Raw genomic sequence first — 576,465 nt, 5'->3', positions numbered from 1 at the left:
GGCGACAGAATGGCTTTGTGAGTGCTAATGGAATGGTTCAGAGACAGGAGAAGTTTTTCATTCTCTTTGTCTGCTGCAACATCTCCAAGCTATAAGGGACTGGTGCCAACAAGTTCTTCTTTTATGCCGGCATCAGAAGAAATTCCTGTCAAACTCAGAAAAGTATATCATCTCCAGAGGATGGGAGCAGAAAGCTTTCATGCCTGTGCTGCCACACTAGCACAATAATGGAATTGAGTAAGATGCTCTTTATATAAAACACATCAGCTACTTAACCTGTTGATAAACAGTGATACAATCAGCTGGTTCTACATCCACAATCGTGTGTGTGCGCATATGTATATTGTAGTCTGCTCCCGAACTTGTATGTGGCACACAGCAGCACATTGGCATTTATAACAAAGATTCAAATCAGTTGGCAGTTTCTCACACATATTGAGCTGTATGCTAAAGAGCTAATTAACAAGGAGTGTTATGGAGTTCACAAGCTTCTCTGACATCTTAATTAGATCTTAATGACATTTTAGTTGGAATGGTTGAACTGAGTACCCTGAGATGAGGCAAAACCAGTGCTGATATACAGACGGAAGCAGGATTGACACTAGAGGCGAGTGCAAGCAGGAAGGGAGAGAAGGAGGGATAAGGGAGATGATAGAGAGTGGGATAAATGAAAATGAGGAGACATTGGAGGACATTTGAGCTTCATGGGTACCCACCAGTCACATATCTGTGTGAGATAGCATGTGTTAGAAATAGGATTCCATTAACACCCATTTGGCTTAATTCTGTCTTCCCTGTTTCCTCTCTCCCAGTGCTATATGGGACTATATGTTGCCAAGCAATTACTCTGCCTATGTCCCAGTATCATCACATGTATCATATGGACCTCCTAATCAGATTCTAAGCATTTATTACCATGTAATTTCAGTACACTCACTCAGGAAATAACCAGATATGAACTGCACTGCCAATAAAGATAACATGATAATGGTATTTCTTACAGATAGAGGGCTGATTAGATAGTGTAATATTCTGTAGTGCTGTGTTTTGTGTAGATTGTTCTGCATGGACGGCAAGAAATGGTCTCTTTTTTTGTGGTGGGCACACTGTGTATTTTTAGCTGAAAGGTTGATGCACGTTTATGCAACTCCAAACAAAGTCAGCGGACTGCGATGAAAGAACAATGGGCTGCAGTGAATGAGCAAACAAGTACGTGAGTCCACAGACCTCAAACTACCCGTGTGATTATATAATTTTTAGTAACCCATAATTACCTTCCTGCTGTTGGCTGCATACGCACGTGTATGCAGTAGAAAGAGACACACACCGACAAAATCAACACCTTGACAAGAGAGAGGGTAAATTGATTCAAATCTTTGAAGGCAAATATTTATTTACCAGATGAGTTGCTTTATCTATGTTTTCCTGTGCTCAGCTGGCCTGTACTGCCCTTCACTTGAGAGCAGCCATTAGAGGAGAAGGGATAGGGAGAGGAAGACAGAGAGAGAGAGACAGCATAGGGAACGGTGATGGGAAACCCAGAGAGAGAGTGCAAACCAGAAATTACATCAGACAAAATGAGGGAGGAAAGGCTAAATAGAAACTTTGTCTGAAGCCCCTTGCGAGGAGCAGAGCGAGGAATAAACAGAGAGAGTGCATGTGGGTTGAAAGATTGGGCAGCAGGAGACACATTACTAAGAGTCTGTTGGTTGCTACAGATGCTATTCTGTGTGCAGCCATGTCTGTTTATCACTTTCCTCTTCTCCCCAAGTCCTCTGTCTCATCTCTATTCTTCCACTATGTCTATGACCTTAAATCTGTCAGTATACAGCCACAAATACCTGGCAGCAACCACCATTTACAACCACCCCCTTGTCTACCCATCGTTCCCCCCCTACAATGCCTCACGCTTCTATTCATTTGCGCTTTCTCCCTGTTACTCTCCACCTTTATTCATTTTACTTAGTCATTATGGGTTTACTTAGCATTTTATTTGTCCATAAAGGGCAATAAAAGAAAAGATCTTGATTTTCGGTAGTGCGATCAGCCATTCAGTCTAACAGAGCTGGGCCCACAGATGCCTTTGTGATTTGGTAGTTTTCCTCTCAAGATGGCCATGATTGTATTTTTGTACTACAGCTTCAAAGTGGAACGTTAGGCCCACATGGTCTGTGCTACACTCTCACAACCTACTTGTCGCAAAAAGCACCCAGTCTAAATAGTTAATTCTACAGCTGCAAGCACTAACTGTTGCTGAGGCGGGTTTCTCCTGTTCCCAGGCAGATGTGCTATGAATCCAGGCCATAGAAAGACTAGCGAAGGCCCCAACAACCTCTATCTGCTTATGTGAATCAGTCCTAGCCCTTATCTCCTACTACTTCTTCCCTTTGTGTAGCCTCCTTTCTGTGGCCAGGTTGACTGGTGACCTATTAACCCCGTCCGGCAGAGATTTAACCACCAGACAGCTTGTGCTGCATTTGGGCCTTTGGCTGTCGTTGGTGAGGAGCAGAAGAATAGCAGTGTGTCACCCTGAGTCAGTCATTGACTGACAACGCTGTGAGATACTATATAGTGTACTCTATCTGCAAGTGGATAGGAATTGATCTTGTTCAGCTCTCTCATAATCACACCATGCCTGGCATGCTATGTGTATTGATTGCAATGGTAACGAAAAACAGGACGTGGATGTGGTCTGTGACTGCACTGATTAGTGTCTCTGTGTGTGTACATCCCAGGTTCACGGAGGCAGATACAATTGTGATGGGGGACGTGACTTACGGGGCCTGCTGCTTGGACGACTTCACTGCCCGAGCCCTGGGAGCTGATTTTATGGTGCACTATGGCCACAGTTGTCTTAGTGAGTCTCTTTTACCTCTTTGTGTGTGTGTGCGCGTGCATGTTTGTCTGTCTCTTGGTCACTCTGTTGTACCAAACAGGAGTGAGCAAAAATCAAGGACTCCCACCTACCAATGAAAAAGAAGTCAGAGCACAGTCAGGCTGACAGACAGAACTATCGATCAACGGAAAACGTAACTAGTTAGTGCCGCCCGCCCAGCTCTAGTATGGAAGGCATATCAGACCTTTGGAACCTGGACATCACATTTACAGCAGATCAATGGGGAACATGCATTAGAGCCGTCATTTGAAAGGCTCATGGAGTTCTTGAGGACCTTCACCCTCGCCCCCGCTGTCTGTCTCTTGCAGAACATGGGAGGAAATGCTAAATCAATAGTTTTGATATATCCCTGCCAGAACAACCTCTCCCAAATACCAGAAATGACCAACAGAATTTTAATAAACTGAAAAAGTATAAAGCAAAACTCTGTATTGCTTTGTACATTTTTTTGTTTGTTTATTGTTGTGTGTGATGTGCGTGAATATTCATTATTTGATATTTATGGAGGAATTATGTGTGTGTATGCGTTTATGTTGACTAAAGAGATAAGATGTGTGCCCTTACCCATTATTACTCAGAAGAACCCAATAAAGGCAAAGATAAAGACACCAAAGATCAATTCATTGTGGGTTGTGAAGTTAGATCAGAAATTAACTGATGGAAGAGATTTTCAAATAAATTGGATGAACTACAGATTCTCAAAGAATCTGTGTATAAGTGTGCCAGTGTGTGTGTGTTTCTGACCTTCATTACACAATCATGAGGCCATCATCTCCACTGTTTCCCAAGGTGTCAGAGACCTGTTGGAGATTAAAGCCGCTGTGTTCTCACTGGCTCATGGACAAACTCTCTCCTGGGCCTCTTTATTCCCCTTTCATTTCCTCTACAGTATCGGCTTTGGAATATTGGTGCTATCTCATCTTTTGTCACCATAAAGAACCTCCATCTAGTGATCTAGTGCAGAACAATATGGGCAATATCATAAAACCTTTGTATATTTTAAAGTTATAGTAATATTAGTTGATATGAGGATTGGGAGATGTATTTAACCTTATTGATTGGTTTAAACAAAGTTTTTGTAAATTAATGTCTGAACATAAAACACCCAATATTTAAAGGGAAAAGGAGTGAGAGTTTTACCCTTACTTCATTGTGGTTATTGGAAAAAAATGGTAAAAAATAAAACTGGCAAGACATGGCAGCCTTGCTCAGATAATGCCAGGCCAGCTGCCATAGCTGAAAGTATTACTGGACCTTCTTCAACATCACCAATGTCCTCACTATTTTGGTGGCATGAGTCATTTTAGAATACCCTTTGTAGAACAAAACGTACCCAACACTCAAACCAGTTGGAGCTAGTTTCCTAGTGGTAGCACCAGCTCAGACTTTCTGCATTATAGTGGTATAAAGGTTAAATTCTGATATCATCAAAGTTTTACTGGCACAAAATTGGACATAGATCAGTTCAGGACCATATGTTAAAGGTGCCAAATGACTGCTGTATTGTGCATGTATTCATTGTCCACAAGCACAGTAGAATTGAACCTGTTAGGACATATTGATTTGTAAACAAGCCATTTGTAATAAGTCAGTACACCATTATGTCTAACCTTTTCTTAGTCCCTCTTGCTATGAATATGTCTGTGTATTTGTTTACATGGCCAATAATAAGCAGTTGTGCCAAGTGACCTTATTGCTATAACACACTGATGAACAAAACCACTGATGGGGCAAGTGAGTCCTGTCCATCTCATTGACTGATCTAATTGCAGCTTCTAAGTGCTCTCAGGCTACCATGCTAATGTGAACACAGATCGATGTCACTTTCCTTTGCCCTTTAAGTTTTGGGAGTGCCTATAAACAAGAAACAGACATCCGCAACTTTTTTACTCGCCTCCATCCCTTTTGGCCTAATGATATAATAAGTTCCTTTGGTTTCTCACTCAACATGTGGCCTGCAGCAGTGCCCACCTTTTTTAGATACCTGTCCACCACCTTTCCTTCCCTCTCTGCTGAGATATGAGCAGATGGGTTCTGTTGCTGGTTAATTGACAGCACACTCTCCAACCCTCAAACATACATCAACACATCCACACACAGTATGCGATTACTTTTTCCACTCATCTCTTCCACGCCCTATCTTTTTGAATTTATATAGTACATTATTAAATCGCCTACACTCACCCCTCATATTGAATTTCAGTGTTTTCATTCCTCACTCCTGGTTTCCATCCGGTCTGCCTTCAATCCATTGTAAAGATGTCTATCTCGCGGCTTTTCATTCTCTCGGTCCACCCTTCTCTATTCACACTCTGTTTTCTGCCCCCTTGTCATGCTTTGCTCCCTTATTTCTCTCTCTGTGTTGCTTTAATCTAGGCCATCAAGTGAGCTGCACTTGCTCATAAAACATTTGCGTAGTAATGGGCCATTTGCTTAATCATATCAAAAAAGTCCCCTTGCTCTTGATCTGCAAATTAAATGTAACACAATAGGAAAAATCATTATGATGATCAACACAAATGATAATTATTCTTTCCTACCCTTGCCCTTTCCCCCTATTTTCTTTTACTTACGCCCACTTTTTCAGTATCTAACTCAGCACGTCTCTAGCTACATCTCCTAAGCCTGGGTGCGTAGTAAATGGCCTGTGAAATTAATGGCATTAATAGTAATCACATGTGTCCCTCTCCTTCCCTAAATAATTGAGGTCTTTGCATCAGTGTGTGCTGGAGATTCACAATGAATGAGTGTCAGTTATATCACTCTGGGGTGCCTACTGCAAGCTATATATGTGCATGTACTGTGTTCACATATAGTTGTATCTCTGACCATGTGCTCCTTGTAAATGTCTAAGGCATCATTGGTGCTATATAATACACACACAGACTTACCTGACATAACAGAGTGAATTATTCATCTGTCTTTCTTTTTTCTTCGTCTCCCTGCAGTCCCCATAGATGCGACAGCAGGTATTAAAATGCTGTATGTGTTTGTGGATATCCAGATGGACAACGCACACTTCCTGGACACGGTTAAGTTCAACTTCCCTCCTGGACAATCCTTGGCACTCGTCAGCACTATTCAGTTTGTGGCAGCGCTGCAGGTGATTAAGCGCTGGATCTGTCTGATTGTGTGATCTGTGTATATGTGGGTGAGTCCATGTTTGTGTTAGAGAGAGCTGATGTAGAGTGATTTTATATCTTTACCTGAATAATTATTATCCCTTGTGTGTATTTTCTGTTTTACCCAAGTATTTTTGTATGTACAGTATAGGAACACACATACACATATACACTTCAGTGCATTTATACAGTATACTTTTTCTGGTTCCTGGCTTTTATGAACAAGCCCGCACTTCACACTTAAGCTCAGTTCAAGTGTGGGTTTGAGAAATCCAGTTATTTTGGATTTGAAAGGTAGAATGAACTCGGAAGGCCTCTCGGTTCAGCATCGTGTTCATCTCTTCTCTTTACATAAGCAGTGACAGCAGCTATAGTATTAAGCTTGAACATTCTTTTTTTTTTTTCCAGACTCGCTACCTCTCAGTTCTATAATGCGTTCTGCTGCTTCCATTTGCTATGTTGAACCACCACCACTCTGGGCTTTCGCTAATGTAACCGCCGTTATTTTTAAACCAAGCTCTGTCCATGTGGGTAATTTTTTATGTTGGGGTGTTTGAGTGCCTCCATGTGTTGATGTGTGCATATCGTCTCTGTGTTTGTTGTTGTGTATTGTATGCATGTGTGCCTCCATCTCACTTATGTCTTATGGTGTGTAGGCTTGTTGAGGTCACATAGTATGGGCGGGAGAAGCTGGGAGTTCACCAGTATTCCCTGTGGACTGCCTTAAATTAGCCATCGTTAAATCGTCCACCTCCAAGCACACTAACATGTGTCTATAATTGTTTGTTCTCTCATCTTCTCACTTTGCTTAAATGAATGTATGTGTTTGGAAAAACAGATTTTTTTTTTGGGCATCACTTTTTTCAGAAAATATTAATTCCCTTGTTAATGTGTTGGTATTCTTCTTATCTACATCTTTTTTATTGTAATAATTTATTAGTATGACATGCCATGTGGTAGACAGTTTCTTTCTCAGTGCTTTGCAGAATCATGACTCCATACATTTAGTATTACATTAGTGTCATGCATGGCCCATTGAGGATCACTTTAGAGGTACATTTTCAGTTTAATCATTTCACTTCTTTCATTCTTTGTGTCATTGCCTTCTGTCCTTCATCGTTTGACTCCTTCTGTGTCTTCTATTTTTACACAAAGCAAAAAGGAGGGGAGCTGCTAAATGAAGAAAAGTGAGAACCTTCTTTATAAGTTAAATACTCATATTGAGCATGTAAAATGTCCTCTCTCCTTCTATATTTTTCACAAATACAGGCACTCACAATGGCAACACAACTGCAAAAAAGGATTGGATCAGCAGCTACTCTGGATTAATTTCAAGTTTGGCGCATTAAGATGTTTATAAAAAAGCAGGAAGTGACAGCTTAAATAAGTCACCTTATATACAAAGCATTAATGGGATGCTTTCACTATCAATAAAGGGTATTGTGCATTCTCTAACATAATGACATATTTAACACAGAAAAAATTCACAATATTCACAATACTCTGACGGTATCCCACTGAATAATCCAATAATTATGTGAATATTAAATGAAAGAAATGTAGGATGTACCAAGTGAAAATACACTATGTATATATATTACAAATGGGTTGTATGTATGGTTTTGATCAAACTCTTAATTCCCCAATAAGCTTACTCTTCATGGCATTGATTGCTTGTGTTTTTGCACATATTTAGCATATTCAGTTAACTACTTTTCCTGTGTTTGATGGCTCCCCTCCTTTAATTTGTCGTCATTTTTTAATTAATCATTCACCTATTTGGGAAGCCTTATTCTTCTGTTTCTGGTGGCTATATATTATTTCCATTACTTTTTCTCTATACCTATATCTTAAAACTGGACATGATCTTGTGTCATGGAAACTATATTCCTGGTGAGGGGTTGAGCAAATAATTGAGTTACAACAAACTGTTGTCTTTGAAGAATTTATTTAACAAAGGAGAATAGACAGAAGTACCGCCACACAAATCAGCTGGACCAGAGGTTCTGTCTCCTAGGACAGTAACTAACTTCTGTCCACGAGCAAAGGGATGCGTAATCATTTACACAGTCTAGGTTTCCATGTTTTGGGGAACAGAGATCCTCTCTCAGCCTTGAATGAACATTCCAGGAGAGGAGAGGAACAACAAGAGAGGGAAAACACCAAAACAATCTCACAGCTCTGACCTAAACCCTAGTAAATGTGGATGGACTAACATAAGGAGTTTAGAAGAAAGAAAGGTTAAGGATAAAAAACACATTGCATATATATCTATAAGACATAACAACAATAATAGTAATAATAATAATAATAGTAAAAGAACATGCATAAAAGGTTAAATGTAAGAGGAATAATATATATATACATAATTTTCTGCCATAACAATCTGCAGTTAAACAACACAAGAAGCAGAAAAATGAGGCCCACCACAACCTTTTTGCCAGTATTAGGTTATGATTTCTGTTTTGCTGTCAACATTTGTGTACTTATGATGTGTACAAGTCATCCAAGGGTTACTTTAAGACTCTACCTCATAGCTCTCTTTTTGGAGAACTATTCCAAACCTAGGGCTACTCCAAAACAAGGGAATTGGTTAAGTGTGAAAACATGTGAATCTCTAAAGATCTTTCTTTCTCCATTCCTCCATGCTGCAGGCTGTGAGTGCAGAGCTCAAGCCAGAGTATGATGTGTTAGTCCCACAGTGTCGACCTCTGTCACCCGGAGAAATTTTGGGCTGTACCTCCCCGCGCTTGGATCACCATGTCAATGCCATAATGTAAGAAACCTCCTTCCTCCCACCTACACAGTTTCAGCCCAGGTCCTGTCCTTTCTTCCTGTTAGTTACTAGCGATATCCAAATAATCACCCAGCCTTGACTTAACCACCCCACCACCACCACCACCACAGCTACCATATGTACCCCTGCCATTGCCATGCCCACCCATGTGACATGAGGAATAATCAGTATGACACACCAGACATAGCTAGCTGTGACAACGACCTATGTCTGTGTGCTTCTGATCAGGCTTCTGTTATATCCAGCCAGGTGCTGATCCAGAACGGCAAGTCTAAAAATACCTCCACACTGTGGAAAGCATTGAATTGTCAAGCCAAACAGGCAATGCCACTTTTAGCTGTTTCAGACCAACCACAATACATCCACATCCTCACCAATTTTCTGCATTTTAAAGAATTGTTGTCACAAAGTGTGACATCTACTGTGGCACGTTCGTGGTGAGAATTGATCAACTGTGCAACATTTGTCTTTAAATTAGTTTCAGCTTGTGTGATAAAATTATTTCCCTTCTACATTTCCTCTAAATAAGGGGAGAAGATGATAAAATCCAGTAGGTAGCTACATGTGTCCTAAAAGACTAGCTCTTCGGTGTTTTATATCATCATAAATGCTGTGCATGTGAGACTTGTCAAAGGGATGCTTATCCTCCCTGCAGTACAGGGAGTGCCAGTGTTCTGGCAAAGTAACAGATCAGGCAACAAATAACACCTCCGCAACCACTTTGTGTCTATACATCTTGTACAGCTCTACAGCAGAGGGAATCCTATGCTTTGTGGTGCACAGTGGGTTGGAGTAATTCCCCAGGTATAATTATGTCTAGGTGTATCACCCCGTATGTCTGGTCTGCACACATCTAGTGTTAGTCCACGTGATTAAAACCTCCCAGTGCATGAGATTAAAATGGCTACACAAGGACAAGCTTTGCTTTATGCATAAGACAGGCCCTATGGGAGACAAAGCTGTGTGTGTGTGTGTGTGTGCGTGTGGTGGAAATGGTAGGGTTAGGGTGTGTTTCACCTGCTAATCCGATGTGCGTTGTCTTTCATGTTTGCGGTGTGATGAGAGAGAGAGAGAGAATCGATTAGGCTGCCTGAGGGTTGGTACACTCTCAGGCATATTCTCTCTCTCTCTCTCTCTGTCTCTTTTTTTCTCACACACAAATTCAATACACATCCTTAACATACACATGTGGTCAGGACTTTAACCCTCCTGAATTGGGCTATATCTCCCGCCTCTATGGTATAGCAAGAGACCTACTCCTCTACACAGTGTACAATATTAATTATAAACCGTAATAGAAGAAATGTTGGGTTTTTTTTTTTGCTGTGATAGCTATATCAAAAGCTTAATTACTGAGTAATTAACAAGCTTCCTTTTACTTTAATGAATTACTATTAAGATACTGACACAATTGATTATACACTATGTCCAAGAAAAGCAGCACAGAACAAGCCCTTTTTACCGGTGCATGGTTTTGTTCATGGCCTTTAACAATACAATGAATTCATATTTATTTTTTGGGTTATCTTACATTAATTAGGAGTGAGTCCGTGCTCCAAAAAATGTTACTTGCATTTTACCTAAGCTTTGAGCTACTTTAAAAAGGGCCTGTTCTGTCTGATTTCTGTTATGAACAAAAGTGTTTTTAAAAGCTGAACAGTGCATTGAAAAGAGCTATAAGAAATGATCAGTCGACAATTTCTATCCGCTGCCTCTACCCTTGCTCTCGCTCATAATAGATAATTATGAAGATGTGACTGTGAAGACACAGTGTTGCATAACGCAAAGATGCATAGCTTTACCATTTAAGGGAGATAACTTTTACAAAGAACAATAGAATATGGATGGAAGGACTGTGATAGCAGGCAGAGCTCAAGTCGAGCTCACCAGCCTCTTAAAGCTGCAGACAGCTTTGGACAAACGTGGCTGAAGTGCAACAGGCTTATTGTTGGAACATAATTATATGAGGGCCTTGGATGTTGCTAAGCAAAGAGAAACAGCGCAAGTTCATTTTGTGCTGTCGTTCAGTGATATTTGTGACACACACACGGTCAGACACACGTGGGCTTTCACACAAACACACCCACACACTTATAAATAAAGTCTTGGCTAGACATGTCTCCAGGTAGCCTATATGACAAACCACCCACAGCCTGTTCCAAGCTGCTCTAAAAGCTGACCAATTTGTGGGTTTAATTGCATGTCCTGTCTCGGTAGGCCTACTGAGACTGTACATAATGAGTAGGGGTACTGACCTGAGCCCCCTCACACTAACAGCAGAATTCTTCTCAGCCTGAACCCGAGAGGGGGGGGTTTATGTAAGACTCTTCCTGGCCTTGTGTTTCAGGCACCAACACGCCCCACTGTACTTGTGGTTTGTGAACTCTCCCTCCGCTTGGGCTCCGGGGAATCCCCAGCACCAGACCTTGGGTTAATTGGAAGGGCTTGCATTCTCTGTAAAGAGAATGCTCCAATCGTTGGGGTCATGTTCCCGGAAAGCAAAGATGTGCAGATCCTCCACCCCAGCCTCAGGCCTTCTGCCTGGTAACACTTCTGTCAACTTCAGTCTTCTGTTACAAGGCTGCAGAGAGGAATGGATTTAAAAAGAGAGCGAGTGAGGAAGCTGGTAGAGGGGATAGGAGAATAATAGACCATTATTTATTATAGTTTCACATTGGATTGTGATTGGGGTTTCCTTTTCACAAATTATTTTTCTTAATTTCTTTTCTCTACATCTAACAATGAAATGGTGTTTTTCTATAGTTATCTGGGAGATGGAAGATTTCACCTGGAGTCAATCATGATCGCAAACCCAGATATCCCTGCCTACAGGTATTGTGAGACAAACTGCTACAATTTTTAGTTTCTCTGTAATCAATATACTAAGATCTACAAAATGTTTGTTGTAGTCAGTTACTTAATTACATTACATTACAATTAAAGCTGTAATATTATTCACACAATTTCACAAAAACCAGTAAATGGATTTGAGTAATCTGACTGCAAAGCTGGTGAACTAAGGAGAAGTAAGGAAGTACAATACAATTTTACAAATAATAAAAACATAAGCTTTTGTGATAAGCTATTAAAATACTCAGAATAATATTTTATGCATAGAAAAAGTATCTCATAACTAATAATCCCCTTGACTGCCATGATCTAAGGATGAAGTTCTGTTTTGATGAAGTCTTGTTTGTATGCAAAGTGAAATTGTGTTGTTATAGACATGCACTGCCACACAGATCACAGGTCTCTCTTATAAACAAGATTCTAATCTCAAGTGAACTCCTTGTACCGGAGAAAAAGAGATTAGATGCTCAGAAATACCTCCATTTTTCCTAAGATACACTAACTCCTGTCATACTTCATGGCTTTTCATGATTGGATTTTTTCACCTTTTCTTCTTCATTTCTGTTCTCAAGATAGACGCCTGAACAATAAATGGTAATGTATATAATATGGTTTGTCTGTTTATGCACACGTTCACATCAGTATGTGTTAGCCTATTTCTATCTGTGTTTGTTCATAGGTATGACCCCTACAGTAAGGTGTTCTCCAGGGAGTACTATGACCACGAGACAATGCGTGCCTTAAGGCTCCAAGCTATTGACAAGGCTCGATTGGCCCAGAGGTGGGGCCTGATCCTGGGTACACTGGGACGGCAGGGCAGCCCCAAAGTCCTGGAGGTGAGAGTCTGCATCCTGATTTCAACAGTCTACATATCCTGAGGCCACTTGTGCAATGGCCTGTAATATTTACCAGTGTGAGTTTTTCTGACAAGTGGTTTGGTGACATGAAGTACTGATAGGATGAGCAGTCTTCACTCTGGGAGCTTGTTATTTCACATTTAGGATGATGCAGCCAAACAGTCATAGAAAGTCCTATTTTTGATCCCGCTGTTGGCTTCTAGTTTGACTGTATTGGAAATTTAAATGACAAATAATAAATAAATATTTAAGAAAGCTCAACAAAAATCTAAATCAGTTGACAAAATCAAAACAATTGACACTGGCTTTTTTTACAGCACAACCCCAGTAAATGAAGAATTTGAATCATTATAATTAATTCTGAAAAATCCAGGTTCTCAGAATTGCCACTCCTGTGGTTATTCAGAAATTTCAGCACATTCCCAAACAGAATTCCAAAGATTAACTATAATAATCCTGGGAAATGTATTCATAGATACTCTGTATGTACGCAAGCTCATGATGGTCCATTAGGTGCAGACAGACACTTAAATGAGAAACTCTGTCATAAATCTGTCTAGGGTTACTAATCAATTGACTAAGAAGCCCTCTTTGGTCACTCCTTACCCACAGCTGCTCCTCCTGGTGCTTTCCCCTCCACTGCCTGTTCCATATTGTTTTCTTCATTGTATCTCCTTGTTGTATTCACAGACTTTCAGTTTTTTTTCTTACTGTTGTGAGTTTGACTTTGTTTTTTAAATGTGCCTTTTTCACATCATAATGTCTGCAATTATTATACATTGCTCGTAGAATGCATGGATATCCACTTGAATGCTAGATGTAAAAGTTTTAGAACAACGCCACATCTAGGTTTCTCTCAGTCAGTATACATTCTTAGGCTTATATTGATGCACTTCTTCTGCTTGTAAATATCCAGACTTCAAAGATGACATTTGCATTGATGGAGGAGTGGATGGATTTTTAAAAAAGGGTATTTGAATAAAAAGTCCCACCAGCTCTCCCATAGAGATCCGTCAAGATTAAAAAGTTTAGTGTCAGATAACCTCTCAAGTAAGGGGACAGAACTATCTCTGATAAGAGCACATTCACATAAATGTCTCATAATACTCCCAAGGACAGTGGATATCACTTCCATCATCGTTTATCTCATCCAAGGAGCATTTAAGGGATTTCTTAACTTGGTTTGGCTGCCTTCTGCATCCTTGAATAACACCTCAGTCCAAGTACACATGCCCAAATCTTCAAAGGCAGAATCAGCAAGGGAGCAGAGTTCCTTAAACTAGCTAAACCGTTTCATTATTAATATGTTATACAAGTCCTTGTGTCTGGAGTTGTGCTCAAGAGGGCCCGATTCAGCTCAATTTGAGGAAGTAAGGTTGATCAGCTATATATAGGCCCACTACCCTCCAGGGTGGTATAGGGGTCTGTGGCATTGAGAAATGTAAAGCAAAGCTGAAAGCAAAGCTTTGTGTGCTGAACACAAATATATAGTTTGGCTCACCTCTATACACAACACCAGCTCTGGAACCAAACTCCTGGCTAAACTCTCCTTTTCCGGAGTTGCCCAAAGTGAAAGATGCAGGTCAGTTGGGGGGACACTCATAATCCCCTTGAGTTTTCCCCTATAGAAAAATAATCTTGCATCCATATCATGGTGTGTCACAGAAGGAAAGGCCCTGACTGTTACTTACTCAGCCAATGGACCTAAGCATTTTCCCTCTAGTTTGTCAGGAAGGGTAATTTTCACAAAAATTCTTGTGTTTCGTGGACTTGAAGGTTTAAGATCGTGCCCCTCAGGATGTCATGTAAAGGTAAGGTAAATAGAGTAAGTGTTGTATCTGTATTCTCAGCAACAAGTGAATTGGGTTCTTTGTGGGAGTTCGGGCTGGGTTTTGCTTTGTTACCAATTCTATTATCTTTATTAGATAAAATCTCTAGTTGCACTCAGGGAGTGGAGAGAGACACCAGTTTGGTGACTGACTTCATTTGCAGTGTTTCCCATAGATTGACAGCTTAACTGTGGCGGGGGGTTATGCCGAATTTTGTATGCTTGCCGAGAATTGCATGAAAAGCAAGTTGTGCTTTGAAACGCTATACTATTCTTTGTGGGGTTCATCAATAGTCATAAATGATCTGCATATATTTAATGAACATTAAAAATCGTTAACATATTATTACACTTTGTAAAAGTAGGCTACCATTTCTTGAGACTCAGCAAAAACGTGGCTTTAACCGCGTTCAAACAATGTGAAAAGCAAAGTGTCTGAAAAGGACCTTAATAAGTGAATACATAATTCGGCAAAACGGATGTTGTAGGCTAACGTTACCTGCCGAAATTTGCATCCACCTCTTTTCTCAGTATAAAAGAGCGTTAACGTTACCTCCCGTGAGGTGTATGCAATTCATGGCAGGCATGCAGAATTCGGCACAGCACCTACGCTGCAAAACGTCACTGACTTGACGGCGCTGTTTATTCCCCTATCTATCAAGTCGGCGAAAGTCAGCCAGTTAACTCAAACACACCTGTTGACTACCAGTAATACAGCGCGGTAACTTCGACAGCTGTTTTCCAAAGTTAACATAGCTATCCTTATAAGCTAGGATCCTTACATGCTTGCTAATAACTGTTTTGAAGATGGGTCTCGGACATTGACAGCGTTGTGTTGTATAGATTTCAATACAATCAATAAATACAATCAATCAGATACAGTTTAAAAACAGTATCACAAATGAGTGTCCTCCAGCCCACTTGATGTAATACCTACAAAGTTTTTACTGAAAGTAATGGATTTTGTTGGGCCCCATTTGATCTCTGTTTTCAACAGCTCCCTATCTACTGGTTGTGTCCTTGATTATTTTAAAACGGCTTGCGTGAACCCACTTTTAAAGAAACCTGGTTTAGATCCCTCCCTCCCACAAAATTTTAGACCAATTTCAAAACTGCCTTTTATTGCAAAGATTTTAAAAAGAATTGTGTCCAAACAATTGCTCACTGTACTGGAAAATAGAAGTAAAAGTTAAGTAAAAATAGTATAAAAGTTTCAGTCCGGTTTCAGGAAGTACCACAGCACTGAGACTGCCCTGCTTAAAGTCACCAATGACCTTTTAATGTCTGCTGATGAAGGCATGTGCTCAGTCCTGGTACTCCTGGACCTTAGCGCTGCTTTTGACACCATTGATCACAACATCATGTTAGACAGACTGAGGCACTGGGTGGGGATCTCTGGTACTGTTCCCTTGAATGGTTTTCATCCTACCTGTCAAATAGGAAGTTTTGCGTGTCTGTAAACAACTATGTCTCTTCGTTCTGTCCAGTTAAATATGGTGTGCCTCAGGGGTCGGTCTTAGGACCCATTTTGTTTTTCTTGTATCTGCTTCCCCTTGGACATATTATCCATAAACATGGTATTTCTTTCCAGATTTATGCTGATGACACACAAATATACTTGCCCGTCAGATCCACAGACCCTGGAATGTTGAGTTCACTTACCAAAAAATGGATGTCAAATAATTTCCTCCAGCTGAACCCAGCAGATGGCAAAACAAATACTGCCATCTGCTGGTTCTAGGAAATCACATTAAGCCTGTTGCAAAGAACCTTGGTGTCTGGTTTGATTGTAATTTAAATTTCGAGCAGCACACCACAAAGTTTGTTCAATCATGTTTTTATCAACTTAGAAATATAGCAAAAATTCGATCTATGTTAACTTTTAAGGACACCAGGACCATTTTACACGCCTTCATCTCATCACGCCTGGATTATTGCAACAGCCTTTTCACTTGTTTAACCCAAAAATCTACTGATCGACTCCAGACTGTCCAGAACTCAGCTTCCAGGCTTTTAACCAGAAAAAAGAAATATGCCACACAATATACCACATCACCCCTATTTTAGCTTCACTACACTGGCTCCCAGTATGTTTTAGAATTAGAATTTTATTGATCACTTTTAAAGCTCTTCATGGCCTCTCACCTTGTTATATTTCTGACCTTTTAGTCCCATACACACCAGCACATACCTTGAGATCCTCGGGCAGAGGTCTGTTGTCTGTTCCAGAGTCTCGACTGAAAACTGAAGGGGACAGAGCATTTACTGTCAGGGCCCCTAGGCTCTGGAACAGCCTGCCCGAGGAAATCAGGTCGGCTGAGTCAGTGAACTCTTTTAAGTCCCTTCTTAAAACATACTTTTATAGGAGAGCCTTTCCCGGTTTTATTTGACTTTATTTTATCCCTTTCATTTTATTCTGTTTTACTTATATTTATCTTAAACCTGTATTTTAGTCTTTTCAATGTTTTCTTGCTTTTATCTTGTATTGTTTTTGGGGTATTATTGTCTTTACACTTGTTAAAGCACTTTGTAACTTGTTTTTGAAAAGTGCTCTACAAATAAAGATGATTATTATTATTATACCAACCATTCAATTTACAGACGGGTCTGTTGTCCATGTTTGCGAGAGAGAGAGAGAGAGAGAGAGCGCGACCGAGTGAGAGGATGTGCATATGCGCTGCACAGTGCTGCAATCAAAAACGATTTTAAAATGATTCGCCAAATTTACCTGGGCGGCCCCCCCAAGTAAAGCCTATGTGTGGGGAAACACTGGACTGTGACCTCCAGTGCTCATTGTTGTGGTTTACTGCTAGGTGTGAAGTGATTGTTTGAGTCAACACTTCCACGTCTGACGGTCTGATACTCTGCCTGAAAACCTTTGGGTTGGGAACGAATTGCTGAATAATTTGAAGGAGTTCAAGTGTCATGTGGTCTTGTTTGTTGTGTAAGATGTAGTATGAGAATGACAAGTGGATTGGTTCAGTATCGGCAGTAATGTGAGCTGGACATTCATGAAGAGGAAATCTGAAGCAGAAGTGTTCGATCTGAATTTCTGCCCTCTCCTACAGTTCTGGGCTCTGGGTAGACTCTGAGTTTCTTTTGGTGTGTTCCTGGGCACAGAGTGACATTTTGAGGAGGCTGAACATCCCTAAGGAGGTTGGAGTAGAGCCGCTGCTCTTTTGTTCTGAAATGAGGCAGTTGAGGTTGTTTGGGTGTCTGATCCAGATGCTTCCCTGTGGAGGCATTCTGGCTAGAGCCAACTGGAAGGAAACCTGGAGGAAGCCCCCAAAAATGCTGGAGGGATTACACATCCCACCTGGCCTGAGAATGCCTGGAGAAGGTGGAGGACACGGTGTAGGAAAATATCCTAATCTTTCTGCTACCTTGCTTAACTTGCTGTCACCACCATGTAGACTTGGGTAAGCAGCAAAAAAGATGTATGGATATATGAGGCAGAGACTGGAAAATGGATAAAATTGTCTCCCTGTTGAGATTGTTCACAGTAGAGCTAAAATTTCTGCACAACTCTAGATTAGAACGCTTATATGTTTGTGTCTGTGTGGTGGAAGTTGTGGGCTATCTTATTTGTAATGTATCATTTCATGTAGTGGAGTTTCACAACCCTAGAGAGAACTGTGTTTGATGTTTGAATTGCAAACCTTTGCATTGGTCCTTTTTATTTTACTCCTTTCTCCTACTAGCACCTGGAGTCGAGGCTTCAGTCATTGGGCAAGTCCTTCACTCGAGTGCTCCTGTCTGAGATTTTCCCTAGCAAGCTGGATCTGATGCAGATGTAGATGCGTGAGTATTAAGATCCACATATGTACACAAATTGGGACAAATGCTATTCATAATCAGAACTGAACTGTACGGCAGATGAAGTAAAAACGATCGCCCATATTCTCCTAGCTTTGCAGAAGCCAGCGCAAATTCATCGACATCCAGTCAAGACTCAGTTTTCACAACAGAACAGGAATATAGACAACAAATCAAGCACCTTATTTTAGTTCTGGCTATAGCTGGTTTAAGGCTCATTCGGTCACTTGCAAAGTAATTTTGGTCTATTCCCTCTGATGACGCCTCTGATGCATTGAAGCACTGTGGGGCAAAGCTAAGATACCCCCTTACTTAGTTTGCCATTTTAATTTTTTTACTGCAAGGACTTGAAGACAATCTTATACAGTTATATAGTTTCTCCTTGTCAATGTGCCATGGCTCTCTGCAACATTAAAGTTAAAATTAATTCCTTTGGCTCACCGTTTTCTTCAAATTCTTAATCACCTCTTTGTCTCTGTCATAAAGAATGGTTATGGTTCTTCTTCTAAATCATTGGCAGAGTTATTTTGATCAATTTGCAAGTAGGCACCTAAAAGTTGCAGTAAACAACATTTGAAATGTATTCTGTAAGCTTCATTGCACACATAACTGGGGACTACGCATAATTTGAAAGTGCATATTATAACAAGGAGCTGATAAACATAAACAAAATTGGCATTCATGTCTTTGTGAGATTTCATAGTTTTGCCTTCATAGCAAAAACAAATTGTCCAGCATAATAAACTTGCATGCTTTATACAGTTTCCTCAGCTTTGACACACTGGGCATAGAAAAGGGATTTTAGACTCAAATTATCTATTAAAGTGCTTACTTTTCACTCTGTACTTTTACAATAAGCTTAGTGTAAAAAAAACAACTAAATATAGTAGCCATTATATTGCTGTTGCTCAGAATGGCTTTTTTTCCTTTACCTTTACCCTCCAAATTCTGTTTAATTTAATCATCTTACCATAAGTCCAAGCATGTTTCCTTACCTGAACTAGTCACCCATAATAACACTTTTCCTCACACACTATGGAATTATTGGTGAAGTGTAGGGCTGCAGTTATCGATTATTTTGGTAATCGAGTATTCTACAGATAATTCCATCAATTTGAGTAATCAGATAAGAAATTATTTTGCTTGGCGCCCCTGGTACCAGGATCAGCTGTGTTACTCACATCACTGTACAACCCAAACTCACGGACTAACCTGTGGGAAAACAATAACAACAAACGCACATTAATACATTTACAACTAAGAATCGTGCCATACCTTTGCTAGCCTTCATCTCAACTAGCAACCATGGTTTACTTTAAATGCGAACGTTAACATTACCTTGTTTCAGATCCCCTCTGTATACTGGATGCTTTCTGCTCAGATGCTGTCATGCTGTTTTGGTAGGCTGGTTCTGTTTTACACCAGAGATACTATTTTCTTTTAGCTTGAAATGATCCTGTACTTTGGACACTTTGTCTTTTTCTCCGGCCTGTTTCTTCTCCCTCGTCCCTCACTATTTTCTCTCTCTTCCTCCATTTTGCAATACACGCCATAAAGTAACGTCATCTTCATTTGTCCACAGTGTAAGCGTGTTGTAATAATCATCTATTAAATTCAGTTAAATTCTATTTTATTTATATTGTGCCAATTCACAACAGTTACCACATTGCACTTTTCACATAGAGCAGGTCTAGACCGAACTCTTTGTGATATTATTTACAGAGACCTAGTGAACTAGCTATCTTAATGTTACTTCATGTTATGAGCTGTAACATTTTCAGTACATTTTCTCTTAATCAATAACTTTTACTCTGAACTTCCCTTGAGAGTAGCAAATAATTATTTTACACAATGATACTGTTCCCATTCCACATGTGCCCTGACTTTACAATCATAAACACTAGATTGCTCATGGTGACAGCTGGAGAATGTGTTGCTGTCAAGTGCACAAGTCTAGATAACCAGACAATTTGTCCCTGTGCAATGTGGATTGCTTTTGGGGGAAAGTGAAAGCCCATATCACCATTTATTGTGTAACTATGTATTAAAATATGATCTGTATCCAGACAGTTACCTGAATATTAACGATCTAAACCTTTGTGTTTACACTTTGTATTTTGGTGGCAGCTAATGCAACCCATACTCTTACTTACTTAAACTTAAATACTTCAAAAAAATCACATAGTTTTGTAAGTTGTTGAGTTAGGGGAAACTTAATTTGTGAAACGCTGTCAATGACAAATTTGTTATTATTTTCTCCTCTTGTAAATTTGGCAAATGTAATACATTGAGTTATTCCTTTCTTTATATAAAAATGTCAGTTTGTCCCCCTGTGTCCCAGTACCAGCAGATAAGCTACTACATAAATGATAACGTTGTGCCTTGTTAACAGCAGATTAGCTGCACAAATGAGTGCAACGCACACCTTTGCACACACAGTTATTTCTTACTGTATATACCTGTTTTGTCCATGACAGGACTTTCAGGTGTGGAGGCAAACGCATTGACAAGGAGGCCAAAACCCATGGGCACTAACGTCGGTCGCCAGAGCGTCTCTTAAGGTGTCGGGGAGTGAGGTTTACTCACTGCAAAGTCTCGCTGGCTTCTGTCACATCGGGCATCAGGCATCGAGTAATTTTGCAGTTCATGATCCGAATAGTCGATTATTTGTTTCATTAATCGATAGATTATTCGACTATCAAAATAGTCATTAGTTACAGCTCTATCATTGATGCACTTGTGGATCTTGTAATTAGTATATGTTCTTAACAATCACAGTTGTAGGTGCTGAAATACACTCTAGCACTTAACGTTGTTATCCATCCCAGTAACACTCATTCTTGTGTTTGAAAAAAAGTTTCTTCATTGAAATATAAAATACTCAGGCTTCAAGGAACAGTTTCTTTGATTTATCTGACTTCCAACCAGAACAACAGAGGTGAAGACGGGCAAGGGGTTAGTGAGACACTGATGTGCAACAGCTCCAATCACAGGCACACACACACACAGGCTCCTCACACTCCCTCAGATTGGCCTCTCACTGTGGAGTAATGAGAGGTGTGATGTGTGAGGGAGGAGTGGGTGAGAGGACAGAAGGTCTGAGAGAGATTGCGAGTGAGTTGGAGAGAGAAAGAGAGATGCAGAGGTAGTTGAGGGGGCTGTGTTTAGAAGGCAAGCGATCATGGTAAAAGCGATTTAGTTCTTTGTTTTGTTTTTTTGCTTTCCTCTTCAGACTGACGTATGAGTGTAGATCTGAAATTATGTAAGTCAGGCACGATTTACCCAACCAAAACAAACCCTCATTAGAGACAAAAAAGCTTTTTAAACAGGGGAAACAAAAGGGTTTAAATATAAAATGGCTCATTGTATACATTTATATCAGATAGGAACACATTATATGCTTATATACTCAGTTTCTACTTTATTAGGTACACCTAGTTATCTAACTGCTCTGTAAGAAATGTTTTTAATATGTGGTCTAGCTCTATTTATACAAATTGGGTGGACAAAATATTTGACAGTTCTCTTGGTATAATCCAGTACAATTTAATAACGCCACACACTGCAGCTTCCAAAATGACTATGAAGTTTAATCAACACCTCAGTTTCAACAATTTCAATATAAAAACGAACAGTATAACTTTCACCACGGTACCATTTATTGCAGGGTTATTGTTGTAGACTACACCAGTTTCTAGATAGGTGTACCTAGTCATCCAAGTACTGTGTCTAAAAAAAAAAAAAAAAAATAGTACAATCAGAAACTGCCTAATATAAGTAGTGAAGAATAAATTCCAGCTCAGTTGCATTAATTTATTACCATGGTGCCTTTGTCAATGTCAATGTAATTAATCATTAGTGTTTATTCACAACATAGTGTTTATTAGTCAACCATTTTTTTTCTCTTTTTGTTGTGAATAGTCAGAATAGTTTGTAAGAACACAAGCATCCTGCATGAGGCTACAATAGACCTTACAAACCACCGTGTGTTTGAAGCTGTGTTGAATCTGGCTGTGTTGAAGGTGGAGTAGAAGGAAAGAGGGAGAGGGAGGTTCAGAGATAGACGGTAGGCTGGTAGCGGATGCATTAGTGCTCAGCCCTAGCCGACACAGTACACTGTACAGAGCCCACCCCCAGGCTTTCTCTGTCATTAGACACACACACACACACACACTCACGCATATAAAGAGAGACACCATTAGCATATGCTCTTAAGTGTGTAATTAGACTGTCCCCTAGCAGGTTTAAAACTATTGTACACATATCTGTACACCACACACACTTAGATCTCAACTAGACTGCAAATGCCACCCAGTGCATTGCAGTCTTTTGTGTGTTCAAATTAAATTTTTGGACTCCATTAAATTGTTTGTTTTAATTCACTTACATTTGCTGTCAAAGGTGAACATTTATCATTTTCCTGCATTGCTGAAAGGTTAATTGTTCTTGCTTTTGGCGGGTCAAGACTGAGTGTAACTGAAGCGAAGCCATGCAGGTGGAGGTCCTCCTAACAGTGTCAGGGTGTAATGGGCCACAGCAGGTAATGCAGGGAGGCCAGGGCTGGAACTCACATCGCATAGCGGTACTAAATGTCACGCAGCCTTACCTTTTATATATCACGGCATAGTCCCCACCAGTTCTGCCTCCTGCTTCTCTAATCCTTGCTTGTCTTTTTGTGTTGAGGGGTTCTACTTTCTACATAAGGAAACAGATCTTTAAGAGGGGGACTGAAGAGACAAGGTTTCTATCAAACTCGTATTCATACATTCTTTATTGGACAAAAGCTCACATTTCTCTGTCTCTGCACCTCTTTCTCTTTTCTTTCCTCCAGCTCTCTCTTTGTTTCACTGCACCCATGATGTGGGATCTTAGCTGCGCTTTCTATATTAAAGGCCACATAAGGGCTGGAATAAAACTTTGGGCCACATTCTTAGGGCAGTACCTGGCATGACACCATAATTTTACTGAACTGCTGATGGACTTCAGATTCCACATCTCCATCTCAACTCAGCAAACTTAGGTCGGAGGAGATTGGTGCTTGGTGCAAATATATCTGACTCAGCTCGAATTAGGAGGATTAATTAGAGTTCAGTCTGTGGGGGGAGACATTTAAAAAAAAAAAAAAAGTGTTATATGAAAATGAGAAAAGGCCACGCGTTTTCCCTGAGGGGGTGGAATATTTCTGTGACAAAGAGGCGAGCGAGCGTCAACGGTGCACTCAATTCTGCAGTTGAGAAAATTGTGTGAAAGTTGGAAAATGAAGAATAGACAGATGGGGATATTGACGCCGTAGCATGGACATAAAAGTATTGAAGCGATTACGGCAAAACTTTTATTCTTTCATGTGTTTTCCATCCATGCTTCTGTACTAGCCTATACTCGTTTCTAACAGGTGTATTCTTATTGACATTTACCTAGATCTGATGTTATATCTGGGGTTCTTATAAGCACTGCAGCTCAGTTCATATTTGTCAATACTTCTGATGAAGCTCCATCATTAGGATTAGGGACGAGGGAGGGTCAACTCCCTCAGTGGACATGGAGCTCCTGTGGATAGCATTGATCTGTGAAAGCTAACCGCCATAGCCCCTGCCGCTTCTCTCTGTCCCTATTTTCCCATTGTTCATTTTTCCCTCCAGCTGTTTACATCCACACCCTCCTCATCCCTCTTTCATGCTTTTTCCAGAGTAAACACTTTTCTGTCTACCAATCTTCTGCCTCTGTTCTCTTCCTGCTTGTGCCTCTTCTGCCCCTTCCCTCTGTTTTCATCTTCATTGCTCTTTCTCCCTATCGCTGTATATCTGTGTCCTTCTCTCTCTTTTTTTCCTCCCCCCCTCCCCATCTCGCTCCTCCTCATGCCCCCCCCTTGTCTGCCAGCTATGTAGGCTACCTCCGTGGAGACCGGGCTGGTGCTGTTTTTTTTTTATTCACACTCACCTAACCGCTCCCTCTTTTTTTCACTGCATTTTTTTCTCTTTTCACCTCTGTTCACTTCTTCCCTGTTTTTCCTGTTTATACCTCCTGCATCCAGTCTAGCCCCCTCCCCCCTCCACCACCAAAAACCATCCTCTCTCTCTCTTTTCAGCTTCCCTCTTTCACTGACTGGCTATGCATTCAGACAGTGTAGCGTGGCTACCTTTACAGCGGTTGCAAATCAAGACAGATCTCTCAAACAGATGCTGGAGATCAGGTGGAGGGAGGCTCCCTGCACAACCCATTGCATCACGTATCCACATGCAGCGTGCAGACGCAGATGTGACCTGCCTGTAGAATAGGATCTTGGTCTCTCACCCTGTGTAACTGCTTCTGGTTTACACACGTTTTGGACTCAATGGATGTACATTGAAACACAAATTTCTTTATACTTCTCTTCCTTGCAGGTGGATCCAGATTGCTTGTCCACGCCTTTCTATCGATTGGGGCACAGCCTTCTCCAAACCCCTGCTGTCCCCATATGAGGTAAACATACACCTTATAGTCTCTCAGCAAGATCCCAGCTGTCACTCACTTATCAGAGGAGGGTGATGCATTGCGCACACACACACAAAGCTTAAATTCAAATCAAGGTGTGAATTTGTGTAGGACCCATCAAGGCCTGCTTGTGCTGGAAATGGAGATGCCTACTCCTCTCCCTCTATCCCTGCTATAAAGCACACCAGCACAAATAAACATACAACAGCATCAGCAGATGTCTAGCCCCCCCTACTGGCTATAGGACCACACATCCCCTACCCACCCCTCCCTGAACAGCAACCCATAAAGATCCATTTCAAAGCAAGTGTTTGTTTGTGTGCTGCTGCAGCTGGTGTAGCAACTTTGTGATGGGTTGGCAGTTATGTCTTATTATGTGACTTAGTTGGTTAGCGTTTGATGTCACCTATTAATTCATTCAATGATTTTCCTCAAAGACAGGCTGATTTGAATCCCTGTGAAATGGCTGCAAGGGGAATTGCTGTCTTGAATATTGGATTGTGATTTGAAATGGTTGCTGTTTTTCTCAGACTACACATGTTTGTGCACCGCCTGTACTGTATCTCAGAATGAGGCTATTATGAATAATCATAGCATTCACCTTAGAAGTGATTATTATTTTTTATTGTTTTTGACTGTAATGGTACATGTGAAGTCTGAAATTCGCCCCGGTGTAATGAGAAAAGCAGTAATCTGTTTTCTTAAGCCCTTTTGTCAGAGCTCACTTTGCTCTCTCCCTCTAGCTATTTGCGAACAATGTCTGTGCATTTAAATCATTTGCAGCTGCATTTATGTCTATGTATATGCTTGTGTGCGTTTGTGTTAAGTCTTAATTCACCCCCATCTCATACCTGTTATGTCTCAGTGCACTGTGCTTTTCAGTGTGGCATTTACAATGAAGAGGAATGAGATGGGAGGGTGGAGTGAACAAGGAGAAGGGGGTGGGGGGGCAGCATTTATTTTCAGTGCATCTCATGTTATATTTATAGTCAATAAGACACACTTGGCTCTACAGTCAGAGGAGGGATTAGCAATAGAAGCTAGCTTCCACAGAGAGAGGCAGTTGGTGTGAGAGGGGAGAAGAAGGGAGCAGTGGGCTACAGAAATGAGAGGCGAGTGGGAAAGAAAAGATATACAAAAAATAACACAATGAAAGATTTAATCCAGTATACAGTTTGTTTGTTTAGGAGGAAACACTATGGAATTTAGGTGACCCATATATTGTGTTTTTAATAGATACTTACTAGCTAGTACTTGTTTGGACCAAGAAAGTTCATTTATCAATCTCTACTGTTGTTGCTTTTGTCCTTTATTGTTTCTTGTTGATATGAAGGATTTAAAACATGTTGAAGGGGAGTGTTGTTTTGCTGTTTCTATTAAAAGATGCAGCCAGGGTGTAAGAGAACACTACTTTGCCAGTGTTGGGACACACCGTACTGACAAAAGAAACTACAGAGGCTCAACACAAGCTGTGTAACCGTGATGAATTATGTCCCGCCAGAAGAGAGATTTGATCCCTTTTGTGCATTTTCATGTTTCCTTTAGAACTAAATTCTCTGATTTGTCAAATGACAGTTTTTTGGAGATTTTTAATATTAATATGACTTGTTTTCTCATCATATTTTGACACACATTGTCTAAATTAATCCCAAGATTTATGAAGCCGAACTTAGGTCTTGGCATCTAAATATTTTGAAAGATGAATGAGCAGTTGGATAAATTAATAAATGAACAATCAAGTGATTTGATTTTTTAATTCAGCATGCTTGTTTATCCATCTGTTCAGTCATTCAGCTGCTCTTTCTGTCATTCAGAATCAATATTCACAGGCACCTCTCTTCCATAAGGAGCAGTCTGCACTTGTGTCACAGCACTGTCATGCCAGAGCTGTTGCTCTCCTCTAACAGCTGTTGTGTCATGCAGTGCAGCTGCATAGGGATAACATGACAACCATGCCTGTTATCCAAGCTTAATATTATGACACCTGTCTTGTCTGTTGCAACTTCTCATCACGCTGTGATTTCCTGCCGCTTGTTTGCCAAAAAATTGCAAGTACATTCCTAGATAACAAGGGGGAAAGAACAGCAGAGTCGTGTGCCATAGCTCCATACCTCATACCAGTGGGCTGGTATTGCACATGATGTCAATTGTTCTTTTTAGTTTACACATTGTTTGTGATTATCTGTCTCATTATCTCTCAGGCAGCTGTGGCTTTGCAGGAAGTTGGCTGGAAGGAAGTCTACCCCATGGACTTCTACTCCAATCAGAGCCTGGGGCCGTGGGCGCCCAACCACCCTGACAACCAGCCTGTGCGGCCCACTCGCAGACAGACCCAGGTGAGCAGGGGCGGGAGATAAAAGAATGAATGACAGAGTAAGTAGAGCAGAGAAGGGAGGGGTATGAATAGCTGGTAAAGAGTGAAACCACACTGTGTTCAGCATATGTCACCACACTGACACCCAGTGGCACAATGACAACAGGACAGCTATGTGGACATCTTTCTTAAAGGCGTGGTTGTGACATTGACCTTGATGTACATTATACATTTTTTTTGAAACATTTAAAAAAGATTAGATATGCAGTGAATTGCTGCGGAGTGAATACACTGTGCAGTAACCATATTGCTTAATGTTTACCACTAATCTGTCTGAGATAGGTAGTGTCACTATTAAGTGTTAATTTTATCCTACTTCCTGCCTGCAGAAACAAGGCTCGGATCCAGCCCCTCCTACCAAGCAGTGTGGACAGAACCAGTGTGCCCCCTGTGGCTGTCAAAGGGAATGACACATCGTGACCAGCGCTGTCTTTGACTTGTGCCTGCCAGCACCTGTGCCTCTGCTAAAGGCTGGAGGGAGGTCAGAGCAGAGGAGGAGACTGGGTATTTGTCCAGTCTGTCAGCGAGCAGAGCTAAAGCAGGAGGAGCCCTCAGCCCCTCCTCAAATGGATTACTAGCCATAAATAATCCCTCTTTTTACAGCACAGCAGATCAAACCAAATTCTTTGCTCTTATTCACATTCTCTGCATGTGTTCTCAGCTCAAAATACATGCAGCTGAGAGAATCTTGTGTGTCTGAGCTCACACATGTTGCTGCTCTGTGCTTTGCCAAGAAAGGAATTATTCCTGCACAGAGGAAATGTGTGGGCCTTTCTGTACTGAAGACACAGCTTTTGTGATTGTAAGAGAGAGAACGCGCAAGATGACCTTGAGCGTGTGGTATGGAATTAAAGTGTCTGTTAATATGTGGGTGGCTTTAGTCAAATGCAATCCACTCATCCTTGGATAAAGCAATGAGTTTCCCTTCATGCTGTGTTTCAAAGACAGTCATAGAGTAAGAAGCACTTTAATGTACAGTAACTGTCTTTTTTAGAATTCAGAAATGTGGATAATACCATGTGATGCATTGTGACATAGCCTTGTTTCTCTGTCTCGCTTTTATAGGCAATTTCTGAAACAATAAATCAGAAATGCAACCTTGCTCCTTCTGTGTGTGTGTGTGTATGTATTGGGGGGGGGGGGGGGGGGTAAACGCAGTGCCATGCTGAAGCGATGGGTCTGTTTTTAAGGCTGAGGGGTATGAGTTCCTAGATGTGTGCAGTGCTAGTCACGACTGCTCTCCATCCTCATTATTTATTGATGGAGTGTCAATAAATAAATAAATAAACACTGTATTGCAGTTTGGTGTTTGGCTAGCACAGCAGAAAGTGATTGACAGCAGCGCACCATTGCTTCAGTTGATCCTGAGAATTTTCCCCTGGTTGCAGCACCTTCTCTCGGTGGGAATGATGTTCTGTGAGTTTTGTTATTTGCCTACAACTACTTGGCTTCTCCTGTCAGGTCCTCCCTCTGCTTTCCGCTATCATGTCTCCCTAGCAACAGAGGCCAGTGTGATGCAGCCCATCCCGCCAGACGTACGTATTTCTCATGATGTGCCTCATGTGTCCACGGGTGGCTGTTATTTTGAAGAGCTCAGTACTTGACAGTGTGATGCATGGCGGTCAAGAATAAATTATTGGACAGCAGAGCTTTCTCTCAGCTGATGTTTCATTATAAATTTTTTGGTGCACTCTATCTCTACGGTTAAAAGATAGGAAAAGTTTGATCAATTCTCTTTTCCCCCTATCTGAAGTTTGCCATTTTTAATCTCACAGCCTAATCATTTGTTTTGCTTTAAATATTTATTACTTACAGAATGTGTTTAAAACAATTTCCTTGCGGCCAAGGCATATTTTTGGAAATGGAACCAATGGCTATATAAACTTACAGGTATTTAAACAACAATAATTCACAGCAAGTGAAAGGGGACCCTTTAATAAAAATACCTTTTTAACAATATTAGAGAACAATAGCAGAGATCAGGATACTTTGATGCTTCCCAATGTTTTCACAATCAAACTAATGATATACTCTTGTTAGTGTGTCTGGAATTTGTGAAATTAAATTTAAATTGTTAGATGTTTGTGTTATTTCTTTTTGGCAGTAGATTTTGTGTACATGTTTGAACCATATGTCATAATTCCTATTCTTGCTCTCATTTTTATTGCTTATGTCAATGATCTCCACCATTTGTAACAAAATTACCATTATTCCCGTCAAGAAAAAATAAACCTATGACAAACAACTGACCACCAAAACAAGATAATAATCTTGATTGATTTGAAGATCCATGCTACAAAGGAAGTCCAAGAATACTTGTTTTGCAAGCCTGTCTTCAAGAATAACCTCTATAGTTGCTTCTTTTTAGATTCAAAGATGTGTACATGTATGTACATATGTTATTCATTGCATAGTCTTATGCAGATGTAGTCAAATGTGACTCAGTCTTACCTTCTTATCAACATGCCGCAGTGTTCTTTTTTAATAATGAACAATTACGTAAGTTACAGAGCACAACGTATAGCTACTGATTAAAGTGTGTGTGTGTGGGGGGGGTAAAATAGATAAACAAATGGCGGAGTTTCACCAAAAATCTTAAACTCAAAGTGAATTTCTGAGTAGTTGGATGGAACTATTTTAAAGCACTTTGTGGTTACTTGTTTTGGCTTATGAAAACAAACAGACCGGGACGTTAACAAGGTCTGACCCACAGATGTATTTTAACTCGCTGGTTGAGTTAAGGTAGTGTTCTCTCACAGTCATTACCAGCTACGTCAACGGCTTAGTGTCCACCAGGTGGCACTGTTTGCATAGCTTATTTGCAGTCTTGTAAGGCATTCAAGTCACACACTTTCAATGTGCAAAGGCTACGCTTGGCATGGCAGCATGCGAGTGAGCTTGGCAGAGTGCAAGTACCCAGTGTACCTCTGTAACTGCTGTGTGCAATTCTTTCCAGATGTGGTATGAATTTGACTCCATGCTCTTTCATCCTCCTTGGCATCCCTTTGCTTCCCTTCTCCCCTGCACCCTCCACGCTCTGAATGAGTTTGGTTTGCTATCACACTTCCTCTGCCACCAGCGCCCAGTTTCCTGTCCAGAGGGCACAGCTCGCCGAAGAGAATTTGTGACATGTTTATAATGGATTTTATGACACTGCAGAGGCCCCAGGTTTGACTCAGTGCATAACAGAACAGGTCACGTACATCTCACTGTGATATCGATATACCCTGACTGCATGGTCAGATGGTTGCCATTGGTACCCAGCACTTGCTTGCGTAGCCTACAGCAATAAACAGGGATATGACTCAAAAGCCATCAGCTAATGCACCCGCAACAACCACACATTATCAAACATCCAGAGCAGTTGATTGAAATAACACATTTTCAATAAATATGAACTGTTTTCCTGGGTTAATGTTTTTCTGTGGCTTTGTCTTGTACCTGTAAGTAGGTAAAACATGTCGGCACCAGTGATGTATTTAGTTGTTTATTTCTCTGACCAGGGAAAGGCTGAGTCACCACACGCTTCTCTTTTATTGTCACTGACCCTCTCCCTCATGCATGTCAGGGAACTTTACATTTACCCTCTCACCAAGTAAATCCATTAATCCAAGCTTTTATCTTAGTCTAGAATTAATTTGCTTCTCATATGTTTCTTATTGCTGAACATTTCTGTCCAAAAGGGAAATCAGTCATGAGTGTAAAAGAGACAGAAGTTTAGAAATATATTTTATGACTCATTGCACTGCAACAAAAATAAACAGAAGAGGAGGAGATTTGTTTCCCAAGTTTGTTTTTGCATTTTTCATCAGTGTTTCTTTGAGACAGCATGATTTCAGAAAGCCACGTGTGACTGGGTTTGTGCTGGGGAAGTGGCAGGAGTGGACATGTATATGAAGTCCAAAACTGAAAGAATAGAAGTATGTATTTCAGTGTCTTCAGTGCTTCTCTCTTTGTGTGTTTCTCTTTTTTTTCATTCAGCAATTCCTCTGGATTACATTGGAACTTAACAGAAATGACAAGTAAAAAACATCTGATTTGGTTTAACTCTCCTGTATTTACATCTGTCAAGACACTGTGGGGTGAGAAACTGTTTAAGGAACAGCAGAAAAATATCAATGCACGGCTGCAGAGGAATGCAGTTTGAAACTTCTTTGAGTGTGCCATGGCAATAATAATGGATGTCTGATGTGACACTGCATGTGCAATTTCTATTTCAGAAGAAGAGCCTAGAGAGAAGAGCTGCATGTTATCAGTGTACAAGCTGTTTCTGCATGATTTTGGTATTTTCACTTCAGTGAACATTTTCTGAAGAGGCGTGCAGAGAATGCCTCTCTTAGCTATTGTACATATCTTACAGCATGTGTAACCCCGAAAGTAGCATGTTCATCAGTAAACTGGGCTTCCTAGTACCACAGATCTCTATATTGTTATGTATATTTTGTCCTGTTTCCACACTTGCTACTAAGCGTCAATAAAAGGAGAAAAGTAAATTGGACTTTAATATAGTTTTAACAGAACATTAATGTTACAACTAGTCTAATTCCAAGTGTTTCTTTGATTTAGTTTGGAAGCGTTGGAAATTAGCTGCTGTATTTAACAACCCCTTGATCTCCATGTGGAAATTTGAACAATAAATGATTATGTCTAGAGGCTGCTAACTGTGTGCGTGTGTGTGTGCGTGTGTGTGCGTGGGGGGGGAAGAGGGGAGAGAGGGGAGAGAGAAGTCCGGGCGGCGGAAGGAAGGTTGTTAGAAGGTTGAATAAGAGTCTTTAGTGGGAAAAAAAGTGTTGTAAAGAGATGACAAATTCTGCGTGGGAGGTCAGCCTGTCCCTGATCATCAGGCCAAGAGCCACCCAAGCACAGGGCTGTCACAAAGTCACCTTCCTCCTCAACCCACTCCGTCCTGCCATGGATTGTCAGGTTTTCCTCTCAAGCTGTGATCGACAATATCTTACTAATTAATTTAATGTTTTCATACTCAGTCCAGCAGGAAGGGAATAATTGGAAAGTGTGGAAACTTGAAGGGTTACTGATTTTCATTTGTTTCTTTACTTGAAGGTTTTTGTGTCTTAACAGCTATGTGTTATTCAAATCCATCAACAAAAACTTACCATTTAATAATATATAGTCTATATATATGTGTGTGTGTGTGTGAGAGAGAGAGAGAGAGAGAGAGAGAGAGAGAGATAGATATATATATATATACACATGTTTTCTTTGTCTTTAAAATCTTATTTTCATTAACATTTAAAATTTTTGGCAATCATTAAATTCATGGTCAATTAATGGTGCAATCTGTATTATTTTACTGGCCCGTTACACAAACTACCCATAATCAGTGTATTTCTGTATTCCTGATTATATCTAGTGAGATATCAAACTTTTCAAATAGGCAGGCACAGCACACTATTTACTGGAATTGCTTCATAATTCAGGCAGTTAAGTCCACTGCCAAAAACTTGCTGGTCTATTCATTTTTCACTCCAAAACCAATTAAACATCAGTTCCAAAATACTATAACAGACAATATAGTACATCCTGAAGCTTCTTGAGAACAAATTATATCATGGTAAACTATCAGTAACTTATGATACTCTTTCTAAATGATTAGATTTAACAGCATGAATTTAGTCCATGCTGTTTCCAGTTGGGAGCATTGGCCCCTGACTCATCGTTAAAAATCAGGAATAACTAACAGCCGTTTGTCAGAAATTAAGTTAATAAAGCAGGGAGGAAATATGAGTCATTTGAGAGTGATGGACTCATAGCTCTCTACATATTACAGCGTGTTAGTTCACCAGCTTTCCATCTAGTGTGGCTGTGTTAGTTAATATCATGACATATGGATGTGAATATTAATGTAAATGTGCTTTGAACATGACTTCAGCGGTCTGCCTTGTGTCATTCATGAGCTAAAATGTTCTCCCAGTAAAACTGCTACTACTCCAATAATGATTAGTTATTGGTTTTGTGACATTACCACCTGATTTGGAGTTAATCAGAAGAATCCAGTAAGACCGTGTCAGTATGCAGATTCACACATAAAAAGGACACATTTTACTCATTCATACTGGTTATTCAACATAAACAAGAAGCTTCAGTAGCCCTGAATTGCATTTATCATTATATTATTTCTCATTTTAGATATTTATTATTCTGATTTATTCCTTACTTTGTAACAGTGGTTTTCTGGTTACACCTATGTCTTGTCTTTTTTTGTACAATGTCCCATATATATTCATTAATTTATTAATAGTCATCATGTCATCATGAGCTCATTATTTGCTAAGGACTCATTACCATTTCCATTTTAAAGTGTAACTAAATATTTTGACATGACAATGCTGTAACAGGTTTAACAAATGAAAACACTATTGACTAAGCACTGAACTGCCCCAGTGATACTCAATGCGATAGTTAATGTGATTCTTGTTTCCTTTTTATCTCTTCAGGTATAGAACAAGAAGAGAAACCTCACAATTTCAGTCCTTAAGGATTTTCTCTCCTATGCTGACGATATGTACACCCACCATCAATTGAATGCACATTGTTAAAAGGAATCTAAAATGTTGTGGGATAAGGCCAATTTGTTTAAATGTCATGGCATAAATGTTTTTGATGCATGTAACCTCTGAGGGCAACAGTTTTATACTGTGAAGTAGGGAATTTGTATAGTAGTAAATCTTAGTGTGTTTGAAATGAACATAATACAACAAATGTTTGGCTAAAGAGCCATGTTTATGTTCAAGGACAGATGGATTTACTTACCACTTGAGAACAATTTATCAAAAAAAGATGTATTTATTGAGTTCCATATCATGTATTCACTTGCGTCATTTCTCCCACTCGTTTTGGCACTGAAAGTACAGCTTGAACCTTTCAAGTTTAACTTTTTTTGGTATTCTTTTGACATCTGTACACAAACATGAGCTTTGCTGCACATGTTACTTCCTCCACTGTATCTTTATTCCTTTACTCTGCCTTTACCTCTTCTAATCTTGTGTTGCCAAGACTGCTGTAAAAGTAAGAGACAAATAATTAAAACTTTACCTAGTCAACCATGGATATTAAAATCGGGTTGATTATAACCAGCAGTGGTGCCAATTTCATAATCTGAGTGGACTGCAGTCCAGCATATAGAGTCTTACAATGCAGATACAACGGCCACTCATCTAGAAGGACCCTCACCCAGAGGATGGCAACTACACCATCAGGGATGTGGTTGATGATCATGTCTGATGATTAACTGAATTAAATTCTTCAGGCTGCTGAGGTGTCCTTCAGGAAGAAATTGAATCCCTACTTAGTCTAAGGTCACTGCTGTGTGACTGACCCTCCGCTTTCAATTCATTGTTAGAAAGCAGTTCAATCATTATTACTGATAAAGATCCAAAGTCTCGTCTGCACATGATTAATTAATTTATTGATAGGAAATGATACATTACATTATAATTTTAACATGCATACCACTGGAAGGGAAAATTAGTTCAGGAATTAACAACTTTTGTAAGAAAATAAAGCTTTACCCAACATGCTGCTGTAAGGAGTAAATATCAGGATTTACAGCAGGTTCAGGATGTTCCCTGAGCTCTTTTCCTGGTAGAAGTGGATCCGTTTTCATCGGGAATGGACTGGTACCCTCTGCCTGACACTGCTGTTCTGATCAGCCTTCAACACCAAATACTTTCATCAAGGAGTCAAGGAGTCTTCCCTCCTCCAGGATATGGGTATACTGTAATATTTCCTGTAATATGTGAAGCCTTTTTTAAATGATTTTAAATTATAATAATTTATCCTCTTGTGTGCTTGATTATGCTAGGGTTCATAAAGTCCTACATGTGTGTGTGTGTATATATATATATATATATATATATATATATATATATATATATATATTTAGGTTTTAGGATTTATGTATTTTCTGGATAAATTAAATTACACAAATAATGTTCGGTTATTTACACATTAAATTATACACTCCACTTCAGCTGCTGTAAAATACCTTCTAGCCAACTACATTATTTCTGTGACATGAACTACACTGCTGCCATTAATGTAACATTGATTTGGTAACTTTTCCTTTCTTGCTGATTCTCACATCTTCTGTGTCTTTTTCAACAGCACTTTTGCACCACTCTGGTTGAGATGTGTGTTTTGCCCCCTAGCGACCATGGCTGTAGACTGTTACCAGTGGTGCTGTTGCTACAGTAACAATCTAATGCCACGGTCACCATGGAGACAGTGGGAGAAATATGATTGGCTGTGGTAACCACTGACGTCCTTGGTGGTTTGATGATGTTGGTGATGCAGCCTTCAGTAGTGCTGGGCTTCGAAAGGAAACTTCATACAGTACAGCAGCATCTTCCCACTCATCTTAACTCTTACAGTCACAAAGGTGAATTTTATCACACAGAGCAGAGGTTTGCCAGACGTCAGTAGCCATGACTGTAGACTGTTACTGTACTTTGGAGGAGTTTTTAGCAGTAAGCAGTCTAGAGCCAAGGTATTGATGCACTGACTAATAGAACAGAGAGTAAGAAAAGCATACAAGCTGGTAACATAATGCAAAGGGAAAGGTGGGGTGTGCACAGCGAGAGAGACATCATGATGCCCTTTGTTCAACAATTAAATGTCATCTATAATTGCATTACATAAACAAATCAAGGTGTGAAGTGCTAAGGAAAAGGGGCTCTTTAGTGCTCTTTACTGTTGCCTGGCATATCTCTGTGTAACACTACACAGAAATTAGTCAAATATGATCATATACTATGAGACAGTGAGTGCAGTGGCACACATCATAGCCTTTCTAGCCAGAGGCCTTAGGCTATGTGTGGCCAGACTGGTGGTTACATAGCCCACTTGTTGTGCTTGTAGTATTGATTTCCATGCCGATTATCTATGAGTCAGCCACACGATATGGACGGATGGGAGCACAGGGTGCTCTTTGTGTCTTATACAAGCTCAACTCTTGGACTGACGTCAGCAGTCGGGAAATTTGAACGATGACAAGCACTCATCTTGTTTCTATACTGGCTGTTTGAACCTGTGTAACAGTGGTTGACGGTGGCAACTTGTCTATTTTCATGTGAACAGTTTCTTCTACTGAAGGAATCTATATAGATGAGAACTCAAAGGAAGGAGCACTGTGAGTGGGCAAGTAACAAAAGTTGCTGCTGAAGTGTCACCAGAGGTTACCAACGACTAAGACTTGTGACTGTGTCTTATCTCCAGTGGTGTCACTACCAGCAACTTCCATATGTAGGCTACTTACATTTGTAACAGGTATCTGAGTAAAGCTCTAACTCATATGGTAAAACTACATGTAACAAAATCCCATTTTGGTGATTCTATTTGATTAAAAGAAGTAGACAAATTTGTTCTGTGACAAAGTATCTGAACTCTGACACTGTCCATGGTCCTAACAGCAAACATTGCTGGCCGAGTTTCTCCTGCTGCGTGAATCGTAAATATCTCTAGAGATGCGCCATACATCCGCCATACATGCGGTCACAAAGTTTAAAATATTCCTACTGTTAAACTACCGAACAGACCAGTATTGCACGTATAGGACTGAGCGGATCTGTAACATTTCAAAATATCTATAATATTTTTCGGTATGAAAACATTTCAAATGGTTCACTGACTGTTTGAACACAAATAAGCTAAGCCTAGTTGTTAGTACCCGTATATCAGAAGTAGGCAGCTTCATAGTTTGTCACAATGTTCAGCCCCATGCAGGTCAGGCCACAGACCACGTTCAGCACCATGGACAGCGCCCCGCAGCTTCAGGAGGTTATTAAAGCTCTTTGGAAGATCTTCGAAAGTGAATTGCTGATTACGTCACATGTTATTTACAGTGCTCTGTCAAGTCATTTAAAGCCCACGTGGATTAGGGATAAAAACTGTGGGAGAGGTTATTGAACCATGTTCATTGTGATTCTGGTCGTAGCACCCTCCAGGAGTTACACTGGAGAGTTTCCATCAGACCCCCGGGCCTTCCCACCCACTTGCCTCCCTCATCTCTCCACCTAGTATAGAGACACATCACAATGCAGGCTGTAGACGTATAGGCGAATCGCACTGTGTCTTTAAAGCCCTCTGATGGGTGATTGGGGGTCGTCTGCATGTACGCAGGAATGACGCAAAATTGACTTCATCTCAAGAATCCGTCACGATGTCATTTCAGCATGAAAAAAGGGGAAAGAAAAACCTGCCAAACTAGGGAGAGGATCTCTGCCTGCCAAAGTGAGGAATAATAGGTAACTTTATTTAAAGTAGCCCCTGTCTCTCCACCGGCGGTGCATAGCCTACATCATTAAACTGTTAGATGTAGGCTACCTTACGATTGATTACGTTCTATGTGTTTCATATTTTGGTTTAGCTTAACCCTAACAAGTAACACATGAGAACATGTTGTCCTGGACTGCACTGACGACACACATGCACCCATCTTGGCGGTGATAGGCATTAATAAGTCCAAGAAGCAGCCCGTTAGGACACGTCCCACATAGGCTGACTGCGACCCTTGGAGAGAGAAAAAAGAATGTCGTGATTCGCTTACTGTCTGCGGGGATGCAGCTTGGTTATCATGCAGTCAACGCAGCCTACACCCTACAAGACATTCTCTCCCTTTTTCACAGTTGTCACTGCCCATGTGCGCCAAAGTGACTCACACTGCAGTAACTTCCAGCCTCTGTAATCTACCGTAGATATACGAAATGACACGCAGAGGAAAATGCGGCGTCAGTGAGCTTCTACTGATTTAACAAGCTCGTTATTGTTGCAATTTCTTGATGCACGTGGATCGGGGCAGCTAATGTAGACATTCAAATATTGTAGAAGACAAAAAATTGGCACTATGAAAAGGAAAACTTACCTCTTGGTCTTCATCGGTCCAGCTGAGATGTCATCATTTTACGACTTGATCAAACTACAAAGAAAGTATAGTTTTAACATTTTCCACCTCGTTAGACTATAACCTGATGGCGGCAAATTTGTTCATATATGGTCCTATCTATATCCTATCTAATCTCATCAACAGCACAGGTACGTAATTTTCGGCAAAAGTAGCACGAATTGTGAGTTTGCTTTCTATCTCGCTTCTCGCTCTTTCACCTCAGTATATAGAGATATTCAGCGGGCTGTCCCGGTGATCTGCTCTTATAGACATCCCGTAGTACTAGTAATGGAGATGGGAGGGGACACTCATTCATTCAGAAGCATCACCTACATGGACGATGTACGTGGACTCTTACGTCATCAAGGAAATTTAGTCAACAGGAGGACGCTCAGGGTTCCGTGCGCGGAGGAAGGAAGAGGGGGGTGGGGAGAGAAGGAAGCATGACAGTTGGTTGGGTAGGGAGTGTGTAGGGGTGCTGGGGACAATCTTTGTCTTTTTATTGGGTACAGTAATGCTGCCTCCTAGTCCAGCTTGTATTAATTGTCCCCCAGGAAATTGCTTTAGAGGTGTACAAGCCTGTGTGTCAAAGTGAAGCGTGAACAAGAAATCGCACAGGAAGAAGCAGAAAAAGTTAACTTAAAACGTTTGGCACCAGGACCCTCCCGCTGTTGGCTTATCAACAATTTGTAGACTTGACTTGTGTGCGTAAGCCTGTAGATGATCAGTAATTCACTTCCTTGTGAATTACGTGCCTTCCTGTTCTCATCAGAGAAAAATTAAAAGGGTCAAATCGATGTAATTTCTGGATTATCTCTGGGAGGCACCTGGGAGCTGTGAGACTCCACTCCACTGGTCACAATCAAAGCAGCATAGACTGAGACCTGACTTTTAGCTGGACCATGACTCACGCCCCAAAAACTCTGGATCCTGTAGGCCTATATACCATAAAGCAACTTGATAGCTTCTTTCATTAGGCACCCCCACAAGCTCACCCAGTAACTCAAGCTTTCTGTTTTTGAAGTCTCTGGCCTTCTTAGACTTTAGAAGCCACAGAGGACATTATAAAAGTGTTTATCCAGGATGAGTAGGGGCTATGTCTCATGAAGAGTAAACTGATCTTCATGTGTAAAATTGGTGCAGTGCCCCTCTCAAATGTGGATGTATGTGGGAAGCAGAGGAAAACAAATACTAAATCAAATGTTTATTGATTTTGCCTTTAAGCAGACAGTTGATCAGCTCAACATAATTTTCTCATGCTCTTTTTGATAAGATGTTAAGGTGATATAGTGGATCTCCAGAAGCTGGAGAAAAGAAGCTCTGGGAATGAGAATAAGAGGAACATATAATTATTATTATTATTATTTGTTTCCAAGGTCAAGATAAAACTGTCATGCCCACAGGGACAAGAAGTCCTAAATCTGCTCAAAACAATGGAAGCTTTTAATTAAATTTTCAGTTTTATCTATGTAGCGCCAATTCATAACAGAAGCTATCTGCCAGAGACTTATTAATTCCTTATTAATGTAATCAATGTCTGTCCCACTTACCACCACCATCACAACATCATTATCACTTTCGTAAAGTGTCTGATAGCCCATAATGTTAACATAATGTTAATAACATGGCATATAATGCAGGCCATCTCTCAAAAATGATGTTAACATCTTTCAGCTTCTCCCTAGTTTGCCATTCAATATTAAGCTTGAGTTAGGGGCCCCATATTTTCGAAAGTACTTTCTATTTGTTAATATTTTCCCCAACTGTTCATTAAAAAGGGATATTTTCTGCACAGTCTTATAACCTGTGGTAAAGGCCAGTCTGCACCATGGAGTCTGCTGAGCCGATAAACCCATGCTCTCTGTTATTATACCAAATATGTATCACAACTCTGTTCAAAGTACTTTGTTATTATTTTTTCCCATAAGTTCCAAATCATTTGGTATTCATAGAGCTTGTGTATGAGTGTGTCTCTGCTCCTATCACATCAAGCATATCCGATTTCAGTAGTTATTCCTGCCAATTGAACAGAGAGTCCAATAAACACCTGTGTTTCAATAAACACCTGAGGTGCTAGCTGACATTAGGAGCAACACAAAAAACAGCCTACATTTGCTCTTTTGGATATAGAAGAAAAATTTGTTTGAGGAAACCTATAACTAAGTCAGAACCTAGAATTCACCAGAAATATCAAGTTCAATAGTTTATGCATTAATAGAAAATGTGACAGAGTTTTGTGCTTTCACCGTCAGTTTAACATTTGTCTCACAGCTGCCACAAACAGGCAATACTTGATAATAATTCGGCAAATAGAAACACATGAACGAAAACTGTGAGGGAACCCTTCAGGTCTCATTGACTGCTGCCTTTCTCCCTCTCTTATTCTATCTCAGCATTTTACTCTGACTCAGTCAGCCACTGCCACCACCTCAAACGAATACTCAAACCACTTTTGACACTTTCTTTCACCTGTAAAAGTGTATTAGACTGAACGGACATACAGAAAATGTGTGTTCCTAAAAAAAGTTTTTCTGTTCTGTTTCACAAAATTGTTCTCCTATATTCTGGCTTATAAATATATATAACAATCTGAAAAGGAAAATTGTGATTGCTTGCAATTCATCTTGTGATAAGGTCACAAGTAGCCATACAATTATTTTAAGGGACCACTAATCAAAGAATGGTTGAAAGCACTGATTTAAATCATTAAAATGATTCAATCCTTCTTGAGTTGAATATTTGTTTGAAAATAGCAGTTGCAAGTTAGTGTAAGTGTTTTTTACAATATCATCAACATAATGTCATTAGAGAACAGACATTTAAACTATAGATACTATAGATGTGTGTAGGAGGCATACAGGAGTTAATGACAGCTACAAGGTAAGCGTCCGTCACTCTAAAAATGACGTAAATGAGAAAAAAGGTGTAATCTTTATGTGATTATATAAAGATCCCTGAGCCTTCTCAACACATTTATATCTTCTTCTTCTTCTCTCCTTCTCATAGGTAGTGTTCTGTGATTCTGGCTGCTGAAGACGGATTTTACATGTGTGAGTGCAGAAGAGGGAGACAGTGACGGTGATGATTCCCTTTATTAGTGTAATCAGGAGAGCAACATAGAGGAAGGTAAATATAATGATGGGATAAAGAATAAGAGTTACACAGGATGGGATGATGAACAAACACTATTTACAGCCATTATATCTATTGTAAGAGGGACATCACGCGATTGTGACAGAAAAGTGCTGGTCCATGGGCACGGTACAGTATATGTACTACTGAAGTCTGTGAGTTCATCATATGGAGCTGTTTCTCCTGCAGGTAATCATGTTAACAGTGTGTCCAAGGCAGTGGTCTCTTCACCTGAGTTAAAAGAATTATTCAGGATATCCATGGGCTAGACAAAATAACTGGAAGGCCTTACAGTATAACAAAAACACAATACGAAACATCAAATTCTGGCTCCAAAATGTGTACTGAAACAGTCATTATTCAAAAAATATGAGCTCCATAAAGGACTGACTGAATCAACCTTAAAGTAGAAACACTGATTTTTGTAATAACCAATAACCAGTTCTCTTAATCGGGTCAGTATCTGCACTGCACTGAGCTGTCCAGAAAATCATCTATTCACTATCAGAATTCTTACTTTTTAAGTTTTTGAATCAACTTTTCAAAGAATTTCTGAATCACACAATGGTAAGCAGTTTACTAAAAAGCTCAATTACGAGTTTAGTGAATGGGATTGAAGATCCCACTAATGATTCAATGATATTAAAGAGATGGTATTATGCTTTTTGGCTTTTTCCCTCTCCTTTATTGAGTTATATATCTTTTTTGTGCATGTAATAGGTTTGCGAAGTGAAAAAACCCAAAGTCCACCCCAAAGGGAGTTCCCATCTCCCACAGAAAACACTGTTCTGAACTGCCCGAAAACAGCTCATTTGTAGTCCAGCCGCTTCCCTTTCATCCCTGTGACAACACATGGATGAAAGCAAAATGCACGTCATAATGCTTTGTTATAACTTTATGGATGAAAGATACTTTTGTTACAACTTGATAACTCACCACTCTTGCTCCAGTCCATGTTGCTAAGCTGGTAAGGGGAACATGTACAGCTGAACCGAAGCTGTGTTTACCAGCTTCTCACCACCCTCCCTACTCTGCTTCTGATTGGCTAGTAGTCCTTAACTAGGAACTGCACATGTGCAACTCCCAACAAAGATCATGTAGAGGCAAGATGTATCACTCCATAGCTTAAAAGAAGCCTTCAACACACAGTGAAATGAGGAGCTACAGCAATGTGCAGTATGAAAAAAATATGGTGTTTTTTGAAAATGGAACGATGTAAACCTGTTCTGGTACAACTCCTAAATAAGATTTTGAACCTGAAAATGAGCATAATATGACCTCTTTAATAGTTTAGTTTCAGGTTTCTATAAGCCAACCCTTCACCTACACATCTCCGTCCACATATTCATTAAATCCTGAAGCACAAGTCTTTAAGAGGTCCAGAAATTCCACTCTAGAAAAGAAACCTGAACACAGGATAAGCTGTACAAACTAATGAGCCAAACATTAATAAGTCATATAAAATCAAAGGTAGTGTTGGCCATTACTCTTACTCACAAATATCAGAACCAGCCATCATGTTCAAAGAGGGGTATCATGAATTAAGTATGAAAAAGTAATACGTCACTGGGAGTGAAAATCTCAGTGCACCTCATGTTCTTATGCTCATTTCACCACCCTCTGCCCCCCATTTTCACCCTAAGGCTGTATTTCACAATTCTTTGCTTCAGATTCTTACGTTGTGCAGGAAAATCATCTCCAGCTCTCCCACCTCAACCCCCCTGCTTTAACTTCTTCCCCAGAAGAAAATTCTCTCCAATGCAGCAGTTGCATGTGTCAGAGAGAGAAAAAGACAAAGAAATAGATAGCTGGAGAAAAAAGCAGAAGGGAGGGACTGTGGGGATGCCGCTTTGATTTCCAGAGAATGTCTCTGCACACACACTGTCTGATCTGAAGTACAAGTGACCCCCCCCCCCCCCCCCCCCCCCCCCACTACAATATCACCATTTAATACTCTTGCAATCCTTCACACTCCTCTGTCTACTTCCTCATCTCTTCCCATCTGGCCTGTATCTGTTAATTTCTCTGTGTGCCGGTTACATGAGCATCATTTTTGCAGTGAGAAAGAAAGGGAGAGAGACCCAACAGGGCTCAGCATTCACCTGCAGAGTGCTGCTCCTGCCCCACCTCTCCTGCTCTCCCCTTCTTTATCTCTCTCTCTCTCTCTCTCTCTCTCTCTCTCTTGCTCAAACACACACACACACACACACACACACACCACTAATCGGTATTCTGCTTTACCACTCTTCCTGCTTGTTCCCCCTTCTCTCTTTTTTCTTCCTCTTTCCTTCCCACTCAGTCACTCTCTCCCCGTCATTCCTCCTCTCTGTTCCTCATTCTACCACAGCTGCATAGTTTTACATGCACTGAGGCGCAACATTGACAATGATTCAGCCTGCTTTCCAATCTGCAGCTTGTTAGATTGGAGGGCCTGGAGCCATTTTAACAGTGGTACTACAGTACATTGTCAAAATAGAGAAATAACCTTTGTCCAGTGCAACAATAAAGCAAAGCAATACGGGTATTCTCCCCACTATCTGCTGTTTCATAAACTCATTCATTCGAATTATGGTATATGTATTACGATGCTTATGTATTTGGTTCTCATGCATATCTATTTGGGTGCTCCTTTGGTTACAGCATCCCTTTCACGTACATTGACATAAACCCCTCACTTCATTCTAACATCACCACTTCTCATGAATCTTTCATCACATCCTCCTCCTTCTCAGCTCTCCCCTCACCCCCTCCCGATTGGAAAGCCAGTGTTAGTGGGTGAGAATTAATTAAACAGGATCACCTGAAGGCAGTTTGATTCCACCAGACGTGTATATTCATTCACCGGTACAGGTGTGGGCTCTGTAAAAGACCGAAAAAAATGTCTTTGTAGCTCATTCGAATGTGCCGTTCTACTGGCCACAGCATCAAAACGCCTGATGTTCACTTATTTTCTTTTCAGTCAGCTGCTGCGTGTAAAGTTGATGCTGCCCTGCCTTATGCGCATAGATACAGTATATTCGTCATCAATTGTTTTAAGGCAGAGGGCTGTTTGGTCAGGGTATAGACCTGGAGTCTTCTATTGACTCACTGAGGATAAGTCTGATACATTTGAACAAAGTCGTCAGTCTGACTCAGCTGATCACGATTCTTTCCACCAAAACGTTACTAGCATGGTAGCACACTTTGGCAAAAGGTTGTCTACAGCTGCTGTCCTTACTTTCATACCTGCCATTCATTAAAGTAAATATTTTAGGTTACCTGTGGTATCTTGTGTAAATTAGGTTATAAGTATGAGATGGGAAGTGAGAACTGTGGCATCAGGGAAACACAGCAGTCTTGTGAAGCTATTCTCTATGACACACAGGAGAAAGAAGAGTTGGATGGGCCTGTATGATGGGTCTCAGGCACCCAAATTCTCTTTGGCAGCTTGGCTTGAAAACCATATTTCATACACCATATTCATCTCTTTGGCTGCCTTTCCTTGTGAAACTTTCTCACAGTCCCCAGACTCTTTCAGTTCCTGTACAGATCCCTTTGAGATGTTGCTTTGAATCTACATATTTAGGAGCCCCCTGCTGGTTATGGACACATACTGCAAGCTGCAGCTCATATGAATGATATTAAACTGCATTCATCATTCTGTCTCTCAGGAATATGTTGAAAATGTTTCAGATGGAGCGTACAGTAGGAGCATGTTTTTAGACATACAGTATGCTAATTTGTTCTGTTCCACATATTTATCCTTGTTTCAGGCAGCAACTTAACACATCTTTTATCTTTAACTAGGCCTACAGTTTGATTTAGTCACATGGAGCACCGTGACACCTTAGCTATTCCACTCTAGCCTCCACACCCCAGTCTTCCTCTCCCTATCCATCATTCCCTGAGCTGTCCACACACACCGCACATGACTCATCCAGATGACTCACCCCCACCACACCCCCCTCCCCCACACACTCACACATCTTTGTATTATCTCCCCTGGCTAACCTTTACAGAGAACCACAGAAAGGTGCTGGCATTGTAAGACGTAGCTGGAGATCTGCCGCTTTATGCCACCTCCGTGTTTTATATAAGTGCCCCATGGACCAGGCACAAAAATATTAGCATTTTTATAAATTTATCCAACATCACCCCTTTAAAAATATCTTATGTTGTCAAATATACTTTGTGACCAAGGGGCTAACATAACAGAGTGTGAATCCTTTCATTAATATGTAGAATTTGTTTTTTTCATTGGCATGACTATGCTTCCATTGCAGCGTCCCATATATTGAGGACAAATGCCAAATGTTTCACAATTTCTGCAACATAGACTATCCTGTCCTCAAAAATCGAACCTTTTTGTAAGATGATTCAGACAGTTAATAGCAGTGCGCAAACTGAAAAATCATTCTAACAGAGTAGAATTAAGTGCTATTAAGTGTCATCACCAGGTGTCAATCGTTCCAAATGGTTGCTGTTTCATTCACCTTACATGTAGTCTGTTTGTGCATCTGTAGTCAACACTTAATGCTCACCACAAATAAAATGTATGTACTTTTGAACTGTTTATATCAGAAACTGAAACATATTTAAAATGGAGTAGAATAGATTTTACAGTGTTTTTATTGCTGTACAAATCATGCCATAGACTAGCGCCCCAGTATGTGTCAGATTTGCTTTTAATGTATGCTCCCTCTAGATCACTCAGGTCCTCTGATACTGGGCTTTTGTTTTCCCTGAATAAGGACAAAGATCTACAGGGAGGCAGCATTTAGTGTCTATGGTTCTCCCCTCTGAAACAGCCTGCCAGAGGAGCTAAGGGCATCACAGTCTGTTAAGACATACCTTTTTAGTTTAGCATTCCCTTAATAAATAAAATCTGCACAATATACAATATATTGTATTTTCATAGTATTGTATTTGATTGCATTGTTAAGCACCTTGTATTGAAATTTTGTACTAAAGGTAGCTGTATAAAGAAAGTTTGTTTTGATTTGATATTTTCCATGTAGTGAATGTTGCTCTGACTCTTGATTTTTAGCCATTTAAATTGCCAAAAGAACATTTACATCTCTGATGTTTCACTTATTTTACATGATATTATGTTTATTCAAAATTGTTGTTCATTTCAGAAATCAAGCAAACAGGGATCTACCTGTATCTTCAGTTTTTGTGGAATGTTTTCAAACCTCTCCTGAAGCTAAATTCAGCGAATGCTGTATTTTCTTGTAATAGCTTTTGTGTTGAGATTTAAATTGCACCAAACCCCAAAATGTGTAACTAGTGGTTTTTGAAGAGCCATTGATGTTAATCTCGGTCTCTCTGCAACATGTTTAGCAAATAGGCCACCAATAGATGTCACTGTTGGTCTGGCAAAATTTTAGCTCCACATTATGTATGTTTTAATGCATCCCTGTCAAACAAATGGTGCAATAAGCACGCAGGGAACACATAAGCCTATTCAGATTAGTTACTCAGCTTCTCTCCTCAGGAAACCCAAGCCACAAGTTTTGCTTCTTCTCAGAAAGCTTTAGTCTCGCTTCTCCCTTTTGGAGATGAAGATTTAATAAATCTTTACTAATGAAGGGGTCATTAGTAAACACTTTCATCTGTTACCATTAAAAAAAACTGGCCTCTGCTGACTCACATCTATTATTCAGTAATACTGAATACTCATTATGAACATCTGCAACGTGATGTATAGATGAATATTGCAAAATCTCTGATGTCAGCACCTGCAGTGGAAAACTTTCATGGTGATCTACGTTTAAAATACATTTCAAGGGTATGGTGCTACAGCATGTCATTGTGTCAGCTATGGAACTAGCTTCTATTTGGAGGTACCATACACTAATCTTAATATGTGTGGATTGTCTAAATTTGCAAACTTGTTTAAAACTGAGTTTGTTTCATTGTACATTCCTGTCGTGACTGTGTGGGTTAAGACTGCGGCTTCTAACTGCCATGGGAAGAGCAGATATGGCTGTGATATGAAATGATTTAGTGTTACAATCTAAACCACTGCTGGCTGGCTGCAGCACAGGTCACCACACACTCTGGGTGTGTAATCTATGTCTGGTCAACCTCATACAGGGTATGCCAACACACACTTGAAACGCACTGAAATCTTCTCAAAATCAGCTTTATAGGGTGGTGGGGGGGTGAGGGCGGGTGTAGTTATGGTGATATGCACCCATGATTTTCACACCACTGTCAAGCATTTATCATTGTGTTTGAGTAGCCTACCATGCTGGAGCAGAACATTGAAACCTTTGTTTTATTACAATATATGGCATTTGATTGTATGAAAAGGTACGAAAGGCCACTGGAATTCTACATGTCCACCCTACATAGATTGCTAGTAGGGGAAATAGTTTGGCCAGTGTTAGGGTATAGAGGATTCTTACATGATGAAGGGGCCAGCATTTTCTTAATACCAGGTCTTCTTTTCAACCAGAGAGTGGAGGTCTGGCAAAAGAAGGTAAAAAAAAACAAAAACAGAAAGACAAAGTAAACATACATAAAACTATATGTATTTGTCATAACATTTTCATGTGGAGTTTTCTTGTAACCAAAAAAAGGGTATATTTACATTCAGTGTTTCTAATCAAAACGCAATATGTGTATCCATGAGGTCTAACTAACCTGTTGATTGCATTTCATTCCTCTAAAAACATTTGCAAAGAGAATTTTTTCAACTATATTGTGATGTGCATTGTTTACATCCATCTTGCATCTTTTCTGCAATCTTTTCCATCTCTAGCGTATTGCTACAGTACTGCCACCTACTGTTGATCAGTGGAATAGCATAAAACCAACTGCAGGATGTAAATGTACAGACCACGTGCTCACACCATAGGCTGTATAAAAAACTAGTGCATGTGCGTCTTTGTGAGAGTGCGCGATACAAGCAAAATTTGTATTTGTATCATGCACATTGCTCCATAATGCTACTAGTGGTCATGAACTCCACTGGGTAACTTTAACTTGCAATTAAGATGATCTGTCTACAGAGATTATTGTGTTTGTAAAAAAAAAATAAAAAATAGAGTGGAAATGAATATATCTTTTAATTTCTTTTGAATTAATACTGAGTCAGTCATGTTAAGAATAGGTTAGCACTGTTGACAGATATGCCTCACACAGACAAATGACACTTGGCTCAAATATCAATTTTTTTGTCAATTGTTAACATATGAACATAGGAAACGCTACCTTTACTTATCAGTGGAAATTGAATAGTTTCCTACTTTTGGTTAAAACAGTGAGTCAGTCAATTTCGTCATTACAGCCCCAGAACCAAACAAAATTACATGCAGGGGTTGAATCATAAGTTATGCCCCTATATACTCATGAAACTAACGTGCACAAAATTTCGTAAATCTAGTTAAGTGCAGCATAAATAGATAGCCAGATTTTGTTGCAAATGTAAATTAATTAGTAAATGACACAAAATTATGCTGTCATTATGTGTTTGGGTTGCAAGATAACAGCTGAGCAAGGGAATTTGCTGAAGAACGCGAATCTTGAGATTTGAATATTTTATCACATGTAGTAGGATGGCTAAATTCAGTGCTTCAAGGGCCTGGGGATTCAACATTCATGATCAATTAAACATAAGCAGTGCAATATCTTGTGTTTCTTATGGAAAGTCTGGTTAGTCAACCTTTCTGCCGAGTCTGAAATGTGCACGTATATGTAAGTATATTTGTGTGTGTTATGATGCACAGCGCACGCTCCCTGTGGTCTGGCTGCAGCAGCTGCGTGGCCAAAGTCACGTCCTTTAGTGCAATGCTTGTGGGAATGTGGCGAGTTTGGTCGAGACCAGCTCATAAAACATTGCACCCTGGCACTGTCCTGCTTCCCCTGCAGACGGGGAAGCAGCGACCGATGGGGAAGCCATACAGGCGGCCAGCGTCAAGAGCTTCTCTCTATTGCTGCTTTTTTCAGTCCCACACATGCTGCACCTCAGCTGACCCAGGGGTCAGGACCTTTAGCTTTTGGCCACTGTGGTGTTCTGTCTCTGTGACCAGTTTCACTTCACCTGAACAGAGAAGAATGGAATTATTATGAAAGCTGCTTTTGCTCATGTGACTTGATCTAATCATTCTAAATGTTAAAATTGTATAATCTTGTTTGGGTTTGTTTACTCGTCACTACTTGTTGCAATAATAGAGTGTAACTGTTCTGTTTAAAGGAACACCGAAAAATGTTGCACTGAAGTGGTTGCAACATGAAAAACTGTTAAGGTCGCAAACAGTGTCCTAAAGTAACTACTGTATGTGTAGACATGAAAGCAATCAATCAAAATACCATGATAATTAAATCTTAAGAAATGATTACCCAATGGGATTGAAATATTAAACCAAAACTTAGAGCAAATATATTGAAGTGGCTTGTTTAACCAGAATCACAAGGTGCATTATTCTAGTTTAAGAACTCAGGGTTTTTGCTGAAGTTGCCTTTCTTTGTCAGTGCACATGCAATAGCCTTTTTAAACCACGACAAAAAATTATTATATATTATATTATTCAATCAAAAAAGAGTAATTACATATCTTAAAGAGAAGATCTGTAGACAAAGGGAACTGGACTTGACTGAAAGTAGGTTCAGGATAATTTTTGACCTTTTGTTCCAGTAGAAGTAGCAGAAGTGACTTTGTGGTTTGCTGCTGTGTTGCGATGCACAAGTGAGGGTGGAAGTACCTCTGCCCTGTCAGTGCACTCTGTGGGTCCTGTTCCCATACTTTCACACATACACACACACACACACACACACACACACACAGACTGTATGGGCCAAACAATAATTAAAAGCAAAAGTAAATCAGTGGTTGTTGGATGTTTTATGCATCATTACAGTCCATGGAACACTACGCCACAAGTGTAACTCATTGCTGACAGGTCTCATTTTCTATAAAGTGAAGAAGCTAAATCGAGACTTCACCGTACCAATCCACATATTCACAGTCAGACATGTTATTGAAATAAGCCAGTGTTTGTGTGTGTGTGTGTGTGTGTGTGTGTGCAATGCATATGAAATTAATATTTGCTTGTTTCTTTGTTTTTTTGTATCAGTGTATGCTATTTGCTTGTAAGTACTCAGTGACGCCACATGAAAGCTACACAACCTTGCACACACGTCTGTTTGCGTGTGTATGTTGGTGTAGCTTTTGTGTGTGTGTGTAAATGTGTCAGGGCAGAAACCTAAGCCACCACTGGCTCCACAGGGCTTCACCAATTCCCAGAGGTCCCAAACCCAGTCAGCTCCAGCGTTGTCCTGGCCTCAGTTACAGTCTCCATCCCTGCACTTCTGCCATGCCCTCAAACCCTTGGAAGGCCTTCTTCCTGCCATAAATGTCACAATCCTCTCTCACAAGATAAATTAACCTGCAGTCATGAGCCAAATGAGATAATCTAAAGTCAACACCAGCATCTTCTCGTACCTTCTATCTCTCTGTAATGTGTTTTTTTTTCACAGGATATAGTCAGGACTTTTGAATCTGAGTAAATGTGTCTAAAACATGCCTCTTTCTTTGTGTTATATGCATTTTGTAAATTAGGATCACAAGAGAGCTTTGCTGAGTAAGGAATGAATGATTTGCATTGCTTAGAACAAATTTATATTTCACAAGATACATTTCACCAAGAATAAAAATTTCATGTCATGGTAATTCCATGTTTACGTGGCACAGATTGTGTGTTTTTTAAGTATTGTTTGACAGGAATGTATCATGCACATTTTCTCAGCTCCATATTTCCAGGCAAAAAGATAATGACTAAGATAAGACAACTACATTCAATTTACTACAGTAGAGAGGTAAGACAAATTGTATTGAGTATTTTAATGTTAATGTTGGTGTTAGGTAGCTGTTAAACATATCATCCATGGACCAAAATATAAATTATACTCCGCCTACAGTAAGGCCTCCTCCTTTCTGTGTACAAGACACTCACGCTCGAGTCCATGTGAAAGTTAGTCTGTTTTTATTACATCTACTCATCTCAGTTGTTGCACATAAATATATTTTTCTAAACTAAAATATGTCATATATTTGTTTTTTTGTGAAGTTTAAATTACATAAAATTACTGGAGTCTATTGTCAATAATTGATATTGTGTCAGTATTTATCAACATGTTTCAAGAAGAAACCAGTTCTGAAAAATACTGTACATCCAGAAAAACAGGTTTTATAATTATTTTAAGATAAGATATATTAAGATATAATAAGGTTTACCATGCTGTCAGTCAAGAGCTGTACTAACAAGTTAATGCAGCTCATTAAATAATGCATCCCTTATTTTCTTGAATAAGACAGTGCTTTATTGACAACTGAAAACACAAGGAAAGACAGGAAATCGAAACAGAGTTGACAACATGCACAACACCTATGTTTCATCTGGGCTTGAAAAGCACACAATTTTACCTGGTGTGAATTTTGAGTCATAAAGTAAGCAAAAAGAGCTCTGCTATCTGTCTGTCAAAGGGAAGCAGTGTGCTCCCCCCCCCCCCGCTTATCTTTGGTCACATTTTCTGACCTGTTTCTGTCTCTCTGTGGTTTGCTTTTATTCTGAACTCTGTAATCCACACACACGTGTACACTCACATACTTGTATTTCCATGATCTAGACTTTCATTGCATTTGTGTACGTGTATACCTCCAATAAAAAGTACACTTTGCTTTGAGAAGTCGTTCAACATCAGTGAAACACATGCTTCGGCTACGATAAGTTTTCCCAATTCACTCTTCTCACTGTTCCAGAAACAGTGATTGAATCTTGAATGGATGTGATTATGATCTGCTGTAAGACTCTGGGGCCAGATCAGACAGATGAAGGTGTGTGTATGCCAAGCCAGCTGTTGTTGGCCATGAATAGGTCTTGGCTAACTAGAGTGGCTAGCCTTTAAAACAGACCTTATCTTCTCTGCATATCGGATGCTGGAAGCCCCTGGATCACAGCGTTGGCTCGTAACAATACAACAATCATCCACCTGTACAGATGTATCACAGAGACACATCGACAGCTAGACTCGAGAGGAAAACCCCTGGAAAGGTAAGAGTTTTAAAACTGTGCATTCTTAAGAGTTGTGTGATGTTTTGTACTATTTGTTAAAGCTCACACATATTTACTTTATGTAATCGTCTGGTTTATCTGTGATATTTAAACCACTAAGTTTTAGTATCACAACATATAGAAGAAGTTAAAATCAAGCTTCGACATTGTCTATTTTCATAGAAGTGATGACCACAAGTTGGCCTGCGTGGGAGCCAAAAACACCCAGATGTACACTTCTAGACACATCTCACTTGTCACCTAGATAGAAACGTCAGAGAGAGTGAAAACCACATTAAAAGAAGTACCGCCTGCCAACTGACCCAAATGATCTCATAGGTTTTTGAGAAATCAATCATATTTTTTGTAACTTACACAGTGTCAGTGATGACACAAGAGACTAGTTCATGAAGAAAAACAGATAAATTAAAAATAATAACAACAATAACAATAACAAAAGGCCAAAAGTTGCAATTATTTCAATGTAGTACAAGCACATGTTCACAATCATGCACAACCCAGACCTTATCCTTGGTGCTCTATGGGGGATCAGTGTGAGTTGTTGAACAGGAAGTTGATGAACTGATGAACACCATAATGACTCACCACAGGGAGAGGAAGAGAGGTAAAGAGAGGTAGAGCGAGCAATGGGTATCAGTGGGCAGGGAGAAGAGATAGCAGCACCTTGGCAGCTGTTGCCAGGGTTACCGCCTCTGTCAGCACTGACAAACACACAAGAGTGGTGCTCTTACAAAGGCAAGGCCAGCATTGCTTCATAAAATGTGCGGGTGGACACTGGACAACCCTTGAAATGTTGTCAATGTACAGTGTTGTGCTGCATTAGTGTCTGTATTTTATATGTTTGTGGAAGGAGCTGATATGTCTATCTATGTATATAAATGTGGGCTACATTCTGTGTGTCTGTTGTCACTTGTTACTGAAACTTTGAGTTTTACACATTTGTAATGAGGGCATTATTTCAAAATGAGGTTTACAATTACATAACATTAGGTTTATGTTAGAGTTGAGGTGTTCAGGCCTGTGAGGTTTGAGGTTATTGTTGGAAATTAATTAGGGAATTTAAATTGTCTATGAAACATCCTGACAAAAATAAAGCATAAGTCTGGCGACAGTCTATATTTTCTTGTTGTCAGCTAATAGAATGAAAAGATTAAAACCAACAATGAAATCTTCTGATTTATCCTAGTAATGCCTGTATAGCTAAATCCTGATATGGATTATTCATTTGTGCTATAGACATTCACCATAATACTGTACTAAAGCACTAAATTGATAATCCATAAAAAGTCCCCAATAAAATCCATCTTTGAATATGATTTGAGTATTTTTTGCTAAAGACTACAGCACCCAGCTGTTGTAGGAAATTATTGATGTTTTTAACGAAACTACAACCTCATTAGTGGCTCTGTGAAGCTACCTAGGCAAAGAGATGCTTTAGCAAAATGCCAGCATCAGTATGCTAATCTGCTCATAATGATTGCACAAAAGATTTAGAAGAAGAAGAAGATTTAGGGTTCGGCTAAGGGTAAAGGTTAGGCATGTAGTTGTGATGGTTAAGGTAAGTTAAGGGGCCAGGGAATGCATTATGTCAATACAGTATGTCCCCACGAAGATAGTGCCACAAGGCTGTGTGTGTGTGTGTGTGTCTGTGTGTGTGTGTGTGTGTGTGTGTGTGTGTGTGTGTGTGTGTGTGCCCACACGTGCCACATGAGGATCTCATACTTCTAAGGGCAGCGCTTAGCCTAACAGTGAGATTACCAGCTGACTGTGGGATAAACAACCTCGCTACTTGTGCTAACACTGAAGTGCCAGACCTGCTTGAGGGCGTCTGTATACACACCCACAAGTGAGTGTGTATAATCTATAGAAACACTCTTATGGTGTGTTGATACTGAAGGTGATTTATGGGCAGCTCAACAAAGACTACTGTATAAACTATTGTTTTAATCTTGCCTGTTCTGGGTCAGTGCTTTGTTAATGTCTGTCTATATGACTGCATATTAAAGGGAGCCATTAACTTCTGACTAATGGCCATTTCTCTGTGCCCGAGGCTACCTTTGAACAGACTCCTGTCTCCAGATGCAGTTTTGGCTCAGTGGTGTCTGATACTGTACATAAAGTCGTAGTATTACCACTGAGAGCTGCCTTGCTTCTTGTTCAGTCTGCAGAGAAATTGTTCTGTTATAGGAGGGTATTTAGACACAGATCAAGAATTACACCATGGTGCCTGTGCTGCTCTACTTTAAAAAAAACATTCTACCCTTTAGTTTTACACCTTTCACTGAGAGACATTTTACTATGCTCACATATTTTGGAAAGCCTGGAATTACAGGGTAACCGTCTGTTGGTGAACAAAAACATGAATACTCAATTTAAGTTTTCATAAACCCCCCTATAAGACAGTCTGGGAGGAAGTTTCTTTTTTAATATATATTTTGAAATGAATAGTTAACACTTAAGAGCATCAATAATTAGAGAGGGATCAGTCAGTATAGTGTATTCATTTTGAAATGGCCTCAATCAGCCATTCATGGTGAATATATATAAATTTCCTAAGAAATGTTTGTCAGGATAAATCTCAGATATTTGTGCTTTTACTACAGTTTTTTTCAATAGAACTTATCTATCTTCTCAAAGCTTTATTTGGCCATTTCTCGGATATCAAACTCTCTCAGACAACTCAACACTGTTACTTATTGTATTGGCAAGACTTTCTTCATCCCTTCTGGTCTATTTCTAACTTTCACCAGGATTATATCCCCATGCATACAGCAAACAGCAAACAGCACTAAATCAGCAAAAAAGAAATGCTCCCATGTGGAAGTTGTCAAGCTGTTGTCTTTTCAAATTGGGCCTTTAAACTAAATGTTTGTCTCTATGTGGTTCTGTGGCATTTAAAGGTGCAAAACCTCACTTTTAGATTACTTTACTGACTTACCAGAATGACCAACACAGTCCAGTATTATTGTAACAGTTCTTAAATACCTGAAGTGTCTTAGAAATGAATGGTGTGTCTTTTCTTCCCAGAGCATCTAAAAAAGATGCGATCACAATGTTACACCACACATTTATGTGTATTTCACTGTGTGTTGAAAATAACTGCAGTCACATTGTTAACTGTTCGTTACAGCTCCACTTGATCTTAAAAATAGTATGGTCCAGCGTTCTTGTCAAGTGAGCTGTTGTCTGAGAGAGCTTGATATCAGAGATACAAAGTCCTTCCTGTGCTACTTCTGCTTACAGCTTCTTCGCTCATGAGAACAGGCCCTCTTGTCTCACGTTCAACGCCAGGTTGCCTGAAATAATTGAAGTGTAGTTAAAAAATGCAGTCAGCAGAGGGCAGACTCTTCATTTGACAGAGTAAAGGACAGTTTGTGGTAATGTTTGGAGTAGTGGCTGCCTTGCTGCATTAACCCTGACACTGATTGACACATTGACTCTTTGACATTTAGTGTCATGTTCAGTTAAACCCACTTTGTCTTTTACGGTTCCCTTTCTCTCCTTCTGTCTTATTGCATTTGTGTCGTCCTGTGTGGCTGCTTAACTGTCCATTTTCCTCTCTTCTCTACATCTCTTCCTCTCTTCTTCTTCTTCTTTTCTCTCTCTCTCTCTCTCTCTCTCTCTCTCTCTGAGATACGTGTGTGTATGTGCATGCTGTGTCTGGTCTCAAGGACAGTGTCTGGGAGTTAACCAATCACAAATCCAGAACAGGGTCCAGAGAGGGCTACAGAGGCCATGAGAAAGACTCGCCCATCCCACCAACACCCGCAACCTCTCCCCCCAACCACCGCTGCTCTCACCCCTGACAACGCTCCGACACACACACAGTAAGTCTGTCACATGCGCTGAACACAAACAGAAGCACATACACAGACACACATACACACACAGAGAGACAGAGATAAAACCCACTAATCTGCAGCAAAATGCAGGTACTCTACCATAACCAGAGGTCACTAGGTTAGAGATAAGCATCGTGGATTGATTAAGAAATAGTCTGATAGTGTGACCATGCAAATGAGACACAACACTGCTCCTGCTCATTTCCCAGGGTCAAGTTCCCCATCTCAATTTAACTCTATCTTCACCACAAATACATTTTCTCATGTGCTTATTTCCTATGTAGCAATGCAGGCAAGTCTCACCAGCTTCCTAAACTCTGAGTCTGACAGATTTGCTCTTTCCTGCTGGATAATGAGCGACATGCACACATTGGCTAGGTGACACACTCCTCGGTTGGTCTTTTGTGTGTGTATATTTTCAATATAATAATATTGACATTATCTGTGTTTTTTTCAGTCAAACTTTACAGACGCTTTCTTTTCAGATTCATATTTGTAATAAAAAATGCAGAATGCAGATACAGTATCTGTGCCCTACATGTGTCTACTGTAATGTTATTTTGTTACCTTGTATAACCTCTAATTCTACAATTGCCTTAAATTAACAAAAAATTATGAAACACATTTCTACTTGTGTGTGTGTGTGTGTTTATGCCATGACCTGTAAATGAACCTTAACCTCTGTGCACTGGTGTTTCAAGAGTGCTGCCACACCAGGCAGAAGTGAAACCTGTGGGTGTGTGGCTTTGTGTCAGCCTGCTGTGTGTGTGTATTTCTAAACATGTGCCTATACGTGTGTCTTTTCATACCCACATTTGTACAGACGGCACACTGCTGCACCTCTGACGCCTGCCTCTCTTTTTGTTCTCCAATTCTCTCTCATTTTCTCTCTTTGTGGTGGGCATGTTCATTTCAGTGTGGTTACACATACGAACACTTTTGCAGTCACACTGGGGCTAAAAGCCATATGTACACACTTTTGCATACACACAGGGGCTGGTCGGCACGTACTCAACCTGAATTGCGCACGTACTGTCCTTTGCCCCTTTTTCACAGCAGCCACCTTGACATGGGAAGGTACATGTGTCCGATTTCACATACATATTTACTGTCAGTAGATGTGATAATGAAAGCTCTCTTTTATGCCTAAAATGCTGCATGATTGTCTTTTATGTACACAGAAAGATAACAGTTGACATGTGTGTTTGTGGTTTGCAGGGAGAAACATGAGAGGTCAATTGGCCTGTATCAGTGTGAGAGCAAAGAGAGTAGGAAACAGAGAATCGTGAGTGCATCTGTATGGCAGTTTTTTCACATGTTATGTAGATCGAAAGAGAAAATATCCTCATTATGAAACCTTAATACCAAGGTAACCTGCAACACGATATGACAGTTGATTGAAAACCTTTGCAAGAATGTTTGTTGCCAATGTCTCTTGGAAACTAGTCACGATGTGAGATGATGGCTTTGATAGTCATTTGTCAAGTGTCAACCAAAGTTCATTTGATCTAATAACACATTTCTGTACATACTGTATGCTGTAGGGAAACTTATGCAGACATATCTTTCCATGGATATAGTCACCATAAAAGAATAAAAAAATGCATTTAGGGACCTTTTTTATTTGACTGTATGCTTTCCTTTTTTTCTATTTTGCTCTTTTAGCTAATTAGTAAAATGTAGATGACAGGTTGAGTGAAGTGCTCTTTTATGCCAGATTTTTAACTCTTTAAATTCAAGTAGTTTTTATCTATGCAATTTCCAATGCGTTTATGAGTTAATAAACATCCATAATGCTTTATTGTTAACAGATATATTCTGTATACCTGGCTTTGTGGTTTTTAAGTACACTAAAAACACCAAGTTTGACCTTGTATTTCTTTGGCGGGGTAGTGTGATTCTCCTCAATAAACTGAATACATTATTTACCAGTATGCCATATTTGGTTACTGGGGTGAAGATATAAAGTCATCAAAATTCAACAGAAAGACAAGCTCTCGGACTGGCCAGCTTTTTACTTCTCTGTAAAGCACAGCTGAGAGTGATTCAGCCACTGATGAAGTTTCCAGTGAAGGTCCTCTCAGTTTTCTGCTGCCCTGCCAACAACCACCAACCCCTCTCTCTTTCCTGGCTTTAGCTCCTACCCAGGGGCAACCAGAATTAGGCCCAAGAGTCGACAAGGGGGTCAGAGGGATCAACAGGAACTGGTGTGTGGGTGGCAGTGCCAAGGGAGAGGAAGAAGAGGAAGGTGGGAGGGCATTCCAGAGGCCTGGGGAGAGGGAGGATTTACCAGCAAATCGAGTGAAACATTCTGTGATTCGGGGGGGGGCAAGAGGGCAAAGGGATGGAGACGGGGAGGGAGGGAGTGCTTGTGTACTGTAAAGAGAGAGTAGGGGAGAGGTGAGGGAGTGACAGAGGGGGGAGGGCTAGTGGGCTAACAGATGCCACAGTCCAGGCCCACAGCACAGGAAGTCATTCATATTGGGAGGTGCTTGTTGCCAGCTCCCACTGTCCACTCCAAAGAGGAGTCAGAGCTCACAGTTACCCAACTTTGGATGATCCTGTGACAAACAGGTCCCACTCAGATCAGTAAAAGACACCTTAATATGACATACTATGACATAAGTCATTGTACACTTTGCGTTTCTGATTAGGTCATGCTGTAATTTTAATTTTGTGCATCATTTGCAGGCAATAGTGCCTCTCTACACTTTAAATAACCCATTCTACAGTGCACGCAATGGATTTTGGGTAGAAATCGACCAGAACTAAATGTTGATGTCAAAGTCAATAGTCAATATTACTATTTGAAAGTTTTAAAAACTGGGTAATGATAGATCAGGCAATGTTGATTTTTCAACTCAAGTACAGAAAAAGCTTGAGTTGGCTGATAAAATTGGTCGCAGATGTATCAATCGCACTCTAGTTATATCATTCACAATTCACTTTATAGTGTTTGTCAAAAAAAGTTTTGCCCAAACTTGTAAAAGGGTTCCATGTACAGGGCCCATGTATAAGTAAACATTAGACAAACTCCCTACCTGCACGTGGATGAGAGAGCTGTTGCTGCTGTTAGCGGAGTTAGGTTTAATGAGCTAAATGTAAAAGCCATGTGGTTGCGACAAGAGGACCCATCACTTCACCAGCAGTCAGTTATTGATGTTTGTGTAAGTGTGCGTGTGTGTGTGTGTGTGTGTGACAAACACACACACACGGGGCGGGGGGGGGGGGGGGGGGGGGGGGGGTTGTCACAGATTGATGTGAATGGATGAGGATGAACTGGGTTTTTGGGGGGGCAGATTGCAGAAACACTGTTCTGTGCCAGAGAGGGGTCTGCTCATCTCATTGCCCACTCACACACAAACATACACACATACAGTACACACACATGCTAACCCCCTCTCTTAAGCCCATTTCCTTTGCACAGGGCATGGGAACTCCCCTGATCTCTCTCCTCCCACTCTCCTCTCCTCCTCCACATCATCCCTGTCCTCTTGCTCACCCTCTCTCCTCTTGTTCTCTTTTCATCCCTCACTCTCTTCCCTATTTTTTACCTCTCTCCATCACATCCTCACGCCGGCCTGCCCTTTCTATGTTACTCTCTCTGGTAGCCCCTTCTTCCCTCATGGTCCTCCTGTCCTCCTCTTGCGCTCTTTTCTCCTTGTGTCTTCTCCTCGCTCCTTTTTATTTCCTGCCTCCATCTGTGCCCAATTTATCCTGAGCACGGTCTGTGTTTTTTCCCGATAATTTGTTTTTGATTCCCCAGAATTAGAAAAGCATTGTGTGCACTCTCGCTAAGGCAAGCACACATACAAACGTATGCACACACATGCACTCTCGCACACGTACGCACACATTTTTATTGTATTATTCTATAAAAGTTCCTATAAATCACTGGTTATTAATCGGCCCCAGACGGCCGTCCCCCTTTTACTCCCCCTTTCCCTCTCCGCACAAACACAGACCAGATGCATAGGAAATGGGATGGCAAAAAGGGCACCCAAGAGACAGCCTGCACTTTTTTCTTTTTTCCCCCCTTGCCTCCTCCTTCTTTTCTTCCCCCCTTCCCTGTTTTTCTGAGAACCTTCACATTTATGTAGCAATGCCCAGACCCCAGACTCACAGAGGAAATAAAGTTTAAATTAAAGTTTAGAAGAAATAAATTAAATAATAAATACAAATGGTGATCTGCTGCCAAACAGCCGTGTGTGTGGGATAGAGGTTAAACGTCCATCCTCTGTAGTTGAAGGCAAATGGATTCAATTCCAGCTGTTTGAATCAAGCCCAGTTCATCTCAAATGTGTTCATATGTGTAGTCGACCACACATTCACCCTGCCTCTTTCTGTATTTCATTCAGCTCTTGTAAGGTTACCATCATTATTGTAGTGGGTATGGCACTTCCTGCATTTGACTTGTATCTTGCACCTGTGCAGCAGTACTAATCTGAGAGTCAGTTCCTTAACTGCCTGAGACATCTGTGTGCCCCTAAACTGACACATGTCTGTAAGACAGTGCCTGCCAGACACCCAGTTTCCTCTCTGTTAGCTCAAACACTTTCATATTGGCAGCTTTCCCTCATCAAACTACAGTAAAGCACACGCTCACACACCTGCACGCAGCTGGCTCACTCAGACAGAGCTGGAAGGGCAAGTAACCACCGGAGAGAGGGATTTGGATAGAGTGAGATTGAATTATAGAGTGACTTTAGAGACAGAGGAAGAGAGACAGGGAGGATGTGGATGTAATGTAAGTGAGAGGACGTATCTGTCCCACCCTGTCCTGCAGTGCCTGGGAGCCTGGATGATGTGAAGAGGCTGAAGTGAACTGTTCACAGAGAGCAGGCAGAAAATGTGAGAAATGTGCGCGTTGGCTGTAGGGACGAGGGGGAGAACGCTGGTTTTTCAGGCACGCAGGGACAGCCTGCAGAGTTCTGCCAAGAGAAACATGGTGCTGTGTTCCTTTTAAGAACTATGGGGTTGAGAGAAGAAATGGGAAGGGGCAAAAGGAGAGAGAAAAGAAGGTGTGTGTGTGTGTGTGTGTGTGTGTGTGTGTGTGTGTGTGTGTGTGTGTGTGTGTGTGTGTGTGTGTGTGTGTGTGTGTGTGTGTGTGTGTGGAGGTGGAGGTTAGAGAAGAAGAAGAGGGGTTCCCTTGGGTACTTCTCGGGGCTGTCGCTAAAAGATGAATAAGACACGGCATGACTTGGTGTGTTGATCATATGAGAAAATCTATGTTGTTGTAAAACTTGCTGCATAAGAGAATCTACACATAAAATACGCCCTTATAGCTTCACAGTACATATTATGTTATGTATGATAATCATATATTATGTCTTGTGTAAGTTCATTCTAAGTTTCCATAAAAGATAAAATCTTAAGATGTCCAATGAGCTGTACAAAGCTGTCAAATGCATAATATTTCGTCTGTAAGAGATATGGCGATAAGGGTAATAGAGTGAGCCACAGCCAAGGCCCAGGCCCAGATGTCCACTTTCAGTTGTGCTGGCTGACCACTGCCTTGCCTGCCAACACTTGGCTGAATATCCCCACATCACTGCAAATATGTAAATATGTTGACTTGGAAGGATGTCCTCTTCTCTTCCGACCTTGTAGCACTTTTGGAGAGAAGCAAGACAGCGGAGAGGAGCGAAAACAGCTCCACCGCTCCATATAAGGGCCTGCTTTGGGCTCCAACACCAGCTTCTCATCACTTTCTACTCCACTGGGCCATTACACAACTGGGGGAACACATACAGGAACCCTAACCTTCAACACTTACACACACACTCACACACACATACACACTACATGGTGAGATGTGGAGTTCTGGGTGTAAGATTTAAATGGACACTGTGGGTAGTGTTCACTCTGTTCCACTCTAAAGTGAAATGATGCTTTTGCTACAGGCGGGGTTCATTCTGCTTTGCTTTTCATAAACACATAAAAGAGGCAGTTGCCACCTAATAGACCCCAACAGTATATACTACATACTACATACATTGGATTTAGCACCATCTGGACCAATTTCAACATTAAAAAGCTCTTTACACATTAAGTTGCTGAAATAGTTCCTTTTTTGTAATCACTACTTTTACTCTTTATGTACATGTTGCTGCAATGTTATTTAGCAAATGTAGGTTAATGAATGGGACATTTAAGTTTATTTGCGCGTTGTTATTATGAAACATATGATAAGCTAGTGAAATATGATGAATTTCAACGGACATGACCAAACATTATATAAAGCACAGTAGTTAGATTTAACTGCATCTTGACAAACTTCAACATTAAAATGTTTTTAACAGATTGACTTATAGATAGTCTGATAGACAGAGTATTGAGTATTAAGTATTTTTATGGTATTGTTACTTTTACTTAAAGGTTCAATGTGTAAGTTTTAGTGGCATCTAGTGGTGAGGGTTGTGTGTGTATTCAGAGTAGTGACAAGACGCACTCTGTAGAGCAGTTTTCCGTTTGGGCTACCATAGAAACATGGCGGCTCAACATGACGACTTCCACGTAAGGGGACCTGCGGTGTATGTACTAAAAATGACTCATTCTAAGGTCATTAAAACATAACGGTTCATTATGTAAGGTCTTATACACCACTGAAAACATAGTTATGTATATTACATTGCATTTCAATAGATCCACCTAAATATTACACACTGTGGGTAGGATTTAAACATTTCTGACTTTGGCGCCCCCCTGTGGTTGTATCAAAAAAGATGGGGTCTTAACAAACAATGTACGCTTGAAACGCCCCCTCTCCCCATCATCAAAGAGACACTTTGATGATGGACAGACTGCATCAGTTTTAACTTCTAATGCCGTGTTGCCGCTTTTACATCTGAATACTTCCTGCCAACAGCCTAACTGAGCATGCACACACACACTCATCCTCGTGCCCTGTGACAGACGTATTTCAGACCAGTCATCACATCGGTTTCCCAGGCTAAGCAGTGTAGTAAGGCTGCTGCTCATCTCTGTAGCGGCACCTCCCCGCCTACAAGCCTCCTTGTCCCTGCTGAACTCTGTGTGCCCTTTCAGGCCTGGATGATTAAAAAGGGGGAAGAGAAGACAGAGAAAGACAGAAACCTCACTCATTCTCATTTTCCAGAACTCTACCTCTTCACTTGGTATGTGTGGTTGGTTGACTGTGTGTGAGGTGTGTGTGTGTGTGTGTGTGTGTGTGTGTGTGGTGGGTATATTCATCCAGGCCTCTCTGGCTTGTGGGTATTGGCTTGTGGTTTAGGTCTTGGTGGAGAGCAAGGGTGAGGGTGGCGGAACACCATGGCTGCCACACTGCCACAGACATACTGGCACCACTGAGCCAGTACAAGTTCCTCTTTCCAAAATACGGAACCACCACTCTGTGTGTGTGGGAGGGTTTGTGTGTGTGTGCGTGTGTGTGTGTGTGTATGTTAACCATCATGAGATTCAGCCGATTGCCTGTGTGGCTTTCAGTATCTCTGTTTTAAACTGATGAGCTTTCTCACAGATATAATTATATGTGTTTTGCATGTTGAATCTCACAGACATTGGGGGAAAGATAGGAAATAAGAACTCCTCTGTCTTGTATTCTAAAGCATTTTCCATGTCATGGATTCTGTGCTTTAATTAAAAAATGTTAGTTTCATTCATAATTACAAACACAGACATGCATCGGTTTCAAAAGGGGAAAACTTTGGGGTTGATGACAGAGAACTCTAATTTTCAGGTAAACAATAGTAGGTGAAGAGGTTAACCAGAATGAAGAGGTAGGTTTCAAGAAGTTGCCCTAAAGTCATGTTATTTTACAGATGGTAGCACTCTTGGCAGGCTACTTCTTCTGCCAGCCCTTTTCTTTCTAATTTTTTTTCTTCCTCTTTGTTTTTCTGTGTGTGAGTGTGTGTGTCTCCATTCTCCATCCCTCCCTGGGGCTGGCAGCAGTGTCTGGGCACTCGTTTCACTGCTGGCCCTGAACCCAGCAGGATGTGGAGATCAGTGATCAAGTGTGTGTGTGTGTGTGTGTGTGTGTTTGTGTGTGCGCGCATGTGTGCATGCATGAGCACGGGCATGTGCTTCTGTTCTTCTTTTTTTCCTCCTCTTTCTGATTTTGCGTCTTGGCTGACTTTTTTACCTCTCCAAGAATTTGGAAAGGCTGTGAGATTTTTTCTCCTGCATGACTTTCAGCAGTGCTCTCTCTCTTTCTCTTTCTCTCTCTCTGTCTCTCTCACTCTCTGTTCCTCTGTTGCTCTCTCACTCCCTCTCACCCTGTGTCTGCTGTGGCTCCTCACTAATAGATTTCATATGTTGCTGCAGTTGACATCAGTCTTAAACTATTTTACATGTGATCTGCGATATTTCCTCAGGAAATCTGTCAGATATGTAGTAAAGGCTAATAAAATAAACCTCATTTGTTGTCATTTTCACCTTTCTATCTCTTGTCTTTTTTTCTTCTTGCCCCAGTATTGTGTCCCATACGCTGATGTCCTGCTCTCAGAAGCTGGCTTGAGTCTATAATTATTACTCATGCTTTTTAAATAGACTTTTTTCAGGAGACAATTTCCTTCCATTCATAAGAAATGGTCTGGGTCAGACAGCACACAGGTTGTGTCTATGTGGGCTGCTGGGGGCCTTCCCCTTCCTCTGTCTCCTTTTTATTCTGCTCTTTCTTCATTTTTATCATTCAGCTATCCACTTTTCATTTCTAATTTAGGAGATTTAAGGGTTGAAAAATCATCTTAGTCCACTCTATCTGACATCATCATGTATATTCTTTATCAGCTTGTTCCAGCTCATTACTGAGGGTATCTGATGTTTTATCAAACCTAAGACCTAAAACATTTTGCATCATGTTTCGCATGTTTTTCCAAAATTCTGCCAGTAATATTTGGTATCCTTGGTAACTTTATGGTCTCCGCTACATTTTAAAATAAAGTTGGGTGGGTTTGAACAGTGTTTGGTTTGTAATGACTGACCCACTGTCAGGTCATTGGCTACATTATACCTTCACTTTCTTGTTTCTCTCATCCTCTCTACCCTTCCTGTTCCCTCATCCCTCTCTTCTTTCCCTCCATCCTCTCCTCCATCCAGCTGCACAGCTCATGTCTCTCCGTGCACATACTTGTCAAGGATGGTGGAGCCCAGCCGCTGTCTTCTCTTCCTGTCTCTACTGCTCTACTCTTTTCTCCGCCCTCCAATCTGTCCCATACGTTACCTTACAACGCCAGGGCTAGACAATCCAGCGTGCCTGGAGTTGTCTCTGCACGCAATAGGAGAAACACACTACCTTATAAAGACAGGTATTCAAACTTTGCATAAAGGACTACTGCACAGTGTAAAAGTTTGACAGACACCATTGAAATGATACAGTAAAAGTCAAGGTTTTGAACAGACGCCATGCTGTGACTATGTGCGCTCTGATCAAGTCACAGTGAAGGACAATGTAACCAGCACCACCATTCTGTTCATGTTCATCTCAGCAGCTGCACGGTGAGTTTATGTGATGATGAGTCTGCTGACACACCCACAGTTACAGGCAAGTTATTTCGGTTTCTTTTCTTTCTTCCTGTGAGCAAAACTAATTAACATTTTCTTGAAGTCGGTTATCTGTTTCCAAGACTCCACGTGTGAAGATTTGATATGAAGAGATAACCGAGGTTTGGCGATAAGTAAGACACTTCCATCGCAGACTTATTGCTTTGAGAATAGAGTTGAAAGTCTGTATGTAATATATCAGTGTTGCCGTTTGTTTTCTCTCTCTGTCATTGCCCGGAACAGCAGTGATGGAAAACAAACACATCAGCACTTGGCATTCTGAACCCTTAAATTGCCCTCCCTCCATTCCTCCCTCCTTTTTTTCTCTTTCATCTTTCTCCCAACAGTACACTCATTCGGTTCTTTCTGGGGTCCCCTGGCTGTAGTACCCATAACTCACCCTGAGACACCAACACCCACACCATGCTCTCACTAACCTTTATAGAGCGGCCAAGACACAGCCAGAGAGAGGGAGAGACAGGGCAAATACTTTCTCTCTCTGTGCCTCAGGCTGGAAAACAACAGGAGGAAGATGGACTGGGGGAGTGGGACCCAGTCCACCCTGGGCACTGCAGACGGAAACCGAAGATAGATGATTTGGGGCGCAAAGTGGAGAGTGAGCAGTGCCAAGGAAGTGAGGTTTAAGGTTGCAAGATGGGGTGATAGAGGCACAGAAAGACAGACTGAGCAGATGTAGAGAGATAGCAATGGCAGAGGGTGCCTCTCTGTCTCCGCAATCGCCTATGTGTCTCTTTATGGTGGATTTATGTGTTTGTTTGTGTCTTCATCCTCAACTCTGTCACTTCCGTAATGCATTCCATATTTTGTGCCGTCACCAGCAAGAGTTCACTGGCACTTCAAAGTGTCCCTTCTCTTCCCTCTCTCTATAGTCCTGTCAATACACACAGCCTACTGTAACCCCTAATTCTATTGACTTCTGTAGAGGTAACATTTTCTTTAAAACACATAGTAATTACAGAAGTATGTGAGACTTTAACTGCACACTCTGTCACAGTAGGATCTTTTTGGTTTGGGGTTATGACAGTTTGAGGCCATTGCAGGAATTTGGATTAGATATGTGGCCCTGTGTTTGGTCATATTCAGGTATAGTTTGTGCTGTACAATTATGTGGTTTTATTTGTTTTGGTGTAAACAATCTTGTATCATGAAGATAACACTATTGGACCGGCTGTTGAACAGATGCCAATAGCCAGCTGGATGGTAGAAGCCCTGAAGGAATGAAGACAGACACTAAATCACTAAATGCGCTGAGGACAGGATTGACTTTTGATTTGTTATCTCATCTTGCACTCTACAGAAGTTTGGACTACCATCAAGGCAACCAGAGTCCCCAAAAGCCCCACGTTCACTATGTCTCAATTGGCATTTAGTAATTTGATTAATTGCATATTTTTTTGACCAACGAAAGAAATAGTTAGATATTTTAAGACATTCACTTATTCCAGTTTTTGCTTAGATGACAACGTTGATACTGTACCACATCATATCTGTGTGTTAAATGTCACGCTACTGTGCAATACAGCCAGGAGAAGGGCACCTTGGCTTACAATGAAGCCTAGGAGGAGTGGGCTAACTAAAAGTAACAAAGTCTGTCTACCAATGCCCCATGTAAAACCACAACTTGACATTTTTACATTACAGATTCAACAAACAAGACATACTGTAACATGTTAATCAGTGAGCTTTACATGTGCTTGTAGGCATTCTTTTTTTTACCTTTGGACAAAGCCAAGCTAGCTGTTTTATGCCCCTGTTTTAAGCTATGGTAAGCTACCTTTATATTTAACGGACAGACAAAGGACAGTGGTATCAATCTTCTCATCTATCTCTCAGCAAGAAGGCAAATGTGAGTGAACCCAGAATGTCTTGAAAATGGAACTTGGAGAGAACCAACAACAAATGTTTGCCCTAACACCCTGGAAAACGTTAATCAGAAGGCAAAATTAGACTATCACCAAATTTTGCTTGTGAAATTAAGCAGGCCTCTAACATTGTGGCCACAGACACAACTGATTGCAAAAGCATTAAGAAACTGATAAGAAACTTGTCTAAATCTTAAGTTTACTCACAGGAGATTCCAGTAATATGTTCTACAACAGGGAGGCTGACTGTGGTTAGAGGCCACTTACTGTAGGTTCCACCTAGCCTGAGTGATCAGTGTGTACGGGCATAGCTTTATCAGAATTACTAGTGCTGCATAACAAAGGGAGTGTTGAGAATGGGTATGCGCTGTATTGTTGTAAATGAGTGTGACTGAGAGGTTAGATACCATATGGCAATGAAGTCATCTGGCCTGGCCCTTCTCTGGAAGCCCCACCCAAGCCCCAGCGAGAGACACAGGGCGCTGAGACTGAAGAGAAAACAATTTTTAATCGATTATGATAACCACCATCTAAATTATATCCCCTCCATTCTCCTTTCCTCCCCTGCTGCACTCCTCCTCCACTCCCTCACCTCTCCCATTCTCATTTATTCCACCCCACCCCAGGGTATTCTGCTTTCTTGGCAGAACACCGGAGCAAGCCACCTGCAAACCCCACCACCCCCACTTTAATCACATATATTCACACACACAAATGCACAACATACACACATGAAAATGCAATTCTCTCAATCAGTCAGACACACAAGACAAAACTCACAGACATTGCAACATGCATTATGTGTGTGCGCACAGTGCACGTTGCTTCCTCTTGAGAAGTTCTTAACTCTATTCCAAGATGTGGAGCTGTACACGTGTATAGTTTTTATCATCACATCAGAGCCAGCCTGCAAGCTTCTTTTTTTGCACAGTTTTTCCTTTTGAATAATTCCCTCCATTCAAGCCGATCACTCGTCTGACACTCATTCAGACACAAACAAACAAGTGCTAACTCTGACATGAGATGCACATCTGAATCTGCCCTCCAGCACATCAGACAATCAACCTGGGAGAGAACTCAGGATTTTCTGTCATAAATTACCTCCTTTCTCTCAGTGGCCATTCAGTTTTATTTGCTATTTCCATCTTCTTATCCCTCTCTGCTCTATCCCTTTAACTGTGTTTATCTTTTACACTCCTTTTCACATTCACTTTCTGCTTTCTCTACCTCTCACCTTTCTCGTATAGGCACTGATGGATGCCTGGATATTTAAACTTGACCCTAAAGTGTCGCGTAAGTTCAGTTTTACCATTTACAGCCTGCAGAGAGTGTAACTTGATCATATTAATATCTGTGCCTGCAGGTGTCTGAGGCAGAAGATCTACGCTGTAAGAAGATAGCTGTTGATTTGATTCTCAACACATTGCAAACATTAAGAGGACTAAGATATAATCCAGAGTTTTGTCTCAGGATCCAATAATAATCCAAACTTTGATGAGCACCATGCCACAGCTGCATTAGTCCTCCTCTAGTGTCCCTGTGATGAATATGCCAAATCCCATTTGGTCCAAGTTACGAGAAAAATGAACATTACACTTTCCACAGTTTGAAATGTTTAAATTCCACACTGTCATCTCTTGCAGGACCTGTATCTCTGCCTGATGTACCAGAGGGGCTGCGCGGACAGGAACGTCTGAGACAGCCTCGTAAATGGGTCACGTGTATTTGCCGTGGGTCATGAGCATGAATTGACTCAATTTAGCAAAAGGCAAGGCAGAAAGTCAGGGCTGATCGGGCTTTCGTTGGGCCGCCAGCTCTGTGTAGTGTGCATAGCACAGTGTCGCAGGGCACAAGGCTGACATGACTGTGTTTGACTAATTATAAACCAGTGGTCACTGGTTAGTCTCACTGCTCTCTTTACTGCTCGGGACAGACACATGGGCTGGATGGACTGGATGGGCTCATTCAGTGGAGTTATAGCTCATTCTGGCTGAATGCCATGTCTCAATGGGCGCCCATGTTAGATGAGCTGTTTACAAAGGACAGAGGTACACCTTTATTGTGTTTACTCTTGGTTCATCTGAAGTGTGTGTCCACACAAACATAGGTATGGCTGAGAACTCATCAAGTGAACAGTTAACAGTTATTCCTGGATGAGTGTTTTGCTTTCAGAGCAGGTGGTGCTTGACTCTGTGCATGTACAGTAGCATCATTGTTTAGCCTGCCTCTGCACCAAACTCTGCAGTTTCTCTGAGCATTTAGCATTTTATCATCTTCTTTTACTCACTGTGTTCGATTCAACTTTTACTATTTATGTTTAGCTCCGTCTCACAGCGCTAATAAGAATTTCCAACTGTTTTCAGCGAAAAAGCTCTGATAAACTGACACTACGCTACCTGACCTGCTGACAAAGAGACTGGCTACAAACTCGACTTCCTCTGTGTCTGCTGGATGTGTAAATGAACAACTGTTTTCTACTACATCAGCCAAATCAAATTTTTCAGGTGACAATGTGTCAATGTTGTGTTGACACATTGTTTCCACTGCTTCCAAGTTGTAAGTTAATGCAATTTCCCGGAGCCCAAGTTGATTTCTTTAAATTGCTTGTTTTGTCCAACCAAAGGTCCAGCGTTAAAATATATGTAACCTACCACAAATAACAGCAGTGAATGCTCACATTTGAGAAGCTGCAACCAGAAACTGATTTGAAATGGCTTAAACAACTTACACATAATAAAAATTGTTGTTTATTAGTTTTTTGTAAAGTGACTAAGCAATTATTTGGCTGATAATTTTAGCATAAATTGAGAGTTCAGCTGAATAAATCTGTAGCTGTACCTCCACTTCCAACACAGCAAGGATCCCGCAGACCTGTGCATTTCCATTTCTCTTCTGTCCTGAGTCAAAGGATTGTTTCATCACTGCCCGCTAACTGCTTTACCCTGTAGGTCTGGATCCACACACAGTATGGCCAGAGGGCAGAGGCTCTGGGGAGGTGGCAGGTTTCATCACTCACTGTACTCCTTAGGTCTGTGTCCCATGGGGCAGAGAGGGAATGTAATGAAATGGCTGCAGCTCACAACAGTACAGAGGAGGGTCGGAGCACAAGACAGTACCACAGTGACTCCAGCATTCCTACTGAAGCATCTGCTAAGATATTCCGGACTGGGCCCAAGTCCGAACCCAAGGCTTCCGAGTGGGCTTCATTCAGGGAAATCTGGAGGAGATTTCCCAGATCACAATGCCGGGCCTGGAATCATCTCTCTCAGTTGTTTTTGTTTCGATTGATAGTCTGTACCAGTGCTGCTTTTCTAATGTGTTACAGAGTAAGTATGTGGGGATTGATCTGTGATCATGAGAGCTGTTTTAGAAGCTTAGTGCTCGCTCTGTGAACTGCAGCAGTTGCAACCACAGAAAAACCACATGAGACCACAAGTAGTGACGCAAGACGCACGCCGAAGCAAAGCCTGGGAAACTGTGTCACTGAAAGTGCAGCTGTGCATTTTACATCCTCCTCAACTCTGTTTGTGCACTGTAACAGTTTGACTTTTATATTCAATAGTGTCAGCAAGTTGCAGAGTTTAAGTGGTGAAAAGTGGTCCCTGCATTTGAACATGTATTTACTTTTTTTTAGAATTCACTGCACATTAACCAGTACATGATATTTTAAAATGTACACAGTATGAAATATCCGTATGTACATTTTTAGTGATAAAAGCATTATAATGCCTGTCTGTAAGTCAGCGTAGCAGTGTTTTTTGTTTTTGTCCACATAAATCCCCTTACTTGCCTGCGGATGATGCAATTCTGGATTTTTTTATTAAAATCAGGGGGATGTAACTGCAGGAATATTGGAATTTAAGGCAGCTGAAAAATTGCTTCATTTGTTATGTTAACTATAAACCTTGATTAACAATATTAGTATACAGCTTTTAAAAGAGGTTAGGGTAGAGGTCTGCAGGGAAAACCTTTGATTAACTTATAAAAGACTATAAAAGCATGGTTCATGCAGTTTACTTACAGCTATACACTGCATGTATTCATCCTATATTGAATTAGCCAGAGGGGATATAGCTGCTGTGAAAACTGAAAGAAGAAAGCTGCTCTAACAGTTCACAGAGCAGAGCTACAGTATGGGGTGTTTTCTTTGGAAGACACAAATCACTGTAAGTCAACATTAAAACTGACAGAATCTGGAAATACCACAACATCTGGTATTGTGTTATCTGTCTTGTTGAGTATGTGCGAGAAACAGGGAGTTTTTGTGTTTTCAAATTTTAGTGGGCACACATCTTAAATTCAATTTCTTCTGTGTACTTCATGACCTTGCTCACCCACAGGTCTGTGCATGAAGTTGTCTTGGACAGTGAGATGCAGGTGCAGGGAAACATATAATGATCCCACTCATTTGTGACAGGGTGTGTTTATGCTTATCTGTGTGTCTGCGTAATGTGTGGTCAGCATATTTGTGAACTTACATTACATTTAGCTGACGCTTTTATCCAGAAACCTCTGACATACAATTGTCAGAGGTCACACGCCTCTGGAGCAACGAGGGGTTCAGTGTCTTGCTCAGGGACACATTGGTGTCTCACAGTGGATTCAAACCCGGGTCTCACACACCAAAGGCATGTGTTTATCCACTGTCCCATCACCACCCCTTGCATGCAACTTGGTTTGCACTTTGTAGTGTTGTAATTTATTGGGTAAGAAATTGTAAGACATGAGTGTGACATTTGATGTGTAGATTACATATTGTGCAAACAAAGCGAGCCAGCATTAGTTTCACTGTGGTTTTACCAGAAGCTGCATTAAGCAACAATACCATGACTTATACTTTGTAAGGGTAGCATGAATCAGATTGTAATTTGAGATGAGTTGTGTTACCTAAGGACTTAGTTGAAATAGAATTAAGTAAAATAAAACAGAATATAAAAGCTGTAGTTTTTAATTTAGATGTATTTATTTAAATCTTCATGACTCTCAGAACATTGACTGTAATGTCTGCAGTCATGAACTATCTGCAAGGCTGTGGCCAAAACATGTCAGTCTGACGCTCTTCACCCATGTGCAGACTCTGAGACTTTACAAGCTAAAGTTAGACATGTACCTACCAGGGGTGAGGTGAGGGAAAAAGTGTTGAGTGTGGATTAAACCATGCTGTGAAATACAGCTTGATTTGGTGAGGTGCAGATTAGGTGCTGCTCAAGAGGTTAAGAGCGAATGATGCACCAGGGTTGAAATGGTTAATGTTTGTGAAATATTGTGGTCGTGGCAACCAAAGTATTATCAAGTTTTGGTTAGGGCAAGGTGCCAATAAAAAATGGTTAAGATCAGGGTTAGGGTTATGGTAATGTGATTTTTGGGTTAGAAATGGTTAAAACTTTGACATGACTCTCTGGGCATGGCCTGCTGGCTCAGCAGTTTTCTGGGTTTGGGCTTAGTGTTGGGTTCACAGCATTGACAATTTTGTGAAACATACAGTGGAAACTTTGTCATGATTTGAAATTTAAAGAACTACCTTAATTTTCTCTTAGTTTTGCACATTCCTCATCTTAAAAATATTGGTTTTCAGTTGGTCAATCTGGGTTTTTGTGTAGTTGCACAATCTCTTGGACCTAAATAAATCAATTTTAGAAAATAAAGCAGTACTTTTAGCAATAAAGCAGTACTTGTTTAACCTTAACTGGAACCAGTGGAAAACCCGATGAGCATCATAAAAAAGTGCGTCAGGCTCTGTGTGAGAGTGTGTGGTATGCATATCAGTGTGAGGGCATGGGTGTGTTTTTGCCTGTGAGAGGCCCAGTGAGTGGGAGAGTCAGGCTCTGCTGGGACTCACAGCTGCTTCATGGTGCTGTTCCAGGAAGAGCTGCTGGACTTGTTAGTGTTTACTGGCAGCCAGTTTGTGTGTCTCTGTGTGTGTATCTTTGCATCACTCTGTTAGGCTGGGTGCTGGTCCACCCATGTTAGGCCACTCATACTCTCCTCCACAGCTGCCCTCTGCCTTCCTCTGAAATGCACAGCAAATTATTCTGCGACACTAAGCAGACACACTAACAGAACAGTTGAAGATGCAAGGATATAGATTCAGTCTGATAATGTTCAAGGTTTAAGGCAGTGATGGTCAGGGAAGGACTGGCACAATAATTCAGTTTTACTCCATCCCTGGTCCACCTTACATATTTGTTGATGTAAGGAGTACCAAACCAGGTATAGTCTTTGCCAGTATGTTCAGCTACAGACATTTGGGACTGATCATTAAAGTAGCCTATGTGAACACAGAGTTTTCTCTCTATAGGGCTTCCTAAATCTGAATACGTTACTCTGGAAAGCACAAATAATTAGATGGAAACAGATATTTACATATATAAACCATGTAAGAAACTTGTTAAATCAACAGATGCAGCAGAGAAGATACTGCTGGTGCGTCTGTCTGTCTGTTCACCTGTCCGTCTGTAGCTGCTGGTGTGTCTGAGGAGCTTTGGAGAGCTTCACTGGCCTAGTCAGGAGGATGCATGAAATCTCACCTGGCCAGCCCTAGTGGTTTGTGAACCATAGCTACAGCAAGTAGCCTACAATAATGCACTACAATTGAGGATGACATCATTATGGGTATGTTTTTTGCATTATCTCGGCTTAGATTAATAAAAAGTTGCATCTGTGCATTAATTACAGTTTTTTACAATCACTTTGTTACTATTTTCTTAACCTTGATGTCATTTTTCACAACTCTAGACACAAAACTCAAAACGGTTATCACTTGTAACACAGGCTGTCTAATGTTCAAAACATTGCATTGTGCATTCACATCTTTAAAGAAATCTTGCACTATCATTGGTTCAAAAAACAAATTTACTGTGAAATTCCATTGAAACATAACTATAGATCACCCACACATAAGCAACCGATAGTTTCACTGTGTCATTGTCAAAATAGGTGATACAGGTTTCATTATGGTACTACATGTACAGTAAATACATCTCTGTAAAAGTACTGCAGTAGTAGAGAGAATACTACAGACACAGTGGAATCATTAAACAAAGTTTGTAATATATTGATGCAAAACACTACAATACAATCACAACATAGGTTTATTTGAATCAAAGCAAAAATAATTAGCTATGAAATAGAAAAGTACTGTAAAATATCAAATGCAGTGTTCCTCAACTTGCTTGTACTGTAAGAAACAAAACAGGAGTGATTACTGTACTTCTACATTGTCATCAACTCTGTGTTGTGGATTTGGCCACAGCTTCTCATCTACATCACAATGGATGTTTTCATTAGCCAAACATCTTGGAAAAAACCTTCGGGCATGGCGAATTCAGGCCTGACACTGGTCTGCTGTGATGTCATTGCAGGCGTCATTGTGGTATCACCCATGGCCTGGAGAAGAGTGACTTGTTCATGAGGGTGTCTGTCATGAACCTTCCATCTCCATGCGGAGAAAAATTCCTCAATTAAGGTTAAGTAAGGGAGTGTATGGGGGTAAATACAGGGTGGTAAATTGTGCATGGGCCTGAAACCATGCTTGCACCACATGAGCATGATGGAACCTGACATTGTCCCACACAATGACATAGGTCACACCTTCAGCTCTACAAACCTGATCGAGCTCATCAAGAAAGGTGACAAGGAGAGCTGCATTATATGGTCCAATATGAGGTCTGCGTCCCACCACACCATCTTCTAATATAGTAATGGTAATGTTGGCCCCACGTTGTCCAGGTACTTGGATGGTTGCCCGCTGGCCAATGAAATTCCGACCTCTCCTCCTTGTCTTGGCCAGATTAAAACCTGCCTCATCCAAATATATACATTTGTGATAAAATTTCAGTCATCAGCATCCAGCTCCATCACCCTCTAAAAATACATTTTGGAAAGAGATTACTGTACAACGTAGAATTTTTGGGAATGTTTTTACAACAGCCGTCTTGAAACTGAACTTACTTGAACATACTCAGTCCTCATTTGCTTCACTCTGTCTGCATTTCTTTCGAAAGGCACACGGTACAGTTGTTTTATAGATACCTGGTGCCTTTTCAGTATGCGTGCAATAGTCTGCAAACTTATGGATCCCACATTGTTGAACAATATATATATAGATATGCTGGCGAATTTCTGTAAGGCTAATATAATTTCTGGCCCGAACCAAGTTGACCACAGCCTGCTCTTGTTGGTCAGTTAGAATTTTGCCTCTGCCTCCACTATTTGCCTGGTCACAATTCTACAGGGAATATTAGAGTAAGAAGACACTTGGTCACATCACCTATTCTGTGATACACATTGGTATGCAGTCATTTGACAATTGAGGGTAGCATAATGTTTAGTGCATGCTGATAACTTACCGGTTCTCATTGCGGAAAGTTCTGATTATTGAGGCCACGGTTGACCTTCCAAGGTTTGGTTGTATCATTGTAGCCGCCTCAGTCATTGTCATGCCATGATTCATGACATGGTCTACAACTATTGCCCGAATTTCATTGGACACTCTATGCTGTTGCTGCCGCTGTCTTGGTCCGTGGTCTTGTCCTCTACCACGTTCCCCCACACCTCTCAAACGAGGCCCACGACCACCTCTCAGAAGGGGTGCCTGTCCCCTGCCATTCCTTTGACCAACACGTCTTCCTCGTCTTCCTCCCACCACTGCTTGACCTCCATTGTGACCTGGATCACCTGCTGGCTCCATGTTACGTATCACTATGCTCTTGCGATTGGATCCCAATCAACTCTTTATATACTCATTCCACAATGTGCACTCAATGATCATAACGAGTTGGCAGAATTGGACAAGCAATTACAAGGCCTGCATCTATACAGTGCAGTACTGTCAATACTGTAAATAGTCTGAAAAGGTGGTACAGTATTTGGGACCATAGACACAGTGTCTGATGAAGCATTACAGTATGATAAAATATTAGGCTACATCCATGGATATTGTAGTCTAATTGGTTCATGCTCCACGCTAATTGGTGACAATGAATCTCGTTATCTTGAAACTTTCATGATTTACTGTAAACAAGGAAGATTGTTTGTCTGTTTCCATACAACTATGCATTAAGAGTAATGCAACAGTTACTTATCATTTTGAGCAGTTGTATCAATTGATAGTTAGATCATTGTAAGGAAATGAATACTCATTTGAAATGTAATGTGTGAATTGCCTTTTGAAATAGTAGTACTTTGATGTTAAGTTGTGTTATATTGAACAGGTGATTTTTGTTGAATGAACAAATTATCTAAGTTTTATGTGTATTGTATCCAAGCAATTGAGAAAAGAGTTTTGAAAAATGTGCATTTTGATCATTGGTTGTGAGTTTTGTGTCTAGAGTTGCGAAAAATGACATCAAGGTTCTGAAAATAGTAACAAAGTGATTGTAAAAAACTGTAATCACTGATTGTGTGTGTGTGTGTGTGTGTGTGTGTGTGTGTAAGAACTGCAACTGCATCTCTCTTTGCTTTGAGAATATGGATGCACTCACTATGGAGTTCAGGCCTATTGTTTATATATGTATGTGTTGTCTGCTTTTATTCTGCTGGTAAAGTGACAGTTATTTAATTTCTGTAGGCTAATATTGCTTATTGCACCCACCGCGGTGCCCATAGCTAATTTTATTTAATGTTGGTCATTTCATTAAAAACTGAGTTTTGTCTCTTTTCTGATTAATTGTAGTGAGGCTATACAGACGAAAGCTGTTGTATAATTGATTGTCAGTGGTACACACATGCTGCAAAATCATATAAATGGATTTGTGGCACAATGTTCTATTAGTTTTGTTGGATTGACACTGAATGCAACTGTAGCCTTTGGAGATTTTCTTCAAATGAAGGGTATTTTAATTTATCTTTACTTTAAATCGTTTATTCTTCCAATGCAAAACAAAATATTTGGATATACAGCATTTTCTTTTCAGTTTCTGATTTTCCTCACTACAATTTGAATTAAAGTTCTGGCTTAGAATAGCATTTGGCTGCACAGCATCAATTTGTACTTGACTGTACCATCAACAGGACAGTAGGATTGGTGAGATTATCCCAGTCACACGTATGCAATTATACTGTAGGTATAAAATCAAAAACATGAAGCTACAAACCTGTTCTTTCTCCAAACCTAATTCTATCTACAGTATATCACAGTGACAGAGACTGAGTAAATATTCCCCTGAATGTATGTCTGCGGGAGAAGAGTTGTGAATCTGTCATGAGTAAGTCCCCTCAGTTACTCCTCAGCCCCTCATGGGTCTTGTCACACTTTGAAAGGCCAGAAGAACAGACTAAACATGGTGAGACTGGCCTTTTTCCTCACTAAGCTTAGAGGTGTCTGGGCTAGGTGCAGATTGACTCCCTTGAACGGTGCAGTGCGTGTACATAAGCGTGAAAGTGTCTGCCTGCTCTCCTTCAGGTGATGAGGGAGAGGAACATGAAACCTGACAGGACATGATGTCAGTTGGAAGTGACGGAGGGGTTTGCCGTTGTATTGGTTCTCATGGAATGTTGAATGTTTCTCTTCACTTACTCTCCGTATTTTCACTGGGTTTCATGTTCAAAGGAATTTCCCTTGAAAATTCTCTGCATAGCACAAAAACCACAAGATGTGTGTATGTGTGTGTTTCTGTGTGTCTGTCTGTGTATGTGGTGCCTCACTAGTGTATATGTGTGTGTGTTTTTGTATTTCTATAATTTGGAGGATGCAATTGATGTATTCATCAGGAGGCAAAAATGAGGAAACTCCTTTAAAATAAGGACATTCTCTCTTCCTCTTGTTGTAAGGTTAAAGCGATAGCAGACCTAATTGAAAAGGTTAGGATTAAAATTAGTTAGGTATAGGGTATATAAAGGACAAGTCCAGAAAGCCTTATCGGCATAGTTTTTGCCACTCTTGTAGTCGGTTGTGATAACATTGCTCTCACAAATTTGATTGCTGAGATCCAGGAACTCTGTAACATCTGTAACAACATGCCAAATGGGACAAGAAACACAATCTTGCAGATTTTAAACAAACCCCTCTAGGTTGGCCAAATTTATTAGGAAGAGAAAACATTAAAATGTTGTATACATGCATCACTGTTTCCAGACTGAGCTCTTGGTTCAGCTTTGAGTTACTGTACTTACCATACTTTTTATTATAAACATTTGAGATTAGCTCACTTTTGGTTTCAAATAAAGTTGTTTAGTTAATTTAGCAACACTGATGTCTTGTTTACAACCTAAAGGCTCATGTTCCTTGCCATTCAGGCTTAGTAATGTCACTTTGTTCCCAGATAAAATATCAAATCTGATAAAAATAATGGCCAAATCTATGACGGTATGACCCAAGTTGTAATACAATGAAATAATCACATCAATTAAAAGCTGCATTATGTGATGTTTTGGGCCAACACTGACCTTGTAAAGTTGTTATGTCAAAAGTGCTAGCAACTAGTTGCCTGAACACATCCAGCAGATACAAAGCATCATTAGAATTCATTTGAAGTCATTTTTCTGGCCATCTAAGTCCAGTATTCACTCTCCCTTTAGCTCTGTTTGGCACTCCTAAAACTCCTGGGGAAAATATCTGGCTCTTTAATTGCTAAGTATTCCTACATTCACCAGCTAACAGCTAATTCTGATTGTCTGCTATTTGGTTTTAGGCATGTAGTGGACACCAGATTTATCTGAAGGCAGGTGCCTTCTCCTGCAGGAAACGATGTAGATGAGAGTGGTGAGAGTGAACCAAAACAATGAAGTTGTGAAAAAGCACCAACAACACTGAGCTGAAAGATGCTGAAAAGCTCAGCAAAGTTGCAGGGAACTGCATAGTCAGGTGATAATTTTCTGTGACTTTGTTACAATGAGCAACCCCTTTAACATTTAAATTTACTCATTTCATCACAGACGCTTTTATCCAAAGCGACTTACATTTGAGGAACAACATACAAGCATACAATACATACTAGTAAGAGCAGCAATAAGTACTAGTAAGAGCTCATAGTACATGTCACATCAATGGGGTAAATACCTAGGGAAGGAAGTAAGAGTTAACAAAAAGTGCAATCAAAACAATAAAGTGCAATCAATACAAGATCATTGTAGGGGATAGAAGAAGAGCACAGGACATGCATGTTAGAGGTTAGGAGTTAGAGGTGTTAAGAGGAAGTGTTCTCGGAAGAGAGGAGTTTTCAAGAGCTTCTTGAAGTTAGAGAGGGACGCCCCTGCTCTGATGGCGTGTGGTAGCTCGTTCCACCATCGTGGTATCACAGATGAGAATAGCCGGGACTGGGATTTCTTTGTGTGAAGGGATGAGCCAGGCGGCGTTCGTTGGAGGAGCGTAGCGGCCGAGAAGGAACGTAAGTTTGTATTATGGAGTTTAGGTAGATGGGTGCAGACCCAGTAGTCACTCTGTATGCAAGCATTAGTGACTTGAATTTGATTCTGGAGGCCACAGGGAGCCAGTGGAGGTCACTGAGTAATGGAGTGACATGAGTCTTTTTGGGCTGATCAAAAACCAGACGTGCTGCTGCGTTCTGAACCATTTGTAAGGGTTTCACTGCACAAGCTGGAAGACCTGCTAGGAGGGCATTGCAATAGTCGAGGCGAGAGATAACCATGGCCTGTACCAGAAGCTGGGTGGAGTACTGGGTGAGGTAGGGCCTGATTTTCCTTATGTTGTATAGAGCAAAGCGGCATGACCGGGAGACAGCACCAACATAGTCTGAAAAGGACAGCTGGTCATCAATCATGACACCCAAGTTTCTCACCACCTTGGTTGGAGTGATGGTTGGGAGTCAGTTTGTAGTGTGATGTTATGGTGGATAGATTGCTTGGCTGGAATGACCAAGAGTTCAGTCTTAGAGAGGTTTAGTTAAAGGTGGCAAACCTTCATCCATGCAGATGTCTGAGAGACAGTCCGTGATCCGTGCAGAGACGGTGGGATCGCCTGGCAGGAAGGATAGATAGAGTTGCGTGTCGTCTGCGTAGCAGTGGTAAGAGAAGCCGTGCGAGCGAATGATCGGCCCCAGTGAGGTGGTGTAAATTGAGAAGAGAAGGGGCCCTAGCACTGAGCCTTGGGGCACCCCTGTGGAGAGGCAGTGGGAGGAGGATAATTGTCCTTGCCACAAAACATTGTAGGAACGCCCTGAGAGGTAGGATTCAAACCACAGGAGTGCTTTACTCAAGATGCCCATTGCTGAGAGAGCGGATAGTAGGATCCTGTGGTTGACTGTGTCAGAGGCAGCTGATAGGTCAAGCAGGATGAGAACTAAGGATTGGGCTGCACCATTAGTAATTTGATATATAGTTAACACACACACTTTAAGGTTTAAAGTTAAGTTTAGGCAGTTACAGTTAATGTTGCGTATGTAATATGTATGTTAGACTTCACAAGTATAGTAATACAAATGTGTGTGTGTGTGTGTGTGTGTGTGTGTGTGTGTGTGTGTGTGTGTGTGTGTGTGTGTGTGTGTGCGCGCGCACTTTGAACGTGTGCTTTCCCGCTTGCTTGCATGCAAGTGTGTGTGCATGTGTGTGTGTGTATATTAGGGGGGTTATGAGTTAGAGATTACATGTGGATAAGAGCAGCAAAAATGGCCTCAGAGTTTTGCATGGACCTCAGCGGTGGAAGCAAGAGGAAATGGGTCCAGAGGCCAGACTCAGCTGTGTATATATTCTGCAGGGATCTGAAAGTGGCCGTGTACCCATCCTCCCCTGCCTCCCACCACCCACTCCCTCATTCCCTCCCTCCCTCCTTCGCTCTGTTGGCCAGCGCCACTCTGTGCGTCTCAGGGCAGATTTCTCCCACAGTTGGGAGTGCTGGGTTGTGTGGCGGCCTGTTTATACTGGAGCGTGGACTTCCTAGTGGCAGCCTGCACCTATCTAAACATCCCCCCGGCCGCTGCTCTGTGTTCCCGGCCTCGCACAGCATCCCCCCTCCTCCTCCTCCACCCATCTCATCCCCACCCGGCTCACTCTGCTCTCTCTCACACCCTCTTTCTGCTTTATCACTCCTTCACTGCCGGTCCTCTCATCATCCGTACTCGCTGTCCATCTTTCCCCTTTTCCCTCTGACTCTTTCTCTTCCCCATTTCTTGTCCACTCTGTCTTCCATCTTCTCTCCACTTCCATCTTTTTCGTCATGCTCTTTCTTCCATTGCTGCTTTTTCTCATGATTCAGTTTCTCTTACACTTTTACCCTTGGCTTTGTCTTGCTGTAGAAGAGAGAAAAGACAGGATACAGTGGGTGATAGAGGAATTCTTCAAAACACACTTTATGAATAGTTTTTTTTACATCTTTATATTTACTGTTTTGAGCTGTTTTGAATTGTTTTCTCTTGCATTTACTTTTTATTTTTATTGCTACTATGTGAGTAATAATAATTATTAACCATAATGTGATTGCTCTTGCCATGCTGCATGCAAGTCAATAAAGTATCAATTGATTGAACTAAACAGACATCCTCAGAGAGTGGTAAAGCTACAGTTAACATATGATGCTGTTTAGCACAAGTAGTCAAGCACAGCTCAGGCTGATGGTAATGGCATCAGTTCTGCAGGTATTTGGTTGTGCACCATTGAACAAATAGAAATGTTGGTGATTGCGCTATTTGGAAAAGTTATGTTATCACCAGTATTATCACAAGTTATTATGATCACCCTGAGGGGGACATGTCTTATTTCCCATATAATAAAAGTTATTTGCTGGTGGCACTGAAGGAAATGACAGAAGATCACCCAAGTCTGTACCTAATTCTGTGCCAATCCATTGAGCAGATGTAGATATTTCACTGGATTAAGTGATAAATCTGCCCTGCTGATGCGTGAAAAGTCAGTCAATTTATCCTATGTGGACCATGAAAACCTGTAAAAAATGTCATGGCAATCCACCCAGTAGTAGCTGGTCACTCTTCACCAAAGCAATTGCCTAAGGGGCCAGCAAATATTGCCATCCCTAGAGCCTCACCACTAGTGTGGCTAAGAGTACTGCTTTTATTTTCTGAAATCCATTTGTTTTAGTTTGAAAGATCCTGTAATTGCAGAAAAATTCATGCTATTCAAGAAAACCATGTAATTATCACTTGATTACGGTCTTACTCTCTGTTTCACACACGTACACACATGTCAGACAAATAGCACACCTCCCCTTTGTTTGTTTATTTGTTTGATTATCAGCTCCTGTCCAAAAGAGCAGCAGCAGGATATCTGGTGTAACACAATAGCAGGGTCTGTTCCCCGGGGAGCTCCCTCGGCTCTGTAGCTGTAATACCACTGGAGCATCCAGCTTAGCATTATCGCTTTTGTCCATGGAACAGCGCACTCTGCAACACTTGCCTTGAGGCATACTGAGAACACTGCATCATGGGGTGTTTATGTGTGCAGACAACTGGTTTCATTCCCACCCTCTCAACCTTCTGCACTGGCGAGTCCTTATCTTAGTCATGGTTTTACACTGTTGAAGAATGAGCTCTCTCAGGGGATCCCCCAGCCCGTTTTGGGCCGATGTGAGCAGTGGTGATTGAATGATTTGTTCTGGTATAGTCAGTCCGAGGTGAAGTATGTTGGACAAGCAATGGCTGTGAAGTCTCCGGGGACGTGTGTGCGTGTTCATGTTCGCCCTGGGTGAAGAATGTGTGTGTAAAGTGTGGGTGAAGTTTGGAGTGTGAAGTATAGAGGTCCGGCGAGAGGGCCAGAGAAAGCTCCAGTGAAAGCGCACCCTTGCTGACAGATGAATTGCTCTAATTAGAAATCCATAACATCCTGCCACATGGCCGCCTTATCCCCTGCACACTTCCTGCTCTGGGCCAGGCTGACGACAGCCAGCCCTGCTCCTTCCGTCACTCTGAGCAAGGAGCGAATGGACGAACGAGTGTGGGTGTAGCACATGCCCCAGGCAAGTCTTATCTGACAGTCCCCCCTTTTCTTGGACCATAAGTGAGCATATGTCAGTCTGTGCGTGTGTGTGTGTGTGTGTGTGTGTGTGTGTGTGTGTGTTTGTGCATTGCATATGTGTGTGTGTGAGTCATCCCAGCCCTTTGTGTCTGGGGTCTCGCTCAGCTGGCTGGCTCTCTGTCTCTATCACTTCCTCTGTTTCTGCCATTCTCAATCACACTGCTGCTCTATCCGTCTGCTTCCCCGGTCTCCTACTCCAGTCCTCCCTCCCACCCTCCTCCTGCTTCTCCTCCTCCTCCTTCCAGGTGTCTGGATGGGGGGCATGAGTTAAGGGAGTCCAGAGACAAACATAGGGAATATAGATGATAACAGAGGTTGCAGGCCTGGCTCGTCTGTGAGCAGGGTTCTTGCTCTGGCAGGAGTAGTGGTGCCAGCTCGGTGGATACACACCAGGCCAGGAGACAATCTGCTCTGCACATTAAGCAAGACATAACAGAGATCCATGGCCCATCATAAACATTCTGCAAAGCTTAATGGCCCTGCTGAATGCTCTGCACTATCTCTGGCCCATTATGAGATGAATTGCTCTGGAGTAATTTTAATGGTCCTGCAGCTACTAATCTCTCAGCTGATGTGGTTTCACGGCAAGTGTTTCTCATAAGATGGTGTTCATAAGTAAGCTCTTACAGGTAAGTGCTAGGGCAAACATAAGGTGTCTTAATGGGGTGTCTAGCTTCTGCAATCTGCCAAAACAGCTTAATTGTACATTTGGGTGAAATTTACACATGTCTGTAACACTTTAAGAGGCACGCAACTTTACTATTCTGCTATAAATCCAGTGCCTCTGTGTTTTATTGATTTGTGTAGGAAAATCTTGACAAAATGTGCAACATGGTCAACATCGCTGGTGTCACCATTAACTCTTGAGCTGTTTTGTTAATGGGCTGCATTTGCTGTAGATATTTTGCAACTACCAGCCCCACGCTGTATGCTTAGGTGTTAGAGTAGTTTGGTTTCCATAAAATGTGGCTCAAGTTTTATGCACCTTTCTCTTCCCGGCAAGTGAAATCTCTTCAAAATTAAGTGTGAATCACAGTGTGTTTCCACCATCTGCCTTTTGGTTAATATATTTAAGAGGATGTGCAAGATTAAAGAATTATTTGAGCACCAGTAACATCACATCATTTCATTGCTGCTACTCTACTGATGTGGGATTATACTTCTGATACATGCAGACGTCTCATCTAGGGTGTTACAGGTAAACATAGGTCCCAGATGATCACAGTGATGTTTGGTTTTAGTTTAAATGATTCAAAAAGCGGACCAGGAAGCAGATTAACGGTAATTCAGTTTTATTCAGAACACGGGTAATAGGACTTGGGGGAAAGCAAGCGGGCTGGGTGGAGTGGGAGTCTCTGGCTTATTTGAGATTGTTGCAGTGGAGAAAGGGCACTCTCCAGGTTGGCAGGTAGTGTATCCAAACTCAGCTGAGGTCACACTGTAGACAGGGAAAGGGAAACAGGTGTTAGCAAACAAATGCAACAAGACTCACTTGGGCAGTAGACAAAACTCAGAGGACCGGAACGCATGTTACCACAGTAGGTTAAATGACCAACTGGCCGGGAGTGACTGTAGAGCTGGGGTTTTAACAGATTGGGTTGATTGTCGATGAGCCTCAGGTGATTGGAGCTGCAGGTGGTGAGCCGGAGAGAGGAAGCCAGGATGACAGGCCCCCAACCACACACTGACTGACAGAAAGAGACAGACAAAGCCAGCAGGGAGGGGAAAACACAAGAAACAAGAGGATGGGAGAGAAGGCAAAGTCACTCCTGACAAGTGGAGCCAATGCACCCACCTCCCAAATTTCAACAATGCGTTCTGTGGCTTTGCACACAAAACAGATGCTTGATCCAACTTCATGGAGCTTGGCTTGAAACAGAACACTTGAAATGAATTGGTAAAATTAATATTGTATCTAAGTATTAAACAGCCATGCAAATGTCTCCAAACATCACCTGTTCTCATTTGCTTACGTGCTGATGTTCCAACTTTTGGGATGACATGAACTTGAATATGTGATGTTGTGGTTACACAAACCGCTGAAATCCAACCTTCTTTATAAATTTTTGGGGGGAGAATGCTTGCTGGAGTGACAGAGAAATGCAAGTTGACATGAATACTTTGGCAACAGTAGAAGAAGAAGAATCAAGTAAAATACCACAATGTCAAGGTATATTTGAAAAATCAGCCTTTATTTCATCTACTTCTTTGTCACAATAACTTTTTTAACTTATCAGCCATACATAAAAAAAAAAATTAAAATAAATAAAACATACAATTTCTCCCTTAAGTTGTCAGCACAAATTAAAAGGGCATGAAATGTATCTTAATGTATCAGTCAAATCAAATTACTCTTTTTAGATCTTGTTGCTGGCTCAGTAAACTGTTCAGTGACCTTTTGTGCCCTGTCATTTTGGAGGAAAAAGATGGCCAGTTAAAAGGATGTTAGAAATGACTGAGAATGGTATTGTGTTTGTTGGCATTTATCATGCCCTCTGGGGTGAAGATTAGACCAAAAATCAGAGCAGGAAAATTCACCCCACCTGCTTTCAATATACCTTTTTATAGTTCATTTTACGCTGGCACTTTTGATTTTGTAGGGTAAGGTTGGACTGCAGTGGGTAGATTTAAAGTGAAATGTCACTGGAGATAAACACACTAAGACTTCTGACCTAAACCATGAAAAACCCACTGATAAAATATAGCAGCACCAGAGATGTACATTCACAGAGATGTTAAGTCTCTGTGGTCAAACACACATACAATGCTGCAGTGTAAGATTCGCTGCGGTCTAAACAAACTGGACTGCTACTATTGTTTTTATCCCTTTTGTCTTTTCAGTGACCCCCCCTTACACACGCTCACACTCACAAACACATCCCTGCACACACATGCAAACACATGAGCTGACACACAAATGCAACCCTGGTGCGTGCGCCCACACACATGCATACCACCATACATGAACTTCTGGCTTCATGTTTAAAGTATGCAGTTTTTGTGTGTGCGTGTCTGTCAAAAAAAAGTAAGGGGAGGGAGGAAACAGGCAACTGAGAAGGGAAAAGTGGGACAAGAGAGAGTCAGAGAAAGAGGGAGAGAGAAGTTGAGCCACAGAACAACGCTGCTGCGAGCAGCTGTGGCACTCCCAGATTTCCCCCTGATTGCTTTCAGCTGGTACTTGAACCCTGGGCCTTTTGGGTTTTGGAGGCCAGCCCAGACCCCACAATCCCCCCAGCGCCCCATCCAGCTGCCTGACCCCTCCCTGACCCCGTGCCGAGGATAGGAAAATACGAGCTTTGCCAAGCCAGAGAGACTCTTTTATTTTGCCTGCTGGCATGCTGCCGGTGACCAGGGCTTACATAATGGGAAACATAGCAGGACCCAGGAGAAAGCAGCCCCTGCCCCCCTTTCTCTTTTTCCTTACCAATCGATCCTCCCCTTTCTCCCCATCTCCTTTCTCCTCTCCTTCATTTCTTTTCCCACTCCGCTCCCTCTTGGTCCATCCTCTTCCTTCTGCCTTCCCTCCTGTTTGTGATATATCTTTTTGGGCCCACTCGCCTGGGCACATTTATTACAGACAGCCTTGACACAATCCTGAAGCCGAGCCACCAGCAACACAACGCCACAGCGCTCACACACAGACACACTCAAACACACAGGCGCACACACGTGTGGGCGTCTGTTTGAATGCTCTGAAGCATTTATAGCTTGTGTTGAGCATCTTTGTGTAGATAACTTTAATGGAAGAATATACATGTAGTAATTAAATGTTACCTCAACGTAAGGACATGGAGAACACTAATACCTCACTGCATTTAATAGTGCGTTTTATGTCTTCAGTGTGGTTGTGTGATGTCTTGTGTTTTTTGTTTTGCTTTACTTTGGCTCACTTAAGCAAATTCCTATTAACCATGTTGAAATGGCAAAAAAGTCTTGAATTGTGAATGAGTCAGTTTTCTTTACCATGCTATGTTCAACATTAGTGCATTGTTTCAAAATTGTGTGAAGTGTACCTTCACTTTGAAGTGATGCAGGGGTTCATGGTTACATCTTCCTTTCACTTAGTACTGCTTGGTTTAATTTTCTGTCTGAACTAAAAATGGAAGAGCAGGGCAGCTTGTCAAACCTCTGAACTGCCAAGTAACCTTTCCACTCACGTTAGCCTCTCAATTAGGTAAAGTCCCCTGGGAGACAATTTGGAGGTGATCATAAACCAATTAGTTGTACAGTGTTTTTTCAGCATGACATCACCAGACCACAGTGCTCCGGTTTAGTGAAGTCTAGACGGCTCACCAGAGCTGAGGCAGACACCAAAGAAATAGGTGGCCTGTGTGTGTGTGTGTGTTTTGTAAAAAACCTCAAACAAGAGTGTAGGGACTATTAGTTCTATTTTAGTTTGATACACGCTTGATTGGGAACCATTACAGTACAGATGGTTGAAACAATGCGCCGGCAAATGTACATGTGGGAAGCAAGCCCTTTTAATTTAAGGATAATTATGATTTATTACAACTTGGGCATTATTTTTTATGCTTATATTATGTTTTATTTTATGTTATTGTGGTTTTTGGTTATTCTTATCATCAGTCATGATAGCACCAAAGTGATAGCTTGGATCTGGGAAGATGGCAACATTGCTAATATAACCTCTGTGGGGGCAAGGAATCAACCTAATAATCAGCTTGGATTTAATTTTTACAGTTGACATGGCTATTAAAAACAAATCAGTGAGCCACACCTATGAATTGGGTGACATGTATGTGATTCATTACAATAGGCTGTATAAGGCTTATTTTGAGTTGATCCAACATACGGTCCTGCTGCCATTAATACTCGCTAGTGCAATAAATCCATGGCTGTAAATTGCACCCTGAGACCTGACAAAAGCCTTTTCTTTTTAAATAACACTATAGCTTTGTACACTTTTAAAAGTTTTACGCCTCCTGTAGGAAAGAATGGGGCTGAGAGGCACAGCCTCAGGCTGGGGAAGTTGGGACATATTGGGAGGCAAACTAATTCATTGTTGATTTTGGTCTTTTCATGGGATTTGTTGACACTAACAAAAATATGGAATATCCTCTGTCTTGGCGAGTACAATGTTATTAAAACAAATAGGAATCATGATCAAAATTGTGATAATAAGACCCAAGTTGTAAAAAACCTGAATTATCCTTTAAGTTAAGATTGGGTAACCTCCAACAAGTTCCCCATACATCACAGTCTTATTCTTTCTTTTGCGCCTCTTCTCCTTCACCTCCCCATCACCCTCCTCTCCATCATCTCCTTCTTACTGCTCATCTTTTTCTCTCCTTGTATCTCTCACTTCTTGCAACAAATCCTCATTCCTGGGAAGGTCTCAATAGAGCGGAATAAGATTAAGTCATGGACGGCTGTTGAGGGAAAACGCTGACCTCTTCTCCTCCCTTTTGCTCTGTCTTTCATTTTTCAGTCTCTCTTTCTTGGCTCTTTCCTCCCCTCGGCGCTCCTTTATTCTTGTTCTCCCGTGTGCCCCCCAGCCTTCCAAATTGTAATAATAGTAATAATGATAATAACGGTGATGGGCCTGGTGACGGTGATGTAAAGAAACATAATATTAGAATAACAAACACACTCTCTAACCAATGGCCATCATTTGACCTCTGTGGATGTGAGTGTGTGAATGTGTGCGTATGTGTGCATACGTGTGTATATGCGCACACACACTCTCTCTCGAGCTCCTGAAACTCAGATTTTTGTGTATGTGCGAGAGAGCTGAAGAAGAAAAAGAAGAGATAGAAAAAGACAGTAAGGGAGAGGGAGTTTGCTGGCATGCTGTATATACGGTCACTTCCTCTCCAGTTTAAACAGAGCAGGCTGTGCTGGCAACCTCCGATCCCCACTCCAAATGGTTTGCATCATGTTTAAACCCCCCTGCCACCACCCCTCCTCTCTCGTTCTCCCTCTCTCTTCCTTTCTCTATAAATCATCAAAATCTCAAACTTTATGTGTTTGAAAAAAAACGACACCCCTTTGCTTTCTCCCTGCAGAAGGGCATAAGAAAAAGCTATAAAATGGTCCTAGGATCTCTTTCCACTTCAAACACACCCCTCCTCTTTCCTCCCTCCAGCCCTCCGTCGGCCTCTTGTCACCCCTGTGTCCTGGTCATGCTGGTCTGGCTGGGTTGACTTCCCTCCTCAAGAAACGATGTGGCTCCAGTAAAACACCTCTGCCGGCCTCAGGAGGCAGATTATCTCCATGGACAAATTTCTATATGAAACCCTGCTGTTTGTGAACCAAGCTAGTCCCCTGTGGTAACTTGCTAAATGCTTGGTTGGGATATAAATGACCCAATTTCAAACTCTGATAAGAATTCACTGATAGACGACAAATTTAACTGGCCATGGACATATTTGAGATTGCCCTTCCAGCTTAAAACCAATGTTTTCATTTTCCTGACAAGTAACCTTTTGCAGTTGTGACAGTGTGTATGAAAGTTTGTTTGACAAGATCATCTCAACTCGTGGATCTACATCTAGAGAGCCTAGGCACTACAAGTAGCCCTGCATTTTGGGAGCGCAGTGTTCTAGTGGGGCAGTATGGTTTAAGGAGTTCTTTCATAAAGGATGGTGCCTGACCATTAAGGGCTTTGTATGTAAGAAGAAGTATTTTAAAATCAATTCTCAATTCTACTGGGAGCCAGTGCAAAGTTACTAAAACAGGGGTTATATGATCTCTCCTACTGGTTAAGAGACTTAACCAGACTGGAGTTAAGAGATTTTTTAGAGCAGCCTGAAATCAAGGTGGACAAGTTTCTCTGCATCATCTCGATGCAGAAGGTTTGATCGCACTGACTGAAACTTGATTAACAGACCATGACTTGAACCGGGATTTTGAAATCAATGGCTTTGTTCAGCCTATCCGCACAGCTGACCGGCAAAGCACATGCGTGTGCTTGTATGTCAATTCACGCTGGTGTAAGACTGTCATTGTAAGGAAATCTATTTGTAGCCCTGACATTGAACTATTATCTATTTCACTGCGCCCGTTCTATTTACCACAGGAAATCCCGCAAGTACTTATGACAGTGGTTTATATTCATCCTAGAGCCAACATAGTAGATGCAACATCCACTATTGTTAAACTTGTGCATCGTTTGTAAAGCATTTCGCCTGACAATCACAGTGTATCTTAATAAGCCCTAGGTCACTAAATCCCTCAAGAACAGTCTCATTCAGAAAAGGCTAGCTTTTCACCAGGGTGACATTCACCAGCAAAGAGATGCTCAGAAGTTGGTGAAAATGAAAATAAAGCTTGGCACTCATCTCATTAGTCATGAAAGGTTTTGAACGAATTGTGAAAAGGAGAGTATAATTGACCCACTCCAGTTTGCATATCAAGCAAGGAAGGGGGGTAGAGGATGCTACAGCAACACTGCTGGATTTAGCTATTGGCCACCTAGATGGCAAGAAAACATGTGTGCCTATGTATTGTTGATTTTTCATCAGCTTTTAACTGTATGCAGCCCCATATCCCATCTCACAGGCTTTCTGAAAAATCTTGCATTGACTCAGGAACCATATGTTGGAAGGTTGACTTTCTGACAATGAGGTCACAAAGAACCCGTGCTAATGACACTTTGTCTGAGGCATTGATGTGCTCTACAGGATCACCCCAGGGGTGTGTCTTGTCACCTTTATTATTTGTACTTTACACCAATGACTGCCGGAGTACATTTAAGTCCAGGTTCATAATTAAGTTTGCAGATGACTCTGTGATTGTCAGCCTCCTGAGATCATGAGGTGGGTCATGGACCAGTCTTGGACAATTTCATCAAATGGTAAAATGACTCATACTTGCAACTCAGTGTCTTGACCCTCCTGTCATGGCACAGACTCTTTTCAATGGCAGAGCCATAGAGACAGTAAGCCAATATAGGTACTTGGGCACCCTTCTGGATGACAAATTGACTTTTGTTGACTCCAACTGTAAAAAGGCCAACCAGAGATTGTTTTTCTTGAGGAAGTTGAGGGGTTTTAACATTGACAGATCGCTTTTGAAAATCTTTTATCGTGTCAATTTTAACTTTTGCAATGATCTGCTGGTTTGGCAATTTCAGCATGGTTAACAAAAATAGACTGAGAAAGATTAAACTTTGCCAAAAGACCATTGGCACTAATTTGAATGATCTTGACCATGTTTTGAAAGAGAGAGCCATTCGGAAGGCAAAGGCCATCTTGGTGAACCCTCAACACATATTCTTGCAGTTTCAACTTCTGCCATCAGGGAGGATGTACATGTCTTTATATTATTTGGTTGATGTGTATTGACTACTGTTGTAAACAAATTGCCCCTTGGGGGACAATAAAGGCTATCAAAAAAGAAAGGTCGCTGCCGTGATAACTTTGCAGAGTTGTATAATCTTGTCTGCTTGTATTGCAAACCATTGTGCAGTGCTGTCTGCCTTTAAATGCATTTAATCTGTTACTCAAACTAGACTTTCTGGATCTAATGTCATTGTCTTTTTGGTACCATAAACAACACCAACATAGCTGAAAACAAGAATTTTGCTGGTGTTGCTCTTTTCCTATTTTTGGAATTCTCTTATAGTTTGTTTTGGAAGGAAATGATAAAAGACTTATTTTGCTATTTAGGGATGAAGATTTGTTGTGCTATTTGCATGTGACAATATCAGCAGACAAGTTCAGACAAGATGCAAACAAGATGTTGATGGACTTGCAATGCTTATGCTCATGCACACTGGTGAGCACCGCACAGTGTGTACACTCTCAGAAATAGAAACTAGATGAGGTTTTAAAAATAAAAAGTGAGTAGCATAACCACAGTAAGGTCAGCCAAAATTTGTGGTTGACTGAGTGCGGTTTTAAACGCCAAAAGCATAATAAGTCAAATTCTACTTATCTATTCATTGTTTGAGTTGATGTGTTGCTTTGCTTTGATTTATTTTATTGTGTTTACATGAAGCCTCTTAGATATGATTGATAATTTATTGTATTCTTCTGCATGTCTACATACCTGTGTGTGTGTGTGTGTGTGTGTGTATGTGTGAGCTTTAGTTGGCACCTGCTAAGTCATTAAGCTTGGCTGTCCCTACACAGACCCCTCGCTGTCTTTAGTCATAAAGGGGATCTCTCCAAAGCCTGAGGAAACTCTATAAATCAGCCAAAATATTTTCAGCATCGTCCTGGCCTGCTGGCTGGCTGGCTGGCACACGCACACGCAGGCACACACACACACACACACACACACACACACACTCATAAATGCACACAGATATGTTCACACAGACAAAGCACACCAACACACAGAGAGTTGACTACATGGGTGGGCACCCATTACTGTCAGCTCCAGAGATGGAGCTGATAAAAACAGGCCCTCAGTGCTTTAGATGAAGGGAAAGAAAGGCAATGTGGGGACAACCGCTTTAAACTAATAGACACGCATACACACACACACCCACCAGCACACACCCCTTGGGCTTTGGCTCTCTGCTCTGTCTGAGCAGATCATATTTCAACATCTCACCTCTAGATAAGAATGTTTATCAAAGGCTTTAAGTGTTTCTACTGAGCCCAGGTTTACACTCAAACCTCACTGTAACATACTTTCTCCCCACAAGCCTCTGATCCATTACAGATGGCATCCTTCCGCAAGAAAAAAGAAATAATCTATTCATTTGGACTTTGTTCAGACTGATAAATTAGGAGGGGAATTACCATTGCGAGTCCTGGTGGTAGCTAGGAGAGGAAGAAGCTGTGCTCATTTCCATTTCAAACAAGCTGCCTTTCCCTGCAGGCATCTCTTCATCGACTGAACATGTTCCTCACTCAGTAAACTGGACCTGGATCAAAATAAGTCTTTGATTAGCACCATCCAAGGCCCAGGACTTCAGCTACTGAGGGCCACAGAAACCACAGACCAAAGGTCCGGGACCAGGTGCGAAAGAAGGTGTGTGAGCATGCACAAGTGCAACATTGTAGTTTGTAGTAGTAGTCCATGACAAGGAAATAAACTGGTACTCTATTGCAACCCATAAATGCATAGTGATGCATAAAAACACATAATCTGCTTAGCTACAATCTTTCAGCACACCAAACTTGCTGGAAAACATAACATTTCAACAACACCTACAACAAATTTTACTCTGAGGGTACAACTTCAGGCTAGCTAGCTTCTCCATGTTGTCAAGTAACTCATAAATTACTCACCATAATTACATCACTATATATAAATATGTCGAAACATTAAATGTGCCAACTTCATTCGGAACGAATGGCTAGGAAAATATCAGATGAAGAAAGGGGCACAGTTCAACGCTATTATAGTAGAATGTCTTGACTTAAAATTTTAATTTAAAATTCTTGTAATATACATACTCTAACATAAAAAATGCATTATACAACATTGTCAAACCCACATCCAGTATATAACATTGTAATGATAGCACTCATAGCTGGCAGTAAAAATGCTAGCAGATAGGCTCTCTTGTTGCAGTGCTAGCTATGCCCCTTTTGTGTCGCGTGACCCTCACCTCACAGGTTGTAGCAGTGTCCGAGAATCTCCCGACTTAATAAAGGAAGCAGTGTGTTAACCCAAAGGCTAGTGCTCCCACTACTGGAGACCTCAAGTAGGCCAAATTAATTATCACCTGTAAACCTGTGATTATAATGCATGTAAGGAGTTTCACTTCTGTTGGTAAAATTAATATCTAAAGTCATTTGCTTTTTATTTCATTCTCTTTTTTAATCTTTACTGCAGATCCCCTATTGTTCCTGACCCCTTTCTTGCTTTCGTTTACTGTCATTCATGTTTTTCTTCATTCTCTCTGACATTTGTGGTTAGCAGGCTGGTGCATTCTGATATATTTAGATAGGTGATTTTACTCACACAGGAAGACCGGTGGCATGTCGGAGCATTTCCCAAAAAAACCTGTGACTTAAATAAGAAAGTACTCTGAGCATGTGGCACGAAAAACAACACACAGAACATGCACAAACACATACTCTGTATACTTTGCAGCAGAGTCATAACGCACACTGGGCTAAAGTAAGTGTCTATTTTTTGTATCATCTGCGGTACAACTGTGGTAAAACGACAATTATACGCTTGCTGCAATTCAGTCAATTGAGTCCTGCTTTAATTAGCCAAATTAAATAGGAGTTTGTACTCACTTTGCTCACAACTCCTTACTGATAATTAAAGGCGATGTGTCCAAAACCCACATGCATAAGCCTACTGCATGGTTGACTAAAAGTAATAGTAGCATATGCCATTATTTTATAGTAAGAGATTTAAGTTGTTTTTATGGATGTGGATACTGCATCAGTGACCGGGTCAAATTGTTAGCTATTTATTTGTGTTTATGTATGTTCAGACACACACATACACACAACAACTCGTTTTCTCTGTGTTTGTATCCACAGGGTTAACAGGCTTTTAGTCCGCACCAAGTCAACCCCCTGAGGTAATAGTAAGCAGCTGACCTGAATCCTCAGAGAACTGCAGGTTACAACTTAGTGCTCTGACTAATGACCCCTTGTTTTCATAGCAAGCTGAGTGCCTGGGTGTTACATGTGGTCTCAATAGAACAGGTTTGTACACGCAAACCTACACATACATGGTCAGATGAAAGGAATCTCACCCCCCATTTAACAGCAATTAGTGCTATGAACTTTGGAGAGTGTTAATCATGACCTCAGTTGTCCACAGTCATTGTGAGGTGATGTACCCTGTACAGTAATTTTTAGATGCAGCATTCTACAGTATACTTGGGTCAGATGTTAGGCTTGTGATATAAATATAATGATGAGACATAGGTTTATTTATAAGCCTATTTTCTTCATTTCCCAATTCTGCATCTAACACTTCAGAGGAAATTATTTGTTATCATTTCATCACTTTACCTCGCTCTCTTTATCTCTTATATTTCAGTGGGTGGATACTGAAGCTGAGTTTGTATTATTTCCTAAAATAAATGTTTGATTTATCAGTCGTATTGAGCATTGCTCTCAATTTGATAATCTTTGGTCTTATATCCTGAAAGTGTTGCAGAAATAACGAAGTCCACAGCCACACAAGCAGTACTGTGAGGCAGTAATCAAGGTAAGTTCAAGGTAAAAAAGAAAAAGTTAAAACTGTTAGGTAGATAAACCAAAGGATTGATAAAATATAAACGTTGATCCGATGATGGTGCTAGATGGAAAGTCAGGGGATCACCAAATGAATGTCTGCACCAAACTGGTAATCCATCCAGAAGATGTTCACACATTTCACTCTGAACCACAAACATCAACCTGCTGATGGCACTGGGGGAAACATCAGGGAGTCACTGATGTAATTAGGACTCACCACCTTGGGATGATGAATGTCTGTACCAATTTTTGGTCCAATTGATTTGGTAGATGTTGACCCATCTGGTGGTGCTAGATGAAAAGTCAGGTGATCACAGGTGTGTGTGTGTGTGTGTGTGTGTGTGTGTGTGTGTGTGTGTGTGTGTGTGTGTGTGTGTGTGTGTGTGTACGGAGTTGTTTTTTTCTATATTTGTGGGGTCCACCATATTTGTGGGGTCCAACAGCTTTGTGGGAATCAAAATGCTGGTTTTAGGGTTAGATTTGGGTTAGGCACTGAGTTGGTTAGGGTTTTCACGTACATTTTGAACTATCACATTAGAAAAGATTGATGGAAATGGCAAAATTCAAAAAAAGAAAACCTTTTACACTCGCTTGAGGTGTTTTGTTTCTAAGAGTTAATGTGCTAAATGGACACTGATATTAAAACACCAAAATAAGTTCTGACACAGCCTGGTTTGTTCACTCCAAACCAATTGATTGAAATGTACTTAATTTTTTTTTTTTGCAAAATTTCTAAAGTTTGCTGAAAATTCTTTGATGAGTACCCACAAAGATAGTGACACAAAGCTGTGTGTGTGTATGTGTGTTTGTCCTACTAGGCTGAAGTTGGGTCAGAGACTGACTCCTGCAGCCCTTGTCTGGCCTCTCTGTGGCTACAGGTGCTTCACATTACGGCTCGTAAAACTCAGCAAGAGGGAAAATTACTGCCACAATTTGTTAACGGGTGGAGGGGTGGGGGATTTGGAGGGTACTGGAGCAGTGCTGTGTATGGATACAGTATTGACATATGTGACTGTTGTGTCTGCTGAATGCTTCAGCATTCCTATCCTGTTCCAGGAATGGCCATATTGTTTTTGACTTGAACTCTTGAAGTGTCATTTTCTGAGGAATGATTTAGTGGTGTGTTTGCGTGTGTGTGTGTCACAAGCCAGCTGGCACACTCCTCGGCTGATGGTGTGTATGCCATACATACTGGCAGGAAGGTTACAGGGTTACAGGGTCACAGGGCCACGGGGTCGCTGGGAGTGCACTGTAGAGAGGAAACAGGCCTAATCTCAGAAAGGCTGGCAGCTTCCTGTTCTGAGTGGAGGGTACACAGAGGACACTGTCTTAGCTCTGGATACCCAGCTAGTGGGTTTACTATGTAATTCAATCAGGATTAGTCCACTCACTCACGCCCTCTAATAATAGGGAAAGGGACTGAGGCCAGACTGAGCTTTAAATCAGTAGCTCCTCAATCTGATTTTGCATCCAGCTTCGCCATGTGTTCTTCAACATGGTTTAACAAAGTGTTACTTTGTAAGAAATGCATCCAAACTTGTCAGCAGTACAGAAAATGTGAAATTGTAGTAGATTTAACTAAACTTCATGCAGATTGAGTTCACCGTTGTTGAGTTTCATCATAAGACACTGTTCTACTGGAGTTTATAGTAAACAAGGTCCTCTTGTGGTGAACATAGCTCAGAAAGTACTTCCAGGAATAGAAAATGAAAACAACAGAAAATGCAAATGAGCTGCTGATTATACTGATCAGAACATTTTTTTAAAAGATGAATAAACAACTGACATTTCAGACAGATTGTTACAATATGTTTTAAATTTGACACAATTTTATAAATAATGTGATATTCTTTATATTTTTAAAGAACTAAAGCCAACTCTGGGTCGTTTTTGAAAAGAAAGGTCTAGCCATGACTCAAACCCCTTTGGGGGTGGTTATGGTGCAAGTGGATAAGACACATGCCTTTGGTATGAGTGACCCAGGTTCAGTTCCCCACTATGACACATCCACCAACGTATTATGCTGGGAGCCAGTCATCTGTGGCGGTGGCAGACTCTTTAGCTGCGCTGTCACTGTTGAGTACAGAATCAGTAGGCAAGTGGCTTGCGAGCACACATGAACGTCATGTTACCAGTGGATTTTGCAGAAAACCAGAAATGGTTCATTTATAATAGTTGATTATAATGAGTGTTGTATCACCTGCTGCGTTCAGTTGATATGTGCAATGCAATTAATGACAGCTAATTAACTACTGGAAGTCAACATACCCCCCAGACTCTCAATCCCAGTGTAACATAAAAACTAAATAAAACTGTAACATTGCATGATCAACAAAAAACCTGTAACCCGTTTGCAGCCACCGTTAATAGCCACTGTTAATAATTAATGCTGATGGCAGCCAGCGGGACGTAAATGATTACATAAATCAACCACCACAGTATGGCAAGTAAATAAACGCTCATTCTTCTTTTCATAACAAACGACAGTCGGAGTTCACCTTCCGTAGGTCGTAGCTAAAGCAAGAAGCAAGCTAACAATAGATGGCCTATGCTGAGCTAAACATGTTTAGTAACCTCAGGTTACTGACCTATTTTGCATTCAGCACTTCTTTTGTTTGGGCCTTGTTGTATTAAGTTTAAAGCCATGGCACAGCAGCTTCCGGTGTTTGTTGTCCTCTCTCATGTGGCCGCGCGCAGCAGCTACATAGTGTTGTGTTACGTAGGTAGGTTATAGGTAATGTAGGGAGGGGAATAACAGCACACTCATCAGACGTTTCCTAAAAATTAACATTGCTCACAAGTCCCGCACCTCGAGTCCGAGTCAAGTCTGAAGTCTTTTGAGGACAAGTCTCAAGTCAAATCTGAAGTCACTGTGTGTGCGACTTAAGTCAGACTCGAGTCCAAGTCTCAAACTCAAGTCCCCATCTCTGCTAATAGGCAATAAAAGAGTAATTAATTTCATTAAGAAAGTACACATAGCCAAAGATTTCTTATTCTAAAAATACAATTTAAGGAAGAGATGACCAGACGCAGTCAAAGGAGGGATAATCAAATAACAGTAGCCAAATATAATGAGTCTGCATTTAAATCATGGCCTGGAGGTATGTGGGGGTGTGTCAGTGGTCGCCTTTCTAGATTAAAATCCGTGTGGGACGGTTGGGGTAAATGGTAGGATTTAGAGTGTTGAGGGCTAGACAAGACTAGATGAGCTGTAGCACTTTGGATGAGCCCCAAATGTCAAAGAGTGAATGCAACTAGACTCAACATTGATATGGGACAATTCTGCAAAACCTGGATTATGTTCAGTTATGATATTTTTAAACATTCTGTATTTTTTCATTAATTGTTTCTACAATATCCATGTGTGGCAACTCCAGTATGGTTGAGGGCAGTCAATTAAACTTGATTAAACTCTTTGTGACACGTATGTCATCGCTGCCTTTCAAATGATTCTGATGGCATAGACAAGTTTTGTTTCATTTCAACATTTCCAGGTCAGATCTGTGGGGGATAAGCATACAGCTCATTTTGTTGATACCAAACTCTCAATATACATATTATATTATATGTACACGTTAAGCATTGTTTTAAGGATGGATTTTTGTGTCAATAGGATCAATACCAAAGAATTGGATCGATCTCAAATTAGATCATGTTCTGGCCATTTCAATGTTCCTTTTAGTACATGCACTGTTTGCTTCTCTACATGTATATGCAGCGATGCAAAGTAACTTAGTACATTTACAATACTGTACTTTACTATGGTACTGTACAATTTTGTACTTTACGTAAGTATTTCTAATTTATGCCACTTTATTCTTATACTCCACTGTATTTTACAGGGAAATGATGTACTTCTATTCCACTACATTTATTTAACTGTAATAGTTATTAGTTAATTTGATTTTATATACAAAACCTTTAGTATGATCGTCTTATAAAATATTATGCATTATTATAAAGTAAAGGCCCTGCATACTAACCCGGTGTTTTGAGTTGGCTGGTTAGATCTACACAGGCTAGAGATGTGTAATGCAAAGTAAGGTATGCTGGGATTTACATGACGTCACTATGTTCTAATAAGAATATTAAGTTACTAATACTAAGTACTATACTAAGTTGAAACCACAATAAATCTAACAGGGTAGCCCCTGATGTCCTGGAAATGATTTCTTATCTTGTTGCACAAGATAATAAATTTTGGACACACACAAAAATATACTTTCAGGACCTTCGGGGCTCCATAATTTAACACTTGAAAAGGCAGGTACTTTTGGAGAGTTAAGTACATTTTGCTGGTAAATTGAACAATGTTTTGTGGTATTACCCATCCATAGTGACAGTCTCCTGTGAAGGTTTGGTTTTCACTTGTTGGTTTTACTTAAACTTTTCATTGTTACATTGAACTCTCTCAAGGTTTGCTTACTTCAGTTTCATTATAATATTTGTTATTAACATTCAGCATTTTCTGAATGGAATCCGGCCTTTTGTCAATGCATTGCTAATCATTCCTTTCAAAGATTTGTAGTGCCAAACTGCATCTACCAGTGTGCAACAAACCAAATAACCAAATGGAAATGTCTGTTTTTGGCAAATACAATGAATGAAAATACCTGAAATGTTGAGGATTTTCTCAAGTTAATGGAAAAACATGCCTAATACAAAAAGAGATGCAAAGGCAGAGTTACCTTGGTAGAAATGGAATACCAAAATCTCTATTGGTTGACAAATCTCTATCATCTCATAATATACTGTATCTCATCACTTATCTCAACCCACTGATCAGGTCGACTCTGTGGGCATGTTTGTTGTCAGTGAGGGAGCCATTCAGGGCGGAAGTAGCACATCTGTTGATCTGCTGCATATCTGTCATGCCTCTATCAGCATGGTTATGTCATGTGACGAGTGGTATTTTTTCTGGCTAACCGTAATAACGTTTATCAGATCACATAGTCACAACCTTATTAGAATCATCGTTCCTCTCCCCATCAAATTCATATGTGGTTTACATTTATCTGCAGTTAATCACCCAGTTACAAAGAAAATAAAGTGGCAGTTTCCAGGAGCTTTCACAGTTGATTTGCTACTCAGAATTTCATATCCAGTGCCAAATGATATCATTCACCGGTGAAGTGTGTTATTACTGACCCATGTTTTACAAAAGCCACTCTTGCTTTTAAGCCATGTCTGCAAGAAACAGTAAGTGTCTGCGTTTCCTCCAAACTCACCACTAAAAACAGATCCAAGCTCTGAGGCAAACCGGCAGTCCGATTTTGTAGAAATCTGCTTTTTCAGTGCAGTGCTTGTACCCGCTGCATGGTAAAGAAGTCCCAATGTCTAATAACACATCCTTACTTGTCTTTTTATTGGCCTGTGCAGCTGGTTTTGAACTTTAGTGGTATAACATGCAGTTCAAGTTCTCTGCAGATGATTACTGGGCCTACATAAAAGCTTGTTGAACGAGAAAATGGGTACCAAATTACCATGTGATCTGGGTGGATTACCGTAGCACTCAGTTCATATAAAACAGAACTAATCTAACATGAGAGCCTCACAGTCATTTTTTGGGTTCACCTCCATGTCTGACTACATCAAACACTCAACAGTGGATCAGCCCCAAGCACAGAAAAAACTAATTAAATCAAAAACAAAAGCCGAGAGGTAAACAACTGAGGTGTGAGGGGTGTCTCTTTACAAATGAGTAACAAGTTTCACAGACTGTTGGCTGTGCACTTACAGTGATAGAAGATACAGCCAACTACAGCAAGGCAACACTTTAGGTCATGTAATTACAGCATTACCGCATAATGACAGTCATTTGTACTAATCACAGGGGCCATGTTAACTCTGAGAAGAGTCTCTATAGAAGCAGGAAGTCCCACTGGGAAAAGGTGGAGAATGTAAACCTGCAAGTGCACCATTAAAGCTGAAGAAAGAAACCTGTTAGCTCCAGCAAACCTATGACAAAATTGTTCCCTGTCACACCGATGTCATGTCTTTCCTCTCTGCTACTCTTGCATTAGTCCCTTTACTCCTCTGTCACTAAATATTTGAATGTTTCTGGCCTACTGAATCTCTCCAACTATGTCCACAGGCTAAAATTTGTGTCCAAGTTCTTTGGCCATGCTGAAATGCCATGAATAGGAAAAGAAGAGAAATCTCTTCTTCCTTCTGTTTTGGTCAACAAAAAACAAAACTGTTCATTACAGCTAACCAGGGATGGACTGGCACAAAAATTCAGGCCAGGAATTTGACTCCATCTCAGGCGACCCTGTTCACGCAAACCACCAGACCACTAATGTTGTAGACTAACCCAATCTGTTGATGTAACAGCTACAAAACTAGGTATAGATTTGGAACACATCCATCCACATTACAAAATAAAAACTGGGACTGACTGAAAAGTAGCATTTCTGAACACTGAGTTATCAAGGTTTGCTATGGCTATGGGTGCACCCTCAAAAACTCTCTAGAAATACACCAACCATAGCACATGCAAATGTACAAAGCTAAACACAAAAAACAATTAGCCTACACTTTAAAAAAGAAAATGAGATAGAGATATAGAGAGTTTGCTCAAATGTTCAAATGATTATCTTTATATTCAATAGTCAATCATATCAAAAGTATAAAGAAAACTTCACACATGTTCACTGAATATGAAATTAAGCTACAGCAATGAAAGTAAGAGGAAGTAAGTCCAAAAAGAACTCCTTATCAAAAATATTTATTGATTACAATGTTCACTCACTTATGTCCATAAAGCAAACCGCACAAAAATAATCACTTGTCTGCCTGTGTGTTCACATGAGTAACGCAGTGCAACCCCGCTGATCCAAGCAGCCGGCGTGTCATTCCCCGTCTGAAAAGGCAATAAGAAAAGCATGATGCGCGGATCTCCTACTTGCTATATTATAAAAAATGGCTATATCATCGCTGCTGCTGGTCTAGTTGACAATTAATGGCAGGCCAAGAGGGCCCTTGGACCGCTGGGAAATCTCCCAGTGCTCCCGAAGTTCAGTCCGCTAGTGCAGCTAATATCTGATGAGACTGTAGGTCTTTGTAAGGCTGTAGCTGGGTCTCTGGTTTGCCATGATATTTGGTACAGATATTCATGGTGACATGAGGATTAATCCTAATGATTTTGGTGATTCTCTGACTTTTTCTTTCGCTTAACCATACCAATATCTTCTTGATATTGATATTGGATTGACAAACAAAATTGTACAGACATTCATGGTTCCCAGATTATATATCCTCATGATATATTTGGTATCCTGACATTCCCATCAACCTCAGCTGTGCATTTAGTGTTAATTAGCTAATGTTAGTGGTTTTCTCCAACCATATTAAAATGTAAGGCATTTTCAGACTGACTTTTAGCAGAGCTTTCTTGTTGGGTGTGTCATTCTGCATCCTCACACTCCACATTCTTATGCACTTTTCTTATCCATTTCTTATGCACTTATCCGATCTCTTCACTCCTTCTGAGCCAGAAGAGTATAGTTTAGAGCTGTTGGGCAGCAGCAGACCTTAAGTGCTTCCTCTAGGGCCTGTGGACAGGAGGAACCGCCGCTGGCCGCGGCCTTCAGGGGTGGAAAGTATGTGTTGTAGACTGCGCTCCCACCTCCCACCTCCCAGCCTGGGAACGGAAGCTGGGAGCCGCCAGGGAAAACAAGCAGACAATCAGGTAGGGTCTGAGCTGGGAGAGAGAAAGAGAGGATAGAAAGGAAGGCGGAGCTGCTAGATACGTCAGGTCCTGAAAGACTCAACTGAAGCTCTAGGAAAAGCATACAGATGTAATGGGGTTTGGGATGGAGGTTTTGTTTATGTGTTTGTTCGAGCATTTCCTCATTCATCAAAGAAAGTGAAAGGATGTGTGTGTTTTCAGAGAGACCGTTGTGTGTTAGTGTGTGTGTGTGTGTGTGTGTGTGTGTGTGTGTGTGTGTGTGCATGTCGCACGCGCATGTGCATCACTGTAATATTATCCGATATTAAAGTTCAGAGTGTTTGTACAGTGTGTGTGGGTGTGTGAGAAAGTCTGGTACTGTGTGCATGTGTGTGTGTGTGTGTGTGTGTGTGTTGTTCATGCATGTGTTTGTGTGTTGTGTGTTTGGTTAAGGACAGTGGCCAGCAGGGGACAGGGTGGGTTCAGGGCAGGGGAGAGGGGATGCCTAAAGGGAGGAAGATTGTGGTGTTCAATTTCCACAAGGGGGGTCCTGTCGGCCTGCACGTAACACAATGTGTGTGGGGTTGTGTGGAGCATGGATCTCTCTCTCTCTCTGTCTCTCACTCTCTCTCACAACAAGTGAAAGAAACACAGTTGTAGGTGTTTTACTGTAAATGAGATGAGAATGAATGAAGGAAAATTTCCTCTAATGGGATTTTTGAATGGCTTTTGAATGCAGTGAGAGGCAGGAATGGACAAGACTGAACAATTTCTAATGGCATGTTTCTGTCCACATTAGATATAATAATAACATCCTGGTCTCGATTTGTAGGATATTAAAAAATGACAAAAGAAATGATTCAGCCAATGACCTTGACCTACATTCACTTTTGGTTTTACATCACATGGGAATTTTTTTCTCCATCATCACAGTCATTTAGTCTCATACCAAGTTTTAAAATCAATGTTTTGGTCTTCTGTGACCAAATGATTTAACTCACTTTCTACCCACATTAAACTGCTTGAGACTTTATGAATAAATGATATTGTTCTCATACCAGTGGAGTGATAGTGATCTACCTTTATTCAAAATATTATTTTATAATGAGACGGGTTTTTTCCCCTATTTTTTAAAAAACATTTTTGGGTGTTGTCTATTGTGTGTAACTTCACTTATAGTTTTAATATCTTGTTAATGTCAGTCTCTATATCAAAGTTGTTTGATTTTTTAGACGAAATTTTCATTAGTAGCACTTGTGGAGCTTCCAATCATAAAACACAGTCTTCCTCAGCAGATGGAGTTTTCCCAGCTGTAGATGTTTAAATTTGAATTTTTCTGAGCACTTTTAAGGATGGTTTTTCTGTCAGTCTCTGAGACTGTTCATTCTTGATTTTGGAAACAGTTGTTCTTTTTCTTGTTTTGATTATTACAGAATTTCTAATGATTTAAGAATTAAAGATGAAATTAGTTTATTATTTAGGAAATTATACATGCACATAGACCTTATAATCATCCTCGAAGTTTTAGAACAGGATCTGATTTATTGGTTTATCAGTTTGAGGTTATCTACAGCAGCCCTGACAGGTGTGTGTGAGACATCTGAACTAAAATGTTTCCTCCCCTGTGCTGAAACTATTGAAATCTAAATTTAAATCTAATTTTAAATTTAAAATCTGTGAAACAGGCTTAAAAAAAGTTTTGCTAGATGAAAAAAAAAAATCTGTGAATAGTTTTGGCTCGGAAATTATTTACTCACTTTCCTCTCAGGGATTCCATAGTTATCCAATCCAAGATGTTAAATGGTTTTGAAAGTGTACTTTGGTATGTAAATTCTTTAAAAGACGTAAGCAGGCCTTTTTTGTTTGTAAGGTGTGTTACGTAAGTGAATGTCTACAGGTCAAACATCAACGCTGAGGGAGTGTCAGCTGCTCACTGCCACTCCACACTAAAGAGTTCTCAAAACCTGTCAGCTCTAATAATTCTCCACGCTGAGTGCAGACATAGAACACATGCTATGGAAATTTTACCTCCTATCAATATAAGGTTACAACAAACACTACAGTTATATAGAATATCTCTTTTTTTTCTTTAACAGGAACTCACTGACATTTCATTAGTTTGAAGTGGCTGAAAGAGGTTCAACATGCTTGAGAGCTCTTTATGGTCACATGTGGCCATAAATCTGTCACTTACTTCCTCCCAGTAGTGATGCAGCTTTTAAGACAGTATTGAATGATGTTCATAATCCAGCTCTGGTTATCTGGCCAGAAATCTGAGTTTTTAAACAAAAGACTCATAAGTAAATCAGCGGTTTATGAGCCAAAATGGAGTTATAAGTGGCGATAACTGATTTAAGCAGACACAGCTTCACTTTCCCACCTTGGTTCACTTGCTCTACACCTGTTATTGTGAGCAATCATAATCAAATCAGCAGTCATGACTGGTTTAAATCAGTTGTTCACTTTGAGGTGCAGAGTTTCCAGTTCCAACGGTTGGTGAGGTCACTGTATCCGGTGCAATGCCTCGAATCGTGTTACAGTGTTTGCTAGCTGTTCTCCTCAGGATTGGGTTATTTCCCTTTTTTTTTCCTTTTAATATCAACAGTGTGGAAACAAGAGAATTATATAAAACAATAAACCAATTACACTGTTGCGGGATCACACAGTTGGTTATGTCGTTGTATTTATTAGCTTTTACTTTACTTGCTTTGAATATATTACATAATTGAAATTATTTATATTTGCAGCATAATAGAGTTGTGTTCATATGTGTGATCAGCACCGTGTGTGTTGAGTGGTGCGTAATTGCCTTTCTGTCTGTGTTTGGTACGTGCTCCATTGACTGTCCAGGGTCACAGTGGGGCACCAGTGATTGAAGCTGAGTTGAGAGAGGGGAGAGAGGGGAGAGAGGAGATAGATGGAGGGGATGGGGGGGCTGACATCCCCAGCTGGCCCGTGACATCACTCCAGCAAGGACAGGAAATATGGGAGTTGGGAGGGTAGGGTACAGTAGGTGACATCAGGGCTCTGTCTGGGGCTCTTGGTCCTCCAGCTGGGTAAACTAGACAGAGAGAGACCCCCCAATCCCACCCACCCATCCGCCGACCCCTCTTTCTCTGCCATTGTCTCAAGCCCGCTACCATTTCTTCGACCCACTCTTGTCCATACATTTATGTTCACAGACACTACCTGACTCTCTGACTCACAGACATAATGCCATGTGTTTCCTCATGCAGTCTCCCCTTTATCTAACTCTCTCTTTTGTCTGTGTGTGTATTTATGTTTGTGTGTGTTTGTCTGCTCCTCATCCGCTCACTCTGACCTCACCATCTCCGTTGAATGTGATCAAACAGACCCCCTGCTTGCTTACATGAAGACACACATATACAGTACATTTGCACAGACATGAGGAGTTTGCCCTTTTCTTTCTTAGGACAGAATCGATCCCCCAAGTGAACTAAGCACCTGTTTGGAGCCTATGACCACTAAGAGGCCCACAAACTAATTGGATTGGGTTACTCTGTTCATTTTTGGCATCATTTATGTATTTAGAGATACAATTGGATTTCCAGTATTGTCCAACCAGCTCACGATATTCGTGTGTCAGATTGGAGGTCACTGCAGCGAATTTTGAGATTATACAAATATAAGATTTTGGGTACACCATTTTCATTCACTTTTTGCCCTGTTTTAACCTAAATCTATATTGACATTAGAAACAAACAAATAGTTTTATGCTGAAACCTCCTGATAAACTGAGAATACTGAATCATCAGTTTCACTGACTCAGTCTGTATTTTGTTCAGTGTTCAGCTATGATATGTAATATGTTTCCCTACTAGTTAAAAGCTACCGAACATACCATGAATGCCAAAGACAATGCAATAACTGGTTGCTATTTATATTCAGTTCTTAGTTACACTGAACTGAACAAAACAATTCAAATCAGCAGCAGACTGAACTCAATGCTGAAGTGATGAAACACTTTATGTCACAGTGTTGTGAATAATGATGTGATCGTTTGGTGGTGGTCATACTGATGTGTGTTTGAAAGGTGATGCAATCGGTTAGGGTAAAACAAATGAACTACACAGTCATTGTATACAAATCTTTGAACTGAACTCAACAAAACAATTTGTATCTGCAAAGTGATTTCTGATTTCATCATTTCCAACTAGTTTGCATCAATGAAGGTCGATCTAAAGAACTCAAACTCACAGAGCTCAAAAAGCACACAAACACACACACACACACACACACACACACACACACACACACACACACACATAATATTGTTCTGTAAGTTAATTTCTATGACTACAGAGTGCAAGTGTGAGAGATCGGGCTGCCAGTCACACTGAGTGGTTGGCCGTTGGTTTGCACATCTCTGCTTTGAATGTGAAACACATGTCAATGTGTGGGTGGGAGTCAAGAGAATAGAGGAGAGGGTATCCATGTCTCAATGTGAAAACGCCCAGTCTGTCCATCTGCAGGAACATTTAATAAGACATGCACACCAGCAGACCTTTTTTCCATCGCCTCTCCATCTCTCCATCCTTGTGCTCTCGTTATCTTTGATCTCCAGCTCAGATTCTTTTCTATGCAAATTAAGTTAGCTGGAAGCTGAAAAAAATGTGTATTTCGGTGTAGTTGTGAATGTTTGTGCCTGTGTAATGTTTCACTTTTTCACTGTACTTGTTTGTTTAGGTGTGTAAATGTTTGTGCAATGAACTATGGTGTAGGAGTTCTCCAGTGTCCGACTATGTATGTTCCACCACATGTGTTTGTTTGAGACGTGTTACTGTGGGGTTGAATGTGCAAGAGGGGGCTGAGTGTGTGGCAGCCACTGGCCTGCCCCCCTCAGTGCTCTGGTGTGTGTCTCAGGGCTCTGCAGTGGGTTTATGATGTCTGGCAGAGACTATAGAGTGCAGATGGCAGGAGAGAGAGAGAATAGGACGAGGAAGGGAGGGAGGGAGAGGTGTGTGGTTGCATTAATATGGTCTGCAATTCTCGTTAGCACTAATCAGGGGCTTCCTGTACCGAGAAGAGCCTGAGTTCACCTTCCCAAGTACCACAGCACCACACACACATATACACACAGGGACACATGGATGCACACTTTCAGAAAACATAATACACACCAGTAGGGACCTCACAAGCAAACACACCTGCACACTCCACTGAAATCCTACTGGATCCCTCCCATCCCTCTCTTCCTACACAAACTTGCTGAATACTGTAGGCCCTTCTCTGTGTCTCTGTTTCTGCCCCTCACTCCAACCATGTATCCCTTTCTGTTTGTTTGGCTCCTCATGCTCTGAAACTGGCCATAAAATAAGTTGGAAGGAACTGCAAGCAACTGAAAGTGGAGCTTTTTCCACTCTTGGGGTGACTTACCATATGCTCAGAGTCACGTGAGAGCACAGCGAAGAGTTCACTCTCCCTCAGGAAGGCTCTTGTCCCAACGTGAACTCTGAGAGGTCATGAACGTCAGCTGGAGTGCAGAGGAACTGGTACAACAGGGTGGAGATTGGCAAAGAAGGGCTAGCTGGCATAAAGGCAGCAGAGATGACATCCTGGAATGTGGAACACAATGACGCACTCATGAACTGTAAATCATTTGCTGACATTGGCATATTGCAGAAAAAGTCTGACAGGAATCAAGTCATCTGCATCTGCACAAAGTGTGTAATACCATCTGTGACCGTTTAGCAGCTCGGAGCCTGTGTGGCCATGATGGCATGTGGAATCTTTGGGCAATATGTTGACCACAGAAACAATAGAAACGAGATTCCACAATGAAAATGTCATAAGTACCCTCAACCATTTTCCTCTCGCTCCTCCCATCCCTTCCTCTCCTTTCTCCCTAGTTTTAAAGAGCCCCAGGGAAACATAAATTAATGTATTTAAGATGTGGAAATCAGATATTGAAATTTTTGCCCTCACCATCCTCCCCCTTCTTCCCCTGCTTCTCCCTAAACCCCCAGCCATCCTTACCCCCCTTCTCCCTGCACTGCTGCTCTCTTTAATAGAGTTTAATAGTGCACCGGGAGACAGTGTGATAGATAGACTGAGAGAAACTGAAGAGGTTTGGTTCAAACCTTTTTTTTCTTTTACTGTGCCCTGGGCTTTGTGATTGATAGCCTCCTCAAAACTCAACCACCACTACCACTACCCTCCTCCTTCTCCTCTTCTTCCCTCCACACCTTCCCACCCCACTGAACCCTGGCCAGCCACAGCTGCCTGACCAGATGTGAAAGAGAAAGAAAGGGAGGAGAGGGAGACATGGAGGACTGGGAGAGGCCACCTCCTGCGGGGAATGAGGATTGAAACAGAGAGATTGGAGAAGGAAGGGATGGAGAAAAGGAGGGAGATGCAAAGTTGCAGAGAGAAGAGAGGAGATAGAGAACAGGAAAGATGGATTGACATAACCCGTAAAGAAATGCGAGAAAGCAAGCATATAGCATAAATTATTCATCTTTGGACAGTACCTGGCCTTGTAATTAAAGACCACCTACCAAGACCACATCAGGCCCCAGTGTGGTCAGTCATTAAATATATCCGAATTCATTATTTCTGCGGCTCCACACCTATTTTCACACCTTTAACTGTTACTGAACACTCAAATTACAATGAAGCCCGTCAAGAAGTGACCAAAACAAAACAACATTTGATAGTTCAGTCGGCAGGTTAGTGGAGTCAGCATGTATCCAGGCTTCTCTATGGGCAGAGCTGATTTATGTAGCAGCTCAGCACTCTAAGCCCAGAGTCTGCACTCACACCATACTCCTGGGGGCTGTCTGATTAGAGATGGGGGAGAGAAACCATGCACTCACACACCCTGCCATTTGGTTCTCATTACACACATGTACATGAACACACCCAGAACACACTCACACCCTTACACATGCACACTAGAGCGCGCACACAAACACACAAAGATGCAGATGCAGACTTGTGCAATCTCAAACATATAGTGCCATTCCTAAATTACCTGTGTATTGCGAAATTGTGCATTGGCAGTTGATAAACTGAGCAACAGTAAAATGAAGAAATGGAAAGGCAGAAACATAGCAATACTGAAAGAATGTAACACACTTCTCAAACAATATGTATTATGCATATATGACTAATGCCTGAAATTAAAGCATAATCAATGTTGTCCTGCTCCCCTGAAGTCCTGATTTCTTGGTTTACATAACTTTGAACTTTTCCCTTTTGTCTGTCTCCTTCTTTTGTCTTTACAGCGCCATGTTCTGTCCAATAAAAGCAATAAAATAATGTGTGAATGTAAGAAATGGCATCTCGCCTCCATTTCATTTCTACATGCTCCGCCACAGATGTGCAGATAGCTTGAAAGGTGCCATAAAGCTGGTGGTATCAACCCAAAACACGATTGTGTGCATTTTCAATTTTAAAAAACCTGGTATAGGATGGTACCCCATGCTGTTTAACACAAGTGTTAATATGAGAGGACTGTAAACACTCGGTTGTAATCACAGACTGCAGCATGTGGCCCTTTGACCGCAATGAGATGAGGAGATGCATGTGTTATAGGTAGAAATGAGAGAGCCTGAGGGGCACAAGGTTAATTTACAATACAGAATGTTGATTTTACCAGCTGAGCAATGTATGACAATCCACGCAGGGGGTATTTGATCAAAAAAAGTCTCTGTTGTGTTCTGGATCATGCGCCATTTGCAGCATGTCATTAAAACCCTGTTAAAGATCTGTTCACAGAGCTCCCCAACCATTATATGTACACTGTCTCCCTCCAGGATGACCCGCAGATGCACTCAGCATTGACTCAGGTTGTGATGCTTCCACCCCCCCCACCCCACCCTCCACTAGTGACATCAGACTCAAGCAATGGGCGGAAACATATTTCACACGTAGTTAAACCATGCTGTGCCCCTCACCAGGTCAGGGACATGATGCTGGAACTCTGATGGGTAAACCAGATGCACACATAGACAAACACACCCATACATTATGCGCAAACAATAAATACATCACAGCTACAGTCCTGCTGAACATGGCAGAAAGTGGTGGAAACATGAGTCAGAGTTGGTTCAGGAGTCTGTTGTGTTGGAGTAACCTTAGGAAATGAAGTCTTGCCAGCAAGTTTCTCTATGTACACAACAAACTCCTCTTCATCATTTCCACTGGCATTGACTGCAACTCATTTCTCATGAGATTTCCGAGCAAGACTTCAGTTTCTTGTTTAAAAGAAAGGGTGTCCCCGGGAGTCCCTCGTAGGGATCCTATATGCTATGTTTAAATGCATGAATGTTATTATTATTATTATTATTATTATTATTATTATCATCTTTGTTACTACTACTTTACATGGTGGAGGGGGATTGGGAGGGAGGAGGGGTGAACCTGGGAGGGCCTTCATGGATGACAAACTCAAGTGGTATTATATTTTACCACATATATTGTGTTGTCTTTTTGTGTGCACTTTGATGCTTATACATATATTGTATTGTATCTCTGTGTTTGCCATGCACCAGCAAAAGACAAATTTCCACTGTTGTCTGCATTAATGGACAATAAGAATCTTTAATCTCCATAATCACTGACACTGTCACAACCCGTTTTATTTATATTTTCAATAGACATTATTAAGTTTTCAAGAAGCAGGTCTCCAGACTTTCATTTTTTAAATAGTTTTACTAGTTTTTGTCAGTGTATACGGCGCACCTGTTTGGGAGGCTGCCGTCCATTCAGCCAATGTCCCTAGTGATCATGTTCAAGTGTGAAAAGAACAATGAGGTGGACAGAAGTGGATGAGACAATTCTGCATGGGACGTAGTGGAGACAGATCACGATCTCTCTCCAAGGGGGTGTCGCTGTCTGACAGGAAGTGTAGGTCAGCGCTTGACGTGTGTGTGTGCATGTGTGTGTGTGTGTGTGTATGTTTGTCTCTGTGTGGCCAGGTCTGCACCAGCAGGTCAGGGATGTATATGCAGCAGGAAATGACCCAAAACACGCGCATTAAGATTTAACCCCATGTCATCTTCTCATCTGAGGTTCTTATCTGGACCATAACTATCATCAATTCTACTGTCAGCTGACATGTAAATTTAGCAGTAAACAAGTCTGTTTGTATTTATAAAAATTAGCACAAATAAGCACTGAAGTATCTTTTTGTAATTGGGGATGTAAAAAAATCTGTGGCAGTGTCAGTCTGCAGGTAAAGTATGAATTTATCAAAAGAAAAGTGTTCAAATCGTAGCTGCATAATGATGTAATTCATGGAAATGGATGAAGTAACAAACTGTATACGTGAGCATCCAAATACACGTAAGAATATTTGGAATACTTGAGCAGAGGTGCTCTAAATTTAGCTTCTCCTTGACTTTCTCTCGCCCCCTCCCAACACTTCTGCCTTCCAGTCTGAAACAATGGACCCCCTATGTCCCTCCCCCATCCTCCCTCCACCCAACACACACACACACACATACACACACTGTGCCATTATTAGATGTGCTACCTCTCCCTATTTAGGTGTGTGTATGTGTATGTGCTTGGACTCCATCTGGCCTCTGGAGTCCCATAAGGAACAGCAGAATATTAAGAGCCTCATGTACTCACTTTGCAATGTCGTTTCCGTGGCGATGGGGACACTGCATAGGTGGACAGGAAGTGACTCTTTGGGGCGAAGGAATTCTAAGACAGTGGGCCCTGACTGACGTTATGGGCGCAGAAATATGCCATTAGAGCCGAGCGTACAGCATTTGTGAACAGGATATCGCTGCCTGTGAGCAGACACGTTTACATCAGTCTTGTCCAACTCTGACTGACCTATTAACTCATCAGGTTATGTAAACTCTGACTATTCAATTCGTCAGCTTTATGTGCCTATCTGTGTGTCATCTTCCTGCTGCCACTCTGTAAGGGCATGGTTGTCTACAGTAGCACACAAACAGGAGTTGATGGGGTGATCTAAGGTTCATCCTGTTTTGGTGTGCGGCTGCAACCTTGAAACATGTCATTTTCCTGGAGTGTCTTGGTAAAAACAGATGGTTGTTATCATCAGGGTTTGTGAGGAAGCCTTGCTGGCAGCTCATTAGTTCATCCTCTCTTTCCTCCTTTCTCCTCCCCTTCGCCCACTTCTGTTTATCTCTCGTCTCAGCTGATTTTGCAACCACTTAACATACAGTTTGTGCTGGGTTTCCCCTTAAAAGTATTACTAGGCTTATTTGCGATCTTGCATACTTACTTCCTAACCCACCCCACCCCCACATGGACGTTTTTACACTTTGGTGTTTATACAGTTCAAACTAACAGCATACATAATCAATGAGCATAACAGGTGTTGGTATAGACAGACTTAGTAATCTTTTGACAGACCCAGGCTAGCTATTTCCCCCTGTTTTCAGCCTTCATGCTAAGCTAAACTAATCAGCGTCGTGTTTGCTGTACAGACATGAGGGTGGTATCAATCCTTCATCTAACTTTCTGCACAAAAGTGAATAATTCCCCAAAAGTTGAACTATAGCTTAAGGTTTGTTAAAATCCTCTTATGATCTGACAGTATCACACATTTATTCCGTTTTGGCTTGTTCCAGATCCTTATGTGGTGTAGACTACATGAAATATTCAAACCCAATATAAAACCCATATATTTGCTATCTTTGGAGACTTCAGGATGTCCCCTTGAATTAAAAATAAAGTTCTGTATGTTTGTACAGCATTCGTTTGCACCCACAGCACGCCACTGCTTGTGAATTTTTTGTTTTTTTAAGGATGCCCTCCTCTTTAACCATCCTTTTCCATCTCTCATTCTCTCTCATCTTATACTCTCCAGTCACTTCCTCTTTCACCATGTTCTACACTCGCCGTACAAATGTGTGCATGTGTATGTGTGTCTAAAGCATGTGTGTCAGTGTCCATCTCTACGTGGCAGCATTCCAGCAAAACTGAGCCAGTAAGGGGTCTCTGTCTCACATCCCTCTTCAATCAAACACAAACACACACGTCCGGCCAGCCTGGCCCACGCTATCTTCCCCTGCCTCCTAGTGCCAGATGCACACACCCTGTGCTCTCCGTCTTTTGCTCTTGCCTCCTCCTCTTCCAACATTCCTAATCTGCCTCCTCTCTCTCCGCTGCTTGCCTTTCCTCCCTCCCCCTCCCTCTCCTCCCCTCCGGTTCAGCACCCCTGTGCATCACATTGTCTCCCGGCTCTTCATCTTTCTCCATTTCCTGTGTCCTGCTCCTTGTGCCCCCTACACCCCCTCCTCCTTCCTACCCCGCTTCTCTAGGCTTCTCTCTCTCCTCGCGACGTGACTTTTAGCACAGACAAATGGGGCCGTTGCCAGTAAACTGGGGCAGAACTGGCTGAAGATGTGCACTCGCTCGCTGTGGAGTCCATGTACAAGTCTGACTGTGACATTCCAAAGCAGTCGTTTCAACACAGAGAGAGAGATGTGGTTCATACCTATTCAGATTTGGTGCCTTTGATTCTGCCATTCCATGTAAAGACAGGCCACAAATTAAAGGAATAGGCCAACATTGTGGGAAATATGTTTATTCCTTTTCTTATTGAGTTACACAAAAATACTACTGTCCTATGTTTTATTCATATTAGAAATGCATGTTTATATATAGAAAACCGGACCTAAGACTCACGTCCAGCCTGCTCCCGCTGACTTTTTCCCCTGTCCCAGTACTGTGATGAATTTTGAAATTGCCATCCTCCAGGAATCCTGTGATCCACAGGAAAAAACGTCAACCTCTAATGCTGATACCACTCATTTAAGTCCATTAAAAATAAAGCTTGATGGTTACTTTAGCTTAGCATAAAGACTGGAAACACGGGGACACCACTAGCCTGGTTCTGTCTAAAGTCAACAATATCTGCCTATACCAGGGCATCTAAAACTCACTAATTAAAATATTACGTCTCATTTGTTTAGCCAAAGTATAAAAATGGACATTTACGGCCAAGAAATAGTCCTGTTATGATTCTTTAAAAGGAATAATCTGGATAAATGAGTAGAGAAACATACTAAATGCAAATATTTCTATACAGGGAATGAGGAGTCACTCCAGGGTCTGATGAGAATGGAAAATATGTGAATTATGTGCTGTGACCTTAACAGTCACTACATCTCAACCCAGTGAAACACCTATGGGCACCAGACACTCTAGCACTCTACTGCCATCATTAATACACCAAATAAGGATATTATCTGGAAAAACTGGTGTTTAATCCCTCCTGCAGAGACTTGTAGAATCTATAAATATATACATTTATGCGAGCAATTAAGTTGTTCTGCAGGTTCATGGTGGAGCACTTTACTGGGTTTAGTAGTTGTTAGCTTCCTTTTAATTTGTGTTGGGAATTTCATATTTCACTGTTTTATTTCAAAGCATGATCAAAATTTGCTTTTACATTCATTATGTCGTCAATCTTCACTGAACATCAACATGCCTTCATTGATTCATAATATGCATTTATCAACTTTGCCATACATAGAAACCAGTTGCATTTTAGTTTCACTTACTGACCAAATTTTTCCACTTAATACCACTAACAACATACATAGCTGATAAGAGCATTTTGCTCATGACTCAGCTGAGAAACACTTTTATTTAATGTGATCGTGGTAATGAAAGAAGAACCCAAATTGCATGAAGAGAGCAATCGAGAGAGAGAAAAAAAGAAAGGAAGGAGGGGAGACAAGCTGCAGCTGGTACAGGAAGCAAGGATGATGCCAGTGGAGGGCATGAGAGCAATCAACAGAGCGTTCTCACAGGAGACAGCAGAGCTCAGTACACACACACACACACATGCATGGTATAGTGAAGCCTGCTTGTCCAGACATGTTGTTGTGTGTCTGCATGTGTGTAGGTGTGCATGTGTGTTTTTGCAAGTGTTATCAGGAAGTTGAAGATGGAGACAGAAGACGTTGGACCATCCCTCTCTCTGTGTTTACACTCAGTCTAAACAGCAGACCAGTCACTGAGGCTAATGGGGTTTTAATCTACAGCTGGATGACACACACATGTCTTCTGAACCTCCCAAACAGACGGGTGACCTCTCTGTGCCACATTTGCATTTACAACATACACTCACTCTTCCAATAATGTACTTTTTGCAATTTTTTACTCTGTGTAATGCCGTTTGAGTATGTGGAAACAGCATCATCATTATTTAGATGGCAGACACTTTTTTTCACAGGATTACTGACATGTGGACAGAAGGAGCCAGGGATTAAACCAGCAACTTGACAATTAATGGACAACCCACTCTACCACCTGATGTACCTTTGGAGCTACAGCTTCCTTCTATTTGTTGCTTGTTTTGAGGGTTAAGCAAAAAATAAGACTTTTGGGCAATTTCATGTTGTACACATAAATTAATTGAAAATAGGCAGATGCCTACTAAGAGAGAGACAGAGTGATACAAATCATACAGGAACTGCACCCTTGCTTTCTTCTCACCTTTAGAGTTCTGGTATCTACACCCATTGACTGTGCACAAACACACACATGCACGTGGGCACACACACACACACACACACACAGTCACACAAAGTGAAAGTAATGAAGCTCTTGGTAATTTATTACCCTTGTCAAACTGAACAGAATTCTAATGGACTGCTTTTAAGTGTGTAACTCCACTCTGAGAAGGTAATGGACACCCTGTTTTTAACAGCTCAGTGACTTTCGCTGTTCTGTGACATAGAGAAATACGCACACACACACGCACACAAACAAGATAGATTTTTGCCTGAGAGCGCGTCACTAAACACAAAAGCGTCAAATTTCCAGCAACAGATCCGGCAGTCTCACCTTCACAGTTTGTGTCATACGCACACATCTCACTGCCAACGCTTTCACATGAAGTCACTCTCATTAAATTAAAGGTCACATAACTTATACAGAGCCTATGTGTCTCTTACAGTAAAACACACTTTGTAGATCACCTTCTGAACTGAAGTTGTTTGCATGCCAGTTCATTAGTTTGTTAAAACATTTTCCCCTCCAGGCCTGCAGCATAAAGGCTCTCTGTACCTTTCCTCTGATAGATAAAGATCGCATTATTACCTCTAATGTTTAGGCTGCCTGTATTTCAATGTGTGTGTCACCCAGCCAGGCTGGCCGTCAGCCCCTCTCCCCCAAGGCCAAGCAACTTTGTCCAGGCTTGTCTGGCCGCTGCACTCCTCTGTGCTGGATGTGCAAAATTTATAATGTAAAGTCCCTGTTTGGTTTACTGTGTGTGCTTCTCTCTGTTGCTTCCAGCATCTGTGAATGACAAATTAATGAACCTCTCATGCCAGTTTCTGTTATCACCATGTGGACTGGTATGAAACAGTTTGTGGAAAGTTTAGCTCATACTATCTATTATCTTATAGGTGTTTTGGTATTCTGATGCACAAAACGCTGTGCTGTTTGTGCATGTTTCTATGTATGTTTCTTCATTGTTTTATTTGCATGCTTCTTGCCTGATAAAGTATGAGCAGCTGAAGAAAGAGCGTATATATTGTGTGAAAGAAACAGGATGGGTGGATTTGTCAGGGCAGGTGCCCATTTGTTAGTCAATCTGCAGGCAGGAAATTGCACTGGCATAGACACACAAACTCACACATTGCCCACAATATACACCCAATTTGTGACACGAGCCCTCTCAGTAGCTAAAGCAATACTTCCTCCTTGTACTTCTCTTGATCCTGCTCTGCTTCTCACACTGTCTTCAGGTCTCTTAAAATCTGATTTCATCTTTGTGCCACAGCCAAATCACCTAGCACCACGCTATGCATTCTAATCATTCACAACAATATTAAGTCAGCATGTTTAAGCATTGCAGTTGACCCCATTTCGACCAGTTTATTATCCAATTAAATATTGTATAAGTCAGTCTCATATATAATTTAACAATTCTTCAAAAGGTAGAACCTCCAGTCAGAAGCTGTCACACATTATATTAATGTGACCTTTACTCTTTGGTATTATAAAGTTTCTATTTAAAGTGAGACTAATTGTGGACAGATGTCTCACTGACTGGATGATGAAACACTGACTTTCCCGTAATTTCCCAAGATTCTTTTGAGTCACTTGCTTTAAAGACATCAATGTTTGTGATGATGAAAAAAAAAATGTTTAATTAACACAAGTAGTGATGATTCATAAAATCTGAAAAAAGTAAAACACAGCAGCATCGTTGTAAAGTTTGCTAACGTTAGCTAAGATTAGCCACCATAAGCTACTGGTCCTACTAGGTCAAGTAAGGCTATAGCCGCAAAACCCATTACATTTCTCATGACACTGATTAACAACAACATTAGCAGTTCCCCACAGTGTTACAGATAATTTTAACATGATGCAAACTGATGCAAATAAAATAAAATAAAAACTTTCATTAACCCACTGTCCAGCACCAAATGCCAGATAGGGTATGTTTCTTCATATCTGCTGGATGTGTAAATAGTCAACTGTATACAGTGATAATTTGTCAATATTATGTTTTCAGCTTATTAAACTGGCCCTAAGTTGCCAAAAGAAGAAATGAATCAACTTTAAACTTTTTATTTGTAAAAGGAAGACTTATTAGAAGACTATTTGTTATTTACACAAAAGTTACATTGCCTTATTTGAACGTGTTGTGTGGATGTGTTGAAGACAAGCAATATTGACAGTTTTGCAGAAAAGATCCAAAAAGTGTTTACATACTGTATATGTGCTAAAGAATTAATGCTTTTTATTAATGTGCGTTTGGAATGTCACATGTATTGACAAAACTAGTAAAAACACTTTTCTACAGTGCTGTTGAAGTTCTATTGTTCTTAGAAATCCAAGCACAGTTTTTTATGGCTCTTTTTGTATTCACACCGGCCCCTTCTACCACAGCAGGTGAACTAGGTTGGACATCAGGGCAAAGTAATAACTCTGACACATTACTTTACTATATGCATATTGGCTGTACAACTCAGCTGCATCCACATTTTTCAACTTGTCAAAAGCAGAACTAGCCATAACACCAGAGTATCACCAGGGAGTAATGTTGAGAAACAAATTCACAGAAAGGAGGAAAGGGAGAGAGTACCATATGTGGGTGAGAAACATGTTCTCATAGAGGCTGTTTTTCTTTTGTTTCAGCTGCACGGCCCCACCTTAAATGAGGACAGGGAGCAAGGGAGCACACTGGACAGAGGAGGAGAGGGGAGAGGTAGATGGGAATTCATTGAAGAATTGGGCATAATGTGCTCTGGGCAGTCCCCAACCCAGCTGTTTTCCATTCAGTGGGAGTCCAAGCAGTGAAATGTAGCAGGGGTGGGATAGACAGCCACAGAGACATGTAGAGAAGAGGAGGAGGAGGAGGGAGACTGTAAAACATGGCGTGAGATACAACATGTAGAGGTCATGCTTGTGGCCATTTAAGTGGAGTGGAGCGTCTGTCTCACTTTTCTTTCTCTCTCTATTTTCCTCTTTTCTCTCACAAATTAGATAGAACTATGGACTCATTCATCGAACCCATTTACACCAAAACATACTCCTTTTAAAGGAATGAGAGATGTTTTTAGATACGTGTGTTTAGCGTGTTCTTAGTAACCTACATGTTTTTACACATTTTTGTAGTGTGTAGGACAGACTTCCTTCCTCTTAGAGGCTCTCAATATGTAGTTTCTGCTGATCCACTGGCCTATGGCACCCATTTATCCTAACATTGATTAAACTATATGAAAAGCGCATTATCTATCAAAATATACAGTAATCTGTAGTAGCTCCATGGCCACAATTAACCCAAGATACCAACTAAAAACTAAAAGACACATTAAATAGGTCAAGTAATTCTCAGTGGTAAGTATTGTGCTAGTCATAGTACTAAACCTGCAAAGAACATACCATGTTAACCAGCAGCAGATTGAGCTGTGCTTTTGAAAGCATTATGCAGAAATCCATGAACACTAATTAACTTCAGTCATTGTTGTCACACCATGCAACACATGGGTGAAATTCTAATTGTCCGCATATATTAATGCACATTTTTGTTTACTCTTTCACCGTCATATTGATTTTCCCTGCATACAGTGGTCACTAAAAGTCACTGACAGAGCCTAAACAGCCAGTGTCTCTGTAGTTTGTGCTGAAATTACAGAGTGCAGATTATTTGCCTCTCATTAATGTTTAAACGCATTTAATGTCTAAAATCTGAAGTAAAACTGTAACAATGTTACTTCCCCTTTCTACTTCTGTTACTTTTACATTTTTTAAATATCCAATGTAACTTATTTAAAGGCAGGATTTGTTGCTGGAGCATTGTAGTAAAGTTCAGTTAGAGTTCAAGTTCAGTAAAAAATCAGAGGATGCCAATTTTAAACTATGATTGTCCAAAAGCCCAGTTATATGTGCTTATTTTATTGTATGAATAATAACCAGATGAAATGTCTTCCTTTGGTTTGACTGAACACTGAGAAGGGAAAAACACAGATGTCAGAGAAGCAGGAAATTAAGACACCTCATCCTATCTCGTCTCGGTTCTCTGGTCATTGCTGAATGAGCCCAACTGCAGGTTAATAAGAAACTAGTGAGTGAAACTTCTTTTAAAAAGTTTTTCTTTTGATGGTTCACAATTAATGATGGCACTGAAAGCAGCACCAGGAAGACCTCTTTCCTGTGCTTCCTGGAGTTGAAGAGAAGTCACAAAAGTAAAAAAAAAAATATATATATATATAGGCATAAACCTGAATTACACTGGGATTGCTCTTTAATGAAATTCTCTTCTTAAGTGCTTACAGCAGAGTCACTGCAGTGTATCTGTTGAGTGTGCAGGATCAGAGTTTAAATGACTCTGCAGTCAATACCTTTGCCCTTCTCATGTCCATCTACTCTACATCTTAAGCACCAGGTTAAGCAAACATCCACTCCACTGGAAACCCACTGGTTATCCACCTCATCTATTCATGTTTTGTTAAACTGATTAGTCCTATTTAGGGTTAAAAAAGGTCAGGAGGTCCTCTCCCAGCATACATTGCTCACATCGCTCAACAAACACACTCATCACTCACACTTGAATTCATACCTGTGGATATTTTCATCTGACTTGTGGGAGCAAACCAACACAAACACAAGCAGAATATGTAAACTCTGCACAGAGAAGTCTACAAGCGGGGCAGGGAGTAGAGGCTCATGCTGAATGGCGAGTAAGACCTTGCACCCGCCCTGTGTCCCCCCTTGACATTACCAGGCTGAACCAGGGCACCCACTGCCTGACATCAGACACCTCAGACCTTTGCCATTTAATATGTGATGCCTCTGGGTGGCAGAATGGCAAGGGAGCAGGGTGAAGCAGGCCTGCTGCCAGAAGTTCTCCTGTTCTCTCTGTATGAGCAGTGGGCACTAAGGTTTTGCACCACTGTCCCTCAGCTGAAAATAGTAAAGGCAAGCTTATTTTCTTATTTTGGACATAATTTCAGTTCTGATAAAATTGTACTTGGAGCAAACAGCATAACTATAATGTCTGACAGGACAAAAATCACGAGTGATCTCACATTTAAACAGATTTTAAACAAACTCTCAGGTCAGCCAAACTTATTTGGAACAGAGAATAAAAATAAGTGGTAAACTTATTGCATACATGTATTTTATTGGCTAATGCACCTGATGACATCTTGTTGGGTTGTGAAAAAAGTTTAGCCTTTTTCCCAGACCACCTTGCATTTTTTTGCCTGAGCCATCTGTGTTGGCACCCTGGCTGCATTCAAATGAATGAGGGGCCTGTTTTTTTTTCATACATGGTTAAGGTTGGTCTGAACACAGCCTAAAAAGTTGGTAATAATCCCTCACTGCACAAGAATACAGGTAGAATACTTAATGTGAAGGCTATATTTCTACTGTTTGCCTCTCAATCATCAAGACGAAAGATAAAATAATGCTGCTGTGTTAACTTTCCAGAGCTGTGAAATCCTGTTTCAGAGTATAAAGAGCTGTGCAGCATTTTGACGGCTGATAAGCCTTTAAACACATTTTTGGCTTGTTTACATCCTGTCTGATCATCTTGTGTTTTTTTACCCACTAAGACTTCATTAGTGATGCCACAGTGTTCCCTGATCTCAGCTCTAAAGTTAGTGAGTACAACATTCTCCTGACTTTGGACACACTTACTAGCTTGAAAGCTCTGGAAAAAGCTAGTAAGATGACTTTTTTCTCAATAGCAGATACAGTATAATGACCACAACTATGATAAAGCGCAAGTTGTAATAAACTGGAATTTTCCTTGAACTCAGAGAAAACCACGCTTGCGTTCCAGGTTTAGGAAACAGAAAAAGCTGAGACATGTGATGAATGTCATGCTGTTACTTTTGTTTTCACCTACAGTTTAAACAGCATAAAGCGGACGATGTCCTTTATTACAACTGGTGAATATAATCGCTCAGGAAGCACCTCTAGTTCATGAATGTTGATGATTTATACCACCTGAGAGAAGAAATGCTAATTTGTTTAATGTCAAGATGTAATTTGTGGCAAGTTGCTTGATTCATACCAAACATCTGGAAGGCACTATGATTTCTTATGTGCTGATGATAATATGGTGATTTTCACACAGTGGAAAAGGATGTGAGTTTGTGTGTGTGTGTGTGTGTGTGTGTGTGTGTGTGTGTGTGTGTGTGTGTGTGTGTGTGTGTGTGTGTGTGTGTGTGTGTGTGCCTGCCTGGCTGCCTGGCTGGTTTTGCTCCTGCTGACAGAGTAATGGATCTGTTCATTGTTGCATGTGGACTGTGTGTGATGTATGAGATTCATTTGAAATTCTCTGTCTTAAATGAGGCACTCACATGTCTCCATATGGGAGAATATAGACTTGAAGTCGAATGTATTAGGCTATAGGAAAATGAACAGAGGTTGCTCATTTTTGCGGTCATCGTTGCTGTGAAATGGTCTTGATCATGGTCTTTTGTCTCATATTTTTCTTTTAATGTGAAACTCATATCATGCGCAATAAATGTGTGAAAAACAAAAATGAAATGGGGTAAATCTAGTGTAATTAAATTCAAGAAAATATCAATTTAATCATATCTAAATGTTCTTATAATGGAAATGTATATTTATGTATTATTATGTATAATTATTTGTATTCAAATTATACACAAAATAAAATAAATGAAAACATCTGACACATTTCCTTGTAAATTCACTTTATTGCCAAGTTGATTTTGAGTATAGTAACAAACAAAAAAAACATGACATTTTTCACATTGGCTTTTAAAAAAAATAAAAGCCTTATCAACATGATTTTATCAAAACACCATAATTAAATGAAATTATTATAAAAACCCACAATTGAAATTTACACAAAAATTAACTATAAAACATTTTGACATGCAATAAATACATTCATTTCACTAAAGCAAAGTAAGATCAATATTGACAATGAAATGCAGAAAAATACTGTTTGGTTTAATGTATTGCTTTTAATTGATTTTATGGTATAAAACCACAAAACGAAACACTGGACAATGATGTTTCATGGACATCTGCTTCATGCCTGCTGAAATAAGATCATGTCTTCCACTGAAAAGTCTAATTTCCATGGTAAATTCATGATGTATGTAATCTGTGATGTATTTTTTTTTCCATCTATCCGCAGCAACTGTCTGCGTGGCAGTCTGTGTTAGTGCTGAACTTTCTTATCTGTGAACGGATACAACCACCTCGAAACATCCCAGTGATCTTCAGTAAATCATGATCCATCATTTCTACACATAACCTTTTTCCAACACCAGTATAGATGTTTTGTGTGTGTCTTTGTGTATGTGTGTGTGTGAGGACCCCCTGGGGCCCTGTAACATTTTGGTGTAGGTTTTAGTGTGTGTTGGGTAGAAGCCGTCAGTGGAATCACCTTTTCTTTAATAATGGCTTTTTTTACAAGAAGTGACACTCCAAACGGATCAGGGCAGCCTAATTAAATCTGACCTAATCTGGAGCAGCAGTCTGCCATCCAGCTGTGTGTGTCCGTGAGATATACAATCAAATCTTCTCCCCGACCAACTTTCACTCTTCCAAATTCCTGCTTTGCTTTCTCCTCTTTGTTTGTCTTTGAACTTAAACTCCTGGAGCAGAAGTTGTACACTGTAAACGAAAGGTTTCAAGCCAAAGTCCACTTAGTCTGACTTGTATGTGTTCAAGGTAGAGACAGAAACAGAGATTCAAGCCAAACAGATGGAGGAAGACATGGACAGCCAGAACCCCCTTCCCTATCCAACTACAAAGAGCCTACTGTGGGCCATGTGCTGATTGAGTGATAATTATTCGGCCTGGAAATAAGATGACATCTCTGAGGGCACGCTGACATTAACATGAACATTAAAAATCCTTGTCAATGACCTGCAGCAATCAACAATGAAAAAAAAATTAATTTCCTTCATTTATTAAATGGGAAATGAAAACTCCCAGAACGAGGGGGGGGGGGGGGGGGGGGTTGAACAGACACACAAAGAAACCAGCTTTTCTTTGTTATTTACTTAAAGTTATGACTATCAAGCACAAGCCATTTTTCTCTCTGATTCTGCTTCTTTTCTTCTCAGCTCTCAGCTTACTTGTTCTCTCCATCTCAGTGCATGACTTGGCTGGTGCAGCTGAGGCCCGGCTCAATTGTGCAATTTCATACATGTTTACTTTACTGGCATCTTTCTGAGCATATTTTCCCCTGAACATTTCCCCTCACATTATTCTGCATTTCCTCTACAACGATATGCTGTCTTTAATCTCCCTTTGTAAGCCATTTCTTGGCATGAGGATCAGAATACAATAACGATGTCAGACTTTTTTATTTGGCCCGTCATCTGCTGTATTTTAACACATGCCACAAAGTTCATTTTGGAAATTGATCAGGGCTTAAAGAAAAAGAAAGTAGCTCTTCACATAAACATTTAGACAACTGTCTTCTTCAGCATGAAAAACAGCTGGAAGTAAGTGGATCATGGGAGAGGAGGGAGGCACCGGGCGCTGTAGGTCAGCGGTTTGTGTTGAGTGTAAGAAGAGAGAAGGGACAGAGAGAGGTGAGGATGGAAGCTATGCTTTGAGGTAACAAGGGCGGTGAACAAGTGTGGCCAAGCTCTGCACTTGAGGGAGGAAGAGGAGGAAAGCGAAGGAAGCAAAGTGCCAGAGGAAAGGCAATTGTGGGACTTCTAGGGGATCATAAGAGTAATAAAAAATCACAATACAATGATTTTTCCAGAAAAGTGCAGTTTGGGGAAATAAATCTAAAGCAGCTGCTTGTAATAAAGACTCTTGAAAGTGTCAGATCTCTCCCTTGTACTTTACCCTGCTACACTGTGGGAAAGGCACTTATACATGTAGATGGACAGGTGCACTATGACAAATCAGAACACCTACACACTCACACACAAATAAGTTATTGCAGAATCATCAATGCTTGTTACACTGAAGGCACATTTGTAATTGGTTGACTTATGAGTCAGTTTTTGGTTTTAATACCATTATAAGGCTTGATTATTAGTAATATTTGGTTCTAGCTTACATTTAAACATGAGTCCTCATAAAAAGAAATATGTACACTGGACAATAGTGGCATGTCTGCACTGTGCTCTCATGATTAACCACATAGATAATGGCTTTCATAACCAGGCAAAGTCCAAGTTGGTCAGAAGCTTAGCTCGACAATTCAACCCGTGGAAACTACAAAGATTGTCGCTGAGTTTTGTTTTAAGCATCTGCGATGTCTGCTAAGTGCTTCAGTCCTTTTGGCACACATCGTGAAATACAATAAATGTCAAACAGCGGTATGATTGCAGATCAGAACTATTCAGCCTGTCAGAGTCACATAGGTGACCCTGGCCTGCTGCCGCTGGTAGAAAGCTTTAAGGCATACTGAGCATTTTTTTTACATAAAACCTAAACCCTTTTTTGGTCTACACAGGGTCACACATCTAGATCGTTTTTTATTTCGATGTTGTTAGTGTTATAAAAGTTACGGGCCTGGGATGATTGCCATAACAACATTAGAAAGGAATGAAATGGCCCTAAAAAATTTTTATTAAATTAAAAGATTAACCCCCATCTCATAGTTGGTGGTTTGTCTTACTGCACTCATTTATATTTGTATTTATCAATTTTCATTATATAAATTAATGTAACTAATAAAGTTTTAAATGTCTAATTTTATTACTTTCAAAACATCTTCATCTTAACTACTCTGGTGGCAATGAGAGGTTTTCTGGGTTGGTGTGACATATAAATAACATAACGCATATGACATAAAACCCCATGGGGTGAGTGGCTACATCAGTAAATTGAAACAAGACTCTTGTAAAACTGAATCAACCACAGAGCAAAAGAAATACTGATGTTTTTTTTTTAATTATGATTTACATTACAGTTTCTAGGCCCTTCATATTGATCAGCACTGCTCCACAAATGTTTAAAAATTTACTTAATATAGAGAAAATATTGTAATGAATTCCTGTGACCAAAAGGATGGCAAAAAAATTACTGCGCAGCCCTTCACAAGTCCACAATGTCGTATCACCATGATACGGAGCAGAGGCTTATTCCCAAAGAGCAAAAAGGGGAAGGAAAAGAGAAGATACAGTCTACTTGTTTTCTGAATGGAGAGTTTTAGAAGTACGAACAGGCTTTCATACTAAGACAATGGCTCGAGTCCACCCTGCTGCGTTCTCCGTGCACCTCTCCCTCCCCATTCTCCGTCTCTCTATCTGCCTCTGAGCAGAAACACACTGCACATCCTGCTCAATGCAACACACCAGCCAAAAGTTCACTTCCTGCTCCTCAGCTCTTCTCCTTCACACCAGCCCTATTCCCAGGACATGCATTAACACTCCTTCATACGCTCAAATAGCATAGGGACATACAAACAGACAAGCAAACGCTTTCCCTGTCTATAGATACACAACCCTCCCCCTCTGTCTGTCATACATTGATGCAATTAAGCAAATTTCAAAAAGTGCACATCCTACAGAACTGTGTAAGCATTATCTTGCTCTTCCCTCCTGCACAGATTTGGAGTGACAGTGGAAAGACTTTGTGTTATTTTAATGGTGGAAGGCAGGGGAAAAGAGGAGACAGATTTTCATTTAAACTAGTGAATGAGAGGGAGCGAGGGGACTGAAATTCCCACGACTGACATCCGCCTGTTCTTACATTTTTAACACGTATGCACATTTGTTCTTACTGTTAATATTTGTTTCATTTAAGCTGTGCTTTCTTTTTTGTTACAGTGCTAAATAAAAGAATCCCAAAACTTGAAGCATCATCCAAAACAAGCTGGCTTCCTGGGTGTTTGTGTGCATGTATGGCCTCAGTCTGACTTTCGTTGAAAGTTCACCAACCTCTGGAGAAAAGGGTCAAACAATATAAGGCTAGATTTCATACTTGCCCAGCAAAGCCACTGCTCTTCTGTTTAGGGAAGTATAACACATCATGTCTTGTGGAGACATTTCAAAACACTACACTAATCATCTAGACTTTACTGTATGTGTGGTTGAAACCAGAGCTCAATGCCATCATGCTCACTAAAGTGTGGTTCAGAAATTCACAAACAGCCAGTTAAGATACTACCAATATGACTTTGCCTTATAATAATGGAATTGGTCAGAACGACACGAGCCTCTTTGAGGACAACACAATAGAAAATGTATACCGCATAGTAACAATAAAAACAAAAAAATGTTAATATCACATATTATCTCTCCACCATAAAACTGTAACAAGAAATGTATAAGCACAGAAATAACCACAGGTTTAACACAGGACAGCTGCCCTGTTAATAAGAACATTTACATAAGTGTGTGTGTGTGTGTGTGTGTGTTGACATTTTTACTCGAAGGTTTAGTAAAGCTTAGCGTCCCCATGCTGGGTTCAGTCCTGAGGTAAGCACCAGTTTCACGTGCGCTGCTTTCAGTTAAAATCAAAATAAAGAAAAGTAAGTGACAGAAGACAACATTTTTGATATGATCATATGCTACAGAGAAGAAACCCTTAAATTATTGTTACATTTAAAAAAAACAATCCCAAAAGTCAGGTACATTGTCTATGTATTTTAAGCCTTTAAGATTCACTCCGTCTATCACAGTGTATGTATGGCTTTAGTCTTCACATTCACCCACTGAGGTTGACATTGGCGCTATAGTGGTCAGACATTTCTAATCTGAATCAAGGACAAGTAAAAGTGGAAAAAGAAAAAAAAGAAAAGGCCAGCATATTCTTTGGAATAAACATTGAAAGACAAAAATGTGCCATCTACCCGCAACCTTTAAGTGTTCTTTTGTTTTCACGCCGGTAGGAAACTGCTGGTCAGCCAACACAGAAATATGCCATTCTTTGTTTCTATGTTTGATATCAGCGGGGAAGGGAGGCGAGACCAGGAGACATTTGCTAGGCTCGTACATGATGTTAATAAGTGGATCAGAGGGGTAAGATGGCAGGCATGAAATGGGACATCATGCTGGCGAGCAGTGCGAATTGTCCAGGAGAAAGTGAGATTTCACAGGGATTACTGAGGCACAGCAGCTGGAGTGTGCTGTTCACCCGCTGGCTTCCAGGGAAGACCCACAAACCCCTTCTTATGTTCATATCAGAGACAGATTAGCAGCTCCCTATGTGTGTGTGGAGGGAGGGTCATATTTGTGTGTGGAGCGTTTTTAAGGCAAAGGGCTAAATACAGCACTCACTTAGTACTGTCAACAGTAGCAGGGCTCCCAGACAACAGACTACAGGGGAGGGAGGTGAAATGAGAGGTCGGACAGTGGGGCGGTAACACGGCATCTGACTACTGCCACAACATGATTAATCATCACAATCTGAATGGAGCAACCTCTCTTGACAATAAATGACAGATTTCTGTGTCATTAATTCTGGCCTGGTGCCTGCCTCTCTGCTCGGCTGCACTCACAATTGTAAAATATTACAGAATGTCACCATGAGATGAAGCTACACTCATCATGAACAGGGATTAGTGTGTCATCAGTTGGGTATGTGCAATCATGTCCCAGTTATGAGATCACAGGGCTGTGCTTACTGCATCTCAGCAACAACTGAAAGCTTAAGGATGTTTGTCAAAATGCAAAGGAAGTTTTAGCTCGAGAAGGGTTACACGCTAACTTTAAGGCTGATTAAGCTACCATTACTGTCACATAGTATGAGCCTTTATCCGCACAATTATGTGGGAGAGTGGGTTACTTGAAGAAATGTGAAGAAAATAAAGCAGAGGAGACTTTACCAAAATGTTGAAGCAATTGCTCTTATGGTTCAGTCATTTCCTTGCGACCTGGGAAGCAGGAGCATGATTTGGAAGCTGGAGAGTGAGATACATAAATTGTCCAGTACCCCAAAAACAGAAAAAAAAGAAAAAATATATCCATCTTCCCATTACTTTAAAGTCCAAAAGAGTTGGCTTATTCATTTGGTAAAAGTTCCGCTCAGGTCTGGACCGAAACCCTGAATCTTGTCCTTATGTGCTTTTTCATGTTTTGTACACAAGTTTTTGTACACAGGTTTAGGGTCAGATAGCAATGTGTCCTTGCAACAGTTTCTCTTTGGATTTCACCATAATACAAAAATAAATAAAACAATTTCATTTTGGTTTTCAATTTGTCACTTTGGCTCAATGGCTGTAATTTTTTTAACTGTTCATTTGCATACACTGCACATAAATACTGTACTTTAAGTGAGTGTCTCTTGGTCACAGAATAGCAAAGAGGTCCTTTATGAAGGACTTTAAGACACATTAGATGTATAGAAAGGCACATTTTGGTGCGCATAAGTAGACCAATTCCTTTTGGCCTGAGTCCGAGGTGCAGAGGAGATACTGAGTTGAGGTGAATGGCTTTTGAATACTGCAAATTGTGTGTGCACACAGACCTATTGGTGATCGTTATTTATACAGGTCATGTGGTCTTAGCTGGGTGAGTAGCGGTCAATGGTGCGGGCTTCAGAGAGGGCCTGTGGGGGAGGAGGGAGGGGTTGGCCCAGGACATCCATCTTGTCGTGAGTGAGGCCCAGGTGCTCCGAGGCCAGTTTGGACAGTGGGTAAAGGCTTTCAATGGCCTTTGCATCAGCTACCAGTTGCTGTTGGGCTTGGATGAGAAGCTCATTGGCCTTCTCTTGCTTCAGCCCCAGATGCTCTGCTGCATATTTACTGAGAGGATAAATGCCCTCGGCAAAGTCCAGCTTCAGTTTCCCATCTGTGGTCAGGCCCCCTGCAGTCCCTCCACTGCTGTGCATCTTCATGTGGCTGATGAGGTTGCGCTGCTGAGCAAACTTTCCCCCGCACACCTGACATTCGTAGGGCTTCTCCCCTGAGTGGATGCGCATGTGCTCCGTGAGGCGATACTGCCGGGTGAAACGCATGCCACAGGAGTCGCAGGCAAAAGGTTTAAGGCCCAGGTGGCTTCGCATGTGGCGTGTCATGGTGCCACGCTGGGTGAACTTCTTGCCACAGATGCTGCAGGGGTAAGGCCGGGTCAGCCAATGTGTTTTCTCATGCTGGCGCAAAGTGGCTGGATCTTTGTAGGACTTCTCGCAGGATGAACAGCGGTAGGGCCGCATCATCTCCCCGATGCCCCCTGAACCCAACCCCTGGCTAGACTTGGTCTCCAGATGGGACAGACTGTTCAAACTGTTGCTGCTGTTCAGGCTCCCATAACCATTTGTATTACTGCTCATGTTTTTGGTGCTGCTATTATTGCTGTTTCCCATCTCTCCACCAGAGTTGCCATACAGCTCTTCTTCCGTGTGTGTCTCCACATGTGCATTGAGCTGCTCTGAGCTCGGGAAGCCTTTGTCACATGGAATGCAGACATACAGATTGTCCCCGAAGCTCTCTGGCTCATACGGCATGTGGAACCTCCCCATCGGCCCCGGAGGTGACGGGCGGCCTTCACTACTGCCTGTCTCCTCTGTGCCTGACCCGCTCTTGTCATCTGCTCCTTCACTCTCCTCCCCGGCCTTGTGGTGGTTATGATGCTGGTCTCCATTTTCACCCCCTTCCTCTTCATCATCATCCTCATCTTCATCTTCAGCTGTGAATGGCTCATGTTTCACCCAGCGGTAGATGTTGCCCATTTCTCTGCCTCCCTCTCCACCTTCCGTGGGGGTGTCAGGGCTGGGGGGGCATGGGTAGCGATCTGTGCTCTGGGAGCCCGAGCGATGCATGTGAGGGAGGTGTGGGCCAAGAGACTGGTTGAGATGAGGGAAAGGTGGAGGAGTAAGGGAGCTTCCCTGGTCGGTCAGCTCCATTTTTTCTAAGGGGAAGGGCCTTCCATTCGCCCCCTGCATGGGACTGGTGCGAGCGCTCAGATTCCCATCTCGCTCCTCATCATTGTGATTGTTTGCCAGAAGGGAGTTAGAGGGTGTGTGCTGAGACTGGGAGTTGGGGCTTTTCTTGGAGAGATCAAGGCCGTAGTTGGGGGAGCAGTTCCTCTCAGTGTGGGCTGTGCGCCCAAGCTGGGCAGGCAGAGCTGACTGCAAGGATGGGAACACCTGAGAGCCCTGGGTGGAGGTGGGAGCATACAGCTCCCCAGCATGAAGGGCTAGCCGATGGGGAACTAGCTCCTCTAGTGGTGGTGCCCTGGTTGCATGGCTATTCAAAATTCCTCCTGGAGGGCAGGACTGAATGACAGGAGTAGAAACCCTATACCTGCCACCACTCCCTAGACCCATACTATTGGGCCCCATCTTTGGGTAGGGCAGAAATGCAGGACCTGGGCGGGGAGGGTACTTGCCATTTCTTTTCAACTTCTTTTTGCACAAAGCCACTAAGTCAAGCAGCTGAAGGTAGCTGGCTGCTGCCAAGACAGCGCCTAGATTGGGTTCGGTGGGAGAAGTGGGGTCTCCCTCATTAAGGCGGCCTGTGTAGATGTAGTCCAGAATGACCCTGAAGACCCCTGGACTCACCATCTCGTGGTCGAGGTTGATGAGATTGTCATGGACCACCAAAGATTTCAAGTAGAGGCTGCTGGCAGCCAGAATGTTCTTGTGAGCTCTGAAGAGGGCGTTCTGCACCACAATGATAACATCACACAGGAAGCCCTTGGTTCGCTGGCTGTTGAGCTGCAGGAGGAGATCCCTAGCATGACTTGGAACTTCCATGGCATCCAGCATCGTCTTCAGTCCGCCACCTGAAACAACAGATATCTGTAAAACGTCATGTGGCAATCAGCATTTTGATACACAAAAACACAATTCATGTGTAATATTCTGAATCACAAGAATGGTTACTGATGTAGTTTATAAAAATAATCTATGATCATTTAGGACTTACACATCAGTCTATATTAAAATATATTGGAGAGTTTTGAGTTCCAAAATTTTCATTGCCAACATAAAAGAAAAACGTCTCAAATAAATATAAGTAATATGGAAACAAAAATAGCCTTTGCAAATGGATACATTTATTAGTATTATTATAGATTAATTAATAACAGATTGGCTTTTGAACCCCAACACATTACTGATATTTAATTGATTCCATGTTTACTTACTGATTTGTAGTTCATGTCTTAAATATTTACATTTAAATCATAGATTCCACTCAATGGAACATGTCGAGTGTAGAACTTATGTGTGGGATGTGCAAATGAAGGCCACTCAGTGAAAGTGAACTTTTGCTAAAGGTGAGCAGTTGCAATGGTTTTGTCATTATCAGAAATTCAAGTCTATGCATTCACTTCCTCTGCAGCGAGCAAAAACAGAGAAACAGCAAAATTCAGAGATCCGCAGATATACATTTGGTAACTGCTGGCTTCCTGATAAAGTATTCCAGAAGTGTTGTGCAGAGTTTTAAACAAAGCAAGGGATGTTTCACAAGTATGATGAACAGCAGGTATAAACCTGTGGGGGAAGGACACATCCAAAAAAAGATAGGTCTTTCGGCTCCCCTTGCCCAGTCATATAAGGAACACTGAGTGTACGGCATGTAAATCAGCATTACATGGTTCAATACCTTTCGCTGAAATGAGCTCCAGGGATCTAACGCGCACGCACACACACACACACATATGCACATACACACACACATTCATACACACTGAAATATCAACACTAATTGTTCCATAAAGCCTAAAATAAACTATATCAGCTGCATGCATGAAACACCATGTATTGTTCAACCAGTGGCATCTGAGGATAGTTTACGTATGAGATTAAATGTCTCAAACTGTCCCTAAGGGCTTAGTCTCACTGATGGGAAACAAGCAACTAAATAAACATCATGTCATCTGTCTGATCATGTTCTTCCTGACACCAGCTCATTCACTTCTTGTTTATTTCATTCAGTGTACACGCTCAGCACAAGAATAGGGAAGTATGAATCTAAATTTTTTTAACTTTGACGAATGAGTTACTAAGGAATTCTGGGGAATCCTGAATCATGTGTCTTTTTTCTTCTCTTATAATGCACCGCTGCTACCAACTTATTCAGGGTCACTGCAGAGGAAAATGTTAGCGCTGTATTTTTGTGAACGCATGTTCAGCATCAGGCCTTTAACATCAGAAGGAAATGTCATCACTGAACAACAGGGTCAGAATAAGTATAACATCCTAGCTAGTGACCATGCGGAGAACAGTCATCAATATGAAGGAAAATATATCTTTTAAATACAATCATTTTCATAAAACATATTCATTTTCTCTTTATTTTAAAATGTGCTGTCCCCATAGCACCTTTACATATACGTATGACTTGCATGCTATTTATTACTTATTATCTGGTCATAAATATATTTTTTTAAAGAGACTATTAATATGGAGGCGGGTAGGAAGGTTTAGGTGGATTTATGCTCTGTCATGTCCCCAGTTGTCATCTAAAGTGTTTCCATTTCTGGTTTTTGTCTGTCTTTGATTACTCAACGGTCCTATTTTACTATAAATTTCAACCTTGGTCAGATCAAACATGTTTAGAAATGAGTGTGATATGAGGAATAGGCCAAGTACTTTCCACAACTCGCTGAACTTTTGCAGAGTCTCCATTGCATTAAGGGGTGTTCAGTTTACTGTTACTGGTTAATGTGCGGATCGTGGTGACACGTTGTGTACACACACACACACACACACACACACACACACACACACACAGACAATCAGTGTACATTTTAGTCTGTATGCGGTCTACAGAGCTGTGATATGCAACACTGTTCAATTGCTTCAGAAAGCATGGCAGAAAATTGTGCCTTCTTTATGTCCTGATTCATGAATACAGATTTTACAGCGTGTATAAGATACTGAAATCAATATTTAATGTATACTTGCTTTTGTGACAAGAAAACAAATTTCATGCACGAAGCAACCTTTTAGTGCACCTGCAACGCGCTGTGCGTACAACAAATTACTTTTGGTAATGCCTTGTGGGTTCCCCTTCAACAAGGATTTATTTTCTCTTGCTGAGATCAGAATGAGTCTTTTGAGAAGCTATAGTGCAGCTTGCCTCTTAAAATATCTGAGCTCACTGTTTGATGGAGCCTAGTGACAAAAAGTGAAACACCACAGTAAACCATGTTTTATAAAACTCTTGATCTGGAGGGCATGTGTGAGCTCACTGCATCCTGTTAGGAAGCCATCGATGATTGCAAAGATATTTAGTCAGAGAACCCATCTTAAAGCAAGCGTGCTACATATAATGTTCCTGTAAACACATTCAAAGCCTGCGCTACAGTTTGTTGTGTTAAACAGACTAAATTAAATCATTTTTACAGTGCAGTCACCTGGGAGAGGGTTACGCAAGTCCCTCTGGGATGCATGGATGTTATCGTCTGATAGCCTTCTTTTTAACGACCCGTCAAGATGATTAGGAAACTTAGATGATGGTGATGTAGTTAATGGTGATGGCATTCAGTTATTTGCATTAGATTAATATTCATTGTCAATGTGTTTTGTCTGTTTTGTCACTTTTGTGGGTTGGGGGTGAAGCGGGAGACTAAACTTCCTACCTCTAGCCTACATGCAGCCTCAGTCACATATACACTCCAAACATCTGCTTAAAACATTGTGTTGACATTTTATTTTCTTTCATTTCAATTTGCTGCCTGTGCTCATGTCGCCATGTTTATTTTAGAACCCATTTGACTATGTTCATATTTAGTCCATGTTCAATTTATGAGTCAACACTGCAGTTCAAGGTGAGTGCAAACTTGCACAAATATATTTTACTGTAGTTTTACATTACTTTAATCTAAATAATGAAAATTTTTTCTTTAGACTCACAAGAGGTAAATACAGGCTGGTGAAGCTATTCCTGCATTAAATAACACCCCGACTTCCACAAGTAAGATAGAAAAACTGCATCCTAAGGCACAGATCTAGCACTTAAAGGTGAATAAGCTGAGTTTTAGTCAAGTCAGGAAACACCATGGTGAGTTAGAGTCAATTTCATGTTTGACAGCTTTAATCGCGAATATAAAATTTATCACACATTTATGAAATAGGCTACAGTCGGAGGTATGAGAGTAACACAGCTTCTTAATCTCGATGGGAACCGAATTAACAGAGTTTATTTAAACAGGAGATCACGTAGGCTATCATATCAATATGGTATTGCAGGTTTAATAATTATCACTTGGCCTATATAATTATAAGCATTTACTGGGTACGTTTTCAATTTCTGGATTGCAATAATTTAATATAGGCCTAGTGCATGTTTTACAGAAGATTATTTTAATTTATTTCTAATTTCTTCTAAGAATTTATGATCGTTAGACTATACATGTATTTGAAAATTAAATAGCATTTACTGCATGTACGTTTTATTTTTTCTGTGCCACGGTTCATCAAGGGGCTAGATTTCAACTTCAGGGCTCGTTTTAATGTCATTGCCTAATAAGCAATCTGAGTAGGCTGCGCGTTTTCCAAGCAAGAGCATTAAGTTGTGTGCTGATGCCGAGAGGACCCGCGTCTCTACTCTGCTCTTCACATAGGCTATTGTACAGTAAACCGAAACACGAGTGAATCCATCTCTCTGAGCTGCAGCATTTAAACCTTCACTTTATCTCTGCCCTAAATCACCTCCTGAACCAGTTTCCAGCTCAAGGTGTATCAGACAGCTGTTTCTTCTTCAGAGCTGTCAACAAGACTGAGAAGCATCTCTTTCATACATGTACATAAAATCTCGGCTTTTCTAAAGGGAACCAGAAATGTATGCACTAAAAATCTTTAGTGTTTCTGAGTTTACACACAGTGGCAGGCCTATTTTATAATGCCCAAAAGGAACATTAATATTTCGCTGTTCTTTTAATTTTATCACAGGGTTATGAAGAAGCTGAAGTTTCCTTTTAACAGAGGTCGTTGTTCCCTTTAACTTTTACGTTAAAACTTTTTTTTTTTTCATTATTAAACTCAAAGAAAAAGATAATGCTAAAAACTCATATTTTGTAGAGTGGAACAGACTCAAGTAACATTTAAGATCATTTTGCAGACCATTATATGTAGGCTAATCTAAATTCTCCGTTACACCAGACTGATCCTGAAGACTTTTACAAATTAACTCACTAGTCTCTGTGTAATTAATTAGGCCTATTTGAAAACAAATATATGTTTTCAACCGACTGGAATTAAATGCGGAAAAAATCACAAGCGCAACCTTTCTTCCCGATATCAAAATTATACTGAAATAAAAACGAGGAAAATATGTTCCACTAATATGTCAGCGATTGACTAAAAACACATTTTCTTCCTGACAGCATACGCTGTAGAGTTTAATGGATAAAAACCTAAATGTCATTCTTCCTCTGTTCTTGTTTGGGTGCCTGTATGCGGCATATCAGCTCTTACCTGCATGCCCGATGTCTTCTGCCATCCGATCTAAGTCTCCCTTAATGATCATCTCAGCAGTCTCTAGGAGTCATATCTGACGTTTCAGCTTTGAACTGCCAGCCTCCAAAAAACCATGCCAGTTTTCCGAGCGCGTCTGCCAGCTCTTTTTTTACGATTATTAATTGATATGAATTTCTTGTCGCTCCTTAAGTCCGTCCTCCCACCCACTTTCCTCCCTCTCCCTCTTTTCTCAGTGTCTCTCTGCCCCTCCTTCTCATCCCCTCCTATCAAAAAAAAATAAAAAAATACGTGCTCAGACCAGCATCAGTTTCCTCCTATTTTTTTCTAGTAATTTCCTTAGCTATTTTTGAGTCGGGGCAATAACGCGCACCGGGATGATAATGGAGCCTCTATGCGCCTTAAGTGTTTTAGCGCCCCGTGTGATGTCAGTCTATAATAAAACTAAAAGGTAACATCGAGGGCAGGAACTTCAAGTGACCCCGACTTGAACTTCTCAACGCATCGTCTTAAAGAGACAGGCAGCTATTGTATACACCCATATGCTGCATATTTATGATCAGACACGCCACTTAAACTTTGGAGAGGCGTTTAATGATGGAAAGAACTGATTAGACCAAGAGTTGTTCAAGCTTTCCATGTCAAGGACCTTCAAGGAATCAGGACCCCCCCCCCCCCCACCACCACCACACACACACACACACACACACACACACATCACCACCACCACCACCATAGGCCTAACTAATTTTATTTTGGCCCTGAGGTCAAAATTGCTTTTCTTGTTGAGTTCAGGAAATCTATTCCTAATTGCTGTATTCTGCAACTGTAGCCTACACTTTTTAATTGAAAAATCCAATAAACATGTAAATAAGGCAGTCTTTCACCTTCCCTGCAGACCTCAAAATTGGAGTCTTAATATGACCACTGGCTTCACTTAAGGTGGAAACGGAGAATTGGCAAACCATTCAACACTTTAAAACACCTCTCTCCCTCTCTCTCTCTCTTGCTCGCTCGCTCGCTCTCTCTCTCAGGTAAAAAACTTGCTGTGTGTGGCTTCAAAAAATCTTCATCTGTCACCTGCCCTTGGAGACTTAAGTGGACAGCATTACTGACTGTAGATGTTCAGATAAATGTCCCATAATAACTGCCAACACAAGGACATTAGGGCCTATTTTAAAAATAAATAATGTAAAACTTGTCACGTCCATAGGCCTACCTACAATGGATTGATTGATTCAAAATATTATTATGATAGGTAATATTGTATGTGTGTAACTTTAGACACCTTTTGTCTTTAAATAAAATACATCCATGGTCTTCAGGAAACCTATGCACTCATCCTATTCACCTGAACAAGACCATTGCTATCGTGATAAGTGGCATCAAAATAAAATATGAAAACATTTTACTTTTTGTGCTTTTATAAATGGCACGTTTGTGTCTTTCTATACGCCAAATCATATGCTAAAAATCCTCTTAACAAGACGTTCAGTGTGTTGGGTCATGCAATTATTCATAGCCTATGAAGATTAAAAATGGAAAAATATAGCCGAAGTTACTGTATATCAGATAGGCTAAGCTTTAGGCCGGACTTGCCCATGTGATCCAGATGCTCACGCTTTGTACTGAACATCAGGAACATCGGTTCATAACGAAAAGACCCATTAAAACCTGATAAACGCATTATTGTAGTCCACTAAAAGCTGCCCATTATGACTCAGTGGGTGATAACACGTCTGCATGGATGCTCACCGTGCCTCCCTGTCGTATCACAATCTTACCTCGGACTCATGTCTGGTGTTCTGGCCGTATGTCCGCTCTCCTTTTCGGCATTCCCTCATTAGGACCTCTGCGTTTCCTCCGAGTCCAGCTCTCTATCTCTCTCAAAGACGTCTCACTGCGTATTTTTAGAGCCCTCTCTCTCCCGGTTTCGCCCTTCTTTCACCCTCTTCCATACACCGGATTTCTCACGTGTTAACAAGACTATCTGACACTTCAGACTGTTTGGGGTCCGGTCGGACCAACTCTGCCGGCGAAGACTTTACGCGCACAGCGACACCCAATGGTGCACTCCGCGGCAGCGGGTCCCACTAACCCTAACCCATCATCAAGGAGGGCATGATGTGCAGTGCAACTGGAAAGCTATGACTTCTAATTTGTGAGCACCGTTTGAAAAACACAACTTTTTTACAAATGATAGATAAGTAGCCTAAAGTGAGTTTAGGTGAGTTAGCCTTTAGTGATGAACATCCTTTATATTCACAATATAAATGTCCAGTGTGGGAATGACTACTAAGATGTTTAAGCCTACGTAAGTAAAGGTAGCTGCACACTATAAAAATAAAAGTAAATTTCCTGCATTTTAAAAGTACAAAAGTAATGAAATATACTTTTAAATACTAAAGGTAGCCTTTTACTTTTAGTATTTTTTCCCCTGCCAGTGTTATAATATCATTTGGTCATTATTATTAGCTCATTAACAGTTAGCTCCTACTTTGATGTTGCAGTTAGTCAGTGTGGGCTACTTTTAACAACTTAATATACTGCATGATAGTTTATTCTATAACACTGCATCACATTTTAAAGACTGATTATATGTTTTGTTTTGTTTTTATTGCCATCAGATGCTAAGTGCAAGCTTTCCCTCAGAAATGTAGTGTAAGTAATTAGCATAACATGCTCAAATATTTTGATCAAGTGCAGCAGGCTACTTGAGTAAATGTAGGCTACTTAGTTAGAGTACTTTTAACCACTGAAAAAGTCTAACAATGTTGTAGCCTGATTAAAGGGACTGTCTGTAAATCAATTGCACTCCAACCTGTCATGCAAAAGAAAATAATGTTCTTTGATGTATGCCAGTTTTTTGTTGTTGTTTTTGGTTATAACCATCACATTTATATGAAGAAATTTAGAAAACATCTCCAGAAAAATGGTGAGTCTGTGTATTGCTGCTAATTGACTTAGTGACTCTGAAAAAAATCATTTTGATTGTTTTTGTACACTGTAATTAGCAGAAGTCATTAGTTTTCTATAAACATTAATTTACTAAGGCATATTCAATCCACTGTTATGTCAGGCAGGCCTGTCTGTTATTATTCCTTCAAGTCTTTCCATGGCTATCCTGAGGTGTTTGAAAGACAGCAGATTGAAATTGATGAAAGTAATTATTTTACCATCACTGAGGTCGTTAACAGACGGCCAATGTGATCCAGTGAAACACTTTCAAGGCTGAGGCCTATTTATGTTTGTTCTGATCACAGCAGCAGCTGACAATCTAATAAAGCATGCAGGGTCTCTTCCTCTTTAAATTGTCCGAGTCCAGGGTGCTGGTGTTTCATTGAAGTGCTCTGAGCCACCTCAGGAGCCTGTTGGAGTGGAGAAAGGTATTGTCTCTCACTTCCATGTTCCCTTGATGAACTGCTGATAACCTCACAGACAGAGGTAGGCAGACCTGTGCAGGAGAATGGATCTGTTGTGTCAAGGATGTGACCGCGTGTTTCGATTCATGGTCCAAAATAGTTTTTTCCACCTAGGGAAACACATAGTGATGTCATACATTGCTCTTCAGGTTGTGTCTTTTACACAGCTTGCTTTGTTTTTTGTTTTAATTTACACACCTTATAAAAATTTTTACTACAGCTGGTGGTGTTATTTAACCTCTACAGTCCCAAGCATAAAACTTCATTTTTGTGCTACTTGTATGTACTGTATGTGATTATTAGCTCTATCTTTTTGGCTTTAACTATTGATGTATTGAACTTTTTTTTAACTATTTGTAAATGAAGAAAAAGTTGATGTGAAAAATTGCATTCACAATATCTGATGTATTACACAGATGCAGACTTTAGGTTTGCCTAGAATACATTTTATTAGGAATATAATGATAATAGCTCATTACAGTACAATAATCCAGTTAATCAGTGAAATAGGTGAGGTTTCTGGCAGTGACTCTGTGCAGAGTTGCATAACCAATAAACAACACAGTGCAATTACATACCTTTACTTAAAGTAACTTTTTCACAGGTGTTACCCAAGTCAAACTATTTCACAAGCCGTTTTGACTTCATAGGGTTCAAGGGTCAAAGCCTAGACTGTGAATGGTTTACTAAAGCAATAAAGTAATTGTGTTAAAAGCAAAGAAAATGGTTTTGATATGTCAACAGAGGCATGTGTGACAGATGAAAAGAGTATTTAAAAAAGTATGATGTTGTTAATTTCAGTTTCTTTGTGTGTCTCAGCTATTGCCCACACAGACATCATCTTACTAATCAACAAGGCCTGCGCTGGACATTAAACTTTCAGCCTGTCAAAACACAATTGAACATACCGTAAACTGGAGTGAAGCAGAAATGCTGAACTTTTAATGAACTAAAAGGCCTCCAAATTGCTGGTTGTAAGCAATGATTCGATTAAAGTTGTGAGAGCTGAGCCTCGAACACAGCCCAGAGAGCCCATCCCAAACACTATACAAGTCTACTTCCCCAAAGACCAACATTCAGTGAGGAACCAGAGCTGGAGATAAGGCAGGCTGGACAGCCAAATCCCTAACAGTCAGCTGTCACCCTCTAAATCACACACCTTTCCCACCATTTCCCCCAAGTTCAAGCAAGCTTTGTGAGTTGGCTATGGAAACACACTGAGGAGGTGAATATTCTGAATGACTGTAGCCAACCTTTTCAGACATCTGTGAGCAGATATGTTGCAGGGTTACCATGTCTGTAAGGCCCAAAACCACCTCGTTCAAATTTGAGTTTTGAGTGATGAATATTGTAATCGCCTTATTATTGTTCCATTCCTGTCTGCCAGCACAGTGATAGAGCAAGACTGGACAATAGACAGGACAGTCTAAAAGCAATCTTACCACCTTGAAACAGACCATCTGAGTGTAATGTCCCACACTTTTCTCAACCACTCACACGAGGCATTTTGCTCCCTCTTCTTTCTTTCATTCTCATCAATCATCCCTCTCTCCTTTCTTTCTGTCCAGTGGACATGGCCACACATATCTCCAGATGCTTGTTGTGACCGCCCCACCATACCAGACACACCCCCCTCCAGCTCCAGATTCCCCTCACCACCAAAAATTGAACAGTAGGCTCAACATTTACACACAGACCTCTCTTAATTCATTGTAATGAGCAGTTTTGCGACAGCTTTAGAGCATAGGCGTGCTAGGCATGTCATTTAAATGAGCAGAGCTGTTGTATGCGTTTGGTCGCTATTCTAGTTTGCCCATCTGCTTGTGATGGACGACTATCGTGCCATGATTAGAGCCAGATCACAAATATTTTATTTTTTTCCACAAAGGGAAACATGTATGAATGCAAAATAGTTTCTGGTTTGGGGAATGCTCATGCCATACCATGTTTTATTCCCCAAATAATTTTGGTTATCTTGCATTCATCTGGGTGGTGATGAGGTTGTTTGTTGTTGTATTTGCAGTCCACGAACAAGCCATGTGAATTTGCAAGAGAAATATAGCTTACAATAAATAAAAACATACAAAAACTAATACAACCATTTTTACAGAATAAAACAAAATACAATCATCTTATTTGTTTTACATTTGAAATATTAATATATAATTGGAAATACAGGTTTTCACTTTCTTGCCAAGATCAATACCAGTATAATGTCTGTGTGGTAAATATGAAGCTACAGCCAGCAGGCAATTAGCTTAGGTTAACATTAACACTGGAAACAGGAGGAAACCGCTAGCCTGACTCTGCCCAATGTTTAAAATATCTGCCTACCAGCACCTCTTAAGCTTGCTAATTAGTACATTTTAGGACAGAGCCAGGCAAGCTATGTCTCCCTGCCTCCAGTCTAAGATAAGATAATCTACTGCTGGTTCCAGCTTTATATTTAGCTTACAGAAAGGAGACCGATCTTCTGGTACCGATCTTCTCATCTAACTCTAGACAAGAAAGCAAATAAGTGTATTTTCCAAAATGTTGAACTATTCATTTAAACCAACAACGGGTTGAATGTATTAATATACAACCCCGATGAAGGCAATTGTTTAAACCAATTGGTCATTACAACTCTTTATATTGAAGTTGTCCAGCTTGTTTATTTTTCATTATAATGAATGCAAGGTAATATTATGACTGAGAATGAAACAAAAAGTTTGAATTTTCATAACCGAGGGATAAGAATGGGTTCTTCTTACTTATTATATAAATCAAAGACTATAAGAAGCTGTATAAATGATTTTACAAGGTCCACTTAGTGGCTTTTCTGGAGCTTTGATTGTTCCACAGAATCTTCCACAGCTGAGTTTGCCCAGTTGTCATGGAATCCATTTTTCTTAGCACATAGTAATAAGTAAATTAAGAATTAATCGAGCTCAGGTGATAAGACCAAAAACTCCACATCAGCTACTAAATGGGCCTGGTGTTGAGACTGTTTTATGAATTGCTGTTTCCAAGGTCAAGAATGAACATTTAATCTTGACTATAAGAAGCTGTAAACACAAAACTGAAAGATTTTCTGGACTGGATTGAACTGGAGTTGTGTTTCTGGCCACCTGATGAATGCAAGTCCTGTAATCACTCTCCTTTTTGTTGTGGTTTGGTTTCCATTATCTTCTAAAGGAAAATATATCACTCTTTAGCACCTAAATGCTCTAAAATCTTCACAAGCTAGTCGGCAGCTTTGTCCAGCTGCTATTTGGTGCTGAGCAGGTAGTGTACAGTTGGTTTGTAGAGCTTCTTCGTTGAAAACAGCAGCTGTTTCCAAAAAACAATGCTGATGAGAGCAGTTAGACTGAACCAAAACAGTAAAGTAGTGGGCAGAAAAACCAAAACAATGAGCTGAAAGATACTAAAACGCTTAGTAAAGTCAGTTTATTACTACCACGAGCCCTTTCACATACAAGTTGCTATGTTAGCTTTTGGCAACTGATCTCAGCACTAATACCTGCAATAACATGGAATGAGACAACAAAATAACTTATAAAACATTTCATTTATATTGAATCAGAGAAGATCAAGCAATGCACACGTCAACATTAACTTATTCTTGAACTCCAGTGTGGGAATATGATTAAATGTGTGTTATCTCTGATGATGTGTGTTTGTGTGTAGGCCAGTCAGATGGGCGTCTGTGCAGCACATGGTTGTCCGATGCATGGTCTCTGCTCCCTGGTCTCTCCTCATTAGCCTCACACAGTCCAGCCATTCCCCTCTCGCCCCCTCACTCCTCCCCCCTCCTCACCCTCTCTACCTTCCACTCACAGTGCACACAAGGGGAAGAGCGAATCTTTTGTTTTCTGTGTCCGACCTGCACCCCGTTCCAGCACTCCTCCTTTTCTCTCCTTCTCCTCTCCACTGACTAAATCTCTTTTCCGGCTTGATACTGCTGAAAACCATATGGTGTGTGACATCATCAGGGCAGGAAGCAGAGAGAGGGGAATGGTAGAGCAGGGGAGAGATTGCCTTGCCAGGTCTCTATGCAGTGATGTCAGCAGAAAAGCACTCTGGGAGGCCCGTTGGGGGGTGAGAGCAGAGCAGGTTGGAAATTTTATCTTTTTTTTTTCTTCAGATTTCACTCCCACCTGGATAATCAGGGGCCGAAGGAGAGCAAGTAGAGAAGCAGCGTATACCTTGAAGGGAACCTTGATGTGATTCGTTAACATGTCAGGTCAGGAACTGTTGGCCTAGTGTGCCTAGTTTGTGTGCAGGTGCTGTGCAACAACTTTCTCCAGAAATTAAGAATGTCAATCAGAGGGATTGTATATTGTTCCTGTGATGCAAAAAAGTTCTGCAGATTATCTAACTACCTCTTCCTTTTAGTCGCTGGCAGTTCCAATCTGCTCACCAGGCTTTATGTCTGTCAACCTCCCTCCCACCCCCTTTTGTTCTCTGGGTGAACTCTCCAGCTTTGTTGTGAGATCCTGGTCTCCATACCATCACTATCGACCCATCCAGCTCTCTATCAGCACACACAGAGACACACATAAACACTCAGTTAGCCACTCACAGTCAGCATCTTGCTCTGTCACACACAAACACACATGCACTAAAATACCCTTCCCCTCTGATTAATGGCAGAGCTGGGGAGAGTGCCAGGCAAGGCGGGAAGGCATTGGAGGAGAGGAGAAGAGCAAGGAGAGGAGAGGGGAAGGAGAGGCTGCTGCAGCTGTGGTTTTGGAGTCGGTCTCTGCACCCCCTTGCTGCCCCCTCTCTCCATCTCCTCTCTGGCTCCTCCAGGGACACACGCCTTGGCCAGGCCCCAGGAACCAGGGAGTCAGGACCAGGCTAAGAGGGAGAAAAGGGGGAACAAGAGAGGGAAGGAAGGATATCACAATGAAAGAGAAAAACAGAGCTGACCTAATACAAAAGTATTGTCAGGCAGCACCTACATAAACAGGAGAGCGCATGACATGTCCCTCAACGGGTTTTACAAGCAAAAAGGTACAAAGCATCATATTTCCAAAAAACGTATGTTAGTTTGAATACTAGTTCTGTCATATGATTTTATGTTGCTACAAAATTAATGCTCAGTTTTGTAAAAAAACAAACAAAAAAAAACATTTATTTGAATACTGCATGTAGTCAAATGCACCTTTAATGAGTACACGCCAATATGTGCCCCCTATAGGGCAGGAAAGTCATAACAACAGAAGTTTAGAAAGACTGCTAAAAACTGCTACAATCTTAACACTCATGCCACCAGCAGGCAGTGAGTTTTTCAACTGCAGTTTTTTTTCTTTTGTGTGTGTGTTTGTTATTTTACATTTAACAGTATAGCATATTACTTTAAACACTATATTATTATAATATTATATCTAGTCCTGTCTTGAGTCTTGAGCAGTAATCTTGAGAACTCAACATTTGTAACACTCATCACCAGATGGTGGCACAAGTGTCAAAACTGCAGAAGCTACAGTCTAGAGTAGATCATCTAAAGATGCTGGCCAGTGTCATTGGTACCTTTTTCTAAATGTCAAAAATGTGGTTATAAGCAGAAGGTTGGCTAATCTAATCCCTTTGTGCGTGAGGGTGTGACCAACACTCTCACCTCTGTCAACAATCAAACACTCACTGCCCTCTGAGCAGTTTATTGTAATTGCTGGAGTGAACTGTTCATCCTCCAATATCAAAACACTGCAGTTGCACGGGGCATCAATTGGGAAAGAAAGTTATTTCCTCGGAACAGCAATGAAAAGAAACTTTGTGTTTCCCGTACATTTAATCTGTTTGCCAAGACCAGCTCTGGTAACTTTATTCCACAATTCACTTCCCGAGGAAGATGTGGAATGATGAGGATGGAAAGAGAAATTGCACAATTTATAAGCATGTGGGTGGATGAACCTAGAAGAACAGACACTAGATGAACACTTTTGCTCTACTCATGGCTGGCTTGCTTCTCTTTTGTAATCTTGTCAAAAGCACTTGTAATAAATTCAGCATTAATGCATACAGAGATGGAAAATGTCCTTTTAACAGTGAAGATGGTGTCATTTGTTATAGTTGGGGGAGGTGTCAACAGAGTGCTCATCCTTATTGAATTTGAGATAAGCTTGTCATACTTCATGCTAGCTCTTACACATTAACCCATGGCTTTATTGGTAGTCTGTCTCAACATATGCAAGGTGGTTGGGTATGTCTGTCTATGTTTGAACCAGAAATGTGATCTCCTATACCCCACTGCCCTGCAGTCCTGGGTTGCGTGTATTTGAGGCCTATTCTTTTTCTCCTCTCCCCTACTACGCTCAGTGTTTTATGGGCTGTGTGCTGCGGTGCAGTGACCTCCCTCTCACCCCGGTGCCACCCAGCCGGTGCAGGATTCAGGCGCGCATAGCCCCTGCCAAAACCCCATAGCGCCACATCTGCAATCCATAAACGCCAGCCACTCTCACTCTCCTACTCCCTCACCCACACTGCCTCAGACTCTCACACTCCTCCATTTCACTCTCTCTCTCTCTCTCTCTCTCTCTCTCTCTCACCCACTAATGTTTTATTTTAATTTCCAAATTCTATGCATCCCCCTTTTTGCATTCCTTTGACTGTTTTCTCCCACCACTTCTGGTTTTATTCATGCTGAACATCAACTGGCTCTTCCCTTATCTCTCACTCCCTCACTGCCCCCTTTCTCTCCTTCCGCTTCTTTTTCCACATCCAACGGAAAAATCTCTCACCCATTATATCTTCAGTGGGAGCCAACTAAGTGTGGTGGCAGTGAACTGGGAACCACAAGACATTCCTGATCCAAACAGCACTAAGTCACCAGTGTTCATGTCTTCTGACAGTGGCCTGTGCCAAACACACACTTCACTTATGGGTTGGATTCAGCTTTACCACGTTGCAGTTAGTCCCCAAACAGCTAAATGTTTATCTGTTTCAAATTGATAGTGTCAGGGAAAAATGTAGTGTACGCATCTAAACTCAGGACCATTTTTGTACATGTGTTACTTTAAGAGCATTCTCCATCAAGGGGGTATTGAATTCCCCCTAATCCTTGCCATGAACTGCTGGCCAGCAGAACACACAACACTCCTCCCCCCAGCCTTAACAAGATGTGTTGAACACATCACTGTTGCTGTGCCCTTGCCTTAATCCATGCAAAAAATTGTGAAGTGGGAAATAAATTGAGTGTTACCACTAAACTCCCAACTTGCCCCCCCATGGGCAATAGAGACATTAGTCTTCCTCAATTGTACTTTTTTCTTCAACGTTTTCCACTGTAATCAAATAAAGAACGCACACAGTGAACTTTTGCTCCCCTTCGTTTCTTGGATCATGTTCTCCTCTCCATCCCAAAATCTTCACCTTCTGGTTTCCCAGACATATTGGTATGCCTCTGTGGTGCAGTCCCAACACAGGCCGAGGATGAATCATGTTGCTGCAAGCATGCAAGGGCTCAGTTTTATGATAAATATTACAATTCATAAATCAGCGTTTTCCTAAGCAATAAAGCATGGGGCAGGGAAGGACACAAAACTGTAGAGCATTTCAGCTTCAGTTTGAAAGTAACTGGGGTCATGATCTGAGTGTGTGTTTGTGTTGACTAGAGCTGAAAAGGAGGCTTCAGGTCAGGGTGAGACCACCATGGAGAAAGAGCTGTGTGTGTGTGTGTGTGTGTGTGTGTGTGTGTGTGTGTGTATACTGCTGGTAGTAAGCAAAGTACTATAAATACTTCTACTTTTAGATGTACAGTTTTAGGCACACCACATCAATGTATAACAAGGTACAGGGAAGTGTAGCAAGTGACTTCCTCACACCAATATAATGTTGATGCCATACAGCTTTAAATAGCTTTAACAGGGAAGTCTTGTAATTTGAGTTTATGTTCTTTCGGATTGTATTAAATTCTTTTCAGGACTAGTAATTACAATTAATTAGATTTTGGTAGCCTCTTTTTTGGCCACTGAGGCGTGTTTGAGATAAAAAGATTATACAAATAAATGAACCCGACAGCCGCTATTTGTCAAAATCTTAAAGGCCACATTTTCATTGAGATATTATGGACAAGAATTACTTAAAAGCACAACTTGGGAGTTCTTTTTCCATTTTTAAAATTCCCCAAATATCTCTAACATAATCTATATAATGTTTTTCCCCCCATTATTATATTTTAATGTGGCTGCAGGCTTTAAGCCACATCTGCATGACTTCAAAGAGTTTGCCAGTGTAATGTGCTTGATACTGTACATGACTAATGTAAAAACTATTACTGACCTGCCAGTTCCTGTGGAAACAGCCCTCATTTTTACTTACTGAAGTACTTTTTAGTACTCAACACGTACACAGCTATTTGTTCAGCGGTAGTCACTCAAATATTTTGGACCTATTACAAACGAAGTTGAGAGTTGCTCAACAAAGTAAGGAGGAAGCTTTATGAATACTTATTCTTCATTGCCACCTAGTGGACAAAACAGATTCAGCAACTGAAGGCTTCGCAAAATGGAACAAGATAAACAAATAAAGAGGAGATACTTTGGATCAAAATAGGTTTATTTAATACACATTACACTTTTTGAAAATGTCATGTGATCACACCGATACATGTCATGTGTCTTTCTTGCATTGCCATGTTGTCCTTCCGCTATTCCATTTCCAAGTCATCCATGTCCACAGTGCCTTCTCTCTTGACCCAGGGTAAAGGCGAGGGCACATAAGGGTCATATGTCCAGCGAGGATACACTCTCTTGTACAAATTCATCATGACAGTGTCTTGAGAGCGCAGTTGATTATCAAATACACACTTCATGTGACCATGTGTTCCTGAAAAAATAAAATATGACAGTCAGACTTCACAAGAGATAAACACTGCATAAGGAAGCTGCTGACACTGAGTTTTGTTGTCAAATTTTCTCACCTAAAGCCTCCTTGATGTGGCCTCTTCGACCCCACTTTGTCCGCAGCTCCACTGGCTTGAACCACAGGATATCATCTGTTACAGAAAAACAGTAAATTATGACGCTTAAAGCCATAGAGAAGTCAAACATTATGTAATATTCTGTAGTCATAGTAAGAAAAGAAAGAGTCCTCTCACCCCTGTTAAAGAACATGTAACGGACAACTGCAGAGCGCCGGTTAATTTTGAATGGGTGTCCACTGAGTACAATCCTCTTCAGCACAACGCGCTGAGGGTCACAACTGAGCAGACTGCCTGTAGCCACCAGGTCCTGGATGCCTACAAAGACAGACGAGGAATTAGCTTAAGTGGATAATTAAATTAAATTAAACAGACAACAGAATGGACGGTCAAAAGTTTAAAATCAAGGCAGCCAGACCTAATGAAATCTACTAAAGTACAGACAGGACGTTTCATCTCACCATCGTTCCTCTGTTTGAAGAGCAGGACTCCCGCAGGAGAGAAGGTGATGGGAGCGTACACGGACACCACAGTGGGGGCATCTGGCATGAGGAAGCGCTCCATCTTATGCTTGTCAGCTGAAGAAGAGCAGAGCTCATCACTCAATAATCAACTTACTACTGTATATCCAGCAGCTAAATCTGTTTCAGACTACTTTTTCTACAATCCTTTTGCTACTTTTTTTAATCAAAGTAACAGCAAATCCATAATGCTATCGATAGACAAATTATTAGTTCTGCATAAGGGTACTATCCCATAACCAGAAAATTCAATCAATAAATTAATTATTAAAAAATACTAAAATAGCGTTCATCCAACCTTTGCTTCTTGGGGATCAAGTAGCACAGCAAAATTCATATACACATTTCTGCACTATAGGTGGTGCTTGGTGATGTAGTGAATGCTTGATGGTCATGCAGTGGCTACTGGGGTTGTTGCTAGTTTTGTTCGAGGCAAAGTGAATTTGAAGAGGAAAGTTTATTAGTCAGGTTTGTCAAGACGGTTTAAAATTAGTCAGTCCGTCTTGTCAGTGTCTTGTGGCAAAGTTCACCAAATTTCAGCTTTATGCAAAAGCACCATGCAAATTTACTTTGCCTGTCAGCAAATCCACTTATCTAATCAGTTCCACTGAAATGAACTGATTTTGGTACAAACAATTGCTCAGGCATGTTATTGGCAAAGGGCAAAAAAGCAGGAAAATATACTGAGCGCCTGTTACACAGAAGCTGTTGCCATGGTTACTTCGCGGCACGCTTGTTTGACTGTCTGTTGATGAGGAGCACAGAGCGACCCCGCAGATCAAAGCAGTCTGAAAAGGCCTTATATAAACCCTGTCACAACCATTCACAAGAAATGAATTTATAAGGTGCGGAAACCTTTAACATAAGGACTTAAAAAGCAACCATTCATACAGCAAAGTGTATATAGGCTATATGAGTGATCAATCGACAACAAAGTCAAAGTAAACATTAAATAGCTTATAACAAGCAATAATCAAAACATACCCAATTCATCCGATCCTTATTAGCTACTAGTTATTTAGCATATACTCCTTAAAAAAAAAAAGTAATATTAGGTACTCTACCCTACTACTGGGTGATAGGCCTATAACGCCACTCTCTCCCGACGAGTCCAAGCATCACTGGCAGTAGCTTCTGAGTTTCACGTTTAATTAAGTATAGATGTAGAATTGTTCGTGGTTGAAAGGTTTTTGCTGGTCGCACAAAGTTTACAATGGATGGAATGTTGTTTGCATCTTAGACTGACACAATAATGGCAATAACGTTACTTAACAGCTGTCGAAAATACCTCTCCTCCCTGTTCTCCTGTCTTCCTTTAGCTTTTTGGCCGACTTTAACATCATAAGGTCCGGTGCCACTGACCTGCAGCACGGTCGCACATTCACGTCAGGGATGGTGCGTTCAGTAGCGTAGCGTTACTTGGATTAGTAACTAATAATATAACTGGAAATAGCAATCCGTTACATTACTCTTTAGTGGCAAAAGTAACATTTCAGTACTGCCCAACACATTACCACTGATGCGCAAGAGCGACTGTGGTACATACTACGCAGGTGTGGAATGGGCAGCTAAACATCCTTGTTGATACTTGGGAGAGGAATAAAACTTTACACACGTCAACCTATAGATGTCGTTTTTTATTTTTATTACAGATCTGAATGATTCACGTGGGTCAGACTTTCACATTGGAAAATCCGGAATTATCCAGAAAAATCACATCCCAGATTGCTAAGTGAGCCGTAAATCTGTAGTAGTCAGTCACTTTTTTACCAATGCTGCATAAATTAGGTTATTTATACATTGCAGTTCCTCTGATGCATGTATTGGAGGGATTTTAAAAACGGATTGTTTCGTTAAGAAGAGCTTAGTTGTTCTACCTGAGGTGTGCTGAGAGAAGATGGGAGAGGCCCTGAACCTCCGAAATCCACAGTGGAACACCAGCTCCTCTTTAGATTTGATCGGCTCTGTATTGCTGGGGTGTCTCCTCACCAGCAGGTGCATCACTGACATCTGCACAGAGGAAAAAACGATTAGTCCAGACAAGTCAAAACCAATAATACTGTACTGTCAAGTGTGACGACGTTTCAAATGAACAGTTACAAATTACAAAAAGGCTTTGGGATGTCAAAACCTTGGATCATACCTTCTGTTCATGGGGCAAGAGAGACACCAACATCAGAGGTCTGCCTGACTGGACACTCTCCATCACAGAAAAAGGCACATCAATGATGTGCAGTGTAACATACCAGCCCACCTGAAACAGAAGGGGCATCAGGGTCAATGAACCCAAAAATCGAATAAAAGTGCATTCATAAATGAAGGGGTTTTTTACCATGGCTCCCTCGTCCTCAGTTGCAGCTTCAGCCAGTATGCGGTGGCGAGTGCGTTCAAAGCTCTGGAACTGGAAGATGCGCGAGTAGTTAAGAGGCAAGTTCTCCATGGGGTCCCAGGGTGAGGAGCGGAAACTTTTTAGGCCTCTATAGCGCTGGAACCTAGACACAGAGGACAGCAGGGATCAAATGAGGAAATCATCAAACTGTACAAATGAATATGTTTTCCTTCCAACCTAAATTCACATTATTTAAGTAATTATTCCTCATCCTACATAAAAGCAGAACCAACCTCATTCTAGCTGCCATGTCGAGAGGTGTGTCAACCTCATCAGGAAACATTTCATTGGCTCGAGCCTCGCGGTAGCGTTTTAGGCCTTCTTCTTCTGCAGCTTCATCAATGTGCTCATCATAGCGCTGATCTGCTCCAGTTCGCTCTGTGGCACACACCTCTTCTTCCTCCTCCTCCTCCTCTTCTTCTGAGACACAGCCTGAACCTGGCTCCTGAACACAGAGTACACAGTATAATTTTCTAGTCTAGTAACCCTGAGCCCTGTTAATATTACAGGCCTAAACAGAGCATGCCACTGACTAAGTATACATACCTAGACCCTTGTACTAGATAAGTGAGATATTAAAAAGCAATTTTTATGTTCCCTGTCCTTGTATATGTGACTATTACGAAAATGCAAATGGTGGTATTCCAAAATGAATTGTGATATTGTGAGATAGACAGTATTTCCCGGAAAACAAAAAAGGCATCTATTCAATTTGCCATAGGGTCAATTTACACAAAATACAACATACATGTTGTGTCATCTAACCTTGAAGATAGTTCAGTTCGATTTGATATATCTCACACTGCCTCTATTGGAGTGGAGGCAGACATTTAAGAGCTATATTGTATTCATCTTCAGAAAATGGGAAAAAGAACAAAAGTATTTGCACCCCCAGATACCACTAAAGGAACAGCACTGCTAATGTCCCTTGTTCAAAACTATGAGCCAATATCCCACAGATTTGAGTGTTCAATCCCTACCAAATCCATTTATAAGTAGATGAACAGGTGTCTCTGCCATTCTCTTTTCAGTTCTGTATAAGTATTACTGTTGTTGCACTCCCTTATTACAAAGCAATGTTTATACGACAACTTTTTTTCTAATTCACCAAGGCAGCCTTCTGCCTCTCTAGTTTGAGAATGGCAGTCAATATTTTGCAAACAATGACCAGATGCACATGTTGGGAATACAAGTGCAGTCAAAGAGATTCTAAGTATAGAAATTTTAATTGTATAATAGCCAAACATAAACAAGACTAACACAGACACAATTAGAACAGTGTTTTCAGCAGAATTGCGCTGTGCATAATAGTATTTGTGTCTGTATGTGTGAATGTGATAAGGAATTGCCAGAATTCAAATTAAGGGGCTCTCTGGTTTGCATATATTTAAATGTTGTGTGTTCTCTGTGTGTCTATAAACTCCAGCCTTTCCAGACATTCACTCTTACAATATCTAGAAATTCAACTTCAGTGACCAATTTATTTGTATGAGGGAATTAATCAAAGACAACACGCTTGACAGTGCTCCCTCACCTGGCAAATAGGAGGCAGAGCGAGATACATGAGGGGGAAGCACTCACAACCTTTCCAACATCCCTGCTGCAATAATAATAATCATTATCATTTGAAGTACCCTTTTTCCTATTGTTACCCTCTCCTATTTGCGTATTCCTGTGCGCTAACCTTGACATCAAACACATGCTAATAACAATTACATATCATAATGAACCCATTGCATAAGGAGAGTTTCCCCGACTTCTTTTCAAGCAGAGTTGGAAATAAATAAATGTTCGACCCCTCCCTTCGTCCAGACAGGAACTCCTGTTCACAGGACAGGAAGACAGGAGGCTTCTCTCGGGACTCCTGCTCCAAACACTATTGTTGTGGTGAGCAGCCTGGCACTACAGGCCAGAGACAGAGAAAACAAACAGTGCCTTTCAGTTACGAGGTGCACTGACTGTGGGTCACGTATGCATTGTGATGAACAGTATGCCAAAGAGAATTATAGTGTGATAATCCGGACTAAGTTTATTTTTGTCATGTGTGCACCTGTGGGGGCACCATGGATTAGAGGTGGCTCACTGAACCTCACGGCCCCAGTTTGAGTCCGACCTTTCGTGCCCTTCATTTCAGGTCATCTCTCCACTGTCTGTTATAAAAGCCGTACAAATGCCCCAAAATACTTTCAGTGTATACCTGAGAGTTATTCTCCTCATCATCATCTCCATCCATGGCCTCGTCCAACATGTCATCATCATCGTCATCACTGCTTTCTTCATCCATCTCTCCATTCTCCTCCTCATCATCATCATCAACAATCCACGTGGCCTGGTAGTCTGATGTTCCTTTAGGCACCTTCATCACACGTTTTTTCTTCCTGGCCTCTAAACAGCACAGAGAAAAATCAATAAAACATTAAGACTCATGTCATATTGTAGCAAGTTTTACTGTATATACAATTTGAAAAAACTAGCTATATTTTAATCACGATAGCAACACAGACATTATTTTAAAATGTGTCAGGTACTTGCAGGCAAAGAAAATATATTGCTATGTACAGTTTGCTTTGAGCTAACTAAAGGGGAAATCACAGCTCAGAATCAGAATCCGCTTTATTGCCAGGTATGTACACACATACGAGGAATTCGACTCAGGATTGTACATTGCTCACAATGTGCTTACTTGTACAAAAATACCATAACACAATAATAATAAAATCAGACACACACTACAGTATAGACAACACTAACATACACACTATGAACAAAACAATATAGACATATTGACAAGTAGTGCAGTGATCAGAGTGCAAAGGATGCAAGAGTTAAATCATTAACCCTGTACACATTACTTGTTTCTGTAACTCGCTAGTCGTGTTGATCCATCAAATCCCCTTTGCAAACATCCATCAATCTGATTCTGAGATATCATATATATGATTACAGTTTTATATTAAAACTGTAATAAAGGCAACACCTGGCAAATCAGCCTCATTAGCACAGAGTTTCCTCAATACAATTGTTTTCTCGGTCACTTGAAGGCTTGCCAATGTGACCTCTCTCCCAGTTATAATTTCATGGTAATCCAACAGGATTGCTCTAAAAAAAAAAAAACTGTTAGACTGTACTGAAATGTTTAATCTAACCAAATCAGGTGTGAGGCCTCAACCCTCTACACTGAACAATATCTTATCATCATATTACAAACTATATCACCGCAAAAAGAGAATGTGTGTAAATTCTGTCTCTCCACCTTCAGCTTCCAGCAGCTCGCTTTCTGTTGGCCACGTCTGTTCTCCGTCCATGGGGTCCACCTCAGCCTCTGCCAGCAGACTCTCCCTGACAGATGGGTCTGCTTTCATGAGCACCCGCACTGCAGCCTCATCTTCACCTCCATCCTGTGGGAAACACAGATCTCTGAGGTAAATGGGATATTCAGCCTAATTATCAACACTTAGTGGGACATATACACTATTTATTGGCACATTCATGCCAAAAAAGCTAATTTGAATTGAATTATTATTTTTAAGAACAGGGGAGGGTTTTACATTCTTGAATTGTTTTTGCCATCTTTGAGTCACTCTTTTCATTCATTAAACTATTATATGATCAATATTATGACTGCTTGTTGTCAAAGTTCCATTATTGCTGCATAGTAGTTAAAAATGCACATATATTTAAGAAGCATGGACTCTATTCATAGTTTTCAGTCACGTGACATGCGCTGTGACCTGGAAGGCAAAACAACAGACCAACGTAGCGACTCCCCCGTAGAGACGCCGCAAAAGCAGTCAAAGTTTTATCACATTTCAACTTAAGAAAAAGAAAGATATGAACACAAACTGCAAGTGTTGGGCATATCCGATTGTTATGACCCTGGGGTTATTTTTTGTTTGTTTATCTCTCTCCCTGAACTGTTAGCTGTTCTCCTCCCTTAGAGTGTGTGTATGAGTGTATCCAGGCAATAGAGAACAGGTGAGCACACTGGATTGGTCCTGCAGAGCTGACTGGAGCCTCCTGATTGGTCACCTGGATGACAGCAGCCATCTTAAGCCCCACTGACAGGAACTCCTCTCTCTCTCTGCCATTCCCAACCTGAGCCTGTGTACTGTGTGTTATGTCCGTTAGTCGTGAGTAGAGAACTGTTGTGATCAGATGAGACTTTGTAAGTGAACCTGTGTAGTGGACACATTGAACTTTGAATAGCTTAGCTTTGTAATTCAGATTGTCGTTGACAACCTTGTTTTGTTGGCTTTAGCCATTTTGTTTGCTATGTAGCAATTTTCTTTGGCGTAACTTTATTGTGTTAGCTACTAGCAGTGGGTTGGAGTGAGAAGCCTTTTTGTTTGCACCATTTTTCTCCTGTTTTTCATAACAGAAACCTAGTTTAGAGCTTTGTCTTTTCTTTACTTTTTGGTTTAGGAAAGTTTTAGGTTTTCTTAGAGTGTTTTGGTTGTTGTTTTGGGCACTGCTCATCTCTGAAAATAATAAAAACTGCTAAATTTTATTTAATTTGTTCTGTCATTGCTTGGGAATGGGAAGCCACACATTTATGTTACATCCTGGATACCCCTAGACCTTGGGGACGTAACACCGATCCATATAACGTTATAGCATCCGCTGCCGCATTTCTACCGTTAAAAATCGGCAGGTCCCTACCGCTACTCAACTGCGGTAATATTTACTTTTACCTTCTGGGGAATCCCTCACCTAACACAGCTCAGGCTTGTCTGCTCAATTTGCCAACGCAAAAAGTAAGAAACTCAAAGTTACAGTGTATCACCAGCATATTGGTTGGCAGGCAACGGAAATTAACATCTTTTTGCCCTCCAAGGAAGCGTTTTCATCGGAGTGTGACGTCACGTGAAAACTATGAATTATACAACTGTAACATGAGGCCGACTTGATATTCTGTGTTCAAGTTTCAAGTCTCTTTCATTTATTTTTTATACTGTGTGAAAAATAACAGGCTGCCTCCAAAGGTGAAAAAAAACAAATACCTACAACTGATTCGAAAATAATAATAATAATCTTTATTTGTAGAGCACTTTTCAAAAACAAGTTACAAAGTGCTTGAACAAGTGTAATGACAATAATACCCAATAGTCACCTACCTGCATGTCAACATCTTCTTTGCAGTCCTTTGCTGTTCTGGCTGTTAAGTTGAGAGGAAGAGGGTCTGGTGGAGCATCAATCTGACTGAGCTGAAAGTCTCCATGTCCAGTGATGTGCACCAGCCTGTCAACCCGTAGAGGACGGCCACGGACATACCCAGAGACACAGAGGGTGCCCAGGCCAGTGGGTCCACCACCTGTACCCTCAGCAGGGCTGTTGGGCTTAAAAGTGACATGCTGAGCCAAAAGATGGGAACGTCTGGAGCGGAAACCAAGCTTTCTCTGTCTCTGAGTGCCCAGGTGTCTTAGAAGTAGAGTGGCATCCTGTTCCGAATCCAGAGGGAAAATGCGGGCATCAGGAAAACGGATCTCAGTGATCTTTGACAGAGCTCTCCTGGACTCAACCCTCTTCTTCACAAGAAGATCAGACACACCCTGACATACCAGTGCTACACGGGGTAAAAGAAGAAACCGATACAAGTCAGAAACTATGTATAAAATCTACTGCAACAGCAATTTAGCCCAGTCACTGGAGGAGTGTAAAAGCTCCAGCAGTTTATACCCACCATGGCTGGGGAGGCCCTGGGCAAAAAGGCAGGAGAGACAGTAGTCTCCATAGCTGTCCCAACCTTCAGTGGCATCCAGCACAAATACAAGGCTATCTGCAATCTTTGCCACATCCAGCAGGGAGTGCATGTTAGCTGTACAAAAGAGACCATAAGAGGTGGCTTCAGAATGGGACAACAAAATGCTGATAAAGACACAATAGTACAACAAAGGCATATAGCACAGTACAATCTATAAATATTTGTTTTTTGCTTACCTGTGCTGTGGTTTAGAAAGGTGAACCTTTGTTTAAAACGAGGCAGAATCATCCCAAAACTGTCACTGATGCCACTGATGACCCGCTCCTGATGTACGACACCCCCAGCACCCTCCCCACGTAGAAGTTTGGTAACAGCACCTGCATCGACTGCACCATGGAGAGACACCACAGCGACCAAATGAGGAGGCCCATCCCTGCTGCCTAGACGTCGCTTTTCTGTCAGGACCTAAAAAGACAAGAGATAGAGAAACTCTGCTGCTCCAACAAAGAATTCAAAGAAGACTATTGTTCGTGTGAAATAAAAAAAATACCATGTCTTTCTTATTCCTGCGTAGCTGGTTGGCTTTGTGCCTTCTGTCCATCTTCTTCTGCTCCTTCCTCTGTTTTTTGGTAAGGGCTGTCACTGACACTCTCCCTGAGGGACAGTTAACACAAGGATATTACTATGTTGTTTTAACATGCAAAGTGAAGTGGTAAATATGTAGGTGCACACTTTCAAAGGCTGATTTAGATGCTTTATTGAAACCAACCTCATTATATTTGCAGTGTATAAAAAAAAACAAATGGCAAAATTGTTTCTCAACTCTTCACAGTACAATATGATTGCAACTAGGCCTAACAGCTCATTGATTTTACTTTTGTGCTATGCTGTCTGGCACATTATTAATGTATGAAGACATTTAATATAGTACCACTTGCATGCCCAATTTAGTCTACAACTGTGTGTTGTAAGACAGCCTTGCAAACAAACCACAACCTCGCTGCTTAGAAAAGACTTCTCAGTACACTATTTTGTCATCTGCCTTCTGCAGTCCTGCTGCACCTTGTTATTGCATGCAAAAAAACACGTGTTGGTTTGCATACATTCTGCTTGTTTAATCACTGTAAAATCATAACATTACCATTTTTTAAAATAATGCTGCTAAGTTTGAACGCATCCTTGCTGTAAAACATATGATATAACTTTAAGATGTTGATAAATCTGTAGTAGATATGTGAACAGTGTGCGAACAAGATATTCACATGGCTTTTCTGTAGGCTATTGAAGTTATGATTGATGTCAAAAATGTGTTTGCTGCTTTATAACAAAGTGGTTGCACACTATATCAAAGACACCTGTAGAGTTCAGTGAAATCCAATCCAATAGATCCTGCTAGAACAATAAATCTTTACTTTGTGAAGATTATATAATGTTAGGTTTTTTTCTTGGAGAAGTACTGATTCAATGAATAACATTTAAGGCCATACTTTGTTTTGCTATTGCTGTAACAAACTGCATTACAGTGTAATGTCCGTATTACTTTGTCTCTTAAAAAGAGTGTTCATAATTATTTGATATAAGAGCCTTGTATAAATTACTAACTCACACAATATAAACACATGGACATCACTTCAGATTCTATGGACAGAGATATCAGCTTGTCTGACAAAAAGTTATGGACAGACAAACAGTCATAGATGATTCTTCTTACAGATATCTCTTTACATCCTTAGTGGAACAGTTATAAATGTGACATACTCTCAGTTCAATATGATCCTCTGTACTTAAGATCTGTTGACTTAAATAATGCCTGTGTTTCTATTTCCAGCGTGTAACTCAAGCTGATATATGTCAATAACATTTCAATTGAATTCAACTGATTCTTGTTTTATGATCAACTGAAAGTATATGGTAGTATTAGTTGCAGTGCTAATGTATTGGATGGCATTACATTTATCGTTTAGAATCTCATATTAATAAAAATGATGTGCTGATGAAAATAAATGCATGTAAAGTTGTGAGGTATGGAAAAACTCCCACTACACACTCGATCAGGCTGACAATGGTTGACAACTGTGTTTTCTTTCCTGTGATATTTGAGAGCTGAACTGGTTCCACCGTGCTTTAAATGGTCACAGGTTAACTGGGGAAAGACGCGGCCACCACCAATTTGGTTAACGATCCAACGATCCAAGCGATCCGTACTCCATTTTTTTTTTTTAAATAGAGAAATGTGTAAAAAGACTCGATTTAAATGTACCACCTTTTCCAATAAACTGAAGCCACCCCTAAATTCATAAGATAACTCGGCACGTGTGCTTGCAGAGCCGTGACCAAAGCCACAAGCTAACACAGTTGTTAAGTAACACTTCAACAATTGAACACTGCTTACCTTTGTTTTCTCTCTCAATTTCTCCTTTCGTCCGGTGCTTGCCATGTTTGTGGCCTTTATTTTTCTGCTTATATATGCCGTGTCTGTGACCCTGTTGTTTTTCCCCATTAGCAGCCATTTTCACCATGTGGGAAAGTGAGACAACTTACTTCCGCACTCGCAATGGCGTCATAACAGAGGCGTGTCTTCAGACTTTCTGAAGGATACAGTCTATGGAAGGAGCTTTTCCTTCAAAATAAAAGGTTATGATTATGGTTAAAGTTAACATTATGTTTGTGCGACGGGCTTTACACATCAATTTGCATTAATGCATTATATTACTGCATTTACTGCATATACTTTAAGTATGAGCCAAGGAAAACAAGCTATAAATGAGCAACATTAGATAACAACATTTTACAGAAATTATTAGTATTAGTATCAGGCTGGTAGAGCTTCAGAAAGATACATTCATAGCAAAGATTGTGTCAATAAGAAAAGAAAAATTAAGTCTGAATTAACATGATGATCACAAATAATACTGTAGATATGATGTTTATGTCGCAGTTACTCAAACCCACCTTTGAAAAGCAAACAAATACACTCACTGTTGATATGAAAGTAAAATAATTAGGGAAAGAGAAGGAGATGTAGAGATGGAGGTTAAGAAGAAGAAGAAAATGAAGTGAGAATGAGTCTCAGCTGCAATGACCTTGGCCAAACTGAGCTTGCAGCTCTGTCAGTCCATTCAGAGAACTGGTTCCTGCCAAAACAGCATCCTTCAGTAACTGGGTTCCTTTGTTTTATCATGCACTATAACCTGAGAGCATTCACTGACTACTGCCATGGCTGCTACCCCCAAACCCTCCTAACCCCTTTTCCTAGTAAGGAAGCCTGCTATATGTCTAGTATTAATTAATTCATGGATTTCAAAGGTTTAGAGACAAAATAGATCTAATTGGTTATCTAAACATAGACTGGGTTTCTGCTCAAAGTTTGGTGACACAATTACTAATGAATGACCAATCATTGGCTTTATCTCTTGTAGTAACTACCAGCATGGCTATGTATTCTATGTATTCTGTGTATCCTGTATATCCTGCATCATTGCTGAGTACAAAAATGTAATTGGCTAAAAATAGCTTTTATATCTTTTATCTTGAAAAATAATTAGGAGATCAGAACATGTTTCTTCTTTTATATCTACTTTACTTAACTGTCACCATCAACATCATTATCACCATCACTGTCATGTATCTTAATTTTCCAATAAAAGTAAATAGTTGGTATATTTTTAGATTTAGAAATTCACTCTTTGGTTTGCAGTTAAAGTCTTATAGGGCCAACCTTTCCTAATTTCTGTGATGTAGTTTGGTCAGAGTTGTAATGGGTTCAAAACAGCCAAATTAACTACTGTCACATCTAGGAGCTTCTTTCTTCATGAAGCTCCAAATTGTGCAACACATATCCAGTCACATGTGGCACACTCTGATGAGGAAGCATGTCAAAGTATGCAGTCTCCTCCACTGACATTCAAGCAGATCCAAAAACCCTCTAAGAGCCAACATGAGTAGAGCATTGCCATTTATTGGGTTTGCAACAGGCAGGTTATAGGGCAGGCTGAGTTACCATGCAGATAGTGTTAGTTAGTGAAAGAAACTTTAAGGTTAAAGGATGGGCTACAAGGGTTTCTTTTGCACACTGTTACTGTACAAGCCCACCAAATGCAGAGAATACATTAATAAACAATAGCATGCACTGTCTGAAGGGGAAAAAGTGCACACTCTGAGGCTGCTGATTAAGAATTTAAAAAACATAAGTGATGCAAGTACCACCTACAGTCACCCCTGGGGCCTGTACAACCAGTTAATTATCATAACATTTCAGAAATTAAAAGAAATTTAATTTAATTTAAATATTTTCCTAGATATTTTCAGATGCACTCTTGGCCTCCGAACAACAAGCCTACTGCAGAGGATCCCAAAGGCAAGGTACATAGCATACTGTTCCAGTGGAGACGCTCAGTAGTCAACAGTAGAACAATTTTGTTTTTACTTGTTGAAACCCTGCTGTGGACCATTAAAATATCATCCTGTGAATGTGTGTATGTGTTTTGAATTGTGTTGTTATGGGCCAGGGCAGAATGAGAAATTGTGCTCATGGACTTCTTATATCTCTTGATATCTACTGCAAAGCTTATTCACTCCCAGAGAATATGCAAAATTAATTCATATAATTATTATTTTCATGATCATAAAAGCCTAAAATAGTAAATACACGTACACTACTTACACAAGCACTATTAAAGCATACAACATACACAGCAGTACTTTCATTTGTATCATTAAAATAGCTTAAGCAGCAATGTTAGTTCAGTTGAAACTGCAAAAGAATGTATCCCCCAAATTCTGAAGGAGTTTCTTTTCCTGCCTGAATTTGTATTTTAGCCAACTTAAGTCAAACATATCTGGTTGAACAATATGTTTTTTTCGATTCTAATTTTCAGAAAAGCATTTTCCATTTAAAGGTAATATATTGTTTTATATTATAGGATATACCTATTCCATGATGTAGTAATTTATATTACCCTAAAAAAGGAAATATACTCAAAAAAGGTCGAGTATTTACTCTCCTTTGTATTAAAGCCCAAGTGTTTTATAATTATGTCTCCGCCTCTGGATGTTTTTGGGTCAGAGAGAGTTTACTGCAACTACACCAGGCAGGGCGGAACTGCTGTGTGCAGTAAATCGAAGGAGGACGGACAGTCAGGCATAGTTACATCTTAACTTAACATCTAAGCTGTTAACATGCCAGTGTGCTAGATTAAATCCCCAGTTTTTGTAACGACATCGCGGAGACTGTCGCGGCTTGTTTGTGGGTTTTTTGGAAGTGTTTGAAATTCCCTCACATTCTCCCAACGTATTTTCACGAAGGGAGGCGGCGGTGGAGCTCTCGACACGGCAGCCATCTTTGGACCTGCCTGGGAGTGGGATTCGACTATTCTGGCACCCCAGTTACTTCGAGGGTGGGGATTTTTTTAACCTAATAATAATTCACAAATCTGTATGTTATAATCGACTGACAGCGTTACGAACAACAAGGATTTTGTGTACGAAGGTACCGCACCGGGGATGAAAGAGGAAGAATACTTGTATAATCCCAAACTGTTTGAAATACACGACATTCTCTACAGTCCTGAAACCTGGCCTGTCAGGAAAGGGTGAGTTTCAGCTAACTGGCTAAGCTAAGTTAGCAAACACCACATAGGTTAGCTTGCTAATTTAGCTATTTCTGTTAAACGACTTTTAAATTCGGTTTAATTCCACATCATTTATGCAGTTACGCGACTGTTCACGCAGTAAACACGCCGCGAAAAATGCTTGGATTGTTTGATCATATGACACGTAACTTAGCTTAGCTAACGTTAAGTTTGGTGTGTAAGTTAGCTAACATTAACGTAACGTTCGAGTCAACGCTGGCTAGTTTGGAGCTCCTGAAACCTTGTTTGCGCACGTTTAAGAGTAACGTTAGAGTGTTGTTAGGTTCCTATATGTCATACTTTGTTAGTTTGACTTACTTGTCTGACAGCTACAGAAAAGTGACAACGTTCGGTAAATCCCACCAAGTGCTTTTTCTAATTCCTCTAGTGTTGCAACTGCAGTGAGGTATTAACGTTACCTAGACACAGGTAATTTATAACGCAGCCTGTAAGACTGGGCTACCAGAAGTGAGAGTTTTGCTGTAAGACAACCCTTGGTCATTTAATAGTGGTTCACATTTTTCAGAGCAATAACAGTACTGTTGCAAGTGTCAACCTGTCCCAGCAGATAAACTGATTAGGCCCAATTGCCATCTTAACTCAATGAATATACTGTATTATAGGTCTGTAAATGATAACATACACTGACTCTTTGACACTAATGGTAAAGACAAAAGAAATCCTGGTGGTTGACAGTATATGATTGTGTTTTTTGTGCTATGGATTGGACTGCCAAATGGAAAAGACTTAACTGAGAGATATTGCTTTTAAATTCAGATTGCGTACTGATTTCTAAAAAGGCATGGCAGCATTTTATACAGATGAATCATCTATGTATGATATGAAAACTTTAAAACCATTATTTCACTGTGTCTGAAATGGCAATGCATGTCTGAAAGCATGCCATTGCTGTTAAGTCAAGACAGATAATCACTGGTCAACATGCTCACCCAGGGCCCCCTTCCTACCTCCCTATAGCTGTGCGAACAGGAAATGGTGAGAAATGCAGTGCAGTGAGGACATACATTGGGAATTCCAGCCCTCCAGCTTTGTTGTCCTGTCCTGCTGCATTCTTGTGCATGTGTGTGTGCTAGTTGGAACGTAGAGGTGTTTTATGAAGCTATCAGTTGTCATCACTCACTTTGGTGCTCACGTATCCATCCATAGTTGAAAATGGCATCATGAGAAATGACAATAAGCCTCATTCATAAGCAACAATGTAGTAAAGAACAATGGCAATAAAGAGGCACAGTCCCACATGGTAATGAGGATTTATTTCAGGGCTGTGGCTGCATCTGTGTGGAATAGTGAGTTGTTTAGTGTTGTTGTGAGACAAAAGATGTCTGCTTGAACTGGGGGCTGTTTCTCCCAGGCTGGGAAAGAAGTCTTGTGACTCTAGCATTAGCACTGCATCTGTTTGCAGCTGATCATCTGAGCCACATGGACTCAGTAAACTTTTCTCAGTGATCTTTTACAGTCTACATCTGTATTACAGCAGTACAGCTGTATAACAAACGATTTAATAGGCAGCAAATGGTTCAAAGTTTAAGCCTACCAGTTGTGTTGTGGACCTAAGCTATACTGTGCTCATTTCTGTCTTTTTTAAGGGGCAAGTTCACCTAAAATTAAAAAACAAAAACAAATAAAAATCCACATTTCCCATATATCTAGTAATGAAGATAGTTTTGCTTTTATATGAGCATGAGCAACTGAGATAAGGTTAATCCACACTGCTGTGGATATTCTCAGAATCAGAAATTCTTTTTTTTTAAGTTCACAGTGACAGCTGTCTTCAGTAGCTTATCCTGAGTACCCAGGACATTATTTTTTGGAAAGGCTGCTATATTGAAGTATTTCAAATGTAATTTTTCCACGAACAAATTATTTATCTGGATTGTATTAGACTGGTGCGGATGTGGACAGCTCAAAACTACGGCAAATAAAACCAGAGCTGTGAAAATGGCTTGAAACCACTACAGATGATTGTGAATCATGTTGTTTTTTTTTTTTTTTGGTGATCTTTAATCGCTGCTAGAAAGGTCAGTGTTTGGTATGTTTGAGAACATGTGTTTACCAAGTACTTACAGGTTTAACAAGTAGTCCCATCACTGGAATGCTTTGTTTCAGTTCAGTCATCTATCTCACAGTGAAGCAGTGCGTTGTTCACCTCAGTTTCTTTGTTTGAGCTGGAGACTGTCATCTGTGAGTTGGTTCTTTGTATCCTCCTCACATCTGTCTGTCTACATACCAGTCACTGAAGGTGTGAGGGGAGGTTGTCAGGACACAGCCCACTGATTTACTTACTGCAGATGATGTTACTATGGAAACAGGAGACTTATCTCTTGCTACCTCAGGATTTCCTGACTGGCCGTTCTCCACATTTGCACCATTCGTGTTATGTGTGTGTCTCGCTCACATTAATAGGCTCTGCTATGGCGCACATGGTCAGTCAAAGAGCTGGGAGTTTTAGACAGATGTTATACTTACCTTTTGTTTCACATTGCCTCTCACTGTAGCATATAGCCTTGTAGTATAACATTACCTATGTAAAGGAACGTAATAGTAGGTATATCAGGGTTCAATGTTAATGTTTTTTTTTCCCCCACTTGCCCGTTCATAAATCTACTTGCCTGAAGTGTTTACTTGCTAAAGATTGTTTTATTTATTTACAGTTGCCAAATAATAACAAGACTAAAGTTAATTGCTATATTTAATCTTTGTAAATAATCAAGTAAATTAATCAGAACAAGGACGCAGTGTGTCATAGATGCAAAGCATATTGAAGATGATATGACAATCATTCCCCTCAGAGATGGACTTGTTAACTTTGAGTAAGAAATGACCATAGACATTGTCTTTACCTGCTGCCATTTTGTCGCCAGTAGGGATGGGCATTGATACTACTCTTAATGAAACTCCTTATCATTTCTGTTCTTTATTGATATCATTATCGGTTCTTTTTCATTACTAAATAATTGCTTTTTAAAAATTTTATTATAACTAAATTTTTTTCAGCAGTAATCACTGTATGCACTCAATGATATATCACTGGAAACAAATCTAAATTATCAATAAAATAAATCTTATTCCTGATATCAAAATACTGAGTGAAGTTTGGAAAGAATGTAGAAAAACACCAGTCAATATCAGTCACTCCTCCTGATGTGATTCACTGCCTGCAAGTGCCGCTGGCAGAGACAGAAGGGCCTGGTTTGTCTCAGCCAGCAGTTAAGTTTACTAGAATTTGCCAAATTTTAAGATACGTGACAAACTAAGCTAAACAGTTAGGCTACATACAGACGGCTTTTGTTTTAGCTTGTTTGTAACAGTTTGCTGTTAGCATGCTGTGAGACTGTGGACAGAGCAGATGAGAATAGCACTTTCTACATGTTTGTATGTTTATGTCTGTGTATTGTTATATAAATCTGCTGGGTTTTTTTCTTCAGTGTACTTATTCTTGTTTTTTCTTGTACTCTTAGCTCTGAACACATATGAGACCGCTGTCCTGCAGATGAGCCATCGGTGGGGGCTTTCAAGTCGCTGTCGCAGACCCAGATAGTTCCTGGCGGCAGCGGCATTGCCCCCACTCCCCAGTATGCCCAACAGCAGTCGGGCGGGGAGTCTGAAGGACCCCGAAATTGCTGATCTCTTCTTCAAGGAAGACCCAGAAAAGCTCTATGCAGACCTGCGTGAGATCGGACATGGCAGCTTTGGTGCTGTATATTTTGTGAGTATTTCACAAGAAAAGGCTATGGTCCAAGCCTAAAGGCATGTTCAGCTTGATATCAGAACTGAACTCAAAAAACGCAGCCTCCTCATTCATTTCAGGGAGCCCACATAGGGGTCTGACCAAGAAAAAAATGTCAGGATAGAAAAGTTAAGCCTTTCTCAGTTAATCAAATACATTCATTCTCACATTTCTGGCATAGCACTGTGTAACATTGTTACGGTGGATAAATTGAATACAAATTTGGAAAATCCTGTCTCATTGTGCTCTAAACCACTAGCAAAGCCTGTCAAGTCTATACAGAACAGGCTTAATAATTAGGCCTTTTAGATCCTTTTAAATATTTCAGAATGGTTATAAAAATGCAGCCATTGTAGCAACACTGTAAGTGTGTCAGCTTTGACTTCAGCAAATTATTGAGCAAGCGAACTACAGTAAAAGTCAGTTATTGTTATATTTAGCAATTGTGATGTTGTATTTTTGTCTCAAGATCTTTGAAAATGTGATATTTTGGATGTGACCTGGTGCTTTTGCACAATGTGTTAGCTAAAATCATTATGTAGTTTCTGTAATGTGGATATTATGCACAAGCAGTTAGAAGCATTCATTGATCATGTCATTCGGCTTACAGAGACTTGCATCACGAGTCCCAATTTGTTGTGATACAATGCCCTGTGGGCCCACCACCCGCAGGGATGGGCATTGGGGTCATGTGTTTGCAATCTGGGTAGCAGGCCTAGGTGTGCTGACTCCAGGCATCTCAGACTTGCCCTAGGGACGTGGAATGTCACCTATGTGGTGGGGAAGGAACCAGAGTTGGTGCAGTACAAACTAGACATAGTTTGGCTCACCTCTACGCACAGCACTGGAACCAAACACCCAGAGAGGGTGGACTCTCTCTTTCTCTGGAGTTGCCCAGGGTGAGAAGCAATCGGCAAGTGTGAGGATACTCTCTGGCGGAGATCAGCGGTGTTGGATTTCTCCCCAGAGAATGAGGGTCGCATCTATATAACTATGAGTCACTGAGGGGGAAGGCTCTGATTGTTCTGTGCGCTTATGCATAGAACAGCAGATCTGAGTAACCAGCTTTCTTGGAGTCTCTTGTTGACATCCTGAAAGTGATTCCATCTAGGGACTAGACTAGTTCTGCTGGGAGACTTCAGCGCTCACCATGCTCGAGCATAAGGTCGTTCATAAATGTACTTTGTCCCAGAACACCTTGGGCAAAAGATCGATAATCAACTTTGTAGTCGTATCATCACACCTGTGGCCATATTTCGTCAACTGATTGCCGCCTGGTAGTGAGTTGGATCAGATGGCAGGTGGAGCCTGCTGGACAGACCCGGTTAACCCAAATATGTTGTGAGGGTGAGCTGGGAACGTTTGCCGAACGTTTGCCGAACGACCCTGTTCATGGGACTCAACCTCTGCAGCAGCATTGACTCGGTCACCTACAACATTGCCAAACACATTTCCACCATCTTAGCTCCATTGGTGGGAAACACGCCTCACCACATCCAAAACTCCATTGACTTGGTAAACAAAGTTCGAGGACTAAAACTGGATCCAGATGAAACCGTGGTATCCTATGACGTGACTTCTTTGTTCACCTGCATCCCCACCATAGAGGTAGTAGAAACCGTTAGGAAACGGCTAACACAAGACAACACCCTGGACAACAGAACTAGACTCAGCCCCGACCAAATCTGCAAATTACTCGACCTCTGTCTAAACACCACCTACTTCCAGTACAACGGTGGATTCTACAGACAGAAGCATGGCTGTGCCATGGGCTCACCGGTATCCCCAATTGTGGCAACATCTACATGGAAGAAGTGGAGAATAAAGCCCTCAACTCCTTCAGAGGAATAGCACCGAGCCACTGGTACAGGTATGTGGACGACACCTGGGTCAAAATTAAAAGCCAGGAAGTGCAAGCCTTCACAGAACACATCAACTCTGTGGACAGTAACATCAAGTTCACACGAGAAGATGTTCACAACAACAGTTTGGCCTTCCTGGACTGCGCTGTACACATTGAAGAGGACAGGAGCCTGCAGATTGGTGTTTACAGAAAACCCACACACACAGACCAATACCTACTGTTCGATTCCCACCACCCACTGGAGCACAAGCTAGGGGTCATGAGAACACTGCACCACAGAGCAGAAAACATACCAACAAGCGCCCAAGCCAGAGAGAAGGAACAGAACCACCTGAAGGGGGCACTTACAGCCTGTGGATACCCTAAATGGACCTTTGTGAAGACAGCCACAAGATCCAAGAAGAACTGCAGGGGAGGAGGAAAAGAAGGTCAAACGCAACAACATTGTGATTCCATATGTGTCTGGAGTATCAGAGAAACTCAGGAGGATTTTCAACAAACACAACATCCCTGTGTTTTTTAAACCCAAGAACACACTAAGACAGATACTGGTACACCCCAAAGACCGCACACCCAAACACAAGAAAAGCAATCTAGTGTATGCGGTCCAATGCAGTGAGGAATGCACAGACCTGTATATTGGGGAGACTAAACAACCACTACACAAACGCATAGCTCAACACAGAAGGGCCAACTCCTCAGGTCAAGACTCTGCAGTCTACTTACATCTGAAGGACAGAGGACACTCGTTTGAGGACCACCAGGTGCACATTTTAGACAGAGAAGATGGATGGTTTGAAAGAGGTGTCAAGGAAGCCATCTATACCAGGGTTGAGAAGCCGTCATTGAACAGGGGAGGGGGTCTACGCCACCACTTATCCCCCACTTACAATGCTGTCCTTTCATCACTTCCCAGGAAACTCAACAAACGTAACCTATTGGCCTCAGGTGAAGATACCAACGATGGTCGTTCAGTCTTGGCCACAGGTAGTCTTAACGACTGCAACGACTGTCGTCACAGCAACAAGGAACATTAACGAACCAGCGGTATCGATGACCCGGGCCAACAACCCCACTGAGGTTAAATAGCTGAGTTTCCCTGCCAGTCAGACAGAATGAAACGTCTTCCAGTATCTTCAACCAAGTCCAGTTGCCCTTGATTTTAACCTTCGTTGGATAACCTCTGGAACAATTTCTTGTACATCCCGCAGGAGGTTGGGGAAGTGGAATCCAAGTGGGCCATGATCAAAGCCTTCCTTGTAGAGGTGGCTGGCAGGAACTGTGCTTAGGTCATCGGTGCCTGTCATGGTGGCATCCTAAGAAGGAAGCCATTAAGCTGAAGGAGGCCTTTTGGGCTTAATTGGCTCAGGGGTCTTCTGAAGCAGCAGACGGGTACCAGGAGGCCAGAAGGGCTACAGCTCCTGCAGTTGCTGAAGCAAAAACCTTTGTGTGGGAGGAGTTTGGGGAGGCTGGCAAACCGTTCAACGACTTAGGAAAGCAGGGCGTGGCCCTGCCGTGGAGGAGCTGCTGACCTGGACTGTGGATATTATCGAGTGGTAGAAAGAGCACTTTGAGGAGCTCCTGAACCCGACCAAAACATCCTCTGTGGATGAGGCAGTATCTGAAGACTCTGAAGTCACTGAGGCAGTCAAGTCTGAGGCCATGGTTCTCTGCCGGAAAACGGTAGATCATTCCCAACGGGGTGGGAGTGAGTTGCTGCGGACAGACAATGCCATGTTGCCCCAACAGCTATATTGAGTCTACATAGTCTTCTAATCCTAATCCTAGATGGATCATGTAGTTGTGTCTTTTAATATAGATTGTGTTGTCAAAATGTTTGGGGCAATGAGGTCAAACACCTCATTTGTCGATTTTAAAAATGCAAAAAGACATAATTTAAATTTTACAGGCAAATAATACAGACAAAATGAATTTTCATGGATAGCTCAAAATATAAAAAAAACTGATACTTGTACTGTTGTGCATGTAGCCTAAGTAACTAACTGAAATCACACCGCTATTTAATGTGCTTGTCATTCAGGCACGGGATGAGCGGACAAATGAGGTGGTGGCCATCAAGAAAATGTCTTATAGTGGAAAGCAGTCCAGTGAGGTATGAAGCTTTCACTAACCTATATAATATTAACAGGCAATTGTTACCACATTTACTCACAAAGTTTGTTTTGTTTGTTGTTATAGTCCTCTGATTTATACTATTTTCATAGAAATGGCAAGACATTATCAAGGAGGTGAAATTCCTGCAGAGAGTACAACACCCAAACAGCATAGAGTACAAAGGATGTTACCTGCGAGAGCACACTGCCTGGGTAAACTTTTACAGGGAGTGTCACTGGTTATGATGATGATACTGTCACTTAAATGTATTGCTCACTGATTGATAAAGAGGGTAAAGCATTTGACTCTCACAAAACACTCTTTATTTCATTTCAGCTGGTAATGGAATACTGTCTAGGCTCTGCTTCAGATTTGTTAGAAGGTGAGTTGAAAACCTTTGAACTCCTGATTATTGCATGAGGCTGCATGACTACAGGCAGAGCAGGTAGTCTCCTCCCAATTCAAGTTTATCCTTGTCACTTTTTTTCTTGATTTACATTCCTGTTGGTGTATGTATCCCTTCCAGTTCACAAGAAACCTCTGCAAGAAGTTGAAATAGCTGCAATTACCCATGGTGCTCTTAAGGGGTTGTCTTATCTTCACTCCCACAACATGATTCACCGGTGAGTGTTTGGGAGCATGCTGGGCACCAAGTGCATATACCCCAAGGTGTTCTGTTGTTTGCATGGAGCTGTAATCATTTCCTCTCATGTGTATGACAGAGATATCAAGGCAGGAAATGTCTTGCTGACAGAGCCAGGGCAGGTAAAACTAGCAGATTTTGGTTCTGCCTCCATCGCCTGTCCTGCCAACTCCTTTGTTGGGACTCCATATTGGTACGTTACAAAACACATACTTCAAAGGTTCTTCTCAGAGCAGTTTTGAAGATTTTTTTTTATTAAATTACCATTTACATATTTGTATAGAGCTAAATGTGTTTGTTTTCTCAGGATGGCTCCAGAAGTAATTTTAGCTATGGATGAGGGTCAGTATGATGGAAAGGTGGACATTTGGTCTTTGGGAATAACCTGCATTGAATTAGGTATGGTTACTGGTCTATATGTTCTGATTCACATCTAAGATTTGGACCTGATTTGTTGTTGCATGTCTTTTTACACTTTAACAGACATCTCATAGCAAACATTATTTTTGCTCACATAGTCAGTAATTGAATAATGTTGCTCTTTCTTCCTCTCATAATTTAATTTTTCTTCACAACATCTGACTCCTTGATGTAATCTGCTACTTGCTTTGTAGCTGAGAGGAAGCCTCCACTGTTCAACATGAATGCAATGAGTGCCTTATACCATATAGCACAGAATGAGAGCCCCACCCTGCAGTCTAGTGAATGGTGAGATTAAAATAATTAAATATATAAGAGCTGGTGAAATGTTTCTTAAACAAACTTGAGTCTATAAAATAACTACAATTTTATCCTTTTTCTGCATTTTGTCTCTCTACTTCAGGACGGAATATTTCCGAAACTTTGTAGATTCTTGCCTTCAGAAATTACCCCAGGATAGGCCAAACTCTGAGGAGCTCTTAAAGGTAAGAATCAGAAAATGTATATATGACTCATGTCATCCTTTTTGGTTAATCTCTACAACCACATTAGAATTCAGGACTTTAATGCATGAAGTATTTTTTTGTGTTCTTCCTTCAGCATGCATTTGTCCAACGTGAGCGACCAGAATCAGTTCTAATAGACCTGATAAATCGGACTAAGGATGCAGTGCGGGAGCTGGACAATCTGCAGTATCGTAAAATGAAGAAGATCTTATTTCAGGAAGCCCACAATGGCCCGACAACTGAGGCACAAGATGAAGAGGAGGTCTGTCATATGACTGCTTTAAATGCTGCTAGCTTGCATCTCTACCTTTCTCAATTTCTGTCATCTCCAATTTAGCGAGGTTGTAGTTCATAGTATTGAGTTATCCTATGTCATTAGAGAGCATTGTTGTAACCATACTATCTTCCATGGGCATTTATTTTTAGGAGCCAGAACACAGTGTGGGTAGGACGGGTACAGTGAACAGTGTGGGGAGCAACCAATCCATACCCAGTATGTCAATCAGTGCCAGTTCCCAGAGCAGCTCTGTCAACAGTCTTACGGATGCAGGTGATGACAAGAGTGAGGTGGACATGGAGGGAGACCACACAGTCATGTCAAACAGCTCTGTGATACACCTCAAGCCGGTAAGAAGTTCAGGTTCCACTCTGACCTGTAACAATATCGTGTTATATAGTGTTCACGGTTTAAAATTGATTATAGTAACACGAGACATAAATGTGTTTTCTGTGCAGTATCTTGTTCTGCTCCTTACATGTTCTGTGCATGGATGCCTACCTTTCAGGAGGAAGAGACATATAATGAAGAGTCAGAACCTCACACCCGGCCAGCTGAGCCACAGTCCCCGCCTGCACCCACTCCACGGCCAAAACGGAACCGCGAACACTTTGCTACTATACGCACAGCCTCAGTGGTAAAAACACAATTGATGTATTTGCAGATCAAATAAGATGATGGCTAAAACAACCACCTATATACAGAATTGAATGTTTTTTGCTTTAAGGCTTGAAAGTTGTGATTTTGGATGGAACAGAAGCAGACCCATGATCCAGCTTGAAACATCTGAAACATATGCATACGCTGAATTTTTCCCATATCATCTTTAATAGCTCTTTCCACCCACAACAAAAGTCAGTGAATGTGTGCCTTGTGTTTGCCAGCTCACTCGCCAAATCAAGGAGCATGAGCAGGATTCTGAGTTAAGAGAGCAGATACTGGGCTACAAGCGCATGAGGCGGCAGCACCAGAAACAGCTGATGGCTCTGGAAAACAAGCTGAAGGCTGAGATGGATGAGCACAGACTTCGCCTTGACAAGGAGCTAGAGAACCAGAGGAATAATTTTGCCCAGGAGATGGAGAAACTGATCAAGAAGCACCAGGCGTCCATGGAGAAAGATGTATGCATTCAGCTAATTTTTGTGTTCACTAAGATTTATAACACTGGCTTTTTTGTATCTAAAGCAAACTGATTAATGATGTGTTTCTCCATTAGGCAAAAACATTTAGCAATGATGAAAAGAAGTTCCAACAACATATTCAGAACCAGCAGAAGAAAGAGCTCAACAGCTTCCTCGAATCCCAAAAACGGGAGTACAAACTTCGCAAGGAACAACTCAAAGAGGTAAGTACATTAGTCTCCAAAACTTACTTACTATCAGCAATGGACATCAATCAGTAATTTGAAGTTTGTTTTACTAGTGACCTGCAATCTTTTCTTTTGTTTAGGAGTTAAATGAAAACCAGTCAACACCCAAGAAGGAAAAGCAGGAGTGGTTGTCGAAGCAGAAGGAAAATTTCCAACACTTCCAAGCAGAGGAAGAGGCTAACTTACAGCGCAGACAGAGGCAGTATCTGGAGCTGGAATGCCGCAGGTTCAAACGGAGGATCTTGATCGCTCGCCACAATATTGAACAGGACTTAGTGCGTGAGGTGAGCACACTGTCTCCTATTATACTGCTAGGTTTCAGCTGTTGTACATATTGGTTTAATGAATTAAAAAACTAAATTGTTGTTATCTTTGGTGCGTGACAATCTCATCTCTTTGTTTGTCTCACCATGTGCACATAATTAGGAGCTAAACAAGCGTCAGACCCAGAAGGACCTGGAACATGCTATGCTTCTTCGGCACCACGAGTCCATGCAAGAGCTGGAGTTCCGCCAGCTCAACACCATCCAAAAGACTAGGGTTGAGCTGATCCGCCTGCAGCACCAGACGGAGCTCACCAATCAGCAGGAGTACAACAAGAGGAGGGAGAGGGAACTTCGACGCAAGCACGTTATGGAGGTTCGCCAACAACCCAAGAGTCTCAAGGTGAGAATTTTGCTTGTGAGCATGCACGTGTATACTCTCATTTTATTAATAATAAAATGCTGCTCTAGGTTGTAGGAGCTGCCAAATATGCAATTCACAGTTAGTCTGCCGGACCTATTCTTCATCTTAAATAAGCTGAGATGTGCTGAACCATGCTGGTCTGTAAAATGTACATTAAAAAGACATCAAAAGTTAAGAGTGTTCGGCTTTTATCTCCCCTTTGGTTAGGCAAAGATTTTTTTTACAGAGAATAGAAGCATGCTTATGTTTCTTATCCATGTAATGTGGGGTTTTTACTATTCAACTTGCTTGGTTGATCTGTTTCTGTGTTCAATGCTTGCCTTTAAATAGAAAGAAATACATAATTTAATACTTTTCTCTACAACATAGTCCAAAGAGCTACAGATCAAGAAGCAGTTCCAGGACACATGTAAGATCCAGACCAGGCAGTACAAGGCACTGAGGAACCATCTGTTGGAGAACACACCAAAGTCAGAGCACAAGGCTGTCCTTAAACGGCTGAAGCAGGAGCAACACCGCAAACTCGCCATTTTGGCAGAGCAGTATGACCACTCCATTAATGAGATGCTTTCCACTCAGGCGGTAAGTCTGGCAATGTCAGGAATGTAGAATCCTAAAGTTATGAAGGAAGACCATGAAGTTGCCACCTTTTGCCCCATTTTTGGAGGACGTATCCAACTTAGTTATGGTTGTGTGTGTATTTCACTCGTTGGATCCTGATCTTCTCTCTGTCCTTAGCTACGCCTGGATGAGACTCAGGAGGCTCAGGGCCAAGCCCTACGAATACAGCTACAGCAGGAGCTGGAGCTTCTCAACGCCTACCAGAGCAAGATCAAGATGCAGACCGATGCCCAGCACGAACGCGAGAAGAAGGACCTGGAGCAGAGGGTGTCACTCCGAAGGGCCCTGCTGGAACAGAAGGTTGTCCTCTATGAACTATTCTCATGTGGAAATTTACATTGGTCTAAATCCATGATTATTGGCAAGATTTGAGTTTTAGAGGTACTTTCAAAAGCCCAGCACACTCGCACTTCTATTCCAAAAATCTATTTTTGTAACTTTATCTAGATATCTTTGTATCTACGTTATAGTTTCTATTTGCTGACTGTTGATGGATTGGCTACCAGTCAATCATAGTGAAGTTGAGTGTATCTGCTAACTGTAAAGCACATAAATAAACGTTACTTACTAAATGCCTTACTTTTTCCTGTGTAGATTGAAGAGGAGATGCTCTCCTTGCAGAATGAACGCTTGGAGCGAATCCGGGGCTTGCTGGAACGTCAAGCCCGAGAAGTTGAGGCTTTTGACTCAGAGAGTATGCGCCTGGGCTTCAGCAACATGGTGCTATCAAACATCTCCCCAGAGGGCCTCAGCAATAGCTTTCCCGGGGCTTCAGGAAGTTGGAGTCATCAACAACAGCACCCATCTGGCAGCGCTCAAGGGCCACACTGGGGCAGTGGCAGTCTTGGCTCAGGGTCAAGCCACCAAGGCAGCCGTCACCACTATCACTCCAGTCCGGGAGGGGCACCTATGCAGCAAGGCTGGGGGCAGGGCATGCAGGGAGGTGGGAGTCCATCACCATGGGGCCACTCATCAGCAGGAGCCCTGGTCACCCGCGTCAGTGGAGGTGTACAGAACAGCCCCCAAGCAATGGGGAGGACACCCTCAGGAGGGCGCAGTGAGCAGGCCATGAGCAGGAGTACCAGTGTCACCTCTCAAATATCTAACGGGTCACACCTCTCCTACACATAGAGTATTGGCTGAGCTCTGCGGCTCTGTCTCTCTCCCATGTACAGATGTGGCTGTGTGATGAAATAAATGTTGCTCAGGTCAAAAGGGCTGGAAGAGACGCAGCCCGTCCTCACGGCAGTTTATCGGCACACATAAAGATCCTTAAATTTATGTTACATAAGCAATTTGAGTGTCAACACATAATACTCCCATTTGTTTTCATTTACAGCTCTCTTTTGGAATTTTTAAAATATATGTTGCTATTCACAGCCATTGCTCTCATTTTGCACATGAAACACTGTTAAAAAAGCCTTTAACATGTGTTAACTATGTCCTTAGAAATATCAAACAATCACAGTAAACTGATTTTATTTAGCAGCCCCCTCCTTCACTCTCCCGATTCATATTCAGTTATACACTGGTTGATTATTTGACGGTGGTTAGAAATGCAGCAGACCCGACTAAAGATGCTTTGCTGTTGTGATACCAGCCTGCTGTAATGGTCATTGTGAAAGATGCCTCCTTTTATTAAGTAGTAGTTTTAGTTTTCACATAATGTCCTGATCATTAGCCAAAATGAGACTTTACAAATTCAGAGCCAAATAAACCAACTGTTTCAGGCTTGCGCTACAACACTAATTCAGTGCCTTTTTACCTTTTCATTATAGAAATCGGTCTCAGATGTTTATAGTTTATTATTTTAAATTTCATCATCAGTTTATAATCAGTGCCAGTGTATATTTTGTTAAGTCTATTTTAACACCTGTGATTTTAGTTCCAGAGGTTCCACATACTTTTCTCAGATTATTATATTCACTGTGCAATAAAGTTGGTTTAAGTCTTATGAACGGTGGGAAATAGAAAAGTACTTATGTATATCAGTAACTATATTTTAGGTCTTTAGAGTGGTGGTACTCTAGGGGTGAACTTGGAAACCCCTGTGTGACAGAGGATGTGACTGTACACATTGACAGGAGGAATTGTGAGAAAAAGTAATTTGCCTTCAAAAACAATCTTAGTATTGATTTGTTTATTTGTTTTTTTTATATATATTATTAGTGCCTTTTTAAAACTGCTGCCTTTTTCAAAGCACTTTATACAGCTAAATATGTGTAAAATTAATGTTTGACTTCTTTTTCGCAAAGCACCTGGTATATTAGTGTTTTGTTGGTACGTATGTAGTTAAGATAAGGAGTTGAAGTAACCTGTGCTGCGGTTTCTAGGAGCAATTTCCCAAGTACAGACAAGGCCCTAGTGTATGTCAACATACAGTGAGTGAGTGAAACCATTCCACCCCTTTCTGCAGCTTTTACTGTGTTTTGAAACTCTAGATGATGTTGGTTATCTCCTGTATGATTGTGCTGAATTTTGAATGAACAGAGCGTGTGATGATGCTGCAGTGTTTTTCAGATACATTTTGGCTTCAGTTTCCATAAAACAAACTTAACTGAGTTTAACAGAAAGGAGTCCATTATGTGCAGGCAGATAGCTTAAGGAAATTGTCATGACCATGACAGCAGGCTTGGCACTACTAAGAAAATTACAACACTGTTAAAAAAACGTTGGCCCAGTTAAGTAACACAAAAAATATAAAAGGTGCTAAGTTATAAATGTTTCACCATCTCATCAGAACTCAAGAACAAGGGTTACTGAATCAATCACATGCTTGCATGATAACATTGTAGCATATCCTTGTAAATGTAATATTGAGTCAACGCACACTCTGAAAACAGCCAAATGCAAAATAAATGTGGCAAAAAGCACTTAGGTATTCCTTTGATAGCTCTAGCAGCTCCTCTAATATCTGTTCCTGTTCGCTCCCTTCAAACTGGTTTGTGTTTGAAATATGATTGGAGAAGTCGGTGTCCTTTCTACAGCTTGTTCAAATTAGGCTTACCATTTCCATAGAGAGAATTTTAAAACACTAAGTTGAAAAGGCCTTTAAGGATGATCCAGAGATGATACCGAGAGGTCCTCCTCTGAATCACAGAGCTGGAGTTAAATGTTCATATGTGTATATTGTACTGAAGAAAACATTTAACGACTAAACTCACATTTTAAGAAAATTATTTCTAAAACTAACTTTATTCAACTGACAGGCCACACTGATATTAGTAAACCTTTCACTCTCGAAGTGGTGTTGAGTTGTCTGGACATAGCTCATTGGAAGATATTCTTGGTGTACACAGACAAAATGCCTCATATGCATGTAGTGGCTGTCATCTCCTTTTAAATGCCATTTATTTAGTCAACCGGCCATCTCTGAGCATTATCACTGCAGAGTTTGTTCCCCCCAGCACACGTTTAACCATTTGATTCAGAGCCACTTTTAGGGTTGCTGGCTCTTCTGAATATTATACTGTGATATATTCCTATCACATTTGAGGACACTAAAATATTGGCGACTTTTTCTTAATAGGTGGGATTAGTATATACCCTACCTAGAAAGTATGCATTATATCAAGTTTCATATGGTTTGGTCCCAAAACTCTTTTTTTTCTTTTTCATGCCAAGTGACTAGCTCCAGCTACTGTAACACAACAGGTTATATTCATCATTTATTGATATTTGGTAAAGAAAAGGGGAATGTATTTATCATGATCGGAATCTTACCTTAAGTCAAAAGCCAAGGCCAAGAGTTTGAATGTTGGGCCATTCAGACCTCACATACATGCCAACCTTAAGTTTGTATGCACAATTTTTGTTCACTTTATCTCAATGTTGTGTGTGAGGGAGTCTGGATATTGTTGTCAATCATTGTCAGTGATAAGACCTTTCCACCAACCTGGATTAATTTTATTTTATTTTTTACTTTAACTTTGATGTCAAATTTTGTCCTACTGACTGAAAGCATATGGGATACTGAATGAGAATCGGCAACAGAAAATGGTGATACTTTTTATGGTCTAACACTGTGCCATACCTGAGTTGCCAAGCCCAGATACCACTGCATTGTGTCATGCACCTGGTTTTACCTATCATTAGGCTGACACGGTGAAATGTATGAAACATAAAAACAAGTTGGTTCTGGTCTAGTGGCCAAAGGCTTGAACAGATGATATGGTGACAGGCAAATTATGAAAAGAGATTGTATTTCTTTGAACATGTCAGTATTCTTCTTTGGCACATTACCACTACGACTCATAACCTGTATTAAACTGTATAGATGGGGGAACTTGTTATTGAATGTTAGAGATTATGAAGATACTACATAAGAGATGGTTAAGTACTAAAAGTGGATTTAAATTGTGTAAAAAGATTCATAAAACAGAATAAAAATAGGATCAAATGTACTATTTTGTTTGTATTATATTTACCATTGTGTTGGCAGAGGGATATTGAACAGAAATCAGCTGTAATAAAGTAATTTTAGTATAAGTCGCCTTGTGGTTTATTTTTTGTTTACAGCTTTAGGTTGCTATAGTATGGCATTGCATGAGAGTACTGTATTATACATGATACAATATTGACGTTACTTCAGGACCCCTCACGGTCCGAGGACCACTGCTTGGGAATCAATCAACCAACGCTGCTGTAATGGTCTCAGAAGCGGAAGTACATACAACGTGATGTGTGACGAGCATTGTAAACAAGACTATAAAAGGAATGTCGTTTCAAGAGTTTTTGAATTGAGTAAGTAAAAGAGTCTTCTAACATAAATCAATACGTATTTACTTAACTAGCTTGGCCCTGTTAACAATGAAAATGGATCTTCATAACGTATGTAAGTTAACAGAACATCAGCTGTAAAAACAAGGTAACGTTAACGTTGGCTCACATTTGTTCTTCACGTGTTACTGGCATTTTTACATTAGTAAATGTATACATTAGTTACGTATAAATCATTAGCTAACGTTAAAGTCAAATGAGCAACTTAACTAACTATAGCGGCACAAACAAGAGACTTTAAAACAAGTCGCTAGCTAACTATAGCTGGATAATACAGCTAAGTTGTAACGTTAGCTCGACTTTAGCTATCAAGCTAGCCATCGTTATTATCTCACACTAGCGCACTAACACTAACGTGTCCTCTGCATCGATGATATTGACAACTGTGTAGTGATATTTGTATCTATACACAAACTGAAGTAACGGTAATGTCTGTGATATTACGTTAGCTAACCTAGCTATGAATGGTAGAACGCATAATCGACGATAACGGTGTTTGGACACTGATTTGCTAACTACTTTTAACAGCAAAATAGAGAGAAAAGGTGTGGCACTGAATAGGCAATATCAATGTTTTTGGTGTGATTTTTAATTTTGGTAATGTTGCTCAACAACAGTTTTAAATTTACAAGCCAGCTAACTCATCAAATTATGTGTAACATTATAGGCTATTGCTACAAAGTGCTACAAAAATACTAAACTTACCTTGGCTTCAACATTACATACACAGGAAACCTCAACATGGCTGTGAAAGACCTGAGGGACAAAGCAAGGAGATCTTTCAATGTAATAAAAAGAAACATTAAAATATATATTCCAATTGAAATTGGCTTAAAAGTTTCCAATTTGTACTAGAACCAATAATTCTATATGGCAGTGAAATTTGGGGGCCAAATCTAAATAAGGAATTTGAGAAATGGGACAAAATCTTTCCATACTGAGTTCTGTAAGAGCATCCTACAGGTGCAGAGAAAAACACCAAATAATCTGTGCAGAGCAGAGCTAAAAATACAGAAAAGATCAATTAAATTTTACAATCACTTAAAATCAGTTAACCCCCAGACATACCATCACAAAGCCCTAACATACCAGGAGCTGAAACCAGAGAAGAGTCCCCTCAGCCAGCTGGTCCTGAGGCTCTCTGCAGTAACAAGTCCCCAACAGCCTCAAGACAGAAACACCAACTCTAGCAGACCAAACCAAATTATCAACAAGCAAAAAGAAATATATATTTAATACTGGAAAGAAACGACCAAAACACAAAATAAATTCCAATGTTATCTGACCCTAAAAAGAGAATTCACACTGGAAAATTACCTGAGCACAATAAAATATTCTAAACTAAGAAAAATGCTTACAACATACAGACTGAGTGAACACAGCCTGGCCATAGAAAAGGGTCGCCACAGACAGAGCTGGTTACCACATGCCCTAAATATAAAATACTTAGACAAAAACACTTTGCAAACATTTCCCAAATATACCCCGAATTCAAATTTACACACAGAAACTCCCCTATTTACTGGGAGAAATGCCCAAATGTCAAATAATTGCTGCAAAATATATCTCATCATGCCATGAACTGAGGACAACCAGTGGAAGCTTAGACTAATAAATAATTGTAGTAATTTTCAAATTATTATTATTTTAATTGTTTGATATTTTAGTAACTTTTGTGTTTTTAAGTCTCACATTTGATACTGATTTTTTTTTTTAGTCTTTTTTTAATGAACTAATTAATTAATTTTAGTTATTAATATACACACATATACGGTTTTATCTATTTATTTTAAGTTTTTAATATAATTTTATAATAACACGTTACTGTGTCATTTACATAATTTTAATTTCTAAATTATTATTATTTTTGTTTTAACACATTTATTTTTACGGAATTTTTATATTTTATATATATATTTTTTTTTTTATTGTTATTTTATTTTGTATTAACACACACAAACACAACTTTTGCTGTTTTATTTTCTTATCTAATGAAATGTATGAAATTAATTGTCCTTATGTACTTTATATATAGCTTTGGCAATATTGTTGCTATACATTCATGCCAATAAAGCTAATTTGAATTTGAATTTAGAATTTGAATTTTACAAAAATACACTACTTGCTTATTTTGGCATACATTCCCACATCTCAAAATGTTATATACTTTAATATAACCTTTTACAATATGTTTTTCTTCATTCTAATTATCCAAATACTAGTTGTAGCAGTATTTTTATAGGATATAGTGTAGATTTCATAGACAAAACATATATGAGGTGGATTAGCATAATCCAATGAATTAAATATGTAAGAAAAAACACTAAACATTGTATGCTGACTTTCCATATGTAGAAACAAAGTAAACTACGTTTTTTCAAAAACTTAACATTTCGTCATAGATCCATGTACATGTTCAACATATACAGTCTATAGAAACAACATGTGATTTGCATTTCCATGAATTTCCAAAAATGTTTTAATACAGCCAGAGGTTCTGAAAAAATATATGAACAGTATAAATGGTATGACAATGTCTGACACTAGACACATTTATGATTATATTGGCCAACCCTAACCCGTAAGGAGGAGAATAAGTACAGGAGACTACCTTTGTACTCACAGTATACATTGGGTCATAATTCCAGAAAACATCACTGTACTGTATGTCTGGTGTCCCGACAGAACTCCAGGATGTTGTGCGAAGTCCTGCTGTCATCGCTATGGTTCCTGTTTGTTATCTTCTGGGTCGAGACAATAAGTGTTTGGCTGTTTCTGTCCATGTTCTATCAGGACCGGGCATTTTACCACTGGGGAGATGGGTAAGAGATATGTTTCTTTTGTTAATTTTTATATGTGCAAGTTTGTTCATCAGACAAAAAAGCCATCTATACTAAATACATATACTGTACTTTTGATATTCAGAAAATATTTGCTGTGTTTACAGCTTTATATTATACTTTTCACCTTATTGAATATCACTTTTTGTTGTTGCTTTAACTGAATTTTCCCAACATTATATAACTCTTTGATCTAATTTTATATTAAAGATAGGGTAGGCAATTTATTCCAGAAGCTATTTTTGTCATATTTGTTGAAATTTCCTTAACATCCTGACGGCAATCATAAATCAAATGCTCTGACAAAAAATGAAAAATATCCTATAACTGTGGCTGTCCCAGGATTGCAATAAGCAGAGCCAATAACCAATAACAATCATTTGATTCGGACTGAATTAAATGATTGTTACTGGTTATCTACAATCTGTGTATGGTTCATTCTTTGACTATTTCGTTTCAAAACCAAATCAAAAAAAACAAAAAACCAAGTCGATACCCATGCTGTCTGATCAGCATCTTGATATGCCGCACCTGTGAGGTTGATGGATTATCTCGGCAAAGGAGAAGTGCTCATTAACATAGATTTTGACAGATTTGTGAACAATATTTGAGAGAAATAGTCATTTTGTGTACACAGAGAAAGTCTTTTGAGTTCAGCTCATGATGAATGGGGGCAAAAACAAAAGTGTTGCGATTATAATTTTGTTCAGTGTAGAAACAACAATGATAGGCTCAGTGAAGCCAGATAACCCAGGCCCCAGATCTATGGCTTTGTTTTCCCCATTAACATTTCTTTGTCAACTAACTTGAAAGAAGAGGGAGAGAAGAGCAGGTAGAATGACATGCGTTGAAAGTTAAAACATCGTCTTCATCTTCTTGATAGGACCTAAACTTAGACCTTAAGAGTCCTTAAGCCCTTCCTGAACCAGTGGATGGAAAAACACTTGAATGGGAAATGTCCATTATTAGATCAGTGTCCTTACTGAGTGTACTAGGTTCATGGGTTAGTGATCATCTTTTGATGTTACAGGGTATTTGCAGATGATCCTGGAGAGATGATATACATGTTGAGCAGGTAAGAACTTTGTTTTAAAAATATGAAATTTGAGCTGTATGCATTTGTGTGCAAAGAATGAATCTCTTGTCTGTCCCCACAGAGGCGATACCCATATGCAGACAGAGATGCACACCTGAGATGGGAAGAGATCAAGAACTCCACTGAAAGGACTCTCATTAGAGGGCTGTTGCAGTTATGTGACTGAAGAACATATGATGAAAAGCAGTAGCTGTTTTCCCTTTGCACTAACGGCCTTGCACACTGTCGTGTACAGTCCTTATTAACATAGCTAATTGTAGGCCCCCTTTTAATAACAGGTGGCGAAGAGGTGCAGCATGCATGTCTGCATAGATATAGAGGGAGGTCAACAGTGATTGATGTGTATCACACCCACCAATGTAACATTTACATTTTCACTTTCAGATTCTGGGGAAGCAGAATTAATGTAGTAGAAAATGCTTTGTTCACAAAGGATGAGCACCTTTCTTTTATTTCTTGAAACTTTATTTTGAGACCTGCACTGCGATGGTGTTTTGAACATCATGCCGTTCTATGCAACTACAGTTGTTGCTGTCTGCAACTATGTTTGTGTTTTAAATATCGGATTGCAATAAATGTTGTTAGGCATATGAATGTTACTAACAATTTCCAGATGTTTTTGGTGTATACTTGATTCCACAATGTTTGACAATAAGTTAATTTTGAATATGGGAGTGGTGAAGCAATGTGTTTGGGTTTAGATATAAGTCTGAACACAATAGATGAATGATTGAGAGTTCATAGTTTGATCTGATTGAACGATTTTGTGTTTTTCACACTAAGAACTATTACATACAGTAGATGAACTGGCAATAGGGATTACGGTATTTGAGCTTGAAGGTTTATTATTAAGCTTTGAAATACTTCTACTTTGTCCACTTACAGGAATACTTCTACTTTGTCCACTTACAGGAATACTTCTACTTTGTCCACTTACAGAGGTCTCAATTTAAAATCATCTGTTATTTACCGACTGAACCATCACCATTGCAACTGCAAAGGTTCCATCTGCTCATGAAGATCACAAGATGGGACTGAAAGCCCTGGAAGTGGACTTGTGTTAAGAATTGTTTGTCGGAAATGTGTGTGTATGTGCACGTTTAATAGTGGGGGGAGTGTACCCCATAATAGGAATCCTCTCTCAATACAATATGTCAATGTTATAGCCAGTAAAAATTATACTTAAAAAATATAACTCTGTGATCCTTGAGCCTGTGTGATCATTGGTCTGCCATACATTTTTTTGTGTTACTTCTACTTTCTGTCAATTAAAGGGTTTACCAAACCAGCAAATAGTTTTGGTCTTCTTTCATAGCTGAGCCAAATCATGTCGCTGATGTTTTGAATCAATATGCTGAATAAATGGGAAGTATTTTTGAGTGGAAGTTTTTGCTGATACCTCACATGCCAGGGCAGTAGGGGTCGCTCACAATATAGGAAACCCTCTTCAGGGTTGTGAATATCTGCCACCGGGTCATCATCCTAGGCTGCCGGGTAGAAATAAAAATGCAGTAAACATTCTAATTGAGGCTAGATTAAATAGTTGTATGTAGTTGTAGTTTTACTTAAGTCAGGTGCTTTGATTGCCAAGAGGCGTATTTGTACAAACAGGTTTGCTTTTAACGTCAGTTGTGAGCAGTTTGCCAAAAACATGGCTCCAACGATTCAGACACAAGCTCAACGAGAAGACGGCCACAGGTAAGTTCGTTAACCTAGCTGCTGGTCTATTACACTGGACAATATATGTTAACTTTAACGATAAAGCAGCCAGGAGTCGTTAACATTAGTTAATAAGGTTGGTCACTTGTCAAGTGTGTACAACAATGCTAGTCAGCTAGCTACAAAAACAATCAAGCATTGCGCCAAGTTAACTTATGCTAACGTAGCATGCTAACCTTATCATTTAGCGTTAACTAACGAACTAAGATAAGAGAATTTGGACTATCCAGTGAGTTGTATTTACTTAAAGTAGAGGCAAAGCAAATAGCTAACACTGTGTCAATGGTAGGTCAACGAAGCTAGCTAATGATAGCAAGTCTGAATGTTAACAATCACGGAGACTTAATGGCAAAACAGTTACAGATGCAAAGCTTTTGGTATTATTAACGTTACCTAACGTTAGCAAATTCCCATATCAAATGATCATTTGAAAGTCGTTAGTTGTAATATCTTACCGCTTTTACAGTTATTTAAAGACGATGATATAAGTATGTGAAGACATGATATATTGAAATCAAAACATTTCGCACAAAGAGAATAAAAATAAAAGTGTGGTTCTTTAGTGGGCTAACGTTCCAATAAATAGAAATGAGTGGTTTCCCCAGGGTTTCGCTGTATAAAAAAATGTAAGCAACATAACGTTACATTTATTCATTTAACAAAAGAGAAGGATTAGGACAGCAGCAAATAAGGCAGTATTTCATTATTAATGACCTATCACTGAAATATTTGTCATATTCTAGCATTAGTTTATAAGAGATGGTAATAAATCTGACAAATGACTGTTTTCTCTTTTAGCAGGCCATCCTCGCATAGAACTGTTCCAGAGAGGTAAGCAGATTTAGCACCAATAAGTATCTACTATTCTGTACAGTAATCTGGAAAGCGTCTTTTGTTTTCTTTTTCTTTTTTCAAAGTAAGGTATGCAAACGTGTCTGGTTAACTCGAACTTTGTATGTCCTCTACTTTTGTGCCCATGACAGGTCAGGGGTGGTCTGTAGGGTAAAGTACTGCAACAGCCTGCCTGACATCCCTTTTGACCCCAAATTCATCACATATCCATTTGATCAGCACAGGTAAACATTCAGCTTTTCAATACATAGAGTACACACTGATGAACAGGGGCACAGCTTGATATCTGTTTTTGTGTTGTGGCAGGTTTGTACAGTATAAAGCCACTTCTCTAGAGAAGCAGCACAAGCATGAGCTCCTTACTGAGCCAGACCTTGGGGTCACCATTGATCTCATCAACCCAGACACCTACCGCATAGACCCCAACAGTAAGTCTCCAGTTGTTGTTACATGTCAGATCCCGTAATTTTTTTTAGAAACTTCTCTGCTTTATAAAATGTCTGTTTAGACTGAACCATTCTTTTAAATTGTCAGTACTGTTGGATCCTGCTGATGAAAAACTGTTGGAAGAGGACATCCAGGCGCCATCCAGTTCTAAAAGGTAAGGCTGCTAAATAAGCAGCTTTTTGTTGTTATAAATTGATGTGGAGATTTTTTTTCTTTAAGCATTTTCTTCTTCCTAATAAGATCACAGCAGCATGCCAAAGTGGTCCCGTGGATGAGAAAGACAGAATATATTTCTACAGAGTTCAACAGATATGGCGTTTCCAATGAGAAAGTGGAAGTCAAGTAAGTTGGCTAATTGTGTTCACTTTGAAATTACCTATTAGAAAAACGTGTGTGTGTGTGTGTGTGTGTGTATAACCTAGGCATGTTTTGTGTTTAGGATTGGTGTATCTGTCAAACAGCAGTTTACAGAAGAAGAAATCTACAAGGACAGAGACAGCCAGATTTCTGCTATTGAGAAGACATTTGAGGATGCACAGAAATCGGTGAGTAAGCATATAACTAGGCTTCCCAAATCCTTGTTTAACATTCTTTATATTTCAAGCAACCTACAAAATAAAGTGGACCGCAGGTTGAACATGGGTATTTGGAAGTTTCCATGGGTTTTGGCGGTTATGTGAACATTTCCACAGATTGGGAGGAACAAGACAAAACCTCTTTTTCAGCTATTAATGAGCAGCTCTGTGCTCAGCACTTCAACCTAAAATGCAAAAGTATTCTTGGTCAGCTTGCATGTTTAGGTCATTGAAAAATTAGCTATAGTATGTAAACATGTTGTTTCTCTTTAGGTTACGCAGCACTACAGTAAACCCAGAGTTACTCCTGTGGAGGTACTACCTGTGTTCCCTGACTTCAAGGTGAGCTATTTCACTCCAGTTATTGACTTTTAGAGTCTCTGTGGATGACTTGTAATGACATCACGTGGGCAATGTAGTAGGAGAAGTGCAGGGTAGGGAATTGATGTAACAAACACGCAACAGTTGCATCTGTTGTTGATCCAGATGTTTTTGTCAGTTTAAGGTACTTTAACAGTCAAACTGGTACTTCATATAATATTATTTTGTAATTTTTCTCTTTCCCCAGATGTGGATCAACCCATGTGCTCAGGTCATCTTTGACTCCGATCCTGCACCTAAAGACATATCAGGACCAGCAGGAGTGGAAATGATGTCTCAGGCCATGATCAGGTATTTACAAAATATCTGTTATGTGGATGTGTGTTTCAACAGCAACATTTTTGTATAAATACTAATTTACGTTTTGTGTCTCTTCAATAAAGAGGTATGATGGATGAGGAAGGAAATCAGTTTGTGGCCTACTTCTTGCCCAATGAAGAAACAATTCGCAAGCGCAAGAGAGACTGCGATGAGGGGATGGATTATATGCCTGAGGATCTGTAAGTAAAAATATTACATCAAGAGAATCATGGATCTTTTTTGGCTGCACTTAAAAATCCCCTTTACTTTGTTTTGCTTGTTTTTAACTCGCATACCAGCAATTAATAATGCATTTTATTTCTCTGTTTCAGGTATGATTACAAGATAGCCAGGGAGTACAACTGGAATGTCAAGAACAAAGCCAGCAAGGGTTATGAAGAGAACTACTTCTTTATCTTCAGAGATGGAGATGGTGTTTACTACAATGAGCTAGAGACAAGGTAAGTCATTGATCAAAGAAAAGAGTTATTCGTCATTGCACCTCAAACTGAAGAAAGGGAATGTGCTTTTTGCAGGAATAATTGCAGCTGGCGTGTTTTAGATCAAGTGTTGTGTAGATAGTTATGCTTTCGAAAGTATGTTGTTAATTGATATTGCAGAAAACAGACTGCACCGCCACTATGATATATGGGGCTTCATGGGAAACGGTTTGGCCTTGTCCTCTGACAGCCTTTCTTCTGTCCCCCAGAGTGCGTCTGAGCAAGAGGAGAGCCAAGGCTGGAGCACAGTCCACCACAAACGCTGTGCTGGTGTGTAAGCACAGAGATATGAACGAGAAGGAGCTCGAAGCCCAGGTGAGTGTTATTGTTACTTTCCGCTTTTTCTTCATGTTACACTGAACACTTTTTTTTTTTCTCTTTCTTTTTGTTTGTTGTTACTTTGTTGTTGGAAGGAAAACTATTCATTTAGATTGAGACTGACTGATCTTTTTCTTTTTATCTTTGTAACTAAAGGGTGCTGTTTATTTCAAATACACTGAAGTTTAGGAAATCATATTTATCATAGATTAAAGATTAGATAAAACTTTACCAACATTATTCAATGTTATCCAAACAAAGTAGTTGCAGAGCATGTGTTAATACCACATTAATGTTTGGATTAACTGCCATGTAGTTACTGTTTCCTGTATTTTGTTAAGCAATGCTTTCCAACATGACCCAACTAATCTAAAATAATGACTGAAACTGTTATAGCACTATCTATGAGCTTGAATTCTTGGGCCGTTAGTAGTATCCTGATGACTGATTTCATGTTCATTGCGGTTCTCAGGAAGCTCGTAAAGCTCAGCTGGAGAACCATGAGCCAGAAGATGAAGAGGAAGACATGGACAAGGACCTGCAGGACTCAGGTCAGTTAAGTTTTCTCTTAATCTCTACCACTGTCTTCTACTACATTCTCATCATTTAATGTTTACTGATTTGGCTACCTGCTGCACTGTTGTAGTAGTAGTAGTAGTAGTAAAAGGACAGTGTCTGCTGAATCATTAACCATCTGCATCGATGACAGGTGTGTTTTCAGTACCTTTTTCTGCCTGTGATATTTGAATTGTTTTCTCCAGGTGATGAGAAAGACAAGGGTAGTGAGAACAGTGAGGCAGATAACTCCGGTAGTGAATCTGAGAGGGAAGATGAAGACCGGGAACAAAGGGGAGAAGACGACGACGAAGAGGAGGAGCACAGAGGGAAGCGGAGGAGGAAGGCAAGCGGCAGCGGAAGTGAAAGTGGCGAGGAGAGAACCAGAGAACTGCGGGACGAGGAAGAGATCTTCGGCAGTGACGATGACAGCGACGACAATGAACCCAAGAACTCGGCCAGGAGCAGCGGGGAGGAGGGCAGCGGAAGCGAGGATGAAGGAGGGAACAGAGGAGGCAGCAGGAGTCCCAGTGCTTCTCCAGCGCACAGCGACCGCAGCAGCGACCGCTCAGAGAGGGCTCAGAGTGGAAGTGGAAGTGAGAGAGGCTCAGATTCCAGTGATGCCAGTGACAGTGAATAAGATCTGTGGTCAGGACAGCAAGGTGATGGCCACCTATCTTATCTGTATGTTCAGCTCAGTCTCGGGCTGTAGTTTCTTAATGATTGCAAAAATCAAATGAAATTTGTGTGCGAGATGCTCATTTGTTTGTGGACTCAGGGCATCTTTCTTCAATACAGTTTTTATTTGTAGATTAAAATTGTGCACCAGTAGCTCTTTGTACACCATTCCTCAGTTTTTTGTCAGATATTCAGTACAGGATCATGTAAAAACTGTCTTAGTTCTCTCTGCTTTTGACATGTCTTTGTGTTAAGGCTCTGAAACTAATAATAAAATGCCGGTGACATTTTGTAAGAAACTCAGTGGTCAAAGGTGGTTGTTGTTTTTCCCGCTTTAGCGTATTTAGGGAACCACTAAGTAATCCCATAAATTTTACAGCTTATTTTTTTCAGTCCAAGAAGGGCTGTTTGTGCTGCATTTATAAAAAAAACAAAACAAAAACATGATTAAATATGCCCATCCATCGTCAACCGCTTATCCTGCATACAGGGTTGCGGGGGGCTAGAGCCAATCCCAGCTGACATTGGGCAAAAGGCAGGGTACACCCTGGACAGGTCGCCAGTCCATCGCAGGGCCACACATAGACAAACAACCATGCACACACGCACACCTAAGGACAATTTAGAGCCAACAATTAACCTAGTCCACATGTCTTTGGACATGATTAAATATGTAATTTGTTTAATTGACGCTCAGTTCAGACCTTTGTTGGTAAAACAATAGGGGATTGCCCTTGTTGAAGTATTGATGTCAATGCACAACTGACCAGTTTAAAACTTGATTTCATACAGTACATTTATTAGTAATAACATGCACAACAATTAAAAATGAAAATCGATAGCCATGTTTCACAAAGAAAGACTGATAGTATCGGAGATACGGGAGATGCAGATTCAGCGAAAAAATGCCAGCTGGTTCTTCAGCCATTCTTCTGTCAAGTCATCAGCGTTTCTTGTTTCAAAGACCTCAGAGTAAAGCACACATTGTCACATTCAAAAATCTGAATAACAACATCATAAAGATAGAAAAAGTTCAGAGAAGTTAACTCATGAAATTAGTAATTGATAATTTGTTGGGCAGAAGAATCAAAACATACCAAATGACATCTGAAAGTATGAACATCCTGCTGAATAAGCTCCCAATTAAAAATAATCATTAGGGTTTGATCTAGGCCTATAGGCCTACACTTAATTATATGTTGTGTGTGTAGCATGAAGGAACTAAAATTTTCTATTTGTTATGCTGCGTTGTGCTGTATCAGGACTAATAAACTACCTTGTAGCTGTGGGTTTGAAAAAAAGATTCATTAAAAAAAATACTTGAGTGCAGATTGAGAAAATGGAGATTTGCAATGAGCATCTGTATATATTTGACACATTTACCATAAAAGGCACATTTGTAAACAAACACACATATATATACAATTTAAAAGAAGTTTTTTTATTTCATTCAAACACTTATAATTCTTGATGATAAACTCCAGGTCATAATTTTGACATACCTTTGTGAGCTCTGCAGCTTGGACCAGTCGATTTTTGCTGCCTGCATACATCATCTGTTGCTCTGGCTTACATCCTGTTAAAATGAATTTGACATGCTCAAAAGGGATTCTCTAATGTGACCAGTCAAACATACCTCAACAAATCCAAATGCAACTTCAATCGCTTAAATACATTTAAATAAAGTGGAGACAAGAAGAGATCCCTATTAATTTGGCAGTTGGTATATTCTGATATGCAGAACAGAAGTTTAATCTAAGGAGAAAGATTACTTTTGATTTAAGATACTGTAACTACTCACCCATTGGACTGGAGAAAATGAAACACAGTGGGTAAGACACCCTCCCATCAGCATGGACATATTTGTAGCTGTAGACAATGAATGTGCACAACTGTCAAGGAAGTTCCACTTTTTAAAACACTGATTTTCTCATTGCAGCTTCAATAGAGGAATTTGCAAATATACTTTCAGTGTATTTGAGGATTTTGTTATATTCATATATATTGATTGTTATAATTATTTAGTCAGGATATCGGGGTTGCCGCTCTGGAAGTTCTTCTCTCAACTCATCCAGTGAGATGTTCTAAAAGACAAAGGTGAGTCTCAGTGACTTTTAATGCAGAAGGAAACAACTACAAAAAATAACCCATTACAAAATGTCACTTGCCTCATATTCCTCCTCAAGGATAACAAGTTGTTTCTCCATATCTATTTTCACTAAGAAATAAGAATGAATATTTAGGCTTTTGGTTCTGTTTTGTATTTTTATGGGATTTGTGTTAATCAACTTTTAGAGTTAAATGTGTTAGAGTGGAGATATACAAGTAACTATAACATTCATCATTAGTATGTGATACTTGATACTTACTTAATATGGCCGCATTGTTGGTCTCTTTTCGGAATCTAAACTTTTTCAGTTTCTCTTTCAGACTTTCATCCACTTCACACACAACCAGGGAGCTTGACTGCAAAATAGGGTAAAAAAGCAATCAAATTGTGTGATAAAATTAAATGGATTGGTCTACAGGCCAGAAATAGAAACAAAGCTAGAGACATTTGCTCGATTTGTTCAGATGTTGAGGTCTCTATCCACCTTGCATGAATGCATTAAACATTCATGACACTATTCTGACATATTGAGGGCAGGAAATGTTTTTGTTGCAACATGCAAGAATGTAGTTTCCTGTGCAAAAGAGCACGGGGGATGGTCGGCTTGTGTCGCAATGGCAAAGTAAAAAATATATATACACAAATGTGTAAGAATGACAAATGATCAAATCCAGTAAATTTTAACAGAAAAGCTAAATCTTTCAAGCAATTGCATCAGTTTCACCTACCATTCTCAAAGGATCCTTTTCTGTCTTCAGGGTGACACTGCCTTGCTGAAACAGTTTGGCTGACAGCTACTCTCAGACTGTCAAGATCCTCCTTAAGATGGCAAGGGGAGGGCTGACATACAGCTAGAGCATGCATCAGGGCTGGTTCCTCTTTTCAACGACAAAAGTATGCACCAGTATGCAAGCTCAGTAGAGTATGAAACGTTCTGACCATCTTTTAACGCATATGACAAACCTATGAATCTCAGTATGACAGAGGAGATTGTGATTCATTTTAATAGATCCACACTGAAGTTGAAGAAGATTAATTTTACCAAATCCTATCCATAACCAGTGTGACAACATTAGTAGGATTAGGGTTACTTTCACTTCCCATGAAAGTAAAATATAGGCTACTACTAAAATCAAAGTAAGCGTTATCCATGATTAAAGGTTCCTGTCGATGTATCACTCTATTGTTGTTTTATGACTACATATGTACAATATGTGGTCATTGTGCATCACATTATTAACGTGGATCAGATTGTGAGGCACTATTACTGTGCCGTTGCGTTTTGGGCCACTTCCCTGCAAGCTTCAAACTGAATGTTTCTCAAACCAAATCTCACTATATGACTGTCATGCTGAAAATAAAAAAACTAGAGCCACAGGTGTGTTTTCCAAGGTGAATACATTACATAACATTACATAGAAATCAGTTGGGGTCCAGTGTCTTGCTCAAGGTTACGTGCACAGGAGGGAAAAGGACTTGAACCACCAACCTTATGATTAAAATAGATGATCCTCCCTACCCCCTGGGAATATTGTCAAATTAAAAGTGTAAACTATAATTGTATCTCACAGGACAAAAAAATGCTGTTATACTGTACTCAACAGGTGGAAACTTTAGGAAATATTGCAACTCCGGGAACACCCCAATCATGACATTTTAAACGAATCGATTAATTGGGAAAATAACATAACAATGTAAAAAGAATTTGGTGCACTACAGCAGTATTTATTGAGTAGTAATAACGTCTCTGGTAGTAACAATCAGCCAAGTTACTCAGCACAGAAAACCTGATATAAAACGTTTCATACGAAGACTTATATCATAATATATGTAAATATACGACGAATGTCTTCCAGTTGTCATTTTTTCCGTATGACCATGCCCGTAGTGCCTACTTTTACTACAAAAAGGCATGTGTGCCAGGGTGGGAACTAGACTGTGGGCGGAACAAAACATTACGTGCCGACCGGGCGTATGACGTTGTACACACGTCTTACGTCAACTCAAAATCGAAGTAGATTTCTCCAGGCGTACTCTTTATTTTCTGCACTGCAATAAACATTTTGTACATACATTCTTTAACATGGTATGTTTGAAACCTAGGGAGCGTGCCGCTGTAAAGGAGCATCCTTAAGGAATACCTCGTATGGGATCGAAATCTACGCTTCTTTCAGCTAAGCTAACGTTACTGCATCTATTAGCAAAACTTGCTAGCTAAGACGCTAGCGCTAGCATTTAGCTGTACCTACCGTCGAGCTAGCTATGCATTAGCACTTTAGCCTAGCTCGCTAACCAGTGACAACTGACAAAGGTAAACAACAAACCTTTTGTGTTTATTGTAAATCGCAACTCACATAACTTTATCTAGTCAACTAGCTACAACCTGCTGTCGATTAAAAGTGACTGCGTTTTAACGTCCCTGTTTGCATCGCTAAGACTGAAGTAACGTTACGAAACGGAGAAAGGGTAAAGCAACAGTGTTCTGAAAAACAGTACAAATGCCGAATCTCTCATCACTGATTTTTGCCGACCAAGCTAGTGTTCAGGAAAACGAGGCTTTCTAAAGTACTGAATCACTATGAAGCAATTGTATAGAAAATGGTTCACTGTTTCGAACAATTTTATACAGTCCCAAATGGCGACATCTGCTGGCCAAATCATTAGTATTGTATCCGTATGCATGGATTAAATCTGAGATTATGATGAAACAGTTAGGATACAAGTGGCTTCACCGCTTTCAGTGTTGTTATTTGGTTCAATAAAGCCAGTCACTTTTAAACAGAGTCTACAGCTATGATAAACACTGAGGCAGATTACCAAGAACACCCAGTATTCAAAACCAGCGCGACACTTCTCTGATGAGGCCGGCTTGTGGTGGTCACGTGGTTTTGGTGTTGTGAAGCAAGGCATCGAAACATCTTGCTGCGATACTCCTGCTTTGAAATGTCTATACTGTGTCGAATAGTCTGTCTCAAACGTCATAACTGAACCAAGCCAAATCTGAATTGAATGCTAGTCTGTTTCAACTTACTAAACCTCACAGGGATAATCACAACACCAGTCTGCTGATCAGATCTTAAAGTCAGACACTCATTAGTTGTTTAATCAAAATTATAGCTCATAATGTTACAGGTGATAGCTGCAGTGTTGGCAGTTAGTTTTGGCATGTAACGTTACCCTAGCTGATTAGAGACTACTTTTCTTCAGTAGGGATAACTAGTATATTATAATTAGCTGTCGTTAATACAGGGCACTGATGGCAGCCCTTATTCTTTGGATAGCAGCCTATTTTGACATTGTACGTTAAGAATTACTCTGTGTTACTGATCTGGACTCTCATCTTTAGGATAATGTGTTTGACACACCTTTTGTGAATCGCTTGAAGTGATACTTTATTAGTCAAAGCTTATCTCAGGTAACACCCTTACAATCATATCTATATAAAATGTCAGGAATTGATTTGCAAGATTTGTTCTAAAACTCCAATTTGACGTAGTATTCCTTATCTCTGCCATCCTTTGCATATCATAAAAGTTTGAAGCAGTGTGTTTGTCATGAATAGGCTGTGTGTGCCATACTCTCTTATTTATATATTACATACCTTCAATGTTAATTCAGTTCGTACCTCACTGAAGCTGATGATCCATCTCCATCATTTAAGACAATCATGTCTCTTGGTTGCAGCCTCGGTTCAGAAGAATGTACATACTGTAAGAATGTACTGGAAGAACATATTCCAGTATTAAGTCTGAGGGAGGAATAGATGGACTTAATCTGCTGAAGCACTCATGTTTTGTCTTTGTCTGTTTCTTTATCTATAGGGCACGGATGATGTGATACGGAACATGCCAGAGTGAAAAATTTTTTTTTCCTGTTTGTGTCATTACCAACTACTACTGACACACACTTTCAGCCTCACTTCTTAAGACATCTTCCCAATAATCCACACGGCGTCCCTGTCTGCAGTTTCTTCTGCACCATGTGAGGGCCCCTCGGTCCAGTCTGAGGGGATCCCAGGACTGTTACAAATACGACCCCGCTGTGCGGGGTGAGACTGATACTGTCTGTGTCTGAGAGAACAGTCTTTCCCATACCCCCCTCCCCATCCACACATTCCTGTTCTCCTTACCGAGGAGACACGCCATGATGTTCCGAGACCAGGTAGGTATCCTCACAGATTGGTTCAAGGGCTGGAATGAGTGTGAACAGACGGTGGCACTGTTGTCCCTCCTGAAGAGGGTGTCCCGCACCCAGGCTCGCTTCTTACACATCTGCCTTGAACACTGGCTAGCAGACTGCACAGAGATCCACATCCTAGAAGCTGAGGCCAACAATGCAGGTAGCTGAGTTTGTTTTTGAGTTTTTATTTAACACTATTGATTTTGTCTGATTGTGAAACACCATTAGTTCTTTTCATAAAATTGATGAAGGCTTATATTAAACCAGTAATGAAAGATTAATTGCAAGTGGAATTGTCTGTTTGCCATTTGTCATTAGCAATTGTCAGCCAGTGGCATCAGGAGCCAAAGGAGAAAGTTGTGTCCTTGCTGCTGTCCCATCTGCCTCTGCTGCAGCCACGCAACAGCGAGGCCAAATGTGAGTACATGAAGCTGCTGCAGAAGGTGTTGAGTCACACTATTGAGAGTAGCCTGTTTGTGGAAGAAAGCAGACAGTTGCTGTCCTATGCACTCATCCACCCTGCCACCACACTGGATGACCGCACCTCTCTGGCCATGTGGCTAAACCACTTGGAGGAGCACCTATCTAGTGGCTATGCACCCAGGGCCCCATCTAGCCCCTACCACCCGCGCCAGGGCTCAGATGAATGGCCCAGCTCTGCTGAGGCTCTGGACCCTGGCCTCACCTGGCACGAAAAGCCCCCTTCATCCAGCACATCTCCAGCGGGTCAGAACGGACACATGCCTTTCCCAGGCGGGATGTCATCTCCCATCAACAGCAATAACGCGGGTAACGTTTGGCATTCTCCTCATTTCTGAAATTGGGTGAAAACATGAGGAAAATTGACAAATGAGACCATCGTAGACATATACCCCTTATTGTACCAAATGGTGTGCATTTTGTTAACGATCTTAGATTGTTAACAACTTTTTAATTTCTTTGAAAAGAATTCAAAAGAATTTCTGTTGTTCCTCATTTGTTTCCCTCACCAGGTCTAGGTGGGCAGATGCAGCCCAGCCCTCTGAAGAAGCCCATGTGCGTTATTCCTTCCAGTCTACAGGCTTGTGGCTCTGAGTGGGTTAGCCAGGATGATGCAGGGGGCCGGCAGAACTTATTTCCAACAGACCACGCACCCCTTTCACCCCAGAGCAGTGTAGCCTCCTCAGGCAGTGAGCAGACAGAAGAACAGGGCTCCAGTCGCAACACCTTCCAAGAGGATGGCAGTGGCATGAAAGGTCAGAGTTCATTACTGTAGCGGCATTTGGCTCTGGTAAAAGCCGTGCACAGCCAACAGCTGTGGTGATATAAGCCGAAATGTAACATTACTTTTTTTTGTCCTTTGGTGTGTATTTGTTCTAGATGTTCCCGCATGGTTAAAGAGTCTACGCCTTCATAAATATGCATCACTTTTCTCGCAGATGACCTATGAGGAGATGATGATTCTCACAGAGCAGCACCTGGAGTCACAGGTTTTTAAGCCTCCCTTTGACATACACTGGGGCTGGGCTTTGATTATTCCACCCTCCTTATCAATTGTGAACATTACTGTCGTCAAACCTGATGATACATCAACTCTCAATGAGGCGTGAAATTAAGCAACGCACCCTACAGTTATATTGAGCCAGTCACACATACAAATGGTGCGATTTTGCCTCTGCCCCTTGGCTTTAATGTAACAAATGGTGATTAGGTTTGTTATTTAGTAACTGTATAAATTGCGTAGTGTTCCCACAAGAAATCACTTGTCTGCTTCTTGTGCCATCCTGTTGCTTTCTATTTGTCCTTTCTAGAACGTTACTAAAGGAGCACGGCATAAGATCGCCTTGAGTATCCAGAAACTGCGAGAGAGACAGAGTGTGCTCAAGTCTTTAGAAAAGGTAATTCAGAATGCTGATGTTCTTCTCATACTAAAGAAAACAGTTTTTTTCCAAATGAATTTTCACTTGTATCAAAAATGCATTTGAGTGTGTACTCCGTGATGTTCATGTGACACTTTCTTTAGTTCAGTGAAGAATTTCCCATTTTGCTTGTTGGAACAGAAACAGACACAAAGCAGAGCCAGTAGAGATTATGTGTCTTCCTCCCAAGATATTTCAATGGGGCAAATGTTTGCTGCCCCTTAGCCTCAAAACCAGGGCCCGTATTCATAAAAAATCTTAATGCAAAGAGTAGCTCCTAGTGACAAAATTCTAAGAAAATTCTTAGAAATGTGGGCGTTTACTCTTACAATTGCAGAAAAAATCCTAGTAAAGAAAAAAGTAATTCAGAAAGCATCTTAACCCTTAAAAGAGGCCCTAAGGTCAAAATTGTTAGGAGCACGGACGAGGACTTTTTAGAGGCTTAAGAGTTTCCTTAGTAGAGGAGAAAATGGCAGAAAGACAAAGAGGGAGAAGAAATGTGTTGCAGACAATGGATGACAGTGAGTTAATCAGACGCTATAGATTAGATCGTGCAGGGATCATGTTTGTGACTGATCTTATTAGAGACGCGCTAACATCTCCGACACAGCGCAGGAATGCCATAGCGGCAGAAATGAAAGTAATCACTACATTAAGATATTTGGCAACTGGGAAAATGCAACAATCCAGCAGTGATGATTTGGGTCTGTCACAACCTTCTCTAAGCAGAGTGATCACACAAACAATTACAGCACTTTCAGAACCTCTTATTGTGTCACAGTTCATTTCGTTTCCACTGGACATTCCCACCTTGCAGGCTCAAAAAACTGCATTTATGAATATAGCAGGCTTCCCTGGTGTGCACAAGCAGGGGGGATGAACTGTTCCCACGTCTGCTTCTTGCCCTGTGCTGTGACACCCGGCCCGAATTTTCCTTTTTGAATGGCCTTGTGTTCATCCACTAACTGGGCTAACAGTAAACACTGTTCATCTGTCCAGTTGGGCTTTCTCTCCCTTCTTGGTTTTGATTCCATGTTTGATACATTAAAACCAACATTCAAACCACCACTTAAATAGACATGCCAGCAATCAGTGTAATTGGAAAGAGTGGAACAATTTTTATCATTCTAAGCCAATCAAATACCTTATAGGAAATTAACAGCATGGTAAACAAAAAAAAACAGGATTTATATACACATATATAGTGTGTGTGTGTGTGTGTGTGTGTGAATAATCACAGTTTCACCATTATTAATATGCATTAATTAATTTAACAACACTAAGTTGATTTTTAATATTTAATTACATTAACAATTATACGTCTATAATATTTAAGTATTATCTAATTAATATAAGACGAATATTGACTTTATTTATGCCCCAGGTGAAATTGTTATTAATGAGAGGAATAAACTGAACTGTTATGCTCCGTACTTGTATAGCGCCTTTCTAGTCTTTTCGACCACTCAAAGCGCTTTTACATTACATCTGCATTCACACACATTCATACACTAAGTGCTCAAACGGAAACTAACATTCACACTCACTCATACACTGGCGGAACAGCCGCCAGGGGCAATTCGGGGTTCAGTATCTTGCCCAAGGACACGCAACCAGGGGGAGCCAGGGATTGAACCTCCGACCTTCCGATTAACGGCCAACCCGCTCTACCTCCTGAGCCACAGCCGCCCCAAGTTATTGTCATCAACTCTCATCCATACATATAGGTTTTAGTGAAGGTGATTGAGAAATTGAGAACATCTCTTGTGCAGTGTTATTAATAACTGAAATGCACGTAATTGGTAGTCCTGGAAGTTTGTAAGCTCCTGGTGTTATGTTAGTGTTTTACACCTGGCATATTGGCATACAAAGCCTAATATTTTACCAACACAGACAGGAGGAGGCAACAGGATGTAACGTTAAATGTTCAGTTACTGACTGTCTTGAGAGGACTATGGTCAGCGCAAAAGTTTAAGTACTTTGACCGCGGTGAGCTCACGGTGCTGCTGTTGCGGTGAGTCTGAAAGGTTACATGCTGCTTTTTTTTTGTTTTACGTTGCACCGAACGCCCGACTCTCACCGCTACGCCATCGATTGTAAGTGACACATTTATATTTAATTCCCTACCAGCTTGCCACGTTATTTAACTCAATTATTATGAATTACCTTTACTTGGGCGTGCAAAGCTGGGTGGTGATCCTGCATGTGCTGCATCAAATTTGATGTAGGTATTCGCTCCTTTAGTAGCAACCTTTTAACGGCAAGTTTTTGAATAGATGATACGTCAGTAACGCCCTGGTCAGTATTGGTGTACCCGAAATTCTCCCACACTGCCGACTTCTGCCGTCTTTTTTTTTTTTTGGTGGAAATAAAGCTTCACAGTTTAGTGCCCTCTGCCATAGTTAAGCCAGTGTACTCTAGTAGCCTAGCCTCCATATCTCTGATAATCACGGCAATTTAAGCAGATGTACTGCTTTTGTAACTTTTTGTTTTCATTTTGTGCAAGTTGCAACAGTTCCTTTACCTGCAACAGAAACACTCGGTGTAGTGCAGTCTTTACGATTAATTAACTGTGATGTTTAAAAGCGCGGTTATTAGTGATATCCGGTAATCGCTACATCCCTACCTCTGAATCGCTTATACATATACGCATGTGAAACTGATGTTGTCATCTCATTGCAGGATATTTTGGAAGGGGGAAACCTGCGAAACGCCCTCCAAGAGATGCAACAAATCATCATCACACCCATCAAGGCCTACAGCCCACCCAGTGCAGCACAGACTGCCTCGGACACCTCCACCGCCCCGGACACAGCCACCTCCTCTACAGAAGCCACAAAAACAGGAGCAGACAAAGAGCCGGCCTCAGAGGGTTTCCAGTCCCACAACCCACCTCCCTGTGATGGAGACTCATCAGCCACACCCATCTCAGACGGCGACATTGCTGGACAGTTCACCCGAGTCATGGGTAAAGGTAAGAGAGATGGTTTTTCCCAGCTTGAATTATAATTACAGCCGTATTTTCAATTTACCATTCATCAGCCATAATCCTTGAGAGGGTTGTTTTATCTCGACTACAGATCTATCTTGATAACAGTGATTTTCTTGAACAATTCCAATCCAGCTTTCGACCAAAGCATAGCACAGAAACTGGCCTGGTTAAGATCACCAATGACCTCTGCAGCCGATTCCGGTCTACTCTCTATTAGGGTTGCTCAGTTATATCAAAAATCGTAATCAAGATTATTTTGGTCATAATTGAGATCACAATTATTAACACGATTACGGATTAGGTTAGGAAACATCATGCATATATTAACCTTTTAAAATTAAATGCTTCATTTCTTTAATTAATATGCATTAGCCCAAAAAGCCCCTTCACTAAGAAATAGTAGTGATCGCATGTTATTAACTTTAAACAGCATCTTATATGGATGGAGGCGCAAAGCAGTGTTTGCCCTGGTTGAAGAAAAGGTAAAGGGTGCGCTGGATTTATAACATAAGATAAAACGAGTGTCATGGCGAAACAGCATGCGGCACAATAATCGATTAAGTTCTTTTTATAATCGTTGGAAGCCAAAATTGAAATTGTGATTAAAAATTTGTTTAATAGAACAGCCCGAATCTCTATCCTCATCCTCCTGGATCTCACTGCAGCCTTTGAAACCATATCCCATAAGCTCCTCATTGCTAGCATTGGAGTTGGGGGTTCAGCATGGAGTACTACAAGAGCCACTTCTGTTTATTATTTTCTACTTAGCCATGTTCTACTTCCACCTCCAGTACTCTCACTGCCTGTCTCCATGATATACAGATGTGGATGATGAACAACTACCTAAAATTCAACACTAGTAAGACTGAGCTACTGCTCATTGGTTCTAAATCTACATTCTCAAAAATTAGTATCTGTTCACTCCCAGTTGCTGAAGCCATCGTACCTGTCTCCACACAGGTTAGGAGCCTTGGTGTTATCTTGGACAGTACCCTTTCTTTCTCCAGTCATATAAACAATGTCTCTCAGATAGCCTTTTTTCCATCTGCGAAACATCTCGCAATGACTACATCAATGCGATCCTGGCAGGCATCCCCCAATAAACCAACTCATCCAGAACTCTGCAGCATGGATTGTTACACACTCACAGTCCACGGAACATGTCCCTCCACAGCTGATTCAATTACACTGGCTCCCTGTGCCACAACAAATTAACTTCAAAATGTTATTATTAACATTTAAAGCTCTTCACAATCTATCCCTTGCTTATTTCAAAAACCTCCTTCAGACTTTAACTCCCTCTCGCTCTTTACGGTCTTCCACAGTAAGTCTACTGGCACTGCCAGCTGTCAGCCTTAACACAATGTGTTACCTTCTCCTATGCTGCACCCAAACTGAAAAGTGCTCTTAAAAGCCATCTTTTTAAACTAGCTTTCTCACTTTAACAGCATCTACTGCATCTTGTTCTATACTGCAATATCGATTTTTATTTTATTTCGATTGTTGGTGTTTTCTTATTGTTTTCTCATTGGTGGTATGTCAGTCTTTCCCACATAAAGACATTACTTGGACGGACGGCCTAGGTATATTAATGTCCGCCAAAGTATATTTGGCCACCCATTTGAGCATTTTGCAGAGAAACAGAGAGAGATGTTATCTGGTATTACGTTACATGACGCTGAAATTGTCGATATTTTACAAGCACGGACAAGGTAAAGCAACAGTGAACACGCCAGTGCAGTGCAGATGTCATGCTATGAAAAAAAATTGTGGGTGGAAAATCCAAAACACTCTCCTTCTACACTGTATGTTTTCTTATTGCTGCTTGTTGTTTTTTGTTACGGATCTTATATGATGTAAAGTCACGTCGAGTTTCATGAAAGACGTCATCAAATAAAATCTATAGTTAGGGCCTGAACATGAAACATGTGAGGACCCTATTGAAATTATAAGTATTATTCTTCCTTTCTTTCTTTTTCCCATTTGAATCACACTTTTCTAATGTACCTGAAAACTCACCAAACTTTGCACACACATCAGGCGTGGTGAAAAATTATGTATTTTAAGGGTCTCACATATGGGTGTGGCAAAATGGCTCCATAGCGCCACCTACAAAATTTGAAAAAATTAGACCCCGTTCAACCTACAGGCACAAAATTTTGTGGGGACATGTATCATATCAGGAAACACATTAAAGCCCATGCACCTGAAGCATGCAAAACCCATTTTTCACTGTTCACACCGTTTGCCTACTTTAACAAACTGCTCCTAGGGAATTAATTGGATCAGCTTCAGTTTTCTACTATTCTAAAGGCATTGATGATGAAAAGTTGTGCTATCTGTGAGTTTTCAAAGATCAACTGCGACGCAGCTGCGTCATGGCCCGACACGCGTCAGGCCGCGAGGGCCCACCCAACGCTGCTTGCATCTTTAATTATTATTAAATCTATATCTGCAGATGTACCTCAGATCTGAAATTTATTATTGGACATGAATGTATAAACCCTGGCTGTTTTGTTGTTTCAGTGTGCACCCAGCTGCTGGTGTCAAGGCCAGATGAGGAGAATATCAGCTGTTACCTTCAGCTCATTGAGAAATGTCTGATACATGAGGTGAGTAAGTTTTTTCTTTTGCTGAATGAGTTTCAGTCATTTGTGTGCATGAATTTTGTGTAAGCACACCTAATGTCAGATTTATTGCAGAAATATTAAATTATGTAAATACCGTGTAGATAAATTTACATTAAATGTTAGTGATAGAGAAAGTTGTAATCATCTATAGATTTTCCTCTTGAAATGAAGAATAAAACGAGCTCTTTCCTTTAAAAATAACAAATTCCAGGTGCGTGTGCTGAAGCCCTTTCAACTCTGTTTGAAAATCGGATGCCTTTTTTCTTTTGCGGTATGTTCTCTGTGTCAGGCTTTTACGGAAACTCATAAGAAAAGGCTGGTCTCCTGGAAGCAGCAGGTCCTCAAACTGCTCCGCCTGTTCCCTCGGAAAGCTATGCTGGACATGCCTGTGTACCGACAGAAAGGGTAAGACTCTGCTGGCCGTCTTTTAGCTTTGATCTCCCTATTTAGCAGGGGAGATGTCACACCAGCTCAATGTTACCTTCTTCATGCACTTATCCCTACTGTCTAACTTTTACTTTGATTCTCTTTCCCCCTCCCTTATTTCTCTCTCTTCCTCATTCAAATAATACCTACAATTTCATATGAAGAAGCTTCAGAAGTTGAACATGCAGTTCTCTTAACTCTCATTGATTTTTATTTGTTTTTCTTACTCCAGCTGGACCTATGGGTCCAACTCCCTCCCCACAGCAGGCTCTGTGAGTGGAGGTGTAGCACGGCGAGGCCAAAGGCAGTTCCAGATGACGCCTCGTGGACTCCCAGCTGGGCGCATGGGTCTTCTGAGTCCCGGCGGGATTGGAGGAGCTTCTCCACGACACACACTCACTAGTCCTGCGCTGGCAGGCCAGGGTAGACAAGTCAGTATTCCTGTCACTGAATGAGCATTTTACCAGCAGTTTGGGTCACGTGTAGCTTGCTTTAAATTGTGATGGATCATATTTATCGATCATGTGCATAAATCTAACTACATAGGTTAAAGTATTTATTTAGGGTATCTGAAACTGACTTCATATTTTTAGTGCAGTTTGTGTTCTGAGTCTTTCTTCAATATCTCTATTTGTTATGTCTGAAGCTACTGACCCACCTAATGACATGCCCAAGGACTCTAATACACTTTGTAAAGATTTATTCTGAAAGGAAAACATGAGACTTTGGCATTTTAATCAGTACTCACAAGACAGTACAAGGGGTTAGGCATCACATTCTGATATGAATTGATCATTATCATAGCTTGAAGAGTTTCTGTTTAATGGCTTCACTGAAAGATAAGCAAACCATGCCAACCTCCTATGATGAGTGGCATTTGCGTAATGAGAACTTATTTCCCTCTATAGAACCTGTGGTTTGCCAACCCTGGGGGCAGTAACAGCATGCCAAGTCAGAGTCGCAGCTCTGTGCAGCGGACCCACTCACTCCCTGTCCACACTTCCCCGCAAACCATGCTCATGTTCCAGCAGCAAGGTATTGTATGAGCCTCTTTTATTCTCCATGGGTTCACGTGGGTGTATGCACTCACCTTTTAGTCTATCACTGTCCTTGTTTACATTTTGATATTTGTCAGTTATGCTTCACTTCATCTTCTGTTTACATTTTACCACACTAGTGTCAAGTAATTTACTTTTTTTTTATATACACCCCAGTATCACACATCGCAAATTTGCCTCAAGGAGCTTTACAGTCTGTACAGCAGATGACACGCTGTTATCCTTAGACCCCTTGATTCAGATAAGGAAAAACTATGTGTTTCTTATCTAGAGCTCCTCAAGGGAAAAAAAATCAAGCTTACTTGGAAATGGTTAATGGAATAGAGATTATTTGGAATTGGCAGATTTGACTCTCTTGTTAGTGGGTTTTGCGGGCAACACAAGCTACATTATAAAAAAGGCCATTTGGTCAGATGCCAAAATAGAGAACTGCTCTACCTCTGTGCCAAGGACAAAATAACAAGACAAGACGTAGCGGCATGTTGCAGTAAACAATCTGTCACCTCGTACAATATACATAACCTTTTAGTTCCCTTGTCTCCTGTGCCAGATGCCACACGAGTATTGCAAATTCATCTGTAATGGTCCTGTCATTTTCCAACAGAGTCATCATAGGACGTTTCCATAACATAGCATTCTGTGTGAAAGCCAAAAACTCATAACTTAAACAAATGTATGAACCCAGCAACAATTACAGTTTCCTCGACTACAGCTAGGGGCTCGTGCTGTTGTTACGTTCCAAATTATATACAAAAACAACAATAATACAGTATTTCTATAAACCATCATTCATAACAGAGGACTGGATATACAAGATGTATTGTATTTTAAAAGAAATAATTGCTTAAATGTTAGACACCTTTAATGTCAAACTAAAAACCGGAGACCTTCACAAGACCATAGACAGTGCCTCCTAACTCATTGTGCATTAGGTGATTTCAGTGTGTGGACATTGTTACTGAACTGTTGAGCTTTTTCAGTTAATGCTCTGCTGTTCAAATTTTCCCTCTTAATGTAGTGAGAGCTAGCGGTGGGGGAAAACAATGGTGTATTCTAACCACAGGACTGCCACTGATGATTTATTGCACCTTTCTCCGTAAACCACCAGTTACTTGAACTGACGAGCTTTCGAGGTTTCCATCATAAGCCATCACTACACATGATTTAATAAAAACAATGTCACATTTTCTAAGTTTACTGTAACAGATAATAGTAAAACAAGGAATCAGATATACATGTACAAAGTGGGCAAACAGATAAGAGACTGGAAGGAGTTCACTTGGATAGTCTTTGGTAACTCCTTCTCTGTTCTATTAAAATATGTGTCTTGCAATAAAGAGACCAATCAAGAGTGTATTCTTCTGGGCATTCCAAATGATCCAATTTAAAGCCATCTAGCTCGTTACTGCACAGTCTTGCAGCTAAGTACAAAGATCAGTTAAAGGTCAAACTGAACACCCAATTGGCCAATCCCTGGCCTGTGTACTAAAGATTCACTTTTAAGCTCTGCTCTGTACCTCCTCATACGTGTATTATTCTTTATTGTGTCTGCATCCACTTGAAACAGATTGGAGTTTACAACTGACATCAGAATAAATCTCAAGAGCATCTTGAGTGACCACTTGTGATCACATTCTGGTTTGTGAGCAAGTGAAATCTAAACTGTGACTGATGCTAAACATAAAAGACAAACTTTGTTTTAGCCATTCAACTAGGGAAGAGGACTGCAGAGGCGACCTGGCACCTTACCTCAGTGAAAAGGGTCTCACCCACTTACATGTTCAGACAGACTACATTTACATCCAATAGCCATTTATTTTAAGGAAATGTGTGAACAGCCAGTAAAGTATTTGTGATGAAAATGTAGTGGGAAATAAGGCGGTCTTATAGATGTGCTTGCTTTTCATACATGCAGTAGTTTGGTTCAGCATAAAGGTTACCAAAAGCATTATCAATTAACATAAAGAAAAATGTTTTATTGAAATAGTTTTAAGATTTAGATTTTCCCCAGTGAGTCTAGCAAACCTATAGGTATATCATTTCTTTACTGGGGTCTAATTTTTTGTAGTTTTGACAGTGATTTGTACCTCTTATGATAATATTATGAAGCTGCGCCAGTGCTGGTATACATACTTTACAATAGATTCCATTACAACAAGCAACACAAATGACCACATGATGAAAATAGTTCTAATCGCCAAATCATATTTTCATTATCATCGCAATAAACACATTGCAAAAGGCTGCCTGAAGCTCAATAAAAGAGACAATGGTATTAGCTCCCTCGGGGCTACAGACCGTATTATCACGCTGCAGCCTCTGTCCTGCTCACTGTTGGCTTACACACACACATACACACAACAGCCAGCAGATCAGAGAGGCTGTGGTGTAGACAGTGTAGTGAAAGTGAAGTTAAGATAACTCCAAGAAGGCGATATTTTAATCTGCTCTGTCCACAGTCTCTCATCCTCTATGTTTTACACTAGCACAGCACGCTGGCATGGCTAACAGTGAATTGTTACAAGTAAAACTAAATGTTCCCTTCATGTGGTCTAATTGTTTAGATTAGTTTGCCACGTACCTGAAAATTTGGCACATTCTGATAAACCTATCTGCTGGCTGAGACAAACCAGCCGCTGCTCTCTCTACCAGCAGTAATATTACCTGCAGGCAGTGACAAACAGCAGCAGCAGGAAGAAGGACAGAGGAGAGGAGGATACTCTGACTGATGTCTGAGTTCTTCATTCATTCTTAACATCACTCAGTGTAGTGATGTCTGGAATATAATTTATTTTGTTGACATTTTAGATTTGTTTCCACTAAGATATCATTGAGTGTATATAGGGAAATTTAATGTTGCTGCTCTATTTAGTTACATTTAAAATATTCAATTCTAATCCTGTAGTGAATTTAAAAACAACCAGGCAGCTAAAATGCACTCTTCAATATTTATTTATCACAAGTCATATGGTCATCAATGTGTTATCGCACATCACAGACTTTCCTCATGTCGTCCAGATTAAACTGTTTCAAACCAATTCCACCTTCACCTATTTTTTTTCATTCAAAATGAAGATGCACTTACCTTAAAGTCCATTGTAATGCTGGACTGTGTTGTAAAAGTGTTTGTGTGCACAGCTGTTCAGTTTGATTGGTCAAAGTTTAAACAGGAAGTAACTGTAAACTCTACTAGACATTACCAACAGACAGTTTGGATAATCAACTCTGTTGGCTTCAGTTGGTCCTTATTAGCGGCAGATTCAACATGTTGAATCTTGTTTTGTTTGGTTTAACTACTTTAATTATGCATTTAGTATCAGTCACCTGGTTTGTAGATTATTAGGTCAAAGAATTATCTGAACATTACATTAACATGATAGCAGGTATTCGTCAGCACAACTAAACAGGGTATCTTTTAGGTGGTTAAACTATATGAAGCATAGTCATGTCCTGATGATGGCAACTGTTCTTTTGTAAGTAAAATTGGCCAGTTAATTATCTTTAGACATTATGTATTTAGAGAGAAATACACATGCTTTTTAAAATTTAGAGCATGAAAGAATTTGACTTTATGGCAGTCCTGACAGTAATCTAAATCGTAATATTCCTGTGGACTGAAACTGTTTCTTACTAATTCCCTCAGAATGCCAAGTTCCAGGTGCTGACCTGGAGATCAACCCCACGCTGGAGTCACTGTGCCTCAGTATGACAGAGCATGCCTTAGGGGGTAAGTGTCCTCAGCAGCCCGCTACTAAATAGGCCACAGGCTGGTAAACCTCACACACCTACCAACAAGACAACACATTATGTATTATAACTCTGCAATGAGAAAAGGGATTTTATTAACAGTTTGTGTCTATCAGGGAAAGCATTACATACTAATTTGTTCACACACAACTTCCCCTTTGCAAACATAATTCATATTTCATTAGATGTATTTCTGTATTAAAATTATATAACATGTAAATTATACACAAACATGAGTCAAGTTACAGTCTGGTTCCTCTTGCGTAAAGAGAAAGGCACATACCTCTGTGCATCGTATGTTGTACTTTTGCATGAATTTGCATGATCATGTCATACAAGTTTAAGACTCAGTAGCTCTGTAAGATTTTACTGACTGATAAGTTACTGGTGTCTTTTTGTGTTCAGTCTGAAAGAATGTTTGGCTCACTTTCTGGAGGTGTAAAAGATCAAATAGCAGGAAAATACACATTGGTATTTATCTACAGATTGCTGTTTAAACTAAATTTGTATTTAAATTTAAAATTATATAATAATTAATAGTAATGAATAATTATATGAAAATAATAAAGAAATTACATCAAAGATCATCCTCTCTTTAGTTGACGTACACAGCAATGGCAGATGAACAAATGCATATTTTGGAGAAAGTAGTTCCAAAGCAATTGTGAGGACGTTGTTTATATTCAATCAGCAGTGACGTGTGTCTTCCCAACTTGTGGAAGGAGCTGCTGCTTATCCAGAAATGTATCTAATAAATATAAGAAATGCAAAGTCCAGTGGTTGACGTGCCATAAAAATGCATGAAAAGCATGCAATTAATGTAAAAATTCATGGGCACATGAAGAGGCATCAATAACTTTTAATGCCTGTGGAAAGGAGAAGAAGCAGTAGAACGCTCAAACTGTGAACTGAATTGTGAATGGTGCAGTGTATTTTATGACTGTATATGTCTTGAAACATATTTATTTCCAATCTCCTCCTCAGATGGAACAGACCGGACATCAACAATATGAAAAGAAGAAAGGAAAAAAACACTTCATTTGAGGCCTGTTAAGTTCCTCATCACCCAGCACAAAGATATACGTATGCTTAAGAAAACCAGGCAAAGCAGTCACTACAAAATGACAAAAAAACTGTGTATATGTTCTCTAATATTTTTGTACTTTATTATATACAACTAAGTTTATTAAAAATGGAATACAGATGATTATTATATTGCAAGACAGAGGAAAAAAACACAAAACTGCTCCATGTCACCTGCAGGACTGTGACATGATGTGCAGAGGCTCAGTTTGCCGTGGTCTGAGCGAAAAATGGTGGATTGGTGCTGTCTTAAGGGTTCAGCCCTATGAGTTACTTTTCTTTTCCTCCTGCCTCGGAGCAAGGCTTCTTTCCAGAACACATCCCCAGCACCACATAAGATTAGTAGATTCAAAAAATTTCCAGCCAGAAGTAAGGCACTTTTATTAAAAATTTCTCTGATATTAGCCTCCAAACTATAACTGGCCCTGCGATACACTCACTTGTAGACAAGTGTTTGATATACAGAAACCAATACACTTCCTGGCCACCCTAATTGTTCTGCATTCAGTGCTAGTGAGGACTTGTGTTGGTTGAAACATAGACAGCTTTCTTTGGTTCTTTTGATCCTCTCTAGACAACATGTTTGTGCAGGAAACGGGAGGACCAAAAGGATTTAGGAAATGCTTGTAATTCAACTGTAGGCTTATTCTTTGTCTTGGTTGTTTTCCCTGAACTCATAATCAAAGTGACTGTCCTCCTCTAAACTTCTACAAAGCCAAAGAGAAGGGTTGTGCGATTGTTAATTTGAGAAGGATATTTGGAGTGAAATGTAACAGAATGGTATAATTGTTTTTAAAGAACAGCAGTTTGAAGACTTCATGCCAGCTGCAATTTGTCTGTTATTTTATGCCCTACTACATAAATGATGATGAATCTCATTTTGTGCCGAGGAATCCCCAGAGGAGTGAATAAGGGCTGGTGGGGTTTGTACTGTGCGAGAGCTGATTTGATATTGAATTGATAAAAGGAAGGAGGGTAGAGTGTTTTCAATTTACACTCTAATGCTGGGTGAGAAAACTAAATGAAACCCATCTCAGCCCTCCGCCCCCCATATGATTGGCTCGGGAAAATGAAGCTTGATCTTGTAATAAATGCTCCGGATCGCAGCGTCTCACCCTCGCAGTGCCCTCTTCCTCAAATGGCCAACGTGATGATTTGATGAATCATACTTTTCAAGGTGCTTGACGATGTCCATATTTTCTGGTTGTGTCTCAGTGTGTTTCAGTCTCAGAACCCTAACATTATCATGTGGTATCAGTGTTGAATCAAAAACTGTCTTATACGGCCTCTGTCTTTGAATGTGGCAGAGCGGAGGTGCATGTGTGTGTAATATGGTCTTAACTTTTGGATCACTTTTGGTTGCATCATAAGGCAGGGATAACCATTCACATTTTATTTCAGCAGAGTCATAGGAGGTCTGTCTAGTAAAAGATGGTTATTTACAGATATGTTTTCCAATTGTATTTTTTACTCTCCCTTGATATTGATAACTTATGCTTATTTTCTATAATCGCATGTTTTGCCACACTAATACAGCACTGTTGTAGATAGAGAACGTGGTGGTTGATGGTGCCCAGTCACCAACAGCTAGAGAGCAGAAATCTTGCAACTAATGTTGTATGTTTATATCGCCTAAATGTCACTGTTTACATCTCTCTGGGATAACGCCCAATTCATGTTATGTGATGTCATGAATTCTCCATTGTCTCATTATGTAACACATTAAAGATCTGACGTCTTCTCGCACATGAGCTGGCTGGGTAGAGCCTGAAAACAAAAGTCATCTACCCTAGTAATCCATGGACTCTGTCTGAGTCTCAGTAGATTTACAGTGATAACTGTATGAGGCATGTAACGCCTGCTTCTCTGGTCATGCAGTGAAGAGAGAGAATAGCTTTTCCTGGCCTTGTGAGTGAACTGTTGGCTGTCATGTCCTGATAAACTGTTAATGTGGTGCCTGAAATGCACAGCTCCAGCATCCTCAATATGTTGATTTAATGGTCTTGAGTAGTATTCTAGTCATGGATTTCTTCAGAGCAGGCTCTTGGATAGATCTGACTTACTAAATGCATCACACTCATGCTTGTGAAAAAGGATGTCTGCTAGTTAACAATGCTGACAATTTTAAGACTTGGCTATCTCATTTTTAACTATTCACTATACTGTATATCATATTGTGTTTTGTTACAAATGGCTCAGATTATCCTTTTCATGGCCTCTGTAGCTTTGTACAACCCACATATTACTGCAAATAGACACAGGTACAATGCAGCAGATTTCAAGTGTCTGTGCATAATGAAGATGCAGCAGGGGATGACGATGCTTATCTGAGACAAAAATTATGTGATTATGAGTAAACTGAACACTAATAATAGGCCAAGGAATATGTTTACTCCATGTTTACATTCCAGTGATGCATGAAATGATTTGGGAAATACACTTCATAAGTTCAGCCTGGTGTATTTTCACATACCAAGCATCCACTAGGAGGTACAGAGCCTGTGTCATATGGAGACTTACCAAGTGGTCTCGAGGTCATGTTAATGTACCTGCCAGGCTTAATTATTGAATTAATGCAGCCAGCTAGAGGCTACATTGATTATATTTGTCTTGTACAATTTATATTTAATTCTGATGACTCCCGTGACATTTTCTAATATTTTATGAACGTTTTGCATCCCATGCTTACTCTACTTTTTTACGGTCACTTGTGTGTGAATGGTATGAAGTGCAGCATCCGTCGGATCATTGAGAGTCCAAATAAAGAGGTTCATTTCTTATGCAACTTCACTTGTGGTTTGTGTTTAATTACTCTGTTACACATTGGATACGACTTTTAGCAGCTGAGAATAAGTTGGTTATCTTTTATTGCTGTCATTGTCATGTTACATACGTCCTTAATGTTCCCGACGTTTCGAAGAAATTACTCCAAATACTTTTTACTTCCGGGTTGCACGGTTTCAGCAGTTCATTTACAAGCTAATATGAGTTAGCCGCCTTTTTGTTACCGTCATTAGTTTATCTAAGGAGGAACAAAAGCTATTTCGTCTGGAAACTTGATAACAACTGCTTAGGTATGTTAATATTTTGTGTTGTGGTTGAAAAAGATAAATATATGTTGCAGTAAATACAACTTAACCTTTCATTCTACAGTTAAGAGTACTGAAGTTAGCAGATAGCTAAGTTAGCTTCCCTGCTAAGTTAGCCTACCGAACATAAACAGCTGCTTGCTAACGATTGTAGCTTGGTAGCTAACGTCAATATTATCCATTGATATGTTTCACTTCAGTTAAGTCGTCCATTTACCTGATGAATCTGCCATCCTATGAGTATTTAACGCCAGCTAACGTTAGCTTAAACAGTAGTGGGAAAAAGTTAGGAAATTTTAATTTTATTTCACTTTCTCTCGATAATACTTGACACGATTTGAGAAAGGACAGAGCCCTTATCTTTCATAGGGTGGTTTGACAAAAAGAGTTTGTTGGGTTGACAACAACTTGGTTAAAATAAAGAAAACTTCAGCCCATCGCTGTATAGTTGTCTGTCAACTCATATTTTTAACCACGGTCAAAACCGCTACCTAACTGTTTCATACTTTGTTTTATGTCTAACATTACGAGTTTGTCACCGGTGTACGAAAAGTTATAAAATGATGGCTACAACGTAACTTACATTGACGTTAGAGAATCAGAGCAAAGAGCATCATAACTAACTTTCAGTAGAAGTGAATGGATTAACCAGTTGTTACGCAGTCGTGTGTTTTAAACAGTGTATGCTATGTGAAAGGAATAAGTAAAAATGGACTCCAGTAGCAATTCTGCTGACGGCTAATATAAACCAATATGCAGGCCTGGGAACTATCACAGTGGTATGATTAATCAGACTGCCGTTAAATTCGGAAGATATCTAATCGTGTGTGAACTCTACTTATAGACACTAAAAATATCTAAACATTGGAGACACCTCAGTTTAATGCTACACCACCAAACAGCCGCCAAAATGACCAAGTTGAACCACCTAAATTAGAACTCAGACAATTAGTTGATTCTGATCAACAGAAAGTGAATCACAACGTTTTATATAAAATATTGTTCATTTAAGCCTTTTTTTGTAAAGAATAAGTTAACTGGGTCCAGCTTTTCAAATGTGAACATTTACTGTTTTTTTTTTCGATGTTCTATGATTTTTAAACTGGATATATTTAGATTTTGGATGTCAGTTTTGGCTTTGGAAAACGTTTTGGCTAGGCTTTTAAAAAAACATTTCTGGAACTAAAGACTAATGTGTTACTTGAGAAAAGAATTGACTAAATAAATAATGATGTGAATAATCGTCAGTTGCAGCTCTAAATTCAACGCCTCCTCAACAGTTTTAATAAAAGCTGAACATTATGACCTTCATGAAGCTAGGATTTTGAGCAGGGCTGTTGTTTTTTAGCTTTAGATAGGTGTATCCAATAACCTTGCAACTCATAGTACTCACTGGTACTAATATGACAATAAGTTTATCTTTTAAAAAAGTGAATTGCAGGCTTTAAGCAGAACTCTCATTTTGTTTTGCAGGGTGTTTTAACTCTGCATGGCCACAATACAGGGACTGTTATAATGACATCTCAGATGTGGATGTGAAATTTCCTGCTGAAAGCTAACTTCAATTACAAGACATCCCTGGACAACTTGCTGTTTCACCACATAATCCATCATGTCGTTACCAAAGGAGTCAGGGAACCGAGGGAAAGATCGAGAGAGGGGGGCACGTCCCAAGGTGAGACAGAGCCGGTCAGAGGAGAGACGAGACGCAGATGGTGGACGGAAAGGTGGAAAGGGGAAGAAAAAAGGCCTCGCCTCCCATGAACCAGCAGCTGAGAGGCCTGTCAGTGATGGCTTTGAGTATGGTGATCTTTTGAGTGACCTAGAGGCCGGGGACCAATCTTCCTCTCCTCTGAAGGAGAGTTGGAGATGGCAGGGTTTAGAAGTTGCTGCCTCATTACTAGGACAAGAACTGGTAACAGCCAGGCCAGGACTGGGAACAGTTAGCTCGGCTACAGAGTTACCTGCACCCAGTGAAGGTGAGGGCAGAGGGTCAAGCAGCAGTCGCACACTCCGGCAAAAAATCCAAGATGCAATGGGGCAATGTTTTCCAATAAAGACACACAGTGCAGCAGAACCAGCATCACCTCCACAGGCTCTTTCATCATCAACTGTCTGTGCCTCCTCAAGGCGCAAGATCCATCTCAGTGAGTTAATGTTGGATGACTGTCCTTTCCCTGTAGGATCAGAGCTGGCTCAGAAGTGGTATCTCATAAAGCAACACACGGCCCCCATTACCCAGCCCCCGATGCTTGATCCAGCAGTTGTGTGCAGTGCCCCTACTTCAGCCATGGCTGCTGTGGTGGAGGACGTAGATGACAGGTTGCGAGAGCGCAGGCGCATCAGCATCGAACAAGGTGTGGAGCCACCACCTAATGCAGAGATCCACACATTTGAGGTGACGGCACAAATTAACCCTCTCTACAAGCATGGCCCTAAGCTGGCTCATGGTATGAATGAGTTAGCCGGGACTGACAGAGCCTCCGTTCATCAGCAACAGCAGCTTCTTCTCCAAAGTCAGCAGCAGCACCAGCTCCTACTACAGAGCTGTTTAGACACTCTCGATGAGGTGGTGGCCTCTGCCTCTGCCTCTGCCCACACCTGTGATACTGTTTCTGACCCTCTGGTTGACCCACAGGTTACAGCGACCAGCATGCCCTCTAGAGCCATACTTCCTCAGGCTGAGCATCACAAATCTCAAGATGGCTATCGCATTCACACTCAGATTGATTACATTCACTGTTTAGTTCCTGACCTGCTGCAGATCACCAACCTCCCATGTTACTGGGGGGTTATGGACCGCTACGAGGCAGAGACGCTGCTAGAGGGAAAGCCTGAAGGCACCTTCCTCCTGCGTGACTCTGCCCAGGAAGACTACCTCTTCTCCGTTAGCTTCCGCCGCTACGGCCGCTCGCTACATGCGCGCATTGAACAGTGGAACCACAATTTTAGCTTTGATGTGCACGACCCCAGCGTCTTCCACGCTCCCACAGTTACAGGATTGCTGGAGCACTACAAGGACCCCAACTCCTGCATGTTCTTCGAGCCCCTGCTGTCCAACCCCATCCATCGCACACAGCCCTTCTCCCTGCAGCACATCTGCCGAGCTGCTATAAGCAGCTGCACCACCTATGATGGCATTAACATGCTTCCCATTCCAAATGCTTTGAAAAAGCACCTGAAAGAATACCACTATAAACAGAGAGTACGTGTACGTCGAATGGACACCTGGTGGGAATGAAGAACAAAAAAAATTGATTAAAAGAAACATTTTAAGTCTCCCAAACTGAACCGAACAATGAGTCTTCACTCTATCTGGCTGTATTAACCTACACTGCACTGTACTTATTTATTTTATTCCTGCTGTACATGTCTTAACAGTTATACTAAAGTACACTGATGAGACTGTATGTAATCTCACTGATCTTGTACAGTCAAAGTTCTTTATGCTCAAATTAAACAAACTTATTCAGATCTGTGGTGTTCATAGAACTAACCTCACATGTCAACTGCGTTTGAGTGTGACTAAATTAGCTTAATTATCTGACGATGGGGGGGAATATCCCAGTGTGAATCGAGATGATTATAATAGTTGTTCATCAGTCACGTGCTGGGAAGGTGGAACACATTCTGTCAAGTGTTGTTTTTTTTGTTTGTTTTTTTTCGTTACTGAAGTATAGAAGTGCAACACATCTGCAGGATTAATCATTGTTTCTTACATTGAGCCCAGGGCTGATTATAGGAGGTGAGGTGTAGGTGAATATGCTACCTGTTCTTATTAAAAACGAGATATCTTGCTCTAAATAGATATTTGTCACGCACTGACATCATGATTACAAGCTCACATTAGTTTTCAGTACTGTGATTTGATTGCAGCAAAAGATGAAGAGTAATGTTACAACAAGTAGTAAATGAATCTTATGCTCAGAGCCTACATCAATCAGCTGCTTTGTTTTCAGCTTACATCATATAAATGTCTGTGGTTTCTCCTTTGAGGTTAAAATGCATGCAGTCAGTGCCAACGGTCTTCATTAGTTTTGAAGTAAAGGATCAAATGTAGCCTTCATGAACTTGTCAGCAGCAGGTGAAGCAGCCGTACTATCAGAATGCAAATCACAAAGCCCCAGACATTTATGGACCTTATTTTGCTCAAAATTTGACAGTTGCGTCCAGTTCCTTATTTAATCTTCCTTAGCCCAGAGGGTCGTGTTTTCTTTTATATACCGGTACCTACCATCCAATTGTGGTGTGAAGAATCCAGAGCCTCGAAAAGATCATCTTGTTGCTATACTTCCTGCTGTGCATATTTGAAAGAGGTGGGGTGTCTGCACACTATAATCTTTCATTCCAGCAGTTCAATGACAAAATGAGCATAGTGAATTGGCACTGATTAATCTAAATTAACAACAACAATAATGTGTTTTTGAGCTTTTTTTCTGCAACTTGACATTAAGGCAGTTACAGAGATGACAATCTCTGGAAAGCTCTGCAAAGAGGAATCAGTCCATAGCTAACTACCTAAAGGCAAAGAGGAGAGGTAAAGCTCAAAATTCAGGATATGGATGTAAGTCAAGGGACAAATGCTTACAGTCCATCTTATGGGAGTACATGGTATAGTTTACTATTTTGCGTAGTATACCTGTCATCAACTCTGGTACATCGACAAAATATTGGAAGTCACCTTAAAATGCACGTGAATTTCATCAATAGATGGCAAATTCATAGATCATATGTTATATCGAACATACAATAATAAAAAACTAATTTTTAATTTTTATTTGTCATATTTATAGAAGAATGTTATCTTCACATTGTAAATGGGTCAAGTCTGCAAAAGTACTGTAAATCTGGCAGACAAGAAACATCTGCAGGTTTGAATGCACAAATAAATTGAAAGAATATGCCACAATATTACCATAACAATACAAAGAGTGTAAAAAAAAGCATTTCATGCTAGACAGACTTTCTTTTACCCTATTATCTTGGACTTATTCAAAAGATTAATTGCAAAATTTACCTATGCAGTGGAGTCATTTACTGCTGTGTGTGAACAGCATTTTGTATTAATGAAAATACACAAGAGAGACCACACTGCTAATTACTGTATGCACTAAGTAATAATCACAAAAGACAACCGTCCCACCGTTAATGGGAAAGCATGGAGAATGGATCCCAGATCCACAACGACTGTGATGCTGTTTTTTCCTTGAGATGGACAATTTGATATGCATGATGCAAATCATCCATGACAAGCGCTCATCCACTAATGAAGCTGCTATAATTTAAATAGCAGTTCCAAGGCAGCATTTAAGTCTGCATTCAAAATGCAAAGTTGGGACCTTTAACCTTTGTATACTTTATTCAGTCACTATAAAAACTAAACTATGAAAAAAGATTTACTGTGTTGAAAGACATTTGACCTGTCATGCATACACAAGTGTGGGCTACACTATGAACCCTGTACAAAAACAATTTCATTGTATTTCCCAGCAAATTACCATGCTCTGCAATCTGGTATCCCTGCCAGATGATGTCTTTTTGTGTCTGGAGCACATTTTACGCTTTTAAAACTGTATTTTACATGTCCCATTGTTTCCCATAATTTCTTAAAAAGGATCTGTAATTCATAGGAAGCTTCCTGGGAAGGATTGTGTAGTTTGGTACTAATTATCAGTCCAACTGGTACACCACCAATCAACACTTCATGAGTAGGTCAAAATGTGAAATTTGTTTACAGGCAAGTATACAACTCAACATGTATGTGTCCATTTATAAATTAATAATGAATGCATATTTAGTTGTGTTTAAATTGAGCAGTTTCTTCCAGAAAATTCCTCTGCATATCATTAACTGCTTATAAACTCAACACCTTTTTTGTGAGATCTTGAGAATTGTCTTGTACTAAATGACAGTTTTTTCTAGGAAATTTCCTAAGACATTATTAGGAAATGACATACTCGTAAAATAAAATAAAAAGTAAAGTGTTACCCATTCAATATACCTCACATACAAATTAATATTTTTTTTCATGTAATATAGTGCTTTCATCAGTGCAAAATGCTGTGTTACGTCAAGCACAGCAGGTGGCTGTAAAGAGCTTCAGAGCGTTTTTTAGTGGGTGCTCTCAGGCCTGTGTGTTCTCTGTGTGTGGTGTGTTGAGATGGTGGGATTGAGTGTAGCTGCTGCAGCTGGCAGCACCGTTGCACTCCTCATGCAGGTATTACAGATCCTGGGGGAGAAAGAGGACTTTTCTTTGGCTGGATCAACGAGCCTGGAGGGACAGCATGCTCAAGCAAAGCAGAAAGCTGATTGGCTACACATACTTACTGTGTCTGTGCCTGTTTGGACCCCTTTTTTCCCTTCCTTCCATTGAGGGAAGAGCTTTTCCTTTGAGCCTAATCTCTACAGTTGAGCATCATGGGGGTGGAGAATAAGCTTGGAATGTTCATAACACCTGGGGACAATTACTTTTCCACAATATCTGCTGGACATAATCTAACAAATGCCCTAAAGGGCTTGATTTGGCACTTCTTTATTTGAGACTGAAATTTGTACAGCAACAGTCTTTTTGTAGGTCTATGCTTTTGGCTTCTGTATGTACACCCATATAGATTGTGAACTCAACTACCGTGAAATGCAGTGTGTATCTAGGCCATTAATTCAGGGGAGGGCGTATCAAACTGATTTCAAATTCCTGCAAGATGCATATGGCTAGACATGATTCTTCTTATCCACCCAGAGAGGAGGAACACATTTCTGTGACAGAGAAAGCATTCTAGCGGAGAGAGAGAGTTATTTTTGGTCAGTCAATGAATCCAGCTGAATTTCAACCTTGAACATGAATAGGAACATTCTTGCCTATTTCGAGTCGCACCTTTTCAAACAGAGCACTGCTTGTCAAAACCAAGTAAGTAATTCCTGAGTTAATAAAGTTTCAGTTCTTAAAAGTCTCACAATTTCCCCCCTAGGAGGTACATTGTCACACAGTGACACGAATACGTTTGATGTTTGTTTCCCTGGAAGCAAGCCTTTGACAACACAATATTTCCCTCCTATTTAAAATCCAAATGCACACTCGTTCTCACAGGCATGTAGGAACTCATGAGGTCTTTGCCACAGACAAAACATTAGTATTTTCATTTGGAGCTGCTTGTGTTCTTCATGCACCTCTTGCTGCTTCTGTTTTTCACTCTCCTCTACACTGACAGGTTGTTGATGGAATAATGGGGGAGTTGGGCATGCTGCAACCAAACCAATGGATACAACAGTTTGGTGTGATTGCAGTGTAAATGACCAATGGCCTGGAAATATTGCAGGGATATACGGCAAACATGATGATGTTTGATTACATATGAAATTGACATATCCTGTAATTTGATGTCAAAATGTAGTTGTAATGTGTATCGTAATGTGTTTGTACAAACGGACTGTAATGGAGCTACAGATAACACAGATATAATTATAGATTGCAATTGTTTGTTTTGAGAAGAATTGTTAATTATAATAAGCCTTCACAATGGAAAACGCCCATGCATCATAGATAAAAGGTAGGGGAACATGTATAATTGCATAAATGATCAATTAAATTTCATAACTCCTGCTCTCTGTGACTAATTGCGCTGTTGTACAACAGTTGGATTGACCAGTGTGTTGCAATAAAAAAGTACAAATGAGAATGGAATGTAGACCTTGCCAGCAAGTTATTAAAAGAGTCAGTACCCACAGTGGGCACCTTTTAGACCCAGTGATATTTTCAAGCATTAATTTTTTTGCCCTTTTAACAGTTTGTTACAGAGCGGACATTTAATTTGCAGGGAATCATGTTGGTGGAACTCCAGTATCTTAATGATCTGGACGTAAATAACACAAACTATAACCAAATGTCAGCCCTGTTAACTTCACGAAGATGACTGTCTTGTGTAAGGAAGTGCCCTTGTTCTTCCATGGTATGTTATGAAACACTATTTTTTTGATGTGTGTTTTTTGAGAGTCTCATTGTAATACAATAATTTTCACATCCCATTTATCCAATGGTTACATCCCATGGCTGGGGTTGACAAAAGAATGTATTGTTGTGACAATACCCAAATATATCTCAGTAACATATATTGACAGGGCAGAGACATTTAAATGTACAAACATGTATTAATGCCAATTCATTTCTGAGGAAAACTATGATCAAACACAACTTTGTTATCAAAAGTATTTTAGCTAACTATAGGTCTTTTTTCACAGTAGACATTTTGACTTGTCATAGTTGGAAACGTGCAGGTGTTACTTATAACACTGACGAGGGCTCCGTACTTTTCAAGTATCCCAATTAGCCATGACAGTGTAACAGTGAGCCAGCATGCACTATACTATGATACTGAAACCACAGGAGCTAAATGGAATTCAGCCATCATTAAATTTGTTGTGCTTGTCTGACATGTGACATGTCAAAATGTCTTCCTAAAAAGCCCATTATAAAAATGTGTAGGCCTACAGGTTTTTATTTGAGTAAATCAAGGGACTTAATTAATTTTGTCATTCAAACTGTAGTATAAATGTGTTATTATTTTATATGTTAATGTGCAATATTTTTCCGTTTAGCATTTCTGACTGTAACATAACAAGATGTCAATTAAGACACTGTATGACTGTAAGAAAATGTATGTCTAACACATTTGCAAAAACTACACATTACAGAGAATTCAGACTTCAAAAACATATTTTCACCATGGTGCTACAGAATTGGCCCAGCTATTGTTTGTGCCTCTCATGTAATCAGTGTTTTACAATTGATATTTTGCATTAAGGATTACAAAACAATCACATAGCTATTCCTATATTTTTCTTGAAAATACAGAAGGCAAACAAACAAAGTTTTTAAAAGTACAATTTCTTTTTATAGGTTTCTCAAGTAGCTGGCAGCATCATATCACCTTGCTTATTTTGTATGCTGCAAGAAAAATCACATGATGATAGATAGAGAGAGAGAGAGAGAGAGAGAGAGAGAGAGAGAGAGAGAGAGAGAGAGAGAGAGAGAGAGAGAGAGAGAGAGAGAGAGAGAGAGAGAGAGAGAGAGAGAGAGAGAGAGAGAGATGGGGGCGTACCAAAAGGCACTTGAAAATCAAAACATACATGATTTAACTCATTTATTTCTAACTGAAACATTTCCCCAGAATAATTCTGGTGTAAATTCTGCTGTGGACAAAATCAATTCAATATTTCATCATTTGGCTTTATCGTCTAATTTGAAAGTCTCCAAACCAAAACCACAACAAATGAACAGTTACAAATGATTTGACACTGAATTTAAAAACCTAAGGAAAACTTTAAGGAAATTATCAAATGAAAAGCATAGGGACCCAGATAACCACAACATACACTGTCAATATGAGGCCACTCTGAAACAATACAAATACACCCTAAAAACTAAAAGAACAACACAGCAAGAACCAGCTCTGTGAAATTGAGGAATCCTTAGAGTCCAACCAGTTCTGGGAGAAATGGAACAACGTAAACAAAACCCAGCAGGATGAACTGGTGATCCAAGATGGAAATACTTGGATTAATCACTTTAGTGAATTATACAGTAATATTACAAAAAATGATCAGTACAAGATATTCACAAAATGGAAAACTCTGGAGGTGGTGATTAAAAACAACCAAAACCCTCTAGATTACCCTGTAACAGAACAAGAATTAACAGAAGTCATCCAGTCCAGAACATAAAATCAGATTGGCTATACTACTAAACGATTCAATACTATTCTATTTACCCTCCAGACTAATTGATCAAGAATTAAACATTAAGAAAAGAAAGGTATATGCCTGTTTTGTTGACTTCCAAAAAGCCTTTGATTCCATCTGGCACAAGGGCCTTTTCTACTTGAAAGTGGCATTGGAGGAAAAACATATGATTTGATTAAGAACATGTATACAAAAAGTGAATGTGCCATAAAGATTGGAAATAAACAGCGTTTTTCTCCCAGGGCCAGGGAGTGAGGCAGTGATGCAATCTCAGTCCAATTCTCTTCAATCTATATATCAATGAATTAGCGAACCAATTAGAGAGTTCCAAGGCACCTGGCCTCATCCTGAACGACACAGAGATCAGAGGTCTGCTGTATGCAGATGACTTAGTGTTGCTTTCACCTACTAAAGAAGATTCTGTCAGACCTGGGCCCTGACCGTAAACACAGCAAAGACTAACATAATGATCTTTCAGAAACAATACAGAAATCAGGTTGCACACAATTTCTATTTAGACACCACTAAATTACAACATACAAAAAACTACACTTACCTTGGCCTCAACATTACATACACAGGGAACTTCAACATGGCTGTGAAAGATCTGAGGGACAAAGCAAGGAGAGCTTTCTATGCAATAAAAAGAAACATTAAAATCTATATTCCAATTGAAATCTGGCTTAAAATTTTCCAATTTGTATTAGAACCAATAATTCTATATGGTAGTGAAATTTGGGGTCCAAAACTTAATGAATTTGACAAATGGGACAAAACATCATAGAATATTTCCATACCGAGTTCTGCAGGTGCAGAGAAAAACACCAAATAACCTGTGCAGAGCAGAGCTCTGCCAATACCCCCTCTTACTAAAAATACAGAAAAGATAAATTCAATTTTACAATCAGTTAACCCCCAGACATACCATCACAAAGCCCTAACATACCAGGAGCTGAAACCAGAGAAGAGTCCCCTCAGCCAGCTGGTCCTGAGGCTCTCTGCAGTAACAAGTCCCCAACAGCCTCAGGACACCACCACCAACTCAAGCAGACCAAACTAAATTATCAACAAGCAGAAAGAAAAATATATTGAATACTGGAAAGAAACAACCAAAACACAAAGTAAATTCCAATGTTAGCTGACCCTAAAAAGAGAATTCACACTGGAAAATTATCTCAGCACAATAAAATATTCTAAACTAAGAAAAATGTTGACAACATACCTGACTGAGTGAACACAGCCTGGCCATAGAAAAGGGTCGTCACAGACAGAGCTGGTTACCACAACAGGAGAGACTCTGCTCCCAGTGTGACACAGGACAGGTAGAGGACAGGGCTGCACTTTCTAACCTCATGCCCTAAATATAAAACACTAAGACAAAGACGAATTCATATCAGACACACAGAAACTCCCCTATTTACTGGGAGAAATGCCCAAATGTGAAATTGCTGCAAAATATCTCATCATGCCATGAACTGAGGACAACCAGTGGAAACTCAGAGTGATAAATAATTGTACAAATTTTCAAATTATTTTTATTGTTTGATATTTTAGTAATTGTTTTTACATTTGATACCGATTTCTTTACTTATTTTTTTAAATCACTTATTTTAGTTATTTTTAGTTTATTTTATAATTTTAACACACTTAAATTACTTTATGCTTTAATCACTTGTTTAATGAAATGTATGATTGTTCTTATGTAATTTGTATGATGTTTTGGCAATATTGTTACACATTAATGCCAATAAAGCTGAATTGAATTTTGAGAGTGTTAAAAAAAAAAAAAAAAGAAATCACACGGTGTATCATTCATCTCCTTTCTAGAGGTGTCACTTCCGGCTACCATCTTTATTTGGCGTGACAGCTAGCAATCTCCTTTATTTTTATATTGTTGTACCAACCTGTCTTCATATTAGTGCAGAAGTAATGTTAGCAAGTGTAAAAGCCATGATTAAGCTAAGTTTACCTTAGTTAAGTGAGAGGCACAGAGTGCAGGGGTTAGTCACCCATCAACAAAATGCCCCCCCCCTTTTCAAAGTACAGAGGAAAGCAATAAGAAATACAGGCAGAAATTACAGCAATTATTGAGAATGATAGAGAAACCCACCTGGCTGAACTAAAAGTGACTGGGAGCAAGGACTGATTTGGAATTCTGTCAGAGAAACATTAAGTTGCAAATTGGATTAAGGACAACCCTGGCACTGTCAATCTAGTTGATGTTAAAAGAAATGGATTGTTGTTGGATGCGCGTCAGACAAATTAGATGAAGGCATGGGGAAATAATTGTGTTAGATGTTACCAAGTGTCATGTTTCCCCCACTTACTAGAAGAGTTCCAGTAAATGACGGTGTGGATGTACCATATATGGTCAATGTAAGTATATTTAAGGATTGTATCAGTTGACTGTTAGAATATTCAGGATGATATGCAACAAGAATTGTTGCATTTTGAATCATAAGTCCTGACAAAGTATTCTTAGATCAGTTACCCAGTAATAGCTTTTGTTCCCAAACCCATTCAGAGCAGCCATTGTTGGAAATTTGGTTTGCTTGTAGGCACATTGGAATGTGTCTTAAGTGGGGAGATGAGGTGTGCGGTGGCAGAAACTCTGGAAAATTATCTATTAAGTGTAATGAAACATGGCACATTATGAGGATTAGGTCCAAGAAAAGGATAAGGCACAAGTAAGCAACTAGAAGAGGAATGATTCCAGTGGTAGGAGAGAACAAATCAGGTAGGAAGCATGATGAATATTGTTTGTAGGGACAAGGTTAAGCTCTTAGTATTTCTGGCCATGGTGGTTGCCTGTGCCACAGAGGCAGAAAGGAAAGCTGAGAGAATAGATTTAGTTGTCGATGCCACGACAAAGTTTTTGGATTTCTGGGAATTCCTGTATAGAAAGTGCAAGCAGGGGTTGTTGAGGCATTCAGGCCCTCAGTTCATAGAGTGAGTAGGTTTATTTGAATGGGATGTGGGCGGAGAATCAAAATTGGATAGGAAAGTTTATTTTTAATGCAAAACACAACACCTGTTGCTAGCCAAAAGCAGGATGAACTTTGGAGGCACAGAAGTTTGGACCAGCTACCTGTAATAGGACAAAGAACCCCCCCTTATGCAACAGCTGCATAGTTTGTTCATCCCTGAGACAGAGAGACACATAGGAACGTTACTGACGAGGCAGAGACACGTTTCAAAATATACCAAAGTGTATTTATTTTTAACTGGGACTGCTGAAAGGAAACATGAAACAGAATTAACTATGGTAAAATGGTCTGTAAAATAATTTACATTAGTTAAAACAGCCTTAATATAAATTCAAATAAAGAAACTTAATATAAATCCAGCTCCCCAAAATAACTAAACTACACCAAGCAGAGGTCACTTGTGGAGGGGCAGACTATGCCGAGTGTTCAGGAGTGCTGCACTACAAACCTCACAGCATTACTCACAGGAGAGGGGGGTGCAGTCTATATTGTGTGCCCATGCAATTACTTAAATGCAGAAGAGTGAAGGGACCTTGCCACGGTTACCTAGCCTCCCAACAGGCACCCTGCTCAAAATATAAACTAAATACAAAAAGAATTAGAAACAAAACATAGTAACCCAGTTGGCTGGACAAAAGGCAAACTATCACAAAACCCCACAATACACAACTAAAGCAAGTCAATATAAACTAAGTTAACAAATTACAGACATGATAACTAAATATTGAGAAAGTAGAACTAAACCAGACATTAAACTAGAGCAAAAAACTAACCAAAAGGGGCAAGACAGTAGTGGTCTAAAACAAGGAAGATCCTAGAAAAGTGAAGGAGACAGTTAGCTAGGTTCAGCCTTACTGTTAATACATTTCAAACCATGAGTCTACTCACCACCTCTGACATGGGACATGAAAATATAACGATCAACCGTCACAGGGCAGGAGAAAAAGGAGGTTCCTAACAGTGCCAAACAGCAGGTAAGCCACATGATCAACTGTTGAGGAGAAAAAGATGTGCATGAAAGTAGTCCTGTCACATACCTGAGCAACAAACACCAACCACAGCAGGGACAGATCACAAAGCAGAGAGAGCGCAAGGCAACACAGTTGTCTTATATAGCCTAAGCCTGACAAGGAGGTTGGCCTGGGGAGGAGTTAAGTCAAGGCTGCATTCAGCACCACCACACATTAACCTGCACTTGGGGAAGCGTTCCCCACCACACTTGTACTATAGAGAATACAAGAGGAAAACACCAGCGCCTCCCAAATCTGAACTGCACATAATGGAAAATTTATATAATGAGACACTGAAGAGTGTGCTAGCTATATGATGAGATGTACTGAAGCCCTCTCAGATCCTCCTGACCCCCTTTGGTAATATCTGTGAAGAATTCAGAGAGTAGAGTAAGTAAATCTTTTGAAATTATGTCTGGCACTGCTGTGCTACACTGAACATTAGCTTTGCAGTATGCTCTTTTTACTCTCTTGTTGATTATTAAGTGTAACGTGTGTGTGTGGCATATGTAGCCACTTGGTTTGGTTTGCTGATCATCATAGTTGTGGTTATTGATTGTTCAGCACAGTCACATTATGGATTGGGTTCACTTTGTCTTGGTTAAATTTTTGAATTTAGTTTCAGTTGTTGATAGGCTACATCTACCTTACACTTTGTTTGTTATGCTGTTTTAGCATACAGGTTCTGTGTGTTTAGCTTTTGTTCACAGTATAAAATATGATCAGCAAATGTGAAAAATCAAATCAAATTCAAACTGCTCTGCAATCCATAATACAAGGTTATGTTATAAAAAAAGTACCTCTCATTTTTAAAATCTTTGTGGTGACATACAGCAGACATGACTGGCTAAAAAAGTACTACAAAATGTTTTATACATCAGCACTTTTTTTTGGTAAATTGTCTGTATTAACTCTTCACTGCCTGTGGTAGCTTTGTGCATTGCTATTATATCAAAGTAGGCACTATTCTGTGAGGCACCAAACCATGAGTGGCACATGTTGGGGAGTGAGCTTGACAAACTGCAGTGGAGAAGGGAAGGTCTAACAATGCACTTTCTGCCTCTAAGCTCAACGTTGCACAGTAGCTTTAACCATATTGCAGCCTAATAGCTGACATGTCTAACTTGTCAAGTTATTTTTCTTTCAGTGATTTATGTATTTGTGTATGACACATGTCACTCAGTAGCATGGGTAGTTTTTTACACTGTGTTCCAATTAATATCTTTCTCACTCAATGAAACCTGGGAACAACATCCCAGCATGCTGAGTAAACTGATTTGCCGACTCAACTACTTTCAGTTTCAATAAAGTGAAAAGGGCTACAGTCACACAGGCACAGTATGGCTCAGTACACTTTATAGACGTACAGCAGATGGTCCTATCGTGACAGTGCCATTAGATTTTCATTTCAGGTTTTCTCACCTCTTCTTTTACTCTGAAATGGCTCAATTATGTTTACAAAATACAATGACACAGCAGAACGCTTTAGCCACCCCAAACAGATTTCTTGTCTAAATTTAATAACATGAATATGTAGATCAGTGTATTTCCAATTAATTTCATTAACTGGGCATAGCAGGTGTGAAATAGTCTCTAATTATGTCTATAATGAAAACCAGCAGGAATCTGGCATTGTGTCTGAAATCACTCATTTCACTGTTCCAAACACTCTTTCGTTTATAGTGAGCAGTAATTTGAGATTTGGGACACTAATGAATCATCATAATTTTGCATTGTCAGACAAGTGTATTGTCCACATGACTGATTTTCACATCTATCCAAGGTGAAGCTTTGCATTGTTTAGCACTGCATGTCTGTATTGCATCACACTTCCATGCAAAAAAGGTGCAAAGTAATAGCTCTGAACATATATGTTATAACTTGAAATAAACATAAAAAAAACATATTGTTGCAGACTGAGAACAAAAACGAACAGCTTAATATTTGATACATCACTTTGAACTATCAACTAGAATATTTGACTAAACTAGTCTAATAGAGTAAATGGAAAACAACACAGAGCCCAGACAAAACAAATGACATAACAGGGAGTATTGGATGAAACTGGCCACATGAAGACTGCAGCATAATATTCTGGACAGAAACTGCAGAATGCAATAAAAAGTTGAAAGGCTGTTAAAATAAAAAAAGTTTCTCCGTTACACTGAACTGTGAAGACAGACAGTTTCATAAAAGTGAGCTCTGTGGGAGAAAGGGTTAGCATCAGTTTTTGTTAATTGTGTTGTTAACCTTAGAGTACATGCAGGCTTGAAGGGGTGCAACATAATTTATTGTATCAGCCCAGGCAAAGCCATACTGTGATTTATATGTATAGAGTATTTGAATTCTGTGCTATATTTAATTGGAAGCTGGTGTAGAGTCAATAGGACTCTAGGATTCTAGTCAGAGTCTGTCAGGCATATTTTAACCAAATTGTACCCTTGATTGATTCACTGGCACCAGCGAATATGGCAATAAATTCTGAATGTTTGGAGTTTTCGAGGAGTTGCTGTAGAAATAATTTGTTTCCAGTTACGTTTAACATGTGTAGTGAAGGGTCAGGTCAGCAGCCAGGATACCATTTGGACAGAAAAAGGACAGCAATGTAGCTATTTAGTTAACAAAAAACAGAATTCTATTCTAACCTGCATTACAAAATACCAAAGTAGGTAATGTAAATCTTTGTGTCTGTAGCACTAATTGAGTGTTTCAAAGGAATAGGGTTCAGCGTAGACTAGACCAATGCTGCATAATGGCTTGTTTTTTCCGTTTCGAAAACTGAATTTTAGGAAAGAATAAACAACACACAACCTAATAACCCTAACCCTAATGGGATGTTGTCTTTGTTATTTAAGACCAGTTTTCTATATTAGATTGCACTCTACTTTGCACATATTGGAAAATGGGCCATAGTTGCAATGCAGCAATTTGTGGTTCCTTGGCATAAAAACATTTTGGGAGCTGCACTAATGTGGTAAATTGTACAGTGCCCATGCAGAGTAGGCATGGCAAAGCAAAGAAAGGCAGATTTGATAACATTATGGCTTGGCATGATGACATGTCTGGCACACTGCTACTCCAATCCAGCTGCCAATTTCTTGCTCCTGTGGTCAGGCAGGAACAGTGACAACAAATGTTCTTGGTTCAAAGGATGTGCTATTGTGGTTTACCTATTCAGGTGAACAAATAATAGAATTGTGCAAGTATGTAGGCTATTGTGGATTTTAGTAGTTGTGATATAGAATGGCTATCACATCTCTGATTTTTATCTTCACCTGTTCAGAAAATAGATCCTGCTGCAGCTTTATGGGTTTCTTAATGGTTAAGGGCTAAAGGGTTAAAAGGATCAATATGTGAATATTTTCCCTTAGCACAATGAGACAGCACAATGTGCTTTATGTTTCTGTGTGTGCTTAAGATTGTATGCTGTAAGACTGGGTGGAACTGAGAGACAAATGTAACAAATCTATCTCATCGCACTGACTTCCACGTAAGTCAGACTATCATCTGGCTCATGAGCAAACTACAAGCTACCGTATAGCATTTAAACACTATACATCTAGACCCTTACAAGCTACGTTACATTACATTTATTCATTTAGCTGACGCTTTTATCCAAAGCAACTTACAATTGCTGTACATGTCAGAGGTCGCACACCTCTGGAGCAACGAGGGGTTAAGTGTCTTGCTCAGGGACACAATGGTGGATGGGTCACAGTGGGGGATTGAACCCAGGTCTCTCACACCAAAGGCCATCCATTGCGCCACTGCCACCCTCGTGGCAGTGCAATGGCTAGCACTATAGAACAGAATAATAAAAAATTTTGAAAATTTTGAGCATTAAACACTTTAATTCCTGCATTCTGATGAATTTTTCTGCACCAATTTATGGTGATTTTAAAAAGAATTTATATTAAGAGAAACACAAAATTCAGGTGGCAGGTGACGATTCAAACTCTATAGCCTAACTATAACAGAATATAATGCAGCTCAGTCATTCTGGGCTTCTGTCAGATCTGTTTTTCCTGTAGATCAACTTTTCTCCTGTAATATCATACCTGCTGGGTCATGATTTAGTATTCCCTCCTCTTTGGGCCAGATTTACTAAAGGTTTACATGAGTAAAAACGTGTGCAAACTAGATATCACCACCAAATTAACACGCAAGCTGATCTAGTAACGGTGTGCACGTAGAATGACGTCTTTCAAAAGCGCAACATAGCACCTAATGAATATGCGATTTTGGGCGTTTCAATTTTATTGTGAAAAGTAATGGGAGGGTAACATGCAAATACATTTATTTACTACACGCAATGTGATCTAACAAGCCTACAAGCAATTTCATGTGAGTGCAACAGCATCTGTATTTAATACGTTTGAAAGGAAGGTACAAACCGCCAAGTGTTGCGCAGAGATGGCTGCTGTTATCATTGGGAGAAGGAGACACAGCTGTAATGAAAGAAGACAGATAAATTAACAATATTATTCTATATCCAATATATAGAAATACAATTGTTTTATTTTACTTATTCAATGAACTATATGAATTGAATTGTATTTTAGCTTTGGCAATACTGTTGTATTAATATTCATGCCAATAAAGCAAATTTCATTTCGACCGGAGTTCTTTTCTCCATGAGATGGAAGAATTTAGAAAGTTGCGTGGCGCTGCTGAGAGCTCCCAGCTGCAGTAGTGCATGGATCATGCGTAAAATTCATCCAGCCAGAGGGAACGATCACCCACTGTTCACAGTGCGCCAGTCATAATAGACACAACCCATTGTAGGTATCGGAGAGGGAATGGGGCGTTGGTGTGTACAGGGACAGGAGATCGCAGAGCGACTAGGCACGGTGCAGAAGGTCGGTGATTGTTCCCTCTGGCTGGATGAAGCGCGATCTGCTGGCATTTCCTCATGTCTGGGTTATTCCAGCATACTGTATCTGTTTCTGCTGGGGTTTCCCAAAGCAGTTTTTCAGTTGTGCTGTCCCAAGTACTTAGTGCAGTCTTAGGCAGGATGGGCAGCTACATAACGATTTCCACATACTGACACACTGAATGAAACAAACCAAGGTTTTTACACAGTGGCTGCTTTCTCTCCAGACTCTCCATGGTGGAAACCATTAAAACATGCAAAACCCTCATTTAAATGCTGCCACCTCCATTGTGTTTGCAATAATTCTTAGTTGATCATCCATAGCAGGTACTACAATTGCACGGTGCAATATTTTAGAATGCACACACATTTTAGTACTCTTTATTCTTTATGTTAGTAAATCTGGCCCTTTGTCTCTTTGTTTGGGGAAGTAACCTCTTTAAATGTGATCGTGGCACCTTTTCACCTCAATGATAAATAATTACATTTTTATAAACTCCTGGACTTTAATAGCTCCTGTGTTTCAGCAGATTTTCTGCTCATGTAGTACAAAACTTTCTGCACATTCAGAATCTCTCCAACATAGCCTATTTGTCTTCTCTGACATGTCCAGAAAAAAGTAATAATATTACCAGACTAAAGTCATTATTTAATGAGTCTACCTGCCCTTTACTCTGCTGTGTATTACGTTATTGATTCGTGGGTAGTAACTTTGTCCCCTTCAGACCGTTTGACCATATCTGAAACCGAAAGTAAATGAAACACTTTATGTTAAGTTACAGTTCTAAACAGAGCAGGCTGCAGTTTTTAGATGTTTATGTTGCAAAACTCTACCAGCTATACGTTACCACTCATCACAGCTGTCTGGACCATTGACTGTACATAAAAATGTCCAGACTCACAACGTGAGGTGGTCCAGCTGGTTACTATCATAGCTTTCACCGGTGTCAATCAGCTGGGCAGCGTTGATTCGCTCCATGAGTATATTATCAGTTATACATTTGTATTTCACTGCGTAAGAAAATTAATGTGTGGCTTGACAGCATGTGAAAAATGTAATTTGCATGATGGTTTTTACCTGACAAGAATTCTCGTCACAATTCAATCTCGCCAAACCCCTAATATATATATTAGCACACAACTATCCAGGTGGAAACAAATAGTCAAAATTGATAGCACACCTGTAGTGACTATGTCTTATATTTTACATATTGAGGTCACACACCTCTGGAGCATCTAGGGGTTAAGTGTCTTGCTCAGGGATACAATGGTGGATGGGTCACAGTGGGGAATTGAACCTGAGTCTCTCACACCAAAGGCACGTGTCTTATCCATTGCGCCATCACCACCACCGCTCAGCCACTACTGGTTGCTAATTGATTTATTGTTTCCAACGTGTGCCCTGAAAAACGATGTCCAGTCTTTTCCAATAGTTTGCAGTGAAGGCATTTATTTCCTGCGTCCACTTACAATAAATAATACGACATATAAAGTAGAATAAACAACATAATCTGAGCACAATAATCTGAGCACAGTTAAAAACTGTTTGCTCCACTTCTTCAATTAACAACCACCTGTTTGCAACAATACAGGAACTTAAATTGCCAGAGGCCAGCATTGGCCCCACAACACAACACAACAACATGCCCCCTGTGGCTTGGAGGAAAACAGGCAGTATGGCTCCTACACCCCAGCCCCTGATTGCTTCTGGCAGAAGACAAAGCAATTTTCTAACTATATATATATGTATAATGGGGCCGTAGTTCATAGCCAAGTTATACAAACAAACAAAGTTACGACTAATCTACAGCAAAACCACACTTTAGTTTTAATAACTTATGCACATTTTTACTGCACAAACCATATTGAACCTTTATATTTACCCATATTTACTCTGTGGCCTCACATAAGAGACAAATATTAGTCACAAGTCGTACAACCACATTTGTCTTTGAAGACGAACAGAAGTCCCCTTTTATAAGGGAACGTTTCCAGTACTTTTCCAAGCATCCAAGATCCACGTGGTGCTGTAGAATCCACAACAATGACGACATCTCCAGGCATAAAACTTCTTTTTTCCTTTGTCTATTTTTGTTGTTCCTGCAACAGTGGTAGGTACATCTTTTCCAGAAGAGATCAGCAATATATTGGACCTGTTTCCATCTTCTCCTTGCATACAGATCACTTCCTTAAAAAAGTCCTGGTGGTAGAACTGGTTTCCCTTTCAGTAGAAGCAAGTGGTTAGGTATCAATGCCTCAAGGTCATTTGGATCTTCAGATAATTTAGTGATGGGTCGGCCGTTCAGCATTGCTTCAACCTCGCAGAGCACTGTTTGAAATTCTTTATCATCCAAACTTTGTTGACGAAGCACTGTACTCAAAACCCTTTTGATTATCCGTATTATGCGCTCCCAAATGCCACCATGATGTGATCCAGCAGGTGGGTTAAAACCTTTTGCGACAGGTATCTTTCAATGTGATCCTGGTTTAACAATGCTAAGGCTTCTCTCAATTCTTTTTCAGCTCCCACAAAGTTGGTATCATTGTCTGATCTCATGTGAAAAACCTGTCCTCTCCGACAGTTGAACCTTCGCAATGCATTGATACACGAACAAGTGCAATTTATACTTCTGCGTCAAATCGATGGCGTAGCCTCTGCGTAGCCCCCTACCCTACGGCGTCACCTACGACATAGCCTGACGTGCACCTCCTCAAAAATGTAACTACACGTCGAGGCGACGCGGACCATAAGCACTGTGACTGGTCGGCTGGGTAGCGTCGCAATGCCTCCGAGCCGACAGGAAGTGCCGAAACCGCGGCTGTAACACGGTGGATCAGTATATTTGACCGTCACAACCCGAGCGAAATGACTCGTTTCACTATCAGAATGTGATCCACTTGGTCGGTAACATTTGAAAAGGCTACACCAGGTGCATGTTTACAATTTTACCCCCATTCCCGTTAGCAAAGGGCAAAACCATTAGTTAGCCTGCTCGGCCTGCAAAACTCAACACAGTGGATGCTGTGGCGCTACGGCCGACTAGCGTTTGGGGGTGTAATTGCAGAATGACGGACAAACAGACACACAAGTATAAATGCATGGTTACGTGCGTAGCCTACGCCGGAGCTACGCACGTAGACCCTACGCAGGAGTATAAATGGGCCTTAAGCAACTTCCATGTGAATGGCCCTACTTGTCATACAAGTGAAGATCACTCCGTAACGTTTTATAATGTTACGTCCCCTTTTCACATCGAATGTACCAAAATAATCAACACCAACATTAGTGACTGGAGGGAGATCAGGAACGATTCTCTCTGTGGGCAAGTCTGCCATCCTTTGTTCACCAGCTTTTCCTCTGTAGCGTTGTTATGATTTTTCTCTCTGCAGAGTTAGCATTTGTGATCCAATACTTTTTCCTTACAGTGGAAAGTACATGATTTCTTCCCCCGTGGCCCAACTGCTCATGAAAATGGCGGAGAATAAGGTTTCAGAGGTGTTGGTCTTTAGATAGGATGAGGGGATGTTTGTGTCCTCAGGCAAAGCTGATTTATTGAGGCGTCCCCCAACTCTCAGAAGGCCATCTTCTAGAACTGGATCCAGCTTGTAGATGGTGCTGCCCTTTTTCACTGATTTCTGAGATGATAATGCAGCCATCTCTTCCTGGAATCTTTCTCTTGCTGACAAAAGGAAATTAGTGAGTTCTCAGCTTCTAAGAGGTCATCCAGTGACACGTTCTTCCCTTTGAGTGAAGATCGAAAAGCTTGATTCGATTTCTTGCTGCACATCCACCATTCGTGCTCCATTAGCACTACTATGTGCAAGCTACAACTGCTTTCTTTGCTTACTCAGCTTCAGCAGGGTTTCTTTCAGTGTGAGGATCCATGCAACTGCAACTTCTAATCTCTGCCAATCAGAGAAATAAGTTATTAGTTGATTGGTGGCATTCAAGATGTTAATCGTTGCATTAACCAGCACTCTTTGCTTAACCTCTGGATCATCACTTGGGATGCTGAAATCCACAGGAAACCTTGGCCAATCATCTTCTGGATCCCATAGAAAAGCGGGGCTTTCAACCCATCTTTGGATGACCAACCTTTCAGCTTTCAATCCTCTTGAAGCATCATCTGCAAGGTTTAGTGATGTGGGAATATAACTCCACTGTGACACGTCTGAGTTGTCCCTTATCATGGAAACTCTGTTAGTGACGAAGGTTAGGACTTTTTTGTCCCCATTTTTGATATACTTTAGAACTAGAAACAGGTACTGTCAGTCCAAAAGTGTGATTTCTTCAGTGGAATCTGCAGCTCTGATTGAAACATCTTGTCAACTTTAATGGCGACAACAGCAGCAGTGAGTTCCAGATGAGGTATGGTGACGGGTCTTAGAGGAGCCACTCTGAATTTGACAAACAAGAACACAACATGGACCATTTCCTCAAAGTTCTGCATTCTGAGGTAGGTAACTGTGCAATATCCATTTTCACTAGCATCTGAGAAGTGATGCAGTTGTGCGCTTACAATCTTTCCAAATCCTTAAGGCTTGATACACCTGTTGACTTTGAAATTAGCCACTTTCTGCAGATCTGTCAGCCACTTGATCCGCTTCTGCTCAAAGGGTGGAGGTATGAGATCATCCCAATCGTACTTTAGCCTATATAACTCCTGCAGCCAAGAACCCCAGTGGATCATAGATGGATATGATAACAGACAAGATGCCACGTTTGGTGTGAGGTTGTTCCTTGACCTTAGAAAGTGTCTGTTTCTATGCAGCATTGCAGACCTAAAACCCTCTCTATTGGCAGTTTATCTCTGTCCAGATCCAGCTCAAACAAGTTCTGTGATTTGTGTTCTTCTGGAATACATTGAAGTAGGTCCCGGCTGTTACTGATCCGTTTTGTGAAATTGAAACCTCCTCTGCTGCAAATGGCTCTTAGATTCTTAACCATGAGGACAGCCTCCTCTTCAGAGGAAAGGCTTTTCAGAAGGTCATCCATGTAGAAATTTCTTTTGATTGTGTCAATGACTTCTTCTGGAAAGCTTGTTTGATTATCCTCAGCAGTTTTCCTGCTGCAAATGGCTCTTAGATTCTTAACCATGAGGACAGCCTCCTCTTCAGAGGAAAGGCTTTTCAGAAGGTCATCCATGTAGAAATTTCTTTTGATTGTGTCAATGACTTCTTCTGGAAAGCTTGTTTGATTATCCTCAGCAGTTTTCCTAAGAGCAAAGCAGGTGCAACTGGGTGATGATACAGCCCCAAATAAATGAACAGTCATACGATACTCTACCAGATTACAGTCCAGTTTACCTTCAGGCCACCATAAAAAGTACACATGCTCTTCTGCCACCATGACTTGGTGGAACATGGCTTGTATGTCTGCCATAATGGCCACAGGATCTTGTCTGAACTGTAAAAGGACTCCTACTAAGGAGATGGTCAGGTTTTGGCCTTGTAAAAGTTGACTATTGAGAGAGACGCCTTTGAAGTCTGCTCCACAGTCAAACAAAACACGCAAGGTTCTCTTCTTAGGATGATATACTCCATGGTGAGGTATATACTGTACCTTACCCTTGCATGGTTCTAACTGATGTTGAGGCATCTGTTCCGCATAGACTTTGTTAATGACATCTGCAAGAAACTTTGTGTACTCATCATGATAACTTATATCCTTCTGAAGCCTTTTTCTCAAGCCATGAACACGTTGCTTGGCAATGCAGAGATTGGGATGGGAGAGTTTGGTATGGTGACGTCTTCTTTAAAAGGCAGTTTCATTTTAAAATGTCCTTTATGAAGCTGTAAGTTATCCATTATTTCAATTAATTTCTTTTCCTCTCTTGACATCTCCTTTTGGTCACTGGAGGTCCCTCATTGAAGTCATGGTTGTATTTGTTCATCAGTAACTCCTCAATTCTGTTGACAATAGTCCTATTAACAGTAACCTCGGGGTAACCACTCAGACTTTGCTTGTCACTGTTTCCCTTTAATGGACCATTAATCACCCACCCCAATAAGGTTCTGATAGCATATGGTCCATTCCCTTGACTGTTAATAACCTCCCAAGCCCCCATCAACCTGGAGGTATTGGTCCCGATTAACAAGTCCACATTAACTTTTATACGATGTCCTTTAGATATGGCCACTTAGCCACCTCCTCCTCACTGATGATGTTGTCTGTTGACACAGGTATCTCCTCTTGAGTGAAAACATCAGGAAGCTCATAGAAGTGTTTTCCAGCAAACTCTGAGATCTCTAAGGGCCCGTGTCCACCAAAGCGTTTTTTGCCAGCTGAAAACACCACCTGCTCTTCTGAAAATGCCTAGCTGGGAGCGCTAGCATGCGTTTTGGAGGCGCAGTGTTTTTTTTAGAGACACTGTGGTTGCTATGATACATCATTTCCATGGAGGCGATGTGTTGCAAGTACGGTAGCCTACTTAATTTTAGTGAATGTAAAAATGTCACCACAAAGTATGTAGGCCTACTTCCTCTGGCCCTTGCTCTGCATGAAGAGAAGGCTGAAACATGAGAGCACAGACTGTCCGTACATGGGTTCATGAGATTTTGCGGGCGAGGAAACACCTCGGCGGGTAGTCACATCGTTTCGTTTAAGATTGGATGTGCTCGGTGCGGTGTTTGTCCCGCCCCTCCTGCACTATGATTGGATGGCTGGGTAAAAAGTGACAGTGACGAGCGCAGCATTTTTCCCAAAGTTGAACATTTTTCAACTCCCGGCTACCGGAAAAAAACGTTCAGCGCCCGGCGCCCAGTGCCCAGTGCCCAGCGCCCAGCGCGGAAAAGACGCTCAGCGCCTCGTCATGTTCTTGCCGTTTCTACCAGCTTGGAAAAATGCGCTCCCATTGCAATGAATTGAAAATAGACGCTGGCGTCAGAAAAAAAAGCTTTGGTGGACACGGGCCCTAAGCCATTAATAATGCAACTTTGTACCGCTTTATTATGACCCATTGTGCGCACATGAATTTTGGCTCTTTGTCCTACAATGTTCAATCTGTAGGCCAACTTTTCTGAACAGAAGGTGCCTGTACTTCCTGGATCTAAAAAAGCACAAGTTCACTTTATTTCCCTCTGTGCTTTTCACTTGGACAGGAAGCCGAAACAAAGACCTTTTGCCTTTAGAAAGTTTATCTTGTCCCCATGTGTCTTTTTCTCCAGTTGTGGACATTGCTCCAATGCATGACCATGTGTACAGTACAGACAGGAATTCTGGTTTGGCTTGTTACAGGAGTTACCTTCTTTTTGCACTCATTTGAGCATCTGATCTTACCTTGTCAGGAATAGACATGAGTCGCAAAACTGTTTCTTTTGAAAGGTGGTTTCATTTGAGACTTACTTTTGATACCTTTCTGAGATGGAGTGTCCTGTATGTCACCAAAGACTGGATCGGAAGCAATTCTGACCTGTTTCTCAATGAATTTGACAAGGTCAGTAAAACAAGCTCTTTGGTTGTTTTGGTCCATGATTTGACATGCTTATACTCTCAATTGTTCTCTGAGCTTATATGGAAGTTTCTGAATCACAGTTCTCATGTTTGCTGGCATGTTTAGCTCTTGTAGATATTCAAGATCTTCCATAGCATTGGAACATTCATGGCGATACATTGCAAAAGCTTGGAGTCCTTTAATATCCTCCGACTTGACAGTTGGCCAGCCAGTAATTTTTTCCATGTAGGCTGCTGTGACCTTTATTTCATTTCCAAAATGCTCCTTCAGTAGCTGCTTGGCAACAGTGTAACCTCTGTCTGGTGCCATATGAAAACCGCTGCATACAAGATCTCTTGGCTGTCCCTTAGTAAATTGTTCAAGATGGAACAGGCAGTCCCCCTTATTGTTTGTTTTTGCTTCCATGCTATGCTCAAAAGCTTTCATAAATGATTTTAACTGCAGAGGATCTTCATAAAAGATTGGAATGTCCCTGTGAGGTAGAAATTGTAAGGTTTGCAATTGAACAAGGAGTGATGTTATTTAATTCTGTCGTTGCAGCAAGCTGTACAGATCTCCTGGTGCTGAATATTGCTTTGATATGGTAAAGAGGTATGGATGAATGTTGGGTTTGTTTGCTGTTCCAGAAGACCCAAAGTTACTGTAGGTATTGTTGGCATCTCTTGTTGTACTTTGGCATCATCATGCTTACTGTGGTGAGGTGGGACCTTTAAATGCTGTGATGATTGCCTACGCAAAGGCTCATATTCCTTTCCATTTGGATTGAGAGATGTAGATATGTATTTGTGTGCAAACCCCGTTTCAAAATAAGACTCCATTCAATCTGATTTTACACTTGAAACATTGCTGTCACAAGCTTGGAGAACAGCAAAACTAGCCATAGAAGCTACAATTTCAATGTCCATCTCAAGCTGCTCCTTTTCTCTCCTTAAGATCTCTGCCTGCTCCTGTAGCGCATGCATCTCCTTTAAAGCAGCAGCACGAGCCAAAAGTGCAGCCTTGTCTGCATCTGCTTTAACACGCGCAGATGTAATATAAGAAGATGTTTTACCACTTTTTGAGCTTTTGTGACTTGTTTGTTGGCTGGAGGTATTTGATGCAACATTTGAGACACTGTCATGAGGCTCAACCAAAACCTTCTCTTTATCCTCATCACAATTAACAGGGTGACTGTGAACATCACACAAACAATTGTTCACATCAGCAATAAACATCTTCACATGCTTCATCTTTTGGCAATAACCCCAGCAGAGTGACATGAATTTGTCTTGCTTCATCACAAATATATTTGTGACAACAAAAACAAAAAAACTAATTGATTTATTGTTTCTAACGTGTACCCTGAAAAACAATGTCCAGTCTTTTCCAATAGTTTGCAGTTAATGCGTTTATTTCCTGCTTCCACTTCCACCAATACGCCATATAAAGTAGAATAAACAACATAATCTGAGCACAATAATCCGAGCACAGTTAAAACCCGTTTGCTCCTCTTCTTTAATTAACAACCACCTGTTTGCAACAATACATGAACTTAAATTGCCTGAGGCCAGCATCGGCCACAACACAACACAACATCATTCCCCCTGTGGCTTGGAGGAAAACAGGCAGTATGGCTCCTACAACAACAATCAGAACCTTCAATAGATAGATAAAAGACCAGTTCAGTTTGGAACAATGGATCCAGAAATCTGAAGGAAGAGGTGTAGGACACCAGAGAGGAGGAGGAGGAGGAGGAAGAGCAGTATGGAGAGGAGTAAGAGAACAGTAGGAGTTGGGGATAGGATAGGAGGAAGAAAAGGAGTAGGAGGAAGTGGAGCAGGAGCAAGGGGGGAGGAGTAGGGAGGAGGAGGAGTTGAAGAAGGAGGTGGAGGAATCTCTGGCTTGTCCCAGACCAAAGACAGGACGCTGGGGCAGAATAATTAGTTGTTTGGTGTGTTGTGTTGTACTGTACAGCACACTAAGGAATAAAAAAATTGTGTACATTGTATATATTTGTTATTTCTTTTGTGTTTATCATGTGAAAAGGTTTTTGACAGGGAGAACCACAAGCAACATTACTAATAACTAGTTTTTGTAGTTTTGTTTTGAATTTATCTCACCAGTGTAAAACTGTGTTGTATTGTGTGTGTTTTTGAGGGGCTTGTGTGTTATATCTGAGGACAAAGTTTGGCTTTTCAGCAAGATTGAATGGTTTTGAGAGGAAAACTTCATTTTGACCTGAAAGGTTTGGGGAATTGAGGGAGAAGTTGTGATTTGTGTTTAGAGTTTCGAGAAAAAGAGGCATAATTTCAAGAAATGTGTTTAAGCAATCGAGAGAAAAAAACTGTAAAAACAATATCTGCCAGGCTTTTTCACAAAGGTAATCACTTTTTTCAGTGAAACTCAATTTGTCATTTATGTGTGTACCTAGATACTTAAAACAGTTTACAATTTCCACTGATTGACACAGAGTGTATGCAACAGGGGTAGCTCTGCATGATGTAAAATCAGCTCCATTGTTTTCACAGCACTGATTGATAGACAGCTGTATCTACTTGAAAAAATCTGGTTTCATACAGTATGCACTGTATGAAACATACGTTTTTAGCTGAAGTAGAATGGAGAACAACAACTATTTGTAGAAGGTGTTTTGTTAGCTATTATGTGTCTGTTGAACTAAAGGGAATACTTTTATCAAATGTATTAATAACTCATCCCCTCCTGCCTGGAATGCCAGACTGAGAGGTTTCATTATTCACAGAGAGCTGAGCATTCATTTAAGTCCTGCAAATCGTCCCTGGAAACTTCTCACAGTAATAGTATCCATTTCTGAGGCGTATACACATTTGTATTTGACTACAATAACGCTGAATAAACTACATACACAAAATCCTCTATCAACTTGCCGCTGGCTCAGTTATTGAGTAGAAGTCCTGTTCAGCTGTAGTTCACAGTGATCTGAAACAATGGAGCTGAAGGGTAGCCAATGACTGGCTGTTCCATGTCGTATCAATGAAGGAACATTGGCAGTCCATGTCCATTTAATGTTTAATGTAATATCCATGTGAGATGTACAAGCAAAATAGAGGGCTTTATTTTATGAACACAGATTGCTTTGTTACATTATATGCACCCACATGGAGTGCAACACTTTATCATTGCCATTTGCTTTGCATGTTGAATTGCATTTCTAATAAAAGCAGCACAACTACGTCCAAGGAGTTTTACTTTATCAGCTGTATCTGAATGTAAGACAGTATGCTTAACAGTATTTATTTTTGGGTCAGAGAAGAGAGAAATATAACAAATTAAAACGGAGTAAAGGGGAAAGAATATAAAAGGTGTTGCCTGTTTAGTGGCATCCTGTGAAAAAATGTCCCCATAGTCCACTAATGAAAATTCAGATTATAAGATGTGATTTCAAATGCAAGTCGGTTTGAGAAATCCTTTACCTGCTAAGAGAACCGAAAATTAATGCATGTTCTACCCAACCATAGCTAGACCTATGGCTGAATCACACACTGCTGCTCATAGTACAGTATGTTGGCCATCCGGCATCCGAGCCAGCAATTAAAGCAATGTCAGCACATTGTGTGTCTTACTAGTGTCTACATACAAATGCCAGGAAATGAGGTGCTGAACCTGTATTTCTCAAGTTTGAAAAGGAAGCCAAAAGACCTACATTTGTGTTGTGGGATATCAATGATGCAAGTTAGGTCAGATATGATGGTTTTTGAGATTCTGGAGCTTGAAATTAGCGACAGAGTGAGCTCTCACTTGTCCAGTTCTTATTATCAGTCGTAAAGGTTAAAATGTATCCTCGCTTTGGATGAAGAAATGAACAATGCTTGAAATTGCATGGCCAACAAGATGACCATTGCGGTGATTGAGCACCATTTATGAAACAGTAAATATTGTACTTTCTACTCCACTACACTTGACAGCTACTAATTACTTTACAAATTAAAATATTTGCATACAAAACATATGAAGAGCTTAAATAATATGAATCGTACCCGGGCTGGAGTCAGTAAGGAGTCAGTCTTAATGGTACACTGCCCGCTCTACCAGGTGAACTACTGGGTGCCCCGATATTAATTACTTTAAGATTTGTACTATTTGTTAGACAAAACAAACATTGTGAAGGTGTCGCTCTGGGTAAATGTGATGGGATTTCTCACTATATTCAGAATTTTTTCCAAACCAAACAATCAATTGATTAATTTAGAAAATAATCATCAGATTAATCCATAATGAAAATAATCATTAGTTGCAGTCCTATACAAAATAATTAAAAATTGCGACATCCAAACCAAATTCAGTAGTAAAATCCCGCTTTTATATTAATACATGGGTAATCATAATCTAATGATATAATATAACAGTGACAGGGGCCATTTTTCTGCATTGAGTACTTTTACTTTCAATACTTTAAGTATGTTTTCCTGATAATACTTAATGCATAATTTTACTATGTATTTTTTTTACAGTCTGGTATTAGTACTTTTACTTAGGTAAGTGATGCAGTAAGATACAGCTGTGCATTGTGTTGGTGTGATTGTTGATGGAGACTGATGGAAACTTTAAAAAATGAATGTGAGATGTAGACATAGGAAAGAGAAGAGAGTGAAGAGGGTTTTTATTCTAATGTAATACATTGCAGTGGCATAAACCTCATTGCATTGAACATCAATCAAACATTTGTTTGAAGACAATTTATTTTATGTGATATTTTCATACATTTACCATACTGTGTGTGACAGCAGAAAAATATTATTATTAATATTGTGAAACTGATTTCAGTCACATTACCCAGTCTTATTTGACAGCACCAACAGAAAAACAGTTAAGCTGATGGACACCTTCCTTAGCTTTTCAGTTTCTTGGACTTGTGCGTGTGTGTGTGTGTGTGTGTGTGCGCGCGCGCGCGTGTGTGCATGCACGTGCGAGAGTGAGATAAAGAGAGAGAGGTTTTTGCTCACTTTGGTATATCAAAGCTGAAAGCCAGTTGTTGGCTGAATTAAACAACTCATGTGGAATTATGTTGGATATTGGAGCCTTAGTTTATTCTTTGATCTTGATTCATGAGATAAGAGTGACATATGTAGTTGTCTATTGCAAAAAGAGAAGCAGACCTTCCTGCATGATTCACCTAACTTGGACAGAGAGTGAAGAGTTTTTTAAAAGCATCATTGTGGTATCCTCTTTAGCAATAAACCAATGCTAAAATGCATTGGAAGTTTGGATTGTTTGTCCCTACCATGGTGATGAGTGGAGTGGAATATTAGAAACACCTCAAAATATAATTCAGTCCAGTACAACACCACCACTAACCTTAAGAACATATCAGGCCACATAAAAGTAAATGGTCCATATATGTATAACACCCTTCTAGTCTTTCCAACCACTCAAAGAACTTTACACTACATCACAATTTAGGGTTCAGTGACTTGCGCAAGGACACTTAAACATGCAGACTGGGTGACCCAAGGATCAAACCACTGACCTTCAGATAAGTGGACGACCGATCAACCCTCTGAGCCACAGCTACCACATAGACACCATAGCAGAACATTCAGTCGTATTGATTGCGTTGGACTGTAATTCCCAATTGGATCCTTAAGACAAGAAACCTTTTCACAATGGAGTTACCAAATTAGTAATATTATAGAAAATCTTGGTATATGTATACTCATATGTATATTATGACTTATATAGGGGAGTATATCAACTGACAGCTAACATTGGATGCTATGCTGTTTCTGTTTGAGCTCCAAACTACAGATCCTATAGACACTTAAGGCTTGATTGGAGTTTGTACTCCTTCCCTGCATTCCTTTACTGTTTCACACACAGCGTAGGTCATTTTCTGTGTTATCATGTTATGATATATTTGCCACCTTATCACATTTTAATCTACTTCACTGGTAGTTTTCAAATATAATGCACCTTGCTTTAAACTGTCTGCTGGCTTGAATTATATTTGATTGACAGGAGGCGGGTCCTAACTTAACTTTGTAAAAAGCATGAAACTGAAGAATAGGATAATGCATTAATTTTTCAAGGAGAAATTCAAAGCTAAGGGGGAAATTCCCTATGATATAGAAATACCCACTGCTTCTAACTAAACTTAAATGATACCTCATTTAAATAACTGCGTGTGTGTGTGTGTGTGTGTGTGTGTTTGTCTGTGTGTGTGTCTGTGTGTGTGTGTGTGAGTGGATGTCACAGTACCCCAACATACCTTCATATGATTCATATGACGAGAATTTAAAGAGTTACAAACTGATTACATCTGGTGAAAAACTTTATAATGCATGGATGCAACACCCAGTTTATCTGATAAGATTAAAATCTAATGCAGCAATTTAATTTCTATATCTGCAGGCTTTTGATTTGCATCTGACCGTCATTCAGGACAAGAAAATATATGAAGCTGCTCTGTGAAGTTGCTTTGCTGTGATGCTGTGAAAGTGCATTGGGTGAAATATATAAAGAAAAAAAATCAACTATTTCTGAATTAGACACCAATTTAACACCACACCATGTTGTGACAAACCAGAAACATCATGTTTCACTGGTCAACAGTCTCCAATGATAATGGTATGTAACTATTATGCAGTACATCACTGCGTAGGCTGTTAGCCAGGAGGCAATGACAGTCTCATTAAAATGGAGCTTTAATTAATGATCTTGTCTGTTTATTACAAGTGTCATGATGTGCACGAGTGCAACCCCTGCACATTCACACGTTGTCAACATGACAAAACACCCTGATGGCTATCTTTGGTGATGATCTAGAAATCATATATTTAATTCATTGGGATAGGTAGGTTAAACTTAGAAGCTGTCACAGAGCCCAATTCTCCCTACAGAAATACTAACAGAGTGCCTGAGGGTCTGGTCATTTTCATTATAATAGACAGCAGAGAAGATTTGGTTTCTGCTGCAGTCACCAGCAGCTGCAATCAGGAGCACAGCTCTCTCACGCTCTTGCCCAGTAATTAGAAACAGGGAGGATGGAGGGAAGTGCTTGCATTTAACCTTCACATCCCCTTGTTTTATTAGAAGTGAATTTTCACATCTTATTTGGTAATCCTCCTGCACAACTTATGTCTTTATGCAATTTTCCTGGTGTTATGAAGGCCCTTCGTATAAATATTAAAAAGCATTTGTTATCAGAGTTTGTTATTTTTGGTGTTCTGACAATACTTACAACTCAAATACTACAGGTTTGGATTTGTGCACTTTTCTAAAATAATTAGTAAATCAAATTATGCTTCTCAAAAGTACTTTGGATTGGAGTTCAGGATAATGAGTTGCGCGGCGTTTGCTCCTTATCCACACCCCACCTAATTTTGTATGCCAACTGGGACGCTTGGCTTGCTGCCCTCGACTGCGTGCACAGAGGGAATCCCAAATTCCTGTCGTAAAAGCACAGGAAGCTGTGACCTCTTTTGAAAGACTATGAATCATCCTGTTATCTCCATCTCTTCAGCAGCAGGGACTCTCATTCCAACGTATCACTGTCGTGTCAGGGCTTGGTAAATGAAGTGGGAAGGCAGCAGTAATGACATTGCAATGGCGTTCTCAGTTGGCCTCAGATAGACAAACAATATTATGCACCAAACTCAAGAGAAAGTTGATGAAAGAGGGAGCTTAAGTCATATAAAAGGTAGGATGATCGAAAGATCTGTTCAGTAATACTCTTTTCAACAGTGCAGTCCCAGGCTGAGTAAATGAAGCACAGACAGTCATTAGCATGCTCTATGTGTGTCTAGTCAAATTACCTCTTGGCCTTGCTGCTGCGACTCAAAACAACCAGCCCTTCAAGTCAGCTGATTAAATGCAGCAAATCCCTGCTTTGGCTGATTTTCTCTTAATTGGTGGCGAAACCTCAAGCCATGTTCACACTCAAAATATCATTCTTGGGATTTCAATTTCACATTCAACCTCACCAGGGACCTTATTTATGTAGAAATTCTTTGAGTTAAATGGTGAATTTTAAAGACAGTTGCAAATAAAGAAGGTAAACTGTTTTAGGGCAATGCAACAGCTCACTTATATTAATTTGAGTTAGCATATCCCCGCTGCAGCCTCACGCAGGGATTTGACTGTTTCACTTTGATCGGTTTTATTCTTTCTGGCATGCACATTAGGTCTTGTGTTTTGTGTTAGAAAACAGTTACTGGCCAAATTAGTTATTTTAGGCTTATGACAATAGGTTGTAGAGTTTGCTGAAACATTAGCTTTTTTGAGCGTTTCATTCTAACATTCATCCTATTGTCCAATTATTCAGATGAGTGAGAACTCACACACATGGAGGACGTTTGATTGATAAAAGTAGGAATTTGTGCTCCTTATTCTAATCTGTGTGCAGGAACAGAATTAGTTTCAAAGGTCACCTACTTCAGACAGACATAATAGGTATGTCACTTCTGTCTATGTTTGTTGTCGTAGGACATATAAGTGTCACACCACACATTAGTCCTGAATCCTCTAGCCCTCCACCCCTATAAGTAAGACTCTGTAACTTATTAATTGTAATTTATATTTGATCATTTTAGTGTGGAATAGTTTCTAGTTGTGGAATTTTACTACCTAGAGAGAATTAATAATGGTTGGCTTTTTTATACTTGCCTCATACTTGCAGAACTAGACAACAACTTTTTATCACAAATTCATGGTCAGAAATCTGCCACCAGCAAGCCATTTGCAGGTGTAAATGATTGTGCTCATACATGCGCCCAAGGGAAGGACACCGTAAATCACGGGCAGTGTTATCATGTGGCATAATGCCAAATTGAATTCTTCAGCAAAAATAGAATTAAGCTGGACTTCTGCCAAAACACTAAGTAAATCTTGCTTGTGCCAAATTAGTGTTATCCAACTGGATTTGACATAGCTTATGCTGTGTAAAGATGGCTAATAATGGCTGTTATAGATGAATTAGAAAATTCTGGATTAAGATGGTGTTGAGGAATGTACGGTAAAATCTACAGTATCACTTCATGTGTGCTAGCCTCTCTTTCCCCCCTGAAGAAGATGGGTTAGGTTGGATTTTCAGCTGTTAATGACTGTGACATTTCTAAATGTCTTGTAAAATAGGGCACATTGCCTGTCTTTGAAAGGGGAGATGGGACACCTGGTGGTCCAGAGCTGGCCAGGGGCTCAAGAGATGGAGAAAAGGCTAACCTTTTAAAGTAAAATGAGATTAGTTCATTCATCCTTGTCTCAGCATTTATGTTGTACTGTTTTGTGCAGAGAAGAGATTAAATCAGAGGAATGTGAGGGTCTGCCACAAAACCTAAACTCTAAAATTAGGTTTCATGCTGCCCCTTCTACAACATAGCACACATATGGTCACATACAGTGTAGCAGAATATTGTCTGGCCATCTCCTAAAGTGCAAGGTCAATCAGTATCTCAGTTAGCATATTGATTCTGTGGGGAGTGTGAAGTTATTGTGTGGAGAAAAATATCTAGAAGGCATTTCAGACTTTCCATTTAGTCGTCTTTCAGGATTATACTTAACATTGTTATCTTGCTATCTACTGTGGTGTTGTCATCCTAGAAGTCACTGCATTAATGAAAATAGTTCACATTGCTCAGAATATATGCAGGGTTTCTTGAAGTGATAATTAATTCTCCACAATCTGCTGAATTTCTCAATAATATACCCCATTTTAGAGAAGAACCACAACCACCAGAACCATTTTGTGTCCCTTTTGACTTAATATTCATGGTTCTGTACTTTGATCATCTTGCTATCAGTGGGAAATAACTCGTGATGTGGTGCTGCTAATCCCTCAGAATCAGTGTTTACAGTGATTAGTATTCTCTAGGACTGAATATCCAAAGTATTTAAATTCATTACTACTGTGCTCAAATAAAGCACCTGACACCAGTGCAGAATTAGACTACAAATGTATGATTTTTTTTTAGTCCTGGCTTGCATTCAATTCCCACACATGACACTTGGTTGACTGCTGAAATAATTATCACCTAACAATATACTCCACAGGCATTCTGTAGTCAGCGATGAGCTAATTCTGCGTGAGACTTATTACCTGATTATCATCATGTAACACAGATACTTATGATCCTTTGTTGTGATATTTTGCAGCCACTTCGGGGCACTTCTTGCTCATTAATAACATGTAGCTTATTATGGATTTAGAGATTGCAGATTCTATATTAGTATACCAATTGTTCCTAGACTCCTTATTAATTAATTGTTTACTCTGTGAAATAATCTGTGGGCATTAATTCAGCTTGGTAACCAAGGTACATTGTTGCATGAGAATGAACCAAATATAACAAGTAAATTATACATAACTGAAGTGATAAACTAAATTAAAACTTTCAAAAGTTTTAACTTGAAATATTTCAGTTGCTTTGAAAGGGTATATTTTGTAAATTCTCTTCTAAAATCTAAGCTACCAATTTAATGCCTTCAAGATGCTATTGAAAATCTAAAGAGAAAAGCAGTGTTTGATTCCCAAACTTTGTACTTGGAGGGAACCAAAACAGCTGCAGGGAGTTAGAGCCCTGGTCTACATCGGTGAATCAGAGGCATCAGAGCCTCCAGTCTTAGACCTCATGTCATTCCCATTTAATATTTTCATTAAAGTGATTACACACAGAACGCTTTACAAAACTCGTGTCATTGTTGTAGCAAATTTAACTCTCTTCCCCGAGGAAATTAGCTGGGCGATGTTAACCTTTTGGTGTGATAAAGATAAATCCCCAACTCAGGAAATACTTCTTTTCATGAGGACATCACCATACTGAAATAGAATAAACCATTTTATCATGCTTCAGTGGTGCTTAAATAGTAAAACAATATTGTAGTTAGGGCGTTGTGGTGCACATTCACTGCATCGTTCTCTATTCTCTCTACACTTTCACATCACAACCTACTACTAACGCCCACAACATGTCCTGGGTTGCAAGATCTATGCTGTATTCTGATTTGGACCAGTCAAGTCAGCAAGGAAGTTCTGTGAAAGCCTGTTATATGATCTTTATAATCACCACTTTGCTCAGTTTTAGGGGGCTATTATCACCATAGTTTTTCGCCCCAATCCCCTCCTTGCCTTGAGCCTTGTGCAGAGGAATTTAAATCTTTGATTTACCAACTTTTACTTTGTGTGCGTCTACCCTGAAATAATTGGGTTGCTTATGCAAAAGGGGGTTTAATTAATAAGAGAATTAATCAATTGGATTTTTTGGACTGGCATCATAGCAACCAAATTTATTTTCCAAGTTAAACTGGTCATTAATGAGCCACCTCCATGCAGAATCTAAAGAATCAAAGGAGTTGAAAATTGCAGCAAAATATACTCAAGGCCTTATATGGTACAAAAAAGAAAAAAAAGCCAGAAATCACTAATGTCAAGTACCTTGTAACATAAACGGCTTGTTGTCTAACATACTGTCAGTCCACATGCAATGGTGACAGACAGCTACCACCACATAGTCTGATCTACAGGTGTCCTAATTCAATGTTTTGTCCCTCTTCTGTGGAGTCACAACAAAGTAATTACTGCAGTTGCTGAGGACACAACATGATGGTCAAAGAACAAAGCAATGTGTGGCTAGACCCTAATGGGCTGCAAGTGAATACACGGTAAGGAATAGCCCTTGGCTCTTGCATTAACAAAAATTATTCAAAATAGCAGGTTTATTATTTGAATTATGCTGGACCATAATCATTTAAAATGTCTGTACCTTTGCCTCTGAATGCTTTGCAGGTAAACAACTATTATCAATTATTCTACATAAATGCAGGAGGCTCATTACTATGGATGTCAACACCACATTTTTTTCAAATGAATACATTTCACAGTAATTGCATTTGAATTATTAGTAATGTTGACATGGGCAAATAAAATTATTAATATCCATTAACTATCCACACAGTATAAATCCTGAGGAAAGCCAGCTGACATGCTGATTTAGATAAATGTATGCATGCATTTGAAATTCTTCTTTTAATTGTGCATTTCAGTCTAAAGGATGCAACCACATAAGATGCAGTTAGATTAATAATTAGCTATATTATACACTGTATTTTAAAATACAGATAGGGAATATAATTAGGTAATATAATTATGGATGTTACTATATTTTAAAATGTGATGTCTATAATCTAATAATAATAAAGTGCATTATTTTTCTCATAGTTTCTCATTACGACATCACCCTTTAAAACCTACTGAGGATACAAAACCATGGGAAGAATGATAGCTTTTAGTAGCAGCATCTGCAGAGCCAGATAAGCTTAGTCTAGGTGGTGTTAGTGAATCAAGACCCTTGACTATCTCCATAAGCCCTTGCAGTGGCCGGTTTCTAGATGTGGGTCTGGATAAGCTTCGACCTGCACATCATTTACAGCTTTCAGGAAAGGATAACCAAAAGGATAAAGAAAGAAAATCAGTTATGATACATGTTATACGGGTCACTGCACCTTGACAGTTAGACCACAGACCTCCCCTTCATTCAGCAGCTTTGAATCCTGCTTTAAAATATGACATGCCGTCGGAGTCTCTCAGCTCACCAGCTGCACCATGCCATATAGCAGGTGTGATGATTGGACAGTGTAAGACAGGATTTTCAAAGATCTCAATGCTAGTCTGTTGATAACATGACAACATAGGGGTTGTGTAAGCAGAGTCTAGCATGGACAGCCTTGGGCTCACATGAGCTTGTGTTTGTAAATTTTGGTTTTGTTGCATTGTTGTCTGTTTTTTTTCACATTCTGTTATTTCTCAATTACGTTAATGTACTAAGTTAAATAAACATAACTGTTCTTTGTTCAGTGGCAATATTTTTTTCCAGGAAGTACTGTGTTCTTGTACCACACAGTTGTAAGAGGGTGGTCTATACTGGGTGTACAAAGCTAAATACTTTAAAAAAAGGACTGGAGTTTGTGTCTTGCCTCCTTCGTGTGGTTGGTTAAGGCTACCAAAACATTTGTATTAAAGTAAGGGGAAATGGGTAGTCTAGGGAAGATCATGGCTTGCTTGAGGTTATAGGTAATTGTTGTGGTTTGATTAAATACAAAAAGACTAAACACATCTCGTCAAGTGCTTCAGTACAGTCCATGAAAGATGCACCATCGTTAAATGGCTTCTAAAAGTCTATGCTAACATCCATTAGTTAAGAAAACCAGTTAAAAATTAAAGCTGCAAGCAGCGTTGGGCGGGCGCTCGCACGTGTAGCGCGTCGGGGCGTGAGGCTGCCACGCTGCATATTCTGGAGCTCCGCCAGTGCGGCTGTGAATTTGCTACGCGCTTAGGACGCTGCATGAAGGTGTTAAATGTCACTTCCTGTGTCCCCTTTGTGGAGCTACATAGCACTTGGCGCTATGACTAGAAGTTATAATAACTTCCTGTTTCATGGCGAATCATCGACGCCACAGACACGCCCATTGACGAAAACTCACAAATAGCACAACTTTTCATCGTCAATGCCTTTAGAAGGCACATCAGAAGAAAGAAAGTCAGAAGCCAGAAGTCGATCCGACTAAATCCCTAGGAGGAGTTCGTTAAAGTACGAAGTGTGTAAATCATCCAAAAATGGCCGTAAAATTCAAAATGGCCGACTTCCTGTTGACTTTAGGGTATGGGTTCTTGAGGCTTTTTTGTGTGTCTTGATATGATACATGTCCCCTGAACATTTCATGCATGTAGGTTGAACGCGGACGAGGGGCTAATTTTTTCCAATTTTCTAGGTGGCGCTAGCGAGTCATTATGCTACACCCATGTGCGAAACCCATAAAATACGAACTTTTTCACCACTTCTGACATGTGTGCAAAGTTTGGTGAGTTTACCAAAATTGAGCCTACTTTACAGAAAAAAAAAAGAAAAAATCTTTACAGTTTCAATATGGACCTCGCACGGTCCGTGCTCGGGCCCTAATAATAATCTTTACAGTTTCAATAGGGACCTCGCACGGTTCGGAATGGAGGACTATATAGAAGATAACAATGATTTACTAGAGAACTGACTGGGAGATACTATGTTAATGAATCATCAGTTAATGATTACTTAATAAATATCTGTGAATCGACATACTGACCACTTTCTTAATGAATAATTTCTGATTAACTATAAACCAGCTGCTGAGTGGGGGTGTGCGAGGAGCCGGCTCGTTAGCAACTGACACATCACTGATTACTCAATCATTAGTTACTCTTTCTGTGCCCCCTCAAGTAAAGTGATACATCATACTAAGTGGTTACTAAGTAATCCCTGATTACTTCCTTTTTCTAAATTCACCAGTAAAAACTCTACTTGTCAGCTACTATCTACTAGTCATTAATCAGGAACAACTCATGATGAAAGTGGTCAGTATTTCAATACATTGTTTAAGTAAACATTACCTGATGATTCATTAATATAGTGTCTCTGTTCTTTGGTAAGTCATCAGTATCCACTCATTACTACACATTACTCCATCATTATCTGTTATCTGTCCTCCATTAGGAGTTATTCACAAACTATTTATTAACGATTCATTAATGATAAGGTCATTCCTGATTCATTTCTCGCTTAGGAAGCCTTAGTAACTACTCACAATTTTGTTTGTTACCACAATAATCATAATAAGCCTAAAATTTTAACTTTGTATGCAACTTTAATCACAAGAACCTATAATTTATTCAAGATGAACCAGAGGCAAAAAATACTCATTGCATATGAGAAAAACAAGCGCTGCCACTGGATTCTTATTTTACTGTGGCCTGCAGGATACACCTGACATTTGAAAAGGTTGAGCTTCATATGACACCTCAGAACAAGTTAAGAGAAAGACCTGAAAGTCAAATACAGGCTTTTCTTCACACATAACAGATGAAACCTTCTTCCATTTTTTGTGTTGTTTGCATCATTCCACAAAGCTTAAAGTAAGTTTTATGTTTTATCTTTATTGAGACCGTGTTTGAAGTAGGTGCGAGATGGAAAAGTTTCTGTCTAGAAAAAATAAAATGTTGTTTCCAATTTCCACTGATGCCTCAGTGTATCTGCACTCCATATTGCAACTATATCAGTCATAACCACATGGGTACAGTTATCAGTGTACTGTTCTTATTGCTGATACAAATTTGATTTCCTTTTATATAGGCACATTGTTTTGTTAGAAATAAGGGAAATTCTCATTGAGGTGCTCCATTTAGTGTTGGCCTAGAGTTGAACATTGCTGTTACCTGACATAAACAGCCACATTTACAGAGATCAAAAAGTCCACACTTTATATTGTGTGCTTAGAATGCAATTCTTCTAACATAGTAATGCTGAACAATGGCTGTGTGTTCGTGTGTTTGTGTGCAGAGCCGTGGGTGTATGCATACGTGTGCTAATGGGAAGCTAAATCATGGTGCCTTGTCTTCATCAGTGCCCTGTGAATTACCTCAGCTCGTGGTAGTTTTGAAGCAGTTTTTCTGCTGTACAATGAGACTTTTTGGCTGTACAATGTATGGTGCAATCTCTCTACGCTCTCCTATTGAATATCAGATAAACATTTGGCACATTTGTTTGTTGACTTTTTTCTTTTCTGAGGTGTGCTTTGTTGACAAAACTACTTGAGCATCTGCTCGATATAAGAACAGCGCCTGACTGTAAAAGACTTAACAGATGTTATTAGTGTTTCATCACAAAGGCATGAAGGAATATTCATCTGCATATTTTTACAGTTATTAATAAATTACAGCAGCAGTCACAATAAGCATTACTTTCAGTAGTTAGGCTAATGTTGAACATCCTTTTTCTGCACCTTTGGCTTTGTTTTGTTAATGTGAATAGGGATTTAATGATCTTCCATGAATGTTGTCATGGATGACCATTTGTTTTGTCCCTTGGTTGCATAAAATAATCATATTAAAAGTGCAGGAACATTACTGTTCATTATTCAGTGTTACCCTCATGCAAACAGAAATACATTAATTAGTTGCAAGGTTTTTCGTCTTTTACTTTTAAAGGGTTAACAAAGCAATCTCTTTCATGTAGTTTAGTTTACTTTGATTGGGTGCAACACTGCAACACACAACTGCAACGAATTGTCAGGTTTGTGTTGGCTGGTCTCATGGAAATGAGGTCCTTGCTGTTTCTTGTTGTACCTCACTTCCTTTCCCCTTTTTTCAGGGAATTAGCTTTGTCATGGTGAAACTGTAATGAGCTCTTGTTAAAATGACACACCAAGGCTACTAGACTCAGAGCAGCATTACACTACTCTCACCAGGAAAATAGGTCTTAAATTGACTTGTGTCAGGTATTAATCATGTTGCAGTTGCATTGACTGACGTGAAAGGAGAGGGGTTAAAAATCACATGTCTGCTACACAACATTTTTATTTTTTCTCAAACTTTTCCTTGTGAAATACTGTTTTACCTGCTCTCTAAATTTAGTTAACTGAACCTTAGAAGTCAAAGTAATTCTTGAAATGCTTCAAAACTCCTAGACACATACAACCTGTGACCACAAGTAAACTTAATTTTAATGGCTCACAAGCCAAAACTTTGGAAACTACTGATACAACATAGTAAAGTGTACAGTACAACCTGCTACGCACAGTGCTACATGCTATATCTGACATTGTATTTTCATCACAAACCTTCAAAACATGAATTATTGTTCAAAGGAATATTAGTTAACGCTAAAAGTAAATAAGAATCATACTGACTGTTGCATCACTTTAATTGTTTAGTGGATGTGATCTCAACTACTTGTAAAAGCTATTTGTAATAATATTCAAATTTTCTCATAATATAGCTGAATTGACAAAACTGGCAATAATGAATAGTCTGTCAGGGACAATGCAAAAGAAATTACCAATTTGTGCACATTATGGATAGATGTTACTCATAAATTAAACATGAAGCCAAAAAATGTAATTGAAAATGTTTTCTATTTCCGTTTGGTGATTTGTAATGCATTAGGTGTTGACCTAAACTGATATTTAAGGCCAGATAAACTTGTACGCAGTTGCACTGTGGATGAATGTTTGTCTGTATAAAGTGATGCAATCATTCATTCAGCTCAGCAACACCTGAAAAAATGAAAATGATAACCATCGCTCAGCCTGTCTTTTCTAGTTCTGGAGAGGAAAATAACATGTCACACTGCATTTTTCTGCTTTTACAATCGGGTCTGATCAGAAAAGATTGGAGGAACTCATTTTCCCATGCTTGATAAACAAATCCATGCAAAGTTCTCAAGCGACACTGTTATTTTTGATTTTCAGTACACCTTTGCTCTGCAGGAATGGATTTTGACCCTGGTGATTCAACGAGTGAATCAGGAAGCCTCTGTAAGGACTCCTGTTGCAGATCTGATGAAACCAGAGATGGGAGTGAGGGGAGGGGTAGGACGAGGTTCTTTGATCTTCATCTACTTGAATGAGCACTGGCATAAATTGCAGCATCCACTATCAGTGGTGAAAATCAAATGAGATCTACAAAGCACAGGCCTAGTTCAGCTGATGTGCTCTAACTATTGGCAGGGTCCAGTGAGATATCATTAACATCGTTGTAGTGGGTAGAGACAGATAAGACTGACAGATAGGCTGCAGAAATGAGATAGCTGATTGTTTATGTCCTTCTGATACTTGTCCTTCTATTTTGTCTTTCTCAACTAGCTTACACTCTGCATGGTGACAATGGGAGCTGTGTCTGGTGTGTGTATAGTTTACAGGAAGATAGTGGCAGATAACAAACAGGCAGTGTGCTTTGTAGGTCAGCAAGTTTGGCAGCGAGTTCAACTACATCACTGTCAAACTATCATCATAAAACATCATCACACACTTTAAAGATTGTTGGCTGGCACACACTAGCCTGGAGCAAACTAACACAGCCACAGATGTATTATTTTCGGAGCAAAGAGTGATTTTCCTATGAGAAATCTACAATGTGGGGTGCCAAGAAAACTTTTTTTTTCTAGACTCAAGCACAATCAATCTCAGCCATCGCCTTTCCCTGATGATGAAATCACAATCTGTCTCACTGAAATTTGGTTTGGGATTTTCCGCCTACCCATGTATATTCTGCACATCAATAAGACAATGTTGCTAGCTCCAAGGATTTATTTAGTGCAAACTTTATGATTGTGAGAGAGTAATACTCTTTTCCAGTGAAAAACCTCTCTCTAAAAATCTTGAGCATTCAAGGAATATTTTGAAGATGAAATGGAGACTCTTTGGTTCTTTTAGGTGAGGCGTGAATGCTAGAATCACAAAATGAAACTGCATTTTCAAATACACTTTGTTATATAGAAAATGCCTTTTAATACATCCAGGTTGGGTTGTTTTTTTTCAGGTTGAACATAATAGACCTTTTTAATTGCACTGAAACTACTGCTGACCTGTTGGTTTTTTAAAGAATCAGCATCACAACAGTACCCCGGGGATTTAAATGTGAGCCAGTCCTTGATGTGACTGAACAACATTTCAGCAACAAATGAACGACGTCTGTGTTCTGCTGGTTGTGGAGACAGTTTTCACAGTGTCTGGTCGCGCATTAAAATTCCAGTCCTGTAAAAGACACAAGTGTGGAGTGGAAAGATAACAAGCTCACTCCTAATCTCCCTAAATGTGTTTGAGCCAGGTGTTTCCTGTAAAAAAAATGAGGACAACACAGCAAGATCAAAGCACATTGCTTCATAAATTCTGTCATCTCATTCTGCATTCAGAGTGAAATGACCTAAAAGCTATTTGCTATTTGCTAAAAAAATTACAAAAATGTTTGCAATTTGATAGTAGAGTCAGAATTGACACTGACAAGGGCCTAGGTTAGGTTTGGGCTGATGGGATGTGTGCACTAAGCATTATTACTAGATGCAGTTTATGGATAGTACAGTGTAGCATCTGGAAACATTTAGAAAGTTACTCTCTTGAAGTCAACCTTGCCTTTAGAAAGGTCAACTGATAAATAAATGTGATGTTAACAGAAGTGGCTCTAAATTGTTTTTATCAGAAGATGCATGGCCACCATGGACACAGAATTGAGTTCGTCGTTTTTAGTGGGTGACACCTTAATCTGCAGCAACCACAAATCTTCTATTTTGGGAAGAATGGAGGGCTCTTTTTACACAGATTTCCTTACTATTCATTCAGCAAGAGGCATTTGAGAGTTTCTTTCCTGTCTAGTCTGGATATAACATCTTTGATAAAAAAAAAAAGGGAAAAAATGACAATATCCCTCTGACCCATTTAAATCCTGAATTAATCACACCATGAATCAAGTCTGCTGGGGAGAATTTTTTAAATCTTCTGGCTGATAACATTAATTATCACATTAAACTGATGTTGTTTTTCGAGGATTGAACTCCTTTGTGCTTCTGTTAAAACAGAAGAATCCAAGGCCTTTAACTCATATTTGTTTGGTCACATCATTTAACCAGAGAAGAATGGGTTTCTTACACTGAAGCTGTGCAGCTTGGTATACAGAAAGTCTTTAGTGAGGTTAGTTTCTATCTCAGAAAGAAAATTTCAGACAATGACTTTTATTCAAAACGGTCCAACATTGTTCAATGGATATGCAACATTGCACCTTTCAAACACTGCCTCTGTAATGAGAAATAGATTTGATTTCACACGGCAAAAATGACTCTAGTGTTGAGAGGAAATGCACATGCAACATGCTGCTTTTTCCCCAAAAAGCCAAATTAAATCAGGTCCTCTTTGCATTACACATTTGGTATCCTGAAAGCAAACAGTTGTGTTGTTTTGTGGAGGCAATACATGATGTTGATAGTTTTAATATTCAGGTCATATCCCAGCAGACATCTGAAATGGATGACCATATGATCCTGTCTGCACTGATTACCTGCCACATTGTTAAGTGATTACTAATAAGTTGTGTAAAGAGAATGAGTGTCATATCTGCAGCAGAGTCATCTCTATCCCCCCTGATGGAGATATCAACACAGCTGTCGGTTTTACAGCTCTTGTTGCTGGTATCCGTGCTTATTTGCACCTTGTTTATGAAGCTGTAAACTGATGTGACAGGAGGCAGGATGTATGTGTCTATCTTTTTGTCTGTATGTGTGTGTGCAAGCACTGTGCAAAATTATGTATGAGTGTTACAGTGGCTGGTCATGGAATCACAGGATTAAATACCCGTGGTTGAACACAGATTTGACACCAGTTGAAGTAGGTGTTCAGTTTTTCGAATGTCTACAGTATATGTTGACTGTTTTATATTAACAAAGCGTGCAGGCAACAACAGAATACAGTAGATAAATAAATTTGTTTTTTGACATTTTCAAAGAAAGAATTTGTGACTTTAAAGAATAACATAGCAAAAAATATGAAATTACTACAATGATGATTTTTAGGATTGTTCTGTATGCACATTTAACCAGCTGTGTTGCATGCATAATATTATTTTGACAGCTTTTTTCAATAATGGCTAACAAGCATTTATAATTCAAAGATTATTTTCTAAAGATTTATTTACATAATTATAGAGACAAATTGCTGGTTGAAGTTGCATACATAGACCAATCACAGCTGACTCCCATCTCAGCAGGAAACCTATTCAGGTGTTCAATTTCATAATCATTTATTAAAAAGGGAACAAAAGGCACGGCAATGCTGAAAATCTAGTTTTAATTAACATTTGACTTGCGGTATTTGTGATTGTATGTGTGTGTGTGTCTGTGAACTAATTTGTTGGGCTATTTATACAGTTTTTCATTTCTCCGTGCAGCATTTCAAACGTGTTCCTGTAGTAGTACATTGTATAATGAGAAGATGTGTTATTGTAGTTTTTAACTGGACAGTTTGTTATAATGATACAATAAAACATAGGTATATTTCTTTTATAGGCAAGTATACTGGCCACCTTGCTAGTACAGGGTTTGGGGCCCTTTTGCCTTGAGAACTACCTTAATACTTTGTGGCATAGATTTAACGAGGTCCTGGAAACATTCTTGATATAATAGCATCACGCAGTTGCTGTAGAGTGGTCATCCATGATGTAAATCTCTCATTCCACCACATTCCAAAGTTGCTCTGTTGGATTAAGATCCGGTGACTATGGAGGCCATTTGAGAACCGTTAACTCATTCTGTCATTTTCAGGAAACCAGTTTGAGATGATCTGAGCTTTGTGACATGGTGCATTATGCTGCTGGAAGTAGCCATCAGAAGATGGGTACACTGTGGTCATAAAGAGATGGAAATTTTAAACAATGTTCAGTTGGTACTAAGGGGCCCAAAGTGTGCCAAGAAAATATGTTTTTTGAGGGCACAAAGGCCATATGCCAGGGCAGCAAGGCCATCAAATAAACCAAGGATCTTAAATCCACAGAAATTATTAATTTAATTTAAGATTAAGGATGATTTTATTTTTGTTAAATTTTTTTCAAAGGTGTTAATGCTATGTTCTAACTTGTCAATAACCATAACCATTCATGCATAATAATTGCTCAACATGTCGAAAGTTTACTGTAGCACATCAACCTTTTTTTAATGTCCTGCCCCACCCAGGCTTGGTTCATGAGAACTGACATTGGCACGGGCATCAACTTTATGAATATAGCTAAACAGCCCGACTTCTCTCAGTGGTCCGGATGGCCAGTCTGACTGTGGTTTTCTTTTCTTATTTGTTCACTAATTTATCAGATATTCTTACCTCAAGTCAGTCACCCTTCTTGTCTCAGATGTTCACTCAGTCACAGCTTTGAGCCATTGATGGCCAAATTCAGACTCTACCATCTGAATGTTGCAACAGATCGAGATTCATCAGCCCAGGCATTTTTCCAATCTTCTATAGTCCAATTTTGGTGAGCCCATGCCAATTGTAGCCTAAGTTTCCTCTTCTTCTTCTCATCTGACAGGAGTAGCACCCAGTGTGGTCTTCTGCTGCTGTGGCCCATCTGTTTCAAGGTTTGACATGTTGTGCTCTCAGAGATGCTCTCCTGCATGTCTCAGTTGTAACCCGTGGTTATCTGAGTTACTGTTGTCATCAGCTCAAACCAATCTGGCCATTCTCCTCTGACCTCTGCACTCAACAAGGCATTTTCAACTAGAGATTTGCAGCTCACTGGATATTTTCTCTTTTTCGGGCCATTCTCTGTAAACCCTAGAGATGGTTGTGTGTAGATCAGCAGTTTCTGAAATATTTAAATCAGCTCGTCTGGCACAAACAACCATGCTATATTCTTGACTTAAATCACCTTTATTCCCCATCCTGATGCTTTCCATGTCCATATGCCTAAATGCATTGAGTTGCTGCCATGTGATTGGCTGATTAAAAGCGTTATTTGCGTTAACAAGCAGTTGTACATTGGCCAATGAGTATATATGAGGTTATTGTGTTACTGGTAAAAGTGTTCTTTTGGGGAGAAATATCAGTGGTGGACAGTGATGGGCTTTTGAGATACATATTTGAAGTAGTTAAGTTTAGTAGTTTAGGATGTTTTAGTTATTTATGTTTAAAAAGTAAACTGAAATGATACTAGCAATTCTCAGAAACTGTAAATATAACATCTTGTTTTATTTTTTTTCTACCAGGACATTTCTTATAGAGCTCCACTAATTAATCCTGATCATTCTGAACTTTTTCTATCACCTCTTCATTCAGATATGAGCACCTTGGTCCGTCAAAGGAAAGTCATTCAAAGCCGTTCATGCAGTAAACAACCAACAACAAAAATGTGGGTTTGCTGATAGTGTTGAATAGAAATACCATTTCAAACACAATACAAAGATGAAAGATTCCTATTTCCATTCAAATAAAATGAATAGTGTCTAAGGGGCCTTTGCAAATATTGCCACTTTGCTCTGCTCGGTCCCATCATGATGCACATAAACATAGTGGTTGTTTTTTAGACAAAATGAATGCTACGGCTTGATTTGATAAATGCTTGTGTGCTGCTTAAAGCATCTGAATATCCTCATCTATGGGAAATATCCAAAATGGGTGAACTGAGGTGACAGCTTAGCCAGCTTGTTTACCAGGCAGATGGAAATTCTGTTTTCTATTTATGCTGGGCATGACACACCAACCCCCCGAAGCAACTTGGAGAGTGGGAGAGGGAGGGGGCAGAGGAAACGCAGTTGTTTGACAGTGATTATTCTCTCTTAAGTAGAGACTTGTTAGCATTAGAACTGTTTCACTGCAGCTGTTTAGGCCTTTCTCTCACAACTAGACTGTCCTTAGTTATGAGGGGAAGTCCTGACACTCACAGAATCCCTTTTGACAAATTGAGGCCACTGGGAAATAAAATTGCAGTGGTGGGTACAGAGCTATGACATACTGCAGCAAACCAAGTGCCTGGACTGTTAACAGTATGTGTGACCTCACACTGAAGTCCACTCTAGCATCCATTCAGCGTGCCCCCTCTCCCCACTTCATCCCTTCCCTGCCTCCCCAGGCCCTGGATTAGGGTTGTTGTGAGTCAAGGAGCTCCTCCAGATCTGCCAGTTTTTTCACAAATTGACTTCAGGACCCTGCCAGGGAATGTAAGCTCTAAGCGGCCAACTTTTAACTGATACAAGGCACTATGTTGATTGGTCATGACAGCTCATTGTGAATCAGGGAAAACTTGCATTTGAAATCACAGTAATTATAGGTAGAACAGCCAGTATGTGACACATGTGTCTCATGGGCAGCATGGGAATACAGTGAACAGACTGTCCATCAAATTTAGAAAGCTGCTAAAGACCCTGGTGGTGCTTGTGAGCATCTGCCTTGCTCAAGTGTCCTTGAGCAAGAAACTTAAACTCTGACCCTGCAGCCAGGCTTCACTGTGGAGCAAAAAGATAACTTGAAAAATAATGTAGCCATGAATCACATTCTTACTGCAATTCCCGTTAATCGAGATGCCACAGATTTGCCCTCTTTAATAAAATGAAATTCTTTTGTTGAGTACAGCTGTGATATTCAATAAGAAACAGGTGGGGTGACCCTGGGTGGTACAGCAGAAAAATCTACGCTCTTATCATGACTCAACATAATAGCTGAATGAAAATGTGTATTAGGAAGCTCAGCTTGACTTAACATTCAAATTGGTCTCCTCTATCAAAACAGTTACACAGCATTATCATTTTTAGGGAAACATATGATAAGTGTGCACGTGTGCGTAGGAGCTGGTTGCATGTCAGTCCTGTGTGAGCTGGAATGGGAGGGCTGGTCCTTCAGCTTTAAGTAGGAGGTTATATTAGGAAAACTGCATATCCTGTACAGATTCACAGTGATAGCCTGTGGGGCCTGACAGTGTGGTGTTGCCTCTAGTAGGGTGAAAAGTTATGATGGTTCTGGGTGCCGACAGATGGGAATAAAAATTTTAAAAAGGAAAAGTGAGGGGTGTTGATGATGAAAGGAGCAGGGGTGGTGCAGCACTTTTGCTGGGGGCAGTCTTTTTTCAGGGGATTTGACACCGTGCACCCACATCTGTTTATACAGACATTCATCCCACTGCTAGAGAGAAAAAAAGTAATCTAACTAAATAACAACAAAGCCTTCATTGTTTCCCGTCACTGACCGCAATATCTACTACAGAGCTTATGAGACAGACAAAAGAAATGAGACTTATTTCATGAACCATCATGGGGTATAAATGGATAAATTGCTCTTAAATGAAATAAATCCATTCATAGGCTGTCAGATTGAACACATGAAGGACCACTGTGAAATCATCCTTTTCAAAAATGGACATCAACATTTTTCCAGCAAATTATTACTAAAAGCCATGCTGTGAAGTGCTGTCTTCCTCTTCTTCCTTTATGAGCAGTGTTTTGTTATAAGCAGTGTTTCATTGGTAGTAATGGTGGTGCTGGTGATCACACAGCTGCTGTAGGCCAAGATTATTTTGTGGTGTTGTGTTCTTGTGTCAAATTGCATTTTAGGCCTGTAATATTGATTTTGTGTGGCGCTTAATATTACTGGCAGATGGCCAATTTCTCATCATTCTCTCTGATACTGAGACAAAGACTGAATCAGTGTGTGAGTGTCCATTATTTGTAATTTTATACATTGAGAGGTACTGTTCCCAAGACGAGATCATAGCCCAGACCAACTAGAAATCCCAGGCATCACAGGAAGTGACATAAGAGGGATTGCATGCATACCATTAGTAAGTTTCACTGCCTAAAAGACTTTGTTGTAGGCAGAAATAAAAAGCTGCCATTACATCATAATTTCACTTGTATGTAACAGATTTTACATTTTCACTGCTATTGACCTTTTGACAGATCCTCTAGAACCTTTTACATAGTTATCAAAATGTCATTGAAATAAAGTTTACAATCTAAAAACATTTTCCCCAAAATCTTGTCAATATGTAATAGATTGCTCCTGCTGTCTTTCTAGCTGGGTACCATCTGCGTATGTTTAAAATTTCATGTGCTTCAGATATTTCTCGATCACAGTGCAAGAAGTCGTGGTTTGCAAGTTTGTCATAAGCCGGCAAGCAATGCTGGATGAGGTTTACCACACACCACAAATGTTTTACATTCACATCAGGTTGCCGACCGTGATTAACCCAACATGTGTGCTTTCACTGTCAGCAAAAATGCAGTCAGTTCAACACAGTAATGGTGACATCCCTACAGAGCAAAATCACATAAACTAGTCAATAGTTATTACAATAATTTTTTATTGTATTTATATTTCCTTTAGAAGTCTTTACACCCCACCACAACACTGGAATAAATGCTAACAACAAATACTCTCACAACTACACACACACAGCTGCTCTGATTTCCAGCTACTCTGGGATCTACAGTACAACAGTGCTATCAGTGAGCCACAGGCTTTGTAAGATATTGTGTTGTCATGCCAAAAAAGACATAACATTATTATAGTATTTAGCATCATTATAGGTGCTTTACCTCTTCACATAAGCAACAGAAATGTTTCCTTGTTTCTGCAATTTACAGGCCACGGTGAGCCACGTTAGATACCTGGTTGTTTTTATTTATTTATTTATCATGAACAAAACAGCACAAACCTGTCTCTTTAACAACAGCAATGGGTACTCATCCAGAAAAGAAAGCATTAGACTATCCTGTTTAAAAGCTGCTTGCCTTTCTTATCCTAATTCTCAGACAGACTGGTAAACATAGCTGTGTTCCGTGCAATTCACTGATTTAACGTTGCATAATTTTAAGCTACCAACATTTTCAAAAAGTTACACATTACTGTTTGGAGCTGTGTATGAATGTGCAACTCTAACCTATTTTCTGCCAGAAAACTTCTTGAGAATGCTACTTTGCGTGGGTAGTGAACTGAAAAAAATACACAAGGGAGTACTTTGCTGTCATAGACTGCACACAGGTTTACCCTCTTCACCACAGTGCACATGCCTTTGCTGTTATCAGCTGTGAAAGATCTTGACATGCAGACAGCAATGTGGATTACCTACAGTAAGACAAACACTATCAAGCCTTGCTCAAAAGTCATGATCGAAAGATTCATGTCGCCTAGACACAACTAGAGCTACTTCAGCTATCAATTATTTAAAAAAGGATTTAATTGATTAAACATTTAATCAAGTGGTTTCCAAGCTTTTTGGCTTGAGATCCCCAAGTGAGCTTGTGACCCCACTTGTGACCATGTAAAAGTAATAGTTTATGAAAAAATAAACATAATTTGGTGTAACAGAGATAGATTTTTTTCTTGCACTTTTGTTGTTAATAAAACTTAGAACTTACCTTGTGACCCCTTGTTGGCATCACTTCCTTGGGTGTAAATCATTGGGAGCCAATGATTTACACTCATCAGCCATAACATTATGACCACTTACAGGTGAAGTGGATAACACTTGGCTTGGGGGGTGGGAGGGGCACGATGGGAGGCTCCACTACCTGACAGTTGTGGGGTGCCTGTGTCAAAACTAGCCTCCAATTTTAGTTGCACCTTAGTTACCACACACCTTATCTTTACTCCACCATACAACACTTCACAATCCATGACATGCATCCAACACAAAACAATACATTTACAGAGGCAGGCAGAGGGGTTGAAGGAGTGGGGGAGATTCTTATTGGCCTCGTGTCCTACCCCTGGATCCCCGGGCGTCGGGGGTGCTGTGGGGTTGGTGACGGCCTTGCCTGATCTGGGGTGGGCTGGGGGGAGTCGGGGCTCCCCTGAACCTAGGGTTCTGCGGACTCGGGCTTGTGGCCTTTGCTCATTTCTGGGCGGGTGGTGTGTCCCTGGGCCTGGGGGCCCGTTGTCTCCTCTCCTCGCCTGGGCCCTCTTCGGCAGAGGTGAGGCTCCCGCTGCTTCCCCCTGCCAGCTCTCTCACGGTGGGGGCATTCAGGAGTCTCTGGGGCGCATGACCGGTGTTGTCAGGGTAGGTTTTGGTGCTCCTCCTTGGGGGTGCTTGACTGGGGGGGCTGGGCCCCTGTCCGGGGATGAGATCGGCCTCGGGGGCTGCTGTCACTGCCTGCACTGTAGGGAGGGATGCCTCTGGCTGGGCTGGGGGACCGTTGGCCTGGTTCTCCCGCGTTATCGCTCCCTGGCGGCAGGGAGCTTCCCGGCACGGCTTTCTGCTGTTCTTCCTTGGGCGGGGTACAGCTTCCCCCTGGACATGCGGTCTGGGGTCCTTTGTGCTTTGGGGGGTCGCAGGGTGTTCTGGCTTCTGGGGGTGGGGGTCTCTGCGCGGGTTGATCCAATTGTGGTTTGGTGGGCTGCGGTGGGATTGTGGGGCGATTGTCGATGCATCTTGATGCATTATACTTTTTCCCTGGGCAGGGTCTCTGGATGGCTGCTGGGCGTTTAGTTTGTGCATTGGAGTCCGGGGGGGGGGCATCTCCTCGTTGGCTTGGAGGGACCTGTTTGCGTCCCTGTTTTGCTTCGTTGGCCTCGGATCCGTGCTTGCCCATTTCTCTGTCGGCCAGTTGTTGGACCCCTCTGGATACTGAGGTATATAGTTAGTTTTCGGGATGTGCAGTGTGGGTGCGGGGCAGGGCTGTGCTCCAGTTTGTTCTGGGTTTGTGCCTGGAGTTCTCATCCCTTGACGGGTGGGTGGGTTGTTGGTGGCATGCAGCTGAGCTAGTTGATTTTGCCTCGTTGCTGGTTTGGCTGGTGTTGCATGGCGGCCGGAGGGCGCACTGGGCATGGGGGATGTCGGCTGGCGCCGGCGGCCTTAGTTTTTTCCGGCAGTTGGGGGGACGGTGGACTTTTATTGGCGGGTGCACGGTGACCTGTGCGGCGCGTTTGCTGCCGGGCTGGGACTTGCTGCTGGTGTTTCTCTCCGCTGGCTTTCGCTGTCGTGTTGTTCCGTTTGCTCTCTCTCGTTTGCCCGACCTCGCACGCGGGATTCGGGGGCTGCTGGGCATGGGTGTCGCCATGCTCGCGCAGTGTGCGCGTTGGGCTCGTCACTTGTGCATTGGTGTTGATGATTGCGTGGCATTTGGGCATTTTGGTTGTTTGCTGCGCGGCGGTGGGGTGCTGGATGGGGGGGAGCACTGGTCTATGTTGTGTGCGCGCCGCGGTCGGTCCGGGCGCTGCTCTTCCGCGGGTTACGCTTTTTGCGTTCCGTCGGCATTACGTTGTCAACTGGCATTTGGGTCGGGGTCTTCTGCGTTTGCATCGCAGTGCATCTGGGAGTCTTTGTTTTTTATTTATTTATTTATTTATTTGATTTATTCTTTTTCTTTCTCCCACCCCTATTGGCTACTGGGGTTCTTGCCTGCCTGTTACAGTCGTGGCGTCCCACTCTCACTAACAACTACATTCTTTAACAGGCTTATGCGCACACACATGTACACACACACACATACAGACACATTCACCCACACGCACACAGACACACACAGACACAAACAAACTTAGGTTTTCCCTGGTAGAATTATTCCTGATGCCTTTCTTTCAGTTACTTATTTAAATTAATTATTATTCCAGCTCTCGTGGCTGTGTTGTGTTGCTTATTTAGTGTGTGTGACTGTTTCTTGTTTTCATTGTTCTCTTAATTGTCTTAATATGTCAGCTGTTTATTGCTGCTGTTCAGCTGGTTGTCTTTTACTATTATTATTATTTTTATTGTTTTTTTGTTTGTGTTTGTTTGTTGTTGTTGTTTTTCTCCTCCCCAAGCCCCCCTCTCTGTTCTATTGCAGGTTTCGTTGCTTTCTGCAATTGGTGTTTCCCACAGCTTTTCCCTGTTGTCCCCACCCTCCATCCCCCTTCTCTTACAGGTGTTGTCCTTTCTCTGTGCTGTCTGTTTGTGCCCCCCCATCCCCGTGTCTGCCCCCCTGTCCGGCCCGGTGACAAATCAATACATAATTAAATAAATAATAAAACAGACAAAGTAAAAGTAAAATCTGTCTGGCACAATATGGTATCCAGGTCATTATACTCTATACCAGGCTGCTGGGCAGGACAGGTTTAAAAAAAAAAAAAAAAAAAAAAATGGATAACACTGGTTGTCTTTTACTATGGCACCTGTCAGTGGGTGGGATGTATTAGGCAGCAAGTGAACATTTTGTCTTCTAAGTTGATGTGTTAGAAGCGGGAAAAAAGGGAAATAATAAGGATTTGAGCGAGTTTGACAGGAACCAATTTGTGATGGCCAGATGGCTGGGCCAGAGCATCTCCAAAACTGCAGCTCTTGTGGGGTGTTCCCAGTCTGCAGTGGTCAGTACCTATTAAAAGTGGTCCAAGGAAGGAAAAGTGGTGAACTCTGGCCTCCAAATCCCCCAGTTCTCAATCCAATCGAGCATCTGTGGGATGTGCTAGACAAACAAGTCTGATCCATGGAGGCCTACCTCGCAACTTACGGAACTTATAGGATCTGCTGCTAATGTCTTGGTGCCAGATACCTCAGCACACCTTCAGAAGTCTAGTGAAATACATGCCTTGACGGGTCATGGCTGTTTTGGCAGCAAAGGGGGACCTACATAATACTAGGCAGATGGTCATAATCTTATGACCTATCGGTGTAGTCCATCCAATATCACCAAAAATAGTTAAAAAAAAAATAAATAAATAAATGCCACTTTCAATTTACCATAGCCCAATGTGACATCTTGAAATTGTTTGTTTTGTCCATCCAACAGTCCAAAACTGAGCTGATCAATATAAAACAGAGAAAAGTTTGACAGAAGATGTTTGACATATTTGCCTTATAAATGGCTTTGACTGATTGTAAATGTTTGTTAATTTTTTAAAAATTGTTTCAGCACTAGACAAATACCAACAGTCAATAGTTCAGTAGTTTTTGTTTTTATGTGCATATATAATGACCATTTTCTTCACCTGCAGTGCCCTGTCATTCTTCATCTTTAGGCTATAGTAGACTGACAGGGGAAATTCAGGGGTAGCCCAGAGAATAAAAAACACCACTTTCTCCCAGTCATTTCAGGCGAACATTTGATTTAGTGAAGTTAAAATGGCAGCGAGTGAAGCAAGACTCAGAGTATGCAGGATTCTCTCAGGACATCCTTATCATCTATTCTTTCATTTGTCCAAGGCAAGCTTTGAGACCCAGAAATTCAGGGGATTAATGTCTGCTGTGATAACCGACAGGATGTGTCGTTGGACTTGAGGCTGCAATCCACAGAACTGCTGAACCATGGCGGCCTTGCAAAGCATTTCATTTATATTTCAGGAGTGAAATAAAAGGAAATAACTAAATCAAATGAATGATAAATGAAAGGGCGAGGATAATAAAAACAGTCTGTGTACTTTTAAATGCTGACTGTGTAGGCAAAATAAAAAGTAAGAAATGGGAGTGGAGGCACAAGGAATGAAAACCTTATCCTTTTTGCAAAAGCAGAGCCACTTGATTCATCAACAGAGGTGGTCAGAGGGCCCTCATCACCACCAGGTGGGTTTCATTAAGTTGTCATCCGCGGCTGCAGCAAATGCACTGTTTGGGTGTTGGTCACTCTCCAGGGTGCAGAAATTCTCCACATTGGCTGTGTTCACTGGAGCTGGTAGTGGAAATCTACTGAACCTGCAACATGGTCTCTCACCACATGCATATTCCACCTAGCTTAATGTGGGATTAGATTCAGACTGTTGCTAAATTCTGAGTATTGATTGGTTAGTTAGTGAAGCTCTTTTGCAAGATAGATCACCTCAGAACTATTAGATACAGTATATACAACAGTTAGCACACACAAACACACACACACACACTACTGAAAACTAGGGGTGTTTGATATCTCATTTTAAATGTGATATTGTATGTTATATGTGTTAATGTCCACCTCGAAGGGCATTGAAAGTGCTTTACGTAAGGCATTATGAACATTTAAACTGGAAACCAGTAATCCCCTGTTTAGAGTCGGTCCTTTAAAGCTAACCTATTAATTGATTGAACTTCTTTATTGATTATTAAATAAAATACATACTAGTAACTGGTAACTAGCAGTCTGAACGGCTCTGCTGATGAGGGATGGTAACGAGATGTTGTGGTGTCGCTCACACTGTAAATAGGTCTACACACTATTAGGCTCCCACCTGAGCATCTAGCCCATTTCACATCACTGGAGCCAAACTGAATGTGCCAAACACACATTTTACCCACGTCTGGTAGTGATGCATTACTAAAAGGTGTCGGTAAAAACTATGGAAAATGGTGACCCACTAGTATTTACAATCTCATAAGTTGAAATTTTCTGAAAGCTGAAAGTTGTGATTTGTGTGCTGATGTTTTCTGAAATGGAATACTATACATAAGAATCTGTCACCTTTGTCGTCTCATTTCTTGTTCCTCCGCATGGCGTTGAAAGACAAAGTAAGTCAACATTTCTTGGAAAGAAGTGAAGAATGACAAGAGAACAACGAGGAGCGTTTTGGCGTCCATGTTGCCTTTGCTTAGTAGCATGTTCTTGCAATTTATCACTTGAACCCCAAGTGTTTCGTCTATACGACCATATCATAACCACAAACTCATATGTTCCATCTAAAGGCAGCATGTCTCTGCAATTTAGATGGCAAGGTCTTCAAATACAGGTACACTGACGCCCTCTAGATATCAGAGATGACTATCTGACCTTTTCGTTTAACTTACAGAGATGAATGTGATAGCTGCCTTCAGTGATGAATCAAATGGCACTATGGTAAATGATGTCTAATGGTTTAAGGGCAGAGGGTGCAATGTGAGGGTATGCGATATCTCCATTAAGTGCGGATAGCTTGATTTTCTACAGTGTTTTATAACAGAGGTGGGCCACATGGATTTAAACAAAGACCACCTCCATTAACATCATAAATATAATATAATAATACCCTTCTATAAAATTAAACAATAACTTTCAGGGAAAAACACTAAGTCTATATTTAATGAGTGTGACTTTTGGTTAGGAAGTCATCTACTAACTCATCTCATCACAAGATGTGACGCTACAGCATATAGGTGGCTTAAAACTGTGACTAAATAATTTCTTTGGATAGTGTAGATAGTATAGTGGAATGCATAATGGTATTATTTCAAAATGAGAGCAAAATCCATCCTTCTAAACCTGAGAATTTTTTGTGGATGCATTGGAGGTGTATCCTAGCATGAACATTAACGTCATATTTTGGCAGACATGGGGAAAAAAAGCAGAAAAGACTGCACAGAGAAAGAAAAGCAAATAGTCAGCATTGAAAATATTAAATTTGTGGCTCAGAGACACTGCTAATGGAAATTTTATGTTGCCATTGGCCCTTTAACTGAAGAGGAATAAATTCACGGCTGTGGAGCTGTGTAAAAATAAATAAATAAAAGGAATGGTGAACTGATGATTGAAGCAATTAGCGCCATTTAATTTAATTGTCCACATAATCCCATTTAATTGCCCCGCTCATGCATATCAATCCATTGGGTCTAAGAAAAGGAATATGTTTACAAACGGTGAATGTCACTTGAGCCTTGTATAAATTGATGGTGGTGACATTGCAATGCATTTCCCATAATAAGCAATTTATTCTCCAACTGAGAAAGATTATTTGAAAACAATCAGTATATAGGAATATCTGTACTATAGATATAAAATACATGCCTGCCACAAACTACCCTAACTGTATAAGGTTATGGTCACAAACGTTTTACACTTTTTATAATACACCTATGCAGAAATTCTTCTATTTTTTGTGACAGGAATATTGTCTTCCTTGAAGCAAAAAACGTGGTCTTTATTTGACTTTCACCATGGCAGGAATATATACCTTCCACCTTAAAAAACACTTTATTTCCCCTCATTTGTATCCCTCATTTGCATGGTGCAAAGTGCAGTCATTAAAAACTAACCTGTCATACCAAGCCCAAGAATCCAAGTGTGTGTATGCATCACTGTGCTCTTGACTACACAAGAAATACAGCAGGTTTCATGAGGAAGGATTTGGCAAGCAACACTGGCTTATTTTCAGGATCCGCCGGGGCATTAGATGTGATAATACCACAGTGACATAATTTGATAAACTTAACTGCATCATAATAACCACTCTGTGCACAGACTTGTTTTGTTTACGGGGTCTCCTCAGATGTACACAGAAACAATGAAGACCGTGTTGCAGCAAAGCATTGAGGTTTGTCTTCACTAATCACACTGCCAAGGCTGTTGATTACGTCAACAATAATCAATGTGACATCCTAAATAGAGAAAATGAGAAATGAAAATTCGCATCTTCTGAGGAAGATTTTTACCCATAACACACTCACCGACCAAATGATCTAAGATTTTATTTGTGAAGACTTATAATTACATTTTTAAGCAGCAGTAAATCAGGTGTGTCCATGTTTGTGGTTGCGGCTAGCTATTGGAAAGAGATCAGGATGAAATATTGGTATTGCTGCTCTGGGCTGAGAAGATGCTTGTTTCAGCATGTCACCCTTCCTAACACAGTTCCAATCAATGCTGCCTTGACAAATCTCCCCCAGAGTGGGAATTATATTTTCAAGTGCTTGAAGGGCATTTTCTCACCCTGGCCCTCACAGTGACCCAGAAAGGTTGTAAATGTGAGCTCCGGCTCACATTTACAACCTTTCCACACCACATGACACATATAATCCACTCTGTATTCACAGACTGACTCGAGGCTGTCATGAAAAGTGATCTTTGCTCACATATATCAACGTGGCTATTCAATACATTTATCATGAGAGTTGACAGTGTGGGTGTTACTTTTACTTAGTATACAGAGTATATTTCCATCTTTTAGTCAGTGCTTTGCAGGTCAGTTGAACATGCAAATATGTAAAATGTGTCTACAGGTAAGCATTCAATTCAACATGTTTTAAGAATAAATACTGAATAGGAGGTTTTCAATAAATGAATCAGGAATTGATATTAACTTGGGTTTAAATGTAACCATTCTTTAAGCAACTGCTTAAAACATTAACACAACTACCTAAGAAATTATTTATAAAGTGTTACCTAATTTACTCATGTGAGATGCAGATTGTTTATATATCTTTCCTTCACCAATTAAATAATCACAGATTACCAATTAGTATAAAACTCTTGTATAATGTAATGTTCATTTTTCATTCAAGTAGGCAGTGCTTAGCCAAATGATAACTAATCCTTCCCTTCATTGTGCTGAAGAACTAGGCTTGCAAACAGTCTTTGCTTATTAGACAGATCAAACAGCAACAATCCATCCCTATCTAAATGTGTCGAATGTTATCTCTAATCTGCATTTCACTACAAAGCAATCCAAACATATATGAACAACATTCATCTCACTGGTCAGGAAATCACCAACATGCCAGTGAGCTGCTTTTCAGCCCTAATTGGCTGTGGTTGTTGTAGCTGAAGAAACTAGAGTCATTTAGTTTGTAATGAGGATGCAATTGCATTTATGGAAGAGTTACTTTTAAATCAGTGGACAAATAATATTTCCCTCTATCCTCTTGGTGTTGATTATTGTTACGAATGAACATAAACATTCTGCTTTAGCCTGTGACATTTTCAAAAGCCTACAGACTTAAAAAATATGCCTGTGTGTCTCCTCACATTTCTTATATTTTGACAGTTACTACAGATTTTTCACAGCTCACTCTGTGCACATGAGTGCACCTGAAGTGTGGGCATATAAGTGAATGTTCTAAAGCCTTTGACCCATGATGATAAGCCGGCCATGTGAGCCAGTTTTGATGTTCATATCTTTTCTTTCTGTTGGCAAGTTTGCCTCTCCCTAGAATATTTGGCACATGCTAACCTTTGACATGAGAAGAATTCAGATGTCAGATGATGACTTTGGGGTGAGAAGGGCAAAATCATCCATTCAAACTCCCTTGTCCCTCAAGCACTATCAAATGCAGCAGTATGTTATGTAGCTGTAGCATTTCACATCTGGACATTTAGCATTGAAATTAAAATATATGTTTACACACAAAAGTGTTTTAATTGCATCTAGCTGAAGCCCATGAAAAGAAATGACATAATTCATATTATCAGTTATCCAATCTGCCAGAATGATAGACAGAAATGCCACAATAAAATTTAGTCACACGCATTTCGTAAATAGTGAATAATGTCCTCCAGATTTCTGCTTCAAAATACTTTTATTTTTATAAATAAATAAAATCTAAGGGTGGCAGTAGCTCGGCCTGTGGGGCTTGGCTTAGGAACCAGCGCGGTGCAGTTGTATATAAGTGCCAGTTCTCCTCCTGGGCACTGCCGAAGGTACCCTCGAGCAAGGCCCTGAACCCCTAACTGGAAGCCGCCTTGCTGTTACATCTATCCATACGTAAACATGTGGATAGGTCCTGTTTCCTCATGTGTGTGTATTTTGGACCTCTGTGTGTGTATAATAATTAGGGGTGTATTGACATCTGGATATTTTCTGGCATTTTATCGATATCGATAATTAGATGATATTTGGTCTTCAAAAATGTGTTTGTAAAAGTCTAACTAACTAGCTCGCCCTTGGGGCTATATGTAAGTTTTTCAATGAAATTGCTTATTAATAAATAAAATTTTCATTGCCTTATTGTCAATGGGCTCAAAACTCACTTAGAAATGAAGCACACGCCTGTTTTCTCTGTTGCTTGAATTAGCCACTATTCTGCTATAAATGTGAGGACACCGGGTCGGATTCAGCCCTGTGCGCGCTCCCGAGCCTCTGTCTGACTACAGCAACAACACCGCAACGACTTCTAGTCCACTAACACCATAAAACATGGACTCCAACATAAACTCCATGTAAGGATAAAAACAACAATAAAGATTTATGTGATGAAGACTGTCAGAATAACGTTCAATTTAGATTTATTGTGGTTTTACTGATACTCAGGTACACAGCTTCTCCACTTCTGAGTCGCTGTAACTAACGTGACCCACATAATATAAAACACTGCAACAAAACGGCGACAACAACAAATAGGAAGAGCCATCCACTAACACTACAGTAAAGTTACTTACTGCGGTCTAACTGTTATAAAGTAGGGTGACCAGATAGCCGTTTTCCGGGGACAGTCCCCGTTTTTGGTGGCCTGTCCCCGTCTGGAGCCTGTTTTTAACTGTGTGTTAATCATAGACTGTACAAGGTGTTAACAGACATGAAATCAGATTTTACGTGGCCAGAAACGTCGTCCACGGGAGCACGTGCAGCATGTAACGTTATAAAGACTCAAAAGGTGCAATACAGAGCATTTAGATTATATATCCTTTAGAAAATGTAATGTAGCCTATAATTAACATGACTTACTGCTGAGTTATATATAAAATAAAGACATGATCTCTTTTGGAATTATCCTTATTAGTTTACATTATTTAACTTGCTGTGTACAAACCAATCGAGTCCTTTTTACCAGTTAAAATACCTTTAAATGGCCAAAACAACACATAAAATGCATTATTACTACTTGCCAGAATGTGATTGCAGCCTCTGCTAATTGACTGAAAGGTAGATTCTGCCCTGAAATGACTTCATTATATTCAGGAGGGTTATATTTGATAGATTATAACTCACCTAGTACTTTTTACCTCTTAAAATACCTTTAAACGGCCAAAACAACACATAAAATGCATTATTCCACTTTCCAGAAAGTGACTGCAGCCTCTACTTATTGGCTGAAAGCTAGTTTCTGCCTCAAAATGACTTTCAGAAGAGTTATGTTTGACAGATTATGAAAGAAAAATTGTCCCCCGGTTTCATTTCATAGATAATAACAATATATTTTTGACATACTGACCACCAAACCAAAAATGTCCCAGGTTTTCATTTCAGAAATCTGGTCACCTTATTATAAAGTGTGACACAATCTCATTATAATATTCATTCAAGTTCACTAACCGTTTCATATCATCCAGTACATTTAGCTGTGCTGACACCTCTGGTGAAAGATACACTTAGTAAAGATAGTTACTGAAATGCAGCATGTGACCTGTAGCACGTTGGCTAAATGCAGTATCACACACCTGGTTGCAATCTTAAAACAGCACCGCAAGTGGCCACTGAAATCTACATAATGCACCTTTAATAGGATATAAACTTTTGCTAACTAATGACATTAATGGACACAGGTCATATTTCCATCACCAGTGCAAGTATTACTGACATCACACAATGCAAGTATGAGTAAACCAATTCATCTGTCTCTATAGCTGTGAGTTCTGTCTTACCTGTTGTTGTTATGGCTTTAAGTCTGTCATCATCATTGTAGCGGTGTTTGTTTTTGTGCTGATACCTTGGTTGGTTTAGGCCTGTCATGGACAGCTGACTCCGGAAGCGTTTCATATTCTTGATATTCTGTGCGGTGGTGACTTTACGGCAACCAATTTTCAACAGACAGTTTGTAGGTGGTGTCTTTTGAGTGAAACCTGCAAGTGAGGCTGGTGGTGTCAGTTTCATCTCCTGGCGCTGTTTGTTCAATCATGTTCACTCGACTTTTCAGCCTGTTTAACTCTAGCACATGCACGTGTACTACATGCAGACACACAATGCAGTGAATGCACAGACATGGTGTTTTTGATAGTTTTTTGCAAAGTGAGTAACTTAGCCTACTTGATAATGTTTGCTCACACATCATTAAAACAACAATTAAGATATTACACCCCTACCCCTACAGAGAGAAAAAATGTATTTCCCCTAGAGATATTAATAAAGTTTTCTTCTTCATCTTTTATTTTTATTTTAATTAAGGCCTTTAAAAAGTATTAAAAAGTCTTAATCGCCATTTAACAAGATATTAAATTTATATTTTTTCTATGTGAAAATCACGTTTGTCCAAAAGTTGCTAAAAGTGTAGGTGAACGTATTTATTTATGATGCATAGCCAAAAATACTAGACAGGCAGTGAGTAGCGCAGGGATCTACCATGCGCCTATTTCTCTCTTAAACGCTCCAAAAAATAGATCCGTATGAACCGGGAAATTATTTACGAGTGCAACCAACCGTAATCTCCCTCCCCGCCAGACCCTCAATGCTAATCGTCCAAAACATAGTCGGAATGGCGATCAGGAGTAACGGGATTAACCCAGTTAGTAAGTTATATGGGCCTACTATTATACTTTATGTAAATGCTCCGTATTTGTATAGCGCCCCTCTAGTCTTTTCGACCACTCAAAGCGCTTTTACGCTACATCTGCATTCACACACATTTATACACTGAGCTTAAGTGCTCAAACAGAAACATTCACACACGTTCATACACTGGTGGGGTTCAGTATCTTGCCCAAGGACACTTGCATGCAGCCTGGAAGAGCCGGGGATTGAACCGCTGACCTTACGATTAATGGGCAACACGTTACATCTCCTGAGCCGCCCGACATTTGACATATGACATTATAATGTATACATTAATATAAAACTTACAGTTTAGGCCTACTATTAAGTTAACAATATACTTTTAACTTAATGTTATAATATTATACTAATACAGTCATTCAGACTAGTTCCTCCTCCAGGTTGTGCCTGTGCTACACCGCCTACACTACTTACGTTATTCATCACTCAGTTTATTCTCTTCATCTTTGTTCCCTCCTGGCCTATTTGAATTTTGTTGTATTGATCAAGTGGTCGATGAAAGTTATCACACATATCATTGCAGGCAGGCTCACATTATCTACCAACTAAAACACAAAATTACACTGTGGTTCACATGATTTGCTGTAATGTTGCATACATAAATGTCATAGCCTATGTAAGACAGTTGCTTTTCGCAGGAAATCTGACCAATCCTTCACGTAGAAAACAGTTGGCCCATACAGGCTATTATAGGCAACTGAGAAAGTTGGTGAATGCCTCAATTTTTAATTTAAATATATTTAAATTCCTTATAAAACTTTCAAAGGTGTGTGGCTGATTTAATCGGTTAAAGCTCAAAGTGGCGCGGCAGTCTTAAAATATGTTGAAAAAGTCTTGAAAAGGTCTTAAAAAGGTATTTTACTTTACTTTACTTTTATTTTACTTCAGGATTCCTGTATATACCCTGGAGAAGAGACATGGTGTTCTCCACACTTAGAGAAAATTTAAGTGAAATTAAATATTGAAGGAAACCAGCATTGTGCTTATGATGTGCTGCCCAAGTGAATATAATATGGTACCATTTAATTCAGGGCTTATGTTCTTGCCAGTCGGGGAGTTAATAGCATCATTTGAATTACATTTTGTGATCCCCCATCACAATCTTGGGGAAGGTCAAAAAGTGATTTTTTTTTAACTAAAATCTTACCCTCGCCCAGACTGCTTGAGAAAGCCTAATCTCAAAGTTGCCTGAGTTATAAAGCATAAAATATAAATTCAATTACAGTTACACTATAACCTACACGTTTTGAGAGTAACTGAGATTGAGACATTCCTCTGAAAAAGAACAGATATAGCTCTACAGTAAAAACCCTGTGTGGAAGCTCTGTAGTGCAGCAGTGACCGATCAGAGATTGTAAAGAGGAATAAATAGAAGAATGTCATGACCTGAATGTAGGGCAGTTCAGGAGGGGATGAATTTAAAAGCTTAAACCTGACAACTAAACCCTTGTTTCACCCCCTGAAAATGATGGTGCAGCTGCACGCAAATGAAAACACCGAGGCTGCCAACCACACTCTTAAACTTTCAAGGTGATACCTGATTCTTTGTATCAGCAGGAAACTGTTGCCAAGGAAACAGAATTACTTGACTGTTGATAAAGAATGTCAGGCAATCAAGAGGGAGCTGGAGGCGCTGAAGCACACTCTGATAGGACGGCACCTCCACCTCTTCTCTGAACAAGGATGTGGGAAACCTGACACTCTTTCTGCTATTCTATGGATACTGGTCAAATCAACTGCGATCAGCGTCGCATCACTGTTGTTGTCTTAATGTCTCTATCAAAGCATGACTGCTTCAGTAAAAGCGATGTAAATAACAGCAATGAAAATTATAATGACATCAGTCATTACCTGGCAAAAATAGACCTTTGAAGGTCACCTGCAAGTCAGAGCCAGTTTTACAGAGAGAGGCAGCTTGCAAAATGTCAGTGTGTCATTCTCTGAAGACTTCAACTGAATAGTCAGTGAAACCAAAGATCTATAGAATGACATTTTTCTTTTCCCTTTTTTACAGTGCGTTGGCTGCACAGTTTCAGGGGAGGGCTGTCAAATCTGCACACACAAGCCTCTTATCTTTATGCAAAACTTTTTGAGTAGGAATGCTCTTGTCCCCTCAGTGGTCAAGTGAATGTAATCTGGCTGAGAAATATTTGGTACAAACTCTGTTTTAGAGGCAGTTATATTTTTTGACTTGCTATATACTGCACTCCCAGGGAGAGATGTGTAAACAATGCGTAAGTACAAAATCCATGCCTATGTTGTTTCCCACACATAAACTGGCATTTATAAATATGCAGTGAGAAGTGCCCCTCAGGCTTAATGATCTTGTTTTTTTATTAAAATGTCGGCCAACAAAATCGCGCCCCTCTGTGCAGTCACTGTATCACACCCGCTTACCAACTGTGCTACATCACATGTTTCGTTGCTCTGATTGGTTGTAAGTTTATCCAATTGCGCCCAAAGGCATTATGATCTGTGCCCGTTGATAACTTCCCTTGAAAATTAAGACTGAACAGAGAGCGAATTAGTCTGATGATACCATTCTAGCGGTAATGTCAAATGTATATGCAAATTCATAAAATACTTTCATGGATGAACACGTGATAATATCAGTAATACACTTTTATTTGATTGAGCCCACGTATTTAATTTATATTCTGATGTACATGTTGTACTGCCTATACATACACAAAAATACATGTTTTAATGATGCATCCATATTACAAGTTTTGTCTTTTTGTTTCTGTAAAATGTAAATTTTATTCAGGTTATTAACTGAAGAGAGATTTTCACAAGATTCACAGACCGGCCCTTTAAACAGTGGCAAATAAATGAACCAACATGCATACATTTACCATAATTACTCAATAACCGAGATGTACTGAGAATGACATTTTTTTTCTTTCTTTTTTGAGTGTTTTATTCTGAGGACAGAAAAATGATGGAAGCAGAGAGCAGAGTGTGAGAGCTCACTGCGTACTCATCTGAATCATGCTCAGTTCATAAAACTGTAAGCTGCAAATTGGAAGTAATTATGCTCCACTTACCACAGAATCACCTCTCTGAAGACTCTTACAAGCTAAAATGTTTGAATTACATCCGAAGACAGAACATTTTATTTTCATATTTGTTTATATAATTGGAATAACTAACTAAAGTGATAACATTTTGTTCAATGAATACACTGGAATACGCCCTGCTCTCATTCTGCAGTGGTTGGATGACATGAAAGCAGCAGTTAAGGTGATACTGGAGACTGGGGAAAAAAGCAACTGGATCGGATTTTTGGCTTGTTGTTGCATGAAATTCATTGACAGTGTGATGTGGAGCCATATTTCTAAGATTCTTGGCAGGGCTGATGCCGAAAAATCTGTGTGTAACAAAAGACACTGCCAATTTACCACTGAATCAGAATGTACAAAATTAATAACCTTGACTAAATTACTGTTGCTCAGATTTGGATTCATGCAGAGCTTAGTTGGGATCATCCAAATGAAGTTTCATAACTTTTATAACTACACAGGTATTAAGTGACTGGAACTAATAGGTGTTCTTATGTTTAATATGGGAATGTTTTGATGGATTTAGCATTACAATTTATCCTTTTTTAGAACTAATTAAACAGTACTTTGTACTTCATATTTTCAGGTTTATAATGAGTATTTGAGATAATGTTGCCATTTCCCAGTAAAAACCTACCATTTATATACCTGTTTTCCACATTCCACATGCAAAGCCAACATGAGTCAAGGGGCATCATCACAACACGCACTACATGGCCAATCATGTGTGGACATGATACTTTTTATTCTTGAACATCTCATTCCAAAACCAAGCTGTAATACCCTCCTATCTTCTGTGAAAGTTTTCCACATGGTTTTGGAACCTATTTGCAGGGATTTGCTCCTATTCAGCCACAGGAGCATTTGCGAGGTGTGACACTGATGTTAGGCGATAGGTCCTCGCTCGTCCTTGATGTTCTAGTTCATCACAAAGGTGTTGGATGGGGTTGAGGTCAGGGTCAAGTTCAACCACACCAAACTTGGAACACCTTTACTTTTTGAACCTTGCTTTGTGCACGGGGGCATTATGACATTAAAAAAGAAAAGGGGCTTCCACAAACTGTTGCCTGTTTTGAAGTTGGAAGCACACTATTGTCTACACCATCATTGTAATCTGTAGCATTAGGATATCTTTTAATTGTTAAATAACGCTCTGATCCAATCCTGAAAAAAACGGCCCAGACCAAATACACAAAAGTACAGCTGCATACTTTTGGGGACAAAACTGAGGTCACAGGCGATCACTTTTTGTCCATTTATCATTTTCTGAGTAAAATTAAATAGGGGAAAAGACACTATATGTATCGTGTCTATATATTTAGTGTCTTTTTACAATCATATGGGACATCATACATGTATGAGACATAAATGAGACACGAGTCTCAACTTATATATATCTCCCTGCTGCACTCCATCTGTCACACGTTTAGCAGGTTTATATACATTTTCATATATGTATATGTATATCTAATAAACAATTAGTGATATCTATATATACAATATAATTAGTAATATTATGGTGTAAATAATTGTGCTGGAAGAATGTTTTTCTCCCATGCATACGCATACACCCACACGGATTGTCTATTATACAGTATTTTTATTTTTTACCATGTTTCCACATTACGCATCTGAACAAGTAGATATTTTTACTCACATGTTGGCATTTGTTTCAGTTTCCTTGGCTGTCATTTACTTCCTGCAAAGCGAGACTCATGAGGAGGCACATGAAGAATTGATTTTCTATCGTTATTTCACCAAATTAGATACATGGCCTCATCACAAACCATAATTAAACAGTATATTTTCTATTTTGACAATGGACTATTAAAGATGAACTACCTTGGTAAAAAATGTATTTTTGTCAAAATTTGTAATTTCCTTCTTAAAGAGTCGAGATGTGTAAATGTTTTATCCAAATTTACAACAAAACTGAGTTACGTTAACCTTTGCTAATTATTTTCATACTTAATCTCTTTTTTTGTCGCCTCCCTCCAGTGGCTTCAATACAATTATTATGCTACATATAACACTTATTTGCTTTCTTGACAAGGACATATATTAGAGTGGTATCATTCTGCTTGTCCAACTCTTGCCAAGAAAGCAAATAAGTAAGCATACTATGTAACTCCTGTACAAACGTTTTCTCAGCTTTTTGTGATGTCATACTTGCTGAATAACACTATGAGTACAGATTGGTCAATGATTAAATGAGATGGCTATTCAAATGTTGTATTGGATCTGACATTGTTTCATTCACACTGCCCATAGCTGCTGAACAAATTGAAAATATCATTTAACTTGAGGGTTTGGCAATCGAACAATTTATACCCTACCTGCCTTTACAATGACTCCAATACTGGCTACTCTCCAGCAACTGGTTCTAATTACTCACTAACTGCGAAACTCTCTGACTTGTTCATGCTGAACGCTTGATGTGGAAGTGCCTTCTGCCAAGGGCCTTCCACGTTTCCAAGACTGTCTGAACAAATTGGTTAGTGAGGGGAGAAATGTATGTTTGTAATTGTTGCAGAATCAGATAAAAATGTGCGTGACTCATACTGAACAAAATTATAAATACTTTTGTTTTTGCCCCTATTCATAGTGAGCTGAATTCAAAGATCTAAGACTTTCTCTATACACAAGAGGCCTATTTCTCTCAAATATTGTTCACAAATCTGTCAAAGTCTGTCTTAGTGAGCACTTCTCTGTTGCCAAGATAATCCATCCACCTCACAGGTGTGGCATATCAAGATACTGATCAGACAGCATGAGTATTGCACAGGTGTGCCTTAGGCTGGCCACAATAAAAAGCCACTCGAAAATGTGTCAGAGATCTTTGAGTTCAGCTCATGATGAATGGGGGCAAAAACAAAAGGGCTGTGTTTATAATTTTGTTCAGTGTATAACCAAATTCCTTGAACAGAACAAAAATAAAAAACTGGGTCACATTGGTTCATACATTATTCTACTAATTCTTGGTTTAACCAAAAGGTTTGTTCTGGAAAATGAACAAAAACAACTCCACTTTGAAACGGATAAGCTAAAAGTTGCTGCTGTCCATTTGCCATATTGGAGACTATAAATGACCGCATAGTATTTTGTACTTAAATGAATTTAAGCATTTTAATCATTAATGTGACAAAAAAATTGTCAAGAAAACTTTATTTAATTTTAACATGTCAAGGTGGTGTAAAGTTGTTTATTATGTAAAAAGTATACAAGGGCGGGCAGAGCTGTTAAACTCTCTTCCCTTCCCTCTGTCAGTCACACAGATGCTCTAAAGGCATATTTGACAGCCTGTACCTTCTGTTTCCCCTTCAGATTTTTGCATTTCAGTGTATGAGCTCTCTCTTTTGTTACTTGAAGAAAACACATTTTGTGCCAGCAATATTCCACCCATGGTAAGAGTTCAGAAAGAATCCCGTATTCTTCGATATAAGGTGTGGAATTGATGATTGCACCGCATGAGCGAGACCTTGAGCCAGTAATTTTGCCGTATATGAAGCTCTCCCCTGCAGATCTGTGGTCTGGGAGTGATATCAATAGGCTCATGGCACAAATAGAACAAAGTGCAATGGTGTGTAGTTTTAGTGTATAAACCTAATGCTCTTCTGTTGAATTTCTTATTAAATAAACCTATGCTTGATGATGAGGCAAATTATGGATAAAGGTTGGATAAAAACATTTAAAGATCTGACATGATTTTAAACCTGCAAACCTGCAAAGTTCAAGTTTTACAAAAACATGTTTTTTGTCCATGCTGTGGTGACAGACAAACTCTTTCAAAACCGTACTCATCACAATCAGGTTTTTGCCAGGTACATTTTCATATACGGGGATTTTGTCTTGATATATATTGCTTAACAGTACACATAAACATAAATATAGAAATATAAATATAGAAAATGCAAAGAGATCAAAAATATCCAAGTATGCAAAAAAATATATAGGATAATTTACAAGAAATGTGCAAAAAATTCACGATATGAGCCATAAAGAATTAGTGCAATGAGTAACATCACTGCTGTTTGATTTTGATCAGACACAGATATGGTTTAGGTTTGGTTAGGTTAAGGCACATGAACTGCTTGGTTCAAACGGTTTGTCCTGGAAGGGATCGACAAGTGCCAAAAATAGCTGAGTCGAATGAAAACGGGAGATAGATACAAAAGTTCAAATCTTGGCTTCTTTCTCAACTCCACACAGCTGTCTAATCACTTTGTGAAGTGGGTGTTAATGTTGGATTATCAGTATTAGAAAGGACATGCCAATTAGAATGGACATGCCGATCCAGTCTTTCTCAGTATTCAACCACTCTGCTCATATCACTTTCTCCATCATCAAAGCGAATTGTGGAGATTGGTCACATTTTTGCAGTTTCTTCAGTATGTCTCACAGAGAGTGCTTTTTTGGTTGTGAAGGAAAGTTTCTTGATGGACAGATGGCTTTACTTGTTGCTAATGTAACTGCTAACTACTGTTAATGGTAGCTGCTGTTAGCTCAGTTAGCGTACAGCTGAAGGTCCCATTAGCTAACGGAGCCTGAGCCTCCTCCTCCCGAAGGTCCAAAGCTCCTAAATGAGCTAACTAAATAATTAGTTAACAGTTGCTAATGTTACCGTTAGCGGTTACTTTAAAGCTCTGTCCATTTATAAACTAAAGTTCCAAAAGTTGTGTTTTGGTACAATAATCAGTGAGGCCCCCATGCCAAATCTGGTACCTAGAGTGGCCCCCAGAAACACTCCACTCCGGCATCATCTACCTTTTTCTTACCACTACCAACTTAATTCTTGTCTCATTTGTGGTCAAATTTAGTGCCCCATATCACTATTTTACAAACTATTATATTCTATCGAGCACACCAGCATGATGATAAAGTAATGCAGGTCACAGCACTGGATGTATAAAGAGAACTGGTAACAGTGGCTCACAAGCCCCTTGGCAGGCTTCCAGGAACTTTGCCAATCAGAAGAAAGCAGGCTTTTAAGAAGAGGGCTTTAAAGAGACAGGAGGTAAAACAGCTTGTTTCAGACAGGGGATGAACTCTGGGCCAGCATAAGATATATAAGGATTTTTTTGAACTGTGGATCATGCAAAGCTACTCTAGTGGAATCCCAGAATAAAAATATAAAGCTGGAAATGAGCAGGTCCCCTTTAAAAGGAACAAGAATCCACTGTAGGAAAACAACTAGCGTTCAAAGTCAAGGGCTGTTTCTGAAATCACTCCCTCTATATCCAAAATCACTTCCTTGTCCTTGATCCAAATGGACTTACAATTGCCTGTATATGTCAGAGATCACACGCCTCTGAAGCAACGAGGGGTTAAGTGTCTTGCTCAGGGACACATTGGTGGATGTGTCGCAGTGGGATTCAAACCCCAGTCTCCTACACCAAATAAATAAATACCGTGTGATTTCAAACACAGCCCAACATTTGCTGACTCATCCAACTACCCTGGCCTCTGCTACTGTAAACATTATGGCTCTATAACATCACACTTTCCTCTTTTGCTTCAGATGGACAAGATTCATAATTCTTACTGCCATGAGCAGGTTTTGCCATGTAAATGTAAATAAATGCTCTTTTTGAGCATTTGTAGAAACAACTGAGGGAGGACAATGTTGCAAAATGCAAAATGTCAGATATTTTGTCCCCTTTAATTCCCGCTCAGCATATTAACATTTTAATGGTCAATGGAAAAGCAGCTGTGCTTCATACACCCACCATCCACCTATAAACACCCATAACTGTGGAGCGGTACAAGAACACTCTCTCACTTATTTGAATGTTTAGGACTATCAAATCACACATCGTTTTCATGTTTTTCGTATGAGTGCATTTCTGGACATATACAACACTGTCATGGTGTGTTAAGAGATTTCACGCTGTCTCAACCATCATTGCCAGAGTTAATTGCTGAAAAGAGTCCCTATTCAGTTGAACCAAAACAAGATTAAACACCAATTGATCTTTCCCCTCATGCTTTACACTGACAAACTTTACTAGTGAATGTATACTGTAAAGGCACTAACAAGCATAAGCCCTTACTGCTATTGATACTCCCTTTTACAGCGCTACAGAGTTTGGCGTATATTTTTTCAGAATGCAGCCCAAAAAGACATTACTCTGTCAGAAGTAACTGAAACTCATCATCTTCTCTTTAAAAAGTGGTAACAGTGGCAACTGTGTATTGTCTTCTTGGACTATTTTAACACAAACAGCCATTTTATAACAATTTATTTGTAAATTAAAGAAGTGATAAATGCATTAAGAAGTGTTTCCTGTGACATAAGGAACATTTTGAAATAACATTTAGTACATCATTAAAATGTGTCATTGCTAAACATATGCATTGAGAAAGATTGTCCCATTCAAATGTGTCACAGACTGTCTATATTTAAGCCAGTGATGCAGGCACTTTACATTTTTTTTTCTCCATATATATTAATGTTGAACAAACATATTTTGCATGTAACGACAGCCAAACTGACTACTGGATGTAATTTTTATTTTTCATGTCTCAGTCTTGTGATCTCCAGATGATATTGGTCAGAGACAACAGCCTCAGAAGCTTGATCCACAGTTGGTGCTGCATAACAGTAGCTATTGAATATTGAATGATCAGCCCCTGGGGAAATTAATGGAGTATCACAGAAAACAGGCTCTATCACAAGTCTGGTTAAAATGACATTGGCAGGAAAGAGAAAAAAGGGAGCCATGGGCCAAAACACTGAGCATACTTATAGTTATCTATTGAAGTTGCAAAGCTGCAGGTGCCCAAGGCTCGACTCCACCTCTCTCTCTCTTCCTGTGTACACACTTGACTCGTGTGTGGAAAGAGCAACAACAGCTGTTTAACCTGAAGCACTATTGTCCAACTGAGGGATTTATGGATAAAGGACTGTCAGTGTAGAGCAGACAGAGAGTCGTCGCAGTCAGCCAGTGAACACACCACATTTACTCTTCTAACATAAAATGACAAGTATGCAGCCTGTACAGCTGCTCTCAAACTTATATTTTGCTGAATGTGCAAGATCCCCAAATAAAAGCAAGCCCTGTGAGAAAGAAGAGTGAGCTTGAAACCAATAATATTAAACAAGGTTTCCATGATGGCTTTTTTAAACAGCAGATACAGCACACAGAGAAGCCAGAGCAGGTTGCCTCCCTGTTGGACAACTGTACTAATGGAAGCCTGCATAGTCTCAATTATAGCTTAGTCCCAGATCTACTCTTAAGTACCAGGTGGAAACAAGAAATACTAAATGTACAATTTTATTTCTCCCTGAGACCTAACAAGAAAACACAGAAGGAAAAATGAGTAAGCCTAAAGGCAAATGGTATGCCAAAAGAGACCATCATTAGAAAATTATATTAAAATAAAGTCAAATAATTGTAAAAACATAATCCTATTCATAAACTATGAATCTGTAGGATGTATTCATGATTTTATCCAGAACACAGTCAGCTAAGAAATCTGCACTTCAAGGGAAAATTTTACAACACGGATTCTTACGAGCAAACCTTGTTGTGTGCGTTAAAGCATTCTTTTTTCCTTATAGCGGGATGCGACGATGATGAGCTCCTATTCATTTTCTGTGGGATGCGAGTAAATTGCCTCTCAAACTATTATGGTATCGGATGAGACAAAATATTTTTTACGTTATGCAAATAAGAGTGAAATTTGCCTGAAAGCTCCATAATGATTTTCTGCATAAAGGACCAAACCGAAAAATTGATAGGAAGTTACCTTTACCTGCTGAGGATAAATGGCTGTGGAAGACAAGATAGTTACTGAAATTTTGGAATTAGTTTTTTGTGTGCCCCAGTTCCCTCCATGAACACAGATACAAACAGAAAGGAAGTGCTGGTTGCCACAGAGTCACATAAATTGATGGAAAAAATCACGCACCCGTCGCGTTGCAGAGCACTGACAGCCATAGTGCATACTGAACACCACTTTTTGCTCATGCTCCATGCTGTGGGCCAGTCAGTGCTTGCAGGCTAGCAAGTAGCTTCATCGTTAGCAAACACTGTGTAAATAAGTCCAACCAGTAGTGGTGGGGCTGCAAATTAGCTTAAGCTATACATAATATATACATTATCTGTTGCATTGCTTATCTGGATGTAACAATATGTATCTGTATAGTACGGTGGCCCTGAAGTGCAAACCACAACAGCAATTCGCACAACATGACAGCAATTCGCCATAACACGACAGCATTTCACCACAACACTACAGCAATTCGCCACAACACTACAGCATTTCGCCACAACACGACTGCAATTCACCACAACACTACAGCAATTCGCCACATCACAACAACATAATTGTTGATATAATTGATTTGCTGTTGTGTTGTGGCGATTTGCTGTCGTGTTGTGGCGAAATGCTGTTGTGATTTGCACTTCAGGGCCACCTTCGTATGGTCACTGTTTAAATAAATAAATAAATAAACAAAGGAGCAACTTTACGACTCTGTACTGCTCTGCAATGTGACCAGTGCATGATGCACTTAAATGACCAAATTAAACACCAAGTTTGGAAAAACTAGGCCTCAGCTTGAACAACTTCAACCACATCCACAATACTCAACATAAAGGCATAAGGGCACCCAGTGATCTCTGTAGATTACATATTGCTCATCAGTGAACTGCTCAATTTAATATGGTGTTGCACCATTGAACACAAGTGATGCATAAATCAGTGCCTCAGCCTGCCCTGGGGGTTGACTCACCCTCAGCCCCAGAGCATTCCTCTGTGATTCAGGCTGCTTTGACATTCACCTCTTTGCCCTCATGGGCGAAGTAACAGACCAGTAGCTCTAACCTTTACTCAACCAGTGATTTAGCCTGCCTGTCTGCTCTGATAACACACTCTATCAGAGTCAACCAGAGGAGATGAGGGTTGCTCTGTGGCACTGCTGTGCTCAGGTAGGGCCTTTAGTCACCGGCACCCATCCACTTTGTGTTAGCAGGCATCCTCCTTTTATCTCAGCCTTGGTAGCCTCTATTCCATACACCCACTGAACCTTAACACTCATCTATTCTACAGCACAAAACCATGGTGAGGAGCCTTGAAACTCACTTACATGAACTCACACAATGGCAGCCTCCAGATCCATCTAGTCAGAGGTCCTTTCACTGACTCTTAAGCTTAGTTCACTTCATCTGCAGGGGAGGGAGCTCAGGCTTACATCATGACTTGAATACTTCAGACATATAGCTACTAGACTTTACATTCACAACAGCTGTAACTCTAGCAACAATGGTACATTGATAAGCTGCATGACAAATTTCTGCAGTAATTACTTCCAACAGTTAAGCACAATAATGGGGGAAAATGTCTTATATTACAGACCTTGAGGTGCTACTAGAACAATTGTAGATCTCATTTGTTAGCAGCCATCACAGTGCCATAGTTGGGTTGTGATAATCGCCTTCCTATATTCTAATTAAGATGTTATACATTATTAAAGTTGTTAGATTATTAGAGCAATATGACTAAAATGCCGTTAATGGTAGTTGGACATTCTAATGAACAGAGAAAACACAACTGAACTGGTGAATCTGGCGCCAGCAATATGCACTTCAGAATATGACTGTTATGATTATGACATTAGACAAGTCTTAATTTTTCATGTAAAACATCAGATATAAATATTAATTTAAACCATATGGCATCAGTGATTCTCTTTGAGTTTCCTGCATTGCAAATAAACATCGGCAAAGTCTACTCTGTGATTTCTGTCAAAGTTCCCAATGATGGGGAATTTAACAGAACAATCATCACCGAATAATGTGCTACTGAGAGTTGTGTATTCAGTGTGAAAAGGTGTTTAACTGAGAGTGTATGCAGCATTTTTTTCACCTTTTTCCCTGCTGACAGATGCTCTCTGAATCTGCGCCGTGAGTGATTATGTTTGTCAGGACGGTGGTCTGTTTGCCGAGCACTGGAGAGTGAGATTGGGAAGTGAGAATAGCCACCCGAGATAGACAGCTGCAGCGCTGTGTTGATTGCCACTTCCTCTTATGTGATTTGAAATGGAGTTTCTCTGAGTAAAAAAAAAAAAAAAAAGCCCACGCCCACTGCATGTCTGGTGCTCATCCTGCTTCACTGCCAATCAAAGCTGTATCCACCTCGCATTACTATGCCAACACTTGAGCTGTTAAACAAGCCCTTTTGCAACAGAAACCAAGACTGAATCCTTCATCTTCACACAAAGATGCTACAGCTGCTCTCACTCATCCTCTGACAGAAGGGCCATCATAGGACAGAGAAGAACAGTGTTTTTGTACAGTGGTCCGGATAAAGAGTAGGACACAATGCTTGTGTGTGTGCATGCAATCAGACTCTGTTGCTCTTGCAATTGGAGTAACAAATTGTCTCCCTTGTAATCAGTCACTCTTTGCCTGCTGTTCTCACTGTTCTCATCAAACTTATTTTGAATGTTCTGTTGCCATGGTACCTTGAAAAATCTGCTGCAGAGATGCCTTTTTCCTTCCTTAGATAGGAAAATCCACTTACCTCACAGACAATACTACTTTGGAGCAATTTGACATACAATTAGTACATAATGTAAAAATAGATTGTTGGGGGGTGGACATATACTGAGAAAATAAAAAAAGTTATATGCCGCCGTGCACTAGCTGTATTTTTGTTGAACTCATTCTGTTTGAATGCATACACAAACACTCAGAAATATGGGAAATTGAAATTGCTCTCGGCAGGACTGTGGAGACTCCCATCAGGGGTGGCAGTTTAAATCATGGTCACCCACTGCATGCACACAGATCATAGGGTGTAATATCTATATACAGAACAAACATTATAGTTTTTAGCTAGAAATGCTCAAATGAACTTTCTAATTTTTCTCTCTTAATACTTTTCTCAGAAGTGCAGGTAGGATCACATAATACTATTATGCCTGAGTTTTTGACTACCTGTCTGATCCATCCAGAGTTCAATGAATCACATTTTAGAAGCACTGACTTCATATGTTTTGACTACAGATAAGCTAGTTCACAATTAATACCTGTATTAAAATAGTATTTTAGAGCTACTAGCCAATATTTTTATATTTACAATGGATCAAATGCTGTGTAATGTGAAGGGTGTTGCTTGCAGTGATGAACCCACTGGGAATTATCACCTGTAGGTTTAAATAAATAAATTTAAAAAATAACACTGTTGTGAGATTAGATTATTTAAAATCAACATGAATGTATCAGTTAATTAAATCCTGAAATTCACATGCCATGTAGTGCCAATCTCTGTCACAAATTGCAATCATAAAGTATTCATATTGATGTTAAACCAAAGTCAAATGTGGATTTTATATTTTTTCAGTCCAATATATACATTTACTTTCACAAAGTTTCAGTAAGGACTGATATGTATATTTATCTTCAAGGGCAGAAGAAACATCTGTTACAACCTTGCAGCTCCTCCAAAGTTCAAGTTCAGAATTCTAGCGGATCTTGAAGAACAACGGAGACAGCTTTAATATCAAAAACCCCGCTCTCTCAGCTTTCATCAGGGTTACATGATCATTTGCAGTCAGCGATAAAGACATTTAGCAATATCCAAAATCCTATAGCCTTGATTGTTCATATACAAGAAATACAGAATAATTTTCTAAGACTGAAGGCATGCAGAGATTCATTAACTGTAAAACAACAGATGTGATGGATGATTTCATGCCCCCGTGGAAAGTGAAACAGAGTGCTCTTTGAAATGTTGAATTACTGAGTGCAGGAGCTCCATTAAGAGAGAGGATGTCAAAAATCATGTAGAAAGCCACTTAAAAGAGGCCAGACATCCAGTGTCTGCTTTTTCTTTTAGTGCCATTGAGAAGGTCTCTTTTGGTCCAGGAGGAGGTGATTTAAATTTCATTAGAAAAAAAAGAGAGGGACCTTTTGGATCTTTTCTTTTTGAAAGTCTGAACCCAAGATGAATAAATGGGGGACCTCATTTTTAAACATATCCTCCAGCTGTTTAAATATGCTGCAGTGTCAGATCCTTAATTACACTTAGTGATATTATTTTTAATGTTTTTAAATACTGGCATTTAAGTGGCTATTTTAGATGTGCGTGAATTAACTATACATGTTGAAACACTGATGAAAGTTTTTGCAGCTAAAACATGTTGGTCTTTACTCTCAAAGCTTTGCCTTTTTGGTCCTAAAGAGCAGTAGGATTCTTTACATAACTTAAAGCATAAAGACAAACTCGGAGGACTGCTTGTGATTGAGCTGTATCTCACACTTCCCCAGATGGCTCATGTCTATCTTTAAGATTTTCCAAGGACACAATAAAGAGCTCTTAAAGCTGTTAAGTAGCACTTGTTTTATTTAACATAGAGTGGGCCAAGGCTGTAATACAGTACATATGAGACATGAAAGGTATGACTACCCACTATGAGTAACTGGTACGAGTGGAATAATGCGTGAGGTATTTGTCGTTTGTGACACGGGTACCATGAAAGTGACCCATCATTCATGCTGAGCCAACAGGCAATTTTGCTGTACATATTCAATATAATATATGTAATTTTATCATAACCCACTGGAAGAACACTCTTTTTTTAATTTTGCATTTTTTAATGCCTACAGAGATCAGAGGACAAACCTGCTTGACATAACCAAAGAAGCACAAACATATCTGTATGTCTGCTGAAACATTAAGTGTTCTGCACATGCTTGTTATTTCACCACGTTAAAAAAGCACTGCTGATACGACAATTAGAGACATTTAAAGTGGAACTAACATCTACTGTGCTTCCGCATTTGATGGTAAACTAGAGAAAGTACATTAAAAGGAACTTTTTTTCACCGTGAGTGAGAGTGCTAATGTACAGGATGAGCACTGTATACACTGAAATGATGTTGCTGTTCCTGAAGACAGCGTTTTATTGTCACTACACTAATTCTAATCCAAATTCAAAGTACATGCACACACACACACACATACTGTACACAAGAGCGAGAACATTCACTGACACATTGAACTGATGGAGCATCACATCATACGTCCTTTGGGCTCAGCCAGGAAGAAGAAATTTGGAATTGGACTGTCCTTAATGGAAATTGATCTGAGCAATTTGTTAAAACATCAATGGGCAACTGTGTTGTGCCAAAAATTGCTCTTCGGGGTGTGGACAGATACAAAGACTGTGTGCACCTGAACCTAAATTGCGCAACCTCAAAATGTAACATATTCCAGGTCATTAAGCATACCCTCTGAAGGTGGCTGGGTGGTGTCTACTGGATCTGAGTGCTGATCCTCATCTTATGTTTTGCACTTTAGGGAATGGCAAGTTTCCTTATTTGAGTGGATGAATCACACTGACCTAATCTGCTATTATGCTTTCAAAGACTGGTGAGCAGTAATTTCATCACTTTGGCGAGTGAAGACAGTTAAGACGGACAATCTCTCAATATAACACTAATCAATCACTTTTACAGTGCATTACTGTAAGAGGGAGCCTTGCCCCGTGGAGTGCAGCCTGATATAAATAGCAGATTGGCTTCCTTCATGGCTCTTTTTCAGTTTCTATCAGTATTCGCTGCATGCGTCCTATGCGCTCACCCACCTCATGCACACACATGCTCATTCAGATTGGGCTCAGAGTGTCAAATAATGAAAGTTAAACTCTACAGCACGTTCTGTGGCACAATGACATTTTGGAGGATCGGCATCTATTCAAAAGGCACATAACTTGTTTGGGGGTGCATTTGAATCTAAATTCACCTGGTTTCAACCCTTTTGAAGATAAATATGTGCTGAATATTTGTTGAGTTACAGTTAAGTAGGTTGGTTTTGACAGAAATATTGCCGCTTCAAACAGGAAGCGTGCTTTGCAAGTGCATGAGTCTCCCACAATGAGTTTGTGTCCCATCTCACTGATCCACGATCCACTTAAAATGCCCTGGAGGTGCTCCACCCATTATGAACTGCCCTTTAATTAAAACCAGCTACTGTTCTTGTACAAAGAGTTGCACGTTAGATAATTGTGACGCCTGTCATGTTGCAGCAGTGAAACAAAGATGACATGAAACTTACCACTACAGTAGTAAGAGGATGTGTTTATTGCAAAACGATGCATGAGAAAAAAAAATATTCCTTTAAAGATTTTCAATTCCTATAATTTTCCCTTTTAAGGACATAAAGTGTGCCTGTGGTACTCTATAAGGAGCAGTTACCTTGCCATTTATGGTACTACTTTTATTTCTTAACATTATTCTAGTCTTACATCAGGGAACTGTTACAATATGTGTGATATTTTTATTGTATCTTAAATTTTCTTATAGGATGAGGTACTTTTTAAAGCTAATTAATTCAGCTCATAGCAGACATTTAAATCAACTGTACATTAAAGGTGAATTCTCTGCATGTCTTAGGCCTCTAAAATCCACCATTTCATCCACAATACAATGCAAGTCTGTGCAATATGTGTGATGCTCAGGCTGTCAAATCAGTTGGATTTGACAGGATTTGTCATGTCCTCCATGCAGGCAGACAATAAACTTGGGGTTGAATATGCAAGAAAAAGCACTGAAAACATGTTATCCTCTTCTTAGAGGCACATTGAACATTATGATGAAGGATGGGCTGTCTCTGGCTTTCTTCTGCAACTCTGAGAGGATTACACATTGTTTTTTCTGGTGGGAGGATATTCATGTTTATTTTTCTATACACTGAATATTTCATTTCCATTGATCTGGGCCAAGAGGAGTGCGTCTTCTTCCACAGCAAAGTAAAGCATGAGACATGTGGGTGATCACGTTATTTGTGCTTCTGCTTATTATGTCGGGCATTGAAGATTAAAAAAAATAAAGTAATTAAAAGAGTAGGCTACAGCCTAAACAACATTATGCCTATGGTGTGCAGCACTGACCCAACAGCCCACCGTCACTTCCCTCCCCACCATTGCAGTATCTTGTGCTGGACCATTAGCTACCAGCCCATCCCGGAGTATCACAAACACCTCACAGCGCCTCCTCTCTACATGAACCCACCGTCATGTTGAAAAAACAATTTCTTCTTATCTTCACCACAGAGAAAGAATCCCTCGGTTGGCCGTGTATATTATTTAAATGCAGCTCAAAAGACATGCCATTGCTGCAGTGATACACTGCCCATGAAAGGTGTCAGTCGTTTCCTGAGATACCAAGAATTTGTCCACCGGCCACTTGGCTCTGCTCTGCTCCAGACATCATGGCGTGACAACATGTATTCATTTATATCGGGCTCTTATTACGCAGGTGGGCGCCCGCATGAGGAGTAGAGGCGCATTTTCAAAGGCTGCCTGTTCTGTAGGACACAGCAAGCTTCCCTGCCACATCACGCCTGGAGAAATCGACCGCATTGCTTTGTTTGAGGAGCAGGACAGACCAAGTCGTGTATGAAAAGTAATTGCTCGCATGGGTACGCATAAGGAGAAAGAAAAAAACACGGAATCAGTGCATGGGTGGGATTCCTTCATTGCGCTTCAGACAGGGGAACTTATGACAACAAATGGCTACAGTAATGGCAAACAACTGCCAGTAAAACAGGCGTGATACCTGCTCTGTAGTTCTGTTATTACTAGAAAACTGGTGTCGACGGTTCGACCTTCGTGATTTTTGACGGATCCGAAGCCTGAATTTTACACCAACCTTCAACCGGCAGAGGCTTTTTTCAAGAGCGCAATCTATCGCTTCAAAAAGAGCCCCGGATTCAGCTTTCTGTCCTGGCACTATCCGTACTGCAGTTTATAACAAGCGTGAGGTTTAATGGGCATTTAATTCCGCGTATTCCTGCGTTACAACCCCCTTACGCGGGGGACTTGATACGACCACGTACTAACGCTTTAACCCCTCTGAACGCGGTTCGGACGAAAGCCTCGGACTCTCCTGAGCTTTTGGATTTTTGGGATTTCAGCTTTACGTTTTCTGCCTTAACGCCTCTATCGGATCGTACAGGGATTTAAGGTGGGGTTTCATCCCGACGCAGGTAGAAGATATCCCACTGTCTCTTGTTGATGACACTTCAGCAGCAGATTGTCGCTCATCACGTCCGTTGGATTTTTTCAGCACAAGCCCTTAACAGCCCGATGAGAAGGTTTTACGCGTGAATATGGAATAAATGAACTACCGTCTGAGATTCGTTGTGAATTTATCCAATGATACGAGTGTGTGGACCGCGGGAATCATGTGCAATAGGATCAACCCTTCGGCATCTGCTTTATTAGTCTCACTTTTGGTAAGTCACTTTGTAGACTTTGCACTCTTGACACATGTGTGGATGAATCTGTGCCTCTGACGAGCTGAACAATGTCCAAAAATGTGATGTGCCGCATTGATTGTGCAAACTACTAAATGTAGAATTATAGGCCTGCTATTTATCTATCTATCTATCTATCTATCTATCTATCTATCTATCTATCTATCTTAAGCAGCAACATATCTATTTCTAGTATGTCTTCCTTGCTTAATGTGCAGTTTACTTTAAAGACAGCCATTCACAGTAGTCTGCTGGATAATATGATGTCTAGCAGATATGTGTTCAGGCTACTTGAGAAATTCAGCTCTCATGTGGTGGAGCAGTTATTGATAGTGTTACAGTACAGTCTGTTAGATAGGCCCAAACAGCCCTATCATACTGTAGCTGTATTGTGGCTCCAAACTGTGCAATGAAGATGGTTAAACAGTGACATATGAGTTGAATTCCCAGAGACTGGAGTCCGTGTGGAAATGGCCCAGCCCGGGCGTGTCTGCATCAGCACTATGCAGAGACTTTTCATAAATTAGCAGCAGCACTGAAATCCTCCCATTAGGGCAAATTGCACTGAATGCTGAGAGAGTGGACAGTTTTACTGTGGAGCCACAGAGCTTGAATGATTAGGAAAACGTGTCAGTGTCCCTTTGAGTTGAGTTTAAAGCCATGTAGCCAGATGATTATTTTGTTTTATGGTGAGTGGAGGCCTCAGCAGTGTGTGCGCACTGTGTATGCAAGTTAGAGGGCTGCACATCATCTTGGTTTTTGACAATCAGCTAAGCAGGTTTAGAGATGATAAAGGGATACAGAATCACTGATGCAGCATGATAATGATCTCATGGGCGCTGTGAGAGAATGCTGGCAATTACGTTTGCAGCTGGAATTTTTAGCCCCTCTCATCATTTTCTAGTTACTCAATAAGCTCTGCCTCCTCAGATTCTACTCAGCATGTTTAGGAAGTTTGTTACACTCAGGCTATTCAGATTTTGGCATGCAGGGCAGGAGAGGTCAGTGTCTGGTTTTTGGAAATATCTGTATATATATCATCACTCAGAGGATATCGGCAACAGCAGATGGGAGAAGTGAGGGTTCAGGATGCCTGCGTGGAGGTAGCGAGGTTGTAAATCTATTAGATTGAGGTGGGGTTAGATGTCAATATGCTTATACTAAAGTCAAGTGAACATCCCTCATATAGCTCTGCTTTATCCGCATAATACCTTCCAAGACATCCCCAGGGAAGATGTAGGCATTGGCCAGCCGTGTTGCTACATCAGGGCATGCAGTGAGTGTTACTGCAGCTTGCGGTGCTATTGGAAAAGAGTGACTACCAGCTGCATCTACTGTATACACTCTCCTTTACTCTTGGGGAGGCTTAAGACTGAATGTATGTCCCTACACTGTGCCACCTCTATACAACTGTCTACTGAAATTCCACAGTAAGATGAAATATGAAAGTTGTCACGAGGTATTGGCATTGTTCCATATTGTGTCAGATGCCTCTTATGTCTAAGAGCAATACAAAAATCGTATTGTATACGTCATTTAAGGCTTTTATGTAAAAAAAAAAAAAATCTCAAGCAGCTAGCTCAGGGGCTTGGCTCACTGTTATTGTGATGTGTTTCAGTAAAGGCTGAACCCTGTGTTTTTGAATGGCTGAGTGAATGGGGCAAATTGAAATTATGTTTGGTAAAAGCTGTGCATCATACAGGTTTTAACATAAGGAACTTGAAAAGACTTCTAAAAACAGAGGTTAATTAGGTTTTTCTTTGGAGGGTTGATACCCTTGAGCTTTATTGGATTTGTAATTTGAATTAACGGTGCGTGCAGCAGGGCTCTTACGTATTTAGATGTGCATTTTTTTATTAGATGTGTGTGCTGCAAGCGGTGATGATCAGGTCTTTGGCTTCTCAATGTGTTGCAGGATGTTACAGCAGAAGCTCAGAGCACTTGCTGTCATGTGTTTGCATAATGAAATCAGACAGGATGGTCATTATCATTATCATGCATTATTGCCAATACTTCCACGTTTAACAATGCTACTGCAGGCAGGAGACGACGGCAGAACAAATTCATATCTCAGCAGGTAATGCATAAAAAGAAAGTGACAATGGTTCCTGCTTTATAGGTTGCTATATACGGACCATGGGGTGAGATTAATGGGGTCTCTCTTCCTTGCCATTCTGTTGCGTTGTGTTACAACAGCTGCTCATGGTGCTGGTGTCATGTGTTGGCATTATGAAATCGGGACCAGTAGAGGGTTATCAGCCACTGCCGGAATGAGAGAATAACAACACGCACAAGCTATTGATTGGCAGTATAAAAGACTTCATAACAGAATGTATCAACCTGTTTTTGTTCTCTATCCAAGGCATATTAAAATAGCCATTTACAGTGAGTCATGCTCACAGACTGACATTTGCTAAATGTACACATTTGCAAAAGAGATTAACGTTTTTCAAGCTACTCTTAATAATTAAAAGACGGTATGCAGTAAGTGACTTTTACAGTAGCATGCATGCTTTTCAGTCAGTCCCATACACAATTATGTTCAATGTCACAGTACCACACAGTAATGTGTGCTGGCTTGGGGGTGAAGTGATAAGGGTCTGATTCCAGCAGGGAAAGTAGTTTGTTGAAGATGAGAAGGGTCAGTGGACTGCTCTTGTTATGTGAAGGAATTTGCATTTCCCCTTTTGAAACTCAGACTGCCTTTGTACTCATGCATTGTCTGGAAATAAACAACAAAGCATCAAAGGATAATATGATGCAAACAGTGACAGACTTTAAAGAAATTATGTCAGGGAATAAACAATAAGACAGTGACTTCTGGACTACCCAGTAAAGAAAGGAGAAAGTAAGTTCCAATTAAGTTGCTATCAGTCGACAGAATGAGATAGATGTTTCTCCCAAGGCAAGTCAAGTTATTTAGTGCTCAAGATGCATGAAAAAGTTAAGGAAGAGCATAATTACAACTAGCCAAAAAGATCAAAAGGAGTAGCCACCAAAGCACTGAAGCAATTAAACTAAAACTACCCCTGGAATTTATTTTTTAAGGTTAGAGAGTAACAAAGTGACACAAGAAATCAGTGGTGCACTCCAAGCACTGAATACTGGAGGAAACACAGGTAAATAACATACAGGCCTCAGGAGGCATACTACACTTTCCACTTTTAAACTTTCAAATTTCAAAAGAGCAAAAGGTAAGAGCAATAAAATATTACACTAAAAGGTTACTGCAGTGACATTTTGCAAGTCATGAACAGAGCTATTGATCACTGATGTGATATATTTGATACAGCAAGTACAGATTACCCTGTTCAAAGAATGTTTCTTCTTACACGTTACATAATGAATTAATTGACAGTGGTTGAGGATACAAAAAAGATGTTTTGTGCAGCATGTTGGGCATTATGTCGAATGTGTGAGAGAAAACCAGCGTAAAAGAAACCCATCCCAAAGACATGCACTGTTATCAGAATCAGAAAGTTTTATTGACTTTATGTGCATTGGAACCTTTATTTTCCCTGTTCGAAGGTGAGTGTGACTTTATTAGCTTTGTGTTAGACTTGTGACCTGTCCTGAGTATACCTTGCCTCTTGCCCATTGTGTGCTGGGAAGGGCTGCTGTCCCCTGCGACATCCATTTTCAACACAGGACAAGCAGTGTTGAAAATGGAGTAATGATCGAACTACACTCACTACAAATATGTTAGGCAAACAAACGTGCTTGTTTGCAAAATAATCAATGAATTGAGACAAAACAAACTGCAGTACAAGCAAAACAGCAGAAAACTCTCTAAAACCTTCCAAGAATAAAACTAAAGAGTGCATAAAACAGAGCACGCATGGGAGCACGTTCACACATGTGATGGTTTTGTATGTCTTGAGAACATTCGTATTCTGACTTGGTAACCTTTGAAATAATGATTGCTGCATGACTCCTTTTATCTCGGAGGCTTTTAGACTCTCACCTCTGAGCAGTACATGTGAATAAGGAAAACTGTCATTTATTGTCACGGAGCATGGATGTGTGCCCGAAGCATGAATGTTAACGATGGCTAAGTCAAAGTTGTTTGTTTCTGGAAATGACTGATAAAACAGGTTAGCGCGAAGAACACTGGTGCTTAAAGACTGACCTGCTTAGTACTAAATGATGAGTGTCACATGTAAAATGGAGCAATAGGGTTTGACCAGAATGAACAATGGGAGCTTGGTGTGGGGGGGCTATTGAAGGAAACAGTGGAGAGCAATCTTCAGAGACTAGTTGTCTGAAGGAGGGATACAGATTCACATAAAGATCTATATGGATGTTAGAGAGCTAATTCTTTCAGGAATACTGTGCAGGATGTGGTATGATATTGAACACCCAGCTGAGCTCAGTGGTAAGCAGCCATCAAAATCCAAATACCATATTCAACTGTCTTGACAGAAATATTCAATTGGGAAAAACATGTCACATACTGTAGATCATGTGGGATTTAAACTGCAGAGGAGCATCACAGTGTATATCCATGCAATCTATTGCATGGTACCAGCCAGTCGCCCATTTCCTCTGTTGACTCGGTTAAGAAAATTATTGGTGGCATCTGTCTACCTCAAGCACCACTGTTGTGCAGTCATCCTGCTACTGTGGCAGCTTTAAACTGTTGCTCCCAACACTGTGTCAGAGCCTTTACATGGCCATTTAAAAAAGCAATATGATATCTTTATGTAAACACAAAACAATGGCTGTGTGTAGCATAATAGCAAACTTCCAGTGATGTCTTAAACTGCAGCTTCTAGTCTTCTACTGTTTACCTGAAAGTGACATTGATTTAGATCATGCTTTCAGTTGCTGCATTTGGTCATATTGATCAATATCTTCTGCCAGAACAGCATTTCCCTTTGGCTCTCTTGAGAAAGCCAATTAAGAGAGCTACATGATCTCATACAGAATTTGAAATGCACACAAACACTATCTTCCCCACAGTCCCATTAAATAATGCATAAGAACAATATATTATTGTGCAGCGCTTACTACCACAGGGCTTGCTATTCCTATAAAGACATTCTTCTCTGAACTTGGAAACATCGGTCAAAATGTAGTGCATTTAATCCACTATTCATTCTTGACTGAGGCAGTAGGAAAAAGATAATGCCTCCATGAATTACTAAAACTGAATATGCTACTATGATGAGAGATGGCTCTGTCCTTACATATTGATTTGTTTGTCAGAAAGTCATATGGCGTGCTTTCATCAGACTGCACCAGCTTCATTGGAGATGTCTAACTCTGCTGCCTATTAAAGGCTAGAAGACCGCAGAAGCATTAACTATTCTTGTGAAGTGAACAGTTAAGAGCCTCAACCTTCACATTCTGTTTTCTCTGTTTGGTTGAATGTCTGGCTTTAACAGAGACACATGCATAATCTAGCACCCCAGTGCAAAAACAAAAAGTCTGTGAATAATATCTTGTCATTGACCATATTCTATCTGGTTATCTTTTCAAAGTATCTATGCATGTTGTTCCAGGAAAGTTGTGGACATGTTTCCATTTATGCTGTTTGATGTTGTGCAACAAGAATACAGATTATATATACTGTGTGTGTGTATATATATATTATTGTATTAGTCTATTTCTGTGCTTTAATATTTCCACAAAGTCCTAATATTTTAATACGTAATCATAGAGCTTATAGAATTCTGTGACATTCACAATCAGGCACCTTGATTTCTTGTTTTGGAGGTGACAAACATTAGTGGAAAAATTATACTTGCCTTGATTAAAATCTCTCCCTATAGTCTGAATGTGTGTGAGGAGAATTTCATCGGTGCCTTACAGAAGACCACTGCTGCACTGATTATAGTCTAACTAGGCTTGATCATCACAAAAATGCATAGCTTAAGGGACCTCAAAGGAACCGCAGCAGCAGAATATCCACGCATTTGGCCCGAATCCATGAAATAAGTTTTAGAGTACTTCACTGCCTGCTCTGGTGCATGTGTTATTTGATATTTATCTAACATGCACACAAGATTCACAAACTGATAAATTACTGCCTTGGGCTTTTTTGAAACAATAACAACCTAGCAGGTTTATCTTGAGGTCTGGGACACTATATTAGTGTAAAGCTACAGATTATTGCTGTTTAAATCTTTGACATCTTTGAAAGCTTTATAACTTTATAAATATTAAGCACATTCTCCTCAGAGTAGATTTAAGGTACAATTGAGAAAAGTTTTTAAAGAAATGTATTGATCAATGTTTTTTGAAATTAATGGATGTAGTGAATGTAATTTAAATCTTCATTATGGCCATTGCAGATAAAATATGCGTGTTATGTGAAAATGAGAAAAAAACAAAATTGCTTGTAAACAGACAACCTACTCATAACCTACTCAATGAAGAGTTTGTGCAGTGTGGTCTATTCATTTTGTTGCACCTTTCTTAAGTAAGCAGTATAACAACACCGATTAGCACATTTTTTACACATACATGAGCAGGGTGGATTTCTTGCTGACACAGAGCTTGAAGCCTGGCTCAGAAGTCCTTCCCTCAGATCAACATCTATTCGATGTCTTTATCCTTGTTTCCAAACTGTTCACTGATGTTTAGCTATTAATTACAGGAGCTGTTGCTGATGTTTAGTTAATTTCAGTATTACTTGTTTTTGGTGATAATTATGGACTTGTTTTCTTTGAATAGATTTTTGTACCCCTGGATTGTGTCCAGTGACTCCCATGTGCTACACTCTGACCTTCTGTTTAGTAGGCCGTATTAATCCTGCATAAAATTTTCATGTGTTGCATGCAGTGGATGACCATGCTGCGTATAGCAGAGATCAGCATAATATAGTTTACATAGTACATCATTTACATTTATATAGCTACAGCTTCTTTTCAGGGTGAGTCAGCACCCATTCTCGGTCCTTTTAATGGGTGTATCTATGTAAAGTCCATCTACCGTTACATTCATCCATCTACTGAATGTTCACCATCACCATCCAAGTCAGCCTGAGGCAATTTAGGGCCCCTCAGCCACCAGAGTAACCCCTGCCAAAATTAATAATTAATAAGAAAGTGTACTGATTTTGCATTTAGTTAGTTAGTACACAAAAACAACATTACCTCTTTATACTAAGAGGAAATGATAAATATGCGTGTCATTGGACATCAATCAAACGGCGACTTTAGAGTGCTATTGCCAAAACTTTAAAAATTGCAAAGAGAAAGGGGAAAAAAGCGTTTTCAAGGGACTTTTTTGAGTTTACTTCATTTTGTCACATTACCATTGTGAACACGTTACATACTCTAAGTATAATTCTAGTATAATAAGGGACCCAGCTTTTAAATGTAGTTTTTGCCCATTTATTTTGGCAAAGTTTAAGCATTTAATAGTTTTTGTGCCTAATAACGCATCCAAATGGCCATAAATGTGTGTCTGTCCTTGGTGTCACTTTCTCTTACACATGCTCCTTGTTTGTTAGTTTATTTTCTGGGCTATTTGGCTAATTTGTACATAACAGAGCCTGCTTTAGCCAGTGATGGGATACACCAAGGAGAAACCAGACATAAAAACATCTATGACACTGTTAAATGGCAATACATTTGGTGTGTAATTGTGTTCAACACTACAATGTGCTGTGATTAACACCATTTTCCAGACAGTAAGCAGTGACACTGTTGAAAACTGTGTGGGAAAAAAAACACCCAGTGCCTCAAAGAGGATTTCTGTCAAAACCTCTTTGAAAATGCTCCTGTCCTTTAATGGGGCACTGACAATATCCAAAAAACTATCTTTATTTCTTTTGGAACAGAGCCTTATGTGAAGTACATCAAGTGTACACTGTTCTTTGTGAAACTACTGCCAAGTCACAAAGCATCTTCAGCCAAATATAGCATATAATAATCCATCTAATAACTATAATGGTACAATCTCTGTAACATGTGCTTAAAGCCTGTGGAATGCCTATTAACTATTGGGATACAATGCAACAGAAGGTACTATTTCAGTGCAAAGAAATTGCCATGCTGACAATGTGAGCACTCTGCCCAGCATTTTCTACAATAAAGATTGTATCCTATATTGCACTAAGTGAAGTGCGACTGCCTATTGTGTCCTACATAAATGGAAATGCATTCAAGGGAAAGAGTAGAAACTTGTTAGTTTAGCACACCAGTTAACTCTCTGTAGGACACTTATGGTAGATTGAATGCTGGGATGATCAGGTTGCTTCGAAATGTCTTCAGTTGATCCGATGCTGTTGCTGATTATGAAAACTGAGCAGTACTCTAAGTCACTCTGGATAAGCCAGTCTGCCAAATGCCATAAATGTAAATGCTAATGTTAGAAGTTGTAAATGTTTTAAAGAAATGAGGATGAGGCCATTGCAAAGGTAATACTCTGCCCCATAGACTGCTATCTTAAAATTGGAAATCTCTCTCTGGAATTCAATTAGTCTAAAGCATTGTTTTTTTTCTACACTACCCATTTTCTAAACTGGCATGCTTATATAAGACAAATCAGCCAAAGGATGAGTGGTTCAGCATGCCATGTTCTCGACTGAATCTTTTGTGATGTGGGGAATCATCTGTAAGGGCCTGCACTAAGGGCAGGTGGGTGACGTTGACTTACATGAAATATGAACTGGCAAAACAAAGCTCCACCAACTCATGCTCCACTGTCGAAAGAAAAAATACAGTAGCATAACATTCTCAGCCCTTAGCGTACCTGTCTGTCAAGATGCATTGAGACACGGCAACCAAACTCATGTCAGAGCAAACAGTGCCCAGTAGAAGGTCAGCTGTATATCATATTCGTATGAGTGGTGCTGAGATGTGAAACGATATGAAAGCTTTATTGTTTGATACCAACATCAATATACTATGTGGCAAACTGGCAAACAAACCAGCCCAGCAATGTAAAGTGATAATCTCTTTAAAGAGTCATTATCTTCCAACAGGCAATAGCGGCATGCTTTTGGCCTTTCGGAGCCATCCATGCTTGCAGTTATTGATGATGCACTTTGGCGGGCTTCAGCAAGATCAGGTCATTAGATCGGGCTTCTCAATCGAGAGACTTGATAGATAATGACTGGATGTAGTCGTTGTGATCTGGCTGTTTATTGACTAAAAGGGCCTCATTTATGGTGGCCAAGATTAGTGATGTAGGACATTCATAAAGCGTGTCAGCCTCCTCCTGGATGTTTAGATGAATGGATGGTTGAAGACTTATCCAGGCTTATCCTGCAGGGCTTCATGTATCAGTTAACGTAGGAGAGATGGGAAGTATATTTACTGATTTAGTATAACGATATTGGTACTTGACCTCAGGTTTACCATTCTTCTCGAACATATACTTAATTGCATTTCAAAGGGAAATACTGAGCTTTTTGCTCTATTGCTTTAAAATGGACAAGAGGGTTCGGGTCCTGAGTGCTGTTACTGAGGTAAATTTATTAATAAAGGGAGGTTTCTTCTTGATGGAATATTTTCAAATTGCTTTTAGGGCTGCAACTAACTAATAATTTTCATTATTGATTAATCTGCAGATTATATTTTCAACCTAAAGAATCGTTGTTTTGTCTTTTAAAAGTGAGAAAATATAGCCATCAAAGTGTTTCATCCCTACACTTAAATATCAACTCTACTAAAGGAACAGAGCAAAATATTAGATTAGTTTAGTATACATGCAGATACCACTTGCATATTTCTAAGTATTCAACTCAGAGTCCAGCATCTGATTCTTCACCAAGTAAGTTATAAGAGAGTTATAAGTTTTATAACTGTTAAGAGAACTGTTAAGAGAAGCAACTTTTTGCAACCCTACTTTGAAATGGTCATTTCAAAGTTCATTAAAATATGTATTTTTGAATGCAGTATTCATTTTATTGTCTTTACTGTTAGCATATGCCTTAAACAGCCCTAAGCTAAATTTAAAAGTTGATCATCAGTCATTTTGCAATTCATAATCTGAATAGTCGATTATTTGTTTTCATAGCAGCCCTGCTTCAAAGATTAGATAACTTTCTCTCTAGTTTTCATAGCTTTAGGAAAATCTTATTTATGTACACATATCTCACCTCAAGGGTCCAAGATCATTCCGCAGGGATGAGATCACATTCATTTAGGGAGCATTTTGCTGTCAGTGTCTCTAATTATTAATTCTCCTAACCAAAGGCAACTTAGATTTCTCAGGATTTCCATGCTTGAGCTCAGCAGTGAGGTAAGATTTGAATCTCAAAATCAATTATTGACTCTGCTTGGCCTCTGTTGCCTTACATTTTTCTAATAAAGCATCCATAAATTAATACAGATACATGACCTAATAGGTAAAATGTTGCATTTTAATGTTAAAAACAGTGAAATATAAATCTTAAAACAATTACCCTTCGCTCTTGTCTCATACTTTGTTTGTTTTGCTAGATTGGGTGCTGCTTTTTGAGTGCATGTCTCAGAGGAAATAAAGCTCCGGTTCAGGATGAAAAGGAGATAACATCTGAGAAATCCTCTAACTGAAAGAGCGCATGGCATTAGCTCAGTAATAGCAGATGGATACCCCTTTGATCCACCGTTGGGGAGGAGAAGGCGATTGACTGACTGTGATAAGACATTCAGCAGTTAATGCTTCTATTGTATCTTGACTGTGTTTAGACTACAAAGGCATTTTAATAACACTATTATTTAAATAGGGGATTGAAATTGAATTACAACATAAATATATTTCTGTATTATCATTGCAACCATCGTGACAGTATTTTAAATATGGCTTAATTGTGTAAAAGTCCTTTCGAAGTCTGAATCACGTCAACACTATCATTACTATCTACTACTGTATTAACAAGAAGGCACTGGAGGAACATCTACATTCACACCTACGGGCAATTTACGAGCCTAGTTCACAATACACGATTTTTATCCCGATTTGCCGCTCAACGATGGTCATGATGTGACCGGGAGTAGATCAGCGGTTGATCTGCGGTCGCCAGTCGTTATGTGTGAACTACTCAGCGACGCATCAAAACGCCCCCCGACACATCACTGCCACTTCGCAGTCGTCTGCCAGATGTCTAGCATGCCAAATATCTGGAGAAGTCGGCCGACTCGACATCCACATCCAGCCAATGAGAGCAGGCAGCTGGCAGAGCAGGCAGCTACTTTTTCACTGCAAAACACTTTTTACTCACCTCCAGCTCTCTCTGTAGCTCAGACAATCCCTGCTTCCTGCGTGTGCTAATCCATTCTTTCACCCATATTCTTTGTCTTTATAATTGCTATCTTTGTAATAACAAACAACAGCTGTTTCGTATGTAGGTCATGTCATTTCCGGTTTCACATTTCACGTGTGTTTTCTTGAGAAAACGTGGTTTAGAGACCAGAGTCGGGTGACACAGCCGCTGTCAGCTCATGTAGTGTGTGACCCCCTGTCACCTATCAGTCACGTAGTGTGAACGCCACAACAACTTCAAGACTCCCGTCACAAGACGGCAAGTTGTGTAGTGTGACCAGCACGGCCATCGGCCGACGCTGAAAGGGAAGTGGAGAAGCATGCAAACTCGGTTGGCCGTTGGGTTTGAAATTTCTTGCAGTGAGTCAACAGTGCTAACCACTGCATCACTGTGCTGTGTGACCCGAACCATTCGTGTCAAAAAAGTTTTTATTTATTTTAATCTCCTAGCGTATTAATTCCACCCGGAGAATTTTGGCAGTGCACCAGTTGTTGTTGACAAGAAAAGCAGTAAAGAAAAAAGACACTTTTAATTTGTCTGACTGGGATGTGAGGGTGAGAGAGGCTGTGATCGATATCCTTAACCCCCTGAACTCTTTCAAACAATAATGAGCTCTGAATCTACACCTTCATTTTCAGTGATTCTTAAAAAATCATGATAATGAAATCCATGGAACCAAATTATTGAGATAGTCCCACAGTGAGAGAAAGTAGGAACCAGGAAAAAACAAATACGTTAGAGACCTGTAACGTCCCTCACATAGTGAATCTACGAGCACTTCACCTCAGACAACCTGTTCTCACTTCCAACTCATCACATATGGACAGAGATGGTCACAAGTCTTTAAGCTAGAGTCCACGTCAAGTCTCTGAGCAAGAGTACAAGTTAATCTCAAGTCACTTGTGGTTGTAATGAATGTTGTACCTGCTGCGTTCAATCCAGGCTGCTTATAAAACTGCATAGCTATAAGGAATTCTGTAACTGTAACCTGTTTTTCACTTACAGTACATGTAATGTGCAATGCAATTAATGACAGCCTATTAACTACTGTAAGTCAACACCCCCCGCAAACTCTCAAACCCAGTAAAACTGTAACCTTTTTTTCACAGAGCACAACCATGTAATGTGCAATGCAGTTAATGACAGAAAACTACTCTAAGTCATTTCCCAGACTCTCAAACCCAGTGTAACTTTATAACTAAATAAAACTGTAATGTTACATGATCAACAATAAATCTGTAACCTATTTGCAGCCAACGTTGATAATTAACGTGATGGCAGCCAGCGGGACGTAAATGATTATGTTAATCGACTACCACAAGTTTGGCAAGCAAACAAGCGCTCATTCATCTTTTCATAATGAACGACAGTCGAAGTTCAACTCCCGTAGGTAGTAGCTAAAGCAAGAAGCAAGGTAAAGTTAGGTGGCCAATGCTGAGCTAAACATGTTTACTAACCTCAGGTTACTAACCTGTTTTGCGTTCAGCGGTTCTTTGTTTGGGCCTTGTTGTATGAAGTTTTAAAGCCAAAGTTTATGAAGAATGGCACTGCAGCTGATGGTGTTTGTTGTCCTCTCTCACATGTGGCTGCGAGCAGCTGATACTACGTGTTACGTAGGCAGGTTATAAGTAACGGAGGGAGGGGAATAACAGCAAGCTCATCAGACGTTTCCTAAAAATAAACATTGTTCACGAGTCCTGCACCTCGAGTCCGAGTCAAGTCTGAAGTCTTTTGAGGACGAGTCTCAAGTCGAGTCTGAAGTCACTGTGTGTGCGACTTAAGTCGGACTCAAGTCCGAGTCTCAAACTCGAGTCCCCATCTCTGCATATGGAAACATTGTTAAGACCCGTTGGCGTCTGTAACGCACTGGGGATTCCCATAGCATCGTAGTTCAATGCAGTGGGGGAAGGTAGGTATATGATATTTAACAGAAAAGACAGACTTTCATCCAGGAGACTGGTGTTCGTTCCTGTGTGACACAAAAGTCAACATTAATTTTTTTTATTGAAGTGGTTTATGTAAATTAACTGACGTATGGAATGTAGTTATTTTAACCCAACCTAACCAAGTACTTATGTTTCCTTAACCTAACCAAATTGCAGCATTTCACAACGTTGACAACATGCTGTTTCAAAATGCTGTTTTATTATTACCCAGAGAGTTAAAAAGCTACGCCAAGGGGTCTTGACCAAGCGTCCATATGTAACGATATATATATATATGGAAGTAAATATTGCTGAGTGGCCGTGGTGACCTGAGGGCTGTTTTAGCCTGCTGTTAATTATCACCTTAACCAGCGGAAGCGATGACAGCAGGACAATCCACATAACATGCGCATCAGACTCTCTCCTGCAGTGCTGCTGCGCAAGGATGCGCGCGCCAAATATGACATCCAGACTTTTGGCAAACGAGAATATAAAGTTGAATCTGTCACAGAGCAGCCAAAGTCCCATAGACTTTTACACCGTCAGCCTCCCACCTGCTTTTAACCTGATGATATGATCTCTGTCGCATAAACACGCACATCAACTCAGCGTTCAGTCAGTTGGTGAGTGTGTGTGGCCGACCAGAAATGCACAGGTTCCAATGGCTGTGCATTGTAAACAGATCTGTCTTCTTCTCGGACAATGCGGATAAACAATTTTTGAAAATAAATAGTCTTGGCTAACTTTGCTTGAACTTGCTAAAATTGCTGCCTTATTTTTATTTAAGCTAATTAAAAATGATGCACTTGTCTTAAGGTGGAGTAAGTGATTCTAATCCAAAATATCGCTTTTTGTCAAATTTAGTGAATATCTCCTCACAGTCAGCTAGCTGTCCAGCTCTGTGTGCTCTGATAAAATTTGGTGTGTACTCTGGCTCTGTAAATGGGAAACTAACAAAGTCTCTTGGAACTAGCACACAAGCTGTTCCAGCCATGACTTGTGAGGTAACGTTAAATGACATGCCCACGGGCAGTCATCTTACATTCTAGTTCTCATACTGTTGTTGCAATGTTAGCTATAGTAGCAGGAGAGTTGTGAGCATTGCTGTTTGGAGCTGATGTGCTGGCTCTGGCTCCTCTCCGCATGTTAGCTTCATGTTAGATTCGTCAGTGTTGCTAAGTGATGTCATTGCCTAATTTGCATAATTGGCCATGTGCATGTAATTGTGATGGACGCTGTAGGAGAAAGGAATAACGTTGTGGGAGAGACAAAAAGTGAGGGAAAAAAACTAAATATGTTTAGAACTACAGCCATGTAGTTGGGGGAAAGCTAGACTCTGGGGGCGGGGCTTCATCACGGGGCCCACCTGCTACACAGTCATTTAAACTAAGTTTACATGACTCCGTCAGAATTCACATCATGCATGATGGTGGGAGTTGCGGAAGGTGGAAGGGAGTTTTGTTAAAATTTGCTAAAATGTTTCCCATTTGTTTACAATACAAAGGGACTGTTGCATTTGATAAGAACTGATGAATTTTACAGTTACAGGGGATCTGCATGCAGTGCTTTTGTTCATCCGTGTCTACAATCAACTAAGCTAAACAGTCTCCAAAAGTCTCCAAAAACACCAAACTCTAGATTTGTTGCTAGTCGCTTTTTTGAAAAAAGAGTCACTATTGGGGTCTGAAAAGTCGTTAAATATAGCGACAAATTCGCCAAGTTGGCAACATTGACAAGCAACAGTATGCTAACCCACAACTTTGCTAAGTTTAATTACATTACTTGCTTTTTCATTGTACACCCTATATCATGTTTTTTGTTATGGTGATTTCTCCAGAATCGCTTACTGTACCTTTAACGAACTAGCTTTTATTTTTTATTTGTTTTATACTTAAGTATACAGGTCAGAGTTATTTCCTTATGTTGTCTTATGGAAAACATGCCAGCATTTAAGTTCCTGAACTGTTACAGTACGATGGCAATTGAGCCACTGTTTAATGTTCAAAATAAATTAAATGACAAAAAGTGTTTTTTGTCATTTATTTCTATTACTTTTGCTTTTTTGACGAGAAAACGTCTGGAATTGTAATCCTAAATTAGCACCATACTGTACTATAAATTTTGTCCACCGTTACACTCCTAGTCTTTATAGCTACAGATGTCTTTGAATTTTGACATGTCAGTAATTTTTAGATTACTCAGCTGAGCACTTGGCAGCTGGCTGTCACTTGAGTAGCTTTGGGGAAGAGACTTCATCGTATTAGACAGTGAAATCCGTTGTGCATTTTACGGTTTTTAGTGATGTCTCCTGTGATCGTTATACATAGCCACAAGAAATTCAATATTAAAGCATACATTAAAATAAATCATTGGGATTAAAATGTTAATGTTAATGGTAATGTGTAGCGGCTAAAGCTTTGTGAAATCCACAGAGACAAAATTCACTGGCAATTTTTAGGGAAAAGAAATACAGATATTTAGCCTCAATGCTTTTTCAATTTGCTGCAAAAAAATAAAAACGCCGTTCTACTGGAATAATGTGGAATGATAGAGCTTTGAGTAGATTTCCTTCCTGAGACCCTCCAATCATTTTTGAGTCTGTTGACAATGGCACTGACTTTCACTTGTGTGGCATTGTGGCTCATGCTCTTTGTTTTCTTTGCTTTGTAGGGTTGTTGATAAGACACATCAGTGTTATTTGCTGCGTTGCCATGGCAGCAAATATCCCTCAAACCTGCTAGGTGTTCATGGCGTCCTGGTAGCTCAGCTGGATAAAGTGTGTGCCATGTAATTGTGATACGCGGTATTTGAATCCAGCAGGGATACTTTGCAGGGACTCCTTTCTCTTTGTCTCATCTTTTGCATGTTTCTCCACTGTGTTTTACTGTAAAAAATAACCTTTAAAACTGTGCGAAAGTGAAACTCTTATAAGACAAAATATGTAGGTAAAGGTATTTTGAGCAAGTTGATCTGATGCATTATGCTTCATCTTAACTTATGACAGAAAATCCTGAATGTTGAAAAATATGTTGATTGAAGCTGATTTAAAAAGACACTGTACTGCCTTTTGTTTGGCAACCAGTGAAACTTTAAATCAACTGTCCCTTTTAATTAGATATGCAATAAAGAGACTTAAAGATGTAAAACAAGCCTTATCTAAAACAGATGCACCTCCGTGTTTGACTTGCAGGGTGGTGTTTCTCTCAGCATGGCTCTAGTCTAATCTGCGGCCTAACATATGGCTGATGAGCCTACAGCGCTATCATTCTGGTCCAGGCACACTTAATAGACTCCAAATGATTTGGCTCATGGTGACATACATTTTATGTGACAAAGAAGGGCCTAGTACCATGTAGTTAAGGTGATACAAGCATAAGCAGAACAGTACAGTAGTTGTTGTGGTCAGTATGATGTCTTCAGCCTAGTATTTGTCAGTTATTTTTATTACCTAGAATCCCATGCAGTATTTGTGCAAAGTGAAAGATTTTAATGGCTTATCTAACTTATTTGAGAAGTTCTCTTTATTTGACTGAAAAAGAAAATATAGCTGTAATTACTCCAGGAGTTAGTGAACATTTAGATCATAGTCTTTATTGAGTTAATTTGATATTTAATATAAAGTTTGAAGGTTGTTTTAACCTTGTAACGTGACAAAGACTAAGAAAACATCTGAGACTGGTAAAAGACAAAAAGTGTTCTATTTTTGCAATTATATTATTAAATATTAAATATTGAGAAATTGTTATGATTATATAGTTTCACCAGATAGACACATTTGTCTTCCTTTTTCAATTTTGTCCTCTTCACTTTTAAAGTAGGATTTAAAAAATATCCAGTATGCTTGTATTTCCATTATCTGAGGGCAGGTGTTTGTGTGTGCAAAACCAGTAAGCTGAATGACACAAACGTCTACAGCCATGTCAGGAGCTCTTTGAAGCTGTACATAGGAACAGCGGTGCTTTGAGCTATCTGTTAACAGCAGTTTTAATGTTAACCACTGCCACCAAAGTTATTAGGATTCATCCTCTGGGGACAATCGATATATGTACCAAATGTCATGGCAATCCATCTAAAAGTTGTCTTGTCTAGTCTAAAATGTGAACCTTACAGTGTTGCTAGAAGAAAAGTATGGGAATCACCAAAGTCATTAGGCTTGTACGTCTGGGAGCCATAAATGCTGTAAAGAATTTTGCTGTTTGCATACAGTAGATATTGATTGATTGATTGATAGCATACCAATGTGGTGGGCCAACCAACTGACTGACTCTGTTAGGTTGGCTATAAATTGGGAGAAATATCGGATGGAGTAGACAATGTATTTAAAGTCATGAAAAGTGACTTTGCTAATTTTCAGTGCAATTTAAATGTTTGCATCAAGCAGTAAAATGGCTGATAAATACACCATAGTGGGCCTAACTTTCAATTTACTAATCAGCTGTGAACTATGTAAAAGTTTCAATATAGTTTTGTTTTTCTATTTTGAGTCATACATCATTTAAGGTCAGTTCATACATTATTACCTTCAGTTGCTTTCAGGAGTTGAATGTAGCTTTTTCACATTATGCATGAACTGTTCTGACACACAGACATGCTACATTGAAAGTAGAATTTTCTCTTCAGTATTTTGCATAACATTTACATTAAATTTGGCTGATAGCATCATAATTTAGCAGTACATCTATTCGTACAAACAGGTACTTTGTTGCTACTTAATTTAGTCATCGTTTATAGAAAGTGCTTAATGCACAGTTTTCACCTTTTCCCCACTGCCCACCCCATTACAATGCAGCTAGAATTAAGGTCATTATGGTTGTCATACAAAAGCCTGTCCTACTATTATTCAAATAAGTAATTATTTTCACAGTAATATGTTTGACTTGGAGTTTGTCATTGTTGGGATCTCACTGTTAATCATGTTGGATCAGATTACTGCAGAATCTTAAATAGACAATTATGTTTACTTTGCGCAACAATGATCCTAACAGGTGATCCAATTGTCTCTCATAAATGAGTTTTTAGGTAATGTGCTGATAACCAGAATGAAGTTAGAAAGTTGTCAGTGAGGTGATGAAGTGCCTCTGTAAGCAATTTACATACATGTGAAAATCAATGTAGACGTGCATGGGGAAAAAAAAGATTAAGCAGGATTTAGAATGTAAATGTAATGAACTATCTCTGCTAATGGTATGCAAATGTAATATGTCCTGTTATTTTGGGATCTCGGATGCAACTGCAAATGAATTTCAGCAGATGCACACAATTTCTATCAGGTTTTTCTTGGGCATATAAATGTCATGTTTTGCATGAACTATATTCACAGATTTACAGTGCTCTTTAGTTGTCTACTAATTTACACAATTGACATTTACAGTGGACTAACAGTCTACTAATTTACACAATTGACATTTACAGTGGTCTAATATTAGTGGTCAGGAAGATTCTTTCTCTTATCTGATGCTCAAAATGTTCCCATTTAAGGTGACAGTGAGCAACATAACAGAAAAACACGATGAAAGGGACTTTTGACTTTGAAGTAGATAAATTAAAATGACAAAGGCACATGGGAAGCCGTATTAAGATGGATAACAATTAACATTGTGAGTCAGCTTTTAAATCTTTGGGGACAAAAGCTTGCCTTGATTTTGAAAACATGAGAGAAATTCTATCCCCATCTGACCTACAGTTTTAATTTAAAATATCAAGATATGGTAGCTGCGCAGTTTAAGCTTAGCAAGCCAGAAGCAAATGACTGTGGATGACAATGGCCTGATGTAAGACTTTCAGAATAATAAGCATAGACGAGAGCAATGATACCTTTACAGTGGATAAAACACGGAGAGATTCTCCTGCATGGTGAAATAGGTAATTATACTGTTTCCATATGTTACAGTACAAAATTCATGATTTTAGGTACTCATCCCTGGCTGTGTTCCCTGAGACGGAGGCTGTCCATGAATAATTAGCTCAGTTTGAGCTTACTTGTTAAGAAGCTTAGAAGTGCTATGAGCTAAAGTATAAGCCGGCTTAGTGAGGTAAATCTTGTACACCACCTATTGACCACATGTTCTCATGGTGCACAGATATATTTTCTGCACCTGTTAATAGGTGGTTTGCTGGAGTCTGATCACCCTTCGGATTAAGGTATTTTTTGGACCTGAAACGTAACGTAAAGGTTACACTGTAAATATTACAGCATATGAAGAGCTGAGCTGTCACCTGCTGTTACTGCTAGGACTCCAATTCCACATCCTGTAAATGCTTGAAATGATTATGATAGGGTAGCTATGGTTGGGATTGACACTAAATCAACCTGCCATGTGCAGGTTACACCGGCAACCATCAGTAAATAAAGTCTTTATGATAGCTTTCTCTTCATTTGGACCGTACCGCCTATGAGAAAGTAATAAGCTAGTGACCCTCCGTGTCGGCCTGTCTAAGCTGTGAGGGCAATGTCAGTAGAATAAGAAATGTATAATGGCCTTGTAGTCCCTGTTGCCTTTTAAAGACATTCAGATTTTCCAAGCCATTACCTTTGAGAGATGAGCACCAGTAAAGAGCGAAAAATCCTGTTTGAGCAGTGTTTCGCACCAGCACTGACTCACACAGAAGGGGACCTTGTTTTTGTCAGTAAATCAACATGGCCTGTAAGTCTTGCACACAAGGGGGAATCATTGGCAGGTCCCATCCTTCAGGTTTGCCTTTGTCCTCTGCATAGTAGGCTGTTTCCAATGGTTACCAGGACTGTCATAGAGCTGGAAGGTGCTGCGGTATAGCATCACTTTCTGTCTATAAAAACACCATGTCACATTTGAATTTCTAGCGTGATTGCAAAAGTAATTCAACACACAGTTTCCTATTAAACAGGACAAGAATAGTAAACAATTCTATTTCCAGGAGATAGAGAATTAAGACTTTACCACCATTAGAACAAATGGTGCAGATCACTACAGTGTGCCTCATATAGTAACCAGCTAAGTGCCAATAAATGTACTCTTTTGTAATTCAGGCAGAGATTTCTTCATCCACCATTTCCCTTTGAGATCTTTTTTTAGAATTAAAATAAAGCTCCATCTGGCCTTTCGTTCTGAAAGTAGTTCATAGAGCACAAAACCCACTCAAACCTTCTTTTAATGACAGCATCATATGAGATTTGAAGGAAATGTAAAGGGGGATCTTGTGCACATCACACCTCACATAAGCGGATGGTGTAGCAGACAAGAGGATCTCTGGGTCATTTCACAAGGACTGAACTCAAAAGAAGGCGCTGGACCACTCATATTCATTTAACACACCAAGTTTAATAGGCATCTAACGTTTTAATGTGCAGTGCGTCTTCATCTGTACCAAAACCTTGGCTAACATGAGTACTCTAGTGTCTTCTTTGGCCCAGATACAGTATCCTCTCTGCTAGATTTTGATAAAGTGTTTAAATTTTGTTTAATTATGGACATTTAACTTGTTTGCTTTCTGTTTGAACTTTCTTAACAGACGTTAAAATGGCCCCTAGCAAATGTGTCTGCAGCTTGCTAATGTATTTTTGTGGTGCTGACAGTTCACAATATTTACATGATAACTAACATTGCAGGCTTGGCTTCTCTCAGATCACACTCAGACTAAAATAAAACCATAAAACAATAAAGATGTATCTAAAGGAGGAATGATACTGATGCTGCTGTCAGCGGACTTCTTTCTACATGTTTCTAAATTTGGAATATCAGTTTAGAAACATGAACTGCAGATAAATACTGTGTTTTGGAATGAATTTCCCATCTTAGAGAATTTGACATAAACTGACATAAATTGTATTATAATAGGATGATATGACAATAACATGAGAAATCCTTTGTGCTGAGTTTTGACACTCAAAATATACTGTGATGTTAATCCAATGTATTCCTACTGAAAATGTGCCAGTAATAAAACCCGAAATCATTCATTATTGAAGGATATTTTGCCCATATTTTTTTAAAACCACCTTATATATGTTCTTTAGGTAGAAATGCTGCAGTTATGTTATGAAGGCGTGTAGCTTTAGGGCAGGCTCTGATTCATGATACAATTTCACTGATTTCCTGTATCCTATTGCTGCAAAACCACCAGAGAGGAGCAATTTAAGGTAGCAAAAGTTAACTCTTAATTGTCTCAGTTAATTCAAACACTTTACATTTGAGATGTGGAGATGGAAGGAGGCATGTTTTCAAACACAGCGTTTCAGTTCACTGCTCTACAGCTTGCCACAGCTATTGGCATATAGTCACACTGCATCCATTATTAATCACATGGTTCTCAAGGACGACGTCTGTGCCAATTAGTATGCAGAGAGCACGAAGATCACTTTCCAGCAGTGACTTCAAAATTAAGTATTAAAAACAGAATTCTGGCCTTTCTTTCTGTATGCCGAGGTCATATCTTTCTACTGCACAAAATGGCCATGGGGATTTAGCTGGAAAATTTAAGACTTTACAGTGTTTGCAGTGAAATACTCTGTGCATGACAGATAAAGATATTGCTGTAACATTAATATTTTTACCATCATCTTTTTAGCTTGTTTTCTGAAAAGGGCTTTGCTATAAAAGAGGGGAGTTTTACCGAATCCCTAACTGAACTCTTTCTTTACAATAAATGATCAGTTGTGTTCTGTTTGCATTGAGATGACAAATAACATTTCGCTTAATGTTAGAATAGACTTTGCTCAGTTGTCAACAATAAATTGCAGATCCTTCCTTTTATTGTTGTTATTGCTGATAGTGAATTGTTACAAACAAGCTCAAACGAAAGCTGTCTGTATGTGGCTCTCTTTAGCATAGTTTGCTATGTACCTTACAATTTGCCACATTCTGGTAAACGTATCTGCTTGCTGAGGCAAACCAGCCACTCTTCTTTACCAGCAGTAACATTACCTGTAGGCAGTGAATAACAGCAGCAGAGAGAGAGTAAAAGGAGGACAGTAAGAAGGATTGATGCTGACGTCTGAGTTTTTCATTCTTTCTACACGTCACTCAGTATTTTGATGTCTGGAATATGATTTATTTTATTTACATTTTAGATTTGTTTCCGCTGAGATATTATTGAGTGTATAAATTGACTTTCTGTTGTAAACTTTAATGTTGCTGCTCTAGAAACAACATTTAGTTGTATTTAAAATAGTCAATTCAAACCCTGTTCCGAATTTTAAGACAACCAGGCAGCTAATATAAACACTTCAATTTTTATAATTTATTTCTCACAAGTTATATCATTTTCTCAGTATTGATCAATGTTACAGCACATTGCAGATTTTCCTCATATCGTGCAGGCCTAGCAGTTCATTTTAACATATTGTTTGGGCCCTAAAACAATTAGCAGGGAAGTCATTTTATAACTTGTTATGTTACTGTGACTTCCTGATTACATAGATGATTACTTTTGATTGGATGGGTCTGCACATGTTTCTTAGCAACACATTTACACATTACTAAAGTCTTAACTAACTAAGAAAATTTCTAAATTTTTAAGGTGCAATGTGTAAGAAGTAACAGTTCTGACATTATGTCAAAGACATACTGAAAGAAGACCATGATGTTAAATTGTCAGGGGACATGAGTTATTCTGGTTGTTGCATTATTTTTTCTGTTGTGTGCTGTGTTCTCCACACAATTTTTTTTTTCCTGGTTGTAATCCACACTTGTTGGCAGTGATATTGATGCCTGTGGTGTCTATGGAATCCTGGACCTACTAATACAAGAGGTTGGCTGTTCATAAACCCATATTCACTCATTCAGACTACAAAATGCAAAGCTTCTATCACAGTAAAACAAAAATCCCTTTATAGAGGGCAGGTTCACAGATAAAGTTTTGGTGAAAATCCCTTGTTAAAGCACAAAAAGCTATTATAGTAAGTTATTAAATTATTGTGTGGATGATTCAAGTCTAACTAAAGGTCTTCTTTCAAGTAGTGAACTGGTTGAAAGGCAAGATCTTGTCAGTACACACTTAGTGGCTGACATTCAGCTAATGAATCGGCATACTGTAATGTATTCATCCCCCTGCTGTGTCTGAGAACAGGTTGGATTTAGATACGGACGGAGTCATCACTTTGCTGCTGTCTACACACTTTCAGTGTATCGGTGAGTGAACAACACTAGTGAGAAGAGACCAGTCATGCAACTGCTCACAGGCATCGGGCTTAAAACTGTGCCACTTTCCCATCAACAGCAGCGTGACATGGTCGCCTCTCTGAGTGAAAGCGAGGAGTCAGTTGACCGCCAGGCAGAAAGGGATTTGGGGAGTTCAAGGAGTAGTCTGAATTTCCCTTTCCAGTGGAACTTCACCTTTCTCAAAACCTATCCTGGCACTTAAAGGCAGCAATGGACCCTCAAGGAATTTCACAAGAACAACAGCGTCTAACAGTGAAAGCATCCTTTTCTCTGCCTGGAATTACTCTGCTAAACCTTTACTGTGCCTGCCGAGAATGGAAAGGGACTGGAAAGCAGCATTGTAACCTCTTACTCGTAAATGCAGTGCACTCTGCTGACTCTAAAGACTTTTAGGATCTCATCTATGTAATAGGACATTTTCTTCTCTTTTTTTGGCACTCATGCATGTTAGGAAAAGTAAAAAATATTGCTCATTACACATCATTAGTCTAAAGATAATCTAACAAACACTGTGCTGTAGCCAGAGGAAACCACCATCTGTTAATCTGATATTTGTGTGTGTGTGTGTGTGTGTGTGTGTGTGTGTGTGTGCCTCAAAGCTCACAGTCAACTAGCGAGTGAGATTTCTTTGAACTTGTAATTCAAAATATATTGCTTTAATGGGTTGGGGCTTCCACCCTCTTACCATCACCCCAATCCCTCTATGAGTTTTTCTCAACATGCTTAATAAATTTGAATGTGAGATGGGCATGTTTCAATCCAGGGGGAAGAATCATCACAGCTTCCCTCAGTCACTAGGCTGTAACATATACAACCCCTTGGATGTGTGTGGTCAGTTAAGGTATTTTACTGTTAGTTGAGCTGTAAATTTTACAGTAAAAGATGCCCAGAAAGTAATAATATTCTTAAATAACTGAATGTAATACATAAGAACAGCTAATAAAAGAATATAGTGTTGAGGTTATTTTATTAACTGCTATTTCTATGGTAAATAATGAACTTTACAGCTCAATTATATTCTTTAACTCTCCTGGATTAGGTTGTAGAATAGTTGTAGATGTACTATTTATTAAGGTTTTCGATCATGCTATTCTTTATAGATAAAACACTGATTTCTTTCAGGGAAAGATAAATCATTATAGGGCAATTCCAGCAATTTATTCAAAATCAATATAGCAGAGGCTGAGAGATCCAGCTTTTAGTCCCTAGTATGGGTCAAGCTCTAAACACACTTGATCCTACACGTCCCCACCATGCAACCAATAACATAATTTCAACTTTTGGTAAACTCCACCCTTACGTTTTGTAACACTGGTTTGTAGTTTCCATGCTCAAGATGAGAGATGTGATATTTTCATAGTCTGATTAGTATACCCTGTCACTTGTAAATTTATTTTGACATGTAAAATTGGTGGAGTTCTAACATTCTAAAGCATTTTTTTAGATAATTTTGGCTGTTACTATAAAATATTAAATTAGATCATGCTTTTAAAAAGTTTGTAACATTTATCATTAACAACAAAAAAGTGTTAGATACATACTCCACTTTTTTGCTGAAACAGGGATTGCATTACAGGTTGTTGTTGATTCCAGATTCTGAAGATTTTCCCTCATGTAAACCTGAGGAATCCTTAACTTTCTATTGAATTTCTGCAGAGTAATTTCATATTAAAATATAAAACTCTGCATTGTTCGCCTTGTCCATTCGAGCCTACTCACCAAGTCTGATTTGAATTCCTTTTAACTATCTGATCGAGTCATACAATTACTATTAATCATCTCTCAAGGCCATTACAACCCTAATTTAATCTTCTTCTTGTCTGCTTTCCTATTCTGTGATTGGCAGAGGATTTGAATTGACTTCAAACTTAAAATGAGAGGATACATGGGACATTATATTGACATGTCTAACTTTAATGCAGATGTTTATAATACCTAATACAAAATATGCACATTTAAGTATTTTTACATGTGTATTAGGGTTATGTTTTTTCTTTCTGGTGTAGTTTTTTGCTTTTGTGATAACTGTATAAGAAACCACACACATACAAAAACAAATTTGTTGCGCAGCCATGGTTTCATTCTCCCAGTTGACGTACTATAAAGTCTGTGGGCTGTGCTCAGGTTTTTTGTGTTGTATTTACGTGACAGGTTGTGTGATTTCATCCATTGTGTAAGTGCACTTGTCTCATGTGATTTGTTTCTTTATGCCCCTCCCACGCAGTGAAAAGCCTTTTAGTACTAACATCTATATGACTCGTGTGCTTTTCCTTGTAACAGTGCTCACAAAGACCAGTTAGAAAGGCTGCAGTTGTTTTGTGCCATACTGCTCACATTTAATAGAAGATTTCAGCAGTGTAATATGATGCCGCCAGGCCCTAACTGCGGAGGACTGGCTCAGCCCCATTCAGCAGTTTAGGCTTATATGCCAATACCATTCAAAGGGCCATTAAAGACAAAAACAGGAGTGTGCAACCCAACGCTTATCCAATGTCAGACGGTCATTGTGGACACAGCTCAATGCAAAAAAATATATAATCAGAAAATTAGTCCAGTTTGCCACTGCATTTATTCAGTCATTTGATTGTTTGGTCTGCCTGTTAATGCTGCTGAATGCCTGATTGGCTACAATGGAGGAGTAGACAATTTGCAAGGTTTTTCAAGTGAAATAGACGATGAGCGCAACAATCTATGAGTTATACTGTTATGAATAGGATAATGGTCATTTGCCTTTTCCAGCTGAAGTATAATGAGATGGTGGGAAGCTAAAGGTTAGAGCACCAGCGGTTCAAGTCCCCACACTACCTGTGCACATGTGGGTGAATGAGGAGCCTTTTCTGCTCTCTTCAGCAGCTACTGGAGAGGCTGGTGAGCAAGAATGGCTGACGGGCAGCACAGTACAAAAAGAGACCACTAATACAGACTATGTGTCAGCTGAAAGGGCGCTTTTGTATAGCTGCCCTTTGTTCTGCCCTTCATAAAAAGAGGAGCAAGAGAAAATAGAATATCTCTTTAGAGCTGTGTAGAGGTGAAACTAATTGTTAATTAGTCAACCAGCCAATCATCATAAATATATGGCAGCTAATGATTAAGCATTTCAGTCAGTTTTCAGCCAAATGTGCCAAACATAAAAATTGAATTAGTATTACATTCTTAGCAGTGTTTTTATTTTATTCAGCTTATTTCAGTCAAGTTGTCCCCTTCTTCTTGTTTTCTTCTTGTAGCATGTGAATATCACCACAAAAGATCTCATCTTATTGGAGCATTAGCAGTAGTAAAATAAGAGGAAACAGGTGTGCTACTTCTGAACTCAGCTGGGTGCTGCCTAAAAATTGTTTCAGTCAAGAAGGAAGAAAGTGCTTCAGGGGTCAAAAACAGTAAAGAAATCACCTCATGCATTGATCTTTTGGGTGAATTTAATTTTCAGTCAACGAGCTGGTGGTAATTATTTATTGTTTTTGTGAACTGTGGAGTGTCACCTTTTCCCCCCAATAAAAATAAACATATTAGTATCGTTTGTTTGAAACACAGCATTGCAGAAAAAGACCATGTCCTGCAAGCATGGCAAAATTTCCCTGGAAGAATAAATGTTGGAAAGGGAACAATGTTCTCTCCACAGTGTGTATACAAAATGGCGCTTTGCTGACTTGCTGTAATATGGAATGTAATCATTGTTCTCAGAAATACCCGAAGTTTGTCGCTTTTAAAGATGTATTGAAAATGTATTCATCAGTCTCCCATTTGTCTTCTCTAACTAAAATTTAGTTTTTATTGTATCTGATAACTGCAAAAGCTCTTTTTGTCATAATTATATATTTAATTATAATTTTCCTGTAAATGCAGCATATAGTCCTTCCACAAGCCACAAAATTGGATTGCAGCAGCAGTAATTCCTTTTGAAGCGCAAGGACTTCAAGTGGTCAGTTGTGACTTGTTGGCTTCATAGATGTCGGAGCCTGTACATGTTTAGGTTGCCCAAATGTAGCTGTCCTTCAGTGTATGATACAGTTGCATTATTTATTGCAATTGCTATTATACAAACCTCACATACTGTAGGTCTCATGTTACATTCACTGTCTTGGCCATATATTGCAAAGTGCCATTATGATGTTGTTCCATGCAAATAACTATGTGAAATCATGTGTGTTTGGTGTATTATTACGTTAAAGACACTGGTGGGAACAACTAGGTGTTGTTAAAAGGGTGGTAATGATATAGAAGCTTTATCATGTTCAGTAGAATAAAGCCTGGCTGTAGTGTAATGCGCTGCTCCTGACCTATTTGGACACTATAATGATGTCCTAGTGGATTTGAGAGTACACTATAAAATGACTTAACTTGGTGAAATGCCTGGACATTATGGGGACCTATAGAACGGGAACATATTATGTGTATGTGTAGAATTAACAACTGAGCTTACTGATGATTGACTTATGGCTAATAACACACAAGGTTGATATTCTTACTCAGATTCATCATTTCTGTATTGAATTTAATGTAATCTCTGTCTGAAATTTTAGAGATGGGCAGTACTGTCCTTAAAACAATGCTTTTTTGATGCAGTGCAGCACCTTGTATTATATAACTTTAATAACTGCTACACTACTCCTTATAAAATAATCTGTGCTGCATCGTCCTTTATCTAAGGAAAGGTGTCAGCACAAGTAGAACTTGATATATTTCAAATGCGATCATGTGCTGTCTAGTCCAATGTAGCTATGGCCAGCCTTACAGCTGTACTCGATTTTGTTGTCACTGTAAATTCACTCTGTCTGAAACGCCTTTGGCACCATCACTGTGCGTGAACGTTTTTCACACCCCTACATCTTTCCCTTTTGTCTCCTTCAGAAAGCACTGAATTTTTGCTTATTCCTCATTCACGTCGTCGCTCTTTCTTCCTGCCTGTTATATCACCTATACTCTGAAAAGTTTGACTGGAAAGAAACTAAACATCAACCTCCCTGTGTTTTTCTGGGTCAAGTGCAAAATGAAATACAGTAGGACTAGTCAGGGATGCACCAGCGCTGGTTTCTATGGTAACTGCAGAGCTGTATTTAGTGCAGTTGTTTCACTGCGCCTGACTCTCTGTTTTCAACCAGGCGAGGAGGGAAGAGTGAGGACCGATCCCAAGGGGGCTAAGCAGAAAGTGGGGCAACATCATCACCGTCAAGCAAAATCTTTCAGCTTGAGAAGGGATCATGTCATGAATTCTTTACCTTGTTTCAGAAAGACTTGATGCTGGCAGAAAGCACATACAATCAAACATCAACAGTCGCAGTCGCATCGTCAAAGATGTAAAAGACTTCACTTGTCTGTTGACACAAACACAAACTTCTGTCCTTTCATCAAAAAAGCATCTTTTCTACTGTGGTGAACAAATGACTGACAACTTTTATGTTTTCAGCATGTGTAGCAAAACTACTACTACTGCTGCTGTGGTTAATACAAATATTAACAATCAGAATAATAATGAATAAGATAATTGTGACCCAGTAGTTTTATACTACAAAAGTGTGTGCTACATTGATGGCTAAGCCTTTTAAGAAGTGTGGCAGAAATCTGTAGTCTATGTATGTTTATCTATCCACTCTAAAAGTAATTAACTAGTGTCTAGAATAATTTTATGACATAAGGAGAATAAATAACAACCTTATCTTACCTTAATTTGTAAAATGTATATTTGTGTAAAATTGTTAATATTAATTGCCTTGGCTGTGTTATACTACTATTAGCTTAAATACAGTTTTAGCCTGATCTGTCATGAAGCTCATATTCATACATAATTGAGTGTAATATGTATGTCTCTGGATGTATGCCAATTTGTGGACCTTGGGGACTCAACAAGTTCCGTTTTTGCATGAAAGTGAAACAGTGTTCATCTATTATTAAACAATTAATTTATACCAACATTAATCAAAATAACTAGCCCAGCCTTACCTCAATCAAAATATTTGTACCACAGTTAATGGTCATGAGAGTATGCTTTCAATCTGCTATTGCTTTAGAGATACTGTACATAATTATATAATTACAGTACATATTCATGTATAGTCCATGTATTCAGTAGTTTGTGTGTGTGTGTGCGTGTGTGTGTGTGTGTGTGTGTGTGTGTGTGTGTGTGTGTGTGTATTTTGTTTTGTTCTAGAGTTACTAAAGCATAATTTTCCCAAACCTGACCTGGATTTTAGTATATTTAATTAAGGCTGGCTTCATTTGATAGGTATTAATAAGGAAATCAAGGAAAACATTTACTGTAAACATGTTTCTCTTGTTGAAGAATCACGCTCAGTTGTGGATAAAGAACAGGTTACTAAAGATGTGAACAGAAGACTCCAAAACGATTGCACTAAGCAAAACAAAAATTTGCAAATATAGATGGCTGCTCCCTCTGGATAGCACTGATGTTAGCCTCCATCATATCCTGTCAGGGTGCAAGACCACGCTGACCCAGAGGTGCTACACATGGCGGTATGATCAGGTCCTGAGGAAGCTGGCTGACATATACAACAACTGTCTGACAGCCTTCATCAGGGTCATTGTATTGTATTGGTCACTGGATGACCCTGATGAAGGCCACAAGCCACAAACACATTGGTCTGACAATAAAGTCTTTCTGTATACTACAAGTGTTGCTGGATTTTTTACCTCATCAGACTTTTTCCCTTTGCCATGCACCTTGGAGGTAGGTAAAGTTGTGCCAGAAATCCCTACACTGCTTCTACAATCACCTCATCCACTTCCATCAGGCCTGGAGAGAGGATGAGAGACACCAGTTTGCAAGGCTTATCCAGACTCCTCTCTCCAGGGTCAACCTTGGTACACAGCTGCAGCTCCCATCAGAGATCACCATCACATCACTCCGACCAGACGTAGTGCTCTGGTTTGCTGCTGCCAAGACCAGTCTTCTCATTACCACAAGTGTAAGATGAAATATTCAGAGCTGAGTGCAGGGTGGAAGGCTTGACCACCATTATCTACCCAGGGATAGTGGGCTGTTAAGGCTTCATCAGTATACCATGCCTGCTTTGGGAGGGAGTTGTGGGGACGAAGCTTCGACCAAAGACCTTGCAGAGGTAGCAGAGAGGGACAGATTTTATCTATGGCTGAGGAGGAAGGAAAGGGATTAAGGTCCATCAAACAAGGAAGGAAGCTGCAAGGGGGAAAGGGAGATGTCCTTGATACTGCTCTGCTACCAGGACATGTACTTGAGTTAAAGAAGAGAAACATGAAAGAGTGGTGGTCCCCTGCTGATGACCCTGCACCCACCTTTACAGTACTACCTATGCAAGCAATTGGGTAACTCTCGTTAAAAAAGTATTTATTCCTGCATTAATGAATGACATGCAGCACATTTGGCCAGATGTTTCACATGTACTCCAAACCCAAACAACTGTCATACACAGAGCAGTTCCCATTTAATATTGTAAAGGCCTGCTGCTCATGAGAAACATTTGAAGAAAATGAATTTGTTTAAAAAACAACAAAGACGCATCTCAGTGCCAGGTGACAGCAAGATATGAGAAAACAAGTGGAGAAAGTTCAAAGCAGGAGCTCTCTGCGATGTAGTATTAAAATTAGGCTAGAGTGAAGGTACGACTTGGGAAGGTCTACAGCTGTTTGAAGTGTGACAGTATTTCCCCGCATGCACTTTGCTTCTCATTTGAGATTCAAGAGGTACAATATAGGCACGCACCTGTCACAGATATATTATTGTTAACTATTTGAAAACATAATAATTAATTAAGCATTAAATAAACTACTACTACAGGAATGGAGCTAAGGAGCTAAGACAAATTAGCACTCACCTTTAGCTTGTAGAATACTTTGGTCATTTACCATATCTCTATCCTCATATCTATCCTTTTTGAACATTTTGTTGCACATTACATGCAGATGCAAAACACTGCAGTTTTCATACTGGTATTTATTTTGTTCCTTAATTTGAGCAGCAAATGAATTGTGTGAATTAATGATTGAATTAAGTGTTTTGCCCCATAAATGCATAAAACAAACACAATCACAATATGTGAAATGTTCGATGAATAATGCAAAATGGAGGTATGAGGGGGGAAATGAGCCAAAAAAGAACTCTAATGTTCGTACATATGGAACAAAGTGTTAATGGAGAGGAAATGTTACAGACACACTTGTTTTGCTTTGGTAAAAACAACTATTCATATTGAGTGAATTTCATCTGCCTCACAATAAACATAAACTGAAAGTTTTGTGACTGTAGAGGAGCAAAGAGAATTGTCAATGCCTCTGAGAGCTAAGTTAAAGACGGGGCCTTGAGCACAGCATGTGTTGCATATAAAAATATATTCGCCCCCTTTGACTTTTTGTTCTATATTTTGTGCTTCATTTGATTTCCAGAAGCAACCAGCTGGGGTTTTTTGTCAAAGACGAACATCAAGTAACATTTTTAATAAATTAAAATAGTAAAATGTTAAATCCTATAAAGCATCACACATAGTGTACACTTTAATGTCACAGGAAATTGTGTAGAATTATATTTTCCTTTCAAAATTTTTTCCTGCTGTATGATGATGTTAATGTAGTTTCTTTGCTACATTCATTGACTTGTGGCAGTGCGCCACGCCTGAATTTTCAATGATTCCCCAGTCCTCTGTGTATAATATTGCTGCATTTATCATTATTTGCCAGAAGTCATTCTGTCACACAAATGGCATTTTCAATGGCATTGTTTCCTGTGTTCTGGTCTCTTGATACCAGCTTAACATTTCCTGCATGTGCTTCGCAATAAATTTGTAAAAAGGCAATGAGAGGCCTTTATTGTGATGCCATCTCAGAACAATGGCAGCGAGGTTCGCCAATTACGTTTCTGACAAAGCAGAGTGGATCAGAAGACAACAAGGGCTGATGTTATCTTAAGAACAATGATGACGTTTTAGCAGCTGGACTAAAAGCCACTATGCAGGAGTTTTGGATTTGGTTTGTGAGTAAAGAAGAAGAATAAAACAGAACAGTGAAGTGGTTAGATGTGAGATGCCCTCTGGACATACAGAGGGCACCGTGTCAGCTTTGTTCACTGCTGCTCACAGCCGCTCAGCGCTGTTTTTAAGATCTGTATCTGCACATATACCAATAATCCTACATTAGGAGCTGTGTCTGTTACGTGGGACAATGTAAAAATTTAACTGAAGTTGAAGTGAAGATCCTCAGCAGGTGTTTACAGCACTCTGTTTAAAAGCAGCAAATCACTGTTTTTTCAATTATCAATCATCTTCAAATTAAATGGATTTTTAAGAAAATTCTAAATCCAGCTGTTACGCAATTAACATTCACCCCAATAAGATTTCTGTGAATGGCGTATGACTACCATAATTTAAATAATTTCACTTCGAGCATAGCTCAAACAATTAAACCACAATCTGTATAGGTGAACTACCTTCGACATAATGGTTGTGTATATTCTGCAATATAAGAGCACATTTTTCAGTGTGAAAGTTTATATTGGGAATATTGTTTTCACTACTGCCAAAGGACAAATGAAAAACCATAACAAATGTTGAAAAATCTTTGTCAACATTGGTTTTGTTAAAACAAGTGAACCAAGGACATGAATGGATTTATAAACCATTTATTCATTTTCTTTTCTTTCAGTGCATCACAACCAAATTTCAGACTACTGTCCTTTCTAATCTAATCATGGGCACTAGCGTCAACAAAGACAGCTACAAAACAAACGATGTGATACGAATGCCATCTCACACCGATGTATAGCTCGGAGAGTCATTTAACTGTCTTTACAATTTTAGCATTCCTATGAGATTAATATAATGTTACAGACAGCTGTTCAAAGATTCAAAATGTAGCCTGTCCAAGATTGTGTCACAGCAGCCTTTTCCATCTTGTGCAATTTATTGTCTCTAGACGTGCATGTCATTACAGGGTGCATGACAGACTGCTCTTTCTCAGTTTTGGCTTTTTTGAAGAGATTGATGAATGCTCTGTACTGTATTTTCTGCCTTTTGTGTTACTATTTATTTATGTTTATAATTCTTATGACATCACAATGAATTTATGTATCCCTGTTTTTGTGCAATGTATGCAGAGATGGAATGTAACAAAATACTGTACATTGCTACTTTATGCTTACATTCTTATACTCCACTACATTTCAGAGGCAAATATGGTTATTTTTACTCCATTACACATTCATTTGACAGCTAAAGGCACCACTTACTTTGACAATCAAGATTATACAAATAAAATACATCATACAAAATAATTATAAATCATAACAATCAATCATAAAATAAACAACTGACACTACATAAATTGAAATTAGCTAATTACATGTTAATGTATCACAAATAATCATCTACGATATTAATACAATGTATAAAAATATAACTCTGAAAGGGGCTATTTTCATGCAAAACAACAATTTTTACTTATGATAATACCTATTTACTTTAACTTACTTTTGACTTTGATTTTTAATGTAGGGCTGAGTATTTTTACATTGTGGTATTGCAAAGTAAAGGATCTGAATAGGTTCTCCATCACTGGATATAAACATAGTTTGTCACACGTACAGTTTAATAATTGCGTACAGACTGTTGCACAGAATCATTTCTATGCTTTCCACATTTTTACATCTGCGTTTTAGATAAAACTAGGATATTCTTCGAGATGTCTCATGTTTGATTTATAATCAGTGAATTTGTATGGGAGTAATATACTTTTGAGGCGCTCTGGGCCGAGGGGAGAGCTGTATGACTGCGTATAAAACCACCTCCAGACTACAGAGCTGTCATTAATCAGACCCTTGGCTTGCAGTCCAGTGCCTGCTGCTACTTTCCCTTCAGACCCCGATGTTGGATATTTGTTGATTGTCTGTAGTCGCTCTTCCACTTCCACTCCCTTCCTGCCATTAATTAAAAGCATGTAGCGAATTTCAACTCACAGCTCTCTCAGATATATGCAGACAAATTTTCCCATTGGGCTGTTTTCGGCTCAGCTCTTTTTGTTTGGGAAACTGCCGTTCTCTGTCAGTGACGAGAGCCAACATGCCTCAACATACTCCAGTTCTTTCAGTTTGACTCTTGACAACATGACTGCTTCTGCAGGATAAAAGAATGGTCTATTTAGTGATGATTAATGGACTAATTTGCCTTATGTGGTCATTGTTTAAGCTGTATTCAACACACATAGTCATCACTGGAGTTGCAGCCACTAAGCTTATGGGAAGTGTGACTTACTATGCTGAAATGAGCAGTATCTGACTGTGACAGCGTGTGGTGTTAGACAAGGGATGGAAAAGTGGCATTTTGAAAATAACAGTCACAAGAAGAAAGCGGTTAAGTGGCTAATGCTGAAGTATGTTGATTACTCTAACATTTAACGTTTTGATACGGTAGAGAGTGAGACCAGACACATTATTCTGTAAGTAGGCAAACTTAAAACAAACTGGAGTGATTTTCGGAATAAAAGTCTTAAGTCTTTTCATGTTGTTGCAAACACACCACTGTATTCACCTCATTCAGTTTGCTTTCATAAGACAACTGAAAGAACTGCCTGTCAGAAGAGTGCTCCATTAGTGCTACACCCACACCGCTCTTTTCTCAGACATACAAGGTGTATCATTTACGGTATCTGCAATTGTTTGCATATGCAGCAGCTCCTCTGGAATCTGCAGCAGAAATTGTCAAAGAAGATTTTTCATTCCTTGTCGTCCCAGGCGTTTTAACACTGCTGTCGGAGTGCGACAGGGTATCTTGATTCCATGGCAGACAGATGCCAACTTTCATCCCTTTTTAGTTCCCTTCAGAGAGACACTATGTTGGCTGAGAACATAAATTGAAAGTGAGCCTGAAAGTCAATTTCATGGGGATTTGACCAGCAGGATATCCAAGCCACGTATGCACCTTTTGATCAACTCTATGGGTTTATATTAGGATTGACATTTTCATAGACTTAATGAGGCTTACTTATAATTTCATGAACAGAAAACTGTCTGGGTTTTCTTAAGTGTTTTAATTGATTTTAATAGGCATAAGGATTTCTTAAATTTTAAGCTACATTTCACACAGAAGCTGTGTTGAGAGAGTAAGGCCTTCTTCCGGGCTGTGAAGATGCGATATTGTTGTGGGTGGGAATGTGTGCCCTCAGGTTGAGCATTAAAATCCTCAAACAAAACACACAATATACTCAAAGCTGGCCATTCTCCTGAAGTTTGGAGGGCATTGTGTGAAAAGATGTTTATGGTCTGGTGAAACCACTCAGATTTCAAGGGAATGGTTAAGATTTATTAAGTATTGAGTCCATTCAAACTACACAGTCATTTATCAGGCTTGAAAACTTACCGCAGCAGCAGCAGCCCAGCTATGGAGTAAATAAAACCACAAAATTCACTCAGTATGCTGTGCAGGTCATCTCACAGGTCAGACAACAGTATGGATTCAGAGCTTTGCATCGCTTGAATATTTTATTTACTTTACTTACTCGCCTAACTCAACACTCTCTGCCTTAATAGGCCTACATGTTGTAGTTTATGGTAAAAACGTACGTTAAATTTCAGGGTGAATTCTGTGCCTGAGAGAATCTAACTTCAATGACAGGCTGCCATTAACATTTATAAATTGAACTCAACAGAGACAGTTTTTTTGCCTTTAGTTTTTTATTGAGTTAACTAAGGTGAGCTGCAAGTGTCACTCAGATCAGCGAATCAAACATCTAATTTGTATTTAGTTGATTTGTGTAGTCTTCAAAAATATTTGCACATAATAATCATTTGTAACAGTCACTTATGAGATTTTTTTTAGACTCTTGGATGTTGTAAGTGCTGCTGCATGCTTTAATTTGAAGATGAAATGTATTGTTATGCATTTACAGTTGCAGTGTTTGAATTGTGATAAGTGTCTGACAACATTATGGAAAGGATCCCTATAGAGATAGACCTTTTTTTAGAGAGTAACATCCTTTTTGTTTAGCCAGAAACAGTCTCTACATCGATCTCATCAAAGCCACCAGACTCCCTTGACAAAAATAGTAATTTTACTTCTCTGGTCTACCACTGCCGCGATTGGTTTGTTTGTTATTGTGTGACTTGTGTTGTGTGTTGTGTTGAGTCACACAATAACACAGACAAACAAATACAACAAAGTCACACAATAAAACAAACAAAAACAACAAAGACACAAAATAACACAAACAAACTACTCACTGAGGCAGAGAAAGACCAGCAACTCCTGTGTGCTGCAAGGTAAAATTGCTGTTTTTATCAATGAAATCTGGTGGCTTTAACAAGAGCAATATAGTAACTGTTACTGGTTAAACAACAAGGATCTTACTCTTTAAAAAAGGTCTATCTCTGTAGGGATCTTTTCCACAATGTTGTCAGACACTTATCCTAACAATCTGAGCCTTATATTGCAACCCTGTCTTGCTACTACTGACTGTAGTGCAGTTGCTCAATACCGGACCAATTTTAATGTTAAAAATATTGTTCCCATTAGTCACATAGACACAAAACATAGGAAAATAAGGTCCAGGTTCAAAAATACTGACATTACCCTTTAGTTCTCACATCACACATGATCCTATCATGTTTGTTTGCACCTCCATTGGTCAGGAGAGATGCCCTGTCCTCTCTCCCTCCAAGCAATGTTGAATAAATGGTGCCTCTCCACTATTTCATATTATCATATAATCCCATGAGCCAGTCATATGGTTAACATATGTCTTCCATCTACAATGAGAAACTAGCTAGGTGAGGATACACACTAACTGGCTAACATGTTAACTGAGGAAAAGAGCCTTCACCCTCATTTTCCATAATTGTCCAGAAAATATGGATAGTAATGTACTGTGTGATTATTTTGAACCTTGATTCAGACAACGTTTAATGCCACTTACTGTCATGCAGTCGATGAAACAGTCATAAAATGGCGTTTACTGCTATTTGGTATTTAGTGTGAGCAAATCCAACTTGTGTGCTAAAACCTGTGTCATTGTGGTGGTATTCTCGCACAGCTACAGAAGATGATACATTTGTAGTATTAGTAAGCATTGTTTAATCCTAAATATCCTAATTTGTACAATTTTGAATAGACTATTATTTAGAAAGAGCCCACTGTTGCTTTCTATAGACATATATGAACTGTCCAATGTTGTAAAACACTGTTATCGAGCAGCTGTGTATGTTAGGATATCAGTTAAATCACTGTGGGATTTTTTAAGCCATTGCTGAACTCCATGTCCATGTTGACTGTATATAGCTGGTGTCTCAGTTTGTTAATGTCAAGGAGCTAAAGGCATGTTCAGGCATCTCTTATTAGCCTGCACAGCAGCGATTGACTAATTGAGCATTTTTAGTCCATTTACTATGAATGATATTTACTCTGCATTACTACCAACCATTTGCTTCTCCCAAACCATCCAGTTGCAACTGTGTTTTTCTAAAAAAACAAAGCAAAACAGAAACTTGAAACTTTCTTGAGATTGGTAATCTGTCATGTGAACGTCATATTGGGTTGATTTGAATCTGCTTGTGCTAAGTTTTATACGAAACTTATAGTCTTGAGAGTTGGCTGCCAAACATTCTTTAAATGCATTACCTCACTATGCTTTTCAAAACATCTGCTATTTTTTTGTCCCCGTAGTTACATATTGTGAAAAGGAACACTGGTAAAATTAAGAAATATTCCTCAAAACTCAAATACGTATTTAGAAACATTACTACATTTAACACCCACATGTGGAATGTTTTGTTGCCTGGGAGTCATATAACTTATTACCTACTGTCAATCGTAATGTACATATACAAAAGCGTATTCACAGAGCATAATGTTAAGTTGTCCTAGATTTAACATTCCTTGTTTGTAGTGACAAACCTGATTATATAATGGTTTTACCTGACTATTCCCATGAGCATTGTGCAGACGTAGAAGTGCTGTTTGAGTCGACTGAAGGCATTGAAGCGTTCATTGCTTGACTGTAAGTGCATGGTGTCTCTGGAGGAAGAAGTCAATGAAGAGAGGATCTTGGTCTTTCTCCTTCACTGAGAGCCAGATCGTTGACCTGAACAAAGTCACTTTGAAAATGCAAAGATAAAACTTGAATATTATTGTAATGTTTATTGCTTTTGCCTGTTTTTTCTGGTTAGACTGGTAGGACTGCACACTTATACTATAAGCCATAACGTATGCATTCCTACCGGAAACCTTTCCAGTAACAGGATTTGCTAAAAGATGAAATCTCATCATTTCACATTTTATAAATGGATAGCTTAGACGGCTCTGAGAAGAACAATGCAAAATAGATGAATAGACCTTCATGAAACAGAAAACAAACGCACACTTCCTACACCTATGCAGATGTCTTTTTGCACGCAGGAGATTGACAGAATAGATTAGGCCCATTCTCGCTCAGCAATTATCATCACTGGTCATGGTAGGATGGTAATTGTTAGCACTACAACTCAACTCACACAAAATAATCTCCATCTGTTTACAGTTTGCCATATTTTACCTCATAAATGCTAAATTGAAAGTGAAAACAAGGTATAATAACTTGGCTGTCTGCTCTTCAACTTGATAAGGAGTGCTGTAACACTGAGAGAGAGCTGTAACATTGATTTACTTGTTTGTCGTATTTGTGCAGATAGTGGGAGCCAATGTGAAGAGCAGCTGTTGTGGAACTCACAAGTTAAACACTATGTTAGTACAGTACATTTGAATTTAAAGGAAGAGAGGCTGTAACCCTTCAGGAACAGGTCAATGAACTTGTGAATTCAGTTGTCATTTGTTAAAAGCACAACCTGTGTTGTCTATACATTATTTTAGATCTAAATCTGTAGTTTTTAAATAAAGGTCTTCACACTGCTTTAAAAAATCCCAAAAGCCAATATTATACTCTAGTGTACATTTAAAAGGCTATGTATCGAGGGCCTTACTGAACTGTGGGTTAGGCCCAGTGACAGAGGTCGTGGTAAACCCCTCCTGTCTGGGTTATCGGTCTCTTTCAACCCACTGCTCTCCGATGGCTGCTGCCGTCACAGGAGCATGCATCACACACTTGTCAAAGCGCCTCTTCTCCACCCACCCCCTTTCCGCTGAAAGTCAACACCAGAGTCTCACCACACATATATTTTTGTGCTCACAGACACCCTCACAAGATGTGCATACACACAAGCACATGCGCACACATGCAGTACACATATACAGACACCATTCCCATTATGGTGACAAATCCTGCCTGAGCTGGCTCCCATCTGTGAGTCATGGCGTGGTGTGTTGTACGAGTCAAACTCCCCCGTCATCTGCCTTTCACAGATGGATCTGCGGGGTGTCCAAGGGCCTTGTCTGGTGGCCATGATTGCAGGACGGTTTGGATTCAAACCTGCCATGATCGGGCTCGAGAACAGACACATATTTCCCAAGCTTTGAGGTGTAAGGGGGCAACTCTCCAACAAGGGGGTCAGGTTAATCATCACGGCTTGACTGGGTTTAATCCATTAAACCGTGAGTTCACCCCTACATAGCTTGGTTGGCTGAATCTCTGCACTTATCCCATTTTCTCTGTATACATATCCGTTCTTTCACCCTGGCTCCTATTTGCCCCCATAATGGGATTAACTCCAATGACACCAATCTGAAATCTAGCTTTAAACTCTGCAGAGTCTTATTTCACTGGTTATTCCCGTAAGGGATAAAATATGGCTTGGGTTACATAATTAGATTCCTCTTTCTAACCAAAATGTAAATGGTGACAAATTAATGATAAGTAGCTCGGTGTGTGCAGTTCTTGTTTTGTGCCGGCCGGTTCAAGATGCCTCCAGAAAAATAAAACACAACTGGCTAACCATGTTATTTAATGTGCCTGTTAGCATATGTAGAGGGCACTGTCATAAATAATGGATGCTGTCAAGTGCTGCTCAAATTACAACCTAACACCAACTGCCTCAACGGCTTTGGGTCTATGCAGCGAATAATGCTTTGTCCAGCTATTACTTATTTTGACAATAAAGATAAAATAGGTTTACTCTATGTCCACACTTAAAATACAATTCGTTCTCAGTTATTATTGTTCAACACATCAATTACTTTTGAAACACAGCTATTAAGCAAGCCTATATTATCTTTTCCCAACACCCTTGTCCCTTGTTCGCATTGGTCAAAGGAAGCATAATACAAAGCCATCTAGTTTGGATTTGTGGACTAAAATGTGCAGAAAAGCATATAGTGGTTGGTTAATGTTGGGTTGCAATGAACTGTTACTAACCACATTTGACCTCATTTATGTGAATGTGCCTGAAGGTTTTTCACGAGGCTTAAAGATGGGTTTTTTCTGTCTTAGGAGGAGCTATGATTTGTAATTTGTCTTTTCATTATGATTTAAATTGACTGAAAACATTGCACACCATATGCATATGGATTAAAAGCATCTGCATCATTGCTTGATAGTATATAATATTTTAGCACATATTTTGCTTGCTATAGATTACCATAAACTCTAATGTTTGATTGGACTTCATTGATTCATACTGTATTTGTTTTTAAATTTTAGTCATCATTCCCTTATGCTAAAATTGCATTTGAATAAAAATAATGAAATGGTGCCAGAGCCAGCACTAAAGATGTCAACAGGGTATGTAAACCGGGAGATAATCCATTGCAAGGTTACATCAGTCTTAAATTACATTTTGACATGGAAGAAAACAAAAGAAAATTGCACAAGAGCTTTTGAAAGGGTAGAGTATATATACAGTACAGTATATGGTAATGCTACGTATGCAGCCATTTAACATGAAGACACAAAACACACTGCTTTTAAAGTGTTTAAAGTATAGTACTCATTTTTTAAGATTATTATTTTTGTTGTTTGAAATGCAGGTTGCAGTGTCACATTAGTCTTTCATATATATATATATATTAAGGCTGGGCACGTTAATGCGTTAATTAATTAATAAATGCCTTTTGCCTTACGCATTAATTAATTAAAGCCGAATAATTTTATCGCACATTAACGCAGTTTTTATTATTATTATTTTGAAAGTCCTTTGCTCACTGGCCCTGAATACACATACAGTCAAACCATGGGTCACAGCAGGGGTGGGATGTTGATCATCTCACCCAAACCAGCAGCGGCAGAAGGAGGCTTCGGCAGACTATGTTGGATGCAGCATGTGGGAGAAGAAAAAGTTAAACTTCGGCAGCAGGTGGGCGTGTGCGTGAGGCGACCACTTACAGGGAGACTTGCTACTGAACATAGACTGTTTATGCTAAAAGAAAATGTTTCTGCTGATAAGCTACCCATTCAGAAAAAAAAAACGCGAAAACAGATTTAATCATGCATGATTTTCGCGATTAATTGCAGAAAATCATGTGATTAATCACGATTTAAAATATCAATAGTTGCCCAGCACTAATATATATATTCTCTAGATGTAATGCTCATTGGTACAGTATATATCCTGTGTCCTCATGTAAAGGTGTCAGCTTGGATATTTTGAGAACAAACTAACTTTTAAAGTTAGTTTAGTCCTTTGTACCTGCTTTTATGTGACCTTGTGGTGGTTGACAAATTCGCTATATTTGATAATAGTCTACTTGCCAGCAAGGTGAACCCAGAAATGTTGAGTACCCCAAAGATTTTTGCTAGAAATGAATCCATTTCTGACATTTTCAGTTTGACCAATTTTGATGGCGGATGGCAGATAATGATTACAGTCTGTAGTGCATTTTTAATTTTAGTTTTCTTACATATATCGCTATACTTCTAAACCATAGTTCAAATTGTTAAAATATCATGGTAGGAGATCAAGATATTCACAGTCATTAATACATCAACAGTTAATATTTGGAGTGCCTAACAGTTACTCATGGATGCTTTGATCTGTCTATCTCCTTCTCCAAAAATTCTAAATTGCAGTTTCAACCAGAAGTGGCCATTTCTCAACTCCTTTTGAGGACGCTGAATCAATTGGAATAAACAGATAACTTCTATATTTGAATTAATTGAAATAACTTTAACTTGGTTATAAATTATAGGATATTTATGAACACAATTGTTTTCACAATTAGGTATTGGAGGTAACACAGACAAGTACCATACCAAATTAGAATAATATGACTATGGCTAAATAATATTCTCAAAAAAAGAGAGAATGGTGTATAATACAAGTAAAACATTGTCTAACAGGTAGAACACGAGTCCTGGAAGAGGTTTTAAAACACAAGTATGTATACCCATAATTTTCAGAGCAGAAAACTATGTCCACTAGTTACACAATGTGTTATAACTGGGGCTAGGATGGGTTTGAACACTACGGGCCAGGGCCGGGCTAGGGCTGGAGTTTTGGGCCCATGCAGGGCTCTACTCTCCACTGTTAGAAAACAAAATCCGCATCATCAACCTCATCCTCTGCTCTGTTTTTAACTTCATCTCCAGACTCTACATTCTTATCATCCTGCTCTTCTTGCTGTGAGTGTGTGAGCGGGTTGCCTTTACTATCGTAGCCTTTGCAGAAGAAGTAGCTGGTACAGGCCAGGCCTGCAGCTGGGCAGTTGCTCTTTGCTTTTACACATGGCTTTAGCCCTGCACTGTAGCTACAGCAGGTAATATCCAACAGGCATGATGACTTCCTGTCCTTCCTTCTCGCCTTCCCTTCGACAAGGATTTCAAGACTCTGGACGATCATAGACTTGTTACCCTTTCTGAGGCATCAATACTCATCGACAACGGATACAGTGACCAGGCCTAGCTTATAGTCAAAGAGGGCAGAACGCTCCATTTTTCTCTTGCTCCCCATCACCAGCAGCTGGGCAAACACCTCAAGGTCACATGATCTTCCAATTGACCTTGAATCCTTTTGTCTTGAATTTCATTGTCACCACCTTATTTGAGAGGGGCACGTGGAATCTCCCAGGAAATGAAGAAACAGTGTGCTCATGTCTGATCTTCAATGCATCTCACACAGTCCTTTCTGCCACCTGACCGTTTATGACATGGTGGAGGGTAGTAGTCTCTGTGGTGAGTGGTAGGGAGTTTTACCATAGCACTCTAACTATAACTAACTATAAATCTGGGGAATAATTCACTAGGTTTTTTATTAGAGCCTAGAGAGAATATTAGCGGCCGATATGAGCTAATTGCATTTAATCGGCATTGGCCGTTTATAACGGCAGATATATGACAATTAAAAAAGAAACATAGGCTGTATTCGGAACCGCCTACTTCATACTACTGGCAACCGCAGTATGAGGTATGTACTGTATACTGCATACTGTATGAGGTATAGTATGAAGTATGAAACTGTTAAATAGATTTATTATGCAGCAAAAATTTTCAAAATTGGAACAATAAGACAAATATAAATGTAAGTACGCTTAAAACATATTCTTTTAAATCTTATATATGAGAACAAGGCTGCAGCCGACCTGTAGCAGATGTTTGCTTCAGTATATCGGTGCATAAATAAGAATTATATAAAATAAAAGCAAATAAAAAGCAAGCACTATAACCACAACTGTAACATTACACTAACAATGTAATGTCTATTTAGAATAATGATAATAATAAAGCAACCTTTCATACCACTATTCTTTTATTTTTTTATCAAAGTGCTTCTAAGTTACACAAGCCTGTCCATCACTGATTTAAGTTAAAGCGTTACAATATTACTCAGAATGTAAAGACACAATAACAGCGAATAACATTTAAACTGTCTCACAGGTGCGGGTCTTTACTCTCACGTTGCTGCTCAACTCGTCTGGTGTGTTGGCTGCAGCGCTCTGTGTGGCTGTGAGCTCAGTGAGCTGGCGTGAGGACCAGGGGGCTCTGTGAGCTGACTGGCTAGCTCGTTAGCTAACCCCGCGGGCTGGCCAAGCTTCTCAGCTCCGAAAATGTTCGAGCATTTTCTCGATTCGCCAACAATTTTCATAAAACTGTCCACATTTAAAATCTACACAGTTGATTTCTCGCCTCAAAACTTGTTAGAAGTCGATTTAGTGATGAAACAGTGTGTGAAAATTGTAAAACAAGTTCTGTTGTTTTCATCTAAAGAAAACACGGGTTGTTGTTAGTTCTAGCAGTTCTAGCGCTTTACATTATGGGCCACAGTACGCGAGGTAGACTGGTCCGATGCATACTGCAGATATTTCCCGAATCAGTATGCCATCCGGGCATTTTTGAAAAATACTGCAGATTTTGCTTTTGTTTGCATACTACATACTACATTTGGGCCAAATCAGTACGTACTACTAGTATAGTAGGCGGTTTCGAATACAGCCATAGAGTCAGATCCTTCACTCATGTCATGGATGTTGCATAGTTTGCCCACAGAGGGCAACCAGCTGCAGCTCCCCTGTTAACAACACTGCCTCACCACAAAAAAAATCAGGTGACCAGAGTTTACCAGAGCTTACTTCAGCATGTAGAAACCAAACACGCAGAGGGATGTGTTAGTGGTGAGTCGGTCTTTTGTCACGTTAATTACATGACTTAAATAATTATAATAAAAACAGACCCAATCATTTCTCTTCTCCGGGAAAACATTCATGACTTGCTAACCCTCCAGTTTTTCACTGCACTCCCCTGGCTTCCTAGCAGCTCACAGCAGGTTAATGTTACGGTAACTTTAGCTGGGTGTTGGAAGCTGTGCTGATGACAAACGTAACTGTAGATTTATTCTGAAACAGTGTGGCTGTTCTAGTGAACTGTCCACATTTGTACCTTGTTCATCACTTCTAAATATTCTCTAAAATCACATAACGTTACAGCAGCTCTCTCTACAAGGCTCTTTTTGTGACGCTGTAGATGTGAAACGTAGAGAGTCATGTTGTATTAGATGCATTCAACAGCAGCTCACTGTATCATAGAAGGCATGATTTAGACAGATGATGAGAAATGGTTTCTCGTAGCTTTCGTTAGAAGAGTGCTGGTAAAGGGATGTGAATATGCTACATTGTGAAGTGTAGTGAATTCTACTAGTGAAATACACATGCTTATTCTCTCTCTGTTTACACATAGAGAAAGTTGCACATTCCAGCAACAAATATTTATTGATGTGCAGTTGTTTACATGTTCACTTTTTGAGACTGTAATCTATTTTATTAACATAATCCACTTTAGTAGCAGTTTATAGCCCACATACATACCAGCTTTCAATATTGGCCTGTTCTAAGTGTAGTTTATACAGTAAAGGGGTCTACTATCCAAATCATTCTCTAAATCTAAATATCGGCTCATAAATGGGCTCTTTTTCACTTTAATATCGTGTCGGCCCCCAAAAACCCATATCAGTTGGGCTCTATTTTTTATATATTACATTAGGAAAAAGCTGATCGTGATTGCCAATTCTAGTGATTATTAAGACAAGTAAAATTAAAATAGAGATCTACAGATAACTTAAAGATAAGCCTACATGAACTGTCTTCCATCAAAGCATCTATGAGTAGAGTAACTGTTAGGCATTCCAAATGATGAGGTTTTTTGGTAGTTGTGGTAACACTAACTATTGATATATTAATTACCATGAATTACGTTTGTCTTGAACTCCTACCACATTCACATTCACACTTATGACACTAAGACCCAAAAATGTAATCGAAATTTTAAAAACGCCATAAAAATTGGTCAACCAGGAGTTGAAATATGACAATTTACTGTTTAAATGGCCATTTTGAGTTTTGAGAAATGAGTTTTGAATGTCAGAAATGGATTCAACATCTTCAAGAACCCACAAAATCACTCCAAGTTTGTCCAAATCAACCAAGCACTGTCTGAAATATTGTCCATAGATGTGATTATGCTACTTTATGCTAATTATGCTAATTATACTAATTGCCCAACGAAGTGCTAGTTAGCATCAGGCAGTTTTACTATACTGGGGACCCATACTATACATTTCTAGCATAAAACTTTGTGGTACTCAACATTTCCGGGTTCACAATAAGGTTCTATAGGCTGGCAAATAAACTATAAGACTTTAGTATTGGATTAGAATCGCTTACCATACCTTTAAATAACATTATGTGAATTAGATGCATCACGTGAGTGAATTCACATTATGTGACTTAAATAACGTATTTATTTTAACGGAAACCATGATCTTTTCCAAAACCTAACCAAGTAGTTTTGTTGCCTAAATCTAACCAAATGAGTACTAACCAGACTAGTACTTTACCAACAGTCCTATATGTTGTTTTGGGGAATGGTCATATATGGTGTTTTTGGGAGAATTGACAGCCTACCTATTTTGTCGTGTAGGTATGAGGACATGTTCCAAAGATATTTGGAAGAACATCTTTTTGAAGGAATAGTTCAACATTTTGGCACAAATGCTTATCTGCTTTTTCACTGCATTAGATGAGAAGACAGATTGAATTCTCATATCTGTTTAATCAATTTAGTCTTTTATTGTTTTTATTTATTTGTGGCCTTCTGTACTTGTTTCTTTGGATGTGGATTCACCAGTGTACTGCTCTAACTGTTCCCCTCCATAAAAAGGTATTTTGATGTAGTGAAATTACCTAAAAACTCGTTCCACCTCATCGTCTGGGCCCAGTTCGGCAGGGGTGGGGCTCCCGCTGCTTCCCTCTGCCGGCTCTCTCACAGTGGGGGCATTCGGGAGTCTCTGGGGCACATGGGCGGTGTTGTCGGGGTAGGTTTTGGTGCTCCTCCTTGGGGGAGGGCTGGGCCCCTGTCCAGGGATGAGATCGGCCTCGGGTTCACGGTCCTCGGGGGCTGCTGGCTCTGCTGCACTCTGGGGAGGGATGCCTCTGGCTGGGCTGGGGGACTGTTGGCCTAGTTCTCCCTCGTTATCGCTCCCTGGCGGTGGGGAGCTTCCCGGCACGGCTTTATGCTGTTCGTCCTCGCGGCGGGGTGCAGCTTCCCCCGGCACATACGGTCTGGGGTCCTTTGCACTTTGGGGGGTGCCTTTGATCTGGTTGCGGTTTGGAGGGCTGCGGTGGGATTGTAGGGCGATTGTTGATGCATCTTGATGTATTGTGCTTTTTCCCTGTGCAGGGTCTCTGGATGGCTGCTGGGCGTTTAGTTTGTGCAGTGGAGTCCGGGGGAGGCATTTCCTCGTTGGCTTGGAGGGACCAGTTTGCGTCCCTGGTTTGCTTCGTTGGCCTCAGATCCATGCTTTCCCATTTCTCTGTCGGCCAGTTGTTGGACCCCTCTGGATACTGAAGTATAAAGTTAGTTTTCGGAATGTGCAGTGTTGGTGCGGGGCAGGGCTGTGCTCCGGTTTATTCTGGGCTTGTGCCTGGAGTTCTCGGCCCTTGACGGGTGGGTGGGTTGGTGGTGGCATGCAGCTGAGCTGGTTGATTTTGCCTCGTTGCTGGTTTGGCTGGCGCGGGCGGCCTTAGTTTTTCCGGCGGTTGAGGGGACGGCGGACTTTTATTGGCGGGTGCACAGTGACCTGCACGGTGACCTGCGCGTCGCGTTTGCTGCCGGGCTGGGACTTGCTGCTGGTGTTTCTCTCCACTGGCTTTCGCTGTCGTGTTCTGCTGCTCGCTCTCTCTTGTTTGCCCGACCTCGCACGCGGGATTCGCAGGGGGCTGCTGGGCATTGGGTGTCGCCGTGCTTGCGCAGTGCGCGCGTTGGGCTCGTCTCTTGTGCATTGATGTTGATGATTGCGTGGCATTTGGGCGTTTTGGTTGTTCGCTTCGTGGCGGTGGGGTGCTGGGTGGCGGGGAGCTCTGGTCTATGTTGTGTGCGCGCCGCGGTCGGTCCGGGCGCTGCTCTTCCACTCTTCCACGTGCATCTGGGAGTCTTTTTTTTTTTTTTCTCCCACCCCTATTGGCTACTGGGGTTCTTGCCTGCCTGTTGCTATGGTAGGTGTGGCCCACTCTCACTAACAACTACATTCTTTAACAGGCTTATGCGCACACACATGTACACACACACACACACACACATACAGACACATTCACCAACACGCACACTGACACATACAGTCTCACACATAGACACAAACAAATTTAGGTTGTCCCTGGTAGAATCATTCCTGATGCTTTTCTTTCAGTTACTTATTTAAATTAATTGTTATTATTCCAGATCTCGTGGCTGTGCTGTGTTGCTTATTTAGTGTGTGTGACTGTTTCTTGTTTTCATTTTTCTCTTAGTTGTCTTACTATGTCAGCTGTTTATTGCTGCTGTTCGGCTGGTTGTCTTTTACTATTATTATTATTTTTATTGTTTGTTTGTGTTTGTTTGTTTGTGTTTGTTTGTTTGTTGTTGTTTTTCTCCTCTCCAAGCCCCCCTCTCTGTTCTATTGCAGCTTTCAGCAATTGGTGTTTCCCTCTGCTATTCCCTGTTGTCCCCACCTTCCATCCCCCTTCTCTTACAGGTGTTGTCCTTTCTCTGTGCTGTCTGTTTGTACCCCCCATCCCCATGTCTGCCCCCCTGTCCGGCCCGGTGACAAATCAATACATAATTTAATAAATAATAAAATAGACAGGAGTAATAGATAGGAGTATATTAATACTCTCTTGTTAAAATAAAATCTGTCTGGCATAATATGGTATCCAGCTCATCATACTCTATACCAGGCTGCTGGGCAGGACAGGTTTAAAAGAAAAAAAAAAACCCGTTCCACCTTGTCATACAGCACCCTTTATAAAGACTTTGTAATTAATGGCTGTATTGGTGGTCATTTACGTGTTGTTCAGTTATAAATAACGTTTTGTTTACCAGATTAATAAATGTAAGTAGTTAATAAAATACAGTTTATCATCAATTCTAGATGGTAGACTGTTAAAAAATATATATATAATAAAAGGAAATGTGTATCTGTTTTTTAATAAGCCATCATAAATGGTAACAAGTTGTTGATGAAGGCTTTTTACAATAATCCAACTATTCTGCAGCTTTAAATGTTAATGAGTAGATAATAAACAGATTGTGGCCCAGACACCCTGCAGCTACAACAGACTTGTGACAACCTCGCATCCCAGAAATAGAAGTCTCAATCATGACTGATCTATAAAGTATCAGTAAATTAGTCATTACCCACTAATAAACCCATTAGTTACCACTTTATAAAGTGCAAATTAACTGTATATATTTTCTCTTTATACTATAAGTAAGCATTGTGTGCAGGCGAGCTAACTCCACCTGCACTCGGGGGCATAACATTTTGATTGACATTTCTTAGCAATTTCTTAGCAAACAATCTGTTTGACTGCAGTCCTATTTCATCACAGCCTCTTTGCCTTTCACTGCACCTCCTCACAATCTGGTGGATAGTATAGAGAGCATTTGCCCAGTAATGTAATTTACCCATGCAGACGCATGCTCATATTTATTTTATTTTCTCTCTTCTTTCATTTTTATCAGGCACAGATGTCATGAACTGGACCCTGCTGTACATTTAATAGAGGACTAAAAATATGAAGGAGGACTCGTGTTTCTGCCCTCCACAATATCTTAATGTAATATAGGAGAATATGAAAGGTTTAAAGTCTGTATTGACCCCTTGGAAAATTCTCAAAGAAAGCTCAACATAACATAGCAGGAGGTATTTTTATGTCATTATGATTTCAGGTTGTTATCACACCTTGTACACTTTATTTTAAGAAATTTGGACATTTGGACTCAAGGATGAATTTGACAAAGGTCATGGTCATTGTGACTTCACAAAATATGTTTTAGGCCAAATCTCAAGAACTGATGACCATATTTAACAGTTGGTCAGACAGTGAATTGGAGACACTTTTGACTCAAAGGTCACTCATAATGACCTTAACAAACACATTATGGTCCATAACTCAAGAATTGGCTCAGTAATTATGATAACATTTCACACAGATGTTTAAAGATACGGACCTTCATGAAACAGAAAACAAATGCATACTTCCTACACCTATGCAGATGTCTATTTGCACGCACAAAGTTAAGATGATGAAGTGATGACATGTTTTACCCCAAATGTTACCCCTTCTATGTGACATCATAATGTCCTGAAAGAACACTTTTTTGACCATTATTCAACACCATAACTCAGGATTATATTTCACAGTTGGTCAGACACTGAATAGGTGACACTTTTGAAAGGTCATTTTGACTTCAAAATAGATTTTTTGCCATTATTTAAGAATGAATTGAGGGATTTCAGAATTCCATGTTGACTGAGACGACACAATGAACAAGTAATAACTAGCACAGTACGGGCTGCCGGCTGCTCTTATCATTGTGAGTTTTGAGCATCATCTGAATCACTTGACTGCAAACAAAGTATTGAAACACGCTTCACATCTAAAAATGCCAGTAGAAAACACAAGAAGCACCTTTTGTGTAGGTATACTCTCTAATTATCCATCTTTACACAGTAATCAAGTACATGTATACCTGTTTAGACAATACATGTATGATTATCCCAGTTCAACAATGTTTATTCACTGCAATCATACATATGTATCATCAATATAGTGATCCATATAGTGACTTCCATTTAGCCAAAACATACACTTTATACCTTTTTATTAAATTCCCTTCAAGAATTTGCTACATATCATATATGAATCTGGAAAGACATGGATGCAAACTCTAACTGGACTGGTCTGCGGAGGCATACAAATCCAGGGCAGAAATTCTAGTTATACATTTAAGAAACATGATTACTGTTTAAAAACAAATCGGTTATTGTCTGTTCTTGAAATTTTCCAGTAAACAGTGAATTTATGTGGCTTTTCTATCAGAGCATTTCCCAATTTATCTTAATTGAAATCTGCAGCTTTTTTTGCAGTGAATACCAAGAGAGGCTTGAGCTATGTGTGTGATTGAATCCAACATAAAATGAATAGCAAAGGAATTATATTGTAAAACGCATCCATACTGTAGAAAGGAGAGAATTTAAGATGTTTGAATATTGTTAACAGCAACAAACAGGGCCTCCGTGTGCCCATAATATTCACCAACACATTCCTTATCAGTGATGGCTTTTTATCCCAATCACTTTGAACCTGATTCATGTTCACGGCACATCGTCAGTGACATATGGAAAAGGTCCACGGTGAGGCACAAAATGGATTGGGCGTCCATGGTGGCTAATTCCGATTCAAGGAATTGAGAGAGCTGTGTTAAGGATGTTAGGCATTAAAGAGTTGTCTTTTTCATGGGATTATCTGCGAAGGAGGAAGTCAGTATTCAGACAGAGCTGACTGGCACGGCAAGATCAGCTTCCATCCAAGTAGAACACTTCTTCAGGCATGCAAAACATGCAGACTTAAGTCACATAATCCCTTTCAATATCAGCGAGGATGTCAATACGCTGACATGAATGGATAGGATACAACAGTTTTACAGGCTTACTGTTGTTTCCGATCACAGTATTTGCAGCGGTAGCTGCAGGGTGCTATTATTAGCTACTGCTGTGATATAATTGTTACTGTAGATCCAGTGACTACGATGATAAAACATATTTAAACCATTGGTAAAATGCTGACCTGTCCAATAAAATTTCATCAAGAGGATTCCAGGGTGAGTTTTATTCTTTGCACCCCATCGTTTTGGCATTTATGGGGCCTGCAGATATTGAAGTAAATAATTGGACACACAAAGCCAACACTCAAACACATCTCAGGGGCTAAACAAACAATGGAACTCTGCACATTTGGTGCCTGAGTTCAAATGAGGCTGTAACTGTGGATCATAACAGGGCTTTTCTTGTGTTTTGTGGAAGCAATGTTCTGTCAGCGTGACTAAGCAAGGCTGTCCAAGTCCAACTGACCATGACTGTTTGAGAGAGCTATGAAAACAATCGCTTTTCAAAGCAAGCGGTTTCAGGCAAGGTTGACGTTACACATTCAGACGTTGCTAAATGCTGAAAATGGCATTGTTTTTGCTTCTTTATCATATTGCCAAGCATTTGAAATCTTGCATTTAACATATTGGAAATGGCATTCAGTGTTGAATGCAACATATTTCTAGATGTTCTTATTATATCCTATCAATATTTGCTGCTGCAGCAGCAGCCCAGTTTCTTCAAGGATCTCATTAAAGTTTCATTGTATCTCATCTCATCTTACCTTATCATGGAAAATTTAGACATTTATAAAGATTTCATTGATCACTTGGAGGTTTTACATTTTTTAATGTGATAAATGTAGAACATGGGACTTTTGAATGTTTAGCCATGTACAGTATGTAGATTCATTTTTCCATCAATTTTGTATACTTACTTATTCCTAAAGCTTTATCCTGCAACAGTGTGAAAACCAGGAAAACTGATCAGCGGGGGTTGTGCTCAATTTAAAACTCATGTATTTCAGTTTAAATGAGTTTAGTTTGAACAGTTTGAATTTGAATTGAATGAGCTACTGTATATTTTAGTAGAATGTCTTTTTTTACTTTTATGAGAGTGAACTGTATTATGCTCCACTATTTTGTTACAAATGGACAACAATGTAAAAGAAAGTTCAAATCAAGCTTTATTGCAGGTAGAGTTCTCCACCTTCAATACTGAAAAATAAGGAACGCCTGCTGCAGCGGAGGCCACACCCCTCAGGGGCCCGGCAACCACAGGCCCAATGGTGTGCCAGTGGTGGTATATCATAACTTTAAACATGTTTTCAGGAAAGTATTAAGATTGATACCAATGGATGTTATAATAAGCTATCTACTATTGAAATCACTGAACAGATGCACTCAGTCTCATTTCTACATTTGATTTGACACCATTTTTATGATTGATCAGTAAATATATATATTTATGTATTTGTTTTTTTCAGTTTTTATTTAGCCTATTGTTAATTCTATAATGTTGAAGGATGCAATTCTATAGATTAGTTAAACATAACACATAGTTGTTTATATTCTTCACATAGGTACTATATTTTGATAATTAAATGTGTAATTAATAGCCCACCTCTCTCTCTTATTTCTTATTACATTAATGCTTATGTGTCTGAATACCTCAACCTTAAAAAACAAATCATACCATAATGTAGGCCTGTGATTCATTCGATTCCGTATTTTAAGGGACAGGTGGCAACCCTAATTGCAGGAAAAGTGCTGGGCAATTAATTGAAAAGTAATTTGAAACCGAAATTCAGAGCCTCTAACCGACTAAGTTATTGCGATTATTTAATCCTATTAATATTTCCCCACTGCGTGTGTTCATGTACTTTCCCTATAAAAATATACTACCCGCCTGAAGTGGGCACTAGTATGCATATGTTGTACATCCAATGATGGCTAACTGTGGGAGTGGAAATGGGGTTTGTGTACATGCACCCAGTTCTACAATAATTTCGATTTATAAAACAGAACCAGACTTATGGCTATATCAAGCTGACAAAACTTTTTTGGGTAAATTTACATGCCACGGTGAAACTAACCTCACCCTGACACACACACGTTACCGGGAGTTCAGAATTTCAATTTCAATTTATTGATGGATAGCCCCTTGACATGCATCATCTCGTTTTCAAGAGGGTCTTGCCTAAGGAAACTGCAACTGGACTGGGAGAACTGTTGGTTTTATGCATCTGGCTCCTGGTTGCTAAGTATAGCATCCTGAGCTCCTTTAATAATCCTAGGTCTAGTAAATAAGTATATTCACATACCCATTGAAAAGATTGCTCAATTTTAGTGTCTCCTTAAAACACAAATTAAATTTAAACAGGGACATGATGTACCCTTGGAGGAATATTTGGAGTGCTGTATAATCGTATTTGGGGTGCTGTACATTTGTGCTTTGGGCCTTGGCACTTCCTGCACAGAAACAGTTTACTCAAAGGAGAAGCCAGTCTGGATTCTCCTTGCAGCCCATTAGGAAAAACAGTCTGCTGCTCTTAAAGGGGATGAATGCAGCTGACATAATCTGCCATTACAGAAGCTTATCCCAACCCAACCTGCAAATGATACTGTGTATTTGCTCAGTATTTAAATAAAGTTGTGGGCAATCTAAAAGAACCATATGCTGTCTGTTAAATATTTGAATCGATTTCCTGACAGCTATTTCGGAACCTTTGAAATAGCCGTGGGGAAATGTGTGATTGGATTCTCCTGAATCTCTTCATAAACTTTGTTGAAGAAGATGATAAAAAACACACAAAAGAAGAAAAAAAAAGTTGCTGATAGCAGGAGTCAAACCCACAATCCTTGGATTACAAGTCCTACACTCTAAAGAAACGCACCTGCCGACCCCTGTATTCAGCTATGGTTTGCAATTTCCAGATTGTAAGAAAATGATCCCGTTATCACGGAAAAACAGCATTTGTTATCTTGAGATCATGACTGAATAGTCGTTATCTCTAGATCACGAGATAATTATCTCGTTTTCACGGGAAAATGGAGTAAAAAAAATATTTGAATCGATGGCCGCTTAGGGCTTCAGTAAGGCCACGCTCTGGGCCTATGAACAAAGTTCTTATGAAGAGACTGTTTCACATGCTCACAATAAAGCACGTTGTATATTGCTCTGTGAAGGTATGAAGCTTGTAGAAGTTGCTGTGTTAAAGCAAACCAGTCCTTCTTGCACACTGTCTCTCATACCTACTGATTATTTATGTGGTCCTGGTAAATTTGTTGAGTTTGGCTAAGTGTATAAACAAAGTTCTTATGAAGAGACTGTTTCACATGCTCACAATAAAGCACTTGCTGGACTGTGCGCATCCCGGCGATTGGTCCACATTCATTAACCTATGGACTTTTCATTTCTCCATCATTCCCAAGCAGAAGAAATTCATCTGCTTCTCATTCAGGGGAATCCATTTAACGTTACACATTTCCTGACGGCTATTTCGGAACCTTTGAAATAGCCGTCGTGAAATGTGTGATTGGATTCTCCTGAATCTCTTCATAAACTTTGTTGAAGAGGATGATAAAAAACACACAAAAGAAGAAAAAAAAAGTTGCTGATAGCGGGAGTCAAACCTGCAATCCTTGAATTACAAGTCCTACACTAATTTCTTGGAAATTATCCTAAAGAAACGCACCTGCCGACCCCTGTATTCAGCTATGGTTCGCAATTTCCAGATCGTAAGAAAATGATCCCTTTATCACGGGAAAACAACGTTCGTTATCTTGAGATCACGACAAAACAATGGTCGTTATCTCTAGATCACGAGATAATTATCCCATTATCACGCGAAAATGGAGTAAAAAAAACGGGAAACGATGGCCGCTTAGGGCTTCAGTAAGGTCACGCTCTGGGCCCATGAACACTATTCTTAATATTCTTCTTAATATGCTTCTCTGCTGCTGTTCTGTATACAGGTATGTTAGTTCAGAATATTCACTGTGTTGTAAAACAGATTTAGTAATTAGCAGACAACAGCAAAAATAAATGCACAAATCATTTGGTGGTAAATTCAGTTTTAGCTTATTAATGATAGTTTCACCTCATAAATCATGACAAGTGACAATACAGACAGAACTGTGTTGTTACAAACTTTGTACATTGCTCTGTGAAGGTATGAAGCTTGTAGAAGTTGCTGTGTTAAAGCAAACCAGTCCTTCTTGCACACTGTCTCTCATACCTACTGATTATTTATGTGGTCCTGGTAAATTTGCTGAGCATGGCTAAGTGTATAAATAGCAGTACGGACATCATCAGAGGCTTCAGCACACAAGGGGGAAAGGGGAGGGGAAAGAGCTCACTACCAGAGCATCAGATCATGAGCAACAGAGAAGATCATCCCTGACTCATCAAGAAAGGAGGGAAACTCTGATCCCTCACACAATCGTAGTGTGCATAGTGGAGGCTCATAGATAACTCTGCTAACCTCTGTGGCCACGTGCACAGCTTTGTGTTGTGTTGTGATGACATGACTAAGTACATTATTCATTTACCATCTTCGCCTTTTCAATGACTTATATATGTGGGACATGGTTTAGGATAGCACAGACTTGTAAATGTAACTGTTTGTTTTTTATTAAAAATAGCTGCATAACCACAGCAATTATTAGAGCGTATATTATTTGATGTGATTCTCTCAGGCAACTTGTATTATTGCTCAGTCTCACCATGGTCACTGTCTGCACCACTACTAGATTTCTTTTCCAACAAAGCAGTCACAAAATCCTAGTCATGGTAAATGTTATTGTGAAACATCAGCACAATTTATTCCTCATCATTTTACACCTCCACCACTGCCATTATTTCTGTGTACTCGTGTGCTCCAGCTCTCTGCAGTGCAACCCATAGTACAGGCCTCTACTTTGCCTTGGGTTGTTGCCTTTGTCTGGAGCTCTCTCATCTCTGGAGGTCACATTGCCCGCCCTGGAGGTACTGGTAATGGTCAGTGTGCCAACTGTGCGGGCAATCTAAAAGAACCATATGCTGTCTGTTAAATCACACTCGGTGGAGGCAGCAGTGTGACACGGCTGTTTGGTATCTGATGAAAATGACAACATGCTTAACATGCGCAACAGAGGCAAACGCTGCAGCCAAGCCATCAGTTAAGCTTGCAGTGTATTGGGGCTGGTATTTCTTACATCCTTTCCTTTCTCACCATGTCACTTCATGTTTTGTATTCCACACTGATCACTTCAAGAAAGGGGGATTCAACAGGCGGAATAACTAGCCCTGACTCAGACTCCATAGGCTAGCCTCTTGCCACTATTTGCAATTCATCCAACTTAAGTTCACTTGAGATCAAATATGTGTTTTGTTATTTGTTTTTTATTGGAGGTTTTATAATAGCAATGTGGGTCCCGGCCTCAAAGTGCTTATTTTAGCCTTGTGGCAAGTCAGGCAGAGTAATGTGAATGTGTTTTGTGCCTAACATTTTAACACACGGTTTAGAGACGGCTATAGAGAGGCCCTGTAGCAGCTTCATTTTCACTCTTCATTAAGAATTCTAGAGAGTGTTTTGACTGAGAGGTGATAATGTTTCTATGGACATCGCTGGCCTCTAGTCACACACCAAAAACTATGGTGTAGGCTACTGCAAAATACAGGCAATAGCATGTTTCAGTTTTCAGTATGAAACTGTTTTAGTTTTGTTGAATGCCCATCTGCAAAAATACTGCAGAGTCAGTGAAAAAATGTCTTTAGAAACATCCTTTTTGTCACTACGTGGAGACATAATCCAAGCTTACAGTTATCCAAAGGCCTTCCTTACCCTGTGTACTAGAGCTCTGAAGTCCCTAAAACACTGAACAAATAGCTGTTTGTCCTTGAGGATGGCTGCAAATGAGAAGGCAGGGTTGCTACACTGGGCTTAAAATAACAGGAAAGAGCAAGCCATCAACCAGACAGCTGCAGTATAAGTAATTGAATTAAACGACTAATACTTTAAGTCCTAAAATAATATCAAAGCTTTATATATATATATATATATATATGTATGTATGTATTCTAAAATAGTGTATTGCGCACTTTTAATTTAAATGTACTGCTATATACACAAAAGTGCAATAACGTGATTTGCAAACACTTTAAACAAATAAGGTGCTTTTTACCAGCAGTATTGTAAATACTGTAAATAAATTGTAAATCTCAACTTAAATATTAATTTAATCAAATCAAATATAAAACCAAAGCTATTTGCCACTGTCAGGGCATTACCTTTTATAGCTTGTTAAAACAAGTTAGAGTCCAGACCATAAGACCATAACAGGCACCTTCTGAGCAACAGGTTAACATATAGCCTATAAATCTGATTTCTTGTTCTTTTTTCTAAACAGGTATCAGAAGAAACATTTTTCTTTTATCAGCATAAACAGTCTATGTTCAGTAGCAAGTGTCCCTGTTTGAGTGAGGTGAAATGCTTGCCTCACGCACAAACGCCCGCCGCGCAGCAAAGTTGAATTGTCTTGAACTTTTTGTACGCGACGTGCAGCACAGATCATTGGAAGAGAGACTGATCCTCGCTGTTTGTGAGTTTCCAGAATCTATTACAGTTTTACTAAATAGGACATCAACAGGAAGGAATTCGCATGGCAGAGCATCTCCACTAAAACTAGATGAAGGCCTATCAGGTAAAGTTATGAAGCCTATAATTTTAAGTTAAATAGGCTACAGCTGTATAGCGCACGGAAGCTGTTCCCATGGTTACTATCCATAGAGCACCTGCCGTTTACTCGCGGAGCACTTGTCTGGTATATGGTGTATGATCACCGGAGCAAAGAGCAACCCCGCGGGGCCAAGCGACTACGTTGTGATTTTAAGAACGTTCCTAAGATCGTCATCTTAGCTATCCACTTCGCTGTGGCATTTGATTGCTTGTCTAGTCTGCTAAAGCCTCCCTCCACTGCTTGTTTGGGTGGGTGATTTTCTGGCTGATCAACAACCGCCCCCTCCTGTGACCCATTGTTTGACTGTGTATTCAAAATAATAATGAGAAAAACTGCGTTAACGTGCGATAAAATAATTGTCTGCGTTAATTAATTTATACATTAACGTGATAATAACATGTGCCCATATATACATACATATATATATATATACATATATATACACACACATATATATACATATATATGCATATATACACATATACATATATACATATATACACATATACATATATATACATATATATATATGTATATATATAAATGGGCATGTATATAATACATATAATTGAATATAATTCAATTGACAAAATAAATTGGCAACTATTGTGATAATGTATCATATTTCCAAGCAAAAATATCAAATATGTCTTCCTGCTTCTCAAATGTGAGGATTAGATTTTTTTCTTTGTCATACATGATAATAAACTGAATATTGTTGAAGTTTGAACAGATGGTCAGATAAAACAAGTAATATAAACATTTCATCCTAGGCTCTGGGAGATGTATTGGGCATTTTAATAATCAAGACAATACCAGGCAGATTAATTAGTCAGATTTATTAGGCATTAGTTGCAGACCTATATTTTAAGAACTATACCAGTTTTATACCAGCTTTAAAAGCTGCAGGTCCTGTGTTTCAGTAATCTTATAGCATTAGTACAAATGAAGACATGGCTGGGGGAGGAATATGAGCCTAATAACATTTGATCTTTGAAGGGTGTTTTGAAGCAAAACTGCTTTTGCTTTTGAGCATACAGCATTCCCCCTCTCTGCTGCAAATCACACATCCCACTACTAGTGTTTTTAATTAGAAAAGCAACGACAATAACTAAAATGTTGATTAGAAAATCCTCTCACGAGCCAAGTCGCTGTGTCACTGAATGGAAGTCTATGTACGTGTGGTGTATGTGATGTGTCTGCGTGGGAGTTTGATGAATAGATGAAGGGGCAGTTAGCATGCAGTCACAATATGCATGATTACAGCTAAAGCAGCATGAATAGCTCTGCAGATATTAAGGGAGTGTGTGTGCAGTATGTTTAAAGCAATTCCTTAGTGTTGGATGCTTCAGGGACATGAAGATAGGATGGACATCTCGGTGAAGTGTGACATGCGTGAAATTGTACATCTCACATCACTGTCTTAGGTCAGTCAGAAAGCTGGCTGTTTGATGTTACGTAATGGCATTTTGGAAGTAAAGGGTTTAAGTTGCAGTCAAAAGACATGACAAAAAACCCACACTGGATGATATGTCACTGATTCCTAGGAAGATTTATGTTAAGATATCACCTACATGTTAAGGGAGGACTTATAGGAAGGGAGTGTGTTGCAAACGTGACACTAGAGAAGAAGAAGAGAGTTTCTTTTGGATGTAATGAATGGCTATGAACAACCGTTGAAGGTTGCTCTCAATGTCAGGATCTTTTGTGGAGGCCTTCTGTGTTTGCACTCAGTAGAAGTGAGAACTTGGGTTGGTAAATATGTCTTGCTTGGACAAACATCCTGGGTTGCTTTGGCTGGTGCTGATAAAAAAGGACTGCTGAGATCCTAATCAAGATTGTTGCTTTGGCAATTAAATCTGACAGAGGAGAATCAGAGCTATTCTTCTTGTCCTGAAAAAGGAAAAAAAAAATTGGAAAGTGGTCCCTTTGTGCTTCACCTTGCTCCATGTGCGCCTTTAGTTGTGCATTTGGGAGAGAGAGACGAAATTGTGGATCCCTTGAATTGTTTCAGTCTATGTATAGCACATTACATCACTTTAAATGAGTTCCAAGAAATGTGTTTGTGTACTACACCTAACCTGTTTTGTTTGGTACCAAGGAGCATATCATTACCTAACTAGTTTACATAAGTTTGTGGGGTTACATGTTAAAATGACTAAAGCATCCACTGTGCAGTAGGTTACTTTCCACTGCGTAGAAGCTGGCTCTGGAGGCTATCAGAATTTAGACTAACATTAGCAGCTCTGTCCTGCTCTTTATTGGATTTGGTGAAGTTTACACTTCTGCAACACCAGCCAGTATTACCCAAGATAGCTTTACATTTGCCAAACCGTACTGTGCAGTTTTAGGCACGCGTGGAAATAGACATGTTAATAGATTATATTTAGCAATTAACAAAACGTAAGTGAACTGAAGAATAAATTAAATCAGTATTGGTGTGACCACCCTCTGTCTTCAAAATAGCACCAATTCTTCTAGGACACTTGCAAGAGATCAAGGATTTTGGGAAGGCACACAGGGGTTTCAGGTCAGCCAAGGAAGCTTACCGCAGCAGATGAAGGACAGATCATGCTTACTTCACTTTGCAATCGGAAGATGTCTAGCTGTTATATCAGCTCAGAAATGTCAGAAAACAGTGGGACCCTGGTACACCCATCTACTGCCTGGAGAAGTCTGGTCAGAAGTGGCATTCATGGAAAACTTAAAACCTAAAAGCCATACCTCCAACATGGAAACAAAGCCATGTGACTCATCTATGCTCAGAAACTGGCAGCAGGTGCTTTGGACTGATGAGTCAAAATTTTAAATATCTGGCTGTAGCAGAAGGCAGTTTGTTCATGGAAAGGCTGGAGAGTGTTTGCAGGCAACAGTGAAGCATGGTGGAGGTTCCTTGCAAGTTTGGGGCTGCATTTCTGCAAACAGAGTTGGGGATTTGGTCAGAATTAATAGTCTTCTCATTGCTGAGAGCTACAGGCAGACATATCATCATGCAATACCATCAGGGAGGCATCTTATTGGCTGCAGCATGACGACGACCCCAACCATGAAGTTAAAGTCATCAAGAACTATCTTCAGAATCAGAATCAGGTTTTATTGCCATGTATGTGTATACATACGAGGAATTTGACTCTGGATTGTACATTGCTCACGATGTAATAAATAAGTGTAAGTATTTGGTGCAGGAGTTATGACTAGAGGTAGGTGGATTTGGTATACAGTATCTACAATATGACAATATAACAGTATGAACAGTACTGAAATAGAGAATGGTGAATTAGCCAGTAAACAGGTGGCTGATTAGAGGCAGAGTTACTGGGTTATTGCACAAGAATTGTTCCTGACACCGTAAGTCAGCTGTTCATCAGAGTGATGGCTTGTGGGAAGAAACTGTTCCTAACTCTGTTGGTTTTGGCGTACTGTGGTCTGTAGCACCTACCAGAGGGGAGAAGCTGGAACAGATTGTGTCCGGGGTGAGATGGATCTGCAGTGATGTTTCCTGCCCGTTTCCTGAATCTGGAAATGTATAAGTCCTGAATGGAGGGCAGGTTGGCACTGATGATCTTTTCTGCAGACCTGACTGTCCGTTATAGTCTGCTCCTGTCCTTTTTGGTGGCAGATGCAAACCAGACAGTGATGGACGTGCAGAGGACAGACTGGATGATAGCTGTGTAAAAGTGGATCAGCAGATCCTTAGGCAGGTTGAGCTTCCTGAGCTGGTGCAGGAAGTACATCCTCTGCTGGGCCTTCTTGATGATGGTGTCCATGTTGGGCTCCCACTTCAGGTCCTGGGAAATAGTGGATCCCAGAAACCTGAAGGATTCCACAGCAGACACAGGGCTGTTGAGTATGGTGATGGGGGGCAGAGTGGGGGGGCACCTCCTGAAGTCCACAGTCATCTCCACAGTTTTGAGCGTGTTAAGCTCCACGTTGTTCTGACTGCACCAGAGAGTCAGCTGATTAACCTCCCATCTGTAGGCCGACTCATCACCGTCCCGGATGAGGTCGATGACCGTTGTGTTGTCAGCAAACTTCAGGAGTTTGACAGATGGGTCTCTTGAGGTGCAGTCGTTGGTGTAGAGGGAGAAGAGCAGTGGGGAGAGCACACACCCCTGGGGGGCGCCAGTGCTAACAGTCCGAGTGATCGATGTGATGTTCCTCAGCCTCACCTGCTGACTCCTGTCAGTCATGAAATTTGTGATCCACTGACAGGTGGAGGCTGGCACAGTGAGCTGGGTGAGTTTGGTGCTGAGGATGTTCGGGATGATGGTGTTGAACTCCAAGCTGAAGTCCACGAACAGGATCCTTGCATATCTCCCTGGAGAGTCGAGGTGTTGCAGGATGTAATGCAGTCCCAAGTTGACTGCATCATCCACTGACCTGTTAGCCCCGTAGGCAAACTGCAGGGAGTCCAGCAAGGGGCCTGTAATGTCCTTCAGGTGGGCCAACACCAGTCTTTCAAAGGACTTCATGAGTACAGATGTCAGGGCGGCAGGCCTGTAGTCATTTATTCCAGAGATGGAGGGTTTTTTGGGGACCAGGATGATTGTGGAGCATTTGAAACAGGAAGGAACTTCAGCTTGAAGAAGAACAAGGAGTCCTGAAAGTGATGGTATGGCCCAGTCAGAGCCTTGATCTCAACATCATAGAGTCTGTCTGGTATTACATGATAAATTAATTGATAAATTAAATCTATTAACATGTCTATTTTTGAAAGCATTCTTTGTACTTGCGTCCATGACCCACAAAATAAAGGTCAAGTGCCGTTTTTATCAAGGAGGGGTTAGCTAGTTGCCTTAAATTACATTTGATTGGGTTAGATTTCTATTTATGCCCCCCAATGTGGAATAAAAAATATTTTATTTGTTTTACCAGAAAATAAACAAGAGAAATTATACATTACCGATACTCATAAAGGATTATTTTAACCTTTATTTGTCAGTTCTTTATTAGTTATTTTAAAAAACTGGATAAAATACAACAATGTAGCAGTAATGTAGCTGTAAAACCTGTTTAAACACATTGGCCTTTTAGTTTGAAGGTGGTAAATATCAATGTTCATCTGCAGTGCAAAACATTGGTTTGCAAGTTTGACATAGAGCTTCAGAATCAGTGCAGCTCTTGAACTATGTGAACTATAATGAACTATAAAGGTGGGGCTAACTAAAGGTAAAGAGCTGTGGTGGGTTGTCTGTTACCACCCATATAGGCTGTTGTAGTTTTGGACTGCATGTAAGTAAAGTGTATGTTAATATGCCCAACCCCATTGACATGTATTTAAGAATATTCTTATAGTCACATTATGTTTCTCTGTCACTCCATTAAATGTATTAGCTTTATTAAACTTTATGATACAAGCATAAGATAAATGTATGGTACTTTATGGTAAACGCATAGGATTCTTTTCAGTGACAAACTAACAATATAGTATGTAATGACACAATGTGTACAATATATACATATTATATGTTTATATTCAGCAGTCAGTGTTCATTGAATTCATTCTTTGCTTTCAATAGCTGTAATGAAAAGAATGAGTGAAAAAAAAACTAACTACAGGGTAATGCAAGTTTTCCCGTGTACAATCCGAGGCAGATTATTATACAGGCTAAAGACAAATATTAGCTATGCATATAAAGCAGGAAATCGTCTTTACAGAAGGAGGTAGGTAAAATTATATTTCTGCTTGAATTTCATTTGGCAGAGAGGCTCTGGGCAGAAGATGATTGTTCCACTGCTACAGAAATATCAAATCATTTGTATTGAGCCTGGGATAAAATCAAATATTGAACTATAAATTGAACCTTTTTATGATTCTGACACTATTACAACTGGTGCCATACGGCCTCCAATGTTATTTGTGCTTGCACATTAAGGTGTGACCATTTATTTCTCTCTGCAGACTGCTTTGAAGTGAACCCTTTGTGGAGCATCCGAAACGACACAATATTCTGGTGAGTTCCCAAATTGAAATTAAAACCCTCTTCACATTTACATAATATACTACCACACATAACCCATCCAAACTGTGAACACGACCAGAAAGTGATGGGGCAAAGGGATAGAAGGGAAAGGCTTCGAAAAAATGATGTTTCCTTCCTGTGGCTCTATCGATCACTCAGTTTTTACTCCACAGGGTCAGTATGTTTGACTCACCATGCATACATATTCTCACTCTATTAAACACAAAGGCAAACCCTACAGTTTTTCTTGTTATTTTCCTCCTCTCTCTGTCACATACAGATTCAACCACATGTTCACATACAGAGAGAGAGAGGGAGTGAGAGCAAGCTTCTGAAGAGTGACACTGTTAGCTCTCCTCTCACATAGGCAGGGTTGGGCTGGCGCCATGGCTGTTTGCCTCATAGCCTGCGCAATGGGAGTCGGCTCCATTATCAGAGCTACTGCTTCGCCACCCTGCAGCAAACCCAGCATCCTCTGCTCCTGCAGATTTAATTTCTTATCTCAATAGGGAAAACAGCCCCTCTGATGAACAGCAGAAAACACCCTGGCTGCGGTGAACATGCATTGAGAATATATACAATATGATGGTTTGATAACTTATAACCAGGCATAGCATTGATATTCCTCATAGGAATTTGTGGTTGGTCATAGATATTTGCTTTGTACTATGAATAATGATTCATGGAAGGGGAGCTCTCGTCACCATTAATCAGGAACTCTAGTTTATAAACGTCTATAATGTGCTGTTGCTGTTGTGAGCTTCACATTCTAGGACAAACTGACTTGCCTCTATGTTTGCAGATAAAAGCAACTCGTCAGCTGCTGTATTCTCACATGACATAAACTCAGCATGAACCGGTGTCACATGCATGCTCCTTTTGTTAACATTCTTACGATAGCACATTATCACTTCTCGGAGAATAGAGTAGCTGGATATTTGTACATGTTTTCATAAAGCCCTCATGCAAAAAAACAAATCCAAGCCTTGTACTGTGATGTTTTTTTTCTTCTGACAATCTGCAAAATTTCTTTTCTGCTGCATTTGGTAAGAAGTCAAAGTCTGTGATGGAGCCGAAAGATCTGACTTGCTGTGGCTTTTCCAGCCCTTTAAACAGCTTCATCAATGTCATGAAAAACCTCCGCAGTAGTAATTGTGTGTCAACTTTCCCAGGCTCTAAAACTGAAGTTATTATGTGAGCCCAAGTTGTGTTAGTTGATATACCTTGGCGAAATTAGTTTTCTTCTGTTTTACAGTAATCACCTGATAAGGCTTCACTTACTGATCGTATCTGTGGTCTAATGCATCAAGAGTAATTTATTACAATCATTAGGTTGAAAGTTTCAAGATCTCTCCTTGTAAGAATTTACAGTTCCTTGAAGGACCTTCCTTTAACACCCTTTTCTGTAAAGAACTTTAAGCACAAACATTTTTTTAAATTTTAATTATAATGGAATTTAATATAATAAACTACAGAATGCACACTTGATAATGCAACATAACATGTATGTGTACTTGTGCAGGAGTACTAAAAACTTTAACAGAAATCACACTGCACAGATAACATATAAAAGGATGTATGAGAGACATCAACATGTGCCAGGATTAGCCATTAAACATTGCAGTTATTGAACCTGATCGTTTTCAGGTGGCTGGGGTTTACATAATGTGGCGCCGTGAGAGGACATTGATTTTTCTTGCTTTGAACTAGCAGTCCTGCAAGATTCTTTTCTGCACAAGGGTACTGCCTGGCTTCAGCAGCTAATTTGGCAATTGGGTAGGAATAGAGAGTTAATAATCCATAGTATGAGCAATAACAAAAGTTTTGAAGGCAATTGCAAAGACTGCCCAGAACAAGGTGCAACACAGGGCTAATACAGAATCATAACTCTCTATAGTGGTTCATGCATTTGTATGTGCAGATGTATTTCTACTTGGTAGTGCAAATGTGTCTGATTAAGGAGTCATTTTTAATAAGAAACGAACATCATGACACTTTGCTACCAAGATACATCACAGCTCTTTGAATACTGTATGTTAAGGTTCAAAAAGGACTAAGCAATAATGCAAAGAGACCTTTGGATGATAGCGATAGTGTAGGAACACTTGATTAGATTTAGATTTAGATTTAAAACATTTAAAAGACAATTTGTTATGTTTCCTCTGTTTATGTGGAGAGAACAGAGTCGTCAAAGATGCAATCATAATTGTGTTGACATGCATTTTGATTAGACTCCTTCCTGCTCAAACGAATGCATTTCTTTTTTTTTCTTTTTTACAGAATAGTTTACAGAACAGAAAGTTATCAGAGTTGCCAATTCAGTAGGCAGAACAATTCAAGTTTATCTGTGTGACCCTGATTCTGTTTTAAACTGCTCACTTAACAGCCACAATATGAACGCAGTAAACAGAAAGTTAAAATGCATTTGATGGAAATTTGCAGTAAATTAAGAAAATATATATAACAAATAAATACAGGATTTAATTAGTGCTGATACTTTGGGATACTGTTAAAAAGCTTATTTAACAGTTTTCCTTCCCTTAAGTTTGACAAAGGCTTCATAAGCATTACTTCAGGTTATAAAACTACCCAGTGCTTTCTATATAGAATAAAATAAATACCATAATGCTTAATAATAATTAACCAGCCCAAAGCAAGGTATTTTATAAATGATTGATTATAAGCAGCAATGCAGAGGATTCGTTTTTGTATGTATGCGTGAAGCAGAGAGAGACACTTTCACATTTATTACTTTTTATTAAACTGTGAAAGACTTCATTCCCCACAGTCTTTTGCAGCTGACTCACATGTTCTAAAGTGAATTATGTTTTTCTCGTGTTATCTTATATCTTGTGAAACTGCAGAGCTCTTAGATTAACCATTTTCCTCCATGAGAGCACATCCAGCATGCTGAAAATATCAGTACACCAAAGTATAGATTTTTGACTCATTTTGAAATTAGACTCTCTTCATGCAAATAGCTGTTTTGATCTCTTTTGTTGGCATATGCTGCTTTTCTCAGAGCACTATAATTAAACAGGAGGAGGCCGCAACCCTTCCTTATTCTGTGTCAGTTTGAGAAATGGCTGTTGCAAAACACACTGTGTCAAAGCAATACAAGTTGAACAACAGCTAGATTTCACACACAATGGAATCCATTTTTAGGAGTGTATCTGAGGATTCGTGAATTAATCTTCATTTCTGCAGCGGGATAGATGTCTGAAAATGCACCAAAAATCAGTTTGTGGAAGTTTTGCTCAACAGCATTACATCATATTTTGTATTTATCACAGGCATATATCATATACAACTGCCTGAAAATCAAAACTTATGAGGACACATTACTTTTTACTCTACAGCTGAAAAATGTATTGAACTGCTTTTATCCCTTCTGCTGGTAATGGTTTAAGTCGCGACACTCCCAATTACAGATAAACACATTGGAAAATGGGGGTTAATAGTCCATGTTAAGTTCAATTTAACAGTTAAAGCACCTTCAGCTTCTTTCAATTGTTTCCCAGTGATAAATAATCTTTCTGAATTACAGAAAAAATACTATATCTTTTATTTACTCTCCATGTGTCACCACCCAGGTTTACACCCACAGCACATCCCCTGATCTGACAACATCCTCAGGCTAACCTTCATATATCATCATTAAAGAGCACGGACTCAGACACTTTGTCAGAGTTTGCAGTCCAGTGGAAAGGTACAAAGGGGGCAGAAAATAGATCTCTTTGATGAAGAACAGATTATGATGGAGAGGTAAGCAAACTTACCTCTCATTCACTGCCCACATGTGCAGTGCAGCAAGACTTGCCATCTCGCACAGCAGCAAATTGCTGTCTGATCCCAAAGACAAGATGCAAATAGGATGTAATCCTCTTGGATCTTTGTTACAAGATACAGTGAAATGTAAATGGCTCTTCTCAGTTTTAAATTCAAATAAAAAGATGTCTGTTTCAATGAAAGATCAAATAAATATGCTAATATGTTATCACTTCATTATATGTGCATATCTGTATTATTTGTAGTATCACTGTATACAGTAATTATAGGCTACCCACATACATTTACATTCCAAAGACGAGCTTTCTTAAGCAGCCTTGTGTGTCTGTATTATCAGAGGATCAGCAGCCTCTTTCAAAGTTCTATCGTTGTAATGTGACGTGAAAATCTAACATAAAAATTCCCACTGAGCTCCATGACTTGAGCGCTCTCCCCCACTGATTCAGTTTCAACTGCTGTCTATATTTCTGCAATTTTATTTGGCCTGCCCCTGAGGGATGTGTTTCCAAAATTAGAAACCTAACTGACAACTCGTTAGTTCTCAGGTGAGATAACATGGGGTGGCTTACAGACAAGGGTTTTATTGTGATAAACGTAAGCTTGTTAGAAAAAGAGATTGATAAAATGGAATATTCAGGTTTCTGTAACTGCTGAGAGAGTTTGGAAATGTCATTCGAAACATTGAGATTTGAACATTTACAGTGAAAAATTTCTAATAGCAAAGCTACTAAGCTAATATCTGTATCTGTTTATTTAATAAAAACATGTGTTTGTATGTATATATATTTAAATATTGAGATTTATACTGGGGGCGGCATGGAGATGCAGTGGTTAGCACTGTCGCCTCACAGCAAGAAGGTCGTGGGTTCAAGCACCAGCCTTTCTGTGTGGAGTTTGCATGTTCTCCCCGTGTCTGTGTGAGTTCTCTCCTGGTGTTCCGGCTTCCTCCCACCATCCAAAGACATGCGGCCTGGGCTGATTGGTGACCCTAAATTGTCCTTAGGTGTGGCCCTGCGATGGACTGGCGACCTGTCCAGGGTGTACCCTGCCTTTCGCCCAATGTCAGCTGGGATTGGCTCCAGACCCCTGTACACAGGATAAGCGGTTGGATGGATGGATTCATACTGGCTCAGCCAACACTAGAAAAGAATGTCTACTTGCAACCCCTGTTTGTATACAGTTGTATATACTGTATATATATAGCTACTCTGTCCAACAAGGACAGCTCAGATAGTAATTTGAGCTTGCAGCCAGTGAGTTTTAATCAGAGTTAAAATCAGAACCGCAGAGAAATATAATAGGCTATGTTGCCATACACAGAGGAAGGTGTGGCAACAGAAAAAAAGTTGCTGCTTACATACGGTAAAAAGCATTTACATTTTTGTTTTCCTTTCTTATATACTTTACATTGTAACTAACCTTTTCTTGTAGCATGTTGGAGCCAGTGCAGAAGACATAATAAATGTGCTGGAAGTGTTTCAGTAAGAAAAGGCAAACAGCTTCTCAGTATGATGCCTTACAAAAGTGCCATGTTTAACGGTTCACGCTGCGAGTTTCTCTGGAGAATTCTGTCAGCGAGACCTGGCATCTCTGGAGACAGACATAGTGGGACGTCCGAGGCTGCAGGAAGATGAGAGTTGCCAGAGTAAGAGCATGCTGAAATACTTTCTGCTCTCTGATCCAAACACCCGCAACTGCTTTTTTTATTAAAAATTATTTTGTAAACGCCTCAAGAAGCACATACAGCTGCATTAATTACAACTGCATGGCAGCAGTTTGATAGATCAAATAAAATGAATCTAATGCGGATGAAAATGTGGAGTACAAACATGACAGAGTGAGACAAAGCATAACAGAAATTCGTAACAGACATCATGTTCCCTTTGTTTGAAGTAAACCTCCCTGATTGTGCAGCACAACAAGAAGAGCTATAAATTATTCACATACTCCCCGATGGCCGCCCATTTACAGCCGCTCACTTGCTTCTGACTGGACGTATTCTTCTGTCATATTCCTCAGTGATCTGCCTGTTTTAAAATGGAAGCAAAATACATGTGACCTCTTAGTGGGACTTTGCCTTCACTCTAATGCTTAATTTATTCATTACCCTCCGCCTCTTTTGGGTACGCGCTGCAAAGCTCGTAATCGTAAATACTGTTGAATATCAAAATGAATGTGAAGGGGAAGGAACACAGAGGATTATTACAACTATATGTAAATAACAAGGTGAAATATGGCTCCTTCCTCATCAGTGTGTGAGCATAACAAAGAAAGGGGTAAGAGAGGAATAATAGAATGCAGTGGTCATAGATAATAACACAATTTGCTGTATTGTAGTCCATGAAGGACATCTCTCTCCAGATGGCACAGCATGTAATTTTTCTACTCTGCTGTTCCTTCATTCATGCTGATGTGGGGTTTGTTGTAGCAACTGCCAGACAAAAGGGAAGAGGGTTGAGTGCCCTCTCTGTGAAGACTTTCCTAGGGTTTTAACGCTCACATCTCCACGATAGCTGTCTGTACTGTTTGAGGGCTCAGTTGATTTTTGCAGATGTATGGTCAAGACATTGGAAAGTAGCCTACAACAATAAATTCTTGCAGGATATTAGTCTTCACTGTCTCTGCAGATAGTGAAACTTTCTCTTAAGATTTATTAGATTAAAGTATTTGCCATTTATGTGCTGGACTTAGTCTTTACATGCGCAGATGATTCAGGCAAACAATGTATGCATGTAATCCAGCCAGACTGTACTTCCAAGGACAATGACAGCATCAGTCGTTTTACTGAGTGACCCAAAATGACATCTGTTTACATTCAAGTGACAACACCTGCTAGCATAGTAATTATGATGAGAGCAGTTTGCAGTGTTGTAAGCTAAGCTACAACAACATGACAGCATTGACTTGGAATGAAGTTCGTTCAGTACAAAAAAATAGCTTATATTTGGTAAACCACTATGATCAATAAAACTGTCAGTCAAACAGATAGGCAGGCAAAATTGTCCAATTCAATTGTTTATTAAACAATAAGCTGTGCTCTCTGCTCTCACTGTTCCAAAACCAATTTGGTAACTAAAACAAACAAACAAACAAACAAAAAATCCACGGCGACACCCTCTGGATCACTTCCTCTCCGTTCTCACCCTCTGCCATCTTTCCATCAAGTAAATTCAATCTCCCTGCAGCAAAGTTGCAGGCATCAGCCCAAGGATTGGTACGTGTTGTCACCATCATACAGAAGTGCTTCTGTCTGCCTCACATACAGGTCCTTGTATGGTGGTGGCGTCACTTAAGCTGATGATACACGGTGCAACTTTTAGAACAATTGTGCTGGGCAATGTTGCTGTCAATGGTAATGAGTAAAGATTACTACCGTAATAATCCCCCCTCCCCGTTTAAAACATAGTCGGATTTGCCACCAGCAACATTGCCCAGCAACACTGCTCAAAAATTTGCCCCGTGTATCATCAGCTTTACTGATCCTTAGCGGTTATTTCAGACTTGAGCTTCAGAAATGCTTAGGAAAACGTAGCTTGTGCGGACGCTACTTCAGTAAGACCAGTAAAACTAGTAACAGCGCTACTTGTCCAAAACTGGTAATTTGTAACATAACGTAACAAATTACGTTACTGATCACTCTTTTGTGATCAGTAACGGTAACACATCAGCTGAATTAACTTACAGCTAATGCAAACAGAACATCTTACTGCTACTGCTTCACATAAAAGCACTTGGCTAGTGGAATATGGGGTGACTTTTATTGGGAAGAAGCCACAGGAAACACTTGTCTAATGCGACCAAAAATTGTAAATTTAAGCATTTTGTATCAGCGGATCAGTTATAAAATATTGCAGAGAGTGATGGAACCAGAATGTAACCAATCCCACAATAATTTGCTGTAATGTAGAAAACTACTTGCACAGCAGGATTAAATCAGATCACAGTTGTTCATAGCCTAATGGAGAAAATGGCCAATTCTTGACGGACTTCTTTATTAAAACAATGTGAGTTTGTTTGGGTGAACTGTAAGATTGCTCTACAGTTGTATAAATTAACCAGGAGTGAAATGTTAGAGATTATAACTTTATCTTAAAAATGTTGCACAGTGCATGATATAAATGATAAAAAATATTTTTAAAACGCAGTGCGTCCGCTGAGACGAACTTCTTTTGAATACAAAATCGTCTTCATTTAAATTCACCCATTTTTATCAGAATTGATAATTGATTAAATTATAGCAAATCAGTAAGAGACTCAACAATATTATTTCTGTGGAAACTAAATCCCCCTCCTACTATAAACATGATGTGTCGCAGTATAAGTCATTTAGTCATTCATGTATTCTGCACTTGACGGTTACAGCCTCTAAGTGTATATACCGTTCAAAGGCAGACTGCAGGCTGGGGAATAGTTTTTTAATTTCGGTTGTCGATTTAATCGTTCTCTGAGTGCATGCAGTCATCAAGGGACTTACAGACACAAATCAAGGTCAAGTCCACTCACTTTTAACAGAGACGCAGCCCAAATAAATGGATCAATAATTCCTCTTATTAGTTTCCCACTTTGGATATGTCTGACTGTGAAATTCTTTCTCCTGACTCCAAAATGAGAAATGGCCATCTCTTTGTGTGATGACTTGAGCAGGATAATATTGTCTCATAGTTGATATTGCACCATTTTAAAGCACTGTGTATTGAAGTTGAAATGACCTCAAGTCTATATATCACTTAACACTGTCTTTCCTAACTAAAATTTGTCAACAAAACTTGTCATAACAAGGTTATGATTGGAATTTCTTTGTCTTAGTCATTGATCATTAGTCATGCACTGTTGCCCATATTCAGATATGCATGTCATTGAGAAACAAGCTGTTTACAGAGCGGAAGAAGGTCTCAGCATCAGGGTGACACTGATTAAATTCCCCGCCTGTGCTTGTTCCCCTGTGTACTCTCCTTTTGGTAAATGAATTGGAGTGAACTGACCTTTCATCAGATATGCACAGCAAACTTGAGTGTTTAAGCTTCAAGAACCAGACAGGTTAACTTCATTTAATCAAGTGAAAACCATTACAGCAGGTAACATGTACGAGATGCTTCACTGCACCATCCACATATTTTACTCATCATCACTCTGAGGCATTACTTTCTGACTTTTTCCCAGTGGACGGGGCTGATCACTGGGCTGAAATACTATTTGTGGACTTCTCTGCTAGCCTGGCATTATACAGTGGCTTCAAGAGGGCTAAGGTTTTCAAAATGTTTGAAAACAATGAATAAATTATTCATATAAGCCACACCCAGAATGCTGCATATACATTTACGAACAATACTACAAAAAAAGTCCAAAAAATAAAGAATAAAGATAAAATATTTTTTAATCAGATTTTCAAACTATCATTGTCAACATCACTGACAAGAACATGTACTATAAATACACGAAAATAAAAGTAAATACTAAATAATCTTGTCTTGAGACAAAGTTAGCAAACTCAAAACTATTCCACTTTTTGATCATCTACAGCAGAATATTTCAGGGTTTTATTGAGCACTTCATGGAAAATTGACACTCTTAAATCATCATAGCAAGTGCAGCACAATAGAAAATGGGACTCACTTTCCACTTCACCCAAATCACACAGACAGCTTACACAATCACTTTCCCCCCTGAATATTTTTGAATCTGCCAACTTCAATGACCAGAGGAAGAATACAGGCTCTCAGTTGTGCAAGTTTGGCTTCTATAAGTGAGATGTAATATGTGTAATATATTTAGGTTTTAACATTTTAACATACTTTTTCTTTAAACTTGAAAAACGCTACAACTTAAGTAAGGCTTTAAAATAGTATTCAGTCATCAAGTCATGGTGATACATATAATGCACTTGTGCTGAAACGTGTAGTCTATTCATTGATTAGTCAAATGATATCAAATATTTTAAGGCATTTTGTGCTTTTCTTTATTATTGTAACTTGAATCTTTGGGTTTTAGAAAAAAAACAAAAACTTTGACGTCAGCTTTGGGTTCTGTGAGATTGTGATGCGTATTCATTTTTAATTTTTTTTGACATTTTATAGAGTAAACAAAAAATCATTTAGGAGTACAAATACTGGACAGGTTCATTGATAATATAGAAATACCACTATTTGTGTTTCTGTACAAAGTGAAACGGTAAATTGACTGCATTTGATGGACAAGGCGTTTTGCAATTTGCCTCTTATTCACACACTGATCAGGAGAAACTTGGGGTTCTTGCTCAAGAACACTTCGACACATGCAGCTGGGGATTGAACAGCTAATTCTACAATTAATGGACAAGCCACTCTACCTCTTTAGCCACTGCCAAGCCATAGTACAGCATAATTAATACAAAAAAAATAAGAGAATGAATGCAAGGCAATAAAGTCAGAGCCTTGAAGGCAAAAGTCACAAAAATTATCAATAGCAAAACTAAGTTCTACTATAAATTTACCAAGTTAGAGGTAATATGATCCTGGCTCTTAGTTGGCCTAACATCAAATATCCAACTGGTGTTGAGAGTTGGGATGATGAAAATGAGATAAAATGGATAACTTTCTCAAGGTTGGAAAAGACCATATTCTATCAGCACTTTCACTGGAAGAAGCAAGATGGAACCAGTCTTACATCTTCATCTTAGAAGAAGATCTGAGTAAAAAAACACCACATTCTGATGCACTGTATTTCCAGAAAGGCTGCAGAATGATTTTTATTTTTTTTTGTTGAATCAGATTAATAGAGCTGAGTGGGTGGAATTCAGCAATCCTAGATTCTTTATCTTTAACTTGCAGAAAGTTTGGAAATAGTACTTGATATCTGCAAGCCAATCATTAAGGTGAATCTGCTGTTGTAATTTGACAGAGGATTCGGTCCTAATAATTTCATTGCAGATCAACGTATTTTTTTATTTCAGACATTATTAATTGGTTTTAAAGGCTGGAACTAGTGGGTGTTCCCTGGGGAAACAGATAACCTGTTTGCAAATGATACGACCAAGTTGGATCATCCAATAGTATTACCATACAGACAGAGGTGTGCCTGACAGAGTTAAGTACAGTGAAAATCAATGTGGCCTTAAAAATACAAGATATAGTCAGGGGTTGCAGGCAGTTAACTTCTATTCATTTGCAGTAGTTCAATTGATTATTCTGTTCCAAAGGTTATTGAACATTTGATATTGGCTTTTGGCTATGTATTCATAGAACATTTCTTCTAAATAATTAAATGACAGTCAGAACCCCATTGCAAACATTTCTGAATATTGATTCGTACTGATAAAGAGTATTTAATCAAGGAAGGAGCTAAAATGGGAAACACAACATGAAATACACATGAAATACAGTCGAGATGATGCACTACCTCCAACAGCAGGAAATGATCTATCAGCGAGTTATGGTATGAACCGTTTGAAGGGCAGTGACTGTGACATAAACCCTTTTTTCGAGGCTTTCAAGCAGGATGACCTGGTCTGTGGTGTCAACTGTCTCACTGAGATCAAAATGGATTCAAGTAGAGCAATCACAAGCACAAACAGCAACAAGGGGAGCTCAAGAAAAACCATCTATGGGCCGTGGAACATCCTGATACTCAATTTAAATTCAGTTCAATATTATATAGAAGGTAGCAATTTGGGGAATCTCTTTACTCCAAAAACATTAATGACATGTAAAGATTGTATAACATATATAACAAACTGCTGTATTGTAAGCAATAGCATACTGCAGATCTTGAAGTTTTGAAGAAGTTTTTGTACGGGTTATTAAATACTGTCTGACTGCAGCACACCAAGAGGGAGAAGATCTCCAAAATGACAAACATTTAAGAAAGACATATTTTCTCATTCAAATCTCAGAAGGCCTGGCTAAGAGTGATTGACATTCTCATTCTCTAAGCTCTGGATATTATTCATGGAAATGCCTATTTTAACATTTTATAGAGTCCCAGTATCTCACCAGAGGTGACTTGTTCCACCCCGCACGATTCCATATCCATTATAGATGGCTGGTTCAGCCAAGCCAGCAGTATACATATGTTTACAACTGTCAAATGTGCCAAGAGGATTCAGTGAGCGTCAAGAAAAAATAGCTATCTGTCTGAGTTGGATAGATCCTGAAGACCTTGTTGTAAAATTATCTCCCAAGTATATCAATTATACATACAGAGATAAATGTGCCCAAGTGCATAGAATCAAAAACAGGGCAACCAATGTTGCTTCAGGAATATGCATGACTTGAGAGGAACTGGTGGAAATTCATTTTCAATTCAGTAATTACCAAATATGCACACTTCCTCTAAAATATTGTATTTTAAAGTTGAAGCATGTTGAACATCTAGCTTTATTTATCTATTGACAGAGCACAGTGATTATTTATTTAAAAACCTTGGATTTGCAAAGGATGAAAATCCACATCCTGAATTCAACAGATAAACAATGAGTTATACAGTAATAAGAGGGTAGAGATGTTAAGGTTGTGTCCTATTTTGTTTGTAGTGAAGGACAGGAAATGCTCAGTTCTCTGTCTGGTCAAGAGGTTGAAGTAATTTTTAAAAAGACATGTTTCTCCGAAAAAAAAAATACAGTTGATGTGAGGGGTGAAAGTAGTACATGAATGTTGTCCTCCAGTTAAACTCTTTGCATAGACACTAACTGGCTAACACAGCAACTCTCTCCAAGCAATTACATTTTATACTACTAATTTATTATCACTATTATGTTTTTGATGGGATTCTGCTTAGATCATGTTCATGCCATGTAACATTTTCTCCACTGAACAATGTAGTGCATTTTTAGTAATTGTTAGTGGATATTCAGGGTTGATTGGTATACAATGTGCAGGACTTTGACACTGAGCCTGGAGGTCACTTCCTCATGTGTGGTTAGGTTTAGGTGACAGAAGCACTTAGGGTTACAGAAAGATTGTGGTTTCACTGGTAAGTAGGTAAACATGTTGTGTCTTGTGCTTTAAGTTGACCACAATTTTTCCCTGACCTTAGTGACAAAGTATCTTGAGTGCCTAAACATCACCAAGAAAAATGGTAAATCGTGCTTTGGTTACAACAAGGGGATATGTGTTTAATATGTGTTTTGGGACTTGCCAGATTTGTTCATTAACTCCTTTTCCTCACTATGTTCATAACAACTTTATCCGAGTGGCAATATACTTCCTTCAAAATGTATTTTCTGTTGACAAAACATAATTTCTAGGAGAGAGGGTTGGACAAGGAGACAAAAGCAGAAACATTTATGAATGTCTGGCACAAAAAGGGGCACAGGGAAACATACATTACATTAAACTAAACATTAACATTGGCTGTAAATATAAATGTCAGTTTAATCTATAGTATTGCTTTGTTCTGTGTCATTTAACAAAACTAACAGTCTATTGCCAGCTGTTCTGTGAGGCTGTACAGTAGTGCTTTGAGCTAAAGGGTCAGCATGCTAACATGTGCACAATGACAATGCACCATTAGTTGAGCTTAGTGTGATGGCATGCTATCATTTGCTAATTATCCCTAAACGCAAGCTAAGGCTGATGGGATGTCATTTGTTTAGCAGGTATTCGGTCATAAACCAGAATGTTTGACAAATTCCATTTTTGACTGATTGTTGGTGCTATAGGAAAAGTCAGAGCCAGGTCACCAAAGTTACAACTATTCAACCTGAGGGGGACATTTTCTAATCAATTTCTAAAGGCAATCCATCCAATAGTTGTAGAGATATTTAATTCTGGACCAAAGTGGTGGACTGACAGACCCGCAATGCTAGCATAGCTGAAAAACACAACTGATATTTAATAACACACATGAAGTTATGGCTCAAGTTTTGGGCTCCCCTATGAATTCAGATGAGTTGGTTCTGACCCAAAACAAATTTTAGCATAAACATACTGTAGCTTTCTCCTGTGCTGTAGTAATGCCACGGCAGGACAAAGTTAACAAACAGCAACCAGCAGTCTTATCATAACTAATGATAAATATAGTCAGTATGATATATGAAACTGTGTCGCTGTTAAATTTATAAATGACTGCGGTGAAAATACAGGTGAAATGAAATGGTTTGCAGAAGCACATCTCAACCTCTGCACCTAATGTGATCGAGCTTTTTCAGTATTCTTATAGTGCTGCTAAGTTAATTGAATTTGTGTTATTGGAAAGCCAGTAAGGCAAATTAAATAAATTATTTTTTGGTATACAGAACCAGTGAAACGGGAGCCATTTGAGGAAATCAGATAAGCTCTGTGTATTCCTCCTTTGACATATTGGAAATGATCTTATCAAACTTCTCTTCTCCTGTTTGGTCTCTTCATCCTGACTTTCATCTTGACAGACAAATCCTGTTACAGTTGGCAATAAATTCAAGAATGAAAAACAGAAGCCTGAGTATTTACCAGCCTGCAGAGGATTGGGATATTTTCATGAGGGGAAGGAAATGAAGAGCACTTGTTTTTTAACCTGTTTTGTTGCACCACCACCTCCACAACCTGTCAGAGTGACAGCTCTGGCAGGGCTCGGGCACAACTCTGACATTATTTGCAGATGGTAAATAAGGAAAAATATCTGGCTAGCCAGTATGATTCATAGTTAGTCCCAGCTCTTGTTTACAGACAAGTTGTCACATTCATTTAGCAAATTATGCTCGTGCTTGGGGCTCTGTAAAATGGTTTTGCCCTCCCACTTTATTGGAAAAGAGGGGATAGTAAAAATAATGAAAGCTTTTTTCTCTCCTCAGCTTTCAAATCTGTTGACACAGAATCCTTCGGAATCATTGATCTCTATGAAGGGATTATACAGCAAAGGTGCCAATATTTTACTGCATTTTCAGTATTCAATTAATTGTTCAACATTTCAACCAGCTAAAGGCAGCTCTATTACTCTCTCATAACCCTGCTTAGAGGCTTGTATGTAACAGAATATGCTAATACTTGTCGTACTAAGCCCTTGTAATCTTCATGCTTGAATTTGTGAACAGAGGACCATGACTTTTCCACATACTGTAAATAATGATGGCATAATATAGCCGTGTGGAAAAAGTCGCTAGTATTCCCCTGAGTTTTTAAATGATCCCAAAGAGTATAATCCAGCAAAATGTGAAGCTACAGCGTAGATGTACTAGTGCACTAAAAATGACTGAATGATTAAAGTAAGATTCATATGTATAACCCCCCCTCTATAATACATTTTCCTGGAGACTGCAGACCATATGCTTATGTAGCAGTCAGTGAACCATGAAATCACTTGGTTTTCATGAAGCTGATTTGCATTCTCAGGTTAAAGCTCAATGGGGCAGGAGAGGTAGTTGTAAAACCTTCATTTAGTATATCAGACCTGTCTTTTCTTATTATGGCTGCACAGAATGATCCAAGCATCACTATTACTAAAGTGACGATGCATGCTAATGGCATGACACATGCAGACCACCTCGCACTGTTTTTAAACAATCACACAGTGATCTAAATTTGTATTATTCTTGATTATGATTTGCAGTCTCTCTGCAATATTATGACAAAGTGAAAATAGTAGAAACAATATGATTATTTATTTGATTATTGTTTTAGGTTTTAATAAGAGTTGCTTGAGCAGTGGGAGTACCATTTTTATTAGTCACATGTCCTTATGTACATGCACAACCACATGTAAACTCTGCTATTGTTCAGCTACCTATGCCCTCATAATATTTTTGTCCCATTGATGTTGCAATTAACATGTCCTCCAAAAATGTCCATAAACTGCATCATGCATTCTGGTGATGGTGCTAAAACCTGTACACGGTGTTTTACGATTTAAAGACCTGCCTGTGGAAGGATTATGCATGTAATTGGTGGAAGCACATTGCAAAAACGTTGTTTGGGAATTAGGGAATGTGAAATCTAATCCTAGTGAGCAATTTGTTCTTAAGGGAAAATATAGCTTGTTTTTATTTTATTAAAAACACAGAGAGACAGTGATCTATCTTCAACACAGGAAAGGTGAGAATGTGACAGTATCTCCTGTTATAACATACTACAGAGTAAAACAAACAATCCCAACTCAAGGTTCACTTGTTTTTCAGGAGTTTTCAGCTTCATCACAACATTTGCTCAGTTGTCAGGAAGATGATTCTGTTGACATGCAAGCTTGTGCTTGAACTTACTCCATTTAGAACTGCACTCCTATAACATTGTCAGACACATGACGTTTATTTGTATGAATATTGATGCAGCAGAACCACATGTCCTTTTTATTCCACACGTTCTTCCTTATCACCTGGTGCCTACATTACCCACAATACAGTGAGTCTGCCATAAGGTAATTTGGATAGTCAGGTGTGTTATGAAAGTAGCAGCTAATGTAGCCTTGAGCCGCTAGCCTCGAGGATCAAGGATCAGGGTCATGGTCAAGGTAAACTTTATGATACCACAAGGGGAAATTCATGTGGTCACACTGTACATGAACCTGTCCTGTTTAACACACAAAGGTACACTACACACACACACACACACACACACATACATACACACACACACCATGCACCCACACACCCCACAGAGGTGTGGATAAATTATCCTATACAATGCTGGCAAATTAAAAAATATACATTTTATACAATATACAGCATACAAACTAAAGAGTCTAGTACATAAAATATAGTACCTGATAAGATCTGTCCTTTACCAGTCTAATTGCACACTTATCTATAAATCCTATCATGGTAATATAGAAAATACACCACAATATACAATCTCAATAATCTAATATAATAAAGTCTAATAAATCTGATAAGATCAATCTAGCATTTAATAATTGAATTGCTGTAGGTACAAATGATTTGGCATGATCTTGTTCACACACGTGTAGCAGAGATGAGGAGCAAGCTACAAGTGTCTGATAAGCTCAAAAAACGCCCCAACTCCATATTTTTTTCATTTTCTAACTTGTAGTTATCATCATCTCATCTGACATTGACATCACTTGAGGCAATTTATCAGATTTCCTGCATCTCCCTCTGGAGCCACAAACGACTTCATACAACATTTTACACATATGCAGTAGGACTCCCCAAGACATGCATGCATGACTTTGATGTGTAAAGTTCCCCTTTAACATTAGGTCAACATAAATAAGACGTTATAAAAGTTCTATGGATGAAATCATAGCAGCAGCTAACCCTGCATGTAAACAGATCCATCTCCAAGACAATTGAGCAAACTGTTGATTAGACATGTGATGTGGTTGAAAGCTACAGAAAAAGCCAGTCGACGGACATTAAGTTTTGTCAAAATACTATTTACAAGATCAAGAATTAATATTATGTTTTATTCTAGAATTTGTCTACTAAAGGGAAAAAAATACTTGTTGGACAAGATCGCTGACGTAATTGCTGACGTAATCTGCACTGTGCGCATGCGTCTGTAGCTACCTGTCGGAAGCTCCGTCTTAAACCGGACTCTTATCCAGTTTTAATCCACACTTTTTCGTTACATTTTTTATATCCTTTTTATTTAACTTTTTAGTCATCGACATGGATTTTAAGCTAGATGACCGTAAAAACGCAATCAACGCTACTGATCACAACAAAGCTCCTGCGACTAACGTTATGCTAGCCGAGATAACGCTGCCCCATGAGGACTGCATACTCCTTAAGAAAGCGAACAAAAAGATTGCTGACCTCATGGAAGACATCCGACGAGTTTCAGAGGAACTCAAAGAGAAAGATTCCCTGCTGACTGACTTTATGGATGTTGCTTCAGTACAAGCCAAACAGATTGTTACGCTTAGCGCAACCGCTAACATCCAGGACACCGTGTTATGGGACCCCTCTAACCTTCCCAGGCTTTCCTCCCGCTCGACTTCGAAGCATCAGTCAAGCTGGGCTGAAGTGGTGGTCCGTGGCTGCAAGAGAGGCTCGGATGGGGCTGCCTCTCCTCCGCACATTGGCCTCTCCAACTGCTATGCAGCCCTGTCTGACGACACTCTGGTTCATCCAGCGGATGCACCTGCGGCTTCGAGTCTCCCTGATACGGATCTCTTTCGGCGGACAGTGCCTGCCGACACTGTTGCATCTCCTCCACCGGCTACATCGCCGGTCTGCCGCTGGGTCTGATCGGCGGCCATCATCCCGGTCAAAAACCTCCACTTCCCGACGTAGGATCCTGGAGGAGGCTGTGCTCAGACGCTCCGGAGGCCGTCTCTACCCTGCACCGTCCGGTAGCCCTTCTCTCAGGTCTGTTACTGCTACTCAACACTCGGCAGCTCACACACTCCATCCTCAGTCCGCACGCAGTGTTGAAGCAGATTCTGCTCAGTCCTGCTCTGGAACCACACAACCGGCATCTCCTCGTCCTCTTTTCTCCCCAACCACACTAATAATTGGTGACTCCATAACCAGAAACATCCGTTTCTTTAACGCTACCACTCACTGCTTCCCCGGTGCCACCACGGCTGACATTTTAAAAAAACTCCAGGACCTAATGCCATCGCTCCCGTCCTCCATCACAAGAGTGATAGTCCATGTCGGAACAAATGACACAACTCTTCAGCAATCTGAGCTGACAAAATCAGATTTTAACTGTCTTTTTAACTTTTTAAAGCAGTGTGGAAAGTCCGTTTTTATCTCTGGTCCCATTCCCACAGTTGGCCGCGGTGCTGGCTGCTTCAGTAGACTCCTTGGCCTCCACGACTGGCTCCAGTCCGTCTGCAGGGCTCACTGTGTATGTTATGTGGATAATTTTAATATTTTGTGGCAAAGAATGTCTCTTTTTAAGACAGACAGACTTCACCCAAACAAACGGGGCTCAGAAATGTTAGCTGCTCACATACAGCATGTGGTGCGGTCCACACATGACTTACGTGAATGACTAATCATTCATGCAGCACACCTGGACGCACCACCGCTCACTGAACAGATCTCTGCCTCACTGCCGCAAACAACTGTCTCCACCTGCTGGCATGTAAAGTCGTCTGCTCCCAGCGCTGTTCCAAAGACTTCTATTCCTGTCATCATCACGCATATACCAGTAAACTGAAATGTGCACATCCCACACAGAAATAATAGTAATCTCTTAAGGATTAGGACAACTGCACCAACTCCAGCACCCAGAACAAACTCATTTAAAATGGCTCTCTTCAATGTGAGATCACTTTCAAGTAAGACTTTTAGCTTAAATGATTTTATCTTGTCTGCAAATCTAGATTTTATGTTTTTAACTGAATCATGGTTGCAAATGAATGACTATAGCCAGCTAGCTGAACTGTGTCCGCCTCAATATGATTGTTTTAGTCAACCGAGGGTCAGTGGTCGTGGCTGTGGGCTAGTGAGCGTGTATAGGAAAAATTTAAAATGTCATCAAGTACGCTGTGATAAATTTAACTCCTTTGAAGTTCTCACTCTTAAATTTGGAGGGCTGCAACCCCCAAAACCGCCTGGAGGATTTTTATCAGAACTTCCTGAATTTTTATCTACTCTGGTTTTAAATAATGACAGAATTGTTCTTTGTGGCGATTTTAATATTCATGTTGATGACCCCACCAATGTTCATGCAACTGACTTTTTAAATATGGCCACTTCTTTTAACTTCAAACAACATGTCAAAGGGCAAACACGTAACCGTGGTCATACGCTGGACTTGGTTTTTACCCTGGGTGTCAGCATTTCCTCTGTGGAATTAGTGGACATGACCATATCTGACCACAGATGTATTGTTTTTAGATGTGATTCGCCTGTTACTCATGCCGCCTCACCAAGCTCCGTGTGTTCTCGCATCTTTAATGAACAAAGTGTTTCAAAGTTTTGCGCATTCTTTCAGAGCCAAAGCCAACACCTGTCTGATTCCAACACCAACAATCTGGTCGATCACTTCAATCATGCTTGTCGTCACTAAATATTACTGCTCCTCTAAAGGTTAGGCCTACGTCTAAAGCTAGTAAGCAACCCTGGATAAATGACAGCATTCGCAGCCTGAAAAGGGAATGCAGGAAAGCAGAGCGCAGATGGAAAAATTCCAGTCTCGAAGTCCATTACCTCAGTCTGAAGGATTTATTAATTAACTACAATAACATGGTAAAGGATGCGAGAACACACTATTTTCTGAACTCATTACTACACATAAACATAACCCCAGGTTTCTGTTTAAGACTGTGGATCAGCTGGTAAACCCAACCCCTCCTTGTGCCTCAGCTGGAAGTAATGATGACTGTGAATTGTTTTTATCTTATTTTACCAATAAGGTGAACCAGTTTAACCAGTTTTATCCCATCAACTTGTCTGAGCTTTTAAAAACAGTATCACAAATGAGAGTGTCCTCCAGCCCACTTGATGTAATACCTACAAAGTTTTTACTGAAAGTAATGGATTCTGTTGGGCCCCATTTGATCTCTGTTTTCAACAGCTCCCTATCTAATGGTTGTGTCCCTGATTATTTTAAAACGGCTTGCGTGAACCCACTTTTAAAGAAACCTGGTTTAGATCCCTCCCTCCCACAAAATTTTAGACCAATTTCAAAACTGCCTTTTATTGCAAAGATTCTAGAAAGAATTGTGTCCAAACAGCTGCTCACTGTACTGGAAAATAACAAAATATTTGAAAAGTTTCAATCTGGTTTCAGGAAGTACAACAGCACTGAGACTGCCCTGCTTAAAGTCACCAATGACCTTTTAATGTCTGCTGATGAAGGTATGTGCTCAGTCCTGGTACTCCTGGACCTTAGCGCTGCTTTCAACACCATTGATCTCAACATCATGTTAGACAGACTGAGGCACTGGGTGGGGATCTCTGGTACTGCCCTAGAATGGTTTTTATTCTACCTGTCAAATAGGAAGTTTTGCGTGTCTGTAAACAACTATGTCTCTTCGTTCTGTCCAGTTAAATATGGTGTGCCTCAGGGGTCGGTCTTAGGACCCATTTTGTTTTCCTCGTATCTGCTTCCCCTTGGACATATTATCCATAAACAAGGCATTTCTTTTCATATTTATGCTGATGACACACAAATGTACTTGCCCGTCAGATCCACAGACCCTGGAATGCTGAGTTCACTTAACAACTGCCTTTGTGAAGTTAAAAAATGGATGTCAAATAATTTCCTCCAGCTGAACTCAGACAAAACAGAAATCCTGGTCATCGGGTCCCAGCAGATGGCAAAACAAATACTGCCATCTGCTGGTTCCCTAGTAAATCACATTAAGCTTGTGGCAAAGAACCTTGGTGTTTGGTTTGATAGTAATTTACATTTCGAGCAGCACACCACAAAGCTTGTTCAATCATGTTTTTATCAACTTATAAAAAGAAATATAGCAGAAATTCTATCTATATTAACTTTTAAGGACACCGAGACCATTTTACACGCCTTCATCTCATCACGCCTGGATTATTGCAACAGCCTTTTCACCTGTTTAACCCAAAAATCTATTGATTGACTCCAGACTGTCCAGAACTCAGCTGCCAGGCTTTTAACCAGAACAAAGAAATATGTTATATACACATTACTCCTATTTTAGCTTCATTACACTGGCTCCCAGTATGTTTTAGAATTGACTTAAAAATTCTATTGATTACTTTTAAAGCTCTTCATGGCCTCTCGCCTTGTTATATTTCTGACCTTTTAGTCCCATACACACCAGCACGTACCTTGAGATCCTCGGTCAGAGGTCTGTTGTCTGTTCCAGAGTCTCGACTGAAAACTAAAGGGGACATAGCGTTTGCTGTCAGGGCCCCAAGGCTCGAGCATTTTGTCCCTTTTATTTTATTCTATTTTACTCATTTTATATTTATCTTAAACGTGTATTTTAGTCTTTTCAATGTTTTCATGCTTTTATCTTGTATTGTTTTTGTGTTATTGTCTTTTGGGTATTATTGTCTTTACACTTGTTAAAGCACTTTGTAACTTGTTTTTGAAAAGTGCTCTACAAATAAAGATTATTATTATTAGTATTATTATTATTATTATTATTTATACCCTTGATGATGCCTTCTTTTAGTATAATAATGTTATTATCTATAGTGACTCACTGCAATCTTAGATTAAATGATTCATCACTTGCCAGTTGTTTTTTTATTAATAACATATTAAGATGTTTGATGTTTAGTAAGCTGTGACCCACTACAAGGCTTTACAAGATTTGGCTGATCTTATCTCTAAAACATGTCCAATCCTCGCCCAAAGTATTCCAATTTAACTGGAGCCAAAATGATGTCAGAGACATTTCACAGACCAGCATGTGTAAAACAACAGCATTTCAACACAGTTAAGAGACCTCTTTACTGTATGTGGCCTAAATATCACAGTTTTGTATCTCATGTGGCTGTATTGTGGCTTTTTTAAAATCTTGGATGGCCATGCTCTTTTATTACTTCTCTGTGTTGCACTTAGAGCCAACAAAGATTAATCAATTAAATTACTATAATAATAGCTATTATTATTATTATTAGATTAGATAGCTGATTAATTGTTTAAGTCATTTTAGCCATGTTAGTGCCATGGCTCTAAGGATAGATATAAACCTGCTTAGTATCAGCATGGGATTAGCATTCTGCTCAAATCACTGCTGGGCCAAATTACACTCTCACTGAGCCTTTTAGCATGGCTGTAGACTCTTAGTCTTATTCATTCAAAGATGCCAAACATTTCGTGTTAAGCTTCTCAAACGCAATGATTTGTTGCTTTTCTCTTTTTGGTAACACTATTTTAACTTTTTGTAAACAGTGTAACACAGCTGTAATCGGATAAAATGTTGTATTTTAGTAAGTATTTATTTATCTATAAATCTTTCTTAACTCTCCATGACAACTGAGCAAACTCCATTCGCTGAAGGCCACAAGATGCGACTGAAAGTTTGCAAGTGAACCAGAATTTTGTCAAATTACTATTTCGTACGTCAAGAATGAACCTTTGACATGCCTTCATGAATTTTAAAGACATTTATAGATAATTGAAAGCTGCTTTTGAATGATTTGTACATATGTATTTATAAACAGTTAATAAATGTTTTATAACAAACTGTAAGAATTTGTTCATGTGTTTAATCATATATCATTAAATATGATTACAACTGTGTTACACTGTGGTGTTTAATATATGCTTACATGTACATTATAGCAAATTAAAAACATTGCATTAAGTGTTTATATACAGTTTATGAATGCTAAATGTGGCGATTAAAGTAAAGCCTTTTATAGTCTTGCATTTTTAATATATTTTGGTGTAACCTTGCCCTCTAGCAGCACCGGATTCATGAGTATTGATTGGCTGGGACGCACACACGCACACACACTATTTATCTTTTCCTGACCTCTGATGCCAAAGGTTTGTAGAAGCTAATAAAAAGCTAATTATCCAATCAAACAGCACCTACAAGCAATTTTCCGTGAAACAGTTTTTGCTTCATTTCTAGTAAAGAGTTTAGCTCAATTCGAGTCAGGCCAGTGGGATGGGAGCGTTCATCAGTGTCTGAATGTGTTTAAAATTAGTGGAAATGGCTCAGACAAAAAAGCTGCTTGTCCTTAATTATCACCTCACTTTTGTGTTTTATTCTCACAATTTAGGACCTATTATATAATAAACAGGATATATGATGTATTTAAACACATTAGGTCTACATTTAGTGACATATTTTCATTATGTTTACAGTTTCGGGGCATTGCTGTTCAAGCACCCCTATTATGTAGATGAAATTAAGCTTTGAATGTGGCAACACAGCATCTAATCTATGAAATACATACAGTACTATGATTGATACCTGGCCATGTAGCGTATATGATCCTGTGTGTAAATCAAGTCATTAATCAAAGTGCTGACATGAAGAGTAAATTACTCTAAAGCCAGGGGAAAAGAGTAAGGGTTTGATGGCATTCAGTTTCCTGGATCTGCTGAGGAAGTGTTTGACCTCACAGTTATGACAGCTATCAGGCTACTCTACACCTCCGAACAGCATCGCTGTTTCCTGAACAAGTGGCTCTGTCAGTCCACTGCTGAGTCATGATGACTTTGAGAATGTCCTTAAATAAGCACCGTGATTGCTGCAGTTAGGGAAAAGAAGTACTTGCTGAAATATTTCATTCAAACAAAAACCTTTGCTCAACTCGGGCAATTAATCAAATAATTAAAGTCTGTAATAAATATACAAAAACCTCCTCACATGGCTATGGTTGAATTGATTTTGCATACTGTGGCCTATTAAATGCTTTGGGTCCTTGCTTACTGACTGGTAAGCTCAGGAATTGCCATCACTTCTGTCGATTTCTAGGGTGTGGAGCACAAAGAAAGGTGACTATCTCCAATATGAATGCATTCACTCAAATATATAATTGATTGAAGCTCCAGAGCTTGTTTTTTTCTCCCTAGATGGTCAGCAGGATCTCATGTAATGAGATGCCTGAAGGTTTTTGCAGAGGTTTCTTTTGCTGATATCTAAGAAGGAAAAAAATCAAAAAAAAAAAGAAAGATAATTCTGACATTGTCTTTTAAATGTGTAATTTGTAATCTTAAGTGCTTAGACAAAAAGTATGAAATGACATTTCTGTTATATTCCAATCTTTAAATAAATCAGTGTAGCTGTGATCTGCCTTTCCTGATACTTGCTGTAGGCAGAGTTTTCCATTTTAAATCTCCAAGAAAATCAGAATATAATAGAAAGCTTGGTCCAGATATCTCACTTTCACATTCCTATAAGTAATATCCCTGTGCCTCGGCTATTTTCTCAGTAAGCTAATTGTTGTATATGGACAGATGATGCTTTTACTGCAGGTACATTTATGACTATTTACAGTCTATTTTTAAGCCCACATTAATGCTAATGTTGGGATTTTTTCAAGCATGAATATGAAGGTGAAATTCAAGGTTACGGTTGTTTTCTTATGAAAGAGATTGAAAAAGAAATAGTTTTCATCATTTCTGTAACCTGACTGGCCTCAAGTAGTGTGTGGATTGACAGACAGACTATAAGTGCGGTGAGGTAAAAAGGGTCTCAGCTACCCCTGTTGTTATACCAGAGTATTTTAAGTAACAAAGCTGGCAGCACAGGAGGATGACTGTCTCCCTAACAACTGTCTTTGTCTTGTGCAGATAGGAGGGAATCACCCTGATGGACAATGACATGACAGAGTATGTCCTTTGGCCAAAGTTGCCTAGCACTGAGGATTTTTGTTTCTTTCTGTCTTTTCACTTCATAGAAGGGCTTGCAGAGAAAAAAGAAAGAGAAATAGAGAGGTACATTTGTGAGACTGCGAGAGGAAAATGGAGCAGGGATGTGGAGTGTTTGATACAGTGAAGGAGAGCCATGTTGGAGATTAAGTGAGACCGGCTTGTCCTGGGCTGACACCGGACTTATCACACTGGGCCAGGTCATGATTTGATGCTTGAAAACGACGATAAAAGCGAAGAATCTGTCGTTAGACCATTGTGGACGGGGGAAGGACTTCTTGTTTGAAACAAATTTACAACTTTATGCAGCTGCCAGTTGTTTCTCAGTGTCACATTGCAGTCACACCTCTCACTGTCATATTGGCTGTCAGAGTGGGCTGCAGCAGTGCCGCCATACGGAAGGGGAGAAGCAGTGAATATGCATGGCATGATAGACTGTGAAACCCAAGACACCTACAATCTTACTTTGTTTCTCTCTTTCATTTTTTAAACTCTGACATGACAGCCCTGACTCCAGACCAAGATGAATTGAGAAGGACTGGAATGACGTGTCAAAAAGCAAAAACTTGCGTCATAAATACTTCATTGGCTGGATGAATAGCTGAAGGTGACATGCCTTAAGTCCCTCTCTGAACACAAATTGATGTACAGTACAGCTGGAAGAAGAACCTGAGTGGAGAATTCTGTTTTTAATGCATGAAGGCTTTCTGCAGACAAATGCGAGCGATATGGTAATCTCTCTTGGGTTGCGTGCTGCTGTCTGCAGGCAGAGCTCTGACATGTCACATAGCTTGTTTTTTGAATTTTAGGGACAAGTGAGAAACTGGGAGCTTGTGACCTTGACAATCATCTCTCCCCTGTTTGAGAAAAGAGGAAAAAAAAACTAAACAAAAGTGTATGTAGTAAAAATAGCCTCTTTTAAGTGAGTTACAAAACCATATCCTCATCCATCTTCATCAGATATGTGCATATAATGGCAATAACCTTATGGTAAAGCATGCAGCAATTATTTGGACGCATTAATCACCATATTTTCTCAGTCACAGAATCTCATCACAAGTGGAAGACTCGCCTGTTCTTTGTTTTGCACAGATAAATTCCAAAGCTGTGTCAAAATATGATACATTTTTCATTATGCTCCCCTTTACACTTTGTTCTCCTTTAGCAACAATGATGCAGTGAAATATTAATGACAGGACACACATTCATAGTCATGGTATCTTCAACTCTGTTTTTCTGGGGCCTCTCCTGCTGCTTATGCTTCTTTCCTGTTGTTTCATAATCAGATCTGCGTTCATATCACACCCAAAGCTGCCAAGTGGAAAAAGGAGCAAGCTCAGTCAATGAGATTATGAATGTATGACTGCCTCTCTTGTGTGTTGAGGAATGTTGCCTCCTTCCCTAGAATACTGTCTAGAAGTAGATGATAAACAGCCCACCACACTTCTGGTGGGTTATTTAGAATGGTTAGCAAACTTACCTCAGCTGTAACATGTCCTAATTCAACAATAAGAAGGCTAAACACATTTCTTGTCCTCTAGTTGGTGTTTTGCTGTGACGCCAGTGGGAGTCGCCTACCTCAGCTCTGACTCTCTTGACTGCCAGCTGATTGGGATGCTGATTTGAAACCTGCAATGGACACCGGGGCTTGATATCTGGTGAGTTTGTCGTGTTTTCCAAGTCACTGCATGTTGACTGTGAGCAGTTGCAACTCCTCCTTTATCTGGGGCAGCTATGCTGAAAATGTTGTGTTAGCAGTGGTGCATCAGCAGATTGAAGATGCAGTACTATGTAGATCACCAGTGGGAATTTACTGCAGAAAAGACGGTGAAACTACAGGTGCAGAGCAGAACTGGGTCAAATTTGCAGATGTCTTTTCTTTTTTTTGCAGCATTTGTTTTTACACAGTTTAAACAGCCATATGGGTGGAGTTTGTCAAGTTAGAATCAGCTGTATTGGCCAGGTATGTTTAGGCAGACAAGAAAGGTTTCCTTTAGCTCTCAAGGTGCTTCCACACAGTGCCATGCACACTACATTAACTGTGCATCAAAACAAAACTAAAGTTAAATAGAGATTAGAAAATTAACATATTGCTATTATGTACAGACAAGTCGGTATGATAAATAGATACATATACTGAATATAAACAACAAAAGGATGTCTGCAGGGTTACAAATAGTGTAAGAGTGTGTGGGAGCGTGCTGGATAAATATTGTATGGCTAATGTAGCAAGTATCTTTATATGTATACAGTAGGTGGTTTATAGACAGCATACACAGCATGTGTGGATTGACAATAATGGATAATATGTATTGGTTATTGGGTGGCGTGGTGGTGCAGTGGTTAGCGCTGTCGCCTCACAGCAAGAAGGTCATGGGTCCAAACCCCAGTTGCCCTGGCCTTTCTTTGTGGAGTTTGCATGTTCTCTCTGGCTGCTCCGGCTTCCTCCCACCATCCAAAGACATGCAGCTTAGGTTGATTGGTGCCCTAAATTGTCCTTAGGTGTGGATGTGATTGGTTGTTTGTCTATGTGTGGCCCTGCGATGGACTGGCAACCTGTCCAGGGTGTACCCCGCCATTCGCCCAATGTCATCTGGGATTGGCTCCAGCACCCCGCGACCCTGTATGCAGGATAAGCGGTTGACAATGGATGTATATGTTATTGCACAACTTGTATATTACACTTTCATATACAGTATATGTTAGAACAGTAGATGTGTTGGTATTACAGGGTTAATTTACTTTGATTGTTACCTGACAGCACACATCTGATCATGAGAATATCAGCAGATGGAAATGTGGTGAAGTCATAAAGTCAAAGGTTCTTCAGCAAAAAATACATTTATACATGTATTTGTTTATATCAATATAACAAATAATTATGTTGAAACAGGTTATCATGATTTCCAGAATAATGGTAGTATAACAGCAACTACACCAAAGTCAAATGTCTCTAACCCTACATTAACAGTTGTTTAGTTTCCTTGATAGAAATACGATACTTTATAAGATGTGATCAATTTTAAAGATTAATGCGCAGTTGTACAAGAATATTAAAAATAAATAGTTAAAACAAATTTCTTTTGATCCTTTGCAGGAGCAGTGCCTGCAGTTTTTCTCTCTGAGTGCATACAGCCCCCACAACCTTCACAGATAAGATAGGGGAACATATATCTAACCTGAAAGGGAAAACATGGGGCAAAATAAGTGCACAAAGCACCTGCTCACCGCTGTTCGTTAAGCTTATTGCTTTGAGCCTATCACCATTTCTATCATCTCTTCTATTCTCTCATCTTGATTTTAACAATATAAGTATATTATTAAGACACACATTGGAAATTGCACTCTTGTGTGTATGGTTGTATGGCTGGCACACAGAGGTCTGTAGCACCTACCAGAGCGTTAAGTTGGAACAGGTTGTGGCCAGGGTGTGAGGTCTGATTTTACCCGCTCATTTTCCTGAATCTGGATGTGTAGGAGTTTGGGCAGGTTGGCACCAATGATCTTCTCTGCAGACCTAACTGTCCTTTGTACCCTGTTCTTGTCCTGTTTGTTATATATTTACCACCAAGCCAAATAGTCAGAGAATGTTGGAGACTACAAAAATACTCAGAGAATAATTACTTACTACCTAAACACAGACTTACAGTAAAGGCAAATCCCACCCATCTAGGACCTCATGACTTGACTAACTTTGCCAGGTAATTCAAATAATTTGGCCCGTGTGTGGTACGAAAAGGTTGTATCTGGAGTCGTAGCGTAATTGACTGTATCGCTAACTAACCTGAAATGGGCCATAAAACACTCTTCAAACGCTGCAGGAGTACATAAATGCATTTTCATGTTTCAATCATACATTATATAGCATGAAACTATTAATTAAAACCCAGTACACGAGAGGATAGAGTTAACGATCTGTGCTACGTCTTCAGAGAGCAGTCAGCCGAGAATAATTGTGTGCATCTGAAGTGCAGTAGGTACCTGTATCCCCTTAACATCTGTCTGGTGTACTCTGAGAAGGTTTGCATCCTGAAAATGTCATCAAACTACATCTAGGCACTATATCTGATCCAGCATGCTGCGAGTAAGTGTACTTTGCTGAGGGTGTCGTTTCAGGGAAAGGTCTGGGTAATTCCCCGTGGGGAGGTGAGCTTATTTTGCCTACCTGTGACCCTTTGTGGTCAGAACTACTGTGGTTTCTGCGGTCAGGGGTGCATCACACAGCGCTTAGAACAAAGAAATATGATGGCTCCCACTTGTCCTCGTCTGGTTCAAAGGGAATGGCAGGGCAATGCTAATTAGCCAGCTTGTGTTTCTGAATTGAACATAACTGCTGTTCGCTTCAGTGTTCTCCCTCCCCCTCGTCGTACGCCTAACAAGCAGCGTCTACAACAGTCATGCACCTTGCATAACTCTGCATATTTTGTTCACCGGGAGACATCCTGTTCTGTTTTTGTCCCAAAAAAAGAAAATAATTCCCACATAATTAAATTAATCCTTTTTAAGGTAATTGAATTTACCCTTTCCTGTCAAATAAAAAAAGCAAATTTTGCTGTGAAAGTACAGCAAGTTTGGCCCATATGTATTCTTTCAACATCTTCTCCCAGCTGTTCTTTCAAGTGTAGTTTAATCCTGGCTGTCAAGTTTTAGGGCGATAAGAGGCGTAACAACAGGATTCCCCACAAGTTCATCTCCGCTCGTGCAAAATGATGGTACTACATCTGAGAAAGTTGTGCTCTGTAAGAAGGTAGTGAAAACATGTTTTTAATCAGGGATCGAGGGGAGAGTGAGGAGGAGGTCAAGTTATTACCCTCACATATTCAAAATTCCAGTGGCGGCACTGTGCATATACGCCTCCCCTCCCCTGTCTTGTGTTCTGCGGTCTGCTTCTCTTGTCAAAGTAATCTGAGTCTTGCAGTCCGTGTTTCCTGGAATACCAAGCATTGAAGGCAGTGACAGGCAGCGTCGAGTAGCAGATCAGGTTCACAGAGCATGTTGTCGTGTTTAAGATATCATCTCTGCACCTGATTCTTGTTACTGCAGCTCTAATCATCAATAGAAATTAGGCTATACACTCCATGTCATCCCTGTTTCAGAATAACAAGGGCTTTGTGAATTTGAAATGGTATAGCTGGAGCTATTTCAAATGATAGTGGCGGAAAATATGGTCAAATCAAACCTACCTGCATGCGTGCGAGCACAAGTCAGATACAATAGGCGCATAGCTCCAGGGGAGTTGTGCTCAGCATCTTGGTGCTTTCTGTTGCTTTCTCTCTCTCTCTCTCAGTCAAATATCTTTTTGTTAGTGCAGATGCATTCAGGGTTGGCAAACACATTGAAGACTGAGTCACTTAAACACCCTCATCTTGACACACAGCTGACTCACAGTCTATTGATTTCTTCATACATCATATTCTTTTGTACTGTTTGTTATTATGTATGTATACAGGACGTTGGCCGTTGTTTGAACTCCTGCAAGGTACATATGTTTGTCTCGGAGCATCATCACATGATTAAAAATTCTGTTGTTCTTGGTGTGGTTAGTGACAGATGGAGTTGCAACCTTATTGCATGAGCATCCTTATTAGTTACAATGAGTTTAAGAATGTATTTACATGAATGGCCAAGAATAACCCAATCAGTGTGTGCGCGCGCATAAAGAAGCCTCTCTCCCAAAGCAGCAAAACAGAGAACCTCTAATCTGTGTTGTCATGCCATTCAGTGTGAAGCCTGGAGCTCATTCATTCAAAATAAAAGGTGCAATACATTTTGATGCAAGTTTTACTGCAGTGCTTGAATCCAAAGAGGCACGCTCTAACCTAAAAAAGGTATCCGTAACCTCAGAAAATCTCTCTACTCACCATTCTCTTTTAGAAATGCGTCATTTCATTCACTGTTGCAGAAATCAGCAGGGCATCGCAAGTTACAGCGAAGGACAAATGTGTCGTTCCTGCCAATCAGAAAAAGAAGTTCTGAACTTAAGAGACAATGGATAAAAGTTCAGTGATTCAGACAGTAGCATGAGCAGGCATTAGGACAACCTATTTAAATACTGAAAATAAAAGAAAATTGTCCCTGAAGCAAGCTAGAGGCACAAATATGTCAATGAGGTTGTAAGTTAATTATGCTTTGTTGTGTATGGATAAAGTATGATCAGACACAGTACAGTCTTGGAATTGGTGGTGTACTCACCGGAATTGTATTCCACATTAATGAATATTATGTGGTGCTTTTTCATAAGAAAATCAAAGGTTTTCTCTTAAGGTGCTAAAATGAAGGTTCACTGAATTCAGATACGATCATATATGCAAATAGAAAAGGTTGTTTATTTAATAGGCTATTTTTAAATATCTACCATAGCTCAAGGGAAAGGCCTCTACCACCTGCTGTGCAGAGACACATACAGAAACTCCCCATACTCTTCTTTCATCATAAATGTGAATGTCTGAACATCTACCCTCTGCTCTGTGTGAGAGTGGCTCATGATATAATGTGGCCAGTGTCAGTGTCCATCTGTGCAGTGGTCTGAAAAAGGCCATGACAGGAGCCCCCTTTCCTTTCATATCTCTTACCAAATACAACGTATGGGAGTAGGCCGCATGATAGTGGCAGACAAGTTGCTGGTTATGAGCCACAGCTCCTCCATTGTCTAGCATGCTGGAGAAAGAGTGGGAGCCCCTAAAGAGGCCTGGCAGAGTCTCTGCTTCCATCTGCCTGCATGCCTCGCCATGGAGCCCAGCTCACACCACTTGAGATTATACTCACGTCCAAGCTGTTACTGTAATTTGCATTGGCTCATAGGCAGAGGAGAGTGAGGAGGAGGAGCTGCACATGAGGCAGGGATATTGTAAGTGGTCCTGGCAGCACTATGAGCTTGCTTGGGTGTAGTGTTATGGACAAGTGGCATGGAAAGGGCTATATTAAAGTGCAATAATGGCACTGAGCAGGTTGCCCTGCTGTCTAAGATTATGGTCTGGGTTAGTGCCATGGAGTAAATTATAGAAATGTAGTGTTCCCAGTCACATTCAGTATTGGTGTTGTATACCTTATACAGTAACTGCATTCTTCACAGTTCATTCTCAGTGCCTGTCTCCAGCAGCATATTAAAACTATTAGTCAGAATACATGACACAAAAATAATATCTGTAATTCTGAAATCCTTTGTCATGTATTCCACTAATTAGCAAGAGCCATGTTCGTTTCCTTGCAATTAATTTAAATGAAAGGTCACGCACCTGGAGGAACCCCACACAAACACTGAGAACATAAGCAAAGTCTACACAGGAAAGGGCCTGTACCAAGGATCAAACTGAAAGACAAAAACACACAAGCTACTGTGCTGCCCTCTCTGTTTCAGATCATACATCAAACATGGGAAGTGAGAGTAATTTGAGAATTCATTTGAATCCAAGGCATCGGCTTTATTTACAAACCATTTTCGGAACTGAGCAAATATCTGCGTTGAATATGGCAGCAGTACTCATCTGGGAGACATTGAATATGTAAAAACTGCTTGATGTAGGATTTTGAAAATAAATTCACGTTTTCGCCCCATAAAAGTGAACAAAACCAAAGAAATCACTTTCAGCTCAGTCCCACTGAATGTTCTCTGATGTCCTCATTTTTCAGGCTTAATTTGTTTCAACTTGATAGCTTTTGGACTTCAATTTGGTTCAGCGGCTAATTTATCAAATTTACTAATTAACTAGAGACGGAAAATAAAGAGCAATTTCTGATAATGCCACCTCCATCAAATAGGTTGTGAACTAATTATATATGGTACAGCCACAAGCACAATGGTTCATAATGAACTTCTTCTAGCTGGTGGTAAAGTCACTACATGTACAATATTTAATGTCCCCGGTCCATTAACATCAGCCAGTATAATTATTTCAGTCAGTAGATCTTAACCTTTTTTGTTATATTATAGTTACAGAAAATATATTTACAAAGTTAAAAAAAAACTTGAATCTAGTAAGAATTACTAAGACAGTAACTTAAGTATTGTGACAGCAGGAATGGAGATTCAAATGTCAAACCAGTTTTTATCAGTTTTATTTCCATTGGCAAGTTTGTAAGACGTCAACAATACACGGGAGTTTTTTTTGACTGACTTTCCATTATAGAGAATGTAAAATGTTTCACGAGGATTCAGCTATATAAACTTTGAGCACAGCTATGAAAAAAAACAATATAGATAAAAAAATAACTGATTTTAACCTCCAGTAGCACTAGGAAGATACTGTTACTGTTTTATTAGTATGGGTCGTGCTAATTTTACGCCCCCCACCTCCGTTGTAGAGAAACAAGGACTCAAAACAACGTATATTGAGGCAAGCTCCATAAGCCTTCTACAGTTTTCCAAATGGGCATGGTTTTTACATGAATAATTTCAAATGCTTGTCTTTGAGTTTGACCGAAATTTGACACAGAAAGCATATGCCAGGAATGGTCATTATGGCTAACTGCAAAGGGATCTTTATAGAGCCACAATTATGGGAAATATGTCAGGTTGATTTAAGGATTACATTTAAAGAATACATAAGAAAAGAACAACTAGACACCAATCTCCATGGTGCACCCCAAACAAAAATAAAACAAGATCAATGCCCCAAACAAGTTAACACGTAAACTTGATGCTAATCCAGTGCTAACAGTTTTACAGAAGCACCTGGTGCAAAGCATTCAGGGTCTGTTTTTGTTTTTGTTTTTGTTTTGTCATTTTTCTTAGTAGTACTTGACAGTGTTCACTTCATTCTCTTGGTATAAAGCCAAATGTAGATAAATCCACACCTTATGTGTGTTCACTGCCCCACTGCAAATGGATTGACATTGCAAGAAGCTTTATCTAACGCAGAGACAGGATTAGTGAAGCTGAGATGCCATGTAGTGTATGTGAATTTAATACCTACAATAAATGTAAGACAAAAGTTCTGCATAAACCTGCTTTGCAGAGGCTTTCTTGTGAAGTGTGTCAAATTGAAGCTGTGCGGTCCATTATTTGTGTGCAGTGAGTGAATCACATGCAGTCATAGCTGCCTTGTTCTGAAGTTGTAACACACACTTATAAGCATTACAGCCTTGAGTGAATTTGGGCCACTGTCTTCTATATCAATTAGAGCTGTGAGAGTTTTCATTATTGCGTCAAGTTTTACAATAGAATCATTCATGTGGATCCCGTCCGTAATAAATCTCAATTGTTTGTGTTAATTAAATGATAGTGTAGTGATAAAGGAGAAGGTACACATTCGATATTTACTTTGTATTTGACTTAAGAAACAAAATGATGAATGGGGTCATCTACATTCAGTTGGGTCTGGTTGGGAAGGAACACAATGCACTAGTTTAACAGGATTAGGATTCTATAACCAAGCCATAACATCATCATGCTAATATGCTCATGATAATGAGCATATTAGCATGAGCATATTATCAGCATGGCTGACATTTAGCAGGTATAATGTTTACCATGTTCACCATCTTATTTTAGCATGTTAGGGTTTGTTAATTAGCACTAAACACGATCATATTATCATTAGTTTTGCAGCTAATAGTCATAAAGCAAAGTATTGGACAAATTCAAATAAACCTGATTATTGAACTATTGAGCAAAAGTCAAGTTGTTGAGATGTTTCAGTCTGGACCATTAGTGTGATGAAAAACCAAAGGTAGATGTACTGTACATTTCAGTGGCATTTTTCCTATATGTATATTCATGTGTTTTTGTGTAAAGGCAAAGATAAACCAAAACTTTTCCTTACCATAACTTACTGTGACTCTATTGTGCAATTAACACATGGTATGCATTGTTTGTTTCAGACACGGTTCCTTTATTATAGAACAAGATGATCAGTAATCCAGCTTCAATACATAATAACAGCTTATATCAATGATAGATCAGTGCACGGCTGTTTTGTTGTAAAAATTAATACAGTGTTTTTCAGCCAGGAAAGGTTTTAAGTTCAACCATTTGATACATTTTCTCTCCGCAGTGTACATCAGTTCTTAACTACAGTCTGTTGTGGCAGTGAAGCATATAACAGGCATACATAATACCTTGCAAGGGTACATACAGTGCAGGATCAATGCTGTAAAGGAGCCTTGGGAGGAGGATTCCTCAGCATCACTGTAGCGTGAAGTGGCTCCATAAGGCACCAATTCAGTGGGTCTATTCAGCTCATCTGCACAGAGCGAGGAGGGCATGGCGCCGCTATGCTAAGAAACAAGAAGACAAGAATAAAGTCAGTTCCAAGTGTAGAGGACAAACAATGAGGAACTAACAAAGCTGTCACCACATGGAAATCCATGCAGAAACAACATATAGAAGAGACAATCGTGCTGCTACAGTTTTTGTAAATCACAAATTCTTGTCACTGGATTTCCAAATAACTAAGCCTAGACGTAGAAATCCTACAAGCTGGGTGTCATTCAGAATCACTGTCTGTCCTCGTATTGTTTGGTAGCAGCTTCTGCTTTTATCATGGCTTGTTTGTCGGTGCTTTTTTAATTTTTATTTTTGACAAATATGTTGGCTGTACTCATGCAATCTCTTGGAAGGTGTCAGTGAAACTGCTGCATGGAGAAAAGCTACACTGTGTATTGTCAAGATATTTGTTGAGGACAGGACATGCCACTTCCTAAAACAAATTTAGGCTGAACCCTTGCAATCACTGAGTATTGTTTCTTGTGTTTTAAAGATACAGATTAAGTGTTTTAGAGTTAGTAAAGAAAATATGTATTGGTGGGATATTTCATTAGCAGGTTATTCATTTAATCATGAAAAGTGGTGAAAAGTGACAAAGCATTGCAACTTTTACTAAGATCAAAATCTTCCACCACTGATATCATTTAACAGTATAGTTCATCATAATTGCTGCAGTTTCCTCAATCCAAAGTGTGAACTTCAAAAAGGCCAGCTTCGTCTGTGAGTGTGAAACTCTGCAAAACCAGCAAATCTAAAATAGGCATGTGGCTGTTATAAATCAGAGGGCAGTGTATTGTCCTGTTTGTTCTATTAATTGTGACAGATAACAGATTGAATCCAGTCAGAGGGTTTTTTCTTCTTGTGGAGGCAATTTGCGTAAAGTGGATTGACTGGAACAGCACCATCCAATAATTCCAATATGTATGATATGGTACTTGTGCCTGCGATGGACTGGCATCCTGTCCAGGGTGTACCCCGCCTTTCGCCTAATGTCAGCTGGGATTGGCTCCAGCCCCCCGTGACCCTGTACGCAGGATAAGCGGTTGACGATGGATGGATTTTATTTAAACTGAACAATTGAGAAGTTGGCAGAATAATTATAGTAAATGTTCCCAGATTTTCTTCACAAGTAGATATTAGGTGAAGCCACCATTAATTACAGATATGTCCTTCAATTTTATTTATTTTTTTACTGTGTAAATACTTGTCACTCATCAACTAGCAGGTAATCTTCAAGGGTAGACTTTAGAAAAGCATTTTTATTTATTTTTTTACCAATCCTAAAAAATGTGCTGGATTTTTTGTTATTCCAACTTTTAAAGCTTCCTTTAAAAAAATGTTTTTACCCATATTGCAGTAATTTGCAACTGTATCAGCAGCTATTGAGGGTAGATTATGTCACTCAGGGAGGTATACAAATTAAAAAAGCACAGGTAGCAAGTAAAGGGCAACAATCAATTAACAAGTGTTCAATCAACAAATGACGTGCATGACTATACTTCCGCAGCACTATTGTAATTCCAGTGTTCTCTATCTTGTTAAGGAAAGTTCTTACAATTAAAGTTTATGGAGCTGCAATAGTTTGTACTTCTCACTTCTTTTTCATTGAATGTTTTAAATGGGATGTAATTGAGAAGGCCGTCTTTGCATGCAGACATAATTATAATATGCAAATACTCCTCCTGTTTACGACAAGACCTCCCATCCCCCTGATGAGATGTGACCAGAAATCCCCAAGGCTGCATAGCCTTGGTTTAGGTGGCAACTGGTGGAGGCAAAGCTGACTCGAATGAACTCGAGCTGTCAATAATTATGCCAGCATCGTGACAAGAGTCACACAAGGGCAGCTAGCAGTACACTGCCTGCACTGTTTAATTGGCTTTTACGGTTTCCTGACAAAGTCATGTCCAGAAAATACCCTTACAATACACCAGCTCTGGGCAAATGTCTTTGTGAGGCAAGGACAGACTCTGGCATGGTTTGTATTCATTCACCGTTTTCAATGTCACGTTCAAAATATGCTTCAGCTTCAACTAACTTGTGCTGTAATCCGGAGCTGCCACCTGACGCTAACTATTATTTTCATTTTCAATTAAACATATTTTTTATTTTTTAAATTAAACAATTACTGTTTGGTCTATAAAATGTCGTAAAGTATAGAATTATTCAAACCCTGTCGTGGCGTAGTGATTGAAATGAATACCATGCTGTTATTGTAATGTCCCTGGTTTGATTCGATTCCTGGCATGGGACCTTTGTTACATTTCATTTCCCACTGTCTTTCTCCTGTCATTAATACCTTAAAAAACAACTGAAACAAAAAGAATAGAAATGATTAATCAAGTAAGAGACCTGTTGCCGATAAATTTTCTGAAACTAGCAAATTTATGGCTTTTGGCATAAACATAAACCATATTGTGGTTTTTAAAAAATCAAAACATTGTGAGAAATGCTAAGTTCCTAAAATCAATCAATCTGTACATTACTTGTTTTATCTGACCAACAGTCTAAAACCCAAATATCACATAAGACAAGAAAGGCACCAAGTCCTCACAGTTGAGAAGCTGGAATAAGGTCATATATTTATGCTAAAAAACGATAAATCAATTATCGAAATAACTGCAGATTATTTCCTGTTGATTGACTAATAATTTCTGCTCTTTTTTAATATCATATTAATTAAGATTTTAATGGCCAGTGGTGTTTTTTATTATAAAAAATCACCATCAGAGTAACGCTGCACTTCTAAAAGGAAGCTATCGTTACCACATTCTGATCTCAAGATTACATCAAGTAGGCCATATTTCATTGTGAGTGAAATTAAAGATGGCAGGTAATAGCACATTCCTGTACAGTTTAATGATGGCAGTTAACGCTCATATACATTATTCTCACAGAGGGCAATTATTTAAGAGACACTATTTGATTGGTGTATTTAATTCTTTTGAAACTAGGGTGTGTGTTTGCCTCATGTGACAGCTCTTTGATTTATGAGATTGTCTTGAATAACTGTTGAATTTATAATGACCTAACTTCTTTCTTTCTGGTTATTTAATTATGTGAATATTCTGGAGAATTCATGGGTGCCCTAATTAAACGTTTCAACACTATGTGGATGTAACTGAGCATGTGAGAAAGCACGGTACTTTTCTAGTTTATAAAAGATGGACTTCGTGATTTCATGACTTTCTCTGAATTTGTGAAGACGCATTATCAGCTGCCTGTTCTGTTTAATGTGTAAACTGGATGCTGTGTTAGAGAATGCAGCAGCAGGAAGGTGTCTCAGTCAGAAATAGGACGAGCTTCTTGAGACAGCATCTTTCAGCTTTCATTTGATTCCTACTGCATTGTTTATGATGCTCTCTAAGCTCTTACTTTGAGTCATTTCTTAAGTGAGCAGCTGGTTATTTAAGATATCGAACAAGTCACTGCTTTTGTGTCATCTTTTAACAGAGCTCTATTGTGAATTTTTGAACCATAAGAGCATTTATTCAGTCTATCTTTTGTTCACGTTTTCTGTCAGTATGTTTAAGTATACACACACGCATACACACATTGAAATTAATACATCTTAGCCTGAAAACAGTAATTTATTCTGTTTGTGTCTTCTCTTCTTGGGCACATGCGTTCTTTCTTTGTTGAGTGTGTTTGTCTGTATGTTAATATATAGATACACGGACATGTAGCTATTTCCATATGTATTATTTTGTGTTTGTGTGTGGGTAGCTGTTTGTTACAGTGCGCTCACATGTACATGCCTTTTGCAAAATTATGCTTGTATGTAAATATGATGCAAGTATTGTCTTGTGTTTTAGTGAATGATACCATTTAATAATACTTTTTCATCTCAGGATCAGCTTCATAAAGGCCTGATCCATTTCAGTTCCTTTTTTTTCTCCGATAGGCCAGCTGTTGAGAACACTAGACACTGTGAAAAAAGTGAAAATGTCAGATAATAGTGAAAAAGGTGACATCTTCAGTGACGGGCTTTGTCCAGCCGACAGTCAAAAAACCCCAAAATACTGACAATATAATCATTATATAGTCAAATAATATAACTTAAAGGAAGCCATTAATTGATCATCAAAATTGCTGGTTAATAATTTTTCTGTCAGTTGACTGATAGATAATTGAGCAATCGTTTCAGCTCTAGTTGCCATTACTATTTTTTAAATTCAGTGTGGTCAGAGACAAGATGAAAGTCACCACACAGCCAGATATTAAGCAGAACTATTTACAACCTTTATTTTTTTTTCCAAGATAAACAACTCATTTAAGGTCTGGACAGGCACCATGGGACAGAGAGCCCCCACACGGTCGGCTAAAGGACAGATCCCACTGGTACAGGAGTTAACCACCTTCAAAGACAAGAATATAGTATGTGTCTGCACAAGCAGATAAAACAAGAAGTAGTAGTACAGGCAACAGTGGTCACACTATAGGTTGGAATCCAAATGCACAGTGATCAATAAGTAGGTTTGCTCTGAACTGAGGGAGGTCAAAAACACTCCCACCAATAGGAGGGCAGGCAACAAGCAATAGGGTCAGAATAGGCCACGCCCCAGATCAAATGCTCACACATTAAAATTTCAACTAGTACAAAAGTGTCAAGACATTACATCACAAGTATTAAACAACATAAAATCTCTCACCTTTCTAGGTTAAAGTAGCTAAAGGAGTTATCTGACCTCCAAGCACAAGAACACCTCCCCTACAGCATGAAACTGTCTTCACAGACAGCAGCACCAAAAGCACATTCTCCCTCTCCCCTGAGTGCCACTGCCCTGAAACAAAAACAGCTTGTTATCTCACATTTGCTTGTTTTCCCTCCCACTCAAATGCACCTCTAATACAGATGAGTCATCAGTCATTAGTGTCCACGGGGAAAGCTACTTAGCTGTCAAATACATCTGAAATCTCTCTGCTATTTCTCATATGCATTTTAAGTTGTATTGTGGAGGGAAAAGCAAAATACAATTAAACTAAACTTGTATAGGACTTTTTATTGGCAGATGATTATTATTAAAGACAAATAACTATATTAGAAATTAATTTTAAGACCCATACAATGCTTTAACTAAAATAAAAATGTATTTGAGATAAAATTGTGAAAAAACAGGGTTTTACCAGTGCTTATTTTTGATCACTGGCTAAAATGTGATCCAAAAAATCTTATACTGCTCAGAGATCATATTCAGGTTGTTTCTGCAGGTCTGCAGGTTTTTTTTTTACCATTTAGACTTGTAGAATTTCAGCCTTTTGTAGCCAACAGCAACAAATGTCAAAGGAAGCTCGGTGGATTTTAGGGTATGGGATGGATCCAGATTTAGAAAGCTTGAGCATAGTGTTGAATGTCAGATTCACTCCTGGGGGGCTTAGAGGGCGTAAATGTTCACATTTCAATTATAATGAATTATAAAGCTCATCTGTAGAAGTAAATACGGATCAACTTTAATTGGAGTTTATTAATAAAATATGCTTGTAACTACACTGTAATACCAGTTTCTGAACCTTTAAACTCTGGGTGTATGCAGATGTTTCACAGCTCTATATGTTTATAGGCAAATATACAGTATGTGCATATTTATGCATACATAGAATGTATGTTTGTGAATCATGGGTGTTTGCATGGGTGTATGTAAATGTCAGATTGGTATTTTAGTTGATTTAGTTTCCGAATATGCCAGAAAATGAAAAAAAAAAAGCTATTTTAAGTCTAAGTGATCCATCTAAGTAATCCCTTGTGAAAGTTTGTGCTCCTGCATGACTGGACACCAAATCAAACCTGAACTCCAGTTCACCTTGTGTTCTCTCCTGTTGTCTACACATCAATTTGGCGGCCAGCACTAATATCAAGCAATAAAACGTTAACAGACATGTGAGGCGGAGCTGCCCTTTTCTTTTAATTTATTCGGGCCATTTATACATCTGTTCACGTCCCTTCTTACCTTCTGAGCGCCCATCAAGATTGAAGCCTTGCTTTTCGGGCAGCTCAACATCATCTTAATGCAATTCAAAGACCTACATTCTACACCAGAGTTGCCGTGGCAACAAAGTCCCCCCCACCCCCTCCCTGAGATGCTGAAAGATCAATAGAGTATCCTCGACGGTGTGGCAGGAAATGCTCTGGCACAGATGGTCTTCTGAGAAACCATGAGCTTTGTGGCCTAGTTACCATCTGAAAACTAACAAAATCAAAAAGGGTCACTTTTATATTGAAGTTTAATAAACTTGGGCAACAATATTAGATTAAATCTGCACCATAGATCATAAGACTGCAGAAATTATCTCACCCCACTGTAGCTCTTTTATGGGAGTCTATTTAACAGGAAGTATGATCTGCACTGTTGTAGCCTACTTTATTGTTTTAGCTTTCCCAGTGTTAAAAAAAAGGAAATTTATTGTTGGCACTGTGGTGCCAACAATAAAGGGGTGTTGCTAAATAAACAAATTCTCTCTTGGGGGTTTGGAAATTTTCTCACATAGTCAACCACCTAGTGTGTGTTATTTGCACATGGAAATGGTTTAACCTCAGTATAAATGGGACTTAACACAGGAAATAATTATGTGTGCTGGTTGTATTTTCATCTTGCTTGTATATTGTTTGTTGAATAAATTCCACAGGAGCTGTTAAGGTGGTCTTATTTCAGAGATAGAGGTTATAGTGGGGGTGGAAAAACAAACCAAGTGAAGGATTGGATCCAGTGCCTTTCTTAACAGACAGTCTAATGGTTTACTGAAGTAATACAACAGTCAGTGTTGAGTAAATTTGATCAGCAACCTTCGAGCCCTCTGGTTTGTGCTTCAAGCTGTTCTACTTCCCTCAGAAAATGGCATCATATCAACACAGATTTTAATGAGAGCTCTGATTGGACAGCAGTATTTCATAGTTAATGAGGTGCTGTTGTCTGTCAGACAGTAGCCAGCCAGCAGAGTAAGCTGGGAGTTTTCATTTGCTGGCTGTCAATTTCTCGCATCTCTATCTTGAACATGCGTAAAAACTTGAATGAATAACGTAAAGCTTGAAAGGTGGAGAAAGAGAGCTTGGCTTGTTTGTTGTATTTCTGCTATGAAATTTGACATGTGGCATTCAAAATATTCCATTAATTTCGCTGCAGGCCTTTTATAATAAAATTTAATTTAGACCTATTGTTACTCTAAGCATTATATGCTTGCTTTGGGCACAATTGGGGACAAAATCGGTGGTGTTAAGGCACGTCAGCACCACCTCAACATGGTGGAACGTAGATAAAAAGGCTCTAAAATTAGTCACAACAAATTGGATGAAGCATCAAAAACGGTGAAAAACAGACACTATTTGTGTTTAAAATCCCCAGCCAGTTTTCCTGAGTGAATTAAAATAAAAGAGAGCTGGACCTTTATTAAAAAAAAAGGAAGAGAGACATTACTGTTGATTGACACATTGGATCTGGCAGGGATCAAAAGTGTCACACTGTGGGGGTGGATGGGGTGGTGGTGGGCTGCAGCAACTCACAGTATGTCATTCTCTAAACCAAGAAAAGAGAAATAAGTTGTCATCCCTTTACTTTATTGGCATTAACAGGCTCTCTCATCAACAGTGAAGCTTAAGGCATTAGCAATCAAGATGGATGCCAAAGAGGGTAAAACCACTGGCAATGTGGCATCAGCACATCACCGTTTGTGTTCCACTGGGGTCTCTTATGGTTATTACAGCCAAGAATCACTTTTTACTCCCGTCACCACAGGCGTGTTCTCTCCGAGAATGAAATCAATACCTTTAAATGGGAATCAGAGAGTCAGAACATCCTCAACGCCTCTGTCGGATGGATTCAAAAACAAGCTGTATTTCCGCCGTTTTCACCTTTACTTTTTGTTGCCGTGATTTACATGACAGGTTTCTGTCTAATTTTTGCAGTACATCTCAGAAGCACGGGGAGAGAGAACGTGAAAAGGTCATAAAAATCTTTGAGCCCTGTTGACAAGTGCCCTTTTCTACCTTTAATTCTCCATCCTGATGTGAAACTCAGAGCAAGAAAAACACACAACCCTTGTTATGGAAATGTACATAGCATGTAGTTACCTAATATAGGAAAACTGTCCTGTGATCATTCAAGAAATTATATGATTCAGTGGTGATGTAGTCTGGTGGCACAAAAAAACATTCTGTTATTTCCATTAAAAGGCTACAGAGACATGGGCTCCTGACAGCGTTGGTGCAGCCTTTCATCATCCCAGGTGCCATTATTTCAGAAAAGCTCCATTTCATTTTGTGATTGATACCTTGCTGGCAGTCTCAGCAATCTTGGTCAGAGTCTGGATTTTTGCAGCATGCTCTCATAAAGGCTATGATGCTATTTATTAATTCAAAGATCTCTATTTTCTGACTCAGTTTCTATCTTATTTCTCTTTGTCTGTCTCAAATACAGGACCTGGAAGCTGATCAACTATGGACCGGCTGGTTGTGTGCGTGCTGCTGTGTGCAGCTCTGGTGAAGGGATACAGCTGCCCGGGCCGCTGCATCTGCCAGCACCTCTCTCCCACTCTGACTCTGCTCTGTGCTAAGACTGGTCTGTTGTTTGTACCCCCAACCATAGACCGCAAGACCGTCGAGCTGCGACTTACTGACAACTTCATCACAATCATCCGCAGGAAAGACTTTTTCAACATGACTAGTTTGGTCCACCTCACCTTGTCCCGTAATACCATCAGCCAGATCACCCCCCATGCCTTTGTCGGCCTGCGATCTTTGCGGGCGCTCCACATGGATGGAAACCGTCTCAGTGTGATTAAGAGTGACCACTTTAAAGGCCTCATCAACCTGCGTCACCTCATCCTAGGAAACAACCAGATCCACCATGTGGCCCCCACCTCCTTCGATGAGTTTGTTGCCACCATAGAGGACTTAGATCTTTCTAATAACAACCTGCGTGGCCTTCCCTGGGAAGCCATAGCCAGAATGACCAACATTAACACACTCACACTGGACCACAACCTGATTGATCACATTGGAGCAGGGACTTTTACGCTGCTCACCAAGCTGGTCCGCCTGGACATGACCTCTAACAGGCTGCAGAAGCTGCCACCAGACAGCCTGTTCCAGCATGCACAGGTCCTGTCTGATGCCAAGGGCTCCAGCTCCTCCACTCTGGCTGTGAGCTTTGGTGGAAACCCTCTTCACTGTAACTGTGAGCTGCTGTGGCTTCGCAGGCTGACAAGAGAGGATGATCTGGAGACCTGTGCTTCGCCAGAGCACCTCATGGATAAGTATTTCTGGTCCATCCAAGAGGAGGAGTTTATCTGTGACCCTCCGCTGATCACCAAACATCTTTCCACTAAGCCCTTTGTGATGGAAGGGCAGGGTGTGACTCTTAAATGCAAAGCCGTGGGTGATCCAGACCCAGAGATTCACTGGCGGTCACCAGACGGCAAGCTGGTGCATAATAACTCCCGCACCATCCTGTATGATAATGGCACCCTCGATATTCTCATCACCACGCTGAAGGACAGCGGGGCATTTAATTGTGTGGCGTCCAATGCCGCAGGCATTGCCACAGCTGCTGTTGAAATCAACATGATCCCCTTACCCTTGTTTGTTAACAACACAGGCCACATGCGCGAGGACCCCGGCCTCTCAGACATCACCACCTCCTCCAAATCTGGCAATGACACCAAGGGCTACGACAAGCAGGACAGGAGGGTGATGGTCACCGAGCTGACCTCCTCCTCCGCTGTGATCCGTTGGCCATCTGAGCGCCACATCCCCGGGATCAGGATGTACCAGATTCAGTACAACAGCACGGCAGATGATACTTTGGTGTACAGGTAAGCCATGGTGGAGGGGGTAGAGGGATTGAGAGAGGGGAGGGTGGTAGAGCAGGGACATGAGGAAAGGTGAGACATCTGGAGTTACCATCTGCTGAATGACACAGCGGTACGTTATGGCAGATTGACAGATCCCAAAGATGCAAAATGATTAAGTATGTCCACAAATAAGCGCAGCCCATATAGTGTACTCTGCGGTATAAACTCAGGATGAATGTTTTTCCATAAATTTAAATGCATTAAAATGCATTGTAATATGCACAAAATGTACAGTACACTTAAGATATTTATAGATTCAGCAAATCATTTTCTATCTCCGATGTTTGAGTAGATTTTCAGCATCATTAAAACATAATATGTCAATAAACAATAACATGAGGGCCAACTACTTCACTGCATGTAACTGTTTGTATAATTAGCAAGTGTCTGCATTAATTGTTTAAACACAGAGTGTGGTTACATGTGATTGTAATGATAGGCTTGGTTGCAGTGGAGAAAGAAGTATTCAGATTATTTATTTACTTTAGGTAAAATAGCAATACACTATACCATTACTGGTACACTATAAAAATACTCAATTACAAGTAAAAGTCATGCATTCAAAATTACTAAAATTACTACAGTAAAAGTAGAAGTGTTATCAGCAAAATGTACCTAAAGTATCAAAACTCTTAAATTATATTTATTTGAAAAAGGTCCCCTGTGAGTGATATGCTATTATTTATTACGTTATCATAATTTTAACACTGATGCAACAATTTGTAAGCAGATGCTGGTTGGATGAGATGGAGCTAGTTTGAGTTACTACTAATTAGTTGGATTCATCCAGTGGTTCGTAAACTACGGGTCATAAAATATATCTGAGGGGTCCTAGGATGCTTAATGGGAGGAAAGAACAAAAAAGCTAAGTTCTGCTACACAAGTTTGTATTGTTTTTCACTTTTCTCAGTTTACAAAATTTTGGAACATTTAACCCTTTTGGCCTCAAACAGGTATTCAGTTGAAAACTCATGGACATCTGAAACATGACAACAGATGTTGCATTTTTGTAAGAGGTAATGAGCCAAACAAGTTCAAAACCAATGTTTTAGTTTACAAGATTATAATGTTGTTAAAGTAAAATATTAATCTGAAAAAAGTAACTATAACTTCAGCTTTTAAGATTTTCCCCGTTTTCCCATGAAATGTATTTAAGTAAAATGGACATAGTCAAGTAAAGTACCTCAAAATTGTACTTAAGTACAGTACATGAGTAGATGTGAGTAAATGTAATTTAATGTTGTAGTCAAGGTAGAGCTATCACACTTTATAGGCCAACTAAATGGTTTGTATATAAATTCTTATTCTGAAAAGGAGCTAGTAACGAAAACCTGAACTAAATCTGGTATACTGAGAATTATTTCAGGATTTATGTGTTCATGGAGCGAGTTAATAATAGTGGTCGACTTTCTTTTTATTTTTTTTTATTTTAGATTCTATTAGATATAATGAGTCACTCTCCTGTATAATTTTCTCATCCAGTTTAGGCATGGAGCTGAGTGTTGTTTTGTCTTTAGGTGGTACATTATTACCTACAAATGATAACCATCAAACTCCTCCTTTAGGGAAAAGGAACAAGCTTCTAATTATATTAACGCCAATGTTGACCTGAAGACAATGCCTTCCTCCATTGTATTTAGAGTCGAATAATCTTGCAGTTGCCAACAAAATGTGACCTTAGGTATTCACACATCAAAACTGCTTTCATATCATGCGTCACTTGTCCTGTAGCCTGCAGCTGTTGTGGCATATTCTTTAGACAGCGAGCCTCCTCTGCCTTGTTTATCACCTTGCAGTTTACATTTTATACACAAACCCAATAGAGCAACTGCTCACTGCTGTTTTATAATGTAACATATTCTCTCATAAGTCAACTTTAATGAAGTGTTGTGCTTTTTATGTTTGTCTACCAGAATGAGTGATATTTAATGCCAGTGCTGCAATTCCCCTGTTGTCTTTTTGAGGTGTGGGACTGACACCTTTGTGTGATTTAATACACCTTATGCAAATCAGTAAATGTGGGCGTTGTAATTCCGATGATTACTCGGCTACATCTTCACCACCACACTATGTTTCTTTTCTCTGCAGAATGATCCCATCTACCAGCAAGAACTTCTTAATCAATGATCTGGCCGCAGGACGGGAGTATGACCTTTGTGTGCTGGCGGTTTACGACGACGGCATCACATCATTAACGGCCACACGTGTGGTTGGCTGTGTGCAGTTCCACACGGCCAGTGAGGTCAGCCAGTGTCGCTTCATGCACAGCCAGTTCCTGGGAGGCACTATGATCATCATTATTGGTGGTATAATTGTTGCTTCTGTCCTGGTTTTCATAATCATCCTGATGATCCGTTACAAGGCCTACAGCAGCCCAGAGGACAGCAAGACCAAGGTCAGCTCCAGCATGCACTCCCAGACCAATGGCAGCCAGCAGCGGCTCCAGCGCTCTGCCTCCAAGCAGCCCTCTGACGAAGGCCAGCGTGAAGCCCTGGTGCCCAAAGAGTGCTTGGCGCTGGTGCTGAAGGTAGACAATGAGAAGAGGGAGGATCCAGCAGCCACCACTGCCATCCTTGAGGTAGAGCTGCCTCCCCTGACTGTAGACAAGATGAAGAGAAGGACAAGCCTGGATGCACAGCGTTCTGGACCCCCATCTGACGACACGCAGACTGACAGTAGCCTGACGGGCTCCACCATGTCCCTTTGTCTCATAGGCTCCAATGCTGGCACCAAGGAGGCACCCAGGCTCAAGGACAAGAAAAGTGCCTTGGCCAACATGGGATTGCTCCCCAATGAGCTGGCACGAACTAGGCACAGATTTTCTTTTGACGGAGGGGATTACTCCATTTTTCAGAGTCATAGTTACCCACGCAGAGCGAGGACGAGGTGGCACAAGTCCACCAACCAGCTCAACATGGAGTCATCGCCGCTCGCCAACAGGAGAGTCACGTTCAGTAGCACTGAGTGGATGCTTGAGAGCACAGTCTGAGGAGAGCAGTGTAGCTGAAAGAAACGGCTCAGCCACACGCAAACATACACATGTAAAAACACAAATATGTCTACATGCCATATGACAGACACGTTTCTCTTGCGCACAGCAAATGATAAACACAAGCACATTTACTTACACATGCAAACTTTCTGTGAGTTGCTGGAGAAGAACACAGTCTCCCTTCATCCTGCCTCCCCATCATACTCCCAGAGAGGTTTGTTGGCCATGTCCTTTCTTTATGCAGCAGTGCCTTATTAAAAAAAAATGTACGAATGGAGGATGCTGCTCACTGTAGTCATAAACCTTCCTCTCTATTATTGCCTCCCTATAATGGGAAGCATTTCTTTGGATTTTTAAGTTTCTCCTTTTTCTGTGACATGCCAAGAGAGTATGGCGTTTGGATGTGACTGTTTAATTGTTTAAAAAAGGAAAAAAACAAACAAACAAACTTCATCATAGCTGTAAAGTGGACAGCCAGGTATCCTGTTATGTCAATCATGTTTTGGGTTCTATCAACAAAAAAAAAACTTTTGCACAGAAGACACGAGATACAAGGACAAGTATCACCACCAGTCTATACAATAATAATTATTAAAAAGAAAGAATAGGATTTTACACATGCCGATTTCTAATGTTAGCATAGAGAGGATGGACCTGGAAACCAACCGTGGATCCTGCTCTGATGGTCGGACTGTATTATGTTAAATAGGTATTGTTCCAGATGTGACTGTATATTAATCGGTACTGTATCTGGCTGGTCTAGATAAAAAGACAACCAACAAAAAAGACATATATAAGTATATTAAAACATTGGTGTATGTGTACTAACTATGTAAGTAAGTCAAGTCATATGTCACATGACTTTTTACAAAGCATTTGGGTGTTGGCTGCAAGTTTTTACATTAAAAACCTGTGTCATCACACCTCGCCCTTATTTAGTATGTCAAAGTTTGGACCATTTATCCCCTCACGAAGGGTATTAAATTTTTTGTGTGGGTTAACTGTATCAGTGGCATTTTTTTCCTGTGCTTGAGGAGCAACAGTGTGTGTCCACTGCAGGGAGGTACACGCAAATTGAGATAAATATTTGATTCCTGAGTACTATTTATAAGGCTTCTGTGAAAGCTGCATGGAGCAGAGTTGGGTGTGGGACAATGAGGGACATGATAACTGGACGTGGTGCTGAATCCAAATGCAGCCAGCTGTTATTGGCAAGGGTGTGGGATATGTTGCTTCCCACTAGAGGGAGACAAAGCTTAGGTTTTTAAGGTTCACTTTTTCTCAAAATCTAATTCTGGATGGACTGAAGACTTAGATCTTGAAAAACGGGTAACACTTTACTTAGACCTCCCTTATTTATCACCTACGTCCAGCACTGCATGTAAACAGCTATTACATGGTTTATAAAACATTATTATGTAGTTGTAAGTCGAGAAAAGGACATTTTTAAATGTTTATGTATTGTCAACATGTTTTACTCCTTTTGTGAAGCGCCTGTAACTGTGTATAAACAGAGCATGAATGATTAATAGCAAAATATGACAGCTATAATCATGTTTAATTATGTGTTATCATTACACACATGAATAAATCCTTAAAGTATGTGTTAAAAAACATTTGACTGAAAAAAAAACCACTAGATAAATTCACTCAGATTAAAAACGATTCATAAGTATGTTCAAAACTCATGAAGACATTTTGAGCTTTCTACCGTATCCCATGGCCTTCACTGTTTGCCAAGTTGTCATGGGCGAGTGAAGAAGTTTATAAATAAATAAATACTGCATTCATAAATAAAAAAGAGAAATTTTTGTATCATTAAAACTGATATATTGTAAATAATTTACTAACTGTTTAAACTGATGCTTCATAAGAGGAGTCATAATTGTTGACAAATCAATTCATAAACACTTTAATTTTCCCAAAATTAATATCTGCTTATTATAATGTGTTATAAACCTTTTTTTTTGTATACTATGCATATAAATGCTTAACACAGGGGGTGAAATAAGGTGTTATTATAATTAAACATAAGGTGTAGTATGGAGTCAGGCCACAAAATCTTCCATAGTTGTAAAACTGCAAACTGGGTTGAGATCTAGTGACTTAAAAGCCTGTAGAATTTTGGTCACGTCATTTTCAAACTAACCAATCCCTTTAGTGAACCCTGATGCACAGAAGCATCTGCATTTGAGGTTTTTCTTTTAACCCCCTCTCCACTCCCCTCCCCTCCCCTCTCCTCTGTAGGCTTGACAGTGGGAAAAGATATGATCAGGGTGGATGAGGATTTGTTTGCTACTACAGACTCTGATTACAGCACTACTTAACACAGGCTGAGATGAAACGGAGCTGCATTTACAGCAAAGAGATAAAACATAGAGCAGAGAGATAAGTCACACTGGAGGTTTTCCATCCTCTTGAATCTCCTATTTGCATCCTCAGTGACTGAGACGATTGAGTCTTAAGAACTGGGCCAACTCTTCCTTTCTCCTCATCACACTTAACCAGTTTTAGCATTCTGCTTTTAAGGTCAGCCACAAAAGTTCACATTCGACATAGCCTAAAATACTGGTTTTCCTGCTAGAACAAGACTTAACTTTAGGGTGTACATACTCAGCTGTCAGTTAGTGGTGCACATATTTTTCAACCACTGTCAGTCTCCTCATTAACTGCTGATGGTTTCCAGTCTGGAAATGTGTTGGTGGCCATTTCTCACAACAGGAGAAAAAGTATTTCTGTCTGTTCCTATCTGTAACCATTATTTAACACAAAATCTGCTTAGGCAGAAGGAGACTGACTTCACCCAATCTTCAGAATTGGCCAGGGTAGCCAAACTAGCGGACACTGGGGGTAGAGGAAAGTATGTGGTGTCTCATCAGCATTTCTGAGTGACTGCAACAAATGTGCCTTAATTTGGTGAGGATGAGGGGGGTTTTCCAACTGAAGATCCCATTATATATTTAATACATAGTAATGCGAGTTTAAAAAGTCCAATCTGAACATGGTTTAGTACTTACAAGACTTAAAGTCTTGTCCATGCTGTCTGCTCCACATTACTACTTTTTTCAACAAACTTTATTCCAACTGTGCTGAAACTTACAACACTACAACACTAATGCAAAATTTGGACCTTTTTTTTCTCTGTGATTAGTTTATTTCATCACACTTATATATGACACCTGCAAACTGACTCCAAACTGCAATTGTCCGATCCAAATGGATCCTTGTGTTGCTGATTTTCCAGTAGCCTCATATCTGTGTGTGATGCTTGTATAACTACAAATTTCAATCATTTATTTATGTATTTTTTTTTCTGTCTCCTGAAAATCAAGTATATCAAGACAATTCATACAGTTTCTGTGGAGAGAGAACTTCTCCAACTATAGCAAACTATTGAAACTGTAAATAAAGATTTTGTTTTCCTGCTGCCATCTCAACTATTTGGGGAGACTTGCAGTACTAGTCATTAGCATAAAGTCACACCCGTATTGAGTAATGGCTTTTTGACAGCTACAGCATGAAAGGCACACACATTTCATTATTTGTAATGTAGCAGGAAAATGTATTATTTGCATTTATTTCTAAACAAGATTTAAGAGTCCACCGCAATGTTAGCGGTTTTGTAAGGCTGTCCTATTCTGCATTGAGCTGAATGCTAACGTTAGCCTGCTAACATGACTACATGCTTTTTCCACAGTGGGGGCACGTGAGTGAGGGCACTAGAGGAAATGACGGGATCACCGAAGTCATTAGGGTACATCTTTTGGGAACCATTTGCAAATTCATCCAGTAGATTTTGAGATATCTGTCAGCCACTTTGGACCAAATTGGTGGAACGACAGATCAACATTGCCATCACTCGAGTTGTGCAGCTTGCATGGTTTAGAACTGCACACAAGACTTCTGTTAATTGTGGAAACAGCGCCATTACTTCTGCTATCTAAACCATTTGTGGAGACTTGCAGTAAGGGACATTTACAAAGAGTTGCGCCCTGTAGCCTATTAAGGAAGGGCTTTTTTCAAAAAGCTACAGTTTGAGGTGCACATATATTCAATATCCTATTTATTGGTTATTTTTTCTTGATAATAATTGTATGAATAAGTTGTCTTAACTAGATATATGCAGCTCGTATTAACCCTGACAATATGTTCTATAAAGCTCAGTCAACACGATTTGACCAGCCAAATTTAATTTACTTTTTTCTATTTCCAAGATTCGGGCAGTTGCAGCCAAGCTCAACACAGCCCACTCTGCTGCTTACAGAGAACACTTAGCCTATTGACACAGACTCAGCAAAGTGCTTCGGGCTCTTCCAGTACACACGCACACACATTTTCAAAATGGTTTACCAACACTTCCTTCAGCATCAGATTATCTAAAAATACTCAGATGGCTCTAGCCTACCACTTCTTACCAGTATTATTTAGACTTTGACTGTTTGAAAAATGGTAAATACAAAATGTAGTCTGACAAGTGTGATAGGAAGAAACTGACAAGTGGTACAGAACACGGTGCTAATAAGGTCTGAATAGTTCTGTTATTGAATCTTTTTCTCAGGTATTAAATTCACCCAAAGTACTACATTACGTAAGCAATAAGACGACCTGCAGCTCTCTTATAGAGAGCCGAACCATAGAGTGGTCTTCCATTAGTATAGCAGCCAAAGAGCACTTCTGCAAATCACTAAATAAATTCACTTTGATCATGAATAACATCTTATTAAGGTATATCTCCTGCATCATAAGACTGCATGTTCAAACTGGGACAGGACTGCGGTGAGGTCTTTGATCCATGATGGCCTATAGAGAGGAAGCCCCCTCTATGTATTGCTTTACAAATAGCCTGACAAATCAAAAAATCACAACTCAAATCATAAATTTTTTAGTTTTTAGTAAGTATAAAAGTATGAATTATTAACTCACTTATCTAGTTTTACACTGCCACCTCATTAAACTGCTGTATTTGGCTCAGAACACATGATGTTATCTTAACAGGCAGGTGGATCTTACATTTATAGTACAGGATGTTTACAACTCCATCATTTTATACTCTGTGACAAATAGTGACACATAACCATTTCTGTTAAAGTATATTCTCTAATTTATTTGACAACAGATGTATGATTCAGAATAATACAGACCTGTATGGAAATTGCTGTGCTGCATACAAATATAATACAAATTAAAAACAAAATGAATAAAATACAATGCACATCCTATAATAATTGGTGAGGAAACTTGGGAGACAAAGGGTCTCCTTGTGAGGCAGACCGAATGAGGAGAAACTAAATGATCAATCAATGAGCCTGCAGCTGACAGAATTCTCCATGAAGCATGAGGCAGGTACCGCACCATCCCTCTCCATGCTGCCTGCTGTCTGTACTGCCGATCAGTGTGCTTCAAGCCACTGCAGAGGTGGATGTGGAATTGCTTCACAGAACGCCCACAGAGAGGGCCGAGAGCGCAGGTTTGTTGATGTCTAACAAAGTACAAAACAGAATGGGTAGAGAAAAGCCCCGTGTGAATTTTAAGGCGAACAAAGGAATCTGCAGTCGTTTTCCTGGTTGTTTCCTGAGCTGTGCGTCTGTCCATGGTTATGCATCTCAGTCTCCAGAACTATCATCTGAGCTGTCCTCACCTGCTGCTTTCCAGTTTTTCCTCCTCTTCTTTATTGAGTTCGGCCCCGAGTCTGAGTCTTTGTGGGAGTCCTGCTTTCGCTTTTTGCGACGGTGAGTCCGTCTCTCCCTTTCTCTTTCATCATCACTGTCCCCTAAGCTACTGTCCTCATCCCTCTCTCTAGTTTTAGCCATTTTCTTGTTTTTATGACGACTTTTAGTCCTTTTACTCTGCTTCTCGTTGGCAGCACTGCTGTCATCGCTGCTGCTCGTGCTCTCCGCTTTCTTGCGCTTTCCTTCCTCGCCTTTCCTTTTCCTTTTCTTTTTCTTCTTTCGAGATTTTTTTGACCTTTTTGATAAGCTTGCTTCCGTGTCAGACTTGGACTTTTTCATTTTGTGGTGCCCAGTTTTCTTCGTGGCACTGTTTTTTTCACTAAAGAAAAATTGAACAAAATAAATGTACGCTACACAGTGAATTGGTATAATTTTATGTATGACATAATGAATTAAATTTTACACATCACAATCAGTTTATTTGTCATAAAGGGTGCTACTCGGCTTTTGAAGGGACACAGTTGTGTAATCTCTTCTGGAGCTCTGGAGGGGCTTTCTAAAATCTGATACAACATAAAAAAAAAAACACCTTTAGGCCTCAGTGTTTTAACTGAAAGTTTGCTTGGCATTCACATCATATGGGTAGAGATGTTAAAGATTCCCATGTTAACAACTTGCAAATGTCCACATCATCAAGATATGTATGAAAAAGGAGACAATTGTGTGAGGATTAAAATACGTCCATGGTATGTACCACCGTATTAGTAAGTGTCAAGTCAGATATATCTGAGCTTTCAGAAAACTTTCTGAAACTTTGATATTGATAACACTGCGTAACAAAAGATGTCATTCCGTTGCATTATGAGAAGTGTAGGATCCATGTTTTTCGGAGCTGGATATCTCAACTCTTTGTGGCATTCATTTATAAAAAATAAAAAAAATTCATCTTTCTCTAGCTTGACCCCCAATGTCATGGAAGTGTTAAATCGCTGGAGTGCCCCTTTAAAATATGAGTTGCATATGTAGCTCAATTCTAATGTTTTGATTATTTGATGCATCGCTATACTTTTGCTTACCTGTCACTTTCAAACTCCTCCGGATAAAGCTCCTTGAAGCCACTATGTCCCCATCTGTAAAGTCAGCACATAAGATAAGCTTTCTCATTTTACTTCTTTTCACATTTGAGAAGTTAGCCACTCATTTTTCCAAAAAATGCAAGAACCTAAAATCTATTCAGATGAAGATTTAGTCATGTAATGTATATGTAGCTTTGGCAATATTGTTGCTATACATTCATGGCAATAAAGCTAATTTGAATTTAATGTACCTGTCAGGATCACTGGCCTTAAATTCATACAGTTTGCGAGACCAGTATCGAGCCTCTCTGTCATCATGTTCTGAGATTCGCTCTCTGCTTCGACTCAAGTCTCTGGGTTGATCTGGTACTCGATTCACTCGCCCCCTGAAAAACAACCATCATTAATAAATCAAATGGTAACAAACAGTAACAGCTCTCTATACTGAGACCAACATTATGAAACATCCTTCCAAATGACCTCTGGTGTGCGTTCAGGTGGCTCAAAATAAACTTAGACATTCACTGTTGCTACCTCACACACTCCGTATCTGACAAATGTTTGTGGTGGGATGTTGCGGTCTCCCAGTCTCGCATTTTCCACATCTCCATCTCCTCCTGGATCTGCAGTGGGTCAACAAGTAAGTACATTAAAGGATTGCCCAGACGCACAGACTAACACCTATGAATTCACCAAAAGCAACTGTACAGGATTCAAATATTAAAAGCAGTAATATACAGTATACATTCTTCAAGACTTGTAAAGAACAAAAACATTTGTGAAACATTCAGTTTGTGAATGTGTTACCTACATTTATATCTTAGTACAATGATATTTGTCACCTGGGTGTGAAAGTGGATCAGTGCATCACAAAACGCTTAATCCATATACAGGTCAACAACACATCTCTAAGATAAGATTTCGCTCCTGGACAGAAAAACGTCACCTATTTTAATAATGGTATAGTAATAATGGTAAATTAAAGCCTCACAAATGTGAGGATTTGCTGCCTTTCTTTGTCTTATGCATCAAGCAAACTGAGGACGTCGCATTAAGGTTTATGGGATTCATTTAGAAAACAAATACTAGATTACTCAGTAATGAAAATAATAGAGGCAGTTCTACAACAGATTGATCTGACTTAAGTGTTCATCAGAATCAGAGCTTTTCAGACAATGTGAATGTTTTCAGGGTATCATAAAACAAGGTTATAACGTTACTTGGGGGGAGTAAGTTTTTCTTGCATTCTCAGCCCCATCCAAGGTGGAAACCAAGACAGTGATGACTTGTTTCTATTAGCCTGCATTAGTTTAGATAGGTATACTTATATAAATAAACTGGCCACTGAGTACGTTTCCCACTTGTCACACAAACGCATGAACTCACCTTGTTGTGGGCATCTGTGTGGCGGATTACATTCCTCAGCAACGTCTTCCCCAACGGCTGCTTTGACATGATGACACCTGGCATGAGACAAATGTAAGTGATCCACAGACAAGACCGATCGTTTTTTAATACCCCTAAGGATAACGTTAACGGTGATAAGTGCAAACAGATCTTACTGATACATGATTGCAGTAATTACTCTGTAAACGTTAACGTTACATGAACGCTCAAAATCACCTGTTAGCCTACCTCGCTAGCTAACACTGTTGGATATTAATATACAAGACTAGTATCAAGTAACAAGAATCTATTGCTTGCAGGTAGTTCAAAGAACATAAACTACTCTTTCACCGTTATTTCGTGCATGTGAACAAACTGTACCTTTTCAAAACGAGTGGCATTCAAGAGGAACAACACACAGCTCACAGCCAGACTGTATATAAAAAGCTCACAGCCTTTACCGGCACTTCCGCTTTACTGATATACGTAACGTCGTCGAACTTTGGACGTCACTGAACGTTTGAAAACTTGAGCTGTGATTGGTCCAAATCGTCCGTCAATCATCGTGGCAAAAGCAGTGAACCTTTCTGCTAGTGGATATTCAACAATGAAAATGTTTAACTGCCAGATTAACGGTACCGGTATTTTGAATTTTGAAAAGTGAATAAATAAAATATAAGTAAACATTCGATAACAAAATAAAATAATATTTTAAGCCACCATTTTAAAGAACTACTAATACCCACAGCTAATTAGCAAAATTTTTGAATGGCATGGCTTATGTGAACTGGATGCTAGTGCTGACGGTCACACTGAGAGTCAACGCCTCATTTCTTTAGGTTAGGTGGACGAAAAAAGTAAGCGATGAAGAGAGTCAAATATTTAGCAAGCAAAAAATAACTTACAAGAGAGAGAGGCCTCCAGGTGGAAGACCATGTTGCTCATTTCTGCTAGATGTGTAAGTACCATAGAGTGAATGGCAAGTACCCAACTGATTATATAGTGTTAGCTACTGTAGTAGCAAGTTGGCAACATACAGTATGTCCAATAATCACCTTGGTTTTATTTATCGTCGTAAGAATGTGCAAAGCTAACAACATCACTTTGAGGTATATGAGACCCCATAACACAGATTCAGTGGTATATGTTACACAAGATGTATGTGCATGTAAATACATACTCATTAAATACAAACAGTTTTTGAGTCACATACAAACAAACTAATTAGGCTTCAGCCCATTTAGAATACCCTGGTGATTACACAAGCCAATATTTTAAAGGCACAATATGTTAAAGAGCAAGTGGTCTTCAAGACTAATCAGTAGTTTTCATAAGTAGTCTACTTGGTTACATGTATGAAGCCGCTCCATATTAACACTGACTGAGAAGATGATTGTGTGCTCCCAGTATTACCCAGAGGAAATCATCTTATTCTATGTATGTATGTTTGACCTAAATTTGGAAAACTGTCAGCTGTATGCCAAATTTGCATCTGCTAGCAGATATAGAATTTTTATAGAGTTGTGTCTTGCAGCATGATTGTGCACTACATCAAACTCCACTTTGAAGCTGCGGCTCAACTGTAGGCTGCAGGCATTTTATATAACTGAACTGCTTGAGCCTTATTATCAAAAACATGCAGTTTTTTTACAGAAAAGCTAGACCTTGTTGGATTATTGTCCTCATGCAGGTATCAGTTTTTTTCAAGATGATTGATGCTTAGGCCTTTCAAGTTCTGACACTAATCACTGCAGACAGTTTTTGACAGGAATTGTAGACAACTGAACTGAAGGAAAAAATGTTATTTCCTTTCAAAATAGATAATTTATTTTAACGTCTCTAAAGCAGGTTTTTCAGTCTTTGTTGTCTCTCACAAGTCAAACCAGATTTGAAACAGTGGCGTCAAAAGCATTGAGGACTGAACTATTGAAAACAATCAAAATTTAACAACATGCGTGACAATTATTTTATATTAAAGCTGCAGAGGAGTCAATTTGTCATTGATGCAAAGTAACCAACAACATTTACTCAAGTCCTGTACTTAAGTTCAGTTTTCAGGTACTTTTACTTTACGTGAGTTTTTCTATTTTATGTAACTTCATACTTTTACACAACTGCATGTTAAAGGTAAAGTTGTACTATCGAGATATCTGTATAAGAATGTAACCCTGAATCTGACACTGGATCTGAATACTTCTTCCAACACTGCTATTTATTAGCTTTTTTTCAGTCATGTTTTTGTTTGTTAGTAAGAAATTAGTAAGCAAGATGCAAATTTGTTAGCAGATTTATTATTATTTATTATTATTTGGGTTTAGGCCTGGATCTAAGTGGATCCAGGATTTTTAAAGAATTGTAATTTAAAAAAAAAAATTATATATATCTAATTTATTAAAATAAAGTATCTTCTTCATATAAAGAAATAAACTTTTCCCAACCTTAACAGAGGTATGAGCCCTGTGTAAGAATTTTCAGATCATTTCAGAGCAAAATGGTTTATTTCACAATGGAAGTTATTACATGCACAAATATTTTGGACAATAGCTGATTTAAAATGACTTTCAATCCCATTTCACTTATTCTAGTGTTATCTCCCAAACAATAAAGCTGAACAGCTACAGACTTCTTTTCTGAATTGCATTTGACAACAAAAATGGATGGAATTTTCAAGGCCAAATCTTATCAGTACATGTTGCTTCATGCATATGTGTTTCAAGGTCACTGAAATAACAAAGATGGGTAACTCTTGTTTCATATTGCAGGCACAATAATAATCTACAATCAGAATCCATAGTGACCACACAAACAATCTGTTCTATCTTTGCAACGTATTTGATTTACAAATTGGCTGACTGCATGCTGTCTCTGTGGCAAACTGGCTTTCTTCTCACCTCCTGGCTCCCCAGCCGTGGAATGACTTTCCCACCACACTCTGAACAGCAAAGTCACTTCTTATCATCCATGCATGAATAGAATATTCTGTTTTTTCCCTCAACTTTGTTTCCCCCAATTCCCTCAGACACATCTTGGTCTGCCAAATCTGCCTGTTCTGTACCTGAATTTGTCCTTGTCTTTTCAATATTAGATCAAAAACATTCAAAGTGATGCTCAAAAGAAAAAGAACGAGTGCAATTAATATAAATTAATAAAAAAAAAAAATAAATAAAAAAAAAAAATATATATATATATATATAAATCAGAATCAGCTTTTTTGCAGCCAGGTATGTGTACACAAACGAGGAATTTGACTCAGGATTGTACATTGCTCATGATGTGCTTACTCATGCAATAACACAATAATAAAATAAATCAGACACAGGCTACAGTGTAGACAATACAAATATACACACTATGAACAAAGGTGGAAGTAATATACAGGTACACATACACGTACATGTATACATGTTCACATGTATACAGTGCAAAGGATGTATATACAATATGACAATATAACAGTATGAACAGCACTGAGATAGAGAATGGTGAATAAATAATAAGTAATAACCAGTAAACAGGTGGCTGATTAGAGACATATATGTTCAGCACATAAACCCCTCTGTCCTTAGACCCTGTTCCTTTATGTAATTGTTATGTATTTACATTATTGCTAGTCTTTGTTAAGTGCACTGGCAAAATAGAAACAAATTTCCCCTTCGGGATCAATAAAGAATCTCAGATTCTGATTCTGAGTAAGAACATAGAACAGAATATTATTCTTGTCTCCTTTATACTAACACTCCACCCCATTTATTTTATATATTTAGTTACTAGCTTCTTTGCAGATTCAGATTATCACAATAAATAATCAATAAATAAATGATGATGTATTATTGTAGATTACACTACCCAGCAGTATTAAAAGTAATAGAATTAGCCCTGCCTTTACCAGTTACAACATTAAAGTGATGCTTACAAATAAATGCTGGTGGTCTACATACATTTTCATGGCTCTGTATTACCACTCTACAGTAAAGTAGCTCATTGAAGCGTGTGTTGATGGTGCTCATACAGAATTTAAGACACTGTCATTTTGTTCTGGGCCAAACAGCAAGCTGCCACGTGGAGACCTATTTCACATTCTTGCTGATGACACCAGAAACATTTCTAACAGCTTAATGACAGAGTACTCAGCCAAAACGCCTTTCAAAAGTGTACTTAACACAAGCAGCACACATCACAGAGAACCTTTTGTTTCTGTTGCCTGCTTCTTAAATTATAAATGACACTTTTTTTACATTTTGGCTTAAACTGATGGCTGTAGTTTTCAGGACATTCAGTTTTATGAAGGTTTTCTGTCACAATTGCAGTAAAAATGCTGTTTACTGACAGTACACATCAATGAATACTGTGGAAAAAAAGCTATAATATTCAGCTGATGTTTGCATTCTATAAATATCATTTTCTGCTTGCTTATTCCCAAGTAACTCCGTACTTCCTCTGACTGTGTAAATATATCATTAGCCTCTCGGCTCATGTGGTATGATGTGGTTGTGCAAGCCTGTGATTTTGTCAGCAGACTGAAAGACTTCACTACACAGATTTTTAGCCGCAGTGACTTTACAGTACAGAAAAAGCAATGGGAAAGGAGAGAGGAGGAGAAAATCTCCCTCCTCCTTGTGAAAGGAGAGAGCAGTGGGTAGAGGAGGAATGAGGGAGAGGGGGGAGGGTAAACACACCCAGACACAGCTATGTCTGATATCCTCGCGCACTGAAAGAAGGACCGATTCAAAGCCAGTGCGACCAAGCAGAAGAGAAAGAGGGGAAGGAGGGAGGGAGGGCAGAGGGAATAAATGCAAAAAGGCCGACTGTGAAAAAAGGGTGAAAAATATGCACAAGAGCTGCATTAGTTCTTGTCCGCTAAGAACAAAAAACATTGTGTTCGTGAATGGGAGCTGGTGAGCTCAGGCACAAGGCGAGTGCAATGAGAAACCAGGCAGACTTCAGTCGCTGGTGTTGCTGAACACCAATCCTCTCTCCCTCTGTCTCTCGCTGTCTGTCTCTGCCAGCTAGGACTGAGACTTGGTATGATTTATATGGGAAGGGTTCAGGGCTTTTGATTAGGATTGGGAGCTTCATGTTTTAGGATATGCAGCTGGAGAGGATTTGAACGTGCTGTTATTTCTGATTGAACACAGTGTGCGACGTGGAGACTCCTCTGGTGGCTGCTTTCAGGGCTGTTCCCCTCCCTGCTGCCCCGGCTGTGTTTGGGCTATGGTCTTGACTGAGAAGCAGAGCATCACCCAGATGCGGGGCTCTAACTGTATGGGAGGTTAAGCCTGTAAACACCAGCATGGGAGCCAAACAGATGAAATGGTAAGAGCTATTTTTTATCATGATTTGAACATTATGTCAATACAAGCTTCTGTCTTTGTCTACAGTGCACGACTGCATCAGTAGCACAGATGTACAAGACAGTAGGCCTAAATTCAGCAAACAATACATCTTAAACATCTTGATCGGCATGTCTCAGTGTTAGCATTAAAGATGGATTTCACCAGAACAATATGACTTTGATTAACCTGTGAAGGTTATTGTGCGGTGTTTACAGTGCAGTAGGTGTGGGTGTGTCCCTGTATGTGTCTGTGTGAGCTGAGCTGCTATTGCCTAGCAACCACTGTCTAACTTCCATTACCGGCTCTTCCATTTCATAATTCAGAAGAGTGATTATACATTTTAAGTTATAACAGAATAACAAATACAAGATTTTTTTTCCTACAGTAAAATAAGGCTGTAAACACATTTTAAAAGCCACCATTTTCCCCTAGATTTGCTACAGTATTTACCAGACAAGCAAACTATATTGAATCTACTAACTGGGTAATGTTACTTTTCATGTTAAAGTATTCAGATACTTAATAATCATGGTGGTGGTGCAGTGGATAAGATACATCCCTTTGGTGTGGGAGACAAGGGTTCGATTCCCACTGACACATCCCTGAGCAAGACATTTAACCCCTAGTTGCTCCAGAGGCGTGCGACCTCTGACATATGTATCAAGCTAAACCGGACAACACACTGCAATGACCCGACAAAGCCTAAACAGAAACCCCAAGTATATATACACACATGGACTAACAAGCTGGGAGGAGACACACAGGTGACAGACATGAGACTGACGAGACGCAGGCAGGGAGAGAACAGGGGAGAACAGAGAGACAGCCAGGCAGAGGGATACTGGAGGGAACAGACATGACACAGGTTACTGAACACATTACAGATCAGATGAATAAAAATAAACTAATAAAGACACAAGCAGACAGATCACCAAGAACTACAACCAACAATGAAAACAGACTGAAGCTGGGATTAAAGAGAACACAGAGCAGACAAGGGCAAAATAACACAGAGGTACCCTGTCCAAAAGTAAACACTAAGACATGAACACCTGACTGGGAACTAAGACACGGAACCAAAACACAGACTAAATAACAGATACATAAGGCTCTACAAATAACAGGACTGAGAACGTCTCGGGTTACGTATGTAACCCTTGTTCCCTGAGAAGGGGAACAAGACACTGCGTCGGTGACGACACTACGGGAACGCTTCTGGGCGTGGCAGGGCTGAAATCATGAATGTAACTACTCCAATCCTATTGCTGTTGCTAGAACGGTAGCGTGTGACGGCGTAACTGGAGGCGTATATAAGCACACCGGCACCCCGGACACATTAGCTCTTTGCTATGAAGTAAGGCACTCCAGGCGGGGTGAGGTGTGGCGGCCCGACGCAGTGTCTCGTTCCCCTTCTCGGGGAACAAGGGTTACATACGTAGGGACCCGAGGGAACTCGAACTGCGTCGGTGACGACACTATGGGAACGAAAATACCCACTATTCCACGCCGAAGCCTCCGCCTGCCCCCCCCCAGCGTGCAGTAACCCGTAGGCACGACTAAGAGGAGAGCACACGGGTGCCGGGTGCAGAAGGAAGGTCCAGACTGTAAAACCGGATGAAAGTGTGAGGAGTGGCCCAGCCAGCTGGCTCACACAAATCCTGGAGCGAAGCCCCTGCAAAGAGGGCCCTAGAGGCCGCCATGCCCCGAGTAGAGTGCGCCCTTACGGCCATAGGTGAAGGTAACCCGCGCACCTGATAGGCCAGGGAAATAGTCTGAACGATCCAGTTGTTGATGGTGTGTTTAGAAGCGGGGAGCCCAGCCTTGGGGGACCCGAAACACACCAGCAACTGGTCTGCTTTCCTCCACCAGGAGGACCTCAGAGTGTAAATACTCAGCGCTCTGACCAGGCAGAGCAGATGAAGTCTCCCGTCCTCCACCGTCACATGAGGTGAGGGATGAAACGCCTGCAGCACCGTAGACCCTGCCAACCTGGATGGAACCTTAGGGACATAGCCCGGAGAGGGGTGCCGGATGGCTCTGACCCTCCAGGCTCCAGGCATTGAGGAGAAACCGAAAGTGCCTGGAGATCCCCCACCCTCCTCAGAGAGGTGATAGCGAGGAGAAAGGCCATCTTAAGGGTCAGGTGCTTGGCCTCAGCCGACTCCAGGGGTTCGAAGGGGGCCTCAGCCAGCGCTTCCAGAACCACTGCCAGGTCCCAAGTGGGAACCCTGGAACGAGTCATGGGTCTCATCCTCCGGGCTCCACGGGAAGCGCATGACCAGTGGAAGCCTCCCCAGAGGCCTCAAGGAACCGGGCCCCCTCAGACCCACAGTCTCCACAGGGCGGGGCAAGGGTGAAAGACCTGGCCCTCCTCAGAGGGAGGGACCATGGCGGGCCCTCGAGGAGCGATATTATGTCCGAGAACCACACTCGGGCCGGCCAAAACGGGGCTACTAGCAGTAGGCTGACACCGTCCTGACGGACCCGCTCCAGAACCCCCGGGAGCAGAGCGACTGGGGGAAAAGCATACAGACGCTGCCTCGGCCACGTCTGCACCATGGCATCCAGCCCTAGCGGGGCTGGGGGCGAGAGGGAGAACCACAGTGGACAGTGCGTAGTCTCTTGAGACGCAAACAGGTCCACATCTATAGGGCCGAACCTTTAGCACAATAACTCCACCACCTCGGGGTGGAGTCTCCATTCCCCGGGCCTCAGCCCCTGTCTCGACAGCAGGTCTGCTCCCTGATTCTGGGTCCCCGGGATATACGTCGCACTGAGAGACAGCAGTCTCTGCTGGGACCACAGGAGGATCTGATGTGCCAGCTTGAATAATGGGCGTGAGCGCAGACCCCCCTGGTGATTCAAATAGGCCACCACCGCCGCGTTGTCGGTCCTGACAAGGACGTGGTGACTGTGGAGAGCGGGCAGAAAACTCCTCAGAGCTCTGAAAACCAACATTTCCAGGCAATTTATGTGCCAAGAGAAATGATGCTCCTGCCAGGAGCCTCTCGCAAAGCAGCCGTGCATGACCGCGCCCCACCCTGCGAGTGAGTTGTCTGTCGAAATAATTGTCCAGCGACATGACGCTCCCAACACGGGACCCTGGGACAGGAACCAAGGCTTCCTCCATACTGACAGGGAACGAAGGCACCTGCTCGTAACCCCTTGGGTTTTAACCACCACTGCAGGGCTCTCATGTGCAGCCGGCCAGATGGGATTACGCTGGACGCTGCCGCCATGAGACCCAAAACCCTCTGAAAGTGTTTCACAGTGATGGTGCGGCCTAGCTTCACTCTGGTCACTGAGGACAAAATGGACCCGACGCGTGCGGGCGACCGGTGGGCCCGCGTTGTCGTTGAGTCCCACACCACCCCTAGGAACATAGTCCGTTGGGCGGGCGTCAGCATGCTCTTCTTTGCGTTGAGCTGCAGCCCCAAACGCTGAAGATAGGCAAGGACGACATCTCGATGCCGAACCGCTAACTCCCGAGACTGAGCCAAAATGAGCCAGTCGTCGATGTAGTTCAGTATGCGGATGCCTTGGAGCCTCATCGGGGCCAGAGCTACATCCATGGATTTGGTGAACGTGCAAGGAGAGAGTGCTAGGCCAAACGGAAGAACCCGATACTGGTACGCTGCGCCCCCGAAGGCGAACCTCAGGAACTTCCTGTGAGAGGGACGGATGGAGATGTGGAAATATGCCCCTCGGGGCTGGTGGCCGGTGTTATGCGTAGGTCGCCGGCGGCACCCTGAAGTGGAGGTCCGCCAGGGAAAACCCGCCGATAACCCGCGGTGTGTGAGCCAGAGCGCCTCCTGACTGCGGCCCCTCGGGGCAGGCAGAACGGCGCGTGCTTGCTGGAGGCTCGCGATCCCCAAGCGTTGACACGGTGGGATAGCAGCGCCTGCTGCCTGAGCTGCCACGAGGGAGGGGACCTTGGTCGCCTTCTCTCGGGCTCAGCTCAGGACCTCTTCCCCCGACCCCGGCGAGACTGAAGAACGATCCTCAGATCTGTTGTCTCGGGGGGCTGTGGGCAAGAGCGCTGTCTCGAGTCCAGGTGCACTGAGGGGGACCCCGAGAAATCCGGGAAAAAAGGCAGAGACCGGCGCGGAAGCTTGTGTGTCTGGCACAGCCTGCGGCCAATCTAGCTGGAGCTTGCCCACTGCCCGTGTCACCACCTCCAAGAGCTCGTCATAGCTGGGCGCTGACTGATGACGTTGCTCCGGCTCCCGGAAGTCTTCCTCCTCTATAATGCTGAGCACATCCAGCTCCTCAGAGCCGGACAACCGCAGCTTCTCCGAGCTCACACCTGGAGCGGGAGAAGCCGAAAAGCGGGCTCCCGAATGGGGAAGAGGGGAGTCGGAGCCAGCAGACGAGGAACGGGAAAAAGCCTCTGCTGATGTCGCGATGGGAGCCCCATGACCGAAGCCACCGCGTCGCCTCAGCGACCATTGGGCCCATGCCACGGGGAGAACGCATCCGGCCGTCTCCGGAAAAGAGAGCCGCACGGGACCTCAGCACCCTCAGGGGCAGGGCCTTGCAATGGCCGCAAGCAACCCCTCGAGAGCTGCCTGGGCATGCAGCATCCCCAGACAGGAAACACACAGGGCATGAGTGTCCCCAGCCGTGATGTAGCACGGGCATGGAAAAACACACTGCCTGAACTGCTCACCAGCCATCTCCTCTGCTTCTTCTTCCAGGTAACTAGTGGTTGCTTTTTTCTGAGTAGTCTCGAACATGCCAGAGTGCCTGCTGAATAGAAAAAAGCTAATTTGTCCGGTGTGCCGGCATGCTTATATACACCTCCAGTTACGCGTCACACACTACCGTTCTAGCAACGCCAATAGGATTGGAGTAGTTTCATTCATGATTTCAGCCCTGCCACGCCCAGAGATGTTCCCGTAGTGTCGTCACCGACGCAGTTCAATAATAATTTTACCTCTGATTTACCCTTTTGATACACAAAAGGTCATTGAAATGAAAAATAGTTGAGAAGTTTAGAGGGTAAATCTCTCTTTGGTAAAACATGACAAGGGGCCTCAAGAAGACATTTTTTTTGTAAGGAGTCACTGTAAGCACTGGTTTAATATTTAATAATACATTGTTTTTTAAATAAGATTATCTTTTTTTTAATGTAAATTCGTAATCTGAAAAATAACCAGTAACTACAGCTGTCACATTAATGTTGTGGAGTAAAAAGTACAATATTTCCCTCTTTAGTGAAGCAGAAGTACAACGTAGCACAAAATAGAAATACTCAAGTAAAGAACCTCAAAATCGCACTTAAGCACAGTGCTGGAGTAAATATATTTTCCACCACTTCTGATCAAATGATGTTAATCTGTTGCACTGAAGCTCATCTCTCGCAAATCCCAGCGCATAAGCTTTGGCTTAACCCATATGTTCCAGATCTATCTGTATGTATGTTTTCTTTTGGTGCAACAGATGAGCAGTGAGTATCTAAAATAAATTTGTTAGTTTATTGAACTGCCGCACCCTGAGACAATGATGGAGGGTATCTCAATAATGTCATCCTCTGCAATGACAAGATTAGTTGGGAGAAGCTGCTTTGATCCCCTTTGCAGAAACACTTAAGGATATTCACAGCAGCATCTGATAAGACCCTCAGTTCATGTTTTTTGTGTGACCTGGTGCAATTACTCTTTCTGAAAAGCTGGGAGGAACCATCTGAGGTTTTTCAGTGTGGTGAATGTACCCAAACAATTTTCATGCAACTAAACTCTCCTAAATTATAAGTTTCAATGATATCTTTACACTTTTCTTTAGCCATGCTAGCGGCAGGATGGCATTGTCGGCCTGTCAGCTGGTTCACTACTAAGATCCAGACTGAAATATCACAGCAACTATTGGATAAATTGCCTTTTCCTCTAGCTCCACCATGAGGTTGACATTTGTGGTTTTTAGGAAAATGCTTTAAACATTTAATAGATTGCCGTGATATTTTTTTTATTTTTTTTTAAAGGTTCTTTATTGATTTTCAAACATGACAGAGTACAGAGCAGTTCCAAAAATACACACCTAAATAGCCTACACATCACACACAATTAATAAGAATGATTAAAAAGGAACCTATACATTAATAAGGTGCTTACCCAACAGTAGAGAGTGCCAGGTGCTAAAGTGCTCAGTGTCGCTGCTCGGGGGGCTCTTTCCCTCATAAATCCAGTGAGCTCCAGGGTAGAGACTGCGTCTTGTCCAGAGTTCTCCTCCTGCGGAGTTCGGTCAGAATCTGCCTCACGACCATGTCGCTGTCTATGACAGTCTGGTGAATACTCATGGCGCATCTAGTTTTCCAAAGTTTTTGGCAAACGATGCTGATGACCAGTTGAAATAGTACTTTTTTCTTTGTGGGCATGATTTCTTCAAGAAGTCCGTATGTAACAGATCTATAATTACGTATGAAAGAGAGGCCAAGACCATCTAAAATGTTCCAGACCTCCTGAGACCTATAGCAGTCCATCAGGAGGTGCTGCTGTGTCTCATCCTCCTCACAATGTCTCATCGGACATTCTTTTGTTTTAACAAAGCAACACATGATATTTGGTAAGGACATTCATGTCCCCCTCAGGATAAATTAAAATAACTTTGGTGACCCCTTAACGTTTCATCTAGCACCACCATCTGGTCAAAATGTTACTTAGTCCAATACTTTGGTTTATGACCAAATGCCTGCAAAACATTCCCACCAGTGTCAGTTTTGCATTAAGCGTGCTGGCATTAGCATTTAGCTCAAAGTTGTGCGTAAGTATAGCCTCACGAAGCTGCTAGCATGGCTGCAGGCAGGCAGTTTGTCTTGTTTACAGTTTGAGTGGTGGCTGAGAGACAGAACGTAGGTGCACATTATTATAAATAGTCACAGGAATATGTGCACAATTATTCAATAAAGAGGCTGTGTGAACTCAAACGTGACAGATATAATAAAAGTATTACTGTTCACTGTCTGTTGTGATATTTGCTTGTGCTGAGTAATGCTGTTAGATAAGCAGAAAATCGCATCAGCTACAATCTAAATCTTGTTGCATATGTATGGGAAGAACATGTTTAACTGTGCAAATGCAATCCCCGAGGACATTCTTTGGTTTGTAAATGCAGTTTTATCCCACAGTTAAGTCCACAGTTATTTTTTCCTTCCTAGTTTTTTGGCCTCAGGAGCAGGGTGATGAATTGTGATGCTTTTCTATCTCTTCTTTAGCTTAGAGTTCAGATCTGTTTCTGCAGACGCAGGCTTCTTTTCCCATGCAGACACCGAGGTACAACGATGGAATCTCCTGTTAAAGGACCATGCGTAATGCCATAGGTCGCAGGTCACAGTAGCTGTAACTATTTCTACAAACACAGTATAGTGAAGATGACAGCCGGGCCTGAACCTCAGGCTGCTGGAGATACTCTTAGAGAACACAAAACCAGTATTATGTTTTGAAATTATCATCGAAAGGGGAGCAAACTAGCCTATTTAAAGAATTTCCTGTGGGAAAAATGACAGAATTGCATGCATTCCTGCTACCGCTTATTTTTCTGAACAGGTTTCGTTCCCGTTTTGTTGGGTCCTTAATTTTATTATTTGTTAAATAGTCTCTGATACCCTGTATTCCTATGGGCACTATGTGTTTAAAACGGATATGGTTTAAAATATTTAGCCCAGATGGGATTAACTCACATTTTTGTGCTCCTTGGGGAGTTATTAAAGTGTGTATCTCCATTTTATGTGGCTAGGTTTATTTATTGCCATTCATTTGGCAGGAGACGCAAACACACTCATTCCTGCCTGTGCCCACCATCTGTTTCAGCCTCAGCTCAGCCAGCCCTGCTCACTCCCCCAAAGAGGAGTATGTTATCACCCAGTCCACTGACACCCCTAAAGAAGAAACAAGCCATGATCAGTTGGAGAACCAGGGGGAAACTCGGGATGACAAATCTGAGCTGACAGAGAAGAAATCTGTCACAGGTTGGTTGGCTGCACATCAACTCTTGTAGAGGAAGCTACAAGAGAAAAAAAAACTCCCTCCCTTCCCATCTCCCCTGTCCCCCCTTTCCTTTCAGAAGAGGTGTCTCTGTGTGGATTGTGTCCCTCCCTCGGGCACAATGGGCAGGAGGAGGAGAAGTCCTGGGAGGAGCAGCTGGACGCCCACCAGGAGCAGCTGGAGAAGGAGATGCAGGAGGCCAGGAGGATGGTGTTCCGCCTACAGGTAAGCCCTGGTGATGATACAACTAAAAAAAACACCTCTACGACAAACACATTGAAAGAGGGCTCACAGACCACAGATGCACCGGAGGAAGGTCACAGCTCACATGTAACATATAGTGAGATTTTAGCCTGGTTCCACATCTTCAAACAGATTCAGATTTAATAAAAGAAGAAAAATAATAAAATATGACTACAACAATAAAGATTAATACATTAAAATAATGAATTTAAAGAAAAAAGGCAATTAAGGCCCATGATCAGGCTAGTAAGATTTATCGTTTAACACCTGACTCACTTTAGACATTTGGCACAGAAAGGACATGATACATCCCTGTTAAAGTTGCAGTTCAGCTGAAGACACTTGATGATCACCAGATTTTATATAAGTATTGCTTTTATATTACTGTATATTATGTGCTACGTATCAGAAGGGAGTAACAAACTAAACTTTACAACCTCTTGTAATGTGACAAATAATCCTATTATATTATAAAAATATTAGCACCCATTTCACATGTACACAGTGGTTATGCTACTCATGGGTTAAATGTATTTAAATATATGTAAGTATTATATGAAAGTATATGGTGCATTTATTATATGTATATTTTCCATATTTTGTAATATACTAGTACATCTAAATATAAAATCATAGGTGATGTACAGTCATTATATTTTACAATAATGACAATATGTTTTGTCATGTTAGTGGTGCAGCTACAACATGTCAACACACTGTACAGTACAGAAAAAGTGACAAGTGAGGTGACTTTCCTGACCACTACATACCCCATACTGTCTTAGGCATTACATGTCAAAAACGAATGCAGTGTCTTTCTATTTTTTTTCCGGGTTCCCAACAAGTTGGTTGGATCACCACCTACATCTCAGATTTGTCCAGTAATTCAAATTAATTCACACTTGTCAATTCCACATTGACGTTAAAGGATTTATATGAACATACATGTACAGCAACACTTTTTACCCAGTAATTGAAATCAAACTTCAGAGCAAACAAGAGGATAATTATATAACTTAGTTTTATTCGGTAAACCTTCAGTAATTTTGATTATTCAGTCAAGGTACAATTCTATACTTACTGAATATCTTTGTGTATGTAAATGTGCACTGTATGTGTGGGTTAGGGCAGGTGAGAGGCTGAAGTCTGTGCATACTTGCAAATACAAATAGAAATGCTTACAGGCCTTCACTCTGTGTATCTATATATGTGTGTGTTTTTGCCCTCAGGCTTTGTTGCTCCATGGCTCCCTCCCTGAGGAGGACCAGGATGGATCTGTAAACTTCGGAGATAACCGGGCTAACACTGAACAGCAGCTGGTACAGTGCCCTCTCTCTGCATACTTGAGAAAACAACACTTGCTCACCACTCTGTGTGAAGTGTCAGTGTCAGCCCTTCTGTTGTGATAATGTTTGCAGCCATCACTCCTCTCGAGAGTGGCTACTGTAGAGCACAATTGAATCTCTCTGATCTGCTAGCCCACTGTCACGCAGGCCCACTGCCTCCTCATACGTTCTGACATTTTTCCATTCTCTAATTACTCTGCTCATACCCTCTCCCTTTGAAGGTCCTAATCCGCAGTCGTCTGGACCAAAGCGTGGAGGAAGCCCTTGATCTCAAGGTACAGTAAGTAAATGTAATTAGGTTTAATATAGACGAGCTGCCTTGTGAGCATATAGTCCCATTCTCTAATGCCTCTGTTCATTTGCGTGGCTCTTAGAGGGAACTCCTGAGACACAAACAGGAGGCACGCCACCTTCAGGCCATCAAGGTAAACCTCTTACTCAAATTTTGTCCTGTGTACGTGAGTAAAAGGATTAAAGGATATAATTCAATCTGTTTCACTGCTGTGTTTTCCTATAGGTTTATGTCTGTTGTTATGCACCTAGTAAATTCCATGTGTAAAAACTAGTTGGCGATATAGCTGTTTCTGATTTCTGTTTCTGACACAATATGTGTTTTTTAAATTTCTTTTAGAGTTGGGTGTATGCTGTCAGTAAGGCAGGTGGATGCAGCATATCTGCATTCAGGTCTTGTGCGGACATGTCTTTGATCTCCCCCTCGTTCTCATTAGGATGCTCTGCAGCAGCGCCTGGCAGTGCAGGAGGATGCTGTTCTGCAGCTAAAGCAGGAACTACTGAGGTGCAGCATGGCCAAGGATCAGCTGGAAGGGGAAAATGTGAGACAAGTGATGATTTCCGTTTGACACGATAAAATATTTGACCTGCTTGACCCGAGGATGCAGGTTTATGTGAGAGCAATGTAGCATGCATACCATGCTGATGTATATGTTTGCAGGTGGAGCTCAAACACAAGTTGAGTGAACGGAACAAATTACTCAGTGAATATGAGGTATTGTCTTTAATATTTACACTTCAGTGCATTCTTTGGATACATACATGCATATACAGACTTGTGTTATCCATCTTTATTGTCGCAATAGCAGCAACTCGGGAGGAAGGACAGAATACTGCAGCAACAGCAACAAAAGCTCGATGAAGCACAGCATAAAGCACATGAAGCCAACCTTGGACGGGTAGGGATCATGATATGTTTTTCAGCTATATATGTTTACATGCAAATGACATATAATAATAATAATGTATATAGTATTTATATTTATAGTATGTTGTATAGTATTTTTTAACACCAAGGTTACAAGGTACTTCACAAAAAGCGGTAAAATTAAAACACTTTAAAATCAAATAGAAAATCGAATGAGGTAAGAAAATACATTGACAGGATTATAATAAAACAGGTAAAAGCAATTCCAATTGAAGTCATAAAATCAAGTCAAAACACACCTCAGTAAAGGGACATTTAATGGATGTTTTCTGTATTGTTATTGTCGACAAACTCCAAGAAGAATCATAACCAACGTCTTGCTCAATTTTTTCAGTTCTTCTTCCTTTCTAAATGTTTAAATAAATCTCAGTAATTTGCTAAAACAGCTAGGTGCTGTAGTTTTTAGAAAACATACAACATTTGGTGAGTATTAACAGCAGCAGGACGGTGGGTCATTGATGTGTTTTAAATTGTTCAACTGCAGACTTGCAGTTGTTGCAGTAGCACAGATGAATATGCTTTGGCTACACGTCTGATTTTATTGTTTTCATGGCATTTGTTGCTAACAACATAATTATAGAATATCATCAGCATCATCCTTAAAAAGATGAAAGTCAGCCAGCCTTGTTGTTGTACGTATTGACATATACTGTTTTACAGTCATTCAGGAGTGAAAGTGGTGGTTACAGTAACTCATTGGCTTCGACATCTCCTGCAGTATTCCAACACAGTGCACCGGTACGTACCCTTTTTGTGAATTAATACTAATAATTGCTTTTCATTGTGTTGATTTGGTTGGCTCATTGTATGGATGTTCATTTTTGGTGGGAAAAGAAAAAAAAATCTTGCATGACAAAACATGCAAACAAAAAAATGCAAACAAAAAAATAGTCACACTAAGTCAGAATTTTGAGAAAGTAAGGCTAGATGTTGACTTACTAAGTAAAAATTATTAGACACAAAGTCAAAGTTATGAGGTACTACGTTAAAATGATGAGATGCAATATAAAAAGTATGAGATACTAGGTCTGAATTATTAAGTCGAAACTTACTAACTAAAAATTGTGAGATATTAAGATGAAATAAGTCATAAATTGAACTTAAAATCTCATAATTTTGAGTATTTTTATTTTATCATGCATAACCTTTTATTAAAAGAAATTATTTTCTCTGTGGAAATGGCCTACATTTTAAGAAAGTGTATGACTATAAAGAAGCTGTTTGTCACAGGGGGAAGAGCTTCAGCTGGTCAGGGAGGCACTGCGTAGTTTGAGGGACAGCTTTTCTGGTCATGACCCCCAACATCATACCCTGGACACCCTGGAGCAGGGTGTGTCCAGCCTCATGGACCGATTACACTCTTTGGACACCCAGCGCCGACAGGACAGAGGGGTACACAGTCTTTTTCAGAGTAAATCTAAAAAATAGCAACATATCTCCCATCAAGTAAATAAGGAGTCAACAACAAGTGGCATTACCATGTGTAATTGGTTCTTCTTCTAGGAGGAATTTAAATCACCAGGACGTAGAGCCAACTCAACAGACCGTGACTCCTGGCCACCGAGTTCAAGTGAGACAAACAAAATCTTTGTTTTGTTTAGTATTTCTCATCCTCTGCAACATCTCAACTATGGCTGTTAAATCAAATTGTTCAGTTACAATGCTCTGCATGGAGAGGGCATTATGAGCTGTGAGGCTAGTGCCATTTTAGACTCTGAATGTGAAAAACAGTTTTACAGTGTTTTTGTAATTATTTCCAGAAATGGCGCACTCACACAGCAGCCCGGGATTGGACACCGCCGTCTCCACTAAAGTGCTCTACTTCACTGATCGCTCGCTGACTCCGTTTCTGATTAATATCCCAAAAAGGTGAAAATAAAAACACTTTATGGTAGCTTTATATAACAGTGTTATTGTTTGTTCCCTCACTGTTGCCTGCATGAATTTTAAGCAAATTGCTGTTTGGGTTAGAGCTGCATGCTGAGGACACATGGCTACATTCAGGCATAGCTAGAGCTGCATATAGATGCTTCAGTATCTGTGCTGTGCTAAGTGTTTATTCTAGAAAAGCTTAATGTCTGTGTGGGTGTATGGTGTGCATAGATCATGACTGACACTGCGCTCCTAACAGGCTGGGTGAGGTGACACTGCGAGACTTCAAGGCCGCTGTGGACAGACAAGGCAGTTTCAGATACCACTTCAAGGCCCTCGACCCAGAGTTTGGCACAGTGAAAGAGGAGGTAGGAGTAAAATTATGGCCCTTCTTCTTTTCACATCAGCTTCAGCAGGCAAATATAAAATAGCAGTTATAGAGTAAGATACGCTAAAAATAGCCGTGGCTGTGGTATACTTCAGAACACTACAGGACTTATTTCCACATAACACTGCGTAGTCGTTTTCCCTTTCTATCCAGACCTTTGTACATTATAGATAGTGAGTGATTCTTGAATATGTAAATGCTGGATGTTTGCTGTTCAGGTATTTCAGGACGGAGCAGTCGTGCCTGGCTGGGAAGGGAAGATTGTAGCGTGGGTGGAGGAGGACCACGGAGACAGGAGGTAGAGCCCAAAAACCAGAGATCACCACTACAAACCTCAGTTGTTCCCACTGGACCAGGATTCCACTGAAACTACTTGTGTTGCCATATTAGGAAAAAAGGTTGTAATACAGTTCACTGGGACCAATGGATCTAACACAATTTTGATACAAAAAGTGTTGAATGTTTTAAAAGTGAATGTTTCATATGAAGAATTTGACTTGACATTTAGGTACCACTTGAATGGATATTGTTTGCAGCTCATAAATTAACATGTGGGACTACAAACTAATGGTCAGTAATGTGAAACTTGAAACTGAATTATAAAAGAAAGTTAATGCTATTTACAATAAATAAAATGTTATATAAGCTGTGCTCTTAAAAGCTGTAACCAGTGCATAGTATGCAAACCTTAAAATAAAAGTGTTGACTGACATTTTTCACACGTTCCAGATTGCCAAACACTGATGATGTTCTGCATCAATTTTGATGTTTTAATAAACATGAATTATTGCATGGATCATTTTGTTGTCAATTATTCCCTGAGAGTACAGTAATGACACTGTACACCAGTTTCTAGCCATTATACACCTCCACTCATACACCCACACATTAATAAACAAACCCCACAGATTGTCATTAATTTTTTTGGGGGGGGGGGGTTGCTGCTGCACATCAACCCACACAGCACAAAGGGACACACTGACACATTTGTTTCTGTAAAAACATTTTGGTTTTGGGAAAAGATCAGTTTACAGGACAACTGTTTGTTGGACAGCTGAATGTCTGAGACATACAATAATGTGTTCACAAGGCTTTTCAGATTGTACAGCAGGGATTTAGTTTGTTTTGGTTATTTATTTTGAGGTATTTTCAGTCACCAGAATTTTCATCCAAGCCTCACAGTTTCTTAAGCCTATTCCCAGCAGTACTGATCACCTCTATGTGCATTTGTTTCTCCATTAAGGCAAATGGTCAGAAAACATCCACTCTCAAAGTAAGCCTTCGTTTCTTCTTGTTAAAGATGGCTGACGCAGTGTCTTCATTTACAGTTTTTGGGAATTCCAAAAGCAGGTAGTAGACATCCTCCACTTCCAGTAAGACGTCATCCTGCAGAGAAAAATACATTCATCCCTCTGTAAGACTCACAAACGAGACATAGAAACAGGCCAATTATGTATTTTTTTATGACATCTACAACTGCGCACTGACTCACATTGGGTTCTAGAGTGGTTCATTATAACTGTTCAAGGGAGTGTGTAAGCTCTAACCTTGGAGATTCTCAGCTGGCACTCTGACATGGAGCAAACCCTTGGCAGCTCCACTGTCAACTCCACGCTGCGAGGATCTCCTGCTGTATCAGTCTTCATCTCAAGTTGGTACTCTGGCTTCTGAGGCTGCACAAATGTGGTGGAGATGACCTGGATCAACTCCTTTTTGTGCTCCGCAGGTCTACAGATAATTTGGTCGACTGTGTCCTTGTCTTGTTTCTCTGAGTATAGTGAGGAGATCTGCTGCAGAAGGGCAACTGGGGTCTGACTGGCTGTAAAAAGGAACACTATGGATTATTAGAAACTAGTAGAAGGTGAACGATGATGCACCTGCAGCAGAAAAAGGAAAATAGCTCGAAAATACAGGGCTTGTAGCAGTTTATCAGGGTACAAGACTTATTGCTCTACCTGTGTCTGGTTGTTTGGAGGTGTTAGGCCACTGCCAAAACCCAAGCCTGTGGTGCAAGTCATCGGAGTTACTTTTGGGCTACAGCTGACAATAGTGTACTCCTGAGATAACCTCATCCCATACTGCTGCTGGGCAAAGCTCAGGACCAGCATATAGATTTCTGTTTTGTCTTTTTCACTTTCCTGTAGCACTGCAGGGTTTAAGGCCACATCCAACACAGTGTACCCACCTGCGAAGGAAAAACACCAATTTATTAGTTGTCTTGTTTACATCATGTAACACAAAGGCCAGTTATGTCGCTTTTGATGCAACACAGCTTTGTCTTGACCGTGACCTCCATTTGTGTCTGTTTCCAGGTTTCCTGCAAACACGGGTATAGGCCTGCTGGGATCCTGAGGTGCAGGTACACGTTTCCAGCTGCATATGTTGATGTACAGTGACCCTTTCTTGGGCTCCTGTTAAGGACACAGATGTACTGTCTGTCAAAAAACCTTCAAAACACACCCTGTCGCTAACCTATAAAACAGGCACAGGTGTGGCAGCTTAACTATGTGTAGTAAAAGGCAGATGTTTTGCATGAAGGGGTAGACAGTAGAGTGGAAACTATTCAAGTTAAGTGATTACTCGATCAACAGAAAGGAACTGGCGACAATGGCGATAATCCATAATTTGAGTAAATGTTAAGGAAAAATGTAGTTTCAGCTGCTCACTAGGAAATATATCTGTTTTTCTGAGTTTTCAATGACAGGGAATGGAATAATTTTGAGTACACAAGACATTTGAAGATGGGCTTTGGGAGCTCAAGATAGGCCCTTTTCACTATTTGCAGGCTTTTTATAGAATAATCCAGAAAATAATCTGTAGATAAATGAGTAAGTAAAAGGTTGATAGCTCTCAAATTGGACACCTTCACTAATAAAAAAGTGTAGATTAGTAATATCATTAATGATGGCTTCATTTCATGTTTGTGCCAATGCCAGGGGCCCAGACACCTGTATTGAGGTTATGCTGCATTCGCGTGATCCTGGGATGGTCCCATTTCCCGAGTTGTGAAGTCGTTATTCCGACTTCGATGTGTTCATGTGCTTTAAGTCGGGATGTGGAAACAACATGGACGGCACTACAAAGATGTGTTGGTTTGTGATTGTCATCCAAGTATGCTGAAACAGTCTGAAGCTTTCTATTACATAATGACTTTTGTTCCAGAGCTGTTACCGTACAAGTAGGCTACCTTACCATTACCTGAAACAACTAAAATATTGCTTATGCTGCAAATATGGCTAATAAATAACTTTCCTAATTAATCTAGGTTACTCTATATGAACAGCAAACTAACAGTTCTAACCTAAAACCATAATACCATATTGCAATTGACACATTATCAAATATTGTATAGGCCTATGTGATTTCGCCATTTTCCCATTAATAAATTGTTTCTAACTATTAACCATGTTGGCCGCCATGTTTGTCCGTGTATGGTATTAGGTTATTTGTTAGTTTGCTGTCTATGTACAGTGACTTATATTAATGAGGAATGTTATTTATTAGCAGCATTTGCAATAAAGTCAATATGTTAGTGATTTCAATAATGTAAGTTACTGGTGCAGTAACAACTCTGGGACAAAAAATAACTTTATAGGCTAACAGAAAGCTTCAAACTGTTTCAGCATAACTTTAGTTGGATGACAATGATAATGCTAATTCAGCACATCTTTACAGTAGCATCCAAGTTATTTCCACATTCTTACTTAAAGCACATGAACACACCGAAGTCGTAGGAAGAAGGACTTCCCACCTCGGGAAATGGGACCATCCAAAGAGCACATGAATGCATTAACGTTACTCACCTAAACCTAAATGGAATGCAGCCATCATTATGAGACACACCTGTGCTTTCACTGCTTTGACGTAAAATGTTTGTCGTGAGAAGTCGTTTATGCAGGCTTGATAGCTAAAATAAAGTTAACTTGTTACCATTTATTAAGCCGCTGCCACCTACTGACATAACTTACCACTATTTCAGTGCACAAACAAGAGTGGACTTCAGGCGGTGCGCTGAACTCAGCTCCTTCCTTCATCTGTTTCTCAATGAACTTGCGGTAGGCGTCAGGGTCATTTTGAGAAAGATCATCCAGCATGGACCAAAAGTGGTTGACCTGCTGTAAAACATTCCCTGCACTGCCAGTGGAGGACATCTTAAGGTGACTGTCTTAGCAAGCAAAGACTAGCGCTCACTAGCCACTATCGTTAACTTTAGCTGTAAAAAAAGAAAACCAGAAGCCCTCAAGTTTGTGAGTTGAAGTTAGATAAACAGCTTATGTACACTGTTACAAATGAGTGTTGCTATTGAAGGAGGGTCTAAAAAATAGAGCAATATCGCGCAAACTAGTTCATTTCCATCAAATGAAAGAAACAACTAACGCTAGCTTAGCTAATGTTGTCAGTTGCTATGGAACCCAGATGAGAGGAAACGTTCCACAAATGCCACCTGGCGGCGGAGTGCAGAGCTGCAGCTCAATAATCACACAGGACACCGTTTTATAAGAGGAATAATTTATGTTCAGTACATGGAAAATATAACGTAAAAATGCATTTTGATGTCTGTTTTAATGTGTACATTATATAACGGACATTTAAAGGACATATATTAACTATAATTTTCAAACTTCTCAAACAGAGGACTAAAATCAGTAGCGTCCTCTGCTTGCTGTGCCCCATTCGCACTCATCAGGAGTTCTGCAAAGAAAAGGTCATTATTAGCAGTAAAAAATAGATTTATATTCCATTGTGCAGTTTCCAATTCCTTCCTGTTGCTGATAATATAAGAATTAACAATAATTGCTGTTTGTTAAATTAATTACGGCTCCCTGATACTTCTGAAATATTGTCATCTTTTACTAAGTAAAAGTAGCAATGTGAAAGTAGGCTACTCCACTGTAAATAAAAATGCATTCAAAAAGTCCAGAAGCAGGCCAGAAACATTATCAGCTAGATGTATCAGAAAATTACTCATAAGGCTGAAAAAAAACAACTTATGTGTGTCTTAATGTTGGATTATCCTAATTATCAATGCGATAATGAACAGCCAACATCCAGCAATCAATCGATTCATCATTTTAATAATTTTTCAAGCAAAAAATGCCAAACATTTGCTGGTTCCAGTTTCTCAAATTAAAGGATTTGCTGCTTCTCTTTGTCTTATATGATAGAAAACTGAACATCTTTGGGTTTTGGATTGTTGGTTGGTCAAAACAAGCATTTTGAAGATGTCACCTTGGGTTTTGGGAAATTGTGAGGGGCTTTTTTCACATATTGTGACATTTTCTAGACTAAACAATCGATTAATGGCATAAATAATTGGCAAATTGTTAGATAATGAAAATAATAATTAGTTGCAGCTTTAGTCTAAATCACAATGCATCACATTTTATAAGCTAATCATATGTTTTCTATCTAAAATCATGATCTACAAAGTGTAAATGTATTTTTCTCTGAAATGTTGTGTAGAATGGAATTGGAAGTATAAGTACCTTACCTCTGTACTGTACAAACACTTGGTTACTTTCTACCACAGAATTTCTAAAATGTCTGTTTACCTCCATCATGTCATAGATCCAGCCCAAGAATTCAGCCACTTTGGTATAAACTCCAGGATGGTTGGGCTCAGCACAGCCTGTCCCCCAGCTGACGACCCCTACCAGCCTCCACACATTTTCATCCTGGCAAACCAGAGGACCGCCACTGTCCCCCTGGAGAGGTAGACACAAACAGTGTCCAATGCAGACTCACCCAGCCTTTATTATGCCAGTGTTTCACTGTAAACAAATCACAGAGGAGAGGATGAATCTTTAAAACGCCTCTGCAAAGTACTCTTCAAAACATACATCTGACCTGACATGCATCCACTTTTCCCTCTGTGTATCCGGCACAAAGCATCCGTGGCGTGATCTCTCCGTTGTACATGCAGGAGCTGTTACACTTCTTTGTGCTTATTATGGGAACTGGCGCCTCTTTCAGGGTGTCAGGTGATTGAACTGAGGGAGAAGACACACATTAAAAGCTGCTCTTTAACACACCTGGCACAATCTGTCATCATGTGTGAATTAGACTTGCAGCAGATGTAAATGTGTTTTACAGCAATGCAGTAGCATCTTACCACCCTCAGGCTGTGTGTATCCCCATCCGGAGATCCAGCACTGTGTACCTCCTGGAAGATCATAGTCGTACTGAGGCAAGCAGACAGGCCTAATTGTATCTAGTTAAAGGGGGGGAAAAAAGAAAATTAGCCTCTTTAGATTATATTAATTCTGACAGGTTGGAACATTGTAATTTGGATTTAATTATGATTTTTCATTCAAATAATTTTATAGTTCTAAAGGCTTTTCTTCCACTCTGTTTGAGAGACATTCTTACATAAGTTTACCTACCACTCTAAATATGGTTGGGTCCCCAAGTCATTGTTGATTAGGTCCCTTAAGGCCCCCTTCACTCGAGCATGTATTTTACTTATTGTTACTTCACTTGGTTGTTTGAGCTTTACTGTGCACAATGATGTATGCTGTTTGACACTAGAGGGCTGCATGCATTCATCTGCTGAAGAGGTAAAAAAGTTTTTATGCGCTCACCTTAAATCTCAGTTTCAAACCTTTACCAATAAGCATGATTTTATTAAATGGGATGTGAAAACTTGAAACCTCTAGTGAACATAAACTGAGAATCAGCTTTTCAGTGAAGTAGATGACTTCCGTCCAGTATTTAAACTTTTGAAATGAAAAATATTTGCATATTAAAATTTAAAAATTAAAAATTAAATTGGATTTTTCAATGAAGGAGAAGCAGTAGATGTAATCTAAGTATGTTTGGGGTTTTTTTGTTTGTTTTTTTACATTTGGCTTTTTTTATGGAAAATGTATTACTCAGAGTAATTTTATGTAAAACATGTCTGGAGGGGATTGTTAAACTTTATTGAGGTTACATGCCTAGAATTGGTTCTATAAAATGTTGTGGGTGCAAAGATTGATTTTAAAGTGTATATCATTGTTCATTGTGGGTACAGAAGTTAAACCCTACACCTGGCAATAAGCGCTTATTCTTTATAAGAGGAGTATAACACTTTTGTGGTGGGCTGATTAAGCCTTGTTTTCTGAAATGTGTCAGCATAAAAAAATAAAACTGAGGCCATAGTATTACATATTTTAGTGTTTTTGAAGTGCTGCTATCTCACAAGGAGGCTCCCAGACTGACCCGAGAAATTCAGCGGTGTCCGCAGTTTCATCAGGGCAATATCACTGTCATGGCTCCTGTGGTTGTAGTTCTTGTTGTAGATGATCTTCTCCACAGCGTGTCCTGTGTGCTGAGCCATTTTAGCCGAGCTGCGGGTGACAATACCGGCATAGACCACCCAGCTGGACACCTGAGGTAGCCTGTAGCTGACATTTTAGGAAAGAAAAGAGGAGGCAGGTACTGATAAGAGAGTTGTTTGTCATGCTGTATGTGGTGCAGCTGTTAATGACTTATAATTCTCCTTCGTGGAGTCTGTAACCGTCGACCTTTAGCGCTGGTAAGGTCAGCAGTCTTACTTGTGCACACAATGGGCAGCTGTGACTACCCATTCACTGGTGATGATGGAGCCTCCGCAGGTGTGACGGTTGCTATAGTAGAGGCTGACCTGCCAGGGCCACCTGCCCAGCGTGGCCTCCACTCCCCCGATTATCCTGGGCAGTTTCGCTCGTGTTCCACACTCTGCACAGAGATCCAGTCATCAAAAAGGCGTTGCATTGGTCGGAAAGCACTGCAACAAGTGGCATCATTCACTCTGTGTGCCACTGAGATGAAGCTTTTTCTAAAGTATTATTAAGGAACTACAGGTCTCGGTCTTGGGTTCAAAGTCAAACAAAAAGTGAAGTTTAATTTGCTCACCAAAACATTGTAAAGCGATAACCTTCCCTGTGATACAGCTCCCCCTAAATGAAAATAAATTGAGTAACTAATGATGCATAATTAATGTGTTGGTAGCCACACATTTCTCTGCATCATTATGAGTATGATGTCCTCAGACAAATTGCCTTACCTGAATTGCCACATATTTTCCAGATTGCTCTTGTGTTCTGAGGTAATTTGTATAAACCCATCAGTATAGTTTGGCCCAATATCAGTTAGATTCACTCCTTTATGCTTGGTCAGTCTGGTAGGGGAACATATGCAAAATGGATGGGAGTGAGTATTATGATAATTCAGACTCATAAGGTGTGAAGCAAGATTGTAAATGAGGTATTAGAAGATCATAAATAAGCTGAGCCTTCAACCTCGGCAAAGCAGGCTAAGATTAAACTATAAGTTAGAGAGTGGGTGCTCCAGTCTCAGTCAGTGTAAAGCTGAGGTGTGTGATCCTGGCAGCAGTGCAAACCTCATATAACCCAGCTGTCTGCAGACCAGCGTTCCCAATGACGAGTTCCACCTCTCGTAGCACACTGGCAGCCAGGTAGGCAGCTTCCCCAGCTGGATCTCCAGGAGGGAGCTCTCCGGGCTGATTCTGTAAAACACTGAACCTGATTGATTGAAAATCCCTCCAGAGACAAGCTCTCAGTCAACAGTAATGAACAAGCCTCTTCTATGAGTGGGGAATGATTAAGAAAAAACACAAGTATCTATGCTAATGTAGTCAATACAAACAGATCATTATGTATGATATTTTTATGTCAGTCAATGGGCATCTCTCAAGAGTGCACAAAAGGCAACAAGGAGCAGCTGTTGAATGATGATTTTCCTACTGTTCAACTAAAAATCACTTCAGAGATGAACCATGACCCAGTATAATCACTCGCATAACAATTTGCAACCTGCACTTAATTCATAAAACAGTGAAACAAACAGTAATAAGAGGAACAGACACAGACCTTTCCTGGGGTCAGATATAGAAATATCCTCTGTCACATTGCAGAAAGGCGTCTCTTTTGTGTCCCCAAGTCCCACTGGACTTTGCGAGTAGGAAGGCCTCAGCAGAAGTTTGACTATATGTAGTTAAAGATACAGCAAAAACATGTTCCTTTTAACTAAATGTTACCAGATAATCAACATTAGTACCCAGAACAGACACAGCCTGTCTGGTAGAGCAATACAGTTTTACTCTGCAGAAGAGATATATGTATATATTATGAAATATAGTATTTATATCAAGTCAAAAAAAAAAACTCACTAAAACAATACACAATACTACTGTTTTTTAAAATTTTCAAAAGCTGATATTGTATCAGCTTCAAAACTCCTGTATCTTCCAGGTTCTGTAGAGCAGCAGTGATCTGATAATACAGACTACAGAAGCCTGAGCAGCTGTAACTAGACATTTTGCACATTCGTTTCCATTTCCTAGTTACCATTAAGCCAATTTAGCGACTCTTTCTCAACACAATGACTCACCTAGAAACCAGACACCTACAGCTAAGCCTCCCAGGAGTCCAACTGCACACACCGCTGCCAGCAGCCTCACCAGTCTGTGAGCTAAAGCAACAGTTAAGACTCAAGTTAATGCCTTATGATCCCAGATATGAGCTGAGAAGATTTATTAAATGTCATCTGTTACAGATATTGTACATTGACACAGAGGCAGAAATTAATAAGATATATTTTAGACATGCACAACACCAGAGAGCTGAAAAGCAAATCTGCACGCTTACATTTTTATAAGAAAGCACTGCTTTACTACTTATCACTACACTGCAGATGACTTGATTCAGTGCAAAGTGAATAGAAAATAGTGTTTTTTTTTTGCACTTATGAACCAAGACTGCTGTTTTAGTTTATGTTTGATGCCCATCAGGTGGTGCACCACTGGCACCTACCTTGAGTCATAGATTGAATCCCCTTTAACCATCCCTGCACTCCCTTGCTCGCTGCAACTCCTGCTGTTTTGTCTGACTGAAAATGATGGCTGACCGCCGCCGGGTTCTCAATCACTGATAATGTGTCTCCATCAAGACTCTATAAGAAATAAAGTTGGCACAACAGACCTCATTTACAGCTCGTTCCTATTTGATAAAATGTTGGCAAGTTTGCGTTTGCAACAAAAACTACCTGCTAACCATCTGTTCCTCAACAACAGTGCACCTGTCAGGCTCTGTCAGATTTAATTAGGAGCGCTGTAATCCGATTATTAACGACCACTGACCAATCCACATGTATGGTGTCAGAGCTCTAGATGCATACAGGTGTGTCTTTAAATAGTACTGTGCAAAAGTTTTATGACGCAGGTGTGGAAAAAATGCTGTAAAGTAAGAATGCTTTCAAAAATAGACATGTGAATAGATTATATTTATTAATGAACAAATCAATTCCAAAACTTTTGCACAGTCCTGTGTCTCCTCATTGAGGTAGTCATAATGGGCAGGTTGAAGCCTTGTTTAGCCTCTGTTTTGTTAAAACACATATACTCTTCCTGTTTTTCATAAATGTTTATGACTCTGGTGTGTGTGTGTGTGTGTGTGTGTGTGATTTTGTTGGGCTCACTCTCCAATGAGCAGCTGTTTCCATAAGCAACATATTGAGAGTATTACAGTAATTATAATAAAGCTCTCTATAGATGTGAGATGCAGTTTTAGTATTATAAAATTGCAGTAGAAAATCCATCTAAATAAATAGCCATACCATCTGCTCTCTTGTATTACTCTAGCACTTGAGTGCAGCTAAACATGTAATTTTAGATTTAGAATTGACATGAGTTGCATATAGCTCAACAGCACTTTAGAAAGTATGTACAGCTGTACAGTGCAGGTCAAACGATGCACACAAATTAGAAATGATAAGTAAATGTGACAGAAACAAGTATGATACAAGTTTGAAGAGAGACATACTACATGTGTAAACAGCAGCTGGTACCTGTGTACTGTTGTGAGCGTGTAAGCGAAGGTGACAGCGTGAGATATGTGTTGTTGTCAGGAGTGCATACATTAGACAGATGGAGCAAGGTGTAGTGAATATTTAGTCTCCGTCTCTTACCATGTTTTCCTTGCGTACAGTCCTGAGGAAAAGGCAGCAGTACCTGTGTTCATCTGTAGGCCCGTGCTAGAGGTAGAGAGGTCTGTCCCGCTCGCAGTCAACGCACCATTTGCGATTTAACAGATTGCAACTCTGGACTTTCCCTTCACAAAGAGACAATGAGGTCAGCAGTGGTGCAGAGAATGAGGCTGTTGTTTGTCCAGGGGGGTCATGGGGCCTGTGGAAGCAAGCTGAACCAGGTCTTTGTGAAGTGGGAGCATCTCCAGAGATACCTCCAAGCTGACTATTGATAGTACACCGGGGGTTGCTAGGTAACACTTTTTACCTGTGCCAAAAGATTGTCCGTTTTTCACCTGAGGCATGTTATTACCTGACAGTTTGTAGCTTCTGAGAAAAGGTCATTATTGCAGATTGTTGAAAAGTCTCACATCATGTCAATCCCCGTCATTTGGAATCCAAAGCTATCGTCTCTCAACACTCAAGAAAGAAATGAAGTCTCATCTGTCTGCCCGCTGACAGATGAGACTTTGTCTTCCTTCTCACTCTTTAAACCAGCTCACAGTCAGACTGGTTTTGTCAGTATTGTTTTTCTGTATCTCAGTATCAGTATTTGTTTTTAAGTACGGTGGAAAAGGTGACTTGAGTGGCTTAAAAAAAAGAATGATTAACTCTTTAACTAAAAAAAAATAGTAAGAACAATTAACAGCTCAGATGAGGAAGGCATGCTCTTTGAAAATGGTAAAAAACTAGATTGAGGGAGATCAAAGCCTGTCTTCACATCACTTCTCGGAAGAAACACTGAATTTTTGATACAAAGGTTGTTTATGTATCTCCCCATATGCACAGTGTGGAATAAATCAGGGTCAAGGTGAGGGAACAGCCAGGAAGAAAATTCCTCCTCGTCCGACTGTCAAGGCAGAATCCAAGAAATGGCCCAGATCTATTTGGCTCATCTAACAGGTGTCATATGGAATTATTTGGAAATCAAACACAGAGTAATGAGCATTGCAGCAGTGGCATAAATTGCATGTGATGGAGCAACAGCTGAAACTCATATCACTAGGGTTGTTAGGTTAATAATGTTTGACAATATTAGCATTGCGCTGAATTGTTCTGCCGAAGCAAACAAGGAGAGCATAGCAGCTGTTTGGTCATTTTCACAGGGATTTGATGTCTCCCTCTTCTGGTGAAATTAGTTTTCTCAGACAGCCAAGTAAACAGTGATTTACAGAGCTGCCGTTCACTCGATTCACTTTGTTAAAAATCTTTTGAGGATCATCATTCAGGGTTATGCACGTACCTGATCAAGTCTTCCATTATTTATACATAATGCATCCTTGTTTTGTGTTGTGATATGCAGTCCCGGATTTTAAGCCAGTTTCACTACAGTTTTATTTTGTGCTTTCCTCCTTTTGTAAACATTCCTCAACATTGTGCTTCATGATTTAAAGGCAAACTCCAATTATCTGGTCCTCACTTGAAAGGTGGTGCTTTATAAATAATATACTGTAGGTATTTTACAATTTAGTTTATTAGGTACACCTAGCTAAACTAATTCAGTCTAATACAACAATCATGTAGTAAACCCTGCCTTCATGAAGGTTATATAGATTTATAGAAGTGTTGATTAAACATAATAGTTATTCAGTAAGCTGCATGGTTTGTCGTACAGTTTAATTGTTTTGTGTTATATTTAGTGCTAAAACAATAAATCAATCAATCAGTTAGTCGATTGACAGAAAACAACTGCCAGCACTGTTGATAACTGAGTAGTCATTTTAGGACGTTGGTCACGCAAACATGCCAAATTCCAGCTTCTTAAATAAGATGACTTGCTGCTGTTCTGTTTTGTATCAATATCACTTAAATATCTGAAATACATTAAATATTTATGTGCAACTGATGGGACAGCATAAGCAAATCAACTGGGGCTTTTGGAAAATATTGCAGGACATTTGTCATGATTTTCTGACATTTTATAAATGATTTATATTCAACATATTCATTAATAATGAAAATAATCAGTAGTTGCAGCCCCAGTAATACTTAGATGTTTCTAATATTTAATCTACCCTCTGAATAAATCCCTTTCTCTATCTCGTATTGTTCCTAAATGTAACCCTTGAAGCAGTCAGCATATTTGGTGAAGTTGACGTACGTACATGATTCTTGCAATTTTTGGATCGTATCCACATGGTTGAGTTGAACCTATTGTAAGTTGTTTTGGACAAAAGTCAGGTAAATAAATGTGATGTAAAAGGTGGACAAAATACTAGAAACACACCTTAGTGTATCATGGTCCGATTCAACAACGCCACAAAATAAAGCCTCCAAAATCATCATAAACTTGAATCAACACTTCAAAAAAACTATTTAAACAACAAACTTATAGGTATGAGCTTCATGAAGGAAAGATTTATTGCAGGGCTGTTAAAACTTCAATGTTTGTAGTGAGTGTAGAAACAACCACAGAATTATAGGCCAGTAAACTATCCCTAAAGCAAATATACTGTATCTTAATGAGTAACTGACTTTGGCTTAATTTCATCCTTTTGATCAGATTTTAATTTCATGAGTAAATCCCACCAACATGACCACAACAATAACTGTCACTTGCGCAGGGGGTGTCATAGACGCCCCAGGGTGGACTCCATTTATTCATGTACCTCAGTCTGAGGCTCCACTGTGAAGAGGCTGGCTGCAGCCCAGTTTGGATCTACATCTATCTCTCTCTGCTCTGAAGGGGCAAGCAATCTCCCTGTTTGGTGTAGTGAGATTTGATCAGCTCTACTCTTATCTCAGCCGTTACTATGCGTGCCTCTCTGTGTCCAAACCTTGAACATCAGATGCAGTCTCTCAGTCCCTGCTCAGAAATCCCACAGTAGGTTCTAACTGAACAGAAGAGAGAGATGCTTCTTTTTAAGGTTTGGCTAATGTTTGCCTCAACAGCTTTTTGCCAAAGTCCAGCCCACCAAGGCATTTAAAACTGATTCATTCATGTGTGGGCTGTCACGAGAGTTGTGCCATTGATGCTGTTGGCCGTGACCTCTCGTCAGAGACAGCCATTAAAAGCTGGAGTGCTCACAGATGCAGGGCAGAGTGGAGCATGTTAAAAGCACAATCCAAATGCAGTGGTTTCCAATTCTTTTTCAGTCTGACGTAGTACAACAGCCCTATTTGATGAGTTGGAGTACCACATAATTAACACTACTTGTCATGTTCCAAATGTGTTCATTTGAATGGATTTTAAACTGACTCTTACATAAAGGAATAGCAAGTTAGCTTAGCTAAATAGCTAACCTGGCTCTGTCCAAAGGCACAATATCAGGCCACCAGCATTTCTATATCTTGTTTTGTTTAATCATACAAAACCAGAAATAAAAACACATTTGTAGTTTTATGGGGGGTATAAATGAATGGTTTTACCTTTGGACAGAGCCAGGCTAGCTGTGTCAAAAAGCTTGCTTCCAGTTTCCAGCCTTTATGCTAAACTAGCAACATGTACGCCATAACGCACAGATTAACTCTCTGCAAGAAAGGAAATCCAAGATATCAAATTATTATGTTAAATATATTAACGTGGATATTCTTACGACATTTGTTTTATCCATGACTGAGTGATCCTGGAATTGTCTTGGTCTCTTCATTTTTTCTTTTCTTGAGTGGGTTTGATAAAGTTTGTATTTATACTGCTTCCACTTGGCTTGGCAGAAGTAGGACATTTCAACCATTTATCTGTTTCATTTAGCAGTCTTTCTCAACTTCTTTGCTCAGTTGTTAACTAGTTTTCAAGTAATCGCAGCATGTGGTGTTCGGAAGGTGTGTGGTGTGTCCTCTGCAGTTGGTCCGTCATAGCAAGAAATTTAATGGTTATTGTGACAATAAATATACCAAAGATTTGACACAATTTGTGAACCTACTTGGCAGGTTCACCTGTGGTGTTGTCTTTTTTTTTTGGCAACTGCAGAAGTACCCCTTATGGACCCCTGTTAGTGGTTTAAATCTAATGAAAAAAGCTGGAACTTATACAATTGATTTTAGCAGTCTTTTGATATAATAAACACTAGACACAGAATGAACTGAAGATTTTTAATATTTTAATTATAATTGTAGAACATAAATTAGCAACTAAACTGTTATTTGTCCAGTTGAAAATAGGACAGAAGAGGTTGCCAGATGTTGAATGTTTCTGTTGAATCTTGAGAAGTAGCCTATGCTTTCACTTAAACTTTGTTTACATTTTGGCAAGGACCATTAAAATAATGGCGAACTATTTATTAGCAGTCCCTGTTTGCATTGTAATATGGATTATTATTATTATCACTGGATTACATTGATCCTAAAGAAAAGTTAAAACATGATGTTTCTCAGGCAAGTTGACGGATTTGCCGCTTTGCCAGGACATCCTTGTAAAAGAGATTAAAAATCTCAATGGATTTCTTTTCTGGTAAAATAAAGGTAAAATAAAAGAATTATGGTATTTTATTCGCTATGAACATTGCTATGAATGTAAACATGAACATGACAATGATATTCTCTGAAAGTGTCAGTCACACTGAATCTAAAAATATGCACATCATGTCTGTGTGTTCAGATTTAATCCTCCACCTCCTGTCCACAGACAGGTCCAAACAATAGGACTGTGGGTAAAATGGTTATTTTGATCTAGAAGCTAAACACTTCTATATTTTGAATAAACTAGGCCTATACATTAAAATTATGTGGTCAGCAATACCTAAATGGACCTTTAACTTTGCCAAGGCATGGCTGAGGTTGTTGGCTCTGCATGTGTGCAGTGTCATGACACAGTTGTCATGGGTTAAAGAAGTAAAGCCCACTGTAAGCTGTCCAGGTCATGATGCAGAACAGGGTGAGGGCAGAAGCCACTTATCTATGCCCCCTCTATTTCAACATGCGCGCACACACACACACACACACACACACACACACACACACACACACACACACACACACACACACACACACACACACACACACACACACTGCCAAGCCGTCTCCTCTGTGCTTCAATAATTGTATTGCTCTGCTGGCTGCCAGTGAGCTCTGCCTTCTGTGGAGCAGTAAATCCTCCTTGTATGAGCCCTGCCTGCGGTCTGGGCTGGATGTTAGCTGTGGTGGCATACTGCCCTCTTGTGGTAGACTTTAAGACTTCCATTTAAGATCTATGCAGTTACATGCAGGTCAAAGTAAAAGGTTAAATATTCAGCAATACCATGTTCAACCAAGCTTAAAATGACTTGCTCCTATAGACTTTTTCCTCTTTCACTATGTTGAATGTGTTGTTGTTACTGTTGGAGGTCATGGTTCATGATTCAAATGTGGAGCAGGAATGTCTAAAAAACAGCCAGATGCTGTTTCATAGAGCACCTGTGTTGGACAGTTTGTGGCTTTTATAGTCCTAAGTCTTTGACAACTATTGTAATTTGGATGTTTCAGTGTGAAGCATATTGTAATTATACAACAATACATTTATGACAGGTCTAAGCATGAGTATGGCCCCACCACAGTTGCTAAATGGTATGCAGTTGTATCTGAATTGAAAGTGGCAGGATGAATAAATAGGTGTCATGTATGTGTTTGTGTCTTGTCTTGTAGAGGCTAATGATAGTGAGGATGGGTAAGAGAAGAGCTGCTCCCCACCAGATGGTGGGTAATGTGGTTTGCTTTAGCTGCCCACCATGCTCACTCTAATTAAACAGAGGAGATTACATTAACATTGGCTCCCACTCAATCTGCTCCTCCAATGAGCGTGGCCGTGCTCTGAAGGCAGGGTTGGAGATCAGAGGTGGAGGGGTTACGGAGGTGATTGTCAAGTCAAAATGACATATTTGCTAAATTACTTTCTTAGTGAGGAAATGAAAGATGGAGAGGTTTAGAAGGAAATGCTTTAGACCACATGCTTGGATCCACTAGAAAAATCTAAACTTTCCCACACTCACCACTGCTGTTGTCTTTTTAAATGCACTCAACCTCCATCTGCTCTGATTATGAGTTCAGTGGTCAATAACATCTTACAAGTGGTCAAAAAGCAATTCATTAATTTAACAATGAACAATAAAGCACATTATAAATAGAGATTTAATTTGACAATAAAAACAGATTATATTAAGATTTTACAGCTCAGTCTGTAAGTAAATATTTCAATTTAACTATGAGGTTACTGGTCACAACTGAATAGATAATAAATGGTGTAAATTAATTTGACAATACATTTTACCAAAAAGAAAGCAATACTTGATTTTACTTAAACAATAACTCAGTTTTAATAGTGCTTTTTTAAAGGAAATTAAACAGGGAAATGTACTAATTTATTAATTTTGTTTTTCTATTTGCCAACTCCGTTATTGTCAATGTAGCACTCTGAGTCAAAGCTGTGTGTGTGTGTATGTGTATATGTAAATGCTCCGTACTTGTATAGCGCCTTTCTAGTCTTTTCGACCCCTCAAAGCGCTTTTACACTACATCTGCATTCACCAGTCACACACATTCATACACTGAGCCTAAGTGCTCAAACGGAAACTAACTAACACACATATATATATATTTTTTTTTACCTCAAAATAATAAATAAATAAAGAAAAGTTCACTGACGGTGCATGGAGCTGTAACTTTGAAGATGGTTGAAGTGAATGATGACGTCTTGTCCGTTTACCCTGCCAGCAAGTTAAGAGGTCTGAGTTTGCGTCCTCCATCTTCCAGCCCTTATTGCTTAAGTCATTGGTTCCCAAACTTTTTGCCCGTGAGCTTAAAAAAACAAAGCAAACAAAGCAAAACCATTTTTCAACCCTTCCAACTGTTTTGTATGTCTGTAAGTTGTGAGCTCTACAAACAAAGACTGATTCTTTCCATGTCACATTCACAGCATACTCAGAGGCTACTTGGTAAAATGAAGAAGATAGAAAAGGAAACCAAAGGAAGGAATACATTGCACTGTTAAATTGCAAAGGCATTAGGCGAACACAAAAACTGTACAGTAAATGCTGCCAGCACTTTCCACAGTACAGTACTCACTTTCACTGTGCTGTGCAGGGAGCAGTGGCTGACCTGATGCACTGACTCTTACGTCCTTCCACATCTGGGATAAAATGCAGGCCAGCTGTGGCTCTGGCAGAGTCCCATTAGAGGTCACCACAGAGCCTGGAGTGACTCCAGCTGTTTGCAAGTCGTCCAGATGACACATAAACTCTATAAACAGCTTGAGACTGTAAAGGTTTGTGGCAGGAGCCAATAAACCGTTAAGAGGATCAGCAGCATTGTTTTTGGGCAGATGTCTGTAGCAGTGAAATGTTGAGGTTCAATTAGACCACATAGGCTACAGAGAGGAGTTAGCCAGTGATACGCAAGAGATACGGGTACCCAGGGGGTGCTTCTACAGGTGCCATTTTGTACATGAACAGACTCAGCTGATTTGAGAAAATAACAATTAAAACTAGTTGGCAAGCGAGCAGGGAAGCCTGAATAATTAGCTAAGATTAAAAGATAAACATATGAAATAGATAGCTGAAATAAATTGATAAACCGTTAAAACAGAGACTTAAAAGTGATGAATGAATAGTTATATAACTATATCCACTTTTACTTTATCAGTTATGTTAAATAACATCCAGTTTAAAATCAATTCAAGTGAATGCAACAGACAAAAAAGGTTGGGAACCATACAGGCAAATGAGACAAGATGCATAAAATAGTAACTTGTTTTATTCTTTTTTTAACCATGCCACCGAACACCGACGCATACAGAGTTGTGCCTGAATCCACACTGAGAAAACACTTTCACACACTGTGTTACAAAGCTGTAATGAAGAGGGATTTTACTGCACACATGGCAAGAAGAACAACCCTGATTGGATACCAGGTCGAGCTTTGATCTGGCCCTGAGGTAGACAGACATTGACATAATCTAAACAATGCTAATCACATCCTTCTAGGACACATCAAATAAAAGGACATCTGCATTATCACAACATAGAAAGATCAAAGAAAAAACCCTTTTCAAACAAAAGTGCTCTATTTCTTTTGGTCCACCAAGGAAATCCATTTATAGTGCATGTTCATGTAAAATAGATACAGTGAATGTGTGTTTTCATGGCACTGAGTGTTGCTGGCTACTTAAGAAGGCATTAATGCCCACAGATGCCAAGATTTGCTATACACACTGTTTTCATCCAAAGATCTCAGTCCATTGTCACTTTGAAGGGAACAAATTGATGCAAGTTCCAAGCTATTCTGATGTAAAAGTACACACTTGTCTCAAACTATCAGCCACTATCACAGTATGTTGCTTCCAGTTTCAATGTTCAGACAGAGTGGATACATGGCAGTCTATCTTTAATTAAGTAACAATAAACAAACACCCAGAAACAACTACCAATAGCACAGACCCATGTACTCAAGCACATCAATGCTCTACTTATAAAAGAGGCACAAGGGAGGGATCTTAATCAAATCAGAGACTTATAAAACACACACATTAAGATGTTTTTCAAATCATACCAAATGTAAACAGATAGCAAATTACTGTAATACAAAAATACAACATGTTTAAATCTATAAGGCCTGTGTTAGGCTCACATAAGGGAATAACATACCATGACAGTTTGTACATTACAGCTACACTACAACTGACGATTACCTGCTCCTAGTGATTCAATGTCAGAATTTTCTTTTCATGTTTTGTAAAAATAAAAAAAAACTTCTTCAACTTCATGTTTTCTTCAATTTTCTCCTAGAAAATTCTGATTTGTTGATTTTATAAGACATCTATATATAGTTCATGATAAAAAACTACACGTAAAAGCCATGTTGAGGCTGTTGCATTTTTTTTACACTGTTTGACCATTTTAAATTATGATGCATTTGTTACAAAATTAAAACTACTGATGAATAGTTTGCAGTAGGTTCAAAACAAACGGTGAAAATTCAGTAGAGGTAGAGCTCGCTCTACTAGAAATCATCCCAAGAGACACCGACTGTGTGATGAAAACCAGCACATATTTGGTAACAAATAAACAACATATAAATAGTACAACCTATTACATTGCAAGAGAAACTCAAATTGTAAGCCAGCTACCTTGAAACAAAAACACCCACTGCAAGAAAGACAAGGCAATTAAAGAGATCAAGCATATGAGGTCAAAACGTGGCAGCCATTCAAGTAAAACATGCAGAAAATAAACAACTTCAAAATAAAAATCCAACAAAAAAAACAAAAAACAAACAAACAGAGAAGTCAAAGGAATTTAGGAGAGAAACTGTTGCAAAGTTCAGCCAATCGAGTCTTTGTGGAATTATTTTCAACATCTACTGCACAATCATTGAAGATGTCTCAGGTTGCCTGATGGTTTAGCAATCAATCAAAAAGCTCCTGCTACACACACAGGTCAGCAGTCGCAGCCGTTGTGGCATTGATTTTTCACTACAGTGGATCCATTAGAGATACAGTTAATATCAAAACTGTGTGTGAGGGAGAGAGAATGTGTCCTTGTATGTTTGTGTGCACTAGGGCTGAAACAAAAAGTTGTCAGGAAACTTAACTGTCAACAATGTTGATACTCAATTGATTGTTTAAGTCATTTTTCGGGAAAAATGCTCAATATTTATGGTTTCCTGCTTCTCAAAATGTGACAATTTGCCACTTTTCTCTGTTTTATTTGATTCTAAACTGAATCTCTTTGGACTTGACTGTCAGTCGACCAAAACTAGTTATTTGAAATGTTTCCTGACATTTCTCAGACTAAACGATCACTTAAGTAAAAATAATCTAATTGACAATGAAACTAATCATTAGTTACAGCCCTAGGGTACACACATTTGTACTCGTGCTAGCGGGTCTCTGTTGTCATGTAAAAACCTTGTATCTCCCAGAATGACAACTTCACATGACACAGTTTTTCTAAAAAGAGTCCACATTTTTTTCAACCTATAGAGAAACATGTAATCTTTCTGCATGAAAAATCAGCAACACTGGAGTTACGAGGTTTTGACCCAACAGTGACAATTTCTGTGTGATTGTGTGTGTGTCAGACTGTGGGTGGGGTCCAAGTCCTGCTCAGACGTAACAGACGTACAGGTAAGTCTTTTCTATCCTCCAGTCTGCCGGCACGTCCTCCGGTTTGTGGCCCTTCATGTGCTTCTGCATTGCGGCCAGGCTCGGGCAGAAGTCCTGGCAGATGGTGCACTGGTATGGAGACGCTCCGTTGTGAGTGCGCAGGTGCTTGATCATAGCTGAGTAGTCTCTGGACCGTTGGTGACACAGCTTACACTCGAATGGCTTCTCACCTGAAAAATTCAACAAAACAGCATTAACCTTGTAGAGCCGGAGCCAGAGGGCCTGCCAGGTGAAACTGGATTCACCTCTATTTGAGTCCACTGTACTTGTTGTGGTTGTGTGTGTGCGCGTGCGTGCGTGGTGTGAGTATCTGTGCTCAAGGATTAGACCTATATCGGTTTGCCTTCAGTTTGATATTAGATATTGGCCAGTCAGCATCATTCACCGCAAACACGACAAGAGTTTTCTCTGTCCTCAGCGAGGAATCAGATAGCTGTCAGTAAAATGTAACTTGAAACTTGAGGTCTCAATTTCAATACAAATTTTAATGCCCTTTATGCACCTTTTTTAATAAAAAATAATCTAGTTTTGTAGGACGCTACAAATAGTATAAAAGACATTTCTTATTGTCAACAGTCCCATGAAAAGACCAAAACATACATTTATTTGTATAACTGAGTCTTTCTAACTTCCCTACCCTGTCTCTGGCACTCGGCCTCAAGCCAATTTGTTCTAAGTAAATACGTTGAATCTTTATAAATGGGTCAAAAATATAGATGTCATTTTCTAAAACAGCTGTTCAATGTAGTTTTTAGCTTACTTTACTGAAATAGGAGTAAAGTTATTAATATACTATATATTAAAATAATATATTAATAATATTAGTGAGTTTTTCTGCAGCAGGATGTGGGAATGTGTCAAAATAAATTACAGTGTTCATCATAATAAAAGGACATGTCATGTAGTGCAGTGTGGCTTATTTATGTGTTTTGGGGAATAAGCTATATTCGAGTTTGGCTGCATAGGCAATATTTGTCAGTTGGATCCGTTCATTGTGGGTTTTGTGGGTTGACAAAAAAAAAATACAGTATTACCAGTGTTGACCTTTTTTTTTATTTTAAAGATATTGAGTAATGGTACAAAATTACCCCTGTTAGCAGCACCAAAATACCATGAAGACCCTGCTCACCTTTATATCAGAGTGTGTTTTCGTCTCTGAACTCTCACCTGTATGTACACGGTAGTGCGTTTCTAGCTGGTGTTTGAGGCTGAACCTCTTCCCACAGCCGTTGCACTCATAAGGCTTCTCTCCTGTGTGGATGCGTTTATGGCCCCTCAGCGTGCCGTCGTCTCTGAAACAGCTCCCGCAGAATTCACACTCAAACGGGTGATCGCCTGTAAACATAGTCGTGTCACCACAGCAGCCACAACACCAACACAGCCCTTTAGTGTGAGATTGCATTAAAGGCTAACTATCTTGGGCATGACATGGTATGGCGCATATGTAGCTGCATAGGTCAAATATTCACAGAGCCCCTTCTGCACATGCATATCAAGCAGAGAAATAATGTGCTTTCAGACGTTGCTAATGTTATGCCACGAGGCCACTCCTCTTGGCTGTCTACTAATAGCTAATAAAAGTCCTCCAGGCATGTGTTGCTCTGTTCTCTATACTGTAGTTAATCTATTTCTCTCCTAGGCTGAGGATTTGACTCATCTCCAATGACCTATGTGCCTCATTATCTCAGTGTCCACAGCAACAGCCAAGTCAGAGGATACATTGCTCTCCTCATTACAGGCCGATTCTCCCCAATCCCCCACCCCACTGTGGAGCAGATGACATTTACAAAATGTTACTTCCAAGCAGAATGGCATACAAACAAGATACGCTGCCATGGCCAAAACTCCCTTCACTTCTGTCTCTTCACATCAATTATGTATTTCTCCTGTCTAGACATCAAGCCGTTGTGACAGTTGGGAGTGTTATTTAAGGTAAAAGAAGAAAGGGGGACATCTTTTCAGTAAATATCTCTCCGTCTCCTGCGGCACTAAGACTCACCCTCGGTAGAACACACAGACAAGTCATTTCCATTTGCTTTTCCTTCAATATTTATTTGGGTTTCCTCTATCATTTTGGGTGAACCACACTAGAACTGACAGCCGTGAATTGCAGAAGCCCAAAGGCTGTCTAAGAAACCAAAATATAAACAGGATGAAATTGCCCAAAATATGCACCGGCCATAACGGTACAGTGCTGTCATCAGAGAGGTGAGTCATCTTACAGAGAAGGGAAAAAGGAGGGTGGGAGAGGATGCATGCAAATTGACTAAAACCTTAAAGCCAGTAACCTAAGGAAATTAACCCATATACAAAAATAAATACAGCCGCCTTGGTCTCTTTGCCAACATATGCACGTGTTTGACACCACATGCTTGTGTTTTACGACAGGTGATAACACCATAGACAGCGATGATGGTGCAAATGATCCGTCTCTTACCCGTGTGCGAGCGCAAGTGTCTTTTGAGGGTAGTGTGACTGGGGAAGGGGCGCTCGCAGTGGCTACAGATGTAGCTGTGCATGCCTGTATGGACCTCCATGTGCTGCTGCAGGGCCTTCTGGGTCTGGAAGCGCTTTGCACACAGCAGACAGAACACCGCCATGTCAGTCCCTGGAGAACGCACAAGACACAGACACAGTTATTTCAGTACCATACACAGACAGGGCCTTAAGTGGGGAAACTGGGTCACTTCAACTTTGTGCGAGTCCTCTGAGGGAAAAGCTTCTTTCAAAGAGCAAGTGCCTCTACCTAAACTAACTCCCCTAAAAGCCCAGAGGCACTTTCAACTGTGAGTCTTTATACTTTCTATTTTAAACCATGAAAGTCATTGTTTTCTTTAAGAATTTCCCACACAATGCACAGCATGCCAATCACACAATCAATGCCTCTTTCCTGGTGTGTTAGATGTGTAATTATTCTCTTCATTCCCCATCAGGAGTCTGCTCTAGCCTGTGAAGTCCTCTGTCTCTGTGCTCAAAGAGCGGCTGATAGTAGCTCCACCCTAAATGATGCCTACACTATGCGCTCTGTGCAGAATGTTAAGTAGTGATATCAAGCCATTAAAGGCAGGACTGCAGGAAAAAACACAATCCAGTTTAATCCTGTGTGTGACCTGGCATCTCTTTGGGGCTGCTTTCCTGTTGCACAGAGTGTGGAGAGGAATACAGATAGGGAGTCGCTGGCAGGGTAGCTCAAGTCAAAATGGCTATGTGAAGAAGATCCATTGGCTGTCATACAGTCAACACTTGATCTACAGGCTGTGTATGCCAGCACTCAAATCCATTCTGGCATTCACATCGATGCAAATTCATATGTGTGGTAAGACTGAGGGACTAGTTAATCAGCTGCATTGGACATAATGTGCATGTCCTGGAGAGTGAGGCTTTAATGTGAGATTATGAGGTCCTTATTTCTCTGTCTGCTCAGGTTGCAGATCATTTACAATGCTAGCAGGTCCCATTGCTCCTGACTCAGATTCAATCAGACATCTCCAGCGGAGGATCATTAGTAAACAGAGGACTGTGCCAGCACTTCATTGGAATTCAAGTGGGGTTGCTGTGTCGCATTTAAAATGCAGTCTGATGAGGTCCACTAAATCAAATCATTTGTTACTGTTATTGAAGTGCCTTGAGGCAACTGGCAATTAAATTGGAATTAACGCAGGGAAAGGGATACAGCACACTCATACTAAGAGGGAAGAGTGTCAGACACTTGCTTTAGGTTCTATCAAGTTAACAGACATGCCTGTTTAACGTAGAAAGAAAAAGAAACAAATCAAGCAAATTCACATTTTCAGGGATAAATCAAAAACATTCACTGCGTATTGTTTACTAATCCACGGATCACAATTTACTCAAACAAAGACGCTTTTTTAGACTTCACATTTCACGGATAAGTACAATTTGGCATAGAAGCACAAAGCCTCTTCTTTGAAATTATGGTGCTTCTTTTTTTTTAACCTACTTTTGAAATTCCCCCACCCAAAACGGCACTAATGGAAATGATCATTCGTAATGATTAACAGAAAGAAGACAGGATGAAAGACATTCCCTGATCTTTAACAATCCTGCAGGGAGGCGATCCGGTGGAATGAACTGCACCTGTTCAGAGGCTTTAGCCTGTGGACTTTAGCACAAAGGGCACACAATGAGGTTCAGGCCCTCATTGACCAAGCCCATTAGTCATAGGCTCCTCACGCAGCTCCTACAGTCCCTGTCTTTATGCTGTCGACTAATGACCAAGGCCCTTTCTCACCCACGGATCACAATATTTTAGTTGAAGACAAAAGACCCTCCATTCTCAACGCCTCTGCACCCTCCCCACTCTCCTTATCCGCTGACCATACAGGAAATCCACTGTCTAACAATTTCACTTTCTGCCTGAGCCATACCTAACTAAAGCCAGATCACTGTGCACTGTGCAACAGTGGAGTCTGGATAATGATCTATCTAAATATGGCTAAAGACATTGAAGAAGCACAAAATGCAGTCTCTGTGTGACCCCTGATGTGGAGCCTTGATCCACTTTAACCAGTTTATTTTGTAATATTTGCTGCAGCCAGCAGGGGGAGTGATTTCTGTTCCAATGTGTCCAGGTTTGCAGACAGAGCAGAGCCCTCAACCAACTAAATAACCTATTATCCACCTTGTAGACACTTCAGAGCTGCTTTAATCATCCTTTCTCCACTCTGTCTTATTAACTATCATATATTGGAAATGCTCGTTTCAGTGCAGCCTGCATACTTTGTTCTGTTCTGTCTGTTTAGCATCCCAGCTTCTTTATGGAGGTAAAGCATTACTCCCTGACACACTGGCAGACTCTTACAGATGTATATCCTGATCCTTCTGTCACCAACAATACTGAAACTTGAGTAAAAAAATATGACAAATATTCTGTCACAAGAATCTCACTCTTGATCTCAGGTTGACACACGGTGACAACAGCTCAGCAGTCGTTTTCGGTTTTATTCTGCGCAACAGACGCTGAAAATAAAAATAACAAATAATATCTTGAAGTGTAAACAAAAACCTTCGGAGGCAAGGAAGTGTTTGTATGTGTTCGTGATGGCATTTCGCCTCGCTGCGCTCTGTTAACTTTTCAAACAAAAAGGATTTGCAGTTGTAGAGTTTTCCAGTAAGCTTTGGTAATAAGTGCAGAGGAGCTTCTTTGAGAGAATAAGCCCTAAAGTTGGCAGTCATTGCCCCCTGCTTTCTCACCCTTAACCAGACAATGGGCTTGGGATTTGGGCTTTAAGGCACAGGATGACCCCTGACCCTTGGCCCTCAATGGGCTAAATACCATGTAATCAATGGTATTCCTCAAAGTCCAGAGAGTTGACTGAGCATTGTGTTTAGTGGGAGGGAGCCTGAACAGTGGGAATAATGATTTACTTTCAAGAAATTCTGCTATAATGCAGAACATATAAACATTTACTGTGTGCATTATATGACTGAGCTGCTTGTCTAATGCATTAGGTTGGTGCTTCAGGACGGTTTGAGGTTGTTATGTATGTTATTTCAGCATATCTCCAGTAAGACCATGTGTAGGCTCATGTGATTTAACATGGTCTGCCTTCATACATCTGCCACTTATTCAGTCCAACCGAGGTGGGAGCCAGCCACGCTCTCACGCTGCCTAAGAAACAAAACCATGTGTCTAGGCAACCAGATAGGATCATGGTCCTTGTTGGGGTGAAGTGTTCAAGCTAATCCCTTCATTCACAAATAAGCGCAGCCTGTTTCTTTTCAAGCGGCAAACAAAAGTTTTCCCACCCTGAGAATCTGGGAGTAAACCCACTGCAAATTGAACAAGAGATTGTATTCAGTGACGACCGCAAATCTGTATCATCTCTTCTGTGTTAATCTCAACTTTAGTGTCAGAGCCCACCAATTAAACTGATTGATTTGTGAATTATTTGTCTTTTATATTTGCTGAAATACATGAACATAAAACATTTAATTCTAATGGTAATTTAGCAAATAATTGGCATTATTTAAATAAATGGTTGCATAATTTGATCTATTAAGGTATTTGTTTTGATAAATTGTGAATGCGGGCCAAGTCAAAGCTAAACAGATGCTGCTGCTGCTGCTATTAAAAGGAAGGAATTTCACAGATTTCACAATTTACAATATTACATCGTGGCTGATCATGTCCACCAGCTAGAGTATGCAATATGCAGACATTAAAAACAATGTCGTAAGGCCCTGCTCTGTGCAGTGTATCTTCACTGTCTGGTGTCTCACTGACCCAGTTAAACATACATGCTCATGCAGGATACATTATGTGCTAGACTTCACATGATGCGCGTTCATGCTATGTATTTGTGCAGACCGCTCCTTGTAGATGTAGCAGCTCAAGAAGCACACACACAAACACTACAGTACCTTAAACAACCCCGGGCGCTCATCAGTAGACTGCTAATCTACCCGAGTGAGGAACAACCGACTTAATAATTAATGCAACAAGAGATACGTTGCTCGTGTTTAACCACCATTCCATGGACCGGTTCATTGAGGTCACACACTGTTTCATTCGCTTTGCTTCGTAGAATGTTTACAATATTTTCTCTATGTACTATATTTTATTCTACGAGAAATGACAGAGCGCCACTTGGCTTATCATGACAGTCAGTCATCAAAAATAAACTCTGGGGGTACAATGGCCAAACAGAGCACAGTTCAATTCAATTTAAGGCTTGTATGAATTATAACTGGGTATTAACAAGAGGGTGCAATATGATGATGGACACGCAATTATGCAAGATAAAAAGGTTTGCATTAAGAGGTCTGCATTATAATGCCCGGGCTGTATCTGAATGGACTACAGGACTGTTAATTAGTGCTCGGACAGAAGGTAATATTATTCACTTGATGAAGCAGCCTGTAATGTGTACAGCTGCTGTGCGTACACAAAGGTGGCACTCTTGTGGCCTTTGCCTTTAAGGCAAGGTGGCAAAATGGCCAGCCAGCATGGTTTGAAGCATATACAGTCGATTTCTGTGCGTGCTGTAGATAAGCTACAGTCTTGGGTTTTCCAAAATTGAAAGCTTGGTGCCCCAGAGCCTTGACTTACTCTGATGAAACAAACCCCTTTGTTGTGAGAGCAATTCGGAGACAGATCCATTCTTTTATTTTGGGCACTGACAAGTAGGTCAGAGGAGACTATGACAGTGCTGTGGTGAGGAGTAAACAGCAGCACATGATGTTGTTTTCCTCTCAGTCCTGGCATCCAACACCAGCAGCAATCCTTCCTTGCCCTCAGGAAGTCCTCACATACCCCCCTACCCCCTTCCCTTCCCACAGTCCACTCCGCCCCCACAACCCTTCCTCCCTTTTGATCTCTAACTTCAGCAACCCACAGCCATTCACCTCTGACATATCAAAATGGTTATAGAGTCTTTCACTGTTGCTAGTGTTGCCAAATTGCTCTGAAGTAAGGTCCCCCAAAAGTAGTATTTCCCTCCAGAGTAGGTGGAAAGCAGTGTTGCAGCTGCTGAGGTATGACAAGTGTCAGTCTGCTAAGAGGAAACTCATTTGGCTCACTGGTTATGCCACATGGCAAATTAAAGCCAAGGCTGCACCGTTGGCACTGAAAGACCCCAGGTAATATTTATTAAATATTAAATATTTATTAAATGCAAATCTTTGTATTGCGTTGGAGCAATGTCATGATTTCCCAACATAACCTCAACACAGCTGATTAAATTACCTGTAGCTCAATTCGGTGTAGGCTGTGAGAGTAAAAAGGGTCACGCGTCACAGCAGACCAAGCTGAGATCATGACAAAATGAGAGAGTAATGCCCTCCTGTACCCTGCTCTGAATACACTGCCAAGCTGAAATTGAGCTCTGGATGTTTACAACTTGGGGAGATGAGGGTAGAAACTTCTGGGCATCGTTAACACCCCTCCATGTCCACATCCATTAAGTATTCATACTGTGTGTGCCACCTGGAGTTACAGTTACATGCCAAAGCTCCTGAGAGGGTTATCACCTTTCTCTGACAGTAGCAGAAAAGGTGTGGATTCAGACACTGTCAGGCATATGTACCGTCTCTCAACAACAGCTTTTTTCCCCCAAAGTTGGAGAGGTGTGAGTCAAACGCGTGTTGTTAAGTCGACCTCGCTTCGAGCAAATGGGATAATATTCAAGAGTAAAGTGCCACTTCACTACAAGGTGTACTTAAAAAGTCTTTATAAGTCGTCAATAATGTTATCAATGACAACAAACTAGTTTCAGTGCTTTAAATATCAGTATTGAGCTGTTATAATACAGAGCTCGCCAGGTTGAGTTCATATTTAACTGATCATGTTAGTTGGTGTTTGTCTGACATGGGGAGTGGGAAAAACTGGGTCATAGGTTGTCCACTTTAGCCGACAATTTTTTTCATTTGCGATCTACCAATTCATTTCTTTATTAATCATTTGCTGTCTAAAATGCCAGACAATAGTAAAAAGTGTCCATCACAAAATGATGATGTGTTCAAAATGCTTGTTTTGTCCAACAAACAGTCCACAAACCCAAAGATGTTCATTTTATTATAGTAGAAGGCCAAGAAATCCAGCAAATATTAACATTTGAGAAGCTGGAAGCAGTTATTGATTATCAAAATATTTGCTGATTGATTGACTAATCGTTTTAGCTCTACTATAACCTGCAAGGCTTTTATTTACTCAGGTTTTTTAAGCTTTCTATTAGAAGGTGTCAGGGGTCAAACAATTCATAGGAGGTTCCTTCCTGATTAAACACAAAGCAAGCCACATTGTCAGAGAATATACAACAAGCAAAAAAGGTAAAAATATAACAAACACCACCTGGGAAATATTAAATTTCCATTATATATTTTTTATCTTTTTTATGCATTATTACTGATACATTGATGTGCATTGTTAGTTTTTTGAGATTTAACATTTGTTTTATGTATTCCATTATGTTTTATTATATCGGTGTGTTTTGTTTCACCTGAGTGCATTTCCCTTCAGGGTGATCAAATTGAAGTTGATAGAGAAAGTATTAATTAATTACTTCTTAACCATTATTAAGGTTGTTATTGACAACTTAAAAAACCTTTATAATGCTGATCTAATATTAAAGTGACACCAAAAGTAATTACACTCTTGAGAATATCACAGAATAAGGTCTAGACCTGCTCTATATAAAAAGCGCTATGAGATAACTGTTGTGAATTGGCACTATATAAATTACAACATTGATAATAGTAATACAAATAGTTTCTATTAATTAGGTTATATATTGTCTTCTCTGTCTATTGTCTCCCTTTTCCTCTTCCTATAAAACACTTGCCATATAGGTAAAGTTTGCTTGCTTGCTGCTGATAATAAAGAAGTCTGGGAATGTGTGCTTTAAGAATTGATTTAAAAGATGAAAACGACATCAGCTCCCCAGGCAGGTTGTTTCAACCTCTAAGAGTCCAGATTGCAATTCACAAATCACCATCCAGGTTTGTGCAGCCAAAACAAAACAAAAAAAACATTAAAAATGTTTAAATCATTGTGATGCCAATTGTTGACGCCAGACATTCACTGGGAAAGAAAAGGTTGTGATACAAACATGTTCTTGATTTGAGATTATTAAAAAACAAGAGGTGTTCATCTGGTTGAGCGTGCGAGTGTAAGGTAAATAACACAGGCACACTCAGGCAGGAGGTGAGGATAGTATGTCTGTGTAACTGTAATGCTGCTGCTGTAAAGCTACTGGTGGCAAAGTGGCATGCAGTGGGTCTGGATGCCAAGAGATATTAGTGGGTGATATATGAGAGGGCCTCCCACCTCCCTGTTGATAAATTATGGAGCATCATGACAGGAACAGTTTAACCCAGCCAGCATGACAGGCAAGTTTAGACCCATGATCACAAGTCCCGTAGTCACGGCTTACTTGACAGCTCAATGCATGCTGTCCATGTTAAACACTGTGTGTGTATTGTGTGTGTATTGTGGGTGGGTGGGTGGGTGTATTGGTGCATGCACATGTTTGTAAAAGTACCTGTGTGTGTTTGCCTGTGGGCTTCCAGAGCATCCTCAGAGGAGAATGTTGCTCCACACTGATCACACACCAGCGCCTCTGCAGGAGCTGTAGATAAAATCAAATTTATAAGAAGGTATCTTGATCAGACAGGAAACACAAACGTGTGTTTGTAATTGTAGAGTAAGTCAGTTAATTTAGCATTTATAGAGAACTGTGGGAAAAGCAACAAGGGAGGAACAAAAGCGTCCTATTTCAAAAGTCACCAAAGAGCCTCGCTTGTCACACACTTGTGCTTTTCAGGTGTTAACACAAGGAAGCAAATGTGCGGAGTACAATGGAGCAGAGGAAAGCGCCATAAAAACACAACTCAGGACAAACAAAAGCACCAGACAGGGTGCAACGGCCCTTCTTCTTGACAAAAAAGAGCCGAGCTGAAGAGTTTTATTTACCGTGCCCTGTTATCAGTCTCTGAACAGTGAGCAGACTGTCTGCCTGAGAGGCCACAGAAGGACTGGGTGTTCTCTCTACAGCAGACGCTTCCCGCCTACGGCACATCCCTTTTATCAAAAAAAAACAGTTCAGAGTCAACACCCCAAATCCCATCGCATACACTGTAACTACAGTTCCCAGTTCACCTTTGGAATGCCCTTGTCTATTCTGATGAAGACATGAAAAAGACAAGTATGCATACCGCTTGCAGAAATGTTCAATCCTTGTTCTGCACTCACCTCACACCTGCACAGACAGACACATAGGACAGATATGCACGCACACATTCTCTCTCTCTCAGCTGCACACACACAGCTGTTTGGATGTGGGTTGGCTCTCACAGAGATGTAAATCGGTTGCAGATCCATACTGGCCCAGGGCTCATTCACTGATCTATTTTCTGCTCAGCTGGCTTTAAATGAAGTTAAAATGACTCATTAAAACACCCACAAGCTTTGGGAACTCTGAGCGCTACAGCCTAAATGTGGTCCTCTTTCAACTCTTACGATGCCTCTATACGCAGACACTGTGCCACTGTTCCCATTGCTTCACACAAATAACAAAAAGCCCCAATCTGTTCATTTCTAAAAACAACAATTTTTGAAAACAAACTGTTACTGTTTCGGAACGGTGCGTTTTGTGACACGGAACAAAAATAAAAACTTGGTAGAGAGCAGTCTTATATAGTAGTAACACTAGAGCAATGTTGTAGATCCTGATGTTGTGTGACGCTGTCCAGTGTGGTGTGTTGTGTTGTGTGAGATTGTGTGATAAGGGAAGAAGAGAACATAGTGCATTGTCTTGTGCAGTCAAAGGCACGGAGTGTGCTCTCATCCATAAACCATCAAACTGTCTCCAGACGCGGCTGCAATCGTCCTCCATCAAAACACTTTGTCTGGCATACCAAAATAAGAGCCAGCATCGAGCTGAATACCAAATCAGCCCATTAGAGCAGTGGAGCACTCGCTCCTTAGCAACCAGCGGGATCTAAGGCTGCTATACCGAAATACACAGTGACAAAGAAATGAGATCCACATCTCTTTTTTTTATTTTTGTAGTATTATGGGTTGACACATTGGGATGGGGGAGAGTTTATGCAAAAATTCAAATTAGGTGAAAGGTGCCGATGTTGTAGATGTCACTGTGAATTGAAAATCAAAGAGCGAGGTCTGAGAGTAATGCAAGACAATATGCGTGTTTAGGGTTAGGCAGAGGCTATAGAAGAAGAAAAAGGGACGACTCAGGTGAAGTTTAAAGAAGCAGATTCTCTCTCATCTGTCAGCAGTATTTCATTCCTGAACAATCCTCAGAGAGCAGGCGGAGAGGACAGGGACCTCGCCTTGTCTATACACATATTCCAACTGAGGTTTCTGTTTTAGTTTCATTTTTAGTCCCTGATCCCCCCCCCCCCCCCGGTCCGCTGCTCCTCTTTCTCTATTTTGGATAAAGTAGCTGGGAGAGCAGTCAGGTCTGATTAAGTCTGCATTTGGGTACAGTGTGTTCCTGGACACACATCTGCGAGCGAGCCATCACACACGCTTCGGAACACTGGCAGAACACCCAGGCCTGCCGGCAGCTGATGATGTCATCACTCAGAAGGGGCAGAGCTGGCGAGCTGCCAAAGTCTCCGAAAAAACACAGAAACGATTCAAACGGGGAGAGAGACTAGAGAGAGGAGAAGAGAGGAAAGGGAGGGAGAGGTACACAGACCTAAGCATGGAAAAGAAAGCATGATCCAAGTATTCAGCGCAGCAGTAACTGGTAGAAGGAAGAGGAGGGGGGGCGGGGTTGTAGTATGAACAGGTGCATTTGAAAGGCCGCACTATCAAGAGGCTTCATAAGCACTGAATACTCTGAGATGAGAGTGTGAGAGTTACTAAGTACCTGTGTGAGACAGCATGTGCATCCTTAGCCGCATGCTGTCCTGGAAGTGTTTGCCACAGTATTCACAGCCATGGCCCTTCTCCTCGTTGTGCAGCCTCCTGTGGAAAGACAAACACTAATGTGAGCGTGTTAACAGAGAGCGAGAACACACTTGTGATAATAAAAGTATCTCGTTTCTGCGCCTTTTTTTCTGTAAGGTCTCCCAAACCCAGAAGCATCATTGTCCTCGTAACAAGAGGAGCATGTTTTAATTCCGGCAAGAATCCCTCACTGAATGCAACATCATTAGTGTAAGAGGCCCTTGGAGTTGTGAATCACAACGCATGAATGCTAAAAGAACACAGACAATAGGATATCTGGCTAATTTCAGAGTGCAGACATACGCGTGCCTCCACCCGGCAGCATTGCAAGACAGTGGGCACGCACACACACACACACACACACCAAGCACATGCACACACACTCACACCACAACATAACATGCGAGCACACATACACACACACACTTCTCCTGTAACTGCAATGAAAAGAAGATGATTCGCTGAAGCTCCGCCGGCAGCAAAACCTATCATATCATATCACACACACATCCAAGCATGCAAGGCATCTGTACTGTTATCCTTATATCACCCCGCTAACAGCAGAGAAACACACTCTGTGGTCACACTGAATCCTGAGACGGAATTTTAGCACACATGAAATCAACTTTGACATTTTAATCCTTTTGGAGCTCAGGAACATTACCATTTTTTTGGCTTTGTGTTGTAAGTTTGAAGATTTGACTGACTTTTGAAGATGATTTTACATGAACATTAATTGAGACTTTTAGATTATGGGTATCCTGATGGCCCAGCAGCCCGGTACTCAACCATATGACTGTGTATGCATTCTCTTTTTTCTCTCCGCTGTTAAGTATTTCATAAAAGGCAAAAACGTGACGCATCCTGGTGGACGAGGGGTTTAAGGTGCTCCCAATGTTGTGAGTTTGAGTCCAGCCAGGAATATTTGTTGCATTTTATTCCCCGTCCTCACTCTCTTCATTTCCCGTCTCCTCTCTATTATTATAAAGACATAAAACATGCCAAAGCATATTTAAAAAGGCAAAATACCTTAAAAATATAAAAGCATTATTTTAATTCCTTTAATTCTTATTCCAAGGACACAATGGCAATAACTAATTTTAAGTTGATTTATTTAAGAATACTAAAAACATTTGTTGTCTTCAAACACACAGAATATACCTAGAATACTGTGGTTTTGTCACCATAATAATAATAATAATAATAATAATAGTATTGCATGCTTTAATAATTTAATTATTAAATTATATTATTATATTTTTAATAATAATAATGCTGCTTTATTCTACTGGGACTACTGAAAAAAAATTGAAAAACAAATTTATGTAGTTTTTCAGACAATTCTTTAACAGCACTACAAAATGTCAATCCTGCAGACCAGGTATGTGCTCAGTGACCTGGTTACAGACCTATAGCAACTTTATTACATCCTCAAGCAGTGCCACCAATGCAACTCCTTCAACCTGCGGACATCCGCCTGTCTCCATGAGTAAGAAACACGCATCACTAACTATCCCACAGGATGCTCTGTTTCACTGGGCGGTTTCAACACAACTCTGGATTGGCACGAGGCTGAAATGTCAGCCACAGGCGCTGATGGGCAGAGACTGTGATCCTAATCATGGCTTAGCTGCATATTAGGACTTTTGGCTCACAGATTGTCTTGTTTCTAATGATTAGTGATGAGTCAAACATTGGCCAGCACGCATACTTATAAACATCTGCAGTCAAATTAATGAGAGTTGTCACTGAGCTAGTCTTTAACTTTTTGTGTAAGATGAGAAAATCTAAACTGACAAGCTTGTAAATAAGGGAGAAATGAACAAAAAACAACAGAGCGAGTTGTGAAGCAGAAGTTATCCGTCATCTAGCTGAAGCGTCCAGCCCGGTTCCTGCTGAGAGGCTCCTCTCTGCTGATGCAAAGGAATGCATATCAAATAGCCTGGGAGACAGCCTGTTGTGTGAGGCACACTTCTGCACAAATAATCAAACAGAATTTAGGAAATAAGGCTTTGTAAATAACAGCGTTATGTGACACCAAGGCCTCTTTATATCTAATCCCTCACAAAGATCCGATTCAAACCTTCCCGAAACATCTCACTGTTAAGACATTAGTGCAGGTGTCCCTGAGAATAAATTAACATTTTTGCTGTTGCTCCTTCCAGCTTTTAATTCTCTTAGTATTTTAACATGATGGGGGGTGAAAAAATCCTGAAGCCCAAGAAACCATTCAATTCAAGAGACATGTGTCCAATGCTTTTTCTAACAGCATAATTAACTACTTAAGCTTACATTCATCATACCGCACAAGCTCACATGCACATCTTTTATTAGACACAACACATTTGTCATTAAAAATGTTGCGCAGTGAGTGTAGCAGTGTTGTTTTTCAGCAAAGAGACTAAAACTATGCCCTCTTTCCTTGGGCTTTAACAAGTGATTATTATATTTTGCACCCGGACTGGATACAAATTTTCATTGTTTCATTTTCCATTACTTAAGATACTAAAAATAGATTTAAAAGATCCTGTAATGCAGCAGGAGAGTGAAAGAAATGTTGTGTTTGTGGATGTTTTGTACACATCACCTGTGCTGCTCCATGGCCTGCCTGCTGTGCAGCTGAAGCCCACACTCGCCACAACACTGCTGGCCTTGAGCCTGGCCCTCGTGCCTCATCCCTGCTGCAAATTGGCCCAGCCTGCTGAGGAGCTCCCTGTGCAGCAAGCCTTGGTGCAGCAGGCCGCTGTAGGCCCTTGGGTCCAGCGGCATGCCCAGGGACGGGGCCACTGAAACGGACACTGGCAGGATCCCCTCCCCTGTGTGGTTGGAGGGCACAGAGTATATGGAGGCCAGATGTTTCTCGGAGATCCCGGGTAAACAGTCAAGAGAGTTCCCCACCACTTGTCCTCCATCTTCAGGGCCTGTGTGCAGCTCTCGAGCGCTGGTGATCACACTGCCTCTCAGGGGTGTCCCTGGGCCCTCGTCTCTAGGCTGGTCTGACATGCAGCTTCCCTCCCCGGTGCTGGAGGACCTGCCCTCGCAGCCGTTGGCATCATCCACCTGCATGCTCTCGGATTTTATACTTCTGGCAGGATCCAGGGATGATGCCTGGGATAACTCTGCACTGCGACACTGGGGCTGCTGGGAACTCTCCATGTCAACCTCTGTGTCCAGCTTGGGGCTCAATTCAGAAGCCGCCTCGGGCTCTGGACCTGGAGAGCTCCTCTCCGTCATGTGGTACAGCGCCAGGTGGTGTAGAGCAGTGGGAGTGGTGCGGTTGGGTCCATCCTGTATGGAATGCTTCTTGGACATCAACATGTGCCTCCAGTGCCTGGCCCGGCTGTGGTCACTGTGGTCTCCAGAGCTGTGATTCCTCACCGCCACCTCCTCGCTCTCCTCCGCCTGGATGGTCTCCAGCACCTTCAGGCACTGCTCCTCCAGGTACTCGATCTCCAGGATCTCAGCGGCATACAGCAGGTCATCCAGATCCTCGGCCGTGGCCTGGAGCGAGGCGGTATAGGCGTACTCCAGGATCTGCTGGAAGGTCTTGGGGGACAGGAAGTCCAGGGCGTAGCGCAAGCTGCTGCGGTGGAACAAGATCTCAAACATTTTGCTGGTGCAAGCCAGGACGGTGCGGTGCGCCGGGAACTCCTGGCCGTCTACCGTGATGATGACATCACACAAGGTGCCGGTCAGGCGCATCTGATTGGCCCTCTGCAGAAGCGTGCTGGGGTGAGTTGGATTGTGGAGCTGGAGCACACCCATGTTTGTCAGACCCTATCCACTCGGACCTTTGCTGAGCCCACGCATGAGGTGTGACTGTCCTGCCTGCTTCACTTGCCTTCAGCTGGTTGTAGGTCTGTTTTGGGAGGAGTGGGAGGGTAGAGGATCATTAGTGCCTGTCTGGCTTACAATGTGATGTAAAAGCCAGTTAATTATACTCCAGTGATGCTTTCATCCAGTGATCGCTTTTTATATATATATATATATATATATATATATATATATGCTATCTCAAGTATATTCTGAGATTTTATATATTCTGAGGTTTTTATTTCATGTACCCCACATGTTTATTTTAATTAAGGACCAAAGACAGACAACAGGTCGATAGGCGCAAAGCAACAGTTTCCATTGCAGGTGATTAGTCTGAGGTCTCGCTGATAGCGGTCACGTCGCTGTAATAACGTCTGCATACTGAGAGGTGACGGTTTAATTTATCAAGCTCGGCGCGCGCGCACACACACCCGCGCGCGCGCGCACACACACACACACACACACCCATGCCCTCAACAGGTAGGCCTGCTATTAACAAACGCCTTGAAGGGCTGATTAGTTCATTTAGGCTGCGCACGTTCGTGATTAGATGTGTTAAAGACAATTAAGTCTGCTAAAAATCCCTAAATAAGTTATAAAACTATCCACTTGATGAAAGCATGGAAATGTAGCGCAGCCCTGGCACGGATACATGTGTTTTTCACTACATTTAAATACCTAAATGACAGTGTGAGTGATGATAAGGCTCTGTATGATGATTAGTATTGTCGGACCACTCAGCAGCACCTCGAGTGATGCTGACAGGCTGCATCCCCAACTAACCGCAACATCAGAGCGCATCAGGTGCAGACGCACAAATCCACCTTTATTATCCAAACACATTGCGATAAATTAGCACTCTCTATTTACTGTCTGCACGGTGTGAGGGAACGCGTCCTGTCCGAAAAATAAAAGACCCAATTGGTCCAAAATAGTCCAGTGATCCTTCGGTAAACGGAACAGTTTTCGATACAGTCGGAGCTTAATCAAGTTTGTAAAATCCTAAATCAGACTGCTGCCAAACTTCCACACGTCTGCTGTGAAACGAAATTCTAACAATCCTCCACAACGCTGGCATTATTTAAAATCTTAATTGTTAAAATGAGTGTGAGACAGAAAAGTAGTAAATCGGAGCGGAATCACCAGTCTGAAATTATCATCAGAAATAATAAAAGTGGCGGCTGTCAGTTGTTCTTACCTCTGTCTCCTAACGTCCTCCGCTGATTATCCTGGCAACATCATGGTTACACATTTCACAGTACCCGCTCCAAACTCAGTCCTGCTCCAAGTAAGCAAATCATCACCCAGCCACGACAGTCAAACCAGCAGGGGAAAATCAAGACTTCCGAGTAGAACATTCAAAATAAAACTCTTGACTACCACGTGTTGAAATAACAGGATTTGATTATAACTTGGGGTGTTATTGTCAGGAATAGCCAGGAAGAAAAATAAACGCAGGGATTTTATGGTATTTAAAATTTGGTTAGCCAGATCTTGGTATTATAGTCAGATTAAGACTTTCAAGTTAAAGTGACAGACCTTGGTGTCAATAATGTTACACTATGATGTTATGTAGCGTTAATTGCTCTTTGTGTTGGAAATAACAAAAAAAATTTAATTAGTGTAATGGCAGAATATGGCAACAATGTGTAAAAAGTGCATATATTTAGCAATTACAGAAATCTTTTCTAAATACAAATCTTTAAGCAAAAGACGCATTATATGTTTATCACATAGGAAGAGAGGAACTTCCTTGGTGTAGGTTGTCTGCCTCAAGACCAACTTGTCAAGTCTTGAGTATGTGTGTATAAGTTGCCTTGCTTACCTTCATTTGGATACAAAGTCACTGGATGATCTCACAGGTGGGTTCAGTTTTAAAGATCAAATGTATACATTTCTTCTGCTAGTACTGACACAAAATCTATCTAGAAAATAGAGGGAATGGAAATGTTTAGAAACTCTTTAAGTCAACCAAAAATGTGGGAGTGTCTCTTTGGTGTGCAAACAATGCTGAGCAAGAGGGGGGAAGGGAGCAAGAGAGACATCACTTAACTCAAACCTGTGTCTAACCGGAGAGTATCCAGATGTTGAAAGTCAACTTTTATTCTCCTACTGCAGCCATTTTTAAACGTTTGACATTTCAACAAATGATTGCTAGATGACCGCCTCGTAGACTAGATTTTAGAAATACTGAGGCTGTGGCATCCTGGTGACCTAGTGCTTTAAGACACTATGTGGTCAGCTGAGGTCAAGAATTTTTGTCCACCCGATGCACCCCTCCCCCTAAGTCTTGAACATTTTTCAAATATTTGTTGACTGTTCAACTACTTTTCTGTAATTGTTTTTTCTCAGCACAAAGTTTAAATTTTATGTTCCACACTGACAAGAATCACATTCTGGTGGATAAATACTTACTGATTTTGTTCTTTTTTCCCCTTAATGTTGACTTAAAAGCAGGCAAATGTAGATGCACTAAGACGAAATATACTTGAATCAGTCTATAATGTAATCGCAGTGTGTAAATTGTCTGAAGAATGTAATATGGAGTCCATTCTTTCTGCAAAATGGAAATTTACATTGTTGATACTTGTATGTACAGCTCATAATAATTTACTTGAACATTTTTGAAAACATGTCTTTTAGTCATAGTACTTATAGAGTATATAGAGTATTTTTATATTGTCATATTCAGTTGTGGAAGAAGTATTCAGATCTTTTACTTGTAAAAGTAGTAAAACCACAGTAGAAATACTGTTACAAGTAAAAGTCTTGAATTCAAGTATTAGCATCAAAATCAAGAAGCAAAAGTAAAAGTACTCATTATGCAGAATGGCCCATGTCAGAATAATAAATATTATTGAATTATAATAAATGCATTATTACATAAGCATCACTAATATTGAATGGTGGGGCTCATTTTTACTACTTAATTCTGTAATAGTACTTCATCATTTATTAACTTTGTTTTTGAATACTGGTTATAACTTGCATTAATCTGAGTCTGGAGTAAAACGTGCAGTAAAAAGTACAAGTTTCGCTCTGAAACTGGACTGGAAGTATGAAGCAAGTAAAATACAAGTAGGCCTACTGGAGTAGATGTATTAGTTACATTCCACCACTTTGCTACGTTTATTTGAGTGACTGAATACTTCTTCCATCACTAGAAGAATAAACTGATTCCTAATGCGCTGCAAAGCCCATCAATTTTCCCTCTTAACCGTTTTACTTTGAAGGCCACCTTGCTTAACTTCCTGTGTCATCGCGGCTGCCTGCGTCTGACTTGACTGGCTGCAAATCATCACCGGGGAGACGTCACGGCTCTGAACGATCGCCCTCTTCTCCTCGTCTCTCCGTCAAGGCTGCAATCAGAGACATCTACAGGGCATCTGAACTACTGACAGCCTACCAGGTTAGGACCAGTTTGTTGTCCTGAAATAAGAAGCAGAAACCGATGAATGCAGCAGATAGTCTATATAAAGCTCAAACCAGTTTGTATTTAATAGGTCACACTACAAATATAAAAATTATTATTAGGGGACAGTCGGTCGGTGTGGTGAGTGAAACAGGATGCCATGCCGGGTCAGTGTTGGCAGCTTTGGTTGTTGACACTGTGTTGACACAGCACCGGTTTGCGGGTTCATGTCACATTTGACGTACAGAGGGGAAGGATGCCACGGCTGAAAATATCAAGCCCTCACTGGTACATAGTATTTTGACATCCTAGCCTGGAAGTATTAACTTTACTCCAGCACAAACATGCGTTGTGTAACACGTGTTTATCTGCTCCCCCACCTATCAGAACCAGTAGCCCGAGGAATTTGAAGCCCCAACATAACCTGTTTGCACTGTAACCTTTCTGTAAATAGTCCTGTGTGTCCATGACATGGCGAAAACAAAAGGCAATCCAAGATATGTGTTTACTGCCATCTAGTGTCCAAAATATGTCACCACATGCTCTGAATCTAAGGACACAGTTTCTTTAAAAAAAAAAAAGGAAAAGTAATTGAAACTAATGAAAAAATGGGCCAGGACGAAATTAGATTCGGAAAATGTTTTATTTTGTAAATGGGTTAGCACTCAGACTGTACACAACAGATATTTTCTGAGTTTGACCCAATAAAACCAAAAGGAGCGTCCAGAGGCGAGGGAGCAAGGTGGTCAGGTAACAGCAGTGGAGTACAAGCTTGTCGTTTTTGTTATATACTTCACTTCTCTTGACATTACATCTATTATCTAAAGCTTTAAAAAAAAAAAAGTTTAATCGCCTGTCTCAGGTGGACCACCTTGCTTCCTGCCAATGGTGTCCTGAACTTGTCAAACAGTCGCTCTTGGTGAGTGATTTTTGTACAAAAAGACAAAAACTAAAAAAAGAAATTCAAAGACCACATTACAGAACACTTGAATAAAAACTGGGGTTGGGGGGTAGAGAAATAAAAACAATGTGTTGTAATTCCAGAATAAGTCCCAAAGGTAACACTTATTAAATCAATATGAGAATTATTTCCCCCTCAAACAAACATGGGCACGTCTATCTGCCTTGTAGTTACACGTTATGAAGTACTGACTGAATTCATGCCAAGGCTCAAAACACCTTCCTTCACTATAGCTGGCAATATATAGTGCTGTGACCAGAGACGGACAGATTTATACACTACACGTGTTATAATGACCACATTAGTCCATTTATCATACTTTTCTTCTAATAATACAATATATTAAATAAAAAGAATAGGCTAAATCTCTCACGACAAAGCTATGCAGATTATCATAGAAACTGATGACAAGACAATCTATTGACACACAGGCACAGTGCACAAGCTTGCAGGCAGGAAATGGAAAATAAATCTTTGTAGTTTTTAAATAGTACAAAAAGGCTTTTTTATTTATTTTTTGCTTCAAAAGCACAACTCAAAGCACAAAGCCAGACCTTTGATCTGCTTTAATGTGAGGAAGAAACAATAGCTATCATAGTTGTTGCCCCCCAAACAAATACGTGGCGTATATATTTAGCGCAAGATCATAAGACATTCGCTTGATTCGCGGTTCTTCAACCCTTGGCTGAGAATCAGCAGTTCTGCTGGCATTTTTTTGTCTTTCTGTGAACATTTGTGTTTACGAGTTGCCTCTTTTAATTAAACGCATTTTTATTAATATTTTTAACTAACACTGTGGTAAGGCAGTGACAGACTGAATACATTTGATCATAAAATAGGCCAAATCTGATCTGATCATGCACACTGTCGATGTGATTCTCTGTTAGTCTCTTTTCCCCTGCAGCTGGCTGTGGGTTAATCCTGTATTTTTATAACCATAGCAAATATGGTTATAATATTGAACTCGGGCCTATGTTTAATCAATGCCAGCGTATCTGTGAGAGATGACACATCTCTGTAACAGACAAAGTGAAACCATAAACCTTGCAAACAAAACTTTACAACCACTTGCAGGTCAGACATGCAGAACAAGCTATTTAATGAGACTAGCCCACAAATTAAAGAGTCAAAACAAAAAAATTCAAACAGTTTCACATTTGAACAGTTGAACATGAAAATAAGAAAAATAATTTTTTTATATATATATATATATATATAGTCAGGTTTTTTTTCTCCTCCATTTCTCATATTAATCCAAGATTTGTGCACAATTGCAATTCAAACTATAAGCACAACAAAAAGTCGAGTCTAATTTCATATTTTACCAAGTGATCATTGTAATAAGAGATTCTTCTTTAATTGTCCTGACTAGTTAAATAAAATAACAATAAAAAAATAAAATAAATCTCTTATGACCTAATGATAAACTCCTTGGGTGTAGTAAACATTTCATGAATGAAACCAGAAATTAACGTGTGTTGTTTTCAATATGTAGTTAAGGGCACTGGAAATCAAAACTCCTTCAGTGTTTCTCGCTCGTTGCTGCTGCAAAAATGTTTTGGATTAGGCTGGGGTTTCCCCAGCCCATCATGCTTTGCTCTCGGTGGTATTTGTCTGTATGACACTGTTGTGTTCTGCAGCGATTGCCGTCAGGGTGTTTGAAAATTCTGCCTCTTCCAGCTTCCCTTTCTCATCAGAAAAAATCTTCCTGCAATGGGAAAAAGGAGAAAGTGCAATATTAGAAATCTGGTGGTCTCTGGCAAGAACACAAAAATTCTCAGCAGACAGACACTTTGGTTGAACACAGTTTTAACCATTTATTCTCAATAACATCTTCACCCAATATGTAAGAAGACACTGCATGTTTTTAGGTCTTTTTACATATTTCTTCACCACCTTGACAACAGTCAGATAAAATTAAACAAACAGAAAATGACAGCCACATAATTCATCCTGCATCGACTAGCCTTCCTGATCTAAAACAAAAAGTGTTTAGCAGATATTATCTATTAATCAGTTTAGTTCTACTTCAAAGACACTATGATGGCACAGTAAATGAGCCCTGGGCTTGTGCTATCTGATATCCATGTTCATCTTAAAGCCGTGAAGCACAGTATCTAGATCCTGCCTGCAGTTCCTCTCCTCTCTTCTGCAGTTCAGAGCAGGAAAACACCACCGTCTAGTCTCTGTTCTCTTTGGTAGAGCTGCAGAGTTGGGGAGCATTAAAGCAACATTCAGAGGTAAACAATTACTGCCTGAGACAAAACATTGTCATTAAAATAAACCCCCTTTCAGACATGGAACACGTAACGTTCATCTATCTGTTAAAGTGATAGTGTTTTGTCATTCAGACACACACAGGTGTGTGTTGCAGCTTTGTTCAGATGTGGCAGGGCTGCCACAATGCTTGTGCGATATTGCCATCTGGTGCACAAGAGGGAGTAGTGGCATCGTTGAAAGTAATGATATCAACAGGCTGCATCAGTGATTGATTTTAAAACGTATTTTCCACTTGATGCCTTAATTAATGACCCTCAAGAGCAAGAGGAATACTCATCCCCCAATAAATCTTCTCATTTTCATCATTTATTAGAGAATCCTCTCGTCTATTTTACAATGTCAATATGTCAAGTTGGGACAGTCTGACAGACAAATGGATTCCCATTTGTCTGTCAGACTGTCAGAAGTGTTTTGCTGGATATTCCTTCTTTCATGCAAGCAGTTTGGCACAAATGTCACCTACCGCAGGGGGAAAGCTTCTTTTTTAGACTGAGGCGAAAAGTCTCAACATATTGGTTCGTTTATAGTGTTTCCTGTAGGGCTGACCCCGAATAGTCGAAGATTCAGAGCCTCATTCAACTATCAATCTCACAGTCGAAGCTTCGCAGCAAAACAAGAATCATGCCATTTTGGCGATATGGGGGTGCTCAGTGTTTGATTTTACATAGAACCGCCAAGCGGGAAGCTTTCGGTCTGCAATATGAAGCCGATCCCTGAAACCAGCAGGGGGCGACTCTTCTAGTTGCAAAAAGAAGTCCAGCTCCATTAGAAATAATGGGAAAATGACCCTACTTCTCAGCTGAATAATTACCCCAGTAAACACTTTCCTGATGAGTTTATGGTCTCAGTCACTAGTTTCAAGTCTTCTTCAACACAGCATGATTCATTTAGTAAATTATGGTCCCATATATTTTAAAATAGACCACAAAGCAGAGTATGTTTCAGGGCGGGATTATCTATGATTGACAAGTCGTTACCATGGGGACCTGTCAATCAGGCTAGAGCCAACTCGTACCCTCTGCACTGTGTGAATATAACCAGCACCATTGAAAAAGCTTATTGGAGTTGGCTGTTCACTTTCTCTGGTGAGTACATTTAGTTTTAAGACTGTCGCTAGACAAAGTTATCAGCCCAGTTAAAATGACAGTTAACGTGAGTTACAGTTGCACCTAGCTAAGCAAGCTAGCTAGCTCTACACACAGCCTTTAGCTCCGCCGTATCGTCACTTCCGGGCACTTCCTGGTTGCAAAAACTCAACACGGTGGCGCCCTTTCGGCCAAACTCGAGGCTTTAAAACGGCAGTCCACAAACCAACAAGTTACGTCACGATGACTACGTCCATTTCTTATATACAGTCTATGAGAACCGCCAGTTTTCTCCCAATAAGTTAATATACAGCCTATTACAATATACATTTCAACATTTAATACTGTAAATAAACATGTAAAAAGAATAAAACTTTCAATAAATGTCTTTAAAGTGAGCAAATACATCCAACATTGTAACGCTAACCCTGGGGCGTCAATGCGCATGTGTAGGCGTAGCGTGTATATGTGAAGTGGCAGAAGAGTAATGCTTGCTGAAGAGACCGAACCCCAGCTTCACTGGTGTTGTGCTGAGTTGTCCGCACCTCGCGGGACTTTCGGATAATTTATCACCGTTGATGAACCACACAAAGAATATTTTGTTTTTAAATAGCCGGCTACTTGAAATAGAACCACGAGGAACCGTGACGTACATGCAGTTGTCGGCAGCACTGAATGCAGGTCTTCAAAAAGCTTCAAAGCGGTAGCTTTAAAGTGGAGCTACCGTATGTGTTATAAAGTGATTTATAAATATTTTCTATGTGCATAAGAGGGGATAATAAAGTGATACATTTGTTACATGAATTTAATAAATTCAAATTTATTAAACTGTGCTTTCACATCCTTTGCTCAAAAAGAACTAGTTTGTTTTGCCCGACCACATTAGAAGGCAAATGTGTGTGTATACCTGATCTGAAGGTAAGGTTAAAAGCCGGCTATAGAAGGAATGAAAAGAGATAATCATATAAATATCAGGATAAATGCGCTCATCTTCATACATTCTGGAAGGTATTTAAAGAGGCGCACACATTTGTAAACACAAAGTGACAAATGGTGAAAATGAAAGCACTTGAGAGAGAGAAGTTCAAACCTTGTTTACTTTCTCATCTCTACACACCTGGCCAATGAGCGTGTAAAATGATTGTAAATGTCGCATTATAAGTTTGGTTTGTAGGAAAGATGGGAGTGGGAGTTTCTGAAGCTTTTCAACAATCTGACAAGCAGTTCTGATGAAGCATACTGGCAGCTTTGATCTGACAGCATTTAATTCAGACTTGTGTCGTGCTGGACGTTTTATAGAAAAGTAAATAGATTTATCTAACAAGGTTCATGTCTGAAAGGGGCTTAACTATTCTTTGTGGTGAATGTTGCAAAGTAGAGACCCCACAATGGAGAAATGTTACACACAAGCGTAAAAAACAAACATCACGCATCTATCACAATCCACAACATCTTACTAATAATTATCCCAATGTCATTACCACAGTTTACCATTACAATATTTCATATTGTGTGGTCAATGGCAAGATGCAGTGGTGAATGAATGGGCATACAAGTTGCACACACACACTCACACACACAGAAACCTCTAGAGGGAGCCGTACTCATCGTTGACAGGAGCAGTCTTGGCCAGAGTCTCTGATGCCTCCAGAACTGGGCCTGAGGGGGGGAGGTCTGCTCCATCTCCATTGGTCAGAGAGGGGGCAGAGGGCGGACTCTCTAAGCTAATAAGGTCTGCGGGTGGCAGGGAGGGTATTTCTGTCCCGTTTGTCAGCTCGAACTCTAAATTTGCAATTTTGGGCCCCACGTTGGGGGTTAGAAAATCATACGTGTCGGACGCCGATGTGAGGAGATCATTTGAGACTGGTGCCTCAAGACCAGTGGGGGCAGGAGTAGAAGAAATATCTTTAACAGGTAGAGGGGTTGGGACATCTGCAACTAGAGGAGCAGATTCTTCAGCATCCAGGACTTTAAGAGCCCCGTGGATCACGGAAGGAGAGCTGGTTGCAGCATCTTTGGCAGTGGGAGTGTTACTATCAAAAGTTTGGTCAGCAGGTTTATTATTAGTGTCAAAGGCAGTAAGGCTAAACCCGCAGGGATCTGGGGCCGTTGTATTTGAATCAGGGTCTGGTTTTGGAGGGGCAGTTTGTGCTGGAGTCTCGGTGTCTAAGGCTACAGTGTGTGGCTGTATAGGAAGCTTGCTGACTGGTGGCTTCGGTGCAGGTTTCTTGGTGTCGAGAGTGGGAGAGGACGATGAGGAAGACGCAGCCAGGGGAGATACGGGGGGGCTACCTTTAGCATTCAGAGCGGCGAGTTTAGGAGAGTGTCTGCGCTTTGGTGGTATCGGTGTCCCGGATTTTTGAGCTTTAGTCCATTCAGGGGTACATGGAGGAGTGGTTATTTTCTCCTGTTCTTCTGGGGGGTTACTTCCTCTTTGTTCTACTAATGGGGCCATTTTAGCTTCGACGGCAGAGGTGGTGATGAGGGGAGTCGGTGGGGCGGTGTTCGACTCTGGAGTCGGAGCCGGAACAAGGGTAGGTGAGGGCTCTGAGGGGTCATTGGCAGGGGTAGACAGGCTACAAGTGAGGGTAGTGGTCTCGCTAGAGGGGCTGTCCTGAGCAGGGTCAATTGTTGCAGTGGCTGTGTCAGAGTTGGTGGCTATGGAGGAGAGCGTGTCCAGTGCCAGAGCAGCAGTGAAAGCCGCCAGCCTGAGAGAGCAGGGAGAGAACAGAGACACACAGACTAGACACCAGGGTGACTGTGACAGAGGAAGGGTGGCCCCGACGAGAGCATGCAGGGGGATTAGTTGGCTTTAGAAATTCACACAAACATAGACAACGCAACTAAAAAACAGCAAATATTAAGCCTAGTGAGAAAAAGAAATGAAGAAAAAGAGGGCGTCATGCTGTGAGTGAACATTAAAGGATACATCCCATACACACACCAACATGGAGTACACTGACTAGGAAAACTAATATACTTAAAAAAAAGCACCAGTCTTCCTGCAGAAAACTACAGCATCACGCAGAACCACCTATAAGGGTTAAACAGTACCAGTGACAGTCTCATACTGTATAATCTATTTTTTACAGACTGCTGATATGAGAGATGGCTTGCTGAAGTTGTCAAATGGCTTCATATGACTTGACCACACTCAAGAGGACAAAAGCCTTTCCATGTCTTTAACTGGTATTGCTTCAACCTTCATATAATGAGACAAAATCTCCAAAGGCTGGAGAAGAAACACAAAGTGCAGTAATCCCTCAGAAAGGGAATATAAACAGAAAAGCAACACAGTTCAGTGGACTCCACTCAAGAATGATCTGAACTTTTCAAAAGATTTCAAGGGTCAAATTTTGTCCTGTTGAATAAGATAATTATTCTTTGAAGTGGAGTGCAATGTACAACAGCTAAATAAACTTGAGCGGTAAAAAGGCTGTGTGCTGTTTGTCAGTGTGTACTCACTCTGGCTCTGTGAGAGGTGTGGTTTCATTGGGTTCTGTCGGCCCTGCTGCGTTATGGTTGGCTGTGCACTCATCCTCTGTTTTGACTTCCACTATTGGCTCTTTGGACTCATCTTTCCTGTAGGATACAGAGACAAATATCTTGGTAAAATGGCAACAGATTATCTCGTTGAACAGTTACTATGTCTGCCACAATGAGCAGTAAGAAGAGCAGTAGACAGTGAATAGGTCAGACTGAATAGATTATCTTTTCAACTCAGTCACAGTCTGAATATTCCATTCGGACAACTCGCGAAGAAGTACTTCAGTGAACAAAGCAACTTCCCACTCAGATTGATTCAAAACAGCCTTTTTGTGCACGAGAGTATTTGTTCAATGCTTCACTTAAACCCAGCATCCTTCATATTTTCACTGAAAGAGAAATCCACTCTAAAAATGTAATCTCATTTATGGGCCTATGTTATTGATCTGTGTATTGTTCCTGTGGATACTGCCTGAGTGGACCATAATGCACTGCTGTCACAAGACGGTTTTTTTTAATGGAAAAAATTAAACCATAAAAACTTCAGCTAAAATGTCAGTCCCCAAAATGCCAGTAGATGAGGTAGACTTAGGCAAAATGTAAACAACTAAAAGTTAACTTGATCTAAAAAAAAATGCCTGGAAGACATTTAATTGATCACACATAACAGAGCCAAGAGCATCACAGGGTTTTTACTTCAAGTCACAAATCTACCAAAAATCATTTACTTTTAGTCATTCTTCTTCAGAACTGGAAATATTTTGACTTCCACAAACATGGCACCTCCCAGGTCAAAGGAAGCAATGCCACCAACGTCCGTCATTCATTTTATTCACTACTGCTACTGCTTGTAGCTTTTGCCAGCCTTGTTTGAGGGTGGGGAAGTTATGTGACTTTTCAACTTAATGAAGTCACTCTACAGATTGCACCTGGCTTAGAACTATATTGCTGCTGCTGATCAGATCGTATTGTGATCACAATGCATTCTGAGTGCATTTACACATTCCATTAACATGTATTTCTTCATCCAGATCGCATGATAATGCCAGGTGTAAACAGGTATGAGGGTATCTTATCCCTAAGCAAAGTCTAGTGATTTTCTTGCTGGTTATGTAGTATTGCAGTTTGGGATGCATGTGGGTAGTAGTTTAGCACCTAGCTTTGTGCTTTCTCCTCTCTCACGTTTCTCCCTCTGTCGATTCAGCAGGTATTTCCGCCTCCAGAGCTGTAGAGTCTGACTCTGTGGGTGCAAGCCACCTGCTGCCCCCATGTCCCTGCTCGACATCCACAGCTACTAATATCATTATTATTATTAGTGTTATCTTTATTATTTTCATTGATTATATTATTAGGATAACTATTATTTTACATCCTGTGAAACCTGCATTGTGCTACTGAGTGTACTCTTTCCTCTTAAGTTAAAAAAAGAATATTGGGTCCTACAGTGTAACTGGAATTGAATTTTAATCTGGCCATGGGTCACTGTATAAAAGACTGTTAAACTGCATGTAATTGTTCTCACTAATACTCACATGAAGGCTGCCTTGCCCTCCTCCAAGTTGTGTCCTTTGGTCCCTGTGCCTGATTTGCCACAGAGGCACATGATGAGGCCACATTTGTTGACAAAGTAACAGGTGACATCCACAGCCAGCAGCAGGAGTACAAATGCTACTACAAGAATCCCTGCCCAGAGCATGATGCCCATGGAGAGCGCTGCCTCATCACCCAAATCTGCCAAACAATAGACAAGAGAGGGAGAGTGCTGAACAACTGTAGCGTGACACAGTTTTATAGAAAGAGCCATGAACTACTGAAAAAAGTGCTGCTATGCTACTGTAACCACAAAACCATAAAACAGAAACAACTCACCTGCAATGAGCACTGATACGTTCTAGTTGTCTCAGCATGAATTTAGATGCAGTGTGATGCGTTTGTGTGGACTGCTGTCTGACTTGTGTTCAATTATTTATAACTTCATTATAAATATGAGGTGTGTTGAGAAACTGATTTGCAAATGGTGCCCTTAAAAATATATTCAACCCATTTATTTGGTATTAGAAAGAAAAGCAAACCAAAGCTTACACTGCATTGCTAGTTACCCAGGACATTTGTGAACATAATGAGCGTGAAGCTTTTCTAAATATCACAAAAAGCTATATGTCCTCACTGATTGTGTGAAGTCCATTTTAATTATAGCTGATGACTGCAGAACTCTCTAAAATATCCTCTCTGTAGATAAATGTAACTCTTTAGATACCAATAATTAACAAGTAATTGAAATCTGCTAGAGAATAAAATGCAGCTGAGTAAAGCACCCTCCAATATAAATGTATAAAAACAGGTGTTTTTTGAATATTTGATAGACATTTCATGCATGAGAAGTATGTGAACATTTGTCTTAGTAATCCGCACAAAAATAAGTTTCCTTTTTCCGTATACAGCTTGTCGAACTGTGCCAATATTATCATTACAAACACTTTTCAGTTAGGCGTTTGTTTTCCATAATATAAACGTTAAGGTTACAAACATTTACAGTACATATCCATAATTTTGTGAGCAATTAGAGAATATAATACAGTGTTTATGTAAACGGACAAGCCCAGCACTCAGCCTTCATTTTGTTCTAAGAGCTATTTTTTTTAATATAAACTCATTTAAATTCCACTATTGGTCATTGCTGTAAACTGGCACTCCTCTGTTGTCTAGTACTGATGACTAGCTGTGCTAATGCTGAGCAAATCTGGGAGGAGGAGGATTTCGACTGCCTTTGGTTCAACCTGTCTGGTCTGTTCTGAAGTTACACAGCACCCTTTTCTCACCCATAACAGAAACATGTCTGTCATGGACAAAGTCTGTTTTAAGGAGTGAAAGTGTCCAGAGAGACAGCCAGGCCAGAGAAAGGCAAGCTCTCCTCTACAGTTATGGTGTGAATTCCCCCACGAAAAACTATGAGAGCAGGAGTACAGTGATGAGGGACAAGATGAGTGATGCCAAAGTGCATGTCACAGATGAACAGCCCTGAGTGGCTGAGGCAGGGGACAGCACAACCCCCCGACCACACCAAAATGCACACAGGTCGTGACGAAAATGTTCACGTGGTCCACCACACCAATATCCACGATCAGGCAAGAGAGCAGGAACATTGAGGGGATAAGAAGAGAATAAAGGAGGGGGGGGGGGGGGGATGAAGGGAAACAAAGAGGAAAAAAAGAGAAGGGTGGGGAAAACAGAGGAAGAGAGAAAGTGAAAATGTGTCAGGTCTGAAAACCAAAAGTGAAAGAAATTGTATTGGGGGTGGAAAAAAATACAGCAACACATCAAAGCAAAAGCACAGCACAAAGTGGAAAACTACACCGTGTTGGCTAGATGGTGACTCAGTGGTGGGTGAGTGGGAAATGCTTTAGATTGGAAAATGAATTAGAACAGAAGTGAGAGGAAGACATAATGGTCTGTTACGATGTATCAGCAAAGCACTCGGCAGTGTCTAGCAACTAAAGGGAATCTGACAAGCTGTGTGGGTTTCGTACGGTTGGTAAAAACCTTCAGCTGCTGTTAAGACCTCAAGGTACAAGTTAATCAGTGGTTATCAACGGTCAATTTAAAGGCTGCTTCCACACAGGGATAAACTATCCACTCTAGCTGCTATTTTAACAGTAAACAAAGCTAAAGAAAAACTACATTCATTCAGAGGAAATCATTTCATCCTCTGTGGAAAGAGCCTGTCCCAGTTCTGCAAGCGCAAACTCAAGCTCATTTAGCAAGGGTTGTCAAAACTTTAAAGTGAAAAAATTCAGCCGGAAAATCATTCCTGGCTCGCCACCATCCAGGAAATCTACTTTTTTTCTGTAGATTTATTTAGTTGTCATTCACCTTTCAGAGAGTTAAAAATAGGACGTGACGCTCTGATTTTGAGCTTTGAGTTTGGCTCCTCAGTTTTCTGGCTGTTTAGTTCCAGCTTAGTGTGAGTGACCTGAGGGAGGGTACCTGGGATGGCATCTGGCTCTGTGGACGTCCTGAAGGACATGGTTGCTGGCGGGGACTTGCCCTTCTGATTCTCTGCCACCACATAGACATTGTATTCTGTGTCCCACTCCAACCCACTGAGAACCACATACTCGCTGCCGCTGGGCATCCGGATTTCTGGTTTCCAATCTGGTGCCTCTAGCTACGGACACACAGAGAGAGATATACAAGACATGCATTTAGGGCACTAATCTAGATGTTTTTTTTCTTGAACAAAAGATTAACTGTTTGGTCCATAAAACTATAATATAATATAATAATAAAAAATGTCCCTCATTTCACTCTCTGTGACATCACTGTGACGTCTTCAAATTGCTTTTTATTTTGTCCAAGCAACAGTTTACTATGATGCAAGACAAACACCAGACAACTCATTTGAGAAGCTTGAGTCATTAAAATGTTGGCCATTTTTGCATGAAAACTGGTTAATTGAAGAATCGATAATTAAAATAGTTGCTAATTCACCGTGTCGCTCAGGTAATTGATGAATCAACTATTTGTTTCAGCTCTACATGCATTAACATGAAGGATTAAAACAACAGAATTAAAACTAGAATTAATTTTTACATTAATTAATTTTTTTTTTAAGATGTCAGAACTATGGCATGTCATCAAAAATTGTAAATTGGGCCTGCACTGACTTTTATTGTGTTCACTAATGATTAATCTGCCAATTAAATTCTCGATTAACTGGTTTATTGTTGAATATATGTAAAATGTCAGACATATAGTGAGAAAAACCACAACATTTTCCCCAAAACCCAAAGATCAGTTTACTACCATAAAAAAACATATATATAAAAATTGAGAGTCTAGAACAAGATCATTTTTGACATTTTACTTAATAAATTACTTGAATGATTGCTCAATTATCAAAGAAGTTGCATTAGTTGACACAGACTAATCATTTCTGCTCTAATCAGCATACTCACTGGTTTATAGCGGATGAGGTAATGTAAAATGGGCGAGCCGCCATCGTCCTGCTTGATCCAGCTGACTTTGAGGGAGTTGCCTTTGGGTTGAAGTGCCCCTTCGAGTTTAGGAGGATTGGGATTCCCTACAGGCACACAAGAGCAAGATAGAGGTTATTTAAAGGCTCATTTAAGGGGAGAACTAGAGGATTATTTTAGTGGGAACAGATTGTCAGTTCACCAGTACCTTTTAAAAATTGTAGAGCAAAGAAAACCAAAACCTTGATTAGAAAATAAACTCTGACATTTGGAACTGGCCTCTTTGTTGTTGTCCTTTTAAATCACTTGCCCTTCCTGAATCGCTCGCCTCAAGATGGTATGTCTCAAGTCAGACTAATTACCAAATGACACACAGCCACATGCTTATCTGATTCAGTCAGAGTTGCTGGGTGACATTCAATCGGTATAAAATTGCTGACTGACATTCCCCCAGTGTCACACAAAGCTTCAGGGGAAAGGGTTATTTCTCACTGACTGAAATGTTTACGTAGGATTTGCATTTCACAGCAAAATAAATGGGTTTGCCTGTAAAGATAAGCACTAGGTGAAATGTTTGTGCAGTACAACTTACCTGAAAAGCACTAAACTGATTTTCATTAAACACTCAATATATAACACACAACAATAACTTCCTACAGAAATGTATCAGATTGCATCTGTAAAACGGCAGATTTATTTATCTATTTGCTAGTTCTTTATATGCATTGCAGACAAAGTGTCTGATTGTGCTTCTTTGACCTGTGGAGTTCCTCAAGGGTCAGTCCTGGGACCGGACTTATTCTCCCTTTAGGGCACATTATCTATCAGTTTGGCAACTTTTGTCTTAATAAGCTCAGTGCCTGAATGTCTCCTTGTTTTCTGCAGTTAGCCTACATTACAACAAAACTGAAGCACCGGTCTTTGCTGCAAATCAGACTTTTGGAATTTCACATCAGCATCACTATTTGTTCCTAACTAAAACAGATTTGGTTTCAAATCTGGGAGTCAATTTTGATTCACAATTGAATTTTTACTAAGAGACTCAGATCTCAATTTATCCCTATTTGCCCTCATCTTTACACATTTTTGGCTTGTCTTTAATTTAAATATGTACTCAAATGCTTTTTGTCTTCTTTTTTGTGCAATTGTAAAGCACTTTGGACCCCCGGGTTAAACTACTATATAAATAAAGTATTAATTACTTATTGACAGACAGACAAGAAGAAAGATGTGCATAGTGGTTAGTGTTAATAATCTGACTCATAATATTGCTTGCTTTCAACACCCTGGTTAAAACCTGTCCAAGTTAGTTGATTGTGCTTTTAATGTATGGAATTCAGTCTAAGGTTAAACATGATAAACAATATGGAGGATGCAATGCACATAGTAGCTTTTGCTCTCAGCATGAATTCTAAGAATTCTTGTTTGAGAACCAGAGCAAACTGCTGGTAGGCACAGCTTTTTTGTAGGTAGGTGGGGTAGACATTGATTATGATTCCCCTTTGATTAGAGGAAACTGTGTTTATTACACACTTGATTTATAGAAACATCCTATACGGAGGAGAGGTAGCATCCCTTTCGGCAGTGGGCTATCAATACTATAAGAGAGATGCTGATATTAAACACTCCTGACTGTTATATATTAACTTGAAAACAGCTCTGGCTCTCTCTCATTTATCCTGCTGAGGCTAAATGTCTACATGGCTGATTAATAGGAGTGAGGTAAACGTGTATTACATGATTGCATAGAAGCAATTAATGTGTTGTTTAACTGTATAATTCTCCAATGAGAGTTAGGGATCTTCTTTCAAAAATCTGTTACCTTCTGCAGAGTGGATGGGGATCATCAGAAAGTAAGCCAAACAACACAGTCACATGAAAAGACACGTGAGTGGTTGAAAGAGAAAGGAGGACAGGAAAGACAGAACAGACGAGGAAAGACAGAACAGACGATGAGACACAGGACAAAAAAAAGACATGGATTCACAACAAAGATTTCCATTCTAATAAACAACAACTGAGCACGTAGACATCTAACAGCTTTATCCTCTTGACTTTAGAGACGTTAGAATTTGCAAGGCAACTAATTAATCAATGCTGATGGGCCTAATCCAAACGTAAGCCTTCCCAAATGACACAAAATAGCTGGAACCAGAGGGGAAATGTGCAGCTTCTGAAATGGCATCGTTAATTCACAAGTCACAAATGAAAATGGTATTAATGTTCACATTTGGATAACTCAGCTCAAGGAATGTGGGTGAAATCAAATCTACAGGTAATGGACACAGAGGAGTTTGCATCAATGATCAGCCCATTCAAGGTGACAGTTTCTAGAAACAATATACACGTTTTGCTACGCTTTAACGTTACCATAAATGCAGCTAGGAGGGATGATGGGGTTATCCTGTAGGGATAGCAACAGCTATAGCACTAATCATCTATTATGCTCACTACTGAACAAACCTGTGTCTTCAGTGAAAAAATGAAAAATGCCGTCTAGAGACATAAAAGAGAAGATATCAGGCAATCAGAATCAGTTGTCTGCGCAAATGACTATCTCTGTCATAACACTTCACTGAGTTTAACTAGACTCATTTCTGGCAGAATATGCCAGATAAGCAAGAGGGAACATTTTATTTAATGATTGCCACATTTAAGGTTAGACATGAAACTGACAGGCTGTACTAACACACTGCTTTAAAGGTGGCATGAAATGAAAAACCAGCACATATACTGTAGTTCTTCTAATGAGTTATTAATTATTACCTGAACGGACATCAGACAACAAACTGCTACTAAACAATGGTAAGTTAAGATAGTAGATGTCAATAACAGAGACTGGGAAGTTAAAACAAAACTGAAATGGGCAAGATAATGCTCTATAAGCATATTAATGAAAATATATATTAATGAAAAAATTATCTTTAGTAATGTGCGTGGGATTAAATTAATCAGAAAAGCTATCTTCTAATTTAATACTAATGTACAGCATTTCAAACCACCTAATACTTACTTTTGTAAGTGTAGCCTGATGGATACAACAGACAGATGAGCAAATGGATAAAAAATACATGATTAAATTTAAGATATGAGAAGATGATCAGCATGCAGACAACATTGAATCATGTCCAAAAATGAAAATGGGATCAATTATGAGTCAATTGGCACATTCAATGTGAAGCCAACAGGGGGGAGTAGTTTCTCCTCCTAACATGCATCACCAACCAACAGAGGGGGCTAAAAGCTAAGTAATGGGTTTGAGATTAATTTAAAGAACCAAGGAATAAATCTCTCAATATTCTAATTCAAGGTTTGCAAGCACAGAATGAGCCTAATAAAACACTGCAAAACTGGATTTTAAGTGATTATGTGACTGGATCCAAGTGTGATGAAATGAGTGCAATTTTATGTGTAAAACAGCAAGATAGTGTTAAACCAGTTGAACTTAATGACAAAAATGTTTCCTGAATTCTTAGATTTTTCCCTCTGTGGAAAAACTAAATAAACAAAACAAGGAGGTCAGTGAGTTAGTTCATGCCACTTTTACTCTTGGACAAACAAAAAGACTTGGAAGAGGACAGACTTGGACTGAAAAGACACTGTTGGAAGCTTTTGTGACACTGTCCAAACAGTCTTAATGCTGACTGTTGCTATCCAGCAGCGGGCAAACTCTTTCCTTCAGTGGGTTTTTATAGATCAGTAATGGGATGCACAAGCACTTACTACTCCAATACACAGAAGACAGGACTTCAGGTAATGTGTTTGAGGAGACACAGGTCAAAAAGGTCTGATAAAAGCTCTACGGTATGCCACTTACGGACAGGCTCCGTCTTGAAAAACTCAGCTGGGCTGCTTTCACCTTCACCCTTGCCGTTGATGGCTGACAACTTCACTTCGTAGCTGGTCTCTGGCTTCAGGCCTGTGATAGTCACCTCACTGATGGAGCCTGTTACAACATATCAGAGGCAGTGCAATCCCTGTTGAGAACACCTTGATAATTTTGATTAGCGGTAAAACAAACACAGCCCGTGTTCAAACAATACATGCATAATTAATTCCCTCACAAGTAAACACCGATTAGCTCAATTCTCATTTCATTCCAACAATGTTTAAACAGTAGATAAATCTATTTAGAGATGGTCTACAAAAGGTCTAAACCCAGAGATACACAGAAACAGAAATAACTGACAGCTGTTTCAAAGACATAATCTTGCTGCATCAAGCTAAATGTTTATATTACTTTGGGGATTACTACTTTCTACATCATAATTAATCTCACTTATTTCAACTTAAAATAATATTACAATTATTTATATACTTATTTATTACTCAATCTTGTTGAAGAGCTACATGAAGATGTTATTAAGTCAGGGTATGGGCACATTTAGAGAAATGTGACCTCAGGAAGGGAAATGTAGTATTCTTTTCACAGCAGAACGAATGGCCAATATGTTTTAATGACATTAATATGAATATATTTAAATATTTACATGTACTGCATAGCCAACAAACAAAGCAAAATCACATACAATTATGAAAATATAATAATCAAATTGTCTAATCCAATGAATGAACTGTGTTCTAATGTTATGCATTACATAAAACAAAAACCTTCACATATATAAAAACAAAACCATACACAACTAATTTAGTTTAAAACTTGCAATTTCCCTAAAACACCATAATTTTTGTTTTGATTTGTGTTTTTACCATAATGGACCCTCTGCACCCAGCTGCCTTTGCCCCGGGTCCTCCACTCCACTCTGTATTTCAATACAGGAACACCTCCAGTAGATTCGGGCTCCTCAAACTGGATCTGTGCTGTGGTGGAGAAGGGCCTCACCTCACTGATGGATGGAGGTGATGGCACCTCTGGTAAAAGGAGGAAATGCAGTGCGATTACAACAAAAACTGTAAGATTGCAGCATGCCAACACTGTCAGACTCCATTGTTCCATTACACTAACAGACAGAACTCAGCTCCTAATAGATCCCAAATGCATCTAAAAAACTGCCTCAGCTTTGTAAGAAATATGTGATTTGTGACATCAATGCAATTTCTGGCACTGAATGCTGCATACTCTTGACATCATTTCAGAAAATAAGTCAGTAAAAACATTAAAATGCGCCTATGAGGAAGTGCCTCAACTACAAGACGATCCCATGTCAGCCTTATATGAAAACATTTGCACAGAGAAAACCACGGGAAAAATAGCTGCGTCCTGCTGCAATTTTAAAAAGCTTAAAATTTTTGAACATTATGAGTTTGATAAACCTTTGAGCTGGAAAAAGAATGATTTTAGATGCATTCAAACAACTTGCAATCAGCCAAGCACAACTTGATGTTTCAATATAATGTAAATATCCGCAAATTGTAAACAGCCAGTATTGACGGAGATTCAAAATCAAGACTTTTCTGATTACAAGTTTAATGATCAAAACAACCAAATGTTGGTTCGCCCACCACCACACTCCCTATTTTACAGAAAACGACAATATTTAAACAATTTAAACCACTGAGATTGGCCGTATCAAAGTACTGGTGGCTGTCGTGAATTCACACTGGTGTAAGCACAGTTCTGTATTAAATTGCTTTGATCTTCGAAATGAAAAAGGCACACTGTGATTACTGTGGTTGCCCATGTTTTGCTCTTGGGGAAGAATGCAGCGTTTTCAATTCATTTACTTCAGATTGTGGCTTACAAGTGGCATTATCACTCTGCCCTCTATTCCATTTGTCTAATGTGCTGGTGAGTATACAGTCAGTGGTATCAGCTGGTGGTGAGGTGAAGTTACAGTGAAGCGTTGTAACTTTGATAAATTGTTTTTTTAATTCATTATACACACATAATAAAACCTTGGATGTGCACAATAGTGTATTCTGTTTTACATTTCTTTTACCACTGCACTAAGTGAAATCCTCAGAGTTGCATTTTGTAAACAGCCAGAGGGAATGAACGTTAAATTATCTGATGTTGGTTATATTGCCTTTTCATCTAAATATATCCATCTAAATAAACACTGCTCTGTGTAATCTCACATTGTGGTAGATGTGTTGGTCTAATGTGTCTTGAATATGGGTGAAAAATCTGTTCCTGAAGCCTGGAGCCAGGCAAAGCCTTGCACGTTACTCACAGTTTAATTTGTGAGCGAATGACATTTAACTTTGGATTATTTATTTATTATTACTAAAAATCAATGTTCTACGCATTTATAGAAAATGCACGCCCTGCATATTTTTGATCATGCTGTAAAAATACTGATGCACAAATTCAAAACAACAAACCACTATGAATCACAAATCACAGAATCACTACTGACCGGCCTGAATGAGGAGGAACTCCTTCGACTCTGTACCCATCTCATTTGAAGCAGTGCAGTTATAGCTCCCAAAGTCATTTTCATACTCGGGGGTTATCTGGAGGAGAAAAAAAGGGAGGCAAATATATGAAGGGCAGTGTACCAAAACAGATGAACAAACTTGTGTGTCAAACACTCTGAAGGTGACCTTTTTGTTTGTCCATTAGAGTAGCCTATTTTTATTTGTTGCTGTGAACTTTCCTGCCGCTGAATTATTCATCAGATTTTTTTTCCACAATAGAACTGAAAGAAAACCCTTCACTTCAAGTCTATGCTCATAAAATCTTGATGACATAAGGGTTGTGTGTGTGTGTGTGTGTGTGTGTGTGTGTGTGTGTGTGTGTGTGTGCGCGCGCACGTGCACATGCACCTGGAAGTACTATGTGTATGTGTGTACATTTATTTTATGGAACTTAAATCGCGGTTTGACACGTGTGTGTACCTGAAGGTAGCTGAATGATGGAGTTCTGAATATCTTAATGTTGGTGGTGTTTGAGTTGGGGAGCTGCAGTCCATCTCTCAGCCACTCAATAGAGACATCACTGGGATGAGCCACGACCTCACAGCTGATATTGACAGCATTTCCCTCCCAGGTGTACACTGCCACTGCACCGTGGATCTTAGGGGCATCTAGTGAAGATGAAAAAAATGCATTTAAAACAGTTTATTTTGTTATTTCTGCCAACACGTCAGATTTTGTGGTTTTAACGATGCTTGAAAATAGTTTGTTTCAGTTAAAAAGATGGATGACTAGTGATCACTGAAATGATTGACTGGGCTACTTGCCTGTCTACCTGCACCATTTTGCCAATGTATTCACTCTGCAAGAAAATGTGTTTTGGAAGAGTGGCTTTGGAGGGAGGCCTAAAGGGAGGGCATGGTGTTTTTCGGGTTGGATACTTTCCAAACTCTAGCTGTCTCTTGCTCCAATGTTACCTTCCCTAGCTTTTCGAGAGAAGGAAATACTTACAGCGGACCTCCAGATATGCCGACTGATCATCCTCTCCAATGGCACTGCGTGCTGTGCAGACGTACTGACCAGCGTCTGAATACTTGACATATTTCAGAGTGAGGGAGGACACACGAGCATCACTCCTCACCACTACATTTCCATCCAGACTCTAAATGGGAGCAGAAAATAGTTTGGTTTAGAAAAAATAAAGCATTCACAACAGTTATTTTCCATCACCACATTTACATATACAGAGCACATTTCTGCAGAAAGATGTTTGATCTGCCTTTAATGAGCAGAACAGACATTACATTAATGAAAAAGGCACACTCTGCTCTGTAAAGCATTGGAAACATAAGGAACCAGATGACAGTATGGGGGAGCTTATCAATAATTGATGACAGAAGGCACTAGAAACCATCTAGAGCTTTTCACACGGAGGGCTTACCACCTTGTGAAATAAGCTGATGCACGACGACAGACAGCAGTGCATTACCTTACATGCACTTTTATAGTGATGACACATACGACTTAGTGACACTGCACACAATCATACTTTTCAGTAAAATGACATTTTAAGTTAAGTCACTTGTGGTCTATTTTTGACCAGTTTTGGTAGGTTGCAATACTCTCTGAACCCACATGCCCCAGTTTTAGTGATGAAGGGCACATGCCAAGTCACACTGCATTTGAAACCAGGAAAATATCAACAGACAGCTGGCTAATGAGTTGTGTTCTAGAGAAACCTGATTTCATTAACTTGATATGCAGAGTTACAACATCCGACCATAAAGAGCTTCCTGACCTTCCGGGTCAACAACATGGGTGTTGTCATGTGACACTAAACTGTGGGTGTAGTTTCAGACAAAACCCTTCTCTCCACCAGAATATTATTACTTAAAACATGTATTATGCCTTAATTTTCCATCACTTAAGATTTGGGTGAACTTAACAGTTTATTATGGTTGCTAATGGCACAGTAGATCTCAAACTCAGTAAGTCTCTAACCAATTCAATTGTGCAGTCTATTTAATGGATTTGGGACATGCAAGTGTTTTTATATAGTACTCTTTCATACAGTGAGCTCTGGTGTTTTTGTGAAATGTTCCTTTTACAAGGTGCTGCAGAACTGAACATCTAAGCCTCTCTATTGGTCGTTTTCATGGCTTTGATCCAAGCTGCAGGCAAAACAATGGCACGGATGCTTTTACACATATTGAATTAGGGCCCAGGCTGGGCAGCCGTGTAAGAGAAACCCTCGTTAGTTTGTATTAAAATTCAATAGACAAAGCATGTCTGGGGCATTCATTATGCATAGCGGGTAGCAGGACCAGGGAGACACTTACATAACACACTACCCTTTTATTCTGACCCCTGTGCAGAAAGTATTCTCCTTCGACCCCTGTAGTAATGCTTCTGACTCCTGCATATGTGCAACATGCCACACAATGTAAACCATGTTAGTCAGTATGCTTTAATATTGAGTTTTTTAATTTTGTGCTCCTACTTTTTGGAGAACGTAGCGTCACAATGTCACCAAAGCCAGAACAACATATGTGGAGTTTGTCAGTCCCTGTAGGAAGCCCATGATGACCAGAGGAAAAGTATGTGTTCACTCCAGTTTAATATTGTGATTCATTAATGTTTTATAACCATAGAGTTTCAGTATGAATGCATTATGCACCAGAGTGGTTGTCTATTGTAAGTCTCTGATCATTATTTGTTGACTTTAAGAAACTTTACATGTCTGTTATAAAACCTGTTATAAAACAGATGAGGGAAGGAAATAAAGACTTTCAGACAGAACCGCCTCTAATAAATCAAACCAAACTGACAACAGAGCTCTCCAACAGCTTGAGCTTTACCAGCAGAAGAGAGAGACACTGCTGGAACATCAGAGCATAAAATTGAGAATACACTGAGGACATGTTAAACTCATGTCTCTCCAAATCTTAACTAGCCCAGCATAAAAATACTCCTTCCCCCGAATGTACCTTCTCTTCCCCACCTTGTCAATTGAACACTCAGCTGCCTACGCATTTGCAACAAACATGCTCAGCATGCTCATACAGTCCTGTGTTCATACTGCGGTTTATAATGGGATATCTTGCAGACACACACACACACCAATCAATTGAGTGCAGGTAGACTTTAAAACCATATCATTGTGTCAGAAAGTGAAAATTATTATTGCCTGATCCATTAATGCACTCACAAACTGAAACCACAAATGTGCTGCAAATATGCTGCTGAGATGTAATTTGTGAGACAGCAGGCAACTAAAATACGGTTCATAAAATAAAGTAGCATGGCATACCTCAGTTTTAAGTGTCTTATTGTTGTATAGAAAAGTGGCACCTGGTTTGAATTATCTTTATTCTTCTTGAAAAATGTGGATAACTAGGACAGATTTTTATAAGGTTTGGGTTTTTGGGGCTCATTTTTGTACAGCTGATCACTAAATCACATGTTAAAAATAATGCATATTACCTTTTACTTTCTAGGTGTCTAGCAAGCAGCATGTGCTTAATGAGAAAGGTTCTTCCTCACTTCCTGTAGTTAGTAGTGTCGGATAAGGGTTTTCATCCATTTTGTAAAGAGTAAACAGGTGTTATTAATAAATGCATCTCAGATGTCAATATTAAGCGACTGGAAATGACAGATGTAAAAAAAAAAAACAGGAAAAAAAAACACCCATTCTCAAAGCTATTACAGAAAGAGGTCAAAGGAAAAGACCAATTCACTTCATGAGCAGAGCTCCCTGCAATCTGAAAATAAAATAGCAAGGCTATTTGAGGAACCAAATGGTGTAAAAATAGATACTCATTACCTGTCAAATGGTACAAAAATATGCATAACAATGGAAACCCTGATATCTGATCCTGCAACCAAAACGGTGATGGGCTGGCTGATCATCGATGAAAGCAATTTGAAAGCCAAAAAGACAAATATGTACCAGCTCTATCCTCTAGTACGGTATTTCTCACCAATTTTCTCACATATGTAAAACACATATTCAATAGTGCAGTAAGTTGAAGAAAAGCTTATGTGGGCAGCTCTTAATTTTGCCAGTTTTCACTTTCTTTCAAGAACAGTCCCTGGCTCTGACACACTGGGCTGCTGCACAAAGACATCATTCTTTTTCTCTTGCACACATATATATTCATTCATCTTTGCACCAACAAATTAGAACTATAAATATTTATCATTAAGTCCAAAATACAAGTTCAAGTTATTATCAAGAATTGGCAGTTGACTGAGTGAGATCTGGAGATGTGGGTGGGAGGACAGAGAGATCTGTGAAGAGTTTTGCCTCAACAGAAATCAGTTTATGGAAAGAAAACAGGTCATCAAACTGCTTGTTATAGAATTAACAGCAAATATATAAATGATAAACACAAAGATATGATAAAAATCATACTTGAGCAGGCAACTGTCTTGTATTGACTTATGTTCTCACAGGCTCTGTTAAAGGTCTGAAGCAGGCTACTGCATGTTAAGTTTATATGGAAAGCAAACAAGTAAAACAAAGAGAGGCAAAAACAGACCTGGCCTGCACCGGCCTTTTCGTCTTCTGCAGATTTCTCAAGGTTTATACTCTCCCTGACCCTTACTTGATCAGATTTTTGATCTGCATCCATCCAGAATTGAATAAGGCTGCCCTGACATGAAAGATGGATGGGTGTAGGAAAAAGTCATGCATTTAGAATACCTTGTGTTGCTCGGGCCGAGTCCATGATGCCTGTAGAGGACAGAGACACAACAACAAACAAAAGGCAAAGCAGTTCTTAGAAAGTAATCCATATCCCGGCAAAACTCGGATGCTACACATTGCATGCAAGTATTAAGTGTCCAGTTTATTTTCCATACATCCACAACCCCAGAGCTGAATGTCTGATTTTACGGAAAGTCTGCCAATACAATGAAAGGTGCTTTGGATTTACCTTCCAGAGAAGCCTTTTATGTGATAACAGGAGTTTTCTTTGAAAGGTGGATTTTTGTGGTGTGTTATTTTCTGTACTGCACACTTGAACAACACTGCTTCTGACCCTGCAAGTAGTAAGTCAGTTGGCAAATACTTACAGATAAGAAGGTAATTGGTTTAACAGGAAGAGGTGACTCAGTTACACTGCGACAACAGAGATATGTCGGCCTGGTAAAACTAGTACAGCAATTATTGACTCACAATCCACTTTTAAAGCTTATAGCAATAATGAGAATATAAAATCCAATAAAAGTGAATTTACCTTAGCACTGTTCTGACTGTCCTACATCAACATACAACAGTAAGTATACCCTAGTCAGCAAGTCACTGAACTCTTGCTGTGTTTCTCAATAAGCAATGAGGGGGTTAAAAGAACCTTTGTTACAGCTCTTCTTGCAACCTATGTGAGACCTGGAAATAAATCTTTGCCTACAGGTGGCCTGTGTTATGTTGAGTAATTTTTCAAGTCAGATGCTCTCCTCTGTTATGCTTTGACAAGGCTAAAGTAGACAAGTATGTGATTTACAGAAATTCAGAACTTTAAGTTTCATTCCTTAATAAAAGATATGATAGCAACTCTCCCTGCAAGTGGTAAGTCTTTGACAAACTACACATTTTCTAGTGGCCTTTTATTGTGGCCAGCCTAAGGCACACCTGTACAATACCCATGCTGTCTGATCAACATCTTGATATACCTGTGAGGTGGATGGATTATCTCGGCAAAGAAGAAGAAGTGCTCACTAACACAGATTTTGACAAATTTGTGAACAATATTTGAGAGAAATAGGCCTTTTGTGTACATAGAGAAAGTCTTACATCTTTGAGTTCAGCCCATGATGAATGGGGGCAAAAACAAAAGTGTTGCGTTTATAATTTTGTTCAGTATAGTTACTGAGGAAATAAAATCACTCATTTCATGATAAAAAATTGATTTTCATAATAATGTTGGTTATTTTTCCCTCTCTGCTGAATACACTAAAACACCTTCCTGAATACAGACTCATTTTACATCGTGACAAATAAAATCAAACCTCTGGATAACAAACAAATAACAAAACATGCTATGTCACGTTAATTCACAGTGACACTGAAAAGCTTACTCCACAAGACAAACAGCTTTTTGGAAAGCATGCTCTATGGATTTCATGATGCTGAAGAGGAAATGTTAAGCATGACAATGGGATGTGATGGCCCACATAGCGAAAAAGTGTTGAAGCGTAACAAGCAAAATGAAAAAACAGCTATTTCATCAGGTGCAACAGCAATAAAATGTCGAGTAAATGAAACAATCTGCTGGAATAATTGTAGGGAAAACAGTGAATCAAACCATCAATGATTTCACATCTAAAAGAGCCCCTTTATTATCCTCTCATAATCAAACCTGGTGGCTTATAATTAACACAAACCACGTATGGTGTGTTTGAATTCAAGTTACTTATATCACTGACAAACCTCACACCAATTACTATGACAACAAGCAAATGAGGAAAGTAAAAAGGGGAGACGATAAAACACTTGTAAGACAAATCATATGCAAAGCTTACTGCAGGAGTGTAATTTCACTATGTTCTTAAGTCCTCTACTGTCACAGTAAAACAGACTGCTCAGTGTACATCATTACAAACAGCAGTTGGCTGCATATCACCACAAGTGCTGAGAAAGAGCGGTAGCCCAATTAAAACAGGCAACCTAATAGTCTGGAACATCACCACCTCATGCACACACTCATCTGCTTCACTGCTTGTGCAGTCAGAGAGCTGACAAGTATCGCTGTCATATCTGTGACAGGTGTTTAAGACAAAAGGACACCGAACAACAGCATGAGGAGAGCACGCAACAAGGAAGACACCAAAACACAATCACTTCTCCGAGCTAACACACAAGCTAATATGGTGACGGTTCCCCTGAGACCTATCATTTTCCTAGCCCATTGTTATCCCTTCTTCCCTTCCATAGTGAATTATCCTTGCTCTTTGTTCCTACATAAATTGTGACGTCAGTGTGAAGAGGGCAATGCAGGGAGAGAGAAGAAATGCACAAAACACATAAACGTACAGAACCCTTGTGGTGTTTGATTCACTGGCAGACGCCTGACTGAAGCCAATGATTATGCACATTGTCATCGTCTTGTGTCATTAACTGCTGAGCCTCAGAACCTCTGCCAGTACATCACAGAAAACTGACTAGTATTTTAGTGAAGAAACCCTTACATCACCCGACTACTGAGCTAGCGGGCGTGCTGTTGTAAATGAGTAACCTTTTGTGTGCAGAGACAACAATGCCCTCTCTGCATTGGCATGCAACGCTTAAAGCATTCCTCTTTTTCAAATGCCCTGCCTAAACCTATGCCACACAACATTAATTACACATTTTCTTTAAGCATCTCATTACTTATAAAATAATCAAATTTCTTTTCTCAGGTCTTTCATTTCTAATTAGAAATCTGGATGTTAGACAGCAAAGCCCTAAAATATGGATTTGTGTCCTAAAACAGGATTATTTATTATTATTATTTTTTTTTTTAAATGCACAGATTACAGACAGTAAGTGCCATACCCCCCAATCTACTACAAACTTTAATGTGCTTTTAAGTTTTATAATTAGTCCTATTTCGCTACAACTTCCCTCTGCATAGTTCAAAATAGTTCCAGATAATTACAGCTTGAAAACTCCATGCATCAAGCAGAATGTTTAATATATATATTCAAATAAGCAAAACATTCATTATGTAGATAATGTACAAAGCATGGATAAATACTTCATTTACATTTTCAGTTATAAAACAGACACACTTATCTAGAGCGACTCGCAGCGGATGCATTCAAACGACTGAAACAACCAAAAACCACAAGTAGCTGAAAGTTTTTAAATAAATATATAAACACTTAACTTTAATAGCCATATAAACAAAACTATCCCCAGATAAATACCAATTTGAATTTGACATGTAACTCTAAGTAGGCATACACCCACCACTGTAAAACACTTTCTCAACATACTCCTTTAATCCTTTCTTTTTTATGTACAGTACAGCTGCTTTTCTATTGTTTGATACAGTAATCTCCCTCAATCCTCACATTGTGCACCCTTTTACTCATAGTTATCGGCCACTGCTTTTGTCTGCCGACACTGAAGAGTTTGTGTGGGAGGTTATTCAGAGTGAATTTGTTTCTCCCCGTGTTAACCTTTAAAACCCAAGACCATAGTATGAGGAGACAGAGTAAAACGAAGCCAGACAAGATTTCCCTAAGCATCAAACCGACAACGAACAGCTAATCTGTCACAGAATATCAGATGTAACCATGGCTGTAACTCAGACTGGCTTGGTTTCTAAAAGTATTCTTTAATCCTGATTTTCTGCTCGAACATTATATAATAATTCAATATCTTAAGCTACAGAGTCTGTCTCTTTCATCTGCTGCATCATAAGTATAGTTCTCACATGAAATGTGAAGATAACATTATAAAACCATAACCCTTTGCTATAGCTATAAAGTAAATAAATGTTATCTTAAAAAGCACCCTATGGTGTTTATTTTTACCACTAATAGCACTATGGAACAATGTTTTTACATGTTGGTCCACATTGTGTTGTCACATGCATGAGCATGAAGATACACATGCTCGCAGGTGATGCCTGCCAATGGCTTCATACTCTTCCACGGTGCTACAGGGGGCGGTAACACAGCAACAAAGGCAAGAAGATGGCTACTTGTAAATAAACTCAGATGTAAACAAAGTTTTTAAACTTTTGCAAATATTTTTATGACAAATTAAATGCATTCAATACATTTGTTAGACTTTAAGGATATACATAATGTGTTTTTGTGAGTAACACTGAATGTAAACACAAACTTTGTTTGTTTACAAGATGTTTACTCTCCACGGGGCACCTTTAATAAAGCATAAACAGGTAGGTTGTTTAAAGTTTTATTCTAGATTTAAAGATGTAAGCAAGCCAAAACAATATAAACATGTATAAATCCTGGTTTCTGACACTATTTTCAAAAATTAGTTTATTTTATAATATTTAAACTGAGCATTGAACCATAAAAAGAAGTTACAGTTCCTCACAAATGCATTAACTGACACATTGTATAAAGCAGATTGCTTAATTAATTGTTGTGGTGAAACTACTACTTCTCCAGTTACTGTACAACATAGACGATACATTGTTTTAGTTTATAATGTTAAACAGAACATCATCATGTCTGTTCTTCATTGAGCAGTATCCATAATAATAAAGTTTTTCTAAAATAATCCTCTTCTCTTATGCCACTCAATTTCCTGTCCAAGGTAAAGTAAATTACTGTATGTGAATGAATTAATTTATATGATAATAGGGTTTTGTCCTACATGCACAGTACTATTCAAACAAGAAATGAAAGTTGATGACTAACCTGGGAGCCAAATATATGAAAACACACTTACTTAAACTGTTAATTAATTCTGTTAATTCATCACCACCACACATCTAAAATGGCACAGTACAAATCTGTGCAGGTTTTCTGACCAACGCATAAATCTCACATCAATATATGAATGAGAAAATCCTGGACTTGACATCCTTTAAAGTTTGTTTAAAGATTGAACAGTGAAACAGTGAATTAACACTTATGTCAACCCCAAACGAATGTCGTTTCATTTATCACACCCGTCCTGGATGAAATACAGCTGTTATGATGATTACAGATAGCATGACAGATGGACATCAGACGAACAAACTAAACGTGACAATTAAACAATTAGCAGCCGTTTCTTCACACATTCATTACAGCACCACCGTGGAAATCATTTCCTTTGCTGATAATCACGGTTATAAAAGGAAGATATAAGCAATCTGCTGTTTTTATACTCAGTGATTCAGTGAGGCTGCTAATCATTTCTTTGACGACAGCTGAGAAGAGATGCCACAGATCACAAAGCATACTGCAGACTAAGGTGCAAAACACACTGCCACTCAGCGCAGTTGTGCGTCACATGACATGTCATGGTGCCGCACGGCTACATGACTACACGGTGCAGAAAATGGGTGGGTAGTGCATATTGTAGTTGCCTGTTTTCTTGTTAATAACAAAAAGCCTGAGTGTGTGCAGAGTCAGTCTTCGCACCTACAGTATAGCTGGCCAGGCAATGTCTTTTATGAGATATAATGGTGAGACTGTGGGATGTAGAGCTCTGAGTTTTACTCTAGCCCTCTGATGAGCCTCTCCTTATCCACTATGACAGCTTCAAGACCACAAAAGAAGACAATCTGTCAGAAGAGGAAGTTGAGGTGCAGCAGAGAGGTGTGTTCTGCAAATAATGCTGCTCCTCAGGGGACATTTACGCTTTGTTATAGGACAGAGGTGTAAACTGTTACTGGGCGGTGCTTCCATGTCTGCCAGTGTGCCTCAACACTGTGACTGTGTGGGTTTATAAAAGAAAAAAATTAGGCCTGTCGTGACGTGCGTCATATGGTGGTAGCGTGTTTTGCACTTGAAGTGATGCTCCATTCAAAACCTATTTTTGAATATCAAATATTCAGCCCTGTGGGCTTGACAGGTGGCTGTAAAATGTTTATTCTTCCATTTTCACACAGTGGTTTAGTCTAAGTGAAATCATGGCAGTTACAATGGATTTCAATAGTGACCAGTTTTCATGGTTGAAAATTGGCCATTAAACCTCTTCTTGCAGCATAATCCACTTCACCACTGGCCACCTCTATGATCAGTATGCTCATATTCTATTATTTCTATCTGCAGGGGGTGAGTGTTTGATACTCTAAAGATAGATTTTAGGTGGAGCACTTTTACCCTCAATTATCAAGTGATACTAACATAAATGTTAGACAATCTACAGTACTATGGAGATGACAGACTGAGCTGGGCTTGAATCCAGGCAACCTCATGCTGTGATGGAAAGTTTGAAATGATCAGGCAACAGCGACACAGAAATGGTCTTTCCCTCTGATTACGTTATAAACCAAATGTTCATCTGATCTCGTGAGATAAGCTCTGCACACTTTCTATCACAAGATCAGTGATCGGTTTTCAGGCTAGGTTTGGGAGGCATGCAGCAGTCGAATCGATTTCATGAACTCTGATGAGATCATTCCTTGGGGTTTTCAAGAAAACAGCTGGGAAATTTTCAATAAAAAGGGGATTATTTGATTTCAGTGGGGGTTTTGTTAAATCCGGAGGCATACTTTGCAACCCTACTCCTGTACATTTCTGTGCCACGCAGATTTCATACCTGATAGATCCTGTTTAGATGTGCCTGTAGGAAGAAAATGTAGTGCATGTAATGGACTGGCTCCAAAATTCCCTCCATGAACTACAGTATCTCTCTGAAGCAGTTTCCCCCTCATTACCTCTCAACTGTAGCAAGACACCAAGACCTTGAAGAACCAGGCCGTGTGGGCAATAGATGTACGAGAATACCAATCAGGTATTCATTGTTTTTGATGGTTTGCACGTAGAATATTGTAGAAGACATTACCAAAAGGACACAGGATTGAGGATGTAATGGTATGTAAATGGCTAGCTCTTAACCAATGCAATGCCAAAACAAATTTAAAAGATGATAGCAGAATATCCATAGATAAACATTATAACATTTTAATACAAATATACTTTTATATAAGTATAATATATACTTTTCAATCACCAGCATGAGCAGAATAATGATAACGGTGATTGAAAATGCAAAACAAACACTTGATCATTAAGTGCTCATTCTAGCAAACTCTGTACAATAAAGAAGCAGACAAAGTTTAATTATTGCCTCAAATTGCATTCTTATTTTGGGAATGTTATAATTGGGTTTCTGATGCAGATTTCCTTGACATTTGGGAAAACTCCAGTCAAATCTGAGTGTACTCCACATTACTGGCTGAGTGTCGCTAAGCTAATTACATGCGATCCACTGGGCCATCTCGAAGGAGCTGCTAATTTAGAGGAAATAATCAGCAGTACATAAACCTTGCTGAAGGTGTTTCGGAATGTGACTGTAGAAGTATCCCACCTGATGATGATCAATATACTTCTTGAATTTAGGTTAAAGGTATTCAATTCCTCTCCTTGAGACACTGCCGTCCAGCGGGTTTGTGTTCCTCCCTGGTGGTTACTAGTCAGCGTGTCCCACTTCCACATAACATACTAATGCTTTACAAAGTATGGTATAAGACTGTTAGAGTACAAGAAAATACTTTGTCATTTTGTACATAGAGGCCCTGATACATGAGATTCACTGATATCAGTCAAACTGCAACTTCAGAAATGGAAGCATCAAATGTTTTTAACTATTTATTATTTTCTGTGCTGTCACCAGAGACAATACATCACCAACACCAATTTTTTCTCTACATAGAGTTTTAAATATATCATTTTGCCAGTGTGTTACTACTTAATTAAAAAGATAATACCAGTCTATGTTGCACCAGGTGTGGTTCATTAATTCCAGGAGAAAAAACGCTTGCAGGACACCGTCCCTCAATGTTCATGTTTTATTTTTTAACTTTGCTGCTTCTTCTGTCTTGAACTTTTACTTCCTGTCTATGTATTTTCCTTGATTTGATTGTTTGCAGTCTTGTTTGTTCCATCCACGCCTCATTTGTCACCTCCTTCTTGTGTTCTTAAGTCTTTCCTCCAGTGTTTGTCAGCTCGTTAGTTGCTTTAAGTCACGTGTCTCCTCCAGCCTTATGGATTAATTATTGTATTTTTCCCCCATGGATTTCTGTTAATTTTCTGATATGTGGATTACTATTGTCTGCCTTCTTCTGTCTTGTGGTATGTTTTTTGTTTTTTTGAAATTCACCAAATGTACCTGCACTGCCTGAGTGTCCATTTTGGATCCAGATGCCTGTTTTTTGTGCCTACGCTTGGCTAACTATAACACTGAAGTACTTATGATTTAGATATCTAGCTTCTACTGTTATCCATACTGCCTTTTATTATTTTACCTGCTCTCCTTCAGTGAAGACGCGCTCACCGTAGCTCCAGTTGATGGTGGGAGTTGGATCTCCAGATGCCTCGCAAGTCAGAGTTACCTGCTCCTCCATCTCTGAGGTGCTCTGGTTTACGATGTATGTGATCTTAGGTTTAACTGTAAACACAAACACAAAGTCATCACATGCGCACTAGCATAACAAGACAGCCAGGTGGTTTGGCAGCACAAGTACAATAAGTACAACAGCAACTCTGTGGATTTGGGATGAGTTCAAAGGGAGGATGAGGATCAGTAGCTTGACAGGTGAGTGGGATTTTTATGGCAGCAAAACTGTGTTTAAGCTTTTCAAGTCCCAGCAGTGGCAAAGTTGTGATAACCATGTGTGGATACAAACTTCATGTAATTTATTTTGCCTATCTCAAAGAAGCCGGTTTTCATTTTTGTTTACATTTGAGAAAACTGTCACGTTACAGTACACCTTAGCTAACCTGAAAGCATAGCAGGGTGCCACAGCTGTGACATGAGCAGAGCAAAGCAAACTGAAGTGCTACTTCTGAAGCATTAGGTTGAGCATTACTTTGTTTTCATATTTTTCCTTCCACTCCATGAAGGATGAATGCATGGATCAAGCATTACATCATTACATTTGCTAAATGAAAGCCTATTCAATTTATTACATATAATTTAAGAAAATTATTGCAACCCTGTATTAAAATGCTTTTATCTCAAATGATAATTAAATGAACAAGGGAACAGCTGTGTTGTCACTTTAATTCTAAATAAACATTTTTGAACATGCAACAATTTGTTTTAAGTGTGATGGGCAGGAGCTGATTATCATTTTTTAAATGGATTGTATCAGCTATTCTCGATCCATTTTCTGATCTTAAAACACTGGAACCCTTTTCTAGGATACAGCATTGTGAGTGATAGGCCCGTGGCACAGCACAAACAAATGAACAGCGGCCAGCACTTTCAATAACAGTCAGTAACCACACTAATGATGTGTGCAGAGCCGCTTTTGCAGGTGCACTAAAAAAGCTTCTGCTGTGGTCTACAAACTGAATTTAAACTTCAGTGTTCTGTTCATGCTGGAGAGAAAGAAATCCTATCTAAGCCTCGCTGCCACTACAGCTCCACACTGACACTCACACACACTTTTCTCCAAAGATATTGATGCACATTATATTTTTCAATTCAGAATAGAAGAGTTCAGAGGTATTCGGTGCTGAAACTACACTAAACAAAATTATAAACACTTTTGTCTTTGACCCCATTCATCATGAGCTGAACTCAAAGATCTAAGACTTTCTCTATGTACACAAAAGGGCTATTTCTCTCAAATAATGACAAATGGTAGTCACACCAGATACCGACTGGTTTCCGGACCACCCCAATACAGTGAAACTGCACATTTATGAGTGGACTTTTATTGTGGCCAGCCTAAGGCACACCTGTGCAATACCATTGCTGTCTGATCAGCATCTTGATATTCCACACCTGTGAGGTGGATGGATTATCTCGGCAAAGGAGAAGTGCTCACTAACACAGATTTTGACAGATTTGTGAACAATATTTGAGACAGAAAAAAAAAACAACAACAATATTTGAGAGAAATAGGCCTTTTGTGTACAGAGAGAAAGTCTTAGATCTTTGAGTTCAGCTCATGATGAATGGGGGCAGAAATAAACATGTTGCGTATTTGCTTTGCTGAGTTCAATGTAGCCTTATTTAAAAGGCTTTGGAAGTCTATTTTCTCAATTAGATTCTAACTTTGACATTGTACATGTTCTCCTAAAGATAGAACAGTATTGGTTATTTCCCACGGCAGATGTCTGTATTAACTTCTTTTGTCTGTGATCTTCTCACTGGTTTCAAGTGAGGGAGGCTCAGTTGGAGAAAAGTACTTTTAGTAACATTAGAATCAAAATTGCATGCCAATTGTGAGGTTGTTTGCTTATGTTGCCGGACAGTCATCAAATAATCAATTTATCACAAGATCACACTGAAAACATCGTTCCGGACGAGATTTTTAACCATCAGGAAAGTAGAGGATGTGGTCCACAATAGACATGGACATTAAGCATGAGAAAGCCAACCGGAGGCAGAGGCATGAAGCAAATTTAAAATTTCTCGGGTTCTCGTTCTCAGATTCACACTTATTTATGAAACAGTGAGTGTGATTTACAATTCCGGAGGATATCATTATCTCCCATGTCTATCACAAACAAAATGTCCATAAATCCATTTGACATCAATCATGCGTGAGAATCATCACGTTTTAGCATTATTATCAAAGTAATCTAATGAGACTTGTCTGTACATATATGGTTAGAATGCAAACATGAACAGCTAACTCTGCATAGTGGTGCATTGAAAGTAAAATGTAATAAAAATGGGGGAAGACATGGAAACAAATACTGGAAGAAAAAAAACAGGATCCACAAGACAATACTAGTACCTGCAGTTGACATTACAACAGCCCCTTTGATGAGCTTTTTCAGGGTCAATTTCATTCTTCAAATAGGCCTTTATGTTGGTGTTAGCATGTTTCCATCAGATTAGCAAAAACATTTCTGAGTTGCTCCATTTTCACACAAATGTCAAATCACACACTGAGATGATTTGATGAAGGGAAAAGCAGCAGGACAAACATCTCTCCACACAGACGATCCACTTCAAAATTCGAGGACATTTCTCTGGGCATGATTTAAATTACAGGAGCAGTAGGTAATTGGAGCTGTAATTATTACTGGGGTGGGGGTGAAAAATGACCCACATGCATATTATAATAAAATCACTGACCACTGCAGGTAATGTTAAAACCACTTCGACTAGAGAAATAAATCCAGTCTGAATTGGGGCTAACATTACCTTTTAATTGAAACCACATTTTGGGGGGCTTTAAGGTATGGTGAGTGTATACTGTGGAGCTTTAATGTAAGAAAATATAAATATATAATATCTAATCAGACTTGATATTGACAGGTACGCAATATTCAAGAACTCCAGTCAGGATCAGGGAAAAGACATTTATACAGCTTTCACATTCAGAACTGAGAGCTTACAAGGAAACGCATGATTGCAGCTTTTCCCACACTAATGTAAGGAGACCAGGGCCAGCGTAAGAAAATCTTCGAGATAATGAGGTAAATATTGCTAAAGAGGTAAACAATGTGCTTTGAAAGCTGCCTTCTGTAATTATTTGGTAATTGTTTACCCGTCAAGCTCTGAAGAACCAGTCCCTGACCACCTCTGTTATTAAGGAAAATAAACTGCACCAGCCAACTCATTGTCAATTTAATTGACAGAAAGACTACATGAACTGATTGTGACTGAAATTATGGCCTTCGTTACACTACAACAACAAAAAGACAACAACCTTGTGGGCAAAAGTGGAGAAAAAAGAAAAAGACTTCAGCAGAGCTCATCCCACTTGGCCAGTTCTCTAAATCCTTAAGCTTCAGCCTTACATGAAACATCCGCAACCCACACTGAAACAACACCTCATCTTGTATCCCTTGGAAAACAGGCACATAACCATACTATTGTTCTTCCCTCACCTACGTATGCTTATACTTCATTCCCACACACTTGGAACAATTTATATTGTCACTTTAGTTCATGTATGTATAGAAAACGGTGTGCCTTACCAAACACTCTCAGACTGAGTTCCTGCTCACTTTCACCAGCCTTGTTCTTTGCAATGCAGGTGTACTCTCCTTCGTCCAGCTTGGTAACTTCCAATAATGTCATTTCTGAGCCGTCTTCATTAAAGCTGTACTTCTCTCCTGCCTCGAGAACTACTTCATTCCTGTGGAAAACACGTGTGTCGAACATTTTATCCATCTGTCCAGTCACTTTCAAATGTTTTTAAATTGCACCATGGTATTTTTTTTTTTTAATGGAAAATTAGGGCAGTAACCTTTTTCTTCTGCAAGACATTTTCGCATTTGCTGTTGAGAGTCAAATGGAACAAAAATGGCTAATGTATTAGTGGTGTATAAATTGTTTGTCGCCATTGCCAGCCATGTAAAGGAGATAATGTTCTCTGGCCTCTGTGATCTGTGATAAGTAGTTGTTTCAGTAAAGCTTTTAACAACTTGCAGGTGCGGTCTAACTGCAAAAATTATTCCAAGGGCAACAAAATACTAAAATCCAAGGCCAACAGCAGCTCCTGGCCTGTTTGCACTTTGTGCCCCCTCCCCTAATCCAAGTTGCCTACACAGCTAACTGCTGTCTTGGAAACAAGATGAACAGGAACAGTTTAACAAAGCAGGAGCCTATCAATGGCTGTATTCAGATACACTGAATAATGTGCCTATTGATGACACTCCAGTCTTTAGGTTTCACTTTTTACATGCACCTTTGATACCCTGTGATTAAGTATCACATTGCAATGAATAAACCAGTTCTGGTGTACACTTTGGCCAATACCCTTCCTGATGTGGCTGTGTTACTGTAGAGATATAAAATATAAACATCATCCTCATTAGTTTCGACATCATCATGTAATATTTATATAATACATTTTATATCATAATATGAATAATGCAAAGTTGGCTATTACGGCTACGGGTGACTGAAGGTGAGTAAAAGTACACTTTTCATGCAGTCCTGTTGTATTAAAGTTGGAATTATAGTCTACTGATCAAAGTTGAAATACAAATCAAAATTGAAATATAGAGGATTTTGTTAATCAGCATTTAACATGTAAAAGAATCAAACTATGTGTTTAGCATTGCATTGTATTACTCATACATTCCTGCAGAAGGGATCCATTATACAGAGGGAGGCTCATTGCCTTTCTCATACAGGGGTGCTCCCAGTCAGGCATACGCTCTGGTGAACATGGGTCAAGATGACCTCCACCATCTTATGAATTCAGCACACGAACAAACACATTCTTTATTGCAAGTAATATTTCTAATTGATTGATGCACACTGTATGGACATAAAGCTTTTATTTTTTTTATAATTTGCTGCTGGAAAATACACAATTGTTTCCAGACAGCAAATTTTGATAGAGTAGGGAAAGTTAGTGGAAAAGTTTAGAAGAGTGGACCTTGCATTAAGGCTCACACAAGGGGAGGTGCGTAAGAGGGTATATAAATTAATGTAATACACAGCTTGATTAGTGACTCCCTGGGACCAGCTGAGGTTCACATGTACTATGCACTTACAATAAACTCATATTGGATTTAACCTTGTGGATTACAGAGTTTCACTGAAAGGAATTCAACAGTTTGTGAGAGGAGCTGAGGACATTTGGCCAAAGGTTTCTCTACTTCATAACACAGAAATATAATAAGCTATAATGACTGTCATGCTTAATGAGGTCATATTATGATTTTTGGCTTTTTCCCTTTCCTTTACTGTGTTTTATATCTTTTTTGTGCATGTAATAGGTTTGCAAAGTCCACCCCAAAGAGAGTTCCCATCTCCCACAGAAAACACTGCTCCTGAACAGCCTTAAAACAGCTCGATTGTAGTTCAGTCTTTACTTCCGTAACCTATCTGCGTCACTTTGTAACACGTGTCATAATGCTCGCCTAGCAGCTAGTGTGGCACACCCTCAAAAACACTGGTGGAGAAACACACTGAGCTGCAGCACACACAGTGACAAGAAGTCCGCCCGCTGCCTCCGCTGCCTCTCCTCACCCCCACCTTCCCTACCGAACGTTAGATACCCTCCAGGCAGTCAATGGATATAAAGTTGATATTGAGAGGTAGAGACAGTGCACAGTTAGAACATGACGTATGAAAGATAATTTCGTTACAAATTAATAACTAACCACTCTGAAACGTCTTGCTCTAGGTCTAGGTTGCGAAACTGATTCATTCACTGATTGTTTTGGATCACAATACCTTGCTTGTCAGGGCCCGCCCTACTCTGCTTCCTACTGGCTAATACTTGTTAACTAGCTACTGTCAGTCTATGATTACACTCCCAACAAAGATCAAATACAAGTGAGATGCCTCACTCTGTAGCAACACACAGGGTGAAAAGAAGTGCTGCAGCAATGGTGTAAACCTATTCTGGTACAAACCCTAAATAAAATTATGAAACTGAAAATAAGCATAATATGTTCTCTTTAATTCTTATTTCTTATTTCTTATGCATGAGGGAAGGGATTCTGTGAACTAAAGCACTTTTTTGTATGTCACTGTATTGTAAATACTGCCAATGGGGAAATCTAAACATGAGGAAAAACGATTTCTTATTTTTTAGATGATATTAGCTCATATATGGCTGGTACACGCACAACCTACACAGCTGAATATTTCTAATTAGTCCTGTCTCTTTTATCTGTTGCTGCCCACTTTAACCTATACTAATGCTAACAAAACATTTTGCACTGTTTAAAACAATTGGTTTGTTTTTTGTTTAAATTATTAGTGCAATGTTTTGGTATCTGACAAATGTTGATGCAAATGTTGAAAGCATTTGTTTCTCCAGTTGCTAGCAGAGTTTTACCTTGTCCAGGTCACCATGGGTTCGGGATAGCCATCAACAGCACAAGTCAACGTGGCCGGCTGCCCAACATCTGCTGTGGCATTCACCTCTGACTGCCATACCCTAATGGTCGGGAGTACTGAGACACAGAGATAGATAAATAATAAAATAGATAAAATGAAAAATAAATTAATAGATAGATGCATGCATGCATAAGCAGTCACAAAAATAGATAGTAGGAGGGAAAACAGAGACAGAAGCAGTGACAAATTCAGAACGCATATTCTAGGCACACTCATTTGCTCGGCTCAGAAGTTGCAGGAAACAGACTTCATTAGCATTGAACATCTTTGATACACGGTTGCTCTGGGCAACTGTTTCCACATTGATGCTGAGCCTGGTCGCCTCTAAGGATCTACAGCTTGTTTAAGCGTCATGGAACACCTGCTGCATAAAAACAAGCACACAGGAACAAAAACTAAGAGGAAATAGTTCCGGGGGGGGGGGTGTTGCTAACCATTCACAACGACCTTGATGACCCGCAGATCAATCTCGCCGCGGGCCATGAGGCGACCCTCGCAGGTATATGAGCCCTCATCTGTCTTCTTTATGCCACGGATTTGAAGGTGATTGTTGCTCAGTACTTTAAAACGAACTGTAAGGAAGCAGAAGATAAATGCATTGTCAGATGTGTTATATATTTGACAAGTTTAAATTGGGCACAAGTCACTCATAAAATATTTGATGATAAACAGCTGCAGCTGCCAAGAGGGTAGTGATATAATAAACCATCATAAATAAAGAATACTGTTGTAACACTCATGTATGATTTAGTCACCAATATCTCTGCATTATAATAACAAAATGTTGACTTTACACATTTTCATCAAGCTCCATAAGCCCAGTCTGTCTGGGGCATACAGTTACATAAAGACAAGTGAAAATACAACTCTTTTTTGGATTACAAGTTATTTCCACTCTGACAAATTAATATCTGTGAGCATGCCCAGCACTCCTTCCACCAGAAAAAGAGAAATAATGGCCAAAGCCCACAAGAACTCCCTTACTTTGAAATGAAATGTGAACCAAATACATTTAATCATGTAGTCATTCAAAATACTATTACAACCCACACATGAGCTTTTTTTATTGTTTCCAGTGAGTAAACGAACAATACCATAGACATTTTGATATTGCTCAGTGTCAGGGGTGAATAACAGAGAATCAATTGTATTTTCAAATTAAAAACCAAATTAATTTTTCATTTCAAAGCACAGGATAATCACTGGAGGAAAATGGCATGAAAAGTAGGGCATCAACAATTCAAGTCGTACACTCGTAAATCTGCAAAGCCATTATGGCTTGTCTTGTCTGTTGTTGTATTTTGACTGTGTATTCTTGTAGTATGTAGTACACTACATACAATACTACAATGTTACTCAAATCTTGTTTATGTTCTTGCCATATTACATTGTTAATATGGGTAATCATACATCAAACTGTATGACTACCTAGATACTTCCCTGATTTACAAACTCAAGACTGCAATTTTCACTTTTTAAAGCAAAACAAGGAACACAATCTTTCTAACATGATGGAATTTTATGCAAACCACTGCACAAACTAGTCTGTGCTAATGAAATATCAAACAATATTTAAAACTATTCCTATTCATTAGTAAATGAGTACACTAACAACTCAGGAATATTAAGAACATTCAGAGTTAAAATAGATGACAGGAGCTAACAACCAAATCCTGCTGTTCAGAGAAATCTTACCATCTTTTTCCATCTGTATTTTTGCTCCTTTATATTTCCAGAGGACTGTGGGTGGAGGCGAACTGACGACATCACAAACAATGTTGGCATTGTCTCCTTCAGTAAACTCTTGTGGTGAGGGTGCACTTGTGAAGGTGATTCTTTCTGGAATATAACATGCAAAACACTTTTTACTCATTTGTATTACAGCATGAGTCCTATCAAAACTCCATCTTCCTCACTTAGTTTGTCCGTTGGGAAGGAATAAATTTGTATTCACTATTACAGAAACATTTGTTAAGCATTTGTTTTAAAATACTGTTCCACACGCGCAACAGGATACCTTCAAAATCAAACTAGCAATTTCTTTTTAATTCCCCACAATTTATATTTTAAAAAATGGTTAAACTGGAAGAGGGCTTGGTAATTTAACAATCACCACACTTTTTATGCACAAAAAAAATTCTGAACCATTTTACAAGCCAAGGTCAAATTAATAAATAATATGACCTTAACCAACCAACTTCTTAATAACTGCGGTGAGTAGGACTGTCTTTTCCTCAAACTTGTTATTTCAGCCAGTGCTTTACATTACCCCAAGCTAATTACATCTCTAAACAAGCTCCCCTGACTCACTACTTTTTGTGTTACCTAAACAGAAACATTTTTAAAACTAACAAATTTGCTAAAGTTTGGAATTTGCTGGGAGCACTATGCAGCATGGGATGAAGCAAGCAAGCAAGTCATCTTACAGACTTGATTGAAGTTTCAAAGTTTACAGAAATACATTCAACTTTCCATTTATAAAGCTATAGTAAGTAAGTGTTCATGTAAAACCTTAAACACACATACACAGAAAGAAAACAGTGGCTATAAAAAAATAACACTTCACCTGTGACACTCATTGCCTGCAGGTGGCACAAGTGATGACAATTATTTTCTTTGACTGAAGGTGACTTTGCATTATATCTGCAAACGTCTACTCTTGGCAGTGGTGGAAAAAGTACTCAGAGATTTTACTTATATAAAAGTAGCAATACCACTGTGTAGAAATATTGTTTTTAAAATGTATTAGCATCACAATATATAACTCATTGTGCAGAATGGCCACTTTAGGAGAAATATATCTTATATTATAGGATTATGATTATTGATACATTAATATGTACATTACTTTAATGTTGCAGCTGGTAAAGGTCGGTCTTATTTTTTACTACATATATTGCCATGTAGCTTGTGAATTTCACCAAGGAAATGAATAATCTTATCTTTATTTCTGATTAAAATTTGTATCAAATGATAAATGTAAATATATCAAATAAATACAGTGAAGTGAAAAGTATAATATCTCTGAATAGTAGTGGGGAAGAAGTATAAAAATGAAAATACTCAAGTTAAGTACAGTATCTAAGTAAATGTAATCATAGTTACTTTCCACCACTGGACGTTTGCATGCGTTTACTGCTCTGACAGTGGCAGTTACTTGTTAATGTGAATGTGTGAGTTTTAACTTAAAATCTAAAAATAGCACATACATGGTACAAACTGTACATACAATATATTTTCCTTCTTAAAACACAAATTGCTTAACATTTACTGAGTCAAGACAAATGCTCATCTTAAGAAACTGCAAACGGAAAAATGAAACTGGAATCTTAATTTGTGATTGACATATTGATTTTAACATACACCATCCTCATGGGTGACCACTTCTAATAATAACCAAAACTACAAACTCAAATAACAGGAAAGGTTCTGTTTGGGAAAAGATTTCATCTCTGATGGACATTTGCTGATGCTTGGCATTCATAAAAAATAAAAGTCATTACTCAGAAGAGCAGCACAACAGACAGGATCATTAAGCAGCCCTCTAATGGTCTTCCGACCGTTTATTGAACTGATGAAAAATCCATCCTCACTTGAAAACAAAAAGAGTAATGTGTTGCCCTTGAGCAGTCAATAAAATACTGTGAGTTCAATAAACAGGATTTTTTCCCCCTTCTGTGCTCACACCACTCACACCAGAGTGTATGGGGTATGGAAATACTCACGGAAGATCTTCACTTTGACAGTTGACTCCCCTTGCTGGTCTCCATTGGTAGCAACACACTTGTACATCCCTGCATTTTCAGTCCCAGCTTTATACAGTGTGAGGATGGAAGATGACTCATCATTACGGGTTACTGTTATGTCTGGTCTGTTCGGTTCTATCCTCTCCCCACTTGGTCCAAACCAGTCTATCTGCCTGGCAACACCTACAACTGAGAGCACAGTAAAGAAAAGCATGTTTGAAAACAGTTATCTAAAATGTACGCATTCAACATCAGCAAAGTTCACCAGGTGGTTTATGCTCCTGTATTGACTGAAGCTTGTGGTTTATGTATGTTAGCTGTTTAGAGAAACACAGGACATTAAAGGGGGTGTCATGCAACAAAGGTCACTGATTGATTACCTTGATAACCAGGACATTTTAGCCACATGGATACACATCCCGGACCCCTAAATCACCAGTATGTCACTGAATGTTTTTAAAATATGGCTTGTAAAGCAATGTGGTTAACAGTATAATCCTGCTATAGGGGATGCATGACTAGTTATGTTTAGTAGGCCTACTTATCTTTAAGAACAGTGGTTCTTAACCTGGGGGTCGGGACCCCCTGGGGGGTCGCGAGAATGCTGCAATAGATAAATAACTTAAAAATAACAGACTACAGATGTGAATGGAATCACTTTGGGTGGACACTAAATATTTTGCAGTGAATATTAATGGGTGGCAATAGAACAGTGGATAAGAAACATGCCTTTGGTGACACATCTACCAATGTGTCCCTGAGCAAGACACTTAACCCTAGTTTCTCCAGAGGCGTATATACAGCAATTGTAAGTTGCTTTGGATAAAATCATCAACTAAATGTAAAGAATATCTGGCAGTAATTACTTTTGCACATTTCTAAATAACTGTACAACTCTTTAAAAACAGACCTTTTTAATATTTTCATATATTTCTGTTTATCATCTTATCTTACTATGATTATTTTTATGCACCAAATCAAATTCCTTGTATTTCAAAACCTAATTGGCAATAAACCCAATTCTGATTGTTTTTTTAAGTTGATTTAATATGATTGAACAAATTATGTTGTTATTTCTATCAGAAAACACATCTGTTGTCATCAGACATCTGTTGTAATTTTTTTCCATTTAAAATTCTTGTTTCAATTACTTTTGGCCAGATCTTTAGAAAATGTAGATAAAAACTGGAAAGTGATGGGTTGGGGCAGGTTTGAAAGGTAGAAATCGGACTGTTCACCAGTCAAAACAATTTGGTAAACTTACCTTCACACATGAAGAATTTGGACTCTCCAAGGCTAATCTCACCCTGGCTTGGTGTGATCTGCACTTCCAGTGAAACTACAACAGAAAAAAACATATACAATACAAAATCAACACAATAAATGAAACACTGCTCAAAAATACAGAACTGCTTAACACTGTTGTGGCTTTAAAACACACAATCAAAGACAACAACAGTTGAACAGAGACTCATTTCCTGCAGGTAACCTAAATTACAGCAGCTACTATTGTGGCGACACCCGCATCTGTGCACATATGTCAATGTTTTTACAGTGATTAAAAAGGCAGCAGGTACATGAAATCTGTGCAAAGCAATGTATATGTATTATCAGCAAGATAGCGCCGCTCAGGGCAGCCGTGGTATTTCGGTGCTCTCTATTTGTTTTGTTTACGTTTGTTAACTTTGCATTCTGCTGTGATACCCGGAGCCCTTTCACCAGAGAAGAGCTCATAAACATCAGGGGAACAATGGCAGTGGATTTAATTCTGACTTTTCTTGTGTCATCAGTGGAATTATTGGACATTCTGGTCAAGGCTTCACTTTCCGCTGTTCATGCGGTGAGACGCCAGAGGAGGGGTAGGAGGTCCGGTACGCTGGTGCGACTACGCCGAAGAGGACACCGCACGCTGCTACCGGGAATATTTCTCTCCAACGTGCACTCACTGTGCAATAAAATGGACGAACTTCGGCTACTGGTGGGGAAAAACAGAGACTTTTATTCATCTTCTGTTCTGTACTTCACCGTCTCCGCGCTGCAGCTGGCTGGCTTCCAGGTCTACAGAGTGGACCACGACATGGAACTCTCTAGCAAAACAAAAGGTGGAGCAAAACAAAAGGTGGAGGTGTCTGTTTACATTAACAGTGGCTGGTGTAACGATGTGACAGTGATTCAGCAACACTGTTCTCATGACCTGGAATATTTATTGATACATTGTAAGCCATTCTACTCCCCCCGTGAGTTTGCTAACTACTTTCTGCTCTGTGTTTACATCGCACCGCAGGCCAACGTGCAGGAGGCAAACGGAGGAGGCGCACGTTGGCCGATCAGATACTGTGGGTAGAGCAGACATTCCCGGACTCCGTAGTTATTGTTCTTGGTGACTTTAACACAGGAAACCTCAGCCATGAACTCCCCAAATACAGACAGTTCATCAAGTGTCCAACCAGAGAGGGGAACACTTTGGATCACTGCTGCACCACAGTAAGCAGTGCCTATCACGCCGTCCCTCGAGCTCCACTAGGACACTCTGACCACGCCATGGTTCACTTGATTCCTGCATACAGACAACAACTAAAAATCTGTAAACCTGTGGTGAGGACATCAAAGCTGTGGACCAGTGAAGCTGTAGAGAACCTCCGGGCGTGCTTGGACTGCACTGACTGGGATGTTTTCAGGACTGCTACCAACAGTCTGGATAAGTATACAGAGTTTGTGACGTCCTACATCAGCTTCTGTGAGGACAGCTGCATTCCAACACGGACCAGGGTGAGTTATAACAATGACAAACCCTGGTTCACAGCTAAGCTCAGACAGCTGAGGTTGGAAAAGGAAGAGGCGTTCAGGAGTGGGGACCGGGCCAGGTTTAAGGAGTCAAAAGTACAGGTTTAGCAAGGCGGTGCGAGATGCTAAACAGCTGTACGCAGACAGACTACAACACCAGTTCTCAAATAATGACTCTGCGTCTGTCTGGAGAGGCTTCAGACAGATCACCAGCTACAAATCTAAATCCCCCCAATCCATGAACAACTCACGCCTTGCCAACGAGTTGAACCAGATTTACTGTCTTCACAGTAAAGACAATGGGAAAGACCTGACACTATCCCCTGTCACACCTTTGATCGACCACAGTCCACCATCTCATCCCCCACCTCCTCCCCATCTCCATCTCCTCCCCATGTCAACAGACTGTTCAGGAGGCAGAAACCTCGCAAAGCAGCAGGTCCGGATTCTGTCTCCACCTCCACCCTGAAGCACTGTGCCAATCAGCTGTCTCTGGTTTTCACAGACATTTTTAACACCTCACTGGAGACATGCCATGTGCCAGCCTGCTTCAAAGTCTCCACCATCATCCTTGTCCCCAAAAAAAGAAGGATCACTGGACAAAATGACTACAGACCCGTCACCCTGACATCTGTGGTTATGAAGTTCTTCGAGCGCCTTGTGTTGTCCCACCTGAAATCCATCACAGACCCACTCCTGGACCCCATACAGTTCGCCTACAGAGCCAAACAGGTCTGTAGACGACGCAGTAAACATGGCCCTTCACTACATCCTCCAGCACCTGGACCCCCCCGGGAACATACGCCAGGATCCTGTTTGTGGACTTCAACTGCTTTCAACACCATCATCCCAGCCCTGCTTCAGGACAAGCTCTCTCATCTGAACGTGCCTGACTCCACCTGCAGGTTGATCACTGACTTCCTGATGGACAGGAAGTAGCACGTTAAGCTGAGAAAACATCTCTCTGAATCCAGGACCCTCGGTACCGGTTCCCCTCAAGGCTGCGTTCTTTCCCCTCTGCTCTTCTCCCTGTACACCAACAGCTGCACCTCCAGTCACCAGTCTGTGAAGCTCCTGAAGTTTGCGGATGACACCACCCTCATTGGGCTCATCTCTGGTGGGGATGAGTCCGCCTACAGGTGGGAGATCGGCCATCTGGTGACCTGGTGCAGCCAGAACAGTCTGGAGCTCAACGCTCTGAAGACAGTGGAGATGGTCGTAGACTTCAGAAAGAGCCCAGCCACACCCTCCCCCATCATCCTGTGTGACTCCCTAGTCACCACTGTGGACTCCTTCCGCTTCCTGGGCACCATCATCAAGTGGGAACTGAACATCACCTCCATCATCAAAAAGGCCCAGCAGAGGATGTACTTCCTGCGGCAGCTGAAGAAGTTCAGCCTGCCAAAGACAATGATGGTGCACCTCTACACCGGCATCATTGAGTCCATCCTCACCTCTTCCATCACCATCTGGTACGCTGCTGCCATCGCCAGGGAAAAGGGCAGGCTGCAGCGTATCATTCGCTCTGCAGAGAAGGTGATTGGCTGCAATCTTCCTTCTCTTCAGGACCTGTACGCCTCCAGGACTCTGAGGCGTGCAGGAAATATTGCAGCTGACCCCTCCCACCCTGGACACAAACTGTTTCAGACTCTCCCCTCTGGCAGGAGGCTGCGGTCCATCAGGACCAAAACCTCTCGCCACAGTTTCTTTCTGATGGCAGTGGGCTTCCTCAACAAGGCCCGGGTCCCCACTGTCAGTGACTCTCATGCCCCCCTCCCCAAACTCACACACACACATACACTCTCCTGACCCCACACTTTACAACAACGCTCAACTGTGCTTTATGCTCATGTTGCCTACTTTTGCACATACTGGTCCGCATTGTATTATAGTATTATTGTATCTTTTTATATTTTTTGTATACTTGTAAAAAATGTTTTTGATCTACTTACTTTTTATATATATTTATATCACTATTTATGTGTACTGTAAGCACCAATTCATACCAAGGCAAATTCCTCATATGTGAAAATGTACCTGGCAATAAACCCAATTCTGATTCTGATATGCACATCAAGAAACTGACCATGCCCAAAAAGTTCAACGTTAATGTTTTTTCATAAAGTGATCACTTGATCTTCAGCTCATAAACTTTGTCTTTACCCGCTGCCATTTTCTTTGAGTGCCCAATCAGCACCGTGAAACTCTCAACAGAGATGAGAAGGAAACATTTTACCCCAGGCATTTGGGCAATCCTTATTGTTCAGACCTGGCCCAGTTTGGGCTCCAGCAACCCTATTACCAAAAACATGGACATTTCCTGTGCCTCATTTGCCTGCAGTCTTCCTGTCCTTTCAAGAAAAGGAATATCAAGCCAGTAGTTGGTGAGAACCAATGCTGTACTGCCAGTGTACCTTGAGAGAAATTATATTTAATTTGCTTTAAAAAATATTTGAAATCATGCTGTCTAGCAAGATAAATGCAGTGTGTCGCTCAATGAAATCCTGCACTTAATCAAATACGGGATGAAAAAGACAGATTTCTGTTATTTGACACGGACAGAAGTATGGCCTGAAACAATTCTGTGCCTAATTAGAACAAAGCTTCACTTGTTTCCTGCAGAATCTCCCAAGGGAGCAGTCAAGGGTTCCTGTGGTTGACTAAGAAGTGTGACTAATCAGGCCCAAAATCAAGCTCTATATTATGCATGAGTAAGATTGTGTATGTCATCAGTGTGCGCGCACGCACACACACACACACACACACACACGAGGTCAGGGCATCAGCGGGCACATAGTGTTCAAGTGAAAAAGGCAAAAAAGGACTGAAGTGAATATACATAACACATGAATTGAAGGGGAAATGATCATTTAATGGTCACATCAATTCCCTAAAAGTGATATTCCGTCAAATGTGAAGATAATGTAACCACTGACTCATAAAACAGTCAAAGGTTGAACAGCAAGAGCAAATCTATTTATAATATTCTCTCCATTCATATTTGTTTACTTTAAAGACGATTGATTCATTCTAGAAAATGAGAGCTATAGCTCTAGTTCATTTGTTTGTATTTATCTGATAAACTGTAAATGAACCTAAAAAATGTCTGAGGTCCATAGTCAATAAAGCATCGTACAACCTCTGTATTTCTTTGAAAACACTTTTGGTGCTAATTCACCATCATTCATACATATATTTATATTAGCTTCATCAGAAGAAAGTAGGGCTGAACGATTGATCATTTTCAAATCGAAATTGCTAATATTGAAGATGGCGATTTAAATGTAGGTTAATTATTTAGCGCATCTGACCCATTTTAAACAGTCATGCAGTTACAAGTTCATTCTGTTGTCATCCTTGTGTGACAGATCTGCTCGCCAATCATAAGCTCCATGTGTCTCCTGTTACAGTCCTATACACCTATCAGAGCGGGCACAGGGCGTGTACATTTTACAACAACAAACGAAACTAGAGAAAAATGTGGCATAATGGCGCCAGGCAAACAGATACAGTCAGGGGCTGTGCCGCGGTTTTGTCTGGCATCAACTCACACTAAAGTATTTCAGCAGCGGATTTATCTATGTGAGCCCGTTGCATTACATATCCACATGGAGCATTTTAGAAAAAGCTTTTTGCCTGTCTGATTTTGCTTATTTGTTCAGTTGTCCTTGATTTTTGTGCTTCTACCATGGTTAAGTAGGCTACGTAGATAAATTGTTTCTTTTTTTGTTTGTTTTAACTGTTTATTGTTGATGTATGATCGGGAGTCTGCAAAGGGTGTTCTATTTTGAAAATAGACCGGATTCTCTATGCCGTTCTGTGTATGACTTGCTGCCCGGTTCATCTGCTCTGTGCTGCTTGACACGGCTTCAGTCAAAAATAGACTGCAGTGAATATTGAACCTTAGCAAAATCGCACATCAAATCGTAATTGCAATATCTGGCAGAAAAATGTCAATCAGATTTTTCCCCCAAATCATTCTACCCTAGAAGAAAGGTATTCAATATATGGCTTAAAGAGTTCTTACCCTGAAAAACGACTTCAGTACCCAAATTTGAATCCACCAAATAATGTTTTGTACATCTTCCAGAGACTGATATTAAGTAGTTGTGTAGAGTATGACCCATCAGAGCAGCAGTGTACGGTAGAAACTGAATGTAGGCTGTGAAAATCACTGTAGTTTGCACCTTCGCTGCTGTCAGATTATCCCCATTTCAGTCAACTTACAGTAACTCAAAGCACAATGCACTATAATTGATTGCATGCATGACAGTTACTCAGTTGTTTGAAGGTTTTATTCTTAAATAAGCCAAACTGTTTCATTTCAGCAGGATTTGATGTTCAAAGTGATGGAACATGAAAACCAGACATCAAAACCCCACTCATTTTATTTTCATATGAACTACTAACTAAAACAATGTTATGCTAATTTTATGGAGAAGGATTTTGTTTTAATCGGAGCAAGGAAATAAGTATGGTTGTTATTCATTTACTCAAACAAACAGGTAACTCATTTGCAGAGGAGGCATGATGATGATTATTCAAGTCAAGTAAAGTTTATTTGTAAAGCCTATTGTCACATTTAATGTCTGAAAAGTGCATCCACAGTGGTTTCCAACAGAGCCAAAGCTGTATAAGCAGACAAGGAAAAATCCTCAAAAACATGAAAAAAATGGAACAGAAAGAGGTAGCAGAAACAAAATGCAACAATTAGGCTAGTCCGCAATTCAACAGAAGTAATAAAACAGTTTCAACACTAGTGTGATAAAAAAAGGTAAAATAAAGTTAAATGTATTACTCCAGTAAACTAAATGGTCCAATGAAGGCCAAATGAAATAAGTCCCATTAGATAAGTCCATGAACAGATCGAGTATCAGTTATTCATGTTTATCCAGTACACAGGGGCCAAGTAGGTGGAGTGGCAATTAGGGAGAAGTGTGAGAAGTGGGGCAGGTGATGAGTCAGCGTGTAGTAGTGCTAAGCATAGTGATTGAAATAGCTGGCTTCTCTGCGCATTTGACGTGGTCCTGGAGTGTAAAAGCCTAAGCTCATTTCATTCAACACTTATTCCGTTTGACATTTTTTGCAGCGAGGATCCACAGACGTTCCAGTTGACAATGAAACATGACTGGCTAGATCAGGATTTACTGTAGCTTCTGTAATTTAAATAAAAACTGCAGAGGTCACAGATTGTGTTTTAAGTAGCAAATTAAATGCAAAAGTAAACGTTTTTGATGATATGTATATATATATTATACACTTGTTAGTTTATTAGGTACACCTAGCTGAAACTCATTTAGTCTATTAAAGCAGACCTGTAATAAATCCTTCCTGCCAACCCAGCTATATCAATGAAGGCAGACTAAATATTACAAACACCCATCAGTATGACACAATATAATTCAACAGCACCATAAATTGCAGCCTCCAAAATGATCATAAAATTTAATCAACACCTCTGTAAAAACAGTTTAAATTGAACATTATAACCTTCATGCACACATTACAGCACATTCCATTCATAAATGGCTAAATAATGGAAGAATGTGTGTTCATAACTGATAACATGAGAAATAACACACGGTTAAGTATTGACTTTAAGTGTTCAAAACTTTCATCTAACTAGATGAGTTGTGTGCACTGAATTAATGTCATGAAGTCGGAAAGCAGTGAGCCAGATTGGTGAAACCTGTCAGTATACTTCATAACACTGCTTTTCCTACATTAAAACCAACGATGTAAAACTGTTCTTACACCCTCCAAGCAAGCTGACATTCAGAAGGATGAAGGTCCCACAGGGAATTTCCATCACATGATCCTCCTTCCTCTTCACTGTCTCTCACTAATGTTTTTCTCCTTATTCTGTAAAATATTAGAATACAAAAACAACACACCTGCACAATCTGGGAGTTTTCCAAAATAAACTATTGTGTAGCCCCAGCACTAATTGGTTCAACAAGCTACTGTAGCTCAAGTCCAGTTAAAAGGCAGAAACTCTTTCAAAGAAGGGTGTGGACAAACTACAAGAAGTCACCGTGTGTCCTAGAAATTTAATCTGCAAGTGAATCCCTAGTGAGCAATCCATTTTAAACCCAAGTAGGGCTGTGACTGCATGGGGATCTCTACTTCATAGAAGTTAAAAGGAACATCAATGCAGATAACAGAAGAGTAAATTAAGTATAGAATCATCTATACAGTACTCTTAGTCCTGATTCATCAGTGTTTTTTCAAAAGAGAAATGCACATTTGCCTGTAGCAAAAATGTAAAACATAAGATGATGATATTTTAGTCATGCTTCTAGCATGTTTCTAGGGATGGCAATGTGGGTCTGTTAGTCGGTCGGTCCACAGCTTTGGTCCAGCCTGAAATATCTTAACAACTATTAGGTAGAGTGTTATGTAATTTTGTACAGACAAGCATTGTCTACAGAGGATTAATCCTACTGACTACCTCCTCTACTCCTACTCAAGCAAAACCACATTTGCTCAAGTATACAAACCGCTCAAGTATAGTGTCATCGAGCTGGCGTTATTTCTGTAGCATGGCTGTAGACTCTTGTTTGAAATCTGAGGAGTAATTAATTTCCAATATAACAATCAATATCAAGGGTGTGTCAGTATCTCTGTGGAGCCAGAGGTGTATCACATAGTGTGTTTTTGATACTATGTTGCCAAAATCAAAACAATTTCAATGCCTACACATAACGGTTTTTAAAAAGAGGAACGAAGCTCAACACAAAGTATGAATTAGTCAATTCAAAAACATCTTTGCACAAGGAGCAACATAAATGTTTTACATTTTTAAAACAAAACACTGATGCATAAAACCTGAAGATTTAAATGTAAAAGTATATTCCCAGATTCTTTTTGTTGTATCCCAGCCATTACACTCTGTGCACTGCTAGCACAAACTCTTAAACTTACTGTACGCCTCGAGTTGGAAAAATGTTGCATGAAAGATTCAAAGTATGACTGTTTTTTTAAACTGGAACAAGGTCTTAAAAATGAGTAGAAAGGAAGATGGCCCAGACAGCATCAGAAGGTGATATGTACCACTAATTGGCAAAGAAAACCTCAGGCTTATAAAATTTACCAGCAGGAGCAACATGCCAAAACCTGTACTAAGTTTCCTAGTTGTTAAGCCGCCTTAACATTAGATGGGTTGAGAGACCGACAGAGAAATAAACAATTGGTGCAGATAAGAGTGACCTAGTTCTGAGAAATCATAAAATCCCCCCACAGTTAAAGTTGACATTCCCTATTAAAATGCCTCTTCAGATTTCAACTCTTCATCCAAAAATGCTGCTTTTACAAAAACTGAACTAAGATTGAAAGCAAAAATTATCCCCTCTCCATCAAAATCAGCCTCTGTTGACGACCTATATAATACAATCAAAGAAACCTGGAAAGTAAAGTTAGAATGCAAAAGCCTCCTTAAAGACTTTTAGAGACATGGACAAAAGACCATGAATTTTCCATCAACAAACTAATGTCAGGAGACTGAAAGAGACGAGGTATGGCTCTACCTCTGAGTGGCTTTAGATTCCATTTCGCATCAATAATTAAATTTTTAAGACTGAAGAGGAAAGACATACAGACAAAAACCAAGGAGGATAATTAGATTTAATAGTCTCAGCCTTCAATACATTGCCAGTTATGGATGCAGAAAAATATGGTTGGAACCCCAAGATCAGAGCTGCCAACAAATGGATGAAGAATGCCGGTCTGTCCCAAAATCTGAGCAGCTAATTAAGTTTTATTTACACTCACACCATGTGTTCAACCTAACAGATGAAATATGAGCAGAGAATGATGGTCTGCCTAGATTGTTTACCACAATACCAACAGAAATACCAAGAAAACACCAGCAATAAATCTTGTTGGTCTACTTTCCTGCACATAAATAGGAAAGCACACGGCAGATTTGAATGCAACACAGGAACTGTTGCTCTGACATTAGCAGTTCCTTTGTGAACTAGCATTTACTGTAGCTGTGAGCAAAGTCATATTTGGATGTAGGCTGAACATGACTATAGGAGACAGCTTGCAGTGTCAATAATTCATGTCTCTGTAGGTCATTAAGGAAAGCTTAGTGTTTGTAGAGTAATCTTGTTAAATTTCTTGCAACACGAAGTGAAAATACTCTATTAATGCTGGCATCCCATCAGAATTTATTTCTCTGCTGCTTCTTAATGCAAGTCACAGTATTATGCAGTAAAATGCAAAATATTTTGGGCAATGTATTTGAATTAACCTGTAGTTTCTGAGCAGAAATTACTGCATCTTTCCCATCTTTTGTGTTTCTGTTTAAGGGTCATATTCATGATTACTTCAGTACAGCCACGAGGCATTGTACGTCTTAATACCACTGCATACACATGTGCTCACACGTGCATGGGTATGTTTTGTAGTGATGATGGTGGAAGGGGTTATTTCATGAATGGAAATTATGTACATTCATGTGCCTTGGCTACAGTAATCAGTGGTTGCCGGTGGATATCCTTTCTAGATTGGGTTTTATCTTAAATTTAAGTTCCCCATGGGAGTACACTGACTTTTCCACAGTTCTGTTGGAAGTAACTGATAAGATTTAAAGAGCAAGGACACCATTTAGATGAGAATTTATGCAGACCGTGGCCTCTTTCCTCTTTCCAGTTATCGTAAAACAGCACCTCGGGTGCTATAGCCTGCGCTATTGGATGTTGTAGTAAGCCTCGACCCCAAGCTGTGACTCGCTTCACTTGCCTTGTGGGATTATGCTCATTATCTATTCTGCCAGCATAAAACTCACACAACCACTTAAACTTTAAGCCTGCCAAATTGACAGTCACAGTTATAACCCTTGGCTTGACTATCAGTATCTAAAATAAACAAAATAATCTGATCTGTCCTTCAAATGAAAGGTACGCTAGCCACTAGGGCTGGGAATCACAGAGCAACTTGTGATACATTACTAAATATATATTAGTTTTTGCGATATATTCTTTACATAGCAGGAATCACACCTATACTGTATTTACTTACTGCATTTAGACCTTTCAGTTCAACATAGTTTTACAGACTGCTGAGATGAAAAAGTGTGTTGCCAAAATGAATGAAGACCAAGCACACACGCACACACACACACACACACACAAACACACTCACAGCAACATGAACTTATGTGCTACTATTTCAATGTCAAACAGGCTTTAACTCGGAGCATCTCAACTGCCTGAAAGCAAATCATTTTAGAGTTTGAATGTCTGCAGGAATGAAGTGCCTCTGCATCAGTAATGGTGCCAGTGTGTTTGTAATATATTGCAAGAGACTGACTCACAATATATCACAATATTATTTGTCCCACATGCTCTATCTAGCTTAGAAAAGCTGCCAGTAACTCACCCAGTAAGATCAATTTATTGTGTTGATTCATTATTACAAACACAAAACTCTGAAATACAGCATATTACAACAATTCATACATTACTATTGAAAGTTTAGAATAACCTATTAAATTGATATTTTTCTTCTTTCCCTCAATAAAGGGATATTTCTGGCCCCAAAAGAAAAATAATTACATAATTAAAACTTGTATTTAGTGACCCTGATCACTACTGAACCACAATGGTGCTTGCAATTGGTCGTGTGTGTTTTGGCAACCTGTTTTTCTCTACTCTACGTCTGCACAGTCTACTCGTTAGATTGATTAGGCTTAAACTCTGATTTGCCAGTCGACAGTATGTTCAGCTGGTAGTTTAGGGCCTTAACCAACGTTCTATTTCTATATTGAAGTTTTAAGTGAACACACCTGTTAATTCCAGCTTGTTATGCATTATTGTGCAATTGACAGTGACACAGGGACCTGTTCTTAATTAAAATCTGCAGAGATTTTGATGCTAAGCTTACAATTTCTTTTATCAATGACTGGTGATTTCTCATATTTTTATTTAAAGAGGTCATATAATGCTCATTTTCAGGTTAAAAATTTTATTTAGTGGTTGTACCAGAACATGTTGACATTTTCAAAAAACATATTTTCACCATATAGTCATAGTGCACATTGCTGCTCTTTTCATCCTGTGTGTTGAATGCTTCATTTTTGCTACAGAGTGAGGCATCTTACTTACTTAGTCTTTGTTGGGAGTTTCACATGTGCAGTTCCTATGTAAGGACTACTAGCCAATCAGAAGCAGAGTAGGGCGGGTAGATAGAAGCCGGTAAACACGGCTTCGGTTCAGCTATATATGTTCCCCTTACCAGCTTAGCAACATGGACTGGAGCAAGAGTTTCAGAGTGACGAGTTATTAATCTGTAACAAATGTATCTTTCATCCAAAAAGTTACAACTGAGCTCTGTCTCTATCAGTAACAACTTTATGTCCATTGACTGCCTGGAGGGTAGCTAGTGTTTGGAAGGGAGAGGGGAGGCAGCAGGCGGACCTCTTGTCTCTGTGTGTTTCAGCTCAGAGTGTTTTTCCACCGGTGTTTGAGGGCGTGCCTGACTAGTCGCTAGGCGAGCATTATGACATTATGACATTATGTCACAGCAAAGCGGAAGAAAAGGCTGAACTACAAATGAGCTGTTTTTAGGCAGTTCAGAGTAGTGTTTTCTGTGGGAGATGGGAACTCCCTTTGGGGTGGACTTTGGACTTTTTCACTCTGCAAACCTATTACATACACAAAAAAAAGGTATATAACTCAATAAAGGAGACGGCCAAAAAAGCCAAAAAGCATTATTTGACAAATTAAAGGCAGAAAGAGACAAAGATACACCCAAGCAACAGTTAGTCTTGTTGAACCATTGTACAGCGTATTGTTCTCCATGTACAAAACATTACTTATTTTGCAAACCCTTCATTCAAATGTCATCTATTGTAAAGAGGACTTTCTACAACATTGAAGCATGAATATATAGAGTAGTCCTCTCAGCTTCTGACTGTATCGAATCAAGCTTTTGTGACAGACGATCCCATTTGAACAGCATTCATACACACTGTACATAACAATCATTTTGGTCATTGGCGTAAAACAATTTTGTCTATTAAGAGTTACAATTGGCGGGTTATTATGAAATTAAAATAAAATGTACATTACAATGTATGTTATGTAACTTAAAAAAGAGACACAGGCACGTAATTTAGGTGTGTTTTGGTACACACAACCCTCACACATTTTGATCCTCGGTAAAAAAAAGACTTCCATACACATCGCTGCAAATTTAATAGAATTTCATAAAGAACAAACGCAGCATTGAGATCCCAGTCCTAAAAAAGAGATGATGCATATCCAAAGTGGTTGTATTCAGGACTCACTACTTTTAAAGGAACAAGTGAGTATTTGCTTGCTGCTCATGCCTCTCAACCACAGTTATACTCACTTCTACCAGTTGCTATGGAAACGTTTTTCTCAGCTCCCCTCTCCCCATATTTTGATCTCTCTCTCTCTCTCTCTCTCTCTCTCTCTCTCTCTCTCTCTCTCTCTCTCTCTGATTGGTTGCAGCAGTAAAGCCTCAGAAGAGTGACTATTTACGCTGAAGAGGTCGTCAAAAAACACAGCACACAACTTTAACTGATCACCATGATTGCCTTCAGTGGTTGGGCCATTGGTGGTTTCGATGCTCCAACGTATGCACCTGTTATCCATATACTGTTTTATACATAAAAACTATGAATTCAACCCTGTGTACAATATTATTCAGTGAGGCCATGACATGTTTAAAGAGCACATTTTAACAATTCATTCGACGCTCAGCTGGTGCTTCCCTTTTTATCGCCCCAAGCTGAGGCATCAATATCTGCCAGGCTTTAGACACTTGGGGCATTTCATTTGTGCATTGCTTTTTAAACATGATAAGAGCCCACAACAGATGGCCGGGAGCTCACAGTAAATCTCTGTGCATTAGGTTTAAAAGAAATGGTTATGTGCCAAACCCAAAAAGAACCACTAGTACAGAGAAACTTCCTGGTTCTTAATTATTTCTATTTAATTTATTTTTGAGTCCAAATTACCCCTGTAAAACCTAAATCTTAATCCCACATCTTCTTTCTGTAGCATTTACAGCACTTAAGGAGTCTACAATGTAATGTATATGTACATAAATAATTTTTATAAGATATGAATGATTAATCATATATGAAAATTGACATAGTCTGCAATCACAGTCAGCAGATAACAGGATTTATTTGGTGGTGGCAGAATGTAAGATGTTAAAAACGAGGGAGTAAAATATCACTTGAAATACTGACGTAATGGTCATATTTATGGGTTACATAATAGGGCAGCGCACATTAGAATAAGAGGCAGAGGCAGCAGAAGCTGAGCTGCCACAGTGGAGATGATTCAGACTCCTATCTGTTGTTGAAAGAGTGGCCGTTTGAAAGTGTTTGGCTATGATCTTGAAGTATCATAAAACATGTCTAATTTTATGCACTTTGTACTATTACTTATCGTTCTGTCATAAGTCAGAGGTTTAGCCCAATGTAGCTTGATGTGCATCACTATAAAAAGGACTTCAATTAAACAAAAATTCTGGAACAAAATGTTCCTAATTTAAATACATCAAAAACAAAACACCAAAAACAAAAATAAAAACTGAAATCTTTAACCTTCTTCATGTTGACCTCTGCAACATTTATAGGGCTAGGTCTTAATAAGGCTAAAAATAGATGTTAATTTGAATTAGCCACCACAAAACCTGATTTGATACATTTAATCCCAAACGTGGTGCAACACGTGCCACTTCAAGTGCGCTGGCTTCGTTCTGAGCAGACTTTAATAATACTGTCAACAAAGACCAGTGTGAACTGACAAACAATGGCAAGCGGGCTAGAGCTGAAACAAAATGTGATTAATCGATTAGTCCATTGACAGAAAATTAAAGCTAGGGCAGGCAATTTGTTTCAGAAGAATCTTTTGGAAGGAGGCCTGAAGGGAGAGGGTGGTATTTTTTCATTTTGATACTTTTAAACTCAAGCTGTCTCTTGCTAGTTTCTCCAGTGTTGCCTACCCCACCTTTAAAAAAATGTATTGCTCCATGTCTAACAAGTTAGCAAAATGAATATCTTTGGGTTTTTGAGTGCTGATTGGAAAAATCGATCATTCTGATTATGTTAATTTTGCCATTCGTGACTATTTTCTGTCAATTTACAGACAAAACAACTGATTGATTAAACAATAAAATTATTGTCGGATGAACCCTCAGCCCTACTGTGGATAGACATTTCTTAAAAGCAGAGCATACTGAACAGGTCCCACCACAATAAAATTCTCCAAAAGATGTATAGATACTTTATTTATTAATAATTAAAAAACTAGACACACATTTTAGAGCATTGACATGTTAAGAGAACAGTTATTTTCTGTTGAATAGTGATCACCTGATCTTGTGAGAATCTTCATATCCTGAGAATTTAATCATGGTGTTATGTTCAATATGCATCATTTGTGTCCGTTGCAAAACAAAACTGGATTCACAAGCTAAATTCAGATAAGGGAAGATATTTTTGTAGTCTATGCAGTTGCACATGAATGCACTTTTGTACAATACTTGGCACTTTCAGCTGCATTTCAACAGACTACTAAAAGGAAAAAATACAACACAACACACATACAATTTTGGGCTGTGGTAAATCTATTTGGTTGAGTCTCTCATAAACATTCTGTATACAGGAAACATTGCCTTGGCACCATGACATCTTTTAAGTAACATCATGATTCAAACTGAAGTTAAAATGAACTCTCCCTAATTGGTATATGCCTCTCTGAGCTAGATTCTTCTTCTCTTTGCTGAAGATAAGCTGTGACTCAATGAGTTATGGTGCACTCCACTTCAGTGGCCAACAGAATTCGCCCTCATTCAGGCAATTTAGTGAGAGTGCCCCTCAGCATCTGCCTCAGCTGTGCGCTACACAACAAAAGCCCAGGGAGACGGAGAGCTGAGCTTCTGTGGCCCATCATGCCATGCTGTGTACTCCTGTAATGAGTCAGTATTTAGGAGGCTGACAACAAGGCCAGAAAAAAAATGTAGACATTGTGCAGGCAGGGACACTTAAAATATAGGTAAAGCTTCTGGAAAATCACAGGAAAGACATCAATTGTGGTTTATTAAATAATTATATCTATTGTGTGAACACAAACTACCAGAGTCCAGGATAAACATGTTTTGCCATATAACAAACAGTTAGTTATGATGTGAAATAATAATTACGCCAAAAATCCCAGTTTGATTTTGATCCAGCTTATGGCTCCAGTCGAGCTGTACAACCTGTGCAAGGACTAAGAGAGCAGTCTGTCACCATGTCTAAAAAAGACATGCATAATCAGTGAAATGGAAAGATTCTTGGAGGCTGAATTCTGGGGAATGTGCAAAGATGTTTTATTTTTGGCTTGAATCCTGTGTTGCAACTACATACAAGAATAGGGAGTCTGTGTGGCATGAACAATGACATGGTAACATCTCTGCGAACACAATGAATCACCACAGTCTGTCGCAAAATAACACTCTTTCTTCCCGATTAATCATAACAGTAGTTCTCCAGTGTCTTCCCTGTTAGTGCTAGTCACGACACACTCTGATGAAAAAGCCCACAAAGCAACTGCCTTCTTGCTACTAGCGAGAAAGCCATTAAGGTTTAGCAGAATATAATACCCTAATGCTGTGCTAACTGGGCAGAATTTCATGCATCTCTAATAATTACTGTAACGACAAAGAGGCAAAAGGGGGGGACGGGGAAGGCAGGAGGGCAGGAGGGAGGGAGTCACAATGACCACTCAGCCACAAGCTGCCGGGGACTTCGCAGAACCCCAAAGCCTGGCACATGCACACAGCTCTCTCTGTGTGTCCATTCAGAAGGCAGACAAGCTGGGACGAGCCGGATAAGCCTGCCTGTGACTCCAGGAAGAGGATCAATAAGAGGGTATGCACCATTTCAGATAGAGCCAGACAGAGCCAGGGGCAGGGCAGAGAGGCAGGGCAGAAAGGCAGAGCAGCACTTGAGTACTCATTATGTTGTGTAGGATGACACAGTGTGTGCAGCCACTTCTGGAGTCATCTATGAATGGAGGAAGACGATGCAGACCCATTAGAGATTAGGGCCGACCACACAGTAATTGGATTAAAGTGCTAATGAAAATAAAAACTGGCAGGAGCGTGTCTCCATCAAGGTTACAGAGCTGAGAAAGATAATTGTGCTAACATGCGCATAGCAGGTAGAGAATCCGGACACCAGAAGCCCAAACATATTCTATGACCAGAGAAGTGTTGAACAATGTTCACCATGGCCGTCTCTTTCCCCTCGCTTCCTGGCATGGAAGCTGTTGGCTGCAGCTGAGCATTTGGACATCATCCACCAGCAGTCAATCACATACTGATGTCCCGCCTCCCACACTAACAGAGTTTGAAATTAACACCTGCCAAGTATCAAGTGCCAGTAAAATCTATCTTTGCCAGTAAATAAACAAGGGTCACCCACCACAGTGGCCAAGATGATGATGCCTCAGCTGGTCTTTTCCTGCCCTCAGATTATATCCCTGCTGACCACTATAGGCTCAACAACCGCAAGCCAATCAAATCAAATCCAAACAGTGAAATCATCTGTTTTAGAACTCAGTGACCAAGTTTGAAATCAAAGCTTGTTATCTTCTCATCTCTTTACTGAATATTTGACAGCGCTCCTGATACAGAACATAAAGCAGCACTAAAAACGAGTAGGTTGGTGTTACAGCTCAGTCTCATCAAGCAGACAGGTCATAAGAAAATAGAAACAGTACTACTGTTACCTGCTGTCTGAAAAGACTGGTAGACAGAGACTTTCTTTGCATAATCAAGGAAACTCACCAAACATGAAAGATTTATCTAAAAATGGTGAACATTTAAACATTTTATTGGTGCTCCAAAGTATCCAATTTGCTCAAGTTAAATACAACAACATGCTGTAAACATTGTTATTTAAAAACACTGTTTTGTAGATGTTGAATTTCAAGTTAATTACTTAGTGAAGCACCAAACAGTTATAGCTGAGTATTGACCCTACTATTTTAGTCAATTGCAAAACACCAAAATAATAACTCAGTGTTAATTGCATACAATCGGCCAACTTCCTGCAAAAGATAACCTAATGTGGTGTGTTTCTGCAACATAAGGTTTCCTCCTCTTAGATAATCTAAATGCATAGGATATCTTGCTAACTAACTAACCAGACAACTGCCATCATCAAATGCCTTCAGGTCAGTTCATCTTTCTGATGTGTATGTGCAGCGCATATCCCTGCTGGAAAATCTGCCTCTTGCCAACCATTTTAGAATAAAACCTTTTGAACGTAAGAGTCATCTATGTTCCACTAAGAAGCTCATTTGTTTTATCCTATTTAAAATTTGTTATACTTTATAAGTCCCCATGGGGAAATTTGTCCTCTGAATGTTACCCGGCATAACTACAGTATTTAGCAGTGCTGGATTGCCACAAAGCAGTGCCTGAGGACCGACTACACTTCGGAGGCCAGCAACTTGGTCAGGCGCAATTGTAGGAGTATCCTAATAACTAATGTCTTTGGTGCTGGAATCCAGAGCACTCAGTGGAAATCCATGCAAACAGGGAGAACATGAAAACTCCATGCTGTTCACTGTGAAGCAAGAGTGCTAGCCTCACATAAGAAAACACTTAATTAAAATGAGACTGATAGCTTTGAGAGCTTAATAAATTTTTCAAATTCTAAGATAAGCAATGCTAAATGAATCACTTTAGCAGCATACTGCTTTAAATATTTGTGCTCAGGGTCATGCTCTAATTCTCATGTCAGACTCCTTCCACTAAAAACTTTCAATGAAGAATGTCAGATTTCTTTGATGGTCGGGAAATGCTTTCCCTTCTAACAAGTGCACGCTTGGTACTTCGGTAGCACGTTCATGTTATTCAAGGCCACCCCCTGACGTCCCACATTAATCCATGCCACATCTAATTGTGCTAAGCCATAACAGCGGGCCAATTTTATTCTGAAGCAGCACCATGCTCTTCCACAATCTTTCCAGTTGCTTTTGACTAATTAAAGATGCTACTGACAAGCTAGATGAGGATGGGTAACACTGGTCAAGCTTTTTAAACAAACTTGTGCTGATTCGAGACATGTGAAGCAGATCACTAATAGTGTTTCCCTATTCATACTGATACTTATGGAAGACATTTATGAGTAACTATGATTATTATCTGCAGTATACCACACTCTGGCTAAATGTTGGAGATCCCTCCCCTTTCCTCCACAGTACAAAGTGGCAATACAGTAAGATACAAAGCCTTTCCCAACATCCATTGACAAAAGAGAAACTAATTCATATGTCACTTCAAGTCAGATGCAAATAACTGCGGGACATGTTCAAGTTTTGAGGTTTCTAATTTGAAATCTTTGGATTGTGGAGAGAGAAACCCAAGGCAGGAGGGTTGCTAAAGTGTTTAAAGCATCCTATGTAGAGCCTGACTGATAAATTGGTCAGCCATTATTATCGGCTGATATGAGCTAATTGCAGACAAATCAGTATCTGTTTATAACAGCTGATGACAAATTAAAAAGAAACGGAGAGATCCTTCAATCGTGTTTTGAGTGTTGTCATTACATAGTTTGTCCACTAGAGGTCACCCTGCAACTCCTCTGAAAAGAAATATCTATAATATTAAAAGAATACTGGCCGATACATCAGATTTTAAAATCCTAATAAAGATTGGTCTTAAAAATTCCATATCAGTCGGGCTCTAATTCTATGTACTGTACATGGGGCTTGAGGAAACTGTTTAGGCAGAAGGGCAGTTAAGGTAAGACATGGTCAGTCAACCTTAAGAAGTAAGCTGTTTTGTGTTATCTTTCAGTAAGCCAAGTCTCTAACACAAATGTTGTTATTCAGTCATTTATCACGTTCAGTGAGACAACACATTCATCTGAGACAAGCAATGACTCATGAACAACCTGTTACTACACCTGCTAAGCAAATCTGTTCATGTTCACTGTTTAAATGTTTAATATCAGGTGTTCCTTTCTCTACAAATCTAATGTACATTCAAGACATACTAAGTATTGAAATTCAATGCACATACAGCGCTCATACCACATATAGGTATCTGCTTGAAAGAACAAAATGAAAATCTTCACCAGAAAAATACTTTTTCTGGTTTCATTGATCAAAAGCCCCAACTGGGAAGCTGGAACCTGCATTCTCATCATGTGCCTGATATAGCTGTACAAAAGAGCAAGGAAAGCCCAAGGTTGTGTTTTGCATTGTCTGAGATCGACTAGGCGTGGTCTGTCTTTACAACGGCTCTACTGAGGGCGACAGATGGCACAGAGGCACCTTATGACACAACATGAGCTTCCACACACACACCTTGTTAGCCAATCAGAGACTGGACTGTAAAAATAGACACTGGGACAGGGTTAGCCTCCAGAGAGTTGACTACTCTATTCCTCAGGGCTAGAATCTCCAGAGACAGCTACAGAGAGCAAAGACTATGGCCATTAATCTAGGCACTTAAAAACAGAGTTGTGATGAATTAGAGTGGGGTAATGCATTTTTTCTGATTTTATGCCTGCTCATTACACATGTAATAGGACTCTCAATACGTGCCAGTTTCAGCTGTGGCCTTGACAAATTTCATTACCAGTGGACATTCATGGATTTAAGGGGTCATATTTAGCTTCAGTGGTTGTCAAGTATTACACCTTAACAGTAGAAAATCAGATTTCACATGGAGTGAGGTACATACAGGATAATATGCATATTCATTTGCACAAAATCATTGTATGTGCCATGATTTATTATGGGTGGTTACTGGTGGACATCATTTGTTTGACCTTCAGATGATAACAAGCCAGCTGATTCACCTGCCCTGAAATTCATTCAATTCAGTCTGAGGTGGATCCAAGGCAGTATACACTGCACGTTTGAGCTTCAGTTCGTTTAATGCTCTGTTACAAATCCTGTGAGCTCGGCTACTGGAATAAATTTGTCAGGAGTGAAAAAAAAAGAAAAACACGAATTCAAGTGATCTGAAAAAGTCCATTTCAGTCATTTCTGAGAAAGTCATCTTTTTTAAACTGGGAGAATAGACTCAGTGGCAGAATGCGTTTAGTGGTAGTTTTAATTGACATACATGTGCCATCTGTGCATGAGATTAAAAAACGAATTTACATAGAGTTGATACCAAAAACAACATATACACAGCACAGTGGTGGACATCACATTACACAAAGAATAAATGAAATAGGAATATTAAAGAAAACATGTATTAAAACAGACTCAGTATAACGTTACTCAATTCTAGTTTTTTTATCTAGATTTAAATTTTACCATGCCTTCTTTTGCCAGTGAAATGACCCTGACAAATTTTAACTTTTATTAGTTACACTTCCAGTTCCCACTTAAATATTTTATTTCTCTGCAGTATACAGGAACTACAAATTCTGAAAGACAGGCTTGACCTTCACATGAAAGAATACCCATTTTTCATATCATATAATCATATATTAACAAAATTGCTAGTATAACAATTATTTTAAAACTACTCATATTCAATCATCACATTCCATTTGCAACAAGTGTGGAGTCTCCTTTAGGAGGTCATATGTGCACATTTCTTGCAGAAATTCTCTGAAAACACAAATGAATTACATTGCTCCTGTGATTTCATGTCTAACACAGGAGTTTTAGTACTACAACTTGGTGGAACCAGTGGCTACACAGTTTTGGCAACATTAACATACAGTCACAGACTATCAGAGTTGCACGTAAACAGATCCACTTGAGAAGACTTTAGCCTAATTATTCAGTTTAAGTAAACACAGCATGTATTTCACCTCTTGCCACTTGTTTACGGTAGCAACTCACCTCTGGTTATTTGAACAAGATCTCTTTGAGACACTAGCAAACTAACCACAGTTGCCTCAGCCCACAGCATGCTAGCATTGTGGGAAAACATGTCACCCTGTAAGTGAATACATATCCAGAACCTCAGGCAATACAGCAGCCCTAACATGGAGTCCTCCAAACGTGATGTCTCATATTGCAAAAGAATTTCAACAGTGCATTCCTCCAAGCTAATTTTCTAATTAAGTTCTATGAGAAAATTAGTTTGAAAACAGGGTTGCATGTTTTGCACAACACATCACAATGCTGTGATTTAGACATTTACTGCAGATACTGAAGTCTAAGAAATTAAAACGCCTATTTTGTACAACCATTGAATGATGGTAGATCTGCTATGTTAATAAGTTGTCTTGTGCTCTTGTTTGGGAATACAAATACAAAATACTTATTTATACCACTTATAATCTAATGAAAGAACTCATTACCTTTAGTATCCCTGTTGGACTTGTTCTGACTACACAGATAGGGACTCTTATCCCGCACCGAACTATGTGTTACATTAACATAATGTCTCAATGTCTAACTTAACACGTTATACTAATCTTTGGATCATCATTTTGCACATATTCTTAAAAACATTGAACATTTGCCTGGTCTATATTTTGCACATTCTACCTCATTTGTTTTTAACCACTGTACAGGTATTTTCATTTTAAAAACATATATTCTACATATTCTTGATATGTCTTTTTTCTTATGCACCAAAATACGAAGGCTAATTCCTCATATGTGAAAACCTACTTGGCAATTAACCTGTTTATGATTCAGATTCTGAACATACAGTACATTGTGCATTGTACAGTAAAGTACATACGTGTAGAAAATCAACAGGAATAACAAGCATTGCATTACTTGCTTCCCCCTAATTATAAAACCCAGAAGGAGACAATGTATACAGAGAGTCACAGTAAAAAAACACATTCCCATGAATGTACAGACACGTGTCTAGATAATCAACAATGCAAGCAAAGAGTCTGGTAGATAGGAATGAAGTAAACAATCCTGTATAGTTATATTGCAACTTCAGTCCCACACAAAAATGACAATGGCAGATGCTTATTTATCACACTCAGCCTCCACATTAGGCTATATCAATATACCAGAACCACTAGGTGAAAACATTTTCCAATATGACCAACGACAGTTGATTTCAAACATCCTTGATGCTCCACCATGGTGGCTTATATCAACTAGTGAAACAGCGCCCTGACCCTGTTCAGTCAAAACGTGTTTTAACTGTGTGTTACTGTAGCCACTCAGGCAGAGAAAGCAGCCATGTGCTGTCGTAAGGCAGAGAACAGCCCTTCACAGGCATATCCCCTCTCCCCACTAATGGTGGTTGTTGTGAAGCAATCTCCATTGGGAGTAGGTCCGCAAGTCACCAGTATGCCATAGAGAATACAGTAGATGTTTACTGTTTGCTAACAGCATACATGCAGTACAGTTACTCATTTTGTTAGATCAAAATCCATTGTATTTCTAATAATTTTCCATTAATAAAGAAGGCAAGTAATGCTTTAAACATGTATTTTGTTGCTCACAAACCTCCCCATGCTTCAAAATACTAGCTTACTGCATTGTGAACATTTTGACCAAAACCATGACCATAATTGTCTTTAGACAGCAGTAGTTCTCATTGGTGGTTCTACCAAGGCAAGGCAAATTTAACTGTGTAGCATGTTTTAACAACAAGGCAATTGCTTTATATAAAATGTAAAATCAACATACAAAGACATACAAATTAAGTACAAGGTCTGAATAGTTCATAACGTAGCAGAAGATCAATTCAGTGCACTTGACAGTCAGGATGCCAGTATGGAGACCTCAGAACTGGAGTGATGTGATCCACTTTTTTGGTATTAGTGAGGACTCAAACAGCAGCGTTCTGAATCAGCTGCAGCCATCTGATCGACTTTTTAGGGACACCTGTAACTGTTGTATTAGTTGAGCCGACTGAAGATAAATTCATGGACAAGTTTTTCCAAATCCTGCTGAGATATAAGTCCTTTATAGCTCGATAGATTCTTCAGGTGATAGTAGGCTAACTTTGTAATCTTCTTAATGTGGCTTTTGAAATTCAGGACTGAGGTCATTATTCCTGACTTGGCCCGTGGTTTTTAACATTGCCTATTGAAGCTGAGCGCTGGCTTTTAAATTATTCTCCCGTGGTTCCAAAAACAATTACTTCAGTTTTCTCTTTGTTTATTTGAAGAAAACTCTGGCATATCCAATTGTTGATTTGTTCAATGCACTTACTCACAGCTTGTATGGGATTATAGTCCCCTGGTGATATGGTTATGTATATTTGTGTGTTGTCCCCCCTGCCTTTGCACTGGCATGGCATCCGTGGAAAAGATGCACAATGGGGTTCATGACACATCCGGCTTCTGCTGGCAAAGAGAGCAAGACAGCTTTCAGGCAGTGGAAGTCAGTGAGTCATACTGAGAGGAGACACTTCGGGGAGGAGCATGAGATACATGGTAAAAGACCAAGACAGACAACATGCCTAACACACATAAAAAGTTGGGTTCCAAAATATGGGACTATATTATATAAAAAGTCTCCTTTTAAGAAAAATAATCAGCATAAAAAACAAATCTTGGGATGGCCAAGTGGTACACTGAGTTTAGTCGTTCATTTTATTTTCTCATTCTCCATTGCACACTATCTTAACCAGGAATCAGTATTGTTAACGTTTTAGAAGTCACTATTAGAGGCAGTGTTGGTATCACTATTAGTATAAATACTAATATTGCCTCTAAATACTGAAATCCAAAGAACTGATACAAAGTAATTGTAACATTACAATTTGTTGTCTGAAAGTTTAATCACTCAAAGATTTAAGACCTAAGTATAGTATGGTATTTGTCATATCAAATGTCTCAGAGGTGAAAGATTTCTTTAATAGCTTTTCCCCTTTATTAAGCTGTTCAGTTCATGCTTCAGGGGTTCATGAAATTTATAAATTCTGTGATTAATAATCACAATTTATTATTATTATTATTTTGCTGTAACTATGCTGCGTTATTATAACATTACAGTGATGTGAAAGAGTTAATACTACGGAAATGTAGTTGTAATGTCAAGAGAGTTACAGTCAAATTTGTTGTGTGTCACAGCCATAGACTGTATAAAGGAAGGGACGTATCCACCGTGACGTGCCCATGACTACCATTTTGATGCATCGAATTTGACATTTTGACTGTTGCCAATATCTTTTTTAACCATAGTGAAGTGACTATATTGGGATGCTAATTTTGGCTAGCGAAAAACAGGCTTAAAACAAAATGTACTTACCGGATAAAATGAACAGCAGACTGTGGGTGTTTTTTAGTACAAATGAACGCTGAACAAAACATTTTAAAAGTTACCATTAACTTTCATGAACTGAAAACACACTGTGAAAGTTCTTAGACACCAACAGCACTCAAACACAAGCTAGTTAATGATGATTGAAAACATGGTTGCAACCTCTCAATCACGTCGTCCATTTTACTCTAAATGGGGCCATAATTTACAAAACATCATGCTGTATTGAAGAAGACCTGAAACTAGCAACTGAAACCATAGACTCATTAGGAAAGTGTTTACTGAGGAAACTAATTGGGAACATCCACAGTGGCTTCACTTTCAGACCCAGAGGTTACAACAATCTGCACTACAAATTTGTGAGTGCCACATAATTCCAAGATCCTACATTTGCAACAATAGGCCCATGTCTACATAATTAACAAAACTTTAAAAGATAATGTCTGTGAAGATTCTCAGTTATCCAGGTCATAGTTATCCAATGACGGTTAAAGTCAAGGGAAACTGGACCTGGTTGAAGATATAATTCTCCAAGTTGTGATAAGAATCTTTTCTGTTCACAGCATCTAAAACAAGAGAATAGGGATGGGGATCGAGACCTGGTACCAAAAGGACCCGATTCCAAAATTTCTCACAACCCGAAAATCAATAAGGTTTCGAGTTTATCGATACTGCTATCGAGACTTGCGGGTCCTATGATGTAACGTCATGTCTCGAGCGTCAAATCGGATTTAATTTGAAACACAATGGATATGAAAATCATCAGGCTGCAGTCTGCCTGCTCTCTGTGGGCTCCTACACACACACACACACACACACACACACCTGGAGCAGAGCGAGAGGCTGCGCCGTTGCAGTGGAATAACGTTACGGTGAGGGTGAAGTTAGTTCCAAACTACTGTAACGTTAGTTGATGACAGCTACGCTTGTTACTGTAAGTACGTGCAATAAAACCTTTGCAAGTAAAAAGACAATACTTTATCAATGCACCTGTTTGTAAGGTAACGTTAAACATGTAGAAATGGCTAATTTAATCATCTCTGTCCTCAATATCTCATCCTGTATGTTTTATACAAGCATAGCTAACACTATCTTGGTATTAGCCAAATGTTAAAAACAAGCTAAACAAGCTGTCTGTCTGGAGCACAGACTGGTCTGTAGTCTTAAAAACTCAACTGCTGGCTGAGACAAACCAGCTGCTCCTTCTTCTACCTGGTAACGTTACCTGCAGCCAGCGAGAGAGGAGGAGGGACTGATACAGACTGATGTTATTCTTTCTAAACGTCACTCAATACTTGTGATGTCAGATAGTTACTTTACTGTTGTAAACATTAATGTTGCTGCTCTAGAAATAACAGTCAGCTGTATTTAAAATATTAAATTAAAAACAACCAGGCAGTTAATATGTACACTTCAATATATGTTTATTTATCGGAAGTGATACGTCATCTCAATATATAACGTTATCGCACATTTAATATTTTCCTCATACCGTGCAGGCCTACCTCATGCCCGTTGGGTCTGGTCTTACCAAATAACAATCACTAAATAATAGTAAAGTATCAATAGTGGTATTGATAAAGAATCGGATCCTTAAGCAGTCTCAATAAGGGTATCAATATCAATAAAAATTAACGATCCCCATCCCTACAAGGGTAGCATATGACATGTCTAGTAGTTTTTCTAAGAAAGTAGTAGCTAGTTTTCAGCTGCCAACGAGGATACCAGACAACACATGATAATTTATCAAGTGGGAGTCATCTGTTCAGTCAGCCAAACAAGTTCCCTCCCAGTTCCTCTTCCGCTAGACAGACACCATAAACAACTGAGTTACTGGTGCTGTCTCAAGGACAAAGATCATCTCCAGCTTTCCACTTGCAAACGTGCTTACTGTGTTTATTGGAATGCACATACAAGTTTCTTAAGTCGGGCCTCAGGGATGTTTGAGCTTATATTTCACTGTCACATCTGTCAGTCGATGTGGTCAAACTGGGCAACACATTTAAAACTGAGGTGTGTTAACCATGCAGTGTGACAGCCTGGGAGATCTGTTGATCAAAGCTATGAAACACTTTGAAATCATATCACATAGTGAGTGAGACAGCCACCCTGCAGAGAACCAGTAGTCAGCGCTATACAGTGTTTGGGAATACACCAATTACATTACTTGCCCACAGGCACAGCCCCCACCTTTGTTTTGCTTTTATTTATTGAAAAACAAACATTTAGTTAATTTTTGCTTATCAGCACCCACATTCATCAAATAAAAAACTAAAAGTAAAATACTAGTAAAATACTACTACTAATACTGCCATTAATATTAAATGTATTGCCAACTTTTTTGATACTGGATTAATCGGTTTGAGTAATTTTATAAGAAGATTTCGGCTTCTGAATTGTGAATATTTTCTGGTTTCTTTCCTCCGCTAAGAACACATTTTTCACCATTTTCTGACATTTTATAGACTACTAATAGATAAATAGAGAAAAATAAAATTGACAGATTAATCGACAAAAAAAATTAGTTGCAGCCCTACCATACAGCATACGCAGAGTTGCAGCACAGAATACCAGGAGTCAGATTTCACTTATCATGTGACGAGAGTAAGGAGAGTTGACCGACAAGACAATGCCAGAGAATTTTGTGTAAGCAAAAACGTCTATTTGGCAATATTTTCACTTCGCTTTCTACTGCAAAAAGTACGGTCTATAACTGCTCTATATGAGACATGCAATGAAAGAACTTCAGTTATGAATTGGTGCTATATAAATAAAATTGAATCAATATTTTTTTTATAATGCCTGGTTTTGGTGGTGCTGTAGCGCCCTCAGCAACCCTACTTTCCATGTCCAGGTGCACTACAAGTGTGAGGCTGGTAAAATGATGACATCAAATAAGCGCTCTGGAGATACTGAGCATCATCGACAAATCTCTTTTCTTGTAAAATGTCCGGTATAATCTGTCTCATCCGGTGTTGTTATGATTTTATAAACGAGTTGGTAAATCTCCTGAACGCAATATCCCTAGTCAAGACACAAAACTTGTAACCGAAGCTAAGCTGTTGAGTTCAGTAACACCAAAATTACATCATGCCAGTGTCATGATGGGGACATGGTGGTATACTGGTCCAAGGGCACTGTTACCAAGCTACACGATATCCAAATGGCCTTCAGCTTTTCAGAAAACATTTCATCCACCTTCAGCACTGAGGACTTGAACTGTATTCCAGTGACCTCTGACTCAGAGATAGAGTCTAATCCCCTCCAATCTTCCAGCAACACCTCCTGTCCGGTGGGTGTGTCTGTCCTCTACTAAGTGCTCAGTATAACTCTTCATTATATTGCCTGTTAATGTTAGCAATCCAGCACCCTCAATGAAAACATTCAAATTATCCTTTATAGCCACTTAGAATTAATTCCACACCCAAGCTTCAGTGGTTACATCGGATTGGCTGCAATGTCTGTGTCTGAAAAGACATGTGGCCTGTGGTAGATACTGCGAATCTCTCTGAGTGTTACACCCGCCCTGTGAACCTACTCTCTGTTGAAAAAAAGAGGGAAAAAAGGCTGTCGTGACTCTCTGTGTATCAGAGGATATACATGGATAAATGCATTCCAGTTAGTGGTTACATACGCCTCAGTTTGGAGGGAACTGGCTGGCTGTCAAAATGGGGGGAAAAAAAGACGTATAAGAAAAAAAAAAAAACATTGTCACAATGCCATCTGTTAAGATGCCATTAACACCAGTGATATTTTTCAAAGTAATGCAGAGGCAAATGTCAGTAAGAGATGGTGTAATGTCCTTACCATAACTCATTCTTTATTCATTGGGATCAATCACCACAGGTCTGCATGTGCTGCCCAGATAAAAAAAAAAGGTCGTAGACACACTTATTTTTAGACATTAAGAGCTCAGATTGCACTGCGTCAGAATTATCACCCTGGTTTAATGTTCAAATTTGTATGAAAAGAATCCCCCAAATAACTAAACAGCTGATTAGTATACAGTAGTTTAGAAAGGTATAGGAATAAATCAAAAGCCAAAATAATGATCCACAGGAGCTACACAGTTTTGCTACAAAATTAAAAGAGGTGCCGTGCTGCCATGTAGGTTTCTTTCTATCTTTGGACATGTCTATTACATAATAATTTTAAATTACTCTGCATGAATGAGGCTGAAATGAGGTTAATTCCCATCCCCAGTGATATCACTTTCAATTTTTTCCTTTTCCTTCTAGTCCTCTAAAAGTCCTAATACTGAGACATCTACCCATAAAACATGATCAACTTGATTCCTGTAGCTGTAGGCTAATACATTTATAAATCTGTGATTATTATACATTATCCTATCCAAAGTAAGCACATTTTCTGCCTATGAATACAGAGTTAGCAGTTTTGTATGCTAAAGGTGAGGGTCATCTGTGTAAGATTACATATAAAATACTCAAAAACGCACCAGAGAAAAACTTGCAAAATGTAAAATTGTTAAATGGGTTTAAATATATTTGAGAGACTTTTAAAACATGTCTGCGGGGTGCCCAACTATAGCCTATGTGTGGGAATCACTGACATAATTTCAAAGTGGATCCTGCATGTTGAATGGATCAGAAACGGCTATAGCTGCTACTGCTCCCCTGGAGATAGTGCTTTCTTAGTGTGATCTAATTAGAGATTAAAATTAACAGCTTTTGTGTCACTTCACCACTTAGTTTAATGATTGATTTTTTTTCCTTCCATAATAATATTAAATGCACGGCATGACTTTGTGTAAAAAAAATATAGGTATCTCAAAGTTACCAGGCAATGACTAAGCCTGTGGAAGAGTATAATGTTAGTGAGGGTGACACACTATGGTGACTGCATAAAAAGAAAGCCTGGAGCAAAGCAATCTGAATTTCCCCTGCTCTATGCATGGTGATGCATCATATAGTGTTTCAATGTGATGTGCATGGATGCATAAGACACGCACACACTGCTTCCCTTCACACTACATAAAAGCTAAATTCTAGCCAATAGCGTATTGCTTTATTAAGGAAAGATGAGACAAGCACTCATTTTCTAAGATCAGACATACTGGAAGCTTGCTTTTAGGAGCTGAGAAGACTCATCTCTTGCAAACTGGGACACAGTTCCTTCCAGCGTGGATAGTGACATGATTGTAAGCTCATTTCCTCTTTCAGGGGCCACATGGGCCACAGACAAGGCTGTGATGACTTAGTTTCAGTCACAGGAGTCCTGTCTTTGTCTGCTTCTCTCGCTCCCAAATAAGACATGAAAAGGTAGAAAGGGAGCCAGGAGGTGCATTCAGCTCATAACAGCTTAAGTAAAAGGGGAAATCAGTCTTTATTTGCAAGTGAATAGCCTCATGAGAAAAGGTGATACATTTTGCCAAGTGCGAGTTACAGCCAAAGGTGACTGGTCAAGGAAAATGAGAATCAAAAAGGAAATAGCCATGTTGAAATGGCTCAAAGTTGTTTTCACTGTCACTGATAGTCTGAACTGGAGCATAAGCTTGGGCATAATTTATTTTTTCATACCGTCATGATTTTTCACCTGGGTATTTTTGGTATATCAGCTGTTCTTGGATGTCCCGAGAACAAAGCTAAAAAATAAGGGCGATAGAGCCTTTGCAGTGGGCGCCCACACCCTATGGAACAGCCTCCCCATATTTATGCATATTAAAGCTGCACAGACCCAAACGTTTAAATCGCTGCTTGAGACTCACCTTTTTGCAGTAGCTTTTAACCTTCGTTAACCTGGTTTCTGATGTTTTAAAGTGTTGTTTTGTTTACCTGTGATTCGCTTTGTCTGTAGTAATTTTTGTACTTGTTATTTATGTATTTTACATCGACCCTGTTCAGCACTTTGGTCAACTGTTGCTGTTTCTAAATGTGCTATAAAAAATAAAATTGACATTGACATATCTGACACTTGTTGCTGCACCATATACAGACACATCATTGGGTTGGACGGATATGATGTGTGCACAGCTTTGTCCATGTTGGCTTCCTCACCTTTACAACCGGGACTAAACCCCACATAGTCCCTAACAGGGGCAGAGGCATTTTTTCTTTGCTTGCCCTAGAACAGTTTCACCATCACTCACAGACAAGTCACTCCTTTTTGTGTGCGTAGTGAGTGTGTGGCTGAGCAAGAAAGGCAGGTGAATGCAGCGGAGCAGAGGAAAAGGTGAGCAGTGAAGTTTAGCAGTAAATGTAGAGTGTAGGTTACATCAGCAAACAAAGGCTGCAGCTAAAGCTCCTGTGTGTGTGTCGTTGTCGCGTTGTAGATGACGTGAGGCAGTTTCACACAGCATTTAATAAAAAGAGGAGCGTCTATATTTCAGACGGTACTGAAAGTCATACCGTCAGAATTTCTAAATACGCCGGTAAACCGTTATATTGTTATACAACCCCAAAGTATTTAAATTAAAGAAACTCAGCTGTTTACAAACAGAAAATTATAACATATCAGGTTTAAAGAAATACTTGAAATGTACAATCAGTGTCAAAAGTCTCGCCTATACCTTTACCAGATAACTGATCTAAGTCTGCAACACCCTGTCACAGGTTCCTTTCATCACACAGAGCAAATGCTTCAAAGTGGTGGGAAGCTGTATAATGGCTAAAGGTTTGCCAGCCTAGCGTTACATGTCCACAGGGATGCCATGTCCACAGTGCTGGCCTCTTTCTATTTAATTTGATGAATGACAAGGACACACTGTTCTAATTTCTCTGATAGCTCTGAGATCTTTGCATGTTCATACTGTTATAAGTTATGTTAGTGGAATTGCAATGAAACAAGATACACAACAAGCTTGTCTTCCAGGCCTCTCTGTTCAGCGCTGTGTTTAACCTGTTTCATACTCTTAAATTAAGCCTGATTAATATTCATCCCTAATATAATTCTTCAAACCTCATAGGACTGACATAAGGATGCTACCGCCACAGAGGCTAATCACTGAAAGAACAGCTCTTAAACCCACCGCCTGTGCCTCCTCTGTGAGCAAACCCTCAGGAAAGGATGTTTATGTTCCTCCCACAGTGCTTCACGGGGTCACATGCACGTGTAATGTCATCTTTTTAGCATCCGTAGGCAATGCATCTCCTCTCAACTCTCTCAGACCTGGATCTGTCTAATCCACTACCCATCACAGAAGAGTCGAGTAGCCCTAGCTGGAACAAAACTACAGCCTCTCTGTTGATTCTGCTTCTTAATACTTGAGAAAAATCTAACCATATGTGAGATAAAAAATATTTTTAAAAAAGAATGGTCTGAATAAATGAAATATCTAAAACATGTATGGCAGATGTATTTCCCAGACATTGTCTTCCAAGTCCAGTTGTTGTCTATTTCCATTATAGTTTCCATTCTGAAACAAATTCTGGTTTAATAAACATCCTTTAAGGCTCAGCAGTAGCCTGTCAGTAGACACTCTGACCTTGGCATATGTAGTAATTGATAAGACATGACAAAAATCACAGAAAATGGAGGTGAAAAGATACCTGCTTTGGCTGAATCTCCCTAATGGACCTTTCTCCCAACATATATCATCTGTCTGACTTTACACACACACACACACACACACAGGCTGTGTTCGAAACGGGCTAAACTGCTGTCTAACAGGACAGCGAAGCATTGAGTGCTGTTCGAAACGGCTCAAACGATCTCTTCTTGTCTCCTGAGATGCCTTCAAATTGCTCCAGTAATGAACAGTTTTGAAGGCAGCAATGATGGTGACTTGATTCTGACTATTACCCATAAAGCAGCGTGGCTACAGCTGGCGTAGCTTTCAAAAACTGGTCAAGATGGCGGACAAACAAGCTGAATGTGTGCACAAATAAATGTTTCTAAAAGTTTTTTAGTTGTTTTCTCGCTTTGATTTTTGAGAAGCTAGTGAGAACTAAACACTGATCTATCATATCAGCCCATGACTGTAAACAACCAAGTTTGTTCAGTATGATTTCTGAGGTTTTTGTTTTCAATAGCTAGTTAGCTGATGCTAAGGCTAGCGTCTCTTCTGACAGCCAGAAGAGACGCTGCAGCTTTAAGTTCCATCTGCATGGTTTCACTTTTGACCCAGAGGTTGCCGCATGATTGAGATTAGAGAAATAACATTTGACAACCTCTCGTCACGTAACTACAACTCTGGATTGGACATCGGAGAGCTGCAAAACAATTGCAGGATGTTGAGTTTCCCGATCGGGCCAGTGAGTTGCTAGTTCAACTGTCCCGACGTTACATTTTACTGGGCCCCGGGCCATCGTATTGTCGAGCCCTGCTAGTATTCACATCCAGATGTATTAAACAACTCAGGAAATACCACTAGGGCTGAAACGATTCATCGATTAAATCGATAAAATCGATAAAATCGATAAAATCGATAAAATCGATTAAACACACAAATTCTTTGCATCGATGCTTCGTTTAATCCATGTAACTTTACAGCACAGTGTTTCACACACACACACACACACACACACACACACACACACACACACACCCCAACCGGTTGAGGCAGATGGCCGCCCACCCTGAGCCATGGTTCTGCTCGAGGTTTCTGCCTCTTAAAAGGAAGTTTTTCCTTGCCTCTGTCGCCTAGTGCTTGCTCTTGGTGGGAACTGTTGGGCTTCTGTAAATATCATCACAGAGTATGGTCTAGACCTGCTCTTTTATGAAAAGCGCTGTGAGATAACTGTTGTTGTGATTTGGCGCTATATAAATAAAATTGAATTGAATTGTTTCGCAGGGACATTTATTACTGTCGCATAACGCGCTTACGCTGTGAACACAACGTGATTATAATGGAGCTTTATGCATAGTGGAAGAATAGAGAGAAAATAGCGAGGGACAGAAGAAAGTGTACAAAGTATGGGATTATTTCAAGCTAAAGAAAACAACAACTCTGTAATGTTACCGTCTGTCCACCGTAAAACGAAACTTATGTCGCCTCCGCAATAGCACGGCAGCACCTGAACAAAAAGCTGCCGGTGTTCTGCCAGCGGACCACAGACAAGGTAACAGTAACAGCAACTTCAGCACTGAAATCATGATTGATTGTTGAGTTGAAGGCTAGCCAAAGTAAGCCGCAGTCCTCAGCTGAAAATGTGCACACGTGCATTTGTTGTTCTCCTTTTTGGGCCGTGAGTTGTAACCTCACAGTTGTGACTGGGTTAACTGGGTGTCAGGGAGCTGCACCTTTTAACTCACCTCCAGCTCTCTCTGTAGCTCAGACAATCCCTGCTACCCGAGTGTGCTAATCTATCCTTTCACCCATATTCTTTGTCTTTATAATTGTCTAATAACAAACAATACCTGTTTCGTGTGCCGCCAAGCAAAAGTACTTCTTAAACGACGCATCGATGAATTGTTTAAATAATCTATCGAAGCTTCACATACTAAAATCACTGTTAGCTGCAGCCCTACATACCACCCTTTGTTTAAACCCACCCATTTTTCAAGTGAGCAAAACTATTGGAACATGTGACTGACAGATGTTTCTTGTTGCTATTCACTGCATCATCATTTCACGCCAGACAGAGGCCAGCAACAGAAAGTTTTCAATTTTACAGTTTTCGTATGTAATTTCATCACTAAATCCACTTCTGAGAAGTTTTGAGGTGAGAAATCAACTGTGTAGATTTCGAATATTGAAAGTTTTACGAAAAGTGATGGCAGAACACAAATGTGCTTGAAAGTTTTCAGAGTTGAGGAGTTTTTCAGGAATGTCCTGAAAAAGAAAGAAACTACTACGGCCAAGGAAAACAACAGTAGTTGATGACAGAAATATCGTGAGCTGTGAAGAAAACCCCCAAAACATCAGTAAGTGACATCACTAACGACCTCCACAGTGCAGGAGTGCAGTACAATCCACTGTTCGAAGAAGACTCAGAGAGCAGAAATATAGAGGCCACACCACAAGATGCAAACCATCAGCAGTAAGAATCAGAAGGCCAGATTGAAATTTGCAAAGAAGTACAGAGATGAGCTGCAAAAGTTCTACAACACAATTTTATGGACTGATGAGACCAAGATTAATCTCTACCAAAGTGATGGAAAGGCCAAAGTGTGGAAAAAGAAAGGAACTGCTTATGATCCGAAGCATAAAAGCTCATCTATGAAGCGTGGTGGAGGTAATGCATGGCTGCTTCTGGAACAGGCTCCTTAAGATTTATTGATGATGTATGGTAACAGCAGAATGAATTCAGAAGTGTACAAAAAACATTTTGTCTGCCAATTTATGGAGAAATGCATTGAAACTAATCGGGAGGAAGTTTATCATGCAACAGGACAATGACCCAAAGCACACTGCCAACAAAACAAAGGACTTCATCAGGGGGAAAAGTAGAAGGTTTTAGACTGGCCAAGTCAATCACCTGACCTTAACCCTATAGAGCATGCATTTCACCTCCTTAAGAGGAGACTGAAGGGAGAAACACCCCAAAACAAACAAGAACTGAAAGACGCTGCGGTAAAAGCCTGGAATAGCATCACAAACGAAGAATGCAACAGTTTGGTGATGTCGATGGGTCGCAGGCTTCAGGCAGTTATTGCAAGTAAGGGTTATGCCACCAAATATTAATTGTTTTTTACTTTAAGATTATTTGTTCCATTACTTTTGCTCACCTAAGAATGCTGTGGTCTAATACAAACAGTGCTATTTCCACATCTAGATGTGAATACCAGGAAAAGCTGAAATTCTGAACTCTTGTCTCATACTCATCTTTTGATCTTAACCCAAATGTCTTCAGTGAACAATAAAAACAAAGGCTTTTGCCTTACCGTTCCAATACTTTTGGAGGAGACTGTATATCTGACCAATTTGAAGAAATCAACTTGTGCAAAGAAAAATAGTGTGTAAGCATTTTTCAAAATGTTTAGTCATTTTGGAGACTAAATGATAAATTAAATCAACTAATCAATAAATAATTAATCAGCAATAGCAGCCCTAATCATATGCATTTCCACTGTGGCGTCTCTGCAAGGTATGACCATGATGAGCAGAGATATTATTGGTCTCATTAGCCCAGGGATAAACTGTTAAGGTCTCTGCACTCACTCGAGCTTCGTGCATGTAAACTGATTGGCTAGGGCCATGAGGGGACTGAGAAGTAAGCAACGTTTATTTACAAGGCTTGCTGTGTCTTTTGAGGGGGAGGGAAATCTATTTTGGTGGCCCTCCCAAATAAATTCTAATTATGGGAAACACTGCTGGCAGTACACAATGTGTACACACTACTCTGAAATAATCACTTTATCAAGTTGGAGCTGTTGGACTTGCAGCCATTGCTTATAGCAGCGTAGATTTCCATCCTCATGAAGCTAAGTCAGATGTAAAAAAGAGTGGATGTTTTGTACAGTACGTTGGTCTGCAGTCAGCCATCTTGCTTTGCAAATGGAGCAACGTCATCACTTCCACATGATCTGACTGATGATGTAACACAGGCTAAGTGAAACAATCCTACTGTAAACTAGAGAGCCACATTTGACTGTTCCAGGAGAGCCATATGCTGAGATGCAGAGCTGTAAACCATTCATCAACCCCACAAGGTGAGGACATTTGGATCTCATCTATTATCTTGATCCGTTTTGCTTCATCTCTCTCACTTTGATTTCTGGAGGCTATATTTCATTTTCTGTCAGAAATGCAGGTCTTGAAAGTCTTCCATAATCCAGTTATCAGTTTGAGGAAGATCAATTAATAATTATATCAAGTAGCTTGACGGGCCAATTGAGGATGCAGCAGCAGAGAGGAAAGGGAAGAGGAAGATGGTTAATTCCTCCCCAATCTCAGTTCAGTCTTATGTACTGCCTGGGTCCAGACCTTTGAATCCGAACTCTCCACCGAGTTGACTGATTCTGGTCTGGCATGATGACATGTAACAGCGGTTTCTTGGCTAAAAAAGTGAGCCATCCAATGAGCAATAAGACACTACTATCGAGGCTGTTCTAAAATCGATAAAAATTAAGTACTTTGTTTTTAACTTGGTTCCACTGCCCTCTCCACTCCCCTCCACTCCTTGTCTCTCTGGCAAAACCAATATGCTGGCATGGCTACGCATCAGTGTCAACTTAAAATGACGTTAGATTCAGTCAGATATGTTGGTCTCTAGTGATTGGCTAAGGGGAAATGAACCCCCCCCCTCCCCCCAACAGTTAGAGTGGAGGCAATGTGAGACTGTAAAAATGGAAATGGAGTGTAACGAGTTGACAATTCTGTGTGATATCAGGCAATACCATATAATAATCTATTAAAAGATGACAATTTTCTTTGATCTTCATTCAGCTGCAAAAGTGACATTTATAGAAGTACTATTTCTGACATCTGTGAGGAGCATTGCAAACACTACAAGAGAAGATTCAATAAAAAGAATACAAAAAACATTTTAATTTTAGCTTCAATGATGATGAGCATGAGTTATGTGGGAAAGTGTTCTGTTATATTAAAGGTAGTATCAGAATAAGGATGTGTAGATTTCACAACACAAATACACTGAATATGGACGTTAACCGACAGTGTGGTAAATTGTGAAATGAGTCATATCGCTATTATGAATGTATCATGGTTAACTGCACATTGCCCACTTTCTATTGTACATAATAGTAGATTTAAAGTCATGTTTATCAGCCAGTCATTTGGGATTCAGACCAAAACCAAACCCCAAAATCCCTATTTCCTTTCCTTATTATGTCGTGCAATAAGTAAGAAGAAACGGCAGTACAGAAATGGCAAAGATGTGTCTAAGGGGCTTTAGAAACTGTGTCACCAATACATCATTTGTCGAAGTCTTGAGTTTATTTTTTAACCACAAAATAAATAAATAATTAAATGAAGGGATCCTAAACATGGTGTATGTTTTTTATTTGTGTAACAATTAATATTGGCAAATATATCATCAGATTTTTATATCAACATCAGCCACAACAATCCAGTGTGGCTGGCTAAATTATATAACTGGTTAAAAGCTGTATTAACAAGATCCTTTATTTGGAGTGTCTCTAGTCCTATAACTAATTTCTTATAGCTTCAGATGTTCTCAGAAGATTACAAACTTCCCTCTCCCTCAAACAGAATAGAGAATTTTCAGAGGCCATAGCTTCTCAATTTATTCCCTATGATTTTTATATCTCATCTGTAATGCTTCAATTAAATTCACAATTTTTCTCAAGATGGTCAGAAACACCCTCTAATTTACTATGCTAAATGGTGTGTTTAAGTGGCATTAATTGGTGGTAGATTTGCAACAAAATAAGGCGTGCAGGTGTGTCAAATACATTAGAATATGCTTAGGATGACTGAATCAAATCATAAGGGTCTTGCAAATCGACATAAAAATGTCCAATAAACCCAAGAGAAATGCATTACCATTACAATGCAGTGAGAACTCCACTCCCTCTGCGCTTCCCTCCCCTGCCTGAGGAACTACCCTTGCACATATCGGATTGTACATAAAGGATTAAAAGGCTATCCCACGAACACCCTGAGCCTGAACTGAGAGGACTACTCCAACCACAAGCGCCTCACATGTCAAATGACTGGCTTTAATCAAAAAATGGGCTTGCAACGGTTATTAAAAAATGTAATTTGACACTAAACTCCCTCAATTAGACTTAACGTTACGTAACGACACATTTTCACCAATTTAGAGGATCTCATTTCAAAGCCTTTATCGTGGCATCTGATTACGTAACGGATGATTCATAGTAGAAGTTTTGTTTGCTGTGCATCCGTGTACCAGAGACCAAATACACCAACGCTGTACCTGCAAAAACCCTGCAAGCGTCCACTGTTTAAATGCCCTCCTCAATGCCACCACACCTCTACTCACTGACAGGTGCACTTGAAAATACCACGTGCACATGCAAGTATTTTGCACAATGTACCTTTAACAGAGGGACCGTGACTCAACCCAGAAGGCGTTGTGTGTGTGTGTGTGTGTGTGTGTGTGTGTGTGCACTTATGTGCGTGTGCGCGTGTGTGCAAATACAGGGAGCCCAGCATCACTCCCCATCAACAACATACACGTCCCATCCAAGCTAAGACCAACTGCCAGCACCAACAAGACTATTAACGAGAGAGAAAAATTAAATCTCCACGCCACATTTCCATTCACAGAGCGTCCATATTTATACAAGTGCAATTTAAAAGCCTGTCCCTCTTGAGCATCGTGTTTTATTTAACGCACAATAACGCCAAGTCAGCGCACAAGCTGGTCACGCAAAGAGCAGCGTTGTGTAGCCCACGGTGGGTGTGTGTGTGTGTGTGTGTGTGTGTGTGTGTGTGTGTGTGTGTGTGTGTGTGTGTGTGTCCAGAGAAAATGGTACCCCAACACATTAACAGCAAGCTGTCTTTAGTTAAACAAAAAAACACCCAGGTCGCAGCTAATTAGCAGCAGTCGCAGTACCGTTACCGTTGCACCTGCCAAACAGGGTGCCTGCGGGGCGGATGGAGAGGGGCGAGTGGATGCCTGAGGTCCTGGCCACTGTTACAGGGTAAACATAGGGGCGCTATTCACAGCAACACAGACACATTTCTAGCTTGACAGCGTGGCGGAGTGGTAAATAAGATGTGGTCTTACCTGTACAGCCCACAAGAAGCAAGGCTAGAAAAATATCCCCTGACTGGACCATCGCAACTCCCGAGTAACATGAACGTTAAGCGGCGTAGCTGACGTTTAACCTCCGCTCGGTCCCTACGGTGTCTCCCTCGGGGTTTCCTACCTATTTTAGCAACTGTTCATCCCTAGTGTATATTTCTGAGCTGGTCGATGGTAACTGTCAGCAGCAGCAGCAGCAGTCGTTGATGACGAGCAGCGGCCAGAGATTAGTAGTGATGAGCGCCAGTGCACTGTTCAAAGTCTGACTGACAAGCATCGCCTTTTCACACACGCGAATTAATCCGCGCCCAAGCGGAATAAAGGACCTCCTGTTAAATAGTGCCCCGGACTCAAAGGAAACCAGTGTCACGGGGAAACACCCGAAATAATCATAATAATGTACAAACAATAATACAATATTATACCTATCTGTTTCTAAATACACTAAAGCAGACAAACGATATGTTGAAAAAATGGGAGTTCAAATAATTTAAAGCTATGGCACCGCGATAAAAATGTATTTCTCTTGTGCATGTTGTCAACAGGGAAAATTTACTGTAGAGCCAAAACAAAATGTTTGTTTCCCCAAGAATATGCAGTGCCTGTAAACATACATATGCTATCTTTTTAAGGATTTATGAGCAGAGATGGAAGAAGTACTCTTTCCCTTAAGTAGAAGTAGCAATGCCAGTGTAGATATATGTACATTTACAGGAGGCTATAAAGTAAAAGTAGACTACTCATTATGCAGAATGACCCATTTCAGAATGACATATATTTTATTTTATTTTTATATATATATCATTGCAGTGTAATGTAAATTTAATGTTGCATATAGTAAAGGAGCTTTCTTTTTATATAATACCTGGTAGTAATATATTTGTTGCTTATATTCAGTAATATTAATCTGATTCAGCAAAGTAAGGAAAAATACAGTAAAAAGTACACTATTTTACTCTGAATTGTAGAGGAGTTGAAGTATAAAGTATTAGTAGAAAATGTGAAGTAAAGTACCTCAAAATTGTACAGCAGCCAACTTGAATAAATTAACTTCCATTACTGTAATTAATGGCTTTATTTTGATGTAGGTGTATTAAGGCTTAATAGATCAGTTATATGCATTTTATTAAGGATCACTGAAGAATCTGAAACAATTAGTAAGTTAATTAGTTGACTGACAAATAGACAAATAGTTGGCAACTATTTTAAATAATTGATAAATCGTTAGTTATTTTTGAAAGAAAAATGCCAAAAAAAATTTAGACACTTACCTTAGATAGTTGGGTATATTTGGATTTTGGACTGTTGCTCAGGAAAAAAATTTTAAGACAAGACCAAGGGCTTTAGGAAACAGGCTAATGACTGAATTGTATAGACCAAATAATTAATCATTAATGACAATAATTGTTAGTTATTATTGGATTAACAACATTTAGAACGGCATAATTATGAAATAGAAAAGATTAAAACTAACCAAAGGGCTGTTAATAGTTTATAACTCATCTTTAAGGCGTTAGTAAATTATTTATTAAACTACTGAGGCAACCCAACAGTTTATTATGTGCCAAAAGAAAGCAGTACAATTTTCGTTATTTATTTGCTCATATCTTTCTATCTTTTGATGGTTCAAAGGAATTTTCAAATACTTTATCACATTGCCAGGAATATAATTCTGGTAGAGAATTATATAATATTAAATCCATCTATAATGTTTAAATTTAAAAATGAATTATTCCCTTAAGACAGTCAAAATAGAGTGTGAAAAATACAAGAATCTGCCTTCAAAGTGTTATTCCTTTGTAACTGTAGAAAGAAACACCTCCAGAGAGGATTAACCCCCCCCCCCCCCCCCCTTTCCTAAAAACAATAGGGCAAGACAACACAAAAGATAAAAACCATTCAATATGAAATAATTCTGCAACCATGAACTGTCAGTTAGAATCTTTTTTCTTGAATATGTATTATTTCACAGTACCTTTACACATTTTCAGATTCAGCTGACAGATAACAGATCAACTGTAATTTATAACAGCATACTAATTTATCTCATGTAGCTATGTTTTGCTGTACAGGAGAAGAATGCTGTGTTTTTATTAAAATACTTTCAAAGAATCAAACACAACATTTGATATGAAGCATGCAGAACTTGCACAAATGCACAACAAAAACCACAGTCATCGCCTCTTCATACTTTTGGAAAGCACTGCTGTGAGTCAAATACTCCCCCTGACCCCCCTCACCCCCACCAATGACCAAGGAGAGCGTTATGCAACACACTTTTATATTGTCTGTAAAGTGAATGGTACATGAGAGAACAGAGATGCAAGGGAAGAGAATGTTGCAGGCTTGCACAGTGGGGAGGAACTGTAGCATTTTGTACAGAGAGAGACTGCTTTGCCTTTGATTTGTACTGTTGGCCAGTAGAGAGATGCAATGGGCCAAAATGTAATAAACCCAAATTAATCTGTGGGCTGGCTATTGTGGTCAAATCTTGCACATTTGCTGCAATTCCCTTCAAACATACCACCAGTGGCAATGTGTGGCCCCAAAAAATGTTCACAGACTCTCCTTTCCTCCCTTCCTCTTTTTATTTCCTTCCTCCCACCTTCCAAAGACATGCGGCCTAGGTTGATTGGTGACTCTAAATTGTCCTTAGGTGTGAGCGTGAGTGGTTGTTTGTCTATGTGTGGCCCTGCGATGGACTGGCGACCTGTCCAGGGTGTACCCCGCTTTCTGTCAGCTGGGATTGGCTCCAGCCCCCTGTGATCCTGTATGCAGGATAAGCGGTTGACGATAGATGTTTCCTCTTTACTCTTTAAATGTATGACACTATCCTGATTGGTCAGTCACTCACAAACCATTGTGCTTTTTTATTTCTCACTTAAACACCAATTTATTAAACTAGTTTTAGCAGCAAAACAACAATACACTGACACAATAAACCAACACAACATACAGACAACCAAACAAAACAAAAGGAGATGAAACAAACCGAGATAAAAAAAAAAAAAGTCCAGGGAACACTTGGTGGACTGCCATCCTTACATCTGAAAAGCCTCATACACTTTGCACTTCAATATCACACCAGGCTAACATTCCACATCCTTTTTCCGGGCCAGTTCTATCAATCCTGACTTCATCCTTTGAGATTTAGTGGCTCTCGGGATTCAAAGAATTGGTCCCAGATCCAGTAGAATATAAAGAGTTTATCCTTTAAGGCTCTGGAAAAAGCTTCAAAAGGGATGATACTTGTAACAGTATGTAGCCACTGATTTAGAGAGGGAGCTTCATCAGTGATACACATGACTAGGATGCATTTCTGAGCAGAGTCCAACAAAATATGCAAAAAGTCCCTGTTTCAAAAATCAGTAGGTAACTCATAATTTAGTTACAAGTCCTTGCACAAAGATGTAAAGGGTGCTTTAAAATGTTATTAAAATGCCTGATATGAGGGCGGTTCCACAAACAAGGAAAAAATGAACCAACAGCAGACTGACATTTATTACTGATCTGATAGATCTGTATTGATTATGTGTCTGGCTTCAGGAGTAATATAAAGCCTGTGTAAAATCTTAAATTGCCCCTCCCAGACTGAATTAGATGTTAGGACACTGGAAGTCTGGCTGCACAAGGCACTCCAGGCCTTTGGTTCTTTAAAGTGCCTAGATCAGATTCCCACTTGGCTTTACCAGTTGTCTGCCTGGCTTCAAAATATCTTATAAAGCAGTTTGGTAATAAATTTAAGCTGCATATAGGTGAGCTGGGTGGGTTTTTCAGGACACTGTGGGGAGAAAGGAGTTAGGTTTGAGCTTCAGCACCACAGATAGGGGGAAAGTATGACTCAGCTGATGACTCATACATATAAATGCCCTCCAAAATATACTGTAGTGTTTTATTCAGTGTGAACTGAAGATGAAAAGCTGATGTAGCTTGTTTTTATTTTTGGGTTACCTTAGTTAGTGCAACTGCTCACAATCGAATTTCCAAGAAATTTTCAAGCAGTTCCTTTTAAAGGATAAACTTATATATCTTCTGCTCGAGTTTAAATGGATTAATAATAATTATTTTCAATTAGTTTACCATCTTCTGTTCAGCAGTTTAGTGCTGTGTCTTTAACTTTATGGTAGAGTCATATTTGTATTACTCTTATGTTCTCTGTGGCAGTATAGCTTGATCTGCCACATGACATTATCTTCTTCATAAAAAATGTATTTAGCAAAATAAAAAACTTGCACGAACATGAGCCATCAGCTCCATTTTTGTTCAACTGAATATGCAAATGTCCATCTGAGGTAAAGCACACATAACACGCTATTTCATCTACTCATGTCACCCAGAATCCCTTTTAAAACTTTGCCAAGATCTATTTGGCTTCATATATCATGTCATATTCAATCATATACAGTAGTGGTAGTAGTAGTAGTAGTAGTAGTGCACCGTACATGCTGATACAGTTCATCTCCATTTGTTTCATTCTCCTCAGCTTACAAGGAAGCACATGCGTGAGTAAACAGTCATTTTAAAAACATGTACAACCCTCTGAAACTTAAAACGTACGTTTCATTACACACCACACAGCCTGAAGTCATTTTATTTATCTCTTTGATTCTTTCTGTACAGTATATCCTTCCCTCTTTCTCCTGCCTCCTCTCATTCTCTTTCACCCATTAGAGCCATGACCACACATGCATACTCCCCTGACCTCACGCCTACTATCTATCTATCTATCTATCAATCTATCTATCTCTGATGTGTCTATATTGGCCATACTGTTAGCATATCCTGGAGAAGATCCATGTACAAACACATCCTCCACTGTAGGAGGTTTAAAAATAGCCTCTCTTACCTCCTCCACTGCTGTAACATACAGTACTGGTATGAATATTGGTTTCCGGGTCATGGGAGACAAGTAGAGGTCAGTTGTGCAGGGAGGGGTATGCACACCACGTGTTCAGTGGATATCAGTGTGACTAACAAGAAAACCAGGGAAGCTATTGTGACTGGTTAGCACTGTTTTCAGAAGACCCTCTCACTCTCACTGAATCTTGCAGTGTCGATCACATTTATTTATTTTTCACTGAACCTTTATTTAACCGGCAGAACACATAAGAACAACTTCTTATTTACAAGGACGGCCTGGCAAGAGGGGATTAGCCTCTTGAGGGGAGGGGGGAGGCGTTTCAAATTTAGACAGACAAAACCTTCAGGACAGACATGGCAATAAGATAAAGAGGGGAGAGGTTAAAAAAGACAAAGGTACAGTGGGGTGCAAACAATACAGTGTAGCAGACACAAGAGACTAAACAAAATTATGAGTGAGAACAGCAGATTTTTATTTGAACACATAACCAATTATTGTTCAAATCAGGCAAAAGAAAATCAAAGAAAAGCTCACTGTGGTGTTATTGTGGATTAGCAGGCTGGTGGAAATGCAGCATCATGGTTGGCAATACAGTTGATTTGAATAAAGCTCTATTGTATCACAGACCTTCTCATTTTTTGTTGACCTTTTGCTGCATGCTATTTCTTTATAAAAAAAAATAAAGACAGAACATTGTTATTTCAGCAATAAACCTGAAAGTAGTTTACCACATTTCAAAAAGTGGAAAGTAGAGGCAAAAGTGTCAAAGCAACTCTAATTCAATGTCTAGATGAATGACTTAGCTTGGAGCATGGCTCCATCATTCAGTTATCACCTTTAGTACAGAAAGACTGAGCTTCCTATGATCTCAGGACTAAGGGGTTCGTATCAGTTAGCTTGAGTGGGAGATGGTGTTGTCAAACAGTGGATTCATTGTCCTGAGAGTCTGTCCTGCAAGGGACACAGGGCTCCTTTGTGGACTGCAGATATTAATTTGCGCGGGCAGAGATCTGGAGGAGTCTGACTAAGCTCACATACAACCACACACATCAGCGCACACAGAGACACACAGACTCAGCCATATGCATATTCATTATGTAACAACAAAAAGAGAGGATGCAGTGTCCAATTCCATTCAGCTTCCCCCATCAGAAAGACTTCATTCTTTTGAGATGATTTATACAATACATTCAAACTACAAGCTTGTCGTCACTGCTGTAGACATAAGGTGTCATCGCCAGATGTCATTGCAATGCTCCAAACAACTTTCATTCTCGCTCATCAAGTACAAAGAAGGCTTAGTTCTGCTGATAGTTCAGTGTCTGACTGCCAGACCAGTGACAACACTTCACCTCTGCCTCATCAATGTAACCCAGAACGCAAGAAAAATATTGTGTGACCACATAGTGACAGCATCAACTAAGTCACACAAAGAATTCAATTCAATTTAGAAGTTTTATTTAAATTGCTTCCCCAAATTGACACTGTTAACACTTTTGTTTGTAAAACATTGAAAATGTACTTGAGTCCAACTGCAAAGTGCACCAAACACAATTTTATAACTGAACTATAACTGTTGGATGAAATGATGCAATACATAAACACCACAAACTGCAGCATCACAAATCAGGGTTGAATCAACATATCCCTCTGACATGGTCTCAATTTAACAACGTATGCTTAATAAATACGTTTTGAGTATCAAAATGAAGCACTATATAAATGCATCTCCATCTCCTGTGCATCTGCAATATGTCCTCAGAAAATACAAATGAATTTGTACTTTCAGCTTTAAATTAAATTAGAAGACGCCTGGCAGTAAGAAACCATAATCATGGAAGAGAAAGCACAAACCAACCAGAAACATGTAACTGTCAAGATATATTGGATACCTGCTGCCACCTAGGGATGTAAAAACATCACAACACTGAAATAGAGCCTCAGACAAGATGGCGACACATCCTCACACAGCACTTTACATGTAATGTGGTCTTTCTTACACGTGGGGGCAGCAGATCTCTACTCTTAATGGGATCCTCTCAACAGATTTTCTTCTTGCTTTTACAATTCATGCATGGACAGTGTACAAATGTAATTAAGAATTAATGAGAACTAATGTTGATCACTTTTCTACTGTAAAAGCGGTGTAATTTGGAAAATAGAAGATAATAGATTTTCATCATGTGCCCATAGTGTCTGGCCACAACCTGTCTGTCTGAGTCTGACCCAACGCTCCAGCTGGATGGGAGGTTTAGTGCACAGGCCAATGCAACAGCAGTGATATTTATTGAATTTGGGATGGTTGTTGTTGTTTTTTTTTCAGTGTATAATGTTGTTTTTATGCAAATTTTCACCATGTTTTTTCCGCACAATTTTTCACACATCACTTTGCATTTCTCATTGTGCAGATTCATTTAACTAAATATAAGCTGGCAGCAGTGGTACATGGCATGCTGTTTACATTTATATACCAAAATGTAAAAGTAGTTGTCCAACCCCAGTCCAAAGGCATTGCTTTCTGCTGTTTTGCAGCAGATTTTCAAACCTGTGTTTCTATTAAATTTTCCATTATACATAACTATTTATATTGTCTGCATTTGTGTTAAATGTAACCATTCTGTGTCAGTAAATGAAAACTCACTCTGTGTTCAGTACCATAGTAGTAATGCAATATGCTTTAAAAATAGCCTTCATTGTCATCACCATCAACAGACACGCACACATACTATGCCTCATTTACACACCGTACACAACAATACAGACAATATATTGTAATAGATCCTTAAAATATACCTAAATTACAATCTGAAATTGACTTCAAATTTGTTCGACACAGATGTTACATCTGAACAGGTGGTAAAGTATTGAATAGTGTTATAAATCCATCAAAATGCAACCAAAACAGCCTCCTCTCCAAATGCACTTGTCGTTATTTATAAAGGGTATTAACAATTAGAGTAACACACTCATTTTAAGACTTTCACTGCAGACTACTCAAACATTCTGTTAACCGAGCTTAGCATGCATCAGCTCCTGTAATGTGCAGTGACAGTTCGTATCAGATCCCCAGTCTTTCAAGAAGCCTGTCACTTTGGATTTCACTCAAGATGTATGACAAGCCTCTAACATACTCAAACCCCCATTTCAAACCCCGGGCTATGCAGAACACTTCTCTCAGTCATCAAACTGCCTTCAAGATGCTCTCTGCAATACTGAAACACCAAAGACAGTTCAAGTAAGAAGATGAGAGATGCATGAAATGTTTGATTGATCAAAAGGATTATCTTTTACATGTACAGTGTGCAATTGACAAAATTAATACACAAACTATGGTATACACTGAATATGCCTCAACAGGTTAAAGGAAATATAGTAGAAGTATATTATGATTTGAACTCGAATAGGTCATTGCATTGCTTCTATGTGCACCCTGCATATAAGTGCTACACCTTAAAACCAATGTGTTTTTTTCACTGTATATGTTAGTACCTACTTTGGGACTATTGGTGTTATTAGGTGCCCAGTAGGAGCCCACAAATCAGAGCTAGGCTCAGTGTGGTTTGTTCATTCAGTCTCACTTTAACAGGTTTTTCAATGTGCAGTGTTTATGTGAATAATGTTATGGCCTAGACAATCCTCTCGAGGCTGTTATCCTGCAAGCCAACCTGGAAGTTAACTCTGCCACGGTTCGTTGACTGCAGCTCCCACTATAACTTCAGTGGGGTTTTGAATGTGCCTTTAGATTGATACTGAAACTACCGTGTGTTTAACACAAGCAGACGCCAGTTGGAGTACAACTGAGGTTGCATTTGTGTCACCAACACTCAGAGCACTATGCTACTGAATCTTAACCTCATAAAAAAAAAATTGGAAAATATACAAATTTGGAGGTCTACACCAAGAAACCTATTTTAATGGAATTGAAAAGATTGTATTTTTAAAAATTCCATAGAATTTAATAGCTATTTAATCTTAATGTAAGGATTGTGTAATGTCCCGGGACATCCCTTGTTAGCAGGCTGCATTAATAGAATACGTTTCAAAATTCCCAAATGTCGTTTTTAGAGGTTTAATCTGCAAAACTGAACACTGACTTAATGGTCTAAAGAAATAATTTGACATATATTCACTTTATGTATGCTAAATATGAAGCTACATCCATTTAGCTTTGCTGGAACCATGATGAAACAGATAGCTAGCTAGCTCTGTTGAACTGTAATGGTGGATTTTGTTATCATGGACAGAGCTAGGCTTGCTGCTTCCCCCTGTTTCCAGTCTTTGTGCTAAGCTAAGCTAAATGTCTTATACTTAACAGACAGATGATCTCCTCATCGCTCCCAGCTCTCCATCAGAGAGCGAATAAACATATTTCCTTAAATGTTTAAGTTTGCTTCAAAGATATATCTTGCTTAAGACATTTCAACCAAATTCCAGTCATAGTTTTTTTCAAACTGAGGAGAATCATCAATCATCAATCAACTGAGGAGTTTTTTTACCAGCAGCTATAAGTAAACATGTGTATTTCAGCACAACTTTCATGTGCATATAGCAACAATAATGTTGTAATATCCTGCACAATTCATCATTTATGTGTTATAACTAAACCCTTTTAAATGTCATAATATATGTTTTATTATCACTACAATTAAATCTTATTTTGACCCTGGAAAACTATATTACGATTACGGTAGTAATCTTTATTCATTACCATTGACGACAACGTTGCCCTGCACGATTGCTCTAAAAGTTGCTCTGTTTATCATCAGCTTGAGTAGGGTTTTCCATTAAAAAAAATAAATGTATAGACTTATACAAAAACAATCCCTCTCACTCACTTATTACTCACTAGAAGTGTTTGGCGATGTCTCTATCTGCAGAGACCCTGCCCTCTGCCTGTATTTCCTTATTTTGCTGTGTTCGGGACGTTTCTGGGCGCAAACCTTTGGGCAGTGGGTGCGTAGCCCCAGCCAATAACCGTGTGCAGAGTGTGAGGAAGCTACACACAGCGTGGAAAAAAACAAATATCATAGTAACAGGGAGTTGGTCTCTTTTATGTTGAAGAAGTAGCTACCAGCGGTTAGCTTAGTGTGGCAGTCCAAAACCAAAGAAGTAAGTTTATCATTAGAGACTCAGTGCTATCGTCTCTAATGAGCTGATAAAGATGACAATAGCTAACAGTACTGTTGGCAGTGAATTTTGTCTTCTAATGTTAAAGAACTGATACAGCAATGTTGTCATATACAGCATTAGGCGTGTGCTTCTGGTGTTGCTGACACTGGGAGGAGGACCCAATTTCAAATGTGGTGTTTACAAACTGCAACCAACAAATTGTACTCATTCTGCCTGTAATTTGAGGTCAGAAGTGTTATACATTTTTGTTCAATATCCAAACTACAACACTGTGTTGGATTTTAACCACACTCTAAGTGTTACTGAATTTCTTGTAATAATTTTCACACTGAACATTTAAAGCACTACACAGAAAATGTGTCTAAAACAACCACCATATAAATGGTGTTTACATAATAATAATAGTGAGGTCTTGTGAAGACACTTTGAAAGGCTGAGGTTGACATATAGCAATCCTATCAACCTATCTAAGAAAATTTTGAAATCATGGTGGACCCATACAGTATTATTTCATTGGTCATCTATGAGAAATCAAAAGCCATATAAGTTACATGGAAAATTAAAAAAATATATCTATATGTGTATATACCGTATATACTGAAAATAATTTAAATGAGATACCAAAAAATACAGAATGCGACCAAGGAGTTTTTTAGTCTTGGATGGCAAGAAAGTTAATTTATCAGCATATATGAAAATTGGTCCACTGACCTTAGTTAAGTGATAGTGTAGAAGACTCTTACATTGTATCAGCTTGAGCCTAGCAGAGAAGCAAAAGGAGTGAACCTGACGCACTCAGTCGGGCCAATCCTCCTCTGCTATTTTGAGATATAAATCATCCTCCTGTAGAGTTTTAATATTGTAACGCAAGATAGGGTTTAATACGGTAAGTGGATGAGACTATACAAAACAGAGATCATGCACTTCATAGTAGGCAGTGGGGTGAAAAAGTTGTCAATACTTGTAGCTGCTAGTACATTAGGGAAATTAGGGTAAACATTCAAAACTATGTACCTGTGAGGAAATGAAAAGTTCTTTGAAAGCTGCTGAAAAAATTTTATTACGTTATTAGTACCTAAATCATTTAGTGTTTTAAAACCAAAAACATGTCAAGAAGAAAATATTCCATGAATTAAAGGAAAAGTTAGACATTTTGGGACATTTTGATTCAAAATCTTGCCAAGAGTTTTACAAGAAGCTTGATACCTCTCTCATGTTTGTATGCCAATTATGAAGCTACAGCCGGCTAGTTTAGCTCAGCACAAAGACTGGAAACAGCTAGTCTGGCTCTGTCCAAAGGTAACAAAATCCGCCTACCAGCACCTCTAAAGCTCACTAATTAACACATTATCCGACACATATTGTGGAGAATCACAAGCCTTGAATTGCATTTCCAATACGACAGGAGCATGGTCTGAGATCATGTTGTTCTTCTGTGTTTTTGAGTGTCTTTGGATCAAGAATTAGACTTTCTCTTGTTAAACTATCTTGCGACAAGATTAGAATCAATAACAGAGCATCAGTCAAGACCTGGCTTGATATTCTGTAATACATGTCTTTGTACCTTTTTCACAGTGCAAAATGCACTTGTGTCATGATTTTGCTCATTTTTGAGTGAAGAAACAGAAATGCAAAAGCTGTGTGCTAATTATTTACTGAATGACTGTATGTATCCACCTGGCCCATTAACTTTCAATTCAGGGAGTGCATTTTTCACGCCATTTCCACAATTAAAAACGTCAACATATACTTCTCAATTCATTCTGCTGTCATTTCTTAAAATTGATTTCCCTCATTAAGCTATTAAATTGCCTTTTTTAATAAAAAAGACCCCTGTAATAGCTAGTCAATACAGAGCCCTTTTACTAAGCTCATTTGATGATTCTGTGGGCTGAAATTAGTGAGTCCTCATCAATTCAATTCTTGCCTCTAATTTCTGTCTGAGCTCAGACAGCATTCATATGCAGGCTGCTTCTGCCTAATTCAATTCATCACAAGAGGAAAAGATAGAACTATCACATTTGGTGCTTTCTGCCAGATAGTTACATTTGAGTCATGGTCAATACACAACAGAACAAAGAGTGACAAGAAATATGTCAAGTGAAAAATAGCCCAGCTGATGGGCCTAAATTTAGCCATTGCATAGTTTTGTGCTGCCCATCACTCACACAACTTTTTTTTCATGAAAAAAAGGCCCTCCTGACTGTACAGGCAACCTTTTGCAAGGTTACATGAGCTGTCATGTTGAAGGCCACATCCAGAATAGCCAGAACAGAGAGCAGCAAATCCTGGTCTATAAACATATTATAGAATTTCGAGACATTCATCAATACAAAAATAAAATAAAAATCACATTGTATCAGATTATCATAAGATACCTACAGTAACAGACCCCTGTTATAAACAGGAAGACTAAAACAATTGGCCTGACTTTTGCCCTTAGTAGCAGCTCTTTATATAGCCCTCTAGGTAAATGCATAATGTAGGTCATTGCTAGCCCCAGTTTACATTTTAGACTTCTGCATTGAGGATTACATAGAGACCCAGAGCTAAGCACATGTTTGTCTCAAAGATAAATACCAGCTAAAGTTAAAAACAAAACAAAAGATATTTTGACAACATTTACCACTGTTTTGGAGACATTCCTCTAAGATCACATGTCAATCTGGAGAGATTCCCCTAGGCTGAATAATATGAAAATTTAGAGAATACCTTAACCATTTTTAAGCTAGACAAAAAGATTATAGCCATAGTCCAACTTGTATTGTTACAAATACTTCTATCTGCGAAGCAAACTTTTTAACTCCAGCTTTACAGGATATTTCAGGAACCTGGACATGTCTTCAAATACAGTTCCCATAATACTTTGGGGAATATAAACAGGAAGTATGATTTAGTGTGTTATCCATAGACTGTATATAAAAAGGCATTACCCTGTGGGCAATGACTTAAGCCTTAATTTTTTTTATCCTATGTTTCTTTACATTGGCACCATTAAAAGTATACTGAATTAGCTACTAGCAGTCCCTGCTTGCACTGTACCCATGGGTGTACAGGGTTTTACTGTATTACTTCGATACCAAATAAACCTAAAAATGTGATTATTCTCAGGCAGTTTCTGCAATTATGAGGTGAGCCCTATTTCTTTTATTTCTAAGCGGGTATATGATATGTGTGTCATTTCTGTGTGGTCAGCTTTGACTTATGACTGTGAGAATGAGTACCTACGAGTTCTGACACAAATTGCAGCAATCGCGCTAAGGGTTTTAAACTACCTTAGTTGCCTACTTGGTCTGTGTGTCACAGCCACTGCTGCTGCTCAACTGCAGGCCATGTTGACACTAAAGGGTCCATTCTTCTCTATTCGTAAATGAGCCAAAACAGTGGGCCAAACTACAATAACTAACTTCCTCTTTTTAGAGCACTATCATGCACCTATTCCTTTCATCTCAAACCCACCACCCCCAACCCTCCCACAAGTTAAAAACCAATGCTTTCACCTGTTGCACAAAATTTAAGTGAATTTCTGAAAAGCTGGCTAAATTACCTGTGAACCAGTGGGTGTTTCCAAAAACTACTGTGATGCAAGATAATTTGAGAGCATTACATAATAAATTGAGGACTAGTAAATCTAATACATCATGGCATTTTCTCAAGATTGCGTCTGTTTTATTTTAATGAATCAATGTATCTTCCTGATCCATGCATACTGTGTGTGGAGTAATTATCAGCTAACGAATAGCCTTGATACTATGATGAGACTTTTTTTTTTTGTTAGAATAACCTGTAACATGAATCTCCAAGCTTGCAAGCTAATGACTGCATTGCTTTGTTGTATAAATGTGCATTTAGTTGAGTTACATGACCATTTTCAAACATACAAGAAAATCCCAGGATCATGGAGCTTTTTTTAATCACATATAGATAGATAGATGGCTATGTAGGTTGGTATTTTGTACAATATTACAGTTCTTTTACCTTTAGCTAAGATTAATTAGCATGAATGAACATCATGCAGCATCTTATTTTCAGCAAATGTTTAGCCAACAGCCGTAGGACTTGAAGTGCAATGAGTCATTTTTAGTATTTATTGTTTAGAATAAAATACCACAATAAGTAGAACATAGACACACACTTCAGCGCCTAATTGTCTCTGTTATGCTTGTGCATGAGTAGTTGTCAGCGCCCAGAGCCAGACAATATGACTGGCAGCGCTATGTAAGCACAGACTTCTTGTTCATAAAATTTATGATTAATACAGACTGTGTTGTAATCTGGAAAAGCATCCTGGCATGAAGGATGAGGATTATATATTTTCCATCTCAGAAACTAATTGAACAGGCCCATGATGGTGGTGTTATCACTCATGTCCCCAGCTGAGTTATGGCCAGGGTGAGATATGACTGACAGAAAAAAAGGGAGACTTAATGAACAGCATGTGACTGTTAATTCGGCAGGTGCTGGATTGTAGACCTGGGCATGTTTTAATACAGATATCTCATATCAGTCTGTATTCTACCATTCAGATGAAATGATAAAACATGCAGTCTGTTGCAAGCCCCTTTGTATTGAATGAATGAGCCGGCAAAGTCATTCTTTTGCTATGATACATGAAATAAAACTCCAGTTCAGTTACAGTACATGTGCCGCACAAGGAAATGTATCAAGTACTATTCTGAAAAAACATACGTTATGTTATGTTATGTTGGAAAATAACATTTACAGTATATTACTCATATATATATATATCCATTGTGTTTATTGAACCAAGTCTGCACTGTCAGGAACTGAACCCAGGTTAATTTAAAACAAAAATGTAAATCCAGTGCTGCACCAGTTAATAAAAAAATTAATGTAAAAAAAAGTAATTAAATATATTTCTCAAAATGCAAACCATTCTTTTCAAAAGAAGCAATATCTACTTGTTACCCCTCAATGCCGTTATGGACATAAGTCCATGTCCATTATGCCTTTGTTATGGATATGAGTTTATTTTTCAATAAAAAGGAACTTTTTCCTGTTTGTTTTTTCAGTTGAATCATTTCTCAGGGTCTGAAGAGGTCATGGTATCTCATATTTCTCAAGTAAAAGGCAAAATATTGGAGAACAGTCAGAAGAAATAAACATTTTGTGTAACACAAATACGTATTCTTTTGTATTCTCTTCTTGTTACCCCTCAAATTTATCTTGGGACCCAACCCCCAGATTGGGAATCACAGAAATAACTTGCCTGGTCTGACTGAAGGAAGCAGTATAACGTATTCATAACTCTGCCTACCTGACACAGTTTATATGTAAATTAATTTGGAGTATCTTTCGGTTCACTGTATGGATGAAAGATACATTTGAGAGCTTGAAAGATTTTGCAGTGTGTCTGGGGAGGAATATAAACCATTTCAGACTAATAATGTGGGATTTGTGGCTAACAGTTTTGCACCATCTTGGATATTCTTTAAAGCTGACTGTACAACAACCCACTAAGGCCTAAATTTCTAACTTGCTACTGAGATGATTGATACTTACAGATAGTTACAGTGACTTATACACAGCATTATTTAAAGGCGAATTCTGAGGCAGACGTTAAGTAATTGGCATATCAATCATCCGTGAACCAACACAGATGAGTAGACGTTTCAGCAGAGAATAAAATGGGTATGTTGGCTTCATCATTATTTCTCACAGTGACGCGTTATCTCACACAGAGGAAATATAAAGTAGAATGCATCCCCAGCTGAACATTCATTGATGGCGTGTGAGCTATGGTGATGGGCTTTATTAAGTTCCTCTGAAGAGGGAAGAGGATATTTAATTCAATTCCAATTTCTCAGTTAGTGTAGATTAAAATAGGTTAGCTCATATTTTCTTTGTAAGAGGGATGATCCTTACAGTCTAATTGTTGGTTAAATAATATCAGAAACAAAGCTTTTGTTTTTAGACATCCTAGCTGTGTGCTTGAATGCTAGACATCAACAGGTCAAATGTTTACCTTATCCAGTGATATATCCCAACAACTATGTGATAGCTTGGCACAAAAGTGGTTCATGGTAAACATTATACCTGCTAAAGTTCAGCATATAAGCATTGTCATTGTGAGCAAGTTAGCATGCTGATGTTAGCATTTACCTTTAAGCACCCCTGTGCCTAAGTAGAGGATGGGATGTCACATAATCTGTATGTCATGCTTATACAGAGTGGTATATTCAAATCAAAGACACACTTTATTGTCCATTAAATACTTTACCCTATAATTCAGCAGGACATTTTGGCTGTTTTGGAAGTTAGAAATTAAGTAAAGGGCAGTGCTTCAATGTCTATTAGTTATTCTTAGTTTGAGGCTTGCAATGAGCTTTACCAAAGCAGCATTGTGGATGAGTGTGTCTTTGCACCTCATCAGTATGAATCTTCTTAAGTGTTTGATCAAGCCAAGCCATGTGAAAAGTACTATTGAATTAAATATTAATGCAAAGCTCCATCATAACATTGCAAGTAGGGCCTAAGAAGACATGATTTTCAAAGCAATTAAGTCAATTCATGTCCGGCAGCGGCATCCACTACTTTATCTCACCTTTAAAG

General features: G+C 39.8%; 15 protein-coding genes and 1 long non-coding RNA gene across 39 annotated transcripts in view; 8 read left to right on the top strand and 8 right to left on the bottom strand.

The window, feature by feature from the left end:
• The window catches only part of dph1 (diphthamide biosynthesis 1), a 73,227-nt gene extending 45,113 nt beyond the window's left edge, over positions 1–28,114 (top strand). Inside the window, 10 exon segments of the mRNA XM_038693534.1 lie at positions 2,736–2,857; positions 5,845–5,999; positions 8,673–8,794; positions 11,579–11,647; positions 12,345–12,501; positions 18,052–18,133; positions 18,136–18,151; positions 24,547–24,625; positions 26,839–26,973; positions 27,341–28,114. Coding sequence (XP_038549462.1) covers positions 2,736–2,857; positions 5,845–5,999; positions 8,673–8,794; positions 11,579–11,647; positions 12,345–12,501; positions 18,052–18,133; positions 18,136–18,151; positions 24,547–24,625; positions 26,839–26,973; positions 27,341–27,421 — 1,018 coding nt within the window. The 3' untranslated portion in view covers positions 27,422–28,114.
• Positions 28,115–123,192: 95,078 nt separating this feature from the next.
• Positions 123,193–138,825, bottom strand: hic1 (hypermethylated in cancer 1). 4 transcript variants are annotated; one of them, XM_038692480.1, is made up of 2 exons: positions 138,597–138,825; positions 123,193–132,186 (listed from the first exon to the last, which is right to left on the bottom strand). In XM_038692480.1, exons 1-2 carry the CDS (start codon positions 138,654–138,656, stop codon positions 129,949–129,951), a joined length of 2,298 nt encoding a protein of 765 aa, XP_038548408.1. In that variant the 5' UTR covers positions 138,657–138,825; the 3' UTR covers positions 123,193–129,948. The 4 variants fall into 4 exon arrangements, with proteins under 4 accessions (XP_038548408.1, XP_038548411.1, XP_038548409.1 ...); XM_038692483.1 differs by having other exon boundaries at positions 123,193–132,170; positions 138,597–138,821; XM_038692481.1 differs by lacking the exon at positions 138,597–138,825 and adding an exon at positions 136,813–137,023 and having other exon boundaries at positions 123,193–132,170.
• A 9,932-nt stretch (positions 138,826–148,757) lies between these two features.
• On the bottom strand, positions 148,758–160,333 carry tsr1 (TSR1 ribosome maturation factor). The gene is made up of 15 exons (XM_038692396.1): positions 160,143–160,333; positions 158,301–158,404; positions 157,987–158,215; positions 157,730–157,864; positions 157,164–157,612; positions 155,303–155,447; positions 154,247–154,434; positions 152,283–152,494; positions 151,993–152,152; positions 151,804–151,914; positions 151,538–151,670; positions 149,601–149,717; positions 149,317–149,457; positions 149,140–149,214; positions 148,758–149,045 (listed from the first exon to the last, which is right to left on the bottom strand). The coding sequence occupies exons 1-15, from the start codon at positions 160,267–160,269 to the stop codon at positions 148,867–148,869; spliced, it is 2,505 nt and encodes an 834-aa protein (XP_038548324.1). The 5' UTR covers positions 160,270–160,333; the 3' UTR covers positions 148,758–148,866.
• Positions 160,334–162,832: 2,499 nt separating this feature from the next.
• taok1a (TAO kinase 1a) lies at positions 162,833–180,118 on the top strand. 3 transcript variants are annotated; one of them, XM_038692394.1, is made up of 21 exons: positions 162,833–163,146; positions 163,239–163,341; positions 166,860–167,107; positions 171,034–171,105; positions 171,218–171,319; positions 171,444–171,489; positions 171,634–171,730; positions 171,830–171,943; positions 172,058–172,149; positions 172,365–172,458; positions 172,574–172,655; positions 172,771–172,938; positions 173,103–173,303; positions 173,462–173,590; positions 173,838–174,074; positions 174,170–174,298; positions 174,403–174,606; positions 174,749–174,988; positions 175,379–175,591; positions 175,748–175,930; positions 176,225–180,118. In XM_038692394.1, the coding sequence occupies exons 3-21, from the start codon at positions 166,976–166,978 to the stop codon at positions 176,759–176,761; spliced, it is 3,072 nt and encodes a 1,023-aa protein (XP_038548322.1). In that variant the 5' UTR covers positions 162,833–163,146; positions 163,239–163,341; positions 166,860–166,975; the 3' UTR covers positions 176,762–180,118. The 3 variants fall into 3 exon arrangements, with proteins under 3 accessions (XP_038548322.1, XP_038548323.1, XP_038548321.1); XM_038692395.1 differs by lacking the exon at positions 163,239–163,341; XM_038692393.1 differs by having other exon boundaries at positions 162,833–163,341.
• Positions 180,119–185,804: 5,686 nt separating this feature from the next.
• paf1 (PAF1 homolog, Paf1/RNA polymerase II complex component) lies at positions 185,805–190,973 on the top strand. Of its 2 annotated transcripts, none has more exons than XM_038692399.1 (14): positions 185,805–186,043; positions 186,866–186,895; positions 187,048–187,140; positions 187,223–187,344; positions 187,451–187,517; positions 187,604–187,705; positions 187,803–187,908; positions 188,212–188,280; positions 188,507–188,610; positions 188,703–188,819; positions 188,952–189,080; positions 189,329–189,434; positions 189,910–189,988; positions 190,199–190,973. In XM_038692399.1, the coding sequence occupies exons 1-14, from the start codon at positions 185,997–185,999 to the stop codon at positions 190,630–190,632; spliced, it is 1,605 nt and encodes a 534-aa protein (XP_038548327.1). In that variant the 5' UTR covers positions 185,805–185,996; the 3' UTR covers positions 190,633–190,973. The 2 variants fall into 2 exon arrangements, with proteins under 2 accessions (XP_038548327.1, XP_038548325.1); XM_038692397.1 differs by having other exon boundaries at positions 186,863–186,895.
• Positions 190,974–191,448: 475 nt separating this feature from the next.
• Positions 191,449–193,666, bottom strand: gmfg (glia maturation factor, gamma). The gene is made up of 7 exons (XM_038692392.1): positions 193,509–193,666; positions 193,040–193,136; positions 192,839–192,888; positions 192,705–192,754; positions 192,472–192,554; positions 192,173–192,246; positions 191,449–191,636 (listed from the first exon to the last, which is right to left on the bottom strand). Exons 1-7 carry the CDS (start codon positions 193,509–193,511, stop codon positions 191,565–191,567), a joined length of 429 nt encoding a protein of 142 aa, XP_038548320.1. The 5' UTR covers positions 193,512–193,666; the 3' UTR covers positions 191,449–191,564.
• A 1,098-nt stretch (positions 193,667–194,764) lies between these two features.
• Positions 194,765–213,583, top strand: LOC119882375 (protein Smaug homolog 2). Its single transcript, XM_038692390.1, has 13 exons — positions 194,765–195,091; positions 196,602–197,119; positions 197,278–197,748; positions 197,952–198,194; positions 198,319–198,428; positions 198,750–198,836; positions 201,540–201,831; positions 204,376–204,461; positions 204,769–204,884; positions 205,138–205,336; positions 205,814–205,940; positions 209,607–209,690; positions 210,695–213,583. Exons 2-13 carry the CDS (start codon positions 196,924–196,926, stop codon positions 210,721–210,723), a joined length of 2,040 nt encoding a protein of 679 aa, XP_038548318.1. The 5' UTR covers positions 194,765–195,091; positions 196,602–196,923; the 3' UTR covers positions 210,724–213,583.
• A 133-nt stretch (positions 213,584–213,716) lies between these two features.
• socs9 (suppressor of cytokine signaling 9) lies at positions 213,717–217,378 on the top strand. The gene is made up of 2 exons (XM_038692391.1): positions 213,717–213,867; positions 215,356–217,378. The coding sequence occupies exon 2, from the start codon at positions 215,495–215,497 to the stop codon at positions 217,121–217,123; it is 1,629 nt and encodes a 542-aa protein (XP_038548319.1). The 5' UTR covers positions 213,717–213,867; positions 215,356–215,494; the 3' UTR covers positions 217,124–217,378.
• A 78,406-nt stretch (positions 217,379–295,784) lies between these two features.
• lrfn1 (leucine rich repeat and fibronectin type III domain containing 1) lies at positions 295,785–410,784 on the top strand. 2 transcript variants are annotated; one of them, XM_038694139.1, is made up of 5 exons: positions 295,785–297,636; positions 361,765–361,816; positions 388,281–388,397; positions 405,352–406,747; positions 408,875–410,784. In XM_038694139.1, the coding sequence occupies exons 4-5, from the start codon at positions 405,372–405,374 to the stop codon at positions 409,773–409,775; spliced, it is 2,277 nt and encodes a 758-aa protein (XP_038550067.1). In that variant the 5' UTR covers positions 295,785–297,636; positions 361,765–361,816; positions 388,281–388,397; positions 405,352–405,371; the 3' UTR covers positions 409,776–410,784. The 2 variants fall into 2 exon arrangements, with proteins under 2 accessions (XP_038550067.1, XP_038550068.1); XM_038694140.1 differs by lacking the exon at positions 361,765–361,816.
• Positions 410,785–414,855: 4,071 nt separating this feature from the next.
• nkapd1 (NKAP domain containing 1) lies at positions 414,856–418,411 on the bottom strand. Of its 4 annotated transcripts, none has more exons than XM_038694150.1 (7): positions 418,291–418,411; positions 417,910–417,986; positions 417,058–417,146; positions 416,775–416,909; positions 416,524–416,577; positions 415,417–415,826; positions 414,856–415,257 (listed from the first exon to the last, which is right to left on the bottom strand). In XM_038694150.1, the coding sequence occupies exons 2-7, from the start codon at positions 417,976–417,978 to the stop codon at positions 415,211–415,213; spliced, it is 804 nt and encodes a 267-aa protein (XP_038550078.1). In that variant the 5' UTR covers positions 417,979–417,986; positions 418,291–418,411; the 3' UTR covers positions 414,856–415,210. The 4 variants fall into 4 exon arrangements, with proteins under 4 accessions (XP_038550078.1, XP_038550079.1, XP_038550080.1 ...); XM_038694151.1 differs by lacking the exon at positions 418,291–418,411 and adding an exon at positions 418,159–418,245; XM_038694152.1 differs by having other exon boundaries at positions 414,856–415,826.
• Positions 418,412–418,742: 331 nt separating this feature from the next.
• On the top strand, positions 418,743–437,086 carry dixdc1a (DIX domain containing 1a). Of its 4 annotated transcripts, none has more exons than XM_038694144.1 (16): positions 418,743–418,867; positions 423,045–423,222; positions 431,048–431,205; positions 431,301–431,446; positions 432,694–432,783; positions 433,032–433,085; positions 433,185–433,235; positions 433,539–433,643; positions 433,763–433,816; positions 433,908–434,000; positions 434,690–434,767; positions 435,260–435,421; positions 435,533–435,599; positions 435,790–435,898; positions 436,161–436,269; positions 436,508–437,086. In XM_038694144.1, the coding sequence occupies exons 2-16, from the start codon at positions 423,200–423,202 to the stop codon at positions 436,589–436,591; spliced, it is 1,383 nt and encodes a 460-aa protein (XP_038550072.1). In that variant the 5' UTR covers positions 418,743–418,867; positions 423,045–423,199; the 3' UTR covers positions 436,592–437,086. The 4 variants fall into 4 exon arrangements, with proteins under 4 accessions (XP_038550072.1, XP_038550075.1, XP_038550076.1 ...); XM_038694147.1 differs by lacking the exon at positions 418,743–418,867 and adding an exon at positions 422,642–422,931 and having other exon boundaries at positions 431,304–431,446; XM_038694148.1 differs by lacking the exon at positions 418,743–418,867 and adding an exon at positions 422,642–422,931 and having other exon boundaries at positions 433,911–434,000.
• A 317-nt stretch (positions 437,087–437,403) lies between these two features.
• Positions 437,404–440,608, bottom strand: pih1d2 (PIH1 domain containing 2). Its single transcript, XM_038694149.1, is given in 6 exon segments — positions 437,404–437,675; positions 437,837–438,108; positions 438,245–438,325; positions 438,328–438,474; positions 438,580–438,700; positions 440,258–440,608. Coding segments are annotated over 6 exon segments (939 nt in total). The 5' UTR covers positions 440,441–440,608; the 3' UTR covers positions 437,404–437,540.
• LOC119883486 lies at positions 440,350–486,354 on the top strand. 3 transcript variants are annotated; one of them, XR_005440654.1, is made up of 4 exons: positions 440,350–440,446; positions 441,858–442,002; positions 476,851–477,026; positions 486,046–486,354. It is a non-coding gene; the product is annotated as an uncharacterized LOC119883486 (long non-coding RNA). The 3 variants fall into 3 exon arrangements; XR_005440655.1 differs by lacking the exon at positions 486,046–486,354 and having other exon boundaries at positions 476,851–477,157; XR_005440653.1 differs by lacking the exons at positions 476,851–477,026; positions 486,046–486,354 and having other exon boundaries at positions 441,858–442,318.
• Positions 440,782–447,365, bottom strand: tmprss5 (transmembrane serine protease 5). The gene is made up of 13 exons (XM_038694154.1): positions 447,237–447,365; positions 446,084–446,222; positions 445,662–445,742; positions 445,142–445,255; positions 444,652–444,787; positions 444,316–444,429; positions 444,165–444,208; positions 443,825–443,987; positions 443,490–443,674; positions 442,402–442,500; positions 442,137–442,279; positions 441,842–441,994; positions 440,782–440,981 (listed from the first exon to the last, which is right to left on the bottom strand). The coding sequence occupies exons 1-13, from the start codon at positions 447,237–447,239 to the stop codon at positions 440,973–440,975; spliced, it is 1,383 nt and encodes a 460-aa protein (XP_038550082.1). The 5' UTR covers positions 447,240–447,365; the 3' UTR covers positions 440,782–440,972.
• On the bottom strand, positions 454,938–474,976 carry zbtb16b (zinc finger and BTB domain containing 16b). Of its 2 annotated transcripts, XM_038694141.1 has the most exons (8): positions 474,816–474,976; positions 472,389–473,660; positions 469,722–469,819; positions 467,798–467,905; positions 467,367–467,453; positions 459,803–459,973; positions 458,533–458,700; positions 454,938–457,535 (listed from the first exon to the last, which is right to left on the bottom strand). In XM_038694141.1, exons 2-8 carry the CDS (start codon positions 473,564–473,566, stop codon positions 457,306–457,308), a joined length of 2,040 nt encoding a protein of 679 aa, XP_038550069.1. In that variant the 5' UTR covers positions 473,567–473,660; positions 474,816–474,976; the 3' UTR covers positions 454,938–457,305. The 2 variants fall into 2 exon arrangements, with proteins under 2 accessions (XP_038550069.1, XP_038550070.1); XM_038694142.1 differs by lacking the exon at positions 467,798–467,905 and having other exon boundaries at positions 474,816–474,972.
• Positions 477,654–560,172, bottom strand: ncam1b (neural cell adhesion molecule 1b). Of its 8 annotated transcripts, none has more exons than XM_038694130.1 (21): positions 559,884–560,172; positions 520,590–520,664; positions 519,305–519,514; positions 517,275–517,418; positions 516,014–516,151; positions 515,518–515,635; positions 512,693–512,853; positions 509,053–509,195; positions 507,345–507,368; positions 500,838–500,867; positions 497,144–497,294; positions 496,616–496,803; positions 496,135–496,231; positions 494,525–494,686; positions 493,632–493,760; positions 489,797–489,921; positions 488,826–489,006; positions 486,374–486,572; positions 484,821–484,937; positions 482,960–484,063; positions 477,654–479,698 (listed from the first exon to the last, which is right to left on the bottom strand). In XM_038694130.1, the coding sequence occupies exons 1-21, from the start codon at positions 559,933–559,935 to the stop codon at positions 479,578–479,580; spliced, it is 3,669 nt and encodes a 1,222-aa protein (XP_038550058.1). In that variant the 5' UTR covers positions 559,936–560,172; the 3' UTR covers positions 477,654–479,577. The 8 variants fall into 8 exon arrangements, with proteins under 8 accessions (XP_038550058.1, XP_038550059.1, XP_038550063.1 ...); XM_038694133.1 differs by having other exon boundaries at positions 479,583–479,698; positions 482,930–484,063; positions 559,884–560,171; XM_038694134.1 differs by having other exon boundaries at positions 479,587–479,698; positions 482,942–484,063; positions 559,884–560,171.
• Positions 560,173–576,465: the final 16,293 nt, after the last annotated feature.

The sequence above is a fragment of the Micropterus salmoides genome, unplaced genomic scaffold (assembly GCF_014851395.1).
Source record: "Micropterus salmoides isolate LMB-PRFRI ecotype aquatic unplaced genomic scaffold, ASM1485139v1 Ms_hic_scaffold_3, whole genome shotgun sequence".
Taxonomy (NCBI): Eukaryota; Metazoa; Chordata; class Actinopteri; order Centrarchiformes; family Centrarchidae; genus Micropterus; species Micropterus salmoides.
Note: the sequence above shows the minus strand (reverse complement) of the source record. Positions and strands in the feature narration are given on the sequence as shown.

Excerpts from the sequence above, each read along its gene's own strand:
- hic1 (XM_038692480.1), bottom strand. The coding sequence starts at position 138,656 with ATGAGGGAATGCCGAAAAGGAGAGCGGACATACGGCCAGAACACCAGA. Across the intron at positions 132,187-138,596 it reads ACACCAGACATGAGTCCGAG|ATATCTGTTGTTTCAGGTGG; the intron begins GTAAGATTGTGA and ends GACGTTTTACAG.
- tsr1 (XM_038692396.1), bottom strand. The coding sequence starts at position 160,269 with ATGGTGAAAATGGCTGCTAATGGGGAAAAACAACAGGGTCACAGACAC. Across the intron at positions 152,153-152,282 it reads GACATGGCAGCTAGAATGAG|GTTCCAGCGCTATAGAGGCC; the intron begins GTTGGTTCTGCT and ends CTCTGTGTCTAG. Across the intron at positions 149,718-151,537 it reads CTTCTCTCAGCACACCTCAG|CTGACAAGCATAAGATGGAG; the intron begins GTAGAACAACTA and ends GCTCTTCTTCAG.
- taok1a (XM_038692395.1), top strand. The coding sequence starts at position 166,976 with ATGCCCAACAGCAGTCGGGCGGGGAGTCTGAAGGACCCCGAAATTGCT. Across the intron at positions 171,490-171,633 it reads TGCTTCAGATTTGTTAGAAG|TTCACAAGAAACCTCTGCAA; the intron begins GTGAGTTGAAAA and ends TATCCCTTCCAG. Across the intron at positions 172,459-172,573 it reads ACCCTGCAGTCTAGTGAATG|GACGGAATATTTCCGAAACT; the intron begins GTGAGATTAAAA and ends TCTCTACTTCAG.
- paf1 (XM_038692397.1), top strand. The coding sequence starts at position 185,997 with ATGGCTCCAACGATTCAGACACAAGCTCAACGAGAAGACGGCCACAG. Across the intron at positions 186,896-187,047 it reads CATAGAACTGTTCCAGAGAG|GTCAGGGGTGGTCTGTAGGG; the intron begins GTAAGCAGATTT and ends TGCCCATGACAG. Across the intron at positions 188,611-188,702 it reads ATGTCTCAGGCCATGATCAG|AGGTATGATGGATGAGGAAG; the intron begins GTATTTACAAAA and ends TCTTCAATAAAG.
- gmfg (XM_038692392.1), bottom strand. Across the intron at positions 192,889-193,039 it reads CAACAATGCGGCCATATTAA|TGAAAATAGATATGGAGAAA; the intron begins GTAAGTATCAAG and ends CTTATTTCTTAG. Across the intron at positions 192,247-192,471 it reads CATTTTCTCCAGTCCAATGG|GATGTAAGCCAGAGCAACAG; the intron begins GTGAGTAGTTAC and ends TCATTTTAACAG.
- LOC119882375 (XM_038692390.1), top strand. The coding sequence starts at position 196,924 with ATGATGTTCCGAGACCAGGTAGGTATCCTCACAGATTGGTTCAAGGGC. Across the intron at positions 198,429-198,749 it reads AGCAGCACCTGGAGTCACAG|AACGTTACTAAAGGAGCACG; the intron begins GTTTTTAAGCCT and ends TGTCCTTTCTAG. Across the intron at positions 201,832-204,375 it reads CACCCGAGTCATGGGTAAAG|TGTGCACCCAGCTGCTGGTG; the intron begins GTAAGAGAGATG and ends TTGTTGTTTCAG.
- socs9 (XM_038692391.1), top strand. The coding sequence starts at position 215,495 with ATGTCGTTACCAAAGGAGTCAGGGAACCGAGGGAAAGATCGAGAGAGG.
- lrfn1 (XM_038694140.1), top strand. The coding sequence starts at position 405,372 with ATGGACCGGCTGGTTGTGTGCGTGCTGCTGTGTGCAGCTCTGGTGAAG. Across the intron at positions 406,748-408,874 it reads GATGATACTTTGGTGTACAG|AATGATCCCATCTACCAGCA; the intron begins GTAAGCCATGGT and ends TTTTCTCTGCAG.
- nkapd1 (XM_038694150.1), bottom strand. The coding sequence starts at position 417,978 with ATGTCAAAGCAGCCGTTGGGGAAGACGTTGCTGAGGAATGTAATCCGC. Across the intron at positions 416,910-417,057 it reads TCAGATACGGAGTGTGTGAG|GGGGCGAGTGAATCGAGTAC; the intron begins GTAGCAACAGTG and ends GTTGTTTTTCAG. Across the intron at positions 415,827-416,523 it reads GAGGAGTTTGAAAGTGACAG|TGAAAAAAACAGTGCCACGA; the intron begins GTAAGCAAAAGT and ends ATTTTTCTTTAG.
- dixdc1a (XM_038694144.1), top strand. The coding sequence starts at position 423,200 with ATGGGAGCCAAACAGATGAAATG. Across the intron at positions 433,644-433,762 it reads ATCAGCTGGAAGGGGAAAAT|GTGGAGCTCAAACACAAGTT; the intron begins GTGAGACAAGTG and ends ATATGTTTGCAG. Across the intron at positions 436,270-436,507 it reads TTGGCACAGTGAAAGAGGAG|GTATTTCAGGACGGAGCAGT; the intron begins GTAGGAGTAAAA and ends TTTGCTGTTCAG.
- tmprss5 (XM_038694154.1), bottom strand. Across the intron at positions 444,430-444,651 it reads AGACAGCTGGGTTATATGAG|ACTGACCAAGCATAAAGGAG; the intron begins GTTTGCACTGCT and ends TTCCCCTACCAG. Across the intron at positions 444,209-444,315 it reads GAAAATATGTGGCAATTCAG|GGGGAGCTGTATCACAGGGA; the intron begins GTAAGGCAATTT and ends ATTTTCATTTAG.
- zbtb16b (XM_038694141.1), bottom strand. The coding sequence starts at position 473,566 with ATGGGTGTGCTCCAGCTCCACAATCCAACTCACCCCAGCACGCTTCTG. Across the intron at positions 467,906-469,721 it reads GCACATGCTGTCTCACACAG|GGATGTGCCGTAGGCGGGAA; the intron begins GTACTTAGTAAC and ends TTTTGATAAAAG. Across the intron at positions 467,454-467,797 it reads GAGACTGATAACAGGGCACG|CTCCTGCAGAGGCGCTGGTG; the intron begins GTAAATAAAACT and ends TTTTATCTACAG.
- ncam1b (XM_038694130.1), bottom strand. The coding sequence starts at position 559,935 with ATGGTCCAGTCAGGGGATATTTTTCTAGCCTTGCTTCTTGTGGGCTGT. Across the intron at positions 507,369-509,052 it reads TCTTCACTGAAGGAGAGCAG|GCACATCTAAACAGGATCTA; the intron begins GTAAAATAATAA and ends TTCTTCCTACAG. Across the intron at positions 496,232-496,615 it reads CATCATTCAGCTACCTTCAG|ATAACCCCCGAGTATGAAAA; the intron begins GTACACACACGT and ends TTTCTCCTCCAG.